Source organism: Rana temporaria, chromosome 5 (genome assembly GCF_905171775.1).
Source record: "Rana temporaria chromosome 5, aRanTem1.1, whole genome shotgun sequence".
Taxonomy (NCBI): Eukaryota; Metazoa; Chordata; class Amphibia; order Anura; family Ranidae; genus Rana; species Rana temporaria.
In genome coordinates, this window is record NC_053493.1 from 94368818 (window position 1) to 94940244 (window position 571427).

At 44.0% G+C, this 571427-nt stretch overlaps 3 protein-coding genes across 4 annotated transcripts; all 3 read right to left on the minus strand.

Annotated features, from left to right (window-relative positions):
- Positions 1-31283: 31283 nt before the first annotated feature.
- Positions 31284-175045, minus strand: GSDME (gasdermin E). The gene is made up of 10 exons (XM_040352883.1): positions 174943-175045; positions 151948-152181; positions 132963-133155; positions 115779-115950; positions 95857-95977; positions 81272-81460; positions 70607-70734; positions 56917-57103; positions 45695-45768; positions 31284-31772 (listed from the first exon to the last, which is right to left on the minus strand). Exons 2-10 carry the CDS (start codon positions 152162-152164, stop codon positions 31539-31541), a joined length of 1515 nt encoding a protein of 504 aa, XP_040208817.1. The 5' UTR covers positions 152165-152181; positions 174943-175045; the 3' UTR covers positions 31284-31538.
- Positions 175046-199667: 24622 nt separating this feature from the next.
- On the minus strand, positions 199668-462147 carry OSBPL3 (oxysterol binding protein like 3). Of its 2 annotated transcripts, XM_040352884.1 has the most exons (24): positions 461921-462147; positions 406945-407087; positions 337459-337656; positions 319557-319673; positions 310712-310765; positions 306564-306677; positions 300294-300461; positions 284799-284895; positions 277491-277594; positions 274468-274560; positions 270523-270676; positions 263497-263621; positions 262881-262982; positions 254361-254495; positions 245488-245575; positions 243325-243569; positions 241201-241338; positions 237584-237647; positions 225174-225252; positions 212810-212954; positions 210800-210944; positions 209457-209583; positions 205789-205911; positions 199668-200792 (listed from the first exon to the last, which is right to left on the minus strand). In XM_040352884.1, exons 3-24 carry the CDS (start codon positions 337549-337551, stop codon positions 200696-200698), a joined length of 2607 nt encoding a protein of 868 aa, XP_040208818.1. In that variant the 5' UTR covers positions 337552-337656; positions 406945-407087; positions 461921-462147; the 3' UTR covers positions 199668-200695. The 2 variants fall into 2 exon arrangements, with proteins under 2 accessions (XP_040208818.1, XP_040208819.1); XM_040352885.1 differs by lacking the exon at positions 262881-262982 and having other exon boundaries at positions 461921-462146.
- An 89241-nt stretch (positions 462148-551388) lies between these two features.
- Positions 551389-557352, minus strand: LOC120940189 (cytochrome c). Its single transcript, XM_040352886.1, has 3 exons — positions 557243-557352; positions 553975-554152; positions 551389-551768 (listed from the first exon to the last, which is right to left on the minus strand). The coding sequence occupies exons 2-3, from the start codon at positions 554141-554143 to the stop codon at positions 551620-551622; spliced, it is 318 nt and encodes a 105-aa protein (XP_040208820.1). The 5' UTR covers positions 554144-554152; positions 557243-557352; the 3' UTR covers positions 551389-551619.
- Between the last annotated feature and the right edge of the window lie 14075 nt (positions 557353-571427).

A 571427-nucleotide genomic window follows, 5' to 3' on the forward strand; every position in this document is an offset into this window, starting at 1 on the left:
GTGACTGTCATTGTATGACATGTCAAATCTGTGCTGCTATTACTGTCTGTGTTCCCATTTGGGAGTTTCTTAATACTGTATATAAGACAGAACAGAAAGTGAGGGAAAATATCCCCACTTCCTGTCAATCTGACAAATGTCAGAACAGGAAGTGAGGGAAAATCCCTTCAACTGGGATGCAGGCAGCAATAATAATAGGATCTAATGGGGGAAATTGCCTCACTTCCTGTGTATGCGATATTTAGAACTGAATGAGAAACAAAATTCCCTCTATAGACACAGTCAGCTTAATGTGCTTCTAGATCAATAAAATTATAGGGAAACAGACAGGGAAAAGGGAAGTAGTGGAAAGGAGGATGTGCTGCTAACCTTCATGTACACTTTTCAAAATTTAAACGGAAGGTTTGGACTGCAGTTGGGACTTTGGTCCATGCAGGGCGCAGCAGGTTCTCTAACCCAGTGTTTCTCGACTCCAGTCCTCAAGGCACACCAACAGGTCATGTTTTCAGGATTTCCCTCAGATGAAATGGCTGTGGTAATTACTATGGCAGTGCAACTGATTAAATCCCCTGTGCAAACTAATGGAAAGCCTGAAAACATGACCTGTTGGGGCGCCTTGAGGACTGGAGTTGAGAAACACTGCTCTAACCTTCCTACTTCCCAGCAAACATACTTCCCAGCCACTGATTGAGAAAAACATTCCAGCATGTCCCTTTTAATAAGTGTCAAACTATGGACTTGTCTCAAGTGGGGACAGCAACAGACCGATCTAAATCCCGATCAGTGTCTGCTGAACTGGCTGAATTTCAATCAGTGTATGGCCATAGTTGAGCCTCGGTTCACATATATGCGATGAGGGAAACAAACGAATCCTGTGCGTTTCCTGGACCCCCCCAGTGTGAATTTAGGCTAAAGCTTCAACTGAGGTTAGTTATTTACCAAGTAATGTGACCAGTTGCTTTTGGCAATTGAACCATGTAAAGATAACTATTTTGGTTCCAAACTTCAGAAGCAATCCGCATCGCACAAATGCATTTTTATCTGGTTGTATTTTAGAAAATATTTTACGATACGAGTTGAATTGGGAAAAAGACTGACTTATGTGAGTGCAGTTTGTGTCTCTCTGCTGGACGTGACCACTCTTGGACTTGTGATTATGCTCCAAATAAAGGAATGGAGAAGACTACATGCCAAATTCTTTGCTTCATAACCACATTCTTTACTGAACCTTCGTTAGATGATCAGCATAAAAATGTCCTATGCATTTCAGACATCTAGCAAGTAGTCATAGCAGATGCTGTCTTAAAGGGTAACAGAGCACATTCTTTGGCAGTTATTGGATAAAAATTCAATAAGGTTAGTGATTTTACTGGACCGTTGTGCCGGTGCTAGTCAGTTTCTAACATCCTAACTGTCAGTTTCTATAACAAATTGCTTTAGGTAACAAAATAATGAATGGGTTTAGTTACATGACCCTGGATTTATCTGTAAACCGTAAGCTTACATTTCCCTTTCTTGAAGATATCTTATACTGCCATATCATTCAGCAATGCCTTTAGTTTTACAAATCAAACCTTGAAAGAGATGATCCTAGATCAGAATAGGATTTGGTTATCACTCTATAGTGATATTGGGTACAACATTTGAACCAGCTTCTCTGTGCCAAAGTTAATGCTGTTTTCTTATCCAGTCCTGTCCCTAAAACACAATATTCTGTATAAGTATTGCTGGACAAAGGCTGGTAAGATTCTCAACTAAAATAATGATCCAAGTATTTGTTTAGAGAAATTTCAAATTGTTGACCTCAAAGAACCAAAGGTTAGTGTTTTGGAATTAATTTAGAATTTTTGTTTTGAGAAGCTGCAGAATTTGATGTAAAAGGAAGCTCATTATTATTATACAGGATGTATATAGTGCAGACAGTTTACGCAGCGCTTTATAATTTGAGGGTAGACAGTACAAATACAATACACTTTAATACAGTAGGAATCAGAGGGCCCTGCTCTTTGGATCTTACAATCTAAGAGGGAGGGTCAAGAGATACGAGAGGTTATAACTGTGGGGAATGTGCTGATGGAGAAAATAAATGTACAGTTATTAGGTGGGTACCAGATAGGTTTCTCTGGTAAGATGAGTTTTCAAGGATCGTCTGAAAGCCTAAATATCACAATTGTACAGGGGAAAGACCACTTATTCATACACAATGGGTTACAGGCAGATAGATACTATTTGGTGTTTGGACACTGGCAAGCTTTTGAGGACCCCCCCCCCAATAACCCTACCCCACTCAGTGAGTCCCTTTTTTTTTGCTGGTGTCCCCCCCCCCCCCCCTCCAGATAAACTAGCTTCACTTGTTTATTTTTTTTTCATTGTTTTATCCTCCAGTTCTCTGGTCAACCCTCACTGTCCTCTAATGGCCACACAGAAGCAGTACATCTGGATTGGTGCAACCATGATAAAACCTTGGGTTCCATATCCAGAACCCATGCTGTTGGGATGGCCTGTATTGTTGCTGTGGGCACAGATTTCTTCATGGGGCGCTGGTCTTGGCACTTGGTGCAACATGTTAGCCGAAGGGTCAATAAAAGAATATATAATAGGGGAATAAGTTATTTGTACATGATTTTACATCGGGTACCACATCCTCAAAAACAAACTATTGTAAATAAATTGCTTTCCAAAGTGACTTATAGAACTTTCACAGTACGCAGTTAAAAATAAAAACCGTTATGCACATCTGCACGTCATCGTAGTATACAGGTAATATCCACCTAAGTGATTCTCAACATTGGTTTACAATCGCAAGCATAAATAAATGAAATTTCCACATTTGACTTGAAATCAACTTTGGATATGTTTAATCCTTAAATTTACTATAGTGGTACCGCAAAAGTCCTAATAACCACTTTGGAAGGGGATTTATTTCCAGTTTTTAGCCACCGGGTGCTACACAGGTCCAAGGCCATGGTCCATCGCTATGGAACCCAGTCCGTGGAGACCAATACATTCCAGCTGAGTTGCTGTAATGTGCACGTAGTGCAGTGAGCAGTATGTGCGTCCTTCAGTGCAGACTTCAACTCTTCTGTGCCGATCAAAAGCGGAAAGCTGTCTTGGTACCCAGTGTGCGCTAACTTTTCGAAAACGCAAATGTTTGTGAATGATTGTGTTCACGGTTCCCACAGAAAAATGAATCTCTTGTGCAATTTCAAGTTTTGCTGTGATCCAGGATCAGGCATTCCATGCGCTAAATGCTCACAGAAATGAATGCTGTGGGCTGGGAACCACCACACCTGGCATGATCACTGAAGGACGTACGGCTATCTTTGAAACGTTTACACCATTCAAATCACAGTACTGTGTTTGTAGTCTTCTGTAGATGTCCACCGCTTTTACACCTTCGTTAACAAGAAACTTCTTCACCACACGCTGTTCCATGCACTCACTAACACTGTTGTCTGCCATCTTAACGGTCTCTGGATTGGACATGTGCACCGCCTATCAGTAATAGGTCACACTTACTGCACAGTAGAATTTCTTTTTATACCTGTAAAATGTAAAAGTCCTGGTTTGACTTGAACGCCCCTCGTATTTTCAGGCTGCTCTGGCCTGATCACATGACTTGGCTCCCCAGTCAGGGTGTCAGCCAGCGGCAACTGCAGGGGAGAGGAGGGAGTGCCAACAATAGATGAGCCATAGGAGCCTATGACCGTCATCAAAGCTCGCAGGCATTGCCAGCCATAGAGCGCTTTTTCCTCTCCCCTGCCGCTAGCTGACACGGGAGATCTTATAACTGGACCGGAGCAGCCTGAAAATAAGTATACTGATTTTTCTTACACAGCTTAGACAGAATAGGTGTTGGCATGGGCAGCTCCCTCCCTGTGACAGTGGGCAGGGTTCTTCTCCCAGTGTTCCATTTAAAATCGGCGCTGCTATGCGGGACTTTGCCTGCACCGCCATGTCATTCATTTACAGAGATTTTTGAATACATGAACTATGCGTCCCATCTGCCACCATGGCAGACTTTCTGGTAGTTTCCATGAACTACAAACGTGGTAATCGGCCCACTGGTAGTTAATTGACGCTTTCTAACCAAACACCTGTAAAGAGGTACAGGCAGAAAGCTGAAGGAAGAGTGCAGGAGCCTGACATTGCACCTGCGATCCACTTATTGCGGGTGTAAAGCTTTGCAGGCTGCTGTGGGGAAAAAAATATGTGCATTCATTATTTTTTTCCTTAGGTTTTGCCTGGCACAAGGCCTAAAATAATAAAATGCGTTCTTTGAGCCAAGCAGCATATCAGTAATCATATTCTAAATTCAAGGTACTGTGCATATTAGCTTTTTTAACAATTAGAAATAAAGACTGTGGGCCAAATCCACAAAGACCCGGCGTAACGGCGAATTTCTAATTTAAGTTACACTGCCTTAAAATTTCTACCTAAGTGCCCGATCCACAAAGCACTTACCTAGAAATTTCTGGCCGTGTAACTTAAATTCCGCCGGCGCAAGGCGTTCCTCATTTCATGGGGGCGATTCCCATTTAAATGAGGCGCGCTCCCGCGCCGGCCGTACTGCGCATGCTCGTGACGTCATTTTCCCGACGTGCATAGCGCGAAATTACGTTACGCCGGGCTTTGTGGATTGCGACGGGTCAATAAAGTTGCGTCAAAAAAAAAAAAAATACGGCGCGAAAAAAAAAATTCAAATTCGAAAAAAAAAAACGCGTCGCTAGACAGAAGGGTCTGCTTTTACATGGTGTACTAACTTTACACCATGTAAAAGCAGCCCTAATTTTGCGTATGCAACTTAATACTTACGGAGAAAAAACAAAGCGTAAAAGCTTCTTGGATCTCCGTAAGTGCCAGCGGCAGATGCGGTACTGCATCCTAAGATCCGGCAGTGTAATTCAATTACACATGCCGGATCTTCTCCCTAACTATTGAAAACTGATTCTGTGGATCAGTTCCATAGTTAGGACCAGGGATACGACGGAGTAACAGCAGTTACTCCGTCGTATCTCTTTTGAGGATTTGGCCCTGTGGCTTTTGCACATTCTGCTTTATTATTTGTTTTCAGATTTTTCTGCAAGGTCAATTTGCAAGAAAAAAGATACAGTCCAACATGTATTTATTTTTTTCCCCAATTCTAATTGCTTGCTTTTCGATTTGATTGAAACTGGTGGAAAAATCTGAACAAACGGTCTAAATATACATTGGAATGGATTTTATATAATAATTTAAACTATGGGCACAACTTTTCTATTAGCTTGTGACCCAGCCTATTTCACTTGGCAGTTGTCATCTGTCCCTATTTAGAAACCACTTGTTAACCACTTAAGCCCCGGACCTTTAGGCAGCTAAATGCCCAGGCCAGGTTTTGCGATTCGGCACTGCGTCGCTTTAACAGAAAATTGCGCGGTTGTGCGACGTGGCTCCCAAACTAAATTGGCGTCCTTTTTTCCCCACAAATAGAGCTTTCTTTTGGTGGTATTTGATCACCTCTGCGGTTTTTATTTTTTGCGCTATAAACAAAAATAGAGCGACAATTTTGAAAAAAATACAATATTTTTAACTTTTTGCTATAATAAATATCCCCCAAAACATATATAATTTTTTTTTTCCTCAGTTTAGGGCGATACGTATTCTTCTACCTATTTTTGGTAAAAAAAATCGTAATAAGCGTTTATCGATTGGTTTGCGCAAAATTTATAGCGTTTACAAAATAGGGGATAGTTTTATTGCATTTTTATAAATTTTTTTTTTTTTCTACTACTAATGGCAGCGATCAGCGATTTTTTTCGTGACTGCGACATTATGGCGGACACTTAGGACAATTTTGACACATTTTTGGGACCATTGTCATTTTCACAGCAAAAAAATGCATTTAAATTGCATTGTTTATTGTGAAAATGACAGTTGCAGTTTGGGAGTTAACCACAGGTGGCGCTGTAGGAGTTAGTGTTCACCTAGTGTGTGTTTACAACTGTAGGGGGGTGTGGCTGTAGAACTGACGTCATCGATCGAGTCTCCCTATAAAAGGGATCACTCGATCGATGCGCCGCCACAGTAAAGCACGGGGGAAGCCGTGTTTACATACGGCTCTCCCCCGGAGCGATCGCGAGCGGCAATAAACGAATAGCTGCGCCGTCGTCCCGGATCGCTCCCCGCGGGTATCCGACCGCCGCATGTAGCGGGGGGGGGGGGGGGGGGGGGGGTCCCGATCCGACCCGCGGAAAGGTGGTGTACGCCCATCTGCCTGTACGTGCCATTCTGTGGACGTACATATACATGCGGCGGTCGGGAAGTGGTTAAAGAGCCAAATTTTTGGTAATTTGTCAAACTGATAGGAAACTAGCAGTCATTGTTCAGTGATGGCTACCATTTATTTACTAGCCATCCTAAATTATCACAATAACACAACGTCATTGTTAAAGCGGAGTTCCACCCAAAAGTGAAACTTCCGCTCCTTTGTCTCCTTCTGCCCTCCGGTGCCACATTTGGCACCTTCCCGGGGGAGCTGATACCTGTCCCCACTTCCGGGATTGCGGGCGAATTACATCACAACTCGGCTCCCTTCTCATTCCCCCACCGCCAGGCCAGTAGGAGAGCGCAGCGGTGCCTCGTGTGCTACACTGCCAGGTTCCCTTACCCACAATGGCGTTGGCAGCACCCGATAGCTGATGTTTCCATCAGCTGCTGTGCCAACATCGCTGGACTCCAGGACAGGTAAGTGTCCTATTAAAAGTTAGCCGCTGCAGTATGTATAATATGGTAGACCTTTTAATTTTTGCAGGGGAATGCAGACCCTTAGGCATACCAGACATTGCCTTCTGAAAGGGAGAACATTTTTTTTGAAGGGTTGGAATACCTGTCTGCCAAGCAACATGGGCTCTGGAAGTTTTTGGGGATTTTTTTTTTCTCTCCAGTGCCCATATGAACAAATCCTTAATTAGTTGGATCTGCCTTGCAGCTACATTCTGTGGTTATTGGCTCCATAAGCAGTTACCATGTTAATTCCACTTGACTATCACTGCTGTAAAGCAAATGAACGCTAAAGCGATGCTGCCAAAGACCAGAAGCTTCTGTTGAAGTGTTTTAAAATTGATGATCTGTTATGCTGCAGTTCATTTTTGGATTCTGTGATGAGCCTCGTGTTGCTGTTTATTTCCATCCAGGAAAACTTACTACATGCCAATATTTGTTTGAAATGTTTTTTTTTTCATAGCTACTATAAGATCTGTGTTACTCTTTACCAGCTGAAATTGTGAACTTCCCAGGCATTACATTGTATCCCACTTCATTATAATGAAAGCCTAAATCTTCTTTATACCTTGGTTTTATGCAGAACTGTTAATGACATTTACTTATCCATATGTAGGTCAAAAAAGATCATGCTCACAACTGACAAAAGAAATAAAGCTATTAATATATGTATTTGCCTATGATGTAGTGTTTCTGTGCTGTTCTATGCTACATGTTCTATTAGCTGAATAGCAGCTTCCAAAGACGTGCATATTGAGCCAGGTGCTGCTTTCACATCTCAAATTCTAGGAGACATCTGACTTCTGCCAGTACAAGATGGAATTCTCATTAATGCTAGTGTTGCACAAGCATTATGCAAACTAATCATTTTTTTGATCACTTGAGAAAAATTTAATGTGATTTAACATAGAGACCTGTTTAGACCCCCTGGATTTCATGGCCTTGTTTTTCCTGTAGAACCTTTTTGGGAAATTACTACAGACTGGAAAACTTAAATGTCAGAACAGAAGCAGGTAGGAATCTAAAAAAGGTGTTCTTGCAAAATATGAAGGTTGGAAATTATATTAGTATTATTATTTAGGTACTTATTTAGCGCCGTCAATTTTACGCAACGCTTTACATATACAATGTACATTCACATCAGTCCCTACCCTCAAGGAGCTTACAATCTAAGGTCCCTAACTCACAATTCATATACTAGGGCCAATTAACCTACCAGCATGTCTTTGGAGTGTGGGAGGAAACCGGAGTTCCTGGAGGAAACCCATGCAGGCATAGGTAGAACATACAAACTCCAGGCAGGTAGTGTCGGGATTCGAACCACCTACCCGTTTTACTGCTAGGTGAGAGTGCTACTCACTACACCACTGTGCTGCCCTTCAATACAAATTTTAATTCAGGGTAACAGATATGATTTGCCTTGAGAAAATACATTTGCATTTCCTCGTTGGCAATTTTATAACCCTACACAGCGCTTCAGGTAAATCTGCATGCAAGGACCAAAATGCATGGCCTGCTTTAGTAACCTTCACTGTAGAGTTCATGAGGAATTTTTAAAAACTAAGCAAAGAAAGCTAACCATAACAGTTGGAGTACTTGGCAGTGGTGACCAATCAGGCTTCATCCTCTCCCGGTTAAATGAATGTGGACCTTCATGATCGAGCCCCCTGTCCCTCAAAATGTTACTGGATACACATTCCCTAGAGCCCATCTCTACACAACTTACATCATCATCATGTCTCATGACTGCCTCCCAGGAAATCTGGATGCTTGAAAAAAAAAAAAATCCTTAATGTACTCCAGTACATTGCAAACAAAGCAATTGCTGTATTTATTGGCATATAACACTCACTTTTTTACCCTGAAAATAGTTTTCCTGAAACTTTCCTCTTAAAGTTAGGGTGCGTGTTATACGCCGATAAATATGGTATGTGGGATGCCAAGCACTTTGAACATTTCTTATTATACAGTACATTACACCGGACGTGATTCATAGACTGTGAGCTATATACTGCTACCTTCAGGTGATCGGGCAATTGCAAAAGCTTTGCTTGGTCTGCCCCCCCTGGTGTCCCCTTATAACACCACCCACTCAGTGAGGCTTTAGGTTTTTGAGTAGTGTTCTTTCCTACTTTTGGAGATGTTTCCCCTACTATTATTTCCCTAGATTTAACTACCTCCTTCAACCTACACTGGTTACTGTCTTCATGACTCATTATCAGTTTCCGGATTGGTGACCCTCGAGCACACCTTGGGAACTGGATGCCACAGTAGCAGGGCTGTCCTGTAATGTTTGCTTAAGACACCAGATCATAGCTTCAGCGCTCACTTTGGTACATGGTGCAATGAGTATAGTTAACCACAGGGTACTCTACAGGTCCAGGACCTTGCTCCATCCCTTTGCCACCCAGACCCTAAAGAGCCCTCTGTGGGTATGCCCACCATGACAGGCAAAGCTGGGACCAATGATGTGGACAAAGTAAGGGCTCTGTACCTTTATTTATGTTCCATGTTAACATGTCTTGGTGGCTCTATAGTATACACTACTGCCTTATTCTACACCACATATCACAGTGCTATGAACACAAGCCGTTCATAAGGCACAAGTGTACTGGCACTTGCACGATTAGTGTTTCTCCATAAACAAATTTGGCGGTTCTTTTTAACCTCCCACTAAAAATGTATACTTCTGGCTGCCATTTTCTGTTAACAATGCAAGCTGATAGTGTGGCAAACAATCTGCTGATCAACTCCAAAAGGAAGCCACTGGACACTCTGAACCCTCTTAATCCACATTCACCGCGTTGGTACCCTTCAGGGGAATGCCTTCACTTGGCAATAGAGGATTACATGCACTTGTGAGCCAGAACACATGGGACAGACAGCAGTGAGTCTGCTGCAGGCCCAGAGGAAACTTCAAGTTTTTCTCAAGTTAGGTGTTTCCCTCATATAAAAAAGAACTTGGACAGCCGCACTCCAAAAACGTTCCTTTTATTAAAATAAATCACAAAATAAAACATGCCACAGTAAAAATTGGGCCAAAGCTGACGCTTTTTACACTGTAACTTCAGTGCTTAGTCATAGCTAGTACACATGACAAGTGGATGTTGAGAATATATATAGTGCACCTCACTGGTCACGTGATCAGCGAGATGATAATTGGAGACCTAGTAGACAAGTAGTAAACTAGCGTCTCCTGTGAACCCAGGTGAATCAAAGCATGTGATTGGAAAACCTCCTCCTTTTATTTTTATTTATTTTTTCAGCACTATCCCATACACGGTCTGTAATTTAAGGATCTTGGTTTACTATTCCTATACAGGAACACTCTTTTTGGCAACTTTATGCACATATTCTACATCGTTCACATCTTTTATATTTCAATTTTTTATACTTCGGTTTTTACTATGTACGTCTTTTGGTTTGTCACATTTTTCACTTCCCCATCTACATAACAACATTCACCATAGTGGTCAATAGATACCATTTTGTACACATTCACACTTCTCTGTAACAAATTCATACACACTATTATCCATTCACTACATATACGTTCTAGTTACTTCACATTTGTGGAAATCACTTCATCACAACAGTGTTTAATTGCTTTTACAATATTCACACAAGACATCAACATACATTCACGTTTGTCACCACACTTTACATTCATTTAACACATTTAAACAAACCAGAATATATGTATAGATTTGTAGGAGGTGTATGTGTGTGTGTGGGGGGAGGAGGTTTTCCAATCACATGCTTTGATTCACCTGGGTTCACAGGAGACGCTAGTTTACTACTTGTCTACTAGGTCTCCAATTATCATCTCGCTCATCACGTGACCAGTGAGGTGCACTATAAATATTCTCAACATCCACTTGTCATGTGTACTAGCTATGACTAAGCACTGAAGTTACAGTGTGAAACGCATCAGCTTTTGTCCCAATTTTTGCTGTGGCATGTTTGTTTTGTGATTTATTTTAATAAAAGGAACGTTTTTGGAGTGCGGCTGTCCAAGTTCCTTTCATATTTTTGCATTTCTGGCACCCATGGTTTGGATCCAGTGAAGGGGCTCTCTGATCACTACTGAGCGGTTATTTTTTTCTTTCTAGGTGTTTACCTCGCTGTGGAGCAAGGTCTAACACCAACGCTCCAAGCTCATGTCTCCAGCTTCCTTACAGGTGCATTATAGAGTTTAGCCAAAAATGGTCCATCCCCTTGGTAGACCTGGCCATTCTTGCACTTAATGCTGGCATTGCCATACCTATTAAAGGTACCCCTCCTTTAAAGATTGTGGATATGCACTTGGAGACTTTTAAAAACCACCTTTGGACTAGTAGAACCGCCCACTGTCACATTAGAAAGTGCCCTAACTATGGCTAACAGGAGCTAAGAAATTCATGATGAAATTTCTCCACAGATAAACAACCCAAATCTTTACTCCAGAGTTGCTACTTTTTTCTTCAGCCCTAATATTTTATGTGGAGGTCATGGATAACCTGATTAGTCAGAGAGCTCTAGTTTTTACTTTCTCTGCAAAAAACTATGTGCTGAATCCTATGGCCTAAATATTGGGCAACTGATCTGATGCAAGATGAATGCAATTTCCATATGCCTTTCAAGGGGAAGCTTCTCTTTGACAAGGCCCTCTGTGAATACATGGGAGAGGTTTCAGACCTCATCCAAAATACTACTTCCCAGATACAAGCATCTACTGCAGTCCTTCCGGTTATGGCAATCCTTCCTTCTCTAAGCCCACCTGATCTACTAAAAAGCCTTTCTCCGGACAATAGGTCACCCCCTCCTGTGGAGGAGCTAGGGTGGTCTACGGTCACATACCCCAACTTAGAAAAGAGATGCCAAAAAGTCTTCTCTTTACCTTTTCAAGGAGATGTACAATTATTACTGTCCTCTCCTAACCTCTCTACTTCTCCTTCTCTACTCACTTGGAAAAAAACATGATTCCTTAACCCTTGTTACCAGAGCTGGGGTTTTTTTTTTTCATTTTTTGCACGTTTAAAAAAATAATTTTAGGCCTAAAGATTAGGAAAAGCCCCCAAACATATGTTCTGAAAGCATCTTGGAGAATAATATATTTGTAGTTAAAGAAATTTTTTTATGTTACGTGATATTGGTGCAACAGTTTATGAAACGCACAACATTTCAGTAAATATACTAAAGTGCAGTTTAGGGCACATAAACACAATATATTACCCAATTTTTAGTAAAATAAACCCAACATGTTGAGCCGTAAAATTGTGTGTGCCCATGAAAAAAGGAAAAACGGTACCATTTAATTTCCATTTAATTTTAACCACTTGCCAACCAGACCAATTCTGACAATTTCTCCTACATGTAAAAAAATTTTTTTTTTTTTTGCTAGAAAAGGATCTCAAGCGGCTGACCAGCCACTATGATCGTTCTTACAGTGTAAGGAATCGTTAACTGAAAAAGACAATATCTTAATGATGCCTGTAGCTGCATGCATCATTCAGATATACCCGCAAAAATTCAAGGACATCATATGACCGCCGGCGGTGGGTAAGTGGTTGAATGAATGAATGAATGAATGACTTATAAAGCGCGGCGCATGCGAACCGAATCGCTTCTGGGCTAAAAGCCTGAAGTGGCCATCAGTTTTTAGAGTTCACTGTAGATAATGGGTTGGCCATCAGTTTAGAGTTAACTGTAGATAATGAGTCTAGAATTATTTCTCTCACTCTGGCATGCCCAGTTATATGTAATGTGTAGTGCAAATGGCACCCCAACATATGCATTTATTTTTCATATGAGGGGGAGTGATTTAAACTTTTTACAGTTTTTTTTTATGTCCCTTGATTTGATGTGGCCCTTGATGTCTCACCTGTCCTCTAATGTAAATTGCAGTATGGCAGGGGGAAATGACACATGGATCCAAAAGTGATGTTTTTACACATCGCTACTGGGTCAGTAACAGGAAGGGGAGAGCAACAAAAGGAAGCTCGCTGGTCTCCCTCCCCTCTACCTAACAGCACCCACTATGCTGGTCCCACATGCATGGATAGGCAAGCAGAGCCCTGGAAACATGGCCTGAAACGGGTGGCTGTTATTGGGGTGTGTGGAAGCTATCCAACGGCTGCAGAGCAACCGTTGGCCTGTTCCTCCTTCCCTCTATAGCCAATGCACTATTAAAATTGGGTTCTGGGTCTTTTACAGCACTTAGAGTTCTGAACTCCTCCTATGAGTGAAGCCACTGACTAAATTCTAGTTTCTCATTTCTCCTGAATTGTTGGTTGATCAGTGGCTGTTCAATCTCCACTATTGATGCAGCGAGGTGTTTCTGCTGGTATGTTTTTGAGGCCTGTTGACTGCCTTGTTTTCTCCATGTGGACCTGTTGCAGGTGTTTAGCTGTGTTGTTGCCCACCCCTCGATTTATAGCTATGGGGAAGTTCCATGGTCTATGAATAAATTAAATTCCTGTGACCTGTACTCCAAGATAAACCTAAGGAAATTTGATGTAACTATAAATTCTGTATAGGTCTTCCCCTCTCTTCTCTGTGATCACGCTATTGCTTGCTGTCAAATGGTGCCCGATTAGACAAGGTTATATTGGAACACCAGGGGGTGCACCCATCAAAGGATTTGCCAGTGTCAAATCACCTAAAGGTAGTGGCATATAACCCGTGGTCTATGAATAGATTGTGTCCTGCACTGTACTCCAACATATAAAATGTACAAGTATGTCAAAGTTCCTCTTTTTAACTGATTTTTTAAAATGGCCCCATAATCCCCAAATGACTCCTGCTCCTATGGACTGGTATAAGTACCTGGAAAAGAAAATACATTTCTAATAGAAAAAAACACTGCGCAGAAAAATAAATAAGTGTAAATGCTGCCAAGTACCAAAAATTGTAGATACAAATTAAAGGACAAGTGAGAAAAATAGGTACAGCGCAAAAACTGATAGTGATTGATAATGATACCTACACTTTATATATATATATATATATATATATATAATGTTCAAATAAAACACAAACAATAAAAAATATATATAAATTACATATGATTATGCAAAGATTCCAGATGTACAGGAAATCAAAAATTCATAATAGATGAAAAACAAGTGAAATGAGTGAAGTCCAAACACATATAGTGGTAAATAATTAGAAAATCCAAAGAATGAAAAATCCAATGTGAATCAGGTGAATCGCTGATATAATATTCAAGATGTGACATCAGAAATAATCCAAACGATCTATCCACCAGAAAACACCCAAGTGGTAAAGTGTTGTAGTCTGCTTACCGAAGCGAATGACCACTACAGCGGTCAGTATGGGCACAGGATATTTTTATAGTCTCCCAACGAGACTGAGGGGTATCCGGTTCCTAAATCCTAGGTGATACCTTCAGAAGTACCTCAGAAGGGAGAAAAAATTGAATCCCCATAGCATAATATTGCTTCAACAGCGATATTTATTTTAAAAAGTATTGCACTTACATTTGGGCTGACAATGCATGCATATAAAACAAGGCATCCGCCTATAAGAACGGCGGATCTCGGCGTCTTTGATTACATTGCTTTGGCTATCTGAATAAATTGTGTGCCATGTTATTAGTGTGACAATCGTATAGGGAAAAAAAATGGTTCAAAGTTTCTTTTTTGCTCGGCTGAACACCACACTTGAAATTTTAGGTCCAAAATGTACGAAACTCAAGTAGGATGGTTGGCCATGACTTATGTAATGTCAAAAGATTCACATACTTGTTTTGCAGACTATAAGACTCATAAATGTAAGATATTTTAGGTTGAACAATGCATTATTGTTTGAAATGGGTACAAACATGGAAACTGCCATAACCGCCATTTTGTTTTTAAATTAGTTAGTAACCTTGCCGACAGGTTCATCTAATGGTTTCACTATATACTGATCCAGAAATCCGTGTGCAGCCAGTGAGAAGTCCGGACCTGCATGCTTTCTCCAGGTCACAGACTAAGTATTGGACACAAATACCATGACCATTTTTGTGATTTTAGAAAGACTGTAATGGCAGAACCTATATTTCTGTCAAAATGTATTTACTTTTAAAGCTGAACTCAAACTGAGAACTCGATTGAGTAGAATAAGAAGCTCCAAATAGTTCCAAGGGCTGCATTTTTACTATTAAAATACTTTAAAACCTTATTTTGGAGATTAAAAACTATAATAAAGAAAATGTTTCTAAACATTGGGCAATTTAAGTCTGTATTTAATGAACTCTTGTTTTTGTTTGGACGCTATTACCTGCAAGTGGCTGCTTTTGGTAAAAAAAAAAAAAAAAAAAAATCTTCAGTTTTTGGTTCCACCTTAATAGTTGTCAGATACTGCCCTAAACGGCTACCTTTCTGGTGCTATTAAGTTTATTAGCAGCTGCTGTTACTGATAAAAGTTGCGCTGCTTGCCTTTCCCCTTCACCATCATTCATATTACTGGATATCCACAATGCATTGCATTTTGTTAATGGAGGAGGAGCAGTCAAATGATGATCTCCACCACCCTTTCACAAGACGCAATGCATTGTGCTAGAGTAACTAATACAAGCTCTCTGAATGGCAGAAAGGGGCAGGTGAGAGACACAACTTTTCTCAGTAGCAGCAGCTGCTTATTGTGGACAGTGCACCAAAAGACAGCTACTTGGGACAGTGTCAGACAGCTTTAAAGGAGGCAATGCTGGGAAGTTTGTTACCAGAAGCAGCGGCCTGCAGATAATGGAATACACATCATCGCACCTAAGGTTGGTCATACATTATACAATTTTGTCATACAACTTTCATTTAGATTTACCAAAACCATATAATATGAGGTCAAACCTAAACACTTTCAATTTGTATGTAATCAGACATAGTTAAAGGAAATTGAATAAGAAATTGTATAATGTAAGTAAGGCCAGCCTTACTCTCATTTGGTGCTTTATTCAAAAAATAAAAATTGGCTTCAGCTTACAAGATCTGTACTGCAGCATCACCTATTTTAAACAGATTTAGGTGCTTTACATTAACGTAAGAAATGTATTTCCATAAATAACCAGGCATTCATTTTTTTAATCCTAATTTGGCATTTGAACAACTGTTTTATATAATTATTCCATCATTCTCTGAGCAGTGTTTAAGAAAATGTGATGTAAAGGTGTTTGTGGTGTTTATAGATGTTGCTTATTTTTCCTGAATAACTCATTGCTTTGTAATGCTTTCAAATGATGTTCACGTCATTGACTGTTGTGTACAGCCCATGGTTGTGTGTTCCCATTAAACCGCAAACCCACCCTGCAGAGTTTCTTCTTCTATTTTATTTTATTAATTTACTAGGTTGGTAACCAAGTATGGTGCCTCATAAGAGACTTGCATCTCATCCTCAATAAAACATTGACGGGTCAAGTTTGGATTTTGGTACTGTTGTCACCAGCTTAAATGTAGTCTTCATTTTATCTTAATGGGGTGTTTTGTTCTGCTGCCTCCAGAGGAAACATTGAGGCTGGTTACTACAGCAGCTCAGCCTATCACAGCCATGTGTGGGAGATCTCCCATCCTTTAGCGATAGATACTTTGTAAAGGGTCAAAGCTCTCATTTAGTACAATGATGTAGAATTTTACAACTGGCTATTAATCCGTCATGTATATGCTGCTGTGCCTCGTCTCATTACATTCAGCATTTTTAGAGTTGTAAGTATTTAATATCAGAATTCAAGTAGTTATGCGGTCCTTTGATCCTTTATTGAAAAAATACTTAAGTAGTTAATCTCTTGACTCCTCACACCAAAGCATACAACAGGATGCTAATGAAGGGATGTTTTTTCCAAAGGACAAATCGCCTGGTTTCATTTAGCGCAAATTCTGGTAGCTAATAATTATCAGCGTGCTATTAAAGTATGGTTGCAGATAATAAACGGTTGCGATTTTATATTGCTGACATACATGTTCATATTGTTAATACAATGTAAAAGAAAATAAAATTCTAATTCTGTATTTAAAGTTGATTCCTTGCTTTCTTTTTTTGGGGGGATCTGAGCTGTTCAAATTGTACTTCATGTATGTAATATTGAATCATGTTTTGATCAGATAAAGCAGTATTAAACCCAAAAATTGAATATATTGCAGTTTACCAATCATTAAATGAGGTGGCTGCATGAGTTTTTATTTTATTAGGCTTTCCCCTCTGTGATCTGGCAAGTAACACATTTCCTGTATTATACAGACACCAATCTGGATGAAGGAGCACAGGGGGGCAATTTTGGACAGCAGCGTTTTTAGTCTATGTAATGCATCTCATGCAATCAACAAACTTTTAGCTGCATCCCAAGCAGCTTTATACGTATTATGATAGGATTAGCAGAATCTAACTCAATACACATCTCAGTCTCCGAACCATCATAAAACTCTCATGCTTTCAAGCTTGAGTAACTGGAATTTTAACAGGCATCCCTCACCTAATAGTATCAGATTTACCACCTATTGTAAAAAGCTTAGCTGTAGTAGTCGGCACTGGCAAATATACATTACTGTCTGTTTTTTCTGGTAGAATCAAAACTTCTGTGTATTTCATAACTGCTGACATAATAACAGTACAGCCAGAATAAATACATAATTACCTTTATCAGTTAACTAGCAGAATTTAAACCCAAACACCACTATCCTAGGAGGTATCCGAATGATACCTCTCCTATGTGAAAAAGCCAACAGATACCCATCATATTTATTTATTTTATTTTTTATTTATTTCAGGTACATATATAGTGCCGTCAATTTACGCAACGCTTTACATATATACATTCACATCAGTCCCTACCCTCCCAAGGAGCTTACACTCTTAAGCTCCCTAACTCACATTCATACATATACTAGGGACAATTTAGACAGGATTCAGTTAACCTACCAGCATGTCTTTGGAGTGTGGGAGGAACCCAGAGTACCCAGAAGAAACCCACGCCATCACAGGGAGAATGTGCAAACTCCAGGCAGGTAGTGTCGTGGTTGGGATTCAAACTCTTTTTACTGCTAGGCGAGGGTGCTATCCACTACACCACTGTGTCGCCCACAATTTGATGCTGCACAATAATATACACGTTACCAAAAAAATGAAAATGTTATTTATGATTATGATATTAATTTGTCAAATTACATTTGAGGCCCCTGAAAATGGGGGGACTGTGTATAAAAATGGTTGCAGTTCCTAAAATTTGTACTTGATATTCATAAAGGGGGGAGGTTTGAGACTTGTCAACCGCCTCCTGTCAAAAGATGGCAGGAGGAAGACCCTGTTCTGGGCGGAGGTCATATGACGTCGCAAATCTAAAAGCCACTAGGCGGCGCACACGCCGCGTCACTGGGGACCCGATGCGCGTACCTGGCGCCATACACCGCTGCTGTTCATACCGGCTGTTTGTTACCATCTTGGCATGGCTCTGGTTGGAATTAAAGCTCCATACTGTGCTTATTTTAATAAAGTGTTGTCTCTTTGATTTACGAATTCCTGTGCCCTGCTGCTGTCTTATTTTGTATCAGCCAAAAGTTGGGGAAAAAAAATATGCGATTAGAAATGCACTGTACTGCATTTTGCTGCCTGGCTTTGTATGACTTTATGAATTATACTTTGAAACATCATTCGGCTGTCAGAACTGGCCATAATTTCTGGCCTTTTAGTTTTCGTACAATGTACTAATTTATTGGTAAAGTTACTTCTCTGAGGCTTCTTCCAGTAATGAGTATATAAACTAAAGAGCGCCTTTGGGATATTAATGAGTACCCAAAGTATCTTATATCAGCTGCAAAATAAACTTACTATGTACCAACAGAACAATATAAAAAAATGTGCTAGAAATCAACTACTAGGATATATAACAAACTGGTAGACAAATATACATATATGGAAAAAATGGGAGAGCAACTGCGCTAATATAATGGGTGGTAGAAAGATGAATACTACTGAAGTGATACTCAAATGTGATAAAGTGAAGCTGCACCTTACTGGATATATAAAAACAGTGGTAACATAAGAAAAAAACAAGATGCGCTACACATAATATGAGGCCAATGGCCAAATCTGGGAACAATTTCTTGATACCATTCAAAACTCTTGCACTCCTCAGGTAGAAACAGACATAGGGATTGAAGTATTTTTCTCCAAACTTAAAAGACTAATGGAGAAAAAATCAAATTTGGGCTGGCATATACGCTTCTTCGACCGCTACTTAAGGGAAAATGTGAATCCTCAAGGCTTGAGGGTTCAGATTTTCCCTACTTTTGATGTAACGGAAGATGAATTAAAAACTAAATGGGAACAAAATCTCAACCAATGTTCAGCTAACATGATGCTGATGCTGAAAGAAAAACACAATCTAGATCTAACAGAGTTGGACACTGAAATTGAGACACTACGCAGATCTGCCACTCAGTATGCATCAATTCCTGAATTTAAAAACAAAGAGCAGGAACTGATACAACACCTAGTAAGATACAACAAAAATGTGGTCCTTAAAAAAGATCAAAAATTCTATAAGGATAAGCTTGCCTTTACAGGTGGTTATGCATACAGATGGCAAAAAGGTGTCACTAAGAGGAAGCGATTTGTCGCGAAACCAGGTCGGGCGGAACGTGCATCCACATCGGTATCACCCCCCGTTGACTGCACTTATTCCACACCATTGATGGGTTTTCTGGTCTGCTTCCGGCCGGAGCTCCAACTTGACAAGCCTTTCAAACACTGCTAATCTGTAAGTGTGTTTTTGTCTTTACTTTTAAATAAAATAATTTTTATACGGATTTACACTATTGTGGCCCCCTATGTTTTTTATGTGGTATGGTCATCGTATCCTCCAACACGGGAGCGTAACAGAGATCGACATCCGGATTGTCCACACAGGCCTTTACTCTCCAAAGTATCAGTCTTCATGCTACCTGGGGTCTTCTTTTAACTAAGAGACCACCGGGAATCTGGTAAGCAGATTCATTACTCGTTTGGTGGAGGTTCCTTCTTATCGGATTGTCACTTATCATCATGGATTTTTCTTTTCTTATTCACTGGTGAAAGGACTTATTGTTTTTATCAAGGACTTTTTTTGATATCTTGTTGTTTATTTAAATTCCTCACATTACTCACGGACAATTAATTTTATTCGTTTTTGGGTATTTTCATATTATGTGTAGCGCATCAAATATACATATATGCAACATAAATGATAACATATGGTGCTCGTGCTCAATAAAGACTCCTATGGACTGGTGCTGAGTCTGGGTGCCCCACATAGATGTGCACTCACCGCAATGTGTGGACCAACTATCACGTGTGTGGTCTTATTAGGGATGTGGGGGTACCCCGAACTCAGATCTTTATTAGTACTTCTTGATGATGGCCTTGTGATTGGCCAAAACATTGAGGTACTACTTCCGTTCCAATTGAAACCACCAGGACGCCGCTACTAGGACTATCCCGTTCAGGGCCCAGGACTATTAGGCACTCAGCAATGTAAGTGTAACCTTTTTATATTTTGTGGAATCAATAAATGTTTTAAAACGGCATTGCGCAATGAGGCTCTCTTTTGATCCCCATTCATCCCTATGAGCAACACCTCTATCAATAAGACATCATCCTAAAGATCTGAGTTTGGGGATATCCCCACATGCCTAATAGACCACACTAGTGATAGTTGGTCCACACATTGCGGTGAGTGCACATCTATGTGGGGCACCCAGTCTGAGCACCAGTCCATAGGAGTCTTTATTGAGCACGAGCACCATATGGGATCATATGTTATCATTTATGTTGCATATACGTATATTTGTCTACCAGTTTGTTATATATCCTAGTAGTTGATTTCTAGCGCATTTTTCCTTCTTTCCTCCAGTAATGCCTTTTCATAAGCTGGTAAGAAAAATTTAACTGTGATCTTACCAAGTTAGGTTTAATGTAGATGCTATAAAATAACTAACTATGTGATAAAAAAAAATGGTGTTGTTCTTATACCTGCCTATTGGTGGCTAGACCCAATCCATGATTATTCTCTGCTCTCCCATTTAAAGGTTACATCATAAATAAAATAGTGACCATCTGTAGCAATATTCCTAAGCGTTATTGTTCATTTCTGGGTAACCACAGGGATGGTTAGGGACTGCAGGTTGTACTGGTAGGCAATACTAATAGAATATTGAATGGAATGCTTCCATGCCTGGGATCTGTGGGATCCCCTGTCACTCCCTGGGATCTTCTGAATGGGCATTTGCTTTGGGATTAAGGAAACCTATGGGGATGACATTATTTGTATTATGGTTTACAAGAAAGGAATGTGGGGCTCTGAATGAGGCGATTGACTTGTGGTGGTAGTGTGGTTAGTAAACATTATTTATTCGTGACAATAATATGAAACAAGTGTGTGTATATATATATATATGTGTGTATATATATATATATATATATATATACACACACACACACACACACATAATGGATACATACATGTCAGCACATGAAAAGTAACGAATAATTATTGATGAAATGGTATACATACATGTACACGTCATAGAAACAGCATTTGACAATGAGGTGAATGATATAAATATTGAACATGATTAATTGTAGATATAGTACAAGATATTTCCTTATTAACAGGCATTGGTACACCATATGCAACAGAGCTGCTGTAAAAACAAAGGAAGATACACATACACATTAATAATCACATAGTACTCAATATATTTTGAATGTATATATGGGCCAGTGAATAGGTAATGAGCCGGACTTGAATGAGCACCCCATGGAAACGAGTTTCATGGCTATATGCCATTCATCAGGAGTTGGGTACAGAGATAAACTGTAAATACAAATGGGTATGTAGTATTAGTTAATATATTTTACCCCTAAGGGGAGAAAAGACCTCATAGGGGGGAAAGGGATCTATACTCACAGGTCCGCTATATAGGAATAGGAAATATCTTGTACTATAGCTACAATTAATCATGTTCAATATTTATATCATTCACCTTATTGCCAAATACCAATTATCAATAATTAGTCGTTACTTTTCATGTTCTGCCAAGCTGACATCTATGTATACATTATGTTCATGTGTATGTATATATATATATATATATGAGAAATTACTTGTTTCTCACTATTGTCACAAATAAATAATGTTTACTAACCACTCTACCACCACAAGTCAATCAACTCATTCCTTGTTTACCTGAACTAGGGATGGAGGCACATTCATTGTGCCTCATTTAAAGTCCCCAAACTCCCCTCTCTCATTCATTATGTTTTGCACTTTTTTTTTCTCCCCTTCCCCCGAGCAGGGGCGGGCACAGGACCCGTGACACGCCCTTGCCCCCTATAGGCCTCCGCTTTGGCTTTTAGAGGCGGTTAATGTGTCAGTAGACACTTTATTTTTGCAAGTCCAGTTAGAACTTTCCTTTTTCCTTCTTTCTATCTCTCTATAAGGCATCCAACACACAGGGTCTGACTATAGGGATGTATATAATAGCACTCTACCGATCGATAAAATATGGATCCTTTAATGTAAGAGGTCTTACAGTATCTCACAAAAGTAAGTACCACGCTTTTTGTAAACATTTTATTATATCTTTTCATGTTACAACACTGAAGAAATTACACTTTGCTACACTGTAAAGTAGTGAGCGTTCAGCCAATATAACAGTGTCCCCTCAAAATAACACACAGCCATTAATGTCTAAAGCGCTAGTAAAACAAAAAGTGCCCAAAGTGTCAGTATTTTGTGTGGCCATCATTATTTTCCAGCACTGCTTTAACCCTCTTGAGCTTGGTGAATGTTGGAGACCTTGCGCTCTTCCACCTTCTGTTTGAGAAAGCCCCAAATATGCTCAATAGGGTTTAGGTATGGAGACATGCTTAGCCAGTCCATCACCTTTACCCTCAGCTTCTTTAGCAAGGCGGTGGTCATCTTGGAGGTGTGTTTGGGGTCGTTATGTTGGAATACTGCCCTGCGGCCAAGTCTCCCAAGGGAGGGGATCATGCTCTGCTTCAGTATGTCACAGTACATGTGGGCATTCATGGTTCCCTCAATGAACTGTAGCTCCCCAGTGCTGGCAGCACTCATGCATTCCCATAGCATGGCACTCCCACCACCATGCTTGAATGTGGCCAAGACCCACTTGTCTTTGTACTCCTCACCTAGTTGCCGCCACACAGGCTTGACACCATCTGAACCAAATAAGTTTATCTTGTTCTCAGACCACAGGACATGGTTCCAGTAATCCACGTCCTTAGTCTGCTTGTCTTCAGCAAACTGTTTGTCGGCTTTCTTGTGCATCGTCTTTAGAAGAGGCTTCCTTCTGGGGTGACAGCCATGCAGACCAATTTGATGCAGTGTGTGGCGTATGGTCTGAGCGCTGACAGGCTGATCCCCCCCTCCCCTTCAACCTCTGCAGCAATGCTGGCAGCACTCATATGTCTATTTCCCAAAGACAACCTCTGGATATGACGCTGAGCACGTACACTTAACTTCTTTGGTCGACCATAGCGAGGTCTGTTCTGAGTGGAATCTTTCCTGTTAAGCCGCTGTATGGTCTTGGCAATCTTCATATAGTCTAGACTCTAGGCCATCTTTATGTAGGGCAACAATTTTTTTTTCAGATCCTCAGAGTTCTTTGCAGTGAGGTGCCATGTTGAACTTCCAGTGACCAATATGAGAGAGAGAGCAATAACACCAAATTTAACACACCTGCTCCCTATTCACACGAGGCCTTGTAACACTAACGAATTGCATGACACCAGGGAGGAAAAATGGCTGATTGGGCCAATTTGAACATTTTCACTTAGGGGTGTACTCACTTTTGTTGCCAGCGGTTCAGACATTAATGGCTGTGTTGAGTCATTTTGAGGGGACAGCAAATTTACAGTTAAACAAGCTGTGACAACATTGAAGAAATTACACTTTGTAAATATTTTATTATATCTTTACATTGTAGCAAAGGGGTGTATTCACTTTTGTAAGATGCTGTATGTACCGCCTGACTTGGTGTGTATTGATGAGGCCAGACGTCTGCTTATCTTGTTTCCAGATTCATATACAATTCTATGCATGCAGTCTTAATATTGGAGGTAGGCCAGATCAAGTGGAAAAATGGAAATAAAATGACAAAAAAAAGAAAAAAGGAGAGAAAGAGACCTGCAACGTAGTCACAGTCTAGTCCCTCCATGTGCTACGATTACCGTGTAAACAAGAAATAGACATAAGAAAAATAAATCGCGCTACCTCAACCACTCTTCTTGACAAACGCAGACGTATGCAAGTGGGTAATATACAGTGATATATGTGGAAGGCTGGCTGCTATATCGAAGAAAATGACCTATTGGATCAAAAACCATCAACTGAATATGAATTTTGGTTTTGAATGGGTTAATAAATAGTCCAAAAAGTTGACAGTAGAGAGTCCATAAACAGCAGATAAGATGTCAAACACCCGTGCATCTGTGCCACTTTAAAGATTAATTGCAAACGTGTCCAAAATAAAAAGTGACATGTCCTCCACCAGGCTTATAGATTGGCTTCTTACCGAATTCCCATGATCCCTTGTGACAGGGGATCAGAAACAGCATAAAATAGGTCCCAATCTTGCAGTTTCAGATATGCAGTCCTGACGGATCTAGTTTCCCAAGAAATTCCAGCAGTATCAATGCCCACCATGTAAAAAAAACAGTGACAGCTCCACATAGTGCATTAAATGTGTAGAAATGTTTTTAAAAAGTTAAAATTGCACTTACAATTATGCAGTTTAAATTTGCCTTGAATTCAATGTGCCGGCCGGTACAACAGAACTCTCAGGCACCCGTCCACTGGGGGAACGATAGGAACTTTTTGGGTGACGACAGATCAAGTATCTGAAAGAGATCTTTGCATTTCTTTTCTAATTGTTGAAATAAATCTGCCTCCTGTGAGTGTTTGTGGGCAAGCTCGAATGTATGCAACAGATGGTCATCAATGCGACATTCAAGGTTGGGACGGATGTCCCTTTTTAAGATTGACATTCTCCCGCGATTTCTTTATATTTTTCAAACAATCCCGATTCAATTCCCACATTCATTCTTTAGATCGGCACGGTCTTCACTACTTAAATGTATTTGGCCTAAATCCTCAGCTAGTCTCAGGTATGATATTATTGGTGATGAGGAGAGGTGCTGGTGGAGCCAGCCTGCCCCACTTAAAACTATATCATAGGGCCGCTGTCACAAACTAGTTGAAGGGCGAGGTGCAGAGGGGGTCCCCTTGCAGCCAAGAGCAACACACCCCTGGAGATGGAAAAGGGAGTGTAGTGCCCAAAGAAGCAAGGTTTGCCAGGTGCTGCTGTAGTTTGAAGAGCTGATCACCAGGAGATGGCTGTAGCAGGCTGGACGCACTAGAAGGGTAGGTATGCTGAGGTTCTTGGTTGAGAGGAAACAGTCATACCTTGGTTGTAACAAATGGTTATTTGAGTTACTGTTGCCCATCTATCATCTCAAACCACTCTGTCCATTCTCCTCTGACCTCAAAACATTTTCGTCCACACAACTGCTGCTCACTGAATATTTTCTATTTTTCATTCTTTGTAAACCCTAGAGATGGATATGCATGAAAATCCCAGTAGATACTCAGACCAGCCCTGCCATGTTCAGTCACTTAAAGCGCTTGTTAACCTAAAAAAAAATAAAGATCCTGTTCCTTTAAAGCATGTTCTACATCACAGTGCTTGTGTTTAATTTGGCCCATTCTATCACCTGAAATACCTGGCTAATCCCGCCATCCCCTTTGATTTTTTTCATAAAGCACATTCGCAGGAGGACATTACATGAATTAACCAAGAGGATAATGTAAATGTAACCCTGTGGGTTAACAACTACTTTAAATCCTCTCTTCCCCATTCTGATGCTGGGTTTGAACTTCAGAAAGTCATCGCCACCATGACTAGATACCTAAATGCATTGAGTTGCTGCCATGTAATTGGCTGATTAGTAATTTGTGTTACCAAACAATTGAACAGGTGTACCTAAGAGGTCTGGAATAATGCTGTGCGTAAGTGATCACTTCAAAAAGGAAGCCATGGAGAGAATTGCCTTTGACATCAATTGTGGCCAGACAATTCCCTTGGTGTATGCTAGTACTGGGCAAACCAACTCCAATGAAAAGGAATCCTTTGGCTGGGACAGGGAATTTCCATTTAAAAAAAAAAAATGTTTTCCTGATCACCGCAATAATATGCAAGACCAATTCTTTCTCACGCACCAATTTGGTCGCTGACAGCTTTTTTCACTATCGGAAGGGTGATTTTCCAGTTCACTGCTGGACATCTTATGTCGAAGGGAAATAAGTACATGTCTTTCACATGCTACATTAAGTTTCTTTGGCTGACCACTGCAGCTATGGTCCTCAATGTTGTCTGATAAATGCTAAGAAATACAGGCAGATACTTACCCATCATACTATACCATCAGGGAGGCGCGTGATTGGCCCAAATTTATTCTGCAGCTGGACGACCGCAAACATACAGCCAATGTCATTAAGAACTATCTTCAGCATAAAGAACCAATGAGGAATCCTGGAAGTGATGGTTTGGCCCCCACAGAGCCCTGATCTCATTAGTTAGGATGTCTGGAATTACATGGAGACACGGATTTGAGGCAGCCTATATCCACAAAAGATCTGTGGTTAGTTCATCAAGATGTCTTGAACACCCTACCCATCGAGTTCCTTCAAAAACTGTGTGCAAAGGGTACCTAGAAGAATTTATGTGGTTTTGATGGCAAAGGGTGGTCACATCAAATATTTATTTGATTCAGATTTTTCTTCTGTTCACTTACTTTCCATTTTGTTAATTGATAAAAAAAACAAAAAAACATTAACACTTCTATTTCTGAAAGCATTCCCAATTTACAGCTTTTTTTTCCCCACACAGTACTGTATCTTATAATAAATTATAATCATTAATTATCATACTATACCACTTCTATCCAATGACAGAATAGTGTAATATCACCTAATAAAGTGCATAATTACATTACATGCAAAGTCCTCTGTCAAAATGATACCAACACATGCATTGTTTTTCACATTTGTTTATATGAAGTAACACTCTCAACCATGCAATGAGAAAGATAATCTCACTTTCAACAGACGACACCCCTCTCCCAAAAGGTACCCTGTGTATGCTCCTCAGCTCAGAATATTGATCACTTCAACTCAATAAAATGGTAAAAAACGGCCTGAAAAAACACAAGTGCTTCTCATCAATCAAGTACTTTACCCTTAAAAACTTACTAAAGGTTCAAATTTAAAATAAAAACAAACGGGTCATACGTGGCCCCGAACCTAGTCTTCTGGTGTCCCTCGGCGACTGTCTCAGCTCCTCCCCACATCAGCTAACCCCCCTGGGAAGCGATTTCCTTTGAGTCCTGTATTCGGCGTCCATAGCTGCCAACTACAGGAATCTGCCCCGCCCCTCTCATCATTGGAGTTGATTGACAGCAGCGCAAACATGGGGGGGGGGGGGGCTCAGTAAACATCAAATGTTTTTTCACCTTGATGCATAAAGGTGAAAAAACTGGAAGCTTTACAACCCCTTTAAGCAGCTCTCATATAAACCAATTAGCCATAAAAAAAATTTAAGCGCTTTTGGCTGTGGACACGAGTTAGCATGGGCACTCTGACTTGTCTGTGGCAAGGCAGTCCCATACACAACAAACTGATGCACTGCGTGTTCTAATACCTTTCTTACGGAACCACAATTTTTCAGTAGTTTGAGATATAGTAGCGCTTCTATTTGATTGGACTACACAGGCCAGCCTTGGCTCTACACATCCATCAGCCACCTATGACCCTGTTGCCAGGTTTTTCTTTCTTGGACCACTTTTGATGTAATATATTTTTATTTATAAAGAAATGGCATTGTAGCAAGAATAACAGTACTTAAAGGGGTTGTAAAGAGGACGGTCAAAGAAAATATGTGATAGGTGCCATAGGTTTTAGAGAGCGCATGAGAACATTTTGAGCCGGAAAGACAGCTGCTCGAACTGAGTCAAATCCCTAAATAGCCCCTCCCTGCTCAGCTCTTCATAGAAATGGCGTAGTTGAACATATTGGAGCCACTCTCCTCCCTTGGATTTGGAGGGGGAGCCAAGCTCTCCCAACAGTCTCAAGCCCCCATCGGTAAATGAGCACCAGATGGTTGATGAGTGTGGCGGTTGCCAACAAAAACAGCCCTTGTCTGATATACCTGGTAGAAACCCTGGATTGCTTAATATTGTGGTTAATTGCCCTGAGCGTGGAGATATATTGTATATTTTAAAAACCTGGTCCCAGACATATAAAAAAGAAGAAAGCAGGGGCATTACCTGTGCTAGAGGACGACGGTCAGTGGGAAGAAGTTATGGGGGGGAGGTCAATAGTAAGGGCGATAGTTCAAACTCAAGAGTGACCCATTGCTTAAGCGAACCATGATGGAACCAATATAGTACCCTGTTAAATAGTGCAGCCCTATGATAAAGTTCCAAATGGGGCAGGCCAGCTCGATCAGCATCTCGCCTCTTCACCAACATATCGTACCCGAGTTATATCATACCTCTAGTCTAGCCAAGGATTTAGGCCAAATAAAAGTAGCGAAGACCGTGCCGATATAAAGAAGGAATGTGGGACTTGAATCGGGACTGTTTGAAAAATATAAAGAAATTGGGGGAGGATGTCCATTTTAAAAAGAGACATCTGTCCCAGCAATTAATGTTGCATTGGTGACCATATCTTGAGGTGTTGTTGCATAGAATGCAAAAGCGGTTGGTAGTTTAACTCGTAAACTTTATGGATTTGCTCAGGTATCTGCACCCCCAGATATATAAGTGCTGGGCCCATTGGAAATAAAATATATTTAGAAGAGAATCTTGAGTCCCTGCAGGAAGAGAAATATTTAAGTAATGTGATTTGGCTGCATTGATTTTGAAATTACTCAGAAGTGCCAAAAAGTTCAAATTCCTTTAAAAAGAGAGGGAAAGGCTATTGAAATGGAAATGGGCTAGTTATATGACGCAAAAGACCATCTGCGAACAAGCCAATTTTATATTGCTTGCCAGCAATATCCACCCCAGTAGCCAAGTGCTCCATCACACCCTTGACGAGTCCCGTTCGATATAGGAATCTAATCTGAAAGTAGGCCTGTCACCCAAATACGAGCCGATTGGCAGGAATTACAGGGTCATAATTATTTTTTTATTAATTAATGCCGGACGTAAGCTTATTTGTTCCAATGTTGCTTTCAGGAATGTCCAATCCAAGCGATCAAACGCTTTTTCCGCATCTAATGAAAGGAGACAGAGAGGGACCTTTCCTTGACTGACAGTATGAGATATTTCAATAGTGTTGTCCCTTGCTTCCCGGGTAGGGACAAAGCCCACCTGATTTAAACTAATGATAGAGAGGATAAATAGGCAAGTCTAACTGCTAATATTTTTGCATACATTTTAAGATCGACATAAAATTAAGAGATAAGGGTAATGTAGGCTTCCTGGGATTGACGGGGGAAGAAACATGCATCAGAGACAGAGTTAAAGTAGTGTCTAGAGCTAGAACATCCTGAAATTGTTTCTACAATGGTTGTGAAACTGTCAGGGCCTGGACGGGAGTGCCTTAATGGTTTGATAAATTTCCTCTATAGTGAAGGGAGTGCTCAATAAATCAGCAGCACCCTGTTCCAGCCTTGGAAGGGCTGTATTCCAGATGTAGTAAGCAATCCTTTCATATCCTTGTGTGTTGATGGGTTCCGTAAAATTATTGGGAATATTATAAAGTGCCTTATAATAGTACTCTGGGAAAGTCTGAGCAATGTCTTCAGATGAACATGCCAACCCCCTTTTAGGACACCAAAGTTTATTGTGGTATATACCTCATGGATTTGGTGTGTATTGATGAGGCCAGCAGTCTGCTCACCTTGTTACCAGATTCATATATAGTTCGATGTATGCAGTCTGTATATCTTCCTTGGACCACTTTTGGTAGGTCCTGATCACTGCAGACTAGGAAAAACTCACACGAGCTGCACTTTGTAACAGCTAGACAGCTGGGTCAGAACATCTCCAATTTTAGACTTTTTTTTAACTAACTCAGATCCTTATGCCCACCCACTTTTGTCTGATTTTTTTTTTTTTGAAAAGCCTATGGCGTGTGAACACACCCAAAAAACTCCACCCGGTGCAGAAAAAATGTGCACACACATAAAGAGTGTTCACAAAAACGTGCAGACGGGTGCAACGTCAAGTGGTCCTCCTGTGAAGAGGGACCCAAACCCTGATCCCCCGGGGCGTTAGGCTCCAGACGGGGACTGAGGTACTGTGGTCCGAGCAACCGAAGCCGACACGGACCCAACTTCCTCGGAGGGACTGCCGAAACAGAACCCTCCCAGTACTAGGTGGGGCTCCCCCGAAGGGAGACCCCATGAGAGCGAGTGAACTAAGCCAGAAGGCCATGTCCACCCACTCCCAAGACGTTCAGGGCTGGCCCGAGGACCGGCACCCTAATAATCTCACAGTGAACAAAATGTGCACAAACAAAAATAAGACAAAAACGTGACAAACATAGGCTTGAATAAAAGAAAGTGGGGGAAAGGGATAGTGAAGAGGAGAGTGAAAAGAAGTGGTCATTGTGTTCAACAATGACCAGGCCCTCCGGCCAGGAATAAAAAATTCCTCCGGTCCTAGCCAAAAGGCCCGGCCCAGGAGGCAGGTGCTAAAAAAAGCGTGTATCTGGTGCAGTGACCGTGGTATCTTAAATCAATGTGTCCCTCACACACAGTGATCTTCAGATACCCCTGGACTGCCACTCCAGGGGCACATGCACCATAGGCTTTTCGTTCCATATCCGACCCCCCGACCGGGCCAGTGCAGCCCTCCACCCCTGCCAGCTAGAGAGCCCTTCAAGGTTTTCTTGGGGAGAACTGCCGCTCCAGTTAGCAGCCTCCGCCAATACTAGCCCCTCCAGACCCTCCGTCAACACGGCGGATTTGCATGGTCCTACCCCGTCCCACCACAGGGCATTACCAGCTCCTCCTACCGGATCGCTGACAGAGATAGCACTTACACCAGCCAGCCAGAAGGCCAGACTAGAACTCGGCAAAAAGACCAAGACCAAGCGCAGCACCCATCCTCACTTTTGTCTGATTTCAACAACTTCAGGGGTAACATGCTACATAATATAAATTCTATTGTAACAAAATAATGTTATTCACTTTCCTGTCAGTGGTTATGTTATGGCTGATAACATCTTCAGAAACTGCAACTGCTTTGCATACGTATGTCTGGGAATTATTGCTGACCTATTTGCTTCTGCTGGTACTACTCAGAGGTTCACAGGCATTGGGAGTTCTAAAGATCTGCACCACTAAAAATAAATGACAGTGCTTGCAATGTACACACAAAAATCCGCCTAGGAAGTCAAGAAAACCAAGTAATCCCAACAGCTTTGCTCCTTCGGTCTACACCCGGCCTCCCCTCCCAGCTGCTGACAAATACAGAGGTGACAGCACTACGTTTTAATATGGCTTTAATTTACCAGACATGTGAGGTTTTAGTCCAAACGCCTTTTTCAGGCACCTCCTTCAGGTATAACAAAGATCAATAAAGTGCATATGCATCAAATATATATCTCCTTTGAGGCTTGAAAATCTGTGTAGTAAAATACTGCTGTCCTGTTTTCTTATGTATTTGATTCAAATAAGTAAATCCAGCACAGGGCTCACTGTGTGGATTTGCTGATATGATCTGAGCCAGGTTGGAATAGATCAGATTTTGAGGTTATTCTTTAATGCATGAAAACCGGAGATGGCAATGTAGAGAATATGCGGGAGTAAGCTAGGGTCCTCGCTGGTCACAGCAATGTTTTTTTCATTCAGTTCCAGCCTCATGTTGAAAAACGAGAATAAACTCTGTGCAATCTGAAATCTGCCTTGATGGATGAGATCAGTCAGTGCTGGTTCTGTCCTTGAACAAAGTCCTTCATCTGACGTGATGTTTGTCTAAGAAGAGAGCACAGGAACACAGTTAATCCGGGAGATCTGGAGGTTATGATTTATAGTGTTAAGCACAAAAATCTAGTCAGTTCTACTGAGGCACAGCTGGCACGTAAGGGACACTTTCAAGTTTAAATGGCTTCATGTGCAGATAAAGATAAGAATGAATGGCATTGACATTTTTGTATTCTCTGTAGTACAAGTTTAAAGTCTGCAACATGCGGGAAGATTTTTGACTTACCTGTAAAATCCCTTTCTTGGAGTACACTACAGAAAACAACAGAGTGAATTCTCAGCCTACTGGGTTATTCCTCACCTCCAGGTGATTGGACACTGGCAAATAGCAAAGCTTGCAAGCCCTGCATAACCCCACTCACTCCCAGAATTGCCTTAGTCTTGTAAGCAAGCAATATTCAGTTTTGTTAATCACACATTACAATGGAGCCGATTCCCAGACTACAGGGACATCCAAAAGCAATTCCATGAGAGGTAGGAAATAGAAAACCATGGCTAACAGGCCCCCGAAGGATGTGCGAAATCAAGTGTTGCTTCAGAGCCAGAGTGGTCCCCTACAGCAGTGGTTCTCAACCCTGTCCTCAAGTACCCCCAAAAGGCCATGTTTGCAGGTTTTCCTTTATCTTGCACAGGTGCTTTAAATCAGTCAATGGCTTGGTATTTTGGACAGCTATTTTATCTAAGAGAAATTTCCAAAACATGTGGCCTGTTGGGGGCACTTGAGGACAGGGTTGAGAACAACTGCCAGAGTTAGCGAAGAGAAGAATGTCTCCAACAACGGAATCAGGGTTAAATTTCCCTAGTCCCAAATCTGCCATAGTGAAGTTCCCACTACGGTGCACTTACACATGGTATCGGATCAAATGGAGGAGGTGGTCCTACCACCTGAAGGCCAATGGTCCCCCTGATGCAGTTTTTGTGGCAACAGGCAAACTCTTTTCTAAAAATGCACTGAGCTCAGCAACCCAGATCCTTCTTCGTGGTGTCTCACCATATAAACAGACCAATTGTTAAATGGTGCCCACTCCTGCATTGTGTGCTTGTCTGGCTACGCTTGTGCAGTAGTGCTAGCAGCTAGGTTTATACCTGTGCAGTTTGGCTCAGGAAAACTCTCCAAGCACAAAGAACAGGTTCACCACCTATGGACACTAGCAAAAACTGAGGTAGTTCTATGAACTGATGGTGTTGTGCAGGACTGAGTCAAAGCTTTGCTAGTCTAGTAGTCTGAGAATGAAGGCCCAGATTCTTAAAGACTTACGACGGCGTATCTCCAGATACGCCGTCGTAAGTCCGAATGGCCGCCGTCGTATCTATGCGTCCGATTCATAGAATCAGTTACGCATAGATTTGGCCAAGATACGAGCGGCGTAAGTCTCCTACGCCGTCGTATCTTGGGTTGCAATAATTACGCTGGCCGCTAGGTGGCGCTTCCTTGATTTCCGCGTTGAATATGTAAATGAGCAAGATACGCCGATTCACGAACGTACGTACGCCCGTCGCAATTAGTTACGCAGTTTACGTATGACATACGCCGGCGTAAAGATAAAACTGGTCTCTAGGTGGCGCAGCCCATGCAAAGTATGGTTGTCGAAACAAGCGTATCTTTTTACGTTATTTGCGTAAGTCGTACGCGAATAGGGCTATGCGTAAAATACGTTCACGTCACAGGCATTGAGCCGACGTATCTTTGGGCATAAATACAACGTGATACTAAGCATGCGCGCGCATGCGCCGTTCGTTCGGCCATGCATCTACATGGGGTCAAGCCTCATTTAAATACAACACGCCCCCTAGCAGCCTACTTTGAATTACGCGCGCTTACGCAGGCCTATTTACGCTACGCCGCCGTAACTTAGGACGCAAGTGCTTTGTGAATACAGCACTTGCCTCTCTAAGTTGCGGCGATACGCTACGTCCGGGCAACGTAGAACGGCCGTAGGCGAATCTAGGCCTAACTGTCTTGTGTTGTACGATTAAGGTTTTACCATGCAGATTTGTTTAGTTTAAAGCAGAGGTTTTTCTTTCATGGAAGTGGAACCCCTTTAGTGTGCCAAAAAGGTGGGACGTTTAACAATTTTGTCTGTTACCCTGTATAAGTCAAATTGTACAGAGCTACGTTAAAATTTGCTACGGGGAAAATTTTGAAATGTTAGTTAACCAGAGCAGTACCCTGGAAAAATGTGCCTTTAATTCCTCCTGAAATATAGCAGTGCACTTCCTGGCATGCCAGTGTGCCTACAGCTTCATAGTTTTATTTCTGCAGTGTGAGATCCAAGGGACTACTGGTCTCAGGTTTGGACATGTTCACAAATATGAGTTTCCTTACTCTAGATTTTGCTGCACTGCCAATAATGTATGCATTTTTTTTCATAAATATAGCTAAACAATGCATTATAACCAAAACCTATTCCATCTGCAACTGAATTATTTCCCAACTCTTTCTGGGCATTTAATTTCCAGAAAGATGATGCTCCTTGCCATACTGCCAAGGCTTTAAGTCCGACATTGCATGCGATTCGCTCCGCATTTCTGTGCGATGCAAATTCAGCCGTACAGATTGTGTGACATTTGGACAAAATCGTGCAGGAACCTTTTTTTGGCCGCACCAGAATCAGATTGCAAAGGTGTGATAACCAATGCGATCCGATTCCTGTCCGAATTCGCAGTTCGCACTGTAATATGTGAAGTGAACTGATCTGGGGGGGGGGGGGGGGGGTGTCATTAACTTTCTATTGACACCCACAGCGGTTTGCATATGGCAGTGTGAACTGACTGCGAGTTCTATGCAATGCGGTACCAGCACTGGAATCGCGCTGGTTCCCAAAACGCCTATGTGTGAACTGGCACTAAAAGGACCAGTTTTCACCAAAACATATTAACCATTTTGGCACTAGAGCAATTTTCGGGAAAAAAAAGCACACACACAAAAACATGGCAATTTTTACTATAAAATTACTAACCCCCCGGCCCAGAGCAGATAATGACACAACTGTTTATCAAACGCATATTTTCAGGGAAAAAAACATAATAAAATGAATATGAACATAAAATATAAAAAGAGGAGGTTGCATCAAGCAAATAGATACCAAACTTATCAAATCTTATATTAAAATATTAGAGAGGGGGCACCTGGTATCGGTCTCACCCACACAGAAAGTCTCACATTTGATGCGGATACATAGGACATACTATACACCCAAGAGACTGTTCTTGTTCGAATGGAGATGGCAAGCAGAGAAGGCCCCCTCAGTAAGAGATTGGGTTAGCATAGTCACAGAAACGATATGAAGGGAAAAAAGTAGTCTACACTAAGAGAAGGAACTTTAAGCAATTAGAAAAAATTTGGAAACCTTGGTTGGAGAGGATGGGATACCCTACGTAAGGCACAGAGTAGGAGTAATAAGGAAGGCCCCATAGAAATAATATAACACAAGGAATAGGGTAAGGTTAAAAACATACCAGGCTAAAGAACGGAGTGAGGGATAAGAAAGAAAAGGGATAGGGCGATAAAAGTGATAATATAAAGTTGTAAGAAAAGGTCCGTCTTCCGTATATATATATATATATATATATATATATATATATATATATAGATATAGATATAGAAAAATAGGATTTTTGTAATCACCGTAAAATCCATTTCTCTGAGTTCATGGACGGACACAGCAGCATTGACCTTAGGGTTATGTACCTTTTCTCTAGGAGAGACTAGGCAGAAAAACAGCACTTTGTGTTAAAAACACTTTTCTTTTTTTTTTTTTAAGTGTATTTTGTGCGTGTACTCGAGAGAGGAGCCGGACTGCAGGAGTTGGGAGTAGGCAGGCCTCCCCAGAGGCAATCTGCCATCTTTCTCCATGCCCCGGGTGGCAATGGCGGGTGCGTGAGGGGGTCCTCCCACACAGCCCGCCCTACCTGCTCCGCTTTGAAGCCCAACGGGGCAGAGGGACTCCCTATAAGGGAGTGAGAGGATCTAGCCCGCTCAACCAGCCCCGTTAGTCCTTCGCCTCTCTTTTTAGAGACCGCATGGTCAAAGTGCGTGCATGTTAACCCAATTTCGAGTGCGTGCAAGTGTGGTGGTTTTTGTGGGAGGGGGTGGGCGTACTAAGCGCAGGCTTACCTCGCATAGCACACCCACCGGGAGCCGGGCTGAGACCACCAAACTCAATTCACATGTAGCCGAGACCGGGATCCGAACCCCTAGCTGCAGAGGTGAATGGCTTGTCAGCGCAGTGCCAATCGCGTTGAGCCACCGCAGCTCCTAAAAACACTTTTCAGTACAGCACCTCCCATGGGGGCGTGTCCCTGGGTACATCCCATTCTCTGGAAGCATCCAGCCTCAGTTAGTAGACAAGCAGTACAAAGGAGGGGTGGGTGCTGTGTCCGTCCATGAACTCAGAGAAATGGATTTTACGGTGAGTACAAAAATCCTATTTTCTCTTTCGTTCATGGACGGACACAACAGCATTGACCTTAGGGACGTCTCCAAGCAGTGTCAAAAATTTCGAGGGGTGGGAAAAAAAACACAGCCAACCAGGCTTCACCCCAAACAAACCAGAGTTCCTCAACGGAGGAACTTCAACCTTGCGGCCAAAGAGGCATCCGAAGATGCACACACATCCACCTTATAAAATTTTGAGACGGTGTGGATTGACGACCAGGTCGCCGCCTTACAAATCTGTAAGACAGACGCTTGATGACGGAAAGCCCAAGAGGCACCAATCGCCCTGGTCGAATGCGCCGTGACCTGAAAGGGAGGCGCCCAGCCCTTTTAGGGCATAGGACTGGAGCACGACTTGTCTGATCCATCTAGAAATGGTGGCCGACGAGACCGCCAGACCTTTTTTAGGACCAGTCACCGACACGAACAGTGAATCCGACCTCCGAAATGGAGCCGTAGCAGACAAGTACACCCATAGGGCTCGAACCACGTCCAAGGAATGTAAAGTGGTCTCCTTCGGGTTTTTCGGCTGAGAGCATAAGGATAGAAGAACAATGTCCTCATTATTTGTGAAAGGCCGAAACAACCTTTGGAAGGAATGATGGCTGTGGTCGCAGCACCACCTTATCCCTATGGATGACTAAGTAGGGAGCCTTGCAAGACAAGGCCGCTAGTTCAGATACTCGTCTGACCGAGGTAATTACCACCAGGAAAACCACCTTCTGAGACAGAGTCAACAAGGGGATCTCCCGAATGTCCTCAAAACTGAGCTTTTTGAACCCCTGAAAGAATTAAATTCAAGTCCCATGGAGGTAGCAGAGGACGCACAGGAGGGGCCACATGCCGGACCACCTGCACAAACGTACGCACCAAAGAGTGCGATGCCAAGGGTCACTGAAAGTAGACCGCTAGTGCCGAGATCTGACTCTTCACCGTACTCAGGGCTAGAGCCTGATCCACTCCCCGCTGTAAAAACAGCAAAATTCGCAAAACAGCACGTATGTACGAGGGTGCCACTTCATCTCTTCACACAGAGATGTAGGCCCTCCATGTACGATGGTAAATCTTTTGTGACGTGGACTTCCGTGCCCGTAGCAGGCCTCGGTCTTTCAACACCTGGCTCTCAACAGCCACGCCGTCAAAGCCAGCGACTGTAAAGCAGGGTGAAAGATAGAACTTGGGACAGCAGGTTTTCTCTCAGGGGTAGATGCCAAGGAACGTCTGCCACCAGCCGCCACCAGCCGCACCAGGTCCGCGTACCAGGGACGGCGCAGCAAATCCGGGGCGATCAGGATTGTGGGTATCCCCTCAGCTTCCACCCTGCGTAGCAGGCGAGGAAGAAGCTGCAGGGGAGGGAAGGCGTACATCAGGCGGTAGTGACCCCAAGGCGCTACCCGCGCGTCTGACGCGTCCGCCCACGGATCCCTCGATCTGGTCACAAATCATGACACCTTCCGATTGAGACGGGACGCTAGAAGGTCCACGTCTGGAGTGCCCCATTTCTGGCACAGTCTGAAACACCTCCGGGTGTAGCGACCATTCCCCTTGGTCCAGCTTTTGGCGACTTAGATAGTCGGCTTGCCAATTCAGCACCCCCGAAATGTACACTGCCGACAGAGCTGGAACGTAGCTTTCGGCCCACCGGAGGATGTGCGCGACTCCCGTCGCCGCAGCCGAGCTTCGTGTGCCCCCCTGATGATTGACGTATGCCACGGCCGTGGCGTTGTCGGACTGGATTCCGACCGGTTGGCCTTGTAGGCCCAGAGACCACTTGGAGAGACACACTTGATCGCTTGGAGCTCCAGTACATTAATCGGAAGACGGGACTCCTCCCGAGTCCAACGCCCCTGGGCTGACTGGACACCCCAGACACCCCCCCAGCCGGAGAGGCTGGCATCCGTTATGATCACTGTCCAGTGACACGGCAGAAACGATTTCCCGGACCGGAGCACCGGAGACGTCAGCCACCACACTAGGGAGGACTTGGTCAGTCGACTCACCCGAATCTGGTAATCCAGAGACAATGTAACACTCGAGTGTGGAATTGGGCATACGGGACTGCCTCGAAAGAGGCCACCATCAGACCCAGTACTCTCATGCAAAAGCAAAGCGAAGCGACGCCCATTTCTGGGTCACCAACCACTGCACCGCAGAGTATGCAACTCTGCTGGGAGGAAAACTTTTGCCTCCGAAGAATCCAGGACCAACCCCAGATACTCCAGCCGCTGAGACGGTACCAGTACTGACTTCTGGATATTCAGCAGCCAACCGAATTCTCGGAGGGTCTGACAGGTGATAGACACATCCTCTTCTAACTTTGAGCTTAAGGAAGCCCTCAGAAGGTGGTCATCCAGGTTTCCCACAATAGTGATTCCCGCTCTGCCGCAGCAGGGCCAGAATCGGGGAAAGCACCTTGGTAAAAACCTGCGGTGCCGAGGCCAGTCCGAACGGGAGGACCACAATTTGAAAGTGGTCCTCTCCAATCGCAAAACGCAGAATCTCTGGTGTTTTGCACATATGGGGATATGCAGGTACGCGTCCTTGATGTCCAAGGACGCTAGAAAAACCCCCCGATGGAGCGCTGCTATTACTGCGTGCATAGACTCCATCCTGAACTTTTGTACTTTGACAAAGCAATTGAGGGCCCTGAGGTCCAGGACTGGACGGACCCGGTCCTCTTGGGCATTACAAACAGATTGGGGTAAAACCCCTGAAAACTTTCCTGTGCGGGAACCGGCACAATCACTCCTCTGACCAGCAGATCCTGGACAGCCCCTGACAGATCCTTCAGGTGACCCGGAGGAAGCCAGAGGTTGGAGGGAAAAAAATCTGTTTGGCGGACAAGAGAGAATTTCTATCTTGTATCCCGAGGAAACGACTTTGCAAACCCAACGGTCGGAAAGAAGAGACCTCCACCGAGCCGTGAATTCGCGAAGCCGGCCCACCACCCGAGTTGTGGGTGGGGGACAAACCTTCAGGCGGAGGCAGGCTTGTTGGGCTTGCGGTACCAGGTGCGCTTTTGTCCACCAGCGGGCGCCTTCGCACCCTGAAAACGTTTTCCTGTCGCACTTGCGAGCGAAAAGACCGCCTGGGGGTAGTAAAAGAGGGCCCTTGCCTACAGCGAGGCTCCTTTTTCTTCCCAGACTGCGGGAGCAAAGTGCTCTTATCCTGCTTTGACCCTGAAGCAGAATCATCCTCACTGTCCGCGTGGGTAAAGTCTGCATCCTCTGACATGACAGAAGTGTCGTCAAGAGCAGAAGCAGTACCTGATTCTGCGTCAGAGACATCCCCAGAAGCAGGCTCAGGGAGGGGGCGCTTTTTACCCCCCTTCTGGCCACTAGCCGCTTCTATCCTGGCACAAACGCCTCCAGGACTGCCGTCACAGCATCCAGCGAGGTCACAGGAGCAGGGGCACTAAGGGTTAAGTCTGGCATGAGTGGGGAAGAAGCCTCACATGAGGGCCCTGGTGGTTCAGACTCCATGCTGTCCACCACAAAAAATTGCCACCTTAGTTTGCAGACCCAAAACTGACCCACCGGTCACCCTCCTGGCTGATAAGAGAGCAGGGACCCCCAGGAACTCACCACCCAGGACAGGCTGTACCACTGTGCAGAGCTGAGAAAGGTGCTGCCTGTGCTGTGTCATTCTCCCTCAGAGAAGAAGCCGCTGTGCGCGCCGTTATTACAGGCACTAGAGGCCAAAGAATTTCTAAAATGGCCGCTGACATGCACTAAACAGCATGCGGGCTACAGGAAAATGGCCACCGATGTATAGAGCCGCGGCTCCGGCAAAATGGCGGCCGTACACGTGCATTACACAGTGAAAAACACACAGCCCAACATAGACAGAGCACTCAGTAAAAAATACCAGCCCAGTACAGTAACACACACAGTACCCCCAGCAGCACAGCCCCCCCTCAGGTGGACCACCACTTCACAGCCGCCACCCAGAAAACGGGGAAGGAGGGAGAGGAAAGGGAGAGAGGAACCTCAGTCGACCTCCCTAGGAATGCACCAGCCAAAATCACCCCGCCAAAGCAAGGGGACACTACTTACCCGTCCTGCGACCACAGGCTGGAGGCATTCCAGACAGAACCAACGTCCGCTTGCGGCATGGCTGTCGGCCCGGCACACTGACACAGCCATATAGACCGGTCATATGTGCGCCCTGGAACATGTAGTTCACCGGCCGCCCCTGGAGCAACGGGGCATGTCGTGGACGGCCTAGCAAAAGACCGGCACACGCTCGATGGCCGAACATGGGACGACTACAAGGATTCAAAATCCAGCCTGTCACCAGTCGGCAGTTGATAGTAGATCCCAGGATCCAAAAAGCAGGAAAAAAAAGAAATCAAGGCAAAAAAAAAAATCGCAAACAACTCCAGAGCACATGGACTCCAGAAAAAGGCCAAGCTCTCCTGACGCTAGGCAGATGAAAACTGAGGCTGGATGCTTCCAGAGAGTGGGATGTATCCGGGGGACACGCCCCCAGGGGAGGTGCTGTACTGAAAAGTGTTTTTAACACTAAAAGTGCTGTTTTTTTCTGCCTAGTCTCTCCTAGAGAAAAGGTACATAACCCTAAGGTCAATGCTGCTGGGTCCGTCCATGAACGAAAGAGAAATAAAGATTATATAATAAAAAATAAACACGTATCAAATCATAACCACTTGAAAGCAGAGTTCCGCCCGCCCCTTTAAAAATGTAAAGTCAGCAGCTACACATACTGTAGCTGACTTAACATAAGAACACTTACCTGTCCTGAAGTCCAGCGATGTCGGCACCGCAGCTGATGTTTCCATCAGCTGGTCGGGTGCTGCTGCCACCATTGCAGGTAAGGGAACCCGGCAGTGTAGCCTTTCGGCTTCACGACTGGGTCTCTTCTGCACATGCGCGAAGCGCACTGCACTCTCTTACTGGCCCGGCAGAAGGGGAGGGAAACCGATCTGCTGAGGTAATTTGCCGTGGCCCAGTCTCCAGGAAGTGGGGACAGGGTACCTGTAAAAAAACAGGTATTCACCCCCCCGAAAGGTGCCAAATGTCTAAATGTGGCACCGGAGGGAGGGGGGAGATTCAGATAAGTGGAAGTTCCACTTTTGGGAGAAACTCCGCTTTAAGACTTTTTTTTTTTTTCTTTAGCACTTTTTGTTTACAAGTTTAAATCCGTATTTTTGCTAGAAAATTACTTGAAACCAATTGCATAGAATGAATAGTGAGGCCTCCCCCCTATGCTGGAGAGAGTGTGGGATGGAAGGTACCCATGCCCACATATGGTGGCAGTGCCCCCCTATACAGGTATACTGGAGGAAGATATTGGTCTTGGTAAATAAAATAAGTGGATATGAGATAAAATACGATCCATGGGAATGTTTGTTCCATACTACGAGTTTGTCTAGGAAAAAGTACAGAGGTTCCGTGGTCCCGTTCTTATTGAACGGAGCCAAGGCACTAATACCTAGGAATTGGAGGAAAAAAGAGGCACCCTCGATGGGGGAATGGCTCCAAGAAATTGATAAAATGAAAAGGATGGAAGAATTGTGGTCTTTTCATGTGGACTCCGGGCCAAGATTTGAAATGATCTGGAGGGGATGGAGGGAGTATAGGGCTGGGGAGGGTGATGAGGGGGGAGTGAATTGAGGGGATTAGGGGAGATGGGGAGTTCTGGTGGCCTCCCCCCTTTATATAATATAATTTATTTTATTTATCTTTATTTTTATTTTCTTTATATTTTTTTTTTTTTTTTTTTTTTTATTTAGTCTATACTTAAGTAAATACACAATATGGGGTAGTAACTCCCCTCTGAATAAATTCATTAGTTTTATTATTTTTCACGATTTTACATTTATTCTTTTTTTTTTTTCTCTCTCTCTCTTTCTTTCTTTCTCTTTCTCTCCTTTCCTACACTTAAGTATATACACAACAAGGGGTAGTAAGACCCCTCTAGATAAAATTTTAATCACTATTTTGCAGTGGTTTGCTTTTTTCTTTTTTATTTTTATTTTTTTTTTCCCTTTCTTTCTTTCTTTTTTTCTTTTTCTCTCCTTTCCTACACTTGAGTATATGCACAACAAGGGGTAGTAAGACCCCTCTAGATTAAATTTTAACCACTATTCTGTAGTGGTTTGCCCCTTTTTTTTTTTTTTTTTTTTTTTTTTTTTTCCCCTCTCCCTTTCACATTTAAGTTAATTCACAACATGAGGAATTAATGTGCCCCCTCTAGAATAAATTTTTTTTTCCTTTTTTTTTTTTTTCTTTGCACTTAAGTATATACACAATAAGGGGTAGTAAGACCCCTCTAGATTAAAAGGTATCCACTATCATGCTGTTTTTTTTTTTTTTTTTTTTTTTTTCCTTCCTACACTTAAGTATATACACAATAAGGGGTAGTAAGACCCCCTTAGATTAAAAATGTATTCACTATCCTGCTGTATCTTTTTCTTCTCTTTTTCTACACTTAAGTATATACACAACAAGGGGTAGTAAGACCCCTTTAGATTAAAATGTACTCACTATCCTGCTGTGTTTTCTCTTTTCCCACACTTAAGTATATACACAACAAGGGGTAGTAAGACCCCTTTAGATTTAACTTTAACCACTATTTTGTACTTTTTTTTTTTTTTTTTTTTTTTTCTCTCTTTCCCTCCTGTCTCTGTTCATTTTGTCCCCCCTCCCTGCCCTCTTTGCCCTCCAAACCTCCAAATATTACACATTTTTTTTTAAAAAACACTAGGGAATAAAATATTTTTTTTTATGTCACACAGTATTTGTGCAGCAGTTTTGCAAATGCAACTTTTGGGGGAAAAATACCCTTCAATTAATTAAAAAAAACACAATATTTACCATAATTTACATATGCATTCGCTTCTGCACGCATTGTTTTGCCTTTTACTTTTTATTTTTACATGGTTCCTTTAATTTTCAATCACTTTTATTCCTATTAAACATCCTTTGTCATAGAAATAAAGATGACAGGTCTTCTTTATGGAGAGATCTGGGAGTTAAAAAAACTCCAAATCTCCCCTTTACCTTTAAAAGCAAAAGATAAAAAAAATAGGTTTTATCTTTTGGTTTAAAAAACAAAAATGTATTTACTTCCAGCCTGGATGACATCGCTCCGGTCCTCCAAGACCATAGAGGTGATCAAATCAGATCTGCTCTTTGATCACCTGTGTGTCCGGCCAGCGGCATGCACCCGGGAATGTCCGTGACAGTCAGGTCCTCTGGACCCGCCGCATCATGGATCACGCTGGTCAATGACAGCGGGTTTTTACCATGTGATCGCTATGTCCAATGACGGAGCGATTACTTGTCAATAAACCAATGTCCAGTTAAGCTCTCTCCACTCACCGATCAGTACAGTACAGGAGAAGGGAGACTGCAGCAATACTCACCCGTACCTCATTCATGCCCCATCCATACACCTCTGTGCCTCATCCGTGCGACACAAAACTTTAATAGGTAGTCAGGAAATTTGATTTTTGATTTTATGTCCCTAGAGAACCTGACAGTACCCCCTGAAGGTTGGGCCTCTGTATGTGGCCAGGCTGTGTACAAGTCTCACACATGTGGTATCACCATACCCATACTCAGGAGTAGCAGAATGTATTTGGGGGGGGGGGGTATGCGAACAGGTCAATTTTGTTTGGGTACAGCATCGCCCATTTGTCAGTCAAAGTGACGCAGTCGGAGCCAAAAAAATGCTCTGGTCATTAAGGGGCAAATTCTTCTGGGGCTGAAGTGGTTAAAGCAAAATAACTTAAAAAATGTAATGCATTTTATGCCAGAAAAGCGCAAAGCTGTTAATGCTTCTAATGACTGTCCAACCAGATATTGGCCATTTGGTGTATAGGTGCATTGATTGTTTTCAATAGATAGGTTATTAATAGCATCAAACTGCATTCTTCATTAAATTTGAAATAAAATTGTTTATAACAGAACATAAATGCCGGCACTTTGAGTAAACATATAACAAATTTTGGTTATTATTGTACAAAAGCCAATGGGCATTTCTGCCCACGGGTATCCATTAACCAGAAAATGTGCAATGCTTGGCCTGACTCTAAGCAGATCATGCATAGCTAGGTCACCTTCAATTCTATTTTCCTACATTTCCAAGATGAAATGAACACAAATTTAAATGCTTGACTAGTTTTGCCCTTAGAGAAAGCTGGTCCTGGGTATGTCGGTAATTGTAACAATTTCTTATTGGTGGCCTTGTGTCTCTACTGAACATTAGTCTACGACTGAATTGCTTATGATCTTCGGTTTCTGTTTCCAGAAGGATTGTCGGACTCAAGTAACTGCAATAAGAAAATCAATGCTTTTAATATAAATATGATGAAATGTTATAACCTCATTACCAGGCTTTGTAGAGACAGCAATAATGTCTGTTAAGAGTCTTTTGATTTTCTCTGTGTTGGTCCTCCATATCCAAAAAAAAAATGTACATGGATCTGGGCTGCATTACTAAAACCTGCTTTCAAAGCCAAACCTGTGTGGTCTTATTGTAGTAACTAAACAGGGGTTCACATTATAATATCTTGTATATCGAAGCATTTACATCCATACAGGGATAGGTGTATGACCTTAGACAAAGTCTGTCTCCAGGGCCATGCATCCATCCCTGCACAACTAAATACATTTTAACAGGCTTCTGGTTGTAGCTGCACAAAACACCTGCCACTTTTGGTGTATAAACACACAATTATTCACAGTGAATGAGCTCTATTGAGATCCCAACTCAACTCTCCCATTTATCTCTATACAGTGTGTGCATGCACCTGTGCCGTGGAGCACAACAGTCATGAATAACAAATAAAAAACGCACAATCCAATTCAGCTGAGAGTCAGTTTGGTTGGGGGGCAGTGCTGAATTTGAGGTCTGATTTTTGTTTTTGCCTTTTACTGAAGGAGAAGCATAAGGAGTTTTTTTTTATATGTAGCTCAACTTTAAACCAGTATTAAACCCCAAACCAATAGTTTAATATATTGCATCTTACCAAACATTAGATGTGGTGGCTGCATTAGTTTTCTTCTACATCTTCATGATAGATTACCTATTTATTGCTTACTATGCAGCTTATGTTTCTAGGTTGTCATCCATTTTAGCCTTGTAGCACAATGTTACTATTTTATGCCATTACATGAGCTCTCTTGGTATTACATTTAAACACCTTGCTTTATTTCCCCCCAATGCTCAGTAATCTATTGAGTGAAGATCTCCTTTTCTACAGTAAACCAAATGCTGAGGTTGTTTGACATATCCATCAAAGCGAAAAACATAAAAAGATAAAGAAACGGCACAAATGTTCCTAAAATTAGGTGCAAAAATGACAGTTTTCAACAAGATGTCTATCAGAATTTCTACTCTACCGGAGGATTTCTACTTCAAAAGGAATACACATTAATAAAGACGCCACTCGGCAACAGGTTTTACGTTCAGGCACTTTGTGTTGGAATAAACTACAGATTATACTCACCAGGGCCCAGAGAGCTGGCAACAGATGAAGTTTACAGCAAGCACCGAGTATTGCCAATGCAGTGTCTGGCATCTCTGTAAAACAAATACAGACCAATATCCATTACACAGCAATCAGGGCATTGTGTGGAAGTGACATTTTCCAACATGTAGACAATGGACACAAATTACTCTCTCATACAGCACAACACCTGCAGAAATAGGCAGCGACGGAAGCAGCTATATCCTACCTCAAGAAAAAAAAAATTCTGAGGCAGCTATATTGTGAACAGAATCGGCTTTACTGCCGCAGAACTAGCAAGTGTCATATGAAGCAGCCAATAGCTGCTTCCATAACTGCCCAATCCCACTTTTTTCCATATTATTACAAATCCTTGTTAAAAATAGGATTTTTTTGTACTCACCGTAAAATCCATGGACGGACATAGCTCCTTAAATCTTGACAAGTGGGTTTTGTTCCCCGTTTACAGGAGAGGACTAGGCAGAAACATGTTAGATAATTAAATACATGTTACATGTTACATTAACAGAGTTGAACAGCCCCACCCAGGGGGCGGTCCCTCCAGACATAACCCTCCTCACTGCAGCATGCAGCCTCAGTTGGTAACAAGCAGTACAAACCTAAAAAGGAGGGGTGGGTGCTGTGTCCGTCCATGGACTCAGAGAAAAGGATTTTACGGTGAGTACAAAAAAAAATTATTTTCTCTTATCGCCCATGGATGGACACAGCTCCTTAAATCTTGACAAGTGGGATGTCCCCAAGCAGTGTCAAAAACGAGGGGTGGGAAATATATCAGTAAAACAAAATTTAACTTCACCCCAAAACAAGCAGAGCTCTTCAACGAAGGAGGTGCAACTTTAAACAGCTGCCTGCAAAAACTAGCGGCCGAAAGAAGCATCAGAAGATGCACTCACAGCAACCATGTAAATTTTGGAAAAAACGTGAACGGACGACCAAGTCGTCGCCCCGCATACCGGTGAGACCGACGCATGATGTCGGAAAAAAAAAACAGGAAGCACCAATTGCCCTGGTCGAAAGTCCCGTGACCGGAAAGGGGGGCCCGCCCCTTAAGAGCATAGGCCTGTATGACAGCCTGCCTGATCCACCGTGAAATGGTGGTCGACGAGACCGCCAGGCCCTTTTGTGGACCAGACACCGACACAAAAGAGAGTCAGATCTCCGAAACAGAGCCGTAGCAGGCTAGTACACCTGCAAAGCACGTACCACACCTAAAGTATGAAAAGCAACCTCCGTAGGATGCGCCAGCCGAGGACATAAGGATGGAAGAACAATGTCCTTATTCCGGCGAAAGGCCGAAACCACCTTCGGAAGAAGGGAAGGTTGCGGGTGCACCACCACCTAATCCTTATGGAGGATCAAGCATGGCGGCTTGCAAGACAAGACCGCCAACTCAGAAACCCCTCTAACAGAGGTAAAGGCCACTAAAGGGGCCACCAAATCTCTCTCACCAGGGAACAGGCAGCAAAAAGACCACTGAAAGAACACAGCCAAGGCTGAAATCTGCCCCCAAACGGTGCTTTAAGCAATTTTTGGATCCACTCCAAGCTGTAAAAACAGCAGGGCCCTGGACACCGAGTACGTCCGTGGACGGCACTCCATCTCTTCACACCAAGAGATGTAGGCCTGCTAGGCGAGACGGTAGATCCTCTGGAAGAAGACTACCGTGCCCTCAGCATGGTTGAGATGACCGAGTCGGACAGACCCTGGTCTCTTAAAGTCTGGCTTTCAATAGCCATGTTGAGCAAGTCAGTGACTGTACAACAGGAGGAAGTATGGGACCTCGAGACAGAGGGACCTCCCGCCCTGGCAACCGCCAGAGTACCTCCGCTACCAGACGCCCGATATCGGCGTACCAAGGACGCCAAGGCCAATCTGGAGCTATTAGAATCATCGGGCTCCCCTAAGCCTCCACTCTGTGAAGCAGCCGAGGAAGCAACTACAATGGAGGAACAGCATAAAGCCACCAATATAGACCCCACAGGGCCACCAGCGCGACTGACGCGTCTGCACCAGATCACTAGACCTGGCCACTAACTTAGACACTATTGCGGTAGAGACGAGCGGCCAGGAGATCCATGCCCTGTGAGACTCACCTCCTGCAAGAGAGCCAAAACACCTCCAAGCACAAAGACCAGTCGCCCTGGTCCAGCATCTGATGACTCCAGTAGTCCGCCTGCCGGTATACCCGATGGTAGACCAAAGCCACAGCCGTGGCGTTGTCTGGCTGAAACCAGATTGGATGACCTTGCAACCTCCTCGACCACGAGAAGAAGCATAGCCTGATCGCCTAAAATAGTAGGACAATGAACGGTAGACAGGGTCCACAGCACCTGGTATTCCCAGGCAGTCTCCCACCCCCCGGCACTAACCAGGCCCGACCATGGGTTGCTATCGAGACCAGATGAGCGGGCACATTCAGGGAGGTGTGGCCGTAGGTCCACGCCATTCCAGCGACTCAGGGCCGACTGGACCCCCCAGTTACCCCCACAACCCGTAAAGGCTGGCGTCCGTCGTAAACACCGACCACTGAAAGGAAGAAACAATTTCCCAGCCCGAAGAGTCTGGGATCACCGTCACCAACTCAGAGAGACTCCGACTAGGTGGCGCACCTGAATCTGATGATGTCAGAGACAAGAGATTTTTTACCATCTGGACAGTAATGTCCCCTGGAAAACCCGAGTGTGGAACTGGGCATACAGTACTGCCTCGAAGGAGGCTACCCACAGGCCCCAGACCTGCAAGTACACAGAGAGAAGACCGATTGCTTGATGCCAATACCTTCACCGCAGACTGAAGAGTCTGCAATTTCTCCAGGGAAAGAAAAACCTTTGCCACTAAGGAGTACGGATCAACCCTAGGTACTCCAAACGCTGAGTCGGAACCAGGACCGATTTCAAAACGTTTAACACCCACCCGAATTTTCGGAGGGTCTGAATGGCAATAAAACATCCACTAGGTCTGAGACAGAAGCTGCTCTCAGAAGAAAGACGTCTAAGTAGCCCACGAGGCAAAGCCTTGCTGTCCCAACAAAGTTAGGATAAGTGCAAGCTCCTAGGTGATAACCCTTGGTGCTGACTCCAGATCAAAAGGGAGGGCCGCAGGCTGACAGAGACCCTCCCCCATCACGAAGCACAGAAAACTCTGACATGTGCAAAACGGGACATGCATGTATGCATCCCTGATGTCCGAGGACGCCAGAACGTCCCCCGGATGGAGCGCAGCTACCACTGAATGAAAGGATTCCATGCGGAACTACCCGATGTTCACAAAGGTACTCAGGGCCTGAGGCCCACAAAAAAAAAAAAAAAACTCCCGTTCTGCAGGAAAGGTAAAAATTACCGCAGCTTAGCAAGTCCCACACTGCCCAAGGCAGACCGACAAGCCAGGAGAGGAAGACACAAGGAAAGAACTCTGTTCTGTGGATAGGAGGAAACCCTATCTAGTACTCCGAAGAGACCACCTCGCAGACCCACTGGTCGGAGAGCAGGGAGGTTCACTGAATTGTGAACCTGCAAGCTGTCCCCCCACCTAGAGACAGGGAGGGAAGGCTACATACATTGGTGGGATTTGGGTGCCAGCATGATAGGCTTACGCACCCAGGGACGGATTAGTCCCGCAGCTGAGCCTTTATCGGCCTGGGAGGGTTGCCCTCAAATAATACATACACATAGTGTGTATGTATATAATGTAGGTGTATGCACACATGTCTTTGGAGGGTGGGAGGAAATCGTAGTACCCGGAGGAAACCCACGTAGACACAGGGAGCGACAATGCAAGCTCCAGGCAGATTGGTGTCAGTGTTCGGATGCGAACCAATGACTCTCTTGCTCCCAAGTAATGGAGTTAACCACTACACCACCGTGTGCATAAAACCATCTCTGAAAAAGAAGCCCTGGATAACCAGGGCGCAGCATTCAATAAAGCATCACAGACATATATGAGGCCCTGGACCAGCTCGTCCGCTAGCCAAATAACTACGGGGGAGAGTCGGTGCTTTACCACTATCTGGTGCAAAATTCTCGCTCAGTGAGTGACTGAGACCCCAGAGTAGTGGCCACAATAGGCCACAAGTCAGACCCCAGCATGGTAAACATGGAAAGGGTCAGTACTTCGGATCTGCTATAAGTCAGATCCATACAAGCGGGGCCCCCCGCAATAGGGAGAGTGGCCACCTATACATGACACCCGGAGGGTCCACCACCGGAGAAAGGGCTCTCCTCAAAGGGGCACTGAACTGCCCGGCGGTGAGGGTCTACAAAAGCCCCCACCGGCTTTTCCCATTCCGCATCTAAGAAATTATCAAAGAAGGGCACAGAAGGAAAAAAACCTACACAGAGCGGTCCGATTTGTGTGATCCAAAAAAAGACCGAGCCCTCGGCTGAAACCCAGCTGCACTAACCAGCTTAAGAGAGTCCCTTACAGCAGTGAGAAGAGCACCCATACATGCCTTATCCTGCACCGACCCAGGTACCTGGTCCGCGGCTCCATAACAGAGCATTCCCCAGGGGATAACAGGGGAGGGGGCACTCTTTAAACCCCCGCCCGTCCGCATTCCGCCCCCACCCTGGCACAAAACTGTCCAAGGCGAACAATAGAGCCTCTGTGGGAATCCCAGGTGCTAACACCTGCTGCTACCACCAGCATGTTGGGGAAGGATCCAGATATTGACTCCCAATATTAAAACATTTACATAGTGTGTATGTATGACATGTAGGTGCATCAGCATGCAGCCTCCATCTGTCCTTACAATAAACTGAACCCCTGAGGGCCCTATTCAGGGCCTCTCACCCACTTGCTGCGTTGACCAGGGGTACCCAGGGGATTCATCTCAGGAGGAGACTGCCCAGAGCTGCCGACCGCTCTCAGCACGCGGCGTGTGGAGAGGAAAAGAACCGTTAAGGACTGTGCGGCGTCAGAAGGGACCTGTGTGCGCCGTAGCATACAGCACTAGGGGTCAGGACTGCACAAAGATGGCCGCCGAGCGTTCAGAACGCAGCCAGAGGAAAATGGCCGAACGCAATGTAAGCAGCGCAATAGCGCAGCTACGACAAAATGGCCGCCAATGGGAGTTTCAATGTAATTAAAAACCTTCCAAAAAATGGCGCCAGCGCCGGCCAAACGCCGCATTTAAACAGGAAAAGCCTCCTAGGGCTTTTACAGTGAAAACCCCTCACAGGAAGTACCCAGTACAAAAAAGAAAAAACACCAGATAACACAGCCCCCTCAGGAAGCCCCCCCCCTGGACAGCGGCTTTAGCAATGCAGCAGAGGGAAAGGAGCAGGGAAGGGAGGAGAAGAGGACCCCCGAACCCCAGGAATTCCCAGCCGTACCAACCCACCGAAGCAGGAGGGACTGTACTTACCCGTCTGAGCGAGGACTCGCTGACGCAATCCTGACAGAACTACAACCGCAATGGAGGTAGCTGTCGGACCGGTCCACTGTGAGTGAGACAACACCACAGCCCAGTCATGTGTGGACCTCGGAGCAAAGCTCACCGGCCACCCCAGGAGCCATGGGGTATGGTGTGGCAGACCCAGCCTCTTTGCAAAGGTGTGCCCACGCTCGCTGGTCGGAGCTCGCAGCACTCCACGGAAACTGCCTTACTAAAACTCACTAACGATTTACTAACTGCTAAAACCAACAGCCAGTACTCCATACTCCTACTTGACCTCTCTTCAGCCTTTGATACCGTTGACTACCGGCTCCTTCTCAATAAAACTACATTCCCTTGGCCTTCAAGATTCTGCTCTATCCTGGTTCTCTGCCTATCACAGCGCTCCCGACTCTGACTTGTCATTTCAGCCTCAAAGTCCAATTGTTGTCAAAAGTTTGTAGAATTCACCTCCGTAACATCTCAAAAATGTGCCCTTTTAACAAATGAAACCACCAAGCTCCTTATTCACTCCCTTGTTAAATCTCGCCTTGACTATTGCAACTCCCTTCTCATTGGCCTGCCTCTCCAAAGGCTATCCCTTCTTCAGTCTATCATGAATTCTGCTGCCAGACTTATCCACCTTTCCAACCGCTCAGTGTCTGCCAACCCTCTCCTCCCCCTACACTGGCTTCCGATCGCCCAGCAAATTATATTCAAAATACGAACCACAACTTACAAAGCCATCCACAACTCTGCATAAACTGTTGATGCTATATAAATCCTGATGGTAAAGGCAGCACTCGATAATACTTAAAATTAACCTATTACAAATAATTTTAAAAATAAATGTGCAAAATGTATACACCACTATCAAATATCGTAACTAAAACACCACTAATGGTTAAGAGAATATGGTGATAAGAGAGCAATGATGCATAAACAGAAAAAGAAGTCCAATTGGTGCACCAAACAAATATATACAGGTGAAACTCGAAAAATTAAGAATATTGTGAAAGTTGATTTATTTCACTAATGCAACTTAAAAGGTAAAACGAATGTATGAGATAGTTCAAGCCGTGATTTGTCATAATTGTGAGGATTATGGCTTACAGCTCATGAAAACCCCAAATCCACAATCTCAGAAAATTAGATTAATGTGAAAAGGTGCAATATTCTAGGCTCCAAGTGTTGGGGGGTGCTAAACAGGAGCTCTGCTTGCCGATCATCCGTAGCTGACTATCCTGGGGCTAATCCTGCCCGTTTATCCCTTGCCATCGGGTGTAGGGCACTGCCTGCTAGCCAAGAACATGTCTCGGCCGGAAAAAAAAAAAATACTGATGTGGCCGCGAAATTGGCCAAGTACCGAGCCACGGACAAGGAGGCTGTGGAGGAAAATGGCGCCGGCTCCTCCACTTCCGCGGACTCGTCTGCGTAGAACACAGCACGTGTACTGGAGGCTATCTCGGACTGCAAGAGTTCCTTGACGTGCAAAATTGAGGAGGTGAAAGTCGATGCCTTACTTATCCGCCAGGATCTGCAGAAACTGCGGGAGCGAGTTACGGAGACGGAGACACACATCAGCCACGTGGAGGACGAGTTGCCGCCACTGCAGGTCACGACCGAATGCTTGCAGCACCAGCTCGCCATGGTAATGGCGAGACAGGACGATATGGAGAACCGCCTTAGGTGGTGCAACCTGCGGTTTGTGGGCCTGCCTGAAGGTGCGGAGGGTTCCGATCCCCCATCGTTTTTGGAGAACCTTCTCATCACTACCTATGGCCGGGCTGAATTCTCTACCTCTTTTGTGGTTGAGAGGGCCCATAGGTTGGCTGCATTCATCGCAAAGCTTCTCAATTTCCGTGACGCTGTGCTTCGCCTAACCCGATTGAAAGGAAATATCCCTTTCCAGAACGTCGCGATCAAGGTTTTCCTGGACTTCTCTGCGGAAGTCCAGAAAAAGAGAGCCTGGTTCATGGAAGGAAAGAGCCGGTTGCGGATCCACCATTACTCATATGCTATGCTTTTCCCCGCTTGGCTCAGAGTTGTTGGTGACGATAAGACACACTTCTTTGACACGCCGGAGGATGTCATCGCCTGGTTGGAAAGGGTGGCGGCGCCCGTTCAGGAACCTGCATAGGCTTGGCTGCTGTCGGCTGGGTCCTACCCTCTGTGTACCGGGGGTGCTGATATTTTCCCCTGGATGTTTATGGAGCCTGGAACTGTCTATCCTGAAGGTACTGTGAATTCTACTACCCCTTTTTTCAGAGCTCCTGGTGTACTTTCTTTTGCTCCCCGTTGGGAAGAGTCCCCCTGTTGTGACCCTGGCCGGACCTCTCTCCCTCCCTGCTTCCTGGCCCCATCTGTGTACTGTTTCTCGCCCTTTGCATTGCCTGCACCCGTGGATGGTTTGCTGACCTGTTGCCCCTATCTTCTCCTTTTCACGCGGCGGGCTGCCGCCCGTTTTGATGCTTGGAACATGGACTCACATTCCTTTATCCTGTCATTTCCCCCTCGCTTGCTATACTTGTGGCCCGGATCTGGGGGTCTCACTCCTTGTACTGCTGCTTGTTTTGCAGCGGATAATCGTCCCCTTAGTTGCGGACGTCCATGTGTGCTCCGTTATTTTCAATGCTACCTGTAACATTTTTTCATGTGTGCCAAGATGGTTTCCCTGGGCTATCCGGGCTGGGTATGGTGCGCCTGGCAGTTGCTCGGCGCGGTGCCCACCCGGGTATCCCAGTGTTCAAGTTTTTTTTGTTTATTGTTCGGTTGCTGTTACGTTTTTTTTCATGATGTGCAGAAATGTATAATCTATATGAGCATGGTGTATCGTTATTTAATCGAAAGAAAGTATGACATGTAGTATGATGGCTTATTGCATGGTGTTGTATCGCTTGACATTTATCAACGTGTGGTGTCCTCTCCCGGCTGCTCGGGGCTCTGCAGATGCTGCCGTGGGCTCCCCCGTTTTTGGGGGGGTGCCAGGCGGTTGTGTGTGGGCTCGGATCATCCGGGGCGGGGGGGGGGGGGTGATATCTCTATGCACTCAGTATGCCCAACGTAAAATTTATTACCTAGAATGTGCGGGGTGTTAGGGCCAGGCCGAAGCGCAATGCGGTTCTTTCCAGTCTTAAAACTCAGCGGGCAGAGGTGATGGTGGAAACCCACCTGACTGGCCAACTCCTGATGTCCCTTAAGAGGACGTGGGTGGGGTGGGTGTATCAGGCTCCACATACTGCTAAATCTAGGGGTGTTGCTATTATGGTGGCCAAAACGGGGCAATTTGTGATGCTCATGTTAAGGTCTGACCCTCAGGGTAGATATATATTTTTAAACGCTAAAATTAATGGCCTGGAGCTCCTGATTTTGGCCATTTACATACCACCCCCCCCCCTTTAAATTTGAAATATTGACTGACAGGCTGGCGTTTATGTCCCAATTTCCTACTGTTCCTGCAGTCTGGCTGGGGGATTTTAACAGTGTGGTAGACAGAGACTTGGACAGGTTGTCCTTGACACCCCCTGACAGCCCCTCCCACACTAGATTTGGCAGACTTCTTCTTGACCTTGGCCGACGGTGGTTCCTGACTTGGAGGGTGCTGGTAGTAAGTGGGACTTTTTTTTCCAGACAAATAGGGACACTGCGCCTTTTGGGATGATTTGGGACTCTTAAGTCTCATGCTCATCCCCTGCGACGTTACGACGCACGGGGGCGGAGAACGACGCCAAATTCAAAACACACTCCCCCCTTGTCCCTAGTGGTCTGCCCAGTGTCCTACATGTTCTTTTGTATAATAAAAAAAAACTGTTCTTTCTTCCTGCAAACTATTGTTCATAGCAACCAAAAGTGTCCCTTTATGTCAAAAATGGTTTTAGAGCAGCTAGAAAACAGCGATAATAAATTACAATCACTTGCAGAATTGAGCGATAGCGACAATTCTGCAACTGAGCAAATTTCAGTGATTTTGATTTAATTACATTGAATAATTTTTATTATAATTATATTATTATTTGTTATAATTATTTATTATATTATAATTTTGTTTATAAAAAAAATGTCATACTAGACTCTTGTTTGGTCAGATTTAAGAGAGTTATTCCTAAGAATTACAGGCCTACAGTATAAAACACCAAATTTCCTTGCAAATAATGGTACCGCTTTCAGCACCTAAAATCTGAAATAATCATACCGCCAGGGAGGTTAAAGCGGAAGATTAACGGGATGAATGGGTTTTTGCTTCTTGGGTGTTTTTCAGGCTTTTTTTTTTCCTGGCGTTGTACGAGCTGAAAACTCTCAGATGTGAATGCAGCTTAAGGGGGCAAATCCTTCTGGGAAGTGGTTAAACAAAAAAACTACCAACACATTTTTTTGCTATAAGCGTATATTGATTGGTTTGTTTTTAGTGGGACTGCGACATTGCAGCAGAGAGATTGGACACTTTTTTATTACAGTGATCAGAGCTAAAAATGGGCACTGATCACTGTATGACACTGGCAGGGAAGGGGTTAACACTAGGGGCGATCAAGGGGTTAAGCGTGTCCTAGAGAGGTGTTTCTAACTGTGGGGGAAGTTGATCAACAGAGATCGCTGTTCCTAATCACTAGGAACAGACGATCACACTGTAGTCCCCTGACAGAACAGGGATCTGCTTTGTTTACACTGGCAGATCCCCATTCTGTCACTTGGAGGAGCAATCGTGGGTGGCCGGTGGACATTGTGACATTGTGTCCACCGGACCCGCGCATCGACTCCCCCGCTGTGCAGCGGACGTACGCGCCTAGTGACTTGTGCACAAAATGACATACAGGTACGTTGTTTCACGCGATAGGGACACCCTGCCGCAGTATATATGCAGTGGGTGGTGGTTAAGCCACAAATTACAGACCAAAGGTCATCCTTTGCGCTAAAAGAACCAAATGATACATTTAGACAGAACTATAAACAATGTTGATAAACATTTGCATATTTTTATTTTTTGCAGCTGTGAGCAGAGAATGGCTCTGCACTTGTTACAAATCGTGTAAAAGCTGGATTAAGATCGTGAAGGGGGTTGAATCGAGATCACAATTTTTTTTTGGCTTTAGTTAGATATATATATCACACACACACACACACACATACCCCTGGTTGCAAAAAAATAAATACAATTATTTTGATTTACCTGGCCACAGAACACTTTACAACAGACCATTTTAAATGAGCTTTGGACCAGAGAAGATTGTGACTTTCTGGATAATGTTCAGATATGGCTTTTTCTTTGCATGATAGAGCTTTACATTGCATTTTTGGATGGCACGGCAAACTGTTCACAGACAGTTGCCCAAGAGGGACCTACACAAAAAGTTACAATCTTTTGCTGTTGCAGTGACACTAATGTAGCCAAAGGGAGAAGGGAACCAAAATTAAGCCTAGTTCGGCCAGAAGCTTTTGTCCTGTAAGATTAAGAAACTGGGCTATTTTATTGAACTTTATCACAAGACAATTTTACTTGAAGAACCAACATAGTTAATGCAGTACATAGAAAACTTAAACTCTAGCAATACAGATGATTTACAAAGTCAAGGATAGATATTCTTAATTTATGGCTACTACAGCTGTGAAAAGAATTATAAGCAAAATAATATGCATCTGTTGACAACATGGAATAAGTCACACAAAAAATATGTATATACTATCAATAAACTCTGCAATGTGTGGGAGAATTTTTTTTGTAAAAAAGCATGTTTATTAAAAAAATAAAATGCTACCAAACAGAGAAAACCTATTTAATAAATCTGCTTTTAAGCAGGAAGTATGAAACAAGAAGGAATCTGAATAAATTAATTACCGTCCAGTGCACTGGTAAGGAGGTGTACAGCAGAAAGCAAGTCTTTCTTAAATGGCTCGATTAGCTTCTGGTTTAGCATATCATACCCAATGAGGTGGAGGATCTTCTGAACCCACGCTCTCTCAGGTGACTTTAACTCAGAAAGGAACGTCAGGCCAGGCCTTTTTTCTAAACAGATCTCTTCTACCTAAAGGAGAGATACAAGCATGTACGGATATATCAAACAGAACAAAATGAAATGCTCAATCTAGGCGAATGTATATCCTTTTATTTAAACTAAAAGCTTTTGAGAGAATACATATACAAAAAAGCCAGCTAACCAGATGTTGAAATGTGACCCACGACATGATAAATACATGACTTGCTGCCTGTTATACTGTGGTGATCTGGCCAAGGTTCAAAATGCTGTGTGCATGCTGAACAACACCACTGCTATTGCAGAGGCATGGGCACTGCCTGACTGCAGTTTTATGTTAAAAGTCCTTCCGACGCCCTCTGTTGAAGTCGGAAGTGACGAAACGAGTCAGGGTGTGGCTACAACGGCGTAACCAGGAAGAGAAGTGCGTTCCATCGCCAACCATACTGTAACCAGGAAAAGGTCTTATCAGCACAGTGCTTCCCAGCACACGCACGCCCCCTGTGTTCAGAGGACAGCGGTGAACCCTTTCTATTCTCTTTCTATGTTCATTACAAGTACCGTATTTATTCGAGTATAACGCGCAAAATTTTATACCCAAAAAAAAGATCAAAGTTTGGGTGCGCGTTATACTCGAGGACTTTGTCCCCCCCGCCGCTGCTACAGCCGCCGCACACGCCGCTGCTACCGCTACAACGTTAATCACGCGGCGCGGGGGAACATTAGACAGCTTTCGTTTGAATAGCTGTTTTCCCTGCCGCGCGTAGACACTCCCCCTTGGACGGATCTGTCCAATCGCGAGCAAGGGGGAGTGTCTATGCGTGGCAGGGAAAACAGCTGTTCAAACGAACGCTGTCTGTAATGTTCCCGTGCGCGGCGTGATTAAAGGTAAGGGCACATGGCTGGACATACGGGGGGCATGGCTGGACATACAGGGGGCATGGCTGGACATACAGGGGGCATGGCTGGACATACAGGGGGCATGGCTGGACATACAGGGGGCATGGCTGGACATACAGGGGGCATGGCTGGACATAAATGATTTTTGGCAATTACAATGATTTTATACCGATTTTTAATTGAAAATTAGGGGTGCGCGTTATACACGGGTGCGCGTTATACTTGAATAAATACGGTATTTATATTGTACGTATATTGGAACCTGGAAAGATGATGGAAGTCTAAGAGAAATTGGTATACAAGGCTTTTATCTATTTGCCTTCTGGTGAGTGTGAACCCCAGAGGGGGAGTGTGACCCACTTTTGAGGTGAAGACGGGGAATTGGTGTAGGGTGCACTACAAAACCTATCCTAGAAGCACTGATCACCTTAGAACTGTACCCGTTTCTGGACTTTATTTTTTGAGGAGTTGGACTTCATCCGATAACTAGTGCCGTTTCATCAATCGGACTTTGGTTCTATTAGTTTGAGATACATAGAGATATATATATATAATTTCAGTATTCACATGAGGAACATTAGTATTATTTTCCTTGAATGAAAGTCATGACAGAGTTAATCCTCCCAGAATGAAGATGAAAAACCGATGTTAAAGCGGAGTTTCCATCAAAAATATAAGTTTGCTTTATATTGTAGCTTAGACCTGAAAAAAATAAATAAAAATGTTTTACTCACCTCGAAATGCCTGTTGCTATGCGGTCCCACGAAATCTGCCTTCCTATTCACCAAGGATCCTGACGTCAGCTCCCTCAGCTCCCAGGATGCCGTGCGCTTCCCCTGTGTCTCCGGGCTTGTTGATGTTTATGGGTTGCCATCACAACGGCGTGCACTTTCGCCGCCACCGCTCGTTGTGATGGCAACCCAAGTGTTTGACGGCACGGCGCTGCAGTTCTATTGTGGACGCACGAGAATGGGGCGGGACGGGCAGCCCTTTCAGCTAGTCATCCACAGTATTCCCAAAATTGCTTATGGGCTTCACAATGCCCACAAGCAAAATGGGAACCATCTGCACACAGGAATAAAAAGTGTGCGTTCGGAATAAGTCGGCGGAACGGCGGCACTTTTAAACCTAGTGACACTATAAATACATCTAGAAAGAGACATGAAAGGACATTGTTTGAAAAATTGAAAAATGTGGTTGGAACCCCGCTTTAATTTACTACTACTCCTCCCCCGAGAAAAAGACGATGGTGCTGAGCTGTGCAATGCGAAGCCTTGTGGCCAGGAAGACATGTCACAAGAGAACACCATATGTGGATGAACCAATCAGATGCACTCATATGTGATGATGTTTGCTTATGTCACTTTGGCTATAAAAGCTGTAACGTTAATAAAGGGTTTCCTGCTGGAGTTGATGATGGAGACTGAATCAGTGTGATATTTCTTCTGCATGCATGTACTTACATCATCATGAATTTGGCTCAGCGGCAGACTTTCGAGCAACGCAAGACCATTTGAAAGTGGTATTGTGTCATTCAAGGGTTTAATTGGACAGTTCTTTTTTGAAACATGGTCACTAGTTCAGTGTTGAATTCCCTCCACGCTACCTAGACTAAAAAATCCTTCATTTGTGGGGCAAAACACTATAGACCTTACCATAGAAAACAACCTACACTGACTGCACTATGGGGAGAAGTTCAAACATCATGTAGAGGAATTCCTGTCGACACTGCAGTCAATGTTGTTCATGCAGCAGTTTGACAAAACCAAAAGTGTGTCTGGATGCCAATGGTGACCACTTTGATCAGCTAATGCAGGCATGTTTAAAGTCCTGCCCGCGGGCCAATCGCAGCCCTCTTTCCAGATGGCCCGCCTGGTAATTTTGACACGTATATCTTTTGTGGCCCCCAATGAATCCCAGAGCGCTGGGGGCCACAAAAGATATACATCATACTGGCTGCCTTGGAGGGGATGGGAAGGAGGTGGGTCGAGTGCCGTACATACAGGAGAGAAGTATTTCCTGTTTACACAGCGTCCTGTGTAAAAGGAAGTCCCGTCTCCTGCGCTGCCATTGGACGACTGTTCTGTCCATCAGTGTGTAATGTATGTGTATAATAAATTTATTTATATATATATATATATATATATATATATATATATATATATATATATATATATATATATAGTTATTATATATCTATATAATTTTACACAGACACACACGGCAAAAAATATTGTCACCCCTGCATTTCTAATACACCACTTCGCCAAAAAATTGTTCTCATGTTTATTTATTTTGTTTGTACTGGTAATACAAAAAAGTGAAGAAACAAAAAGAGCCAAATCGGACACATTCCACCCATAACTCCAGAAATGGAATGGACAAAAATTGGCACATTCTCAAAAATGTAAGGCATAATAATTGCATTCCAAGTTTGTGATGCTCCTGTAATTTGTAATTAAACACTGACAATATAGAAATCACAACAGCAACCAGTTAAAATGGTAAAAAAATTGAGGCAAACTTTCTGTGTCTCTGTGTGCCACACGGAGCATGGAGAAGAGAATGAGCAGCAAAGAATTGTCTGAGGATTTGAGAACAAAAATGGATTGTGGAAAAGCATGGATAATCTCAAGGATACAAATTCATCTTCAGAGATCCTATTGTTCCTGTGTCCACAACATGGTGAAGAAGTTTTTTATTTTTTTGCGCTATAAAACAAAAATAGAGCGACAATTTTGAAAAAAAAAAATATATATTTTTAACTTTTTGCTAAAACAAATATCCCCCCAAAAAATCTAAAAAAAAACAAAAAAAAAATAGGGGATCGTTTTATGGCATTTTATTATTTATTTACTAGTTATGGCGGCGATCAGCGATTTTAATCGCGACTGCGACTTTATGGTGGACACATGACACATTTTTGGGGCCATTGTAATTTTTACAGCGATCAGTGCTATAAACATGCAATGATTACAGTGAAAATGACACTTGCATTGAAGAGGTTAACCACTAGGTGGCACCGAAGGGGTTAAGTGTGTCCTAGGGAGTGCTTCTTACTGTTAGAGGGCGTGGCTACGAGTGACACGTCACTGATCACTGTTACCGATGAGAGGCAGAACAGGGAGATGCTTGTTACACTTGCCTCTTCCTATTCTGTAGCTCTGTGACCCGATCGCGGGACACCGGCGGACATCGAGTCTGCGGGAATTTCAAAGTGACGTATATATACACACACACACGTTACGTTACTTTGCCCAGCTGTGCCATTCTGCCGACGTATATGTACAGGAGTCGGTCGGGAACCGGTTATATCTGAATTATGTGTGATAGAACAAAAACACAATGGTCCAAGTTGGAGTAAAATTTTAAAAATATATACATAAAACGATTTTTCACAAATAAAAAAAATGATAATTGGCATGTGCGTATGTATTCACCCCTTTTGTTATGGAGCCCATAAAAAGCTCTAGTGCAACTAATTACCTTCACACACACCTTTTTTAAAGGCCCCAGAGGCTGCAACACCTAAGCAAGAGGCGCAACTAACCAAACACTGCCATGAAGACCAAGGAACTCTCCAAACAAGGGACAATGTTGTTGAGAAGTACAAGTCAGAGTTAGGTTATAAAAAATTGACGATCCCTAGGAGCACCAGCAAATCTATCATAACCAGATGGAAATAACATGGCACAACAGCAAACCTGCCAAGAGATGGCCGCAAGGAAGTGACCAGAGAGGCAGAACAGAGACCCAAGTTAACCCTGGAGAAGATGCAGAGTTCCACAGCAGAGACTGGAGTATCTGTACATAGGACGATAATAAGCCGTACGGTCCACAGAGTTGGGCTTTATGGCAGAGTGGCCAGAAGAAAGCCATTACTTTCAGCAAAAAACAAAATGGCACGTTTTGAGTTTGCAAAAAGGCATGTGGGAGACTCCCAAAATGTATGGAGGAAGGTGCTTTGGTCCGATGAGACTAAAATTTTACTTTTTGGCCATCAAAAGAAAACACTATGTCTGGCTCAAAGCCAACACATTACCCAAAGAACACCATCCCCCCAAAAAAATGGTGGTGGCAGCATCGTGCTGTAGGGATGTTTTTCAGCAGTCGGGACTGGAAAACTGGTCAGAGTTGAGGGAAAGCTGGATGGTGCTCAATACAGGGATATGCTTGAGCAAAACCTGTACCACTCTGTGTGTGATTTGAGGATAGGAGGGAGGTTCATCTTCCAGCAGGACAATGACAAACACACTACCAAAGCAACACTTGAGTGGTTTAAGGAGAAACATGTAAATGTGTTGGAATGACCTAGTCAAAGCCCAGACCTCAATCCAATAGAAAATCTGTGGTCAGACTTAAGGCCCATACACACGATCAGACTTTTTGACAACAAACCTCAGACAGACCTGTTTTTGCAGACAATCCGACCGTGTGTACGCTCCATGGGACAAACTTTTTTGCTTTTTCAATTGGACAAATGTTCGCTGTGAGAACAGACAAACTTTCAGGCAACAAATGTCCGATGGAGTAAATCCGATCATGTGTACTGTACACAAGTCCATCGGACTAAAGTCCAAAGTATAAACACGCATGCTCAGAACCAATGCTAAAGATCAGACAACAAGCAGATATCAGAAGTTGCCCAAAGCGTGGCGGTAAAGAGCAGAAAATTCTGTCTATTACATCACTGTGTTTGTTGGCTGAAAAAGTCTGGCCGTGTGTATGCATACCAAGTTCACGGACAATGCCCTTCGGTCAAAATACACAGAAAAGTCAGATGGAAGTCCGATCGTGTGTATGAGGCTTTAAAGATTGCTGTTCACAAGCGCAAACCATCCATTTTGAAGGAGCTTGAGCAGTTTTTCAAGGAGGAATGGGCAAAAATCCCAGTGGTAAGATGTGGCAAGCTCATAGAGACTTATCCAAAGAGACTTGGAGCTGTGATAGCCGCAAAAGGTGGCTCTACAAAGTATTGACTTTACGGGGATGGTGAATAGTTATGCAGATTGTTAAAAGTAAAAAAATATATATAAATAAAAGCAATACATATAAATGTGTCAATGTCCAATTGAGTGAACCACAATAGGGTAGAATCAATCTGAAACCACATATGGAATTGAAAGTCCTATTGGCAGGTTATCCAGACAGAAGGTGCAATAGAAATATTTTGCTTGTGAATCAAAATACTAATAGACCACCACCGACAGGAATCACGATAAGGGATGCAGGCTTACCAGAAGGTAAGCATAACCAGCCTGCGGCTGTAAACCCCAGCCCGGGCCTTTGTAAAGGGACTGCAACATATATCGGTACACTTGGATCCTCCAGGTAAGCGTTGTTGATAGCAGGGACCCGGGAAAAAACAAGGCTCATGATGGTGAAGTACCGTAGGATTAAGGTATATTTAATAAATAAAAAAACACTTAAAATAAGGTTACTTCATAAAAGCATGGGATAAAATTGTAAGCCAGCCGGCTTATTCGAACGCCCGTCCACACAGGACCGTAAAGCCACACGTCAGCACGTCCCCTCTCCCGACACGCGTTTCGTCACACCAATGACGTTGTCTGGGGCACGGGCGACGTACTGACGCATCGCGTAATATACAGCAAATCAGAAACCAAGCCTTGATCTAAGTCGGGATCTCTGAATGCTCACACACGGTGGCCTGTGATGACCAAGAGTGATCAAAGTGATTATGAAAATGGATTCTACCGGAAAAAGAAAAAAACAATAATTGTATATTGCTCAATTCCTCATGTATAATATCGATCACACAGAGAACAAAAAGGAGGAAACAAGGGAAGGGGAAAAATGTGTATGCACACGGGGACTGATATCGTGTGTAGATAATAAGACATATAACCACAATTGCATGGATACTAGGACATAGGTAGGTAGACCCTTATTAAAAGGGGACCAAGATGGATATCTCATCCTAACAATATTTGACTGTGCATTAAAAAAACTAGTGGATAAATGATAATGTTAAAAACAATAAGATATCTAAGGAATGTGTCACGTCTCCGTGTCTATCCAGAGGATATGTATAGATACCCTTCATAGGCAGGGGACTGAACATGTTAGTGGGCTTAGATGCTCAAAAACCACCAAATCAAGGAGAAATTACCTCCAAGTATAGGCTAAGATGAAAAAAAAGAAGGACAATTATAATGTATAACTAAATGAGGTTAAGGGAATAAAAAATATGAAGAAAAATTGGTTAACCCTTAAGTGGTATCAACACTAGGGTAGCTGCAAAAACCGTATTGATGTTGAATGATCAATAACAAAAGGAGATGGAGGTGAAAAAAAAAAAAATGTATAAATGCGATACATAGATTTCATATAACAAACCAAGGTAAGTTGTAAATATCCCCAACCATAGAGGCTCCCACCCCATCAGGAGACCACCATATGGGAACACTCTCCCTCAACTCAGATCAAGTTCACAAAAACATCATAACTAAATCATGAATTGTCTATAAAGGCATTATCAACCTCAATATTGAGCCCAAACGGGGTATAATATTTCAATTTTATGTATCCATGCCATCTCAAGTTTAGAGATACTCCTCACCAATGAGCTGCCCCGCCAGTGTGGACTGTATTTATCAATCCCTAGGAATATCGTTTGGAAGGGTCTTTATTGTGAGCCAAAAGGTAATGCTTTGAGACTGAATGCTTAGGGAACCCTGCTTTAATATTAGTAATATTCTTATTCAGTCTTACTGAAAGGGATCTTTTTGTCCTCCCGACATACTGAAGTCCGCAAGGACATTGGAGTAGGTACATCACCCCCTCAGTAGAGCAAGTTATAAAGGGTTCAATTGTAAGTTCCTGTGATGTAGTGGTAGAAACAAAATTGTGTACGTCTATGTGTACACCCACTAAGAGAACAGACCCGACAATTCCTACACTGGGAGAAACCCGTGAAGGAATTAAGAAATGTGGTCTTAATAGGGGGGGGGGGGGTCCCAAGACATTAGGGGCCAATCTATGTCTCAATGCCGCACCCAACTATATATCACCTGAGGTTTGGCAGGTAAGACAGAGCTGAGAATAGGATCATTTTTAAGGATGTGCCAGTGTTTGTTAACAAGATTCTTAATACTATAGTGCTGGGCCGAATAAGTGGTTATAAAGGGAGCCACAGGAGGCTCCTTGTTTCGTAAAGAACTACTACTGAGAAGATCAGCTCTGCCTTTTAACTTGACTTCCTCCAATGTGGACATAAGTGAATTAGTGTTGTAACCTTTTTCGGTAAATCTCTATGTTGCCCGATTCAAAAATTCACTTTCTCTAGAGAAATTACGCTTAATGCGTAAATATTGACTCTTTGGAACAGACTTCAACCAGGATTCGTGGTGACAACTGTCCACTGGTATATAAGAATTCCGGTCTGTGCTTTTAAAGTGGGTAGAAGTAATAAATTGATCTTGAGAGACAGATCTTGAGGTCTAGGAAGTTGATACTAGACTGACTAGCCTCAAAGTTAAAATGTATACCCCTGGGGTTAACATTAAGAAACTTCATACAGGACTGAAGTTCCTCCAGTGGACCATCCCATAGGAGGAGGATGTCGTCGATGTACCTGGCCCACAGCATGAGCTGGGGTTTGTGGTCAACATAGACGACATCCTCCTCCAACATAGCCATAAAGAGGTTGGCCAGACTGGGGGCATATTTAGCCCTTATTGCGACCCCTCTGTCCTGGCGATAAAATTGATTCTGGAACCAAAAATAGTTCCTGGAGGCCGCAAATTGTAACAACTCCATAATGAAACAGATCTGTTCATCCAACAGGCCTGAATCGCGTCTGAGATAATACTCAACCGCAAAGAGGCCTAAATCGTGAGGGATCACAGTATATAAAGACGTCACATCAGTCAGTGGTAACTAGCCACATGTTTTTAGTGGGTTTAAAGCCTGATAAAATATTGATTACATGGCGAGAATCCTTAAGATGAGACGGCATGTTGGACACTAATGGTTGGAGGAAAAAATCTATATACCTACCCACCCGGGAAGTGAGGGAGTCAATCCCACTCACTATGAAAAAATTAAAAAATAAATCTGCGCTATCAGGGTGACAAGCAGCTACATACAATCCAGTGAAACCAAGGAAAGAATTACAAGCAAACTTCAAAAAAATGCAGCGCTGGAAATAAATAGTGAGAAGACCGTGATGTCTATGTTCAACATACACAAATGTGAATGTAAATAAGTGAATCCATAAATAAGTTAGCCATAAAATTAAAAATGATACCAAATAATGTAGTGGAGACACTATAGACCTTTAAAAAAGTCAATATCTATAGATGTGTAAGTCCATAAAAATAAACGTGAAAATGAGAGTCCATAAACATAAACGTGGAAAGGGTTGAAATCATCAATGAGAAATCGTAGTGACAAGGACACCCACGGTGATTCTAATTGGAATGTGATGATAGTGAAAACGCCCGCCACCAAAGGGGAGGCTTACCGGATGCGATGGACCCAAGTGAGCTTATACCCAAAGGGTCAAATAGGCTTGTAAGCGGTACAGATGAGATGGTACAGGAACACACCAACGCAAACGGACAGCAAACAACGATAAGGTCTTCGCTTAGTATCGGGTGGAGGGGATAACCCCAGCTGGGAGATGGCTCATAAAGTTGGAAGAGCTTGCCCAAGTTATGTGGAGGAAAACGAAAGGCACATAGCGTGATACCGTAAAAACAGGAACGTTTATTATCGGTTAAAAACACTTACAGTTTAGTGGATAAAAAAGGACATCAATGTTTGTAAAGTGCATGGCAGCAGTAGAGTCCCGACATGTTTCGCTACAACTAACAATCCCACTCACTATGGGGCGTCCCGGGGGGCAGGTCTGATGTTTGTGTGTTTTGGGGAGATAATAAATGATAGGTGTCCTTGGGGCTATAGGGATAACATAAGATTTTTCTTTTTTATTTAGAATCCCTTCCTTATATCCGCTCTTTACAATTTTTTTATTGCTGTCAGAAGGAATGTAAACATCCCTTCTGACAGTAAAAGGCAGTGACAGGTAATCTTTATGGAGGGATCTGGAGTCTATATATACACCCTTATTTGCACTTAAAAGCATTCAAATAGCCAACTTTGGCTGTTTTGAATAGAGACTTAAAATTGTGTGCCTTTAGGTGTTCTGTAAACCAGAAGTGATGTCATGACATCGCTTCCGGGTTACTAGATCCAAGACCTGATCGAAGCCGATTCTGGCTTTGTTCGGGCCACCGGCCAGCCAGCTGATGTGCCAGCTGGGCGAGCAGTGGAAGGCCCCCCATCTTAGCCGCATCAGTTGTTATCTCAAGAAAGCCGACCACCGGAAGGGGTTAAAAATTTCTGCGGGCCGGACATTTAGGTGCGGCCCCGCAGGTTTCCGACCCCTGCTGTAAAACATACATGGAACATATTGACACAATATCATTAAATTAAAATGATTAAATCATGCTTATTGTCATGGGAAGCAAATAAAAGTGGAAATGGCGCAAACGTTTGCACAAATTAAAAATGAGCAAACACAAAAAAAAAAAATATCCTCTCTATTAGCTTCCAATAAAATAAAATGTGTTGCTCTGTAATAAACTTGCATACGATAAACAAAATAATTAACAAAAAACAGTGTGCAAAAATGTTAACAAAAAGGGTAGGAGTCCCATTTAACTGCCTTCTGCCCGCCGTATAGACAAATGACAGCGGAGCGGTGCATCTCTTGTTCTAGGACGACGTCCTATGAAGGCACCCAATTTAGCTGCGATCGCACACCCATGGCTCTTTACCTATGTGATCGGCTGTGTCCAATCACAGCCGATCGCATGTAAACAAGGAGATGCCATTTATCAGCGGGATCTCCTCACAGGGGAGATGTGTAAAAGGTAATCAGGGGGCACTGATTATCAGTGCTCTGATTACCACACAGCCCCAACAGTGCCCATCAGTGACGCCTATAATTGCCCAATATTTGTGCCTCATCAGTACCGCCTCATCAGCGAAGTAGAAAAAAATTACCGTACTTATTTACAACATTTTCTTGAAGAAACTAAAGAAAAAAAAAATGTCCAAAATGTTCTTTATTTTTTAGTTTTAGAAAAAAAAACAAAAAAACAGCAGTGATTAAATACCATCAATAGAAAGCTCTATTTGCGTGGAGAAAAATAATAATTTCATTTGGGTACCGTTTTTGCAGAACCACATAATTAGTCAATAATTAGTTGGCTTGGGCAGGAAGGGGGTAAAATGATTTGTATTGATTTGGTAAAAACAAAAATGTGAAAAAAAGATATTATTCCAAAGTGAATATACAAAAAATCCCCAGTGAGTGAAAGGTAAACTCGGTTAGGGAGACATAGGTACAATAAAGTATCACTTCAACGGAAAAGATACTTTCACAACTGAAATTGTCCACCGTCAACACCAGTGTTCCCCTAACAACTATAGCGATGTGGGCTTGCCAGTTACAAAGAGCCCCTTATTCACAGTGGTCTAAAGCACTTGGCATGCTCAACCCCAGTGGCAGCTCTCCACGCTAATCCCAATCTTATTCACCAGCATCGCTTTTCAGGTGTTTGACAAGCTCAACACAGATAAGTGTATTCATGCAAAGTAAAACAACACTTTTTGTTATTGAGAAATTTTTGCACACGGTTTCTTATCATTTTGTTTACCCTATGTGAGTAACAGAAATTATATTGTCATGGGAACCTATAGACAAAACTCTGTTCTTTAAATTTAGTAAAGTCAACTCTACAGCATTTCTTCACTTGCAATCAACAAGTCAAATGTCCAAGTTTCTCAGAGATCATTAGATTTGAAGACTTAAAGCAACCAGTCAGCGGCCCTCTGCGGCTAGCGGAGTGATTGGGGACTATTTCAACCGGTTTGAGTTTATATGTACATCTAATTTAGAGACTGCAACCTCTGTCCCTTTTGTCCTGCCTGCTGGGCGGTTAATTGGGCCCTTTGTCTTTTGTAATACCTAAATGTATGGTTGGACAGTATTGTATGTTTTCTCCATCTTTTTGTTGTTGTACAATGGAAAAAAATGTGTGCATAAATAAAGATTATATATAAAAAAAAAAAGCAACCAGTCAGGACAGGAATATGGGAGTCACCAATTCATGTTTGTAGGTGCAGGTTTTAAATACTGTTCCTAAACCTTTCTCCATGTAAGTCACTGAGTGGGAAAAAGCATTTTCATAGAGCTGCCATGACAACAGCTACGCATGAACTTGTTTTGGATCATAAACGTACTAAATACAGAAACAAGGATAAGGATGACAGTCTCATAGCTTCCAACTTCAAACACAATTCAGCAACAGCCGCTCTCAAATTTCCGTCCTTTCAGATTTAAACAGTCTTTACCATCTTTCCCCTTGGTACATCATAACGATGCACCTTGAAGATCAGACTCCTCAATAAGTTTGAACAGTTTGAAAAAAAAAAAAAAAACGCAAACCTTCAGAACAAAAAGGCTGCACTTATTTTGGGAGCAAACGAAATGTGTAATAAATCAAAAGCAACCAGATTTTAAATGATAAAAAAATTTGCACTGGCTGCTGCATCGCCTTAGTAAATACACCCGATTAAAGAGGAAGAAGAAAAAAACATGCAAGACAAAGGCATAATAAGCTAGTATGCATAGCATACTAGCTCATTATGTAATACTCACCTCCGATCGAAGCCCCCTGCAGCCCTCCTCGTACACCGCTTGGGCGGCCGACATCTTTCCCGGGGGTTACTTCCGGGTAACGCGGCTCCGGCGCTGTGATTGGCCGGAGCTGTGATAATGTCACACGCACGGGAGCTGCCAGACATGGCATGGCCTCCTTTAGGAATGGCACAATCGCGTTTGCTAAAGTGCGCCCTTGTCTACGGTCCATTCGCCATAGACATCGGTTCCCGTGATTTTGATAAATATCTCCAAATGTGGAGGTTTAGGAGATAATTCAAGCACCTACAGGTAAGCCTTAATCTAGGCTTACCTGTAGGTTAAAGTGGTTGTAATGTGTTTACAACCTCTTTATTGACCAATTTAAAAAGGTTATGTGTTTAATTTTTACTTTATGACTTTTTGGTGAGCAATTTGCAGCAGTGTATGCACGGGGTCAGATTCAACAACTGGGTATTGACCTGCTCCTAAAATCACAGAAGACAATTTGGCGCTGACCTGTATTTTTAATGCTGTACAGTTTATACTTAATTGTGCAAGAACACCACACACTTTAAGCGGAGGTTCACCCAAAAATCCACTTTTTGACATTAGCTGTAGCATACTGCCAACATCTGCAGTATGCTGTTTTTTTTTTTTTTTTACTTCTACTTATCGTTATATGAGCCCTTGTTTTCCGTGCTCCGAGCGGGGAATGGGCGTTTCTAAGCGAAGAGGAGTTGATTGACGGCTGCTAAGGTGCGTCTTGGCCTCTGTTTAATCTTCAACTGCCATGATGCTGCACATGTGATCAGTTATGACACCAGCCATTGGATGGTTTGACAGTTTGGTTGAAGGATGCTGGAAAGTTCATTTTGAGGGTGAACCTCCGCTTTAACTACAGCAAGTAAATCCTGGCTTCATAAGACTCAGAAGACATATTTATTATTTAGGTGGAATAAAGAGTCAGCCAATCTTACCACAGCCTGTAGCTGAGTGACTGTTTGCCCATCGTGCAATATTTCAAAAAGTCCATTATAAATCTCTCCACGATGGGCTTCAGGAAGGTCTTGCAGTACAGAAAAAGGCTTTGTTATCTCCAGTATGTCTAAGTGAGGAAAAAAAAAATCAAAAGGGGACTTTATGTTGCAATGATACAACAGCATAGGACATAAGCATAGCATTAATATCTCACATTATGGAACACACCAAGAAGATGAAAACCATTTAATGGATTTGTTCCTGCAGTATGGTTCAGAGAGTTTTGTGTTAGTTAAACAATCTGCTTGTGCTGTTTGCCTCCTGCCGAGTCTCGTGCTTTGAAAAGTCGTGTGTATTACGGTAGCAAACATTAGAACAGTATCAATGGAACACAGCTATGTGACTCATTGCCATCTCCTGCCAGTGCCTTATATAATAATTAGAACACATTTCAAACACTTACAAGTCAGCAATGTTTGTAGTAGGAACATGTTACAGAACTAAAAACTTAAATAAAAAAGTTAATACAGGGACCTTCTGTAGTCAATAGAAAGCCACAAATTAATGCATTTCTGAATGCTCAAAAAATAAAATAAAAAATAAACTTGACCTGTAAAGCACATTTTGTGGCAACAAGAAACTTGTTAAAAGATCAGAGAGACAGAGAGAGAAGTTTATCAGTCTGTTGCTTCTCTTTTCATTGTCCAATCACAGGACAAGGGGGGAAACTTGTAAAAGTTACAATGTATTGCAAAAAAGCAGGAAAGAGAAAACTATTGCGACATCTATTTAACAATCCTCTTCATCAACTATACCTTCATCACTAGCCTGATAAAAAGAATGGAAAGTTGGAGATAAAATGTAGGTGTTGGCCAATAAACCGTAACATACATTTCAGACGCATACAGTACATAAAGAGATTGTTTAAGATTTTATATTAAATACATCTAGTGCTTAGCAGAATTCTTGTTAAAGATGGCATGTATTTTTGTAAAGCACAACTCTTTCTATATAGCCAATACAGTATACACTATTACAACAAAAGGGAAAATGTCTGCTTCCTATAAGGTGTATCCAACATTCAGAAGAATTGGTTATCACTCCCAAGGGAAGGACAAACCCTCAGAGTCGGTTCACACATAGACGGCACGACTTCGGGGGCGACTCTGCAAGTCGTCCTGAGGACGACTTCAGAGGCGATTCGCAAAACGACTTCTGTATAGAAGTCAGTGCAGATCGCCCCGAGCTGCCTCCGAAATACTACAGGAACCGTTTTTCTAAGTCGGAGCGACTTGCGTCGCTCCTATTAGAACGGTTCCATTGCAGTGAATGGGACGCGACACGTCAGGCGGCTGAGCTGCCTGTCGTGACGCCCCAGTGTGAACCGGGTCTTACTAGTGTTTGCAACTGTGGTCAAGTCAGAACTAGGAAATGTATTTTTCCACTAAGAATTCGGTTTACTAACCCTTTATACAGGTAGTGTGGTCTGATTAGAGAATGCAATTGATATAAATTTATTGGGCTGCTATTGCACTCACAGATCCATAGTTGCCAACATTTGAAAAAAAATTCCAGGGACACTTTGCAGCACAGCTATTAATTAATTACCACACTCACTTCCCCGAAGCTCCACCCACTCCGCATAATCTTCGCCTACTTATCAGATTACATTACACAGCACCTCTGGACCCCCTTTACATTACACAGCCCCCTATACCTCTGGACCCCTTTACATTACACAGCACTCTGGACCCCTTTACATTACACAGCACCCTGCACCTCTGGACCCCCTTTACATTACACAGAACCCTACACCTCTGGGCCCCTTTACATTACACAGCACCCTGCACCTCTGGGCCCCTTTACATTACACAGCACCCTGCATCACTGGCCCCTTTACATTATACAGCACCCTGCACCTCTGGGCCCCTTTTACATTACACAGCCCCCTACACCTCTGGGCCCCTTTTACATTACACAGCTCCCTACACTTCTGGACCCCTTTACATTAGACTGCACCTCTGGACAGTGCAGACCCCTCCCTACAATACAGACCCCCCCTACAATACAGACCCCCCACTACAGTGCAGACCCCCCTACAATAAAGAAGACCCCCCCTACAATACAGACCCAACAACAATACAGAACCCCCCCCATATACAGATACCACCCCCTACAATACAGAACCCCCCCTACAGTTCAGACCCCCTACAATACAGAACACCCCCCCTACAATACAGACCCAACAATACAGAACCCCCCCCCTAATACAGAACCCCCCTACAGTTCAGACCCCCCTACAATACAGAACACCCCCTCTACAATACAGAACCCCCTCCTATACAGATACCACCCCTACCCTACAATACAGAACCCCCCCTCATATACAAAACACCCCCCCACAATACAGAACACCCCCCCCCACAATACAGAACCCCTCCCTCATATACAGAACACCCCCCACATACAGAACCCCCCCTACAATACAGAACCCCCTCATATACAGAACACCCCCCCCCCCACATACAGAACCCCCCTATACAGAACCCCCCCAAACACACACACAAATACAGAACCCCCCCTCATATACAGAACACCCCCCTCCCCCCCACATACAGAACCCCCCCCCCCACAATACAGAAACCCCCCTCATATACAGTGCAGACAGACACCCCCCTTTCCTTCAGTCCCGTAATGCTGATGTAATGATCAGCGTGCCGCATGTCACACAGAGCACTTGTAAGTTGTACGGAGGAGGAGGGAGAGGCGGCCGCAGCTTTACGCTGCTGGGCTGTCAGACTCAGACAGTCACACAGCCGATAGTTTCAGAGCGGCGGCGCTGCGCTTCCACGAAGGGGATCATTGCGGCCGGCCCGGGTCCCGGGTATCACTCAGGTACGGCTCGCTCGCACGCACCCCACACCCCCCCCCCCAATAGCCAGGCTGACAGTGTTACCTTACCTAGTATGCCGCTGCGAGATTAACTGTGTGGCCCTAATCGCTCATGTGAGTGTGTCTGGTATAGGAAACTGGCTATTGGTGGCTTTTCTAGCTCTAGACACAAAGCCAAAATTGTTACTAGGCTATATTTTAACCACTCCCTGCCTGGCCTATAGTCAAATGATAGCCAGTCTGAAGCTTCCCAGTTCTAAATGGACATCATAGGACGTCCCCCCCCCCCCCAGAATGTGCCATGCATGATCTCATCTCCTGTGTCCACCAGAGACAGTGGATGATAGATCAGTGGCACGCTGCTGGTACCATGCGATCACTGTAACCAATCACAGCAGATAACAATTTTACACAATGGATTGCATTTGTGTGCTATTGTATTGATCTCTGATTGGTCACAGTGATCACATGGAACAGACACGGCCAATCACAGCCAATAGTACACATAGTTGTTAAAATAATTCAGTGGAAGTAACCACTGAATTATTTTGGCAACTTCCTGCTTTTCAACAAAATGGCATTTCCTGTGCCTTTGAGCATAGATATAATGGTGGCTGTGTCACTTTCGGTCACTGGCAAAATGGAAGACGGATCACTTCCTGTTTGCAATTTCTCGAAGGAGACACCGCTATTTGAGCAGTTTTGAGAGACTATACAAAACTAGTTAGACCCCTTGATAATGTCCTGTTGGATAAAAAGCTTCAGGGAGCAGACAATATTGCTGACGTCAGGCCACCGTCTGATACCGGTTTGGCAGTGCCACTCATTGTCACATGTTTTTACGATTCATTTTATTTTGGCTTTTAACTTACAATGCCAATACTACACTACGGAGACTTCATCTGGCTCCCGATGAGCTTTATTTAATACAGCTACATCTGGATGGTGCGAGTTGTTGAACAGCCTTCCTCATAACAGATGGCAGATCTACTCTGAGTGCGCGTTTTCTGCTGTAACGGCAGCTAGATTTTTTGGTGAGTGTCCATTTCACAGGGTTGTGGAGGACGATTCCGGAGCACTGTACTGGATCACCTCTTAATTTTTCATGTCACTATAAAAAAAAATTGTGCACATCCTTGCACTGAACTATTGTGTTTTCACCTATAAGTTTATATTACTGATCCCATCTTGGGACTGTGTAAAATCTATGTTTTTCACTACATTGCTTTTTTGTTGATTTCCATCCACATGATTGGAGATTTTATATTTTTATTTTCACTTTTAATTTTTTTTGAGGAAAAGAATGATGGCCACACAAAATCACTTTGGACCCAATTTGGATTTTTTTTTTACTTAGGGGTGTACTCACTTTTAGTGACAGCGGTTTAAACATTAATGGTTGTGTGTTGAGTTATTTTGAGGCAACAGCCAATTTACACTGTTCTACCAGCTGTACAGTCACTACTTTACATTGTAGCAAAGTGTCATTACTTCAGTTTTTTTTCAGATGAGGTATAATAAAATATTTACAAAAATGTGAAAATGTGAGGGGTGTACTTACTTTTGGGAGATATTGTATATATATATATATATATATATATATATATATATATATATATATATACATATATATATATACACACACACATATACACACACACATACATACATACATACATATATATATACACACACACACACACACACTCTGTGACAGGGGGGAACTCGGAGGAGCATAAGGAGGACCCGGGGGACAGTCAGGGGTGATAGGTGTGTATAACTGCCCTCACCGCCGCACCGATCTCCCTGTATAGCTTTTAATAAAGCAGCCGACAACCACGGGAGGAAGAGAAGCGGCTGTCAGATGCTTCATTGAAAGCTATACAGGGAGATTGATGCTCAACTGCCCCCATCACTGCACCGATTATCTGTGAGGCTGCCCACCCCCCGATATGCTGAGGATGCTGGTGCATTGCCATGAAATGAGATTTGCCATGGAATGAGATGGTCCGCCTCCATCTCATCCTATTGGCTCACTCATGTCACGTGACAAAACATCAGTCACAGCTAAGCTATCATAGGGAGAGGATCTCCTCTCCCTGTGATAGCCCGATAGCACTGTAAGCAGCGTGCCTCCCGCCAGCGCTAAGTAGACCTAGCGTTGGCTACGTTAGTAGCGCAACGTAGCCAACGCTAGGTCTACGCTAATAGCGTAGACTCGCCCCGTTCCCTGAGCCTTAACGGGGGACGGGGAGTAGAGCTGCGGGCGCGGGGTGTACCTAGCGCTGGCGGGAGGCACGCTGCTAACAGTGCTATCGGGCTATCACAGGGAGAGGAGATCCTCTCCCTATGATAGCCTAGCTGTGACTGATGTTTTGTCACGTGACATGAGTGAGCCAATAGGATGAGATGGAGGCGGACCATCTCATTCCATGGCAAATCTCATTTCATGGCAATGCACCGGCCCGGTACAACAGGAGAGGAAGGTATCGGATTAAGCATCGGAACATTTGCACAAGTACAAGTACTTGTGCAAATGCTCAATATCGGCACGGATACCAGTATCGGTGCAACCCTACTTATTGCAGCATCTAAAACAAGGAACCAATTTAGAACTCATCATGGCAAATTGAGAAACGTTCAGAAAACTCTTTTAGAGTATCACAATATACCAAATTTTGAGAATTTTGCTTAAAAGCTGAACTCTAGGCACAAACATTTTCATTTAAATAAATTCCTTCAATAGCCAATAAGGATATAAAATAACCCCACCAAATGCCCTTTTCTAACCCAGTTATAATCTTGTAAAAATAGCAGTAGCATCAAACCTATGCAGAGAGCAAAGTTGGCGGGAAGGACTCTGCAGCATCACTTACTACAGACTGCCTGCAGAGATACAAGACCAGTCACTCAGCAGAATAAAGCAAGATGGGTACACACTGAGGGCTGAACAAAACAAAAAAAAAAACCTCAGATTTATGCATCCACACAAGCAAGGTGAATGTAGCATTCTCCCCGCTGCTAGTTTCACCCCCCCCCCCCCCCCATCAGATTACACTGATCAGCGCTGCAGTGGCTGATTGAATGCTGGTTTCCAGTAAGACTATTCATCACAGAGGCCAGTCCAAGAATCGGCTTCTGTTGAATAGAGAGGGTTACACACGGATTGAAATTCAGCTTGATTTCTGCTGAACTGGCTGAATTTCAGTCCGTGTGCACCCAGCCTAAAGTGAGAGAACGCAGCAAAGACTGGTCTTTATTACAGGAAACGTATGTATTCACTGGGATTTTTGCATAAAAATACACAAAGAACATTAAGATTAGTACAAAAGCCTCTTATTTAGACAATATTGTTACTTATCCTGAAGTTCTGCTTTTAGTAGACGTAGCAGTTAGCTTTATGCCACACTAGCAATTTTGTAATAGCAATTTGTAGCAGCTACAGAACAGCTATGTGTTACAGAAATTCAAAGTGATTTGTAGCTCAGTCGCTAAGTGATTGTCTTTCTACAGCTTTCCACAGGATTGCTTTAGTACCTACTCGGGTCATCCAATGCAGCTGCTGATGGCCATACTACAGCAATTTGTACCTGGCTTGCTAAGCAATGCAGCCAGCAACCGCAAATCTTTATCCATTTACAAAACACCAAATAAAACCAGAGCAGAGTCCTATAGTCGCTACAAATCTATGCTACAAACTTGTAGTGACACTAGAGGTTCGAATTTAAAAAAATACAAATAAATAACAAACATGTTAGACTTGCCTCCGCTGTGCAGCTCGTTTTGCACAGAGTGGCCCAGAACCTGGTCTTCTGGGGTCCCTCTGTGGCTGTCTCGGCTCCTCCCCGCATCAGATAACCCCCTCTGGAAAGCGCTTCCCCAAGGGGGTTATCTTGCGGGTGCTCCCAAGTCCAGCATTTGCGCCCATAGACACGAATGCTGGACTCAGCCCCCCCCGACACCATTGGCTTTGATTGACAGCAGCGGGAGCCAATCGCTGCTATCAATCTATCCACTGAAGAGCCAAGAAGACCGGGCCGAGAAGCCAGCCATGTATTAAGGTGAAAAAACAGGAGGCTTTACAACCCCTTTAGGTGACTGTAGTAGTTATGCAAGTGTCCTACAACAGTGTATAATGCACAACGTTTGTGGCTCGCTAATGCGGAGTTCAAAAGGTTAAAGCTTGCAGTGAGGTGATATGTATTTCAGATCGCAGTTGACAGGCGGGTGAAGACCTATGTGCTCCAGCAATGGGAAGTGACAGAATACATTTTTCTAATACCAAAAGGCAGTAACTCGTACTTCAGAGGAGATTGGTGCATTTTCTCCAACAACCTCAGTGCTTCAGGGACCTCACTGCACCAGTGCACTTTATAACCCTTAACTATTGCTTTGCCTATTCCTATGCAATTGTTACATTTCATTAAATGCATTGGGGTCTTTAAAGACATTCCGATTATAGATACCTAAAGGAACAGTTAAAAGAAGAATGCCGACAGCTAAAAAGAGTACATCTCAAATAATAAAATACATTCATGGTTATATTAAATACATTAACAAATTGATCTACTCCTTTGCAAAACTGGCAACATAAAAATAACAAATTTCTGGAACACATTTACATTTTGAGCTACAGTATATGTCCTTAGCAGGTATGCTTACAATTGGGAAACATTATAGGCGCTCATCTATGCACTGGTGAGATGTATTGGGCTTACCCACTTCTAATACATCTGGCAGCACGATCAATACGAATTGGGTGAGCAGACAGACCAACATACAGCATAGATGAGTAAAAGGAAACAGAACCAGCCACCTTATACCAACATATGGATTGTTATGACAGTTAATAGGTTTGTAGCTGTTGGGTAGAAATAAGACGTAGAGGGCTTTCCATTCTAAACAGTGTCCATCTTATTCACCTACCACCAACTCACACAAACCAACCTTCTTTATGTTCCAACACTGCCTTGTACAAGACGATTTGGTTTCTTCCTCAGCTGCTCCTCCAAAAAAGGGACAATAACTTCAAGGGACATAAGTGTTGAATAAGGGTATCCTTATTGACAGACAGCAGTTTATTTTTCATGGGTGGCCTGAGGAGAAGTCATAATTACCACTTGTCTACCATCTCGTTTATAAATAGCAGTTGGTAGATGGGTATTTTAGAAAAACGCTCGACTGGTACATACACTCACCGGCCACTTTATTAGTTACACCATGCTAGTACCGGGTTGTATCCACTTTTGCCTTCAGAACTGCCTTTACTCTTCATGGCATAGATTCAACAAGGTGTCAGAACACCTCAGAGATTTTAGTCTATATTGACATGATAGCATCACGCAGTTGAGGAAGATTTTTCAGCTGCACAAACATGAATTTCCTGTTCTACCACATCCCAAAGGTGATCTATTGGTTTGGGATCATATGTATGTGGAGCCCATTGGAGTACAGTGACCTCATTGTCATGTTCAAGAAACCAGTTTGAGATGATTTGAGCTTTGTGTGCATTATACTGCTGGAAGTAGCCATCAGAAGATGAGTACACTGGAGTCCTAAAGGGATGGACATGGTCAGCAACAATAGTCAGGTATTCCGTGTCATTTAAACGATGCTCAATTGGTGCCAAGAATCCCAAAAGGGAGTCAAGAAAATATCCCCCACACCATTACACCACCAGACTCAACTGTTTAGGGCAGGATGATGGATCCATGCTTTCATGTTTACACCAAATTCTGAACCTACTGTCTAAATGTCGCAGCAGAAATTGACTCCTCAGACCAGACAATGTTTTCTTCCAATCTTCTATTGTCCAATTTTGGTGAGCATGTGCGAATTGTAGACTAATTTTCCTGTTCTTAGCTGACAGGAGTGGCAGTGTGGTGTTCTGCTGCTGTAGCCCATATGCTTCAAGGTTCGATGTGCTAAGATACGGTATTCTGCATACCTTGGTTGTAACAAGTGGTTATTTGAGTTACTGTTGCCTTTTTATCATCTCAAACTAGTCTGCCCAATCTCCTCTGACATTAACAAGGCATTTTGGTTCACACAACTGCCACTCACTGTAAACCCTAGAGATAGTTCTGCGGGGAAATACCAGTAGATCAGCAGTTCTTGAAATACTCAGACCAACCCGTCCAGCACCAACGACCATGCCACATTCAAAGTCGCTTAAATCCCATTTCCCCATGCTGATGCTTGGTTTGAATTTCAGCAAGTGGTCTTCACCACATCTAAATGCATTGAGTATTTGCCATGTGATTGGCTGATTAGCAATTTGCGTTACTATGCAATTGAACAGGTGTACCTAAATAAAGTGGCTGTTGAGTGTATGCCACACATACTACATATCACCCCAAAGACTGGAGTGACAACACTAACTCCTAGACCATCACTTACGATTAAACCTGTAAAGCACTCCATGCCAAGGTGAGTGCCCAAGCAAGATGCAGTGTTCAAAGCAACATTACAGGCTGTGCCCACAGTGGGGGGTCTGGGTCCCAAGGCACTACCAAGGAGACACAGATCTAAGGGACAGTACAGAAAATTTGAATCTGTCACAGACAGTAGGTAATCAATGACATTTTAATCCCATTAAAAACATTTCCACTGCATTTGTGAAGAAGGCTTCAGGGCGCCCAAGAAAGTCCAGCAAATGCCAGGACCGTCTCCTGCAATTGATTCAGCTGCAGGATCAGGGGCACCACCAGTGCAGAGTCTGCTTAGGAATGGCAGCAGGCAGGTGTGAGTACATCTGCACGCACAGTGAGGTGAAGACTTTTGGAAGATGGCCTGGTGTCAAGTAGGGCAGCAAAGAAGCCACTTCTCTCCAGGAAAAAATCAGGGACAGCCTTATATTCTGAAAAAAGGTACAGGAATTGGACTGCCAAGGACTGGGGTAAAGTCATTTTCTCTGATGAAGCCCCTTTCCGATTGTTTGGGGCACTCAGAAAAAAACCTTGTCCGGAGAAGAAAAAGGTGATTGCTACCTTCAGTCCTATGTCATGCCAACAGTAAAGCATCCATCCATGTGTGGGATTGCTTCTCAGCCAAGGGAGTGGGACTCACAATTATGCCCAAGAACACAGTCATGAATAAATGGTACAAAAACATCCTCCAAGAGCAATTTCTCCAAACCATCCAAGAACAGTTTGGTGAGGAACAATGCCTTTTTGCAGCATGATGGAGCACCTTGCCATAAAGGCAAATGTGATAACAAAGTGCTTTGATGAACAAAACATCGAAATTTGGGTCCATGGCCAGGAAACTCCCCAGACCTTAATCCCATTGAGAACTTGTGGTCAATCCTCAAGAGGTGGGCAAACTTTGTGAAAATTAATATTTGTGTCACTCAAAACTTTTGGCCACGGCTGTGCTATTCCATATACCACCACCTCACTAATTACATAGGTTAGCCAAACAGGTTTTAGCAAACGTATCAGTGTTATATATTATCCTATATGCCTTATTGTAATGGCGAGAAAGCAGTGGTTTGGAGATGGCTTGATGCGTTTCTCACATAACTAGGTCTGCTTCCATTAGGAGGAAATGGAGGTAGGTCTATAGAGCATATACAGATATTGTGAGGAATATAAAAATAAATAATGCAAATCAACCTTTTTTCTTTTGAGATACAGCTACATGTGATGCAAGCTAACCTCTTCATATAAAAAGGAAGTGGTTTAATGGCATAGTATAGAAAGCAGATAAATTGGTGAGGAAGTAGCTTTACTCAGATACAGGAAATGGAGCCAATCTTCACTCTAATTCACCTGATTTTATGGCAGACAAGGAATAATTGCTTGGAACAGCCTTTCCATCCACAGAGATATTTCTGGATAAATCCACCATGTCCCAGTCAAATAGCGATGCAGTGTTACTCAGCAGTGGCTCTGCATGCTCATGCTTTTTAAGGCTTTCTTTCTCAAAGCCTCCTTGTATTTCAGATAAAAAACAGAATTCTGTTGGAGGAAAAAAACAAAATGTGAAGCAATCGCATTTTTTTATATCCATTTAATCACATCAGACCAATTAAAATTACTGAATGGTTGTTGTTACTCCACTTTATGCAATGCTGGATTAAGGCAATTTACTTACCTGGATATTAAATCAAAGCAGTGAAACATTAATGTTTGTATTACTTATGTTGCTCAGTAAAGCAAGTATTTTAGCATTTCCCACTGGTCACAATAAATTTTTCTATAGCCTGTTAAAATAGGGAAACAGAATATACATTTTGCAGGCTTCTCTAATTCTGACAAAACACAACAATTTCACTTGCCCCCATCCAGCTAAATAGCTGTTCACATGTAGATGTTACCCATGACGGTCTACACGCAAATACAGTCTGCCAAGTACAGCCATACCCCACTTTTAAGTACACAATGAGGTTTATTTACTATCGCTGGAGAGTGCAAAATCAGGCTCACTTCTGCACAGAAACCAATGAGCTTCTAACCCCAGCTTGTTCAATTAAGCCTGGTAATAAAACCTGGAAGCTCATTGGTTTCTGTGCAGAAGTGAGCCTGATTTTGCGCTTTCCAGCTTTAGTAAATGAACCCCATTGTGTACTTAAAAGTGGGGTATGCCCACTTCTCCAGACACACACCCACCCAGGCATTATGATATTTGCATAATGTTCCCCAAGAGCCAGCCCACTCCTTGCATCAGAGTTGAGGACTCTTAAAATGGGGCAGGGTGCTGTGATTCTTTCAGGAAGCTATGTACAGCATCTTACTGCAGGGAGAGGCAGAGAGAGCCAGTGATGACACCACTGGGTCTAAAATACATCATAATGACAAAGGAAAGGTATTTAAAAAAAAATACGTGTTGATTTAGGATAGGGAACCAGGGACAGCAAATTATAAACACATTAAACTTCAGCTTTAAAAGTATTTTGTTATATCTGTTCAAAAATTACCCGTTGGTCCTGCTATGAACATCTAAAGGATTGCTAAAATGTAATGTAGTACAGTTTGTTCTTGGATATAAATACATGTTTTAAGGCCAATGGCGCAAATCATTAAAAGAGAAGTATGGGTGGGTATATATATATATATATATATATATATATATATATATATATATATACACATATATATATATATACATATACACATACACACACACACACACACACACACACACACACACACATATACATATACACATACACACACACACACACGAGGTTATAGAGCATTTTGAATAATGAGCAACTTTTTTTTTTGTTTAATTCTAACTCGGTTTGCAAGTGTTGTCTCGCAAAACGAGCAGAATTCAAGCTAATGGGGCATGCACTACCGCATTTGGCCAGAGGTGCGGGGCGCCATAGAAGTCAAAGCGAAACAAATTATCTTTGTTTCCATTGATTTCTATGGGGAAAACCGCTTTGATATGCGAGTGCTTTTGATTAACAAGCATTCTCCTGGAACAGATTATGCTCGTAATCCAAGGTTCCACTATACTATACTATACACATACATACACTTTTTTTTAATCATACTTATCTAGCTGGATGCAGCCTCCGATGCTGCATCTATCCCCCGCTGGCTTTAACACTGAGAACCGAGCGAGCAAACACCGCCAATTGCTCAGTTCTAAGGGCTCCCTGAGCACTCTGCTCCCCCCCCCCGTGCTCACTGGAGTGCTGGGCTGTGGAGGGGGCGGGAGTGCCCGGCTTAGGCTCTCAGTGGCTCTCTGAGAGGCTGAGCCACGTACCGGTCCAGGCATGTGGGCAGATCCTGACATTATTGTCGCAATCTTGCCTGAGCCTGGACCAGCTCTGTTTTCAGCCCATTGTCTGCTGTACTTCTCCTTTGTATCCTGTGATACAAAGGAGAAGTACAGCCAAACGAGCACTGGCTGTACTTCTTTTTTAATCAATAAGCATAAATTCAAGTATAGTTCCTAACTTATAGATGGAGACCAGAATGAGCTTTTATGACTCTTGATATGAAATATGTAATCCAAATATGAAATAGTATGCATGTAGAAATGCAGCATCAAAATATAGTTTCAGAAAATGTTACAACAATAATTCAAATCCTACTAAAAATAAATGATCGCTTACATCTAAAGCATAAAACAGCCACATAAAAAAACAAAACAAAAAAACCATAATGGATAAGTAATGTGTATCGTTAGAAGATGTTCATGAGAAGAGTTTTGTCAAGATTCTTGTGCCGATAATATAAATTAGCTCCGAAAGAAAACCGTTCATTATCCTCACACCCTGGCAGACTCCATGCTGTTCTCACACAGCCCTCACCACAGGCTGAGGTAGAAATTACATCACACACTGTGACAGCTGCAGTGAGGAGACGCATGCCTATGTACATACCACTTCACAGATGAGCAGCAGACTCCTCCTATTCTTCTAAAAGCTCAAGGTTAACTCATGGACGCTTCAAATAAAAACACAGTTTATGTCTGCCAAGCCCCTGGGTGGATAACATCTGAATGCTATTCATTTGTATTTGAACACCTTTCGGGGAAAAAAAAGAAAGAAAACCAGGCAGACCCGATGGACCACCCTGTCTTTTTTCTGCTGTCACTTTTCTAGGTTTCTATGAATATATGGTATGTAAGGTTGTGTGTAAATTGTTGGCTCGGAATACTCAGAATAAAATATCCCATCTTCACAATCCCTGATCAAATTGGAAAATAAGGCACGTCCACTGCCCCCCCCCCCCCTTCTTGTTGTGACCCAGAAAGCAACGTCTATGACGTCACTTCCAGGTCAGCCTCTCCGTGTCTCCGGCTACCTTAGCCATGAAAGGATGTTTTGCAACGCGATCTGCATTGCAAAACATGCAAAAAAAGTTAAAGCGTTTGTCAACCAACAAATAAATAAATTGGATCCTGTTCCCTTACAGCATTTTCTACATCACAGTGCTTGTGCTGTGTAATGTGGCCCCCTGTAACACCTAAAAAAACTGGCTGATCCTGCCAGTTTCTACCCTCCCCTCTGTAAGCTGACCACGGTTCATCATGGCTACTGAGCCCTGACACCGTGGTCAGCTTACGTACCTCCATCATTCACAGTTCTTTTGTTTCTCCTCTCCTCCCTGCCTGTTGGCTCCTGACACTATATTATTCTATAGGGTGTCTGCTTTCAGAAAATATAATGTTTGGGGGTTTTGTGAAATCTTCAGGTCTAAAATTATTTAGTAAACATGTGCAAAAAAACCCTGCAAAAACAGCTTTGGCCATGAAAGGGTTAAAGTGGTTGTAGCCGCAAATACAAAAATATTTTGCCATAAATGAATGCATTTTAGTGTAAATAGTCAAAGCCTTCCTAAAACTGCTGACATGTGGGAGTGGCTTAGTACCGAGAGGCAGAGATGTGATGTCACACAGACCCCCAAGGATCTGGATAAGGGAATTGTTTCAAGATACCAAACTAAGCTCAAATGCTTGCTATAGGAAATATCTATTCAACTGTATGATTAGATTAATTAGTGTTTTTCAGGTTTGCTGCAGGCTGCCTGGGGCCGGGCAATATGTATAGGATGCCTAGTCTTCTGAAGAGTCACACATGCACCAGGCCAAGCCATCGAGTAACGTCTTGACAACATACAAAAGCTACACAGCTCAACCTCCCATTAAAGTAATTGAAAATGATCACCTTGTAAACCAACCCATTAAATTTAAAATAAAAAGAAAGGAAAAACGTGTGTGTATACATTTTTTGATTTTTTTATAAAATCGCCAAATAACCTCAGCTGAATAAGAGCTGGGGGGGCAGAGGCAAAGACACAATGATCTTCCCAGTGAATGGTGGGGGGAGGGTCAGCATAAGTCTGATCATTGGAGGAGAGCAGGCTGAGTTACCAGCATAGCTAGAGAACTGACCACTGTATGTTCTCCTGCTTAGCATGGTCATATTTTAATAGGAAAGCCGAGGAATTGGCAGAAACACCAGGGATTTCACAAAAAGGAAGCAATACAAACAGGATAATTTCTCATACAATTACATGGTACAACGGTCACATAGAGAGTATGTAAACCCAACATTTCATATTCCCAAGTCCCACATTCCAAATACGATGCTCGAGTCATCCTCTTACCTGGGACAACAACAAACCAACAATCAGCACTGGGGCTCTCTTCCAACATTTATTTATTGAAGTAAATTCTTGAACATACAGTACAACAGCCTACACATTTCGGTTTACGCGTCTTCGGATTTGCGGTAACAATGCCCGTGTAGGCAAAAAAGTGCAAGCTGTTGTAGTGTAAGGGCTGTTACTCTCTAGAACTGTATCTGGTGAATACCTTACTTTTTATGGGACCACCAAAAATGTTGCAGGCTATAAGCGCTTGCCACTTCTGGGTAAGCTGTGACAGAAGTGAAATTTTCATCTGAGGACTGTGCTCCTATTTTACAATCTGATGAGGAGTCGGAGAGGCAAAGAGGAAAGGAGGGAGGCTGATTTTGCTGGTCGGCGACTGCCATTTTCTTTTACAATGGCAGTCAATAAGATGTAAGCACAGAGCTTATAAGATTTATTATGCTAGTATTAGACTGTGAAAAAATTCAATGCATTGCTGCCAAAATGGATGAATTCTGAAGTGTTTCAGGCAATATTATCTGCTCACATTCAGCCAAGGGCTTCAGAACTCATTGGACGGCGCTTCACAGTGCAGATGGACAATGACCCGAAGCATACTGCGAAAGAAACCAAAGAGTTTAAGGGAAAGTGGAATGTTATGCAATGGCCAAGTCAATCACCTGACCTGAATCCGATTGAGCATGAAATTTCTCTTGCTGAAGACAAAACTGAAAGGAAAATGCCCCAAGAACAAGCAGGAACTGAAGACAGTTGCAGAGGCCCGGCAGAGCATCACCAGGGATGAAACCCAGCGTCTGGTGATGTCTATGTGTTCCAGACTTCATGCTGTAATTGACTGCAAAGGATTTGCAAGCAAGTATTAAAAAGTGAAAGTTTGATTTATGATTGTTAATCTGTCCTATTACTTTTGGTCCCTTAAAAAGTGGGAGACACATATATAAACTGTTGTAATTCCTACACCGTTCACCTGATTTGGATGTAAATACCCTCAAATTAAAGCTGAAAGTCTGCAGTTAACCACTTAAGGACCCCTTCACGCCGATATACGTCGGCAGAATGGCACAACTGGTCACAATCACGTACCTGTACCTTTAAGCCCAGCTGTGGGGTCGTGAGCACGCCGCCGCCGGCGCGCTCGCAACCCGGTCCTAAGCTCCGTGACCGTGGACCCAATCGCCGCCGCGCGATCGGTCACCAGAGCTGAAGAACGGGGAGAGGTGTGTGTAAACACACCTTCCCTGTTCTTCACTGTGGCAGTGTCATTGATTGTCTGTTCCCCGATATAGGGAAAGACGATCAATGACGTCACACGTCCAGCCCTGCCCCCCTACAGTTAGAAACACATATGAAGTCACACTTAACCACTAGGGGGCACTGTAAGGGTTAACTCCTAAACTGCAATTGTCATTTTCACAGAAAACAGTGCATTTTTTGCTATGAAAATGAAAATGGTCCCAAAAAATGTGTCAAAATTGTCTGATGTATCCGCCATAATGTCGTCATAATAATAAAAAAAAAAAAAAAACGCTGATCGCCGCCATTAGTAGTAGAAAAAAAAATTATTGATAAAAATGCAATAAAACTATCCCCTATTTTGTAAACGCTATAAATTTTACGCAAACCAATCGATAAACACTTATTGCATTTTTTTTTACCAAAAATATGTAGAAGAATACGTATCGGCCTAAACTGAAGGAAAAATATATAATTTTAGGGGATATTTATTATAGCAAAAAGTAAAAAATAATGATTTTTTTTTTCAGAATTGTCGCTCTATTTTTGTTTATAGCGTAAAAAAAAAAACGCAGAGGTGATCAAATACCACCAAAAGAAAGTTCTATTTGTGGGAAAAAAAAGGACGCCAATTTTGTTTGGGAGCCACGTCGCACGACCGCGCAATTGTCGGTTAAAGCGACGCAGTGCCGAATCGCAAAAAAGGGGCAAGGTCCTTTACCTGCGTAATGGTCCGGGTCTTAAAGCGGATCTCCCACGCAAAATTGACTTTTTGTTTATTGGCTATTTAAAAGTGTAATAGCACTGCTGTGCTAAACTCAAGTTTCTTGTTTCCCACCGCCGCTCCGCTGTTATTCTATCCCGAATAAAAACGTATATTCTGGCTTTCCTCCTGTTGCCATCTTAGCTTTGGGCGGTAGAAGCCCACAAGCAGGCACTTCCTCTTTGCGGTGGATGCTGTCCCAGCATCCACCGCTCGATCTCTCTCACGCATGCGCACTGGCAAAGGTGTCCGGCGGCGTGAGCGTCTCCTTACAGGATCAGTATCTGTGCTGTAATGGAGAATTTTCAAACGCCCGCCCTTTCCTTTGTTTACATCCGCGTCACTTCCTGCAAAACGAAGTCGCGCAATGTTTGTGCTAACAGAGCGGAATATTATAATTAGGGAGCTCGGAGACAGGCTCCCAGCAGGCACAGCGCGGGACAGGAAGCTACAGAAAACCTGTTGAAAACCCGAGTGGCTGTAGACCGGAAGCCATTGTATTTAACAAGGTATTCTAACACTTTTTAATATGAAAATCGCCGATTATGCATCATTTAGGAGCGGTAGGGACATTAAGTGAAAGTTGATTTCAGGGTGGAGCTCCGCTTTAAGTGGTTAAAGCACATATTTTTTTTATTTCAAATCCATTGTGGTGGTGTATAGAGCCAAAAAGATTAGAATTGTGTTGATGTCCTAATATTTATCGACCTGACTGTATGAGCAAAGCATATCCCTCCATAGTATGTAATATTAAAAGCACTAAGGGGGTTATTTACAAAAGGCAAATCTACTTTGCACTACAAGTGCAAAGTACACTTGAAATTGCACTGAAAGTGCACTTGGAAGTGCAGTCGCTGTAGATCTAAGGGGGAAATGCAAGGAAAATAAAGAATTTTAGCATGCACATGATTGGATGATAAAATCAGCAGAGCTTCCCCTCAGTTCAGATCTACCCCTCAGATTTACAGCGACTGCACTTCCAAGTGCACTTTCAGTGCAATTTCAAGTGCACCTTGTACTTGTAGTGCAAAGTGCATTTGCCTTTTGTAAATAACCCCCTAAGTGTAATTTCTGCTTGCTGCTTCATTCCTCTGCCATCAGCATGAATCTCTTCTGACAAGGTTTTCCTGACACCAAAAGAAAAATGGTGACAAGGGAGGGACCTTCAGCTGATTGACAGCTTCAGCTGTGTGACAGAGGGCGTTTCTTCCCTCCAATCAGCTCACTGAGTTCTGCAGAGTAACTCCAGCTCTCAACCCCCGTTTTTCTGAACTCGGACGAGCTTATAAAATTCAGCACTTTGAACAGATGTAGGGAACAGAACACTGCAGATAGACAGATACAACTTATATGGGAGGATTTGTTTCCTCTCGGTGCATCAACTTAGGCCAGTTACTTCACTAGGTAAATGTACAAGTTTACAACCACTTTAAAGCAAAGAAGGTAATGAAAGATAAATGGTGGATCACTGTAATTCTCTTACTGGTTTATGCTTTGTTAAATAAAAAGGCAGAACACAAAAACCGTTACCAAAGGAATTGTAATCACAAATGTTACTATCAAAATAAAATACATTTGTATTATCATTTTAAATCTTCACTTTCCTTAGCTGGCCCTGCTCCCTCCAAGTCTTTAGACATACTGTGTAAGCACAATCTTGGCATACAACATGTTGCTAATAAAATGTTCTTGTACCAAAGCATGCGTGACGCCATCAGAACACCTACACTTACCACCCACTGTAACCCAGGATGTGCCAATGTTGCAAGTGAGCACACAATGTCATCCCATTTCTACTGCTGCTTAAAGGGCAACTCCAGTCAAACTGTTACATTTACAGTGCTGTTGTGCCGTGTAAATAGCTTAACATATTTTAGATCCTTCAGCTCTGCACCACTAGAGACTAACCACACTGATGATGCCTACTCTCTCTCCCTTGTATTCTTACCTTGACAGGCACCCAGAGCAGGGGTCTCCAAACTTTCTACACAAACGGCCAGATTACTGGACTTCAGAATGTGACCAATTGGAGTAGAAAACGCACCAGTGTCAGTGGGTGTAGACCATTTCTCAGGCTTGGTGGTCAGTGGGAGTAAAAAATTTTTGTTTATATATATATATATATATATAAATTATTCTATTTTTCACACAGACACTAATATGTACATTACAGATTTGGAAAATTACTAATCAAAAGCCTAAAAATAAGAGGCTCCAGAAAATATGGTAGTCCCGTTTATCTTCATAATATAACCCTGTATTTATTGCAACTCCTTTACTCCTTAAAGCTTGGAAAGAATTTTAAGAAAAAAAAAAAAAAAAAACATATTGAAAAAATAAAATATGGTAGTTCTGTTTTTATTATTTACAGTAAGAACCGAAGCTGCCCGTATAGCACGGCTTGCAAAACGACTTCCGAGTAGAAGTCAATGCGAGCCGATTCGAAGTCTCCTCAAAATAGTACGACTTGAGTCGCTCCTATTAGAACGGTTCCATTGTACAGAATGGAGCGTGACTTGTCAGGCAGCCAAGTCGCCTGACAGGTTGCCCCTGTGTAAACCGGGTCTAAAAATAGTGCAAAGGTGTTTTTAGCACACACAAACAATATACCTCCAAATATAAAAGATGAGACCAAATTAAGTTGGTATATAACAATATGTATCCATCCTCAAAACCCTGTGCTCCCGAGAAACAGAGAAAAACTACAATACTAAAAACTGTAAAAAAAAAAAAAAAACACACACACACACACGTTGTAGCCCTCTACTTTAGCATGAAAGTGACACAAAATATCTTTATGCTCCAAAAAATAATCTATAAACATCCACTACTTTAATTCATGGCCCTCCAATCTATTCTTCATCGAGTTTCCTACTGTGTTTTTGTGCCTCCTTGTAACGTCCTCTGTGAGCTCTAGAACCTCTCTTTTTCACCCTCACTTCTGCAAGGTCATTTGATGTCACGTCAAGTTATTTGTAGATTTGGAGAAGGCCAAGAACAATAGAAGGTACGTGAATAGATTTCTGTTTTTTATCAAGTCTGTCACTTTAAACCCAAATGGTAGCCCAATGCCTTTAGTCCACAGAGATCAGGAGATGGAGAATCCCCAATCTGCTGCTTTCCAGAAAACTGCCACTGGGATACTGAAGCTCCAGACTTGGAAGTGATTAGAGCTAAAGAGAGACAGGAGTTGCCGATCTTCCACTGCTCTACATCCTGAATCCTCCTTTAGTGGTCCCAGTTTAACAGCCAATCAAATCACTTCTTCCAAGAAGAGGAAAGCGGGCCGATTTTAAACCAACTGCTACTTTGCAGCTGTAAACTTGTTTTAACCCTTGATTACCAATATCTATAAATATACTGTATTTCCTTGCCAGCCAAAGGCTGCATTTTTATGCCCCCCCCCCCTCACTGCCTTGCATTATAGACATGGCATAATTTATCCCTAATGTTGCGCTTGGCAGACAGTATCGCCCACCAACTAAATGGGGCCATCATACAACTGCGCCGTGATGGTGTGCAATGCATGGAGTTATGATGCGATAGTGCAAGTTTAGGAGGGTTAAAACAGGCAGGGAGTAGGCAACATAATGGCTCCTCTCTGCCTGTCAAATATTCCTTGAAGAGTGATCCATCACTGATTGCTTTTCAGCAGCCACCACCAGTGTAAAGCAGCCCAACGGGTTAAAGAAAAAAATGCTACTTCCCCGACTGTCATGCTAACCCAAAAGCTTAATTACTTAAAAGCCACTAGCGCAGAACAAGAATTGTACTACTAGTTTAACCTCTTGATGCCTAACTGTATGCATATATGGAGCTGCTCGCCGGGTAGTCCTTAACGCAGAGCGGACGCATATATGCGCCCCCCCCCCAAAAAAAAAAAAAATACTGTGCTGATGGCGCACTCCCAGCGCAGTAGCAGGTAGGGATCAGTAAGTTCACAATGCATACTTGCCAATACAGCTAATCACAGCAGTCACATGATCCGAATGTCCGCCTCCAACTTTCAGCTTTTAGAATTCTTAAAGGGTCGGGACACGATCGGTGTAATGGGTTACATTTTTACAAATAGCATGTTTGAAAAAAGGTCAGCCATGACCTGCGTACTTCCTCCTGTTCCCTTTAATATTCTAGATCACGGGTCTTTAAACTACGGCCCTCCAGTTGTTCAGGAACTACAATTCCCATTATGCCTAGTCATGTCTGTGAATGTCAGTGTGTTACAAAGCCTCATGGGATGTGTAGTTCCGCAACAGCTGGAGGGCCGTAGTTTGAGCATCCCTGTTCTAGATCAAGGACTCAAATTTGTAATGCTACTTATTACACAATGAGAGTATTACCTGCTGTCTGTCTGACTAAGAAAAAGCTGATCTGTTAATCTTGGTATGGGTTAGTACTTCTTGATATTATTTCCATAAATTAAAGTCCAATGCTATACTGAAAAATGTCTGATCAAACAAGAAATGAACACCTTAAAAATTCTGAAAGAGCTTACAGCTACTACGGACTCCTGTAGTTTTCCTTGATAATTGATATAATGAAGCGATTTGTATGTTGGCATTTGCTTCACCTTAATGAAATAAAGCAATACTGCAGCTCCCTTTAATAGTAAGGTGTACTGCAAGAAGAAATGGAGAAATATCCTTCCCTGTACAGAGTGACCTAACATTGGCTTGGATCTCCTTCACTAATGTCATAATGGCCTGTTCAGCTCTGCTGCGTTCGGAAATTGCAAAATCTGTATATGGTTTCTGTCAACTGCGGTCACAGTGTCCTCAGATACACCAGGAGTTGATCACATGTTGAACATTCACGTGCTTATGTCACAGACACATAACACTAAATGACAGCTTTACTTATGACATGACAGACAGCATGTAAAATACCAGCATGTGTTTAAACACCTGGTCTCTGGTGTGCTGCCAGCTACCTTGCCTGGTGACCTTTCTACATGTTTATCATCTATTCTTACCCAATGCTGACAGTTTACTCTGCACCTTACTACAGTTATTTTCTTTCCAATGTCACTTTGTGCTCTTGACATACTTCCCGGTCGAAATAGATAATATGGGGGCAAACTGACTTGACACGGTCCACAAATAACTGACCAAGTAACTCCCCAAGAAGATGCAGACATGGAATTATACATGTTCTAATGGAGGCTTAAAACAAGGAAATTCTTCTGGTCTGTTACAGGTAAAACAAACTGTTTCCTCACCTCTGTGATCCCTCAAGGCTGTAACAAGGGAATGGCATAAACTAAGAAATGATATAGTTCAAGTGGAACATCTCAATGCAAACACATTAAAGCTGGCTTAACATTTGCAACATTTCCAGAATTCGACCCTTCCTGATTAACGACCCCACAAAACAACTTATCCACTCCTTGGTTATTTACTGCCTCGACTACTGCAACGCTCTCCTCGCCGACTACCCCATACGCAGGCTATCCCTCTTTCAGTCTATTATGAATGCTGCTGCTAGACTGACAACACCTCACCAACCAATCCGTGACTGCTGCTCCTCTCTGCCATTCCCTTATCTGGCTTCCACTACCCCACCGTATAAAAAGCAAAATACTAAAATACAACATACAAGGCCATCCACAATACCCCCCCCCCCCCCCCGGGTACATCATCAACCTAATCTACAGATAGCGCCCAAATCGTCCCCTCCACTCCTCCCATGCTCGCTTCCAGGACTTCTCCAGAGTCTCTCTCATCCTCTGGAACTCCCTGCCCCAGTATGTCCAGTCAGCCCTTACCCTGTCCACCTTCAGGAGATCCCTGAAAACTTACTTATTCAGGGAAGCCTATCCCACACCCACCTATACCGTACCTGAGCCACCCCCATCAGACCATCCCCCGCAGCCATTACTTTTTGTACCACCTCCCCCCTTCCTTTAGAATGTAAGCTCGATGAGCAGGGCCCTCCTGTCTCTTCTGTATTGAAACGTATTGTAATTGTGCTGTCCTCCCATCTACATTGTAAAGCGCTGCAAAAACTGTTGGTGCTATATAAATCCTGATGAATAATAATAATAATAATAATAATAATAATAATACTGGGGAAGCAGACTCCCAGCCTAGAATGCGTAAATACCACCATTGTATATATCAATACAATTCTGCAGAAAGAAGTCTGTGTAAATGGAAAGCTTTCGTTTCCTGGAACCTGCTAACAAAGAACAAGAACCTGCTCAGGAGTGCGCCCTCGTGTGGGCTCCCGTGGCTCACTGCTTGCTATGGGGGTATACTAGGGAGAGAAGGAGAGGAAAACATTGGTAGGGGACAACAGAAAAAGGAGGTGTGGCCTGCTCTGTGCAATATGCTTGCACAGAGCAGGCAAGTATAAACCTTTTATAATTTTAGCTAAAACAAAATAAGCCTTTAGTATATTCAATTTGTGCTCCAGCTAATTTAATGTAGCACCTCTTTATGGATTCCTCCTCTCATAATCATGTTATATACTGCGCTAGAGAGCATAACATGCAGTATATGTTTGGTAGGGGCCCTAGCTAAAGCCTACCCCCTAACCCCAACTTGCATAGCTTTGCCATTGCTCCCTTGGTCCCATTCACACTAGTGACTCAAATTAGTACACAGATCAGGAATTCTAAATTCCCCTCTGACCTTTCCAGCTCTTTTCACCAATTGACATTTTCAGAAGGAAGTAAGAAATAAAAACCCCCATATTTCTCAAAGCACATATTTCAGTATTCTTACATCTGTGTGCTTTGTGCATTTTTTTTTTTTTTTTTAGATCTGTGCAATAATCCAGCTTAAGACTTTGGTCACTGCTGCTCTCTTAACTGTTGCAGGGTCTTGTCTCCGTCCCCCTGTATTTTTCTGAAGTGGTGGAGCATGCAGTCCCTGTCACAGCTATGTACAGCACGTACCAGGTAATATCTGGGCTTGCAAAGGCACTCTGTGTACACAAAGTGGATCTACATCTCCCTTGTGGCGATGGAGTTTTTTTTACCTGGAGTTTAGCTTTAAACCCTTATCATAGCCTTCAAGCTGCATTTTTCTGCACACCATCACACATATACATGTGTGATGGTGTGCAGAAAAAATCTGTGTGTCCTGTTCACATCATGCATGTGTGATCGTCTGTAGAAAAATGCAGCTTAAAACAGACATCGTGTAAGCAAGTAATTGTAAGTTTGTAGCACAGAGCAGCCCTGAAACTCCTCTTCTGGGGTCCCCTGCCAGCATTCTTGGCTCCTGCTTTTTTCCCATTTGCCCCCTTAGCAAGCTACATGCTACGGGGGGAACAGGTGCAGGCTTGATCCTATGCCAGGCTGTGTGCGTCTATTGACACATACAGCGCAGCTTGGCCCTGCCCCCTCCTCACAATGTTTGACAGCAGCAGGAGCCAATACTGAATTTTAACTTGTAAGGAACAAAAGTCTTTAAGTGAATAAACTGCCCTCATTTGCAGACCAAACTTTATCACTTTGAATAGCATAGAACCAAAATGATAGTGTTTCTCTATCTCTCAGCACAGAGCAATGTTGTGATAAACTTGGCAGGCTGCCTTTTTTTTTTTTTTTTTACAGCTGTGAGCAGAGAACAGCTCTGCACTGAATTCAGATTGTGATTATTTAAACAAGGATAATAAGCCAGTCCCCACCCAGCTATTGAGATAGATAACACCGATCTAGTCAAGGGGTGCTTGCAGTCAGTGTTGCCTATCTCAAGAGCTGGGTGGGGACTGGCTTTTTGCAGTTTTCATTAACATTCAAAGGGGGAAATCCTAGCTCTCATCTTCCCCGCCCCATCATAACAAAGAACTAAGCTAGATATTTCCTTGCTGAAAATTCCATAAAATAACCTCTAAAAATTTTAGCTGCACTTCTTAGCTTATGCTGTGTAAATGGGCACGTGTAACAAATATAAAGTAGGTATTAACCCAATTTGGCTGTACAAGATAAAATACGCTTTAAATCTTGCATTTATAATAAAAAAAAAGAAATGTTTACCGAAAAAAAAAAAAAAAAAAAAAAAAAAAATGTTTTTTTTTTTATAACCGTGTTTTTTAGTCAAACTATCTGAGATCACGCTGTGAGGGAAGGTTAAAATATGGCCAACTTGTTAAAAATACAGGGTCACTGAAAATGTTCCCATCTTTGGAATATACTTAAGCAAGGACTGTTAAATTATAGCAGTAGAAACACATCTTATAACAAATGTACTATGATTAATTTATCACCTCGTATAATGCAGGCACCATTATTATTATTATTATTATTATTATTATTATGTAGCAGTCTCAGACTCACCAAATTGTCCATCGCATTTTACCAATAATTCCACAACTGCATAAGCAATGGCAGTAGGAGCAGGTATTTCCAGTACTGTGTTTTCATCCTTTGCAAAGCTTCCATTTTCTGCTACGGATATCTGTGAAAACATTGCAGTGTTGTACATGGTCAGAGATATTTTTTTTTATCAAAACAGGTTTATACTTGCCTGCTCTGTGCAACTGAAATGCAGAGAGTGGGCCTAAACCTCTGCTTCCTGGGTCCCCCGCTGGAGCTTCAGGCTGCTCCTCTCCAGCGAGTGCCCCAATAGAAAGCTGCTTTCTTGGGGTGGGGGAAGGGGGAGGGCGCAACTCATGTGGACTCACTCTCAAGCCCTGCTGTCTGCAAGTTTAGATACAGAAGTAGGGCTTGGACCCTGCTCTCTCCTTACTGGCTTTGACTGATAGAGGAAGCCAATGGCTCCCGCTGACTACGCAAAGCCTGTGAGACCATGTGAGTGGAGAGAAGAGCTGCAGACAGGCACAGCACTGGATTGAATGAGAGCTCAGTTAACCACTTGCCGTCAGTATAACGTACTTATTTTTATAGCACTGATCGCTGTATAAATGACAATGGTCTGATGTGTCTGCCATAATGTCGCAGTCACGATAAAAATTGCAGATCACTGCCATAACTAGGCTTCTCTCCCCCCCGCTCCGTGACCGGCTTCTCTCCCCCCCGCTCCGTGACCGGCTTCTCTCCCCCCCGCTCCGTGACCGGCTTCTCTCCCCCCCGCTCCGTGACGGCTTCTCTCCCCCCCGCTCCGTGACCGGCTTCTCTCCCCCCCGCTCCGTGACCGGCTTCTCTCCGCCCGCTCCGTGACCGGCTTCTCTCCCCCCGCTCCGTGACCGGCTTCTCTCCCCCCGCTCCGTGACCGGCTTCTCTCCCGCCCGCTCCGTGACCGGCTTCTCTCCCCCCCGCTCCGTGACCGGCTTCTCTCCCTCCCGCTCCGTGACCGGCTTCTCTCCCCCCCGCTCCGTGACCGGCTTCTCTCCCCCCCGCTCCGTGACCGGCTTCTCTCCCCCCCGCTCCGTGACCGGCTTCTCTCCCCCCCGCTCCGTGACCGGCTTCTCTCCCCCCCGCTCCGTGACCGGCTTCTCTCCCCCCCGCTCCGTGACCGGCTTCTCTCCCCCCCGCTCCGTGACCGGCTTCTCTCCCCCCCGCTCCGTGACCGGCTTCTCTCCCCCCCGCTCCGTGACCGGCTTCTCCCCCCCCCGCTCCGTGACCGGCTTCTCTCCCCCCGCTCCGTGACCGGCTTCTCTCCGCCCGCTCCGTGACCGGCTTCTCTCCGCCCGCTCCGTGACCGGCTTCTCTCCCCCCCCGCTCCGTGACCGGCTTCTCTCCCCCCCGCTCCGTGACCGGCTTCTCTCCCCCCCGCTCCGTGACCGGCTTCTCTCCCCCCCGCTCCGTGACCGGCTTCTCTCCCCCCCGCTCCGTGACCGGCTTCTCTCCGCCCGCTCCGTGACCGGCTTCTCTCCGCCCGCTCCGTGACCGGCTTCTCTCCGCCCGCTCCGTGACCGGCTTCTCTCCGCCCGCTCCGTGACCGGCTTCTCTCCGCCCGCTCCGTGACCGGCTTCTCTCCGCCCGCTCCGTGACCGGCTTCTCTCCGCCCGCTCCGTGACCGGCTTCTTTCCCCTCAATCTGTCAGGATGGAGAGCGGAGGTAGGAGTGATCACCGACTCTGTCCATTCATATAACTGAGCATCGTAACCTGTGTTTACGATGCTTCAGTTTATGAATGGAGAGGAGCTTCCCTCCATTCATTTTAGCTGAGGCTGCAGAGAAAGGGACTGGGGAATCTGTGTCCTTAGTCCATTTCTCTGTCTTAAAGGGGAGATGTCAGAGGTCTGTTAAGACCCCTGATATCTCTCCAAAGACCCCCAACAGGGCTGATTAAAAAAAAATATTGCAATAAATATTTAAAAAAATAAATAAAAACTAAAATGTAAAAAAAAAAAAAAAATACTGCCACATGACAGAAAAAAAAAAAAAAGTATCGGTAATTGGTATCGGCGAGTATATATATATATATATATATATATATATATATACACACACAATATATATATATATATATATATATATATATATATATATATATATATATATATATATATATATATATATATATATATATATAAAAAAAACCGCAGAGGTAAGAAAATACCACCAAAATAAAGCTCCATTTGTGGGGGGGGGGGGGGGGGGGAGGACGTCAATTTTGTTTGGGGGCCACGTCGCACAACTGTCGGTTAAAGCGACGCAGTGCCGAATCGCATAAAATGGCCCGGTCATTAGGCAGCCAAATCCTCTGGGGCTGAAGTGGTTAATTGATGCAAATCCTCAAACAATCCATGTTAATTCCAGGTTGTGAGGCACCTACATGTTACAAGCTTGTTTATCCGCAATTTTTTTGTTTGTAAAGGAAATTTTGTTTTTATCTTAATAGCTTCCTTTACCTTAAAGTGGTTGTATACCCTTTTTTTTATACTTTTACCTACAGGTAAGCCTATAAGGCGGCTTACCTGTAGGTATAGAGAATATCTCCTAAACCTGTACGGTTTAGGAGATATTTCCCTTGCAATGCGCCGCTGATTGCAGCGGCGCATGCGCAGTGGGGATCCTCGGCTAAAGGACCGGCAGCAGCCGGACCTTGCCGAATTGAAGTCTCCCGCGCGCATGCGCGGTAGTGACGACATCGCCGCTCCAGCCAATCACATCGCTGGAGCGGCGATACCCGCAAGACACGCAGAGTCAAGATGACATCTCGCTCGGCGTGGACCAGGTACGTTCTCTTCTCCTCGTTCCGAGGCAAGTATTTCATAATGAGCTAGTATGCGGTGCATACTAGCTCATTATGTCTTTTGCCTTGCAGGTGTAAAAAAAATAAAAAAAAATTGCATATGCGGGTATACAACTGCTTTAATGCAGTGCTACTTTCATGTCCTCATTGTTCTTTTTTGCTCTCAAGTTGCTGTAATTCTTCTCTGATCTCCACACTTCCTGGTTGTCTGTTTCCTGATAACCACAGTGCCGGGAGCTTTCTCTCTGTGGTCACTAATCAAGGAGGTGCGATTACTGTGTGTCTAAAACCCCTCAGCACCAATCAGTTTCGTTTTCCAAACCATCACTGCCCTGTACAGCAGAGGCAGGAAACAACATGCAAAAACGAAACTAGAAACTGCAGGTACATTATATGATTGATTTTTATCTATTTTAATCGTTTTAAAAAGGAATCAGCTATACCCTGTAAACAGTCATTTCAGCAAAAAATTGTTTTTATTTCCAACTCCTTTAAGTGTAAACCCCCTTTTTTTTTACAATAAATGTACCAAACGGTATTACACTATGTTCAGTTCCTTTTTTTCCATGCACATCATGAATTATTGCACCATTTGATGCGGTTCACCGCAAGTTTTGGCGTCTGTGTCCTGCTACTGGGAACCTTTGGGGTATATTGGATGGGACCTATCCTGCTTTGTGTCCTCCTGCGGTGAATTTCGTTGAGATTCATCCTCAACAATGCCTGTTTGACACACCTGCTATATAGTACGTGTGTCCAATGTCTCTGGTAAGCGTGCCAACCTTAACACTTTCTACTGCACTTTTTGGGATCCATATTTTATCAATTTCCCTGTACACGTCAAGAGACACTTTCTATGGTCGTTAATTCTTCGGATTAACGGCCTCTTGGTGTCTTTATATGAATTTGGACTTTTGAATGTTTTTTCATATCATTTTTTGTATATATATATATATATATATATATATATATATATATATATATATATATATATATATATATATATATATATATATATATATATGTGTGTATGTACAGGGAGTGCAGAATTATTAGGCAAATTAGTATTTTGACCACATCATCCTCTTTATGCATGTTGTCTTACTCCAAGCTGTATAGGCTCGAAAGCCTACTACCAATTAAGCATATTAGGTGATGTGCATCTCTGTAATGAGAAGGGGTGTGGTCTAATGACATCAACACCCTATATCAGGTGTGCATAATTAGGCAACTTCCTTTCCTTTGGCAAAATGGGTCAAAAGAAGGACTTGACAGGCTCAGAAAAGTCAAAAATAGTGAGATATCTTGCAGAGGGATGCAGCACTCTTAAAATTGCAAAGCTTCTGAAGCGTGATCATCGAACAATCAAGCGTTTCATTCAAAATAGTCAACAGGGTCGCAAGAAGCGTGTGGAAAAACCAAGGCGCAAAATAACTGCCCATGAACTGAGAAAAGTCAAGCGTGCAGCTGCCAAGATGCCACTTGCCACCAGTTTGGCCATATTTCAGAGCTGCAACATCACTGGAGTGCCCAAAAGCACAAGGTGTGCAATACTCAGAGACATGGCCAAGGAAAGAAAGGCTGAAAGATGACCACCACTGAACAAGACACACAAGCTGAAACGTCAAGACTGGGCCAAGAAATATCTCAAGACTGATTTTTCTAAGGTTTTATGGACTGATGAAATGAGAGTGAGTCTTGATGGGCCAGATGGATGGGCCCGTGGCTGGATTGGTAAAGGGCAAAGAGCTCCAGTCCGACTCAGACGCCAGCAAGGTGGAGGTGGAGTACTGGTTTGGGCTGGTATCATCAAAGATGAGCTTGTGACAAGCTCAACTCCCAGTCCTACTGCCAGTTTCTGGAAGACACCTTCTTCAAGCAGTGGTACAGGAAGAAGTCTGCATCCTTCAAGAAAAACATGATTTTCATGCAGGACAATGCTCCATCACACGCGTCCAAGTACTCCACAGCGTGGCTGGCAAGAAAGGGTATAAAAGAAGAAAAACTAATGACATGGCCTCCTTGTTCACCTGATCTGAACCCCATTGAGAACCTGTGGTCCATCATCAAATGTGAGATTTACAAGGAGGGAAAACAGTACACCTCTCTGAACAGTGTCTGGGAGGCTGTGGTTGCTGCTGCACGAAATGTTGATGGTGAACAGATCAAAACACTGACAGAATCCATGGATGGCAGGCTTTTGAGTGTCCTTGCAAAGAAAGGTGGCTATATTGGTCACTGATTTGTTTTTGTTTTGTTTTTGAATGTCAGAAATGTATAATTTGTGAATGTTGAGATGTTATATTGGTTTCACTGGTAAAAATAAATAATTGAAATGGGTATATATTTTTTTTTTGTTAAGTTGCCTAATAATTATGCACAGTAATAGTCACCTGCACACACAGATACCCCCCTAAAATAGCTAAAACTAAAAACAAACTAAAAACTACTTCCAAAAATATTCAGCTTTGATATTAATGAGTTTTTTGGGTTCATTGAGAACATGGTTGTTGTTCAATAATAAAATTAATCCTCAAAAATACAACTTGCCTAATAATTCTACACTCCCTGTATATGTTCACTCACTCATGTTCACTGTTGAATTGACATTCACCTTTTATGTTTATTCATTTACTCCACTGCATTGCCTTTCTGCTGACTCTGCACCAAGCCCCAGGATAACCTCTGACCAGCTCTGCTCAGTTCCGCTACAGGCAAATGCCAATAGCTGCGTTCATACACCAAAACATCACTACTTTCAGTCTCCATCTTTGGCACCCATCACCCAATCATAAACACAGCAAAATTCACCAAAATGTAAACATACCTTTTATCTCCACCTCAAGTGGTTACGGAGGAAGGTGTCAAGGCTTCTATGCGCACAGAAAACAACTACACGTGTACACTTACCAGCCACTGCAGCAGGCAAACAGCCACGGGAAAAAGGCCAGGAGATGCACCCGGCAAAAATGCCTAGAGATTTATTTTGGGGGGCGCTGTAAATAAAAGGATTTTGCCTATTTGAAGGTCCCTCAAGAAACCAGAGTTGCAATAAATTCCATATTGTCTATCCCTATTCATATGAGGGATATTTGACGATGTGTATATATATTTATTGTTCTAATGGGGGGAAAAAAAATAAAACGGGCAGACAATACTTCTCCTGCTACCTATTATAATATATTTTTATTTCCATCTGCTGAGAACAAACCAGAACCCCTTCCTGGGTATACCAGCAAGTGAGAACATATCTAGAAAATTGAGTTTAGCTCCACTACACAGTAACAAGTGGAAGGCGCTGAAAAGACATGTAGTTGACACTGTCATTTTAAAAGCCTATGCTGTTTTGGTGTTCATATTCCTTAGGAATATAGCAATGAAATGAATAGGTCACGCAAAAGAGAAAAGAGTGCACGCCAATGTTATCAAGTGCCCCCTTCAAAAATTCACTGCCTGCTGGCAAAGGCAAGGTCCTCACATTCAGCATTCCAACAAAGAAATCTGCACAGGGACTTCAAGTCTTTTTTTTTCCTCCTTTCTTTTTTTTAAGCTGGAAGTGCTTCAGTGCTGGTCTTCTGTGCCAGTCTCTGCTAACCGAAGAGCCTTCTATTTCTAAATGTGATATGTGCTAAAATGGGTATTCCATACCAACAAAGTTACAGCTGCAAAAGATAATAAAATGTAAAACATTTCAAAAATACATTTATGGGGTTATAAAAATTCCCTACAAGTCCACTACTTCTGATAGCCTCCTGTTGCGGAGCAAAGAGCCAATGAATTAAGCTCACTGTGAGCAACCTCTGTTCTCTAAAAACAGAGTGGACAAGTTTTATGCCATGACACTTCAATCTGGCCAAGCGGTAACGATGACAGGATGGTTTTAGCAGACAATGGTCCTTGTTATTGGTTGTACAGTGGATATAAAAAGTCTACACATCCCTGATAAAAATGTCAGGTTTCTGCGATGTAAAAAAAATAATAATAATAATAATAAGACAAAGAAATTTCAGAACTCTTTCCACCTTCAATGTGACCTATAAACTGTACAACTTAGTTGAATAACAATCTGAAATCTTTTGGGTGGAGGGAAGTAAAAATAAAATATGGTTGCAAAAGTGTGCACACCCTTAAATACCTTGTTGAAGCACCTTTTGATTTTTTTTTACGGCACTCAGTCTTTTTGGGTATGAGTCTATCAGCATGGCACATCTTGACTTGGCAACATTTGCCCACTCTTTGCAAAAACACTTCAAATCTGTCAGATTGGAAAATCTGTGCACAGGAGATGCCCTCACATTCAGATTCAGGTCTGGGCTCTGGCTGAGCCATTCCAAAACTTTAATCTTCTTCTGGTGAAGCCATTTCTTTGTTGATTTGGATGTATGCTTTGCGTTGTTGTCTTGTTGAAATATGAAGTTCCCTCTTCATGTTCAGCTTTCTAGCAGAAGCCTGAAGGTTTTGTGCCAATATTGATTGGTATTTGGACCCGTTCATAATTCCCTCTACTTTGACCAAGGCCCCTGTTCCAGCTAAAGAAAAAAACAAAAACAAAGCATGATGCTGCCACCACCATGCTTCACTGTGGGTAGGTTTTCTTTTGGTGATGTGCAGTGCTTTTGCACCAAACATATCTTTTGGAATTATGGCCAAAAATTCCCACGCGCTTTTGGGAGACTTCAGATTTGATTTTGCAAAATTTAGCCGGGCTTGGATGTTTTTCTTTGTGAGAAAAGGCTTCCGTCTTGCCACTCTACTCCATAGCCAAGACATATGAAGAATACGGGAGAGATTGTGGTCAAATTTACCACACAGCCAATACTTGCCAGATATTCCTGCTCCTTTAATGTTGCTGTAGACCCCCTGGCAGCCTCCCTGAATAGTTTTCTTCTGTTGTGCCATATTGTCTCCATTTGATGAGGACTGTCTTCACTGTGTTCCATGGTATATCCAATGCCTTGAAAATTCTTTTAAACCCTTCTCCTGACTGTTCGCTTTTAACAATGAGATCCCTCTGATGGTTTGGAAGCTCTCTGTAGACCATGGCTTTTGCTGCAGGATGCGACCAAGAACGTCAGGAAAGACCTACTAGAACAGCTGAACTTTAATTGGAGTTAATCAGAGACACTTCAAATAGTGGCAGGTGTGTACTGCATTTAACATGAGTTTGAATGTGATTGCTTATCTCTTAACATCCCCAAGTTTATATCCACTGTATTAGCTCAATCCTGTACAATGCTTCTAAAGGTTTTCAATAGTGATTACAACTATTTATCCCAGGAATGGCTCTGCTCTAATGATCATGCAATCATCCCTCTCTTATTACAAGGATGTGACAGTATGAGGTGCCTGGACTTGGAAAGCGACAGAACATCAGTTCCAATCACCGGAGTCTGGCATAACAATAATTTCATCATCTTGCCGTCTACACACTGCCAGTCTTTAGCACTTCCCAGGAACAGCCAACAATAGCACATCAACATATATCCTTAAAACAGGCCTACAGGCCTTTTCATTTATCTCTTTTTGGTTTCAGAAAAATACATTTTCTAATTAGAACTGAATTATGTTGTAAGATGCCGTTGCACAAGAAATGTATACTTTTACGTTCCCTCCCAGTAATGAAAGATCAGTATTAACCGGTTAACGCCCGCCGCATGTACATATACGTCCACAGAATGGAACGCACAGGCATATGGGCGTACATGTACGTCCCCGCCTTTCCATGGACCCCCCCCCCCCGGTACATGCGGCGGTCGGTAACCCGCGGGGAGCGATCCAGGACAAGGGCGCGGCTATTCGTTTCTAGCCGCCCTCTCGCGATCGCTCCCCGGAGCTGAAGAACGGGGAGAGCCGTATGTAAACACGGCTTCCCCTTGCTTCACTGTGGTGGCTGCATCGATCGAGTGATCCCTTTTATAGGGAGACTCGATCGATGATGTCAGACCTACAGCCACACCCCCCTACAGTTGTAAACACACACACTAGGTGAACCCTAACTCCTTCAGCGCCCCCTGTGGTTAACTCCCAAACTGCAACTGTCATTTTCACAATAAACAATGCAATTTAAATGCATTTTTTGCTGTGAAAATGACAATGGTCCCAAAAATGTGTCAAAATTGTCCGAAGTGTCCACCATAATGTCGCGGTCACGAAAAAAAAAAAAAAAAAAAACGCTGATCGCCGCCATTAGTAGTAAAAAAAAACAAAAAACTATCCCCTATTTTGTAAACGCTATAAATTTTGCGCAAACCAATTTTTCGGTTTTAGTTGTGCACCATTGTAACCTTATAGCTGCTGGTGTCCTAACAAACCGTGATGTCATCTGTTGATAAGGACGACGTCAGGCACCTATACAACAACCTTGTTGCCCCCGCTCTGCCCATCATCAACACTGGGGTCACATTAGCTGAAGGAGGGAAAGAAACTGAGGGAGATGAGAAATGCTAGAATACTAGTCCGTAGCAGTGTGAAAAGGTGCATTTACTTCGGAAGAATAAATCACCACTAATGTTGGGTATCCCATTTTAAAATGGGGTGCCTCAAGATTGTGCAGAATTTTAAGGGTGCCATGAGTGAAAAAAGTTTGAGAAACATGGATGCCATGCTCTCCTGATCTATGGCACTGAAAGGATCAAACTATTTGACACAGTCTGATTTTTACCCACAACCTGAGCCAGATTTTCATTGCTAGTAATATCATACAAAGGGCAGTGATCAGCAGGCAGATAATAACACAGCTGGTAGAAATGGGGCGTTTAAATGAGAAATGCTTAAAAGTGTGCTGTGGGGCATATTAACAACTCATGGATCACATATAAAAAAGGAGTAATCAGCAGCTTCAACTAAACTACGAGTTACAACATCCACACATTTCACCCTGCTGCCAGACATCCATTAGACACACGCTTTTAGTCAATGAAAAGTCTCTTGCTTGTTTTTGTTATTTTATTAGGGGATTGAACTTGGTTGAGGAAAGGGACATGGGATATGCCCATAGAACAGATTAGTACTTCATAGAGTATAGTAATTGTGTCACACTTCTTAGAAAGGACAAGATGGCTGATCCTAAACTTGACAGATTTTTACCTCAGAACACTTCTTCCTCCAGCACACTGCTTGACCAACTTTAACCTCAGAACACTTCTTCCTATTACAGTCTTAGTAATCCTGTCACGCCATCAGAAAATGACAGGCCTCACTCTGAATAAACCTGCAGTACCCCCTCATGGCAGCAACCGGGTAATTGAGAAGATTTAATGGTTATGGACTAATGATCCAAAGAAAGTCCGACTTGCAAATCCTGCCTGCGCTCATGGTTTCATGATTTGACACAAACTCCACAGTCTCTCCCTCTGGCTCTGCATCCAGCTCCCCTGGCATGACTCTTCCAGATCTCTCCACTGTGCTTTCACTCACCGACACCTGCCCTGGATCCTTCCTGTCTCTCCTAGCTCCTGTTCTAAGACACCTCTCCATGACCGTGTAAGGAGAGGCTCGCTCCCAGCTCCCGAGCTCCTCCGCCAGAGTTACACCCGCCCAGATAGGGGTATCCCTCCTGCAAGACAGTCTAGCACTCCATCCTTCAGTTCACCCAGTGGACAACTCCTCCCCCAGCAGGCTGACCCTGGGGGGGAACATATAGGAGGCCTGCCCCCTGCCAATCATAGTTGGGGGATTGGTCAGAGCTCCTCACATGTATCCCATGTCACTCTGGCTCTCAGCCCTGCCACTTTTCCAGAACCTTCTCCCTGGAAACAGAGGATACACCCAAGAACCAAAGTACATGCCAGTCACCTACTGCTACACTAAACCACTCCCCTGCCCCCAGATCAAAAACAAACAGGCCTAGCTTGCAGCATAGGCCTGTTTAAATTTACCTACACTCCCAGCTTACACACAAATCCCACACTTAGCACCTACCTAAGGTAGAGGGTGCTACTTAAGTATTAGAACATGCTCATAAAAGCAACAGAACATAATCCCTCAGAAATGACTACAGAAGCATACCAAATTGTTAATATTTGATCAAGGCGCCTTGAGACAGAGGCTCATTATCAACTATTCTATGAACATGGAGATATGTGAAGATCAGCCTTGGCCTGTTCCCATAGTGCTAGATGCTCACATATTTATGCACTCATATTTAGAATTGCCACAAACCAACTAGTACATCAGTTGGATAAAATAGCTCAAGCTTTTTAGGTTTATTCTGAATATAGTACACACATTATATATACACACAAATTATGTGTGTGTATATATCACACACATATACACACACACACACACACACACACACAATCAGGACTCTTGTCTTTACCCAATAATCCAAATCGAGCATTTTACATTGCAGACACTGCCCTCCCTACCCTAGACCCCTTTGCTGTAGAGCTGCAGTACAGTCCTATCTACAGACAAAAGTTTGGGCTTATGGCTATACTGGCCTTTTTTAAACAAACCTTTTCTTTGCAGCCCTATTTCCAATTCTGGAATCTACATTTAATGTAATTTCTTCCGATTGTCAATTTGCTGACAAGCACACGAAGGCCATATTACCCTTATTCTCAGACTCCATGTTCTAGCTATAGGCCTATTTCCCTTGTTTATGTAGGAGATGAAGATCTATGCCAAAATATATGAGAATCCACATGTACTCCATTTATTCTGCAATTCATCCGTAGAGAACAAATTGGGTTTGTTACTAAATCGAGAAGTGCGTGATAATACCATGTTTGACCTTCTCAAAAATACTCAAAACGGCAGGATATTCCATTATGCCTTTATGCGGAAAGGTGTTTGACCATTTGGTCCTTCTTATTTTTCACTCTGGCCCAGATCGGAATCCCTCCCATTATGTTATCTTGGATTCTGGCACTGTATTATTGACAGACCGCTAGAATAAGAGTTGATGGAACATTATCTCTTTTGGTTAATACAAACAATGACACTCAACAAGGCTTCACACTTTTCCCATATCTATGTACAATAAACTTGCTATGGGACACCTGTAAGCAGCCAATCGTAAAAAATTTGAGTTGAAGGATTTCATTATTACAATGTAATAATAGAAATAATGCGCTTCAATCATCCTGACACCACAACAACCATGGTGCCGGGATGATTGAAGCGCCAACACCAGGTGTTTGGAGTATCTTTATCTGCGGATTTGTTAAACCCTGGAATACACATATTTCTATTGTGGTGTAGGATCTGGGCTTGCTGTCCCTCCATCACTCTTTCCTTCTTTCTCTCTCCTTCCTTCTCTCTCTTCTTTCTCTCTCCCTTTCCCCCTTTTTTTCTCCATCCCTCATTCGTCTCAGACTCAAACCACACCCCTTTTGAGCCACGGCCATCTAAGCCAAGCCCACTATTTAGCGTAAACCACGCCCAGAGTAGGCGCAGTCTATCTGCCCAGGGTTCTCGGCCCTTGATTGGATAGATAGCAGCGGGAGCCAATGGCTGCTGTCAATCAAATCCAATGACATGGGCCCCCGGGGGCGGGGCTGATTCCTGCATTCGGCGGCTATGGACACCAAATGCTGGACACTGGAGCGAGCCCGCAAGGTAACCTTCCAGGAGATTGCTTCTCCTAGGGGGGGCATCTGATGCAGGGAGGAGCCACCGGGGAACCCCAGAAGACGGCGTTCGGGGCCACTCTGTGCAGAACGACCTGCACAGTGGAAGTATGACATGTTTGTTATTTGAAACTTTAGTAGTTGCCCAGTCTCCTGTGAAAAAATTAGAAGTCAGCAGGTACAAAGACTGTAGCTGCTGACTTTTGAAAAACAGACACCCACGTGTCACCGGATCCAGCAGTGTGCGCACTCGAGCCGGTTTCACCCGCTGTCTTCTCTCCTTGGCCCCTTTATTGTGAGCACCCACCTATGACAGCATGTGGCTCCACAGCCCACTGAAATGCGAGAGCCGCACCGCACATTTTGAATGGTCCTTGTCTTGATCATGTGTCCCAGAAGACTGGGGGGGGGAGGAGAACTTCTACTCCTGATCACCTAGACCAAGGGTGTCAAAACTCAATTTCATTGCGGGCCGCATCAACATTATGATTGCCCTCAAAAGGGACAGTTGCATCTGTAAGATTAGATATCCAGCACATCTCCTCCCCTTACAGTAGATGCCAAGAGCCCCTTTCCTTAGGCTGGTGCTGGGAAGAAGCTGGATGCATTGCCTGAAAAGCAGAAAATAGGGGTCCAGAGGAGGACCATAGGAAAGCTAGAGCTCTCCTGCAAGCTGCAGGAGAGGTGTGAGGGCCACATTAAATGACCTGGAGGGCCGGATTCGGCCCGCAGGCCTTGTGTTTAACACATGTGACCTAGACGGTCAAAATCAGGTGATTGGTTTGTGCAAACCATAGTATATATACACTCAAGCTGCATTTACACATTTTTTCAGCGTTTTGAATCGCAGGCAGATTTGCTGCGATTTGAAAGCGCCGATGTGTGAATGACAAACCGTAGGAGAGGACATTCATTTGCATGACACCTGTGGTTGCTGTCTGCTGCGATCATCGAGCGATAAATCACGCGGCAACCCGCATCGTTTGAAGCTTGTCGATTAAAAGTAGCTCCTGAACTTTGAGTGACAAGCTTCACGCAATGCGGGTTGTTTGCAATTGCAGCGCGATTTATTGCTCAACGATCGCAGAAGACACGCACCGCGATTTAAGGTGTCATTCAAACGAATGACATCTCAATTTGAGTCCTGCAATTTGTCACATATACACACTGGCGCTTTCAAATCGTGGGCAAAATTGCGGCAAATCTGCCAGCGATTCAAAACACTGAAGTGTGAATGCAGCCTGATACAGTGATCAGTGACAATACTGTCACTGTACTAACGGTACTGGCTGAGAAGGGGGTAACATCTAGGGTCAGAGGGTTAATTGTGTGCCGTTTTCACTTTACTATCTATTTAATTTTTTTCCCTGCTTTGCAGGATGAATAAAAAAGCCAGATCGCTGTTCCCTGTACACAGAGCTCTGTGTTTTTGTAAACACAGAACTCTGTGTGTGATTCACCACAGCTGATTTCAGCTAAAATCATTGCCTAAAATCAGCAGCACAGGTTGGCAGGGGGTGTGTGTACAGGTGAAACTCGAAAAATTTGAATATCGTGCAAAATTTCATTTATTTCACGAATGCTACTTAAGAGGTGAAACTAATATATGAGATAGACTCATTACATGCAAAGCAAGATAGTTCAAGCCGTGATTTGTCATAATTGTGATGATTATGGCTTACAGCGCATGAAAACCCCAAATCCACAGTCTCAGAAAATTTGAAAATTACATGCAATCAATAAAACAAGGATTGTACATGGAACAATATCGGACCTCTGGAAAGTATAAGCATGCATATGTACTCAGTACTTGATTTGGGCCCCTTTTGCAGCAATTACTGCCTCAATGCAGCGTGGCATGGAAGCCATCAGCATGTGGCACTGCTGAGGTGTTATGGAAGACCGGAATGCTTCAATAGCAGCCTTGAGCTCTTCTGCATTGTTCGGTCTCATTTCTCATCTTTCTCTTGGCAATGCCCCATAGATTCTCTATGGGGTTCAGGTCAGGCGAGTTTGCTGGCCAATCAAGCACAGTAATCCCACGGTCATTGAACCAGGTTTTGGCGCTTTTGGCAGTGTGGGCAGGTTCATAGACGGACACAGCCTTCTTTGACATTAGGGTTATGCTTCTTCCTACCAGGAAAGTACTCTCCTAAAGGGAATCGGATATAACCCTACTGTCAAAGGATGCTGTGTCCGTCTATGAACGGAAGAGAAAATAGGATTTTTGTACTCACCGTAAAATCCATTTCTCTGAGTTCATGGACGGACACAGCATCCTTTGACAGTAGGGTTATATCCGCTTCCCTTTAGGAGAGTACTTTCCTGGTAGGAATAAGCATAACCCTAATGTCAAAGAAGGCTGTGTGCGTCTATGAACGGAAAAGAAATGAAGACAGCATCCCCATAGAGCTTGTCTGCGGAAGGAAGCATGAAGTGCTCCAAAATCTCCTGGTAGACGGCTGCGTTGACCCCGGACTTAATGAAGCACAGTGGACCAACACCAGCAGATGACATGGCTCCCCAAATCAACACAGACTGTGGAAACTTCACACTGGACTTCAAGCATCTTGCAGTGTCTGCCTCTCTATTCTTCCTCCATACTCTGGGTCCTTGGTTTCCAAATGAGATGAAAAATGTGTTCTCATCAAAAGAGAGGACTTTGGACCACTGAGAACAGACCAGGTGAGCTTTTCTTTAGCCCAGGTAAGACACTCTGATGTTGGTTGTTATTCAGGAGTGGCTTGACAAGAGGAATACGACATTTGAAGTCCAGGATCTGTCTGTTTGTGGTGGCTCTTGATGCACTGACTCCAGCCTCAGTCCACTCCTTGTGAAAGTCCCCAACACTTTTGAATGGCCTTTCCCTGACAATCCTCTCCAGGCTGCGGTCATCCCTGCTGCTTGTGCACCTTTTTCTTCCACACTTTTGCCTTCCACATACCTTTCTAATAATGTGCTTTGATACAGCACTTTGGGAACACCCAACTTAATTTGCAATTACCGTATTTATCGGCGTACACCACGCACTTTTTTGCCCTGAAAATCAGGGCAAAATTGTGGGTCCGCGGTATACGCTGATACCCGCTTTCCCGCGCCGAGTTTTGAATACTGCGCCGACATATACCGAGCGCAGTACACTCGGGTATAGTCGGCCAGTCTTGGCTCCTTCCGCGCTCACGTCCTGGACGTACAGGACGTGAGCGCGAGTGTTGCCGAGCCTGCCCGACAATACACGAGTGTACTGCGCTCTGTATATGTCGGCACAGTATTCAAACTCGGCGCGGGAAACGAGCGGGGAGGACGCCGGACCCGACGAAGAGGACACCCGAAGCCCGCAGACGGACCCTGGACCCGACGAAGACGACACCCGAAGCCGCAGAAGGACGCCGGACCCCGAAGAAGAGGAGGACAACCGAAGCCGCAGACGGATGCCGGACCCGATGAGGCCGCCGATGGACGCCGCGCAAGACACCAAAACTGTAAGTACAAAAAAAAAAAAACTTTTTTTCCACAGGATTCGGGGCCACTTTAGGGGTGCGCGGTATACGCGGGAGCGCGTTATACCGCGATAAATACGGTACCTTTTGAGGCTTTCCCTCCTTATGGAGGGTGTCAATGATGGTTTTCTGCACAACTGTCAGGTCAGCAGTCTTTCCCATGATTGTGATTCCTACTGAACCAGACAGAGATCATTTAAAGGCTCAGGAACCCTTTGCAGGTGTTATAGCTCAATTAGCTGATTAGAGTGGGACACTGAGCCTAGAATGCACCTTTTCACAATATTCTAATTTTCTGAGATTGTGGATTTGGGGTTTTCATGAGCTGTAAGCCATAATCATCACAATTATGACAAATCACAGCTTGAACTATCTTGCTTTGCATGTAATGAGTCTGAGTCTGAGTCTATCTCATATATTAGTTTTACCTTTTAAGCTTTAACTTGCCGCTGGAGGTACCGCACATTCCACAAACTTAAAATAAATGAAGTCCCACCAACATAATTTTTTTTCCACTGATAAAATAAAGCACCCACATATCCAAGAGTTCAGAACCCGAGAAACTTTACACAACTATATACTCTGAATTATTTATCCATTTTAGAACAGTTTTTTTTTTGGATGAACAATCTTTTTTCAAAAAGCCTCATGCCTCGTACACACGATCATTTTTCGTGTTGTAAAAAACTTTTCAGGCTCTAGAAAAAACTAATTTTTTTTTTAACTTGATCATTGAAAACGGCCTTGCCTACACACGATCTTAATAGAGCATGTTCAAATTTTTTTTTGGACGTTTTTCAGAACCCGAAAAATGCTCTGAAGCCCACACACGATCGTTTTTAATGACATAAAAAAAACCCGTCATTTCTTTACAACCCGAAAAATGATCATGTGTATGCGGCATCAGTTTTTATTCCCCAAACCTCTTCAACCTGCCCCCTACTTCGATATATTTGGGGGTAGAAAACCCTTGTCTGAAATATGGAATCTTCGTTAGGACATCAAATTACAGGAAGCGTGGGACTTCCTCGTCTGGAATTATATTAGAAATCTTCCCTACTGGCTCATATTTTAGACACATCATACTAAATTGCATACGCTTTGGGTAACTATTGAAAAAGAGCTGATCTGATCTCTCACACCCTCTTTCCTTAAATACCTAACTGCCCTTAATCCTTTAATTTACCATTTAGCCTTTCCCTACATATATAGGCCATTTCTTACCCCTTATGGGGTACACACATTTTCCTCCAGGTACTGAAAATACAAAACCTTTTTATGAGATACCAAAAATCCCTCACTAATATGTTCTGCCCTATAAACAGGGAAATGTAAACCTTTAACATTCTTGTTGCCCATATCCCCTACCCCAGGTGGGCACCGGCTGCGATATTAATAACTTTGTGACTTCTGCTCTTTACTACATCTGAAACCCTCTATGACAAGCTCCCTGACCCCTTTTGCCATCACCCCTATAGACCGCCTCATGTTATTACATTACTTTAAAAAGTCTATTGTTCAAGGAAACCTTTCGCACAGACTACAACAAAGTAACCAAATTGACACTTGAAACCACAATGGAGTTCCTGAGTGGAGTATCTGCAATATCAAAAGATCCAAAGACTCTTATCTGTAACAGTAAATATATTTTGCAAGAAAACAAATATTTCTATGCTCACTGGTAATTGGTAGACATTCTGCTGGATTACCTGATAAAAGGATAATGTAGCCTTGAAATGCCACATTCTGCATGGCTTAGAGACAAACAATCTTCAAAGCATAAAATATTTCCAATAAATAGCGGAGGCTTTGAATCCTTCATATTCTTGACGCACTGCATGGTAGACAACGGTTTCTACAGCGTGTGCTTTGCTAGGACACCAAACATACTTATCATGGCTAATAGTCTATATACTACTGTCTTGACGATCAATGAAAACAGAGAAACTTGCCAAGAAATACCCTGAAAACACACACACACACACACACACACACACACACCAGCATATTAAAAAAAAAAACACAAATAGAAAAATTACCTTCTATGCAGATAAGCAAGAGGGAGGAATCCTCCTCCCACTTTCCAAAACACCCCAATAGACTATAAACCTAAAACTCTTCCTGGGACACCAAATGTGTGAAAGCCCAGCAGCAGCAGGACAGGGCTGGTATCTTGGAAGGCAAGTATTTGTTTTGAATGACTTGACTACCGCTGGAGCGCAGATGAGCTATTAACACATGGAGTAAGAGTTATATCTCATCTTAACCCAAAAACAAAAATGCAATATATTACTTGCCCTTAGCTGTGTTGGCTGCATTAGTTTACTTTTCTTATAACAGCATTTTCAGCAAGTACAGAAAATACCTGTTGATCTTGCTATAAATGCAGTGTCACGGTTACCTCCTGTGAGCTGAACACACACATCCTTATCACCATTGTGTAAAACGATCAGTCTCCTTGATCCACCACTTCCAGGTGAAAAAGTTGGAAAAAAATGAATGCAGCAACCACATCCAAAGGCTGATAAGCAATATATGTTGTATTAAATTATTGTTTTTGAGTCTAAATGACCTTTAAAGACCTTCACCCAGGAAAACAACATATTTGCATCTAGCTTAATTCCTCTCCTTCTCCCACAATTAGATAAGAAAAAAAAAAAAAAATGTAGGTGCTTTTAACTTTTTCTTTGCTGCAGTTCAGCATCTCCTGCATCATTCTTTCCTAGACGAGAATGACATTGTGCTCCCTTTAGCATGTTACAGCACATGCGCACTTCAGGATTTCACTTGTGCGCAGATTTACTACTGCACCTCAAGACCCAGCAGAAATCTGTACATGCAAAGGTTTTTCAGCGCATGCGTGAAGACACAGGCCCCAGCTATTGGCATGTCTGCACATGTGTGTTATGAGTCTCTGCCGAGTCCCAAAGGCCAGGCAGAGCCTTCAGCATGTGTCAACTTATTTTGTATAGATGATGGCACTGAAGGGGGGGGGGGGGCAGGGTTAACTGCAAGGGGGCTCAAGCTCCTTTTTTTTATGTGGAGATAAATGCCACTTTGAACTTGTATCCACAGGAAAATCTATAATACGGCTTACCTGTAGGTACAGTACAGTAAATATCTCCTAAACTAGAAGTTTAGGAGATGTTCACAAGCGATGCTGCCGGGGATGTCATCGACACATGCACTCTGAAGGGACAACATACCAGTGTCCACACAGCCGGAACAAATGAACCCAAGAGGAAGACCAGGTGAAGATGGCAGCGCCGGGCATCCGTGACAAAGCTACGCAGGAGGGATACACTTTACAGCCAAGTCTGTCATAATGTGCTAGTATGTGGTGTATACTAGTACATTATGACTTAACCCTGTAGGGGGGCACCAGTTAATTTTTGCTTCAGTGGCGGTTTACTACTGTTTTAGGCTGGGTAGACACTTCAGAAGGCAGCGGCTCACAGCAGGAGTCCGGTGCATCTCCATTCACTGTTTCAGGTCCGAAATGGACCAAAAGACGCACAGGGCACCTGTGCAATTCGCACCGGAGCCACTGCAGAGATGTGTGAACCGGCTCCATAGAGAGACGGTCACAATGTCCTGTTATGCACATTGGATGTGGGGAAACCCGCATACAATACGCACTGGTGTGAACCCAGCCTTAAGCATCCTAATTTTGCAGTACTGCATACATATTAAAAAGCACAGTGTTATCATGTGTTAAGGCACAAAGTTTCAGCATAACATGCATGCAGCATGGTTCCATCAGTGTCTATTGTGTTCTGTATTGTGCAATGGGGTGCGAACACATGAGAGGGGCCTAAAAGGAAATAAATCTAAAAGAAAATCTAGATATTATCCCATTAGGACACCAGATCTATTACATGTATGTAGTTACTTAGCATGGCATGCAGTTTCTTGGGGAAAAAAAATATAAAAATCTATCATGTGATGACAATATTACATTGTAAAAATCCCAAAACCTGGTGCATCAGTATGTATTCGTAATGCACAGCACAACCTTCTTACCTTAACCTTTTTTGCTTGAATGCCAAGTTTCCCACCAAACGTTTCCTGCGTCTGTGTGTGTTCTGAAATAATGCACTTCTGGGCGGTTATAATCTTTTCTTTCACAATACACAATAAGTCATGCTTGTTGCCATGTAGCTGCTTTACGAATGGGTGGTGCAAGTTTATCTTCCTGCAAATGCCATTTAAACAGTGGATATATTAATTAGATGAGATTCCAGCCTGCACTACTTATAAGCATTCTTAAAAGGGGGGGGGGGGGTTTACAGTTGTCTATTACACATATATCTATATAATATGTCCCAATGTTGTCTATGATTCATTAAATTTAAGTTTCACACTGGTAACATGCAAAAAAAAAAAAAAAAAGTATTGTATATAAACCCTGCAGGCCTTAAAAAAAAAAAAAAAAAAAAAAAAAAGACTAAAATGTACTTTTCAGCAGCTAGCTTAAAAACATCCTTTAGAAACCACAACAAAATAATACAAAAATTAGTAAAAAAACACCACTAAAAATTATGCATGCAACCTGGATGATAGAGGTTAAGGCTGCATTCACACCTGAACGTATCATTTTCAGGCGGAAAGTCATGGATTTTTACAGCGATTTTGTACAGGTCAAAAGGTCACCAATGTAAAAAGCAGAAAACCGCCTGTAATCTGCCCAAAAAGAAGCTCATGTACTTTTTTGAGCTTCAGGGGTTTTTGCCTCAGGCGACAGAACACTCCGATGTGAACAGGGGCCATTTAAATGAATGGGATTTTGCTTGTTGGGAGTTTTTGAACGTTTGAGATGAGTGTTTAAAAATTATAATAATCTGGGTACAGTGTTGCATGACTGAGTATTGTCTCTGAAAACGAAAAAATGGCCTGGTAATAAAGGAATTTTACAGAAAGGTATGCAAGCGGTTAAGGATCAGATCAATAGTTTTAAATGGAAGGAATACAGTTCAGGATTTTAACACTCATTCAATATATCAGACAATAGTTGCATTCCTTCTTCCATACAGTTTGTAAGTAGGATTGAGCACCCTGGTTTTCATTATACTGTAACTTTTTAAAAGTAATATAAGCAAGTATATTATGTCTCCCTCTTGTGGTGCAAAGCACACACTGCACTTGGGAAGAACATATGTGTTAAAAATGCACCCAGAATATACCAAAAAGATCTCTTATTTCACAAACATGATTTTTTTTTTTAATAAAATAGCCAGCAACTCATTTTAAAAGGTTAGAGGTATACAAAAACAATTTATTCAAATAAGAACAAAAAAATTGCAAAACACTTCTGAGAATTAACTTTGCCCTTTCAATTTAATTACTTCTGGAAAACATAGGCCATTGGCACAGCAATAAAATGAATCATATTTAAAATACAAAAATAGTAACAATAATAAAATCAACAAAAAGGAGCAATATAAAATTCAAGTGGTGATTTTATCATTTAAAAAATAGTTAACCACAGTGCCACCTGCTGGGTGAACACAGAAATCGCATGAATGCTTCACAGAAAGAGTACTAGTATGAACTAGGGCTGTTACTGATCAAAATTTTTGTGTTCGATTAATCGTTTTTTTTTTTTAATCGATTAATCGACTAATTTCGATTAATTATAATGCACATACAGATCCAACTTCTTTTAGCTGATCTCCTTGCAGGCTGATTCCCAACCACTGGAAAAATGGATAGCAAGATACAAAAACCACACAAAGGCAGCGCTCGATGGGAATAGCATTAAAACTTTTATAGTCTGCAAGTAGGTAACCAAATAAATATTGCACTGGAGATAAAATCGATGTAGCTACATAAACTGTACAAATGGTGAGAGTAATACCAAACGGTACCAAAAGCAGTCATAAAAACATGTAGCCAAGTATGATACTGGTATAAAAATGTGTACAACGATACCACTGCTGAATCCAGATAAGGAGAGGTTAACATCAGTCCGTCGGCATGTAGATGTCCCATGAAGGGAACTATCACAACTCCCAGTGGATGGCTGTAGAATCCCAGGTTGATAGAGGGAAGTGATAGAGGGAAGTGTAACAGCCCTTGCGTGTGGCAGATAGTAAGGTCCCGCCGGCATGCAGATATAAAGGCACAGCAAAGGAGCCCTTCAGATGGACACGGCAAGCCCCGCCGGTGTCTGTGACGTTACTGGATCTCCGACGGAACTCCCTGAAGGCCCAGAAGCCGGCGGAGAGGTGCGTACCAATCAAAAGAATTTTAAATCGATCAAAAAGATTTTGATCGATCAAAAAAATTAAAGATTAATCGACCAATTGAAAGTTAATTTGCAAAGTCCTATGAAAAACCTTTTAGTACTTTTCAAGGGTAAAGGCAGAGATAAAATGTATCCTCACCTCTGTGCCCTAATAATCTCACAAACTGGAATAATTCCTTTAAAGCGGGGATTAGCAACTTGTAGATGCTTTTCCCACTTGATTGCCACCCTCAAAAAATTGATATTCTTCATGGATTGGGACATGTAAATAAGCGTTCCTCAGATCGAGGGAGGCTATGAAGCAAGCCGGGGGAACAATTGACTTCACCGTACAGATTGTTTCCATCCGAAATTTCTTGTAGATGACCCATTTGTTCACTAACTTCAAGTTCAGTATAAGGCGGAATTTGCCCGACAGTTTCCTTCCCCTGAAACCATGAGCGTAGAAACTGTGGTTTATTTCTCGCTGTAGCACTGGAAGAACAACCCGCTGGTCTATCAAGTCGCCAATTTGCGAGAACAAGGCTGTCTTCTGAGGATCCCTGGGAGGTCATGGTTACGAACGTCCTTGCAGGCAGAGTGCCCTTGAACTGGATTCGATAGCCTTCCCTGATTATCCTCAGTATAAATGCATTTGGGGTAGTCTTTTCCCACTGTGGGAGGAACTGCCCCAATCTCCCTCCCATGGGAACTAAGTCACTGGGATTTGGTGGTTTTCTTAGGAGAGGAAAAAAGGACACCTTTCCGCTTCCCCCTTCCAAACGGTTTCTTAGAGGTTGACCCTTTAGGGGCCTGCCCCTGTAACGGCCCTTGACTTTGGGGGCGAAAAAAAAAGTTTCCCTGGGGCTCCCTTATTTTTAATAGGAAAAACCTTTTTCTTGTCGGCAGTATGGTCTAGAACCGTTTCTAGATCTTGTTCAAACAAGAGGTCTCCTTCAAATGGGATGCCACACAGCTTAACTTTTGAGGCCGGGTCCCCAGACCAGGATTTTAACCATAAAACCTGCAGGTGCGCCTGCCATATAACCTGCTGTCTTGTGCAGCACGGGTAGGGAATCTAGAATATCTTTCCTGGAGGTCCCACTTTCCAAATGGCCTTGTAACTGGTCCAGCCAGACCTCCAAATTATGAGCTACTATTGTTGTAGCCATTGCTTGTTTTATATTTTTCATGGCTACTTCCCATGACCTTTACAGCAGTACCTCCATCCCCTTGTCCATGGGTTCTCCAAGGACACCCATGTCCTAAAAGTCGGGGTCCGTTAATTTGGCACGCTGGGAGAAAGCGGCTTCCACTTTGGGCACTTTGTTCCATATACAGGCGGAATCCTCACTGAAGGGGAATCTCCTCTTCAGGCTTTAAAAAAGAAGGAAAAAAATTCCGGTTCCACCCACTCCTTTTTGATAGTCAGCCAGAGTGCTTTGTCCCAGAAATACAGTTTTGTTCTTCTTTCAGGGTCCGATACATCTGGTTATGTAGGGACAAGGAGGCCTGCTCTTCTTTGATATCTAGCGTCTCGTAGATCACCCCCAATTAGGCATCCTCCTCCTCGAGGTAGAACCTGTATCTGGGTGAACTTTTCCCTTGGCTCAGAATATCTTTGGATAATGCTGTCTCACTTGGCTCATCCATAGGATATGATTCCCCCCCCACCAATTTGTCACCGTCCTCTGGGGCTGAAAGAGGGGAGGGGGGGGGGGGGCGACGACTGCGGCTGGTTGTTTTGGGGTTCCAAGGTTCGACAGCATTGACTTTATAGCCTTCATTTATTTAATGCCAGAAATAAATTCTTTGCATGCCCCCGTTGCCCCGTTCTATACCAATTTATCAATACATGGTTTACAAAGGGGCTGGTTCCACCATTCTTTAAATTTGTTTGTATGTGACGGACACCTCTACTTGCCCCCTGACCTCTCTGGTTCTTTGGGCTAAGCATGACACAAGAGAAGGAGAGAAGAGAAGGGAGGCAAAAGGAAAGAAAAAAAAAAACAAAGGGGGGGGGGGGTGCTAGCATCATCTAAGGGGGGGGGGGGGTATGGGTGCTAGCATCATCTCTCCGCAGCCTGACCAGGGGACTTGGATGCCTGTCATCTCTGCCTACAGGCATTTGCAGACCTCCTGAGGAAACACAAAAAATGGGGAAGAGGGACGGAAGCCACCCTTTATGGATTAAAATTTTGTGTTTCCTGCCTCCGGAAGTGGAGCCCATCTCTCTAGTGCTGTTCTGGACTGACGACTAGAGAAAATAGAAAAGTTTAAATCCGGTGTATGGAGAAGACACTGGTTGAAATTGTGCCGGGTGATCTTTGACTTCTCCCACGTTGTTCAGGTAGATCCCCACCTTTTTAAGGTTGCCTGCCCCTGCTCTAAAAGCTACTCTTAAAAGCTATAAAAAAAAAAAAAAAAAAGGGAAGAAGGTTTTCTGCTTCTCAAAAGCCATACTAAAAATCAACTTGAACCGTTGATGCGCTGTGGAGACAGACGCAGCAACAGTATGTTCATGTCTGTGCGCTACACAACAAAAGCATTGTATACATTTTTAATGAATTACCAATAAAAAATAAAAAATAAATCAATGGAACATCGTGATCACATTAAGAATTCAGAAGACTGGGAGTGTACTTTGTAAACATACGAGGACATGGACGCTGTGTTATCTTAGATTATTTCACCTTTTGTAAATATACAAAACATGAAAAATGTGTAATTGTTAGCATAATTCTGCAAAGTTCATGTTCTTCACTTCAGGAATCTAGAAATGATAATATTCCATTACTGGTTCTTTGTACCCTTACTCCTTTAGGCTGTTAGGACATATTAAAACCATTTGTTCCCTGTGTTTCCGAAAATATTATAATAATGACACTGGTTTGGCCCTTGTACACCTTTTTTTTACTGAAAGATGCTGGCACTAAATTACCATCTACATACTTTGAATTCTCCTATTCTATATTAGATCTATGTACATTTTTTTTATGATTATATTAATTTGTCCAATTACATTTGAGCCTCTCAAAATGGGGGGGGGGGGGTTCTGTGTATAAAAATGATTGCAGTTCCTAAAATTTGTACTTGACATTTATGTTCAACCCCCTGAATTAAAGATGAAAGTCTGCACTTCAAATTCATTTGGATGTTTTCATTTTAATTTTATTCTGGTGGCATACAGACTTATATTTGTATTTTAGCTAGTGGTCGATCAATCATTGTACACATAAAGGAGCGGATATGAGAAAATCAAAGGGCAAACCTTCGATCTGCACATAAAAGTTACATTGCATTTATGAATGAAAATGGTAAAATCGGTTATAGTTCATTCACAAATAACTGAGAACTCCTGCCAACATGTTCCAAGACCTGTTCCTTTACTGTTTGTTGTGACATGGCACACATTTATTCTTGTAGGGTTGTAAAGGTACTGCTCTCTTCCTTTCAGCATGCTCCTTGCTTTGCAGCAAACCTGACTGGCTCATTGTGCTCCTTCTTCACTTCTCTGAGCCTCACCATACAAACTCTATAGTATACTGCAAAAGGTTGATATGAAGCCACATTAACCACTTCAATACAGGGCACTCTCACCCCCTTTGTGCCCAGTCCAACTGTCAGCGCTGTCGCATTTTAAATGACAAATTGCACGGTCATGCAACACTGTACATACTGTATACTGTGTAATTTTTTCCCCTAAAAATAGAGCTTTCTTTTGGTGATATTTGATCACCACTGGGTTTTTTGTGCAACAAATAAAAAAATGTTTTTGATTCGTATCTCTTTTACTGATGAGGCACTTATATGTGGCACTGATATAAGCAGCACTGATGGGCACCCATAGATGGCACTGATCAGGAGGCACTGCCAGGCATCACTGATGGACACAGAGTGCCATCCATAATGGGCACTGATTGGCACCCCTAGTGGTCTCCAGTGGGCATCCTCGATGGCTCTGCACTGATGACCACATAAAGAGGTTGTAAAGGTTTGTGTTTTTTTCACCTTAATGCATCCTATGAAAAAAACCCGACAGTCATCAGCCCCCTAAAATTTCCTGTTTCGCCCTCCAACGCTATGGAGCCGAATGAGGGCCATTTTTCCCCTTACTCGGCATCCAGGCTGTGAGGGGAGCATGAGGAGAGGTGGAGAGAGGCAGCCAGTCATGTAAGCGCTCTGAAAAAAGGTATATTGGGGGGGGGGGGGGCCAAAGGAGAGCTGATGATGGAGGCACGTAAACTGACCACAGTGTCAGGGCTCAGCAGCCATAAACCGTGGTCAGTTTACAGGGGTAGGGCAGAACTAGGCAGGATCAGCTAGGTATTTTAGGTGATAAAATAAGCCAAATTACACAGCACAAGCACTGTGCGGTTTTTCAAGCTTTCAAGGAACAGGATCCCCCCCCTTTTTTTTAGGGTAACAAACACTTTATGGCATATCAGTTTTCTGCAATATCCCTCTAAAGTAGTTAATGGACCTGTACTCTTATGCACATCTGCACCAGGGGACAAGTCATTCTTTCCCTTTCCCCTTCCCAAGAGCCCCAGCTCTTTCTTATGTATGGTGGTGGAAACACAGCTTTACAAAAAAAAAGAAAAAAATAGGAGACATCCACAGTTATTAAACAGAACAGTTGCTGCAGGCATATGGCTTGTGCCTACACAATGAAAACAGACTAATATTTATACTGGGCATTTATCCAGCTAAGCAGTGTCCAAACATGCTAAAACGCCATTGTGACAAACATGTTACTAATGTCTCTTCAAAGCTGAGCAATCTAATGAAGCACACAAGAGAACAGAGCTTTACACTCAACACAGCTTGGCACAGTAACAGAAGCCAACATTAAAATGAAACTAAGCGCACACAATTTAATTTACATTGTCCCTTCTATTGCTGTATGTGGATGATGCCACTGTAATTATAAAATAAAAAAATAAGTAACTTTTTCCTAATCTATCTACAGCGGTCACATGGAAGCATAAGCATGGGTAGCTTCTAGCCATCTGCTGCTGGTCACATGTTCAAAAAATAAGGAAAAAAAAAAAAAAAAAACCTTTGGAATACAGAGTAAAAAAAAATAATATCAATAAATGGTTTTAAATTGTCATACAAAATCAAATCTTATTTCTTGGCAACATGCTGTGGGTGCATTTCTGCCAGTCACAGGCCCCCCAGTTAGTGTCTCAGAAAAGGGAGATGAAGCCTCCAGTATTCTACATGTAATATCCCACCCCCTGTGTTTAGCTGGTTAGTGGGCATGAAGGAGGAGGAAGAAAGTGAGCTGTCATTTACCACTGTGTATACACCCACATGTGTGACTATAGTCACATAGTCTGCTCAGATGTGATAGGAAAGTAATGCTCAGCATAGAAAATCACTGAAAACTGAGCATGTGCAGAGCTACCACCACAGCTGCAAAACCACTGGCTGAATTTGGGACATGGACAGAAGGTGGAGATAAAGAACATCAGGATCAACCAGGTTTTTTTCAGAACACAGAAAAATTAATCTCATAGTGACTGGGTATGAACAGCATTTATTGCTAGTTTATGACGTGGGTTTAGTGCCACTTTAAAAGAAGTATGGAATTGGGCTTTTTTTATATTTACACTTACCTCGTTGGATGCAGCATGGGTCCGATGCTGTATCTGTCCTCCGGCACCTCTGCACTGAGAACCGAGCGATCGGACACCGCCGATAGCTCAGTTCTGACAGCTCCCCGAGCAGAGCGCTGCAGACTGTCAGTCACAGCTCTTGGCTCAGTCTCTCAGCGGCTCCATAGGAGGCGGAGACGTGTGTCGGTCCAGGTAGCGGGCAGATCCAGACTTTCGCAATGACACAGTGCCTCGACTGACTTCTGTGACATCAGCCCGCTCTCTGCTGAAAACTGGCCACAGGAGTGCAAAAGTAATTGCACGCCTGTGATCCATAGGAAAAGTACAGCCTAACAGGCTTTGGCTATACTTCTCCTTAAAGTAAAATAGGAGGCGCAAAATACTATTCAGATATTTCATTGTAAATACAATCACATTTTAGCTGGCCTGCTGTGTCAGCACACTACATCAGGTGCTGCTGATTTGACAGATTTGGAGATACTATCCCTAAAGGAAAAAAAGTCTGCAGTGATCCCCTGTTCTGAAACCCTGAGGAGGATACAGCAACCGTGCATGATGATTGACATCCCTTGATGCACTACTAGACCCATTGGGGTCTTTTCATAAGGTGAGAGGCTAGCACTACAGGTGGAGGAGTGTAGGAGGACACCTTTACATCTCACTTTTCATTTGCAATTTGGACTCCCTTACTTCTCAATTTCCCCCTCATGCTTATTTGTTCGCCCAGGAGGCAATCTCATTTTGAATAAAGAACTGGGTTTCTCTGTTTACTATCAGATTTCCTTGGATGCACTTTACAAATGGACTTTATTGAATAATATTTTAATTCAGCTGTCATTTTGGTGCGATGTTCATTATGTTGTGATGCACTTTATTGGATCATTCTTGTCTTATTTTTATTCATTTTTGACATTTTTATATGATTAGTCACTTGAGGATTATTTTACATCTTTGCTCATTAGCACTTTTTTTGTTTATTGCGTTTAGCAATTAGCACTACTTTATCACATATACACTACATCCCTTACTGTTCCTGCTCCCAGACCCCCAAACACTAAAATTTCCATCAGATGCCACTTTAAGACTTCCCTGCTTTTTATCTCCTACTGAGCTTTCTCCTAGGAGGTATATGGAAAATGGATGCCTTAACCACTTGCTGACCATGCTATAGCTGAAAGATGGCTACAGTGCGGTCACCCAGTCTGGGGCTGGACACAGCCAACTACAGATCGAGGCAAAGGGCCGATCATAACATTGCCTTTGCTCAGTGCCGTCATCGTGTGAGGAAAGAAAAGCGAATAACCCACTATCCTGTGACAGCCCATATTTACACATTCATCAGTGTCCTGATTATCAGTGCAGAATATCAGTGCTTTCCCAACAGCGCACATCAGTGAAGAAAAAAAAATTACTTATTTGCAAAGTTTTATAACCGAAACAAAGGAAAATTTGGGGCGTTTCATTTGTTTAGCAAAAAAAAAAACAGTGGTGATTTAATACTGCCAAAAGAAAGGGGGCTCCCAGATTCCGATAAGCCCTCCCGCCCGCATACCCCGACAACCAATGGCCAGGGTTGTCGGGAAGAGGCCCCTGTCCTCGTCAACATGGGGACACGGTGCTTTGGGGTGGGGAGGCGCATGGCCTCCCCTCCCGCCCCAAAGCACCCACCTCCTCCATGTTGAGGGCATGCGGCCTGGTACGGTTCAGGAGGGGGCACTCGCTCGTTCCCACCCCCTTTCCTGACCGGCCGGGCTGCATGCTCGGATAAGGCTCTGGTATAGATTTTGTGAGATTTTTCGGCTTGGGGGTTCCCCTAAAATCTATACCAGACCGAAGGCGTGGAGTTCCCCCTTAAAATTCTTACCAGACACTGCCTGGTATTGCCGGGGATCAAAGTCGAATCTCTGTTCATTGAAGTCGGCCGCAGTAGTACGACTGTCGCGTCGTACTAGTGGGAACCCGGCCTCAATCAGCAAGATTTCTGGTCCCCAGGTAACTTCTATACAGAAAACGAGCTGTCCTGTCCACAGAAGCAATCAGATTCCAATCTCTCCACCATTGCCAAGACCAAAGAGCTGTCCAAAGATGTCAAGGACAAGATTATATACCTATACAAGGCTGGAATGGGCTACAAGACCATCGTCAAGCAGCTTGATGAAAGGGTGACAACAGTTGGTGCCATTATTCGCAAAAGGAAGAAACAGAAAATAACCGTCAATCTCCCTCGGTCTGGGGCTCCATGCAAGATCTCACCTCGTAGAGGTTTAATGATCATTAGAACGCTAAAGGAATCAACCCAGAACTACATGGGAGAATCATGTCAATTATCTGAAGGCAGCTGGGACCATAGTCACCAACAACACACTACGCCATGAAGGACTGAAATCTTGCAGCGCCCACAAGCTCCCCCCCACTCAAGAAAGCACATGTACAGGCCCGTCTGAAGTTTGCTAATGAACATCTGAATGATTCAATAAAGAACTGGGTGAAAGTGTTGTGGGCAGATGAGACTAAAATCAAGCTCTTCGCCATCTACTCAACTCATCATGTTTGGAGGCAGAACATGGAGAAGGAAACATTATGCTTTGGGGGTGTTTTTCTGCTAATGGGATAGGACAACTTTACTGCATCAAAGGGATGATGGACAAGGCCATGTACCATCAAATCTTGGGCGAGAACCTCCTTCCCTCAGCCAGGGCATTAAAAAAACGGGTTGTGAATGGGTATTCCAGCATGACAATGACCCAAAACACAGTGGCTCAAGAAGAAGCACATTAAGGTCCAAGTCAATCTCCAGACCTTAATTCCAATAAGTTCAAACATGAGCCTCGAAACCTTAATTACCAAGAGAGGATCTGCAAAAAGGAGTGGGACAAAACCCCTCCTGAGATGTGTGCAAACCTGGTGGCCAACTACAACAAATATCTGACCTTTGTGATTGCCAGCAAGAGTTTTGTCACCAAGTACAAAGTTATTTGCAAAAGAGGTAAAATACTTATTTCACTCATTAACCGCTTGAGGACCGCTGCACGACGATATAAGTCGACAAAATGGCACGGCTGGGCACAAGGGCGTACATGTACGTCCCCTTTAAGATCCCAGCCGTGGGCAGCGCACTCGCAACCCGGTCCTTTTCTCCATGACCATCCCCGCGGGAACAGCGGACCTGATCGCCGCCGGTGTCCCGAGACCGGGTCACGGAGAGGAAGAACAGGGATAGGTAAGTGTAAACAAACCTCTCTCCGTGCTTCCTAGTCAGATTGTCATTGATCGTCTGTTCCCTGTCATAGGGAACGACAATCAGTGATGTCACACACCAAGCCACGCCCCCCACAGTAAGAGTTACACATTAGGGCACACTAAAACCCTACAGCACCCCCTCCTGGTTAACCGCTTCACTGCCAGTGTCATTTTTACAGTAACCAGTGCATTTTTATAGCACTGTTCGCTATAAAAATGACAATGGTCCCAAAATAGTGTCTGATGTGTCCGCCATAATGTCGCAGTCACGATAAAAATCACTGATCGGCAGGCAGGACACACTCCAGCATCTGACGAACAGACACACGAGTTCGCCACTCGTAGGATTGATGCAGAGTTCCTGAGTGTTAAATGTGAGTTTTTATTTGTTTTTAATAAACCTTTTGTACCGCTGATCGGGCTACACTATGGCTGTTTGTTCACTTCTCCCCCGTGTATGATTACGCCATCTGAGCGTTCCATCTGAGTCACCGAGAGAGGGAATAGGAGCCGCTGCAAGCCCATATCAGCTGAGGTATTTCCACACACCGCGAGCCATTGGGGAGACAAGACAGCTAGCCTACTACTCCAGAGAACTAGCAGGAGAAAGGATAGAGGGACCAACGAGCTCGGCGCTCGTGGATAGGAGCCTGAGATCTCTCACTTACATGTGAGTGCATTCCCACTAGCCAAGACCCCAGCTACCAGCCCCCTCTGTGACGTTATTTCACCATTAGCTTTTTGCCTTTTTTGCTTTGTTTTTTCATGTAATATACCGGACAGAGAGCTGTATGTGTTACCTAACTGTGGACTATACCTACCAGGATCAGGTTGACCAAAACACAGTGTGTTTTATTTTGAGGTGAGCAGCTGGGTCCACCAGAGGTGTATACATGTGATCTTGGTGTCGGCTCAACTACTCTATCTCACCCATACTTCGGATCCAAGGGTCTTATACTTTTTCTAGAACTATTTTCTTTGTTTTCCACTTATGAGTGTGTTTTTGTATTATTATTTACACAATACCCACACTGCTGGCGATTGGATCCACTTTTGATGAACTGCACCTATACACGGCAGGATTGTGCTAGATCTGGACTTTTTCTGAGTGCCGTGTCCTATTAAGGATTGTTCAACGTTTTCTTTATTGTCACAGTAGTATCATCTTTATCAGTTACTCTGTAATTTCATTACCTATGTGGCTGATATTTTCACACTTTTTGTCACATACCCTACAGCGCAAATATTTTATCTGTTACACTTGCTTCACCTTAGTCTATCGAGGTAGACCTTTATATTTGCAGCAGTGTTTTTAGTTTGCCCTTAGTCCCCTCCCCTCACTTTTAGACAGCGCAGGAGTTCACTTTATCTAAAAAATCACTGATCGCCGCTATTACTAGAAAAAAATATATATTAATAAAAATGCAATAAAACTATCCCCTATTTGGTAGACGCTATAAATTTTGCGCAAACCAATCGATAAACGCTTATTGAGATTTTTTTTTACCAAAAAATATGTAGAATACGTATCAGCCTAAACGGAGGGAAAAAAAAAAAAAGTTTTTTTATATCTTTTTGGGGGATATTTATTATCGCAAAAAGTAAAAAATATTGTTTTATTTTCAAAATTATCGCTCTATTTTTGTTTATAGTGCAAAAAATAAAAACCGCAGAGGTGATCAAATACCACCAAAAGAAAGCTCTATTTGTGTGAAAAAAAGGACGTCAATTTTGTTTGGGAGCCACGTCGCACAACCTCGCAACTGTCATCTAAATCGACGCAGTGCCGAATCGCAAAAAGTGGCCCGGTCATTTAGCAACAAAATAGTCCAGGGCTTAAGTGGTTAAATGCCATATAGGCTGCTCGATATTTGTTGAAGAACCATGATACAGAACAAGTTTACAAATACCCTGTCACCTGTGTGGTGTACCTTATCTTTCTTTCTCCAATGCTAACCTAAGTTGTAATGATGTCTAAGTGCTATGTATTCTACCTGTGCTATTGTCTCAAACAAAAACACACACACACACACACACACACACACACACACACACACACACACGTTGTTCTAATCACCTGCTCTGTGCAGTGGATTTGCACAGAGCAGCTCAGATCCTCCTCTTCTCGTGTCCCTCTTTGGTGCTCCTGGCCCCTCCCTTTTGTTGAGTGCCCCCGCAGCATGCTATGGGGGCAAACGAGCCACAGCTCCCGGTCCCCATTCAGACACGAAGCCGTGACCCGGCCCTGTCTCTTTCTTTCCTCATTGGCTGACAGCAGCGGAACCTGATGGTGCCACGCTGCTGCAGGAGGGAAGCAACAGACAGCCGAGTCTCTCATGTAACAGCGCTGGATCGAGATGAGGCTCAGGTAAGTATTAGGGGGACCGAGAGGGGCTGTTGCACAAAGAAGGTTCTCTATCTTAATGCCTAGAATGCATTAAGATAAAAAGGACTTCTGCCTTTACAACCAACTTAATACATTCCTTGCATTAAGGTACATAATATTACAGTCAAAAAGGGGTGAACAGTGCTGATCGGCAGACATAAATGGAATCCTCAGAACCAAAAAGCAAAAACGTATTGTTAACCAGGGCCCGACCGTCTCACACAGATTTACTGCGGCAGAATGGCTCTCCTGGGGAAAATTCTGTACATATACGGCTTTGCTCAGGAGAGCCACCAGAGGGCGAGCGAGCCTGCTGCACAGAGGGGAACCTGATGCGCGTGGCCAGCAGGCGGGATCGCCGCACGAGAGCCAGCATGGGGATTTGTGCGTGTAAACACACAAATCCCTGTGCTGTCAGAGAAGATGAGACAGATTGTCCGTTTCTATAAAGTAGGGACAGCGATCTGTCATCTCTCCTAGTTAGTCCTATCACCACACAGTTACAACACAGTGAGAGAACACACACACTTAACCCCTTGATCCCCCTAGTGTTAACCCCTTCCCTGCCAGTGACATTTATACAGTAATCAGTGCATATTTATAGCACTGATTGCTCTATAAATGTCAATAGTCCCAAAAAATGTCAAACGTGTACGATCTGTCCACCGCAATACCGCAAAAAATCGCAGATCATTGCCATTACTAGTAAAACAAAATGCCATAAATCTTTCCCATAGTTTGTAGAAGCTATAACTTTTGTGCAAAGCAATCAATATTATGCTTATTGCGATTTTATTTCCCAAAAATATGTAGAAGAAAACATATTGGCCTAAACAGAGGAAGACTTTTTTTTTTTTTTTTTTTTTTTTTTAATTGGGGGATTTTTATTACAGCAAAAAGTAAAAAATAGTTTTTTTTCTTATTTGGCAATCTTTTTTGGTTATAGTGCAAAAAGTAAAAACCACAGAGGTGATCAAATGCCACCAAAAGAAAGCTCTATTTGTGGGAATCGTCAGTTAAACCGACGCAATGCCAAATTGTAAAAAGTGCTCTGGTCAGGAAGGGGGTAAAAATCTTCCGGGGCTGAAGTGGTTAAGTTGAAAATGAAGATAATCAGGCATACAGCAGTCTGTTGATGGTCATACAGAGACTTGGATTGAAAAGCTGAGAGTACCTGGAGGCTGGAGCCATATGGATGGCACAGTGGATCAGGGAAACAAGGAACAAGGAATAAAGGAGCGCCACTGGTGGTGGGGCAAGGGATCCAATGAAGGGGGAACCAATCTGCAGGCACAGGAACTGTTGGGGCCAGTGTACAGCGGCCGCTCGGACTGTGTACAATGCCCGGAAATGACGTCACAGCCTGGCGGAAGTCAGCCAAGGGAATCCAAAGACTATGGGCCGATCAGGAGCTTCCGATTTTAACTTTATAAGAACAAAAATTAGATAATTGTTAAAATCTGATTGATTGAGCTGTTCCAATTTAATAGCACAGCAGGGAGGATTCTTTCATCTACCTCAATTGGGTGTATGGGGGAACCTGTTAAGTTTTTCCCCCCCCCCCAACAGCCTGCTGGAAAACGGTCTACGGTCAGCCAAAAGGCACGATCACACTACGCGGAGAAGAGGTGGGAAATGGAGGCAGCTGCACCACGGTTCTACTGCTCACCAACCTGCATTAAGATAAAACATTTTAAAAAGGTGTCAGCTCTTCTCTCCCTTCCGGGTCTTGCTGGCTTTGCTGGGGCACCGGGAGACATTGGCTCCCAGAACGGTCAATCAAGGCCAGTCACGAGGGAGGGGCAGGGCCGAGTCCCGCTGTCCAGTGTTAAATTTCGTAGATGAAAACATTTGTCAAAAATTTAATCAGCAGCCTTTTTACAGTGACGAAATTGAAAAGTACACCACATTTTTGTCCACTGATGGAAATCACTTCAGTTTTCATCAACGAATGAAAACGAAACAAAATGTAAGGCAGGGACGTTTACCCTTGTGATCTTCTGGTTTCATGGAGCTCTGCCCGTTCCACTCCCAGCAAGCGAGTGGAGTCTGTAACGTGCTTCACTTAGCAGCAGTTGTAGCACTACACGCATGCAAGGTTGTAGGTTTTCTATATAGCCTGGTGGCGAGTTTGGTATTCTTAGATATTATTAAGGTGGCCACAGTCAGACAGATACCATTCCATCCTCTAATAAGTAGCATATGTGCAAAACCTGGTGAACTTGAAGTAGAAGTAGCAAGGGTATAAAGATGATACTTCGGTTCTATCCTCTGCTCCATGCAGAGTGGAAAATCGCCCTTTGACCCTGGAAGCACTTGTTATTAGTCATGATTATTAACAGCCTGACAACTGAAAATGGTGCTCAAAGTTCAAAGCATTGGTTGTAATTATCAGGCCATCTAAGATACACAGCCCAATAAAACAAAGTGATGCAATGATCTCTAGTGATGATCAGGATGTGTAGGACTCAAATAAAGAGCAAAAAGAGTCTAAATCATTTGCATTCTAAAACAGACGACATTTCCTGACATGTTGAAAAATGGCTGAAAACCAAATGTTTTATCGTTCCCTTTTCCACATAACAAAGAGAATAAAGTTGTCACCCGGTGTGCTTCACCTCTGTTAATGTGGGGAACAACAAGACAGTTCCTGCCAGTGTGGCCATTTCTGCAACACCAGGCAGATTTCTCAACACACCAAGGTGACAAACCTACCCATGCACAGTGAACCTAATATACATCTATAAACCTCTTCACGACCACACTATAGCTGAATAACGCCTACAGCTTGGTCGCACATTGCCGGGAGGGCGTCTGATGACTTTCTTCCGTGATTGCACTTCTTGCATGTCCCCTGTGGCGCGCATCTGCATTCATCGGTTATTGCCGTGTCCCTGAGACACAGCTGATCACAGATCGTGGTAAAAAGCCAATCACAGTGGCTCTTTACCACATGATCAGTGGTGTCCAAACACAGCTGATCACGGTGTAAACAGGATTTGCCAGTTATTGGCATTCCTCTCCTCGCGCTGAAGGCGTGTGAGGAGAGGAGAGCCGATAACGACAAATCCACACAGAGGACATCTACACTCATAGTTAGCGCACACATTACCAGTGCAGCCCCAACAGTGCTGCCAATCAGTGCACATCAGTGAAGGAGAAAATTACTTATTTACAATATTTTATAACAGAAACTAAGAAACATACTTTTTTCTTAAAAAGGAGAAGTTCTGTCTAAGCTTGTATGGCTGCAATTAGTTTTGCACTCCTGTGACCAGTTTTCAGCAGAGAACGGGCTGAAGTCTGCCCTCTGCTGACATAAACGATATCAGTCCAGGCACCGCATCTTACGACAAAGTCTGGATACACCAGGTGCCTGGACTGACACCCGGCTCAGCCTCTCAGCGAGCCACTGAGAGCCTGAGACGGCCGCTCCACCCCCTCCACAGCCCAGCGCTACAGTGAGCGAGGAGTAGGAAGAGCAGAGAGCTGTGACCGACAGTCTCACGGTGCAAAGCTCAAGCCTATAAGGGCTGTGTGCACCTTGACACATACCCTACTGGACTTCAGCAAGACCTGGACACTCAAAGCACTTGAAAACCTCCAAACTACAGAGCCCAATCTGTGAAAATCAAAATCCTAAGAAAGCTGTAAAACCATACACCCCCCCCAAAAAAGAAGGGGAAAAAAACACACCCACACACCAAATAAAAAAATAAATAAAAAATTACCTGTTTTGCACAGCTTTCATGAGATGGTACATGTCTACTTCTTGTTTTCTAAGGGTGCCAAAGGTAGATGTGGTTTGTACATGACCAGAGCCAGAAGCATTGCCATGAAATGTTCCAACATCAGCATCTATGTTAGCCTTTAGTTCATCTCCAAATGTTCCTTCATATTTCACAAATTCAGACTCAACTACCACTGAAAGATAAATGGATAAATACAGTACAGGATATACGGCTGAATAAGAATTAAAAAAAAACAAAAAAAAAAAAAAAACCACACACACACAGAACAATCATGTGCACTTTATCAGTGGGTTCTGAATGGTCTTCATAAGCATTAAAATGTCATCAACAAGCCCAAAGCCGGTTGACAGGAAAAATGGAGTTACACTTACCGGTAACGTCCTTTCCAGTAGTCTTTCAGGACAGCCACAACTTGAGAGATAGGCTCCTCCTCTTCCTTAGGAAACACTGCCCAGCCTTTAAAATCTCTCCTCCCCCTGCTAGACCTCAGTTTTTATACGAGCACTCCGGTCCGCTGGGGAGACACAAGAACATGTTAGTAATCCATAGTTAACACATCAATATCATACTATGTTCCTGGATTAGAAACCCCTTCTTCCTATTTTTCGGGAGGGTAACTAGGGCTGTCCTGAAAGACTACTGGAAAGGACGTTACCGGTAAGTGTAACTCCATTTTTCCCTATCCGTCTTTCAGGACAGCCACAACTTGAGAGGATAATCGAGTACTTACAATTTAGGGTGGGACCACGGCTTGCAAGACCTTTCTCCCAAAGGCTTGTTCACCTGCTGACACCAAGTCTACTCTGTAATGCTTGATGAAAGTGGCGTAGCTGGACCAAGTTGCGGCTTTGCATATTTGATCTGGCGTCGCTCCAGCCCTTTCAGCCTGAGAAGTAGCCACCGCCCGAGTAGAGTGTGCCTTAATTCCTGTAGGGACTTCCCTACCAGTCAAGGAGTAAGCCTGCCCAATAACTAGTCTGAGCCACCTAGCAATAGTGCGCCGAGACGCTTTCTGTCCCTTTCTGGTCCCAGAAAACAAAACGAACAAAGAGTCTGACTTCCTAAAAGCTCGAGTCAGCTCCAAGTACTGTAGGATACATCTCCTAACATCTAGTGTACTAAACTTAAATTCCCTTTCACCAGAGGGATTGGAACAAAATGAAGGTAACACAACCTCCTGGCTTCTATGGAACTTGGAAGCCACTTTCGGAAGGAAGGCCGGATCGGTTTTAAAAACAACTCGATCCGGAAAAATTACACAAAAAGGAGGACGAATGGACAGGGCTTCCAATTCACTGACCCTCCTGGCAGTAGTCACTGCAACTAAAAAGACTGTTTTAAATGTTAGATCCTTTAAAGAACACTTGTCTAAGGGTTCAAAGGGCAACCCTGTTAGCACCTGCAAAACTAGTGATAGATCCCACTTGGGGAAGGGAGGTCCCTGGGAAGGTTTCTGTCTGGACAAAGCCCTAAAGAACCTGATGACCCAAGGGTTGGATGCTAGAGGGCTTTCTAGAAACACACTGAGTGCTGAGACCTGGCCTTTAAGGGTACTCACTGACAAGCCTTTATCCGCTCCGCACTGGAGAAATTCCAGAACGGACTTGTGGCTTTGTGTTGGAAAGGAAAATTCCTGGCACCAAGTATTAAAACGAATCCAAACTTTTCTATAAATAGAACGTGTCTCCTTCTTCCTACTGTTAAGAAGGGTGGCAGTCAGTTTGTCCGAAAAACCTCTGGACCTCAGCAAGGACTCCTCAGTAACCACGCCGCAAGGTTCCACCTGTGTGTCTGAGGGCACAGAACTGGACCCTGCGAGAGGAGATCCTCTCGAAGAGGAAGAAAAAAAGAGGGGGCTCTGAGGTCAGTTGCTTGAGAACCGAAAACCAAGCCCTCTTGGGCCAGTGGGGTGCCACAAGGATAAGTGAGGTGTTCTCCAGCTGAAATTTTCTCAGGACCAGTGGTAGAAGAGCTGGGGGTGGGAAGGCGTAACAAATCTCGAATCGCCAGCTCTGGGATAGGGCATCTATCCCTCTTGCTCCCTCTCCCCTGCCCCGAGAGAAAAAACAAGGTGTTTTTGCGTTCTCCCTGGATGCGAAGAGATCTATCTCCGGAGACCCCCATCTCTTGACCAAAAGATGGAAGACCTCCTGATTGAGGGACCACTCGTCTTCCCTCAGTTGACTTCGACTGAGGAAATCCGCTGTACTGTTTTCTATCCCCCTTAGAAAAACTGCTGATAAGGACAGGGTGTTTGTTTCGGCCCAGCGAAAGATTCTTGTTGTTATGGCCGACAGGGCTACACACCTGGTGCCACCCTGTTTGTTTACATAGGCCACGGCCGATGCATTGTCTGACCTCACCTGGACGTGGTGTCCTCGAAGTCTCTCCTGAAAGAAGATGAGAGCTAAACCGATCGCCCTCAGCTCCTTCCAGTTGGAAGAATGTTTCAGCTCTGCCACTTCCCAAACACCCTGTGCTGGAAGTACCCCTAGGTGAGCTCCCCAACCTCTGCCGCTGGCGTCTGTGGTGACAACCAATGGAGACCGGATATGCCATAGACGACCCTGTGACAGATTGGTGATCTTTCTCCACCACCAGAGGGATCTCTTTACCTGACTTGGGACCTGTACCAGGACGTCTAGGTGTTCTGAGCTGTGGTCCCAGATTCTGAGTACAAAGGCCTGCAGGGCCCGAAAGTGAATCCCTGCCCACTGGACTGCCGGTAGAGTGGAAGTTAACAGTCCTAGTGTTGACATCAGGAATCTGATTGAAACCTGATGGCTGCCCTGGAGGGCAGATACCGACTTTTCTAACTTTAGAGCCTTCTCTAATGGAAGGAAGACCTTTAGCAGGGTGGAGTCCAGGGTGTACCCTAAATAAGGAATGCGTTGCGATGGTATTAGACTGGATTTTTCCAGGTTTAACAGCCAACCTAGGTCCATAAGGGTCTTTTTGGTTAGTTCCAGGTCCCTGGAAACTTGTTCCGGAGAGGCTGCAAACAGAAGCAGGTCGTCCAGGTACGCTATTATACCCACTCCCTGAAGACGCAGAAAAGCTATCGGTTCCGCCAGGACCTTTGTGAACACGCGGGGTGAGGAGGATAGACCGAAAGGCAAGGCCTGGAACTGTAGGTGCACCACCGAAGTTCCCAAGTCTATCGCTAGCCGTAGAAACTCCTGAGACCCCTCTGCAATGGGTACGTGCAGGTACGCGTCCCTGAGGTCCAGGGAGACCATAAAGCAATTCTGTGGTAGGAGGGCCCTTACCGTGAAAATTGACTCCATACGGAATCTTTTGTATGTTACTGACTTGTTCAGCGGTTTCAGGTTTAAGATTAACCTGTACTTGCCAGAGGGTTTCTTTACCACGAAAACGTGGGAGTAAAACCCTTTTTTCTCCTCTCCTTTTGGGACTCTGCAAACAACATTTTGGACCTCCAGATCCCTCAAGGCCCCCACTAGAGCTTCTGCTTTTTCCTTGGCTCTGGGAAGCTGAGTGACTAGGTACCTCTGTGGCGGAAGGAATGAGAACTCTAGGGAATACCCCCTTCTCACTATCGCCAATACGTACCTGTTTGGGGAAAAAGACTCCCATTGTGGGAGGAAGGCCCCCAACCTTCCCCCCACTCTGATCTGGGAGTCATTGTTTTTTGGGGGGTTGGTCAGGTGGGCGAAAAATCGCTCCTCTTCCCCTACCCCTAGGTGTCCAGATCCTTTTTTGAGTCTCTGGTTTTTGGACCCCTGTTTGTCTCTGGGGACGAAACCCTCTCCCTTTTTGTGGAGTTTTACGTTTAAACGGAAACGATTTTTTCTTATCCGCCGTGCGGTCTAAGACTGACTCCAGGTCAGGACCAAAAAGGAGATCTCCTGTAAAAGGAATCCCACATAACTTAGACTTGGACGCAATGTCTCCTGACCAAGTCTTGAGCCAGAGAGCTCTTCTGGCAGAATTAGCCAGGGCTGCTGACCTGGCTGACATGCGGACGGATTCTGCTGAGGCGTCCGCAATGTAGGCTACCCCTTTTAAAATTGTGGGGAAGGAAGCCAAAATAGTGTCCTTGTCCGTATCTGCCTCAATATGTTCTTGGATCTTTGAGAGCCAGTGTTCTAAATTACGGGCCACTACTGTAACTGCTAATTCTGGTTTTAAATTGCCAATTATGGACTCCCATGCTTTTTTCAACAATGAGTCCATTCTCTTATCCATAGCATCCGTCAAGTTACCCATATCCTCAAATGCTAAATCAGTCTTTTTAGAGACTTGTGAAAAGGCCGCATCTAATTTAGGGTTCTTATTCCAAACGGACGTGGAATCTTCCGCAAAGGGAAACCTTCTCTTAAGGGATTGAGAAAAGAAAGGCTTTCTTTCAGGGTCCTGCCACTCCTTCTTAACAGTATCAACCAGAAGTTCGTGCACTGGGAAAACCCTGCCCTTGTGTTCCCCTAGACCTTTGTACATCTGGTCATGGAGACTAAGAGGTTTAATATCCGTGTGAATGCCTAGGGTCGTGTAAATGGCCCCTAGTAGTTCCTCAACCTCATCAAGAGATAGCTTGTATCTGGAAGACTTCTTGGACTCACTGTCCTGGTCTTCTTCACCTGACTCTGCCTGCGAGTCGGAAGCAACATTCTCCATTAAGGAGTGCTGCCCCTGAGAAGGGCCTGCAAAATCAACTGCTTCCGCTGAAGGATCAGGAGAGGCAGGTGCAGGACCCTGAACATCAGGGTGGGCTGTAACCTGTGTGGGTACCAGGGGGGGTTGCACCCTTTCAAACAAGGTTTTGAAAGAGGAAAAGGTAGAGGCTAGTTCCTTAACTGAAGCAGCTAGACTATCCTCCTGTTCTGCATCCCTTTCCCTAACTAGAGAGTTTATGCAATCTCTGCATAAAACTTTTGCCCAAGAATCAGGAAGGGAATCCCTACAGGAAGCACATTTCTTCTTAGAACTATGTGTCCTTCCTGTTTTTTCTTGGCTCTTTTCTAGGCTCTTCTGAAAAATAGAAGACATAAGGACCCACATTTAAAAGAGCAGAGATATAAAAAAAGTTTTTTTTTTTTTTTTTTTTTTTTTAAAAACAACAACATGGTTACAACCCTCTGGGAAGCACTAGACAGACACTACTGCTAGGTGCCCTTGCTGTCTATCCCTCCTCTCCCCCAACCACCAAGGGAAAATAGAGGAAGGAAAAGAGACATAGTCTAAAGTTTTGGGAACCCTCCCCAGGAACCCTTACCTTGGACTGGCTGGAGGTAGCGTCCCTAGTCGGGTCCCGTTCCGGAGAGGTCACCGACATAGCGGGGTGGTTGCGCTGTGTCTAACTCGTCCCAACGAGTATCCGACATCTCCAGCAGGACGCGTGGGTCTCTTATCAGCGCCGCGACCCGGAACCGGAAGTCGTGGGTCATAGGGAATCATAGGGAATCCTTTCCGAGGCGCACCGGAAATGACGTCGGCCTGTAATCAGGGTGCCCGGAGCTGAATTCCCCCGCCGCGGTCCTGTGGACACGATAGGGACCCCCCCACAAACCGTCTGTCGCGCTCGACCTGGTTGGGGTGCGTTTCTTTTGGCGGTAAGTTCTTTCGCCCAATCTCCTTTAGGAAGCCCTTGCCTCCTCCATAGGAAAATAATGATGGCCACAGTCCCCTGACTGCCCTGCCTGGTTCCTTAGCAGTGTCTCCCCACCGGAGGAAACACTAAGAACTGAGGTCTAGCAGGGGGAGGAGAGATTTTAAAGGCTGGGCAGTGTTTCCTAAGGAAGAGGAGGAGCCTATCTCTCAAGTTGTGGCTGTCCTGAAAGACGGATAGGGAAATATATAGCGGAGGAGAAAGGGTACACTTTCATAAATAAAAAAAGTTGACCGTTGCCTATTAATAGTTCACCAAGCTAACTCCAGGGTCATCACCTTTATTTTTTTTTAATTGAAAGTTATTTGAGCAAGTTTAATACAATGAAATTTGAAAATTACATCGACATTGTTGAAAGCAGAGTGTCTCAGGCTTTTGTTAAAAGGGCAACTCCACTTTTGTGGGGGGGGGGGGGGGGAAGCAAATTACTTTTGTAAATGGCATCTGTGTATAGAATGCCCCCAGAATAATTAATTATGAGCAGTTAGTTAGCTTCCTTGCTATTAGAAGAACTAGGAGATACTAAAATATCTAGGGAGGTGGTACTCATCAAGTATTTCCAGCAATTCCCTGACCCTAGGGTCGAGGCTACTGTTCACCTGCAGTTAGGGTGCAATGGATCAAAAAAACTCACAGATCGGATCGATCTACGGATCGGATCATTTTTCGGATCAGCAAAAAAAAAAAAGACAAGACAAATCTTGTTACACCCACCAGAGTTTTAGATTTCACAGTTATTTTCAACACAAAACTGAGCTTATGTGCTTAAATACAGTATATGTAAATCTGACGGACTGTTAACCTGCTGACCTTACATGCTTGCTAATGTGAAAGAACAGCTCTGATTTTCAACTGTGAAATCTAAAACTCTGTTGGGTGTAACAAGATGTCCGCTTGCCCCTTCTCACTATCATTACTGTGCAGGAGTGTGGGGTGGAGCAAGATGGCGGCGAAACGTCACTTCCTGATGAGACAGCTGCTGCCGGGTGTACCAAGATGGTCACTGCTCCGGAGCTAGGCCGAAGTAGGGGCCTTTCCTATGGCCGAGGCTGCGGAGCGCTCCGTGGATTGCGTGGTGTGCCGATCCGAACAGGGTGACCCGTTCGGATCACGGATCTGTGACGATCCGTTGCACCACTACCTGCAGTACTATAAAGATGGTTTGTACAATTTTTGAAAAATAACATCAGTTTGGGACAGTTACATACCATATAAATGAGGGTTCTTGGGTTGAACCCACATTTGGGACACTCAGAATTTTCTCTATTGCCCCACCTAATTTTTCAGGGATCCATAATACAGTAAAACTTTGGACTGCGAGCATAATTTGTTCCAGAAACATGCTTGTAATCCAAAGCACTTGTATATCAAAGCAAATTTTCCCATAAGAAATAATGGAAACCTATTCATAAATCCTTCAGTTTATAGTCCATATAGAAAGAATATAGCAACGTGACCAGGTTGTGTAACCATAAAATGTCCATCGACAAATGGAAGCCTCCACAAGGGGATTAGAAGAAAAATCCAGCAGGTGCTACAGAGTATAAAAGAGAAGTGCAGCAATATGGTTACATTTAATGAAGGTACAACATTTAGCAACTGTTGCTTGTCTTGCAAATTGCTCTCAAACCAAGGTTTTACTGTACTCAGTAAAATAAACTGAGTTTTTAAAGTGATTTTAAAGGCTCCGTTACAGTATTTTCATAAAATAATTTAATATAAAACGCAGTAACTTGCAGTTGAAGATACAAGCAAACAGCGTAATTACACATGGGGACTTCTGGTCTCGGCCGCGTCCGGAAGCGACGACACCCGGCTCTTTCCCTGATGCGTTGCGTCACTGCTAATGTGACTTTTTTATAAAGGGTATAGAGTCGAGAACTGAAGTCCCCATGTGTATAACACTGTTTGCTTGTATCTTCAACTGTATGTTACTACGTTTTATATTAAATTATTTTATGAAAATACTCTACCATGGAGCCCTCCTCTTCTATTACATGTGAATAAGTCTTTAGAATTGATCTGCCAGTGTGGAAATATCAGGAGAGAGGAGAGAGGCTGGGGCAGACCGTTTTGCGCACACCGGATGGTGGAAACCTACTAGATGGTGGCACTTGATGAACTTTGCTGCACAACTGGATATGTTTAATTGATTTAATATTTTTGGATCACTTTTGCACTTTATACTGTATGGGACTACTTTTTTTGCAAATTTTTCTTGTTAATATCCGATTGCTTTTTTGCAAAATGTTATGCCAATATTTGCACATGTTTATTGGAAGAAATACTGATGGTACTGTGATTTACCCATTTCAGTGAAGTTTGTACGTTTTCATATTGTATGCACTTTAATTTATATGAATTACACACTTTGTGAGATTTATTAATTATTAGGACTTATTGTTTATTTAGTAAGAGCCATATTCCCTTCATTGTCATTTACTGTACTTTTAGTGTGAGAACACCTTTTATGGCAGCTAGTTTCTTATTTAATTATTTTTACCCTCTGGTTTGCACATTAGTATTCCCTACTTACTTACACGTTATACTTGCCTCCTCTGTGCAATTGGTTTTGCACAGAGCAGCCTGGATCCTCCTCTTCTCGGGTCCCCCTTTGCTGCTCCTAGCCCCTCCCTTCGACAAGTGCCCCTCAGCCAGCAGCTTGCTACAGGGGGCACCCAAGCTGAGTAAATGCTCTGTGCATCCACTCAGACATGGCGCCACTGCTCTGTCCTGGATGGCTGAGGGGATCGTAGACATCACTGGGAGAGAAGAGGCTCAGGTTGGTAATTAGGGTGGTGCTGCTACACACAGGTTTTTTATTCCAATGCATAGAATGCATTAAGATAAAAAACCTTCTGTCTTTACAACTCCTTTAACTGCTTGCCGACTAGCGCACAAGCGGCATTGTGGACATGCACCTGCCGCAAGCCCGACTGCGGGTCCTGCAGACTCGATCTCTGCGGGGATACCCGCAATCGTCTCACGGTAAGGAAGAACGGGGAGATGCTAATGTAAACAGGCATCTCCCCGCTCTGCCTAGTGACAATGACAGCAATCACCGCTTCCTGTAATCAGAAGCAGGGATCACTGTCTTGTCACATGTAGCCCATCCCCCGTACAGTAAGAATCACTCACTAGGGCACACTTAACCCCTACAGCGCCACCTAGTGGTTAACCCCTTCACTGGGGGTGTCATTTTCACAGTAATCAGTGCATTTTTATAGCACTGTTTGCTGTAAAAATGACATTGGTCACAAAAATGTGTCAAGTGTCCGCCATAATGTCGCAGTCACGATAAAAATCATTGATCGCTGCCATTACTAGTAAAAAACATAATAATACCATAAAACTATCCCCTATTTTGTAGAATTTTGCGCAAACCAATCAATAAACGCGTATTGCAATTTTTTTTACCAAAAATATGTAGAAGAATACGTATCGGCCTAAACTGAGGGGAAAAAAAATTATATTTTTTATATGTTTTGTGAGATATTTATTATAGCAAAAAGTAAAAAATATTGCATTTTTTTCAAAATTGTCGCTTTCTTTTTTTATTTATAGCGCAAAAAATAAAAACCCGCAGGAGGTGATCAAAAAGTGGCCCGGTCTTTGACCAGCAAAATGGTCGGGGCTGAAGTGGTTAAAGAAGTATATACCGTATTTTTCGCCGTATAAGACACACCCAATTTTAAAGGAGGAAAATCTAAAAAAAAAAAAGATTCTGAACCAAATACTGTAGTAAAATATTTGCCCCCCACTCGTCATCACCATCACATCACCCCCACATTAGTAATACACAGTAACAGTGCCCCCACATAATAATAGCCAGGAACAGTGCCCCCACATAATAATAGCCAGGAACAGTGCCCCCACATAATAATAGCCAGTAACAGTGCCCCCACATAATAATAGCCAGGAACAGTGCCCCCACATAATAGCCAGGAACAGTGCCCCCACATAATAATAGCCAGGAACAGTGCCCCCACATAATAATAGCCAGTAACATTGCCCCGACATAATAATAGCCAGGAACAGTGCCCCCACATAATAATAGCCAGTAACAGTGCCCCCACATAATAATAGCCAGTAACAGTGCCCCCACATAATAATAGCCAGGAACAGTGCCCCCACATAATAATAGCCAGGAACAGTGCCCCCACATAATAATAGCCAGGAACAGTGCCCCCACATAATAATAGCCAGTAACATTGCCCCCACATAATAATAGCCAGGAACAGTGCCCCGACATAATAATAGCCAGGAACAGTGCCCCCACATAATAATAGCCAGTAACAGTGCCCCCACATAATAATAGCCAGTAACAGTGCCCCCACATAATAATAGCCAGTAACAGTGCCCCCACATAATAATAGCCAGTAACAGTGCCCCCACATAATAATAGCCAGTAACAGTGCCCCCACATAATAATAGCCAGTAACAGTGCCCCCACATAATAATAGCCAGTAACAGTGCCCCCACATAATAATAGCCAGTAACAGTGCCCCCACATAATAATAGCCAGTAACAGTGCCCCCACATAATAATAGCCAGTAACAGTGCCCCCACATAATAGCCAGTAACAGTGCCCCCACATAATAATAGCCAGTAACATTGCCCCCACATAATAATAGCCAGTAACATTGCCCCCACATAATAATAGCCAGTAACATTGCCCCGACATAATAATAGCCAGTAACAGTGCCCCCACATAATAGCCAGTAACATTGCCCCCACATAATAGCCAGTAACATTGCCCCCACATAATAGCCAGTAACATTGCCCCCACATAATAGCCAGTAACATTGCCCCCACATAATAGCCAGTAACATTGCCCCCACATAATAGCCAGTAACATTGCCCCCACATAATAGCCAGTAACATTGCCCCCACATAATAGCCAGTAACATTGCCCCCACATAATAGCCAGTAACATTGCCCCCAACTCACTGTTGCAGATCGCTCTGGTAGGAATAGAAGATCCCACACGAGCCCTCTGCTCTGCTCAGCGCGCACCGCCGCCGGGTGTACCAAGATGGCCGACCGCTCCAGGGCTAGGCCAAAGCCGAGGCCTTTCCTAAGACCGTGGCGGTGGTGCGCTCCGCGGATCGGTCGGATCGGTGAGAAAAAAAAAAAGGTATATTCGTCGTATAAGACGCACCAACTTCCCCCCCCCCCCCGTTTTGGGGAAGAAAAAGTGCGTCTTATGAGGCGAAAAATACGGTAAGTACGTTTTTAGGCTGGGGAAAGGAAGAGATGGGAGAAGAGGGGCAAGGCAGCATCTGGGATTTGTGCACCCAATGCATGACACAGCTGGAGGTACTGATGACATTTCTGGTTAGGAACTTAATTATTTCAGCGTGCCAATGTTCAAGTGGTATAAATGCACAACACCCACAGAAAGCCAACAGTCAAGCCTTCCAGTTTAGGTAGATCAACATAATTACTGCAAATAGGGGTGTAGAATTTCAAGCCCCCCATGGTACATAGACATCTCAAGGTCATCCATGCTTTAAAGGGGTTGTAAAGGTTTGTTTTTTATTTTCTAAAATAGGTTCCTTTAAGCTAGTGCATTGTTGGTTCACTTACCCTTTCCTTCAATTTTCCTGCTAAATGATTTTTTTCTTTGTTTTCTTTGTCTGAATTTCTCACTTCCTGTTCTTCCTCAGTAAAGTGTTCAGTAAGCTGTTCTAAGTGACTTTCCACCACTCGGATGATGGTGGAAAGCTTACTGAGGAGAAACAGGAAGTGAGAAATTCAGACAAAGAAAAAAACATTTAGAAGGGAAATGGAAGAAAAAGGTAAAGTAAACCATCAATGCACTAGCTTAAAGGAACCAATTTAGAAAATAAAAAAGACAAACCTTTACAACTCCTTTAATTATGAGGACAGTGGAATAATATGGTTTACTAGAAAACATTCCAGCCTCCAAATGTACCATGAAAGGAGTATTATTGGTCCCAAAAGTTTGGGTCATCCTGAAGCTCCACCCCCTAGCTGGGCAAATGCTGTAGCTATGCTGCCAGGACAAAAAGTTTAGCATCAAGAATCATGAAACCACCGAATACCAGAACAGGAAGGCTAGGCGCTTGCACCATTTCTGAGTAACCATATGGGAAAATTGTGCAAAGCGTAAAGTAATTTACTTGGGGGGGGGGGGGGGGACATAAGATCTTAAGGAAGCTAACTTTGTCCATGAATATTTTAAATACTAACTCGTTACAAAAAATTGGTCTATCGAGGCCGATTGAGGACCATTCAACAGAACCTGGTATAATGAGTGGCTTCTGTTGGAACAGAGGGGTACCGGCTAAATTTTGGTACGTATATACTCATCTTTGGAATTCAGAGCGCATTCCCATAGGGGACAGGTTAAGCCACCATGCCTGGAGCCTTATTACTAGGCAATATCTGCAATTGCTGCAGTTAATACTCTAAATTTCAAGGGTGCATCCAAAAAGTCCTGGTTGACGTTATCCAAGATAGAGTGTTCAGGTCAAAATCCCCCTTAGAGGTGTAGGGATCCTTGTCCAACTGCCAGTAGGCCTGTAAGATTTCTGAGTGGACATGGGTAGCTGTAACTTGTATAGGAGTTATAACACTGGTATAAAAATAATCTTATTGGGACTTTGCAATCTGGGCCAAGCAATGGCTCGTACTCTCCCCCCTCTTCAAAATATCACTGCCATTTTCAGCTTTTGTAAAAGAAAGGGATAAATAATTAATGGATATACCAAAGTTAATATAGGGCAGGAGAGAACAAAAAGAAAAGAAATACTGACAATCAAAAAAGGCTGCTAAAGTCAGAAAGAATTTATCTCCCTTGTCCCAAAACTTGCTGGTCACATATTTAGTTTGTAAGGTTGAATGAAGGCCACACCAGACATTCAAGCTAGACCTTACCTACATCTTCCAAGCAACCCTGGCATAACGTCCACAAAGGCTGCCACCCCTCTAGTCAAATAGGCTTGCAATTGTTTCAGAGCGGAAAAGCATACTTCCTACATGCCAATCTAATCACCCTGTTAACCCAAGAGTGGATAACTCAAGGGCCTGATGGCTACTAAATGAAAAGATTGTACACTTTTCTCTTTGACCAAGTACACCGTTAGTAACTCGACCATGTGTAAGAAAACTGAAGTCTTTCTGCTGTGCGCTCTCGTGTGAAAACTTGGGGAGGGACTCTTCACAGTTTTTCTGGAAACTGAATACCACTTTAAAAAAAAAATTAACTTTGGAGATAGATGTGGTATCCAGATCTCTGGTAAAAAAAAAAAACAGAGAAAAAAAAAAGGAAAGTGTTGCAATCTTCAACATTCTTCTGTTTAAATTAGTTGCCGTCAGGAGAACTAGTTTTACCATGAGGTACTTCAATGGAAATTAAACCAATTGGAGCAATGGGTGCTCTCAGATCCAAGCCCAAGTCCCACAGAGGGAACAAAGATTTCCCCCAAGGTCATATGTAGATTGTCATCTGGAAGAAGCATCTGGTCACTGGCTTTTGCAGCCTGTGAAAAGATAAAGTAGAGATCTGTTCTTTAAATTGAGCTGTATGCCAGACCAACCTCTAGCTCTGACTGTAAAATGTCAAGGATGTTGGCTAGAGAAGGGAACACAGGAGAGAAAGCTTTTGCTGAGCAGACAAAGCAAACTTCTTTCATATCCTCTCCTATGTAGCGTTCATGGATGATCTTCTGGTCAGCAAATTCTGAACAACCTCAGATGAGAATCCCTGCACCTCTAGTGTAGCCTATTCGATAGCCAGGCTATTAAAAGTAGTCTCATTGGATTGGGGTGCCGTTACTGACCAAATAAAAGATTTAAATTCGACCAGAGGAAAAGATCAAACAGAAAATTCCATGGCACTGTGAACCTATCTTGTATGACAGAGTCTTTGCATTGGTAACCTGTTGCAAATATTAGAAGATGCATGTTCAGTGAAGTCTCCCTGAAAACTACTGCTGGAACGCCCCATAGAGCCAATATTGGTATGAGGCACTTGTTGAAAAAATATTCTGCCTAATCGAACCAATAATTGCATTTGCTTCCCTGGCAAGAAGACCAGCCTTAACTGACTGCAAGTGGTTCTCTGCCCAACGAAAAGTTTCTTTGCAAGATGTAACAAGAAAATACTTTAGGTGTCCCCTTGTCAGGAAAGGTAGGCTAATACTTAACCACTTGCTTACTGGGCACATATACCCCCCTTCTGCCCAGGTGAAATTTCAGCTTTCGGCACTGCATCGCTTTAACTAACAATTGCGCGGTCGTGCGACGTGGCTCCCAAACAAAATTGACGTCCTTTTTCCCCCACAAGTAGAGCTTTCTTTTGGTGGTATTTGATCGCCTGTGCGGTTTTTATTTTTTGCGCTATAAACAAAAAAGTGAGACAATTTTGAAAAAAATACAATATTTTTTACTTCTTGCTATAATAAATATCCCAATTTAAAAAAAAAAAACATTTTTTTTTCTCAGTTTAGGCCGATACGTATTCTTCTACATATTTTTGGTAAAAAAAAAAAAAAAACCAAAAAAAAAAAATCGCAATAAGCGACTGGTTTGCGCAAAAGTTATAGCGCTTACAAAATAGGGGACAGAATTATTTTTTTTTAATTATTTTTTTTTACTAGAAATGGCGGCGATCTGCGATTTTTAATGGGACTGCGACGTTATGGCGGACACATCGGACACATTTTTGGCGCCATTCACATTTATACTGCGATCAGTGCTATAAATATGCACTAATTACAGTATAAATGTGACTGGCATTGAAGGGGTTAACACTAGGGGGTGAGGAAGGGGTTAAATGTATCCCTGCTTAGTGTTCTAACTGTAGGTGGAGGGGGGTGACTGGGGGGGTGACCGATCTGTGTCTCTATGTACAAGAGACACAGATCGGTCTCCTCTCCAGAGACAGCACCGCTGTCTCTGTGTAAAACGGCAATGAGAGATGATCTCATATGTTTACATATGAGATCATCTCTCATTGGCCGCACAGATCGCATCGCAAACGGCCACTCTGATTGGCCGTTCGCGGCGATCTGTAATTGGCTGTGTCCGAGGGACACGGCCAACACAGATTTTCCCCGCAGCGCGCTCTGGAGCGCGCGCGGGGACCGCCCTAAGGGGCGGACGTCAATTGACGGCAGTTTGGAGATTGGGATCCGCACTGTAGCCGTCAATTGACGGCAGGCGGATCCCAAGTGGTTAATGTCTTGTCAACCTTACTCAGGCCTCCTTGAAGATCCTGAAAGGCTTGCAATGCTAGAAAAGGGCTTCCTTCCATTCAAGGGCCCCAGAGACTGGCATTAGAATCATCCTATCTCCTGGGCTAAGAGGCATGCCTCCGAAAGAAAAACAGTGGCGATGTCCAAAATTCCAGTTCTTGTTGAATTTGTATAGGCACAACGATTTAATGATCCATAGACAGCCCAGCACATCTCTGCAAACTAATCTCTGACTTTACAGCGATTTCGGGTCGTAAGGTAAACTACACCGAAACCAACACCTCCATGAAACCAGACTTTGTAACATCATTACAAAGCTCCTTTGATTTCAAATGGAGCAACTCCTCCATAGAATACATGGGGATCCTTAAAGCAAAAATTGAACATCTATACATCACTAACTTCGTTCCCACATACTGCAAGCTCGAGTCTTACATGGAAAATTGGGCCAAATAGGAACTTTGTTGGCTAGGTAGAATACATGCCATAAAGATGACACTCCTTTCCAGACGGCTATATTTCTTCAGAGCCTTACCAATCAATATAAGAAAAGACCAACGGAAATTCTTACAACAAAAAGTAAACACATTTATTTGGGGGGGGGGGGGGGTAATGATCAGGTCACAGATTGCCACAAACCACCCTCAATACAGACTCAGGACGAGGGGGGGGGTTGGAACGACTAGGACTACCTCGACTGCTTTGGTACTATCAAGCAGCCAGACTCTCGCAACTCTCAAAACGTGCTCTCCAAAACCGAAAAGTAGGACTGGATTCAAATAGAGAGACAGGCGTCCCCCTCAAACCCTTGACTACCTCTCAGGCCTTGTACACACGACTGAACATGTCTGCTGAAACTGGTCCGTCGGACCAGTTACCGCGGACATGTTCGGTTGTGTGTAGGGCCGACCGGACAGTTTCCTGGCCTAGCGGACAGGTTTCCAGCGGACAAAAGTTTCTTAGCATGCTAAGAAACTTGTCCGTCGGACATGTCCGCTGGCCCGAAATCCCACGCATGCGTCGAATCACTTCGAAGCATGCGTGGAAGCATTGAACTTCCTGGTGCACGCACGTTGCGGCGTTATCGTCGCCGCCACGTCACCACGTATTCTGTCCGTGGGGAATTTGGTCTGATGGTGTGTACACACATCAGACCAAATGATCCCAGCGGACATGTCCGATGAAAACGGTCCGCGGACCGTTTTCATCGGACATGTTGGGTGGTGTGTATGAGGCCTTAGGGGTTCCATCCAGGGAACTACCCCCATTTCTTTCACCCATCCTCTCCCAATCTCTCTCTCTCTGGGAAAAGCTGAGAATGAACCCCTCCTCGATTTCCGAATGCCAACCTCTTTCCCACATCTTTAATAACCCCAACTTCATACCAGGCCAAAACATTAAAGCTTTTAAATGGTGGTAGGACAAGGGGTTGTACCGGATCGGCACTTTACCTCATCAGGACCAATAACCATGACATTTTGTAGGCCCCCCCCCCCCCCCCCCCAAGTTCACTCCATATGAAACTTGGTGTGGACAGTCCATGGAACAGAGGGGTGGAATCTCCATGGTCTACCAGTTACTAGCCCAAATACCCTACAAAGCCCCATACATGACATCTTGGGAAAATGATCTCCAAATAAGCTGGAACTTGGAAAAATGGCAGACCTCCTTTTCTAGATCCTTTAAGGGGATTCAGAATATTTCCCTGATCAAATCTAATTTAAAGCGGAGTAATTTTTTTTGGGGGGGGGGGGGGAGTGGGAATTCCTGTCCCACTTCTTCCTTTCGCCCAGGGACCGCTTAGGCGACTCGTCATATCGCCTTTTGGCGGCCCCTCCCTGTAGGCGATCGCCTGGTACAGGTGACATGTCCCAGGCGATCGCCTGTCCACTCAGGGAGCGCCACGGCCGCTCGTGCAGTGAGTGCCCGGCCATGAAGCTGAAAGCTGTCACAGCCGGGTGCCCCAGTTAGAATGGAGGCGCCGGGGGAGAGGATTGACGCTCTGGGCGGCCGCGTTGCTGGACAGTGGAACAGGTACGTTTTTGTAGCTGCTGACTTAACATAAAAAAGGCTGCAATTCCCCTTTAAAAGTGAGGACCAGATGGTACCTCACTCCGGCCAAGTTAGAAACTTGTATCCTACAGCTAACCCTCAATGCTTCAGAGGTTGCCAACTAACAGGCACTATGGCCCACACATGGTGGCAATGGCCCAGAATAAAGTCATACTGGAGCAGGATGTTTGCCTTGATCCAAAGGGTCATAAAACCACCAGATTCCAAAAACCCTGGCAATTGCTCTTCTGAACGCCAATCTTCCTAAGACGTCCAAGTCCACACGCAAACTGATACACTTCATGTTGCTGGGTGCAAAGCCGACAATAGCTAAAGCATGGAAACAACCCAAGGTCTCCCTTTTGGCCACCAAGCGCAAAATCTTGTGGATTATGTCCCAGGAAAAAAACTCACAAGCATCCTCTTAGACAAAACCAATGAATTTGAAGACACTTGGGAACCCTGGGCCAAATATATGGGCATACCTGGGATATAAGCCTAATGAACTTGTTCCACCACTCCTGTCCTGTTGCTTGACTTCTTTCTCTCCTTTTCTACTTCTCTCTCTCCACTTTTCCTGCCTTTCTCTACCACTTCCCTCTTACATCATACACTCAACACCTTCTCTTCATACCAAGGGTACCTGCGGTTTAACCGCCTCAGAGGACTATACAGCAGGTCCCCACCTAAAGGAACAAGAGACCTCTACTCCGACGCTTCCTTCTCTGTAGCCTTGGTTGTCGGGAACCCCCAGCTAGTTTCTCCCATGGAGGGGATTCCCTGGGCACAGCATGATCCCCCAAAAGGGGTGCCCCGGAGTATTCTCCTGATCCCCCTCAGTCGGTCTCCCAAATAAATGGAGGCTCATATTTGTTGGACTACTCAGTCTGTCTATCCCATGTCCTGTACACCCTCTTAATGTATTTCGCTCATTTCAGATACTGTCACACAGGAATAAGTGTATAAAATAAAAACCTTTTGAAAGAAAAAAAAAAGTGGTGCAACTGAATTTTTGCGCAAATGTTTATCAAACAATATATTCGCTAAAAATTCTCTAAAATTATTAGCAGCACAAACAGCAAATTTTACCAAATTACTGCTACATTCATACTAAAAGCTCTACATGTATGGAGTTAATAACAAATATAATATACATTTTAAATTGCGCCTTTTTGAAAAAATAGTGAAAAAAATCAGGACGTAATCAAACATTTCTTAAAAAATCTGGAGCTCTTCCTTCTTTACTTTTTTCACTCAAATTTTTTAACACCCCCCCCCCCCCCCCCCCATGGCCATAATAAAAAAAAAAAGTGCTACTGATTCGTACTCCATATCCTGCAGAGAACGCATTAAAGTAAAACACCTTAAAGTGTTACTAAACCCACAATAGCAAAATCTGTCTGTATATGCAAAATAGCATGCTTGTTATTGTGGAACTTAATGAGTTAATCCTCTGCATTGTGTAAAGGCTCTTTGACACTATATGAACAAATCCTTCCATCCTGCACTGTCTATCTTTGCAAGGCCATATAAATACAAGTGAGGGTAGCAGTCCTGCACATGCTCAGTTTAGTCTCTATTGCTGGAGAGAACATTTCCTGGTTCAGTCACATGATATTGACATCATACATATGGGCGTGTATACAGGCTGTAGTGGAAATCGCCTCCTACCTGAAAACTCAGCACTGGACAAACTGTGCAGTTTATCATGTGACCGTCGTATACAGATCAGCAAAAAAAGGTATATGGTGGCAGTATTTTAAATGTAAAACTGTGCGTAGGGGGGTTTCCAGAGGAACCATTTTCATATTACTGGGTTTAGTAACACTTCAAGCTGGATCTGCATTAAAATGTATCAGAAATGTATGTACGCAAACTTGTAAAGTTACTGGAAGGTCTGCTTTATGAGAGTTCAAGCTCAAAGCCCTAAAGAAATATGAAATGTCAGCTGTGCATATTTACCAACATAACAATACAAAGGTCATAGTAGCACTTTAGATCAGACACCGGGTACACATAACATGCAATGTCAGGAGACATCTCCTTGAATAACCCTTACCTGGTTTCACTGGCTTCTCATCAGTCAGTACGTCACCAAGAAAACAGGCACATGATGAAAAAAGATACTTTGGTTTTTGCCACCACCAGAATCGCTTCTTCTTTGCCACCACGCTGAGAAGCTGGGCCTTATCACAGTCATTTAAACTGGAGATGGGTATCAACTCACCCCCTGCATCAATTTCACTCAGGAAATTTTTTGTGGCTTTGGAAAACATCTTAAATGATCAAACACCTATAACAATAAATGAATATGTAATCAGTTCACACAAGAATTGTCTATTGAAAAAAAAATATTTCTGGTACACATTGGTAGTTTGGGCTGAATGGGAAAAAAAAAAAACAGCTATTGGCTGCCAGCGCCAATTAGCAGTTGGTTTTCCAACATGTCCGTTTGACAGAAGCCGGATAGGCTGCTGTACGCACTGGCCAAAAGTAGGCTGTTTTTTTTTTTTTGAACCAGCCGATAATTGGCCATTGTTTACCAGCCTTTATTGTGCATTTTTTTTATTAGGATATGCTGTCTGCCCCCGAGTTGATCATAGCAGGGGATACAGCAAAGGAAAGTTCCCATTGTTTTAGTCTCAGAGAGAGTCTCTCTCTCTTATATATATATATATATATATATATATATATATATATATATATATATATATATATATATATATATATCTCAAAAGCCATCAGCTACTGACCTTTTATATAAACACTTACCTGTCCAGGGCGCTCGCGATATCGGCAGGTAAAGCTGATCAGTCGCACGGCTCTCGGATGTTGCCGCCGCCATCCTTGTTGAGGGAATCAGGAAGAGATTCACTTTTGGTTCCCTACTGCGCATGCGCGAGTCGTGCTGCGCATCCCCACTGGTCCCTGTTGTCTTCTGGGACTTGTGTGTCTCCCAGAAGACAGCGGGGGAAGACAGTGTAGGCGCAGGAAGTGGCATAGGTCACCGCGATCACCACGGTGATCTATGCCAGGAAGTGGGAGCAAATACCTGTATTACACTGCTCCCTCCTCCCCCTAAAGGTTCCAAATGTGACACCGGAGGGGGGGGGGGGGGATTCCAAAAAGTGGACGTTCCATTTTAACACTGGGAGGTTTAAACCAAACTCCAATGATTACCATTGTAGTACGCACACCCATGTACAGTTACACTCATACTTCAGATGCATCACACTCTCCATCAACTTGCTCCAAGCTGGGCCAATGTAACTGCAAAAATAGTCCATACCTAAACTTTAGCTTTAATTTTTTTATTTTATTTTTTTTAACAAATATACCACTAGATTACATTTTCTATATCTGCCTAGAGCTGGACTTTAACCACTTGCCTTATAGAAGATTTACATCTCTTCATGACGTAGGGCATTTTTGCGATACGGCACACCGTTACTTTAACTGAAAATTGCACGGTTGTGCAATGCTGCACCCAAATATTTTTTGTCCTTTTCCCACAAATAGAGCTTTCTTTTGGTGGCATTTGATTACCACTGCAGTTTATTTTTTGTGCTATAAAAAACAAACACAATATCTGCTATAAAAAAAAAAACAAGTAAAAAACAAAACCTAATTTCTTTATCGATTTAGACCAATGTGTATTTCATGAATAAAAGACAATAAGTGACGCTAGCTTATTCTAAATTTTTGTAAAAAAAATACAAATAAGCGTATATTGGTTTGCACAAAACTTATAGCGTATACAAACGATGGGATTTTTTTAAAGTGGGATTGCGATATTGCGGCAGACAAAATCGGACACCTGACACTTTTTTGGGGTCTAGTGACACTAATACAGTGATCAGTGCAAAACAATATGCACTGTACTAATGACTTTAATGACTAATGATGGGGGGGGGGGGGGGAGATAAAGTTTTTTGTTTATGTTATTCAGAACATCTAGAAGTGTTAAAACACACCCAACCAGTATCCTGAAAAACTTACATTTTCTTTGGAATTCTTCTAGAAGTGAACCTCCTAGTATGCGAGTGTGCCTAGCCAATACTGTACCAACAGCTTCATTAGATGTATATGTGCAGTATGAGATCTAAGGCTCTGACTGATTTTGAGTGAGATTTGGTGATGTCACTGTACTGCTTCTGCCAAGATAGATGACCAACATAGGCAGTGCCAAGCAAAGTATGGTAAATCAGTAATGGGACAAAAAAAAACAAAAAACACACAGGTGCAGGGAGACCATAAGCAATACTGATTATTATTATATACACTATGAATATTGGATGAAAAAAAGATGCATCGATTGATCATCAGATAATCTTTTAGTACACGGCTTTCGAAAGCCGATCACAACAGTTCACGGAAAAATATCCAAAAAGGACAAGCATGAAAATGTCTCTCATAAGAGAACAGAATGAAGGATTTTCATGCAATTAATAAAGTATTTGTATAAAAAAAAAAAAAAAAAAAAAAAAAAAAAAAAAGATTGAGTGACAAGACCATGCATGCTCAGAAAAGGAATAAAATACTCAACTTCCGAAGTTGTATTCTGTCTTACAAGAATTTTTGTAACCCTCCTAATTTTTTATGAGACTAGCAAGAAAACTAAAAAAAAAAAAAAAAAGAAGGGGGAAGGCGAAGGGGAATGATCATTCATATTGCGTGGACTAGGCATTGTCATCTGTCTGCTTGCTTTTTTTGCAACAGCTTCCAAAGTTCAGTTCCTCTTTACAAATGATTGTAGAAAACATTTATAAAACATTAGTTGACAAACGGCAACGTGTAACAAAAAGGACTTGGAATTTGATAGCACACCAAGAGGCACTCGTCGAACACCGTAATAGAAAGATACTTAGAATAGGTTGAGAAAGTCGGATCTTTTTATTACCAGGACATATAGGACTGATTTATGATACTGAACCCGTGGTATGGAAATCAGGCACATGGCTGTCTGTGGAAAAAGTCACACCTCATTCTACAGCTATAAATACTTTACTGTGTGGAGAGATTGTGAAATAAGCAGTCTCAGAGGATGGCCTAATCCTAGACTGTCAGCACAGATCAGCTCTTTATGTAAACAGAGCTGGACAACAAAGTTATTTACAGCAAATACTTTAATTTTACCTTCTATGCAGACATTTGATAAAATAATATCTGCCTGTGTTTAACAGAAATGACAACTTTACATTCTTTCTCGACTTCTTTTTGTCTGGTAAAGTATAAGAATCACAAGTTATAGCCCCTGTTGTCAAAAGGAAGAAAACGGGTTACTCACAAAAGGGATACAGGTAAACGCATTGTAATCAAAGAAGATCCTGCAGTGTGATCCAGAGGACGTCTCTCTGTGTGTCCGTGTTTCTGGCGGCTCGCACCGGTGGTTTTTGGTGTTCTGTCAAATTAGCCAACTCGTTAGAAACTCCAACCACATCACTTACGGTTTCTTTAAAACCATCAGCAATTGAAGATTTTGATGAATTGCTGTTTGGACACAACACTGGCAACCAAATACAGTCCAGTACAGGAAGATTTAGCCGTTTTGACAGCACAGCGACTAACTAGGACAAAGTTGTCGCCGCCTCGGAGGCGGCCATTTTGTTTGCTAGTATCGGAGCTCATAATGTCGTGCACCGGACTCTTCTCAGTTGCCCGTGTTGTGCCTAAACAGCAATTTGTCAAAATCTCCAATTACTGATAGACTATATCAGTGATAGTATAAAGAAACCAGAAGTTAAGTAGTTGTAGTTTCTGACGAGTTGTCTATTTTGACAGAACACCGGCACTTGCAGCTTGTCCAAACAGAGAATGCTGGAGACTCGAGAGCGCCGTCACTTCTGGGTGCAGGGTAAAAGAGGGGGCTTCGCGTTCGGAGCATTCATGCTCCTTCCTCAGGACATGGACACAGACGTCCTTTGGATCACACTGTAGGATCTTCTTTGATTACAATGCGTTTGCTTGTATTCCTTTTATTATCATTAAATGGTCCTCAATTACTGCACTTCGAGGCGCTGAGCTTTTTTTTCCCCATTTTGTGCATCACAGAGACTGCTTCTAGCTCTTTTACACTGGCTGCCCTTAGTGCTGATCATAGACTCCATTGCTCTTTAAAGATTTTTAATAGACAATTTAGAATACTTTTTGTGACAAAACCCACTGTCACTCTATGTTTTAGAAGGGACGGTGGGCTGGCCTCTACCCACAGATTATGGCCCAGAAGAGACTGGAGACCCGGGGACAAGCTGGCTTTGAGATAATGTAATGCTACATCCCTTCTCCCCACCCCCCCTCTTGTTGCCGTGTCCAACTGTGTTGGTAAATGGCACATAGACAATGGTCTGGACTGGAGACATCTCTCCCTGCAGGGGATGTGTATTGAGAGGCTGCCTGCTTACCATAATCCAGGGATATGCAATTAGCGGACCTCCAGATGTTGCAGAACTACAAATCCCATGAGGCATAGCAAGACTCTGACAGCCACAAGCATAACACTCAGAGGCAGAAGCATGATGGGACTTGTAGTTTTGCAACAGCTGGAGGTCCGCTAATTGCATATCCCTGCCATAATCCCTTTATGTTTATCTGTAGTCTGTTTCAATGTGCAAGTGTTCAGTTCCCATTGGTTGTTCCTTGTCCCCTACCCCCTCCCCTCTATGACAAAGCTAAGGGGAGTGTCCCTAACTGTGTGTAAAGTGTATGTCTTGTATTTAATAAACAGTTTATGATCTGAATGTTTAACCCTCAACACCTGTGTGGATTGTCTCGTGATTGAGGGGTTAAGGGCTGGTTATGGCAAATCTGCAGGCTGTGGGAGCTTTTGGAGGACAGGAGACACAGGTCTGGTGGATTTTTATCCATGGACATTGTCCCTCTTACCGAGAGACACTATTATTTTTAACTCTCTCCCAGCCCATCTTCTGGGTTTGCATATACCCCCAGGGCCCCTTCCCCATACAAGTGCCAAGTCTTTGTTTGTTAGTCTCTTTTATCAACCAACTTCAACAGTTGATGTTAATATGCCTTTCCACAATGAGTGGCAGGGCACCTTCTCCAAGTGTGACTCACTGCAGTGCAAATGCACCGTGTAGTAGAATATGACACTCTGCAGTCCACCACACCTACCCATTACTGTGGCGTGTGAAAAAAAGCCATGCACAGTTTTCCATCAGTTTAGTTCTAACACACATTAACACATGCCATAAAAAGCGCAAGTTCAAATGGGCCCTTAATGTTAATTTTGTCTACAAGTAGAGGAACAAGCAGAAATAATTCCCTAAAGCCCCATTTACACTTGTGCGACCCCAAACTTTCCAATAAGTGCCCTTCATATCTGTGCAACTTAGTCGCAGCCACTTTAACTAGTTGCCGACCAGCCGCCATCGTTTTACGGCGGCAGGTCGGCTCCCCTGCGCGAGAGCCCGTAGCTATACGTCAGCTCTCGCGCAGGCCACTTGGGGGCGCGATCGCCGCCGGGCACACGCGATCGCTCGTTACAGAGTGAGGACCGGGAACTGTGTGTGTAAACAGCTCCCAGGCCTGTCAGGGGGAGAAATGCTGATCTTCTGTTCATACAATGTATGAGGATCAGTCATTCCCCCATGTCAGTCCACCCCCCCCCCTATAGTTAGAACACACCCAGGGAACATACTTGGCCCCTTCCCCACCCCCTAGTAGTAAACCCCTTCACTGCCAGTGACATTTTTATAGTAATCCAATGCATTTTTATAGCACTGATCGCTATAAAAATGCCAATGGTCCCAAAAATGTGTCAAAGTGTCCGCCGTAAAAAAAAAAAAAAAAATACCCCCTATTTTGTAAACGCTATAACTTTTGAGCAAACCAATCCATAAACGCTTAGAAGAAGAAGAAAAAAAAAAAAGTAAAATGTCTATTAGTGGTGTAACAGTCTTGCTCTAAAGCCAAACTCCAGGCAAAAAAAAAAACCCTCCCACTTCCCTCTATAATATTTCTAAACAAAGGGGCAGTGTACTGTACTTCAGAGTAAGGGGGCCAGACAGAGTAGAAAATGTCCCATTATCAGTAAACAAAGCTCCAGCATGGGTGGCAGTGGAAGAAATAGTGCCTCAAAAGGCCAGATAAAGGCAAGCACGGGGCTGCATCTGGACCATTGGCCATTTGGAGACCACTTATCTTCTCTAGTTGATTGCTAAAATAATATCTAAATACCCTATTACTTTCATAAACCTATAGTCACATGCCTTTTGGGTCCCAATCCTTCACTTCTGTTTTCTCCTGGTGGGGTTCTTCTTCAGGTGTCCACGTTGCACTTGCCAAGTGCAATACAGAGAAAATTACTTGTAAAGTTGGAGCAAGAGCTGCATAAGCCGATGTCTCCTCTGTAGTGCTGGCTCCTGTCCCATGTGGAGTGATACAAACTGCACTCCACCTCTTACCCTGGATAGCAGTCGCCAGCGTGGTGCCAGCAGCAGAAAAGAGGAGATCTTCAGGGCAGTGTGAAGCAATATACTGATAGTATAATGCTGCTTTCTCACCGATGCGCTGCGGTTTACCCACAGCTTTCCTGCGTTTAGCCATAGACTTCTATTATATCCTGCAGGTTATGTGCAGTGCACTTTCTTAAAAGGGCACCACAACTTCTGAATGCAGAATATAATAGAAGTCTATGGCAAAGCACAGCAAACCCCAAAAAGTTGCAGATGTAAACCGCAGCACATCATTGGGAACGCAGCCTCATCGTTAACACGTGTTTTTATCATCCCCACCCCAAACTGCATCCTCTTTAGCTGCAGTGGCCAGAGGTGTACACGTCACAGAAGGAGTTATACGCCTTGTCATGGTTTGTGGGTGTAGCACCTGCTAAGTGTGACCCATTAAGTGATGGAGGCCACTCTGCTGTACTCACAAGGTTGCAGGACCCTTCAAACAAGGGGTTAAAGCAGGCAGCATTGCGTTGCTTTCTCACCACCTGCTTTAACCCCTGGACCCCGCAGAAGCAACAGTTGCAGGGCACTGGCAGAATGGTCCCATTTACTTGAATGGGTTACAATTCGTAAGCAGTAGCACCTACCAAAAGCAACAGGGGACTTGATTTCTGCTGCAGCATGTGTACACTTTTGGCTGCTGCCTCAGCAGCTAAAAGGAATAGGGATTGAGGGTGGTTCAACAGCAGGGTTTTACCACTCCTCAACCATGTGTGAACAAGCCCTAATGGTGCCACTGCCAAATGCAATTAGGGGTCAGTCACAAGTGCAGCAGGCATTGTTGCTCCTCTAACCACTTCCATACCAGGTACTTACGCAGCTTCCCGCCCAAGCCAATTTTCAGCTTTCAGCACTGTCGCACTTTGAATGGCAATTGCGCGGTCATGCTACACTGTACCCAAACAAAATTGGCGTCCTTTTTTCCCCACAAATAGATCTTTCTTTTGGTGGTATTTGATCACCTCTGCAAAATTTTTTTTTTGCGCAACAACTAAAAAAAGGCTGAAAATTTGGAAAAAAAAATTCATTTTTATTTTTTTCTGTTAATTTTTTTGTAAATAAGTTTTCTCTTTCAATTACGGGCACTGATATGGCGGCACTAATGGGCACCGATGAGATGGCACTGATGGACATCGATGAGGTGGCACTGATTGGCGGCGCTGGTATGCGACACTGATGGGCACACATAGGCGGCACTGATGGGCACACATAGGCGGCACTGATGGGCACACATAGGCGGCACTGATGGGCACACATAGGCGGCACTGATGGGCACACATAGGCGGCACTGATGGGCACTTATGGGCGGCACAGATGGGCACTGATAGGTGGGCACTGGGCATGGATGGGCACTGTGGGGTGGCACTGATGGACACTGGGGTGGCGCTGATGGACACTGGGGTGGCGCTGATGGACACTGGGGTGGCGCTGATGGACACTGGGGTGGCGCTGATGGACACTGGGGTGGCGCTGATGGACACTGGGGTGGCAGCACTGATTTTTGCCAGGTTGCCAGTCAGTGCCCATTTGTGGGCACTGACTGGCATCTTTTTTTTAATGCTTTTTTTTTATATTTTTTTTAGACTTTTTTTTTTTTTTTTTTGCTGGCTTTTTTTTTTTTTTTTTTGGTGGCTTTTTTTTTTTTTTTGTTGCCCTTCCCTGGTGCTCCAGGGTGGGCATCCCTGGTGGTCCAGTGTGGCGATCCGAGGGGGGGCTGCGCTGATAAACAATCAGCGCGAACCCCCCCTGTCAGGAGAGCCGCCGATCGGCTCTCCTCTACTCGCGTCTGTCAGACGTGAGTGAGGAAGAGCCATCGACGGCTCTTCCTGTTTACATCGTGATCAGCTGTGGTTGGACACGGCTGATCACGTGGTAAAGAGTCTCCGTCTCCGTGAGAGACTCTTTACCGAGATCGGAGATGCAGGGTGTCAGACTGACACCCCGCATCACCGATCGCCGCAATGCGCGCCCCCACGGGCGCGCGCGGCATGAAATCCTGCAGGACGTTCTAGAACGTCCTGTCAGGATTTCATAACCACTTCCCGGACGTAAATCGGCTATAGGCCGGGCGGGAAGTGGCTAAAAAGCAATCAGAGTGCGTTTGACAGGTGGTGAGGAGGCGATATGTTGCCTGCTCACCACCTAATTTAAACCCATGATTGTCATGCAATGCACGCAGGGTGGATTTAATTTAAATCAAGTCAATTGAAATCACTAGCAAAAAAGGTTGATTTAAATCATAAATTTTAAAGAGAAACTGTCATCTCTGTCCCTCAGCGACTCCTCTGACCTGCTGTTGACTCAATGACAGTCCCATTCACGACTGGTGATGTGGCAGTGACAACAAGGTGAGTGACGTGGCAGGAGCAGGTGACTGGATGACCGCTAACAGGCGCTGCCATGATGGATCAGAAATGACAGGTGCTCTCTAAATGTAATGACTTTCTTGCTGGTAGTTAGAATCTTTAATATTTGCAAATAAAGGTTTCCCATTTAAAATAATAAGCTGTCAGGTTAGTAAAACAGCGATAGCAGATCCGATTCATACAGTTTGTAGCGTACATAAATTTGCAAAATAGGATAAAAGGAATATTCGAGAACTTTGTTTTATCTCACAGTTACTGTGGAATTGTGTGAATTCATCAATGCAGTGCATGTTATCTCAACTTGCAGAGCTTTGATTTATTGAATGAGTTTACCAAAAATGTAAATATTGCAGAATATACAGCCTCATGCTACATAACTAAGCTCCATTTCATACTAAATCAACTAAATTATTAATGTATCCTAAATACAAAACTATCTTTAGATATTTTTTACTTCAAAACCATTTTATTAAAATAATTTGATACAAAATAACAAAAATAAAAATAAAAATCTGATTTAAATAAAAAAATAAATAAAAAAATGTATGTATGTGTGTATGTACACACACACACACACACACACACACACACACACACACACACACACACACACACACACAGTGCCTTGCGAAAGTATTCGGCCCCCTTGAACTTTGCGACCTTTTGCCACATTTCAGGCTTCAAACATAAAGATATAAAACTGTAATTTTTTTTGAAGAATCAACAAGTGGGACACAATCATGAAGTGGAACGAAATTTATTGGATATTTCAAACTTTTTTAAGAAATAAAAAACTGAAAAATTGGGCGTGCAAAATTTTTCAGCCCCTTTACTTTCAGGGCAGCAAACTCTCTCCAGAAGTTCAGTGAGGATCTCTGAATGATCCAATGTTGACCTAAATGACGAATGATAAATAGAATCCACCTGTGTGTAATCAAGTCTCCGTATAAATGCACCTGCACTGTGATAGTCTCAGAGGTCCGTTTAAAGCGCAGAGAGCATCATGAAGAACAAGGAACACACCAGGCAGGTCCGAGATACTGTTGTGGAGAAGTTTAAAGCCGAATTTGGATACAAAAAGATTTCCCAAGCTTTAAACATCCCAAGGAGCACTGTGCAAGCGATAATTTTGAAATGGAAGGAGTATCAGACCACTGCAAATCTACGAAGACCTGGCCGTCCCTCTAAACTTTCAGCTCATACAAGGAGAAGACTGATCAGAGATGCAGCCAAGAGGCCAATGATCACTCTGGATGAACTGCAGAGATCTACAGCTGAGGTGGGAGACTCTGTCCTTAGGACAACAATCAGTCGTGTACTGCACAAATCTGTCCTTTATGGAAGAGTGGCAAGAAGAAATCCATTTCTTAAAGCGGAGGTTCACCCGAAATTTCGACTTTCTATAAATCAAACCACTACCCGTCGTGTATGCACAATCCGTTGTTTTTTTTTTTTTAAATCAGATTCTTTACCTTGCTAATGCAGCCTTCAGTGTTGTGTCAGGGATCCTTTCCCCGCGGGAGTGGGCGTGTATTTTCTTTTCCCCGACAAGCGCGATGTCTCCTGGGAGTGAGTGATGAGAATCCCAGGAGACGCGCTGTACTGAAATCCCGCGATATATCGGGGCGTGAGCTCAGTACGCCGGCCGTTGTGATGGCAACTGTGCAGTGTTGACGGCGACGCTCGCTGTCAACACTGCACATGCGCGGGATAGAGCGGTGAATGCTGGGACGTCAGCATTCACCGTATCCCGGAAGGAAATCCTGGTGGGCTTCAGAGTGCCCACAATCAAGATGGAAACGTCCATCTATGAATTATGTAAAATATCTTTTGCGGGACAAAAGATAATCGTGGCGGCTAGCAGATTAGGACACATGAGGAGCAGATTACTACAGGTAAGAGCAGCAGAACGATCTAAAAAAAGAAAAAAAAAATACCCGCGGAACCCCCGCTTTAAAGATCTCCATAAAAAGTGTCGTTTAAAGTTTGCCACAAGCCACCTGGGAGACACACCAAACATGTGGAAGAAGGTGCTCTGGTCAGATGAAGCCAAAATCGAACTTTTTGGCAACAATGCAAAACGTTATGTTTGGCGTAAAAGCAACACAGCTCATCACCCTGAACACACCATCCCCACTGTGAAACATGGTGGTGGCAGCATCATGGTTTGGGCCTGCTTTTCTTCAGCAGGGACAGGGAAGATGGTTAAAATTGATGGGAAGATGGATGGAGCCAAATACAGGACCATTCTGGAAGAAAACCTGATGGAGTCTGCAAAAGACCCGAGACTGGGATGGAGATTTGTCTTCCAACAAGACAATTATCCAAAACATAAAGCAAAATCTACAATGGAATGTAGGGTTGTCCCGATACCACTTTTTTAGGACTGAGTACAAGTACCGATACTTTTTTTCAAGTAGTCGCCGATACCGAATACCGATACTTTTTTTTAATGTGTCCCCAAATGCAGCCATGTCTCCCTACAAATGCAGCCATGTCCCCCCACAGATGCAGCCATGTCCCCCCCATATCCAGCCATGTCCCCCCCATATATGCAGCCATGTCCCCCCCCATATCCAGCCATGCCCCCCCCCATATATGCAGCCATGTCCCCCCCCATATCCAGCCATGTCCCCCCATATGCAGCCATGTCCCCCCCATTATCCAGCCATCTGTCTCCCCCCCATTATCCAGCCATCTGTCTCCCCCCCATTATCCAGCCATCTGTCTCCCCCCCATCCAGCCATCTGTCTCCCCCCCATCCAGCCATCTGTCTCCCCCCCCATCCAGCCATCTGTCTCCCCCCCATCCAGACATCTGTCTCCCCCCCATCCAGACATCTGTCTCCCCCCCATCCAGCCATCTGTCTCCCCCCCATCCAGCCATCTGTCTCCCCCCCATCCAGCCATCTGTCTCCCCCCCATCCAGCCATCTGTCTCCCCCCCATCCAGCCATCTGTCTCCCCCCATCCAGCCATCTGTCTCCCCCCCCCATCCAGCCATCTGTCTCCCCCCCATCTGTCTCCCCCCCCCATCCAGCCATCTGTCTCCCCCCCATCCAGCCATCTGTCTCCCCCCCATCCAGCCTTGTGTCTCCCCCCAATCCAGCCATCTGTCTCCCCCCCCCATCCAGCCATCTGTCTCCCCCCCATCCAGCCATCTGTCTCCCCCCCCATCCAGCCATCTGTCTCCCCCCCATCCAGCCATCTGTCTCCCCCCCATCCAGCCATCTGTCTCCCCCCATCTGTCTCCCCCCATCTGTCTCCCCCCCATCTGTCTCCCCCCCATCCAGCCATCTGTCTCCCCCCCATCCAGCCATCTGTCTCCCCCCCATCCAGCCATCTGTCTCCCCCCCATCCAGCCATCTGTCTCCCCCCCATCCAGCCATCTGTCTCCCCCCCATCCAGCCATCTGTCTCCCCCCCATCCAGCCATCTGTCTCCCCCCATCTGTCTCCCCCCATCTGTCTCCCCCCCATCCAGCCATCTGTCTCCCCCCCATCCAGCCATCTGTCTCCCCCCCCATCCAGCCATCTGTCTCCCCCCCATCCAGCCATCTGTCTCCCCCCCATCCAGCCATCTGTCTCCCCCCCCATCCAGCCATCTGTCTCCCCCCCATCCAGCCATCTGTCTCCCCCCCATCCAGCCATCTGTCTCCCCCCCATCCAGCCATCTGTCTCCCCCCCATCCAGCCATATGTCTCCCCCCATCCAGCCTTGTGTCTCCCCCCCATCCAGCCATCTATCTCCCCCCATCCAGCCTTGTGTCTCCCCCCCATCCAGCCATCTGTCTCCCCCCCATCCAGCCATGTGTCTCCCCCCCATGTGTCTCCCCCCCATCCAGCCTTGTGTCTCCCCCCCCATCTAGCCATCTGTCTCCCCCCCATATGCAGCCATGGCACGCTTACCTGCTACCGCCGACTGTGTACAGTACTACGGCCAGGAACATTACAGCTTTGAATAGCTTTAATGATTGGAGCCGCGCTGCGTGTATAGACACTCCCCCTCGCTCGGGATTGGACAGTTCACCCGAGCAAGGGGGAGTGTCTATGCGCGGCGCCAATCATTACAGCTATTCAAAGCTGTAATGTTCCCACCCGTATTACACAATCCGCGGTAGCGGGGATGCGGCGTAACGGCGGCGGATCGCGGCGGTGGTTTGCGGCTCCGGTGGCGGCGGCGGGGGGGTTAAGTATTCTATTTGTGTATCGGGGCAGGGTATCGGCGTCTGAGTACCGCCGAAAAAACTCGGAATCGGTCCCGATACCGATACTAGTATCGGTATCGGGACAACCCTAATGGAATGGTTCACAAATAAACATATCCAGGTGTTAGAATGGCCAAGTCAAAGTCCAGACCTGAATCCAATCGAGAATCTGTGGAAAGAACTGAAAACTGCTGTTCACAAACGCTCTCCATCCAACCTCACTGAGCTCGAGCGGTTTTGCAAGGAGGAATGGGCAAAAATGTCAGTCTCTCGATGTGCAAAACTGATAGAGACATACCCCAAGCGACTTACAGCTGTAATTGCAGCAGAAGGTGGCGCTACAAAGTATTAACTTAAGGGTGCTGAATAATTTTGCACACCCAATTTTTCAGTTTTTATTTTTTTTTAAAAGTTTGAAATATCCAATAAATTTCGTTCCACTTCATGATTGTGTCCCACTTGTTGCTGATTCTTCAAAAAAAATTACAGTTTTATATCTTTATGTTTGAAGCCTGAAATGTGGCAAAAGGTCGCAAAGTTCAAGGGGGCCGAATACTTTTGCAAGGCACTATACATTTTTTATCACTGATTTTTATCCACCCTGAATGCACACGACTGCAACATGGTAGTATGGCAATAAGGGGTTTAAATCAGGTGGAAGGCAACACTGCCCAGTGATCTTTGACTTCTCCCATGTAGTTCAGATATATCTCCACCTCTTTAAAGTGAAGGTCCAGTAGGCCTTCACTGCCCATTTTCCTTAGTGAGGATGGCGGCACCGGGACCCGGTCCGAAGGACGGATCGGCCGACATCGCGGGCAGCCTGGACAGGTAAGTGTGTTTATTAAAAGTCAGCAGCTACAGTGTTTGTAGCTGCCGACTTAATTTTTTTTTTTTTTTTTTTTACCACCGGACCTCTGCTTTAAGGTCACCTACCCCTGATCTAAACGCTTACAGTGCCTTGCAAAAGTATTCACCCCCTTGCCATTTTTCATGTTTTGTAGCCTCACAACCTGTAATTAACATGGATTGTTTGAGGATGTGCATCATTTAAATTTACAAAACATGCCCACAACGTTGAAGAATTGTATTTATTTATTATTGTGAATCAAACAACCAATAGGACAAAATAACAGAAAAGGTCAATGTGCATAACTATTCACCCCCTAAAGTCAATACTTTGTAGAGCCGCCTTTTGCCGCTATCACAGCTCCGAGTCGCTTTGAATAAGTCTATGCAAAAAAAAAAAGTCTCTATGAGCTTGCCACATCTTACCACTGGAATTTTTGCCCATTCCTTCTTGCAAAACTGCTCCAGCTCCTTCAAGTTGGATGGTTTGACCACAGAATTTCTATTGGATTGAGGTCAGGGCTTTGACTAGGCCATTCCAACACATATACACGGTTTCTCTTAAAGGGGTTGTAAAGGTTTGTTTTTTATTTTCCAAATAGGTTCCATTAAGCTAGTGCATTATTGGTTCACTTACCTTTTCCTTCAATTTCCCTTCTAAATGTTTTTTTTTTTTTAGTTGTCTGAATTTCTCACTTCCTGTTTCTCCTCAGTAAGCTTGCCCCATCATCCGAGCCGTTCTGGATGGGGGTTAGTCAGCCAGAACAGCTTACTGAGGAGGAACATGAAGTGAGAAATTCAGACAAAGAAAACAAAAAAAAATAAACATCTAGAAGGGAAATCGAAGGAAAATGTAAGTGAAAAAATATATATATATATATATATATATATATATATATATATATATATATATATATATATATATATATATATATATATATATATATATATATATATATATATATATATATATATATATATATATATATATATATAAAATAAAATAAAATCATAATTTTGTCCCCTATTTTTTAGGCGCTATAACTTTTGCGCAAACCAGCTGCTTATTGCAATTTTTTTTTTATATAAAAATACGTAGAAGATTACGTATCAGCCTAAACTGAGAATAAAAAAAAGTTTTTTTTAAAAATTGGGATATTTATTATAGAAAAAAGTAAAAAAATATAGTTTTTTTTTCAAAATTGTCGCTCTTTTTTGTTTATAGCGCAAAAAATAAAAACCGCAGAGGTGATCAAATACCACCAAAATAAATCTCTATTTGTGAAAAAAAAAAAAAAACACGTCAATTTTGTTTGGGAGCCACGTCACACGACAATTGTCAGTTAAAGCGACGCAGTGCCGGAAGCTAAAATTTCGCCTGGGAACAAAGGGGGTTTATGTGCCCAGTAAGCAAGTGGTTAAAGGAACCTATTTAGCCTCAAATCACACACAGAGTGGTACAGGTTTTGCTCAAGAATATCCCTGTATTGTAAACGAGTGGATCAGTAATGGATATAATCTATACCAGAACCTACCCCCCAATGTTAAAGCGGAGGTTCACCCAAAAATCAACTTTCTGCCATTAGATCCAGCATACGGCTGACATCTGCAGTATGCCGTTTTTTTTTTGTACTTATCGTTTTATCAGCCGTTGTTATCCGGCTCCGAGCGAGGATTCCTTCCGGGTATAGGCGTTCCTAATCCAAGCGGAGTTGATGGATGGGCTGCTAAAGCGTGTCACGCCTTCTGAAAATACTCAAAGTGACACTCGAGTGTTTACGGCGCCTGCGCAGTCAGCTCTACACGGCAGGCGCTGTAAACACCCGAGTGTGACTTTGGGTATTTTCGGAAGGCGTGACACGCTTTAGCAGCCCGTCAATCAAATCCGCTTGGCTTAGGAACGCTTATTCCCCGCTGAAATCCCCATTTGGAGCCGGATAATAACGGCTGATAAAACGATAAGTACAAAAAAAAAACAGCATGCTGCAGATGTCAGCAGTATGCTGGATCTAATGGCAGAAAGTTGATTTTTGGGTGAACCTCCGCTTTAAGAACATCATCAAGACTAAGATTGGTAAGTGTACCCGACTGAAGGATTTCTCTCCCAGTAATTTGATCGAAACCCTATGAACCTTTGGGAGTTCCTCTCTCCTCAGAAAAATGATAACAAGAAAGGTATATCTTTCTTCTACGATGTGTTATCCTCCCAACTGTTTACCAAAAACACAAATATGCTGAAATGGGAAAGAGATCTGGACCAGATTTTTTCCCCCGACTCAGTGGATTAAAGCATTTCAAACAATAAGTAAGTCATCCTCTTGCATTGAACACTGGGATAATGCCCAAAAAATAAATTAATAGATGGTACTTAACACCATACAAGTTATCCAAAATATATCCAACAGCATCCGACATCTGTTGGAAATGTAACGAGCAAACGGGAAACCTCCTGCACACGCTTTGGAGTTGCAAGACTCTAAAAAGTTTTTGGAACTCTATCTTATCCTTTATCGCCAATCTTACGGGTAACCTTACTCCTACCAACGCATTATTAGGTATAGATCTAGACAAATACCCCACTTTGTATAGGACTATTGTCTTACATATTTTGATAGCCTCAAGAATTACAGTGGCCTCTCTATGGAAATCCGCAGACGCAACAAACCTACCAATGGTCATCACCAGATTAAACACCCAAGCTCAATTAGAACTATTATTAGCCTATAAGAATGATTCTATAATCCCCCCATCGTAGAAAATGGAAAATGTGGTTAACCCACCCGAAAGCTTCCAAATATTTAAAAGATTCCTTACTTTAATAATCTTCCTATAGTCTGAAGAATAACAGTATAAAATACTGAATTTTTGGTATAGATAATGACTAACGGCAGCCTTTATTTCAGTTTTCTCCATCCCTTCCCCCCTCCTTTATTTGTATTTACTTTAGCTGTATAGGTGTACCACTGATCATCTTGGTGACCTCCCAGTCTTACAGTTTGTACCCAATTGGGGTAGGCTGGCCTAGGTCGCCGAGTACCGTATTCTTTTTCTGTTAAATGTTTGCCTGTACATGGTGATTATATTACTTAAAGCGGGGGTTCACCCTAAAATACAACTTTCTACCATGGCATCGAGCATACTAGCGTGAGCTACAGTATGCCTTTATTTTTTTGGGCTGTACTCACAGTTTAATCCGTTAGTTAAGTTTCAGACTCCCCGCGGGGAGTAGGCGTTCCTATGAAGAGGGGAACATGATTGACGGCCGGCTATGGCGCGTCACGCTTCCCGAAAATAGCCGGAGTAGGACTCGGCTCTCCACGTCGCCTGCGCACAGACTAGGAGCTGACTGCGCAGGCGCCGTGAAGAGCCAAGTCCTATTTCGGCTATTTTCGGGAAGCGTGACGCGCCATAGCCGGCCGTCAATCATGTTCCCCTCTTAATAGGAACGCCTACTCCCCGCGGGGAGTCTGAAACTTAACTAACGGATTAAACTGTGAGTACAGCCCAAAAATAAAATAAAAAATAAAGGCATACTGTAGCTCACGCTAGTATGCTCGATGCCATGGTTTAGGGTGAACCCCCGCTTTAAGTTGTATATTGAATGCAACTACCTCAAGTGTTGTAAATTGATAAAAAAAAAAAAAAACTATTTTGCACCCTCCACCTTTCCCTCAACTCTGACCAGTTTCCCAGTCCCGACTGCTGAAAATGGTGGTTCTTTGGGTGATGTGTTGGGTTCGCGCCAGACCGTTTTCTTTGATGGCCAAAAAGTTAAATTTTAGTCTCAACAGACCAAAGCACCTTCCCCCATACAGTTTGGGAGTCTCCCACATGTCTTTTCGCAAATTTAAAACGTGCAATTATGTTTTTTGCTGAAAGTAATGGCTTTCTTCTGGCCACTCTGCCATAAAGCCCAACTCTATGGAGCGTACGGATTATTTTCCTCCTATATACAGATACTCCAGTCTCTGCTGTGGAACTCTGCAGCTTTTACTTCACAAACTTAGATTATTGTGTTCTGAGCCATCACATATAATTCAGATAAAAAAAAAACACATTGAACTAAAGGCTGTAATGTAACAAAATAGGTAAAAAACCAAGGGGGGTGAATACTTTTGAAAGGCACTGCATGTGTGCAAGGACACACAGGCTAACATAGTACTGCTGGGGGTGTCAATGTAAAGTTAATGACACCCCCAGATCAGTTTGCAGATACAAACTGTCAAATGGTGCAGAAATTGAATCGCAAAAGCGGGGGGGGGGGGGGGCGGCGGACACCCACGCGATACAAAAAAAAGGGTCCTGCACCATTTTGTTGCGAATGCGATTTCAGCCAGTTTGTATGGCTGAATTCTAGGGTTGTCCCGATACCACTTTTTTAGGACCGAGTACAAGTACCGATACTTTGTTTCATGTACTCGCCGATAACGGTTACCGATACTTTTAAAAAATGTGTCCATGTGGCCCCAAATGCAGCCACGTGTCCCTAAATGCAGCTTAATGTAGGTCTCCAGTGGCAAAGAGAAAGCCCCCAGCCGTCTAGTTGATCAGCGCTCGGGGAACATAACAGCTTTCATTTGCATAGCTGTGTGTCCCCTGCCGCGTGTCATCATATATAGCCCCTCCCCCTTGTCCAGACACTTTGATAGACAGATCACCTGTCCAATCCTGGGATGGGTGATCTGTCTATCAAAGTGCTCGGACAAGAGGGAGGGGCTATATATGACGACGTGCAGCGGGGAATACACAGCTATTCAAATGAAAGATGTTCCCAGAGTGCTGATGAACTAGACGGCGGCAGCGACAGCAGCTCTCCTCTATTAGTGGCATGTTTTACATTCCCGAGGTCTGCTCTGCTCTCCGCCCCCTCTCAGTCTGCTCTCCGCCCCCTCTCAGTCTGCTCTCCGCCCCCTCTCAGTCTGCTCTCGGGTGAAAAAAAAAAAAAAAGTATCGGGTGAGGCATCGGGAGCATTTGCGCGAGTACAAGTACTCACGCAAATGCTCAGTATCGGTCCCAATACCGATACTAGTATCGGGACAACCAGTGGCGGCTGGTGCTCAAAATTTTTGGGGGGGCGCAAAGGAAAAAAAAATTGCAGTCTCACTGTGCCCAAACGCAGCCACTGTTACATGCCATCAAATGCAGCCACTGTGCCATGCCATTAAACGCAGTCACTGTGCCATGCCATCAAATGCAGTCACTGTGCCATCAATTCGCACCACTGTGCCATGCCATTAAACGCAGTCACTGTGCCATCCATTGTCACCACTGTGCCATGCCATTAAACGCAGCCACTGTGCCATACATTGTCACCACTGTGCCATGCCATTAAACGCAGCCACTGTGCCATCCATTGTCACCACTGTGCCATGCCATTAAACGCAGCCACTGTGCCATACATTGTCACCACTGTGCCATGCCATTAAACGCAGCCCCTGTGCCATACATTGTCACCACTGTGCCATCCATTGTCACCACTGTGCCATGCTATTAAACACAGCCACTGTGCCATCCATTGTCACCACTGTGCCATGCTATTAAACACAGCCACTGTGCCATCCATTGTCACCACTGTGCCATGCCATTAAACGCAGCCACTGTGCCCTTTAATGGTCGCCGCTGTGCCAATTGTCCCCACTGTGCCCTGTAAATTGCGTTCTTCCCCCCCGCCCGGCACTTACCTTTACTGGAGTCAGGCATCCACGTCCCACGATGTCTTCTCCCGCCCTCGATGACTGACAGGCGTCTCAGCCAATCAGGTTACAGGTAGCCAGAACCGGCCAACGTGATTGGCTGAGACGCCTGTCATCTTATTCAAGGGGCGTACAGTCTGTGCGCTCCGAGAATAAGCTTCCGGGACCCGAGGGCTGTATTGGGAAAGCCTATCAGAGCCGTTGGCTTTGATAGACATTTCCCTACAGCCAACCAGCTGGCGTTATTCAGATGGCCGGACATTGAGCGCCGACCATCTGAATAACAGCGGCAGCGGCGAAAATAACATAGATTCGTGCAATGCATGAATCTATGTTATTTCACTCAGTGGCGGTGAGAGCCAGAGGGGGCGGCGCTCCAGCGCCCTCTATGGACGAACCGCCACTGGGGACAACCCTACTGAATTTGCATTGCACAGACATCGCATTCGATTCCAGCTCTGTTCACATATTGGTGTTCCGAATCGCCGCGATTCTGCCTGCAATTTGAAATAGCAGCAAATCACGGGACACCCGTGCGATCCCCGTCACTTCCGAAAACACCCTCATTGCGGCACGATTTTGCAGCGATTTGATGGGCGACAATCGCGGTAAAATCATGAGACACCCGTCGCCCAGGTGCAACAGGCATTCCGCAATTCTGTTTGTGCGATTTTCCTGCGATTGTCGCCCATCGAACCGCAACAAAATTGCGCAGCGATCAGGATGCTAATTTAAGTGACGGGTGATCGCATGGGCGTCCCGCAACAGCCATTATTTCGAATCGCAGCATTTTGGAAGCCAAGTCGTGAACGGAGCCTTATGCTGGCCATACACTCCACGGAAAAAATCGTCCGAACGAACTTTCAACAAACGAACATTCGGTCGTGAGCGCAAACGAAAGTGCCATCATGTAATGACCGATAAATCGTTCAGTGGACATAATCATTTTTTTTTTTTTTTTTTTACAGCTACCTAGTGCAGAAAGTTCGGATGGGAAACACATTAACCTTCAGATTTATCATTCGTTCGTCAGAAAATTTCCAAACTTGTCCTTCGTTTTTTCGGCTCAAAAACGTCCCAACGATTATCGATTTTGTGCCCATTAACTGTACGAAAAACGAACAAACTTTTCGTATAGTGTATGGCCAGCATTAGTTACACTTAAACCACTTGAAGAAGACCAGGCATTTTTACTGACACCCCCCCATGTAAAAATCTGATTTTTTTGCTAGAAAATTACGTAGAACACCAAAATTGATATACTAATATAATATAAATACCGGGCACTTTTACCCCCCCCCCCCCCCCCTTGCCCAGACCGATTTTCAGCTCTCTCACACTTTAAATGACAGTTGCGCGGTCATGCAACAATGTACCCAAATGAATGTCATTTTCTTCACAGAAATAGAGCTTTCTTTTGGTGGCACCTCAACACCGCTGGGTTTTTTATTTCACACTAAAAACATTCTGTGTGAGGCGAGGAGAGTTTATAAACAGCATCTCCTTGATTACATGTGATTGGACACAGCCGATCTCACATGGGTAACGAGCCATGGCTCTTTGCTGAGATCAGGGTCACGCCTTGTCCCAGGGACACGGTACGATTGTGGCTAAACTGGGCGCCATCATAGAACGTCGTCCCAGAACAAGAGCCGCCCGCTCTAATCATTTGTCTATACGGCAGGCGGTCAAAGTGTAACTGAAGTCAAAACTTTTTTTTTTGGGATAAAGCGGATTAGATCACCTGTCAGGTTTTATTGCCGTCTGTGTCCTCATTGGGAAGATTCACCCTCTAGATTTGTCCTGTTTACTGTTATCATCAAAAGAAAATCCCAAATTCTGGGTTTCCCCAGAACAGTCAGTGGGGAAATCTTCCAATGGGGACACTAGTTCTGGTGACATGCCAGGATTTCCTGTCACTGGAGGGATTTCTTCTCACTTCCTGTTTTGAGACAGAAAGTAAAAGGGAGTTTTTCCCCCAAAGAGACACAATGAAAAAAAAACAAAAAACCCTCCTTTTAACCACTTAAGGACCACCACATGCCGATATACGTCGGCAGAATGGCACGGCTGGGCACAAGTACCGTAAGTGTGTGTATATGTCCCACGATCGGTCACAGGAGCTGAAGAACAGGTAGGTTGTGTATGTGAACCTTCCCCGGTCTTCACTGTGGCAATGTCAGTGATCGTCTGTTCCCTGATATAGGAAACGTCGATCACTGACGTCACAAGTCCAGACCCGCACCCCTACAGTTAGAAACACACGAGGTCACACTTAACCACTAGGGGGCGCTGTAGGGGTTAACTCCTTCATTGGCTTTTTCACAGTAATCCGTGCATTTTTATAGCACTTGTCGCTTGAAAATGACAATGGTCCCAAAAATGTGTAAAAATTCTCCGATGTGTCCGCCAGAATGTCGCAGTCATGGAGGGAAAAAAATAAATAAATAAAATCGCTGATCGCCACCATTAGTATTGGGGAAAAAAAAAAAAAAAAGCCATAAAACTATCCCCTATTTTGTAAATGCTATAAATTTTGCGCAAACCAATCCATAAACGCTTATTGCGTTTTTTTTTTTATACCAAACATATGTAGAAGAATACATCAAAATTGTCACTCTATTTTTGTTTATAGCGCAAAAAATAAAAACCGCAGAGGTGACCAAATACCACAAAAAGAAATCTCTATTTGTGGGGAAAAGAGGACGCCAATTTTGTTTGGGAGACACGTCGCACGACCGCGCAATTGTCAATTAAAGCAAGCGACGCAGTGCCGAATCGCAAAAAGGCCAAGGTCCTTAACCTGCATAATGGTTCGGGTCTTAAAGGTTCACCCAAAAAATTTATTTTTAACATTACATTCAGCCGAGTTGTAATAATGACAATCGGCTTTACTACTACGCATACTACGCATACTACGCGTCACGAGTTGCCGAAAGAAGCCGAACGTCGGTGCGCAGGCGCCGTATAGAGCCGCACCGACGTTCCGCTTCTTTCGGCAACTCGTGATGCGTTGTATGCGACGGTCGGAAGCCTGTCAATCAGATAGGAACGCCAAGTCCCGCAGAAGACATACCTGGAAGCGGCGGTGAAATACGGTATGTACGGGGGGGGGGGGGAAACAGCTGATTGTCATTAGAACAACTCGGCTGAATGTAATGTTAAAAATTTATTTTTGGGTGAACCCCCGCTTTAAGGGGTTCAAACAAACTTTTGCCTAAAGTGACACTTTAATATAAGAAGAAACAAAGTTGTTATCAGAAGACAGAGAAGATTGTGTGGTATTTCCAATACGTTTATCTGGTCAGCTCCCCTCAGAGATCAGATCCCCACACAGCTGGAAGCATCTAGAGAACTTCTTGTGACTGCGGGAAGTATAGAGCCTGAAGAAGACACAGTGCACAGCACCCTCCATGTGTCCCTCAGTCACCCCTACACCCAGCACCCCCCATACACTTCCCTCCCATAACTCACCACAGGCACCTGCAGTCTTCCGCTTCTACCAGCAGTCGGGACAGTAAAACAACCTTTTCCCTTAACTCCGCCCTCTCCTGAACTCCATCTACTTCATTGGAGGCCGTAGGAACGCTGTGATTGGTCGCTGAGCTTGTCTATAACAGAACTCCGAAGGGCGGGAATCACTAGCAAGCCTGTACAAACATTAACCCTTCCCATGCTGCAAGCAGTGTGTCCCATGTGTATTGTGTACATCTTATGACAGTCGGTGCTGATAGATTATAGAAGACATGACAGATCCGTTTTTATTTTACCTCAACTCTATACTATATAATGTGCTCCTTTATTAACCACTTGCCTACTGGGCACTTTTAGCTCCTTCCTGCTCAGGCCAATTTCAACTTTCAGCGCCGTCGCACGTTGAATGACAATTGCGTGGTCATGCCACACCGTGCCCATCATGGGTCAAGTCCTGGGGAAAAAAGTGTGGGAACTCTCACCCAAGATCCACCCCCACACCAAGAAAGAAAAATGATACGCTCATATGCATAATTACTAAACCGCATGTTTTTTTTTTTTTCCGATCCACTGTACCTTAGTAATCCTTTATGTTACTGGCCGCTTCCTGTATATGGATTCATCGGGTAGTGTGCGGGTATTCCGTCACTTCCTCGATGCCGCAATGTCTCCTGGGAGGTTTTGTCATTGTTCCCAGCAGACATTGCGGAGGGATTTAGAAAGAACTTGGGATTACTAAGGTTCGCCTGCCCCTGACAGTGACTGGAGCTGGGCATCGCCGATTAGTGAAGGATTGGCTCGGGCGGCTCGGCTGCTCTAGTCCTGCAAAGGGAACTGCGTTCCTGCTGTGAAAAAAGGGCAGGGACTCCGTTCCCACGCGTTTCCGCAGGACTTGAGCCCTGGTGCCCATATGACATTTTTATCCGTTTTATTCACACAAACATAGTTTTCTCTTGGTGGAATTTAATCACCCCTGGGTTTGTTTGTTTTTTGCTATATAAACAAAAAAAGACCAAAAACTTTTGTTTGTAAAATTTTGCAAACAGGTAATTGTTCTACTTCACCGATGGGCACTGAATGGCAGCACTGGTGGGCACCGATGTAGTGGCACTGATATGCAACGCTGATAGGTTGGACTGATGAGGTTGCACCGATGGACATTGATAGGTGGTACTGATAGACTGCACTGATGGACACTGACACTGGCGTAGGAAGGGGGGGGCAGGGGGTGCTGTTGCCTCGGGCGAACCATTTAGGGGGGCGACTTTCCATGCCTCCTCCTAATTTTAATTTCCCGTGTCACTGGATGTCCCGAGCGGCCAGCGGCCACCATGTGTAATGTCCAGCGCCCTGTGATTGGGCATATGGGGGTCATGTGAGGAGTGGGGCTGGAAGTCCCGCCTCCGCACATGACCGCCATACGTCCAATCGCAGAGCGCCGGGAAAGTCTGAAAATGGTGGCGGCCGGCGGGAGACGTCAGGCACGGAAAGTGTGAGCCGCCGGCGCCGTCTTCCCCTCCGCTCTGGTGCTCTGCGGTACGGCGCTGCCACTGTGTGGAGGGGAGTTGCAGCATGGAGCGGGCTGCGGGTGGATAGTGCTGGCGGTCGGCGGGGAAGAGAGTCGGAACTCCGTCCGAAGCATTTCTGCACTTCCAGTGCTGGGGTCCTGTCCGTCCTGGAGGAGTCTCTGGAGACACAGGTAAGGAGGACTCAGAGGATGGACTTCTACTGTAGGAGTTAGGTGGGTCAGTGTAGGTGTCAGTGCAGGGGTCAGTGTCAGTGCAGGGGTCAGTGTCAGTGCAGGGGTCAGTGTCAGTGCAGGGGTCAGTGTAGGTGTCAGTGTCAGTGCAGGGGTCAGTGTCAGTGCAGGGGTCAGTGTAGGTGTCAGTGTCAGTGCAGGGGTCAGTGTCAGTGCAGGGGTCAGTGTCAGTGCAGGGGTCAGTGTAGGTGTCAGTGTAGGGGTCAGTGTCAGTGCAGGGGTCAGGGTCAGTGTCAGTGCAGGTGTCAGTGTAGGGGTCAGGTCAGTGTAGGGGTCAGGTCAGTGTCAGTGCAGGGGTCAGTGTCAGTGCAGGGGTCAGTGTAGGGGTCAGGTCAGTGTCAGTGTACGTGTCAGTGTAGGGGTCAGTGTCAGTGTAGGGGTCAGGTCAGTGTCAGTGTAGGGGTCAGTGTCAGTGTAGGGGTCAGGTCAGTGTCAGTGTAGGGGTCAGTGTCAGTGTAGGGGTCAGGTCAGTGTCAGTGTAGGGGTCAGTGTCAGTGTAGGGGTCAGGTCAGTGTCAGTGTAGGTGTTTTAAAAAAAAGCTCCAAAATATTTAAGTCCCCCACGTTTATGCACATATAAACGTGGATGTTTATATAAGGGGGGGGCGGGCGAAAACATTTTTTCGCCCCGGGCGCCCATAACTCTGGTTACGCCACTGGACACTGATATGCTACACTGATGAGACTGCACTGATAGGTGGTACTGATAGAGTGCACTGATGGGCACTAATGGGCACTGATAGGTGGTACTGATAGACTGCACAGATGGGCTCTGATAGACGGCACTGATAGGCTGCAATGATGGACACTGATAGGTGGTACTTATAGGCTGCACTGATGGGCATCACTGATATGCAACACTAATTGGTTGCACTTATAGGCTGCACTGATGGACACTGATAGGTGTTACTGGTGGGCACTGATATGCAACACTGATAGGTGGTATTGATAAGCTGCACTGCTATGCAACACTGATAGACTGCACTGATGAGGCTGTACTGATGGACACTGATAGGTGGTACTGATAGGCTGCAATGATGGACACTGATATGTGGTACTTATAGGCTGCACTGATGGGCAGCACTCATATGCAACACTGATAGGTGGTACTGATATGCTACACTGATGGACACCGATAGGTGGTACTGATAGGTGTTTCTGATGGGCACTGATATTTTCCGCCTGATAGTTCCACATATCAGTACCACCTATTGGTGTCCATCAGTGCAGCCTATAAGTACCACCCATCAGTGCAGCCTCATCGGTGCAACCTATCGGTGTTGCATATCAGTGCCCATCAGTGTAGTCTATCAGTTCCGCCTATTAGTGTCCATCAGTGCAACCTGATAGACTACACTGATGGGCACTGATATGCAACACCGATAGGTTGCACTGATGAGGCTGCACTGATAGGTGGTACTTATAGGCTGCACTGATGGACACTGATATGCAACACTGATAGGTTGCACTGATGGACACTGATAGGTGGTACAGACAGACTGTACTGATGGGCACTGATAGGCTGCACTGATGGGCACTGATAGGTGGTACCGATAGGCTGCACTGATGGACACTGGTAGTTGGTACTGATAGGCTGCACTGATGAACACTGGTAGGTGGTACTGATGGGCTGCACTGATAGGGGACGCTGATTGGCAGCACTGGTGGGCACTGTTAGGACCGAATTGATAATCAGGACACTGGTAGTGACCCGATTGTCTGTGCCAATGTCCCTTTTACACAAGCCGATTATCAGCTCTCATCTGACAGCGTGAGGAGACAGACGCCGATAACCGGCTTGTGTTGACATCTGTGATCAGCGGTCATTGGACACAGCTAATCACGTGGTAAAGGGCCGCTGTGATTGACCCATTCCCCCGATCAGTGATCAGCTGAGGCCTTTCGGACTCACCGATCACAAAGGGAAGCACGATCGTGTCTACTGACTTCCTCCCGGCAAAGTGAGCCTGCGCTATCACCATCATCGGGCTATCGCCATCATCGGGCTATCGCCAGCATCGGGCTATCACCACCATCGGGCTATAGTGTGGGCAGAAACAGGCTAAAGCATAACTGAAAGCAAAACTCGTTTTTTTTTATTTCGTTTTGTGTGCAGAGGGATTAGAACATCTGTCAGGCTGTACGTCTGTCGCATGAAAAACGCATGAAACCTTTATGTGAAAAACATGCGGCAAACGTGCATCACACTTGCCGTGCAATTAATTGTTAATAGCACCCAGAACACGGTTAGCAGACGCACATTTTGTTATGCGTTTTGTCATGTGGCAAATGCACTACAAACACCCCAAAACGCGTTCTGAAAACAACTCACGCAATGCTGCGTGCCTGAAAATGTTCTGGAGATTCTTTGGCGCATTTGTTACACATAGGGCAGTACATTTAAGTAAATAAGCAGAAATGCATGTTTTTTCGTTCAAGAAAAAAAGCAAGTGGGAAAGTGCGTTTCTGCTGCGCGAAGCGTGAATGGAGTCTTAAGCCTCATACACACTGCTAGTTTTTATTTTTGTTCAACCCAGCAGGTTGATTTAAAAAAAACGGAACTACCTCTGCAATGTTAGTACATCGATCTCCCCTGCTGTTCTGACAGGAGGACGGCACCACCACCAGAACACTCCGGTCAGCGCTCTTAGCTGAGTGTGAGGATTGGAAACCGATCGGCACACCTTTTTCAGTCATGCCCCTTTGACTGTCGGACCGGATGCAGTACACACAGGCCGAATGTTGGACGGTTTCTATTGAACTGGCCGATGCCGTCCGACATTCGGCCCATATGTACTAGCCTTAAGGGAGCGTCACCCTCTTTATTTGTCCCGTTTACTGTTATCGCCGAGCATGAAAGAAAACTAGACAATGCATTTCCTGAGGAAAATGCGAGTGGGAATGCTGAATAGCTGAATTGCTGAGCCCGCACAAAAGCCATTCACCATAACCACTACACTATCTTTAGGACATACAAGCAGTGTTCCTTCAGTACTTATAAAGCCTAATATCACACAGCTCCTTTCTCTATCTGCAATATAGAGAGTGTCCTGACTTGACTGGTCGCCCCTCCCCCCTCAAGAGGCTTTCTCCACATGAGGTGGGGGAGGAGGACTGCACTGAGGTAAAGAAAGCTATTTAGGGAATCAAAATACCATTAGAAACGCTTTCATCCACACACAAAATCAGTTATCGAAGCCTTCAAACAAAACGTAATAAATCCACAACCGTACATGCGATTGATACAGCGACTTCACCGTTTGAAAGACACGGCCCTTGTGAACGCATCGATATGAAATTTATGTTGAAAAACTTAAAAATTTGGCCATGTCAGCGATTTAGAAAAGAGCGTCTTTGTGTGTTTTGCAGAAACATTTTTTAGACTTTTTAACATGACTCTTGTCCTTTAGAAGCTCCTGGAACTAAAACTAAAATACGTATCACAAAACTGATCACATTGCCTGAAACCAGACAAGCATACCTACGTTTTGATATATAAATTGTGTATGACAAGTAGATCTTGTGGGCGTGAGAGCAATTTGTTCGCCCTTTTTTTAAAGATAATATTTTTTGTGGATGATCTGCACTCTAAAGGTCACATGACACACTCTAAACCTGCTCCATAGGATTACATTATAACCGATAAAATATCACTAAACGTAAATTGCGTTTTCACAAAACCGTAAAAGATATCAATCTAAAAAGTCATGTTTGGATAGCTGAATATTTTGTGACCGCTTTAAAGTTTGTTTGGTGTCTGTAAGTGAAAGTATGAAGGAGCTGAAACTTTTGGCAGAACGTGTGTTTTGAAGCGGTAAAAAGCATGTTCTCATTGACTTCAATGTTAAAAAAAAGTGTCTAAAAGCTTAATATTTTAAAAAGTATAAATAGTACAAAAAAACTTGAAGAAGTCCCATCGTTAGCTGAACGAGACGAACATTTTAATAGTTGAATGGTCTCAATAGCTGAAAGTATGCAGAAGTTACGCAGAGCCAAAAAACGTACGGAATAAAATTAAAATTAAGAATAATAAAAAACGACTAGACAATGCATTTCCTGAGGAAAATGCGAGTGGGAATGCTGAATAGCTGAATTGCTGAGCCCGCACAAAAGCCATTCACCATAACCACTACACTATCTTTAGGACATACAAGCAGTGTTCAGTACTTATAAAGCCTAATATCACACAGCTCCTTTCTCTATCTGCAATATAGAGAGTGTCCTGACTTGACTGGTCGCCCCTCCCCCCTCAAGAGGCTTTCTCCACATGAGGTGGGGGAGGAGGACTGCACTGAGGTAAGGAAAGCTATTTAGGGAATCAAAATACCATTAGAAACGCTTTCATCCACACGCAAAATCAGTTATCGAAGCCTTCAAACAAAACGTAATAAATCCACAACCGTACATGCGATCGATACAGCGACTTCACCGTTTGAAAGACACGGCCCTTGTGAACGCATCGATATGAAATTTATGTTGATAAACTTAAAAATGTGGCCATGTCAGCGATTTAGAAAAGAGCGTCTGTGTGTTTTGCAGAAACATTTTTTAGACTTTTTAACATGACTCTTGTCCTTTAGAAGCTCCTGGAACTAAAACTAAAATACGTATCACAAAACTGATCACATTGCCTGAAACCAGACAAGCATACCTACGTTTTGATATATAAATTGTGTATGACAAGTAGATCGTGTGGGCGTGAGAGCAATTTGTTCCCCCTTTTTTTAAAGATAATATTTTTTGTGGATGATCTCCACTCTAAAGGTCACATGACACACTCTAAACCTGCTCCATAGGATTACATTATAACCGATAAAAAAATCACTAAACGTAAATTGCGTTTTCACAAAAACCGTAAAAGATATCAATCTGAAAAGTCATGTTTGGATAGCTGAATACTTTGTGACCGCTTTAAAGTTTGTTTGGTGTCTGTAAGTGAAAGTATGAAGGAGCTGAAACTTTTGGCAGAACGTGTGTTTTGAAGCAGGAAAAAGGATGTTCTCATTGACTTCAATGTTAAAAAAAAGTGTCTAAAAGCTTAATATTTTAAAAAGTATAAATAGTACAAAAAAACTTGAAGAAGTCCCATCGTTAGCTGAACGAGATGAACATTTTAAAAGTTGAATGGTCTCAATAGCTGAAAGTATGCAGAAGTTACGCAGAGCCAAAAAACGTACGGAATAAAATTAAAATTAAGAACTAGAAAATGCATTCCCTGAGGAAAATGCGAGTGGGAATGCTGAATTGCTGAGCCCGCACCAAAGCCATTCACCATAACCACTACACTATCTTTAGGACACACAGCTCCTTTCTCTATCTGCAAAGTAGAGAGTATGCTGACTTCCTGGTCGCCCCTCCCCCCTCAAGAGGTTTCCCCTCCCCCCAGGTCAGTGAGGAGGAATATTGCACTGAGGTAGAAAGCTATTTATGGAAAGAAATTCCATTACAAACGCCTTTTAATTCACAGACCAATACATTAATTACGCCTCCAAACAAAACGTAATAAATCCACAACCGTACATGCGATCGATACAGCGACTTCACCGTTTGAAAGACACGGCCCTTGTGAACGCATCGATATGAAATTTATGTTGATAAACTTAAAATTGTGGCCATGCCAGCGATTTAGAAAAGAGCGTCTTTGTGTGTTTTGCAGGAAAATTTTAAATTTTTTTAACATGGACGGTCAATGAGAGTGGTTTTGTCGCTCTTGTCCTTTAGAAGCTCCTGGAACTAAAACTAAAATACGTATCACAAAACTGATCACATTGCCTGAAACCAGACAAGCATACCTACGTTTTGATATATAAATTGTGTATGACAAGTAGATCTTGTGGGCGTGAGAGCAATTTGTTCGCCCTTTTTTTAAAGATAATTTTTGTTTTCAAAGATCTCCACTCTAAAGGTCACATGACACACTCTAAATCCCTTCCATAGGGTTACATTATAACCGATTCCATTTTCTGAAAAAATCGCTAAACGTAAATTGCGTTTTCACAAAAACCGTAAAAGATATCAATCTGAAAAGTCATGTTTGGATAGCTGAATATTTTGTGACCGCTTTAAAGTTTGTTTGGTGTCTGTAAGTGAAAGTATGAAGGAGCTGAAACTTTTGGCAGAACGTGTGTTTTGAAGCAGGAAAAAGGATGTTCTCATTGACTTCAATGTTAAAAAAAAGTGTCTAAAAGCTTAATATTTTAAAAAGTATAAATAGTACAAAAAAACTTGAAGAAGTCCCATCGTTAGCTGAATGAGACGAACATTTTAAAAGTTAAATGGTCTCAATAGCTGAAAGTATGCAGAAGTTACGCAGAGCCAAAAAACGTACGGAATAAAATTAAGAAGAAGAATAATAAAAAACGAATATCAATACTGGGAATGCTTATTAAAGCATTCCCACTAATAATAAAAAACGAATATCAATACTGGGAATGCTTATTAAAGCATTCCCACTAAATATCAATACTGGGAATGCTTATTAAAGCATTCCCACTAATGACAGATTTTGGGTTGTCACCAGAACAGGAATAGGAGGGGAAATCTTCCAATAAAGACACTAGTTCTGGTGACAACCACGGATTCCCTCACTTCGGAGGGATTTCCTCTCACTTCCTGTTGTGGATTTGGGACAGGAAGTAAGAATACATTTTCCCAATTGGCACAGGTGGCCAAAATGGTGAAAGAGCTTACGAGTTTCGGGGGACGAACCCCCTTCCTCAGAACTCTTGGTGGTAATGCACTAGGTGTTTGCGCTCTCTTGTGTATGTTTTTTGAAATTTACGGGAGATGGTCAAGGACTGCGGAGATTGCGCAGAAGATGGTCAGGGACTGCGGACATTGCGCAGGAGATGGTCAGGGACTGCGGACATTGCGCAGGAGATGGTCAGGGACTGCGGACATTGCGCAGAAGATGGTCAGGGACTGCGGACATTGCGTAGGAGATGGTCAGGGACTGCGGACATTGCGCAGAAGATGGTCAGGGACTGCGGACATTGTGCAGGAGATGGTCAGGGACTGCGGACATTGTGCAGGAGATGGTCAGGGATGGCTGACATTGTGCAGGAGATGGTGGTCAGGGACTGGGGACATTGCACAGGAGATGGTCAGGGACGGCGGACATTGCGCAGGAGATGGTCAGGGACGGCGGACATTGCGCAGGAGATGGTCAGGGACGGCGGACATTGCGCAGGAGATGGTCAGGGACGGCGGACATTGTGCAGGAGATGGTCAGGGACTGCGGACATTGTGCAGGAGATGGTCAGGGACGGCGGACATTGTGCAGGAGATGGTGGTCAGGGACTGGGGACATTGCACAGGAGATGGTCAGGGACGGCGGACATTGCGCAGGAGATGGTCAGGGACTGCGGACATTGTGCAGGAGATGGTCAGGGACGGCGGACATTGTGCAGGAGATGGTGGTCAGGGACTGGGGACATTGCACAGGAGATGGTCAGGGACGGCGGACATTGCGCAGGAGATGGTCAGGGACTGCGGACATTGCGCAGGAGATGGTCAGGGACGGCGGACATTGCGCAGGAGATGGTCAGGGACGGCGGACATTGTGCAGGAGATGGTCAGGGACGGCGGACATTGCGCAGGAGATGGTCAGGGACTGCGGACATTGTGCAGGAGATGGTCAGGGACGGCGGACATTGTGCAGGAGATGGTGGTCAGGGACTGGGGACATTGCACAGGAGATGGTCAGGGACGGCGGACATTGCGCAGGAGATGGTCAGGGACTGCGGACATTGTGCAGGAGATGGTCAGGGACGGCGGACATTGTGCAGGAGATGGTGGTCAGGGACTGGGGACATTGCACAGGAGATGGTCAGGGACGGCGGACATTGCGCAGGAGATGGTCAGGGACGGCGGACATTGCGCAGGAGATGGTCAGGGACGGCGGACATTGTGCAGGAGATGGTCAGGGACTGCGGACATTGTGCAGGAGATGGTCAGGGACGGCGGACATTGTGCAGGAGATGGTGGTCAGGGACTGGGGACATTGCACAGGAGATGGTCAGGGACGGCGGACATTGCGCAGGAGATGGTCAGGGACTGCGGACATTGTGCAGGAGATGGTCAGGGACGGCGGACATTGTGCAGGAGATGGTGGTCAGGGACTGGGGACATTGCACAGGAGATGGTCAGGGACGGCGGACATTGCGCAGGAGATGGTCAGGGACTGCGGACATTGTGCAGGAGATGGTCAGGGACGGCGGACATTGTGCAGGAGATGGTGGTCAGGGACTGGGGACATTGCACAGGAGATGGTCAGGGACGGCGGACATTGCGCAGGAGATGGTCAGGGACTGCGGACATTGCGCAGGAGATGGTCAGGGACGGCGGACATTGCGCAGGAGATGGTCAGGGACGGCGGACATTGTGCAGGAGATGGTCAGGGACGGCGGACATTGCGCAGGAGATGGTCAGGGACTGCGGACATTGTGCAGGAGATGGTCAGGGACGGCGGACATTGTGCAGGAGATGGTGGTCAGGGACTGGGGACATTGCACAGGAGATGGTCAGGGACGGCGGACATTGCGCAGGAGATGGTCAGGGACTGCGGACATTGTGCAGGAGATGGTCAGGGACGGCGGACATTGTGCAGGAGATGGTGGTCAGGGACTGGGGACATTGCACAGGAGATGGTCAGGGACGGCGGACATTGCGCAGGAGATGGTCAGGGACGGCGGACATTGTGCAGGAGATGGTCAGGGACGGCGGACATTGCGCAGGAGATGGTCAGGGACGGCGGACATTGTGCAGGAGATGGTCAGGGACTGCGGACATTGTGCAGGAGATGGTCAGGGACGGCGGACATTGTGCAGGAGATGGTGGTCAGGGACTGGGGACATTGCACAGGAGATGGTCAGGGACGGCGGACATTGCGCAGGAGATGGTCAGGGATGGCGGACATTGCGCAGGAGATGGTCAGGGACGGCGGACATTGCGCAGGAGATGGTCAGGGACGGCGGACATTGCGCAGGAGATGGTCAGGGACGGCGGACATTGCGCAGGAGATGGTCAGGGACGGCGGACATTGTGCAGGAGATGGTGGTCAGGGACTGGGGACATTGCACAGGAGATGGTCAGGGACGGCGGACATTGCGCAGGAGATGGTCAGGGACTGCGGACATTGTGCAGGAGATGGTCAGGGACGGCGGACATTGTGCAGGAGATGGTCAGGGACGGCGGACATTGTGCAGGAGATGGTGGTCAGGGACTGGGGACATTGCACAGGAGATGGTCAGGGACGGCGGACATTGCGCAGGAGATGGTCAGGGACTGCGGACATTGTGCAGGAGATGGTCAGGGATGGCGGACATTGTGCAGGAGATGGTGGTCAGGGACTGGGGACATTGCACAGGAGATGGTCAGGGATGGCGGACATTGTGCAGGAGATGGTCAGGGACGGCGGACATTGCGCAGGAGATGGTCAGGGACGGCGGACATTGCGCAGGAGATGGTCAGGGACGGCGGACATTGCGCAGGAGATGGTCAGGGACTGCGGACATTGTGCAGGAGATGGTCAGGGACGGCGGACATTGTGCAGGAGATGGTCAGGGACGGCGGACATTGTGCAGGAGATGGTCAGGGACGGCGGACATTGTGCAGGAGATGGTCAGGGACGGTGGACATTGTGCAGGAGATAGTCAGGGACGGCGGACATTGTGCAGATGGTCAGGGACGGCGGACATTGTGCAGGAGATGGTCAGGGACTGCGGACATTGTGCAGGAGATGGTAAGGGACGGCGGACATTGTGCAGGAGATGGTCAGGGACGGCGGACATTGCGCAGGAGATGGTCAGGGACTGCGGACATTGTGCAGGAGATGGTCAGGGACGGCGGACATTGTGCAGGAGATGGTCAGGGACGGCGGACATTGTGCAGGAGATGGTCAGGGACGGCGGACATTGTGCAGGAGATGGTCAGGGACGGCGGACATTGTGCAGATGGTCAGGGACGGCGGACATTGTGCAGGAGATGGTCAGGGACTGCGGACATTGTGCAGGAGATGGTCAGGGACTGCGGACATTGTGCAGGAGATGGTCAGGGACTGCAGACATTGTACAGGAGATGGTCAGGGACTGCGGACATTGTGCAGGAGATGGTCAGGGACTGCGGACATTGTGCAGGAGATGGTCAGGGACTGCGGACATTGTACAGGAGACGGTCCGGGACTGTAAACATTTTATAGAAGCATAGCTCCCAACACTTGGAGGGACTGTCCCTCATTTGAGATCCAATGCCTTTGTCCCTCATTTTGGCTTGATGTGTACATCCCACAAAATGCGCTATTTTACTGCATTTGTTATATTGAAAAAACAATTCAAATGGCTTAGCCAATCATAGGCTTTGTTCACGCTAGTGCAATTTTGCTGCGCTAAAACACACCTTTACAGCAAGACAAAAGCACATAAAAAGTAGTTTCCTTTAACATTCCTGCTTGCTGCATCTTTGGTGACCTGTTTGAAAAATGCACCAAAAGGCACCTTGTAGACTCCCCCCCCCCCGCCCGGCATGGGGGCCGTTGCCCCCCCCTCTCTCCCAGGGCGCCACCCACTTCGATCGGCTGCTGAGGTCCTAATACGTTCTGGTTGGTTATCTGGGGATTTGGCGCAGGGGCGACGGTCTTTTACCCGAGTGTACTCTGACTCCGGTTGGGTCTGCACCTGGTGGTTTACGGTTGGGGTGTGCTGGGGTGGGAGAGCTATGAACTTACACCTTGTGGCTTACTTTACTTTTATTATTGCCCATTTTCTTTTTGATTTTCCTTTGTTTTATAATCTGCAAACGCTGAAATTACTTGTTTCTGACTGTCATCGTTTCTATGCAAATCTGATTGTCGACTAATACATATCTTGTAATGCTGTTTTGTTAATAAAAACCTCTTTCTGTTAAAAAAAAAAGGCACCTTGTATTGAAGTCTAAAAACACGCTAAAAACACAATAGCCTTTTTTCTGCATTCTGCCTATTAGATCCTTGTAATGCATGTAACAAGGGATGTGGGAGGAAACTGTCCTTTGTCTATATACTCATTACTCCAACTTTCTGAGATGGGAATGAGGGACGCCTATCAGCAAAAGTATGTAGGCATGGGACACACCCCTTGTCACGCCCCCTTAAAAGAGAATTGTACAAAAAAAATAAGATTGGTTAAACCCACAAGAGCTTTTTTTACCACTGCTATTGCTTTATATTGGCTTTTGGAATTTACAGATACAGCAATATGGAAATCAGATTAAAGGTTTAGCACTGGGAAACACTTTATGATAGATAAAAAAGTGCATTTTATATACATCTATATAGATCAGATCAAAATGAGGGACAAATGAGGAGGAATGAGGGACAGAGGGACATTGCTCCAAATCAGGGACAGTCCCTCGAAATCAGAGACAGTTGGGAGGTATGCATACTGTGTGCCAAAAGGTGTTCCTTTTTTAAATTTAATTTGTTGCCTTTATTTTTATTGGGGAATTGATAGTTAATTTATTTTTATAACCACGGGGTCAATTAAGTTATTGTAAACGATCACCTTGTAAAACAACTCATTCAGTTTGAAATGTAAGGCAAAAAAATTTTGTTTAGATATAAAAAAAAATTATACCTTTTTTAAGTGATCACATTTCCTTTGTTCTCAAACGCGCCCAGCAGTGGCAATTCGTCCATAGAGGGCGCCGGAGCGCCGCCCCCTCTGGCTCTCACACAGCCACTGAAATACATATTCATGCATTGCATGAATCTATGTATTTTCCCGCTGCCACCCACTATTCAGATGGCCGGATGGTGAGCGCTGGCCACCTGAATAACGGCAGCTGGCCACCTGAACACCGTTCTTGTGATCATTTTGACCCCACGGGGTGAGATCTTGCGTGGAGCCCCAGATCGAGGGAAATTATCAGTGGTCTTGTATGTCTTCCATTTTCTAATTATTGCTCCCACGGTTGATTTCTTCACACCAAGCTGCTTGCCTATTGCAGATTCAGTCTTCCCAGCCTGGTGCAGGTCTACAATTTTTTTTCTGGTGTCCTTCGACAGCTCTTTGGTCCTTACCATAGTGGAGTTTGGAATGTGACTGAGGTTGTGGACAGGTGTCTTTTATACTGATAACAAGTTCAAACAGGTGCCTTTAATACAGGTAATGAGTGGAGGACAGAGGAGCCTCTTAGGGACCTTTCACACGGAGCGGATCCGTATTGATCCGCCCCGTGTGTGTCCGTCTGCTCAGCGGGGATCATCCGTAAATCCCCGCTGAGCTGTCGGCGGACAGGGCGGTTCCCGCACACTGTGCAGGGACCGCCCTGTCTTTCCTCCGCTGTCCCCTATGGGGAATCGGATGAATACGGACCGTGTGTCCGTATTCATCCGATCCGTTCCGCCAGACGGAAGAAAAATAGGGTTTTCTTCCGTCTGAAAAAGCGGATCTTTGCGGAGGCGGATCTTTGCGGACGTTAGCGGATGCTCAATCCGCTAACGTCTGCAATCCCATAGGGAAGCATTACAAGTCCGTAAACGGACTTGTAAAAAACTGACCTTTGTCTGCTCGTGTGAAAGGGCCCTTAAAGAACAAGATACAGGTCTGGGAGAGCCAGAAATGTTTCTTGTTTGTAGGTGACCAAATACTTATTTTCCACCATAATTTGCAAATAAATTCTTTCCAAATCAATGTTATTGTCTGGATTTGTTTCCACATTTTGTCTCTCATAGTTGAGGTATACCTATGATGCCAATTACAGGCCTCTCATCTTTTTAAGTGGAAGAACTTGCACAATTGGTGGCTGACTAAATACTTTTTTGCCCCACTGTGTGTGTGTGTGTGTGTGCCGCCACCCTACGCTGTTTCGTCTCAGAAGACTTAGGCCCCAGGACGAAGTCGTCTGAGACGAAACGGCGTAGGGTGGCGGCGTGCTGACGTCTAGAACCGCATACTGTATCCCGGAGTGAACGGGTTGTGCTAGCCGGCCAGCTATATATATTTTCACAAGCTAATTTTATCTACATTCTTGTAAGTGTGATTTTAATCTTTTTTAATAAATTGCTATACGGGTTCACACTATGTAGCTTTTTTTCTTCTCCATATTGGTTTCAATCAACATTAATTATCGGTCCACTGTGGGAGAAGTTTTGGCCCCTGGATATCCTGCCAAGTAACCCTGGGGAGCAAGCCATCTGCTGTCAGAAGGTCTCTAGTTGGGATCTTCCCCTCTGGTAAGCGGTAGGATAGGAACGCCCAGTCCCGCAGTCATCGGAACCCGTAAGCCCTGGACAACATCAGGATATAAAGGTATGTACAGAGAAAAAAAAAATTACCTGCCGAAATGTAATGTCCTTAGTATGCTGGCACTGCTAGATGCAATTAAAACATTTTTTTTTGGGTGAACCCCCGCTTTAAGTGGTTAACTAAGAGGTTACCCTGCAAAGGTTTATAAGCTTACTTTATGGCGGACCATTTATTGAAAAAAAGCTGATACTTCTCTTCTCCCCAGCCACTGTATGTTTTCTATACTTCCAAATGTACTTGTTCCTACTTCGGGCGCTGTGGTTCCTCTGTAGTGATGTATCAGCCGGCAGGAAAAATGAATTCGACCAGCAGGGGGAGTGGAGAGGCTTTGATTACATTTTTTTTTTTTTAAAACCCTGTGGTAAGAGAAAGTCTTTGCCACTTCTCTTACTGTATTGGTTGCCCCCTAAAAAAAGGCCCCATGTATGAAATATATGAAATGAAACACTCACTGTGAAATAATTTTATTTACACAATCATACAGGATAGCCATGCCATACTCATTATTCATTATTCCTCTACAGATAAAAGACTTTATAGCAGCATAATTAAATATTTGATATATACATACTGTATGCGTCTGTGTCTTTCGGTAAAACAAAACTAAGGCGATTTTTTTATTTATGGAAGACTTATATTGACTCTTTTAATGTCACAGACATTAAAACACTTAAAATAGAATTAAATTAGATACATTCAGCTGAGGAATTGTGCCAGAGACAAAAGGAGAGAGCAAAGACTAACTGGTTTTGGTTAAAAAGTGTATCTTGTACATTTCTAAATGATGTACATAATCCACGGCAATAAGGAAGAATATGTTTTGCTGAAAGCACCGATGACACAAAATGAAACCGCGCACATACATTGCATTAGAAGGTCAAACAGGATATAAAGCAATGTTGAAAAAGAGAAAATTATCTTTTTAATTCAGCACCTGATACCCATTACAATATATGTGTATAGTCTGTAATTCTAAGAAACAGGTGGCATTGGAAATGTATACAATTTTATTTCCTAATAAGGGGTGTGGTTATGCAAGTCCTAATTTGTGATACATCTTAACATACACCTTTCCTAAGAGAAATATAGAGGTTTCTTTTACTGGCTTTTATCCTGAAGATGCTGTTTGTCTGGCTGTTCTGCAGACTTTCTGAGTCACTGACACAGAACAAGAATGCATATCAGGAAAAGTCAGACTGAAGGCCTTCTATGTCTTCCTATGCTTTGTCATTGACTCACGCTATTGAAGCAAGGGGGCCAACATGGCAGCAAGAAAACTAGCATTTTAAAATGAGAAAGAAAATCTTTTCTGGAGGCAACCATTTCTTAACAGTCAAATAAAATAAAAATGTCAGACCAAAAAAAAAAAAAAGAGAGAGAAGACTGCTGTGCAAACAGTATTTTAGATTGTCTAAAAATGAAGGTCTATTCTGCATAAAGTATGAGATTTCCTTTCATGCCATGCTTCAAAACAAAAGAGGACTAATATTACCTAGCAATAAAGACATTGTTTGACTATGTATTTTATATATATATATATCTGAATTAATGGGCCTGTGTCACTATTCCAGGGAACGTAGCAATAGTCAGAGAACATGATTGATTTAGAAACTTTTATAGGATTAGGTATGCTGTAGTTCCAACAAGACTTTGGCTTTAGAAATTATCATATTTGGAAGAATAATGGTGTGCTTATATCCACAAATTAAACATTAGCTTTCAACAGCCTGTCTACACTAAACTGGAAGAAGCCAAGTCTAAATTAGCGGATATAGAGTTAAAGGGGTTGTAAAGGAAACATTTCCCCCCCCTGAATAGCTTCCTTTACCTTAGTGCAGTCCTCCTTCACTTACCTCATCCTTCCATTTTTCTTTTAAATGTCCTTATTTCTTCTGAGAAATCCTCACTTCCTGTTCTTCGGTCTGCAACTCACTAGCGTTTTGCGAGGCTTTCTTCCTGGTGTGGAGAAAGCCTCTTGAGGGGGGAGGGGGTGAGCAGGAGTGTCAGGATGCTTCTTTCTCTATCTGCAAAGTAGAGAGTGTCCTGACTTGCCTGTTTGCCCCCTCCCCCCCTCAAGAGGCTTTCTCCACACCAGGGAGAAAGTGTCGCATTACTGTGTGGAGTTACAGACAGAAGAACAGGAAGTGAGGATTTCTCAGAAGAAATAAGGACATTTAAAACCAAAATGGAAGGATGAGGTAAGTGAAGGACTGCACTAAGCACTAAGGTAAAGGAAGCTATTTAGGGAAACATTTTTTTTCCTTTACAACCCCTTTTAAAGTGTTACTAAACCCAGAACTTGCCTTCACTATATCTGGTGTCCCACAGTACATAGAATGCAATTATTTTAGTAAATATAAACTGCTAAATATTTTTTCTCACCAGCAGTAAGAGCAGTCTTCTATCAGTGCCCAGACAAGCACCGGTTAAAGCTTTTAGGAGGCGTTTTCTGACTGTCCTCTGAGACTGCAAGACCCCTGACCCTCCATCTGCACAGTGCTGATTGGCCCTGTGCTGATTACATGCACTCTCCCAAGAAGAAATGTAGCAATGTACACCAAACTGAGCATGTGCAGCCTGACTCTATAGACTCTGTGCTATGAGGAAATTATCAGGGGAAATTGGAAAAAGGGGAGGATCAGGGAAGCCAGGATCAAACAGCCTTTTTACACAGTGCACAGGTTTAAAGGATCACTAAAGTTGTATTTATTTTTTAAATAACAAACATGTTATACTTGCCTCCACTGTGCGGCTCGTTTTGCACAGAGTGGCCCCGAACCTGGTCTTCTGGGGTCCCTCGGTGGGACTTAACACCTTTATGCGAGCGAGCATGGTGTTGAGTTCTTGCGGGCGCGCTCCCGTTATACAGCTGGCGGCCAAAGCCGCCGACTGTATCACTCAGCCCTGCCCCCAGCGCACCATTGGATGTGATTGACCGCAGCGTGAGCCAATGGCTGCACTGCTTTCAATCAACCAATGAATGAGCATATAAAGACTAATTTTACTGTTGTGGGCTTAGTAACACTTTAAGCACACATTGCAATTTTCACCAGGGGTGAACGGAGTCACTCAAAAAGAAAAACAATTCTCTCAGAAAGGCCACTGAAGTCCAAAAATGCAGACACCAAAAAAATGGGTATAGTGACTTCCTGGTTTCTCAATAGAGGCATATAGAAAAGCTGCAAAGGAATTACACACCAAGAAACACATGCTATGTTCTGCCGGCATTCCCCAGGGATCAATCCTATTCTATTTCACATCAGCTGTCCACTTATAGCACTGAGCACCCCTTCCAACCAACAAAATGATTATATGAGAACATCTCAAGTGATAATAAAAAGACTATTAACATTGTATTACAGTTTGGTTATGGATTTTAGAATAGGTGATGCCTGAGAGCTGCCAGGGATTAATATATATATACCCACACACATATATAAAATTCCCTATATAATAGGGAAGAATGAGCAACAATGACAGACCTGCCCATCTTTGTTCAGTATTAGGCCCCTTTCACACGGGGCAGACTGCGGCTAAAATCTGCTCGCTCAGCGGGGGATCTAAACAGGTGGATGACAGTTCCATGTCCGTTAATGCAGAGCTGACATGGACACAGACCACTCTCCTCTATGGGCCGCCGGATGTAAATGGACCGCCTGTTCGTTTACACCCGACTGCCATCCAATCTGATAGACGGATCGCAAGCGTATCCTCATCCATCTGGTTTTAGCGGATCGGATTGGAAGTAGGCAGGTGTAAACAGACATGCCACTCCATTGAGAAGAATGGAGGTTCTGATCGGGTCCGTCTGAAAAACCGACAGGCGGAACCGATCGGAACGCTCGTGTGAAAGGGGTCTTAAGCCCCAGCCTAACAAGCTTCAAAGCCTCTCTCTGAGCCTACAGTAGCCTTATCCACCTGCCCTGCAGCAGGAGAGGAAAACAGCGAATCGCAGAAATGTGTGACAACAGGATTCAGAGCTTTTACTTCTCATCACTTATAAATAATATAAAAGGGGTTACCCATAGCCTGCATTCTGCTACTGCACATCTAATGTTTGTACACCTGGCCAGGTAGGTTTCTAATGATTCTGCATCTCATTATAAACACATAAAAGCCAAAATATGCAGAAAGATTCTACATGTCTGTTGGAAGATATAATTTAATAAAAATGGCAGATCAGCATACACCTGCTTCACACAGTATGCTTGTTTGCTTTCTTGCATGCAAAAGCATGCCGGAATAATTACTGTTTTCATTATAATTAAATCTACACAGCAGAGTAACAGGATTTCAGTTATTAAGGCAATATGTGAGAAACTGTTAGAAAAATAAACATTGACAATTATACTTTCATGGGTTTACATAATCAAACCACCTTATTTTAAAGACAAACTCCAGTTTTTAAAAACCTACTTCACAAGGAGTTAGTGATTTAAGGCAATTTATTTTCCCTAAAATAAAAAAGGGGTTATACTTGCATGCTCTATGCAACGATATTGCAGAGATCTGTCGCTTATCTCCTCTTTGGTGGTCCCCACACTAGTGCTGTCCACCCCCCTTTCTGAGTGCCCCCCCAGCAAGCTGTGTGCTAAGGGGGAATGTGTGCGGGCGTGCTCTAAAGCCACAATGTGTGAGTCCATAGACATACACAGTGCCAGCAAGCCATGGTCCTACTCCCTCCTCACAGGAGTTTGATTCCCGCTGCTGCCAGTGTCTCCGGTGATCAGTGCTGTACCCCGGACACCGCTGGAGAGGTGAGAGGAGTAAGGCAAGTGTCTAAGGTGGGGGAACAGTGGGGGATTTGGGGGTTACAGTTAGTGGGGTGTTTTTTAGCTTAATGCAGGGAATGCATCAGAAACAAAATGTTAAGAGTTTAGATCCACTTAAAGTGCAACAAGGTGCATGCCACCTCCTGGAGCGCTTATTTTCCTTGATAATTTACTGTTTAAAGCAGGGTATATACACAGAGAGTGTTTTTTTGTCCTACTAGCGGGTTAAAAAAAAAAAAGACAGATTCCTGCATCCACATCACTTGTGAGGGAATCTCTCCCTGCTGTGCTATTGTGTTCTGCTGGGAGGGGCGGGGGGGCTGATACTGTCAGGAAACACAGAACAGAGCTGTAGCCATCAGCTGCAAACACTGAATGAAAACACTGAATGAGTGCCGATTCTCCAGCAGTTCTGTTCGACAGAAGCCGATCTAACAACTGGCTACTATTGAACAGACAGGAATACACTCACATATTGAATTTTGATGCATGTACGCCCTGCTTAACTGAGTGCCGATCGTATAGGTATCGCTATACAAATATCCTACACAGAAGCTATACTGTCATTTGCAAGCTGAACTGCCCACCCCTCTTTTCTCCTTGCCCAATCACAGAACACTTTGCAATCTGTAAAACTAATTGCAAACTCCAATTTTTTTTGCGAATGGATAGGGGAGAGGAAGAGCCTGCAGAGCAGCTGCTGTGGAAAAGAGCTATATCTCTCCTTCCAGGTAATATCGAAAGCTATACTATTGGTGCTCAGTAAACAAAAGATAGATCCAGGAGGTGGTATAAACATCCTTGCATGCCAGCAGATTTGAAATCATCTTGAAATATATCTCCAGTACATACACTCCCTTATATAGGTATATATTTAACTCAATTCTTTAGTCATTTTCACATCTAATAAATTGGCAAGTGAAAATAACCTTAAGGCCCCATACACACAAGAGGATTTATCCGCGAATACGGTCCAGCGGACCGTTTCCGCGGATAAATCCTCTTGAGGATTTCCGCGGATTTCTATGCGATGGAGTGTACTCACCATCGCATTGAAATCCGCGCCGAAATCCTCTGGCGATGACGTGTCGCGCCGTCGCCGCGATTATGACGCGGCGACGCTGTCATATAAGGAATTCCACGCATGCGTCGAATCATTACGACGCATGCGGGGGATCCCTTCGGACGGATGGATCCGGTGAGTCTATACAGACCAGCGGATCCATCCGTTGGGATGGATTCCAGCGGATAGATTTGTTTAGCATGTCAGCAAATATTTATCTGCTAGAATCCATCCCAGGGGATAAATATCCGCGGAAAAAGATCCGCTGGAGTGTACACACCATAGGATCTATCCGCTGAAACCCATTCGCTGGGATTTTTCAGCGGATGGATTCTATCGTGTGTATGGGGCCTTATGCCGCGTACACACCATCACTTTATGTGATGAAAAAAAAATGACGTTTTTAAAAACGTCACTTTAATTGACTGTGTGTGGGGGAAAACGTTGTTTTATGTCTTGTAAAAAACGACCAAAAAAAAAATGAAGCATGCTTCAATTTTATGTGTCGTTTTTCAAAAGTGCACTTTTTACTTCACAGAAATTGACCGTGTGTAGCAAAAAACGTCGTTTTCTAAGACGTTTTTTCATCCACGCATGCCCAGAAGCTACTTATGAAGCAAGCTTCAATGGTAAAAAACGTGGTGGAACGTAACCTCACTTTGCAAGAACATTGTAAGAAAACGATGGTGTGTAGGCAACTTCGTCTTTGAAAATTGAAGTTTCAAAAACGTCATTTTTTACTTCACAGAAAGTGTCGTTTTTTTCCATCACATAAAGTGATGGTGTGTATGCGGCATTAGAGTCGGTTCACACAGCAGCGGCACGACTTCGGGGGCGACTCTGCAAGTCGTCCTGAGGACGACTTCAGAGGCGATTTGCAAAACGACTTCTGCATAGAAGTCAATGCAGGTCACCCCGAGCCGCCCCCGAAGTCGTACAGGAACCTTATTCTAAGTCGGAGCGACTTGCGGCGCTCCTATTAGAACGGTTCCATTGCATTGAATGGGACGCGACACATCAGGCGGCTGAGCCGCCTGTCGTGTCGCCCCAGTGTGAACCGGGTCTTAATTATATCAGGGAAGGGATAAGTATGAAATCTACTGGTGACAACATATTTTCATGATTCTGTTAGCGTGGTTTATTTAGTAAGATCTTACATAAAATGATTATTAATGTGTAAAGCACAGCAACAGTAATAGCAACCATTTAGATTTCATGTGTCTAAAGTCACGTTATTGAAAAGAGAATGTTGCTACGGTGTTGCGCGGCACTTTGTTAAAGATAACCTGTCTGTCTGAGTACATTATACATCATGCGGCATGCCACATATTACACAGAATGGGTCTGTATCAACAGAAAGTATTTTGAAAACAACAGCTTCAGCCAAACCCTTTTTGTTGGGACAGGATACCCTGCCCCCTTCACCTCCTGTCTCAATGACATGGACAGGAAATTAGGAGGAGAGGTCTACATTGGGAGCACATACAGCAGTTTATTAGCATTGGTTGGAAATCTTTAACCTTCGGGTTATGTTGCTGCCTACAGGAGAATTAGATGTCAGGAAGCAAGACAACTGTGTAAGCTATCCCAGAAGGAAATTATATTATTGTAAGTGCACTAATTCTATTTTCTCTCTTCTACCATTGAAGGACTCTATGTTTAAAAGTAGTCCAACTGAGGGGCGGGCAACACAGCAAAGAAATGCTAAAGAAATGGTAAACTAGAGACGGAAGAATGTTGTCCTTGTTAAAATGAAAGACAGAAACTACCCCAAGTTAAAAGGAAGCCCTGGGACTCCACACCACTGTGTCTGTATCCAAAACCAGAAATGGATCCTTTCAGGATAAAGCCACAATTTTAAACGATCACAAAGGCAATGGTTACAAGGGGTACCACCTTATGGTGATGGGAAAGAAAGAAATGTCTGCAATTTCTGAAGTGCAGTGAGAAAGAAATTCCAGATCCCATGGTGTCACTGGTGAACTAAACGTGGGGCTACATGTGAGATTCCTTTGTACTAATCAAGGTATGAGAGGTCAATGGTTTCTGAATCAGCTATTGCACAGACCAGAAGCTTGATGGTGTTGAAAGCTAAATGCTGGTCCAGATCCAGCTGCAGGAAGGAGAGGATACATCTCATAAAGAAACTTTGAGGTTGGAGGCCCCAAGACTGACACCAAGTGACATACACCATCCAGGTATGATGATGGACCTTGTGGGAAGTAGCCTCCCTAGCTATTAGTATTCTAGGCTTCAGAGATGCCCTTATCTCTCAGAGCCTGGGCTTCAACAGTTATACAGGCAACGTCAGCAACTGTGAAGCAGGGTGGTAAATCAGTCCTTGCGACAGAGGATCCTGACAATCTGGCACAACCCATGAGACATCTGCCAGCAATTTTACCCGGTTGGCATACCACAACTGCCTGGGTCAGTCTAGAACAGTGGTGTCCAAACTGCAGACCGGGGGCCGAATGTGGAGCTTTGCTTGCCTTCAGCTGACCCTTAAAGCATATCCCTCCCTCCCATTGATATGAGACACTATTCTGCCAACTGACACCAACAGTAGGGCACCATTTCTCCCTCTGACACCAACAGTGGGGCACTATTCCTCCCAATGATACAACAATGGGGCACTATTCCTCTCACTAATACCAAATGTGGCGATGTTAATTTCCTTTGATGCCAGGAAAATCTCAACTTCTGCTGGCCATAATCCGGCCCCCAAAAAGTATGAAAGACAATAAACTGGCCCTTTTGTTTCAAAAGCTTGGAGACCCCTGGTCTAGAGCAATACGGATCACCAGAATGCCCTCCAATTCAATTCTGCGAAGCAGACGAGGAAGAAGTTTCAGAGAAGGAAATGTACAGATCAGGGTGTACCGAGCCCACAGTGCCACCAAAGAATCTACTGCTCCCTGCTAGTGCATCGCTCTACCTAAAAATAAACATGTCTAGTTTTTTTATTTAACCTGGTCAGGTCCATACCTGGTATTCCCCACCTGCGACACAGAACACCTCCAAGAGTAGGGACCACTTTCCCACATCCAGGCGTCTGCTGCCAAATGTTTACTGCTGGAATGTACACAGCAAAAAATACAAATAAAAAAAATGGAATTTGAAGTTCTGCCCAGGACAGGATCTGATCTACCTCTCTTGCCATGGTCAGATTTCTGGCTTCTTCCTTATGGTTGATGTACACCACCGCCGTTGTGTTGCCCAAATGAATCCAGATTGTATAACCTCCCTGCAGGAAAGTCTAATGCTGCAGAAAGTGCCAGCACTCACAGCATTAACCCCTCCTGAGGAAGAAACTGGTGGGAATGGTGAATTTAAGGGCACGCAGCAACCTATAAAAATGTGGCAGCTCCCATTGCTTGGGACAACTAGCCTACTCACTTAAAGGATCACTAAAGGAAAATATTTTTTTAGCTAAATAGCTTCCTTTACCTTACTGCAGTACTGGTTTCATGTCCTCATTGTTCGTTTTTGCTTTGAAGTAGCTGAAATTCTGCTGTGATCTCCACACTTCCTGCTTGTCTGGCTCCTTATGAGCCTCATGGCTTTTCACTGTGGTCCAATCTGTGTGTCTAAAACTCCTCAGAACCAATCAGATTCATTTTAAAAACAAAACACTGCCCTGGATTTGTTTGTTTTTGTTCTGTGTCTCTCTCTACTTCACAGAAACATGAAACCAGTTTAAAAGTGAAAGTGAAACTAGAGGCACATTATATGATTGATTTTTATCTATTTTTAATCATTTTTAAAAGGAATCAGTTAACTTTTATGTCTCTATACCCTGTAAACAGTCATTTCAGGAAAAACATTTTTTTTCCTTTAGTGACCCTTTAATCTTTAGAGACAGGGCAAGCACAGAGGTAATGCCAACGGCTGTGAACCTGGAAGAACTCTGCAGCTAACTTTTACCAGAACAGAGTCTGGAAAGTGCCCCATGCGAAACACAGTGCATTTCTAGACAATCCCTGCAATGTCCCATCGGGACATAGTATTTTAAAAGCCAGGTTGAGGATGACTGCGTCAGAAAGCTGCAATTGGAGAGTCATGCTCTAGCAGAATTGTGAAGTATTGATTAAAAAACAAAAAAAATCATTTGATAAGAAATAAGTGCTAGCAACAAAAAATTGTTAGCCTGTAACAAAACAGAGCTTAACAAAATAAGTCCACCCCACTAGGACACTAGCAAAAAACGAGGCCTGCGGGTAGTGGAAGGAGATATCCTGTGCTTGCCCACAATTTTTTGTTTGTTAGAATCAGTAACCCTGAAAGCAGCAGTATAGGCCAGAGGCTAAATATTGTGGTCAAAAAAGAAAAGCACTTCTGTAAAAGAGTTTTATAATGCATTTTGTTATTGCTGTCAGTTTCACCACTAGTTCAAGTAGTCTTTTTTTTTTTCTTTAATGAAAGAGACAGGAAGTGAGGGAAAGTCTTCTCTGTAGAGACCCAGACAGCAATAAAACCAGACCAAAGTTCTAGCTCTCCTCCAGTCTTTCCAAAACTAAAAATCATATTATATTTTAGCTAATGTTACACTGGAATGGCAGCGAATGTCATTGTAAGATAAACATAACATATTTCTTGGGAAAACATACATTATTTCATACATCAGTTAAAAAACATTAAAAAGAAGCCTAACATGTAGGAGGGATGCAGGACTGAAATTACAGGGAAAACAAATTCAGCAGTGCAAACAAGTACAGATTATCTTGATATTGTGTTCCCTGGACAGTACTAGATAAAATTTGATACTTTAGCTCTAAATGTTCCAGCATTTCCTCTAGGAGCATTGGATTAGGAGTACACCCGTTATGTCAGTAATATTGTCAATAGTGCTTGGTACAAATGTCCGCTCCATCTTCCTGTTACCACAAGACTGCACAGTCCATTTTGGAGAATCCAGGATCTTTCCTTCGCTGCCAGTAAGTGCCATTTGTAACCCACAAATCACCACTTGATTTCCTGCAGACGGCACAAAAATAAGTCAACATGATTACTGAAGTAAAAAGTGGTAACAAACATGTACAGTAAATGGGACATCTTCATGTGATTATTCATTTAAAATATGGGTTCATTCTTGTTTTTTTGCAAATATTATAATTTCCTCCCAAGGTACAGGAAACAACCTTATCTTTACTTACTAAACGTGTTGCCAGAGCAGAGATTTACAGTAAGGGGCCCTGAAAAAGTGTCTGACTCTGCACAGCTGACTTATTGAACAAATTCTATATTATAAAGATTGAAATCAAATATGCTAAAAAAAATCAATCCGCGCTACCCAATCTAATAAACAAATCACTGTAATTCCCGGTTCACACTGGTGCGCTGTGCGATATCGCATGTAATTCACACCGAAGTGCAGTGCAAATAAAATGCGATGCAAATTCAGCCATACGGATTGTATCGCTTCTGCTCTACTTCTCTGCGCTCATTGGAGTAGTGAGCCGTGGAGGGGCGGGTAGAGGCCGTCTCAGTGAAGAGCTGAGACTGCCATCAGTCAAGGCAGCTGGCGGATGACGCACTGCCTTGACTGATGGCAGTGACGTTAGCGGAGAGCGGATTTCAGACCGCTCTCCGCTGAAAACGGGTCACAGGAGTGCAAAACTACCGTATTTATCGGCGTATAACGCGCACTTTTTTGCCCTATAAATCAGGGCAAAATCTTGGGTGCGCGATATACGCCGATACCCGCGCCGATTTTGAACACTGCGCCGGCATATACCGAGCGCAGTACACTCGTGTATAGTCGGGCAGGCTCGGCTCCTCTCGCGCTCACATCCTGGACGTACAGGACGTCCAGGACGTGAGCGCGAGAGTAGCCGAGCCTGCCCGACTATACCCGAGTGTACTGCGCTCGGTATATGCCGGCACAGTGTTCAAACTCGGCGCAGGAAAGCGGGGATCGAGCAGGGAGGACACCGCAGAAGGACGCCGGACCCGACGAAGAGGACACCCGAAGCCGCAGACGGACGCCGGACCTGATGAGGCGGCCGATGGACGCCGCGCAAGACACCAAAACTGTATGTACTAAAAAATTTTTTTTACAGGAATGCGGGTCCACTTTAGGGGTGCGCGCTATACGCCGGAACGCGCAATACCCCGATAAATACGGTAATTGCACTCCTGTGACCCAGAAGAGAAGCCCAGCCTACAAAAGCTCAGGCTGGACTTCTCCTTTAACTGCCCTTCTGGCGATTTATAGGTCTTTTATCACTGGTTAAAGGAAAAATGTAAGTCTAGTAAACTAAAGATTTAGTAAAGTTCTTAGTTAAGTTACCTCTTCTGTGACACCAAGTGCTTTACCTGCTATTATGGCAAATTATGAGAATACTATATTAGGGCCAATATAAGACAGGAGCCCTAACTATCCTACCTGCATGTAATATGCAAATGCCATTTAGATATGTCCTGAACAAGACTAAGACTGAGGACCTCAGTGCTGCAAGGCAGAAATGATATCCACTAAGCCACTGCTCTTGCTCCCCTTTCTTGAACACATTTTCTGCCCAACCCAAAAGAAAACGCTGCTTTAATAGTATCTCAGCTTATTTCTTCTTCCACACGAGTGCCACAAACTTTATTCTTCCGATCATCATGGGTGAAAATGGTGAACAACATTCCCCTAGCAATTCATGGAGATTGAAATGAACATAAAGACTGCTGTGCTCCAAGAAGAAGAGTCCAACTAGGAGACTTTTATAAAGGCAGCTATGGAATCCCAGCATGCTGAAACAGGCAAGATCAGCGCAGAGCATGAACAGGTATGTGGAACGCTTGAGGAGGGGGCTTTGAAGGATAACAATACTAAAATTCACGAAATATATGTATTTAACCACTTCATTACTGGGCACTTAAACCCCCTTCGTGCCCAGACCAATTTTCAGCGCCGACGCATTTTGAATGACAATTGCGCAGTCATACAACACTGTACCCAAATTATATTTTCATAATTTTTTTCCCACAAATAGAGCTTTCTTTTGGTGGTATTTGATCATCTCTGCGATTTTTATTTTTTGCGCTATAAACAAAAAAAGACAGAACATTTTGAAAAAAAAAACACAATATTTTTTACTTTTTGTTATAATATCCCAATTTTTTTTATTTTAAATATTTTTTTCCTCGGTTTAGGCCGACACGTATTCTTCTACATATTTTTGTTAAAAAAAAAATCGCAATAAGCGTATATTGATTGGTTTGCGCAAAAGTTATAGCGCCTACAAAATAGGAGATAGATTTATGATTAATTTTTTATTTTTTACTAGTAATGGCGGCGATCTGCGATTTTTTTTGATCGCTGTATAAATGTGAATGGTCCCAAAATTGTGTCAAAAGTGTCCGATATGTCCGTCGCAATATCGGACACTTTTGGCACAATGTTGGGACCATTCACATTTATACAGCGACCAGTGCTATAAAAATGCACTAATTACTGTATAAATGTGACTGGCAGTGAAGGGGTTAACACTAGGGGGTGAGGAAGGGGTTAAATGTATTCCCTGGGTGTGTTCTAACTGTGTGGGGGGAGGGGACTGACTGGGGGAGGTGACCGATGCTGTGTCCCTATGTACAAGGGACACAGATCGGTCTCCTCTCTCCCTAAAAGGATGTGGAGCTCTGTGTTTACACACAGAGCTCCACGTCCCTACTGTCACGGCCGATCGCGGGTACCCGGCGGACATAGCGGCCGCCAGGCACACGCATCAGCTTCTCAGCGATGCGCCGGGCACAGTGTTTACCCGTAATGCACATAAAAGGACGTCCAGGGACGTCCACCCGGCACTTGAGAGCCGCGCTGTGGACGTCTTTCGTCTATAGCGTGGCTCTCAAGTGGTTAAGTAACTTTATTTTGCTTGTCAAGTTACGCCTAAACAATTGTGGGTAAATCCCAAAAGGATAATGATTACTGTATGCTGCTATAGCTCTTAACTGATTTTTAATCTAAAATGAAGTCTGACATCCAGAACTTCACAAGACCCTGCTACCAACCTAAAATATTGTAGGTAAAAGCATAGAAAACCTAAGTATATTAAATTATTCCCTTGCAATGTGTTTTTGAACATGCTAGAAATCTGCCAACTCCAGCAAAATCACTTCCCTTGCACAGCCCTTTCCTTGCCCTCTCCTCGTCTGGGAGTCTTCTTTCTGTGTTTGCTCAACTCCTCTGCCCCTCCCCTCATCTCCCTACATAACATTTTATGTTGCTGATAGGGGAGAATCAAAGGAGAATACTGTAAAGTGTCACTTTAGCAACAGATCTGCTGGGGCCAATGACCTTACATTCAAGATGGTGGCATCCAGCAGCAATTTCAGGCCTTTTGGATGTCTACACAAGGAAAGCTTTTACAAGAAAAAAAGACGCATAAGATACACATACAATCCCACTGAAATGTATTTGTTGAAATGCGTGGTCTGTTGATGGAGTCTCCACGTAAACAAACAATCGGCTGACAGGCAAAAGAATCATGCCTTCTTTGGGAATTTTGTTGCAGCTGTACATGACCAAAAAGCTGTCCATACATGTTACGTGGTTGTACATTCTCTGTACTCTCCTTATACAAACTCCTTTAGCTTTACTAAAATAATATATTGCGAGAGCCTACCTAAGCAATCAGTTTTTCCCGCAGATAGGCCCTCACAGTACATAGCTGATGGAGAATGCACATTACAACATGTATAGTGGGTATATAAAATAATTACCCCCAATAAAATAATTGTGTTGCTTTGTATCCTGAAATGAAGACAAACAAAGTTTTCATTTTATCCAGCTGTATTTACTCAGTGAAACTTATAACATCCAAGTAAAAGCTATAACACCAACATGTCATAAAAAAAAAAATCAAAAACAGAATCACCGAGTTGGAAAAAGGATCACCCCCTTGAGGCAGTATTTAGCTGAACCACCTTTTGCTTTAATTACAGCCTTTGGTCTGTTGAGATATGTCTCTACTAACTTTGCACATCTAGACTTTGCAATATTTGCTCACACTTCTTTGCAGAACTGCTCAAATTTAGTTACATTTGATGGTGACCATTTGTGGACTGCAGTCTTCAATTCATTCTACAGATTTTCAATAGGGTTTAAGTGTGTGCTCTGACAAAGCCATGCAAGGACAGTCACCGTTTTCTCCTTCAACCACTGTGTGTTCATTTTTGCTGTGTGCTTTGGGTCATTGTCATGTTGGAAGATAAACCTTCCCATTGACAATTTTCTAGTATTGGGCAGCAGATTTTCCTCAAGAAGTTGAGGGTATTTAGCCCGATCCATTTTTCCTTCTATCTTGACAAGTGCTCCAGTCCCTGCTGCAGAGAAACACCCCCATAAATTGGCAAGTGTCCCATAGTTTATTGTTTGCTTCAGTTGCACTACAAGGGACTGAAATACTCCAGGAAAGCTCTTTTCATGCTGAGCTAATCAAAATGGCCACAGCTGATTATAGCTGAAAGTCAAATGGCTGTGTGTGCCATTGAGAAGGTGATTAGCTACACCCTATTGAATTTAAAAGTCATTTATAGGAGGAGATGATCCTTTTTTCAACTCAGTGATTCTGTTTTTGAATAAAAAAACAAAACAAAAAACAAACAAACACTCTGACATGTTGGCGGTATATCTTTCACTTGGATGTTATAAGTTGCACTAGTAAATACAGATGGATAAAACAAAAATTGTGTCTTTCCTTATTTCAGCCTGCAAAGCAACAAAATGTGATTATTTTAAAAGGAGTGATTGTTTTCTATACCCACAGTATGGTCAGCATTAGAGCTTTCTGATCTTTCAAGTTCTGGGTGATTGAATAGGTTTGCAGATAGGGATGAAATCAAGCATACTTTGAGATGGCTCTAATGCAAACTATTCCCATACTGTCTGCTATCAATGCACAGCACACATAATGTTGTGGAACTACATGAAATGTTCCAAAATGGGCAACTACTTCACTTCAGCAGTTACATAACTCCACACCTGAAGAAACGAGGCTGATGCTCCAAACTGTTCTCCTCCAGTACTCTCCTCCTTTCTCTCTGCAGTTGTTCTATCCTTTGTTTTTGTGCTTCTGCTGCTTCCACGTTTCCTTCTTCAAGAAGTCTGCCACCAAACAAAACATCGTAAATGCCATTAGCAATGGAGATCATCACACCCTTGAGAACAATGTTTAGCTATGCAACACGCTCTATGTAATATACTTCTCGGAGCAGCCACATTTTTCATACAATCTCCTGGCTAGTTCAGACGCTTTTAAAGGTCATCAACATATTCTGTGTAAGTACACTGCTTACAAATTCCAAATCCACAAAAACTGTCCTTGCAACACAGTGGAACAGCCACTCTGTGTTCTTGAAGTGAAGGTCCGCCAATTTTTTTTTTTTTTTTTTTAAAGCCAGCAGCTACAAATACTGCAGGTGCTGACTTTTAAAATAAGGACACTTACCTGTCCAGCACGCCCGCAATGTCAGCACCCAAAGCCGAGCTTCCGCTCAGCTCTCGGATGCTGCCGCCGCCATCTTCGGTTATGGAATCAGGAAGTGAAGCACAGGTATCCCCCCCATGAAAGTTGTCAAATGTGACACCGGAGGGGAGGAGGAATGCGGACAGCGGAGGTTCAATTTTTGTGTGGACCTCTGCTTTAAAGTGTAACTAAAGGCAAAACGTTTTATTTTTTTTGGAAATAAAAAAGGACACCTATCAGTTTTTATTGCTGTCTGCGCCCCTGTCAAGGAGATTTACTCTCCCAACTTGTCCTGTTTACCGTTACCATCGAAAGTGAAAGTAAAACAAAATCCCAAATTTTGAATTAACACAACAACAGTAATAGGCCTTGTACACAAGAGGGGACATGTCCGATGAAAACGGTCCACCGACCGTTTTCATCGGACATGTCTGCTCGGAAATTTCGGTCTGATGGTTGTACACACCATCAAACCGAAATCCGCGCGGACAGGATACGTGGTGACGTGGCCGCGCCGTCGCGACCCTGGAAGGTCAATGCTTCCACGCATGCGTCGAATCACTTCGACGCATGCGAGGGCTTTCGGCCGAGCGGACATGTCCGGCAAGTCGTACAGACGACCGAACATGTCCGACGGACAGGCTTCCAGCGGACATGTTTTTTTAGCATGCTAAGAAACATTTGTCCGCTGAAAACCTGTCCGATCCGCTGGAAAATTGTCCGGTCGGCCGTACACACGACCGAACATGTCTGCTGAAACTGGTCCACGGACCAGTTTCAGCAGACATGTTCGGTCGTGTGTACGAGGCCATAGAGTGTACATGTTCCAATGGGATCATTAGCTCTGGTGATGACCTGGGATTCCCTCACTTTGGAAGGATTTCCTCAAAATTTCTGTTTTGGCTATGGGCCAGGAAGTGAAGGGAAATTTCCCCTATAGGACACATATGGTATAAAAAGGGCACTCTATCCAAAATGTAAAAAAAAAGTTTTGCTTTTGTTACACTTTATAGTGTACCAATCTCATACAGTTAGTGAAAGCAGTCATTTTGTCAGTTTTTACAAGAATTCAATTTGGCAAAAAGAAAGTGACATCACTGATAGGCCACTATTGGGAATTCATCAAAGTAGGTGCATTGGGTAATACATGTGGCTATTCATTACAAATCATAGCCCTGACTCAGAAATAAATGATGATTTGCAGTATATAAAATTTCTACAAACATCTGTGATAAGGGTGTCATTGTATCAGGAATATTATTTCTCTTTATACAGGCACACAGTGGACAGTCTTGTTTCCTACAGCTACACTGTAGTGGGGATTGATCATTTTATCAATCTTTCAAAACCACACACTGCTCCTATTCTATACTGATATTGGTCCCCCTATGTGTCACAGGTTTCTATGAAATAATTCACAAAACAAAATCAATGTACAGGTGGTGCAAAATACAAAACGATTACATTAGGTAGTACAAAAGCTACATACTTCTCACAAGTAGCAATATTTCAAGACACTTTTGTAAATGTAAAAATATAGTTTGTTCTTTATTATGTGCAGCAGTCATTTTCTACTGCTCCGGATTTCTAATTGGTCTGGGGACCAAAGTACAGAGGGACTGGTAACCTAGAACATTTGTTCGCAGTCCAAAAGGGCAAGTGGAGTGGGAATCATTGGCAGCGGCATATCAATTATTGGCAGTGGTGTATCAATCACAAAACTGATTGTGGCACATAATAAAGAACACCTCATTCTTTGGCAGGTAAACCAGTTCACATACTGGTGAATACAGGTACATTTAGGCTGGGTTCACTCTAGTGTGAATTAGATGCAGATTCGCCGCATCCAATTCGCAACAGCAGGAGATTGTGACTGGGTTTCTATGGAGACAGTTCATATATCTACGCAGAGGCTCCGGTGCGATTTGGTCCATTTAAGGTCTGAATTCAGCCAAAAATTCGGGTTGAAATTGGACCTGAAACAGTGAACGAGGACGCACCGGACTTCTGCTGCGAGCCGCTGCGTGCCAATATGTGAACCCATTAAAAATGTATGGGGAAACTAATGTTGTGATCTGCCCTTTAACTCACTTATTATATTTAAAGGGGTTGTAAAGGTTTGTTTTTTATTTTCTAAACAGGTTCCTTTAACCACTTGCTTACTGGGCACATATACACCCTTCCTACCCAGGCAAAATTTCAGCTTCCGGCACTGTGTCGTTTTAACTGACAATTGCCCGGTCGTGCGACGTGGCTCCCAAACAAAATTGACATCCTTTTTTTCCCACAAATAGAGCTTTCTTTTGGTGGTATTTGATCACCTCTGCGTTTTTTTTTTTTGTGCTATTAAAAAAAAAAGAGCGACAATTTTGAAAAAAAATATTTTTTACTTTTTGCTATAATAAATACCCCAATTTTTTTTTTTAAAAACTATTTTTTTGTTTAGGCCGATACGTATTCTTCTAAATTTTTTGGGAAAAAAATAAAAAATAAAAATCGCAATAAGCATATAGTGACTGGTATAGCGCCTACAAAATAGGGGACATAATTATGATTTATTATTATTTTTTTTTTTTACTAGTAATGGCGGCAATCCGCGATTTTTATTGGGACTGCGACATTATGGCGGACACATCGGACACATTTTTGGGACCATTCACGTTTATACAGCGAACAGTGCTATAAATATGCACTGATTATACATGGGGAAGGGGTTAAACACTAGGGGGCGAGGAAGGGGTTAGATGTGTACCCTGCAAGGTGATTCTTACTGTGGGGGGGAGGGGACTGACTGGGGGAGGTGACCGATCTGTGTCACTATGTACAAGGGACACAGCATCGGTCTCCTCTTCCTGACAGGATGGGATCTCTGTGTTTACACACAGAGATCCACGGTCCTGCTCAGTTACTGGGCAATCGTGGCCGCCAGGCACGTGCATCGTGTTCCAAGTAACGCAGCGGGTGCGCGCGCCCCCTAGTGGCTCTAAAAGACGAGGACGTCATATGGCGTCCTGTCAGAATAATAGAGCTATCGTTTAGAAGGGAAATCAAAGGAAAAGGTAAGTGAACCAACAATGCACTAGCTTAAAGGAACCAATTTAGAAAATAAAAAACAAACCTTTACAACCCCTTTAAGCCCGTGAGTAGCATAGCTAAAAAACGGATCAGTAACCAATAACTGTACCTTTGGTCTGGTCTAAATCTAGTGTCAGTACAAGGTAGCAGTGACTTTGTCTTCGGATCAAATTCATTAAGTTGTAGCGCATTCTTTGTAAAGCCATAGTACAGTTCTGAATCCTTGGGCATTGGATCTGTTAGGAAAACAAGAATTCACATATATAAAGTAATACTTCAGCAAACATATTGTATATGATATAGAAAACAGATGTACATGTAGTAACAAAAAAAAAAACACAATGAGAAATCAGCATTAAAGCACAACCTCTAACAAAACTTTAAATGCCTCTCTAAAACACGCACACATTTTATATATATATATATATATATACATATATATCTATATATATCTATATAAAACTCAACGTGTGTGTGTGTGTATGTACTGTATGTATGTATGTATGTATGTATGTATGTATGTATGTATGTTCCAGCATCACGTCCAAACGGCTAAAGATATTAACATGAAACTTGGCACACATGTTACTTATACGTCAGCAACAAACATAGGATAGGTGGTTTAACCCTTACCCACCCCCATTTGCCATGGTCGGGGTTTTCCTTTAAAGTCCCATTCAACTCTATGGGAAATACATGTTACTTCATAACTTCCAAACGGCTGTAGATATTTCGATAACACTTGGTCACATGTTACTTATATGTCCACTTAAACTATAGGATAGTTAATTCATCCCTTAACTACCCCCATTTGTGAGGGTCGGGGTTTTTGTTTAAAGTCCCATGCAAATCAATGGGAAATGTATGTTCCCACATAACTTCTGTACGCCTGGAGATATTTTAATAATACCTGGTACACATATTACTTATATGCCAAATAAAAATATATTACAGTTAAATTAACCCTTACCTACACCCTTATATAAAAGATGGGTATATTTATATTACTATGATTTTCCTCCCCAAAAGGTTAAGATAGGAAGACCGGGCAACGCCGGGTATTCAGCTAGTATATTATATATATATACACTATATTACCAAAAGTATCAGGACGACTGCCTTTACACGCACATGAACTTTAATGACATCCCAGTCTTTGTCCGTAGGGTTCAATATTGAGTTGGCCCCTTTGCAGCTATAATGGTGTGGGGTTGGACTTGGCCCCTTAGTTCCAGTGAAGAGAACTCTTAAAGTGTCAGCATACAAAGACATTTTGGACAATTTCATGCTCTCAACTTTGTGGGAACAGTTTGGAGACGGCCCCTTCTTATTCCAACATGACTGGACACTAGTGCACAAAGCAAGGTCCATAAAGACATGGATGAGCTTCTAACCATCTATGGCTTGCTTAAAAAGGTACATAACTGCTCCAATTTTACTACGAATACTTACTAATCCTCCAGATGGTCATTGGTGAGGCAGGGGATCCACAGAATATGCTCTCATGCCACTTTCCAAAAAGTCGGTGCACCACCTTACCATCCCTGTCCATCACTGTCCCTTCAATTTCATGCACATTTGGGTTCCAGTATTTTGCCTAAATGAAAACATTTAGTTACAGTTAAATGCGTAGTAAATCTAAATTACAGGAGTTCATTAACAAGCATGAGTGTAAACTCTTTAAGAGCCTATCCAAACTCAGGATATTTTAATCGGAACTCCAAAATTATATATATATATATATATATATATATATATATATATATGTATATATATAAAACTCAACGTGTGTGTGTGTATGTATGTATGTATGTATGTATGTATGTTCCAGCATCACGTCCAAACGGCTAAAGATATTAACATGAAACTTGGCACACATGTTACTTATATGTCAGCAACAAACATAGGATAGGTGGTTTAACCCTTACCCACCCCCATTTGCCATGGTCAGGGTTTTCCTTTAAAGTCCCATTCAACTCTATGGGAAATACATGTTACTTCATGACTTCCAAACGGCTGTAGATATTTCGATAACACTTGGTCACATGTTACTTATATGTCCACTTAAACTATAGGATAGTTAATTTATCCCTTAACTACCCCCATTTGTGAGGGTCGGGGTTTTTGTTTAAAGTCCCATGCAAATCAATGGGAAATGTATGTTCCCACATAACTTGTGTACGCCTGGAGATATTTCAATAATACCTGGTACACATATTACTTATATGCCAAATAAAAATATATGACAGTTAAATTAACCCTTACCTACACCCTTATATAAAACATGGGTATATTTATATTACTATGATTTTCCTCCCCAAAAGGTTAAGATAGGAAGACCGGGCAACGCCGGGTATTCAGCTAGTATATATATATATATATATATATATATATATATATATATGTTTTTAAATGTGTGCTTTCTCACTTTCAGGCTTGGTGTGTAAGGTATTCTTAATGTTTTTTTTTTTTTTTTTTTGAAGCTCCGGCTGGGGACTGTGCCCGAATTGGACCTAATAGCTGTTTCTGTACTATGCCTAACAAATTATTTTATTTAAACTATTACAGTAGTCTGTGAAAAAACTGTCTTTCAGATTGTAGCTCTCTTGAGAAGAGGCATTTCTTTCCTCTTGTATTGAATTTTATTATAACTGTACTGTCTCTTTATTTTGTGTTTGGTGTGCAAGCTGCTGGTGCTATATAAATCCTGTATAATAATAAAAAATTCTACGTATAACCTAACTCCAGTTCTGAACGCAGTCTTTCATTTACAAATGCGCATTATCACACAAAGTGGTCTCACAATAGACCAGGACTGAGCAGTGACGTTTAAGTGACACTTAATCCAGGAGGAACATGTCCAAGAAGACTGCTGTAAAAAAGGTATTGGGTGCTTTAGGGAGGAGGCAATTAAATGGGAAACCGCCATGCTGAAGTTTAGGGTAGAGAAGATGCTGCATGCAGAAACTCCCTTTCTGCATAATAGGATAATGTGTTTTGAACATAAACATATAAATAAATATATATATATATATATATATATATATATATATATATATATATATATATATATATATATATATATATATATATATATATATATATATATATATATAGCAAGTTCTCTGCAGGTTTGTATGGTAATGAAAAAAAACTTTCTGAATTCATTCATGCACGCAAAAATTAAAAAAACAACATTACAACAATTATTGGCACAAAGAGCAATGATGTGCAGCAATTAAGAACATCTGATCTAATTTGACCTTTAATCAGCTACGAATGTCACGAAAGGATGATTACTGTTTGGTTCTATCAACCTGTACCTTGCTCTCTCTCTCTTAATAAACAACTACGCAGTGGTCATCAGCACTAATGTGGTAACAAACAACCAAACTAATTACAAGCAGCCATTGGTCATTAAAATCACATATCATTGTAGCAAAGACAAATGGGTTAAGATACCTTTATAAATGTGACTTTGCAATGACAATTGCCGTTTTTGGTGTTCTTGATCATTATCTCTCCATAATGTTCTATCCACCTCTGGCCACTTAAGATGTTATGAATGCAGGAGGTCACCTTATTCCATTCGTAATGATCCCCAAACCTTTATGCAGGAAACAAAAGGGAGTAAAGAACTTTCAACTGTTTCAGTCAATATCTGATATAACCACTAGAGTGTGCTATTCGGCAGCAGTGAAAGCAGAACCCTGTCCATGATGAACTGGAGGGAACCTAGAAAACCAGTCTACATTGATTAAATCATCACAACTATACCAGTCTTATACATTGTACTGAGATTGTTACCTCCTTCATGGCCAAAGAATTTAGATTTTGTTTTAAATTTTATTTCCCATAGAACCTTTTCCAAAATGCGAAGGCACAATAAAGCAGCATATTCATTGGTTTCATCGTGGCAAGCTGAGATTTTATATCAAAGCAGTTAATAATTTACTGTAGACTTTAGACAACATTTTGCTGTCACCTTCCTCTTCTGTCTAATCTTGCTGATTATCAGGGGAGGAAGCAACACACTAGCAGTAAATACCACCCAAATTCCAAAAGAGTTGGGACGCTGTGTAACATCTACATAAGAACTGAATGCAATGATTTGCAAATATCACAAACCCATCATTTATTCACAATAGAAAACATATAAAATGTTTAAAATAATAATAAAAAAAAAAGAAGGTAATTTTTTAAATTGATGGCAGCAACACGTTTAAAAAAAAAAAAAAAAAAAAGACACAGGGGCAGATTCACGTAGATCTGCGGCGGCGTAACGTAACGCATTTACGTTACGCCGCCGCAAGTTTTACGGGCAAGTGCTTGATTCACAAAGCACTTGCCTGTAAAGTTGTGGCGGCGTAACGTAAATCCTCCGGCGTAAGCCCGCCTAATTCAAATGATCCGGGTATTGGGCGTGGATCATTTAAATTAGGCGCGTTCCCGCGCCGAACGTACTGCGCATGCGCCGTCCCTAAAATCTCCCAACGTGCATTGCGGTAAATGACGTTGCAAGGACGTCATTGGTTTCGACGTGAACGTAAATGGCGTCCTGCGCCATTCACGGACGACTTACGCAAACAACGTACAATTTTCAAATTGCGACGCGGGAACATTGGATACGCCACCTAGGGGGCATGTTTATCTTTTCGCCGCGTATCTCTTACGGAAACGGCGTAAATTTACTGAGACGGGCAAGCGTACGTTCGTGAATCGGCGTGCCGACTCATTTGCATATTTTACGCCGACCGCAATGGAAGCGCCACCTAGCGGCCAGTGTAAATATTGCACCCCAAGATACGACGGCGCAGGCCGTCGTATCTTAGGCATGTTTAAGTGCATCTCAGTTTGAGAATACACTTAAACATACGACGGGCTTAGATTCGGAGTTACGCCGGCGTAACTCTTTGAGAATCTGGCCCACAGAGTCCCAAACTTTTATGGAATTGGGGTTGTACAATGCACCACTTCCATATTAATAACATAAATAATAAATTCTGCATAACTAATAGAATTCCAGGTTACTCTAATGTGTTTAGTAAAGTCGAAGTATAACATTGATATCAGCGATGGGCTTGCACATGAAGATCACTGCTGCAAGGTGTTGAAGCACATGGGTTTGAAACTTGGACTTAAATAGATAAGTCAGAGTAACCTGGACTTCTCTTAGTTTTGCACAATTTGTTTGTCCATTGCCAATTTAATTCTGCAGAAGTATGCATTATATTTACAGCTGATGTTTGGTGGCTTTATAGAACAATCCTGAATGCCAGCTGCAAAAAGTTTGTTTAGATCAGTGCAGACTTCCTTTATTGTTCTAATCAACAGGTTAAAAAAAAAAACATTTTGACCACTGGTATTCTCCACCATCAATGGTGTCTGCAAGGTCAGTCAATTACCCTTTTTTCTTCCCCCCTCTCCCAATTCACCTAAACATGTTCATAATCCCATTATTATTTCAGTGCAGATGTGCCAAAAGTTAAATAATAACTTGAATTTAGATGAGGTTAACAGATAATAAGATTGTACTCCTTCAATGCACCCAAGTTCAAAACAAAAGTGAAAGATAAGCCTAACTATTCTTCAAAAATATTCAAATTCTACCTATCCTGCATAATCTGTATATAAAAAAAGAGCTGTGTACTTCCCTTTTTTTTAATCTGGTCCGGTGATCCTGCAGTTTTGTCTCCCCTGTCTTAGTTAGTGGCTGCTGCAGGGGAGAGGAGGGAGCACCGATGACGAATGACCAATAGGAGAATATGAGTGACATCACAGCTCCAGGAATTCACAGCCATTTTCGAGCGCTCCCTAATGCCCTGTACACACAATGTTTTTTTCCCGTCGGAATAAACTCCAACGGGTTTTTCCGACGGAATTCTGCTCAAGCTGTCTGGTCACACCAAATTCTGACCGTCAAAAACGTGGTGACGTACAACACGTACCATGAGCTGAGAAAAATGAAGTTCAATGCTTCCAAGCATGCGTCTACTTGATTCTTAGCGTGCTTGTTTTTTTCTCCATCGGAGTTCCATACAGACGAACGGAATTTTCGTCGGGGAAAAAAAGAGAACATGTTCTCTTTCTATGTCTGTCGGAATTTCCGACGGAAAAAGTCCAATTGGGCATACACACGGTCGGAATATCCGATGAAAAAATTCCGTCTGACATTTTTCATCGGAAATTCTGATTGTGCGTACGAGGCATTACACAAGGGAGACCAAGCTGCTGGATCATGTGGCTGGAACAGTTTAAAAAAAAGTTAAAGTGGAGGTTCACCCTCAAAAAAATTTCTGACATCACACAGGTCCAATCTTTCCCCCTCTCCGTGGGTAGCGTACTAGACCTTCAGGTACTGGGGTCCAGGAAGGAACACCTCTGCCCTGGACCTATACAGCACCCTGGCAGCAGGTACTTTTGGACTTTTAAAAAGCCAAAAGCCCTGGGCCCAGGGTGCAGCCCTCCAAGGAGAAGCATTATAGGCAAAACCCCACGACTTGGGGCCTGGGTACTGTCCACTTTGGCCCTGAGGCACCTTGGACAGATCCGGTTAGCCTGCCTTGGTCCCAAGGATGTGGAGGCAAAGCTATTTCGTGACCAAACACCTAAGACACTGGCGAAAAAACTGAGGTACTCCCACTATGGGAGGGGGTTATATAGGGAGGGGACTTCCTGTCTGAGATTGCCAGTGTCCATCACCTGAAGGTAGACTCTATAACCCGTATAGTAATGACTATGCCGCTCTGTGTCCCGTGATGTACTATAAAGAAATAATTATTTGCAGATTTTTGCAGTTTGCCCACTTACAAAGAAATGAGTGTAGTTCAGTCACTAAAATAAGTATTTGATCCCCAGGCAAAACATGACTTAGAACTTAGTGGAGAACCCCTTGTTGGCAAGCACAGAGGTAAGACGTTTCTGTAGTTGGTTACCAGGTTTGCACAAATCTCAGGAGGGATTTTGGTCCACCACTCTTCTTTACAGATCTTCTCTAAATCCTTAAGGTTTCTTGGCTGTTGCTTGGCAACTCAAAGTTTCAGCTCCCGTCATACTTTTTCTATAGGATTAAGGTCTAGAGACTGGCTAGGCCACTCATGACATCAATGTGCTTCTTCTTGAGCCACTCATTTGTTGCCTTGGTGGGTCATTGACATGCTGGAAGACCAATTCTCGATCCATCTTCAGTGTTCTGGCTGAGAGAAGAAGGTTCCCATCCAAGATTTTACAATACATGGCCCCGTCCATTGGCCCCTCAATGCAGCAAAGTTAGACTGTACATTTAGCAGAGAAACAGACCCAAAGCATAATGTTTCCACCTCCGTGCTTGACAGTTGGGAGGTGTCTATTATTGTCGGCCGTAGCCGGACCACGCTACAAATAAACTACAGGCATAATCCCCTCAACAGGATATCATTACAACGCGGATCCATGCCACCACCAACCTTTAGCTGACTCCTTCTAAGTATCCATTTACCTGGATCCACGCTGCCAGCCTTACTGCAGTTGCAGGGGACACCCTAAGATAATTTCCACTAGGAGAACCTCCATGACAGAATCCCATTCCAGCTACAATACTCTGCTTACTGAAGAACTTTCATTCTCTGCAAATGGATAAGTACCATTGCCACGTTACATCTATTGCTCTAGAATTAGCCTGTTCACATATAGCCTTACAAAGTACTGTATTTGAACCTGGCTCTAGTTTATACAACCTTGCTGCTTGGGATTACTTATTGTGCCTTCATGTAACAGCTGTGGAATACCTTAAATCAGTGCTTCTCAATTATTTTCTGTCATGCCCCCCCCTAGGAAGAAGAAAAATTTCGCGCGCGACTGTAAATAGTATCATTTGTCTATAAAATTGTAATAAGTACACCTCTGCATAACACCGTATCCTTATTAACCTTATTATCCTTAATTGGCTTCATGCTGTCCGCTGCCAACATTTTTAGACATAGTAAGCACACCGGTCTTTCCTCGTCTCCCACCGTAGTCACAGTGAAGCCAAGCGCTACATACGCCTCGTCATATTTCCTCGTCTTAGCCTTCGGGAGACTTTCTGTTATCTCCTTCTCTCTCCGCCTGTCTTCTCATCCCTGTTAAAAATTTCCATGATGTCACTTGAGGGTCTGCTACACTGCGTGTCTACAAAGAGTCACACGGGCGGGTTTGGCCAATCAGGATAAAGGGATTTTTAATACAGCTTACCTGTAAAATCCTTTTCTTGGAGTACATCACGGGACACAGAGCAGCATATTCATTACTATGTGGGTTATATGGAGTACCTTCAGGTGATGGACACTGGCAATCTCAAACAGGAAGTGCCCCTCCCTATATAACCCCCTCCCATAGGAGGAGTACCTCAGTTTTGTAGCAAGCAGTATGCCTCCCAAAATGGTCCCCACAAGAGGGGTGGGAGCTCTGTGTCCCGTGATGTACTCCAAGAAAAGGATTTTACAGGTAAGCTGTATTAAAAATCCCTTTTTCTTTCTCGTACATCACGGGACACAGAGCAGCATATTCATTACTATGTGGGATGTCCTAAAGCAATGCTTTACTGAGGGGAGGGAGAAATCTTCCCAAGACACAAGGATTTAATTCAGAGATACTCTCAAATAATAATAAATCCAACTTAGTTGAGAAAATTAAATTTAAACTTAAATTTTAACTCAAGGGTGCCCCCGATTCTGAGGGTCTTAAATCGCAGCCCGCAGCACTGCCTGCCCAAAGGCTGTATCTGTATTCCTTCTTACATCCACCTGGTAAAATTTTGTAAACGTGTGGACTGAAGACCAGGTTGCCGCCTTGCATACTTGAGCCATAGAGATCTGATGGTGTGCTGCCCAGGAGGCGCCCATGGCCCTGGTAGAATGGGCCTTTACTGACAACGGAGGAGGCAACCCTTTCAAGCCGTAGGCCTGAATAATTAACTGTTTAATCCATCTCGAAATGGTGGATTTTGCAGCTGCCTGCCCCTTCTTGGGCCCATCTGGCAAAATGAATAACACATCTGTTTTCCGAATCTTCTCTGTAGCTTTAAGATAGGCCTTCATGGCCCTGACAATATCCAAGGTATGCAGCAACCCTTCCTTTCTGGAAGTGGGCTTTGGAAAAAAGGATGGTAATACCAAATCCTGGTTCAGGTGAAAACTGGATATAACCTTTGGTAAAAAGGAAGGATGAGGACGGAGAACCACCTTGTCCTTATGCAGAATAAGATATGGCTCCTTACAAGATAAGGCTGCCAACTCTGACACTCTTCTGGCGGAAACTATGGCGACCAGAAATACCAACTTCCTTGTTAGTAAAACCAAAGGAACTTCAGCCAACGGCTCAAAGGGTTGTTTCTGTAGAGTTGACAGAACAAGATTCAAGTCCCACGGACAAAGTGGTGACTTAACCGGAGGATTAATACGCAAGACCCCCTGAATGAAGGTCTTAACCAGCGAGTGGGTGGCCAGCGGCCTCTGAAACCACACTGACAAAGCTGAAATCTGTCCCTTGATTGTGCTTAATGCCAATCCTTTATCCACTCCTAGCTGGAGAAAACTTAATACTCTATCAATGGTATATTTGCGGGAAAGCCATTTCTTGGACTCGCACCAGCCTACATAGGCCCTCCAAACCCTGTAATAAATTACTCTGGAGACTGGCTTTCTAGCCTTAATCAGGGTAGAGATTACTTGTCTAGATAGACCTCTACCCCTAAGAATCAGGGATTCAGCCGCCAGGCCGTCAAATTTAGACGCCGTAATGCAGGGTGCAGGATCGGGCCTTGTGAGAGTAGGTCTGGTCGTAGAGGAAGCGTCCAAGGGTCTCCCACTGACATCTTTAGGATTAGTGAGTACCATGCCCTTCTGGGCCATGCTGGAGCTATCAGAATGACTGGCTTGTGCTCCACCCTGATCCTGCGCAACAGGCGGGGTAGTAACTGGAGCGGAGGGAAGGCATATAGAAGATTGAACTGATGCCAAGGGTAAACTAACGCATCGGTCCCGCAGGCCATAGGGTCCCGAGTCCGGGACATGAACCTGTCTAGTTTCTTGTTGAGCCTTGATGCCATGATATCCACGTCCGGCATTCCCCACTTCTGGCAAATTATCTGAAATATTTGCGGATGCAGAGACCATTCCCCTGGCGACAGAGTCTGACGACTCAAGAAGTCCGCCTGCAGGTTGTCCACCCCGGGGATGAATATTGCCGATATGCAGGGCACATGATTCTCTGCCCATAGGAAAATTAAGCTCACTTCCCTCTGAGCTGCTTGACTCTTGGTTCCCCCTTGGTGATTTATATATGCCACAGCCGTGGCATTGTCTGACTGTATCCTCACCGGGAACCCCTGTAATTTGGAGGTCCAAGCCCTGAGGGCTAGCCGGGCAGCTCTGAGCTCCAAGATATTGATGGGCAATTGACTCTCCTCCTGTGCCCACGTACCTTGGTGAGTGCACCCATCCAAGATCGCTCCCCAGCCCTTCAGGCTGGCATCTGTGGTCACTATCTTCCATGTCACGGGGCTGAAAGATTTTCCCTTCAGTAGATTCTGAGGGTCTAACCACCAACACAGACTCTGCCGGACTCTTGATGAGAGTGGCAACGGAAATTCCAAGGCCTGTGGCCTCTTGCTCCATGCTGACAGAATGGCTGCCTGCAGGACACGAGTGTGACTTTGAGCGTATGGCACCGCTTCGAAGGTGGCCACTAGCTTGCCTAGTAATCGCATGCATAGGCGAATCGTTGGTTCTCTCTTGCTTAGAACCAGATGTATCAATTCTTTGATAGCCTCGACCTTTATTCGAGGCAGGAACACCCTTTGTTGTTCCGTGTCTAATGACATGCCGAGATATTCCAACCTCTTTGTGGGTTGGAAAGCTGATTTTTCTCGGTTTAGGACCCAACCGAACCTCTCTAGGTATCGAACCGTGAGAGCCACTGCTCGCTCCAGGCCAGGAGATGAATGATCTATGATTAGAAGGTCGTCCAGGTATGCTAGGACAATGATCCCCTGGATTCTTAGGTTGGCTAGAATTGGAGCTAGGACCTTGGTGAATACTCGAGGAGCCGTAGCCAACCCGAAAGGGAGTGCCACAAATTGAAAATGACGCCGAGCCACTGTGAAGCGTAGAAACCTTTGATGTGGCTGAAAAATTGGCACATGAAGGTAAGCATCCTTTATGTCTATGGAGGCCAGAAAGTCGTCTTTCTGAAGTGCGGCGGCTGCCGATCGCACGGATTCCATCCGGAACGAGCGTACTTTTAAGTACGCATTTAATCCCTTTAAGTCCAAGATTGGCCTGACATCGCCGTTGGGCTTTGGGATGATGAACAGATTGGAGTAGAACCCTAGCCCCTGTTCCTGGGCTGGTACCTCTACTATCACGCCTTGGTAAAGCAAATGATTTAATGCCGCCATTAAGGCGGCCTTCTTTGTCGGCTCGACTGGCACTCTCGACTCCTGATAATGAGGTGGAGGGATTCTTAGAAATTCTAATTTGTAGCCTGTGGCCACGGAAGACCGGACCCACTTGTCGGGAATGTCGGTCTCCCAAATTTCTGAAAAAAGACGCAGCCTTCCCCCCACCTTCGTGGGTGGGGGCGTCCCTTCATGAGGCAGACTTAGGGGCTGTCTTTGCTGGTTTACGATACCACTGCTTCTTGCCTCCAAAGGCTTGTCCTGGTGGCTTATTGTTAAAGTATGATCTCGCAGGAGGCCGTCGATACTGCCTGGAATTGGCGGGCCCCTGAGCAGGGGGAAGCTGCCGTTTGAACGCAGGTCCCCGGACCTTCTTTTTTACTGGTAGAAGTGTACTTTTGCCACTTGAAATAGTCTGAATGTATTTATCCAGATCTTCTCCGAAGAGTCGTTCTCCATGGAAGGGAAACCCTGCCAGGAGCTTTTTGCATGGGGGCTCAGCCTCCCAGTTCTTTAACCATAAGAGCCTTCTCATATGTACTAAAAATAGTGACAGACGAGACGCTTGCTGGATGGAATCCTTTATAGCATCCACCGCGAAGCACATGGCTCTAGGAATATCAGATAATTCTTCCGCCTGTTGGGCCGGAATAACCTTAAGCATTTGTCTTGTCTGGTCTGTAAGTGCCTGACAAACTCCAATAGCAGCCACCGCTGGCTGTATTACTGCACCCGCCGTAGTAAAGGATGCTTTTAAAAGCGTCTCCAAACGCTTATCAACCGGTTCTTTAAACACCTGTATGTTTTCTACCGGGCAAGTCAGGGACTTATTTACACAGGAGATGGCGGCATCCACCACTGGGAGAGTCCACTTTTTGGCAAATTTTTCTTCCATAGGATAGACGACGGAAAATCTTTTAGGTGGTAAAAAGATTCTGTCTGGTCGTGCCCAATCCTGGAAGATTACTTCCTCTAAAAGAGGATGGACTGGAAAAACAGCGCTACTGCGAGGCGTTTTCAAAGAGCCTAAAGATGATACGGCCGGACCCTGAGGTTCCGGCAAAGGCAAATTAAACGCCAAGTGGACCATGTCTGTCAGAGAATGAACCCAGAAGCTTTCCGCTTGGGAGGCCGAGCAAGGCTCTTCATTAGCCGAACCCTCAACCTCTGAACCAATTTGGTCCCGGTCCAAATGATCCTCCTGCAACTCAAATCCCCCCGGGGAGAGAACCTCAGCATCTGAGGGTCCACACTCAGGCGACGGAGACCTAGTCCGCTTTTTACCCGGTGTAGATTTGGCTATCATAGCCGCCAATCTTTTCTCTAGCCCCTCCAAGGAGGCGGCTAGCATACTCTCTGTGATAAACACAGGGTTGGGTGGATCTGATGTAGCCTCAGCACCAGATCTCCCTAATGGCTTAACCAAGGTGCCCAATGGTGTAATAACCTGTGGGGAAAGTACCGGCATAGGCCGATCTGAACCGTCAGAATCTGAGGGGGGGCCCCTTTCTTTTGTACCCCCTGATCCTGAACCTTTGGAAGCCATGGTACAATACCGAGGTACCCCTGCTTACAACCCTTGATGGTTGTAGCTAGGAGAAAGAAATAGTACGGTTTAGGGAACGGTATTAACAATTAACGTCCAAAAACCAAAACGGGAAGACCAGTATGTTTCCTATATTTTTTTTTTTTTTTTTTTTTTTTATTTTTTTTTTTTTTCAAAAACCCTTTTTTTTTTTTTTTTTTTTTTTTTATGAAAACATGCTGTCTTCCCTCAAAAAATTGCAAGTATCCATCTGCTGTATAAGGAATTTTTTAGGCTAGTAACCACACAGCTAGTTCTGTTCACCAGAACTGCAATACTTCCTTGCGCCACTGGGTGCCCTCAGCCGCACTGCAACCGCTCTGCGTCCTCCTCCTTCAAGCTCAGTAAGCAACTGAGCTACACAGCATAGAGGAAGGGCCGCCCCTTCCTTTTATGAGACTGGATGTCCCGCCCCTCTTTCTCCACAACGGCGCGAATCATCACCCTGCGCCTATATTACAGGGCGCGCGCCCGCGCGCGCGCCCCTGTTGCGGAGGAGGGGGCCACGCCGGAAGCGTCTGACATGCTGGAGGAGGACACCGCACGGCACCCAGACAGGTAAGGCCTCAGGTGAGTCACTGACCCCCCAGTCCTGGGAAAGCATAGCTAACAGCTCCTTTCCCAACCCAGCGCCCAGCAGACAATTTACAATGCAACACATATCTTTAGGAAGATCACACATGGGAGCCCATACATAGACCATCCTGTCTCTTTGATAGACATAGTGGCCCAAAACTGCCAATGCAAGAGCATACTCAGGCACATCCCCCAAAGATCTCCCTAGAGAGCCTGCCGACGAACCAAGTCCCGCAGGCCCCCCCTTTCTTACCTGCTCCATGCCGCAGGACTTTGCATAGCAAGCGGTCCAATCTTCCCCCATCTCCGTGGGTGGCGTACTAGACCTTCAGGCCCTGGGGTCCTAAAAAGGAACCCACTGTCCTGGGCCCATATAGCACCCTGGCAAACAGGTTACCTTAGGTACCGCAGAGGTTCTAAGTCCTGGGCCCAGGGTCCAGCTCTCTAAAAAGAGAAGCATTATGGGCAAAACCCCACGGTTTGGGGCCCGGGTACTGTCCACTTTGGCTCTGAGGCACCTTGGACAGATCCGGTTAGCCTGCCTTGATCCCAAGGATGTAGGAGACAAGCTATTCCATGACCAACACCTAAGACACTGGCGAAAAAACTGAGGTACTCCTCCTATGGGAGGGGGTTATATAGGGAGGGGCACTTCCTGTTTGAGATTGCCAGTGTCCATCACCTGAAGGTACTCCATATAACCCACATAGTAATGAATATGCTGCTCTGTGTCCCGTGATGTACGAGAAAGAAAGAGCATTATGTCTATCCAATCGGGTCTGTTCTCCTCGAAAGGGTCACGTGGTCCTCCGCGTCGGGCTGCGCTGGGACAATCTCAAGTGATCGCGCCGCGCTGCTCCCTCTCTCTGCAGTATGCAGTATTTGCCGAGGTCAAACGAGCCCCCCTTTACGGAGGCTTTACGGAGACTCGGGCGGGCCCCACTATTTGAGAAGCACTGCCTTAAATGGACATACACTCTTAAACCAATTAAGCTACTGCCTCTCTCAAGTATATGCTGTTTGCATACAGTACTTTCCTATGCTATGTGCTTGACATTGGTTCCTTATAGTATAGGCCCTACTGACCTAAATTATTGAACATGTTCGTCATACCTTTTTAAAGCTAAGGGTTGAAGGTATATTCTACCTGCTCCCTTAGTAGCTCAATGCATTCCTATATGTGAGTGATATGATGTAGTGAACCCCCAAACTCTTTTTCTCTGATTAGAGTGACGCCTGGGGTCCAGTACTGATAAATCACATAGCATAGAGAAGTGCATTGAAGTCCTTCCTTAAGCGCAGTTGTGGTTCACTCTCGTTCACCATAGTTTGTGACATCATCTGACCACAGCACTTTCTCCTAATCCTACTCTGAAACATTTAGATTTTCATTAGCAAACTTCAGATGGGCCTGTACATGTGTCTTCTTGAGGAAGGGGGCCTTGCGGGTGCTGCAGGATTTCAATCCATGGCAGCGTATTGTGTTACCAATGGTTTATTTGGTGACTGTGGTCCCAACTGCCTTGAGATCATTCACAAGCTCCTTCTGTGTAGTTCTTGGCTGATCCCTCTCTTTTCTCATGATAATCCTTATCCCATGAGGTGGAATCTTGCATGGAGCCCCAGACCGAGGGCGATTAATGGTTATTTTGTACTTCCATTTGCAAATAATCACTCCAACAGTTGTCTTCTTCTCACCAAGCTTCTTGCGGATGGTTTTGTAGCCCATTTCAGGGCTTGTGCAGGTCTACAATCTTGTCCCTGATGTCCTTTGACAGCTCTTTGGTCTTGCCCATCATCGTGAGGTTTGAATGGAAGAAAGATTCTGTGGAGAGGTGTCTTTTATACACACATCATTTGGAGCACTTTCTTGAATTGACAGGACTAATCTGTGTACCATATGAGCACATACTGTAGCCACCCTGTGGGAGCCCGGAATTATTTTACTCACTGAACTGCAACTCAATTTAGAACATTTGTATCATTTGTTTTTCTGGATTTGTGGTTCATATTTTGTCTCTATCATTTAAAATATACCTATGATAAACAATTATAGACCCTTCATTTCTTTGTAAGTGGGAAAACTTACAAAATCAGCAGCGGATCAAATAATTTATTCCCCACTATGAAAAGCTTCCTGTTTAAGTAAGCAATGCTTACTTAAGGAGAGCTCCAACACAATATTTCTAAAAACCACTAAACATATATGTGTTACAATTACAAAATGCCACAATGAAACACTGTCTTACCCAGGTAAAATCAAGTGTGTTGTACCAACTGGGACTATTTCCATGGATTTCCCCCAAAATTTATTTTTCCACCGGAAATCTGAAAAATAAATTGAAGGAGCGCTTAGTTTATGGTCTTTATCACACAGGAAAATACTACATATTGACACTAGAGGGAGCAAAGCAGAGAATATGACATCTGAAGTGTAAAGGACTCCAGTGATTTTGAGATTTAACTGCTTTCCTAGTTTTAAATATTCTTAATTTTTTTGTAACATACAGTGTACAATATTAATTAAAATAGAACACCAAGCGACACACTGAAGAAAGACAAAAAATAAACAGAAGGCAGAAGAGGGAAATAACATTTTGGCAGGCCTGGAGTTCCCCAGTTTTGTATCCTACCTAAACCTATATTTTCTTGTTAGACGTTTGATCCATGCAGATTCTGTTCATTATTTCTGCAATATGCTGTTTTTAATATGTTTTGTATAACAGAAGAAACCTTTAATAAACACTTATTGAAAGAAAATGTTGGCAGGATATTGGATACTGCAGAAGAACAGCCTGCAGACAGGCAAAGATCTGTTCAAGAAGGGCAATAGTCATTAGAAATAGGTCTGTCCTCCTGACACGCTTTTGAGATTGGCACCTATTTCAGGATGGTAGAGGATCTGATGAGGAAGATTCCTACTGAGCCAGGGGAGGCCACTGAAAGGGATATCAACGGACGGGTATTCTAGTTAAATCCACAGATTGTATGTTCTATGTTTGCACACGTTTCCAAGATCCTAGCCATATACACCGCCTTGTGATGCTTGAGAGGGTACAGGAAACCTGGTCCTTCTCTCTGTTTAGGTTAAGTCAGTAGAGTTTGATTCAATCTGTGTGCTTTTTGAGCCCACAACAAGGTAAAAAACTCACTACAAATTTGTTTATGGAATGTTTTCAGAATCCCTATGGATGGTGTAGAGGAGATACAAAAATCTAGGAAGGGCATTCATCTTAAGGATGAACTATGAAAATTTCTCTGACATCCATATCCACAGGTGCTGTCTAATTTTTGTTAATAAAAAAGAGAAACTAACTGAAGAGATGTCTTGAAAAAGAAGAAGTATAGCCAAAGTTTATTTGGAACACAGGAATACAGGGCCAGATCCACAAAAGGGATACGACGGAGTATCTACTGATACGCCGTCGTATCCCTGTTTCTATCTTTGGAACTGATCCACAGAATCAGTTTCCAAAAGATAGGGAGAAGATCCGACATGTGTAAGGGACTTACACTGTCGGATCTTAGGATGCAGTACCCCGGCCGCCGCTGGGGGCATTTCTCGTCGAAATGCCGCTTCGGGTATGCAAATTAGCACTTACGGAGATCCACAAAGCTTTTACGCTTCGTTTTTTCTCCGTAAGTATTAGTTTGCAATCGCAATATTAGGGCTGCTTTTACAAGGCCTAAACTGTTTAGGCCTTGTAAAAGTAGACCCTTCTACCCCGCGTCGCCGTCTTTTTTTTTTTAAATTTTTTTTTCCCCGCCGCAACCCGTATTTTTTGTTTACGCCCGTCGCGATTCTCAAAACCAGGTGCAATGTAAAACCGCGCAAAGCACGTCGGGAAAATGACGTCGTGAGCATGCGCAGTACGGCCGGCGCGGGAGCGCGCCTAATATAAATGGGACTCGCCCCATTTGAATAGGAACGCCTTGCGCCGGCCGGATTTAAGTTACACAGCCGAAAATTTCTAGGTAAGTGCTTTGTGGATCGGGCACTTAGGTAGAAATTTTCCGGCAGTGTAACTTAAATAGAAAAAGTTACGTTGCGCCGGGTTTTTGTGGATCTGGCCCACAGTTCTTTCTGCACTCCTGTGACCATTTTCAGCAAACAGAGGGGCTAAAGCCGATATCACAGGGCCAGTCTAGGCTCTGGAAATATCTTTACCATATTGTCGGGATCCACTCAAGATGCCTGGAACGGCAGGTGGCTCAGCCTCTCAGCGAGCCGCTGAGAGGTTGAGCCAGCCACTCCTGTCCCCTCCACAGCCCAACGCCCCAGTGAGCGCTGGAGGGGCAGAGCAAGTCACCAGCTCTCTACAGCCTGAAGGCTGGAAGATGAGCGATCAGCAGTGTTTGATTACTCGGTTCTCTGCCTTAGGGCCAGCAGGGGACAAATGCAGAATCGGACCTATGCTGCATCCAGCTAGGTGAGTAAATATATATATATCATTTTTTTTTTATGAATCCTGAACTTTTCTTTTAATCTGACAAGTCAAAAAGATGCCCAGATATTCAATATGGTGTTGGGCCCACTTAAATGGGAAGAGACTCATAATACTTGCAAGAATTCATTGCAGTACATTGATATTAAGAGCCACAGATATATCTTAAAATTTGACAGGGCATTGCATGTTCTTAATTCATTGAGAATGTTAGTGTGGTTATGGGTTGTGTGAGTAAAAACAGCAGTTTATCTGCATAATCTGCTACCTTGTGTTCAGTTTTGAAGGCCTTTATTTTCAAGATTAGACCATGTATTACATAACAGGGTAATGATGGGGTATAGCGGGCAGCTGTGCCAGGTGCCATGTAAGTCAAAGCTGTCAGAGATGGCGTTATTAATTCTCACCATAGCGATAGGGTTTTGAAAAAATTTCCTCTATCAATTTCAAGAAGTTGATCCACATTTCTAGATATTGCATCACTGCTGTCATAAATGTCCAGCCTACGCAACTGAACACCTTTTCGGCATTATTTGGGTATGGCCTTCTGTGTTGCAAGATGTATCATGTTAAGGGGTCTAGTAATATTATCTTTCACTTCTCTAAGTCATTGGATCATTAGAACCGATAAAGAACCAAAGCTCCAATTCACATGAGAAGGCCACAAGGGTAAGGGAATACCTTGTTTTATGTTGTATGTACACCATGCTGATTTATTACTGCACCCTGTCCATGAACACTGTGGAGGAAATTATGACATGCTCCACAAGTTGCATCAATGCACACTTTACCCTAATGAGGCGGTTACAAATATAAGAAGCTTGGGGATTAGAACCAAGGGTTGAACGTAACGTATATCTAAAGCCATTGGGGTGGATTCAGGTAGGGGCGCGCAATTTAAACCGCGGCGCAGCGTATCGTATTTACGCTACGCCGCCGTCACATACAGGAGAAAGTGCTGTATTCACGAAGCACTTGCTCCGTAAGTTGCGGCGGTGTAGCGTAAAAGGGGCCGGGGTAAGCGCGCGTAATTCAAATGATCTGGTAGGGGGTGTGGATCATTTAAATTAGGCGCGTTCCCGCGCCGAACGTACTACGCATGCGCCGTCCCTAAAATTTCCCGACGTGCATTGCGGAAAATGACAACGCAAGGACGTCATTGGTTTCAACGTGAATGTAAATGGCGTCCAGCGCCATTCGCGGACGACTTACGCAAACGACGTAAAATTTTAAAATCGCGACGCGGGAACGACGTCCATACTTAACATTGGCTGCGCCTCCTAATAGCAGGAGCAGCCTTACGCCGAAAAAGACTTAACGCAAACAACGTAAAAACAAACGCCGGGCGCACGTACGTTTGTGATAAGTATGTAATTTGCATACTCTACGCTGACAACTACGGAAGCGCCACCTAGCGGCCAGCGTGAGAATGCACCCTAAGATACGACGGCGTAAGAGACTTATGCCAGACGTATCTTAGGCTAATGCCGGCGTATCTAGCTTTCTGAATACAGAAAATAGATACGCCGGCGCAGCTTTGGAATTACGTGGCGTATCTATGGATACGCCGGCGTAATTCTTTCCTGAATCTACCCCATTGTTTTCTTCATTTTGGAGGGAGTAAAAAAAGAGATTTTTAATACAGCTTACCTGTAAAATCTTTTTCTTGGAGTACATCACGGGACACAGAGCGGCATTCATTACTATATGGGTTATATGGAGTACCTTCAGGTGTAGACACTGGCAATCTCAAACAGGAAATGCCCCTCCCTATATAACCCCCTCCCATAGGAGGAGTACCTTAGTTTTGTAGCAAGCAGTATGCCTCCCAAAATGGTCCTCAAAAAAGAGGGGTGGGAGCTCTGTGTCCCGTGATGTACTCCAAGAAAAAGATTTTACAGGTAAGCTGTATTAAAAATCTCTTTTTCTTTATCGTACATCACGGGACACAGAGCGGCATTCATTACTATATGGGATGTCCCAAAGCAATGCTTACAATGAGGGGAGGGAGAACATCTCCAAGACAAAAGGATTTAATTTAGAGATATACTCAAATCATAATAAATCCAACTTAGTTGAGAAAAATAATTTTAAATTTTAAATTTAACTCAAAAAAGAGGAGCCCCCGGAATCCGAGGGTCTCAAACTGCAGCCTGCAGCACTGCCTGCCCGAAGGCAGTATCAGTATTCCTTCTTACGTCCAACTTGTAGAATTTTGTAAACGTGTGGACAGAAGACCAGGTTGCCGCCTTGCAAACTTGAGCCATAGAGATCTGGTGGTGTGCTGCCCAGGAGGCGCCCATGGCTCTAGTAGAATGAGCCTTTAATGATACTGGAGGAGGCAACCCTTTCAAGCCGTAGGCCTGAGTGATTAATTGCTTAATCCACCTAGAAATGGTGGACTTTGCAGCTGCCTGCCCCTTCTTGGGCCCATCCGGTAGAATGAACAGCACATCTGTTTTCCGGATCTTCTTTGTAGCTTTAAGATAGGCCTTCATGGCCCTGACAATATCCAAGGTATGCAGCAACCCTTCCTTTCTGGAAGTAGGTTTAGGGAAGAAGGATGGTAATACCAAATCCTGGTTCAAATGAAAACTGGATATGACCTTCGGTAGGAAGGATGAGGGCGGAGAACGACCCTGTCCTTATGAAAAACAAGATATGGTTCCTTACAGGATAAGGCCGCTAGCTCCGAAACTCTTCTTGCGGAAACTATGGCAACCAAAAATACTAACTTCCTTGTCAGTAGAACCAAAGGAATTTCAGCCAACGGCTCAAACGGTTGTTTCTGTAAACTTGACAGAACAAGATTTAAATCCCACGGACAAAGCGGGGATTTAACTGGAGGTCTAATACGTAAGACCCCTTGAAGGAAGGTCTTAACCAGCGAGTGGGTGGCCAGCGGCCGCTGAAACCACACTGACAGAGCAGAAATCTGTCCTTTGATTGTGCTTAATGCCAATCCTTTATCCACTCCTAGCTGGAGAAAACTTAATACTCTATCGATGGTAAATTTGCGAGAAAGCCATCGCTTGGACTCACACCAGCCTACATAGGCCTTCCAGACCCTGTAATAAATCACCCTAGAGACCGGTTTCCTGGCTCTGATTAGGGTAGAGACTACTTTCTGAGACAGACCTCTACCCCTGAGAATCAGGGATTCAGCTTCCAGGCCGTCAAATTTAGATGCCGTAAGGCAGGGTGGAGGATCGGACCTTGCGATAGCAGGTCTGGCCGTAGAGGAAGAGTCCAAGGGTCTCCCACTACCATCTTTAGGATGAGTGAGTACCATGCCCTTCTGGGCCATGCTGGAGCTACCAGGATGACTGGTATGTGTTCCACCCGGATCCTGCGCAGCAGGCGGGGTAGTAACTGGAGCGGGGGAAACGCATAAAGAAGTTTGAACTGATGCCAAGGGCAAACCAACGCATCGGTTCCGCAGGCCATCGGATCCCTTGAGCGGGATATGAACCTGTCTAGTTTCTTGTTGAGTCTCGATGCCATGATATCCACGTCCGGCACTCCCCATCTTTGGCAGAGTGCTTGAAAGACTTGTGGATGCAGAGACCATTCCCCCGGCCATAGAGTCTGGCGGCTTAAGAAGTCCGCCTGAAAGTTGTCCACTCCTGGAATGAATATTGCCGATATGCAGGGCACATGCGCCTCTGCCCATAGGAGAATCAAGCTCACCTCTCTCTGAGCGGCTTGACTCCTGGTTCCCCCTTGGTGATTTATGTATGCCACGGCCGTGGCATTGTCTGATTGAATTCTCACCGGGAACCCCTGCAATTTTGACGTCCAAGCCCTGAGGGCTAGTCGAGCAGCTCTGAGCTCCAAGATGTTGATGGGCAACTGCTTCTCTGGCTTTGCCCAAGTACCTTGGCGAGTGCAACCATCCAAAATTGCTCCCCAGCCCGTCAGGCTGGCATCTGTGGTCACTATCTTCCAAGCCACTGGGCTGAAAGACTTCCCCTTCAGTAGATTCTGAGGGTCTAACCACCAACACAGACTTTGTCGGACTCTTGATAAGAGCGGCAACGGGATATCCAAGGCCTGTGGCCTTCTGCTCCATGCTGACAGGATGGCTGCCTGTAGGATGCGAGTGCTTAGAACCAGTAGGATTAATTCCTTGATGGCTTTTACCTTCCTCAGAGGTAGGAACACTCCTTGTTGTTCTGTGTCTAATCTCATGCCGAGATATTCCAACTGCCTTGTGGGCTGGAAAGCTGACTTTTCTCGATTTAGGACCCAGCCGAACCTCTCGAGGTATTGGACCGTGAGGGCCACTGCTCGCTCCAAGCCGGGAGACGAGTGGTCTATGACTAGGAGGTCGTCCAGGTATGCTAGGATCGTGACCCCTTGGATCCTTAGCTTGGCTAGGATCGGAGCTAGGACCTTCGTGAACACCCGGGGGGCCGTAGCCAACCCGAAGGGAAGCGCCACGAATTGGAAGTGACGCGAAGCCACCATGAAGCGTAGATATCTTTGATGTGGCTGATAAATTGGAACATGAAGGTAGGCATCCTTTATGTCTATGGACGCCATGAAGTCGTCCTTCTGGAGTGTGGCAGCTGCTGACCGCACGGATTCCATCCGAAATGAGCGGATCTTTAGATATGCATTTACCATCTTTAGGTCCAAAATTGGCCTGACATCTCCATTGGATTTTGGGATGATGAATAGGTTGGAGTAGAAACCCAGCCCCTGTTCCAGGACTGGTACCTCTACTATTACTTCCTGGGAAAGTAGATGATCTAATGCCGATCTTAATGCGGCTCCCTTTTCCGGATCGTTTGGAATCCTCGACTTCTGGAAATGAGGAGGAGGAAACCTTAGGAAATCTAATTTGTAGCCTGTGGCCACGGAAGACCGTACCCACTCGTCGGGAATGCTGGCTTCCCAAATCTCTGAAAAGAGTCGCAGCCTTCCCCCCACCTTCGTGGGTGGGGGCGCCCCTTCATAAGGTTGGCTTGGGGGCTGGTTTTGCTGGTTTGCGAAACCACTGCCTTTTGCCTCTAACAGCCTGTCCTTGTGATTTGCTGTTGAAGCCGAAGTTTGCTTTTGCAGGAGGCCGTCGATACTGCTTGGCATTAGAGGGCCCCTGCCCAGGGGAATACTGTCGTTTAAACGCAGGCCCCTGAACCTTCTTCTTAGTTGGCAAGAGAGTACTCTTGCCGTTTGAAATGGTCTGAATGTATTTATCTAGGTCTTCTCCGAAGAGTCGTCCTCCATGGAAGGGGAACCCTACCAGGAGCTTCTTGCATGGGGGCTCAGCCTCCCAGCTTTTTAACCATAAGTCTTCTCATATGGATAAGGGATAACGATAAACGTGACGCTTGCTGGATAGAATCCTTGATTGCGTCTACCGTAAAACATATGGCCTTAGGGACATCCGAAAATTCTTCTGCCTGCTGGGCAGGAATAAGTTTAAGCATCTGCTTAAATTGATCCGATAATGCTTGAGCGACCCCAATCGCAGCCACAGCTGGCTGTACTACTGCCCCTGCAGTAGTGAAGGAGTTCTTAAGTAGTGCTTCCAAGCGCTTATCAACTGGATCCTTGAACACCTGTATGTTTTCTACAGGGCATGTTAACGATTTGTTAACACATGAGATGGCTGCGTCCACTGCAGGAGTAGCCCATCTTTTGGAAAATTTTTCTTCCATAGGATATAGGACAGAGAACTTCTTAGGTGGTAAGAAGATCTTATCTGGCTTGTTCCAATCTTGGAACAAAACTCCCTCTAATAGAGGATGGATCGGAAACACAGCATTGCTTTGAGGCGCCCTCAGTGAGCCCAAAGCTGAAACCGTCGATACCTGGAGATCTGGTACTGGCAAGTTGAATGCCCTATGGACCAAGTCCGACAATCCTTGAATCCACCAGCTCTCCCTCAGGGAGACTGCCCCAGACTCCTCTGTATCCGGATCCTCGATCCCTGAACCTACTTGGTCCTTGTCCAAGAGGTCGTCCAATTCCCCTGAGGAAAGGACCTCCTCTTCTGAGGGTCCGCGCTCGGGCGACGGAGATCTATTCCGCTTACTGCCCCGCATAGCTGCGGCTATCATTTTACCCATGCTTTTCTGCATCTCTTTTAAAGAGGTGAGTAATACCTCCTCCGTGACCATCTTAGGGTTGGACTGACCCGCGTCAGCTCCAGCCCCAGATCCCGATGGCCCCAAGGCTCCCTGTGGGGAAAGCAGCGGCATAGCTTTGTCCGAGACCTCAGACTCTCTGGGGGAATCCCCACCTCTTGTACCCTTGTTTTTTTGATGCCATGGTACAATACCGAGGTACACCTGCTACTTATTGGTACCTGGGACTTATAAATAGTTAAATGCCCAAACACCTGTTTGGGGGATAAAAAAATGCTTCCTCTCCCCTAGATGACACTTTTTTTTTTTTTTTTTTTTTTTTCAAATCTAGGAAAGAAAAAACATTCTGTCCCCCTGAGTAGTATTGCAAGAAAAACTATGAGATGGAAAAGAAACAGCCTATTCCTAGGCTTGAAAACAGTCTTTCTGAAGACTGCAATATTCTTTCTGGCCACTGTGTGTCCTCGGCGCCCCGTGCTTGCCGTTCTGGTCTTTCCTCCTCAGTTCCAAAGTATTGAATGAGCTATATGGAACAAACAAGGAAGGGCCGCCCCTTCCTTAAGCCACTGACCCGCCCTTCCCCCCCAGCAATCTCAAACAGGAAATGCCCCTCCCGACAGGGGGGGGGGTGGGGTTGGGAGGAAGGGACCTCTCTGCTCCAGCAAACTGCAGCCTGCAGCCTGGAACCATGAGGAGGTCAGCGTTTTGCCTGCTTTGCAGGCCGTGAGGAGGAAGACTGAATGGAGCATCGCCTGGAGGCTTGCAGGTAAGCACAGCTCTCTGACACACACATATACTTTTATATCACACAGGCCCCACTCCATGCTTTTCCAACACTACAAGGGAGGTCACATCTTATGGGGAATAATACATATAGAGCCATCCTATCTTTATGATATGTGACTAGTTTGCCAGATGCAGTGCATAACTTTAGGCATGTCCCCTGTGACCCCCCAGAAAAAACCTGCTAAGAACCAAGTTCCGCAAGTTTTCCCCTCACTTACCTGCTCCATGCCGCAGGACTTTGCCAAGCAAGAGGCCCAATCTTCCCCCATCTCGGTGGGGATGTCTAGACCTTCAGGCCCTGGGTTCCTATGAAGGATCCACTGTCCTGGGCCCATATAGCACTCTGGCAACAGAAACATTAGGCACCCAATGGTTTCTAAGTTCTGGGCCCAGGGTCCAGCTCTCTAAAAAGAAAAGCATTATGGGCTATACCCCAAGGGTTTGGGGTCCGGTTACTGACCACTTTAGCGCTGAGGCTTTTTTGGACAGAACCGGTTAGCTCACCTAATCCCAAGGATGTGGAGGCAAGCTAAACCATGACTAACACCTAAGACACTGGCGGAAAAACTGAGGTACTCCTCCTATGGGAGGGGGTTATATAGGGAGGGGCATTTCCTGTTTGAGATTGCCAGTGTCTACACCTGAAGGTACTCCATATAACCCATATAGTAATGAATGCCGCTCTGTGTCCCGTGATGTACGATAAAGAAAAATGCTCAAAACTTTTGCAGTTATTTTGTTTTTTTGCAATACGAGGCCTCTATTCCTATCCAGATGACAACTCAAAATGTTGGATTCTCTCTCAATTTTAGTCCCCATGACAATGGGGGGATGAATCTTCATAACAGTGTTACAATATCAAAAAAAAATTACAGGAGGTTCTTACCCCACACCACTCAATCCAATTACTATAGAAAAAGTTTTTAGACACACTTTAAAGCCCAGTCTCCGAAAACAAGAATGGTGTAATGTTCCTTTATTTACCAGGAAATGAACACTCAGCTTTTATGATTAAAAATCTTTTTTAAACAACTGTAGATAAAGCCATTATTGGGATTATGGTTATTGATAACATTTCAGCATAGCAATAGGTCTAAATTCATTTAATTTCTCTAATAAAGTAAAGATAATGCATTCCTAGTAGTTGCTTCTTATTATAACCAACTTCTAATGTATATTTAAAATCGCATTTACAAACGTAATTTCTTCATTAAATTCCATTAGCAGCCATCAGCTCCACACAGTAGGGAGTTTATACTGTTCTGAAACATCCTGCATCCCAGGATGACACCTGACCCACTAAAAGCTACCGGTAATTGCAGTCAAACATGAGACATCACTATAATTCATGATTATAATTCATCATGTGTAGACATGTTTTCAATTTTCCTTTGCTTGCTCTCTGGAGTGGAAATATCTTAAAAGTTAGGCTCTAGCCAAAGAGCAAACTATGAGTTTGAAACACAAATGTGTGAAGAGATTTAATTGCTATAATATTTGTGATTTTCTCCAGCTACTCTTGCAATTCATTACAACCCTGACACACTACATATTTAGGTCAGCGACCTCACTATTTTATTTATACTTCATAGTTAGTTACAGCACACGGAGGAAAGCTACATTGTGATGTATAATCCTTCAAAACAGTGTGCAGAATCATAGAATACACATCGAAGAGCAATTTAAACATAGCAATCAGGGGCCACCATCCATTAAGGGCGCACAGGCGCCGACCTCCCTATCCATGCGTCTGGCCCCTTGCAGGACTCTGCATGCATAAATTACAATGTCGGGTGTGTTTTTTTAGAAGCACCCGATTAGAGCCAGAGGCTCTAATAGGCTTCAAAATAGGATGGGCTCGGGGAGCATGGATGTCAGTGCACCCAGTTGGGGTCAGGGGTGCACCACAGGGTAGTTAACCTATAGCCGACTGCTGCGGACGGACCACAGAGCGCATATGGAGGAGAGATTCGCTGGGTCACAAACAGGAATCCTACAGGCAGCTTGAGCCCAAGATTCCCCAGGGCATGGAGTCTAAGACCCAGCTTGGTGTTCACCAGAGCCTCTAGTGGTAAGGATGGCCTTCGCTGCAGCTGGATCCAGGTCGCGGCCTCTGGAGTCCCCTAGGTCACACTCCGTAGGGAGAGAGGGGAAGCAGCACACAGGACACAAGCGATAGTGGAGGGTAAGCCTAGGTCGGGGCAACAGGCAGACGAGGATAACTAAAGGACAGGCCAAGGGTCAGGGTTACAGGCAAACAGGAGTAGTCGGGGGCAAGCCAAATTCGGTACACAGAGAGATTAACGTAGCACATGGCAAGCAGGAACACAAAGCTAACAAACAACGTTGAACAGCAAAGCAGACCTGCAGTGCACTAGTTAATAAAGAGTTCCTGGGATGGCCTGGGGTGGAGCCATACAGGGAGGAGAGATGATAAAAGGCAGCCAGATAAGGAAGTCTGGCCTCTAATGAACCATATCCATGACAATGGAAAGCGAATGGAGCATACCCAGGTGTGTTAAAACAGCAAAATTAATATTTGCTATAGTAACACTGATCCTCCTATCGGCCAACCAGGAAGTGGGTTTTGAGACCAGTTCCACCGATTGGCTGAAAGGACAGACGATCATATTGGATGCCTAGGGGGGGGGGGGGGAGTACCTGCATGCTGAAAGCCACAGTGATGGAGGAGAGGATACGGAACCGCTGCCCGCCACCCGTCTAGATGTGTTAAGTGCCGGACCGACCAGCAGACAGCGGGGGGAGGGGGTGTTTGCTGCTCCCCCACCGAAAAAAACACCAGTTTGTTAAGGAAATAGAATGTTCCAGTGATCTCACTTTTGACTGGTAGTTAAGTAATATAGGTGGGATATCTCCCCACCACCCTGATTACTGGTTGGACATTGGGAGGTCAGAACACTCATGAAGTCCATTTGCTTTTCTCTGCAGGAATCAGTCTTCCAGTGATTGCCAGTAGTCACTTTGTTATATGGTAAACCTTCAAAGGCTTATCAAATTTTGTTCTAACTCTCTCAAAACAAATTGGGTCGCTGAAGTCCCCTCCTGGTTAAAGCTGCACAGGAGGTGGATCGTCAATTAAGTCATTAACTAAAGATGTAGCTGGAATTGTATAATTTGGTCACCTGAAAATCAGCCTCATTTGAAAAAAGAATTCTATTTAATATGTGTAGAAGCCCATAGTATCATATCAGAATCCACTCTGCTGAAGTCAGATTATTACTATATGAAATCTGGTTGACTACTTTGGGTTCTTAGATCTGTTCATTACTGTCTATGCCAATGATTGTTTTTTTAATGTATTTATGTGATTACCTTGGTATAATATATAATTGTCAGACTCAGCATGGCTAGCAGATATAGGTGGGTGGTGGCTAACCTGTAAAGAAAGCAAAAATAGTTTATAACACAATCTTTTTAATCTTGAACCATCAACACTAAAGGAATGAAGCCACTTTTCAAAGACAACAATGAAGATGCTATTACAGTTAGTACAGTAGGAGTGGCATAGTTGGTGTTATTCTTATATCTAATAAATTGTTCTACATTGGCAGCACAAAGATATTATACAAACAAAATTGTGCTGTGCATATTAGAGCATTAAGCCCCTGTGCTGGGACTCCCTTATTTAGAATAAAAGCAATTCAATTAATGGTGAATATCTCTTGGTGTAGAAACATGGAGGAGTCTAAGCCACTTACAATCCCCCAGTGGCATACCTAAATTATTTGGCATGCGGGACTGATCATTTTTTTGTCAACCCCATCCCCCTCCAAAAAATATAATTTTTTATGGCATGATTATGTTATTTAATATGCCCTTTAAAAAACAAAAAAAAGATGAAAAAACAAAAACAAAACACATAATCAGTACTGTATAGCCATCACCATAAACACTGTAGGTATCTTTCTGAAACAAAAGGATAATATAATCACCCAGATTCCAAAACAGTTTGGCACATATGTTACGAGTGCTAAAAAGTGAATACCCCACAATGCCCATGCATTAAAATGCCCCTTTATTTTTAAATTAGCCATTGTCTCGGTAGTAAAGCTAGTTTCCTGCCAGCATGCTACACATCAGAACCCTTGCTCACTGTGTGGAAGCACTGATCTGTCTGACACACTCCTAATGAGTCAGAGCCAGAGCTCTTCAATCAGCAGGGAGCATGAGCTTTGCTAATTGATGGGCTATAGGTCTGATTTAGCAGGGGGCATTGGACCCTCTGCAATGAAACCACTGCTTCCCCACCGAGAGCAAAGGTTCCAATTTGCAGCTGCTGGCAGGGGACACGCTTTCATACTCAGGATGGGGCTACTTTGGAAATAAAATAACAAGAAGACATTAAGCACATTTTGTTTCAATACGCTTCGAATATTTTAAACAAATTTAATACATTTCCAGGGAATGAAACTTTCTCAGGGACAGCATTCTCAGGGATAGCATGTATGTCAGTTCCCTGTTGATTAGCTATTCTCAGATGCACGCTGAAGCATAGCTCTGAAGCCAAAAAGGCATTTTGGAGAATCTCCATTTCCTCTTTTTTCAGTATGATGTTGCTACGGAGTCAAACATAATGAAAGGTAATAAATAGCATTTAAAGCTCAGAGCTGCCCTGTGCCAGACCAAGTTCAAATGCTCCGAGTAGTTTTGCAAATTTCATCATACGTAGTTATGACTATAGTGAGCTAATGTAAAATTAAAAAAATATAGCTGTGTCTGCCTATATACTGTGTGTGTGAGTATATATAGTATCTCACCCCTCACATTTTTGTAAATATTTTATTATATCTTTTCATGTGACAACACTGAAGAAATGACACTTTACTACAATGTAAAGTAGTGAGTGTACAGCTTGTATAACAGTGTAAGTTTGCTGTCCCCCTCAAAATAACGCAACACACAGCCATTAATGTCTAAACCGCTGTCAACACTCTTAAGTGAAACTGTTCAAATTGGGCCCGATTAGCCATTTTCCCTTCCCGGTGTCATTTGACTCGTTAGTGTTAGGTCTCAGGTGTGAATGGGGAGCAGGTGTGTTAAATTTCGTTATCGCCCTCACTCTCTCATACTGGTCAATGGAAGTTCAACATGGCACCTCATGGCAAAGAACTCTCTGAGGATCTGAAAAAAAAAAGAATTGTTGCTCTACATAAAGATGAGCTAGGCCAGCCCTCAAAATTTACACTCGCCTGCTCGCATTTTGCGAGTAAATTTTGAGGGCTGGCGAGAGTGTGCTGCCTGGGAGCAGGGGGGGCGAGCAAGGAGAAGAGTCGCTGCTGCTGTCGCTGCCGTCTGGTTGTTCAGAGCGCGGGGAACATAACAGCTTTCAATTCAATAGCTGTGTTCCCCGCCGCGCTGTCATATACAGCCCCTCCCCCTTGTCCGGGCACTTTGACAGATCACCCATCCCAGGATTGGACGGGTGATCTGTCTATCAAAGTTTCCAGGACAAGGGGGGAGGGGCTGTATATGACGGCTCGCGGCGGGGGAACACAGCTATTGAATTGAAATCGGTTATGTTCCCCGCGCTTTGAACAACCAGGCGGCGGCTCCGGGTCTTCTCTTACCCAGCACAGGGGGGGGGGGACACACGTGGCTGCAATATGGGGACACGTGGCTGCAATATGGGGACACGTGGCTGCATTGGTAAACATAGGCAGGCTGCATTTTTGGGCATGGATAAAGTTGTTGTTAATATTTATTTTTATAACTCAATTCTGCATAAAACATTTAAGTGTCATTTCATGGGATAATTTATGAGGGCATGTCTAGGGGCGGGACATGGTAGGGGTTGGGCGGGGCAACTGGTGGCAAGTACACCTTGAGGCCTGGCTAGTAGCTCAGGACTTGAAATTTTGAGCCCTGAGCTAGGCTATAAGAAGATTGCCAAGACCCTGAAACTGATCTGCAGCACAGTGGCCAAGACCATACAGCAGTTTAACAGGACAGGTTTCCTTCAGAACAAGATCGACCAAAGAAATTGAGTGCATGTGCTCAGAGTCATATCCAGAGGTTGTCTTTGGCAAACAGACGTATGAGTGCTGCCAGCATTGCTGCAAAGGTTGAAGGGGTGGGGGGGGGGTAAGCCTGTCAGTGCTCAGACCATACGCTGCACACTGCATTAAATAGGTTGTCCCAGAAGGAAGCCTCTTCTAAAGATGTTGCACAATAAAGCCTGCAAACACTTTGCTGAAGACAAGCAGACTAAGGACATGGATTACTGGAATCATGTCCTGTGGTCCGATGAGTCCAAGATAAACGTATTTGGTTCAGATGGTGTCAAGCGTGTGTGGCGGCAACCAGGTGAGGTACAAAGACAAGTGTGTCTTGCCTACAGTCAAGCATGGTGGTGGGAGTGTCATGTTCTGGGGCTGCATGAGTGCTGCCGGCACTGGGGAGCTACAGTTCATTGAGGGAACCATGAATGTCAACATGTACTGTGACATACTGAAGTCGAGCATGATCCTCTTCCTTTTGGAGACTGGGCCGCAGGGCAGTATTCCAACATGATTACGACCCCAAACACACCTCCAAGATGACTACTGCCTTAAAGGTTAAAGGTGATGGACTGGCCAAGCATGTCTCCAGACCTAAATCCTATTAAGCATCTGTGGGGCATCCTCAAACGGAAGATGGAGGAGTGCAAGGTCTCCTGTGATGTCGTCATAGAAGATTGAAAGAGGACTCCAGTGGCAACCTGTGAAGCTCTGGTGAACTCCATGCCCAAGAGGGTTAAGGCAGTGCTGGAAAATAATGGCGGCCACACAAAATATTGACACATATATGGGCCCAATTTAGACAAAAATTACAAAAATGTGAGGTGTGTCTACTTACTTTTGTGAGATACTGTATATATCTTTTTGTTTTCTTATAATTATCAAGGAAAAGAAAAGCAGCAATCGGGCAGAATAATAGCACTTGTATATTACCTGCTCAGCAATGAACCTGAATCCTCTCTCTTCACTTATACATTCATAAGTCTCTCCAAGTACAGGATTAAATGGCTTGCTACCAGCCCTGTAGAAACTAGGTGCATATGCAGATACTGCAAAGGTGGCAATATAAACCTGTTAAGAAAATCAAAATCAGATTTTTCAATCAAAACCATTGCTCCGGACAAAATATGTTTTTGTTTTGGACAGAAAATGGAAAGAGTTGGGACACAGGCAGTAATAAAAAGCTGAAGGAGGCTGCAATCTTCCCACAGTCAAATTAAAGAGTGTTTATTGCTGCTGGGCATCTAGATTTCCCCTACATTACCAATCAGGACAGAAATTACCTATAGGGAACACTGACAGAAATAATTAATCAGATAATCTAACCATGCAATATGCCAAGGGTGCCCAACCAGTGGCCCGGGGGCCACATGTGGCCCGCGGAGCCCGTTTGATGTGGCCCGCGACCGCCTGCTCTGGGATGGCGGGTTGGTAAACCCAGATTGTGGGTTGCCGATCCACCATCCCAGAGCATCAGTGTTGTGATTGAAGTCGGCGGTAGAGGAAGCAAGTGGCTGCTGAGCAGAGCCGCATAAGCCAATGCTTCCTGTATAGTGCCGGGATATAATAGACTGCAGGATATAATAGAAGTCTATGGCAAAGTGCAGCTAAGCCACAGGTGCATTGCGCTGCACCCAAGGTGTGGGTAAACCAAAGCGCGTCACTGTGAAAGCAGCCTTAGGCTGCTTTTGACACGATCGGACCAACCCAATTAGACCCTCTGTTCACCTCTATTGAACCACAGATGTAAACGGATTTGTGGCCATTTACACCTCCAATCCCATCTGCTAAAAAAAAAACAGAAGGGGGGATCTGTCCCTTTCCATCTGGACAGATCGGTTTGGAGGGCCCATAGAATAGAGCAGGCTGTGTCTGTGTCCGCTCTGTATATGCAGAGTGCACTTGGACCTGTCATCTGCCCGCTCCGCTCATAGTGGCTCATGGTTACAAAGTCGCTTAAGTGGCCCTCGTTCTTCAAAAGGTTGGGCACCCCTGCACTATGCTATAGATGTCATAGCCAAGTGGGGAAGAGTCAAAACCTCTATTAGGTTTTTCCTGAAGATATTTTCTCTCACTTCTGCAGGGCCACAGATAATTCTTTAGGTTAATTTAGCCTTGGCCATCTAAAGTGAAAACATTAGGTGGTGCTTGCAGTGTGCTGCAAAAATGCACTATAGTGTACATGGTAACATATGGAACAGTCCATCTTGCATTCCAAAAATATTATTTAATTTCTGCGCCACAAGCAAGAGTCTAACAGCAGTGAGCGGTGCGTACCACGCAGAGTGCAGGGGTCAAGAGTGCATAACAGACAGGTCAGTAGAACGAGTACAACAAAAGCATTACCTCCCTCTACTCCAGTACAGATCTCCAAAGTGCAAGCTCTCCTGCACTAAATCCACCCACTAGGCAGATCAGAGTAGGCTCACTTAAAGGAAGTCCTCGGCTGTGCCACGTGACCAGTACTGAAGAGACGCTGAAGAGAGCTTCCCTCAGTCTGAACAGCTACTGCCGAGTTCTGATTGGGACAGGAGTGGCAGCTGCAGCCCTTCTGGTGCACCCGCAATGTCAGTACTATCTGTGGTGACGCAGATGCTCAGAAGTTGTTTGGACCCCCCCCTCACTTATGCCTCAGACTTCCTGCTCTGGTGGCACAAGTAACAGGAAAAGGAAAGCAATAACATTTTCAAAAGAGAAACCAACAGCACTAAAAAAAAACTGACAGAAGTTCTATTCGTTACTTTGTACAAGATAGAAAAAAAAATTCTGGTTGGCATTCCACTTCCTGTACATACCAAGGGCGGATCGGGGGGGGGGGGGGGGCAACAGGGCAATTGCTACCCCCAAGAAATTGGCTAATTAGAAATTAGCTAATTTCTAGTTGTGGAATTTGCGGGCGCCGGAGTCGGCTCCGCAAGTCCCCTCCCGAGACTAGACTCTGGATCCACCCCTGGTACCTACAACACTGAATCCAATTGGAAGCTTTTACTGATAACTCCTTTACTTTATTCATCATTTTTAGAAGCTATTCCTCTAATAAGATTCTCATTTACGTACCATTCTTTCAAATGGATCCTGAGCCTGAGATGCTTTGTCTAGCAACTCACTATATTCCAGCTCCTCACACAACCGCTGTAGAGTGTTAAGGGGCTCATTCAGTTGTACTGGCATAGAAACTTTAGACAAGTCCTTTCCAATGTTGTTCCGAAGAATGTTCCATAGACTGATATTACTTGTGTTTGGGCACGACGCAGGAAGACATGTTCGATGCTTTGAAAATCCATCCACTACAGAAGCCCCATCTACAACAGAAGAAACAAATTAATATGTTATAACAATTTCTGTAATGTATAATCTTATCTCCCCCGAGAGCCTACATAGTGGTCTTTATGCACTAGATAAACTGTACATCTGATCAGAACACCCACCTATGCCAGGATCCTGTGCTTCACCACCTTGTGTCTTATCTCTCTATGACACACATTTTCTCATACCTATTACACAAATGCATCATAGTGACACTCTGCTCTTAAATACAGACAATGGGGGTTATTTACGAAAGGCAAATCCACTTTGCACTACAAGGGCACCGCAACTGCCCTTGAAAGTGCACTAAAAGTGCACTTGGAAACGCAGTCGCTGGAGATCTGAGGGGGACATGCAAGGAAAATTAAAAACAGCATTTTTGCTTGCACATGATTGGATGATAAAATCAGCAGAGCTTCCCCTCATTTCAGCTCTTCCCCTCAGATCTACAGCTACTGCACTTCCAAGTGCACTTTCAGTGCAAAGTGGATTTGCCTTTCGTAAATAACCCCCAATGTCTCTGTATCTCCTTCCTGCGTCAGGCAGTTCAGGCATTGTTGCTTATTATTTAAGCTAACTACTAGAATTCAACAGCATTTTGTATATAAGAAAATTGTCTGATAAAAGAGATTGTGAGTTGTGTGTCCAGTGTTAAAGGGGTTGTAAAGGTAAACGTTTTTTCACCTTAATGCATTCTATGCATTAAGGTGAAAAAACATCCGACAATACCGTCCGCCCCAGCCCCCCCGTTATACTTACCTGACCCCTCGAAAGTCTGGCGCTCGCCCCGACATCCTCTTCGCCGCTCAGCCTGGCAGTTGATTGGTTACAGTGGATGGATTGAAAGCAGCGCAGCCATTGGCTCGAGTGATACAGTGAGCGGCAATGGCCGCTGGCTGTATCATGGTAGCGCGCCCGCAAGAACTCAACACCATGCGAGCAGGCTCGCATGAAGGTGTTGAGTCCTTGCAGGGGGAGCCGAGACAGCCGCCAAGGGACCCCAGAAGACCAAGTTCGGGGCCACTCTGTGCAAAACAAGCTGCACAGTGGAGGCAAGTATAACATGTTTGTTATTTAAAAAAAAAATATATATATATATATATATATAAATCTTTAGTGATCCTATAAGATGCAGTACAATATCATTTAATTGAAGAATCTCTATTGCTCTCCATTAGATTCACCAAGAACCATGCATTGCGAGGGTCTAGCTCAGGGGTCTCCAAACTGCGGCCCGAGGGCCAGATGTGGCCCTTTGCTAGCCTTTATGCCGGCCCTTGGGGCACTATTCCTTCAACTGATATGAGGCACTATTCCTTCCACTGGCACCAACAAGGGGGCACTATTTCTTCTACTGATATCAATGATGGGATACTATTTCTCCTACTGTTAGGGGCCCTACTTCTCCCCCTACTGAACACCAACCCTGAGGCCACATTTATTCTTACTGGTGCTGGGCCCGGGACATTTTCTGCACCCACCGGCCACAATCCGGCCCTTTCTAAAGTCTGAAGGACAATAAAGTGGTCCTTTGTTTGAAAAGTTTGGAGACCCCTGGTCTAGCTAAACAGGATCTTCAATCAAACTGACTTTTGACTCCTAAATAGCTGTTGGTAAATCTAAAAGGAAACTGTATAATCAGTTGATATGTCAGTGGACAACTTTAAAATGTATGGAGAGCTAACAAAAATACACTAACTTTTTTTATTCAATATTTCCTGTGTGAACAGTTATTTGTTTTTCATCACTTCAGAGTGACAAATAACTGTATCCTTTTAGTATTAAATCTCTAATATATGTATATTTCCGACCACAAAGTAACCACATAATCTTTCAACCGACAACACAACAGGAGAAGTAGAGATGACATGTTTTTTTTCCAAAACCTCTTGTTCACAGGGCACCAAACTGTACCTAGAGATTGTCTTTCAATGTCATTGCTTAGATTATCCTCTGATATGTTATCACTTATATCGCTGACATACGAGTCATCATCCGATACCTGGAAAACAAACAAAATCCATATATTAATGACCAGTGCAAGAGATTAAGTACATTAAGAAAAGTGGAGACCAATGGTAATATAAGGAAAGAAGCTGGTGCTTTCAAAAAGGCAAATTACAATTAAGGCAAAACTTAATTAAGGCTCATTTCGACCAGCTGCATTGTCAAGCATTTTTTCTGCATTGTACAACACAAGCAAAGAAATGACTGTTTTCAGAACATTGTGTTGCAGTGAACTGGAATAACATCCAGCGTGCTGCATTTTGGCTGCAACGAGCTCCCGATGGCCATTTCAGCAAAGTTCAAATGTATATGTTATAACAGAACTTTAGTTATTAAATAAAGAAAATTTAGGGAAAAAGCTCCTCTTCATATTAGCAGAGAGACATTGCGTGTCTCTTCTGCTCCAAAAAAAAAAAAAAAAACTCCCAGTCTTCTAGCAATTTTGTTATCTGGTGTACAATACCTGTGATGCATGTGTAGTGCAGTGCACACTCACAGCCCACTCCTAGAATCAGGGCCGATCCTAGGGTCACATGCGCCTGGGTGCAGAAATAATTCTGGAGCCCCCACATGGGCGCGGCCATTTTACTAACTCCTCCCCTTTACAAATGTTTCTATGGCAATGACTCAACCACAGAGATGCTCCCCCACAAAGTCTTCATTAACCTGGGATCCTTACATGATCTCTTAACAATAAACAAAATACAGGAAGAGAAGCAGAGTACTTTATTGGGACCTGGAGGAGGGCCTCTCTGATTGACACAGAGAGGGCCTCTGGTTAGAGAGTCTGTTAGAAAGAGCCTCCAGACATACTACAGTCATGATACAGGTGATGGTCAGAGACTGCAGACATAATACAGGAGATGGTCAGAGACTGCAGACATAGTACAGGAGATGGTCAGAGACTGCAGACATAATGCAGGAGATGGTCAGAGACTGCAGACATAATGCAGGAGACGGTCAGAGACTGCAGACATAATGCAGGAGATGGTCAGAGACTGCAGATATAGTACAGGAGATGGTCAGAGACACATCAGTTCTGGACAGACACACACTTATGCTCAGAACACTAGTTCTGGACGGACATAAACAAGGAGAGAAGGAGGGGGAGAACTCTGCCACTTTGGCGCCCCCACCTTTGCAGGCACCTGGGTGCAAAGCACCCTGTGCACCCTGCCTAGGATCGGCCCTGCCTAGAATCAATGGCAATAAGGGAGCTGGGTACCAGGTTAATGCAACTCCTGTGCAAATGTTACATCATTAGTGGCTTTTCCATGGCCTTGGATGAAAGAAAGGAATCTTGACTCAAATCTTGTACACACGACCGGGATTCTTGGCGGTATAAAGTCCGACGGGAATCCCGGCGGGAAAACCGAGAACCGGCTTGGTAAGTTTCCCCGTGTACACACGGCCAGGTCTCCCGTCGGCAAAACTGTGGGGAGAGCTTTGGCCGGGGGAATCCTGGCCGTGTGTATGCTCCCTCGCAGTGTTTCCCCATAGGAAAACTGCCGGGTTTAAAACGGGAATCCCGGCGAAAAAATAGAGAGCAGGTTCTCCATTTTCCCGCCAGTATTCCTGGCAGTTTTACTGTCGAGAAAACTGCGAGGAAGCACACACACGGCCGGTTTTCCTGGCCAAAAGCTCTCCTGGCAGTTTTCCTGGCAGGGAAAACCGGCCGTTTGTACGAGGCTTAAGAGAAGATGGCAGTAGGTGGTGTAATGCAAGAGGGCAAATAGTTCTGGTTTAAGATATATGTAAACTAAAAAAAACAAATATGTAATATACTGTATTGCCGCTTACCAGGTTTTTTTTTTTCAGGCTAAGAACATTTTTAGCAAGTACAGAAAATACCGTTTGATCTTGCCAGAAATGTAGAGTCACTTCCTGGGAGCAGAGATGAAAGTAAAACAAAAATCTTCAACCTATCCACCATGTAATGGAGATGAACAAATGCAGACATGTTTGAAGTCCAGCCTGTGTGAAAACCTTGGCTGTCCCATAGATATAATGGAGAAAAAAAGCATACACATGAAAGGGAGAGGAAGTGTATTTGTTCTGCAGGATAACTAAATGAAACTACAGGAAAAAAGCCTGAAAAAGAAAACTAATGCATCTATTAAATCTAAAGACTGGTAAGCGGCAATATTACATTTTTGATTTTGAGTTCAGATCAGTTCAGATCAGTTTTTAATACAAATATTGTAAAATGTTCATAAAATTTCAAAGTATTCAAATAAATGTGTCAGCATTTGCTAGAATAGTGAACATTGAAGGGGCGTGTGTCCTTCATGTATCAAGATTAATAACATCCTATTTAACAAAATGATACATATAGGGCTAAACTTAAAGTGAAATTTTGGGCTTCACCTAACTGTCCCCTCCCCCTCCTAACACTTATACTTGTAAGAAAGATGCATATACTTGCCTATTTTCAGGCTGGTTTGGTCAGGTCACATGATCTTCCTGAGAGCACTTGGACATTGGTGTCACCTATAGGTTTCAATGCCCCATCCATTGTCAGTGTGTTATCCTCTCCCCTGCAGAAGCACTAAAAAATTTTATGCAATCTGTACATTTTAAAACTGGGTGATCTGTAACCCTAGGCACACGTTTAAGGGTGCCTTCTAGTGAATAGAGCCTAATTTTGGGAATGGCAAGGCCTCTTGGAAATGATGCAGTTCATGTATGCGTTCAAAAGAAGAATACCAATGACTGAAATATTTCTTCATGTTAGGCTAAATATAAAAGTTTGGTTGAGCAATATAATAATTATTCATAGCGCATATGTAAACATCCCTATAATAACATGTTGCCATAACAGAACTAACCCAGACAATAACAAAAATAACAGGAAAGGGAAGCCAGCATGGACCAAGTTTTCTGTGATCATATTATAGGCTGTACCTGTTTGCAACTATACAAGCAGAGTTTACATATCAATATAATACCGTGTTTCCCCGAAAATAAGACCTACCCGATAATAAGACCTAGCATGATTCTTGGGGAGAGCTGCAATATAAGCCCTACCCCGAAAATAAGCCCTAGTAAAATTAGTTTAACATTTTTTTAATCCATTTTGCAGAATCATTGCAGCGGCTCCCCCTCTCCTCTCTCCTCTCTCCCCCCGCCCGATGCCCGCAGCCCCTCCCTCCTCAGCACATGGAGCGGGCAGACGCCAGCAGGACACTGGCTCCCCCCCTCCTCTGCTCTCCTCCCGCCCAATGCCCGCAGCCCCTACCTCCTCAGCGTACGGAGCGGGCAGACGCCAGCAGGACATCGGCTCCCCCCTCCTCTGCTCTCCTCCCGCCAGACGCCCGCGGCCCCCTCCCCAGTGCACGGAGCAGGCACGGAGCAGGCTGATGCCAGAAGGATGCCGGCTCCCCCCTCCTTTGCTCTCCTCCCGCCCGACGCCCGCGGCCCCCTCCCCAGTGCACGGAGCAGGCACAGAGCAGGCGGATGCCAGCATGACACCGGCTCCCCCCTCCTCTGCTCTCCTCCCGCCCGACGCCCGCGCCCCCCTCCCCAGTGCACGAAGCAGGCACGGAGCAGGCCGACGCCAGCGGGGATCCTGGAGCAGAGAAGAGGTCAGGCAGACCATGCGACAGCCAGGAAAGTCAGGGAAGCTGCAAGAAAGGTACCCACTTTAGGATCATTGTACATACCATAGTTAAATAAGACACCCCCCGAAAATAAGCCCTAGTGTGTTTTAGGATGCCAAAATTAATATAAGACTCTGGCGTTTTTCGGGGAAACACGGTAGATGTTACTGGCATTGTATTAAGCAAAAATGGTCATATTATTCTTTGTTGTAGTATTTGCTCTGATCAGATTTTACTAAATCTGTCCAGAAAGACAATTCAAATTCAAATAACATTTTTTACTGTGACCTGATCTTCCTTCCTAATTGCAGACCCCAGGCCCATTCATCATTGATGTCTCAGTATTCCTAATTATTTTTTTCTATTTCAGAGAGTACATAATCTGTCCTGTTATAGAAAACATCTTTTAACACCAAAAGTCAACACCTACCTCAAAGTAGAACTCAACGCAAAACTTTTTTTTTACAATTGGACAGAGTAAGGGAGGGTGATAACCCCTGACAGTTTTCTTTTTTTGCCATCTGTGCCCTACTGGTGAGATTTTCCTTCACTTCCTGTTCCATAGCTGAAAACAAGAAGTGAGAGGAAATCCCTCCAAAGTAAGGGAATCCATGGTTGTCACCAGAACTAGTGTCCTTATTGAAAGATTCCCCTCTATTCATGTTCTGGTGTCAACCAAAAATGTATGATTTTCTTGTACTTTTACTTTCTTACGATAATGGTAAACATGACGAATCGAGAAGGTGAATCTCCTTAACAGGGGCACAAGCAGCAATAATAACCTGACAGGTGATCTAATCCCTCTCCACTATGTCCAAAACTACTACTACTGTTCATACCACGTCCATTGAGCTATGTTCTGCATAGATCAATGCAGGGGCACATTCCACGTTTTTTTTTTCTATGTTCTCTGTCCAAATCATAATGCTGCATTAAACTGTAGTACATTGCATAAAAAAGCAACATGTCTATATCCAGAGCACTGCACCACAGCACTTTACAACACCAAAAATTGAATGAACTTCAATAAAAATAAGAATAAAAAAAACAAACAGAGTAATGCATTGTAACAACACATCACACCACCGTTCACTGCACTTATACCATGTACACAACCAGCACTCATTTTAGCATGCAGGCTGATGTAAAAAAAAGCCCCAAGTCAGTATTTGTGGGCCTTTGTTAATGAGAAACTGCAAGAAGCAAAGCTTAAACTATAGTACTCCAAAAAAATATCTTGCAATGGTTTGATTTAAAAAAGTAAATTGTGTCTGCATAGAGCAGTGGTTCTCAACCTGGGGGTAGGGACCCCCTCGGTGGTCGAATGACGATTTGCCAGGGGTTACCAAATCCTTAGCTGTTCCTGAAGCCCGCACAGCTCTCCCAGTCTTCTCGTGGCTGACCAGCAGGGCTGTCCCTGGAGCCTGCGGCCGCCCACTCAGCCTCTTTGCAGCCACCCATTCAGTTCAGGACATGGCTGGGGGGCAGAGACTAAAGGCCAGCTGACTGGTGAGGAATGTGAAGTGGGAGGGGCTGAAGGAGACTCTAGCTCCTGATTTTGGCATAGGTGTCACTGCTGTGAGACACCACAAAGTCAGAGACACAGTGAAGCCAGAGACACAGTGAATAACACTACCTGTGATTATAGTTGCTATTAAAAGTCCCCACTATAGTTCTCAGATCAGCAGAAGACCTTGATCAAGAGCACCCAAGTTGGCTGATCAGAACTCCCCCCAGCACTGCCACTCATCCCAACTCCCCCCCCCCCCCCCCTTATAAGGAGTAAGAGAAGGAATACAAATCAAGGATACATGGAATAGGGAGGAACAAAGAAACAGGGAGAGAAAGAATAGGAGAAAGAACAAGAAAGGCGGCTAGAGGGAGGGATGGGGGGAAAAAACAAGAAATTAGGGTAGAGAGAGATAAAAGGGAAAAAAAGGAGAACAACGAGTAAGGGTGGTACATCCTAAAATGTACCATAATGGGTTTTAATACTGTATGAGTGGAAGTAACTCGGGGAGCGCTATATGTCCGTGGGTTAGGGGCGCAGATTACTTGTCTTACCTTGGGTGCTGACAACCCATGCTAGGAAAATTTTATTGTTAGGGGTCCCTACAACTTGGGAAATTTTGTCAAGGGGTCACGGCATCAGAAAGGTTGAGAACCACTGGCAGAGAGTCAGTTACTATGTTCTACACTTAGCTTCTTGCAAAATGCTATTTGAAATAATACTACAAAAGTTTAAGGTGAAAGACCCACTATTATCAATACACCATTACCAACAACCCAATGGCTTGTTCTCTGAAAACACTGATTTGGAGCCGTCAAGCAGTGCCCCATAGACAATGCATTGTTACCTACTGGCAAAATGAGACATGATTGGGAGAATCCACTAACTGGAGATATCGGTCACATATCTGTCCGCATTCTGCTGGTTTGTTGTAAAGTCTCAAAATGAATCCCTAAAAAGGTCCTACCATAATCTAGTCCTCCCTACCAGCCATAATCTGTACTAAAAAGATTTAACAAAACTGTAAAAAACATTCATATTATATCATAGGTTTGTACTGTAATTAATATATTCAGATTGGAATCAGGTGAGCCCTTGCACTACATATTAGTTGGTTGATTAAGCCCAGGTTCACACAGCCGCGACTTGTCATGCGACTTGAGAGTTCACTACTTTTGATGGGACTTCAACACGACTTGCATTGACTTCTGTTAAAGAAGTTGTATGCAAGCCATGATGAAGTCACATAGGGATGTCGCAGCAGTGTGAATCGAGGCTGAAAGATTAACAATCAACTTGGCACAAACAAAAACAGCAGAAAGAGGGTGCCTGAGTCAGTTTTATAGTAAAAAACAAGTAACACTTTATTCAGATACATTTACATAAAAGTAACTTGCAAGCTGCACACAGGGTGGATGTGGGTCACCAGTCAAGCAACCAGCCGTCATGAGGGATGAGAAGACCTCTGTGGGGATAAGTTCAGACCCACCGTAAAGCAGTATATAACTGGCAGCGTCTCTGGGTATGGGCCGCAAAGCGTTTGAGGCGCCACCTCCTTCTTCAGGCCTAATTGGTGATCCACATCCGCCCTGTGTGCAGCTTGCAAGATATCACACTGACCCAGTCGTAATCTTTCTGACGTTTTTGTTTGTGTCTCAGGGAACTCCCATTTCTTGCTGAGGAGCTGCCGGTGACTGTGGGCAATCCCCATCCTGTGGACTTCTACTTGATATTCCTTACTACTATGAACTGTATAGACTAATTTTTATTAATTCATTTTGGGTATATCTTGTTGACCCCCCCCCCCCATTTATTGATCCCTTATAGCTGCCAGTGAGTCTAATATAGCTGTCTCCTTTAGTCTAATGATAGTATAGAGTGGGTTAAGTCATAGTGGGTGTAATGCAAGGTAGATTCATGGGTGCCATACACTTCTTGAATGCAAAGAGATTTTATTTCTCTTGAACACAACTGTGGGAGAGAGGGTTCAGGCCAGGACACTCCTAGATAGTTGCAATGTTAATTAGCAGACTCTGAGACTTCTACAGGTAGACAGCCAATGCGGGGAAAGGCATCCAGCAAGACACTACATCTGCATGTGTAGGAATGTTGTCTCCTATGGCAACAGTCTTAGAACAGTTTCTAACACAAGTTGTAATGAACTCCTTTACTTTCTCTACAGCCACTTCTTGTAGGTTCTCAACCCACTGAGCTCCCAGTCTCTCTCACTAGACTTGCTAATTCACTGCCACTCGCTCCTCTCCTAGGCACCGACATGCTAACTGTGGGTGCCCGGCTGTGGCTTAAAAGCGAGATGCGAGCCGCTCTGCTTGCTGTGAATGACCGGGCAATCTTCTGGGACCTGTGATGTGTCCCATAAGATTGCAGGGAGGGAGGGGGGAGAAGTGATCTTTCTTCCGGTGCCGCTGAAGGAAGGGTACCCAATCCTCCCCCAAAACGATGACATGCTAAATGTGGCATGTCAGGGGGTCACCGGTATTTAAAGCGGTGGAAGTGGAACACTGCTTTAAGTATCTTCCTCAAGCGTCACCCCCGCTTCTCTGCTGGATCCACACAAGGCTGCTCTACAAGCGTCACCTCCACTGACAGGGTCACTGGCTTGACACCTGCTGAAGTTTCCCAATTCTTCACCATCCCTGGTTGGTGAGAATACTGTTCCGGTACTTGCTTCAGCTACTCATTGTGGTCCCTAGTAATAAGGTGGTTGGTCCCTTAGTGGCGACAGCTTCCCCTCTACCTCCAACCACGACACGTTCTCCGGCTGGCAGAACCATCACTTCTGGATGGACTACAAGCCGCAATCCCAACCCTGCTCTCTTGTTTCTGGATAGGCCCTCAGACAGCCTAGCAGCCAGATGGGCCCGGGATAGGCCCAAACTCCAGCCAAGCAGCCAGGCAATATAACACATGTCCACCCAGACAGCTGTCCAGGTGGCACAGAACACTGAACACCTGACTCCACCCAAATATATAGATTCTCCCAGCAGGCCAAGGAATTTAGGAAAATCTATGCCCATTGGCTCAGATACCCTGTATACTCCTAATCTGTCCTTGCTTTGCCCTTTTCTTATCTAATGTCACCAGGTACCCGGCCACCTAGCGTCAGAAGAGAGAATTGCAGCAATTCCAGATTTAGGGTGAACTCAAGTGATCCTTAACAATGAGCCAAGGTAACTACACCTGGCAGTAACTATAGGAGCAACCCTGCTTAAACATCAGGGTGCTACACTTGTAATCAACTTGACACAGCTCACTGCAGAATATTTTGAAGTTATGCTTTAACACAGAGAAAACTCTAACCTGCCCACCTAGATCATGCTGGATGGCTGGAAAACATGAAGAGCCACTCAGCAGTCTCTCTCTCACTGTCCTACTTGCTGCCTGTATTTCTCCAAGCCCATCAGTTTATAAACCAGATACTAGCACTTGAAGCTTTGTGGATATAGAAAGAGTTTCTGTAATTACCCTAGCTAAATTAAAAAAGGAAAAAAAAAAAAAGGTTTTACTCCTTTTGAAAAAATGCATAAATCAAATGGATCTCTATACTGGAGTGCTATTATTTCTTTAATTAGAACCTTGTAGTCTACTATATTTAATTAAGGAGAGCTGCAAGAGAAAAGATAGCACTATACAATGAAAAAGGCACCGACCTCATTTTCAGATGAGCTAGATGACAGCAGAACTTCCTGAGCGTCATAGAACTCTGTAAGGGAATCTGTGATGGACAAGCGGCTCTCATTGGACATCTGATGAACTAGAGGCTTGCTCCCTTCACACGTGTCCTCCTAATAAGTGGATGATAAGAACAAATCATTATTTTAACTTTATGATTAACAAATCTTCCACTGCAGGATAACACTACCGAATATCCTATGGCCACGTAGGAAGTGGAGATTGTGTTTTTACCTGCTTGTCGAAATAACGCAACAGACTTCAAATCATAAAACTGGCTAAAATAATTACAAACCTTTCATATTCGATTATATATATATATATATATATATATAGATATATATATATATATATATATATTTTCACATGCTGTAATTTGTCTCTTTTCATACACAAATCCAGAACTATAGTTGTACACAGACATAAGGTAGCAGTCTCCTGCTGAGCTAATGTTTTTGGGATATTTAAAGGTATTGCCTTGAAACAGCAAAGGAAAGACCATCTGATTGGCAAGGTTAAAATTGTTCTAAAGGCTGAAGGGTTTTTACCTTCTCTGCATTAAAGGAGTTGTAAAGGAAAACATTTTTTTGCCTAAAATTAATGTCTGCAAGGTAGACAGACAGAATAGTGTAATGATTCTGTTAAAAAACTAGTAAATACCTATTAAATTCCTTCATCTATATCACCTCCGGCATTCTAGTTTCTGTTCTCTCATTCACTTCCTGGTTTGCGGCGATCGTTCATGTAAGAACTACATTTCCCAGTATGAATTGCGGCACGCCCAGTAATTCACACCTCCTTGAAGTCTCTAACACGTAGAGAGCGTCCTGCCGCACAGATGTAGTTCCCAGGAGGGGGCGAGCACGTTACTGACCACCGCAGTAAAGCCTCCCTTCACAGTGGTCAGTAAAATCAGACAAGCAGGAAGTGAACACAACAGAGAAGAAATAGAGCCACTTCTGAGCAGTAAACAGTGGTTTCCCAATCAACAAAGTGGTTTGTTTTCTTGTATGTACCGTAGTTTAGGATTATTTCAAACTTAACATCCACTTCTATTTTCTCATGTCAAAAACTATTGACTAAGTCCCTTAGGTACCTGAGAGGCATGTGGCCTTCTGACACTGTTACAGAGAGTCACATAAACAATTTGATATTTTCTTGTGGATACTGTATGAGTGAAGGTCATTTTTAGATAATGATAATCATCTGCCCACATCTCCCAGGTGGGAGCCGATTTCCCAGCAAAGACTGAATGGATGTGACAAGCTGTGATGCCTCTAGATCTGCACACATTACACAGCAAGCCCTTATCTGCTACTTCCACAGGAACAGCCCCACAGGGGGCTCACAGCAGAAGAGTCTTCCAAGTACTTCATTTACAGTGAGAATTACTTCAAGTGGAAGCAAGATTTTTTTAAATTATCAACGTATAAGAGCTAATTATAAGTAGAGCTGTTAAAAAAAAAAAAAAAAAAAAAAAAAAAAGACTGTCTTAAGCAGATAAACGAAAGACAAAACTCTGCTACAAGTGCCGATTTGTTGACAGTCACAGTCATTAAAAGCATGGGTTTGACTTTGGTGACTAGAGAGACCTTTCATAACTTGTGTTCCCGACTTGAATCACAGTTACATAACAAAGATAAGCCTACTAATACTTGGCGTAAGCTTTTAAAAAAAGTAATGTAATAAGACATTCAAACAAAGCACTGAATGTTCACTGTTGTTTCCTTATAAATATGTGGCTATAGGAGCATTTCTGATAAATATAGTATTGCCAGCTACCTACTGACCAAGAAGCCTTGCATACAGCACCAAATGTTGCAAACACAAACATGTATCTAATTTAGTTAAAGTGATTGTAAACCTTTAAATTTATTTTTATTTTTTAAATAACAAACAGGTTATACCTAACTACTATGTGCAATGGTTTTGCACAGAGCAGCCTTGACCCTCCTCTTCTCACATCACTCACCAGTGTTTCTGGCCCCACCCCCCTCCGCGTGCCCACCATAGCAAGTCGCCTGCTATAGGGGCACTCATGTCAGTATGCTCCAAAGCTGGTTCTGTGTGTCAACAGACACAGAGCGTGCATTGGCCCCACCCCCCGTTCCCTCCCCACTGGCTGTGAATGACAGCAGTGGAAGCCAATGGCTCCGGCTTTTGCTTGTGAGCCTATGAGAAGGGAAAGAGTCAAGGAGAGACGTTGCTCTCATGCACATCACTGGAACGAGATGGGGCTCAGGTAAGTATAAAGGGGCTAGCGGAGCTGCACTCACAATGGTTTTTAACTTAATGCAGAGAAATTGGGTGAGACCCCTGGCAATGTATATTTCATGATACTAGCGAGTCAAGGAAAAAATATAAAATGTCTATTATTCCATTTTTGTTGAACAAAGCAAAAAGGTATTATTCCTGAAATGTAGAAATCAAAGAAAATATCAACTACAGTACAGACCAAAAGTTTGGACACGCCTTCTCGTTCAAAGAGTTTTCTTTATTTTCATGACTATGAAAATTTTAGATTCACACTGAAGGCATCAAAACTATGACTTAACACATGTGGAATTATACCTAACAAAAAAGTGTGAAACAACTGAAAATATATTTCATATTCTAGGTTCTTCAAAGTAGCCACCTTTTGCAGCAGACACATCTCTAGAACTGGTAAGAGGAGACTGTGTGAATCAGGCCTTCATGGTAGAATATCTGCTAAGAAACCACTGCCAAAGAAAGGCAACAAGCAGAAGAGACTTGTTTGGGCTAAGGAACACAAGCAATGGACATTAGACCAGTGGAAATCTGTGCTTTGGTCTGATGAGTCCAAACTTGAGATCTTTGGTTCCAACCCCTGTGTCTTTATGCAATGCAGAAAAGGTGAACGGATGGACTCTACATGCTCGGTTCCCACCGTGAAGCATGGAGGAGGAGGTGTGATGGTGTGGGGGTGCTTTGCTGGTGACACTGTTGGGGATTTATTAAACATTTAAGGCATACTGAACCAGCATGGCTACCACAGCATCTTGCAGCGGCATGCTATTCCATCCGGTTTGCGTTTAGTTGGACCATCATTTATTTTTCAACAGGACAATGACCCCAAACACACCTCCAGCTGTGTAAGGGCTATTTGACCAAGAAGGAGAGTGATGGGGTGCTGCGCCAGGTGACTACCTCTTGAAGCTCATCAAGAGAATGCCAAAAGTGTGCCAAGCAGTAATCAAAGCAAAAGGTGGCTACTTTGAAGAACCTAGAATATGAAATATATTTTCAGTTGTTTCACACTTTTTTGTTATGTATAATTCCACATGTGTTACTTCATAGTTTTGAAGCCTTCAGTGTGAATCTACAATTTTCATAGTCATGAAAATAAAGAAAACTCTTTGAATGAGAAGGGGTGTCCAAACTTTTGGTCTGTACTGTATGTCAGAATGGCATTAAGAAGTAGATAGTACCATATTAATGAAAGAGTTGATACATTTATAAAATGACTCCTATACTTGTGTGATTAAGAAAGCTTGCCTACTCTTTCCTCTAAATGCTGAGCTACACCCCCCTAATTATCTCCTTCATCGTGTGGGGTAAATGAGTGGGAGAAAAATTATTTTTAAGGATACACAAGATATATATTCACAGCAATATGGAATAGTGGTTATAAATTCAGTGATTATAGAATGCCCAGTATGGGCCTAAATGGGTGATTATACGGGAGTGAAAAAGGTGAAGGGTAGATGTGTATTAAGCGGAAAGAGATGGGAAGGAATAAGGAGAAGGATGAGAGTAATTTCCTTCTCTTCTTCCTAAATATCACAATTGGATTGTTTTTCGGTTTGTGTCACAACACATGAAGTAAGGGGTGGATAAGTGATGATGGGAGAGAAGATGGGGGAGAAGAAAGTGGGTGGGGAGTGAGAATGTGAGAGGTGAGGATTAGGTAGAGGGGCCTGGTAGCCACTAGACCTATCTTGGTGAAGATCAGACGGATTGTTTACATTCAGATGTGAGGAGCCCCAACCTCCGCGGTTGTCTCCTCCTCTCTAGGGAAAAATTATGGTCGCTATTATATTTGAATCCTAGCATAGACACCTATTTTCAATGTTTTCTATAGTTTTTCTGCGTGAATGCCATCACAATGGGGCGTGTACTTTCAATGACGCCACCCGTTGTGATGGCAACAAGAAAAGATTTACTACCTAATCCGTGTCTGCTGCTCCTCTCTGCCAATTCCTTCACTGGCTTCCATTACCACACCGTATAAATTTCAATATACTAACCACAACATACAAGGCCTTCCGCAACATTACCCCCAGCTACATCACCAACCTCATCTACAGATATCACCCAAGCCGTCCTCTCTGCTCCTCCTAAGCCCTTCTGCTCCCTAGTTCCCTTGTTGCCTCCTCCCATGCTCGCCCCTAGGACTTCTCCAGAGGCTCTCCCATCCCTCTGGAACTCCCTTGCCCCAGTACGTCCAGTCAGTCCTTACCCTGTCCACCTTAAGGTGATCCCTGAAAAACTCACCTATTCAGGAAAGCCTACCCCACCTCCACCTAAGAACTGTACCCAAGCCAGACCATGCCTCGCAGCCATTACTTTTTGTACCATCCCCTTCCTTTAGATTGTGAGCATGACAAGCAGGACCCACCTGTTCCTTCTGTATTAAACTGTATTATATAACTGTACCGCCCCCCCCCCCCTCTACATTGTAAAGCGTTGTGAAAACTGTTGGCACTATATAAATCCTGTATAATAATAATCATTTGAGCAGGTCACTTTCATAAAAGGAGGCAATAACTGTCAAATCTGGCTTTTCTGCACACACAGTAGTAAAGCTTTGGTGCTCATCTTTTATATATTGAAATGTAAAAGATAACATCTCATTAGCCATTTTTTGTTATAAATAAACCCAATTGTTTTAAATATGAAATCTGATCCAGCTGATTTTAACCATATATTCTGGCATTGCTAGCCAATACGAGAGTTCTGGATGGGTGCAGGGCTGGACTGGGATAAAAATTTGGCCCTGGACTTCATCCAGACTGGCCCACTTTGACAGGTCTCTCCCACAGCGGCCGGACAACTCATGCACCCCCCGGCCACCAAAGCCCCCCCTTCCTCTTCACTAGCCGCTAGCCGTTTTACTTTATTAGAGTAGAACGGCTGGTACTGGTACTCTTATAGGCAGTACCAGTGAGGAAGCTAGACATTATTTCACCTGGGGCAAAGAATCAGTTTGGTGCCCCCCCTTATGGGACAAGATTAAGCAGAAGTGAGAAACCCCCAAGCCATAGCTGTTGAGTCAGCTCCTGTAGTCCAAGGGAGGGGGCGAGCATAACACTCCACAGCGGGGAGAAAGCCTCACATTACTGTGTGTAGTTACAGACAGAAGAACAGGAAGTGAGGATTTCTCAGAAGAAATAAGGACATTTAAAAGCAAAATGGAAGGATGAGGTAAGTGAAGGAGGACTGCACTAAGGTAAAGGAAGCTATTTAGGGGGAAAAATTGTACCTTTACAGGCCTCATGTACACGGGACGCTGCTAAACGTACACTCAGAGGCAGTTGGACGCTTTTTTCAACTGTTCCTGAACTCATTCAATGTGATCTTATGTGACCATGTACACAGTCTCGTTTATTGCCGTTTTTAGGCAGTTGCGTTCAACAGCGTTTCTTTGAAAGCAAAAAAATGGGTTCAGACGCAGAAGATTTCCATGTTTCAGATGCCAAACACGACTAAACGCGGCTAAACACGGTATGCCGCGTTTAGAAGTGTTTCGTTTATAGGTGTTTTCCGTTTTTGACCATTTAACTACACTGAAGCCAAAGTGCCGGCATGACAGCAAAGGAAAAAGTATTTTCAACAAGAGAATTCTTTACTGACAGCCTTTATTTTTCTTAAGATAGCTTTCCTTTAAAAACAACTTAGACTCTAACCAAATCCAAAGTCAATTCTTATGCCTGGATATTTCCCACTAATTTGCAGCATACATGATTCACATAAGTCGCTTAAGTTTGTACATCTGTACTATATAATTACACATACTGTATATAACAGTCACATTTTAAAAATACATGAACACATTTTATAGTAATGTTGTAAAGGGTGCACAGCTATTTAGCAAGCTCAGCAAAGAGAATGTGTATGAAGCAGCAGGTGAAAAGAAATGCATGCTAGACACAACTGAACACAAACATGCACAACGCATAGTTGCTGCCAAGCTCAGTATATCCGATTTAGGAAAGTACACATAAAGCATTGAGTATTTACTGCTCAATTTTTTTTTTGTTTAATGATGCATCCGTTAGCATTCTGATTGAATTGGAGTTGATAGACAAGCTTGCGTTTAGCCTTGGTGTAAGCGACTCAGTGCTGACCTTACCTACCACAAGCACAGGAAATATGTGTGTAGAAAGCCTTAACCCAAGTGTAGACACCCATACCAAATGTAACAGTGTCAGTTAACTTTTTAGCCACTTTTCAATTACATTTCCTAAATAATTGTTCATTGTTTAAGGATATATAAGGCTTGTTTTTTTGGGGGTTTTTTTGTTTTGTTTTTTTATTAGAAGCTGACGATTTTTTTTTATTAATTTTGTTATTTTACAGAGTTTTTTATCTTTTTTTTTTAACCTATAGCTGCTGGCTTCAACTGCCACAGAGACCATTTATTTCTAAGGTCTCATGCACACTGGACATTATAAAAAAGCATTAGCTGTAGAGTGAGTTTTTTTAGTGTTTTTGTAGTAGCGTTTTATAGAGTTTTTGTTTAGCTGTAGAGTTTTTTTTAGCAAAGCTATACTCCCATAAAATCGTTCGGCTCAAAAACGCTGATAAGCGCAGAATAGTCACATATTTCAGAGTTTTTTGGTGTTTTTAAGCAGTTTTCAGCTTTTTTCAGAGTTAGGCCCCTTTCACAGGGGGGGGGGGGGGGGATCAGTAATGATCCGCCCCGTGAACCTCCGCTTGCTCAGCGGGGATCGCTCAGTTGATCCCCGCTGAGCCGGCGGATGACAGGGCGGTCCCCGCACACAGTGCAGGGACCGCCCTGTCTTTTCTCCGCTCTCCCCTATGGGGGGATCGGATGAACACGGACCGTCTGTCCGTGTTCACCCGATCCGCCAGACGGATGGAAAAGTAGGTTTTTCCTTCTTCACACTTTGGCGGATCGGATGTCAGCGGGCATGTCACCGCTGACATTCGCGGCTCCATAGAGGAGCAGGGAGCGCCCGTTCAGGTCCGCCTAAAAAGCTGGCAGGCGGACCTGAATGGGCGCTCCGTGTGAAAGAGCCCTTAGGGTGTTTTTACAGCTTAAAAACTCCTCTCAAAATCCACTAGTTCTGGGTTTATTTTCCAGCTAGGAAACGTCCCTGCCAAAAAATGCTGATAAAAGCTTATGTGTGCATGGACACATAGAATAACATGCTGTGGAGTTTATTGACTGCAGAAAAAAACGTCTGAAGCCAAAAACAGCAGCTGTAAAAATGTCCAGTGTGCATGAGGCCTAAGGCTCTTGGCAGGTGTAGCTGCCGGGACTGTGTGTGTACTTGTTATGCAGACAAGTCAGCTTTCTCCCTTAAATAATTTGATCACTTCCACAGGTCACAGTAGTGCCACCCCCTCAACAGGTCTTGGTAGTGCCATGCTCCATCAGCTACAGTAGAGTACAAAAGAGACATTAGGGATCTGACCCCTGATGTCTCAGTAAAGATGACCTGTCACCAATATGCAATTACATAGGGGGCTATTGGACCTTTATCTGTTAGTAATATTGTTATTTGACAAACACTTTTTTTTAAAAAGGGTAAAAAAAAATAAAAAGCTTTTTAAAATCGCCCTCTTTCCCACCCCACATACATAAACACGCGTCGGGTGCCTACCTATGAAAACAGCAATTGCGCTACATTACATATTGCTGCGCACACCAGAATTTAAGGAATTGTTCTAGGGCCATTATACATGGTTAAACTGATGACCTGTAAGAGCTGTTAAATGGCCGCCTATGGACAATATAGTGTACCAAAATGTGTCACCATTTCTCAGACATGTGTGCAATGTAAAGACTTGACATGTTGGCTATCAATTTATTCAGTTCAACCTCATCTTTTATAAAATTTGGTAATATATCTTTTTGTTTTCATGCACTAAATTTTAGTTAACTGTATTTGCACTAATATTGCATTAAGTAAAAAATTGCAGTTACCGCCTTTATATTCTTAGGATTCCCTATAAGAACATAAAATGTTTGTGAGTTTTAACGGATATTCAGGCAATTTTACAAGTGTGCAAAAATGGACCTGGCAGCAAAAGGGTCATCTAGCAGAATATTATTTAAACTTGACATCCTTTTTAAACATATAAAACACTCTCCATAAATTAAATAAAAAAAGAAAATTATGGCATCGGCAAAACAAGCGAGCGTTTCCCATCTGACACATATCTATGTACACTTTTGTGCCCATTTTATTTTGGCTGGTACTTCACTAAGCCAGGATATCTTCACCCACCTTCACCGGACTGATGTTTGCACTAGCAGTTGTACCATGAGGCAAAGAATCAGCATGAATTCTGTACAAGCGTTCTGTAAGATCAGCATTTTGTTTTACTGCCTGCAATTTATAAAGAAATACAGATAGCAATAATAAAATAGCAAAACACAGATTGAGGGGGTTTTAGGAGATTTGGATATAAATTTTAGGATTTCATCTTTTTTTTCAGCATTTGACATTTTAAATCATCTATTTCAATCAGGAACCAATTAAGGACAAAATTAAAATGGCTTTATATTGAGAAATATTAATTGAGTGTACATAGTATATAGTCCCTTGTAAGCCTTGTTTGCATAAGCAGGACACACGCAGGAAAAGCAGGACATACAACCAGCAATTGAAGTCAACACCACTGATCCTGATGACTGGTAAACGCCAGGCAACTTAGTTCAGAGCAGCCAGTCAGATCCTCCCTTTTATTCTGTAACCTGCACTAAGGGTATGAACACGAGAATCTGATGGGCTGGTATAGGCAACACAGCAAGTTCCTTTTTTTAGGAGCTTTTATATACAAGAGTAAGATTTGTTAAAGTGTATTATTTTAGATTTCTAGCTGTATCACACAGAATCTTACCACTGATAAGGCATTCTTCAGGCCCAGTATTTGAGCAGTCGGTGAAGAGTCTTGTTCTAATAGCTGCTTTAGCTTTTCTCGTTCAGCCATGACTGTGCTATAAGCAGATTTTAATGTAAAATAAGCTAAAGAAATAAAAAAAAAAAAGGAAATGTCAGCTACTTGAAAAGCAGATCATGTGCACTGCAAAATCTAAAAAAACGATAGAGTCACGATTATTTTTAGGTACAGTATTTCATTAAAAAATTCATGCATAATCAGCACAAAACAGATTTGTCAGTCACCTCTACGAACTAGTTGCATTTTAAATAACCACCTAACATAACCCCATTATCATTTTTTAAAGTATATCATTTCTCCCAGTGAAAACCGTTTTCTATTAAAACTGATATTACAGTGTAAATATTACCAAACATTGTATTTTCGTTTTGGATAGCGTAGGGAAAGGGTTAAAATCTCTACGGGTTTACTTTTTGCTGTCTATGTCTTTTTATGGACATTTTTCTTAATTTCCTGTTTGGAGACAGAAGACCTGAGATATAGGGGGCATTCACACCTTCAAATGTACCCTGCCTTAGATTAGATATGAGAATGTCAACGCAGGTTCCCACAAACAGTGGTGTTGCTAGGGGGGGTGCAGGAGGTGTGGTCCGCAACCGGGGGCCACCCGCTACAGGGTCAACACTATCCCGAGAATGAGGAAAGCCCTTGCTGACTTTGGACATTTTTTTTTCAGCTGGAAACCCACCTCCAGCGCAGCGGCCGCGGGTGTTCTCCTCCTGTCTCCGTCTCTCACTACAGCACTGCTGCCTGTTACGATCCATTCTCCACCCGGGCGGCACGGCTTAACACTGCCTGTCCTCTCCTCTCCAGCTGCCGCCTGGGTGTTCCATGTATCTGAGCCGCCCAAGCTGGTGCGGTAACGGGCGGGGGGTGTTGGCTTGCGATGAGGGGGGGAGGGGGGGTGTCCTCTGCGGTGTTGCGACAGGTAGGGGGTTTTATTACTGTTAAAGGGGGTGGTTTGTCCTAGGGCGGCTGTACTGATGGAGGGGGTAGTTTGTCCTGGGGGATCTGTTCAGATGGAGGGGGTAGTTTGTCCTAGGGGGGCTGTACCGATGGAGGGGGTGGTTTGTCCTGGAGGGGGCTGTACTGATGGGGGGGTGGTTTGTACTGAGGGGGGTCTGTACTGATGGAGGGGGTTTATACATAGTGGGGGATCTATACTGAGGGAGGGGGGTCTGTACTAAGTGGGGGGGACTATACTTGAAAGGGGGTCTGTATTGAGGTGGAGGGGGGGTGACACCATGTTTTACCGCACCGGGTAACACCAACCCTAGTGACGCCACTGCACACAAATAGCTGCGAGTAGGTAGCCCCATTAAAACCAATAGGAGGCTGCTGGCTCTCACAGCTAATTGCACCCACTTGCATGTGAGTGATTGGCCCTGGACGCAGACTGCCGGTTGGGGGTTCTAGCATCCAATTGCAGGGAGGGTGCATTCGCAGGTGTCAACACATCCATCTCTCCAAAGTGAGAGGGAAGTCCCATCTTAGACAGGGGTCACCAAAAACATTTGTTAGCTTGGAAAATTTGCCTTCAACTCTTGTTCTAATGATAATCCAAAAATGATTTCCCTTTCTTTCTGTCACACCATGACCAGTTACTAGGATAAATAATTCAATCTCCCCAATGAGAACTTACCCTGCAGACTGTTTCCACAACTAAAATAAAAAGGGTTTTGCCTTTCATAAACGTCATTTATTTTCCCACACTATTCCCTACATACAATGATCTGCATCTGAGCTCTTGGATGTGTTCACTTCCCAGCTGACCATAGAATGTCTGAACAAAAAAAAAAAAAAGAACTTTTTGCGAAAAACAGCAAGAGCTTCTACTATTTAGCTGTAAACTGTAATGTCAACGTGTATAAGCAGTGGGGAGGCTGACATATAACATTTTAGAGATGGTGTCATTTACTGCCCTATACATTAGCTGCCCTACTACTGTAAGGAATTCTGTTTAGGTATATTTAGTGACTTTTAAAACTTTGCTGGAGTTCTCCTTTTATAGTATATATGCACATTTGGCTGCATAAATGCTCAATATTCCTGAACAATGCCCTTCAAGTGACCCATGTCTAAATATTGCTGAAGCAGAGAAAAAAATAAAAAAAGCAAAAAAGTAACTTGTTTTAAATGATCAACCAAGAATATGACATAATAAAACTATACATTTATGATTAGCTCACCGTACAGGGGAGCAGATTTGGATGACAGAACATGAATCACTGAAAGGATCTACGTGTTCTCAATCTCTGGTATATACAGAGTATCGCAATGTCAGCTGAGAAAAAAAAATATTAATCCTAACTAAATTTCAAGGAGAGTGAGTTTTTGAAGACCTTACAAAGAAAAATCGATTCAGAAGAAGTGATTACTTTTCTGAGAGTAGCTCATTGTTGCAGTGTGAAGTGATTTTTTGACAGCATTTCAGCAGAAACAAAAAAGAGATTTTTGACTTACCAGTAAAGTCCCTTTCTACGAGTACATCACAGGACACGAGACATAATTCTTATGCCGCGTACACATGATCGGTTTGTCTGGTGAAAACGGTCTGATGGGTCGTTTTCATCAGACCAAACCGATCGTGTGTGGGCCCCATCGGTTATTTATCCATCGGTTAAAAAAAATAGAACTTGTTTTAAAATTATCTGATGGATACCTAACCGATAGACAAAAAACGATTATCTGTAGGCACGTCCATTGGTTAAAAATCCACGCATGCTCAAACTAAATTAGGGGACGGGAGCGCTCTTTCTGGTAAAACTAGCGTTCGTTATGGAGATAGCACATTCATCACGCTGTAACAGACAGAAAAGCGCAAATCGTCTTTTACTAACACAAAATCAGCCCCAAGGGTGGCGCCATTGGATTTGAACTTCCCCTTTATAGTGCCGTCGTACGTGGTTTACATGACCGCGTTCTGACACGGTCGTTTTTTTAATCAATGGTGTGTAGGCACGACTGATCATCAGTCAGCTTCATCGGTTAACTGATGGAAAAATCCATCAGACCGTTTTCATCAGATTGACCGATCGTGTGTACAGGGCATAAGACTATTGGTTATGCTCCACCTCCAGGTGAATGGACACTGGCATAAAGCAAAGCTTGACCCCTCCCAGCAGCATAACCCCTCTCAATCCCAGCCTCATTTTTGTGAGCAAGCAATATCATATCAGCATGAAACCATAAGGGAGGGACCCGTGTGTCCTATGATGTACTCCAAGAAAGGGATTTTACAGGTAAGAAAAAAATCCTGTTTTCTTAAAGGGGTTGTAACCCCCTCAAGGTTTTTCACCTTAATGCATTCTCTACACTTCACAGGACACAGGGGAGTTAATTCTTAGGCCCCGTACACACGACCGAACATGTCCGCTGAAACTGGTCCGACGGACCAGTTTCAGCAGACATGTTCGGTCGTGTGTACGGCCGACTGGACAATTGTCCGGCGGATCGGACAGTTTCCAGCGGACAAATGTTTCTTAGCATGCCAAGAAACATGTCCGCTGGAAGCCTGTCCGTCGGACATGTTCGGTCGTCTGTACAGACTCACCGGACATGTCCGATCGGCCGAAAGCCCTCGCATGCGTCGAAGTGATTCGACGCATGCGTGGAAGCATTGACCTTCCAGGGCCGCGCACGTCGCCGCGTCATCATCGCGGCGACGTCACCGCATATCGTGTCCACGCGGATTTCTGTCTGATGGTGTGTACAACCATCGACAGAAATCCGGCAGCGGACGCAGCGGACATGTCCGCTGAAGACGGTCCGGCGGACCGTTTTCAGCGGACAGATACGCTGATGTGTACAAGGCCTTAGACTACTGGGACATCCAAAAGCAATCTTATTGGGGGCAGGCAATTGCAAAGAATGGCTAACAGATACAACGGGAACAATCCCCTTAATAGAAAAAGAGGAACAACAGAGAAGGCCCCCACAGGGCTACCTGTAGGACTCTCCGACCAAAGCCAGTGTCCACTGAGGCCTTAGCATCCCCCATTGTAGCGAATTTATAAGTAGACGACCAGGTGGCTGCCTTACAGACCTGGAAAATTGAGGCCTGATGTTGAAAAGCCCATTAAGCAATAACACTACTAGTGGAATGGTACTTTACAGAAAAGGAAGAATCCCTACCTCTCAGGTTGTGCGCCAGAGTATGGATTTGTTAAATCCACCTAGTAATTGTGGATCAAGAAGCAGCCGGTCCCTTTTGGGAGCCTTTATGACCGTCTAAGGCAGGAGGGAGTTTTGGGTTCTCAAAACAACCTATATCTTGTTAAGTACAAGAAACAATTCCTTACGTGAAAAAACTGCCAAGGTTTAGATACCCTCCAAATCAAAGTGATATTCACAACAAAGGCAAGCTTGTATGACAGGAGAAGGAGGGAAATACAGAATAGGTTTAAATGTTGGCCTATGAAGGACCAAAACCATAAATCAGATTGAACTGATTTCCACTGAGTGACTAGGGCATCTAACATAAAGGCCTAAGGATCCCTGGCCCTGGACACAATCCTGTTTGGTTGCTGGTTGAAACTGTACAGCATAAGATCTGTGTCTGAAACCACATGTTGCCTTAAAGCCAGAGCCAGTTTGCTGCCCCATAAATTAGTTTATGCAAAGAAGAAGTTTGAATCCTTGGACACAAAATGTCCATGAAGAAGGAGTCCCTGAAGAAGTTAGTGAAAAACTGACTGCTGACTGAGAGCCAGAGCCAGTTTGCTGTCCCATAAATGAGTCTATGGAAAGAGGAAGGTCTCTTGAAATGAGGACATTTCCTTCTACTGGTGCCGGATCCACTATGCTTGCAAAACACACAGGGGGTCCAATGCTCACATTTCTGTGTATCAGCACCAATAGAGGAGATGGGTTGGCCTGTGGTATCCTGTTGCAAAGGGGACAAATTCAAAAAATTGCTTCCAAGCACAATGCACACATGTACCTGCTTTTCATACAGACCAAAAACAGATGCACAGGTGTGCTGTTACTAGGGGGCTTCACTGACTCATTAATGCGTATCGACTCTAAAGCCTCATACACACAAATCGGACTTCCATCTGACTTTTCTGTGGATTTTGGTCCGAATGGGCGCTGGCCGTGAATTTGTTCTGCATACACACTGCAGAACATTTTCAGCCAACTTTCACTAAATCACATGGTTTTTCAGCTCTTTACCGCCATCCTTTGGGCAACTTCTGCTATTGTTGGCCGATCTTTAGCATTGGTTCTGAGCATGCGTGTTTGTACTTTGGACTTAAATCCAATGGACTTGTGTACACACAATCGGATTATCCTCCATTGGACATTTGTTGCCGAAAAGTTTGAGAGCATTCACAGCGAACATATGTCCGATGAAAAATTGAAAACAATTGTCCGATGGAGCATACACACGGTCGGATTGTCCGATCAAACACATCTGTCGAACATTTGTTGTCAAAAAGTCTGATCGTGTGTATGGGCTAACTAAGGATAGATGTTGTAGTCACTACACAAAGTGGTCTCTGTCTCAATGAAAAGAAAATAACCCCCCTTCTACCACCACTGCATAGATGACATTCTCCAATGCTATAACTTACACATAGAAATCTTGCACAAAGAATTGCTGCTGCAGCCCTCTAAATTACAGAGCACTCCCAGGACTAATTTTCACGTGCTTCTTTTTGTTCCACAATGCAGTGTTCACCAGCTGGGCTAAGCATCATAACAAAGCAGTTAGGGAGTGTGCCTAGCCATATGTAACTACCAACATTCAAAAATAAACTTTGGGGCGGGCTGGTCAGCGGGCAGGAAAGGGATCATTTTGATTGTGGAAGGTGTCTGCTATAACGTAAGAGAGTTATTTTGCTTTCAGGTAGGGAAAGCAACCTGACAGGCTGTAATTTTTTTTAACTTATCTGTTAAATTATATCTGATACATTTTTCTCTTTAGCTAGGAGCTTGAGGATTTCATTATTGGTTTATCTGTACAGGAAGTTTCCACCACTACTCACATATCACTTTATGCAAATAGGAGGTAGCGCTACACTTTTTCTGTATTGTATTTTGTTTTGATGTGGGCACACATATCAGTGTTTAGCAGCAAGCCAGTCACAGTGTATAAATAATTTATATTGATTTTTTTTTTCACATTTTAGTTATAGTAGCGTGGTGGAATTTGCAATATACTGTATACCTTATAGTACTGTATTTAGTAGCATACTTTAAGGCATTTTAAACCTTACTACTTGCACCTTTGTTTTTCACCTGCACAAGATGCACATTGATCCTGTAGTTTCACGGGGTCATTTGTTACGCTTTACCTGCAGCCAATAGTAGAGTAAATCTTTCTGATGTCCGAAGTCTCGGTTTGTGCTCAAACATGAGGTATACAGAATGGCATGACCTCAGTCTGTAGTCTAAGAAATAACATGTGTGAGGAAACTATATATCCCACAATCCCTGGGTCTCCCAATCTAGCAATAGTGCAGGTGAGAGTCGTATAGTAATTAGATTTGACACAGAAACAAACAGGCAGAACAATTAACAGAGAGGTCACCACGCTTGGCAAAATGTGTTCACATCACATTAACAAGCCATAGATTGGACGCTGTGTGACCCGAAACAAGAAGCTGCCTGTCCTTTCAGTGAATATAGACAAGCTAGGCGAATTAATACATGGACACAGGAATTTATCAGTAATGACATTGCAAACTGCAGCCACATGAACCCATCAATACAAGGCAAACAAACACAGGGAATAGAACTATACGAATATACGTAGTTAAAACTCAAAACATTTGAAAGTGTACAATTCCTTTAAGGAAGTATGATTACTGGTGCACATCATGAACTGGGCCCCTGGACTTCCCAACACTTTTTGGCAGAGAAAATGTCTGCGGTTTAAAGAACAATCTTTCATTCATCTCAGCAGTTGGCCCAAGTCTTATGTCAATAGGTGCTCTCATTTAGGATTTGTGTGCTTCTCACCTTTGTGTGCAACATGACACAAGTCATCCTGCATCTTGGAGAAATTGGAATTGTCAGAGCCATTTGAGTATTGCTTTTCCTCTGTATAATCTATTGTAGATAAATTAGGGTTGGAAGCATGTAATCTTACATTTGCCGAAATGGTTGTCGGTACCTGGAAAACAAAGGCTAGTTAATAAACGCTCATAAAATACTCAAGACATAGATTTTTTTTTTCATTAAAGACTTTCTAGAATAAGCACAAAAAAATTGTATGAACATGACTGGCAAGCCGTACCAGTGGAAATGTTGTACGCACTCTACTTGCATGTATGGAGTTACTGCTTGTTTTAACCTTTGATAAAATGTTTCACACAAAACAAGTGGTGAGACATCTGTTTATCCTTGAAACCACTGCAGCATTGCCAATTTAATTTGTATTTATATAGCTAAGGCCTTGTTCACACCATGTGCAGAGACCTCAATTTTTCTGCAGGCGTACTGGTATCAAATGCGGATTTATTCTGTGCAGGAAACTGCAACTTGTATGTCATTTTTTTGCGTGGAAAAACAACTGACATGGCATCAACACTGTGGTATGAACAGGGCACATAACTGACGCGCATGAAAACGTATGTCAATGTGCATAAAAACTCAATGAAAAGTGCATGAAAACTGATGTAAACTCATGTTTCTGCAAGTGAAATCTGCGCAGTTTTCCGATCTTCACGAACGTATGGTGTGAACTAGTCCTAAAATTCAATGTGGTGAACAACGTGTTGTTGAGGGACTTATTTTTTGGGATATCTGGGAGAGGGATTACAATATATGTCTGTTTTTATTGCTGTCTGTGCTCATGTTAAGGAGATTCACCCTCTCCATTGGCCCTGTTTACCATTACCATTAGCATTAAAAGAATATCCCACATTTTGGGTTGTCCCCAGAAAAGTAATAGTGGGGCAAGCTTCCAATGGAGACACTAGTTCTGGTGGTCCCCTAGGAATTCCTCAACTTGCAGAGATTTCCCCTCACTTTCTTTTTGACAGGAAGTGAAGGGAAATGTCTGCAATGAAACACAGATGGAGGAAAAAAAAAACCTGACATGGGTTATAACCCTCCCTTGCGCTATACAAAATGAAAAAAAAGTTTTGGCTATATTTCTACTTGAACACATGAGTATAATAACAAGTTATTTGAATTATCAGGAACCATAAATGGCTCAGTCCAAGTTAGGTCAGGATTGGGCTGTGCATGGCTGTTCCTGAAAGAGTATAAATCTATAGGGGATCAGGTAGAAGTAAAACGACTTTAGTACAATAAGCCTGCCCATGGATGGTTCGAAATGTGTCCGTTTTCTGCTGAATTTTGAACTATGTCGGACTTCACTCAGGGCAGTGATGCGTAATCTTTTCAGCTTGACTGTGAAATCAATGCCCTACGAATAGTGCGTGGTTTGAAGACAAAATATGGTATTTTTAACATATTGAAACATTTCTAACAGTAACCACATGGACGAAGTACACTGTCCTTGTCTTCAAATCATGTGTCCCTATGCAGTCCATTGAATCACAGGCCCAGGCTGTACACGAGATCTTGACTTCTGACCAAGTTGAGATTAAACGTTGCCCCCTGATGATGCTCAATTTTACTTCTGGTCATACACATGCTAATAAAAGCACAACAGTGGGCAATAAAGGCTCTGATATTTTGTCTCAAAACAATGGTTTAGGTGCACGATGAGGTGAATGAGATTTTAACTAGTCTTGGGTATTAATCAAGAAGTATGTAAAACCTGAGCATAGGTTCGAAGAGGGCTTCACAGGGATCAATTAGGAGACTAGCACAACTACTTTCAGGTACGAGAAGGTGCTGAACTTTAGCACTGTTACCTTAGCAATGTTTTAGGCCAGATCAGGTTTACTTTAATGAAAGATTTCCAATTAGGAGTAGCTTTGGGGCCAGGTAACTAGAGGCCTCTCTCTTTTACACCTTAGACTTAAAACAACAATCATTTATTTAAAGATTACCGACACACTGAGGGAGCATGAATCTTTTATACACTCAATTTATATGTATAGATATAATCTCTGCTCACCATCCTACAATGAGGCATGAACCCTTTAGGTAATGAAGTGATGACATATTTAGCAAAGACAATTCTGTATGCTGTGGCCTGCACTGTTTTTGAGATTAGGGTATTTTGGTTGCTTTTTCTCTACAACATTATAGCTTTTAGGGATTTAAAAAAAATTAAAAGGAGTGTGGCAATCTGTATGTCACTTTCTTGCGCACTATTTTTGGAAACATGGATGGCATCTACAGCTAAATTTGAGAAGGATCACACACCTAACTGGTATACTATGTTATGGGGGCTGCTTTTGAAAGTAAGAGTATTTTTGAATAAAAGTGACAGCCACAAATCCTAAATTGGAAGAAATAGACGCATGGGGAGGCTGTATAATGAGCAACTAGGTTCTGACAGTAAAATTAAGCAAATAAGAAATTGTTAAAAAATAGAAAACTAGCAAATCGAATAGATTTACTTTGGGGGGGAAAAAATGTAACCTGCTTTTATAAATATAAGAATAAAAAAAAAACTATGAAGAAATAAACAATATGCTATGGACATCCACAACAGTGTTATACTAAGAAAACAGTTACAGATTTGCCAACAGAAAAAATAGACATTAGAATGTGGGGTGGGCTGGATTAGCAACAGGTATGGAATTTTTTGATATTTGTCAAAGACATTCAACAACTGTAGCATACACAAACTGACAGAAAGTCTGACAGAAAGTCTCGGCAAATTAGTTAAAAACTGATAATGTGGCTTCCACATGCCTTTTTCTCATCCCACCCTAACCATCTTCCATTCCCACCTTGATTCCAACCGAATTTCTTTCAAAATGTTGAACTACTAGTTTAGGGAAGTTGGAACATCCCCGGATTCACTTCAGGTCCTGTAGGCAACTACAAATGCCTTAGTACAGGTTGCCACCCTGGCAGTCTCCATCTGAGGTTGGCATACTCTACCGTTAGCAGCACTGCATAGGTCCCACCTGTTAAACCATAAACAGACTTAGCAGCTTGACCATCATTTTCTTCTTCCACAAGATACCTGCTGGCCTGCAGCATAGGACATGGAAACAAGGCTAAGCAACTCAACAATGCATGAAAAAATAGGAACTGGGGTGCAGAAAATGGCAGCAGGTACTTTGGACTGCCATGTCAAAATTTGAAATGTTTGGCTATAGCAAAAGGCAGTTTGTTTGCAAAGAGCTGGAGCATGGTACAATAATGAGTGTCTGGAGGCAACAGCGAAGCATAGTGGAGGTTCCTAGCAAGTTTGGGGCTGCATTTCTGTGATTTAAGTTGGAGATTTGGTCAGGATCAATGGTGTCCTCAATGTTGAGAAACACAGGCAGAGATTTATCCATTATGCCATACCATCATAGAGACGTGCGATTGGCCCCAAGTTTATTCTGCAGTAGGACAAAGACTCCAAACATACAGTCAATGTCATTAGGAACTATCTTCAGTGGAAAGAAGAACAAGGAGTCCTGGAAGTGATGGTTTGGCCCCCACAGAGCTCTGATCTGAACATTGAGTCTGTCTGGGATTACATGAAGAGACAGAAGGATTTGAGGCAGTCTACATCCACAGAAAATCTATGGTTAGTTCTCCAAGATGTTTTGAAACAACCTACCTGCTGAGTTCCATCAAAAACTGTGTGAACAGTGAACAAGCATTGTGTGTACCTAGAAGAACGGATGCCGATTTGAAGGCAAAGGGTGGCGACACCAAATATTGATTTGGTTTTCTCTTCTGTTCATTTACTTTTCATTTTGTTAATGGCCAATAAATAAACTCGCTCATTCACGTCTTTATGAATCTTTCTTTGTGCAAACACACACACACAGTATACATACAGTTACATTATAGAAAGATCACAAGCATATTGATTACCTGCAGAGAACCTTTGGAATCTTTGTTTATTCCCTTTGTCCGCCACTTCCGCTTGTTTACTTTTTCTTTTTTTGGACTTTCAAGAGCACCAACCTTTTAGAAACATATTAGCATCAGTTATTACATACCAGGGATTAGACCATTCCTTACAAAAGCTAAGATGATGTAGGTCATGGGTGCCCAACCAGTGGTCCGTGGGCCACATGTGGCCCACGGAGCCCTCTCATGTGGCCCTCGGCCTCCTGCTCTGAGTTGACAGGTTGGGAAGCCCAGATCACGGGTTGCTGACCCTCCATCCCAGAGCAGCAGTTTTGTGAATGAAGCTGCTGGTAGAGGAAACAAGCACTGAGCCATAGACTTCTGTTATTACCTGCGGGTTTTTTGCGCTTTCAGAAAGTGCGCCACACCTGCAGGATATAATAGAAGTTTACGGCAAAGTGCAGCTAACCCACAGAAAATCCACAGGTGCACTGCTCTGCACCCACGGTTTGGGCAAATCGCAGTGCATCAGTGTGAAAGCAGCCTTAGGCCCCTTTCACATGATCGGTCTGACCCAATCAGACTTAATATTCACCTCTATGGAGCAGCAGATCTAAACAGACTTGTGTCTTTTTACACCCGCTTACCTAAAAAAATTATAGAAATGGATCTGCCCCCTTCTGTCTGGGTGAATCGGATTGGATCAGAGGGCCCATAGAGTAGAGTGGGCTGTGTCCATGGACACGGACCTGTCATCCTCCCGCTCCGCTCATTGTGGCCCAAGATCAGTTACCAATTTGCTTAAGTGGCCCTTGGCCTTCAAAAGGTTGGGCACCCCTGATGTAGGTGAAGCATTTGATGATCTGAAACAACAAAGCTAAAACAAAACCGTCTCCTATTCTCCTAAAGCTTGAAACTGTATTTCATTAACTCGGGCAATAATTTATTTACCATTTTAAAAGAATTTAGATGGACAGCCCATCCAAAATGAATATTTCTGTTACTTATAGGTTCCCACTTGCCTTGATGGATTTTTTCATTTACATTATGCAGTTAGGGTTATGAGAGGGAGATCTCATTGTTGAAATATCCAAGACATATAACAATTCAAAGGATGTCTCAGCCAACCAGGTTCTACTTAATCTAATCACTCTTGTCCTTACAAATATATCAAAATTTATTTACACCAATGAGTGAAACCAATAAAAGAATAATGAGTGTTCTATATTGTCCATCCAACAACTCTACTAATTGTAACCTTTAAAAGAGAACTATGGCAGCGGCAGTAGAAATGCAGAAACATGCATGGCAATGTAAGTATGTGTGACATTGCTTTAAAGGCCAAGTTCATCTTACATATTACACTATTATTTAGGGAATAACATGTTCCAGCACCCCACCTCAGCCCCCGAGCCCCATCTTTCACTGTGGCAGCAGGCAGGGGTTCTTTGCCCCTGCAGCCACTGACACATTTGAAATTGGCACAGCTGTGCAGGCACATCATACATTCACAGAGATCTGCGAATGAAGGAACTACAACACAACTACAACACGGCAGATCTACTTGCAGTTCTCAATGGACTGCAGGAGCGTTGATACATAGGCAGGGCAGAAAGCTGGACGATGTTCCTGCAGAAGCCTGACACTGCACATGTGATCTACTAGTCGCCACTGCAATACTTTGCAGAATCCTGCAGGAAAATATAACAAATGCATTTTTTTCCCCTTAAAGGTGAACTTATTTTGATCACATTACTCTAAGGGGGGATTTTACTAAAGAAAGAAATTGAGTGGAAAAGGATATGTTTTAAGGATTTAAAGTGTCCTGATTATAGGAAAGCCCCAGCAGTGCCCATTAGTGCCACCAATCAGTGCCCATTAGTGATGACAGTCAGTACAGCCTTTCAGTGCCCATCAGTGCCACCTATCATTGCCCACCAGTGCCGCCCATCAGTGCCCACCAGTGCCGCCCATCAGTGCCCACCAGTGCTGCCCATCAGTGCCACATATCAGTGCCCATCAGTGCCACCCATCAGTGCCCAGTGTGGCATATTAGTGCCTCCTCATAAGTGCTGCCTATTCAGTGCCCATATGTGCCTCATCAGTGCCCATCAGTAAGAGCCGGTTCACACTAGGGCGACACGACTTCCAGCACGACTTTCAGAGGCGACTCCGACACGACTTGAACATGAACCACAGGGCGATCTGGGGCGATTTACAACACAACTTGAAGTCGTCTCCAGGACAGGAGACTTTCCAGTGGCCAATCAAACAACAATCAGCTCTGGGGGAGGGAGGGGGAGGGAGAGGTTTGCCTGAGAAATGTATGTTATCTTCCTGGAAAGTAGCTTCAGATAAGACAGTGATCCGACTTCAGAGGCGACTTCCATTGAAATCAATGGGTACAAATCGCCTACAAGTCGGATTGAAGTAGTACAGGAACCTTTTCTGAAGTCGGATCGCCTTGAGTCGTGTGTATGAACACCGCTTCCATTCACTTCCATTGTTTTTCTCTACAGCGCGACTTGGGACGACTTGAGGCGACATGAAGTCAGATCGCAAGTCGCCCCAGTGTGAACCGGCTCTCAGGAGAAAAATTACTTTTTTTACAAAATGTTGTGACTAAAACTAAGAAAAACATTTTTTTTCTACATTTTTGGTCTTTTTTTTGTAAAAAATAAAAAATCCAGCAGTGACAAAATACCACCAAAAGAAAGCTTTATTTGTGTGAAGAAATCTAAAAAAAAAAATAGTTTGGGCACAGTATTGCATGACCACGCAATTGTCATTCAACATGTGACAGTGCTAAAAGTTGAAAAATGGCCTGGGCAGGAGGGGGTGAAAGTGCCCAGTATTGAAGTGGTTAAACAAATATCACTTGCCAGCACCACTTGTACTTTATTAGTATTGTTAGTTTAGACCGTTTCAAAAACATGAAAGACTCGCTATAAGGTTAAAGCTTTACACCATTTTTGATCAGTTTCTCTGTATCAGTCCATTCACATAAAACAAGTTAGGACAAGAAGTCCCCAATCTTGGACTACCTGGATGGCATTTATTGCAGGGGCGGAGTACGTCCTGTGAAGAACCTCCATGTTTTGCAGCAGTTGACTCATTTCCACCAAATAACTCTGACACTGTGAAAGGTCTGTGGGCACAAGAGAATAAAACGTAACAATTAGGGAAATGCAAAAGACATAAAGACACAAACAGTTTACTAGCGAACAGATATGGTCCCCCTATATAAATGCATGAGAAACATACATCAAAGCTGAAAATATGAACGACACAAATTATTGCAGCTCTGTATTCATCAACGCATCATTTATTTTTATTTTTTTAATACAATCAGTCTATTACATTTCCTGTACAGCATAGTTCAGACTGTGGGAGGGAGAACCAGCACAAGGAGTCAATAAGTTGTACTGCGTTGCAAGGACAAGCTGTTAGTAGAAGAGAGCAGAGTGACATTGATGAACTCATCAGTCTGCTTCTTCTCCTTTCAATGTCCAGTGAAAGGTTGGGGGAAGGGACAAGTCCTACAAGAGTTAAGCTGGCCATAGATGGATCTGCTGAACTGGCTGAGATTCGATCCATCTATGGCCAGACTGGTTGTACTGAAGTCAATTCATCAATCAACTTCAGTAAAACCAGCCCGTCAGATTTTTTTGCATGAGATCACTGCCAGCGGTTATAGCAGCCAGCGGTGATCATTGTGTTTTGTGGGAGAATGGGAGAATCGTACGGTTTTCTTTCCTTTCACCAGTGGAAAAGAAAGTTGTATAAATCTGTGGCACGCTTTAAAGAACTACAGCACAGAAAACAACATCTCCTCCCCTGCCAGCCAAGATTGTGCAATCTAGGGCCAGATTCAGATACAATGACGTATCTTTAGTTGGGCGTAGCGTATCCTATTTACGCTACGCAGCCGCAACTTAGACAGGCAAGTGCAGTATTCACAAAGCACTTGCTCCGTAAGTTGCGGCGGCATAGTGTAAATGGGCCGGCGTAAACCAGCGTAATTCAAAGTAGGCTGGTATGTGGCGTGTTGTATGGAAATGAATCGTGACCCCACGTAAATGACGCGCCTAACGAACGGCGCATGCCCGCGCATGCTCAGTATCGCGTCAAATTTTCTCCGTAAATTACGCCGGCTCAATGCTTAGTCGACGTGAACGTAACCTACGCCCATCCCCATTCACGTACGACTTACGCAAACGACTTATATACGACGCTGTTCCGACGTCCATACTTTGCATTGGCTACGACTCATATAGCAGGGGTAACTTTACGCCGGACGTAAGCCCAACGTAAACGGCGTAGCGGTCACAAGTACGTTCATGAATCGGCGTATCTACCTAATTTGCATATTCTACGCGTAAATTTACGGAATCGCCCCTTGCGGCCAGCGTAAATATGCACCCAAGATACGACGGCGTAAGAGACTTACGTCAGTCCTATCTTGGCAACAGTGGGGCGTATCTGATTCTATGAATCAGGCGCATAGATGCAACGCCTCACATTCGGACTTACGACGGCGTATCAGTAGATACGCCGTCGTAAGTCCTTTGTGAATCTGGGCCCTAGAGTTTATCTAGAGTCTGTGGATGGAGGAATCTGTTTTTATTTTTAATTTTTTTCATTCAGCCAGTGGACTGAGCAAAAAACAAAAAAAAAAAAAGAAGAAGAAAAAAAAACAAAAGCCTAATACACACGATCGGATTTTCCGACAGGAATTGTGTGATGGCAGGCTGTTGTCGGAAAATTTGACCGTTTGTATGTTCCATCGGACAATCGTTGTCGGATTTTCCACCAACAAATGTTGGATACCATGCTTTAAAATTTCCACATGTGTCAATCTGGTCAATATTCCTAATCGATTACCAGCTGGGTCCTGGAAACATTAAGCAAGCGTACATACTCGCCAGCACACCATGGATCAACAACTTTAATCCTAAGGTTTCTTTAATGAAAGGGATCACATCACAAAGAAAAAGTGCCACGTTTCAGAGCCACGCAGGGCCCCTTCGTCAGGAATGTGACGTGTTACATGCCTGACGAAGGGGCCCTGCATGGCTCCGAAACGTTGCACTTTTTCTTTGTGATGTGATCTCTTTCATTAAAGTAACCTTAGGATTGAAGTTGTCAATCCATGGTGTGCTGGTGAATAAATACGTTTTCACATGTGTCAAGTCGCACAACTCGCAGTAGTGGAAACAGCCCAATTCATCCATCTTCCCCCAGCCTGCTGACTGGATAATAAAAGAGCAGCAGCACATTGATTAAAACATCCCTGTACTCTGCCCTCCTGCAGGCATGTTTGGTGTTCAACTGACAGCATTATGCAAAGTCTTAGAAGTCCTAATTAGTTTAGCGTGAGTTTTACTTGTGCTGGAAACTACAGAAGGATGGATGATATCAAGGCATCTTTATGCAACAAGAAAATTTGTTTTTTAAATATTTGTCTAGAGTTTGGCATTAAACTTCCAACAATACAGCAGAAAGCTGCCGAGAGTTCGGAGCTCTGGATTGTGCTCTGTGCTTGTAAAACTGCTGATAGTTATATATGAATATATTATATTGTATACATTTTTAATATGGCTTCGAATCTTGGAATATACTGCCACAAAGTCACACAATGACAGAAGATATTGACGTATTTGTAATTTTGCTGAGTTTTCTGAATTTTGTGGGAAGAAAAGGGGCAAACCAATTATAGAAATAATTAAACTTGAAAAAAAAAATGCGTACTACATGAAATATTGTATATATTTGGCAGCCGCTTTCCTGCCAAAGGATTTGCAATTCTGTCCATCTGGTCTTGAGATTTGCACAGCACAACCCTATCTGGCAGGGTAAATGACCTGATTTTTTTGCTGCGTCTCTCTCCCTATCCACATATTCTACATTAGTACACAGGGATGGACTGGCCATTGGGACTACAGGGAGTTTTCCGGTGGGCCGATGGCTCAGTGGTCCGGCTTCAGTGACAGCGGTCCGCCGCCCCCCTCCGCTCCTCTGTCTCTCCCTTCCCGCAGGGCTCACCTTCTCTCCCTCCCCGCAGTGCTCACCTGGGGGGAACAAAGAAGCAGGGGGAGGACCAGAGGAGCAGGGGGGACGATAGAGGAGCATGGGGGAGGGGACAGACAGCTGACTCAACAGCTATGGCCTGGGAGTTTCTCACTTCTGCCTAATCTTGTCCCATAAGGGGGGGGCACCAAACTGATTCTTTGCCCTGGGTGAAATAATGTCTAGCTTCCCCACTGGTACTGCCTATAAGAGTACCAGTACCAGCCGTTCTACTCTAATAAAGTAGAACGGCTAGTGAAGGGGGAGAGCGGGCTTGGGTGGCCGGGGGGGGGGGGGGGGTGTGGGAGTTGTCTGGCCGCCACGGGAGAGACCCGTCAAAGTGGGCCAGTCTGGGTGAAGTCCAGCCCTGTTAGTACATGAGCACTGCAGCACACATGACTGGTCCTCGTGCTGCTTCCACTGATCTAGTCTGAGGGCTGCTGTATGGTGGACTGCAAAAATCACATTGATTGATGTATTCATGAATACAAAGCTGCAACAATATGTGTATTTCAGGTCTGCCTTAAAATCTTTCAGCTTTTATATGTGTATTTCAGCTTTTATATCATCAACCAAATCTAGATCACACAGAAAAATATGTCAAATTATACATTACGGCGCAAATATGTCCAAACTAGTTAAATTATTTGTGGGGGTTTTTCTCACACTGTTGCATTTTTAAAAACACTTGCTAATTGCTCTAGTTTGGATTTGAATTGAAACCCATGAGAATACCAATTATTATCCACTATACATGAATGGTTGATAACCACTATTCACGCACACTGGGCCAGATTCAGAGACAAGATACGACGGCGTATCTCCTGATACGCCATCGTATCTCTGAGTGCGGGAGGTCGTATCTATGCGCCTGATTCAGAGAATCAGTTACGCAGAGATATCCCTAAGATCGGACAGGTGTAAGTGTCTTACACCGTCGTATCTTAGGCTGCATTTTCAGGCTGGCCGCTAGGTGGCGCTTCCGTATGTTTACGCGAGGAATATGCTTTTTTCGGCGTATAGTTACCCCTGCTATATGAGCCGTAGCTAATGTTAAGTATGGCCGTCGTTCCCGTGCCGAGTTTTGAAAATTTTACGTCGTTTGCGCAAGTCGTTCGCGAATAGGGCTGGACGTCATTTACGTTCACGTCGATTCCAATACGTCCTTGCGGCGCACTTTGGCGCAATGCACACTGGGATATTTTACGGAAGGCGCATGTGCAGTTCAAAAAAACGTAAAAAACGCGGGGTCAAGACATATTTAAATACTACACGCCCCCAACATCCCCATTTAAATTATGTAACCTTACACCGCAACACATACGTTACGCTGCCGTAAATAAGGGCGCAAGTTCTTTCTGAATACAGAACTTGCGCCCAAAGTTACAGCGGCGTAACGTATCGGAGATACGTTACGCCGGAGGAAAGATACGCTCAGGTATCTGAATCCGGCCCACAGTCTTCTTATGCCAGCTTTTACTGTGCCCTGCTGCATCAAGTTTTTGGCTTTATGCTAAATATTAGAGGAATATTAATGTGTGTTGCTATTGCAATGTTTATCTGAAAGAAATTTTTCACATTTTTTATTGCTTTTGTTGGTGAGAATTTATTTGCTTTTACCAGTCACCAAGCAATGTTATGAGAATCTATCCTTAATATGCCCTGCCAGGCATTTAAAATCCTAAACTGGCTAGAGAACAAAATTACAAACGTCTTTCTGAGCAGCATGAGATCCAAATCCCAGGAGCTCCAACATGCAAATACTAAAACTACCCTTGAATACTTAACAACTGGATAGTAAGTCTGTTCATCATAGTCATGAACCAATAGGAAGGTGCAGTAGGCCTGGCAGCTTTCTATACCTCTTGCCCAATTTGCGTATTAGGATCTTGTGTTCCCAGGCCACTCAAGGTGACACTTTTAGAAGACCTAATGGGGATATTTTACTGGACTCCTGATAAGTTCAGTTAACCAAACACAAACTATATATATATATGTGTGTGTGCATGTGTAATATATATATATATATATATATATATATATATATATATATATATATATATATATATACAGTATATATATATATATACAGTATATATATATATATATATATATATATATATATATATATATATATATATATATATATATACAGTATATATATATATATACACACATATATATATATATATATATATATATATATATATATATATATATATATATATATATAGATGTATCTATATACACACACAGGGCCGGATTCAGAAAAGAGATACGCCAGCGTATCTCTGAGTCCGGCCGTCGTATCTATGTGACTGATTCATAGAATCAGTTACGCATAGATATCCCTAAGATCCGACAGGTGTAAGTGTCTTACACCGTCGGATCTTAGGCTGCAATTCCAGGCAGGCCGCTAGGTGGCGCTTCCGTATTATTACGCAAGGAATATGCAAATGAGGAGTTACGCCGATTCAGAAACGAACGACCGCCCGGCGCTTTTTTTTTACGTCGTTTGCGTTCGGCATTTTCCGGCGTATAGTTACCCCTGCTATATGAGGGGTATGTGCGGCGTATCCTATGTTAAGTATGGCCGTCGTTCCCGCACCGAGTTTTGAAATTTTTACGTAGTTTGCGTAAGTCGTTCGCGAAAAGGGCTGGACGTAATTCACGACGAAAGCATGACGAGTTGCCGACGTCATTTGGAGCATGCGCACTGGGATTCAGTCGCGGCCGGCGCATGCGCAGTTCGTTCGGCGCGGGGACGCGCATCATTTAAATGATCCACGCCCCCTACCCGCCGAATTTGAATTCTGCCGGGTGGATTTACGCTACGCCGCCGCAACTTTACAGGCAAGTGCTTTGTGAATACAGCACTTGCCTGAAAAACTTGCGGTGGCGTAACGTAAATGAGTTACGTTACGCCATCTTTCTGAATCTGGCCCACACACACACTATATTACCAAAGTCTTAGTCTGTAGGATTCAATTACGCCGTCGTAACTCTGAATCTACGCCGTCGTAAATTTAAGCGTATTGTGGAAACCAGATACGCTTAAATTAGGCTAAGATACGAGCGGCGTAAGTCTCTTACGCCGTCGTATCTTAGTTGCATATTTACGCTGGCCGCTAGGTGGCGCTTCCGTCGTTTTCGGCGTAGAATATGCAAATGACCTAGATACGCCGATTCACAAATGTAGGTACGCCCGGCGCTATTTTTTTTACGTTGTTTACGTTAGGCTTTTTTGGGGTAAGGTTACTCCTGCTATTAGGAGGCGTACGCAATGTTAAGTATGGCCGTCGTTCCCGCGTCGAAATTTGAAAATTTTACGTCGTTTGCGTAACTCGTCCGTGAGTCGGGCTGGACGTAATTTACGTTCACGTCGAAACCAATGACGTCCTTGCGGCGTACTTTGGAGCAATGCACACTGGGAAATTCCACAGACGGCGCATGCGCCGTTCGGGAAAAACGTCAATCACGTCGGGTCACCAATAATTAACATAAAACACGCCACCCTCATCCTTATTTGAATTAGGCCGGCCCCATTTACGCTACACCGCCGTAACTTAGGAGGCAAGTGCTTTGTGAATACAGCACTTGCTTCTCTGACTTACGGCGGCGTAGCGTAAATACGATACGCTGCGCCGCCGTAAAATTGCGCGAAGCTTCCTGAATCTAGCCCATAGATTCCGAAATAACTCTGAATACACTAGAATTTCAGTTTTGACTGAACAAATAAAGCCGTCTCTGCTAGGGGCTGAAAGTCTTTCAGAGAATTTCCTAAATAAAATAATACTCACATTGAAGGGTTAATTCACCTTTCCAGAAAAAAATGAAAAGGTGGACTAAAATTGGACACCCTCCTTATCCCCTGGTCCCTGCTGTACCTCCCTCCATGGGTGATGAGCTGTCAGTGCCCATGCAGCCAGTGGATCTGAAATCACTCCTCTCTTTTTTCTGCAGTGCTTTTGAGTACCGACGATCACCAATCAGAATGGCTCTGATCTATACCAGAAAGAATGGGGAGAAAAGTGTGAATTGCCCATCCTGGGGTCGCTGCCCAGGCTGCATGGCCAGTGACAGCCCATTACCCATGGTGGAAGGTATACAGTATTAGTTCCACCTTTTTTCTGTAAAGATAAACATACACTTTAAAGCAAAAAAAAGGTATAATGCACTCTAAACCAACAAAGTGAATAACAAATTAAGCCACAAATCCGTATAAAAAATTCATAGCCTTTTATTTCTAAGGCGCCATATCCAGCCTCACTGAACTTTGGTACCTTTAGCACACTTATCCATATCATCATTAGACTGGAGCCAGGCTGGAACTCGGCTGCCTGCCAGCTTTAGTGAATTCTGTCTGGTGAAGCGAGCTTCCTGTAGTAGTAAGCAAAGTAAAAAAAAAAGTGTTGTTAGTGTAATGCATTCATTAAGCTTGATGTGACTGCCAATTATAAAGAGCGTGTGTGACTTGCTTAAATATGCACAAAAAAAAACAACATGGAATATTCATACGACTTCTGCTACGAAAATATAAATTCTGAATATATTACAACTAACCCTGTGAATTGTGGAAGATAAGTGAAGACGTACATGCTGTGAAGAGGGATCTGCAGGAGTCCCAGATGTAAACAAACAGGAAGAAGCAGTTCTATCACATCACCATCTTAAAAATTATATATCTGTATTTTTTTTGGTTACGATCTCATAATGAAAATAGCAATGTTATGGGCTTAAGATCACGCAGCATGGGAATAGATACTCAGTGTAACAGTAATGGGGTTTTCAGTGTCAAGAAGAAAGTGAAACTCTGAGGCCTCGTACACACGACCAGACATGTCCAATGAAAACGGTTCGCGGACCGTTTTCATCGGACATGTCTGCTGGGTGAATTTGGTCTGATGTGTGTACACACCATCAGACCAAATTCCCACGGACAGAATACGTGGTGACGTGGCGGCGACGTGCGCGAACCCGGAAGTTCAATGCTTCCACGCATGCGTCGAATCACTTCGACGGATGCGCAGGATTTCGGGCCAGCGGACATGTCCGATGAGTCGTACTGACCATCGGACATGTCCGACGGACAGGCTTCCAGCGGACAAGTTTCTTAGCATGCTAAGAAACTTTTGTCCGCTGGAAACCTGTCCGCTAGGCCGGAAAACTGTCCGGTAGGCCCTACACACGGTCAGACATGTCCGCGGAAACTGGTCTGACGGACCAGTTTCAGCGGACATGTTCGGTCGTGTGTACAAGGCCTGACACTTGCATGCTGAGCACCAGCTATTTTACTGGATTTTCCAGGTGGAATAGAACTTGCACCAAAACTTTTTTTTCTAGTTTTGGATGGAGTAGGGAAGGTATAGAACAGTGATGGTGATCCTTGGCACCCCAGATGTTTTGGAACTACATTTCCCATGATGCTCAAATACACTGCAGAGTGCATGAGCATCATGGGAAATGTAGTTCCAAAACATCTGGGGTGCCAAGGATCACCATCACTGGTATAGAACCTCTACCATTGTCACAGAGGGAGGAGAAATGGAAGGGAAAATGCAACATTTTACAGCTGTCAATAGATCAGGGAAGACTGGAAATCTCTATGGGTCAACTGTCAGAAGTGAGATTGTTCTCAATTTTGAGGGGGATTTCTACCCAATTTCTATTGTATCTCTCTGGACAGAGAGCGAAGAGATCTCCCTGCTGGGAGCACAAAAACACAATAAAAGTCCGACAGACAAAAAACGGTGGAGGGGGGAGTGCCATTGCTAGCCTCCCGGAAAATGCAAGTTGCAGGCTGTCATAAGATGACCCTCCAAACTTCTTTGCTTCTTGGATCACTGATCCAAAACAAGATTGCAGGTCAGAAAAGTCAGAAAAAAGACGAGTCCTTATCATAGTAACTGATTCGGTTCATTTATTTATAGCAGCCTTTTTTAACCGGGGTGCCTTTGGGATTCTTCTGGGGTGCCTTGGCAAAATACCAAAAAGTGCCCAAAATTGTATACAAGTCAGCGGGTGGATAATCAAACCTGCCTTTTAGTTGGACAAAGCCACAGGTTTTCATTGTGCACCATTTCAACCTTCTAGTTGCCTGTGTCCTATCCACCACTGACAGCATTAATTGACGTTGGGTGCCCACACAGCATCCTTGTTTGCCCCTCACCTGCTACATCAGCACTAGGGTCACAGAAGCCAATTGTGGGAGAGAAACAGAGGGAGAATAGAAACACTGGAATACTAGTCAGTACCCGTTTGCTTTGGAAGAAAAAGTCTTGGTTCACACTATGAATCGCATGTGAATTGTACAGGAACCACACCGCATTCCTGTTCAATTCAAATGCGATTCAGTGCGGTGCGATTTGGGCCCATTCATTTTTATTGGGCTCAAACCACACAGCATTGAACCAAACTCATGCATGCACCAAATTTGGAACCGCACTGCAACCAGATTGCATGGTACTTTTGTACCATGCGATCCAGTGCAGGCAAACCCATTGTGCAACCAGAGTTTGAAGTGTCGCTCAGATTGCACTGACACACCCTGCAGATCGCAAGGGCAGTGCACATTGAATGCAGTGTAGGAAACGTGCACGGATCGTGGAGTTTCCTGCACTACATTAGTATGAACCTAGACTTAAAGTGATTGTGAAGTCTCTTTTTTTTCTATAAAAATAAAAAACGAAGTTACATAGTAGGTCCATCAAGTCCAACCTATGTGTGTGATTATATGTCAGTATTACATTGTATATCCCTGTATGTTGTGGTCATTTAGGTGCTTATCTAATAGTTTTTTGAAACCATCAATGCTCCCCGCTGAGGTTTGCTTATCTGTAAACTGGCAGGTGGGTGTTATCACCTACACGATCCGATTCATGTGCGAGTTCACAGTTCGCACTGTGATCTGTGAACCAAACTGTGTGTGTCATTACCTTTGTTAATGACACCCACAGCGGTTCGCACAAGGCAGTATGAACTGCCTGCGGGAGAGGAGCGACGTGGGAACCGGCACTGTAAATCGCACTGGTTCCCGCATCGCACTATTGTGAACACCCTGTTAAAGGGTTTACTTTTACATGCACATAGAAGCTGCTTTTATTTACTCAAGGAAAATGGATGTCGATAGGTTAAATCGCACACGCGTATGGCCCCTTTAACACAACATGCGTCCAATTCATTATAGTCTTGTGCCAGTTTCAGCAAAATTATTGACACCTGTGCTAGATTCAGGTAGTTTTTCGGGTTTTTTTCTCACTACGGCACCTTTTAAAATCTGTGGGATGGGAAGAAATGCTGCCAGTTTACAGATAAGCAGGCCTGATGGGGAACTCCGAGAACAGTTCCCCATCAGGTCTGTCTTGCCAATTATTGATAGCAGTGGTGGATTCCATAACTGCTTTTCAGCTCAAGAGCGGCTTTGGAATCCGTCCACTGCTATCCGCTGTCAATCACAGAAATTTTGGACGGGATAGGGAACTTGGTTCTCAGAGTTCCTCAAATTCTCCAGCAATGCACCTGTTGGGTGGGTGGAGCTTGATGGGGAACTCTGTGACTAGTTCCCCATTAGGTTCACTTGCCTGTGAACGAGGCAGATTCAAAAGCTGCTATTGGGCTGAATAGCGACTATCAATTCAACCACTACTGCACGTTGTCAAGTCCCCAGACTTGATGGGGAACTAGTCTCTCAGTTACCCATCAGGCTCTGCCAACCCCACTGCAAACTCCTTAGCCATGCACCTATCAGTGTGAAGGAAAGAGTGTTCAGTATGTCGGCATCAACAGATTTATGTGCCTGTCCCTGCCAGGTATACGAATATGGTGCATATTCGTATGATGAATATGGTGTCAACAAAAAGACATTTATGAATTGACCAGGCTGTCTTTGTACATCTATAACAGTTTTCTGCCTCCCCAGTAATCCACCACAGCCAAAGCAAAGCCAAGAAAGCGAGTGTCTGTCTCCCTAGCAGGGGACCTCTTCATGAAGGTTTCCTTGTGTACTCTCCATACCTGAAACTGAGAATCTGTTCATCTTCTCATGACTGCTGCAAAAGATGGGTGGTCCGAGCTGGCTGTAGCAGGTGGACAGGCACCAACAGTTTAGCATCCAAATCATTACATGATATAAAACCTATGGCTGGTCTACCAAAATGTAGAGTGAACTCTGGGTGGATTGGCCATTTAATAAAAGGAATGTAGATGTTCCTTACATTTTGAAAACGATGTAGTGATGTCTTGGTGCACAGCTGTATGTTGGAATTATATGCTTTCTATAGAGCAGATACACTACTGGTCCAGCTAGAGCCTAAAACACATCCATTGCCGCCTGTGATCAATGAGCCAATCGACAATAAAAGCAACTACCCAAGAAGGCACCATGGAAGTAATTTAGCGCAACTGCCTGCATGAACGACAACAGAGATGTTACCAATTGAAAATCCAAGAGAACTATTCCCATAGAAATAAAAAGATCATTCCTCAATGTCACTTTGGTTTGTATTGGGAGATAACCGTACATCTATCAACAATATGGTCTTGTCTGAAAAATCTCAAGGAAAGGACCAATTGACTAGGGTGGATTTTGCTATTCAATTGCTCCTCTTTACCTGAAATTTTAGGTTGCTGTACCTTTGTTATAGTCTGCTCTGTGGGCACCTTAAAGCGTAACTTCACTTGCAGGGGAAAAATACTAATATCTCATATACAATTGTGACAAGTCATATTGTAATTGAATGTACAGGAGTGCAGAACAAACTGCTTGGTTATACTTTTTCTTCAAAAGCAATGAATTTATTGTAAGGAGGCTAAAATCCAGATAAAATTCAAAGTTTGCTTGATGGCTATAGTCCTAAAAATATTTAGAGGCCCATTTTCACACAGGTGTCATCTATTCAGTTATGCTTTTTATTTTTTTTAGTTCAGTTTAGATCACATTCATTTTTTACGCCTGCCATCGGCATCCTTAACAACCATGGCTCATCCCTGCTGTCAGCAGAATGTGAACAACGGAGCGGTCAGTGAAAAAATCAAGAGCTTGGTATGGATTTTAAGGCTCCATGCACACTGGGCTTAAAAAAACGTCTGTTCTTTTTGGCTTAAAAAACGTTCATATAGAGCATTTTTTGTACAAAGTTTAGACGAGTTTAGGAGAGAGTTTTACGTTTTTTTCTGCCAGTGAGCTCCAATCAGAAATACGAATGAGAAGGTTTTTTTTTCCTGCCTCTAAACGTTGTTCTAAAAAATATGCCTGTAAACGTCCTAATGTGCATGAAGACAAAGGATAACATTAAGTTGCTTCTACAGTTAGAACGCAAAACTCCTGTAGAAGCAAGGTTTTTTATTCCAGTGTGCATGGAGCCTTAGAGGGACCCACAAAGGTCTTCCCCACAACCTTGGCCTGGTAGTTGTGGGGGTCTGCGGGCGGGAGGCTTATTGCAATCCATCAAAAGATGGATGAAAAATGGACAGTTGGAATGCCTGAGTAAAGGGGCCTTCCAGAACAGAATCCAGGTTAAATTGTGCATTTACAGTTAAGTTTTAATATACATAAATTGATTAAAAGTTTTACAACTTTTCTAGAGTCTTGATGTGAACTTCTAACAATAAAGGAGAAGGCTATATAGAGATGGGGACTCTTGAGAATGCTTTGTATTTCTTTGCCAAGATCTACTCTGAGTTTATGTACAACCAACAGACAGGCAAAGCATAATTCTTTTGATATATAATCGTTTGATCTGCAATTTTTGCAATGATGGCTAATTAGCTGGACCTAGTAGCACTGTAGTACATTTTATTTTTAGTTAGCTGGACCTCATGTCTCTTATCCAGAGGCAGACTATTTTTTAAGACAGGTGCGCAGTAACAGGATTATAGAAAACTCTTTAAAGAAACTACAACGTTCTTTAAACCCTTTTTTTTTTAGATAGAGTGGGGGAGGCTTAGGCTGTTCATAGACAAGTAGTTTTATTTATTTATTTTTTAACAGATTCATCCATCCTCAGACATTTTATTCTGAAAGCAGTGCATGCAGGTAAGGGGGACATAAAACAATATAAAAAGCCGCGCCAAATATCAAAATAAATATAGTTAAACAGTCCACAGATGGTATAAATAGTAGTGGATTTTCAACTGGTTCTCCAGCAGAGACAGAATCACTGTATTAATCAGAGGCTGATTTGCATGTAGGGATGTTAACTTTTCAATGCACCTGGTGACTTGCATACAGTGTGTGAGATCCCACCACCGGAATTGTATATCAGCTTACCAGATAGCAAGCCTTTAGTGCAGTTGGCTATAGCCCAGCCACGGCCTTTAAATCCCCTGGGCTAAGATGTTTCAAGATTCCCAGTCGAAATGGCAGCCTTGATGTTGAAAGTGGTGCGTGTTTGCGGTTTGGGACGCAACGCAACTCATCAATACCACAGTAAAACGACAAACGTAACCCAATCCGGCTCACATGCAGGCAGGAAGACAGAAAGGGACGCAATAGCGTGATATCGTAGGTATAACAGGTTTATTAAAAAAGTAATGTACTTACACTTAGGCAGTATAAACACAGCATGTACAAATAGATAAAAAGCCGGCCGGCTTGTGGAGCCCTCCTCCTAGGCGTGGTGACGTCACTGACGCTGCCTCCAGACGCGTTTCGTCCTATTGGACATTCTCAATGGGGGTAGGGCTAGCAGCAGTGGGTCACCTTATAAAGCAGCCACTCAATGCAAAGGGTGGTCCATAGAAACTGACCCCGCCAGCTCCAAAATTTATTTATTTCATCTTATTAACTAAATAATATGAGGCTTTATAGTGTACTAAAAGCCATTAGAAACATAATTTTAATATAAAAATTATATAATAAATTATATGAAAAAGCAAAAAACAGATCACAGGGCCTGTTATGATACACACCCTATGTTCAGCGTGATCCAAGGATCCTTAATGGCCCAAGGATATAAATTTAAATAATGTATATAGGCTATTCTTTTATTAGTGCTAATTTATTTAATTAACTTATGTGAAAGTGAATAATGTGTTCCGTGAAAAAATATATAATCTTATATATAAATATTAAGTCCACCCAGTTTATCAAAAAACCCAAGGGGGAAGGGCCAAAACGGCCAAAACAGTGCTAAAATATAACTAAATACATTTAATGTGAAAATGTTTGAGGCTGTAGTACATTCTTTATACAAAGTATAAGAATCCTATAGGAACAAACTTTATATCTGAAAGTTAGACAAAAAACCCAAAAAGTAGGTATAGCTACCAACATATGGTTTGGCATTCATACCACCATCATTTAACTATTTGGTGAGTTTAAATTGGTTCTGTTTAGCCTTGTTTTGGTTATGGGTATCCCTCCTGCCCCCCCCCCTTCCCTTGCCCTCCCTAATTCCCCCCCCCCACCCCCCAAAAAACCCCCCCTTTTCCTTTCCCACCCCCTCCTCCTGCACTTTATCCCACCCACCCCCCTTTTCTCCCCCCCCCTTTTCCTGCCCTGTCCTTACCTCTCCCCCTCCTCCTCCCTCCCCTTGTTTTCCTCCCCCCCTCTTTCTTCTTCCCCTCCCCCTTTTTCTCCCCCCCTTCCCCTCCCTCCCACCTTCTCCCCCCCTTTCCCTCCATTTTCCCTCTTTCCCCTCCCTGGTTTTCTCAGCTATTCCCTCCCCCCTCTGTCCTCCCTCTCGGTCCCTTTTCCCCCTGTCCTATCACTCCCCTTTCCTTCAATTCCTCCACAGGTGTCCCCCTCTCTTGCCTTGACATTGCTTCCTACTTGAACTTGTATCTATTTCATGCCTCCAATCAGAGTTTTCCGCAATATCCCCCTTGTCCGTCGCGGGGGGGTTACCCCACCTGGGTTGCCTGATACCACACCTCACCACCTAATTATGGGTGAGCTTTTTTCCTTCGTTTTACTTTTATTTTGTTATTGCATTGTATTACTATGGCTATTGTTGAATTTATCATATTTGCATAACATTAATTGTATTTAATTGCTTTATAGATTGGTTCTCTTGAGAAAGCAGTTTCACCGCGAAACTAGTCGAGGCATAGACCAGTCTATATGTTTGCAACAACAAAATTGCCCGGGGGTACTCCCTGAGGTCCTGTCTTTTCAATTTTACCATGTATTCTTTGTTCAACAATTGTATGTAATAAAATATATTTTTATATTATATGTATGTTATTGTTTACCCAGTACCGAGATAGTCCCATAAACGCCCCCTTTTTGGGGTGAGGGGATTCTTAGAGGACCAGCCCTAGCCACTGTCACTCGTCCCCTGTCCCCATCCCTTCTTTTATATATTAATCGGGATGATGGTACACTTTTACTAGTAACTACCTTATTTATCTGAGGCCATACTCCAACATTTTTTGCATAGGTATAGCTACAGTTTAAAATTTTAAAATTTTCTTAAAAACTTGACGAACTTGAAAACCGCGTCTGTTTCTATGGGACCCTATGCAAAGGTTCACATCAGGCGTTGTTAATAAAAGCATTCACGTCAGTTTCAATATTCAGGCCATGGGGGCTATATGATTTCAAACGATGGATCCACCCCATTTCCATTTTGGAAATTTCCCTCACCAAATTACTTCCCCTCCAATGCGCCTTATATTTATCAATCCCGAGGAATAGGGTATTAGAGGGGTCCTTATGATGTTTAAGCCTGTAGTGGTTGGACACGGAGTGGTTTTTAAAGCCCGCTAGGATTTTTGTAATATGTTCATTTATACCCTTACTTGCATTGCTCTCTTGGTCCGGCCCACGTATTGCAGCCCGCAAGGGCATTGGACCAAATATACCACCCCTGTAGATGCACAGGTGATACATGGTGCAATCTTAAATTCTTTCGATGTGGCTGTAGAAATAAATGATGTTACACATCTTTGGTGATTGCTACTAAGGGCACATACTCGGCACTTGTTGCATTTGTAGTAACCTTTAAGCTGATCGAAAAAGCCAATACCTCTAAGGGGAGGGTCAATAACGTTGATAGAGATCTTATTTCTAAGAGACTGCACCCCTTTGAAGATCACCTTGGGTTTTGGTGGTAAAATTTCCCTCAACACTGTGTCACTCCTGGCGATGTGCCAATGTTTGTGGATTAAATGTGAAATGGAACGGTGTTGGATGGAATACGAGGTAATAAAAGGTACACCATCCGGAAATTGACTACCCGCACTCTGTTCTCTTTCTTGTAGAAGTTCACCTCTATTTATAGTTGTGATCTGGTCTAAGGTTTCTCTCAATGATCGCTCATTGTACCCTTTCTCCAAAAACCTCTCAGTTAGGACCCCCGCTTGATCTAAGAACTCTTGGTGGTCCGAACAGTTGCGCCTTAACCTGAGGTATTGGCTCTTAGGAACTCCTTTCAGCCAAGGTGCATGATGACAGCTATTGGTGGGGATAAAGGCATTACGGTCAGTATCCTTGAAATAGGTGGAGGTGACAAAAGCACCATTCTTGATACTGATCTTCAAATCTAAATAATGAACATTTACTCGACTAGCCTCATGTTTTAATTCAATCCCCCTGGTATTAGAGTTGAGATCAGAGATAAACTGATTGAGATCCTCGTGTTCACCGGCCCATAGGAGGAGGATGTCATCAATGTACCTTGCCCATAGGGCCACTTGGGGTACATTTTTTAAAAAGATGACATCCTCCTCCCATTTGGCCATAAATACATTGGCCAGGCTTGGGGCATATTTGGCCCCCATGGCCACCCCCGTGTCCTGCTTGTAGAACTCGTTATCAAACCAAAAGTAGTTTGATCCGGCGGCATATTTAAGTAGAGCCATAATAAATTCTATCTGTTTATTATTTAGGCCTGATTCTTTAGACAGAAAATACAGGACTGCCTCCATGCCCAAGGCATGGGGTATGATGGTATATAACGACTTCACGTCTATAGTTACCATCCACATATCTGGAACCACTGTGAAACTGGACAGGATGTTCATTATATGTCTCGAGTCCTTGACATACGAAGGCATCCTTTTGACTAAGGGCTGTAAATAAAAGTCAATATATCTGCCCACCCGGGACGTGATTGAATCTATCCCACTAACAATGGGACGTCCCGGGGGGCAGATTGGATCCTTGTGCAGTTTTGACAGTTTTTTTTAAATATCATATAAGAGTCTAAGAATCTCTTTTGGACATATTCGATAAATCCCATAAAAAATCTTCTGTTAGGTTAGAGGCTCGGTTCCTCTTAAACCATGTATTGCCAGGAATTTATCTCCTTCAAAAAGAGATTTTAACTTTATCCACAAGATGGCCACACTGAGCCAAGGGAATTATGTCTTGTGCCGGATATATAGATTTTCCCTCGGTTCTCCTGTCCTCTTTACGTTGTAGGTACAAGGACTACACTTTTTTAATTTAATTTTATATTTATACTAGTAATCTGTAGAGAGAGAAATTCCATCCTCGTTATAAAAGCGATGGTGAACGTTTTATACTCTCTTCCCTGGCCGCGATATTGCGCGCGGTTGTATGGGAAAATTTTCCCTCAATAAAGATGGCGGGGTCAGTTTCTATGGACCACCCTTTGCATTGAGTGGCTGCTTTATAAGGTGACCCACTGCTGCTAGCCCTACCCCCATTGAGAATGTCCAATAGGACGAAACGCGTCTGGAGGCAGCGTCAGTGACGTCACCACGCCTAGGAGGAGGGCTCCACAAGCCGGCCGGCTTTTTATCTATTTGTACATGCTGTGTTTATACTGCCTAAGTGTAAGTACATTACTTTTTTAATAAACCTGTTATACCTACGATATCACGCTATTGCGTCCCTTTCTGTCTTCCTGCCTGCATGTGAGCCGGATTGGGTTACGTTTGTCGTTTTACTGTGGTATTGATGAGTTGCGTTGCGTCCCAAACCGCAAACACGCACCACTTTCAACATCAAGGCTGCCATTTCGACTGGGAATCTTGAAACATCTTAGCCCAGGGGATTTAAAGGCCGTGGCTGGGCTATAGCCAACTGCACTAAAGGCTTGCTATCTGGTAAGCTGATATACAATTCCGGTGGTGGGATCTCACACACTGTATGCAAGTCACCAGGTGCATTGAAAAGTTAACATCCCTACATGCAAATCAGCCTCTGATTAATACAGTGATTCTGTCTCTGCTGGAGAACCAGTTGAAAATCCACTACTATTTATACCATCTGTGGACTGTTTAACTATATTTATTTTGATATTTGGCGCGGCTTTTTATATTGTTTTATTTTCCTGTCATCACACGCTAGCCGCTGCCTGAATTAACGGTGTTGTGATAGCGCGGTTTTTTGGTGTATATAGGTAAGGGGGACATGGCTGGTTATGGGGGGGGAGACATGGCTGCATGGGGGGAGACATGGCTGGATATGGGGGACATGACTGCATATGGGGGACATGGCTGGATTTGGGGGGGAGACATGGCTGCATATGGGGGGACATGGCTGCATATGGGGGACATGGCTGCATATGGGGGACATGGCTGCATATGGGGGACATGGCTGCATATGGGGGACATGGCTGCATATGGGGGACATGACTGCATATGGGGGACATGGCTGCATATGGGGGACATGGCTGCATATGGGGGACATGGCTGCATATGGGGGACATGGCTGCATATGGGGGACATGGCTGCATATGGGGGACATGGCTGCATATGGGGGGGGGACATGGCTGCATATGGGGGGGAGACATGACTGCATATGGGGGACATGACTGCATATGGGGGACATGACTGCATATGGGGGACATGACTGCATATGGGGGACATGGCTGCATATGGGGGACATGGCTGCATATGGGGGACATGACTGCATATGGGGGACAGGGCTGCATATGGGGGGACAGGGCTGCATATGGGGGGACATGGCTGGATATGGGGGGGACATGGCTGGATATGGGGGGGACATGGCTGGATATGGGGGGGACATGGCTGGATATGGGGGGGGACATGGCTGCATCTGGGGGGGGACATGGCTGCATCTGGGGGGGGACATGGCTGCATCTGTGGGGGGACATGGCTGCATTTGGGGACACGGCTGCATTTGGGGACACATTTAAAAAAAATGTATCGTTATTCAGTATCGGCGAGTACTTGAAAAAAAGTATCGGTACTTGTACTCAGTCCTAAAAAAGTGGTATCGGGACAACCCTACGTGCAAGGATGATTTCCATCGCCCATGTAATTTACGTATAAAACATGAAGGTCTTTGTGGGTTGTATCTCTTTATAGTTGTCAATCTATTGATGACACTTTTGAGCAGTGTAAATCTGGGCTCATAACAGGTGCATACAGTAAGCGCAGTGTAACTTTTAGCGGGCACATAGATTGCAAACCATGCAAGGTTTCATTATAGCTGCAAATGCTAGTTTTACAAAAAAAATAACACTAAAATAACAGAGAATTTGGATTTTCTGTGGTACAGGATAGATAAAGATAGATGACACCTGTTCCCACTTATTGATTTAAGTTCAAAATAGAAATCCCAGTGGGACAAGGCAAAGAGAGCAATTTTCTACAATCAATACACAGTTCTTACAAGCACCTAATGAAATGCAAAAGATGCAAACAGCAATCAGCTTCATGACATCCCCTGTACGGCAGACCCCAGTAAAAGCAATGTGCCTAAAGTGGAAGAAACAAAGGGAGGTTTTGGCCTTTGCAACTAACCAATTTTTCATTTTATAACCTCCTGCAATGACAGATGAGATCTAATAAATTGTCACTTATATAATGTCCAGTAAGAGGAATATCTAGTTTTCAGGAGTTAGCTATAAACAGGGTTGGCCTGGCCATTACAACAGGATGATTAGGCAGGCCATAAGCTTCAACTGGACAGAACTTCAAGACTGATAGAAAACATGTGGTATTAAAGCGTATCTAAAACCAAAGCCAAAAATGTAGTACTTGCATTCGTTTTCATTTTTTAGACTTTAGATTTTTCATCAAATCCAGAAAATACTTGTTGATCTTGTCAGGAATGTGGTGACCTTTTCACTTACTTTGAGCTTAAAAGAAAACAATTTTGCGTAAACTAGAGATGAACAAAGGAAGACATTTTGAAGTTTAGCTCGTCTGACACTACGGCTCCCTTCAAAAGGTGCAATAAATAATTGAGTGTAGATATGAAGGGTCAGGAAGTGTATTATTTGAAGGGGTACAAGGTGAAAATGAAGGGAAAAAAATAATAAAAAACAAAGTCACTCCATTGAAGGACTGATAAGCCGCAATATATAAAATCCTTGTTTTTGGGCTTGTATGGATTTTAGCATGCTTATACTTCCCCCGCCATCAGGGATGAGCTTGGGTTCAGTTTGAACCTGCAAGGAAGCGGTTAGTGCAGATGAAATCAGCATGGGCTGCATGTATACAAAAGCATGGGGATACTCGTGACATCAAAGTCCTAAATATGACTACATGGCCATAAAAGGTCTGGACGACCAAACCCAAGCTCATCCCTACCCACGAGAAAGCAAAATAATGTGTCTTTGCTGTGGTGGCATCAACCTTTGATACACAAGTGGTGAGGAACCACAATCAGTATGAGGGATGTCACTCTAAATCAGGGGTGGCCAACCAGTGGCCCGGGGGCCACATGTGGCCCACGGCGCCCTCTGATGTGGCCCGCGACATCCTGCTCTAGAATAGTGGGTTGGCAAGCCCAGATTGCCAACCCGCCATACCACAGCATCAGTGTTGTGAATGAAGCTGGTGGTAGAGGTAGAAAGCGGCTGCGGAGTAGAGCCCCATTAGCCAATGCTTCCTCTACAGCGCCGGCTTTTGTCACAGGTGGAGTCTATGGCAAAGTTCAGCTAATCCGCAGGATAGACACAGGTGCACTACGTTGCACATGCGTTGTGGGTAAACAGTGTGAAAGCAGTTTTAGGCCCTTTTCACACGATCAGCCCAACCAAATGGGACCCTCAATTCACCTAAACAGATGTCTGTTTAGGCCCGCCTACCTCCAATCCGAAAAACAGAAGGAAATTCGTCCCTTTTCGTCTGGGCAGATCGGAGGGCCTATAGAGTAGCTGTGACCTGTCATCTGCCTGCTCCGCTCATTGTGGTCCTCGACTGGTTAACAAGTTGCTTAAATGGCCCTTGCTCTTCAAAAGGTTGGGCACCCCTGCTCTAAATAATACTAACAGCCAAAGGGGTCACCTAACACTTTAACAGTTTTCGATATAGAAGAGGTGGCTGTACGAAGTTGTGCAGCGAGGGTTGTGTAAAGCACCCACATGCACACCGACGTATGCTTTGAACGCAGATATTGTGCTCGGAGCATATACCAGTGAGCATGCCAGTGCTTTATGCAAATCCTGGTGCACAACCGCATACAGCCACCTCTAAAGAATCTCAATTAGCCGATGTATGTGGCAGTAGCAGGTCCCAGGAATTTTATCATGTAGGCTTTGCACACTGTATGGCTGTACCTGCAAGACAAAGGCATAATAAGCTAGTATACATAGCATACTCAATCTCAATGCATAGCATACTAGCGCATTATGAAATACTTCTCTTAAATCGAAGCCCCCACAGTGGTCCGGCCATACCGCTGTGGCCGGCAACATCTCTCCTGGAGTTATTTCCTCTTGCTGTGATTGGTCGGAGCCGTGATGACATGCAGGAGCCGCCGGTAATGGCACAGCAGCTGAAGAAAGGGCACGAGCGAGACATTTCTTCAGTGCGCATGTGCCGACGTTGTGAATATCTCCTAAATATTGTTCAGGAGATATTCACAGTACCTACAGGTAAGCCTTATTATTGGCTTACCTGTGGTTAAAATTGGTGTGTAAGGGTTTACAGCCACTTTCACTTTCACTAGGAAGATTATGTTATACATCCCAGAAGTCTTCAAGAGGGGGAGGGGTTTCTCAGCTAAGCACATCCTCCTGTCTGCATGCTTAAGCGAAGGGCAGATGGATTCCAGGAAGTAAATTCTACATGAATCATCTGCCCTTACTCAAGATGGCCACAGGCAGAAATACTAGCAGAAATACTAGGGAGTTGTTTTTCAAAGTGATTTCTCAGCAAGTTAATTCATGGAGACATGGATGAATGGATGAGTTTGATTTGAATAATAAAAAATAATTCAATAATGTTTTTTGGTTTGTGGTGCTCAGATGCAGTGTAGTTCTGCTTTAATACTGCTCACAGCTCTACCAGAGAACCATAGGTGTGCGCAGCCTATTGCATTGGGGTGTGCACCCCAACACCCAAACACACACTAGCAATCACTCACGATGTTCATTCAGAAAGGGAAGGGGCCAGTAAATTACATGTTTAATGGCCCCTTCCCCACTCCTAAAACATCCCAGCAGCAACAGCCGATAGTAGAGGAGGGAAGCTGGCAACGTTGCGGTGGGGAAAGATGGGAGCCAGGGCAGTAGAGGGAATCTGTGCTGCACAGGGTGATTAGGATGTGCCTGGGCACACCTGGCACACCCTGTGCGCATGCCTATGCAGAGAACTATTGTCCGGGGGTTTATAAAAGTGCAGCTGTTACATTTATGTTTGCAGAATTATCATGCAGGTTTCATTGGTATATATTCTGAGTTCATGAAAAAAATGGGATCACTGTGAATAGAGGGCCCCTCTTTATTACTGCACAAAGTTTCTTTGGGCAAAATGGATTCCTAACATTTGGTTTGATGAAAAGTATAATGTAAGAATAATTTCTATCAAATGTGTTTCCTATAAAGTATGCTTTACTACATAAGCCTTTATTTAAAATGAACAGCTATTTCTATCTATATACATATATATACCTGCGGAGATGAGATTGGATCAAAGCTAGATGCAGACTCTGTGGTTGACAGCATAGGGAAAAACTGAGCATTCAGATCATGTGGAAAAACGGATATTTCATTCTGTCGGAACAACCGATGGTCACGGAGCTTTGTTATCCAATCCTCAAACACTTCTGGAGATTTCACCTAAAAAACAGTAGATGTAAGTCATAAAGTTCTATGCTGGGGAATTCTGCTTTTTCTGCCATTTGATTTTAAAAAACGTGAGCTTTAAAAAATAAGTGTAAAGCTTTACTCTAATCTAGTCAGACATAAAGTAACCAAGTAACACAGCTTAGCAATCATGATTTTAGTCATTGGATTTCTATAGACTTTTTTTTTTTTAAGAATATATGTTTTGTTGAAAACATTTTTCAGATTAATACAGAATCCATTAGTATGAACATACAGTCCATTATTAGGTAATCTTCTATATGGGTTTATATAGACTTTAACTGTGAAACAAATTAAGAAAAAAATAACCCGCTGACTCTGTACCTATGATTACTGTGTATGCATTCTGGAAAGTAAAGAGAAAAAAATGAAAACAATCATAAAAAATGTACCATTTATATACCATCATCCTATGTGGCCAAGCGTTATCATGGCAAGAGAAGGAAAAAGTGTTTATTTCAAGTGTTTGTCTCAAAACTTATACACGTATTGTTTATTCATCTTAAAGCGGAGGTTCACCCAAAAACTTTTTTTTTTTATGTACCATCCCATCCAGCATACTTGCGTCAGCTATAGTATGTATTTTTTTTTTTTTCGCTATATTTACCGTTTAATCGTTCAGTTTTTTTTCAGACTCCGGCGGGAAATAGGCGTTCCTATGAAGAGGGGATCATGACTGACGTCCGGCTATGGCGTGTCACGCGTTCCGAAAATAGCCAAAATAGGCCTCGGATATATACGGCGCCTGCGCAGTCAGCTCCTAGTCTGTGTGCAGGCGCCGTATAGCACCGCGAAGATCTGGATCTCACATCGTCTATTTTCGGAAGGCATGACGCGCACAGCGCTTCTCCTGGGAGGATCAACACTGACTCCCAGGAGACATTGCGCAGAGCTCCCCGTAGGGGAAAAGGAGCGACACGCCCACTGGCCGCAAGGAAGACCCGGAAGTGAGGCTGAAGACAGGTAAGTGTACAGATTTAAAAAAAAAAAAAAAGACAACGCTACAAGCCTTTAGTAAGGCTGCAGATAGCATAGCTATGAAGTTCAGTTTGAGGGTGAACCTCCGCTTTAAATAATGAGAACGTTTTTTGCATAATCAATAGGCCCATGGCAGACATATAAAAACTGATCTGGTCCACAAGGGATAGAAAGGTGCAAAGATGTAATTAGTTATAAGGTGAAGAGTAATAATCACAGAATTACCATATATCTGTCAAACACATTTCACTTTTCTGACCCCTCTAGACTGATAAATACTAATTAGTTGGTATGTGCTATTGAAATTCCTGTGTCACCCTAGCAGTTTTTACTTCCCTATTAAAGTAGTTGTAAACCTAGTTGCACCACTTGTACCTACAGGTAAGCCTATAATAATACTTACCTGTAGGTACTGAAAATCTCTCCTAAACCTGCACGGTTTAGGAGATATTAACCATATACGCTTGCGCCAACTTCATCGGCGCATGCGCACTGAAGAAACCGATCACTCATGCCATTTCTTCAGCAACCGTGCCATGACTGGCTGCTCCCACTCGCATGCACGGGAGTGAAGTCATCACGGCTCCATGCAATCACAGCGCCGGAGCCCGCAAACCCAGAAATAACTCTGGGAGACATGTTGCCAGTCACAGCGGTGTGCGGGGGCCGCTGCAACAGCATTGATCTAAGGTAAGTATGCAATTCATAGTAGCTCATTATGCCTTTGTCTTACAGGGTTTGCTTGTTTTTTTTTTTACTTTGGGTTTACAACTACTTTAAATAGAGCCAAATAAGCCCAGTAACATACAGTGCAAAATTGACACTAAAGTGGTGGTACACCCTGTACTAGATTAAGGCTTACCTGTAGGTGCTGTAAATATCTTCTAAACCTCCACGGTTTAGGAGATATTTATAATTCCTCGTACAATGATTTATTCTGCACATGCACACTTTAGAAAGGGCACGCTGTGCTTATTCTAAATGGGGTCATGCCGTGACTGGCGGCTCCCGCACACATGTGAGTGACATTACGCGACTCCGGCCAGTCACAGAGCCGGAGTTCGCAGCCCCGGAAGGAAGAGGGCTGAAGATGTACACTTCCAGCCAGCAGGGGCATCGGGGACATCGCAGGCTTCGGTTTCAGGTAAGTGACACATAATGGGCTACTATTCGATGCATTGTAGCCCATTATGCTTTACCTTTTCAGGGAAACAAAGAGGAAATAAAACCCATCAGGGTTTACTTTGTCTTTAAAGCAGTTGTAAACTCATTTAAAAAATAAAAAGTTTCCTCCTGAAAGGCAATATAATATGCTAGTACAGTTGCAATAAAAAGTATGTGAACCCTTTTGGAATGATATGGATTTCTTCACAAATTGGTCATAAAATGTAATCTGTAATCACAATAGACGATCACAGTCTGCTTAAACTAATAACACACAAAGAATTAAATGTTACCTTGTTTTTATTGAACACACCATGTAAACATTCACAGTGCAGGTGGAAAAAGTATGTGAACCCCTAGACTAATGACATCTCCAAGAGTTAATTGGAGTGAGGTGTCAGCCAACTGGAGTCCAATCAATGAGATGAGATTGGAGGTGTTGGTTACAGCTGCCCTGCCCTATAAAAAAAAAAAACACACCAGTTCTGGGTTTGCTTTTCACAAGAAGCATTGCCTGATGTGAATGATGCCTCGCACAAAAGAGTTCTCAGAAGACCTACGATTAAGAATTGTTGACTTGCATAAAGCTGGAATGGGTTATAAAAGTATCTCCAAAAGCCTTGCTGTTCATCAGTCCACGGTAAGACAAATTGTCTATAAATGGAGAAAGTTCAGCACTGCTGCTACTCTCCCTAGGGATGACTGCAAGAGCACAGCGCAGACTGCTCAATGAGGTGAAGAAGAATCCTAGAGTGAAGGCTAAAGACTTACAAAAGTCTCTGGCATATGCCAACATCCCTGTTAGCGAATCTACTATACGTAAAACACTAAACAAGAATGGATTTCATGGGAGGATAACACAGAGGAAGCCACTGCTTTCCAGAAAAAACATTGCTGCACGTTTACAGTTTGCACAAGAGCACCTGGATGTTCCACAGCAGTACTGGCAACATTTTCCGTGGACAGATGAAACCAAAGTTGAGTTGTTTGGAAGAAACACACAACACTATGTTTGGAGAAAAAGAGGCACAGCACACCAACATCAAAACCTCATCCCAACTGTGAAGTATGGTGGTGGGGGCATCATGGTTTGGGGCTGCTTTGCTGCGTCAGGGCCTGAACGGTTTGCTATCATCAAAAGAAAAAATGAATTCCCAAGTTTATCAAGACATTTTGCAGGAGAACTTAAGGCCATCTGTCCACCAGCTGAAGCTCAACAGAAGATGGGTGTTGCAACAGGACAACGACCCAAAGCATAGAAGTAAATCAACAACAGAATGGCTTAAACAGAAGAAAATACGCCTTCTGGAGTGGCCCAGTCAGAGTCCTGACCTCAACCCGATTGAGATGCTGTGGCATGACCTCAAGAAAGCGATTCACACCAGACATCCCAAGAATATTGCTGAACTGAAACAGTTCTGTAAAGAGGAATGGTCAAGAATTACTCCTGACCGTTGTGCACGTCTGATCTGCAACTACAGGAAACGTTTGGTTGAAGTTATTGCTGCCAAAGGAGGTTCACATACTTTTTCCACCTGCACTGTGAATGTTTACATGGCGTGTTCAATAAAAACATGGTAACATTTAATTCTTTGTGTGTTATTCGTTTAAGCATACTGTGATTGTCTATTGTTGTGACTTAGATGAAGATCAGATCACATTTTATGACCAATTTGTGCAGAAATCCATATCATTCCAAAAGGGTTCACATATTTTTTATTGCAACTGTATGTACTGCATACTAGCACATTATGAAAGACTTGCCTTGAAAGGAAGCCATCCAGCAGCGCGCCGTCACTGCTGCAGAGGCTTTCATCTTCACTGGAGATCCTTCTGCATTTGCGCGCTGCGGCCGATCAAATGGCCGAGCCACAATGACACTACTCCTGCACATGTGCGCAGGAGTCTTGGCAACATCACACACCTCCGATGGAACCGCACAAGTATGCCATTTCTTTAGTGTGCATGCGCCAATTGACTTTACCGGCTGCTGTTTGCTAGAATATCTCCTAAATGGTGCAAATTTAGGAAATATTGATTTGACCTAAAAGCAAGCTTTATTACAAAACCTTACCTGTAGGTAAAAAAAAAAAGTTTACTACCACTTTAAAGGTAAAACTGAACTCCAGGCAAATCTGTGCAGCTAGTACTGTTCCATTGATTGTGTTGTATATATATTTCCTCTATGCATTTGTACTGGCTGACCTATTACAACATTCACTAGCCTATATAATACGTCCTCCCTGATTGGACGCCATGTATCTGAGGAAACAGCGGAGGCTGTGAAATGCGTAATCCGATTGGTTCGTTCCCGTACTTCACGTCACTTCCGGGGCGACGACCCTGCTCTGCGGTCCACTCTGAGACGCACGCCGTTTCATACGGCGGCTTGCACATCCCCTATGGTTGATCGGCCTATTGGAATGCTCCAACATCAGCTCCTCTGTTCGCTGAAAGACCTTGTTGTGGGACCAGGATCTGCCTGGCACCTAAGTGAAAGTGAAAACGAACCATAATATTATATATATGCCTGACATCTACATTTTGTGAGTAGCCATTTGGCTGTTAGTCTATACAATGTTATTAAAAGTTCTTATTTTACTGCACTTAGATTGGCGCATCCTTTTTTCTCTTTAGTACTGTAATCTAGCCAACCAGCACTGCGCTCTGCATAGGCTTTGTACAACACAGTGATGATGTTGTGGCTGCTACTTTTACAGAGTAATATTTGGGTTTGCAAAGACACAAAATGGATTTATATCTCTTGTGCCAGATTTCAGTATACGTTTTTTTTTGCCCAAACTTTAATTTTTTATTTTAATTTTTTTTAACATACAGCTCCAAAAGAGCAACACATCTTAGAGCTCTAATCTTCCTTGATGCCATCTGGGTGGATTTGCTGATGGGTAATCACAGTGACTAACTTGCTGTGTGTCCACCTGCTCACTTGTGTGATCTGAGTAGACTCATCAATGTGTGCGCTAGCTAAGAGACTCAGAGAATGAAATCACCCACAAATGTGTGCCCATCATCATCTGTCAGATGGCAGATGCCAAATAATCATGCTGTGCCTATACTGAAATCTTCCAATGTCAGTTAAACACAGCATGGATTTCAATAAAGATGAATTCATCTTGGAGGAAGATGTTTTTTTTCATACTCTTGGAATATAAGAACGGATCCAATCATTCATTCTAAACTAGCACACTGCCTAAAGCTAGCCAGATAATACCCAATTTTCCCTAGTGAGGATTAAAGCATTGCTAGCAGTACTTCCTATCATGTAGTCTGAAAATCAATGGGTAACATATCTGTAAGCACCAATCACCCTCCTAACTGCTTTATAATACCTAGCAATTTCAAGTGCTGCTCCAATCTTTGCTGCATCTGGGGAGAACGTGTACAGCGCATTGACAGTGTAGAACAATCATTAAAGAAACTTCTACTGTCATTTGCAGAGCAGGAGGATTACTGAAACCTCTTATCAATCCAGATCTTCACTACGTTTATGTTAAACATCTCTAGAGACCATCTGCACTTATAGTCATTGATCTAGTAAGACTACTGCGAACATCTAAATTTCTAAGCTGTCCTAATTTTAGTAGCACAGAACAAAGTGTCATTACAACTAATAATCTGTAGTTAAAGCATATCTAAACCCAAAAACACAACAAAAAAGTGTAATTATTGCAGGTTTTTATTTTCTTTTGTACAGGCTTTTCTCTTTTAATTGTTACATGGTTGAATTCTGGCAAGATCAATAGGTATTTTCTGTACTCCCTAAAATTGTTTTTAGCCTGAAAAAAAAAAAAGAAAAAGAAAAGAAAACCAATATAGCCACCACAACCAAAAACTGGTAAGTTGCAGTATATTAAATTTTTATTAATTTTTTTAACAATTTTAATATGAAATGATGAGTGGTGTTACGCTCACCTTGAGGTGGTATATATGTTCCTCTGTATCCAAATCAATGCACTTGGTTGATTTTTTAACTGACATAACAGAAAGTCCAACATCAATGCGGCCATGTAGTTTTCCCTTCTCCATCTGTCATCAGATAAAACACATACATGTAATAAAAAATTTAAACAGACTTGAAGTAGAATTCTTAGCCAAACACTGCTCCCTCATCGCTCCTAACACCAATGGTGACTAACTTGTGTAAGAAAAATATAAATACTTACCTATTTTCAGCACACTCCAATCTGGTCATGTGATCTGCGCTGTGTTAATCAGCGGCGGCTGCAGGGAGAGGAAGCAGCACTGGCAATGGCTGGGACATGGGAGCCAATGACATAACCAATCCCAGGCATTCCGAGCTATTGTTGAGAGCTCTCTCTTCTCCCCTACAGCCATCATTGACCGATACGGGATCACAACACCAGACTAAAGCAGGCTGAAAATAGATAAGCATAAGTATCTTTCTTACAGAGGTTAGTTTGCCTAGGAAGTGTTAGGAGAGCAAAGGGAGCCACAGTAACAGGAGGGTGAGGGGGAATCTTCCAATGAGTAAACGGACTCTGGTGAATCCTAAGGCGCCATTCACTTTGCTTGCTTTTGCACTGGCCGGGACTGCACGCTACTTGAGATGCAGTGCAAGTTATACTAAATGGAACTCCAATGTATCTTGCCAACGGAGGTGTGCGGCACCGCAGTGCACCATGAGACAACACACATTGTGCAGTGCAGTATGCGGTCAAAAAAAGGTGCCGGTCTAATTTCTGGACTGCTAAACTGTAGGACAGCTTGTTCAATGCAGGGCAAAGATGATGTGCAAAATAGTATGTGCTTTTAATGTACTGCACATCAACAGTAATGTGTGAATCAAAAAAGGTGGGGAGGGAGAGAGAATGAGAGAGAGAACGAGAGAGAGAGAGAGAACGAGAGAGAGAGAGAGAGAACGAGAGAGAGAGAGAACGAGAAAGAGAGAGAGAGAGAGAACGAGAGAGAGAGAGAGAGAGAGAGAACGAGAGAGAGAGAGAGAGAGAGAAAACGAGAGAGAGAGAGAGAGAGAGAGAGAGAGAGAGAGAGAACGAGAGAGAGAAAACGAGAGAGAGAAAACGAGAGAGAGAGAAAACGAGAGAGAGAGAAAACGAGAGAGAGAGAAAACGAGAGAGAGAGAAAACGAGAGAGAGAGAAAACGAGAGAGAGAAAACGAGAGAGAGAAAACGAGAGAGAGAAAACGAGAGAGAGAAAACGAGAGAGAGAGAAAACGAGAGAGAGAAAACGAGAGAGAGAAAACGAGAGAGAGAAAACGAGCGAGAACGAGAGAGAGAACGAGCGAGAACGAGAGAGAGAGAGAGAGAACGAGAGAGAGAGAGAGAGAGAGAACGAGAGAGAGAGAGAGAGAACGAGAGAACGAGAGAGAACGAGAGAGAGAACGAGAGAGAGAGGACGAGAGAGAGAGAGGACGAGAGAGAGAGAGGACGAGAGAGAGAGAGGACGAGAGAGAGAGAGGACGAGAGAGAGAGAGAGGACGAGAGAGAGAGAGAGGACGAGAGAGAGAGAGAGGACGAGAGAGAGAGAGAGAGAGGACGAGAGAGAGAGAGAGGACGAGAGAGAGAGAGAACGAGAGAGAGAACGAGAGAGAGAGAGAGAACGAGAGAGAGAACGAGAGAGAGAGAGAGAACGAGAGAGAGAGAACGAGAGAGAGAGAGAGAACGAGAGAGAGAGAGAGAACGAGAGAGAGAGAGAGAACGAGAGAGAGAGAGAGAGAACGAGAGAGAGAGAGAGAGAACGAGAGAGAGAGAGAGAACGAGAGAGAGAACGAGAGAGAGAGAACGAGAACGAGAGAGAGAGAGAGAACGAGAGAGAGAGAACGAGAACGAGAGAGAACGAGAACGAGAGAGAACGAGAGAGAGAGAGAGAGAGAGAGAGAACGAGAGAGAGAGAGAGAACGAGAGAGAGAACGAGAGAGAGAGAACGAGAACGAGAGAGAGAGAGAGAACGAGAGAGAGAGAACGAGAACGAGAGAGAACGAGAACGAGAGAGGACGAGAGAGAGAGAGAGGACGAGAGAGAGAGAGAGGACGAGAGAGAGAGAGGACGAGAGAGAGAGAGAGAACGAGCGAGAACGAGAGAGAGAGAGAGAGAACGAGAGAGAGAGAGAGAGAGAACGAGAGAGAGAGAGAGAGAGAGAACGAGAGAGAGAGAGAGAGAACGAGAGAACGAGAGAGAGAACGAGAGAGAGAACGAGAGAGAGAGGACGAGAGAGAGAGAGGACGAGAGAGAGAGAGGACGAGAGAGAGAGAGGACGAGAGAGAGAGAGAGGACGAGAGAGAGAGAGAGAGGACGAGAGAGAGGACGAGAGAGAGAGAGAGGACGAGAGAGAGAGAGAACGAGAGAGAGAACGAGAGAGAGAGAGAGAACGAGAGAGAGAACGAGAGAGAGAGAGAGAACGAGAGAGAGAGAACGAGAGAGAGAGAGAGAGAACGAGAGAGAGAGAGAGAACGAGAGAGAGAGAGAGAACGAGAGAGAGAGAGAGAACGAGAGAGAGAGAGAGAGAACGAGAGAGAGAGAGAGAACGAGAGAGAGAACGAGAGAGAGAGAGAGAACGAGAGAGAGAACGAGAGAGAGAGAACGAGAACGAGAGAGAGAGAGAGAACGAGAGAGAGAGAACGAGAACGAGAGAGAACGAGAACGAGAGAGAGAGAGAGAACGAGAGAGAGAGAGAGAACGAGAGAGAGAACGAGAGAGAGAGAACGAGAACGAGAGAGAGAGAGAGAACGAGAGAGAGAGAACGAGAACGAGAGAGAACGAGAACGAGAGAGGACGAGAGAGAGAGAGGACGAGAGAGAGAGAGGACGAGAGAGAGAGAGGACGAGAGAGAGAGAGAGGACGAGAGAGAGGACGAGAGAGAGAGAGGACGAGAGAGAGAGAGGACGAGAGAGAGAGGACGAGAGAGAGAGGACGAGAGAGAGAGGACGAGAGAGAGAGGACGAGAGAGAGAGAACGAGAGAGAGAGAGAGAGAGAACGAGAGAGAGAGAACGAGAGAGAGAAAGAGAGAGAACGAGAGAGAGAACGAGAGAGAGAGAGAGAACGAGAGAGAGAGAACGAGAGAGAGAGAACGAGAGAAAGAGAGAACGAGAGAACGAGAGAAAGAGAGAACGAGAGAAAGAGAGAACGAGAGAGAACGAGAGAGAGAACGAGAGAGAGAACGAGAGAGAGAGAGAACGAGAGAGAGAGAGAACGAGAGAGAGAGAGAACGAGAGAGAGAACGAGAGAGAGAGAGAACGAGAGAGAGAGAGAACGAGAGAGAGAGAGAGAACGAGAGAGAGAGAGAACGAGAGAGAGAGAGAGAACGAGAGAGAGAGAGAACGAGAGAGAGAGAGAACGAGAGAGAGAGAATGAGAGAGAGAACGAGAGAGAATGAGAACGAGAGAGAATGAGAACGAGAGAGAATGAGAGAGAGGTCGAGAGAGAGAATGAGAGAGAGAACGAGAGAGAGAGAGAGAGTGAGAGAACGCGAGAGAGCGAGAAAGAGAGAGAGGGAGAGAGAGAGAGGGAGAGAGACAGAGAGAGGGAGAGGGAGAGAGACAGAGAGAGAGGGAGAGAGACATAGAGAGAGAGAGACTGAGTGTCCACAGCCTGGAAATGGAATTAGGACGGCACAGACAGACCTACAAGCCCAGGGAGAGTAGACTGTGCCAGCAATGTGACCAGGGGGTCCTCGAGGATGAGGAATACTTCCTGCTACATTGTCCAGAGACTCTCCACTCTCATCCCGGACTTCAACTCTATAGCTGCCCAATATGTGACAGCGTGTCACAGACTGAAAGGGATATGAGAAACTGAGGACCAAAAATTATTTCACAGACGTATGTCCTTTCCCCGTTATATTACCCCCCTTCCCTTTTTCCTATACAAAAAGATGGGGGAAAAAAACCTGACAAGGAGATCTTAAAACAGCCTTACTCTATCCAATTGTTGGCTTTACATATACCTTAACATCGGTATTACACAATATACAATGCAGACAGCATTTAGGAAGCCGACATGTGAGCCACTGAATGGGAACGCCAATTAAAACATTTCATCGTGGTTGCAACTATAGTTGCTACATACAACAGAACTTAATTTACCTCGTTTGGTCCTTTTGCATACTTCAAAATTCCTTTGTCCAAGTAGAAATACCTCTAAACAAAAAAAAGAAAATCGTGAGAACAAAGTAAAGAAAGAACTTTCAGAAAGCTATCTTAGGGCTGTTTGTGACACCACTTATTATGTATACAGTATATTTTGCTGTCATCACAAAAACAGAGAAAGGACTATAATTGCAGAATGAAAGCAGAATACATTTTGACAGAAAAATTCACTTTGATATCATCCTGGTTAATGAGCTCTGTGACTGAAGCAGGCCAATTTACATAGAAAATATGAATTTCAAGGCAATGTGCAGAACAAAGATTTCATAACTCACCAGGCACTTGAGCAAGTTACTGACATTCCTAACAATCGAGTTACTTGATTTATTTGGCTCTTGCTCAGTCTTTACAAGCAGCCAAGAACTCTACTATTCCATAACCAGTCTGGATCACGAAGTGAAAAGACAATTGGACAATTGAACAGATTTTCCAGCTCAAGCATGAAATACTCTAGTTCCTCTGTTGAGCACAATGGCTGGCAGGCAGTTCCAACCTGAGGCTAACCAACCAGCCCCTGGCACACAGTCTAAGCTGTGTCATTTGTCATAACTGAAAGATGTGCTTTATTTCCAGGGACAGCTCCTTGCAGGAAGGATTAAAAGCTCTACTAGAGGTTGTCTGTCCCTGAATACTTTCCCCAATTCCCGCTTCTGACACCTAGAAAAACAGAAATGGGCCACAATGTGCTTCTCCAATCAACCAATTAAAATAATTTGCATTGCTGTGTCACCATTGGGGAGATTTAGGCCAGCCATACACAGAGATAATTTTTTTCCTGCAACTACGGTTGCAGGAAAGAAATTTGTTATTTTCCCTATCAATACAGACACTGTTGATGTGAGAATCCCTCCTGCCAGGCCATGGTCTTTTCCCAGCGGGGTGGTGGGGGCGATGGGGAGGGAGGGGGAAGCGGTTAGCGATGATCACAAGAGAATCCAGAAGGCTGGTTGTACCGAAGTTGATCGATCAACTTGGTACATTTAGCTTGCCCATTAACAGTTCAAATCTCGGCTGGTTCCTGCTGTACCGGCTGAGATTCGAACCATGTATGGCCGGCCTTACCCTCACTTCCTATTCTATGTGATAGACACAAATAAGCAAAAGGAGTCAGAAAGTCTCCACAGCTGGGACACAGACAGCAATATAAGGTTATAACAACAATAGATATATTGTAAGATTAATTGTTATTAGGAACTGTATGACTGAATTCCTTTTTCGGTCCACAGTAACGCATGGTTTGCTTCTGACCTTAGTGTCCCGGCCATATTCCCTGAAGACTTATGGGTAAGACTGCATTAAATACTGGAATTTTGGGCATAGAAAGACAATTATTGCTACTGAAAGAAGTTAAAGTATTCCTAAAGGGGGATTCACCTTCTCTATTTGTTCTGTTTAGCGTTGTCACCAAGAGTGAAAGTGAAAGAAAATGGCCACATTTTGAGCTGTCACCATAACAGAAATAGAGAGGAAATCTTCCAATGTGAACACTAGTTCTGGTGACAAACTGTTGGCGCTATATAAATCCTGTATAATAATATAAATCCTGTATAATAATATAAATCCTGTATAATAATTTCTACATTTTGGAGGGATTTCCTCCAATTATTGTTTTGGCTATAGGACAGGAAATTGCAGGAAATCTCCCCAATGGGACACAGAATGGCAAAAAAAAAAAAAACTGACAGGGGTTATAACAATATTTTACTCCCAAAAATAGGATTTTTTTTTTTTGTTACTCATCGTAAACACATTTTCATTTAGTGTTAGTATTCTTGGGCGTAGGGTAAGCTTACCATTTCAGTTCTCTTGTGAGTAGTTTTCTACTATCATTTTATTTTATTAAACCTGTCAACGGTAACACATTAGGCTGGTGCGCCTTTCTTTCTTTGCTCTTGTCGCTGTCAGTTCAGACACTCGTATCACAAAAGGTGTTGGCTACAAGGGGGAAAAAAACACCTCGTGGGCTAGAGTAGAGAAACAAACGTTTTAAGGGGTTCACTTGGTGATCTCTGAAGTGCAGAGGGAGAACCACATTCAGATCCAACAATGTCACAAGAGAATAAACAGGGGGCGCTACACGTGAGTGAGTGAGTGAGAAACTTGTAAAGCGCAACACATACGAACTGAATCGCCTCTGGGCGCTGTATCCATTTCATGGGTAAGGAACCCCTTGACCTCAGAAGAGATGGGTTTTAATCTTTCTCCTGAAGGCCAAGTGGTCCGACTCCAGTCGGATGGTGGTTGGTAGTGCATTCCACAGGCAAGGTTTCTGGACTGCACAGGTGAGACTCCCTGTACAAAGGTCTAATGAAAAAATGTCAAATGAAAGGCCAACAAACTGAAATAAGTCCAGACAGTCAACTGGCCTTTGAAAGTGCGGAGAATCAAGCGCTAGACCAGACCCAGAAACAGGAATGAGAGGATTTGTTGCAAAAATGTATTATTTGGGTGCAAGCCCTGAGACTCACAGCCAAGTGAATTATGCCTAACTCTAAAACCCTATAAAAAAAAAAAAAAAACAGTGCTTCAACAGCAATGCCATTGGAGCCAGTGAACATGAAATAGGATAGTACAATTGAATCAGGAAATCCTCACAAACTGACAGAGCTTACAGGGGCTCTACTAGGAGTTTTACCAAGTTTGCATACCACATATGAGCCAGTCATAATAAGGATCACTGGAATATTTTCCAGCTCAATCCTTCGAAGCAGCATGGAAGAAGTTTCAGGGAAGGAAAAGCATAGATCAGGGTGATCCTGCCGAGTCACTAGAGCCGCCACGGCTAAAGCAGGAGGATTTCTGTACCTGGAGACAAACCTGTCCAGTTTTTTTGTTGAACCCGAAGATCAGATGGGTCCACATTCTGCATCTTTCACCTGTGACACAGGTCCTGGAACACCTTTGAATATAGGGACCACTCCCCCAGATCTAGATGCTGCCAACTGAAAAGGCCTGTTTGCCAATTATCTACACCTCGGCAGAAAAATTGGGGATGCGATGTTCAGGATCTGAACCATCTGACTTGACAAGGTGAGACTTGTGATTTCTCTTTGATAGTTAATGTACACAATCACCATTGAGCTATGTGACTGAATCTGTGTCAGATGACCTTCAAGCAGGCCAGCTCAACAATGCAGAGGCAGCCAAATCACCCAAAGTTCCACAAGTTGATCGGGAGATGAGACCAAATCCCCTGCAGGGACATGTTGCCCAGGACTCCTGTACAGCAAATGTACTGCTTATCACTTTGCATTCCAGACATTCTCCAAATCTATCTTACTTTCTTTACACAAGTATAGACCATGGATGTGTTTGTGCTCACTTCCGCACGTTCGCTGTTGAAAGAGAGGTGCCTTATCAAGTTGCAGGAGAGAAAATGGGTGGAAAAAGTTTAACTAAAACCATTCCTCTTCTATAGTCTCCAGCAAAAAAATAAATAAGAGGATAGCTTACTCATATTACTAACCCGAGAAGGACAGACAAGAAAAGTAAGCTCAAAAAGAAGAGGAGAATCCTCTAACAAAATGAAATGTCAGCTACAGTTGCTTCAGTAACAAATACCACGTGCAATATATGAAGTCTAAGGCTAATGTTTCAAGACCCAAAAGAGAAAAAAAAACCTCAATGCAGAATAAGCCTGCTAGACAAGAACAGGAAAACTGCCTCAGCTCTGGCCAGATAACTGTATAACGCATCCCCAAACATACTGGCTGACCAGAGTCCTGTTAGAACTGAAGAACAGATGTTAGTCAGTTAGTGGATGCCTGTCAGAAAGAGAACACCAGAGGACGTAATTACAATAAACTGGGAACCTGGACTGCTTAGCCAACAGGAGATCTGTACAGAATTTCCATCTCTGGCTTGAATCCATCAGTAGCTGTAGAAGATGATTGATGGAACTTCCAGAAATTCAAGGCTGTCAGACAGTTGAACATCAGTATAAACTAGGAAACCTGCACTTGGTGGCTAACTGAAGAGATTTACAGAATTTAACATATGCAGCAAGAATCTACAAAAGCACATTGGCTAACTGCAGAGACTTCCAGGGATTAACATATCTGGCAGGAATCTATTAGTGCTCCTTGGCTGACTGAAAAGACTTTCAGGATTTAACATATCCAGCAATAATCCAGCAGACAGCAGTTGATAGTAAAATTCCCAAAAAACACAGAACAGCAGAGCTGAAGAAAACCATGCCCATTCTCCCGAGGACACTAGCAAAAACACTTAATGGTTGTAGAGGGGGTTAACTTGTGCTGGAAAGCACAAAACCTAATTATCAATCAGCGCAGCCACTGCGTGATAATTAGGGATGAGCCAAACACCCCCCCCCCTTTGGTTCGCACCAGAACCTTCGAACGGACCGAACGTTCGCGCGAACATTTAGAACTCCTTTGACGTCAATGGGACTCGAACGTTCGAATTCAAAAGTCCTCATTTTAAAGCCCCATATGCAAGTTATTGTCGGAAAACGTCTTTGAGAACCCGGGTCTTGCCCCAGGGAACATGTATCAATAGAAAAAAGAGTTTTAAAAACGGTCGTTTTTTTCTGGAGCAGTGATTTTAATGATAGAAAAAAGAAATATTGTTGCGCAGACCCAACCTAAAGTGCAAAAATTTTTTTTGATCAGCCGCGTCTTAAGTGTGCCATACAGTACAAAACAAACATAATAGAAAAAGGAAGTCGCGCTAATTTAGAGTGATATAATGAACCAACAGTGACTAACAAACCATAGGTTAGAAACAGTTCAAAATATGGTGGTGAAAACCACCAGTAGTGTGAGTATAGATTGTAAATGACTATTGGATATCATGAATGTCTCTGCAGTTGATATACACAGTTTAACATTCTAGGCAAGCCAAGAGGTTTGAAGCAGTCCACAGGTGTAGTGATGAAAGAAATCTCAGGTAACAGTGATGGCAACCACTCTGTGTTCAGAACAAACAGGAGACCTCCACCACAGATAATACTGACTCTTACCAGAATTCAGTAAATATACAGCATAAAAATCAGATCCAGCAGCAGCCCAAATGGTTATCTTCAACTAGCGATATCCCAATAGGGGAACTCTCCATTCATTAGTGATCACCATTTAAATCCAAGCTCCACAGATATGTAAAGAAACACCAAGAGGGGAATATAGCGTAATACTGCGCTGATTTATTTAAAACATAGAACAGCCGAATGCTTACTTACATTCCAAAGATATAAAATAGGCATCAAGCGGGCATAAAAAGTAGAAACAGCAGGGCAAAAAAACACAGCCGGCCGGACTGTGTGTTGGCGTACGTCCGGAGTATCCGGATCCTTACACTAGTAAACGCGGTAACGTCAGGGCGTCTCCTCCCGACGTTTCGTCACAATAGGGACGTGTTCAAGGGGTAAGGAGACGCCCCAACTCACCGCACATAAGACAAACAAAGGGGCGGAGCCAACCCATCGTGATTGGATCTGCCCTCGGGTTGGCTCCGCCCCTTTGTTTGTCTTATGTGCGGTGAGTTGGGGCGTCTCCTTACCCCGTGAACACGTCCCTATCGTGACGAAACGTCGGGAGGAGACGCCCTGACGTTACCGCGTTTACTAGTGTAAGGATCCGGATACTCCGGACGTACGCCAACACACAGTCCGGCCGGCTGTGTTTTTTTGCCCTGCTGTTTCTACTTTTTATGCCCGCTTGATGCCTATTTTATATCTTTGGAATGTAAGTAAGCATTCGGCTGTTCTATGTTTTAAATAAATCAGCGCAGTATTACGCTATATTCCCCTCTTGGTGTTTCTTTACATATCTGTGGAGCTTGGATTTAAATGGTGATCACTAATGAATGGAGAGTTCCCCTATTGGGATATCGCTAGTTGAAGATAACCATTTGGGCTGCTGCTGGATCTGATTTGTATGCTGTATATTTACTGAATTCTGGTAAGAGTCAGTATTATCTGTGGTGGAGGTCTCCTGTTTGTTCTGAACACAGAGTGGTTGCCATCACTGTTACCTGAGATTTCTTTCATCACTACACCTGTGGACTGCTTCAAACCTCTTGGCTTGCCTAGAATGTTAAACTGTGTATATCAACTGCAGAGACATTCATGATATCCAATAGTCATTTACAATCTATACTCACACTACTGGTGGTTTTCACCACCATATTTTAAACTGTTTCTAACCTATGGTTTGTTAGTCACTGTTGGTTCATTATATCACTCTAAATTAGCGCGACTTCCTTTTTCTATTATAGTGATTTTAATGATGCAGCATCATTAAAAACACTGCTCCAGAAAAAACTACCATTTTTAAAAAAAAAATTCCATTGATACATGTTCCCTGGGGCAAGACTCGGGTTCTCAAAGAGGTTTTCACAGGCATACTATAGACACCCAGCAGGTACAATATTTAAAGGAATTTTTCATTTTTTTATTTAAGCATCATGATGCTTAAAAAAAAAAAATGAAAAATTCCTTAAAATATTGTACCTGCTGGGTGTCTATAGTATGCCTGTGTAGCTTTATAGTGAACACTGCAGAGGACACAGGCAATACACCACGTGAGAATACTGCAGCTAGCACAATCAACTACCTGCCAGTAAACTAGAAAGAACTGATCTAGCTAAGCTATACAGTGTTTAAAGCGGAGGTTCACCCATGGAGAACACATTTTCCCCATAGCTGGATGCTCGTTTTGTCTAGGGGAATAGGCTATTTGTTTTAAAATATGATCCGTACTTACCTGTTTACGAGATGCATCCTCTCCGTCGCTTCCGGGTATGGGCTGCGGGACTGGGCGTTCCTTCTTGATTGACAGTCTTCCGAGAGGCTTCCGACGTTCGCATCCATCGCGTCACGATTTTCCGAAAGAAGCCGAACGTCGGTGCGCAGGCGCAGTATAGAGCCGCACCGACGTTCGGCTTCTTTCGGCTACTAGTGACGCGATGGATGCGACCATCGGAAGCCTCTCGGAAGACTGTCAATCAAGAAGGAACGCCCGCTCCCGAAGACCCATACCCGGAAGCGACGGAGAAGATGCATCTCGAAAACGGGTAAGTACGGATCATATTTTAAAACAAATAGCCGATTCCCTTAGACAAAACGAGCATCCGGCTATGGGGAAAAGAGAAAAAAAAACGCAAATGGGTGAACTCCCGCTTTAAATATATGTACAACACCTGGGATGTATATATATCCTCTACACACTGTAACATTAACTGACTAACCTGCCTGCCTGCTCTATCTACCTCGAAAAAAATGACACTCTCTCTCTCTCTCTGACTGATCTCTAACCAGCGCCGGAAGACACCACACAAGGCCGACCTGCAGGCGGCCTTTTATAGTGTGGGGCGTGTACTAAACCCTCTGAGCCATAATTGGCCAAAGCCACCCTGGCTTTGGCCAATTACGGCTCTCTGTACTGATGGCGCTGTGATTGGCCAAGCATGCGGGTCATAGTGCATGCTTGGCCAATCATCAGCGCGCAATGCCGCAGTGAATTATTGGCCGTGGCGCATCACTCGAATTTGGCGTGAATGACCCGTTTTGTTCGTATTTCGACGAACGATCGAACAAACGATGTTCGAGTCGAACATATGTTCGACTCGAACCTGAAGCTCATCCCTAGTGATAATAAAATAATAACTTCCAAAACATAAAGTACAAAGTAGTAAGATCTTCCATCAAATTATCCATGTGTACCACCAAATTATCAACGTGTAGCATTTCCAGTTCAGGAGCTGGACACAATGTCACTCCCGGTTCACTGGGGGTTGCAGTGGTAATGACTTGGAGGGAATACAAGAATGTCCTGCTGGCCAGCTCCGGTCCTACTGAGGAAGCACATTGATCGTAACACGTATAGGCATAGATCGGGGTCATTCGGCAACCATCAGTGGAGGTGGTGAGACAGAAAGCTGCCTGTGTTTGGTATGCATTGTACAAAGCACTGTGCGCTTGTGAATGTCATTTAAAATATTGACTAAATGTTTTTACTGTATGGAAAGCACTATCAGTCACTATTCTTCTTTCTTGAATGAAAAAACTCTTCTTATGTGAGTGGAGGATCCGTGGAACGGTGGGAGCCATCTGTGGTGGAGTGAATTTGGAGCCATCCTGTTTGCAGCCCGGGAAGAGAACAAAACGCATGTGACTCTAGACTAACCATCAAGGTTTAGTCTGGAGGTGGGCATATATTGTTCACAAGAGGCGTATGCACAAGTAGCACTGGGGATCAGATGTAGAAGATATTGGTGCACAAAGATATTAGGACACATGGATACTTTGGTGGTACACATAGATAATATGGTGGAAGATCTTACTACTTTGGACTTTATGTTTTGGACGTTCGTTTTAATTTATAGTGAAGATTTGTGGGTTGTGCAGCATTGTGCTGCATTGTTTTCTGTGCTGGAAAGTGTTTTTTTTTTCTTTTGCTAGTGTGCATTTCTCTTGTAGGTGGTAGAGTAACCCAACAGTCTATGAAATCCTGTGTTCCTTAAGTTTTTAATGTAACATACACTTTCACAACCTCTGAAAAATAATATTTTTTTCTTTGTATCCCCTTCCAAAGACATACAACACAAAGTCATGTTTCCACATTGTGGTACTAAAAGTTAACAACCTCAAAAGGCATGTAAGCAGAATGGGAACATTTCTTGTTTTAGGTATTTGTAATAGTTGCATAGCGATATGTAAATACCTTCTGTTTGAGGGTTGATTATGCATTTTACAATAAGACTAACACAAACTAAAAGTCTTGTAAACCTATAAAGCAAGATAAAGATAAAGTTATACACGTACTTTGTGCCAGCCTTTGAGAGGCCATTTCCTTCTCTTCAGCAGGAAACCTTCTTGTTTCTGTGGTTCCTGGGTGCAGCTATTGCTTCCCCGAAGGCCTTCTACAATCTCCCAGCTATCCTAATAGAAAGAAAGTAAAACATTTAATAAATTAGTCAAAAAATTTAAATTCTGCAATTTAGGGGACATGTGCTATGAAAGTTTACCTAACCATCAAAAAAATAAAAATGTTGCACATGCTCCTGCAATGTCAAAAAATAAATAATTTTCTCTTAACCCCTTCTTTCAATTAAGTTACAACTGGGGATCAGTGCCGGTGTTCTGCCGAATAATTTCCGCCCGGTGGATAAGGACCCCCTTGTACTGCGCAGGTGCGGCGCCTAGTTTCCGAAAATAGCCGAACACTACGCGGCGCATGCGCAATGACTATGGCATATGTCCGCACGCTCCCGATGCTAGTGCTGCTCTGCAAGGAGCGGGGGTGATTTTAACAATAAAGTACACGTCTTAGTGGGGCATGTTGATGGGCGGATTTGCACATTTAATTCAGATGGGCGGGTTTTATGGCCATCAACACACCCCGCTAAGACCTGTATTTTATTGCTAAAATCACCCCCGCTCCTTGCAAAGTAGCACTAGCATTGGGAGCGTGTGGCATATGTGTGATAGTCATTGTGCATGCGCCGTGTAGAGACGACTCTCAGCTTTACATGTTCGGCTTTGAGGTTCAGCGCCTGCGCAGTACAGGGGGGTCCAAATCCGCCGGGAGAACATTTTCGGCAGGACACCTGGACAAGGTTATTTAGAGCCCAGGGTGAACATGCCAAACTGCCCCCCCCCCCCTTCAAGATGAGCATTATGTGTCAGCAAAATCCCCCCTAAAAAAATGAGCACTAATCTGCATCCTCTGCACCCATCCCCTACAAATTCCCCCCCCCCCCACAGTACAAATCTTTGCAAGCTCCCCCCAATCCCTACTCCCAGTTCAAATCCTCTTTTCCCAAATCCCACCAGCACAAACCCCCATCCAAAAAAATAAATAAAAATCACCCCTCCTAGCACAAATTCTCAACCCCCCCCCCCTCGCTCCACTGCAAAGCCCCCCTCCCCATCACAAATCCTGTTCATACAAAAATGTACAGGATGTGAACAGTGCAGGGAGCACAAACAGGAACAATGTAAGGGGAAAGCAGCATTTTTTGGGGGTTTGTTGGGAGGAGGCCCTTGTCCCCATCAACATGGGGACAAGGTGCTTTGGGGTGGGAGGCCCTAAATTATTTAAAAAACCTGTGTTGTATGTTTATTTTATTGATACCTTTCCTCCCGGTGAATGAGTAGGGGTACGATGTACCCCAAACTCATTCACGTAGGCTGGGGGGCCGGTATCTGGGGGCCCCCTTAATAAAGGGGGCTCCCAGAGCGCACTGGTCCTGTTTTTTTTTTTTGCAGCTTAAAAACGGCTCAGCCATTTACAGCTCAAAAACATCATGGTGGGCATGAGACCATAGGCTAACATGGAGAGACGTTTTTAAGCTGCAAAAAACGCTCAGAAAAGTGTCTGTAAAAATGTCTGTGGGCATGAGGCCTAAAGTCTATTTTTACACCAGGTTTTCATAGCTGCTATAGTGCTGTAGCAGGGGATAGGGAGGAATAATGAGTGTACAACATCCTCTATGCAAGAAGAATGGCATGGTTTACTTTAAGTAGGTATATTATTCAAATCATAAAACTGTTGTGATCATTTAGGGTATTGACAATATTATTATTGTTGTCAAGTTCTCACAAAAGTACTAATGATTTGTGATCCAATGTCCTGAGAAGTCGATTCATTTATCAAAAGCCCATCAGCTTGTACCAGGTTGTTAAAAACAAGCAGTGATTTAGTGCAGCAGTCTGTCATATTTATAAAGCGCTTCGCTTACATCACAAAAGTAAAAATCAAGCACAGAAGACATTTCATTTCTAAATGAAAGAGGACATGCCGTCAGCATGCTGCACAGGATGATTTAATATTAAATAATGATTCTGATGAGTGATGTTCTGGTCTGACCTCAGGCCAAGCCAAAAAGCAAATACTCCAGTGGTTTTGTTAGTAAGGCAGAGGTAGACCATTGCAGCAAGACAGCATATGCACCTGTGTTCCTATGCGACAGTCCACAATCTATGCACTATGAATGCCACCGCAGTGACAAGACCAACCAAGCATTTAACCGCATAATTTTACCCAATACACAAACTCATGAGTGATTTCAATATGTTCATACATTAAAGAGAAATTCTAGCAATTTTTATTTAATAAATGAGAAGGCAATTAACAAAAGGGCCAACATTTGGCCAATGAAGAAGACAGAAATTAATTATGAAAGAAGAGTCTGTTCAAAAGCCATTACAGTGGGCCAATAGAAATTTAAGGTTTCAATCACATGGCGATATAAAGAAAATGCGTTTGTTATATTCATTTGTTTTTAAAGCAATTTCCTGATCCTCCTCTTCTCGGGGTCCCACACCAGTGCTCTTTGTTGTCTCCTGCATCCCCCCCCCCGCTCGCTTCCAAGCTGACTGTGTGCCCATAGATAGAGCATGGCTCACCCTGCCCACTGCTCCTCCTCACTGGCTGTGATTGACAGCTGTGGGAGCCTGCTGTCTCTGAGCCTGTGAGGAGGGAGAGAGCTGCTGCTCTTGTGCATATCAATAGCAGAGGTAGCGGTGAAATTCATAAAGCTGTATGTATGTTTTAATGAGATCCAGGTAGAAGGAGTTAATTTACACAAGTTATAATCCAATCCACAATACGGGACTAAAAGATAACAGGATAAGAAGTTAAAACGTATCTATACCCATATAGATTTTTTTTTTATAATGGAGATAGGTTAAAACCGCTGTCAGGTTTTACTGCTATAAAGGGCTCCAGTAAACAGATTCCCCTCACTCTGACAAAGTTGTACCAGACAGGATGTGAGGGAAAATCTGCAATGGGGAAACAGACAATAAATAGCTGGCAGAATTTCTTCCCTTACTTCAAAATAAAAAAAAAAGTATTTTTTACATGTGTCTGTGTTGCTGGTAAAAGAGATTTCCTCTCACTTCCTGTCCTGAGAACAACCTTTAATCTGACAGGAATTGAAGGAATTACGAGGCCTACAACAATACTATAACCTGACCAGATTTTGAATCCTTTTCCACTCTACCCAAAATAAAAATAAAATAAAAAGGCTATAACACTTTAAGGGAAAACACCCAAAAAGAGACATGTGCAGCTTTTAAAACCTTGGACCGTTCTCATCGGTTAACCGATGAAGCTGACTGATGGTCCGTCACGCCTACACACCATCGGTTAATTAACGTATCGTGTCAGAACGCGGTGACGTAAAACACAACGACGTGCTGAAAAAAACGAAGTTCAATGCTTCCAAGCATGCGTCGACTTGATTCTGAGAATGCGCGGGTTTTTAACCGATGCGTTTGCATACTATCGGTTAGGCGTCCATCGGTTCAATTTTACAGCAAGGGGGGCAACCTCTGTACCCATCTGCAGCCTAATCCCTCGGTGCTGTGTTACATCTTCAGTCTTGAATCTCCCAGCACTGTGCCCATCTTTAATCTTATTATGTCCCGGCGATGTGCCCATCTTTAATCTTATTATGTCCTGGCGCTGTGATACATTCAGTGTAAGCCGTGTAGTGTGACCAAGCGCCGCCTCCTGCTCTTCGTCCGTGATAGGCTGACTCACTGCTGGGAAACCGAGTCAGTGTTCCGTCACGGAGGAGGAGGAGGCGGCGCTTGGTTACATTCAGTGTAAGCCGTGTAGTGTAACCAAGCGCCGGGACATAATAGGATTAAAGATGGGCACAGCGCCGGGAAATAATAAGACTGAAGATGGGCACAGTGCTGGGACATAATAAGACTAAAGATGGGCACAGCGCCAGGAGATAACGCAGATCAAGGTACCGTACTTGAGGCACAGTGAGGCATGGGCACAGTGAGGCATGCAGATGGACACCCTAGGCTTATACGAGTCAATACGTTGTCCCATTTTTTTGTGGTAAAATTAGGTGCCTCGGCTTATATTCGGGTCAACTTATACTCGAGTATATACGGTATGTGGAACTGGTGTAACAGCCCCAGTTAGATGCAGAACCACCACTGTGCTGGTAAAAATATTATGTTAGGCCAGTACCTGTGATCACTAAGTGCACTGTTACCTCCGTAAATTGACTCTTACCGAAACAGGTAGACCCTATTAAAAGAGTCAAATTAGCCTGTAAATTGTAATCTCATCATAAAGGGGTTCAACAGACGCCATTCCTATGGTATATCACAATCTCCAGCATGTGTTGAATCAATACCATCCATGTATTTCTAGAGATTCATCAAAAAATCATAATAGGGAGACCCACATAGTGTAAAACCATAAAAAAAAATGATTTCAGATACATAGAACTACTCACAATTTTTTAATTATTAAGCACTTATATGCAGAGTACATTCCTGGGCAATGTTGGACATCACGTGTGTTAGCTCTGCACCTACGCATTTTGTCATAACTGACATCATCAGGGGCATGGTGCGTCATGGGGAACTCTCTGCCTAACACAGCAGAGGCAGCTCATGATTGGAGGAAAAGCCGTCCACATGATATTGACAAATCATACGAAAGTGCTCAGCTCCCAGTCTTTGTTCTTTAACTCCACTTATTTTAATAGTGAGTGATTCCCTGTCTTTGGAGTCAGTGTACTAAACAAGCCTTTTTTTTGCCAAATCTCTGCTTTACACATAGGGCCCTACATTTTCAGTCAAAGCTGAAGTAACTATTTGAATTACTCTATTAGAAGCTACTACTGTATATGCCTAAAAATCCTTCAATCCTACATTATAAAAGAGCTAAAAGAAAGGTTGCACTAAAACACATAATAAATGTGACAAAGGACCTAGTTATATAAACAGTCAATTGAAGGTGCTTCTTCACTAAAGATTAACAGGCAAAAAAAAAAAAAACTGAAAAAAAGGACTGTGGATTTTGTAAAAAGTCAAAGTTTAAATAAAGTTGGATAGCTATTAACTACGAGCAGGAGAATGTTCGGGATCAGAAGGAAGAAGAAGAAGAGATCTGGTCTTACAGCATCAAGGAAGCCTGTTCACTGGTTGCAACAGAATGTTATAAAATAATTGGGTTGAATGATGACTCAACAGCCATAACTCTGCAACAGTAACATTCAGTAATTCACACAAAAGGTGGTAAAAATGATATAATTAAATATTTGTAATAATAAAAAAGGTTTGAAGTGTATCTAGAAAGTCATTGAAGATTGCAAGAAATTATTAGATTATGGTTTGCGCCAAGGGAAAAATGCAAGAACGTGGTTTCATAAGAAAATGAAAGAAATTAATTAAATACGTATGTTCCATTATTTTATTTATGTATAAAGAAACCCGTGACCATGAAATGGAGAAAATAGGATGAAAAGATCAAAATGCAAATCACTGCAGTTATGGCGCAGTATTCTACCATGAATACGGTATATTATTAAAGAATCAAACTTTTATATCATTAGCAAGAATTGCTAAATATCACCATGCCAATTACTTTTCATCAAAACACACCAACAGGATCTGTAATACAGAAAATGTGAGTGGATATCGCCAAAACTATTTCATTTGCAAAAATATGAAAAAAACAATTCTAGCCATCCTAAGGGGCCTTGTAACATTAGCAATCCCAGCAGCTCACACATGACAAGCTCACCAAGACCCCTTTCACACTGGGTCGCTTTGCAGGCGCTATAACACTAAAAATAGCACCTGCAAAGCGACCTGAAACAGCCGCTGCTGTCTCTCCAGTGTGAACGCCCGGCTCACTGCGGTGGTTTTAACCCTTTCTCGGCCGCTAGCGGAGGGGGGGGTAAAAGCGCGAGGCCCCGCTCCTCTCCCCTATTAGCCCGGCGGCCAGGGGAGGAGGAGGGAGCCAGTTTATGCGAGTTTAAATCAGAGCTCCACCCTAAAGTGGAACTTCCGCTCATCGGATTCCCCCCCCCCCCCCCTGAAAGGTGCCAATTGTGTCCCGTCTTTGACAGGTATCCTTTTCCACTTCCGGGAGTCCTGCTGCAGCCGTGACGCGGCAGTGACGTCACCGCGGGGCTCCCTCCTCTTCCTCCCCTGGCCTGCGGGTTAATAGGGGAGAGGAGCGGGGCCTCGCGCATGCGCAGTAGGGTATAGACGCTATTGCAAAAACGTTAAAAAAAACGTTGAACGACTCACTGCAAAGCTACTGGCATTTTCATAACATTATTTTATAGTCCAGTGTGCATGGAGCCTTAAGCTCTGGAGCAACTGCACTTGCAGAACACATAGTCTATTTGCCTATAGTAAACCAACCACATGGACTCTAACAAAGCACTAATTTTCTCCATCACAGGATGTTGAGCTGCAAGAAAGAGTGGACCGTGCATGCATGGGTAGGGATTGTAGCCAAGTGCTCGTTCTTGAGTTTCAGACTTCACACATCTGCCTTTAGTTATACTTTAAAGGAGAAGTATAGCCAAAGCTCCCTTGGCTGTACTTCTATGGATCACAGGAGTGCAAATCCGCTCTCTGCTGACTTTAGAGCATAAAAAAAAAGTGTCCTCCTCAAAATGGGTTTCTGGATCCACAATGTACCTGGACTGACACCCGTCAGTCTGAGCCAGCCACTCCCCGCCCCGCCACAGCCCAGCGCTCCAATGAGCGAGGGTGAGGCAGAGCGGAGAGCTGCTGATTGAAAGTCAGCAGCTCTCTGCTCGGTGAGCTGTCAGAACAGAGTGATCGGGAGTGTTCGATCGCTCAGTTCTCAGTGTAAAGGTGCCGGGGGACAGATGCAGCGTCAGACGGATGCTGCATCCACCTAGGTAGATATAACTGGGGGAAGGATCCTTTACTTCTCTTTTAATGAAGCCCCACCAGCCCAACATGCTAGTTTTTCATTTGCTTGCCCTATTAATCTAATGTTAAAACTCACATCACACAAGAAAATGGCATCATGACCTTCAGTTGCAATAAGTGTTATAATACTTTTTTGATCATTACACCATAGTGAATTATGCTTTTTGTAGGTGTCAAGCGGTTAGGATGAAACCAAAAGCTGCATATGGTGGTTGTCTAATGGTAAATCTCTTTTTGGCAAACACTGCTTGTTTAGTATGCACTTTTGTTCTCTTGATGCGTTATACAGTATGGTGTACGCTTAATACGTTGATGTGGTTTACAGAAAGTGACTTTAACTTGTTTATTGTTAGAATTGAAGGAAAGTAACCTTTAGAGCTGGTTCACACAGGGGCGACATGACTCTGGCCGCGACTTTGCGAGGCGACCTAAACACGACCTAACCGCGCACCACAGTGCGACATGGGGCAACTTACAAGGCAACTTCAAGTCGCCTCCAGGACAGGAGGCTTTACAGTGGCCAATAAAACAACAATCAGCTCTGTGGGAGGGAGGGGTTTGCCTGAGAAAACAATTTTCTCTTCCTGTATTGTTGCTTCAGTTAAAGCGGGGGTTCACCCCAAAAAAAAAATGTTAACATTACATTCAGCCGAGTTGTCAGAATGACAATCGGCTGTTTTTTTTTATTTTATCCCCGTACATACCGTATTTTCACCGCCGCTTCCAGGTATGTCTTCTGCGGGACTGGGCGTTCCTAATTGATTGACAGGCTTCCGACCGTCGCATACTGTGCGTCACGAATTGCCGAACGTCGGTGCGCAGGCGCCGTATAGAGCCGTCTCGCAGTCCGACTTCTTTCGGCAACTCGTGACGCGCTGTATGCGATGGTCGGAAGCCTGTCAATCAAGGCTGGCCATAGATGGATCTTGGTGGCCTGATAAAAATGTTTACTGAACGGATTCCCCCATCCACACAATCTGTGCTATTGCATTCTGACAGCGGGGACTCCTCCCCCGAACAGAGCTACAGTTGATTGGCTACAGGTGCTGAGCAAATGAAAATTTTCCAACATCCAGAGAAGCTAATCATTTGATCGACTTCTCTTGAGCGAAAAGGGCCATAGATGGATTGAAATTTGGTCGGTCCTTGCTGAAGCGGCTGATTTTCGATCCATCTATGGCCAGGTATGGCTCCCATATACGAGTCTATTGTAAAAACAGACAGCTTGTCCTTTCTACGCTAAGCTTTGCCCTGCACCGTGGTCTCATGTTCACCTACGGCAGCTCCTTCTTGCAACATGGCAGTCTCCTGTAATAGGACAGCAAAGCAGCACTCTCTGGTTTTTCCTACAAGGTCTTTCCTACAAGGTCATATACAAACATAACAAGAATTCTTCCAAAAACATGGTATATTTTCACAATACTGTGATTCACACTCAGGAATGACAAAAATGACACACTCGGATTACTCTTCGATTTGTAGTTATTTTTCACATCACCAGATTCTGGATTTTACAAGATCATGTATAAATCCAACCAATAATTTCTGCCTGTTTAGGAGCCCAATACCCACTAAATAATGACATTTACTTGCTCTACATTCATTCATTTTAAAAGTGTTGATATCACTGAATAACAGCAGAAGTCTCAGGAGTACAACTTTTACTTTGAAGAAGGGAGGAAGCATTTGGAAGCACAGCTTAATATACGAAGCCAGGAAAATGTGAGCAATATATCGATTTCAGAAAGGTTTTCCTGGCCACGTGTGACCTTCAGGAAAACTCTCTGCAATTTCTTCTCCGCACCACCAGCCGCCCGCAACTGAAGGACACTCTGCCGACACCACATTCATTTCACCCGCCTGGTTTCCAATGACAATGCGTGTTAAACAGACAAAACAAATTCCGTTTTTTAACCTCCCCAAATAATCCAAGCTGAACTCCCATCATTCTGCATTATTATATAGATAATGGCACTCCTGATTACTTATATATGAAAAAGAAAAGGAGGTTTTGTCCATCTAACCCAGGCAGATAGTATATTTTTTGAGTGCAGAATAGATGATGAAGTATCTGTTTGGCCGATATAGGCAGCACTTTAAATTTCCAATTTAAAGGCAGGACATTTTTAAAATATAATGCATTCCCTGCAACAGAGTAAACGTGTGAATTACTTGCTCATCTTTCCCCTTCCCCCAAAATACCTACCCAAATCCTCTCCCGATGCAGAGCAGTGCCCATCAGCAGCAGTGCTGTTCTCTCTCCCTCTTCGCACAGAGGCAGCAGTGAGAGCCATTGGCTCCCATTACTATTAATCTAATTCTTTGAGGATGGAGTGGGGATGGAGTGTGGACACACAGCACAGCTCAGGAGCAGGCCCGTACAAGCGCACACGGCTTGTTATGCAGGAACTCAGAAAAGAGGAGAAGTATAGATCACCAGCCAGGGACCCCAGAAGAGGTAAGGCAGGGCTCAACAAATCCTGTTCGCCATGGCGACTAGAAATAGGGTCCTGGAGACTTGGCTTGGAAGGGGGGCAAAAAGAAAAAAAAAAAAAAGATTTTGTTTTTGTGAGCTGGCGCCATCTGGTGGTGAGCCGTTGGTATTACGAGTCATTACCACCAGATGTGTAAGCTGGCGCCATCTGGTGGTGGCCGTTGGTATTACAAGTTAAAGGGGAGGTTCACCCTAAAAAACACTTTCTCTAATTACACTGGCCCCCCACATTACAATACGATTATGCCCGTTATGTTTTTTTTGATGCTGTACATACCTTCGTACCCGTGGCTTCGGGGTTGCGAGTCCCGTGGGAGTGGGCGTTCCTCACATGCTGGTGATTGACGTTTTGACAAAAAAACAGCTCCCCCCATCGCGTAAGCCGCGTCACGATTGGCGAAAGGAGCCGAACGGCGATGCGCAGGCGCAGTATAGCGCCGACTCGCCGTTCGGCTCCTTTCGCCAGTCGTGACGCAGCTTACGCGACGGGGGAGCTGTATTTTTGTCAAAACGTCAATCACCAGCATGTGAGGAACGCCCACTCCCGCGGGACTCGCAACCCCGAAGCCACGGGTACGAAGGTATGTACAGCATCAAAAAAAACATAACAGGCATAATCGTATTGTAATGTGGGGGGCCAGTGTAATTAGAGAAAGTGGTTTTTAGGGTGAACCTCCCTTTAAGCATTACAAGTTAAACAGCAAATCTAATGTTATTTTTCACTATTTTTCACTATTTTCACTGCCATCTTCTTCCCTCTAATTAGAACCCCCAAACATTATATATATTTTTTATCCTTACACCCTAGAGAATAAAATGGCGATCATTGAAATACTTTCTGTCACGCCGTATTTGCGCAGCGGTCTTACAAGCGCACTTTTTTGTGAAAAAATTACACTTTTTTTAATTAAAAAATAAGACAACAGTAAAGTTTTTTTGTTTTTTTTAGATTATGAAAGATAATGTTACGCCGAGTAAATTCATACCCAACATGTCACGCTTCAAAATTGCGTCCGCTCGTGGAATGCCAACAAACTTTTACCCTTTAAAATCTTCATAGGCAACGTTTAAAAAAATCTACAGGTTGCATGTTTTGAGTTACAGAGGAGGTCTAGGGCTAGAATTATTGCTCACGCTCTACCAATCGCGGCGATACCTTATATGTGTTCGCTTCTGCGCGCGAGCTCGTCGGGACGGGGCGCGTTTTCTGGCTCCTAACTTTTTTAGCTGGCTCCTCGATTCCAAGCAAATTTGTCAACCCCTGAGGTAAGGGACTGCTCTGTGCAACACCAGTACACAGAGAAAGTACTGGTACGTATAACAGGTTTATTGTTTTAAGTGGAAAAAATAACCTTTACAACCACTTTAAACTCGAGATACTTTTTTTTCTCAGTACAGAATCTGTCAGGTTTTTCTTGCCGTTTGACCTTGTTGGTTACAAGTCGAAACCAAGTGGAAATTCCGCTGCTGGCAGTTGATGCTTGAATAAGTGTGATTTACCCTCACTTTGGATATACAGTATATTTTGTAAACAGATCTTCATACAATTATATCCCATTTTAACTTATAGTGTATGTAAAGCGAAATTATTTTTTTAAATTTTATTTTAGAGCAGAGAATGGGATTTTTATTTACTCTCTGTGCTGCTTGAGCGAGATTCCAGTTTACTTAAAGTGGTTGTAAACCTCAGACATGAAATATGAACAAAGCATATCCCTCTATAGCAGGAGAATTTAATTTAAATTCATGAAGGTTGGGCCATTAAAAATTTTATCCAGTCCGAGTCTCATGTTTAATTGGTTAACGTCGGCAGACTGGGCAGTATATTTCCGTCACTTTAAAATGCCTGTCGTGCGGGCGCTCGCACTCCCTGGCTGAGAGCTTCGTGACCATGCCCGTTGCACCACGTGGACTCTATGTCCGCCGGTGTCCCGCAATCGGGTCACAGAGCTGCAGAACGGGGAGAGTAAACAAGCATCTCCCCGTTCTGCCTAGTGACACTGTCACTGATCGTCTGCTCCCTCTCATCGGGAGCAGCAATCAGTGACATGTCACTCATAGCCACACCCCCTAACAGTTAGAATCACTCCCTAGGACACACTCAACCTCTTGAGCACCTAGTGGTTAACCCCTTCACTGCCAGTGTCATTTTCACAGTAATCAGTGCATTTTTATAGCACTGATCGCTGTAAAAATGACAATGGTCCCAAAAATGTGTCAAAAGTTTCCGATGTGTCCTCTTTATGGGGGGATCGAGTGTCTAAAAGACCCCAAATCCCTCCTTTGCACTTAAAAGTATTCAGATTGCCAAAATTGGCGATTCTGAATACTGTAAAAAAAAAAAAAAATCAGTGCCAATGGCAGCCAAGCAAACCGGAAGTGACGCTGTAACGTCGCTTCTGGGATTTTACATCAGAGACTTGATTCAGAGACTCAGCCTAGGCGGCAATTTCCCCTTTGCCCCCCTGGATCCGCCCCCTGCCCTGGTGTGCTATTGTAGTTTAACAGTGAGGACTGCAATATTAAAGGAAAAATATTCCAATAAGTTCGAGAGAATTCGGGAAGGCCATAGATATTTTGATACTGAAATTCGGCCAGTCCCTGCTGAACTGAATGAACGTCAATCCATTTTTGGCCAGCTTTAGAGGGAAAGAGAGTTCCAATATCAAATCACTAGCTGAGAAGGTGCACAACATCATTAGACTGTATCAGCTAATCATACTAAACTCCTTGGCTGCAGATAGTTGGGGAGCAGAAGCTGGGTGGGAAATGGTGAACTTCAATGGTAAACTAAGGTCAGTTTTAGGTGATTATGTAAAGTGGCTGTAAAACAAGCCTTTTTTTTCCGTAATGCATTCCCTGCACTATGGTAAAAAAAATCCCAGTATTTCTACCTCCCACCCCATCTACCTGTATACTTACCAGAGACCTATCTCAATCCAGCGCTGTGCCTGTCTGTGGCCATTGGCTCCTGCTGCCGTCAATCAAATCCTCTGATTGGGAATTAGGAGGCAGGGCTGAGCTGTGTGTGTCTATAGGCGCCTGACTTGGGAATAAGCCCACAGGTGTGCCACCATAGCAAGAGACTTGCTATGGTGGCACAACAGAAGAAGAATAGCCGAGAGCGCAAGCTAAGGACCCCAAAAGAGAAGGTTCGGGGATGCTCTGTGCAATACAATTCCACAGAGCAGGCAAGTATAACATGTTATTATTGTATATACCGTATATATCGGCGTATACTGCGCACTTTTTTCCCCTTAAAATAAAGGGGCTACATTCGGCCAGGCTCGGCTTCGCTCGTGCTCACGCATAAACGTCACAGAGCGTAGTGCACTCGGTATACGTCGGCAGGGGCGTTCAAACTGAGCGCGGGAAGCGGCGAATTCGATGGGGAGACAGCGCGGGAGAAGCCAGGAAGACACCACCGAAGCCGCAGACGGACGCCGGACCCGACGAGGCGGACACCAACGAAGCCACAGACGGACCCAACGAGGACACCACCAAAGCCGCAGATGGACCCGACGAGGAGGACACCACCGAAGCCGCAGACGGACGCCGGACCCGACGAGGCGGACACCACCGAAGCCGCAGACGGACCCGACGAGGACACCACCAAAGCCGCAGATGGACCCGACGAGGAGGACACCACCGAAGCCGCAGACGGACGCCGGACCCGACGAGGCCGCCGCACAAGACACCAAAACTGTAAGTACTAAAATGTTTTTTTTACAGGAATAGGGGTCCACATTAGGGGTGCGCGCTATACGCCGGAGCGCGCAATACCCCAATAAATACGGTATATAAAAAAAATGTAGCCTCCTGTACTGAAAATGCATACATACTCTGCACTACTCACTGCATGCATTAAAATCTGAAGCCCACCTAATTTCCTGGCTACGGGTCATCCAGCATTATCTAGCCCTTTCCTCCCCAGCCCTCTTGTCCCTTGCAGGCCCATTTCATTCACTCGATCTTACTGCTTCCAACAGGACTGAGAGCTCTCGAAAGTAGCAGGGTGGTATGACATTTTCATAAAGCTATGACCCGCACCCTACCAGTCCTTCCTACCAGTCATACGCTGCCTTTGTTGCATAGAGAAGCACAGAGACCACTAGGTCTAAGATAAAGTATGTAGCAAAAACAGTTTTATTTAAACATTTCATTAACATATTAATAGGGGGAAGGGAGGTACCAGGGAAGCAATAATATAAGCAGATTGGATTTTAGATTTAATTATTATAGAATTAATGGGTGGAACTGCAAATATGATTTCACCACATATCAGTAAGTGTAATCATGTTTTGTAAAGCAATGAATGTACTGCCAAAACAAAAGCATTAAGGCATTAAATAATAATTATTTAAAAGGTCCACCCAGAAAATGGAGTGACCTCCACCCATTGGCAAAAAAATAAATATACCTGAAAGACAGTTTAGGCAGCAGAGTACGTTTATAGAAAGGAAAGGAAGTTGAAGTGACTTTCTTTTTGTTGTGCTCATAAGTTTACATACCCTGGTAGAATTTATGAATTTATAATTCATATTCAAAGAATATGAATAACACAAAACTTTTCTTTCATTCATGGTTAGTGTTTGGCTGAAGCCATTTATTATCAATCAACTGTGTTTACTCTTTTTAAATCATAATTGCAACAGAAGCTACGCAAATGATTCTGATCAAAAGTTTACATACCCCAGTTCTTAATACCGTATATTGTCCCCTTTAACATCAATGACAGCTTGAAGTCTTTTGTGATATTTGTGGATGAGGCTCCTTATCTTCTCAGATGGTAAAGCTGCCCATTCTTCTTGGCAAAAAGCCTCCAGTTCTTGTAAATTCTTGGGCTGTCTTCCATGAACTGCACATATGAGATCTCCCCAGAGTGGTTCAATGATTCTGAGGTCAGGAGACTGAGATGGCCACTCCAGAACCTTCACTTTATTCTGCTGTAGCCAATGACAGGTCAACTTGGCCTTGTGTTTTGGATCATTGTCATGTTGGAATGCCCAATAACATCCCATACGCAGCTTCCTGGCTGATGAATGCAAATGTTCCTCTAGTATTTTTTAGTAACATACTGCATTCATCTTGCCATCAATTTTAATCAAATTTCCTGTGCCTTTGTAGCTCACTCATCCCCAAAACATCAGCGATCCACCTTCGTGTTTCACAGTAGGAATGGTGTACCTTTCTTCATAGGCCTTGTTAACTCCTCTCCAAATGTAGCGTTTATGGTTGTTGACAAAAAGCAACATTTTGGTCTCATCACTCCAAATGACTTTGTGGCAGAAGGTTTGAGGCTTGACTCTTTGCTGTTTTGCGTATTGTCAGCAAGATACTTTGTGGCATTTGTGTAGTAATGGCTTTCTTCTGGCGACTCGACCATGCAGCCTATCTTTCCTCAAGTGCCTCCTTATTGTGCACACCACATGTTTTCAGAGAGTCCTGTATTTCACCTGAAGTTATTTGTGGGTTTTTCTTTGCATCCCAAACAATTTTCCTAGCAGTTGTGATTGAAATTCTAGTTGGTCTACCTGACCGTGGTTTGGTTCAAACAGAACCCCTCATTTTCCACTTCTTGATTAGAGTTTGAACACTGCTGATTGGCATTATCAATTACTTGGATATCTTTTTATATCCCTTTCCTGTTTTATACAGTTCAACTACCTTTTCCCGCAGATCCTTTAACAATTCTTTTGCTTTCCCCATGACTCAGAATGCAGAAACATCAATGCAGCACTGGATGAAAGATGCAAGGGTCTGTCAGGAGTCCAGAAACTCACTGACCTTTTATACACGCACACCAATTACAAGAAAACAGATCACAAGTGAGGATGGTTACCTTTAATAGCCATTCAAACCCCTTTGTGTCAACTTGTGTGCATGTTATCAAAATCACCAGGGTATGTAAACTTTTGATCAGGGTCATTTGGGTAATTTCTGTTGCGATTATGAAAAAAAAAAGTAAACACAGTTGATTGATAATAAATGGCTTCAGCCAAACACTAACCATGAGTGAAAGAAATGTTTTTGAGTTATCATTCATGAAACTTTACAGATAGTTTAGTGACATGCATGCACATGTGGCTCTTTTACAACTATAATATATAAATAAAATACAGTTTTTATTGAGGGTTTTACTTTATTCCGATGTGCTCACTGATTATTTTGTAGTTTTTAAGTTTAATATTAATACGAGCTGAGAAGCCCCTTACCCATGTTAAAGTTTTGTGCAGGTGACAGATCCTCTTTATGGAGACCTGGGGTCTATAGGATCCCTAGCGCCTCCCGTGCACGTAGCTCAAGCTGCTGGTAAATTGGCATATAAATATATAATAATATAACGAGCCTTAGATTTTAGAATTATAACTGCACAATGACAGGTAAGGGATGACCTCCCTAGACATAACTAAAAGGTAAAAAAGAATGTCATGGACTTCTAATGTACATGAACCAGCTACATAAGATCAAACCGAAGACAGAAATGGCTAGGAGTTAAATAGACAATTGACTGACACTGCCAAGCAACTTATGCTCTGTGAAAATGCCTGGTTGGTTAATGTTCGTCACATGGATGAGGATGATGGGTGGTGTTCTTCATTCACCAAACTTGTACCCGCAAGAATCAACTCAAATTTTTGCACAGAACACTCACTAGCCTAGATTTATTAAAGCCTCCTATTCAATTCCTCTGCTGTTCCTATCAAAATGGGAGTGAGAGTTGAGATATGGAATGGGAAAAAACACGGGCGCTTTCCTTTAAATTATATTATCCCACAACCAGAAACGCAATTACCACCATTGTGTCTAGATCGGGGTCCGCAACCTGTAGATCATGATCGCAGCCTGGCTTTCTTACCTACTATCCTAGAGCATCAGAGTGCAATGCAGAAAGACTACTTGTAAAGTTGAAGCTGTAGTATAGAGCAGGAGCCAATACCTCCTTTGTAGTGTGTGTAGAATCCTAGAAAAATACACAAAGCCCTTATATGAAGCCTGACTGCAGCAAGCAAGCAGTGATTGGTACTGTAGCAATCGGACTGATGCGCTGGTATCGGAAATCCAATCCATGACCCAGCAATCAGCGCCGCTCTGGGCCAATCGACTGGTCATTTCAGAACACAAAACATCTTGTGGGCTGAGACAGGAACACCCCCCCAGGGTTGATTGGCCAAAGGCTAAAGCCTAGCCCACATCCATAGCTCAATAAATGGAGTAGCCTGAGCTATGGACAGTGTTCTTCCACAAAGCCAGTTCTAAACTGGGGAGTGCCACATATTCCAGTATGCTTTTACTAACGGATAGACTTTGGTAAAGTTTTTATCCCTTTTTATTTTCATAGCAAATTGCCTATTGCGTGTCTTTCTGTATTTTTTGTATCTTTTTTGGTAACTCCTTTTTCTTTGTATGCGCTGCCCACTTTTGGGATATTAAATGATAAAATTAATAAGTGACTTCTGTGTACTAAGCTAGGACTCTCTGGAGAGGTTATTGTATTTTAGTGGTCAGTCTAGGTTACGTGCCAATCGGTATGCAATTTCACTGTATGTTGACAGATTGCATGCAGATTGTAAGCTAACAGATCTGCCAGACGGAGATCTGTGTGTGTGGTGGCTCAGCAGACCAGTCTGCAGACAAACTGTTGGGTGGTGGCAGGCTATCGTTTAGTGTGTGTCTGGTGTGTGGGTGTGGGGACAGTGGGAAGAGTGATTAACACTGGGGTTCAAGCTTGTAGGATAGCTGGAGGGATCCTAGAAGTGTGTAGTAATTGCTAGACTGCGCCCCAACCCTTAGAGTGCACCAGATTGTATGTAAAATTCGTATCTGCCTGTGTGTGGTCAGCTAGCTGGATTGGAGTCCCCTCTAGTGATGGCCAAAGGTAGTGCGGGCTGTGAAAGTATCACAGCCAGTCGTGCTCAGTAGAAATCCCCCCATATTCCCTTAGTTCCTCATATAGCCCCGCCACGCAACACCCGTCGCGGTTAGATAGTCACCGTTGGCGGGCGCAATCGTGACAAGGAAGTGAGGATCTCTCAGAAGAAATAAGGACATTTAAAAGCAAAATCGAAGGATGAGGTAAGTGAAGGAGGACTGCACTAAGGTAAAGGAAGCAATTTAGGGATTTTTTCTTTACCTTTACAACCCCTTTAAACCTCTTTGAGAAGGTGGATGGGTTCTTTCTATTAATACCATGTTTCATTTGCAATCCCCTCCTATAATCCTATTGGGAAAAGTGTCTTATTGAACCCAGTGGGAGTTATGCATGTATTTTACTTTTTATACCAAGAATATATTATGGGGAATGGTACTGGGGGTGAATATTTGTATATTCCCATGTTGATATGATGTATTTTCCGGTTTTGAATTTCCTCTTCATTTATACCTGGGCTATGCTGGCCACTAGCGCTGTTGCACGACTGTTTTTTTGCGCAATATATCTGTTGCGTTTTATATACACCAAAAAATAAAAATGACTAAGAGTACCAAGAAACTAACCTGCCGACTTCCAAACTTCGAGGAGGAACTGCTTGTACTCCGAGATGGAGAGAGCATCTTCTGGGACACTCCCAGGTTCCTTTCTTCTCCCATTATTAATGATCAGAGGTGGTCTCAGCATTCACTGAACTGGGGAACACCAGATAAACATAACTTCTTACTCATCTTCTATGAAGCCTGCATACATTTCATCCGCACCTAGTGAGATAAGGAAAAGTAATCAGAGTTAAAATAGGCTGCTATAATTTATACTTCTCTACAAAAACCCATGTGGAAAAAACACAACTTACTGCACAAAAGCATGGATAGAACTTGGCAGGGCAATGCTACAGGTCTACTTTAATGGCAACCCTTTTCTTAAAGGGGTTGTAAAGGTTTGTTTTTTATTTTCTAAATAGGTTCCTTTAAGCTACTGCATTGTTGGTTCACTTACCTTTTCCTTCGATTTCCCTTCTAAATGTTTTTTTTTTTGTCTGAATTTCTCACTTCAGGTTTCTCCTCAGTAAGCTTGCCCCCATCATCCAAGCTGTTCTGGCTGGGGGTTAGTCAGTCAGAACAGCTTACTGAGGAGGAACAGGAAGTGAGAAATTCAGACAAAGAATAAAAACATTTAGAAGGGAAATCAAAGAAAAAGGTAAGTGAACCAACAATGCACTAGCTTAAAGGAACCTATTTAGAAAATACAACACAAACCTTTGCTTCCCTTTTCTTCACTCCTACTGCCATTAGGAGGGCAGAGAAGGGCCTGGCACAGGCTCTGCATGTTCATCACTCCCCTTTCCCCCCCCCCCCCCATGTGACAGCACTGGTTCTCAACAATTGGTTGTCTAGGTACTGCTGTGGTCACACAGAAAAATGACTCAGCCCTGTGTAAGCTCCAATTAGGACTGGCTTGAAACTTACTCAGCACTTCTCCTCACTTCCATGGGTGAAGGGTTTGACCTCTGAATCACATGCCAGCTAGTATATCTTTTATCAGAGATTTCAGTGCTGAAATATCATTAGACCATGCAATGTTATCGGGAAAACACAATCATGGGGCCAATAGATTATTTGCGGAAAAAAAGTCTACTTAGTGGAGGTCATTTCTCCTATTTGAGTCAGCTTCAGATCTTGTGTAAGAGAGACCAGCGTAAAATTAATTATTTTACTTATGCATGTTGGCATGTTGATTAATTGATTTAAAAAAATTAATAAATAATTCTGGGTATATATATATATATATATATATATATATATATATATATATATATATATATATATTTTTTTTTTTTTTTCTGTACAGGGGGACAGACATATTTGCCAATTAAACACATAGGCCCATATTCACAAAGCACTTACGCCGACGTATAACAAGTTACGCCGACGTAAGTGCAAATGTGCGCCGTCGTATCTGTGCGTTAGACCCACAAACAGATATGCGCCTAAAATCAGGCTACACCCCGCCGACGTAGCTTGCTTACGCCTGCATGGGGTGGGCGCACATTTAGGCTGGCTGCATGGTGCCGCTCCCATTGATTAGCCATTCAAACATACAAATGAGGGAAATGAGGGAAATACGGCGATTCACGAACTTGCGTCGCAGGCTACGCGAGGTGCGCTTAAGTTGTACGTCCGGCGTAAAGTTATTCCCTATAAAGTAGGTGCAACCCAGCAGCAGACATGCAAAGGTCTGCACCAGGGAACACAAGCCGGCGTATTTTACATTGGACGTGTGTCTGGCTGGGCGTAGGTTACGTTCATGCCGTACGCAGTGATCCGGCGTAGTTTAGGCAGTTATTCCGATGTGGTTGTGAGCAGGCACAGGGGGATGCGTCCACATCACGGCGCATGCGCAGTTCGTGATACATATCTGTCTGGCGCTCGGCACATCATTTGCATGGGGTCACGCCTCATGTGAATGGGTCACGCCCAATTCCACCTACGCCGGCGTACGCCTTCGAATCCCACGCCACGCTGGCGCAGCGTTGGGAGCACTGGCTTGCTGAATGCATTGCTTGCCTCTCTGCGCTGCGTTGCGTAGCGTACATTGGTTACTCTACGGCGGCGTAATGTGCGCCCACACTCTGTGAATCTGGGCCATAGGCTCTGCCTTCTTCACAACAGATTTGTGGTTTACACCTCTTTCTCACTATACCAGTCTAGGACTTGTCCAACTTACTAAAAACAAAGACTCCTTTTGAGGCAGATCTCTTGTCGTGACATTTGTTAAAGCCCAACTCCAGAAAAAAAAAAAAAAAAAAAAAAAAAAAAAAACCCCTGTTGACTGCTCTCCCATCCCCCCACCTCCCCAATCGCAGAATACTTAGGGCCAGATCCACAAAGCAGTTACGCTGGCGTATCTATTGATACGCCGTGTAACTTCTAGGTTGCTCCGGCGTATCTTTGTTTTGTATCCACAAAACAAGATACGCCTGAAGCTGGGCTAGATCCGACTGGCGTACGTCTTAGTCTGCCGTCGGATCTAAGGTGCATATTTACGCTGGCCGCTAGGTGGCGCTTCCGTCGATTTCCGCGTTGAGTATGCAAATTAGCTAGATACGCGAATCCACAAACGTACGTCCGGCCGGCGCATTTTTTTACGTCGTTTCCGTAAGGCTTTTTTCAGCGTAACGTTACCCCTGCTATATGAGGCGTAGCCAATGTTAAGTATGGACGTCGGGCCAGCGTCAAATTTTCCGTTGTGTACGTCGTTTGCGTAAAACGTTCGCGAATAGGGCTTTGCGTAGAATGACGTTCACGTCGAAAGCATTGACTTGTTGCGGGTTAATTTGGAGCATGCGCACTGGGATACCCCCAAGGACGGCGCCGTTCAGAAAAAACGTCATTTACGTTGGGTCAAGACGTATTAACATAAAACACGCCCCCATCTCATCCATTTGAATTGCGCGCCCTTACGCTGGCACAGTTACACTACGCCACCGTAACTTACGGCGCAAATTCTTTGTGGATACGGGGAAATACGCTGTAAGTTACGGCGGCGTAGCGTATCTGAGATACACTACGACGGACGTAAAGAAGCGCCGCGCTACGTGGATCTGGCTCTTAGTATTTTTTGAATGGGTTCACACATAATACTTTCTGTGACTTGGCAATAGAAGAGTAGGGGTGGGCATAATGACCACACATGATTCTAAAGCTTCTGTATCTGAGACTGTTCTTATAGTGCACCAAAAATATATAAATCTATATATATATAAAACTCAACATGTGTGTGTGTGCATGTATGTATGTATGTATGTTCCAGCATCACGTCCAAACGGCTAAAGATATTAACATGAAACTTGGCACACATGTTACTTATATGTCAGCAACAAACATAGGATAGGTGGTTTAACCCTTACCCACCCCCATTTGCCATGGTCAGGGTTTTTCTTTAAAGTCCCATTCAACTCTATGGGAAATACATGTTACTTCATGACTTCCAAACGGCTGTACATATTTCGATAACACTTGGTCACATGTTACTTATATGTCCACTTAAACTATAGGATAGTTAATTTATCCCTTAACTACCCCCATTTGTGAGGGTCGGGGTTTTTGTTTAAAGTCCCATGCAAATCAATGGGAAATGTATGTTCCCACATAACTTCTGTACGCCTGGAGATATTTCAATAAAACCTGGTACACATATTACTTATATGCCAAATAAAAATATATGACAGTTAAATTAACCCTTACCTACACCCTTATATAAAAGATGGGTATATTTATATTACTATGATTTTCCTCCCCAAAAGGTTAAGATAGGAAGACCGGGCAACGCCGGGTATTCAGCTAGTATCAAATAAAACCAAAGACCATGTAGTGGTATACACCTTGTTGGACTTCTTTAATTGCATTTTATTATTTGTGTTACTCTATTTAGAAGTTGCGCTGATCACTTTATACCTACATAAGATGACTGTTGCCTGCAAAAACAAAGTGCTTCCTCAGACTTCTTTGACAGACCCACTTTTTGTGAAAAAGTCAATCCTCCAGGCTAGATTTTCCTGCCAAATGCTACTGTACCCAGAGCCAATGATTTTTTTTCCCTCCGTGCATAAAAATGTACACTTGGCCGCACAAAGCATTTCTATCAATGTCATAATCGCTCTAAAGGACAATCATGCAGAGGTCAGTCTTCTATTTGCTGTCCCATGTTTAGAGGTGGTATGGCAAAGAACAGATAAAAATCTTCCTCTCCTCAAAACAATATGTTGACTTCCAGCACTTTATAATACGATTTTTCCAAGACGAGGAAAAATAGTGCTCATCCGAGCGCTCAACCAGTTCTTCACTCCCCTTGGGAAAGGATTTCTCCACATTATGCCTAATAAGTTCCATAATCAATTACAAGACTTTCCGGCATCAGAAGCATGTATTTTCATCTCCTAGATGCGCTGTGAACAGGTTGTTGAAAGGAGAAGAAGAATTGGCTACCTTAAAGAGTTTGTAAGCGGTTGTGGCCATTTTTTTTTTGGGAGGGGGGGGCGGAAAACAACCACCCATTCACCCATGGGGGGCAGCGGGTGTTAGGCAGCAGGCAGCATGGTGCAGCAAGCTCTGGTCCTCTCCTCCATGAGGATCGCCTGGGAGGTCCAGCCAATCGGGTGACCAGTGTCAAAACCCACTTCCTGATTGGACGTGAGGAAGATCAGTGTTACAACAGCGAATATTTATTTTTCTGTAACACACCCGGGTGGGATTGGAGAGCACTCTCTGCGACACCAACCCACCCTATATTGAAGACTATTGGAGTCTCTGGTTCTAATTGGTGCTTCAGAACAGACCCCCACATTGGAATCCATGCGCCGATGTCCTGAAAGAGGCCAGATGTATGGATAGGGGAGGCTGTGATGGAGGGGCAGAGCCTGTGTGCCCTTAATGGACGGGCTGCCCATGTTTGTAAGCCCTCGATTTTTTTTTTTTTTATAAAAATAACTAACCTATGTATACTTACCTTCTCTGTGCAATGGTTTTGCAAAGAGCAGCCCCTGATTCTACTCTTCTGGGGTTCCCCGCCGGCGCTCCAAGCCCCTGCTCTTCATTGGGTGCCCCCATGGAAACCCATTAGGTCCCACTGCTTTGTCCATCGACACACACAGCGGGTCTTTGCCCCACTCCCCACTCCAGTGTCACAGCTTTTGATTGACAGCAGCAGGATGGTTCCATCTGTCCAGTGAGGAGAGCGACAGCAGCTGGAGCCACTGCGCTCGTGCACATCGCTGGATCAGATCAAGCTCAGGTATAAAAAAAAGGGGGGAGGGGTGCAGCACAGAAGGTTTATCGCCTTAATGCATAGAATGCATTAAGGTGAAAAACCTTAGGGCTCAACAACCACTTTAACATTTTTATAATAAATTAACTGGAGCTATTTGAAAAGGCACACAACACTTTTATTAGGTTAGAATAAAGTTGATAGCCATATGATGACCCTTTTGACACAGTAAGCACCGCACCAAGTTTCCTTGGTTTGTCAAGATACAATAGATTCATCCATCCTTTTTTTTTTATATTGTCATTGAGGATTTTTCTTTTTTGAAAATAGTTACATAGTCCAAGTAGCACATCCCAACACAGGGGAATTCTTTTGTGAATTCTATTGTGTTAGGAAAAGAAGAGTATCACATCATTGCCAGATCTCCCTGAGGAGGCGGATGCAAGGCAGAGAACATGTTACAGGTCTTGTCAGGTGTCAGACTGAAAGCTTTAAAGAGCAATGTCTGTGGCTGTCAATGAGTCCGCCAACCATCTTGCCCAGACATTTGTGAATTTACCTGTTCTCAATTTTCACACTTGAAATAAAAGTATAGAGTTCATCAGGTGTTTCTAAAATGAGATAAAAGGGATTTGCTGTGTTAACTCGTAGTGATGGCCTTCCTGTCATTCCATCCATGTTTAGTGTGGTTAGGGAATCTATAGATTTCTCAGTGGGCTGATCATGAGAAATCACTGCATGTATGGGAATCTTTAAAATGGTTGTAAACCTCAGACATGAAATATGAACAAAGCACATCCCTCTATAGTGTGCACTTGTCTCAAATAAAAGCACCAAGTGTCATTTCTGTCTGCTGCTTCGTTTCTCTGGTATCAGCATGAGTCACTTCTGACAAGTTTTCCTGACACCAAGAGAAAAAATGGTGACAGGGGAGTAGGGTTGTCCCGATACCACTTTTTTGAGACAGAGTACAAGTACCGATACTTTTCTTCAAGTACTCGCCGATACCGAATACCGATACTTTTTTTTAATGTCATGTGACAGTGGCGGTATTTTTTTTTTTTTTTACTATTTATTTTTTTACAGTGATTTTTTTTTTTAGGGGGGGGGGTTGGATTGTCAGTGTGTGTGTTTTTTTTTTTTTTACATTTTATTTTTTTAATTATTTATTGCAATTTTTTTTTCTATTTTTTTTAATCAGCCCTGTTGGAGGGGCTTTGGTGAGATATCGTGGGTCTTAACAGACCTCTGACATCTCCCCTTTAAGACAGAGAAAGGGACTAAGGACACAGATTCTCCAGTCCCTTTCTCTGCAGCCTCAGCTGATATGAATGGAGAGAAGCTCCTCTCCATTCATAAACTGAAGCATCGTAAACACAGGTTACGATGCTCAGTTAGTGAATGGACAGAGTCAGCTGGGTTTAGCGGCTCCTACCTCCGCTCTCCATCCTGACAAATTGAGGGAGGAGAGTGGCACGGAGGGGGGAGAAGAGGGCACGGGGGAGAGCGGCACAGAGGGGGGAGCGGCACGGAGGGGGACAAGACGGCACGGGGGACAAGACGGCACGGGGGGACAAGACGGCACGGGGGGACAAGACGGCACGGGGGGACAAGACGGCACGGGGGGACAAGACGGCACGGGGGGACAAGACGGCACGGGGGGACAAGACGGCACGGGGGGACAAGACGGCACGGGGGGACAAGACGGCACGGGGGGACAGGTCGGCACGGGGGGACAGGTCGGCACGGGGGGACAGGTCGGCACAAGTCAGCTGGGTTTAGCGGCTCCTACCTCCGCTCTCCATCCTGACAAATTGAGGGGGGAGAAGACGACACGGGGGGAGAGCGGCACGGAGGGGGGACAAGACGGCACGGAGGGGGACAAGACGGCACGGGGGGGGACAAGACGGCACGGGGGGGGGACAAGACGGCACGGGGGGGGGACAAGACGGCACGGGGGGGGGACAAGACGGCACGGGGGGGGACAAGACGGCACGGGGGGGACAAGACGGCACGGGGGGGGACAAGATGGCACGGGGGGGACAAGACGGCACGGGGGGGGGACAAGACGGCACGGGGGGGGACAAGACGGCACGGGGGGGGGGGACAAGACAGCACGGGGGGGACAAGACGGCACGGGGGGGACAAGACGGCACGGGGGGGGGGACAAGACAGCACGGGGGGGGACAAGATGGCACAAGACGGCACGGGGGGGGACAAAATGGCACGGGGGGACAAGACGGCACGGGGGGTCAAGACGGCACGGGGGGACAAGATGGCACAGGGGGGACAAGACAGCATGGAGGGCCAAGACAGCACGGAGGAACAAGACAGCACGGAGAAGACTTGTAACTCCCCCCATCACCCGATACCTGACTGCCCATGTATCGGGTGAAGTATCGGAGCATCCCCCCCCCCCCCCCAGAGAACAAGTACTCGGGAAATGCTTGGTATCGGTATCGGGACATCCCTACAGGGGAGGGATCTCCAACAGATTGATAGCCTCAGCTCTGTTCCTGTGTGCAGTGTAAGGGGGTGCGTCCCTTCCCTCCAATCAGCTCTTAGAGCTCTCCTCACTGAGCTCTCCAAAGTGTAATTTCAGCTCTCCGCCCCCTTTTTCTGAGCTCTCAGACAAGCTTTATGAGAGAACAGCAGATGTAAAGAACAGAAGATTGCAGATAGGCAGTTACAACTTATGTAGAAGGATTTGTTTGATCTCTGTGCATCACTTAAGGACAATCACGTCATTGAGTATTTGTAAGTGTTTACAACCCCTTTAAATAAAGTGCCCCTTTAATATGAATTATACTTCTCATTACAAATACTCCAAAATTCTAACGAATAGAAGTGCAAACTTGCAAAAATATAAATAAAAGTGTAAAATGATGTGTGCTTAGTCCTTATGAACAATACAAATAATCAAAGTTCCGACATGATGGGGGAATCTACTTGTAAATAAATAGACTTGTGCAACAAATCTTCTGTACTCCGTGCTCCCCTCCTATTGTACCGCACTCACCAGAGCGGGGCTTGGTGCGTCATTTACATTTCTGAATGTCTGGGCAATGGAACGCAGATAGTTTGAGGAAGCAACAAAATCTATCCTTGTAAGTGTATGTTAATTGTTTTTAAACTCCTAATAAATCTCATTATCAAAATAATACAGACCACAGTACTGCCATCCCTGAAAATGGGCTGCACCTGTAATAAGGAGAATGACAGTACATTCAGGTTATATCAGGATCTGCATACCTAAGCGTGCCTGCAGACATGCCAAAAAAATAAAATAAAAAATGATAAGTAGCACAACTATAAATAGTGGGAACCTGGGGAAATATTAATAGAATTTTTAAATGGAGAGCCAAGAGGAAGTAAGTGAAGAAAAAGCCCTCGCCACGGGATTTCAGTGTGGGAACCCATTGCCATGGAGATTAAGCACTTTTTGTAAAGCAACCGTTTAAAAATAGGACAATACCTGTAAAGTTGTACTGCATGTGCACAAAGGTATTTTTAACACAGAAACAAAAACACGTCACACATTGAAGAGCCCGATTCTGAGTACATGAATACATAGTAGAGGCCACTGCTACTCCTAAGATCCCAAATTTCAGATACTCTCTAATAACACTGAAATAAATCCCAGGAGACCCACACAACATGAACCTAAAGGGTAAGTTCACCTTTACAGAAAAATCTGTAAGGTGAATTTACACAGGTCCCCTGCCCCACTCTCCCCCACCCCCGGTCCTGCTGACATGGACGTGGCAATCCCTGGTTCTAAGCCCTGGCATTTCCACGCCAGGAGTCCGGGGCTTAGAAATCCCCTGAGCTGAATGTTCAAAACGTCCATCGTCTGGAGGGACGTTTTGGAGCATTCCAATTGGTCAGCACCGTCACATGGGTGGCGCCAACCAATCAGCAGCCGCATACAGGGCAATCTTATCCAGTGGGCACACCTGGGCACAGTCCAGGGGCCCCAGGTGCCCATGGGGCCCATCAGGATGGGCAGGGCCAATCCCAGGCGGATGTACCACGCCCTGGCACTGTAAGCTGCTGCAGAAGAGGGGGGGGGCAAGCCTCCGAAGCTGTGGCATGCCACTTGACTGCACTGGTTGCTAGAATCCCTGGCCGCCCGACGCCTAGCAACCAGTGACGTCAGAGGCCGCGGCCGCCCCAGCATTCAGAGTGTGCCGCGGCCGCCCCAGCATTCAGAGCGCGCCGCCTTCACGGCTGGAAAACTAGATCGGCTCCACCCACCTCTGCCATCTTCAGACTCAGACAGCGTAGCACGCCGCAGGTCAGCATCTTCATTGTTTTGGCCCCAATGCATTTATTTGCCCAGGGGCCCATGATGCTATTAGGATGGCACTGGCCGCATAGCCCATCCTGTCAGCTATGGAGAAGATTTGGAAGCCCCGGACACCTAACATGTAAATACCGGGGCTTAGAACCACGTCAGCGGGACCGGGAGAGGGGAGGGGGTCCATTTGTAAGTTCACCTAGCAGATTTTTATGTGAAGGTGAACTTACACTTAATGTGGTTGTATACCCACTTTTTAAATGTTTTCCTACAGGGAAGCCTATAATAAGGCTTACCTGTAGGTATAATGAAGATCTCCTAAAACTATAAGGTTTAGGAGATATTCACTTTGCATGCAGCCGCTGACATCAGTGGCGCATGCGCTGTGGGTCCCCGGCTGAAGGTCCGGCAGATGCTGCTGGACCTTGGTCGGAAAAAGAACCCCAGCGCGCATGCGCGGGAGTGACGTATTGGCGCCTCAGGCCACTCACAGCGTTGGAGTCGCGAACCCGGAAGACACGCCGATGGCAAAATGTCAGCTCCCTCGGCGTGGACCGGGTGAGATACCAATGCCTCGTTCTAAGGTAAGTATTTCATAATGAGCTAGTATTTTTATTTTTTGTCCTGCGGGTATACAACCGCTTTAAAAGAGAAGCTCCCGGCTCCTTCAGAAAAAGAAAAAGACCATTTATTTAAATGGACTGCCGTGCCTACATTTCCCGCAGAAAAAAGGTGCATGCACCTTATTAAAAAAAGGGTTGCTGTGAAATCGCATGGTCCTTTTGAGCATGTGATTTCCCTGCAGTTCCTACACCCGCAAACGCACTGCCTTTTTAAATGCGTGGGAGTGCCATTCACAATAAATGGCAGCCCTGTGTGTTTTCTTACAGCAGCATGTCTTCATCACGGTTGGTTGAAGGGGTCATGAATCCATAGGCGTGCACACAGGGTGTGCCTGGGCACACCCTTATCACCCTGTGTGGCACAGATTCACCTTGTTTAAACCCCTGATATTTCACCAAAGCCCCCTAATGGAGCACCTAACAAATTTGTACAAAAAATGTTAATTGTAAAAAAGAAATAATACAAATAAAAACAACTGACACCATCCATTGCCATACTGAAACAAATCTCTGCCCTACTGACACCATCCACTGCTCTACTGACACCGCCACTATATACTGTATACACACATTCACACACAAATGTGTTTGAGCTTTGAGGCGCACACCTATGCGCATGAATCGGTGGGATTTCCACACCCGCAGCCACCAGCATAGATGTGAACGGAGACTTAAGCCCTGTAGACACAATCTACAATGTAGAATAAAAATAATAAAAATGTACCCTTACACACATAAATTAATGCTAGACTGTATCGGTTTCAAAAGTATTTGCCCCTGCTGTGGTGTAAACATACCTCTGTTCACACTGATCGGACACGAAAGTCGTACAACTTCCGATCTGACTTTGACCTGTGACTTCATATCCGACTTCAGTGAATGGGATCTGACCATACCAGGCCCTTTGAGTCTGCTATGAATCTTAAGGGAAGCACCCCACGCCAAAATTGAAAAAAAATAAATGGTGTGGGGGTTCCCCCTCAAGATCCTCAGAGCACAAGTTGCATGCCACAAGTTCAGGATCAGTTAAGATGATGATCCCGACTTCCATTCAAATCAATGGGCTGAAATCGTGCCCAAGTCAGACCAAAGAACTACAGGAAGCATTTTCAAAGTCGGACCGACACAAGTCAGACCAGTTAAGACGGCTCTCATAGGAAGCCATTGATTTTTGACATGTCAGACCAGTGTAAACCGCCCTTAAAACTTTTCCTACCTGAAAACAAAAAATGAAGAGTGAGCAGCTACAAATACTAGTACACTTACCTGTCCAGGGATCCAGCGCTGTCCTCACCTGTCCAGGGATCCAGCGCTGTCCTCACCTGAGCCGGCTCTTTGGGTCCGAGGGTCGGCATGTTTACTTTGGGAAGCCGGATGTGACTGCTTGCAAGTATGTACTATTGAAGTGGGGGGTATTAAAACTGTTGCTTTGTCCTGCATATGGTTAGTAGAAGAATGCTCCCCATACTCACAAATTCTCTATGCACCCCAAAGTGGAGTGCCCACTGACTGAAGGGAAAGTGAGCATGTGTGGCTGGGGGGGGGGGGGGGGGCAGCTATATAAATCTATTGCTTTGTCCTGCATGGGCAATGTGCAGGTTAAATCTAATGTTCAATCCATAGAAAAATGATATTTCAGTTCTGCAAGGACTGCGGGTTGACTAATCCACTATCTTCTTCTATCTCTTGGGACAGTGGTGTTCATTAAAGATTCTGCTATTAGCAATTCTCTTGAGCTCTAGATGAGAATAATTGCCTAGCTATGACTAACACTTACACCAGAATTAGTTACTAAACAAGAGAGCCAAGATTTAAAGGAATTATATAGACTTTTTAGCAAGATTTGCGTTTCCCATATACTCGGTTGAAAACACAGTTTAATTCCTGTACAAGAACCAAAAGCAAAAGTATTACTGCGCTCAAAGTCAGAGATTACTGTACAGAACATGGCGGACACTGAAATAGAACGGTGGACAATAACATTGTAAAAAAGAAAAGAAAATGTATGAATTAAAAGAGAAGTATGGCTAAACCTTTAGCGGTTATACTTCCTACTACTTGGGGTCATAAGAGTACATTTACTAATCGTCCTTGTGACCTACAATCAGTAGATCAGTAGATCAGAAGAGCTGGGCCAAGATCGGGAAGGATCAAAACTAGATTCTCAGCATCCACCCACTTGCCTGATTTTCAGCGGCATCTAAAAGCTGGAGCCAGCCACACCTGATCCTTAATATTCATTCTTCATGTACCTTTAACCACTTCAGCTCCGGAAGATTTTACCCACTTCCCGACCAGGCCATTTTTTGTGTCGCTTTAACTGACAATTGCGCAAGCGTGCAATGCTGTACCCAAATCAAATTGTCCTTTTTTCCCCCCCACAAATAGAGCTTTTTTTGGTGGTATTTTATCGCCTACACGCTTTTTATTTTTAGCGCTATAAACAAAAAAAGAGCGACAATTTCGAAAAAAAAATAGATTTTTTTTACTTTCTGCTATAATAAATATCCCCCCCCAAAAAAAAATGTCTTCATCAATTTAGGCCAATATGTATTCTTCTACATATTTTTGTTAAAAAAATCCCACTAAGCGTATATTAATTTTATTTGATTGATTACAAACTACGGGATAGATTTAGGGACTTTTATTTTTAATTTTTTTATCCGTAACAGGACTGCGACAAATCTGACACCGAGTGACACTTTTTGGGGACCAGTGACACCAATACAGTAATCATTGCTATAAAAATGCACTGATTACTGTATAAATGGAACTGGCAGGGAAGGGGTTAACACCAAAAGGTTAAATGTTCCCTAGGGAGGTTCTTTCTTACTGTGCGGGGCAGTGTCGCACTGAAGGAAAAGAGATCCGTGATTTAGCTTAGCTGAATCACAAGATCTTTTTTTCCCTTCCTGACAGATCTGTTGTTTGCCTTGTTTACACAGGCAGGCGGCTTATCCGTCTCTCCTGTGAAAGATCGGCGGGTTGAAGCAGCCATCGCGGCTGCCGAACCTGTCGATTGGCTCCTGCTGTGTCCAATCACAGTGAGAGCCCCCTAAACTGCTTGCACAAAATCACGTACAGGTACGTGATTTTTGCGCAGCCGGGCCTCCATGCTGCAGTAAATGTACGCGGGGCGCTTTGGAAGCGGTTTATCAATGCAAAAACCTAATCAAAACCAGATCCAATTGGCACATTATTAGCTGTATCTAAGCCCACAAAAAAACATGGACAGTAAAAAGGATGGCGATGAAACCCACGACCTCCACTGATGTTTGGAGTCCCAAATCTTTTGCCTTCAATTCTTGTCAAATGGCCTGCATAATTAGGAGGCACCATTAGCAAAAATAACAGATGTACTGGATGCAAGTTACAAATCATACTCGGCAGAGTATTCCTTAGTAGATTTCATGTGGTGTCCCAGACCGATACATTTCCTCACCAACCATCTGTTCCAAATACAAATGTAGCATATTCTTATTTCCCCAATTTCTCAGTCGCTAGCGGGGGTTAAAAGCGTCTCGCTAGCAGCTGAAAAGCACCGCTATAACAGCTTTGTGTAGTGGGGCTCCCATTTTATTTTTATTTTTTTTGCCTGATTATCACACATAGGGCAGCCCATTCACTTGAATTGCTCTTTTCAGGCATGCAGCTTTGCAAGTTTGCCACATGACAAAACGCAAGTCTGCAAAGTGTTTTTGTGGTGCCAATAACAATTAATGGCACCACAAGTGCTATGCGAGTTTACGGTGCATTTATAAAATGTATTGCAAAGCGTGCATTTCCCGGGCACTTTGTCTCATATTTAGGAAATGCAAAGTGTGAATGCCGCCTTAGGACTCTTTTACACGGGCGACCGAGCCATAGATTTACCGCCATCCCTGGCTGCACACCCAAATCCGAACAATACAGTCAGACAGGGCTGGGGAAAAAAGTGTGGGAACTCCCACCCAAGATCCACTCCCCCACCAAAAAAAAAAAATGATACGCTCATATGCATAATTACTAAAGCGCATGTTTTTTTTTTTTTTTTTCGATCCACTGTACCTTAGGAATTTCTTTCTAAATCCCGCGATAACTCGTGGCAGACCTCCGCAATGTCAACTGGGAACAATTACAAAAGCTCCCAGGAGACATTGCGGCATCGAGGAAGTGACAGAATACCCGCACACTACCTGATGAATCCATATACAGGAAGCGGCCAGTAACATAAAGGATTACTAAGGTTCGCCTGCCCCTGACAGTGACTCGAGCTGGGCATCGCCGCTTAGTGAAGGATTGGCTCGGGTGGCTCGGCTGCTCTCGGCTGCTCTAGTACTGCAAAGGGAACTGAGTTCCTGCTGTGAAAAAAGTGCAGGAACTCCGTTCCCACGCATTCCCGCAGGACTTGAGCCCTGCTACACAGGCTGCAGAGTGTGGAAGGTAGCACCACCTATCAAACTCCCTAGGGCTGCTCTGCAACTGCAAGCCATACACTAAGCCAGTGGTCTCCAAACTATGGCCCTTTGCTTGCTTTTATTCGGCCCTTGGGGCACTATTTCATCCACTGATGCCAACAATGGGGCCCAATGACATCAACCATGGCTCACAATTCTGCCCAACGACTCCAACGATTGTACACAATTCGTCTCAATGACACCAACAATGGGGCACAGTTTTCTCAATGACACCAACAATTGGACGCAGTGATGGGGCACAATTACTCCCACTGAAACAAACAATGGGGCGTTAATTTTTCTATGACTTTTTTAGACTCCCGCTGACCACTGTCCGGCCCTCGTAGACTCTGAAGGACAGTAAACTGGCCCTTTGCTTAGAAAGTTTGGAGACCCCTGCACTAAGCTCATAGTGTGATCTCATAAATGTAAAATTACCATTTGGCATAACAAAAATCAGGGGGTGGCTGTAGAAAGGGTATAATTTCTGCCATGGCTGCAAAACAGCATTGCAATCATCGCATTTTAGCAGAAATGTCACTTGACATTTCTTTTTTTGGGGGGGGGGGGGGTGTCAGGTAGGCTACACGGGGCCCGGTGATTTCTAACACCTGCCTGCCATCCAATCTGACAAGATCCACGCAAAACAGATGGATGACAATACGCTCCATCCATCCAGCAGATCGGATCGGATGAAAATGGACAGACATGGACGTTTTCATTCGATCTTCCCATAGAGAACAGCAGGGCTCAGCGGATATTAACGGAGCGATCCCCCACTTAACTAGTGGAGTCCGTCCAGTGGATCCGCTCCGTGTGAACCCGGCCTAAAGCCTCGTACACACAATCAGACTTTTGTCCAAATGGCGTTGGCCAGAAACTTGTTTTGCATACAAAACGGCAAAGAATAGTTGGCCAACAAACACAAAACTATGTGTTTTTTCAGCTCTTTAGCGCCACCCTTTGGGCAACTTCTGCTAATGTTGTGTTATGGTTAGCATTGCTTCTGAGAATGCGTGTTTGTACTTTGGATTTTTGTGTAACGGGCTTCTGTGCACATTATTGGATAATCCGACAACACACATTTGCTGTCGGAAAATTTGAAAGCATGCTATCCCACATTTCTTGGTGGAAAATCCGACAACAATTGTCCGATGGAGCATACTACAAACAGTCGGATTTTCCGACAACAGCCTGTCATCACACAATTCCCGTCGGAAAATCCGATCGTGTGTACGAGGCTTAAGGTTGCTGGATGTGAGCAGACACATTGGCCCAGATTCGCAAGTTCTAATCCGAGCCATCGTATCTATGCGCCGGATTCTTAGAATCAGTTACGCATAGATATCCATTAGATCTGACAGGCGCAAGTCTCTTAAGCCGTCGGATCTAAACTGCATTTTTTTTGACCGCTAGGTGACGCTTCCGTCGAATTCTGCGTCGAGTATGCAAATTAGCTAGATACGCGAATTCCCGAACGTACGTGCGGCCGACGCAGTACAGATACGACGTTTACGTTAGGCTTTTCAGGGCGTAAAGTTGCCCCTGCTATATGAGGCGCAGCCAATGTCAAGTATGGCCGTCGTTCCCGCGACGAAATTTTAAATTTTTACGTCGTTTGCGTAAGTCGTCCGTGAATGGGGCTGGACGTCATTTACATTCACGTCAAAACCAATGACGTCCTTGCGGTGTACTTTGGAGCAATGAAGGGTGATTATACTGCGCTGCTTAAAACACACTAATTAATAAGACCAGCTGCTCACACTGCTAACAAAGACGCATTAGCTGGAACAAACAGAAACAAAATTGTGTAGCGCTATGGCAAATTAATATCTATAATGGTAGTTCCTCATGGGAACAATGGGAACATAAATAAAGTAACAAATGCAATAAAAAAAGTTCTCGTGAAAGATAAAGTCCAATGGTTGTAAACACAAAGTCCATATATCTGTAGACACCACGTGCAAAATGAGGGAACTGGATTAGAATCCCATCGAGACAAATTGTGTAGTGAGTGATCACCGCCACCAGTGGTAGTAAATGGAGGCTTACCGAAGATGGTGGACCTGAAATGACGTACGTCAATCAAGTCATAACAAGCTTCAAGTACCAGACAGGGTACACAAAGTAGCAATCACCAAGAAACTTGCTAGAAGTAATCAATCAGTGTATGATCATAAATGGATAACCTTGGATCTTTGCAGCTCAGCAAGGGGTTAAATAGTTGAAAGAAAATGGAAAGAGAAGGGCCACATAGTGTAAACCGGTATAAAACTGGGTATTTATTGTAAAAAGATAGCAAGTGCACTCACATGTATCTGGATAAAACTCGCATATTCTATAGTATGAGGCGGCAGTGGAGGCGACCCGACGGCGTTTCGTGTTATTCACACATCATCTGGGGTGTCTCTCCACTAAAGCCTCAGTGTATATATAATGATCATAAACCTCATACCTCCAATCAGAAGAATTGTGGCATCCCATCCACCTGTGTGCAACAATCAGGATCCATTACTTCCTGGTATAGGAGATGGCAAATAAGCGTGTGTTCCAAGCCTCAATATCAAAACCTATGGAAATCCACATGGAAGACCTGACACTTTGTGTTTACAACCATTGGACTTTATCTTTCACGAGAACTTTTTTTATTGCATTTGTTACTTTATTTATGTTCCCATTGTTCCCATGAGGAACTACCATTATAGATATTAATTTGCCATAGCGCTACACAATTTTGTTTCTACTTTGGAGCAATGCACACTGGGAAATTCCACGGACGGCGCAATGCGCCGTTCCGCAAAAACGTCAATCACGTCGGGTCACAGTTGTTTTACATAAAACACGCCCCCCTGATCCAAATTTGAATTAGGCGGGCTTACGCCGGTCGATTTACGCTACGCCGCCGCAACTTACGGAGCAAGTGCTTTGAGAATACAGCACTTGCCCGTGTAAGTTGCGGAGGTGTAACGTAAATCAGATACGTTACGCCGGCACAATTTTACGTGGCTGTACGTGAATCTGCCCCATTGAATCCACACAAGACTCAGCCATGTTTGATTGGTTGCTATACACTTAAGCACTTTGGGCTCTTTGCACGGACTGCATAAACCCAGAGAAGACCGCAGAACTCTTCCGTTATACTCACCGAGAAATAATTAGTAACATTTCCTTTGAAAAAAAAAAAAGGTGCCGTTTAGTCATAAGAGTCTGCCACACTGATATTCTATACGTCTCTTTTACTAGAAAAGAAAGTGACTGTACAGTAATTCATGAATAGTACAACGCGTATCATTCCCCTGACAGTCTACACCTTTCCAGGAAATGCATAGGAAAAAAGAAATAAAAAAAACATTTTAAAATGCAATGTCTAAGAGAGAAACTCACCTTCTGTAAGAGGTATCTGTGGCCACTATAGGATATGACTCTACACCAACTTCTAGGGTGTTGCCTAGCAACATGTAAAAAAAAAAAACGTATACACCCCGCATACATTGTAACGTATGACCGCAGGCAGGCTATTACATTCCATTGACAACGCAAGACTTCCTGCATTTCTGCCTTCTTTTTCACAGTGACTTCTAACCAACATAACAAATGCTAACAGCTAAAATAAGAAATAATGAAAAGAATTTTAGCCCAAGCCTGTATTCATATTTAGCTTTTTTTGAGCGCACGCTAAATTACGGCGAGCGGGCGCGTGTTTTTTGAGCTTTGGGTGTTAACTGCACATTTTGCCACATTTCAGGTATTACTAAATACAACCGATATGGAAAGAGATTGAAAGGAGGCTGGGGGTTGTCTCCTTTCAATCTCTTTCCATATCTTGATGGGACGACGGCACCACTTATAACCCTTCTTTATATATATATATATATATATATATATATATATATATATATATATATATATATATATATATATATATATATATATATATATAGCACTTCTTCACATGTAAACTCACAACAGAAAAATCTGTCTTTATATGTAGCAAAGCATGATTGTTATACTAAATGTGGAACCTAAGGGGTTAATCATCTGCATTGTACACACGATAGGTTAACCAGAGGACAACGGTCTGAAGGTTAACCTATGAAGCTGACTGATGATCCGTCGTGCCTACACACCATCAGTTAAAAAAACGATCGTGTCAGAACGCGGTAACGTAAAACACAACGACGTGCTAAAAAAAACGAAGTTCAATGCTTCCAAGCATGCGTCGACTTGATTCTGAGCATGCGTGGATTTTTAACCGATGGACGTGCCTACTAACGATCGTTTTTTTCCCCATCGGTTAATTTTAAAGCAAGTTGGCTTTTTTTTAACCTATGGTTAAATAACCTAACACGATTGGTTTGGACCGATGAAAATGGTCCTTCAGACCGTTGTCCTCTGGTTAACCTATCCTGTGTACGAGGCCTAAAAAGGCTGTTTGATCCTGTCTTCTCTGATCCTCCCCTGCTTCCACTGTCCCCAATCCATCTCCTGATAATATTTGGAGTCACTCTGCACATGCTCAGTTTGGTGTGTATTGCTAGAGTTCATTTTTTCTTTCTTGGGAAGGCACATGTGATAAGCACAGGACCAATCAGCACTGTCCAGACAGAGGGCCAGGGGTCATGCAGCCTCATGGGACAGTCAGAGTGGAAAACTCCTCCTACAAGCTTTAGCCCCCCCCCCCCCCGTTCACATTGAATGCGGCTTTGAAGTCGTGCAACTTTGTCTGAAATAGCACAATTTCAAAGCTGCATCTCAGTGCGACTTTGAAGGCATCTGTGCGGCTTCATGTACAGATGTCTATTTAAGTTGCACCCAAAATCGCCACAAGTAGTGCTACTTTTTAAAATCAAAGTGGCACTGCAAAGTCGGCGTCGCTCTGATTTGAACAGTGCCATTGTCGGCGATAGGGTGCTACTTGTCATGCAATTTGACCCGTCATGCAATTTGACCTGTCAGATCGCATGACAAGTCACCCCAATGTGAACGGGGGCTTAACCAGACACTGATAGAAGTGACAAGACTGCTATATACTGCTAATAAGAAAAGGTATTTAGCAATTTATATTAACAAAAATAATTGCATTCCCATGTTCTGTGTACTGTGGGAGACCAGATACAGTGGTTGGAGGGTCCTAGCAGAGGTGGCTCTAGGCTTTGTGAGGCCTTAGGCAAACCTTGACATGGGGATCCACGCACGCCCATGATGGGAAAAATAATTCAAGGACAATCTCCTCTTCCCCACAACCCTGGCCGATGGTTGTGGGGGTCTGCGGGCAGGGGGCTTATCAGAATCTGGAAGCCCCCTTTAACAAGGCAGCCCACAGATCCTGCTCTTTAATAACTAAGGGGCGGGGGCCACCCGGTGATGTCACCTAGTGAACCCGCCCCTTGCGACGACATTGCCTTAGGGCATGCTGGGTCACTGACATCACAAGGGATGGTGTCACCGATATGCACTGGTTGTTAGGGATGCTGGCGGCCCCGCTCCTGAGTCAGGGCTCATAACGCTGCCTGAGCAAAGCAGCGTTAAGGTCCCCTGTCCCTCAAAACTGGGGTAATGCATTGGGTAAGTTAGGCGGCCACGCGGCCCCTGTGTGTGCGAGGCCTCAGGCGACCGCCTAATGTGCCTAATTAAAGAGCTGCCTCTGGGTCCTAGTAACACGTTAATGCATGTTTTTTGTGTGTAAAACACACGTCTTTTTTTCTGTGTTTGGGGTGCCATTAAAACTTTTTTTTTTGTGCGTTCCTTAAACACACACAAAGGGGGCACAATGGCACAATCAGGTCTTCCTGTCATATTTTAGATGAACTTAAAACAGAACTAAAAGCACCGATACCTCTGTTCTAATGGTCCGACTCCCGCAAGGTCCCTTTTTCAGCAGCTTCTTCTGGGTACCAGTCTTCACCTGCAGGAGTGCAGTCATCCCGACACATAGCGAGTGTCCCAGAGTGTAAACTGAGCTGTGCATGTGCAGCTCAATGTACATTCTACACAGTGCCGATCCTGACCTGGGGCCCTAAGCAAAATGACACATTGAAGTTGAGAAGCGCGGGGGGGGGGGGGGGGGGATGTTCTGCTGTCGGAAATGACATCTTACTTTAAAGTGAGAAGCGGGGGGGTGCTGACTTCTTACCTCTTCTCCCATGCAGCCAGCGGAGTGAGGGGCCGAAAATGACTTCTCTCCAGGCATCTAGTTATTTGGGGGGTCCTCAGCGGCTTGCATAGTGAGCCTATAGGGCGGATCGCCCCTGATTCTACAGGCGTTTGTGAACAGGCAGGTGTATTTTATTGTAGAAGAGCCATTGCATGTCTCTTCTGGAAAAAAAACTGTTCGTTTGCAATTACTAACTTTTATCTTTAGTTCCACTTTAATCGCAAACTCCATGTTAGTCTAGGGGCAAGTGGATGTAAACAACATGCGTCCATCCAGGTCCTATAAGAAAGGAAAAGATCTGCATCCTTCTAGATTTTTCCAGACCTAACCATGAGGAATTCTGATGTAAAAGGAAAGGACACAAATCCATTTACATCCAGCTGCCCATAGATCCGACAAGGTTCCAGAAAGCAAAGTTAAAAATTCAGAAAAAAACTGAACAGGCATGAATGTCACAAAGTGATATCCGTCCCGCTCTACTCCGGTTCTGATTTTGTAAGAACAGATACCTAAAAAGAGATTATAAACATAAAGCTGTGTTCACTGAAACTTTCCGGAAAACTTCTACCTCCTAACAGAATACAGTAAACGTTCTGGAATCCTAATGGCAATTGCACCAACATGAAGCCTAAGTTCACATAGGTACGATTTGGCATGCAATGTGACATGTCAAATCTGCAACTATTGCCAGCAATGGCACCTTTCCGAATCGGTAACAGAAAGAACCATCCCAAATAACAAGTGAATCAACCAGCATGCCAATAATGGTGCCCAGCAAACTATGTAGCTGTGCTAAAGCCAGAAAAGTTCAATCATTTCATCTTGCGCTTAGGCCTCTGGAATTCAGCTTTATGCCTCGTACACACGACCGGTTTTCCTGGCAGGAAAACTGCCATGAGAGCTTTTGGCCGGGAATCCCAGCAGGAAAACTGATGGGAAAAAAGAGAACATGTTCTCTTTTTTCCCGCCGGGATTCCCAGCGTTTTTTAGCTGCAAGTTTCCCTATGGGGAAAACCTGTGGTGGAACATACACACGGCTGGGATTCCCGACCAAAGCTCTCATGGCAGTTTTCCGGTCGGGAAACCCAGTCGTGTGTAGGGGGAAAAGGCTACCAAGCAGGTTCTCGGTTTTCCTGGCGGACTTTTTACCGCCGGGAAAACCGATCGCGTGTACAAGGCATTTTTTCATTGTATGCATTTCAAGGCTTCATTTTCAAAAGGTCGGAGCGCGTATTTAACAAAATATCTGAATTTTTAAAATGGCATCTAAACCCTAAACAAGCACAATATAATTGCAGCTTACCAACCCTTAGATGTGGTGACTACATTCGATTTAATGTTTTTTTTTTTCTGTAAGTACAGAAAAATATCCGCTGATCCAGAAATCCAGTGTTCTTGCAACTTGTAAACTACAAAGCTACCCCCCCCCCCCACCCTATTTAATGACGTTGAGCAGAGTGGAGGCGTTTAGAATCAAAATTTAGAGAAAAGCACTTAGGCCCCTTTCACACCGGGAGTGCATCGGCGGTAAAGCGCCGCTATTTTTAGCAGCGATTTACCGTCAATTTTGCGGCGCTATTTGGCCGCTAGTGGGGCTCTTTTAACCCCAGCCAGCGGCCGAAAAAGAGTTAAAACCACCCGTAAAGCGCCACTGCATTCATTTCAATGGACAGGAGCAGTGGAAGAGCGATATACACACCGCTCCAAAGATGCTGCTAGCGGGACTTTTTTTGCGTCCTGCCAGCGCACCGCTCCAGTGTGAAATCCCTTGGCTCTTTCAGGGCGCTTTGCAGGCGCTATTTTCAGCGTTATGGCGCCTGAAAAGCGCCTCAGTGTGAAAAGGGTCTTAGAATAACAATTGTGCTCCTCTATAGATACAGCAGAGTGAGCGCCCTCGTCCCAGAACAGGAAGTGGGCTATTGGCAGGATCACCTGGTAAAAATACAGAGAAGATCTTGAATTTTTTTTGTAATTAAGGCAACTACATCCAAGGACTGATGAGCTGTAGTATAAAAAAAATTTGGTTTAGATAAAGTTTATTCATTTTTCAATAAGTCTGCACTATTTAACAATTGCACATCATGTTATGCTAAAACACAAAATTCTTGTAGCTCAGCAGTTGGTTCCAACATATATCTATAAGCATGTTTTGCTCCCACACCATCTGCTCACCAATGACAGCACAGACGCAAAAGAGAGACGCACATCCACTTATCACAAGGGACAAGAAAAGAAAAGAAGAACAGCACAAATGGAATACATACAGTATATGGAAGCTGCTTTACCTGCTAAACAACGTGTGTTTCTATTCAGCCACTCCTGAAATGTACCTGGTGACTTGAATAAGTGGCCAGGGCTGATCCTAGGCAGGGTGCACAGGGTGCATTGCACCCAGGCGCCTGCAGAGGGGGGGGCGCCGAACATCTAACAGACTCTCTAACAGAAGCCTTCTCTGTGTCCATCAGAGAGGCCCCCCTCCAGGTCCCAATAAGGTACTCTGCTTCTTTTCCTGTATTTTGTTTATTGTTAAGAGATCATGTAAGGATCCCAGATTAATGAAGACTTTGTGGGGGAGCATCTCTGTGGTTGAGTCATTGCCATAGAAGCATTTGTAAAGGGGAGGAGTTAGTAAAATAACAACGCCCATGTGGGGGCGCCAGAAGTATTTCTGCACCCAGGCGCCTGTGACCCTAGGATCGGCCCTGTAAGGGGCTGTCATAAATGCCTCAAATTCATGCTGAATCGGCCAGAACTGTGGGTGCCCCATCAGCACCATCCAGCTTAAAGCGGAGTTCCAACCACAATTAGCATTTTTAAATGTATGTCCTTTCATCCTGCGTTTTTATAATATAAATCTGGTCACTTACTATTTTACAATCCGCCGCCGATCCGCATAGATATTCAAAAAAGATCGTTTATAAAACTATATCTACACCGTTGTCATTTTGCTTGTGGGCATTGTGAAGCCTACAGGCACTTACTTCCTGGAAGTCTTGGATGGGAAGTGATAATTGGACAGCGCACTGCATCCTGGGAAATGATGACACACATTTCCCAGGAGCATTAGAGGAAGATGATGTCAGAATCCTAGGTGGTTTCAAAGGCAGATTTCGTGGGACCGCATAGCAACAGGCTTTTCCAGATGAGTAAAAAAAAAAAAAAAAACTTTTTTTTTTTCTTTTTTAATCGTAAGCTACAGTTTAAAGCAAAATAGTTTTTTTGATGGAACCTCCACTTTAAGAAAAGTCCAGTGAACATATCGACTTTTGTTGAAGGAGCCAGGGGAAAATTGTCAGCCAAAACAAAAAGGCATCCAATCAGATGCAGGCACTGCTTGGGTATGCTGACAGCTGTGCGTGGCGGCTGTCAGAAAACAAAAATCGAAACAGGAGTTTCATCGATATGTGCCGTTAAGAGTAGAATCGATCCGATTTGTTTCATTCAGCCCGCAGGCTAAACGAAAGAAATCTACATAGCTTGCCAAACACTGACTGAAGTATGGCTGGTCCAGCAGGGACCAGGTACATTTTCGATTAGTATGTGGGCTCCGCAGAAGCTGATTCTTTAATCGACTTCTATCAAAGGGAAATGCTGGAAAACTTACTGATCGGCGACTGCAGCCTCTAATTGGTGTATTCTGAACAGCGGTGGGTGTTGCCGTCAGAAGTGGGGGTGTCCTCGATCCACCTGGTTTGTGTGAATGGGGGAATCTGTTAGCCTGCTAGCTGGGAAAAACAAACAAAAAACAGTGTATGAACAGCTTTACTGCATTTAACCCACTGGCCTATGGGCACCTTTTCTCCATCCCTGCTCAGGCCAATTTTTTCACACTGATAAAGCTTTCATTTGGTGATATTTAATTACCACTGGGTCTTTGGTTTGTTTTTTTTGCAAAATAAACGATAAAAAGACTGAAAACTTTTTTTTTAAAAAAAAGGAGGAGAATTTCTTAGTTTCTCTTATACAATTTTGCAAGTTAGGCCTCTTTTACACGGGGCGTATCAGTAATGATCCGCCCCGTGAACCTCGGCTTGCTCAGCTGGGTTCACTCCGTTGATCCCTGCTGAGCCGGCCGATGACAGGGCGGTCCCCGCACGCTGTGCAGGGACCGCCCTGTCTTTTCTCCGCTCTCCCCTATGGGGGGATCGGATGAACACGGACCGCAGACGGATGAAAAAGTAGGTTTTTCCTCCGTCACACTTTGGCGGATCGGAGCGGGTCGGATGTCAGCGGGCATGTCACCGCTGACATCTGTGGCTCCAAAGAGGAGCACGGAGCACCCATACAGGTCCGCCTAAAAAACTGCCAGGCGGACCTATACGGTGCGCCTGTGTAAAAGAGCCCTAAGTAATATTTCTCCTTCACTGATGAGGAAGCACTTATAGGCTCTCATAGGCAGCACTGATGAGGAGGCAGTGATAGGAGGCAGTGATCGGCTGCACTGACGAGGAGGCAGTAATAGAAGGCTGCACTAATGAGGTGGCAGTGATAGGAGGCTGCACTGATGGGGAGGCAGTGATCGGCTGCACTGATGGGGAGGCAGTGATCGGCTGCACTGATGGGGAGGCAGTGATCGGCTACACTGATGAGGAGGCAGTGATCGGCTACACTGATGAGGAGGCAGTGATCGGCTGCCTGCTGGGCACCGATTGCCACTGCTGGGGCTGCACTCCTAATCAGGACACTGATGATCACTCCAATACATACAGATCTCTCTATAAAAAGAGTACCTGTCACATGCCTATTGCTGTCACAAGGGATGTTGACAACAATGAAAGTGATTACATTTTTTTTAATGCGACAGTGTAAAAATAAATAAATAACATTTTTATTTTTTAAAAGTTCCCCCATCTCTTTGCGCACACAGGCAAAGGCGAAACACACGCCCTTAACCACTTCAGCCCCGGAGCATATTGCTGGTCAATGACCGGGCCCCTTTTTGCGATTCGGCACTGCGTCGCTTTAACTGACAATTGCGCGGTCGTGCGACGTGGCTCCCAAACAAAATTGGTGTCCTTTTTTTCCCACAAATAGAGCTTTCTTTTGGTGGTATTTGATCACCACATATTTGAAAAAAATATGAATATTTTTTACTTTTTGCTGTAATAAATATCCCCAAAAATATATTAAAACATTTTTTTTTCCTCAGTTTAGGCCGATAAGTATTCTTCTACATATTTTTTGTAAAAAAAAAACAAAAAAAAACGCAATAAGCGTTTATTGATTGGTTTGCGCAAAAGTTATAGCGTCTACAAAATAGGGGACAGTTTTATGGTATTTTTATTAATATTTTTTTTTTTTACTAGTAATGGCACACACAGCTCCCGGTTCTCGCTCTGTAACGAGCGATCGTGGGTGCCCGGCAGTGATCGCGCCCACCAGGCACGCGCATCGGCACCAGGGGCGAGCGGGGGGGCGTGCGCCCCCCTATTGGCTGAAATGCGAGATGACGTACAGCTACGTGATCTCGCGCAACCGAGCCGACCTGCCACCGTATAACTGCGGCGGCTCGTCGGCTAGTGGTTAAAAGCCATTTGATCCCACCAAGATCAGTGTGAGCAAAGGCTACTGTAAAGTCATTGCTTTCAGTATTTGCACGGTTCCAGTATTTGCACGTCTCTATGATGGGGGACGGGACAGCTCAAATAAGCCGAGGGAGGGGAGACGCTAGTTGGCAGCTAAGATTGCTTTCACATGAGAGACAACCATCGGCTCTAAAAAACGGTCCCGGGAGGATGCCCTGCAGCTGCTGGCATCATCCCGGTGTAAACAGTTGAAGTCCAGCGTCTGACCGGTACGTCACTGGTTGTAAAGTGGTAAAGGGAGGAGCAGCAACAGACCGACGACCCATTGGCCCTACCAAAAGTTATGAATAATTCTTGGCATGTCAAGAACATCATCCAGCTTCTGCCAACATTTCCTACGCATTTACGAAACTGTATACAGTATATACTCGAGTATAAGCCAAGTTTTTCAGTGATGAAAATGCCCCCCTCGGCTTATACTCGAGTACCCTTTTTGCGCCTGATCTCCCGGACTTTGGGGACTCGGTACCGGCCGACCATAGGTCCCCTGGACCCCAAACTTGGCACACATGTAGCCCCACTCTTCTTCTACAAGTGTGCAAAGGTTGTTGTCCGGGGAACTCACGGCCGAGGACCACCGATTTTTCAAAGCCAGGCACCCCTTCCATGTTAAATGGCAATTTCTCTGGTGACTTTGGGGACCCGGTACTGACCAGTCATAGGTCTCCTGGACTTGGAACTTGGCACACATATCGCCCCATTTATTTTATACAAGTGTGCAAAGTTTGTTGTCCGGGAGATCTACGGCCGGGGAGCACCGATTTTTCAAACTCGGGCACCCCTTCAATAGACTCCCATGTTAAACGGTCATTTCTCCGGTGACTTTGGGGACCCGGTACTGGCCGGTCATAGGTCTCCTGGCACACATGTAGCCCCATTTCTCATCTACAAGTGTACAAAGTTTGTTGTCTGGGGGACCTATGGCTGGGGAGCACTGATTTTTCAAAGCCGGACACCCCTTCCATAGACTCCCATGTTAAACGTCAGTCTAGTCATGGGCACAGTGAGGCATGGGCATAGTGAGGCATGCACATGGACACCCTAGGCTTATAATCGAGTCAATATGTTTTCCCATTTTTTTGGTGGTAAAATTAGGTGCCTCGGCTTATATTCGAGTATATACGGTAACTGTGATATGGATAGCAGAGGGTAAGCTCCTTAGAGGGCAAGAACGGATGTGAATGGTCCAATCTCCTTCCTAAAGGGCTGTGAAATCCTTTAGCCCTTTATAACAGACTACAATTTAAAAAAAACATTTAGCACTGCCAGCAATGTGAATTTCCAGGTGTTTTTGGAAATGCAATGACCAGCATGCTATGGCTGTTTTAAATGCATATAAAAGTATATAAAATTATATAAATACACAAGTTCTTTTTTCTAGTGTGATACAAAAATCAACAACAAAAGTGGTGGCGACAGGTACTCTTTTAATTAAACTAATGAATGTACATGTAAATCAGCTCTAGACAGCTTTTGTTACTCATCGGTCACAAAATGGGGTCAGAGTGGAAGGTCAGACCAATCACTGAGCCCATATTTCTTGTGTGAGAAGCTGGACACCGACTGTCACATCCTACAATTTAATCACACCCAGAAAAACACTGTCACCGGTCATACAGCAGGTAAATAATGCAGCCCATGCTGAGTAATGAAGAGGAGCTTTTTGTTCTTGTTCCGTCAGCCTAAAAGAGGTGAAAGATCAGCGTCAAAGTCTTGTTATTCAGATCACCTCCTGCATTGAAGCATTTAGCTACCCAATGAGTCATTAAATCTAATTAACACTTTCTTGATTACAAGGTGCTGAGCTGACACTGTTCTGCCCCACAGCAACCAACTACAATTCCCATTACTGATGACAGACCTATAGAAAATGGCTTCTGATGTGGCTTTTCTCATTTCTATTTATTCAATAGGCTCCAATCTGTTATATACCGTACCAAGGGTTGTAAATAACGGCATGCTGCTTGCACATTATTAGCAGAGACGGATAGCTGCGCAAAATCACGTCAATTTTTTTCCCTTTAAAAAAGTTCTGGTCATGAGAGAATTCTTTCAAATTACTATAATTAACAGAACATATCTATACAATACTTTTCTTTTTTGTTAAAAAATGCCATTTTAAGTTTATAGCAACTTTACCTTGAGTAGACTAGGGAGTCTACTTTTCAAAGCCAGAATCTAAATTTGTTTGCAGTCCCCATACTTTTCCTGTATATTAATAATAATAATAATAATAATAATAATAATAATAATAATAATAATAAGTAAAATTAATATCTCCAAAATGTGCACCGTCTAGGAGATATTCACGCTGAATGCAGACGCTGACGTCATGCCGCATGCGCTCTGAAGGTCCCGCATACCGTGCCGAACCTTCAGAGTTTCTTGCCGTGAACTGAGGGCTCCTCCCATGTGTGGGAGTGACGTCATCGAGGCTTCAGCCACTCGCAGCACTGGAGCCCGCTAACCCAGAAGAAAGGCCGGGGGAAGATGTCGGCCCTCTCAGCGGTGACAGCGTGCCGCTGGAATGGCTTATGCCGCGTACACACGTTTGGTCAATCCGATGAGAACGGTCTGATGGACCGTTGTCATAGGTTAACCGATGAAGCTGACTCATGGTCAGTCGTGCGTACACACCATCGGTTAAAAAAATGATCGTGTCAGAACGCGGTGACGTAAAACACAATGACGTGCTGAAAAAAAACGAAGTTCAATGCTTCCAAGCATGCGTCGACTTGATTCTGAGCATGCGTGTATTTTTAACCAATGGACGTGCCTACAAACAATCGTTTTTTTTCTATCGGTTTATACCGTAGTGTAGTAATTTCCCTGACAATCTTGTGTTTGTTCTCAGCGGCTCCTCCTTGTGAGATTGGGGTATGTGTTCTATGTCTTAGTACTGCCATAGGATCACCAGCTATGGGGGACAGCAATTGTACGGACACAATGAAATACTGATCACAAGAATTAATGGAGAATAAAATAAGTAAACACTGCTCTGAGCTGTATTTAACAAATCCCAGATTGAATGAGGCAGTTATGCAATCTACTGGCCATTTATTCATTAAATGTGCAACGCCAATGCAAATGCCACAATAAAATGTAGAGGAGATGAACAGGTTTACATGGGCTTTATGCATCAGGCTGGGATTAAGAAAATCAAGTGTCAACAGCAGCAGTCTGAGTCAGTGTATGTTCTCTGGGACTTCACAAGTCAAGCACGAGGCTTAATGTACACGGGACGTTTTACAACCTCTCCTCAACGATTTATAGGGGTTGTAAAGGTTTGTTTTTTATTTTCTAAATAGATTTCTTTAAGCTAGTGCATTGTTGGTTCACTTACCTTTTCCTTCCATTTCCGTTCCAAATGTTTTTTTTCCCTTTGTCTGACTTTCACACTTCCGGTTTCTCCTCAGTAAGCTTGCCCCCATCATCCGAGCTGTTCTGGCTGGGGGTTAGTCAGCCAGAACAGCTTCATGAGGAGGAACAGGAAGTGAGAAATTCAGACAAAGAAAACAAAGAAAAAAAACATTTAGAAGGGAAAGGTAAGTGAACCAACAATGCACTAGCTTAAAGGAACTGTGACAGGAAGTCAGGTAAATCTGTGGGTGTTGTCACTGATGGGACATACATTTCTGCCTTGTTTAGACGATACACAGATTGTTATCGGGCGTCGGCTACAAACGTAGCCAGAGGAAGGCTAGAGGCCGTTAGAAAACTTCAGCTGTTCAGAATGAAGCAATCAAGGCCTTTATAAGTAGCCAGAGGGTTACCACTTGGTTGCTGCATCACTCCTAAGGCTGTGTGAGTAGGAGAGCAGTGCCAGAAAGTCTCCTGATGAGGTGAGGAGACCATTGACTTTTTCCTGTGTTATCAATGTCAAAAGACTACTGTTTGTGCTGTATGACCAGTATTGTCTGCCCAGCGCTAGGCTGAGCCAGACTCCTTAGATAGGTTCCTGTGTGGAAGGTAGACGCCCAGAGTGGCTAGGATTTATTTTGTTTTTGATTTTGTTTATGCTGTTTGGATGCTTGCAATTATTTTCCAGCAAGATGGAAAAATAAACCCAAAACTTTATTTTTCAACTGTCTTCGACTGCCAGTCTGTATAAAATCAGTGTGTGGTGAACCCAAGCAAGAGGTCACACACCCCGCTACCGAGCTAACCCCTCACAGAACCTATTTAGAAAATAAAAAATGAACCTTTACAACCCCTTTAATTTGACAGATAGTAACCGACGTTTAAAAAACACTTTAGTTTTGCCACGTTTAGAAGCGTTATTTTTAATTTTTTTTCAAATAGTCAAAAATTAAAAACGCAATGTGGCTAAACGCGATTTACTGCGTTTACAAACCGTTACAGGCGTTCGGCGTTTCAAATGCCTCTGAACATCCGACCTGAATGCATTTTTTTGCGTTCCAAAAAAAGCTTCTAAACTCAACTGCGTGGAAACGACTATAAGTGACCCTGTGTACATATATCGATAAGATAACAGAGGAGAGTTCAGAAAGTTATCAGAAAGGGCCCAAAGGGTGGCGCTCAAGAGCTGAAATTCCTCATAGTACGTCACTACGTTCGTATTTGTGGCACGTCAATTTGTGTAACGTTAGTATGCAAGACAAGATCCTGGCACACGCCCTTAGACAAAAATCAGACGCTCGGTTGTTCAACAATCGTACCGTGTGTACGACGCTGAAGAATACTCTTATGTACAGACACAGAAAAATACATCGGTGACATTTCAAGACACTCCTTGGAGAGTCACCTGCTCCTGACAGATGTGCAATGCCTTGTAACACAATACGCTTTGAAAACCTCTGCTTTGGAACATTACTTTTTTTTTTTTTGTATTCTTATTTTCACAATTATTGGCAATACTAGATATCTTCAGAACATAGGATTAACCCTCATACTAGATTACGGATCTGCCCCACAGTCACTTATAATACAGCATGTATCTTGAGGAAACAGGGAATCCGTGTTTAAAAAAATTCCACTCCGACGAGCAAAGGTCCTTTAACCACTTCCTGCCGGCCGTACCAAAATCAAAAACTCAACCAGGTGTAGCTAATCACCTTCTCAATGGCACACAAAGCCATGTGACTTTCAACTGTGATCAGCTGTGGTCATTTTGATTAGCTCGGCATTTAGGCTGGATTCACACCTATGCATTTTTAGTGCTTTTTGCATTTTGCAGATTTGCACTGCAGTCCATTTAACATGGCTTCCTATTGAACATGTTTCTGTAGTGCAAATCTGCAAAATGCAAAAAGCACAAAAAATGCATAGGTGTGAATCCAGCCATAAAGAGCTTTCCTGGGGCATTTCAGTCGCTGGTAGTGCAACTGAAGCAATCAACTATGGGTGGCAAAGCGCTGTCACCGGGATCTCTGGGATAAAATTATGGACAGTGTGAGGGGTTAGCTCGGTAGCGGGGTGTGTGACCCCTTGGATGGGTTCACCACACACTGAATTTATACAGACTGGCAGTCGAAGATGGTTGAAAACAAAGTTTCTTGTTTATTTTTCCATCTTGCTGGAAAACAATTGCAAGCATCCAAACAGCATAAACAAAATCAAACATAAAATAAATCCTAGCCACTCTGGGCGTCTACCTTCCACACAGGAACCTATGAAGTCTAACAGCCTACTGCTGGGTAGACAGTGCTGGTCATACAGCACAAAACAATAGTCTTTTGATTTTGTTTCACACAGAAAAAAAATCAATCCTCTCCTCACCTCCACAGAAGACCTTCTGGCACTGATCTCCTACCCACACAGCCTTAGGAGTGATGCAGCCAATTAGTGGTAATCCTCTGGGCTACTTATAGAGGCCTTAATTGCCTCATTCTGAACAGCTGGAGTCTTTCAACGCCCTTAGACCTTGTCTGGCTATTTCTCGCAGCCGACGCCTAATAATGATTAGTGTATTGTCTAAGCAAAGCAGAAATGCATGTCCCGTTTGTGACAACACCCACAGATTTACCTGACTTCCTGTCACAACAGATACAAGTCAGGCAATGGATACAAGGCTTTATCAATGTCTAGAAGCACAGTGAAGTCTAGTATTAAGAAGTAGAAGGTATTTGGTACAACACAGACCCTCCCTGGATCAGGACATCGCTCCAAATTGGATAAAAAAGCCAGGAAGAAACTGGTCAAAAAGGCTACCAAGAGGCCTACAGCAACTCTGAAGCAGTTGCAGGAATATATAACAAAGTGGTCATTGTGTTCATGTGACAAGATCACAAATTCTCCACAAATGTGGCTTGTATGGGAGGGTTGCAAGAAAAAAGCCACTCCTTAATAAAGGCCACATACAGTCACAACTGAGCTTTGCCAAGACGCATTTTGACAATTCTGAGGCCACATGGAAAAAGGTTTTATGGTCAAATGAGACTAAACATGATTTTGTTGGCCTGACACCAAACAGTATGTCTGGCACAGAAATCCAATACAGCTCACCATCCAAATAACAGCATTCCTACAGTAAGGTCCCTTTCACACGGACGGATAGAATGGGGCTTTTAGCTGCAGATTTTCTAGTTTCCTCCCGCAGCTAAAAATCACACAATGCTTTCCTATGGCCCTATTCACACACAGCGTTTAGCTGCAATTTTGTTACATGCGGTTTAGTGCGAATAGAAAAAATATAATTGAATGCGTCCAGGTGCGATTTAGCGCAGCTATATGCACATAACCGCAGGTAATCGCAGTCTTTTGCGTCAACTGCGGATAGCAGTGTGAGAAAAAAAAGAACAGGAAGCACATCATAGATAAAAAAAAATACAAAAGGGTTGCTATGGGAATGACTACCGCAGCTAAACGCGGGCGCATTTAACCGCACGTAATCGCAATGTACAAATGCAGCTAAACGCAGTGCCTGGAGCCTTGAATTTCACAGAACATTTACATGCTTTTAACTGCGGCAACACAGCCGTCTGTGTGAAAGGCGCCTAAAGTATACAGGTGGTAATATCCCATTATGGGGTGTCTCTCTGCAGCAGGGACTGGAGCACTCGTCAGGATAGAAGGAAAAATGAATGAATACCATCAAATTCTTGAGGAAAATCTGCTGCTCCCCGATAGAAAGTTGTCAATGGGAAGAAGGTTTACCTTCCAACGTGACAATGACCCAAAGCACACAGCGAAAAATGACCAATGGTTGAAGAAGAAAAAGGTGAATGTCCTTGCATGGCCTAGTCAGATGCCAGACTTAAACCCCATTGAAAATCTGTGGAATGACTTGAAGACTGCAGTCCACAAACAGTCATCATTAATTTCCAACCACAAATGTTGGATGGCCATGCTCTCAAATTGTCTGACAACAAATGTGTTCCGTCGGATTATCTGATCGTCGGAATAAAATCCAAAGTACAAACACGCATGCTCCAAACCAATGCTAACCATCAGACAACAGTAGCAGAAGTTCCCCAAAGGGTGGCGCTAAAGAGCTGAAAAACATTGTAGTTTGGTTTATGTTGGCTGAAAAAGTTCTGCCGTCTGTATGCAGAACAAGTTCACGGCCAACGCCTTTCAGACAAAAATCCACGGATTTGTCAGGAGATCCTGTTTATGAGGCTTAAGACTGTCATCTTTACTAAAGTTAAGGAAGAGGGAAGCCTGATACACCTGATCTTGCTTTCTGAATAAAAGAACCGTGATGACAAATCCTTACTGTGAAAATCATCCTTTAATTGCCACGTGCAGCAGCTATTTTAAACTGTAACATTCCTGCCTACATATGACTATCAGCATGTTTCCTACTTTGCCAAAATAAAGCTCCTATGGTAATGGCTGCTTACATTATGTGAACTGTAAGGTAATGAAAGGTGAAGACATTTCCTCCCACTGCAGTCTTTTATCCTCTGCATTCCTGCAGTACCCAAGTGCTACATCCCCCACTCTTCACTCATTAATAACAGCAGCAGCTTTAATGGTCCTATTGTCTGCCACCCACCTACTAGGTAAACACCGTTCATTGTGAACATTCCACTGATCCCTCATTTTTCATGACAGGTCCTTTGCTTTTTGCCCTTGTATTAAAACCTCTGATGCCACAATAAACGCAACTCAAAGTATCTTCATCACACTTAATTAACCAAGCTGAAGCTGCCAGGCCCTACCCGTCAATAGAGAACACGTGCCTGAACAGGTAAGTAAACATTTAGGGGCAGATCCACAAAAGAATTACGCCGGCTTATCCATTGATACGCCGCGTAATTTAAAATTTCCTGCGTCGTATCTTTGTTTTGTATCTACAGAACAAGATACAACTGCATTTGGATCGATCCAACAGGCGTACGTCTTAGTACGCCATCGGATCGTAGATGCAATTTTCCGCCGGCCGCTAGGTGGCGTTTCCGTCTAATTCCGCGTCGAGTATGCAAATTAGCTAGTTACGGCGATCTACGAACGTACGTCCGGCCGGCGCATTTTTTTATGTCGTTTGCATTCGGCTTTTTCCAGCGTATAGTTACCCCTGCTATTATGAGGCATACTCAATGTTAAGTATGGCCGTCGTTCCCGCGTCAAATTTAGAATTTTTTACGCCTTTGCGTAAGTCGTTCGCGAATAGGGATTTGCGTAGAATGACGTCACCGTCGGAAGCATTGGCTTGTTCCGGTTTATTTTCGAGCATGCACACTGGGATATCCCCACGGACGGCGCATGCGATCGTTCAGAAAAAATTTGTTTACATCGGATCACAACGTATTTGCATAAAACACGCCCCCCATCACATCCATTTGAATTCCGCGCCCTTACGCCGCCAAAGATACACTACGCCTCCGTAACTTACGTCGCAAATTCTTTGAGGATTAGAAGAAAAAAAATTACGGCGGCGTAGTGTATCGTAGGCCCGGTACACACGAGCAAACATGTACGATGAAACCGGTCCGTCGGACCGTTTTCACCGTACATGCCTGCCAGAGGGCTTCTGTACGTTGGTTGTACTAACCATCGTACAGAAGTCCGCGCGTAAACAATACGCGGGGCGTGTCCGCGTCGTCGCCGCGACGATGACGCGGCGACGTGGGCGGGCCTGGCATTTAAAGGCTTCCACGCATGCGTCAAAGTCATTCGACGCATGCAAGGGACGGCGGGCGCTCGGACATGTACGGTAGGTCTGTACTGACGACCGTACATGTCCGAGCGGGCAGGATTCCAGCGGACGGATTTAAAACACATCCAGGAATATTTGTCTGCTGGGAAAAGGCCCGGCGGGCAAATGTTTGCTGGAATTCGGCCCGCTCGCGCCTACACACGACCGAACATGTATGCTGAAACTGGCCCGCGGACCAGTTTCAGCATACATGTTTGGTCGTGTGTACGGGGCCTTAGATACGCTACGCCCGGCGGATATATGCGCCGATCTAAGTGGATCTGCCCCATATTGTTCAATGATTGCTTTAATAAATTAACTTTGCAACTGACAAGAAGATTATTTTGTATATATATTTTTTTAAGACAATCACAGTTTATGTTGGGATGACCTATTAGAAGAGTTCTGATGTCAAAGACCAGGTCTGGGCAACATTTTTTAATGTTCTGCTGGAGCACCAATTAAAAAAAAAAAAAAAAAAGCATCTTTGGCTGCAAATCACAACTCCTCTCCAGTGTGGTCCTTTGTAGTAATTTATTTTCACCACTAGATGTCCTCAGTTTAAGGGCTGAGAACATCCTTTGTCTTTCCCCTTGAGGGGACATCGCCCTGCACTCACATACAACAAAGGGGTTCATTTACTAAAACTGGAGTGCAAAATCTGGCGCAGCTGTGCATGGTAACCAAGCAGCTTGTTCAAATAAAGTAAAACTATAAGCAAAACTTTTTTTTTGTTTTTTCCAAGGGAGGGTTATATCCCTTATCAGATTTTTTTTTTTTCGCCATCTGTGTTCCATTGCAGAGATTTCCCTTAATTTCCTTTACCATAGTCAAATAGAAAGTGAGAGTAAATTGAGTGCAATGGATCGTAAATGATCCGTGATCCGAACGAATCACCATATGCGGATGGGCACACCGCGTGATCAGCGGAGCTCCGCTGCTGCCTCGGCCATAGGAAAGGCCGTGGCTTCGGCCTAGCTCCTGGAGTGGCAGCCATCTTGGTCCACCCGGCGGCGGCCTAGGTGAGCCTAGAGAGGCGCGCTGACGTCATCACCCGGCCTCAACTGCTTGTGTTCGACCGGCTTCTCTGGTATGATTAAGCAAGCACTAATCTTCCTATACAGTGGGGGGATGTGGACCATATTACAGTGGGGGGAGACGTCTGTGGATATTACAGTGGGGGGAGATGTCTGTGGATATTACAGTGGGGGGAGACGTCTGTGGATATTACAGTGGGGGGAGACGTCTGTGGATATTACAGTGGGGGGAGACGTCTGTGGATATTACAGTGGGGGAGATGTCTGTGGATATTACAGTGGTGGGAGATGTCTGTGGATATTACAGTGGGGGGAGACGTCTGTGGATATTACAGTGGGGGGAGACGTCTGTGGATATTACAGTGGGGGGGAGACGTCTGTGGATATTACAGTGGGGGGAGACGTCTGTGGATATTACAGTGGGGGGGAGACGTCTGTGGATATTACAGTGGGGGGGAGATGTCTGTGGATATTACAGTGGGGGGAGATGTCTGTGGATATTACAGTGGGGGGGAGATGTCTGTGGATATTACAGTGGGGGAGAGGTCTGTGGATATTACAGTGGGGGAGAGGTCTGTGGATATTACAGTGGGGGGAGATGTCTGTGGATATTACAGTGGGGGGAGACGTCTGTGGATATTACAGTGGGGGGGAGACGTCTGTGGATATTACAGTGGGGGGAGATGTCTGTGGATATTACAGTGGGGGAGATGTCTGTGGATATTACAGTGGGGGAGAGGTCTGTGGATATTACAGTGGGGGGAGACGTCTGTGGATATTACAGTGGGGGGAGACGTCTGTGGATATTACAGTGGGGGGAGAAGTCTGTGGATATTACAGTGGGGGGAGACGTCTGTGGATATTACAGTGGGGGGGAGACGTCTGTGGATATTACAGTGGGGGGGAGACGTCTGTGGATATTACAGTGGGGGGGAGACGTCTGTGGATATTACAGTGGGGGGAGACGTCTGTGGATATTACAGTGGGGGGAGACGTCTGTGGATATTACAGTGGGGGGAGACGTCTGTGGATATTACAGTGGGGGGGAGACGTCTGTGGATATTACAGTGGGGGGGAGACGTCTGTGGATATTACAGTGGGGGGGAGACGTCTGTGGATATTACAGTGGGGGGAGACGTCTGTGGATATTACAGTGGGGGGGAGACGTCTGTGGATATTACAGTGGGGGGGAGATGTCTGTGGATATTACAGTGGGGGGAGATGTCTGTGGATATTACAGTGGGGGGAGATGTCTGTGGATATTACAGTGGGGGAGAGGTCTGTGGATATTACAGTGGGGGAGAGGTCTGTGGATATTACAGTGGGGGGAGATGTCTGTGGATATTACAGTGGGGGGAGACGTCTGTGGATATTACAGTGGGGGGGAGACGTCTGTGGATATTACAGTGGGGGGAGATGTCTGTGGATATTACAGTGGGGGAGATGTCTGTGGATATTACAGTGGGGGGAGACGTCTGTGGATATTACAGTGGGGGGAGACGTCTGTGGATATTACAGTGGGGGGAGACGTCTGTGGATATTACAGTGGGGGGAGACGTCTGTGGATATTACAGTGGGGGGGAGACGTCTGTGGATATTACAGTGGGGGGGAGACGTCTGTGGATATTACAGTGGGGGGGAGACGTCTGTGGATATTACAGTGGGGGGGAGACGTCTGTGGATATTACAGTGGGGGGAGACGTCTGTGGATATTACAGTGGGGGGAGACGTCTGTGGATATTACAGTGGGGGGAGACGTCTGTGGATATTACAGTGGGGGGGAGACGTCTGTGGATATTACAGTGGGGGGGAGACGTCTGTGGATATTACAGTGGGGGGGAGATGTCTGTGGATATTACAGTGGGGGGAGATGTCTGTGGATATTACAGTGGGGGGAGACGTCTGTGGATATTACAGTGGGGGGAGACGTCTGTGGATATTACAGTGGGGGGGAGACGTCTGTGGATATTACAGTGGGGGGGAGATGTCTGTGGATATTACAGTGGGGAGATGTCTGTGGATATTACAGTGGGGGAGATGTCTGTGGATATTACAGTGGGGGGAGATGTCTGTGGATTACAGTGGGGACTATATATGGTGGTTATAATTAATCGCAATTAGTCGATTAAAAAAAGTCGATTAATCGAACACGAAAATTTTAATCAGTAACAGCCCTATTTTTTTTTACTCAATACGCAGCATTTGTTTACGCGTCTGTGTGTACTGACACATTGTTTACAATGGGCTGCATTGTAGATCAGTAAAAAAAATGCTGTACTGAGCTTTTTCAAGCTGCATTGTGCAAAAGGCCTTATAATTAGCAGTCTGTCAGTGAATTGGCAGATCCCATATTGAACTTTAATCAGCCTGCACTCTTCATTCATTTCCAAAGCCAAAAAAATATGACACACCAGATCGATCGGACCCCTCAGATCCAGGTTCATCAGCTGGTGGGGTCTTCTGAGGTTTAGAGGTGACCACAGATTGTCAGCTCCCATTAAAAGTCCTTACTATCAAAAAATAACCAATGTCTGTTGGTAGATTTAAAATACAGCACAGTTAAGGCAGTCAATCGAAAAATGCAACACCTTATGTAACCGTGACCCACTCAAGCAGATAGAGTTATCCTAGTACATGAATATCCATGAGTCACAGCCTGGTTATTAACATAGCAGCAATTCAAGTATGTTAATAGCCATCTGATGGTCCTAAAACCACTGAAGTAATTGTTCAACTGTGAAGAAAGCAAGACCATAGCAGCTTCCCAGTAAATCTCATTTAAATCACAGAAGATGTAGTGATATAATGTTAGGCCATTAAAAGGCGACCAATGTAAAATTATAGCTGCATTTCAGGCTCCAGAGGGTCCTAGTCCATCGCCAACTGCTGGGAGCACCAGCCAGGAACGCAGCTCATCTTTGCGCTAAATGTCAACATGTAGTGATGAAAATATCCCTCGAGTCGCACATCGCTGCAAATCCGCTATAAAAGAGTATTTTGCAGTCTCAGCCCTGGCTCCAGCCAGGCCATTCCAACGCATTTCACTCCACCTCCTGGAGCTTAGTCATGGGTATGGGGAGGTTAAATGCATCACCGGCAGCCGATGATGCATTTAATCTCCCCTTGCCTGGAATCCCCATTACTAAGCTCCAGGGGGTAGAGCGAAATGCGTCGGTGGGTGGCCTGGCTGGAGCCGAGCCTGCCACATGCTCTTTCATAGCGGATTTGCAGTGATGTGCCGCTCGAGGGATATTTTTTTCATCATTAACCACTTAACCCCCGGACCATATTGCTGGTCAAAGACCAGAGTACTTTTTGCGATTCGGGACTGCGTCGGTTTAACTGACAATTGCACGGTCGTGCGACGTGGCTCCCAAACAAAATTAGTCGTCCTTTTTTCCCCACAAATAGAGCTTTCTTTTGCTGGTATTTGATCACCTCTGCGGTTTTTAGTTTTTGCGCTATAAACAAAAATAGAGCGACAATTTTGAAAAAAATGAATATTTTTTACTTTTTGCTATAATAAATATCCCCCAAAAATATATAAAAAAAGTTTTTTTTCCTCAGTTTAGGCCGATACGTATTCTTCTACATTCTTCCGATACGCAATAAGCGTTTATTGATTGGTTTGTGCAAAAGTTATAGCGTTTACAAAATAAATGGTATTTTTATGGCATTTTTATTAATATTTTTTTTTTACTAGTAATGGCGGTGATCAGCGTTTTTTTCCGGTACTGCGACATTATGGCGGACACTTCGGACACTTTTGACACATTTTTGGGACCATTGGCATTTTTATAGCGATCAGTGCTATAAAAATGCATTGGATTACTATAAAAATACCACTGGCAGTGAAGGAGTTAACACTAGGGGGCGGGGAAGGGGTTAAGTATGTCCCTGGGTGTGTTCTAACTGTAGGGGGGGTGGCCTCACTAGGGGAAATCACTGATCTTCTGTTCATACATTGTATGAACAGAAGATCAGCATTTCTCCCCCTGACAGGACCGGGAGCTGTGTGTTTACACAGACAACTCCCGGTCCCCGCTCTGTAACGAGCGATCGCGGGTGCCCGGCGGCGATCGCGCCCGGGAGTCGGGTGGCCTGCGAGAGAGCCGACGTAGAGCTACGGGCTCTCGCGCAGGAGAGCCAACCTGCCGCCGTAGAATGACGGCGGCAGGTTGGCAAGTAGTTAAAGGGCAAACACACATCCAAAAACAATCGGCTGCTTGTTTTTGTGACTTTCCCTCCACCATCAAAAAATGTTCTGAACCAACATCTACCATGTGGAGATGGGCTTGTGTCATATTGTGCTACACAGAATACTATGTACGTTATGACATACTAACCTCCAATCTTCCCCCCCCGCAGGGATAATAAGTCCGTCCATGCTCTATCTGCCATCTTCACTTCCTCTAGGTTTTGCCATGCTCCTGGCCATTGCAAACAGGAGTAACATCATCCCCAGCACCTGGTTCTACTCTCAGCATGCCAAGAATCAGCTGGGATGTATACTGTGCATGCACCGCGCAGCGTACACAAAAAGGAATTAATGGTTATGAACCTGGTTCAGCATTTTTGGAATAAAAGACTTTGCATGTCTCTTCTGCTGAAAAAACTCCAAGCCATTGTTCACAAAGGCTTCAGCTTGCACAAGAGCAAGGAGAATAGCAAGCTTTTCTAAAGCAATTGCAGAGCTTTTGGCAACGGGGAAAAAAAAAACAGCCGATTGTCATTGGGACAACTCGGCTGAGTGTAATGTTAAAAAAAATTTTTTTGGGTGAACCTCCACTTTAAGAGCGAAGTTTCAGGATTTTTTTTTTTCATTTAATAAAGAACTGTCAAGCAAAATAAGGGTCAGTGCCCATCTGCAGCCTCACAAGTGCCCATCTGCAAACCCACCATTGCCATGAATGTAGCCTCACCATTGCCAGGAATGCACCCGCCATTGCCAGGAATGCACCTGCCAATTGCCAGGAATGCAGCACCATATTTGCCAGGAATGCACTCATGAGCGCCAAAAATTAATTACAGTAGAATATCCCGTTTACACAGCGGCCTCTTTAATAGAAAGTCCTGCCTCCTTTGATGTACAGAACAGTCGTCCAATGGCAGCGTGTGACTTCCTATTACAGAGGCCGCCCGTAAACAGGAAATACTCCTGTGTGTGTACGGCGGCGGCACTCGTCCTGCCTCCTCCCTGTCCCGTTTCAAGGCATATACATATTTTGTGGGCCCGCCGCTGCGAGATCGTTGGGGGCCACAAAAGATATATATGTCTAAATAACCCGGCGTGCCATTCAAAACCGAAACGCGGGCCGCGATTGGCCCGCAGGCCAGACTTTGGACATGCCTGCAATACACCATGACACACGGTATGTGTATTTGTATGTGTTGTGGTGCACTGCATTGTGGGTACTTTGGAATTGTATTATTTTATTACGCTGAGGTTCCATTGAAACATGAGTTGCGCAAGACAAGTTACACAGAACTGAATTTTGAACATTTTCTTGCTGGCTGAACAAAAAAAAACTAGCAGTGTATGGGGCAGCTAAAGCCAGTGACCTAGAACAAGTATGTAAATCAGGATTTCTGGCACTTGCTCCATGCTCATTAGTCCAGGTCGGGGACTCGATGCATTGAAGTCCGATGATCAGCATGACAGCCAACTAGGATTCCCCGCCGGCCCTCTCTCAGCGCAGGTTTCTTTTAACCGGCCCGATATCTGAGCACAGGAAAGCCAATGTATTTTTACAGTTTAAATCAATTATGCTACAATAAAAACGAGGACAACGCTGCCTTTTTAGAGACACTGGCTTCCAGCAATGGAAAAAGTCTGTATTTGCGTGTTTAATAGAACTCCTATATAATAAAAGCATCAGTGTGCCGATACCAATTCAGAGAGGCACATTCCCATTCAGCGTGGAAGCCAATGTTAGACAGGGAGAGAAAAACACATCTGGGAACATCTTTAGGGAGAGAAGAAAAAATGTAATACAATCGCTTCTAGCAATTACCGCCAGAAAATAGAAACGGACCTTTTCAGCAGTCTTCCTTATTAAGAAGCAATTATACGACTAATGCTTGGCGTCACTGAACATGAAATCTCTGCTGCGAACCGCACTCTTATCAGGAGGCTTTCTAATGGGAGGTACTTTCTGTAATGTACGAAATAAGATACCACCCACCCTTCCCCCCTTATTAAAGTATGAGTGATGTATAGCAAAGCTTTTCGTGCTATATTATTATGTAAAGCAAGGTCCAGTACCTAAAATAAACCTTTTTAAAAAAAAATTAAAGCGTATGTCTGGGTGAATAAAAACAAAAAGATGGTCAAAGTTTTTTTGCACAGGAGTCGGCTGACAGCACGCTATTGCCCACTATACATTGATGTGATTGAGCTGCTTCAGAATTTGAAAGGATCCCGACAATATTGTCGAGATCCACCCACCTGCTTGATCGCTGGCTCTGCCTCTCGGCACGAAACATGGCATCGTTACAAATGTAAATTTGTGGGTAGCACTGATGGCCGGTTACAAACAACACATGACACAGTCTGCTCCCTATTGTGCCTCTTCATCTCTCTCTCATACACAGGCTCTGTGTTGCAGTCATGCAGTGCTATATAGTGGTAGTACTTTACTGCTTCTTCTCACAATGCTAAAGGTCTGACAACCCACACAAATGCATTCCTACATGGCAGATACTTTCTAGTTCACAGGTGTCAAAGTGCATATTGCAGCAAAAGCTGTTCTTTTAATAGTTTATTACTTTTTATCGAATGATTTTTGGCTGGTGATTTGGTTTATCGATCCTTTTTGTCTCAAAGGACTCCGCCTATCAAATAACACCATTTTAAACCCACTATTACGCTTGAATGGAAAGCAAAGTGATCTTGTAGATCAGGGATATGCAATTAGTTGACCTCCAGCTGTTGCAAAACTACAAGTCCCATCATGCCTCTGACTAGGTGTCATGCTTGTGGCTGTCAGAGTCTTGCTATGCCTCATGGGAATCGTAGTTCTGTAACATCTGGAGGTCCGCTAATTGCATATCCCCGTTGTAGATCAATTGCACACAGCACTTGTGGCTCCAGGTTGAAGAACTATGTCTGAACTTTACATTGTACCGTCTTAGGTGGTCACGTGCATAAAAAAAAAAAAAAAAAGTTCACTTATTGACCTCCAAGCTGTCTCTCTTTCTCCTTAAAATTTTTCATGGAGCCTCTCTGCTGCCTGTGCCCCTGCTTGTGCACCACCATATGGAAAAGTCATGGGCCCGTATTCACATACATCGGCGCATATTTATGCCGGCGTAGCGTATCGAATATACGCTACGCCGACGCAGCACAGAGAGGCAAGAACAGTATTCACAAAGCACTTGCTCCCAATTCTACCCTGGGTTTCGAAAGCGCAAGTCGTCATAAGTGGAAGTGGGCATGAGCCATGCAAATGAGGCGTGACCCGATGCAAATGACGGGCTGAGTCTCAGCCAGATACGAATAACGAACGGCGCATGCGCCGTCCCGTGGACGCATCCCAGTGCGCATGCTCAGAATCACGTCGGAACGAATGCCTAAGATACGACGGATCACTGCCTACGGCGTGAACGTAACCTACGCCCAGCCATATTCACGTACAATGTAAACGATGTAAAATACGACGGCTTGAGTTCCCTTGTCCATACCTTTGCATGGGTTGCGCCTCATATATGAGGAATAACTTTACGCTGGACGTACGACTTACGCAAACCGCGTATATTATGCGCCGGGCGCAAGTACGTTCGTGAATCGACGTATCTCCCTCATTTCCATATTTGAATAGGAAATCAATGGGAGCGCCAGATGCGTCCAGCGTAAATATGCGCCCACGATACGCTGGCGTAGGCAAGTTACGTCGGTCGGATGAAGCCTATTTTTAGGCGTATCTCAGTTTGTGGGCACGGCGCATTGGATACGACGGCGCATATTTACACTTACGCGGTGTATCTCGAGATATGACGGCGTAAGTGCTTTGTGAATCCGGGCCACGAAGTACACATTGCCATGCAACTCATCTTGTGAGATCTTGGGAGAAGGCTTTATTTAAACAGGTGAATTATACATAATATGGCTTATGTGCAATATAAGCTGCATGACGACGTGTATTCCATCTCATGCATGTGCAATACAAAGAGAATAAACAAATTAAAAAACAGATTCCTCCATCTACACCATTGATGTGGATGAAGGAATAACCTCTGCTGGGACATTGTGCTCCGACAGCAGCTCCCACTGCTCTCAGAATACACTGATCAGCGACTGTAGCCACTGACTGAAAAAAGTATTTCCATTTGTCCATTCAAAAGACGTTCATCTGACAATTGACTTCTGTTGAACAAGGAAGGCTACACGCCAATTGAAATTTGTCCAGTCCTTGCAAACCAGCCGAATTTCAAAGTGGCTTTATCTTAGGGTGACCAGACATCCCCGGTTTCTGGGGACAGTACCTGGATTGAGGACACTGTCCCTGGACCAAGTCTGTCCCCGGTTTTGTCCCCAGATTGGATTTGAACAGGGGCAATTTCAAAGACAGTCAGTGCAGAATTAAAAAAATTCTGAATTACACCCCCCCGCTCCGCCACTCCTAGTAGCTTAGGGGGTGTATTTTTTTTTCATTATCTGGGCCCCTTTCTGATGATCATGTGCTGGTCGGAGCGGAGGAAATATTTCTTCAGTTTTGATGTTGCACTTTTGCCCGAACCCGGATCGGGGCTATGTAACGTCAGTCAACAGTGTACTTCAGCCCGCTGTCTGCTGAAAACGGGTCACAGGATTGCAGAACAAACTGCATTTATGTGATCCACAGGCAGGGCCGCCATCAGGAATTATGGGGCCCCTTACACAGCTTCGGGCATTGGCACTCCTGGAGCAGAGAATAGGGGGGGGGGGTGCTGCCGCCTGAAATTGAGAAGGGGGGGGTTGCCGCGAATTGAGAAGCGGGGGGCCCCCTTTATAAAAAAAGAATATCTATATACAAAAAAAAAAAAAAACATTTAGGGGGGGGAGTGGTGTGTTGCCATCCGGGGCCCTGTGGACCTCTGGGCCCTTTACTAATAATAAATATATATAAAAAAAAAATATATATATATATAAAAAAAAAAAAAAAAAAAGAGAGAAGAGGAGTTGCCATCTGGGGCCCTGTGGGCCTCCGGACCCCTTACAGATGTACTGCCTGTACCCCCCTGATGGTGGCCCTGTCCACAGGAGACGTACAACCAAACGAGCTTTGGCTGTAATTCTCCTTTAACTCCTTTATAGAGAACAATTGGAAACTATTAAAGGCCTGTGCACGTGGACTTTTATGTGCTCCTGTCATTAAAATGTCTGGGCATTCCTGCGCCTGCGGTGCCACGTACAGCCGCCAATACAAGTGAGCCAGCTGCTTGTAAACGCAGATGGCTTCTGCATCAGCATGTACTTGCACAGGCGTGTACAGAGTATTTCCATGAAGATGTGCATGAGGCCTAATACAAAATAACACTGACATAAGGATCCATTACCGTCAGTTTGCATTATATCTGTGCATGGCTACCAATAAAACCACTAAGAGCATGCACTTTGCTAATTGCACGGCTATAGGGTCTGACTCAGCAGGGAGCATGTCGGACCTCTGGAGATTGACCACTGCGCTTCTGTCTCACCTTGACATAACATACTGTAATGCCGCGTACACACGGTCGTTTTTTGCGATGAAAAAAAACTTAATTTTTAAAAACGTCATTTAAAATGACCGTGTGGGGAAAACGTTGTTTTATGTCTTCTGAAAAACGTAAAAAAAAAAAATTCGAACATGCTTCAATTTTTTATGTCGTTTTTCAAAACGTTTTTTGTGTCATAAAAAATGATCGTGTGTGGGCTAAAACGACGTTTAAAACAACGTTTTTAAACCTGCGTATGCTCCGAAGCAAGTTATGACGCAAGCTTGAAAAGAACAGAGTGCCGCCATACGTGCTGAACGTAACCGCGCTTTGCTAGAGCATTTTGAAAAAACGATGGTGTGTAGGCAACGTAGTTTTTTAAAAATAAGTTTGAAAAACGTCTTTTTTTCATGAGAAAAAAAAATATTTTTTTACAGGACAAAAAACGTCCGTGTGTACGCGGCATAAGTTTCCAGTATAGGCTACACAGTGTTGGAAAAAGTTATCCTAATTATGCAGAACGATATCCCAGACTGTCACGTTTGCTACTTAAAGCGGTCCTTCAGCAATTTTTTCAACTTTCCATCCATTAAATGTTCTGTTTTAAAGGGTTTGTAATAGGATGCATTAAGGTGAAAAAACGTCTGCCAATCTGCGCCCCCCCCCCCCCCCCCGTTTTACTTACCTGAGCCCTGGAACTTCACCCTGCGGAGACGCGCTTTTCCTCTTCCCGGGGTTCTCGGCTCTTCATTGGATAGATTGATAGCAGTGCAGCCATTGGCTCCTGCTGCTGTCAATCAAATTCAATGATGTGGGAAACGGGGGCAGGGCCGAGTCATACATTTGGCGTCTATGGACGCCGAATAAATGACTCGGGAGCACGGCCGCAAGGTAACCCCCCAGGGGTTATCTGATGCAGGGAGGAGCCGCAGAGGGACCCCAGAAGTCCCGGATTGGGGCTACACAGCGGAGGGAAGTAGGATATGTTTGTTATTTATATAACAAAATTTATTAAATAAAAAAATTAAGCTTTACAACCACTTTAATTTTGGATAGTAAAACATATTTTTTCTGCCAGTTAATACCTTATAAAGCCCACTTCCTGTTTCTTGTCTGATAAAAAGCCTAGACTTCTGACATCATGCACAGCTCTCTCACTCTTGTGAGTTTGCCAGGGAGGGAGGGGGGTTGAGTCATAAGAGGGCCAGTGAGAGCTGCAGAGCTAGGAGGTGTGCCTCTGTGTAAATCCAGGAAGTGAACAAGCAGCAGTTTCAGCTGCCCACAGTTAAAATAGTTGCAGCCAGACTCTGTGGAGGGAGATTTCTGCAGCACATTTGGCAAGTACAAAAAGTGTAGCTGCTGACTTTTAATAAACAAACAGACACTCACCTGCTCCACTGTCCAGCGACGCTCCGCTCCTCTCCCCTCCTCTTCGCCGGCGCCTCCATTCCATGCGCTCTATGAGTGGAGATACGATCTCCACTAGAGGGAGGGGCCGCCTAAGGCGAGAGGAGGAGTCGCCTAGGCGGTCCCTGGGTGGAAATAGGAAGTGGGACAGGAAGTCCCACTACTACCGAAGCCCCCCCCCCCCCCAAAAAAAATGACATGCCAAATGTGGCATGTAAGGGGGCGAGGAGTGCTTAAAGCGGAAGTTCCACTTTTGGGTGAAACTTTGCTTTAAGCATGAGATCTCTACCCACCCAAATAAGATCATGGTAAGGCTGGAAGCGAAGGTGCAGAATATCCCCCAGGCATTGTACAGCATGAAACTATAGGAAACAAACGTTCCTTTATGACAAACAGAATACTTAGAAATCAGATATACATGTTATTCCAGTTGAGGATCAAGGTTATATGCGTTCAAGAAGAAACACACAACACTGAGTAAAGGTCAATTGGAATTAACTCTGTCACCTTCTATGCTGTGGATCATCATTTTACCCAGCGGGCTGAGTGAAAACAAAAAATTAAGCGCTCAAGAGCAGCCGCTGTACTAACTATACAATGTTAGTACATTGATCTCCCCCATTGAGCTATTGTGTTTTGACAGGGGAGCGCCCCCAGCCAGGACACACTGGTAAGCGCTCTCAGCCATTGGCTGACAGTGCTGATCGGCAGACCTTTTTCGGTCATGCCACTTTGACAGAAGCTGACCAAATGGCCAACTTCTCCTGAACCAGCTGCCATACACACAGCTGAATATCGGCAGAATATCAGTGTCTCCACTCTAATTCATCCCAAAGGTGTTCCATCGGGTTTAGGTCAGGACTCTGTGCAAGCCAGTCAAGTTCCTCCACCCATCACGCATTCATGTCTTTATGGGCTTTGATTTGTGCACTGGTCCAAATCATTTGGTGGAGGAGGGATTATGGTGTGGGGTTGTTTTTCAGAGGTTGGGCTTGACTCCTTAGTTCCAGTGAAGGGAACCCTTAGACCTCTTTCACACTGGGGCGTTTTTCAGGCGCTTTAGCACTAAAAAAAAGCGCCTGAAAGAAGCTGCATCTGCAATCCCAATGTGAAAGCTAGAGTGCTTTCACACTGAGGCGCTGCGCTGGCAGGGCATCAAAAAAAGTCCTGCAAGCAGCTTCTTTGCAGCGCTTTAGGAGCGTTGAATACACCACTCCTAAGGCCCCTTTCACACTGGGGCGTTTTTCTAGCGATATTCGAGCATTTTTCGAGCATTATTACAGCGTTATTCGAGCGAAGCCTCATCTGCAATCCCAATGTGCTGGTAAAGCACTGCTAAGACCCTAACGTTTTAGGGCGTTTTTGCAGTGCCTCAGTGTGAAAGGGTAAGGCGTTTTTACAGCGCTTTTCAATTAATTTCAATAGAGAGGGGCGTTTTTGGAGCGTTTTTTTCAGCGCCCAAAAGCTGCTCCAAAGATGCTGCCTGCAGGACTAAGTGTAAAACGGTCCATTGAGATGCATGGAGAGCATTTTATGAGCGTTTTAAGAGCGCTATTTTTAACCCTAAAACGCTGTAAAAATGCTTCAGTGTGAAAGGGGTCTAAAGCGCCCCTTCCCATTAAGGCGCTTTTTTTTTAATGCTAAAGCGCCTGAAAAACGCCCAAGTGTGAAAGGGGTCTTAAGGCATCAGCATACCAAGACATTTTGGACAATTTCATGCTCCCAACTTTGTGGAAACAGTTTGGGGACGGCCCCTTCCTGTTCCAACATGACTGCACACCAGTGCACAAAGCAAGGTCCATAAAGACATGAATGAGCGAGTTTGGGGTTGACTGGTGTGCACAGAGTCCTGACTTCAACCCAATAGAACACCTTAGGGATGAATTAAATTGGAGACTGGGAGCCAGGCCTTCTCGTCCAACATCAGTGCCTGACATCACAAATGCGCAGGGGCGCTAATGCTTGGATGTTTTTTCACCTTAATGCATAGAAAACAAGTACCTTTACAACCCCTTTAACTCATGCACCTTAGTGAACTGACCCTAACAAAGAAAAGATCTGAACAGAGTGGTCAGCCAATTCCAGATCCTTACCAGGAGATCATAACAAGACCCGGCTGGTTCCTAAGTTTTATTAGTGTAATTAGCAGACCTATTTAAACAAAAATGATTGTAAAGGCACGATTCTAAAACATTTGAATGGGAACCCATGACTAATGCCAACGAGAGAGAAGATTGTAGTTTCATTACAATAGAACAGTGCTTTGCACGGAGTAGGGCCAAATGAAAGGATAACCGTCATGTGAAAAATATGCAGGCTGCTATTGCTTACTTCTCTTTCTATAAAAATGCTATTTGCCTGGCCTCAGATGCCGATGTAAAAATGTCAATACATTCAATAACGGACAGAGAACAAGCAGAAATAGAAGGAATTCTGACACTTCCCCCCAGCCGTCACTTGCATGCTGTTCTGGGTCTGTGACTCAAAAGAATAGAAAACAAGGCCAGGCGACTAGTATTTTGATAAAGAGGGCAACAATGGTGGTCCCCAGAATTCTCCTATGAAATTACTATCGGCGTATAACACGCACCCTAACTTTAAGAAGGAAGTTTCAGGAAAAAAAACTTTCCACAGCCCCCTGCGTATAACACGCAGGCACAGTTTAAAGTGGAGGTTCCATCAAAAAAAAAAAATTTGCTTTAAACTGTAGATTACACCTAAAAAATAAATACATTTTTTTTTTTTTTTACCCACCTTGAAATGCCTGTTGCTATGCGGAATCGAAATCTGCCTTCCTATCCACCTAGGATCTTGACGTCAGCTACCTCGGCTTCTAACAGCGCTAATGCTCATGGGAAATGTGGAGTCATTCAGCCGTGCACCTCCCCTGTACGAGAATCTCGTTATTGCTAGGCAGGAAGTCATCTCGGCGCCATTTCCAAACCTGGCAGAGCAGGAAATGTCTATCCTATACGGTCCCTCCCGGCTTGTTGTTAATCTGTTGCCATCACAATGGCGTACACTACCGTAGCCGACGCTCGTTACGATGGCAACCCTAGTCATTGACCACGCGGCACTGCAGCAGTATTGCACATGCGTGAGATTGGGGCGGGACGGGTCTTTCGTTCGGGCGCGTCATCGCTGCATTCCAACTAATCCAGGAAGCAACTGCTTGTGGGTTTCACACTGCCCACAAGCAAAATGGGAATTCGCAGGAAGGCTGAGGAGAAATAAATATAAGGTATTTATTTAATATAACTCGGCGGGAAGGCGGGACTTGTAGACGTAGTTAGCGGTAATGTAAAGATTGAAAGAAAGATAAATGAAAGGTCATATTTATAAAAATTCAAAAACAAAATGGAAACCCCGCTTTAACCTCTATTTTCAGGGTAACAAAGTGAGTGTTATACGCCAATAAATACAGTACTTTAAAGGCCTAGTTACATGAACATTATTAGCAAGTACTTGGAAAGCATTTAAAATTCTTTCCAAATGCTGTACATAATCTTGCAAATGTAAAGCCTCGTACACACGACCCGACGGGAAAACTGCTATGACAGCTTTTGTCCGGGAAAACTGGTCGTGTGTATGCTCCATGGCAGTTTTGCCATCAGGAAAACCGCGGCGGGAAAAATTAGAACGTTTCCTTTTTTCCCGCGGGGATTCCCGGCGGTTTTTAACCCGGCAGTTTTTCAATGGGGAAAGCACGCAGGGGAGCATACACATGGCCGGGTTTCCCAGCCAAAGCTCTCATTGCAGTTTTCCTGCCAGGAAAACCGGTCGTGTGTAGAGAGAAAAAGCTGCTGAGCCAGTTCTCGGCTTTCCCCTTGGGCGGTAAAAAGTCAGTCGGGAAACCCGATCGTTTGTACCAAAAGAGTACACTAGAGCTGCAGGATTCTGGATAAAATGAGAATCACCCGGTGACCACGCCCCATGCCTATATAAGTTGTTGTGCACCGCGCACGGGAATTACAGCAGGAGAGAACGTTGTGTCAACATCAGAAGAAGAGAAGAGGGGAAAAAGACGACAGCGACGACTGGGCCAACGCTAGTAAAAGAGCTGCCAGAAGATAGCGGAGGAGCCTGGCAGAAGGCAGAAAGCACCGGAGAGCAGGAGAAGAATCAGAGAGCACTGAGAAGACACCGGAGAGCAGGAGAAGTGGCCGGAAAGCGGGAGAAGTCAAAAGAGACCCCCGAAGTCTGAAGAAGACCCCCGGAGCTGTCTAATAAATAATTACTTTTAAAACTTGTCTAGTGTGTTTTTTTTATTGACACCTTTTTTACCCCCAGGTGAATAGGTAGGGGTACGATGTACCCCATACTCATTCACATAGGGTGGGGGGCTCCTGGATTCCGATAAGCCCCCCCACCCTGTAGACCCCAACAACCAATGGTCAGGGTTGTCGGGAAGAGGCTCTTGTCCTCATCAACATAGGGATTTCCCAAGTTGAGGGCATGCGGCCTGGTACGGCTCAGGAGGGGGGGGGGGGGCGCTCACTTGTACCCACTCCCTTTCCTGACTGGCCGGGCTGCGTGCTCGGATAAGGGTCTGGTATGGATATTTGGGGGGGCCCACGCCGTTTTTTCGGCGTAGGGGGGTTCCCCTTAAAATCCATACCAGACCGAAGGGCCTGGCATGCTCCTGGAGGGGGAATCCATGCCGTTTTTTTATTTAAAATTTGGCGTGGATTTTCCCCTCAAGATTCATACCAAACACAGTGCCTGGTATTGGCGGTGATCCAAGTCGGATCCCCGTTCAATGAAGTCAGACGCGTCTCTAACTTCAAGTCGCAGGGCAAAATCGGATCCAAAAGTAGGACGAGTGTCGTGTTGCACCAGTGTGAACCCGGCCTAAATTGAAAGGACTAATCTGTGTACCACATGAGCACATACTATAGCCAGTCTGTGGGAGCCAGAATTGTTGTTGCTTGGTAAGGGATCAAATACTTACCGTATATACTCGAGTATAAGCCGACCCGAGTATAAGCTGAGGACCTAATTTTACCACAAAAAAACTGGGAAAACGTATTGACTCAAGTATAAGCCGAGGGTAAGAATGCAGCAGCTACTGTAAGCGGAAAAGAGGGTCAACAATGCTCATTTGCACGCCTCCCTGTGCCCATTGCAACCTCACTGTGCCATGCCTCACTGTGCCCATTTCAGTCTCACTGTGCCATACCTTACTGTGCCCATTGCAGTCTCACTGTGCCATACCTCACTGTGCCCATTGCAGTCTCACTGTGCCATACCTCACTGTGCCCGAGTACCTGCAATCTTGACAGGCGTCCATTTTTTTAAAGTCACGGCTTCCTCTTGGTGTTCCGTTCCATAGGCATTTGACACTGTGTTCCGCCCATCAGGGAGGTCCGCTCATTCTCAGTTTCCCAGCAGACACTGTGTTCAGTGTTCCGCCAATCACGGACATTCTTTCATCCTCGAACAAGAGGACGTCCACGATTGGCGGAACACTGAACACCGTGTCTGCTGGGAAACTGTCCGAGGATGAGAGGACCTTCGTGATAGACGGAACACAGTGTCAAATGCCTATCACGGAACGGAACACCAGGTAAAAGCCGTGACTTTTAAAAAAATGGACGCCTGGCAAGAAATCAGGTACTGACTCGAGTATAAGCCGAGGGGGGTATTTTCAGCCCTAAAAAAAGGGTTAAAAAAACTTGGCTAATATTTGAGTATATACGGTACTTTACTCACTGAACTGCAACTCAATTTATAACATTTGTATTGTGTTTTTTTATGGTCGATTTTCTCTCCTCCCCCCCCCCACTCCCTTTCCTCCCCCTTCCCCTTTCGTCCCCCTTCCCCTTTCTTCCTCTTTTCTTCCACCGTTTTGTTTTTCCCCCATCTTTTTCCCTCCTTTTTTTTTCCTTTCCTTTATGCTGTAGGATTTTTTTGGCCTGACAATTCTATTCTTTGGTCACCAATTAGATATCCAATTCCAATGTAGTCCCACACTTGGTTTGTGGCACTCCAACATATTTTTTTTGCTTATACTTTATTTGTACCACTATTCTCTATATTTTTGTATTAGATTAATCTATTTTTTTATATCGTACTAAAAACATTACTTCAATGCCCTTGCCCCTGCTCCAGTTCATAATCCCCTGCTTATGTGAGAATATTGATAGATGTGTGTGCGTGCACATAGCCTAACATAATTACCCAGACATTTGGGAATCTGAATTGAGAATTCAAAACTGATTCCTTATTGATCTATCATACACATATTGCTTTATGATAGGTGCTGCTGTGTCGGTTTTTCCGCCTTGGTCAAATCCTTCTATCAGTTTGGATGCCTGTTCAGAATCCTTTACCCCCATTTTTGTGAGAGTCTGTAAGTCGCTTTTTGAGACACCACGCCTCGCGGCTCTCTCCGGTGGTCTGCCACCGTGTGGGAGACCTTCCTGGGATCTATTTTGGATTACTTCGTTTTTGAAGCGGGGGTTTCGCGGGTTTTCGTTTTTTTTTTTTTTCTTTTAATGCTTCTGCCGCTCCTACCTGGTTCAAATAAGCACTCGTGTCTCCTAGTCTTTCAGCCCGCAGCATTTAATTTCTCCCGAAAAGGATATGTTTTAAAATCCCGAGATGGACGTTTCCATCTTTACTGTGGGCAGTGTGAAGCCCAGCAGCTTGTCCTTCCGGCATACGGTGAATGCTGACGTCCCAGCATTCACCTCTCTATCCCGCGCATGTGCAGTGTTGACGGCGAGCGTCGCCGTCAACACTGCACTGTTGCCATTACAACGGCCGGCGTAGGTCACGCCCCGTTGTGAACAATGGAGAATTCGTCGCCGCCCACGTCACATGACCCACTTGCCGAGTCACGTGACCCGCGAGATATCGCGGGATTACAGCAAAGCGCGTCTCCTGGGATTCTCCTCACTCACTCCCAGGAGACTTTGCGCTGGTCCGGGGAAAATCAAATACACTCCCGCGGGGAAACATTGATTGACGGGAGAGAAAATGCTAGATAAACAAGGTAAAGACGCTGATTAAAAAAAAAAAACGGTTTAGGTATTATCGATGGCTATTGTTTTAATTCAGCCAAACTTGAAATTTAGGGTGAACCTCTGCTTAAACTCTGGTTTAAATACAATCGTGTCCACATACAGCAAGTAGGTAACTATATAATGTTATATTGAAGTGTAAAAACTTGTTTTGCAGTACAATGTAGAAACCATATATGTTCACTCACTTATTTTCGTTATAGTAGTACCATATAATGCCTCTGAAGAAGACCCCCTCAAGGGGTTGAAACGCGTTAGGCTTTGTTTGGCATATTTGTACACCATTTATGTTTACATATGTCATTCTCTTGGTGCTTGTCTTTCTGTATGTATATATTGTACATGAATTACCAGAGCTTATATTTTTACTATTAAACAATTTACTATATATTTGACTCCAACTATCCATTCGCTGCCTAAAAATCCCATTGGGGGATCCTTCCAATTTGATATTCTGTCTCTATCACTTAAAATAGATCTATGATAGAAATTATATATTCATCATTTCTTTGTAAATGGGGAATCGTATAAAATCTGCAGGAGATCAAATAATTATTTTCCCCACTGTATATGTCTGCTTCCTTGTCTACGTGTATCTGCAGAACACCAAGACTGAATAAATGAACACAAACAAAAAAGGATATGTGGAAAGTTGCCACTTTAGGACCGTAGCAACGAATGAACACAAATATTTAGCCCAATGTGTAAAATTGATTATTCAGGCATGAATAGAAATCTGAGGTTTTCAAGAGATGGCATCTTTCTGCAATTTGGAATATTATGCTTAAAATATATCTGAGTTTCATAAATGACGCATGTGTTCCAACACACTGCCCCTAGCATTCCTAGCCTCATTAAAGAGAAAAGGCCATTAGGAAAAGCATAGCGTGAAGTGGTTTCAGACACTGCCCGTTCCATCGCCTTAACCCCTTCACACCTAATGCCACGTACACACGGTCGTTTTTTGTGATGAAAAAAAAAACGACATTTTTAAAAACGTCATTTAACCACTTGACACCCGCACGCCGTCATATGACGTCCAAAACGGGGACCTGTTATCCTGGGTGGACGTCATATGACGTGATGGGCTTTGCGGGGGGGATATCTCAATGATGCCTGCACCCGGAGGCATCATTGAGATATCATTTTTTAGCGGCGGCGATCCTGCGCACCGTAAGAACGATCATAGCGGCGGTTCCGCCGCTAGATCGTTCTTACAGGCGGCGGGAGGGGGGGGGATGTCCGGTGCTTCTCCGGGCTCTCCCGTCCCACCGGGGGCCCGGAGAGATGATCGCCGTCCGCCGGATGTTTGCCATAGAGAAGACTGGTGACCATCTGGTCACCAGTCATCTCTATGACCGTCGGAGGCCCGGGCGCGATGTGATGACGTCACGCCCGGGTCCCCGTAAGTAAACAAACCGCAATTGCGGCTAGTTTGAATGAGATCTGTGAATTTTTTTTCACGATCTCATTCTTTCCAGCCTGCAGGAGAGATGTGGGGTCTTATTGACCCTGCATCTCTCCTTAAAGAGGACCTGTCATGCACATTCCTATTACAAGGGATGTTTACATTCCTTGTAATAGGAATAAAAGCGATTAAAAAAAAAAAAAGTGTAAAAAAAAGTGTAAAAAATAAAGAAATAAGTAAAATAAAAAAGAAAAAATAATAATAAAAAAATTAAAATGCCCCTGTCCCCGGTAGCTCGCGCTCAGAAGCGTACGCACACGTAAGTCCCGCCCACGTATGTAAACGTCGTTCAAACCACACATGTGAGGTGTCGCCGCGTGCGTTAGAGCGTGTGCAACAATTCTAGCACTAGACCTCCTCTGTAACTCTAAACTGGCAACCTGTAAAAATTTTAAAGTGTCGCCTATGGAGATTTTTAAGTAACGAAGTTTGGCGCCATTCCATGAGTGTACGCAATTTTAAAGCGTGACATGTTAGGTATCTAGTTACTCGGCGTAACATCATCTTTCATATTTTACCACAAAATTGGGCTAACGTTACTGTTTTGTTATTTTTTAATTTATGAAACCGTTTTTTTTACAAAAAAAAGCCGTTTAAAAAATTATTTACCAAATACGGTGCAAGATAAAAAGTTGCAATGACCGCCATTTTATTCCCTAGGGTGTCTGCTAAAAAAACATATATAATGTTTGGGGGTTCTGAGTAATTTTCTAGCAAAAGAATGAGGATTTGTACATGTAGGAAAGAAGTGCCAGAATAGGCCCGGGAAGGAGGTGGGTTTTAAAGCCCGGTATTGAAGTGGTTAAAATGATCGTCTGTGGGCAAAACGTTTTTTTGTCTTCTAAAAAACGACCAAAAAAAAAATTCGAACATGCTTAAATTTTTTATATCATTTTTCAATATGTAATTTTTTGTGTCATAAAAAATGACCGTGTGTGGGCTAAAACGACGTTTAAAACAACGTTTTTAAACCCGCGCATGCTCAGAAGCAAGTTATGACGAGAGTTTGAATGGAACAGAGTGCCATTGACGTGCTGTACGTTAACCGCGCTTTGCTAGAGCTTTTTGAAAAAACGATGGTGTGTAGGCAACGCCGTTTTTTTAAATGAAGTTTGAAAAACGTTGTTTTTTTTTTAATGAATAGGGTAATTAGGGTAAAACAAACTAAGGGCCAGATTCACAGAGGAAATACGCCGGAGTATCTACTGATACTCCGGCGTATTTTCAAATTTGCCGCGTCGTATCTTTATTTGTAATTCACAAAAAAGATACAACGGCTTTTGGCTAAGATCCGACAGGCTTCGTACGCCTTCGGATCCTAGGTGTAATTTTCCGGCGGCCGCTGGGTGGAGTTCGCGTTGTTTTCCAGCGTCGGGTATGCAAATTAGCCGATTACGGCGATCCACGAAGATACGCGCGTTCGTTGCAATCTCTTACGTCGTCGCTAGTCGTTTTTTCCCGTCACAAACTTAGGCCTGCTTTTTCATGGCTTACATTTAGAACAGCCATGTTAAAGTTTGGCCGTCGTTCCTGCATCGAATTTCAAATTTTTTTTTTTTTTTTGCGCAAGACGTCCGGGAATACGAAACGACGTAACGCACGTCGTCGTTCAAAAAATACATATGTTACGTCGGCGGGAAGGGGTTAAACAACTTCGTGACATATCCAAGTTCATGATGGATGTCAGAGGGGAAAAAGTGTGTTGATTACCAGTCTTCTTCAGTATGTCACGGACATATCCTTTGTGCTCAGTGAGAATTATCCATAGTGAGATCAGTCTGTAGCATTGTCAGGCGGTGGGGTCACCGTGACTGAAGATGGATAAACACTGCTGGACAACATTATTGCCATTACATTTATATTGAGGATGTTGTTAATATTTGTAATATATATCTGGGGGCCCCCTTCCTAAGGGGGATTCCAGCTTCCTATAGCTCCATTCCCCACAAACCCCACATTTGGTCAGTGATATTGCCCAGGAACCCAAGCTGCTTTATTTAAAGTCTATCACCTGAGCATTCAGGCAGGAAATTTGGCCAAAATATGGCCACTCTGTATGGTCGGTTGCCCAACAGTGAACAGTCGGGTTCTGCTGAGTTTACACATGTTTGTTTAGTCATGGCTCTGGCAGCTGAACAGGACAGAGAGAGAAAGGTGGCAGAGGAGGTGGAGTATCAAGAGAATCTTTTACTTGAATGGGAAAAGTGACTGGTCCACAATGGAAAATTAAAATGGTATCTTTCTCAATATAAGGGTTTAGATGGCCTGCTGAACTCTAGGCCAGGGGCAATGAATTAAAATTCATGGAGGTTAGCTCAGTAAAATTTTCTTCCAGCAGAGGTTCTAATCTCACGTTTGTGCGATGATTCAGATCCTTCATATCACACTGCACTTTAGCAGATTATTGGTGCGCCATTAAGATTCTGCACCAACAGCGCATTTTTGCTCACAACAAACCACATGGTGCCACAACTGTAGCTCGTGCAGCACAACTGGAAAAAAAGGATTGGGGACTTCTTTATTCGTGGTTCTCCTAGATAGGGCAGCGTATTGGACCAGTGTCCTTAGTCCCCCCCTCCCCCCCTGCAGGTCAGTGTCCTCAGCCCCCACTCACCATAAACCCCTCTCTTCCCTTTCACAGTAGTGTCCTCAGCCTTCCCTATTACATCTACCCCTTCACTCTTCACAGTAGTGTTCTCAGCCACACTCCACATCACCCCCCCCCCCCCCACTATTCTTCACAGTAGTGTCCTCAGCCTCCCCTTTACATCTACCCCTTCATCTTTCACAGTAGTGTCCTCAGCCCTTCTTCACATCACCCCCACAATTCTTTACAATAGTGTCCTCATCAACCCCCCTTCATAACATCCCCCATCACCATTCTTTACAGCAGTGTCTTCAGCCACACTTTACATCACCCTATCCCCCCCATCCTTCACAGTTCGTGCCTTAGCCCCACCCACCATTCTTCACAGTAGGGTCTTTATACCCCCTTCACATCACCTCCCCCATCCTTCACACTAGTGTCCTTAGCCAGGCCCCCCTCCTTTACACAGGGCATAAGGTGGGAGGCAAAGTGGGCCTAGGCGATCCGAGTGGGAATGGGTACCTGACAAAACCAGGTACCTGGTCTCTCATTCATACATACACACACACACACACACACACACACACACTATATATATATATATATATATAAATGTGCCAAAAGTTGAAAGCAGGGGGGGGGGTGAAGTTCCACTTTGAACAATCACTCCACTTATTATATGTTCTAGGATTACCAGCCATTAAAAACAAATTGATCATCAGGTCTACCACCACTTTGGTTGTCATCTTTGGTAACCAAATAAATATAAAATCAACAATGCATTGCACTTTCCATTATTGTAAGTAGTATTAATACCATCAGTGCTGAGCAGGACAGTGTCGCCAGAGAAACCATAAACAAGACACAAAGCAGATGGCTTCTGCGGCAACCTCACAGTACACCAACTCCACGGGATTCTGACTTTGCTGGCAACTGGCTTGACCGCTCCCAACTCCGGGCAAGAAAAAAAGTTTTCCCATGCATTGGTGCTCTGCCCACACTGCATGGGTCAACTGCTCGTTTTGTCTAGGGGTGAGGAGAAAGCTTATAGTCACCCAATCCTTCTTTCCATCAGAAAACGCCACTCCTTCATGGTCCAGCGGAGGACTGTTCCTGGTCTATAGAGCCTCTGGGCCTGATGACATCAAGAACAATCCACAATGCAAGACCGCTGAAGCATGGCATGGACCATGGACTAGTGCTGCAAGGATCGGAGAATTAGGCAAGTCAATCTCCTTTCTCCTTTCCTCCAGACAAAAACAAGCAGTTAACCCGTGCAGTGCGGCCACCGAATGGAAAAACGTTTTTTTACCCAGAGACGGGCTTTAAATACACTGGTGTCATCCGGTAATTCCACCAATGTCAGTTTGTTTTTCAACACAGTCTTTGGCAATACAGAATTTTCAACTCTTTCTTTAGCTACAGATATGAAATCTGCTGTCTGGCCACTCTTACCTGGCTCTTCAGTCTTGTGATGGATATTGACTGCAGCAGCAAGTGCACCCTTATCTGTCAGTTGTTCAGCAGCCCTTTGGACAGAAAGTTCCTCCTTTCAATATTACATGGAGAGACTTCTTTCAGTCCTGCTAATAAAGTTTGTGCCAAACCATTCCGATCTACTCCTATGTGCTCCCACCATAGGTACTCTGCAGTACCAACCCATCTATCCAAAGAAAACAAAACTTTCTGCTGGCTTAAACAATAAACACATTATATTCATCTCTGACATCATGTCTGTCACAAATCTACAATTAAATTTCCCTTGGGGACACTCGTGTAACTGATCATGTAGAGTAAGAGCCGGTTCACACAGGGGCGGCACGACTTCGGGGGCGACTCGGCCAGGCGACCTGAAAACGATTTCCAAGGCGATTTGCAAAATGACTTCTGTATAGAAGTCAATGCAAATCGCCCCGAGTCGCCCCCGAAGTAGTACAAGAACCTTTTTCTAAGTCGGAGCGACTCGCGTCGCTCCTATTAGAACGGTTCTATTCACTACAATGGGACGCGACTTGTCAGGCGGCTGTGTCGCCTGACGAGTCGCGCCAGTGTGAACCGGGTCAGACTTATTGGCTGACATTTCAAAGGACACATTTTTTAAAGGGACCACCTCAGTAGAGATAATCCCGTCCACAACTAACACACTAGCATGTTGCTCTCTCAGGCCTTGTACAGACCAACGAACATGTCCGATGAAAACGGTCCGCGGACCCTTTTCATCGGACATGTACCCTCAGAGATTTTGGTCTGATGGTTGTACACACCATCAAACCAAAATCCCCACGGACAGACAGCGCGGTGACGTGGCGGTGACGTTGACGCCGCCACGTCCGCAAACCCGGAAGTTCAATGCTTCCACGCATGCGTCGAATCACTTCGACGCCATGCACGGGTTCTCGGGACAGCGGACATGTCCGATGAGTCGTACTGACCATCGGACATGTCCGACGGACAGGCTTCCAGCGGACAAGTTTCTTAGCATGCTAAGAAACTTTTGTCCACTGGAAACCTGTCCGCTAGGCTGGAAAATTGTCCGGTCGGCCCTACACACGACCGAACATGTCCGCGGAAACTGGTCCGTGGACCAGTTTCAGCGGACATGTTCAGTCGTGTGTATGAGGCCTCAGAGAGTTGATTTGGGCCATACCCTCTCAAGAGTCAGCAACCAGTAGCTGCTCCACAACCTTACCCAGATCATTGTCTGTTTGGACATGGCAGGTTGAATTACCACATTTTCCAAATTGCGAACTTGTAGCTCTGCATTTAACCATTGCATATTCTCTCGTCTCATTTTCTGTTATGGCAGATCGCATTAACATATTATCAACACTGTCAGCCTGTGGCGCTTCATTTAACACCGCTTGTTTCACCGAAATAAGCCTTACCCTGAAAATAAGACCTAGCATGAGTTTCTGGGATCGCTGCAATATAAGCCATACCCCGAAAATAAATATGTAACTACCATGTTTCCCTGAAAAGAAGACCAGGTCTTATATTAAATTTGGTTGCAAAAAAACACACTACGACTTATTTTCAGGGGATGTCCTATTTATTTACGGTATGCACAAAAAAGTTTCTCCCCCTAACAGCTCAGGAGTCAGCATTGTGAAATTCTGTAATCCCAAAAATAAACCTTAAAGTCCTTGTAAAATAATGTAATCCATTCTGTAAAAAGATTATATAATGTGCAGTGTGTCTTCTTGTGTAACTTCCAATGACGCGGCGCGCCGGGGGCGGGTCCGAGTGATACAGTGAGCAGCTATGGCCGCCGGCTGTATCATGGGAGCGCGCCCGCAGGCACTCAACACCATGCTGGCTCGCTTGCCTTAAAGCGCTAAGTCATTGCGGGGGGAGCCGAGACAGCCGCCGAGGGACCCCGGAAGACCACGTTCGGGGCCACTCTGTGCAAAACGAGCTGCACAGTGGAGGGAAGTATAACATGTTTGTTTTAAAAAAAAAAAAAAAAATCCTTTAGTGATCCTTTAAGACCCGCCCTGACATTTTCGAGTTGGGACACTAGTTCTAAGGGCCTGCGGGGGGCGCTCCAATGGATTCCCTTAATTTACATAGATTTCCTCTCACTTCCTGTTTTGCTATGGGGCAGGAAGTGAAGGCAAATCTCTGCAATGGGACAGGGATAGTGAAAAATAAACTGGCAGGGGCCATTACCCTCCCTTACTCTATCCAAAATTTTAAAAAAAAGTGTTGCCTATAGTTCTACTTTAAGCACAAATTTCTGATAATTTTATGGAGAGGACTAAGAAAATATAACCATGTCAATGGTGCAGCAGAAAACATATAGCACAGTGAGGAAGGTTTGTGGTCCAGGACCAGGATGATAGGACATTTAAAATTAGAAGCAGCTCCCCCCCCACAGTTGCGGAATGCCGGCCGCCCACATACCGGAAGCAATGCTGCCGATTTCTTGGGGCACTAGACTAATTTGCCTCTCAGCTCAGTCCTCCCCATAACACTGGCGCTACACTAATAGTGTAGCGCAAGCCGGTGGGGACTCTTTCCGTGCTGCCCCCCTGCAATGTGCTGTCCTAGGCCTGGGCCTTGTTGGCCTAGGCCAGGATACAGCGTTGACTTATACCACACAGTCTTCACTGGTGTGCATAGTGGCATGGTTACAAGAATCTTAAGCTGGCCACAGATGAAGTGATTTTCTTTCCTGCAACTACGGGTTCCCCCATTAACACAGTCAGTGTTGATGGGGGAATCTCTCCCACGGCACCATTGTGTTCTGCTGGTGGGAGAAGCCATCCCCGCCAGGAGAACACAGCGATTACCACTAGTTACTATAACAGCTGCTAGCAATACTCGCATGTAAAATGCGACAGACGTGTTGTACCCAAGTTGATCGATCAAAGGTGTTTTCGATCCTAGCCAAAAAAAAAAAAAATGTATACAATGAGTCGATCAACTTGGATACATTCAGCCTGCCCATTTATGGTTTGAATCTCAGCTGGATCAGCAGGAATTCGAATCTGTTATGGCTGGCTTTATTGTCTCTAGCAGGTTTTTTTTATTTTAAGGAATACGGTATTCCAGATCAGATGTGGATCATTGGCCAAAAAAATAAAATAAAATAAAAAAGGTCACACATAGGTATGCAGCTATTCATATGGCTTATTTATTATAGAATTTAGCCTTCAATGTCAGGGTTGATAGGCTACTGCTGACTATCATTTTCAGTAATGCTTCCCTTTGCGACACACACTGTCCTGACATGTATACGATTATATTTTGGCTAGGATCGAATACACATTTGGCTGGATCTAAAAACCGCATGACCTCCTTGCCAGCCACCAACCGTCACTCTCCATCCTGACATACGGACATATGTACTGTCTGGATTGCGGCTCCCCCTCAATCTGTATTATTCACACATCTGATTTCTTCACAACTTCCTTCCCTCGGAGATAACAGGTCACATGTTAACGGACCTTAGCGAGTAGGTATTTTATTACACAAATGTACAAAAGCATTATCAGTCTTGTGGATGACGGATTTACTGGCACAGGGGGGCTCAATATTGCATCAAGTGGGAAAATGGGCAAGAAAACAAACATATCCGCCAGAGGAGCTCACTGCTGCTCTCAAGATGATCGATATGTTTTCATTTTATGGGCAATCGATGGAAAGAGCTCAGCCACTGCACTTAAAACAGTATTCCCCTGTGTAATTCAACAGTTAATAAATGTTTCTTGGCAGACTAAAATTGGCAATCCAATATTTATGCACTATTATGCTCTGTTAAAGCATGGAGCAAAAGAACCTCCATCAAAGCGATAAAGAGAACATGTCATATTCTCACTAACACATAGGGTACACAGTAAAAAAAAAAAAAAAAAACTAAAGCAGGCCATAGATGGATCGTTTTTGTTTTTTGTTTTTGCTTTTTAAAATTATTCAGTCAGCTGACCAATAAAAATGAATGGATTTCCACATCCACACAATGGAGGGAGGAATTCTTCCTGCTGCGCGATTGTATTCTGGCAACGGGACTCCTCCACTGTTAGAACCACACTGATCATCTCTGCAGCCAATTGGCTGAATGTGCTGATGGAGTGAAAATATTCCCACAGTCCCCTTCAAGAGGGGGGCGATTGTTAGGCCTCGTACACACGACAGAGATTCTCGGCAGAATTCGCCGAGAAACTCGGTCAAAACCCGGATTCTGCCGAGAATCTCTGTCGTCTGTACAGTTTTGGCTCGATGGAGCCGCCGAGGAGCTCGACGAGAAAATAGAGAACATGTTCTCTATTTTCTCGTTGGCCGCGTTGTTCTATAGGAGAAGGCGGCCCGCCGAGCTCCTCGGCGGCTTCATCCCAAAACGAGACGAGGAACTCGACGTGCCAAGCACGTCGAGTTTCTCTGTCGTGTGTACGAGGCCTTAGAGAGGAGCAGAAACAGCCATAGATAAATCAAAATTTGGCAGGTCCCTGATGAACCAGCAGAATTTTTATCATTTTATGGCCAGCTTCAGGAAGTGCGAGGCCATGTAGGTAATTTAGGTTTCCACCCTTGGTGCAGCCTCCCTAACAGATGGGAGGACATGATGGGACATCACCTGAAGTTGGCATTATCAATAGAAGGGGATGCGGAGGATGCCATTGCTGATCTCTCCTTATGAAAAAGTCTGGCTGTCACTTTCAGTCAATGGCTTTAGAAGTTTCTAAGTCACTGACCTGGACAAACATGCAGGTAAGTTCTTTCTGGCTTTGTGCTTGCTCCAGATCAGTGACAAACTGATGCTGGCCATACGCTCCACGAAAAATCATCCGAAAGAACTTTCGAAAAACGAAAGTTCGTTCGTGAGCGCAAACGATAGTGCCATCATGTAATGACCGATAAATCGTTCAGTGGACATAAAAAAAAAAAAATGGTTCGTTTTTTTTTTACATATACCTAGTGCAGAAAGTTTGGACGGGAAACACATTAACCTTCCGATTTATCGTTCGCTCGGCAGAAAATTTCCAAACATGTCCTTCGTTTTTTTGGCCAAAAAACGTCCAAACGATTATCGATTTTGTGCCCATTAACTGGCCGAAAAACGAAAGATCTTTCTTAACGACCGAATGTCGGCCGAATTGTCGTATAGTGTATGGCCAGCATAACCCAAAGGCAGCCAAGCAACCAATGATCTTCAGAGCTCAGCAATGCCTAGCCCCTGTATTTCTCACTTTATTTTAAAGTAGACCTGTCATCAATATCTATCAGTCTTGGGCAATTTGTGAGATAAATTAAAGCCAACATCTATTGTCTCTGCAATATCAGAATACAGCATATTTTTGTCTGCCTTACATTACAGATGAATCAACTGAAGAAAAAAAAAATGGAACACTGCACTTCTCAATCACAGCAATCCATAGGAACTGTTGCAAGTACTGGTAGCAAGTGGGCCTTAACGGTTTCCATTTTTCCTGGAAATTGCCGAAAGAAGCCGAACATCGGTGCGCAGGCGTCGTATAGTGCCGACTCGCAGTTCGGCTTCTTTCGGCAACTCGTGATGCGCCTTATGCGCCGGGGGGAAGCTTTTGTCATCACGTCAATCACTTAGCCTGTGCATAGGAACGCCCACTCCCGCGGGAGCCACTACCCGGAAGCCGGCGGGGAAAATAGCGATACAACGGTATGTACGGCAAAAAAAAAAAAAAACATCAGCGTACTGTCAATGTCGAGAGTGAGCACAATGTAATGTTAGAAAATTGTTTTTAGGGTGAACCTCCGCTTTAAGTTGGAACAAATTGAAAATTTTCCTATACATAATAAAACAGTCAGTCATGGTTAATTAAAATACGTTCTCTGACTTTGAAAGCATGACTTGTCACTTAAATTATTTATCAAAGGCTTCCTTTAACGCTTTTAATTATATAGGTCATCTGGCACGCATGCCTGCATTGCTCACCTTGAGTTTCTCTCTTAAATTTTTTTTTTTTTTTCCTGTGAAATGTATTATATCTATTTAAGTAGCCAATAGCGGACATGAATGACTTCAGCAGTGGCTGGGCTTTACCCATTTAATAAATGATGAATAGGAAATTGTGAGTGAAATCTAAGAGAAAAGCTTAGTCCTCATTCACAAACGTAGTATGGAAAACCTGATACGAGAGAGGAAGTACAACACCTTTCTCAACCTTCATACAAAAGAAGGAATAAGTGTTTAGGTCACAGGAAACCCTCACTAAAATGATCAGACCTACAAAGTACATTGCATAATCAATACGTTGAAGAGATTTTAAAATAAAAAGAATAAAGAAAGGGGTTCACTTAATCATGAAATTAAACAAATAATAATCATGTACAGAAAAGAAACAGCAAAAATTGTAGTGATCTCTTACTGGTGTTCAATGTAGAAGAGACATCTTGCATCAGTGGTAGGCATGAGATCAATCTCCCCCACGCCTCTCTTCTAAAAGGAACCCCTAGAAATCACTGGAGGTAACCCAAAGATTCTACAGAACCCTGGTTGTTAAAGACCGAATGATAAAATCCTAACGAGATGATATAGCTCATCCAACAGACTTTATAAAACATTCCTCTATAGGTCAAACTTACCTTAAAGTGGATGTAAACCCGAATTTTTCTTTTTTTTTATTGATGTCACAATGTACAGTATAAGATTCCTATGATCTGCGCCTTGTCTTGCCACACAGAGTTAATCCAGCTCTGAGCAATCCTCTTTTATTGTTCAGTGAAATAAAATGACTTACAGAGAAAAACCTTAGTCCGTTCCGCCCCCATGCTGTCAGTGACAGGTTATTTACATATCTCATGCACTAGCCCTTACTCTATCAAGTTTTGGCCATAGTTCTACTTTAACTGAGCCCCATCTTGACCCAACAATGTGCATTAGAGCAGAGGCTCCCCCGCCTCTCTCTCCTCATTGGCTCACACAGCAGCGGGAGCCATTTTCTTCTGCTGCTCTCAATCACAACCACCAAGCCAATGAGGCGAGAGTGTGGGGGAGGTGGCGATGTGTGTAAATGGACAATGTGCATTCAAAGGAGCATGGCTCGGGTGCGAGCCTGCCCGAGTGCCCCCATAGCAAGTGTCTTGCTATTGGGGGCACTCGGCAGGGGAGAGAAGCCGGGACCGCTGGCACTGGATCCAAAAGGCTCGGGAGTGAGCTTGCTATGGGGTCATGGGGGAGGGAGCCAGATGCGCTGGTGGGGGACCCAAGAAGAAGATATCGGGGCTGCTCTGTGCAAAACCCTTGCACAGCGACAGTAAGTATAACATGTTTGTTTTTTGTTTTTTTTATTTTAACACTTTTTAAAGGAATGGCAAATTATTGCTGTTGTGCCAAAAAGGGATTTGTTTCTGAGGCCATCATTCCAGCTGTCTGCTCATCTTCACAGCTGGAAAGTTGAATCTCAATGTAATGACATTGTATACTGGTGTCTTTTATATTGGGTAAAAGCCAAGGGGCAGATCCACATAGAAATAGATGGGCGCAGCGTATGTGAGATACGCTACGCCACTGTAACTTACTTTTGGCCGGTTCGAATCCCCAAAGTATTCGCGCCGTAAGTTATGGCGGCGTAGTGTATCTCTGGCAGCAGAATTCAAATCGGCGATTAGGGGGCGTGTTTCATTTAAATGAAGCGCGTCCCCGCGCCGAATGAACTGCGCATGCTCCATTTCTAAATTTCTCGCCGTGCATTGCGCTAAATGACGTCGCAACGACGTCATTTTTTTTTTACTTGGACGCGATTTACGTCCATCCCGATTCACAGACGACTTACACAAAAAAAAAAAAAAATATTCAAAATAAACGCGGGAACGACGGCCATACTTAACATGGCAAGTCCATCTATACGCCGCAAAATCTCAGCTTTAACTATACGCCGGAAAAAGCCGACTAAAGACGCCGTAAAAAATATGCGCCGGCCGCTCGTACGTTCGTGGAACGTCGGAAATAGCTAATTTGCATACCTGACGCGGAAAAAGACGTGAACGCCACCCAGTGGACGCAGAAGTATTGCATCTTAGATCCGAAGGCGTACGAGGACGTACACCTGTCGGATCTAACCCAGATGCCGTCGTATCTTGGTTTGAGGATTCAAACTAAAGATACAACGCGGGTAATTTGAAAGTACGCCGGCGTATCAGTAGATACGCCGGCGTACTCTCTCTGTGGATCTGCCCCTAAGTGTTCACTTGGAATGGTGAGTGGTAAACTCTATTGCTGACCTGCCAAAAAGGCTTTTGACTCTTGGATCATCATTCCAGCAGTTTAATTAAGCATAGCTGAAAACGGCATGAAGATTTTAGAACACCTTAAATGGGTTTCACACTGCAGAAAACATAACTTGCTTTTTTAACCAATGCTGGTTATCCCTCATCAGTAGAGTATCAATGGACATAATGGTTTCTTTGGAATGTAGGGGATTGAGATAGTATATAACCCCAATCAGATGTTTATGAAGGGGCCCAAACACAAACCAAACCCTCTGCAAAAAATACAATTAGGGCTCAATAGTGTTCATTTTTTTTCAACATACGTAAAAATGCCTGAAACGAAGGAGTGAAAATTCTCAAACGCTTGCTAAAAACCCGAAGAGCATACATTTTCACCTTCCTGGTTTGAAGCAGAAATTCTGGTTGAAGCTTTTGGCCGGTAACAAATGAAAAGAGGTTAAAATGATCTGGAAGGACTGTGGTACCAGCATTCTTTTTTTGGTCACCATAGTTACTGAATCCCTGGGATTTGTCATGCTCTGTTGAGAACGTACCTCTCTTGGCTGACAAAAACCACCCAACCATAAAACTGAAGCATCCATAATCCTATGCACCTCCTAGAGCAGTACAAGGAAGGAATTCATGGAAAAATGTATTTAAAGCGGGGTTCACCCGAAAAAAAATTTAACATTAGAATGCGGCTAATTGTGGGAAGCAGAATTGGGTGTTTTTTTTTTAAATCAATGCAGTACATACCTTTTTAGAGATAGATGTTCTCCGCGGCTTCCGGGTATGGTCTGCGGAACTGGGCGTTCCTATTTGATTGACAGCCTTCCGACCGTCGCATACAGCGCGTCACGATTTGCCGAAAGTAGCCGAACGTCGGTGCGCAGGCGCCGTATAGAGCCGCACCGACGTTCGGCTTCTTTCGGCAACTCGTGACGCGCTGTATGCGACGGTCAGAAGGCTGTCAATTAAATAGGAGCGCCCAGTCCCGCAGACCATACCCAGAAGCCGTGGAGAACATCTATCTCTAAAAAGGTAAGTACTGCATTGATTTAAAAATAAACACCCGATTCTGCTTCCCACAATTAGCCTCAATCTAATGTTAAAAAATTTTTTTCGGGTGAACCCCCGCTTTAAGGCAAAGAGTATTAACCAGATTCAAATAATGAAAAACACCATCATTTACTTACCAGGTTTAAACAGTAATAGTTACTCTATGACCATCAATGTAGAACCAACAGGACTGGATGTAGTATAATCCACCAAAAAACAAACAAAAAACACTTATTCTTGGACGTTGTTCAGTAGGGTGTTTGAATGGATCTTGGAATAACTGCAAAAAAAAGAGAAAATTTTTACTATAGACTTTAAGCTTATAGTATGAACAGATTTTACCATATAAAAATGTATCAGGCTCCATGCACACTGGACTTAAAAAAACGAAAAGGTTAGACGAGTTTTACATTTTTTCTGCCAGTGAGCTTCAACCAGAAACGCAAATGAGAAGTTGATCTCAAAATTTGCCTGTAAACGTCCTAATGTGTATGGACACATAGGATAACATTGAGTTTCACAAAACTCCTGTAGAAGCAACGTTATTTTATACCAGTGTGCATGGAGCCTCATAGTGAGGGAAGCAGAAAGTATTCCAACCAGGGGTGGACTGACCATTTGGGCACTCGGGCACTGCCCGAGGGCCCCATGCCACTAGGGGGCCCCATCAGGGTTGCCAGCCTCAGTAAAACCGGGGACAGTATGTAAAAATCTGTGTGTGTATACTGTGTATGAATACTGTATGTGTGTATACTGTGTGGCCCCATAATCTACTGCCTGGGGGCCCCATAATCTCCTATTGCCTGGGGGCCCCATAATCTCCTATTGCCCGGGGGCCCCATAATCTCCTATTGCCCGGGGGCCCCATATTCTCCTATTGCCCGGGGGCACCCATATTCTCCTATTGCCCGGGGCACCCATATTCTCCTATTGCCCGGGGGCACCCATAATCTCCTATTGCCCGGGGGCACCCATAATCTCCTATTGCCCGGGGGCACCCATAATCTCCTATTGCCCGGGGCACCCATATTCTCCTATTGCCCGGGGGCACCCATAATCTCCTATTGCCCGGGGGCACCCATAATCTCCTATTGCCCGGGGGCCACATAATCTCCTATTGCCCGGGGGCCCCATGAGTTGTCTGTCCACCCCTGATTCCAACCTTGCAGGAAATCACAACATAAGGATGAGTGTGCAGACTTTCCTAACCTCCTTTGAAGTTTATTAAGGTCTTTTCAGGTTTTTGCAGACAGAATGTGTGTCTGTATATTGAGCAAGAAAACAGCACCTGGAACCAGAAATTCAAGCCTTTGGCAGTATTCATGTGTGTAGACAAATTACACAGTTGCACATAAGGCTGAATACCGGGATTCTGAGTTACCTAGAGATATGAAAAACAAACACCCAATCCAGCCCAGACTAAGCAATCCTTTCTATCATTATTTTACCAGTACAACTGAAGAACTTGTTCACCTACGTTCACCCTGATAAGTTGGGTAAAATTTTGGCCACATCCTGATGAAATTCACCCACTGGGTGGCTCTGTCCGCTACCTCCTGCTTGACATCCTTCGATTGAAGAGCTGGGGGGGGGGGGGTCTGTCAGCCAAACAGCGGTTGCATTCAATCGGATGAAGCGGATGTTCGGGTATTTTAACAGCAAAATGCACAACACAAAATGCCACATTACAGGTCTTAATTACTATGATCCTTTCCCAAATGATATCTTCCACTACTAGTTAGAAGCAGGACATCTGCTTTTTCTGTAGATCCCCCTTCTTGGCCCTCAACACCTCCTACTAAGCCTCGTTTCCACGTAGCGGATCGGTTTGGGTTGGTTCGATACGGTGCGCTATTTTCAGTGTATGGAGGAGGAGTTTTTATTGTCCCATGATTGTCCTGTCAGGATGCAGGACCCCTGATCCTCTGTCTGGACAGTGCCGATTGGCCCTGTGCTGATCACGTGCACCCTCCCAACAAAAGCAATACACACCAAACTGAGCATGCGCAGCTTGTCCCCCAACTCTGTCTTATCAGGAGATATATTGGTGACAGTGGAAAAAAAGAGAAGAATTAGAGTAGACAGGATCAAACTGCCTTTTTACTCAATGCAGAGGATTAAGGTTCCACAGGGAGTATAGAAAGCATGGTTTACTGCATATACAGACCGATTTTACTGTTGTGGGTTTTGTAACACTTTAAAGGGGTTGTAAATAAAAAAAAAAGTGTTTGCTGAAATGACTGTTTACAGGGTATAGAGACATAATAGTTAACTGATTCCTTTTAAAAACGATAAAAAATTAATCACATAATGAACCTGTAGTTTCTAGTTTTGTTTTTGCATGTTGTTTCCTGCTTCTCTGCCTTACAGAACCATAGAGCAGTGATGGTTTTGAAAACGAAACTAGAAACTAGACACACAGTAATCACACCTCCTTAATTAGTGACCACTGAGAGAAAGCTCCCAGCACTGTGGTTATCAGGAAACAGACAACCAGGAAGTGTGGAGATCAGAGAAGAATTACAGCAACTTGAGAGCAAAAACGAACAATGAGGACATGAAAACAGCACTGCATTAAGGTAAAGGAAGCTATGAAGATAAAAAAAAAAAAAAAATCCTTTACAAACCCTTTAAGTTCTACTGGAGGCAGCATGGTGCACTGCATCACACTGCAATTAAAAAAAAAAAGACTGCATCCTGTACTTTTTTTCAGCGCACACCACCGCAGCACAGTGAACTGGCCCCATACGGAACAATAATTTCTATTAAAACAAAAGGCTGTGGAGGGGAACAACAGAATTTTGTTTTTTTACGGACACAAAGTTGAGTTGTCGTCTAATGCGGTCTTTTATTTTCAGGAACCCTCAGATTTACTTTGCTTTAAAAACACCCTTTTCTTCTGTAATCTATACAATAATAGAAAAATAAAAAATCTAGACAAAATTTAAAGTGGAAGTAAACCCTACTATTGTTTTCAGCCAAGGAAGCTGCCATATTGGCCTCTGTTTATTCTGCAACTGCCACAATGCTGCACATGTAATCAGTTATGAAACCAGCCATTGGATGGTTTGACAGTTTGGTTGAGAGCACAAGCAAATGTGACATCTAGCATTTCCGGCATGCCGGGAATGTTAACTGTTTTTTTAAACTATCAAAAAGATGGGTTTACTACCGCTTTAAGAGATCATGATTTTGGGAGTAGATGGATGATTTCACCCAACAATGAATCAGCAGACTAAAGCTAGCAATAAACTGATTGAATTTCAGAGGGCTCTTGACTCTTTCTTGGGTGGCCACGTAGGGCATGCTCCGCCTGACTAACTAAAAATGTCATGGTGCTTGTTCAATGAAAAGCTGGTAGACATTTTTCATGATAAAGTCAAAAAAAGGTAAAAAGTTCTGGAATCAGTGACTATCGTTCATTTGGGGGCAATTCCAACAAGTTTCTATGGACATCTTAAAAGGGGTTGTAAAGGTTCGTTTTTTATTTTCTAAATAGGTTAAGCTAGTGCATTATTGGTTCACTTACCTTTTCCTTCCATTTGCCTTCTAAAAAAATGTTTTCTTTGTTTTCCTTGTCTGAATTTCTCACTTCCTGTTCCTCCTCAGTAAGCTGTTCTGACTGACTTTCCACCGCTCAGATGATGGGGGAAAGCTTACTTAGGAGACACAGGAAGTGAGAAATTCAAACAAAGAAAAAAAACATTTAGAAGGGAAATCGAAGGAAAAGGTAAGTGAACCAACAATGTACTAGCTTAAAAGGAACCTATTTAGAAAATAAAAGACGAACCTTTACAACCCCTTTAACTCTCCATAAAGATTTGGGGAGTCACTTCATATGTAGACATCCATGCCGGCCCAACTGCAACTCTTTATCCCAATCTCTTTCCCCACCTTCTACCCTTCAGCAAATTTGTTCTGTTTTTAGCGTCTCTTTTTTTGGGGTATTTTTTTACCCTCACAGTAAAAATCTTTCTTGTTTTGGAACATGTGGGAGGATTTTCCCCCACTACAATACTCAAAGTTTTGATAGAGGTACTCCAACTCACCTGTCGCTAGATCATCCCGATGATAACTAAACCACATTTCCTTGAAAGAAATGTTCACCACTTATGTCATACGGTACAGTAAAACCTTGGTTTGAGAGTGTTTTGCAAAACAAGAAAAAAATGTAAATAAATTTTGACTTGATATACAAGCGATGTCTTTATATACAAGTAGCGTCATGTCACAACCGAGTATAAAAGAGAAGAGAGGTGACTCTAAGTGTAGCAATATGGTTACATTTAACCGCTTGAGGACCGCCGCACGACGATATACGTCATCAAAATGGCACGCCTCTTCTCAGTGACCGTCCCCGTGGGAACAGTGGACCCGATTGCCGCCGACGTCCCGCAATCAGGTCACAGAGAGGAAGAACGGAGAGAAGTGTAAAAAAAACTCCCCGTGCTTCCTAGTGAGCCTGTCACTGATCGTCTGTTCCCTGTCATAGGGAACGACGATCAGTGACTTCACACGCCTAGGCCACGCTCCCCCACAGTAAGAATCACACATTAGGGCACACTTAACCCCTACAGCGCCCCCTCCTGGTTAACCCCTTCACTGCCAGTGTCATTTTTACAGTAACCAGTGCATTTTTATAGCACTGTTCACTGTAAAAATTACAATGGTCCCAAAATAGTGTCAAAAGTGTCCGCCATAATGTCGCAGTCATGATAAAAAAAAAAATCGCTGCTCACCGCCATTACTAGAAAAAAAAATATTAATAAACATGCAATAAAACTATCCCCTGTTTGGTAGACGCTATAAATTTTGCGCAACCCAATCAATAAACGCTTACTGCAAAAAAAATTTTTACCAAAAATATGTAGAAGAATACGTATCGGCCTAAACTGAGGAAAAAATATGTTTTTTTTTAGATATTTTTTAGGGATATTTATTATAGAAAAAGTAAAAAATATTGTATTTCTTTCAAAATTGTCGCTTTATTTTTGTTTATAGTGCAAAAAATAAAAACCGCAGAGGTGATCAAATACCGCTAAAAGAAAGCTCTATTTGTGGGAAAAAAAGGACGCCAATTTTGTTTGGGTGCCACGTCGCACGACCGCGCAATTGTCAGTTAAATCTACGCAGTGCCGAATCGCAAAAAGTGGCCTGGTCTTTACGCTGCATAAAGGTTCGGGACTTAAGTGGTTAATGTAGGTACAACATTTAGCAACATATCGCTACACTTAGAGGCGCCTCTCTCCTCTTTTATACTCTGTAGCTCCTGCTGGATTTTGCTTCTAATCCCCTTGTGGATGGACATGTTATGGTTACACAACCTATCACGTTGCTATAATCTTTTTATATGGACTATAAACTGAAGAACCTATGAATAAATGGTCGTGGAACGAATCGTTTGAGTTTCCATTATTTCTTATGGGGAAATTGACTTTGATAAACAAGTGCTTTGGATTACAAGCATGTTTCTGGAACGAATTATGCTGGCAATCCAAGGTTTTACTGTATATATTTCCTCATGTGCGATGCATTAATGTTTTTATCGGTGTTTGTTTGTACCCCATGTCAAAAGGTATATTTTTATACGTCGAAGTTCATCTAAGCTTTTGTATTCATATTACCGTATGTAAAACACGTTTAAAAGAAGTCTATTGAAATGGAAAGTACAGGATAGGTTGAGTAGGTCGAAGAAAGTACAGCATTACAAAGACAGGGATGTTAATGTGTAGTCGAAAACCCAGAATTAGGGAGACTTAAAGGGGAGTTCCAGCCATTTGTATGTTTATTAAAAGTCAGCAGCAACAAAAAGTGTAGCTGCTGGCTTTTAATAAACAGACACTTACCTGCTCCAGCGCTCCAGCGACGTGCCGGCCGGGGCTCCGCTCCTCTCCCCCCCTCCCCGGCCGGCGTCTTCATTCTCAGTGTGGGCACCCGGCCGTGACAGCTTTCGGCTTCACGGCCGGGCACCCACTGCGCATGCGCGAGCGGCACTGCGCATGCGCGAGCGGCGCGGCCCGGCGCTGTGCCGTGTAATTGGCCAGGAGATCGCCTAGGACCTGTGACGTGTCCTAGGCGATCGCCTACAGCAGCCCCTTCCTGTAGGCGATTAAGCTTAGTCGCCTACAGGAAGGAGGAAGTGGGACAGGAAGTCCCACTCTTCCTGAAGCCCCCACTCCCCCCCAAAAAAAATTACATGCCAAATGTGGCATGTAAGGGGGAGAGGAGTGGGTTAAGAGGAAGTTCCAAATTTGGGTGGAACTCCTCTTTAAGGAAGCATTTTTCTAAACATGGGGACAATTCACTGAAATAAAGGACTGGCAACCTGACATATGCAAGTAGGCAGCTGCCTGGTGTAGCACGCAGTGTACATTACTTGTACTAAATCCACTCAGAGGCTTTCAAAATGACTTTCCCTGAGGGGAAAAGGCTTGTATGTGCATGCTGCTTTTATGTCACTGGTGTCTGAAAATAAATATGTACTTCTAACACTTTAAAAATAAAATTATGACAAGTCTACAGCTTATCCTCAATTTCTAAAATACAGTTTTGAATCTGGGGCATGGTGGCAACTATATGTTTTCACATCAGACTCCTAGCCCCTCATCTACTCAACACTAAAGTGGAAATCATCTATAAAAGGAATCTATAATTATTGTATTTATTCACATGAATACATGGTGAAGGCTATATTTAATCATTATTTTAGGTACAGTTTGTTGCGCTTTCTGCATAGGCCACCTTCACACTTTACCTCAAAGAACAACATTCTTGCTGTGGTCTCCTTTAGGGCCGAAACAACTAATCGATTATGAAATTAATCGATTACAATTTTCATAATCCATTAATCGGCCAGTAACATAAAAGGGTTAAAAAACTAAAATTAGCCTTTCATAGTACAAAAAAGCAAATCGCTACTGTAAATATTACTTTTACTGTCCCACAGTAAATAAAAATGAACCCCCTAAGGCCGCGTACACACGGTCGGACAAAACCGATGAGAATGGACAGAGGTTCAGTTTCATCGGTCCAAACCGACCGTGTGTATAGCCCATCGGTCTGTTGTCCTTCGGTCCAAAATTTTAAAAAATGCTTTAAAATCGAAATGATGGCCCGCTGCCCGATCGGTCCAAACCGATGGTTAGTACAGAAAGCATCGGTTCAAAACCCGTGCATGCTCAGAATCAAGTCGACGCATGCTTGGAAGCATTGAACTTCGTTTTATTCAGCACGTCGTGTGTTTGACGTCACCGCGTTCTGACCCGATCAGTTTTTGGAACGATGGTCTGAAGTGCGTACACACCATCAGGCCACTTCAGCGGTGAACCGATGGAAATGGCCCGTCGGACCATTCTCATCGGTTTGGTACGACCGCGTGTACGCGGCCTTACAGTAGCGATTATTTGCTCTTTTTGTACTTATTTCTTTTAACCCCATTATGTAAAACATCTCAGGCCGGGTTCACACCTCTTTTTGCAAAAACACACTACAGTTCATTTACATTGTTTCCTATGGGACACGTTCACATACATGATTTTTTTTTTTTCAGCTGCTGCATATTTGGAAAGGGACCTCTTAACGCAAAGCGGCGCTATTTTTTTTTTTTTTGGTTCAATATACTTCAATGGAGAACCTGCAGAAAAGCATGTAATGTGTTTTTGCAGCAATTTGTGTTTTGTAATCTGCCCAACAACAGATTGGCCCAAAAAAATGTAAAAATGCTTTTTTTTTTTTTTTTTTTTAAGGCTTTTATCCGATTAATCGAAACAATAATCGCCCAACTAATCGATTATGAAAATAATCGTTAGTTGCAGCCCTAGTCTCCTTCATTCGTTCAGTAAGGCTGCATTCACACCTGAGAGTTTTGTCGCCTGAAGCGCGACGCCCCAAAAGCTAGAGGGGAAAAAATACATTATTCTCTATGGAGATGGTTCACATCTCCACTACAAAACGCCTGACGCCGAACGCCTGAAGCCCAAACAAGTTCTGGACCCTTTTTTGTCGCTCGAATTTGGGCGTTTGGGCGTTTTACATTGGTGACCCTAGACCTGTAAAAAATCACGGTAAAAAACGCTGACGATGGATGTCTGTCTGCTGGGGCTGGTGGACCCGCTGGCCTATCAAAAAGCCTCTAGAACCCTTATCAGGTTATTGTTTTATGCTAGGAAGGCAACTGATACCCTCTCAATTTTTGGAAAAAGCTAGTCAATTTGAATCTGCCACTCTAGAAGGCCACTTTTTTATCAAGGGGATGCTCCAAAAATGTCATAAAAGTGTGGGATATCTGGGTTGCCACTCCTTCCACTAATGCAGACCCCAAACTTTCTGACAAAATTAACTGGCTTCATGCGGACCCTTTTGATCCTACTGGTATCCAGAGCTATTTTTTCTCAGAAAATAGGTGCAGGAACTCAACCAAGACACCGTTCAGATTTCAAAAACAGTAGAAGGGACTTAAAGGGGCATTAAATACCAGGATTGCATTACATACATAAACCAGACTTCTGTGTTTACAAGTGATTGTGGTAAGCAGGCACCAAAGGGTCTGAGCCAGAGGTGGTGGAACTGAGTTCCTCCAAGTTCCCCCTGAAAAAAAAGCCCTGCTGGTATTACATTACTTTGGTATTTAGAATGAATCATGGAGAGTGCCTTTTATATCCTAGCCCTGGAGTCGACCCTGGCTTCTATGAGCCCTTGTATATTGTGAAGGTTCCTACATGGTTGATGAGCACAACGTACTTGATGAGCGTACTATTGTTTAGTTGATAGTTAGAGTGTACATGTTGTGTTTTTTGTTGTGTGATGAACCCATGTACAGTACCGAGCCTGGGAATGCCCAATAGACTCTGTTATATATTTATATATATCTTGAAACTGAATAAAAAAAAAAAAAAAAAGACATTCTGTGTGGTGTATTTATTTAGAAGGGTACAGTAACGCAAAGTACAGTAAATGCTGTAAAAACCCACACTGCGGCATATCACACCAAACATGCCCTGTGTTGTGGCAAGCTACATAAAAAAGAAGATCCAGGTTTTTATCCATTGTTAGGGTTGGCTGTTATGGTGTTCAAGAGCTCTAAGGCTGCATTCAAACCTAGGCGTTTTCACGCCCGCCGCCCGCCGCTATTGAAGCCTGCAATACGCTGGAGGGGTGATTTTACATTGTCGGCTATGGAGATGGTTCACATCTCCACGCCGAACGCCGAAACGCCTGAAGCTCAAAACAAGTCCCGGACCCTTTTTTTCGGGCGGCTTTGGCGTTCGGGCATAGCCGACAATGTTAAAATCACCCCTCCAGCAAAAAACAAGGCTAAAAACGACGCGTTTTGTCGCCGTAAATCGCGGGACAAAACGCCTATTTTATGTCGCCGCATATCGCCTACGCAAAGGTGTGAATGCAGCCTAATGCCGCGTACACACGATCGGTTCGTCTGATGAAAACAATCTAATGGACTGAATTTGCTTTGATCGCATTTGGTCCCCATCGTTTTTTTTCCCCATCGGTGAAAAAACTTAGAACCTGTCTTAAAATTATTTGATGGTTAAAAAAACGATAGAAAAAAAACGATCGTCTGTGGGGAAATCCATCGGTTAAAAATCAACGCATGCTCAGAATCAAGTCGACGCATGCTCGGAAGCATTGAACTTCATTTTTCTCTTTGTCACCGCGTTCTGACACGATCGTTTTTTTAACTGATGGTGTGTAGGCAAGACTGATGAAAGTCAGCTTCATCGGATATCTGATGAAAAAAATCCATGAGACCATTTTCATCGGATGAACCGATCATGTGTACAGGGCAAAAAAGAAAAATAACATTCAGGGCCGATTCCCACTGCTGAGATGTCAGACATCGCATGCGATTCGCACCGTACTGCTGTGCAAATCACATGCGATGTCTGTGCGATGCAAATTCAGCCGTACAGCTTGCATGGCTGAGTTTGCATCGCATTCTGACCAAATTCGCACAGGACCCTTTTTTTGGTCCGCACCAGAATTGGATAGCATGGGTGTTCACACTCATGCGATCTGATTTCTGTTGGAATGGACAGTTCGCACTGCGATATGCGAACCAATCTGGGGGTGTCATTAACTTTGTATTGGCACTCCTAGCGGTTCGCCAAGGGGCCGTGTGAACTGCCTGCGGGAACCTACACTGGATTTGCAGGGTTCTCGTATCGCAGTGGTGGAGCCACGGATACAAGCGGGGGAGGGGGGTTTGATTATGGAGGTTGCTCAGAGTTGGGTTTTAATATATGGATACCTTCAACCTTAATTGTGTCATTTGTTGTACAGTGTAGCTCGAACATTCATTTCACACTGAGATCGTTTTACTTGTTCTTCTAGTGACATTTATTTCACCGTGAAGTCTACTTATGTAGCAATTCTTTTACGGGAACTCCAACCTGAACAATAGAAAATGTTCTTGGAATTGGAATTGCTCTATCAGTTTCACGGAGACGTTGGAGGCTTTGTCAACACTGACAACTGATATGGTCGATTAGTTCAAGCTAAAATCAGAAAATGTAAAAGAAACTTAGGACCTGACTGAACCATTACACCAGGGCGGAATTCAACATTCTGCATTTGTTAATATAAAAAAATACTAGAAAACCAGTTACAGATAGACATGTTAATACATCCTACTAGGGCAGTGGTTCTCAACCTGGGGGTCAAATGATGATTTGCCAGGGGTCACCAAATCCTGGGCCGTTTCTGAAGCCCGCACTTTTTTTGCAGCCACCCAGCAGGGCTGTCCCTGGAGCACACAGCCGCCCACTCAGCCTCTTTGCAGCCACCCATTCAGTTCACAACATGGCTGGAGGGGGCAGAGACTTTAGGTCAACTGACTGGTGAGGAATGTGAAGTGGGAGACATAGTGAGTAACACTACCTGTGATTATAGTTCCCATTAAAAGTCCCCACTACAGTTCTTAGATCAGCAAATGACCTTGATCAAGAGCATCGATGTTAGCTGATCAGAACTCTCCCACCAGCACTGCCACTCATCCCAACTCTCCCACCAGCACTGCCACTCATCCCAACTCTCCCACCAGCACTGCCACTCATCCCAACTCTCCCACCAGCACTGCCACTCATCCCAACTCTCCCACCAGCACTGCCACTCATCCCAACTCTCCCACCAGCACTGCCACTCATCCCAACTCTCCCACCAGCACTGCCACTCATCCCAACTCTCCCACCAGCACTGCCACTCATCCCAACTCTCCCACCAGCACTGCCACTCATCCCAACTCTCCCACCAGCACTGCCACTCATCCCAACTCTCCCACCAGCACTGCCACTCATCCCAACTCTCCCACCAGCACTGCCACTCATCCCAACTCTCCCACCAGCACTGCCACTCATCCCAACTCTCCCACCAGCACTGTCACTCATCCCAACTCTCCCACCAGCACTGCCAATCATCCCAACTCTCCCACCAGCACTGCCACTCATCCCAACTCTCCCACCAGCACTGCCACTCATCCCAACTCTCCCACCAGCACTGCCACTCATCCCAACTCTCCCACCAGCACTGCCACTCATCCCAACTCTCCCACCAGCACTGCCACTCATCCCAACTCTCCCACCAGCACTGTCACTCATCCCAACTCTCCCACCAGCACTGCCAATCATCCCAACTCTCCCACCAGCACTGCCACTCATCCCAACTCTCCCACCAGCACTGCCACTCATCCCAACTCTCCCACCAGCACTGCCACTCATCCCAACTCTCCCACCAGCACTGCCACTCATCCCAACTCTCCCACCAGCACTGCCACTCATCCCAACTCTCCCACCAGCACTGCCACTCATCCCAACTCTCCCACCAGCACTGCCACTCATCCCAACTCTCCCACCAGCACTGCCACTCATCCCAACTCTCCCACCAGCACTGCCACTCATCCCAACTCTCCCACCAGCACTGCCACTCATCCCAACTCTCCCACCCCCACTGCCACTCATCCCAACTCTCCCACCCCCACTCATCCCAACTCCCCACCCCCAAGGAGTAAGGGAAGGAATAAAAATAGAGATTACGTGGAAAGGAAAGGAAAAGAGGGGGAACAACAGATAAAAAGGGAGAGAAAGATTAAGAGAAAGAGCAAGAAAGATGGCTACATTGAGGGATGGGGAAAAAAAAGAAGAAGAAATTAGGATAGAGAGATAAAAGGGGAAAGAAAGGAGAACAAAGAGTGGTACATACTAAAATGTACCATAAGGGGTTTTAATACTTCACAAATGTAAGGGTTAGGGGCGCAAACTACTTGTTTTGCCTTGGGTGCTGACAACCCACGTTACAAATTTTTTTACTGTTAGGGGTCCCCACAACTTGGGAAATTTTATCAAGGGGTCACGGCACTAGAACGGTTGAGAACAACTGTACTAGGGGAAGTGTTTTAACCCTTTTGCCAAATTTCAGCTCACATGACTAGACCATTTTTGTAAATTTTTACTCGTTTGTCATTTTCCACTATTGTTTTACTTACAGATTGTAAAATTAGCAAGACTCCCCTAAATGATAGGTTTATCAAAACAATATATTACATAAAAATATATATATATATTATTAGCACACACAAATACAACATACTTTCAAAATGCTTACTGAGCTCTAGTTCACACAGGTGAGATTTGTCATGCAATTTTACAGTTCCAAATCGCATGACAAGTTGCACCCCATTGCCTACTCATGTGGCAGTGACTTTGAAAAAGGTTCCTGCACTAGCTTTTTCCGATTTCATTGCGACTTGCAAAGACTTTGTTAAACAAAGTCACAGGCTGCAACGAAATCAGGGGTGTATATCGCACTGATCTGCAGCTTTGAAATCACACTAAGGTAGCACGATTTCAAAGTCACACTGGTGTGAACCAGGGCCAAATCTAAAAGACAACACTGTAGGTTTACACATTCAGCAGCATTTGCTGTCCCTCTGAAATGCAAACGGCTATAGATTGCTTTTTAACCACTTCAGCCCCGGAAGAATTGGATGCTCTATGACTAGAGTATTTTTTGCGATTCGGCACTGCGCCACTTTAACTGAAAATTGCGCGGTCAAGTGACGTACCCAAAACAAAATTGACATGATTTTTTTTCCCCACAAATAGAGCATTATTTTAGTGGTATTTGATCACCTCTGCGGTTTTTATTTTTTGCGCTATATAAAAAAAAAAATAGCACCAATTCTGAAAAAAATAAAGCAAAAAAACCACACAATATTTTGTAATAAATAGCCCCATTTTTATTTTATTTTTTTAATTAAATTTTTTCCTCAGTTTAGGCCGATATGTAATCTTCTATATATTTTTGGTACTAAAAAGCGTATATTAATTGGTTAGCGCAAAAGTTATAGCGTCTACAAAGTGGGGAATACATTTATGGCATTTTTATTATTTTTATTTTTTTACTAGTAATGGTAATTATTATCCTGCTTAAAGTACAGCTACGACGGCCTGCAGGAACAAGCTGACTTATGACGGCGGCTGGTCGGCAACGGTTAAAGGCAATCTGTGGTGGCAACATTGCTTTGCAGAGGCATTTGACAGGCGGTGAGAACGCAATATGTTGCCACCTCATCACTTGTTTTAATCCTGTAAATGGCCTGGTCAGGTCATACGCATATACAGTATGTAGAAGCAAAGCAGCGGGCTTCATGCCACGTTACATGTATTTGTGTACAGCCAGTGTTTCTGATTGTGCTGGGGAATGCTCAATCGCAAATCTGCAGCAGTCTCACTGAGCCGTCACCGATAGCTCCAATTCACTGTTTATGTCAGGCTCCCAACAATCGAGAAGTTAAGGAAATACCTCTGGGATTAAGAACACCTTTAAGGGCTGGCATAGAGAGAATAGGTGCAGGTACCTACACCCATCCACCTACCGCCGAAAAACAAAACAAAAAAAACATCCATTTAGTGGACACCACCATAACTCCTGTTTAGTGCACACGGGCGGAATGCCCGGCGACATCAGCTGATTCAATAAAAAACGTCTGACATTTGACCCATGTGTATGACCGCCAGACGAAACAAAAGACAGCTGTCAGACGTACTGAAAAAACAGCAGGCTTTAAAACTTATCTGCTGGAAACCCGTCCGTCCGACATGTCCGCTGGTTAGTACACCTAACCAGCGGACAGAAATCTCCCGCATGCGTCGAATGGATTCGACGCATGCGTGGAAGTATTTTACTTCCCGGTTTGGCGACGTGGCGGCGTCAACGTCACCGCCACGTCACCGTGCTGTCTGTCCGCGGGGATTTCGGTTTGATGGTGTGTACAGCCATCAGACCAAAATCTCCCAGCGGACATGTCTGATGAAAACGGTCCGCTGACCGTTTTCATCGGACATGTTCTATCGTGTGTACAGGGCCTGAGTGTTTGCGAGATGTGGTACTGATGTGTTTTTTATATACAGTCAATGTTTTTTGTAATCAAACTTTTTCCATTTAGCTCAGCGAGTTGACTATAATTTAATTTTTTGACATTTACTTGAGGGTTTGTTGAGCATAAATCTGTTTTTCATCTCTCAGTTGAAGTTGGAAGTTGAAAATACTAGGGCTACTAATAATACTATTTGTGCAGTTCTAGCTTGGTGGTAACATTTTGGGGAAGGCCCTTTTTCTGTTCCATCATCAGGGTTGGTTGAGCATAAATCAGTTTTTTACCTCAGTTGCAGTTACATGTCTTTTACTAATAGCTCCCACCTCTATTCATGGGGAATACTAGTTAGTCTGTCCCCCTTTTTCACTTTATTGTCTTGTTTTTTTTTTTGTTAAAATTAATATTTTCATTAAGAGGCAGTATCTGGAGGATGCAATTTTTCTAGTTTGTTGTCTATATTTAACTTCCACCTGGCAGCACTAGGGTTGTCGGTTTAAATCCCAACCACGGCACTACTTGCCTGGAATTTGCATGGGTTTCCTTCCACACTCCAATAATATGCTGGTAGGGTAATTGGCTCCTGTCTAAAATGGTCCTAGCATGTGTTTGTATGAATGTGAGATAGGGACCTTAGATTGTAAGCTCCTTGAGGGCAGGGAGTGATGTGAGTGAATAATATAAACATAAAGCACTTGCTAAATTGACGGCGCTATACAAGTACCTGTAATCAATTCATAAATAAGTGGCAGATTACCGGCCCTTTCTTCTCAAGAACATATTTATTTTTATTTTTTTTAAGTTTAATTTCTCTTTATTGTTTTCCGTTTTCTTTTTATACAAAAAAAGTGTATTAAATTACAGGTAGATGATACACATTATCAATACATCATATACATGAATACAGCAATCGTATAATTTATAAATCAGCTAGATTCATATGTTCCCCCCCTCCCCCCTGCCCTCCCCCCCCTTCCACCCCCCCATTAACATTATAGGATTTTAAAGGAGAAGAAAAAAAAGAAAAAAAATGAAAAAGAAAGGAAAAGAAGAGGAAAACCTAGTAGGAGGTATCCTCGTCCAGGCTGTCGAGTGATCCAAACACAGGAGAGTAGATTAAGAGGAGGTCAGGAGAAAGAGAGCCCGAGGGGTATTGCCAACAAGCAAGCCATAAGTGTTGGAGAGTGGGGAGACCCTGCTTTTCCTCAACAACTGTCCACAGCTATAAAGAAGTTTTGGCACCCAATGGGGAAAAAGGATTTTCCAACCCCCTGTACCGATTATCTATCCAAGGGGAATCCCATTTCTCTTAGCCACGGCCCCCACACTCTTCTAAATCTACCATAGTTTCCCTGCTTAATAAAGGCCACCCTTTCACACCATATCAGAGCGTTGATTGTTTCAACCCAGTTTTCAACAGATGGCGGGGCATGCGCTTGCCATCTCTGAGCTATCAGCTTCCGAGCTTGGAATAAACACCTAAGTACACTTTCCATAGCTCCTGGAGGAATTCTATGGTCTTCCATACCTCCTAACAAGCAGGTTATAGCCTCCGGCTCTAAGGAAGTTTTAAAAATTTTGTTAATCCTGTTTATCACTTCTGTCCAGTATCTAAAAAGCTTCGGGCATCTCCAGAACATATGAATAAGATCCCCAGATGTCTTGCACCTGGGGCATTCATCACTCTGCTTCCAACCTAAAAAAAACATTTTTTTAGGGGTATGGTAAACCCGGTGCAATAGAAATAAATGGGACAATCTCTGTGCTGGAGCGATTGACACCAATGTCCCTCTATATAAGATATCGTTCCATTGCTCCGAGGTTAGCAACCCAATATCTTTTTCCCATCTTTCTCGGCTATTAGACACCCCACTTTGGCTTATAGATTTAGTGCCGAGTTGGTCATATAGTACCGAGATTTGGCCTTTCGTGATATTCGTTTGAATTGTCTTAAGAAGCACAGGAATGTGTGTCCTAATCATTGGGTAAGCCTTAAACTGGGTCTGGAGGGCATGTCTGATCTGTAAATAACTAAAAAAAGTTTTGTTTGGTACATCATATTCTTCTCTCAGTTTCGAAAACGTTTTAATAAGGTTGCCCTCATACATATGTAGAAGCCGTGTTATTCCTTGACTCTCCCAAATTCTGGGAATTTCTAAATCTTTAAGTTCCATTAGGTTCTTATTGTGCGAAAGGGGAGCAAACTCAGTTATCCCAATATAGCCCAACAAAGCTTTCGTAGTCCGCCACACTTTGTTAATTAGCCTTATAGTCGGGCATTGGTAGACAAATGAGTTTGCCTCCAGGGCTTCTATTAGAATTTTATGTGGGGCCCTTAATAGCATTAACCTAAAGCAGTTATTACCAAAATTTAGGTTGCCACAGCCCGCTAATTGCTGTAACTGAGCCGCCAGGAAATATGATCTTGGATGTGGAACCGCCATCCCCCCTTCCTTCACCGGGAGCTGCATCGTCTGCAATCTGATTCTGGACTGGCCTCCCTTCCACATTAACTCCCTAAATAATGTTTCAAATCGTTTAAACCATATTTGGTTTAACCAGATTGGAGAGTTGTGTAGCACATATAGTATCTGGGGGAGCCAGATCATTTTTATCAGGTTGCATCTCCCAGCTACAGAGAGGGGGAGCCGGTTCCAAGTGTCTTTTTTTAATTTCAGTTTTAACAATAGTGGAGCTATATTGTTACTGGTGTACTCCTTAGCCTCGCTAGTGATCCAAACCCCTAGATACTTCAGTTTTGATGTAATTCTCAGCTGGGGTATCTCGGCAATTGTCTGTTCCCCTATTGGATCTATTGGAAGTAAAGCCGATTTATCCCAGTTGACAATTAGTCCCGAGAACCTTCCAAATTCCTTTACCATACGGACCACTGGAGCCAGCGAACTATCCACATCTCCTAAGAAAAACAAGACATCGTCCGCGTAGAGCGATATTCTGTCTTCCTCCGCGCCCCTTCTAAACCCCAGTATATCTTTGTTTAGTCTAGCTTTAATAGCAAGAGGTTCCATTGCCAATGCAAACAAGAGTGGGGAGAGGGGACAACCCTGTCTCGTTCCTCTTTCAAGTTTGAATATATCTGAGGCTTCACCGTTTATTTTTATTTTGGCTCTTGGTTCGTTATATAAGAGTTTAACCCACTTGGTAAATATTGGACCAAATCCAAAACTTTCCAATACCTTCCATAGGTATGGCCATTCGATGCTGTCAAACGCTTTGGCAGCATCCAAAGCCAACAAAGCTCTAGGCCTATCGATGTCAGTGGGAATCTGGATATTTAGGAAAGCTCTTCTGATGTTTATGCTAGTTGACCTGTTCGGGATGAACCCTGATTGGTCAGAATGGATAAGGCTCTCAATGCACCCTTTTAAACGGTTTGCCAGTACCTTGGCAAGGATTTTTGCATCTGTACAGAGCAATGAAATTGGGCGATAAGAGGAAGGGTCTAATTTATCTTTTCCCTCCTTATGGATTACCACAACCGTTGCCTCCATCATAGAGGACGGTAGCTGTCCCTCCAGAAACGCGCTTTCCAATGTCTGAAGCAGTTCTGGAAGCAAAATTGCACCATACCGCTTATAGATCTCTATTGGGAGACCGTCAGGGCCAGGCGATTTATGGTTAGACATCCCCTCCATCACCAGCCGGAGTTCCTCCAATGTAACAGGGGACTCCAATTTCTCCCTATCGTCGTCTGACAGAGTTGGAACCGGAGTTCCACAAAAAAAGGACTCCATACCTTCACTTCCTCCCTTGGATTTGTAAAGAGATTTATAAAAATCATAGAATACATGTCCTATCTCCCTACTCTCAGTACGAATATCTCCTGCAGGGGCCCTGATTGCTACAATATTAGAAGAGGAAGAGTTGGCCTGTATCAGCATGGACAACACTCGTCCAACTTTCTCCCCTTCCCCAAATTGGGTTTGTCTCTGAAATATTTGATGATTCTGTGCTTTCCTCATAGTCACCATTCTATAAACCTCTTGCTTGTCCAGCCACTCTTTTTGGGTGTTTAGAGACGGGGCATCGATATATCGTTGTTCGGCCACCATCGCTTCACTCCTTAGATCCTCCTCCCATGCCCTGGACTCTTTGCGCACTCTGGCCACACTCTGAATCAACAAGCCCCTTAAGTAGGCCTTCAGCGAGTCCCAGACCACTCCAGACTTTGCCGAGCCTGAGTTTATTTGCACGTATTCCTTCAGGCTATTAAGAAGTACCTGTGGTTCGCCCAGCAACTCAAGCCAGCATGGGTTAATTTTCCATTCTCTTGGAGAAATTCTCACGTTTGTCCTAATAACTAAGTCCAAAGGTGAGTGGTCCGAGACCCCCCTTGGCCCGTACTCTACCTTCTCAACCAAATCCATTACCAACTCATTGCCCAGGGCCAAATCGATTCTCGACAGGGTAGAATAGGATCTAGAAAAACAAGAGTACTGTCGGATATCAGGATGGCGAGTGCGCCAGATGTCCAATAGTCCTGTCTCGTCTAGGAATTGGGTCAATCGGCTCACTTGTTCTAGCTTTGGTTCGTGTGTCAGAGGGAATCTGTCATAGGCTCTATCTAGAACTTCGTTGTAGTCGCCTACCGCAATCAGGGGGATATCGTTTTTATCAAGCATAAATTCGACCAGCCTCTGAAGGATGTCAAATTTAAAGGGGGGGGGGATATAAATGTTAGCTAGTACAAATGGCCTGTTCCCGATAGAGCAGGCCAGAAATATGTACCGACCTTGATCATCGATCCAGCTTTTCTCACAGGTAAATGGCACATCCTTTCCCACCATTATGCTCACCCCCCTCGAATAAGAGGAGTGAACTGAATGATAGCGAAATGGAAATTTCCGTGAGCCCAACTGGGCCATTGTATCTTTAGTAAGATGTGTCTCCTGTAGGCAAAGTATCCCCGGCCCCCTCCCGTCCATTGACGCTAATACCAAGGCTTTCTTAATGGGGTCCCCCAGTCCACGTACGTTCCATGATCTAACCCTCAATGCCATAGACTGTAGAGAAGCGAGCAATTATAGAGAGTAGCAAAAGTAGCAAAAGTAGAGATAGTAGATAGAGAGCCACCCCTTCTGGTCTCCCCCTCCCCTCTCTCTCTCCCACCCTCCCCCCTCCCCCCCCCTCCAGACAGCCATGCAGGCTACAACTCCTCCTTTTTCCTGTATTAATTAAGATAACTCCCTTTCTCAAAACACCCTCCCAGCTTCCTCCCCCCCAGCCCCCCCTCCCTCTCCCCCAAACCCCCCTCCCTCTCCCCTCCCCCCCCTGCCCACCTGGGCTCCCCCGTGGGGCTACACCTGTGGCCTCTCCTCTCCCATCTTCCCACAACCATACTCTCATTCTTACACTCATACGTCTCTTGCCCTCTATTGAGGTGCAAAGATCTCCACCCTCCCCCCCCATCAATTAAATCAAAATCAGATTATGGCTAAGTGTAACACCTCAAATCAAGTATAACTTTTAAGAATGCAGAAAAACAAACCTAAATAGAACTTAAATAGAGTATAAAAGTGACAATTGATACATAGTGCCCCCCCCCCCCCAAGCCAAAAAAAAAAAAAAAAAAAAAAAAAGGGAAGGGAAAAACCCCCCTTCGTTAATAAATATTAAGTGCAGTTCATCTTATAATGCAAGTTTTCTTGTGCTGATTTTCCTTGTGAAAACAACCTAAGACAAAAAGTGAAGGACAAGTAAGTCCAAATACACGTGCGTCTAATAAGTAAAAAGTAATTAAAATCAATGTAAACTACCCCCCTCAAAAAAAAAAAAAAAAAGGGGGGGGGAAGAAGAAGAGGGGCAAAAAGAAGACCCCATATTAAGTAATAAGTGCAATTCATCGTGTAGTGAAATTTATCTGATGCTAAATTTTCTTGTGAAAATGATCTAAAATAGAAAAAAAAAAAAAAAATTTTTATCTAAAAAAAAAAGGATTAAAAAAAGGGGGTATCTATATGGACTTTCTGTGCACCTAACAAGTGAAAAAATTATTAAAGTCAATATAGAGTCTCCCCTCCCGAAGGGAAGGAAGGACGGCTCTCCCCCAAAAAAAAAAAAAAAAAAAAAAAAAAAAAAAAGGGGGGGGGGAGAGAGGAGGATAAACAGCTATGTAAGTGACTATAGATCCTTGGAGTTTGCTTCCAGCCACTTTATCCCCTCTGCCGGGGAATTAAAGAAAAAGGTCCTGCCCAGGGCTGTAACCCGTAGGCGGGCTGGGTACTGTAAGGCGTATACCACCTTGTGCTGTTGTAAGGTGCGCTTTATTGGTATAAATTCGGCCCTGCGCTTTTGTAGGTCAGGAGAAAAATCGGGGTAAAATGAAATTCTAGCTCCCTTATACATGATATCTCCCATTCCCCTAGCTCTTTGGAGGAGAGTGACTTTATCACCATAGTAAAAAAACTTGAAAAGTAATGGTCTAGGCCGCTCTCCTTCCTGCGGGGGTTTAAAGGGCACACGGTGCGCCCTCTCAATAGAGAAAAAAGACGAGAAAGTAGCAGGGCCAAAAATCTCCTTAAGCCAGCCGTCCATGAAGGCTACAGTATTGGGCCCCTCGCTCCGTTCTGGTAGACCGATCACCCGGACATTATTCCTTCGGAGCCTATTCTCAATTTCATCCATTTTTGCTGCTTGTTGTTTCGTTTTCTCCTGTAGGCCTCTGAGTTCATTTTCAAATGGATATAAAGTATCTTCAACTGTACTCACTCGTTCTTCAAGGGTAGTAACCCTTTCAACAGTTTTACGCATGTCTTGATGTATTGAGACAAGCTCTTCTCTCAGAGTTTTTAGCTGGTTATCAAAGCCCACCATAAACTCTTTACAGTCATTGACTGCCCGCAGCACGTCTTTCAATGTTGGCTCTTCTGCTAGCCCCGGGGCGGGTGGGGTAGTAGTGTCCAATACTCCTTGTCCAGCTAGTGCAGACACAGTCGCATGAACCCCCCCCCCAGACCCTTTAATAGTATTCATAGTGTTCGGGCCTTTGATTGCATTTGAATTTATGGGGTTGGACGGTTTAGAGACTGCTGCCCCCAGACTTTTCCTAGCCCCTGATGGTGCTGCAGAGCTCTTGGACTGTGTTGCTGGGGGTGATGGTGATGGGCCTCTTTTAGTAGGTGATTGAGGAATAGCCTGAGAAGGATGAAAAAAGCGCTCCAGCTTAGCTGCTGCAGCCTGGCTACCTTTATCCTTTCCCTTAGCGGACCGTGTGGTCGGGGCACCCTCTATATGTTGCTGATCCTCAGCCCCGCGTTTACTAGTCATAGTGAACATATTGGGGAAGAGAAAAGAGGAGAAAATATAAAATGGAGTGACCCCCAAAAAAAAAAAAAAAAAAAAAAAAAAGGGGGGGGGGGGGGGTGACAAGACTTCTAAGAGCCCCTATTGGCCAGCAGTTGTAGTCCTTAATAAACACAGTCTGTTATTACCACAAGGATTAAAAGCCGATCTGTCAATCCCCCTCTTTAAAGTTAATTTAAGCAACACACTGTGAAAATATGCAATTTTGTTATGTGCGTTTTTTTTTTTTTTTCCGCCCTGTACCACCCAAAAAGGAGGGGGGGGGGGACGGTCTCCAAACTTGCAATCCTCCTTAGCTTTGGCTATTAGGCTATTCAGGCTTTTTTGAAGGGGAAAAAATCCACATCCCCCTTCTTGCAGAAAACAGAGAGTTAATGGGAGGGATGCACCCAAAATCAGCAAAAGTTCTAGTACATGAAACACCAGTAGACCCTGGGAGCCACAAGGAAGCCTCAAGTTCTTATCCCTGCATGCCGCAACAGCAACTGTTGTCTTACCAGTACCCCCGCATGTGGTGTGACAGTCCTCTGTAGGCTCCGGTGGCGACTCTGGCGTCGACAGCCGTTCTCCTCCGTTCTCCTCCGGTTCAGCTCCCCGGCTTCTGGTCTGTACAATGAGGAGACTCGCTCGTTCTACAGGGACCCGTAGTCTCGCGAGATCTCGGAAGTCAGGTGGTGTCGGGCAGCTCTGCCTACCTGACACTCCTCCGTGTAGTGTAGTGAACCGGCTCCGTCCAGGCAAGAACACGCAGCCAGGGAACACAGCTGCAAACACACTCCGGCTACTCCAGGCTCCAGCCGGGCATCAGAAACTAAGGTGAGATATGGCCTTAAAGCTGCGGCTTTCAGGGATAGGGATCCGTTTTTAACGATAGGGCATCGGCATGGTTTTCACAGAGGGGAGGGGGAGAGTGGAAGTCCATATACGCTCACATCTCTACTCACACTCTCACTCTAGCTCTCACTCCCTCCTGCATCCGGCCACGCCCCCCCAAGAACATATTTATGATTGTATGGCAACTCTTAGTGAAAAAACAGACAGAACATTTTTTCAGGTGAATCGAACTTTTGAAATCTTCGAAAGGTATTTATATGAAGCTGCTGGTCAAAGCTGAAATATTTATTTGGGAGGTGTTGGAAATGTATCACTATATATAGCTGCATAACAAACAGGTTCTCTAGGTTACACGTGTTTTGTAAACTCCATGGAGATTCAATGACCTAAGACCTATAATCCCTGTGAGGTAAACAGAATGAGCTGTCATCAATTCACGACTTTCAATCTCAACAACAGAGAATAATAGAAACGCTATATATTTCTACTGTGCAATGTATGTAAATGACTCATCCACTTCACCGGCGACCGAATCATAAAACAAAACAACACAGGACAGCGATGACAGGAAAGCCAATAGTCACATCTGGTGCTGGAGATTATCTTTTGGCTCAAGGTACCGTGGTTCAAAGGCAGCTGGCTGGGCACCCAAGAAGCCCAGTTAAAACCTGCTTTTTTAATTATTAATTATGCCTGTGCTTTGGTGTACAATTAGCAGATAAAAGCTCTCATAATAAAGCAGAGTTTAAAGGCAAATCTTTAAACAACAAATAACAGGATCATAATGAACATGCGAACATAATGCTTACATAATACTGGGAACTTTACTGCAGGAAGTAAGAATGTAAAAATAGAGCAAGCATGTAACCAGCTTTAACATGAACTTCATTCATTTCGCGATACCCAAAGAAATCAAAAGGATGGCTGTATTTTTTACCAAAAAACAGTGTGCACCTTCACATATACAGGAGAAACTCGAAAAATTTGAATATCGTGCAAAAGTTCATTTATTTCACTCATGCAACTTTAAGGTGAAACTAATATATGAGATAGACTCATTACATGCAAAGCAAGATAGTTCAAGCCGTGATTTGTCACAATTGTGATGATTATGGCTTACAGCTCATGAAAACCCCAAATCCACAAACTCAGAAAATGTAAATATTGTTAAAGGTGCCGTATTCTAGGCTCAGTGTCCCACTCTAATCAGCTAATTAAGCCATAACACTTGCAAAGGGTTCCCTGAGCCTTTAAATGGTCTCTCAGTCTGGTTCAGTAGGAATCACAATCAAGGGAAAGACTGCTGACCTGACAGTTGTGCAGAAAACCATCATTGACACCATCCATAAGGAGGGAAAGCCTCAAAAGGTAAAAGAAGTTGGATGTTCCCAAAGTGCTGTATTAAAGCACATTAATAGAAAGTTATGTGGAAGGGAAAAGTGTGGAAGAAAAATGTGCACAAGCAGCAGGGATGCCCGCAGCCTGGAGAGGATTGTCAGGAAAAGGCCATTCAAAAGTGTTGGGGACTTTCACAAGGAGTGGACTGAGGCTGGAGTCAGTGCATCAAGAGCCACCACACACAGACAGATCCTGGACACGGGGTTCAAATGTCGTATTCCTCTTGTCAAGCCACTCCTGAACAACAAACAACGTCAGAAGTGTCTTACCTGGGCTAAAGAAAAACAGACCTGGTCTGTTCTCAGTGGTCCAAAGTCCTCTTTTCTGATGAGAGCAAATTTTGCATCTCATTTGGAAACCAAGGACCCAGAGTATGGAGGAAGAATAGAGAGGCACACACTGCAAGATGCTTGAAGTCCAGTGTGAAGTTTCCACAGTCTGTGTTGATTTGGGGAGCCATGTCATCTGCTGGTGTTGGTCCACTGTGCTTCGATAAGTCCAGGGTCAACCCAGCCGTCTACCAGGAGATTTTGGAGCACTTCATGCTTCCTTCCGCAGACGAGCTCTATGGGGATGCTGACTTCATTTTCCAGCAGAACTTGGCACCTGCCCACACTGCCAAAAGTTTCAAAACTTGGTTCAATGACCGTGGAATTACTGTGCTTGATTGAACAGCAAACTTGCCTAAACTGAACCCCATAGAGAATCTATGGGGCATTGCCAAGAGAAAGATGAGAGACATAGGAACGAACAATGCAAGTTGCAGTCAGAGTAGCCTTTTTATTTGTATTTTTTATTACAGATTCAACGATTCACTTGTTTTAGCCATATCTGACTTTCTACAAAATGGGTAAACCCTTGTTATTGTACCACTTCTGAGTCCCTGGACTAGGGGTATTCCGACCTATGAGAGATGGAGATGTACCTGAACATCATGAAAGAAATCAAAGATCACTGGGGTTTGGCGCCCTTTTCTTTTCATTTTGTTTAATCACCTCAGCTCTAGAAGGTTTTACCCCCTTCATAGCTAGGCTACTTTTAGATATTCAGCACGGTAATCCTTTAACTGGCAATTGCATCCTAATGCTATACTGTACCCAAATGAAATTGTTGTAATTTTTTCACACAAATAGGTCTCTCTTTCGGTGGTATTTGATCACCACTTTTTTTTTTTTTTTACCCACCATTTAAAAAAAAAAAATTGAAAAAAATAAAAAAACAATTTTTGACTCTGGTATATGACAGATACAATAAAATCGAATTTCTTCATTAATGTAGGCCAAAATGTATTCTGTCACATATCGTGGAAGGAGGCCATCAGTGCTGCGGGAAGCACCAGGGGGCCTGGCAGCAGATGTAAGGGGATTCTGGAGAGCAGTGGCAGCATGGTTACATTTAGTGGAACAAAGTAGCTGTATTTTCTTCCACTTGCAGCAGCTGAGGAGAAGCAATCTTTCAGCTGAGGAGAGAAGAGAAGTGAGGTCAGCAACCCCGATCTGCCTGTCGCTAATGCCTCCTGCTGCTGCAAAGTCCCCAATGAGAAGAGAGAGACAGGGAAGAAGAGCTGCTGCAGATGGACAGAGCGCTGGATCCTGATCAGGCTTAGGTAAGTGTTTAAGGGGGGGGGGGGGGTTGGGTCTAGGGATACCTTAATGTAGAGAATGTATTAAAGGTATGAAAACCTTTTTACTTTGAAATCACTTTAAGCCCTGCATAACGGGGAGACCTTTGGGCCCCTGAATCGTATTGGATGTTTGTTGTCCATTCTGTGGTTATTTACTGAACCAATAAATCCAATGATAGACACTTGGACTGTTTGGTGCAACAGTAGAAAGACTACCCAACTAAGTTGAATCCTAATTTTCAAGGGGCCCCCACAAGCCTTTTTGCTCCACGGAGAACTTTTTTTTCTGTTGGTAGAGCATGCATATCCAGCACCTTTAAATTTGTAAGTCACTTTCTAAATAAAAGAGGAACTTTATTTAGCAGCTTCAAGTAGTGTAGTTGCTGACATAAACACATACTTACCGACCCATGAAGTCCACTGCCGTCTTCCTGGCATCCAAAGTCTTCACATCTATTTATGTCCAAACACCACCATCGTGGATTGAGAAGCCAGCTATTATCTCCTGCTCACTCACGGCTGGCCCCCATTTTGCATGTGGGTGAGCCGACTCAGGGGAGACTGTCCTGAAGGCTCCTGGGATGTGTGACACGTATCCCAGGAAGCTGTGGTATGGGGGAAGGGGGGGGGGGGTGGACTAAGTGCAATGTCATCCTCGCCAAGGTAGACAATGCCCTCATAACTGAGATCCGAGATCCGTGTTGGGCAAAGCACTCAACTTCCTAATCTAGGCGGAGGTAATGACTGGCTGAAGCTGGTAGAAGTAAAGACACTAATAAAAAATAAATAAAAAATAAAGCACATCAAAGACCCAGGCACTGATGCTTAATTTGGCAATCTGTTGTGTGGGATTTGTCAAGCGAATTTGATGCGTTTAGAGCACCTCTAAAAAGTGTTATTGTTTCGGACCACTGGGGTAATATCCCTTCAATTCCTGTCCCATTGAAGCATCACAAAGCTAGAGGGAATCTCCTGAAGTGAGGGAAATTTCCATCTTAGAGACAGTTGTCCCTGAAGCTGGTGACCCCATTGGAAGATCTTCCCTTGCTTCGTATTCTGGGGCACATCAAAAATGTTGGTTTTCCCTCAGTTATAGTCATCACCAGTTCAGATAAAGTGGTGACTAAGACAATGGGGACACAGGGTCCAACACTCCCCAACTTTATTAAAAACAAAAAAAAAAATGAAATTTAGAGTTTTGCTTAGAGATTATGGGCCAGATTCAAGTAGATGGGCGTATTTGTGGGCGGGCGCAACGTATTTGATTAACGTTACGCCGCTGCAAGTTTATCAGGCAAGTGCTTTATTCACAAAGCACTTGCCTGTAAAGTTGCGGCGGCGTAGCGTAAATCACCCAGCGGAATTCAAATTCAGCGGGTAGGGGGCGTGTTTCATTTAAATGAAGTGCGTCCCCACGCCGAACGAACTGCGCATGCGCCGTCCCTAAAATATCCCGGCGTGCATTGCTTTAAATGACGTCGCAAGGACGTCATTGGTTTTGACGTGGACGTAAATGGCGTCCAGCCCCATTTACGGACGAGTTACGCAAACGACGTAAAATTTTCAAATTGCGACACGGGAACGACGGCCATACTTAACATTGATACGCCACCTAGGGGGCATGTTTATCTTTAGGCGGCGTATCTCTTACAGAAACAGAGTATCTTTACTGCGACGGGCAAGCGAACGTTCGTGAATCGGCGTAACGACTCATTTGCATATTCTACGCCAAACTCAATGGAAGCGCCACCTAGCGGCCAACGTAAATATTGCACCCTAAGATACGACGGCGCAGGCCGTCGTATCTTAGGCATGTTTAAGTGCATCTCAGTTTGAGCATACACTTAAACATACGACGGGCTTAGATTCGGAGTTACGTCGGCGTATCTACTGATACGCCAGCGTAACTCTTTGTGAATTTTTCTTTGAAAAAAAACTTGTTTTCAAAATGTTTAATTCAATTTTCCAATAGTGGAGTCAAATCGACAACGGTTTTTACTGTAGTGACAAGAAAAATTGAAGGATAGAAAAAAAAAATTCCTCGAACTATTGAAATTCTAAAAGTGAATGTGGTTTTAGTTTAGGAAATATTTTATTTAACGAAATATGAAGTTGAACGTATAATTCAAAACACGGTCATGGCAATCATACTAATAATTTTAGGGTCTTCATATTGGTCCATAATGGTCCGACAAAACGATTTTCCTACATGTATGTATCAATGTTTTAACAAAATTCTGCTGGTATATGACGAGCTTTAGATGGGCAGTTTCAGAGTCCATTATAATTTAATTAAAGCTGAACTCCGGGCAAACAGCTAAATTTACAGTTGAAATACATCTATGGGAACTGAGGTGCTCAATAGTCTTTGCCATTCTGAATAGAATCCGTACGGCTCTTCTAAGGAGATCATTACACCGGACGCAATACACTCCTCCCTGTAGTCGATCTGACCAGCAAGAGAGCTTCAGCCGCCAAAGTAGAGCTTATTTGCTTACGTGGGATCGGAGGTCTACCAGGACACATAGAAGATATGAATCTTTCGACCTTGCTAGCTTGTTGAACTGATGGATATTTTCTAGATACTTTGATATGAGCCAGCTACCAAACATTTACTTAGAAAGAGCTGCAAGTAAAAACGAATGTTGCCACTGTGTATTAGCATGTCACAGATTACCGTATTTATCGGCGTATACCGCACACTTTTTTGCCCTGAAAATCAGGGCAAAATCGTGGGTGCGCAGTATATGCTGATACCCGCTTTCCCGGACCGAGTTTGAATACTGCGCCGGCATATACCGAGCGCAATACACTCGTGTATCGTCGGCCAGTCTCGGCTCCTCTCGCGCTGACGTCCTGGACGTACAGGACGTCAGCGCGAGAGTTGCCGAGCCTGCCCGACGATACACGAGTGTACTGCGCTCGGTATATGTCGGCGCAGTATTCAAACTCGGCGCGGGAAACGAGCGGGGAGGACGCCGCAGAAGGACGCCGAACCCGACGAAGAGGACACCCGAAGCCGCAGACGGACGCCGGACCCGACGAGGCCGCCGATAGACGCCGCGCAAGACACCAAAACTGTAAGTACAAAAAATCTTTTTTTTCCCACAGGAATTGGGGCAACTTTAGGGGTGCGCGCTATACGCGGGAGCGCACTATACCACGATAAATACGGTACTTCCTGGAAAGGATCTTTTAATCTGAAAGTACAAATGAGGAGCAATACATTTTGCTTTAGGAGACAAATTTAAAGCGGAGCTCCACCCTAAAGTGGAACTTCCGCTCATCGGATTCCTCCCCCCCTCCGGTGCCACAATTGGCACCTTTTTTTGGGGGGGGGAGAGAGGGGAGAGGTATCCTTTCCCACCCCGGGAATCTGGCCACGGCAGTGACGTCACCGCGGGGCTCCCTACTCCCCTGGCCCCCGGGCTAATAGGAGAGAGGAGCAGGGCCTCGCGCATGCGCAGTAGGGTTTCTGGCGTGAAGCCGAAAGGCTACACTGCTGGGTTCCCTTACCTGCAATGGTGACGGCAGTGTAGCCTTTCGGCTTCACCCCGGGAACCCTACTGCCCACATCGAGGGACAGCAGGACAGGCAAGTGTCCATTTATTAAAAGCCAGCAGCTACACATACTGCTTTTATTTTATTTTTTTCCCGGACCTCCTCTTTAATTTAGGATCTAGCTTAAAGTGTTACTAAACCCAGGACCCTACATTCACTACATCTGGTCTCCCACAGTACACAGAACATGGAAATGCAATAGTTTTAGTAAATATAAATTGCTTAATACCTTTTCTCATCAGCAGTTAGACCAGTCTTGTGACTTATATCAGTGTCTGGTTAAAGCTTGTAGGAAGACACTGCTTATTGGCCCTGTGCTGATCACATGCACTCTCCCAAAAAAAAAAAAACTCTCTAGCAATACACACTAAACTGAGCATTTATAGCTTGCCCCAAGCCTCTGTCTTATCAGGAAATGATTTGGGGACAGTAAAAGAAGGGGGGGATCAGAGAAGACAGGATCAAACAGCCTTTATACACAATACAGAGGATTAACCGCTTAGGCTCCATAGTGAGTATAACAAGCATGCTTTACTGCATATAAAGACTGATTTTACTTTTATGGGTTAGTAACACTTTAAGTGAAGGACCTTGCTTAGGCTGATGTCAGATAGGTGATTCTGCCTCTAGAGACAAATTGCCAGTGGCATGACCGCTAAAGACGCGGTCTGTTTGTTCCTATGGAATCACTCCCTCTGTAGCCAGATGCAGCAAGAGGTCACTGTCGCTAGGCTCTGCTGAATCTCAATTACTAGCAATGAGAGCGACATCTTTCTGCTTGAGCTTCAATATGCAGCAAAACACCCACAGGAAAAAAATAAGCAGCCTACTAGAAATCCTGCTGCTTGAAATTCAACAATTTAAGTTGCCTGTCTAACATCAGCCTTAAAAGTAGCACCAATATAAAACGTGCTCTGACTACTTCTTACACATTTGGAAATGATGAGTAAAAAACGGTCACATGCTTAGACTTTTGCAGACGGCTGTCTGGAATAGAAGACACAGAGGTCACAAAACGCACTGAGCGGCTGTTAGTTTATTTTGCTAAATGAAAGGGAGCCTGGTTTTAACAAGATATCACTGCTTCTGTAGAGGCTGTGCTTGATCAATCCCATCTCACAATGTCTAGGTATTTCTCAAGCTTGTCCTGTCATTTAGGCTCCAAAACGTACATATTAACCACTTAAGGACCGGACCAATATGCTGCTAAATGATCCAAGGGGTTTTTACAATTCGGCACTGCGTCGCTTTAACAGACAATTGCGCGGTCGTGCGGCACGGCTCCCAAACAAAATTGGCGTCCTATTTTCCCCACAAATAGAGCTTTCTTTTGGTGGTATTTGATCACCTCTGCGGTTTTTTTTTTTTGCGCTATAAACAAAAATAGAGCGACAATTTTGAAAAAAAAATGCAATATTTTTTACTTTTTGCTATAATAAATATCCCCCAAAAACATATAAAACATTTTTTTTCCTCAATTTAGGCCTATACGTATTCTTCTACCTATTTTTGGTAAAAAAAAAAAAAAAAAAAATATCGCAATAATCGTTTATCGGTTGGTTTGCGCAAAATTTATAGCGTTTACAAAATAGGGGATAGTTTTATTGCATTTATTATTTTTTTTTTTTTTTACTACTAATGGCGGCGATCAGCGATTTTTTTCGTGACTGCGACATTATGGCAGACACTTCGGACAATTTTGACACATTTTTGGGACCATTGTCATTTTCACAGCAAAAAATGCATTTAAATTGCATTGTTTATTGTGAAAATGACAGTTGCAGTTTGGGAGTTAACCACAGGGGGCACTGTAGGAGTTAGGGTTCACCTAGTGTGTGTTTACAACTGTAGGGGGGTGTGGCTGTAGGACTGACATAATCGATCGAGTCTCCCTATAAAAGGGATCACTCGATCGATGCGCCGCCACAGTGAAGCACGCGGAAGCCGTGTTTACATACGGCTCTCCCCGTTCTTCAGCTCCGGGTATCGATCGCGACAGAGCGGCAATAACTGAATAGCCGCGCCGTCGTCCCGGATCGCTCCCTGCGGGAATCCGACTGCCACATGTAGCGGGGGGGGGGGGTCCCGATCGGAACCTCCCGACCCGTGGAAAGGCAGGGACGTACAGGTACGCCAATGTGCCTGTACGTGCCATTCTGCCGACGTATATCTACATGCGGCGGTCGGGAAGCGGTTAATGTGCCAAGCCAGGAAAACTTTCCAAAATGTGCAGCTCTGACAACACAGAAAGCACCCAACTGTCATTGGACCAAAGCGGTCACAAGATAAAAAAATTAAAAGTAATATATGACACACACACACACACACACACACACACACACACACACACAACAAATATATATATTTTTGAAGGGTTTATTTTAAAGTAAATTTTGATATTCCTGCCCCAAAGAAAAAATGCTGAAAAAGTAAAAATGCTTTCATAAATATACTGTATATTTTAACCACTAATGCCCTGTACACACGATCAGTTCATCCGATGAAAAACAGACTGATGGATTTTTTCCATCAGATATCCCATGAAGCTGAGTTTCATCAGTCGTGCCTACACACCATCAGTTAAAAAACCGATCGTGTCAGAACGCGGTAACGTAAAACACAACGACGTGCTGAGAAAAATGAAGTTCAATGCCTCCTAGCATGCGTCGACTTGATTCTGCGCTTGCGTGGTTTTTTAACCGATGGGCGTGCCCACAGACAATCGTTTTTTCTATCGGTTTTTTAACCATCAGATCATTTTAAAACAAGTTCTACGTTTTTTCACTGATGGATAAAAAACCGATGGGGCCCACACACACACGATCGATTCATCTGATGAAAATGGTCCATCAGACGAACCGATCGCGTGTACGCGGCATTAGTGTTTTAAAAAAATAACAAAAATTTCAGGCATACCCCACTTTTAAGTACACAATGGGACCACAGCATGTATGTAAAATTAAAAAAAAAACGTACTTAAAGTGAAGCAATACCTTTTTTTCACTTCTCAATGCATGTACTGTATTGCAATAATCATTTACAGGCATAACTAAGCTGGCCGACCCAAAAAAATCGCATAAACCAGGAGCAGTGAGATGTTAAGCTGACCAAGATTTTCCATAGATGCCAATGTGTCCGTACTCGTGAGTGAATGTAAAGTGAGGGTACGTAAAGCAGGGTATTCCTGTACTTACCTCTTCAGCTCTCCTGCCCCCTTCCTCCTGTCAAGTACCCCCACAGCAAGCAGCTTGCAGCTGAGCTGCAGCTCTGTGTGTCCATTCAGACATGGAGCTCCATTCGGCCCCCTCTCTCTCCTGATTGGCTAACTGACTTCCAATGTCGCCGCTTCTTTTTTTTATCCAATCAGGAGGGAGAGTCTCAGACGAGGGACTCATGGACATTGCTGGACAGAGATGGGGCTCAGGTAAGTATTAGGGGGTGCTGGGGAGGCTGCTGCACACAGAAGGCTTTTTATCTTAATGCATTAAGAAAAAAAAAAAAAACTTTCCTCCTTTACAACCCCTTTAAAGTGATTGTAAATGATCACCTTGTAAAACAATCCATTCAGTTTAAAATAGAAATGAAAGTCAAAACATTTTTATATAGATAAAAAAAAAAAATACATTAGTGATCACATTCCCTCTGTTCTCAGCTGCATAAGAGCTGGGGGGGGGGGGAGCAGTACACTGGCTTCCCAGTGAATGGCTGTGCAGCAGGAGCATGTCAGGACAAGTCTGATCATTGGAAGAAAGCCCACAGATTTGCCAGCATAGCTAGAGAACTGACCACGGTGGGTTCTCCTGCTTAGTGTGGTCAGTTTTTAATAACCGGTAGGAACACCATGAATTTCACATAAAAGGAAGCAATACAAAGAGAACAGGATACTTTCTCACACAAGAACATGGTGCAGCAGGCACATAGCAGGAATATGAAGTTTTGGAGTAACAAACGCTTTAAGGTCCGCCCTATAGCATTTTTACTGCTATAGGGTGGCACCTGTGTGTCGGATCACGTATAAATACTCACATCATCCGACACTTCCAGGTAGGGGCAGGAATGCGCTTGCTTTCGCTGTGATTACACACTGCGGAAGCGGTTTGGCCGGGGCATGGTACCTGGTGTCCTCCAGCACCCGCCGATCAATGGGCAGAGGAAGAGGACTGCAATCTGCCTATGTAAACAAGGTATGTCGCCATTCTGACAGGAGGGAAGGGATGGAAATTGTGTCCCTGCAAAGCAGGAAATAAATTCCATCTCTTCCCCTAGTAAAAGCACATCACACAGTATAGCAAAACACTGGCTAGGCACACATTTAACCCTTTGAGCGCCCTAGATGTTTAACCCCTTCCCAGCCAGTGTCATTAGCACAGTGACAGTAATTCTATTTTAGCACTGATCACTGTATTAGTGTCACTGGTTCCCAAAGTGTCAAAAGTGTTAGTTAGTGTCAGAATGTCTGCCGCAATATTGAAGCCCCGCTATAAGTTGCTGATCACTGCCATTACTAGTAAAAAAATCATTCATACATATAAATTTATGAAGAAATTTGCTTTATTTCTATTTTGTATTGGACATTACTATATATATATATATATATATATATATATATATATATATATATATATATATATATATATATATATATATATATATATATATATATATATACATATACATATACACATATACATACACATATATATATATATATATATATATATATATATATATACACACACACACACACACACACATATATACATATACACTAAATATTCCGGAACATAATATGATATACTAAATATATATATAAAACTAAAAAGAGTATTCAATACTTTGGAGTACCCCATATGGGTACCAATGGCTTTACCAGGAATATCGGCAAACTGTCACTGCTGGATAAGTCTTTTGGCTAAGCTCTAAAATGTTCTTGCGGCTGCCCATATTTCTGAACTGTCTTTTTTAAAACTTTGCATTTTCAGTGTTTGCAAAGTTATTATTTTTAGCAGTATATCAATTCACACAAGTAGCTTCCAGCGCTCAAAACATATTTTAGATAAGAAAGCATCTCTTGTAAAAGATGACTCAAATCCCAGACTGATAGATCATTCCTCAAATGAAGGCACAACGAGTTCAGAAATTCTCATGATCTGATACCAGCAGGATAAAAGTTGAAACAAGAAACCAGCATATTTTCAGACCAGTTAAATGAAAAATCGGGTCATTTAACTGCCCTTTATGTACAATGGCCAGGTGAGAGCTTCACCGTTCTGAATGGACGTACAGGAATGTCCCTCAGAATGGGAGGCCGTGCTGCGGTGCGATCCTATGATGGCTGTGATCATCCGACACAGCCAAGCACAGATCTGGATATGGGCGCTGTAATTGGCCCTCTAGATCACATGATGGCTGTGTCCAAACACAGCCTTCACAGGGTAAACAGAGAGACGTGTCTCTGTGACAGTTCTCCCCGCTATGCCCAGTGAGAGCTCAATGCAGGGGTGAAGTATGGGAAGCAGGAGCCTCCAACAAGCTTTACGGAGATGTCAGATGTGTTTTTGCTAAATTTAGCCGGACTTGGATGTTTTTCTTCGTAAGAAAAGGCTTCCGTCTTGCCACTCTACCCCACAGCTCAGCCATATGAAGAATAGATTGTTGTCACATGTACCACACAGCCGGTACTTGCTACTCCTTTAATATTTCTGTAGGCCTCTTGGCAGCCTCCCTGACCAGTTTTCTTCTCGTCTTTTCATCAATTTTGGAGGGACATCAAGTTCTTGGTAATGCCACTGTTGTGCCAAATTTTCTCCACTTAAAGGGTCACTAAAGGAAAATATTTTTTTAGCTAAATAGCTTCCTTTACCTTACTGCAGTCCTGGTTTCATGTCCTCATTGTTCGTTTTTGGTCTGATGTTGCTGTAATTCTGCTCTGTTCTGGACACTTCCTGGTTGTCTGTTTCCTGATCACCACAGTACTGGGAGATTCTAGTTTCATTTTCCTAACCATCACTCTCTATGGCTCTGTCCAGCACAGAGGCATTAAATTACATGCAAAAACTAAGCTAGCTGCAAAAACGAAAGTGAAACTAGAGGCACATTATATGATTGATTTTTATCTATTTTTAATCATTTTTAAAAGGAATCAGTTAACTATTATGTCTCTATACCCTGTAAACAGTCATTTCAGCACAAAAAAAAAATTCCTTTAGTGACCCTTAAATGACGGTCTTCACTGTGTTCCATGGTATATCTAATGCCTTGGAAATTCTTTTGTACCCTTCTCCTGACTGATACCTTAGATCCCTCTGATGCTTTGGAAGCTCTCTGCAGGCCATGTTTTTTGCTGTAAGATGCGACTAATGGCCCTTACACACGATCCGAATATCAGACAAAAACGATCGTCCGAGGAAGAATCGTACGATTTTCGGATCGTGTGTACACTACTTTCGAGAGCCAATCACAACAGTTCATCTGATATTATTAGATCGGACAAGCACGAAATTTTTTCTTGTACGATGCCAGATCATATACGATTTTTGTTTAGTCAGTATAGTTGTCGTCCGAAAATACAAACACATTACAACACATGACATCACTTCCGATTTTTTTTTTTTTTGTCATACGAGAATTTTTCGTGACTTTAGTAACCTATTCAATTTCTACTTACTACTGAGCAAAAAAAAGTCGTACGATCTGTCGTACAATATTCGGATCATGTGTACGGGCAATAAGAAAAATGTCAGGAAAGACCTACTAGAACAGCTGAACTTTGGGGTTAATCAGAGGCACTCCAAGTGCGTACCGACTCCTATTTAACACGAGTTTGAATGCGATTTCCTAATTCTGAACACAGCTACATCCCCAGTTATAAGAGGATCTGCACGCTTATCCAACCACATTATATATTTTATTACATTTTTTTACTTCTATCCCCAAAAGATTTCAGTTTGTTTTTTAATTGAGTTGTACAGTTTTTAGGTCACATTAACCACTTAAGGACCCCTTCACGCCGATAAACGTCGGCAGAAGGGCACGGCTGGGCACAGACACGTACCTGTACGTTGCCTTTTAGAGCACAGCCGCAGGGTCGTGAGCGCTCTGCCGGTCCGAAGCTCCGTGACCGCGCCTGCGGGACCCGATCGCCGCCGGTGTCCCACGATTGGTCACAGGTGCTGAAGAACGGAGAGAGGTGTGTGTAAACACACCTTCCCTGTTCTTTTGTGTGGCAGTGACACTAATCATCTGTTCCCTTATTTGGGGAACGACGATCAATGACGTCACGCCTACAGCCACGCCCCCCTACAGTAAGAATCACTCCCTTAGGGCACACTTAACCCCTTAGCGCCCCTAGTGGTTAACCCCTTTACTGCCATTGTCATTTTCACAGTAATCAGTGCATTTTTATAGCACTTTTCGCTGTGAAAATGACAATGGTCCCAAAAATGTTTCAAAAATGTCCGATGTGCATGCCATAATGTCGCAGTCACGAGAAAAAAAAAAACGCTGATCGCTGCCATTACTAGTGAAAAAAATAATTATTACTAAAAATGCCATAAAACTACCCCCTTTTTTGTAAAATCTATACATTTTGCACAAACCAAATCGATAAACGCTTATTGCGATTTTTTTACCAAAAATAGGTAGAAGAATACGTATCGGCCTAAACTGAGGAAAACATTTTTTTTTATATTTTTTGGGGTATATTTATTATAGCAAAAAGTAAAAAATATTTTTTTTTTTCAAAATTGTCGCTGTATTTTTGTTTATAGCGCAAAAAATAAAAACCGCAGAGGTGATCAAATACCACCAAAAGAAAGCTCTATTTGTGGGGGAAAAAAAAAAGGACGCCAATTTTGTTTGGGAGCCACACCCCCCACGACCACACAATTGTCAGTTAAAGCGACGCAGTGCTGAATCGCAAAAAGGGGCAAGGTCCTTAACCTGCATATTGGTCCGGTCTTAAAGTGGTTTTATAGGGGGTTTTGTAACTTTTACCTACAGGTAAGCCTATAATAAGGCTTACCTGTAGGTATAAAGAATATCTCCTAAACCTGTACGGTTTAGGAGATATTCCCCCCCCGCAATGCGCCGCTGATTGCAGCAGCGCATGCGGAGTGGGAATCCTTGGCTAAAGGGACCTTGCCGGTTTGAAGTCTCCCGCGCGCATGCGCGGGAGTGACGACATCACCGCTACAGCCAATCACAGCGCTGGAGCGGCGATACCCGGAAGACACGCCGAGTCAAGATGACATCTCGCTCAGCGTGGACCAGGTAAGTTATATATACAACCGCTTTAAGTGGTTAAAAAGGTGGAAAAAGTTCTGAAACGATTTATCTTTGTCTCATTTTTTTACATCAGAAATCTGACATTTTAACAGGGGTGTGTAGACTTTTTATATCCACTGTAAGAGTTTACAACCACTTTAGTAGTGCTTTATACCTGCTTGGAGTTCATCTTTAAAAGGAATGTACAGTCTTTCTAAACAATCTAAAACAGGTCAATGCACAATACACAATGGACATTGTTTCCATAAATAGCTTGTAGTTATTAAAGCGGAGCTCCACCCTAAAGTGGAACTCACGCTGATCAGAACCCTCCCCCCCTCCGGTGTCACATTTGACACCTTTCAGGGGGGAGGGGGTGCAGATACCTGTCTAAAGACAGGTATTTGCACCCACTTCCGGCCACACAGCTTTGGGTTTTCTCCGGGCATGACGTCACCTCCCGTTGTGCTCTGGGAACACTCGGCTCCCAGAGCACAGCGGGAGCCAATCAGCGGCGCAGCCCAACTCGCGCATGCACCGTAGGGAACCGGGTAGTGAAGCCGGAGCGCTTCACTTCCTGGTTCCCTCACTGAGGATGGCGGGGGGAGCAGCAGAGAGACGAGCGATCGCTCGTCCTCTGCTGCGGACGGCACTGGACTCCAGGACAATGCTATAAAATTTTTTATTTTACTGCACCCACAATGTAACTATAACACAACCAATTCAATGAAACAAATGCGTGTCCCTTGTAAGAGAGAAATGCCGCGTACACACGGTCGTTTTTTGTGATGAAAAAAAACGTCATTTTTTAAAACGTCATTTAAAATGACCGTGTGTTGGGAAAACGTTGTTTTATGTCTTCTGAAAAACGACAAAAAAAAAAAAAAATTCGAACATGCTTCAATTTTTTATGTCGTTTTTTAAAACGTCGTTTTTTGTGTCATAAAAAATGATCGTGTGTAGGCTAAAACGACGTTTAAAACAACGTTTTTAAACCCGCGCATGCTCAGAAGCAAGTTATGACCAAAGCTTGAATGGAACAGAGTGCCGCCGTATGTGCTGAATGTAACCGCGCTTTGCTAGAGCATTTTGAAAAAACGATGGTGTGTAGTCAATGTAGTTTTTTAAAATGAAGTTTGAAAAACGTCGTTTTTTTTCCCATGAGAAAAAACAACGTTTTTTTTACAAGACAAAAAACGACCGTGTGTACGCAGCAAAAGAGTAGGTGCAGTGAGCCACTCAGAGTTCCCTCTAGTGGCTAATCTACAAATCTTTCCATTCTATACAAAACCAAAAACGTAAACAGAAAGAAGAAAAAAAATATATGAAAAAGCCTTCAAAATTAGTCATTACAAAAATTGTATAAAAACTCTCAAAAAACTGCAGAAAGAAATCATCAGAATTAAATAACTGATATGCAGACTTTTTATCTGTAAATTAAATATAATGTCGCTCTTTAGCAAAGTTTCAATCGCAGATTAACTCTGTGATACATAAGGAAAAATAATATTAGCATACATTTAAATCTGAACATAGGCTAAAACAGCCAAGTACACAGTTGCAACACATACTGTATCATAAAATACCCAAAGAGCAAAAGATGGAGTTTTAAAGTGCAGAAAAAATCAAAATCAAATTTACAAAAAATAGAAAATGTTATTACATAAACCGTATAAAACTACTTATAAAATTCGGGCAAAAACAGCCCTGTGGTCACAATACAAAAGAATGGTTGCCTTTACATGTTTTACCACAAACGTGGCTTCTTCTGGAGCTTTTGTAGGACCTTTTTAATACAATACAATACAATACCATACCACTAAAACAGAGAAAGCCTAGGTTATAAGAAGATTGCCAAGACCCTGAAACTGAGCTGCAGCATGGTGGTCAAGACTATACAGCGGGTTAATAGGATAGGTTCCACTCATTACAGGCCTTGCAATGGCCGACCAAAGAAGTTGAGTGCACATGCTCAGCTTCATATCCAAAGTTCGTCTTTGAGAAATAGACGTATGAGTGCTGCAAGCATTGCTACAGAGGTTAAAGGGGTGGGGTTCAGCCTTTCAGTGCTTAGACCATACACCGCACACTGCATCAAATTGGTCTGCATGGCCGTCATCCCAGAAGGAAGCCTCTTCTAAAGATGATGCACAAGAAAGCCTGCAAACAGTTTGCTGGAAACAAGCAGACTAAGGACGTGGATTACTGGAACCATGTTCTGTGGTCTGATGAGACCAAGATAAACTTATTTGGTTCAGATGGTGTCAATTGTGTGGCGGAAACCAGGTGAGGAGTACAAAGACAAGTGTGTCTTGCCTACAGTCAAGCATGGTGGTAGGAGTCTGCATGAGTGCTGCCAGAACTGGGGAGCTACAGTTTATTGGGGGAACCATGAATGCTAACATGTGGGAATGGAGTTGGGTGTATAGGATTTTACTGTGTTTTTTATTTTTGTTTTTTTATTTTTTGTGGTTGAACTGGATGGACTTGTGTCTTTTTTCAACCTGACTAACTATGTAACTATGTAACTATGTACTGTGACATACTGAAGCAGAGCATGATCCCCTCCCTTCGGAGACTGGGCCGCGGGCAGTATTTCAACATGATAACGACCCCAAACACGCCTCCAAGACCACCACTGCCTTGCTAAAGAAGCTGAGAATAAAAGGTGATGGACTGGCCAAGCATGTCTCCAGACCTAAACCCTATTGAGCCTCACCTGGAGGAGCGCAAGGTCTCCAACATCCACCAGCTCTGTGATGTCGTCACGAAGGAGTGGAAGAGGACTCCAGTGGCAACCTGGTGAACTCCATACACAAGAGGGTTAAGGCAGTGCTGGAAAATAATGGTGGCCACACAAACTATAGGCACTTTGGGCCCAATTTGGACATTTTCACTTTGGGGTGTACTCACTTTTGTTGCCATCAGTTTAGACATTAATGGCTGTGTGTGGAGTTATTTTGAGGGGACAGCAAATTTACACTGTTATACAAGCTGTACACTCACTACTTTACATTGTAGTAAAGTGTCATTTCTTCAGTGTTGTCACATGAAAAGATATAATAAAATATTTCCAAAAACGTGAGGGTGTACTCACTTTTGTGAGATACTGTGTAGGCCCCAACTCTATTCCTCTCCAAGCAAAGCATATGAAAAAGAGAATAACTGAAATACAGAATGCTCTAAAAAGAGATCATGCTAAAGCTAGAAGGAAGAATTCTGGAATGTCTGCAATGTCAAAATTGCAGGAAGCCCACATTTTTATGCCAGGGTCAGCCAGCCATTGTACAATATTGCATGCAGGTAGAAGTAAGGAGTAAAACAACGCAGGCCCGGTCTCTATGGCCTTATAGGCAGGTTTAAAAAACCATGTTTCATAAGTTATCCATTCATGAAGATTTGTTGAAGGATCAGTTCCCTCAAAATGGATAGTTTAATTTCTGGCTTATGCAGAATCTTGTGGGCCAAACAGCTTGAATTATGACCGACTCTCACTGAATCAACCAAAATTCAAGCTGCTGGTGGCCCTGTCAGCACCACCTGACTCAAAAACGTTATTGGAAAGATCAACTGATCCGGGTAATAAACTTTCACTTTAATAAACCTGCATCATCCACTGTTCAGGTTCAGCTATTTTGCCCTGAAAATCAGGGCAAAATCGTGGGTGCGCGATATACGCCGATACCCGCTTTCCCGCGCCGAGTTTGAATACTGCGCCGACATATACCGAGCGCAGTACACTCGTGTATAGTCGGCCAGTCTCGGCTCCTCTCGCGCTGACGTCCTGGACGTACAGGACGTCAGCGCGAGATTAGCCGAGCCTGCCCGACCATACACGAGTGTACTGCGCTCTGTATATGTCGGCGCAGTATTCAAACTCGGCGCGGGAAACGAGCGGGGAGGACGCGAGGACCCGACGAAGAGGACACCCGAAGCCGCAGACGGACGCCGTGCCCGACGAGGCCGCCAATGGACGCCGCGCAAGACACCAAAACTTTAAGTACAAAAAATCTTTTTTCCACAGGAATTTCGGGCAACTTTAGGGGTGCGCGCTATACGCGGGAGCGCGCTATACCCCAATAAATACGGTACTTTTTTAGGGATATTTAGTATAGCAAAAAGAAAAAATTATTATAATATATATATATATTGTAAGGGGTTAGCTCGGTAGCGGGGTGTGTGACCCCCTGGATGGGTTCACCACACACTGAATTTATACAGACTGGCAGTCGAAGACGGTTGAAAACAAAGATTTTGGTTTATTCTTCCATCTTGCTGGAAACAAGTGCAAGCATCCAAACAGCATAAACAAAATCAAACATAAAATAAACCCTGGCCACTTGGGGCGTCTACCTTCACCACACAGGAACCTATCTATGGAGTCTGGCACAGCCTAGTGCTGGGCAGACATTGCTGGTCATACAGCAGAAAAACAATAGTCTCTTTTTGATTTTTATCACACAGAAAAATCAGTCACCACCTCACCTCCTCAGAAGACTTTCAGCTACTGCTCTCCTTCACTCAGAAAGCCTCAGGATGCAGCAAATCAGTGGTAATCCTCTGGATTACTTATAGAGGCCTTAATTGCCTCATTCTGAACAGCTGAAGTTTTCCAACGCCCTTAGACCTTTCCTGGCTACTTTTGCAGCCGACGCCTAATAACAATTGGTGTATTGTCTAAACAAGGCAGAAATGTATGTCCCGTCTGTGACAACACCCACAGATTTTCCTGACTTCCTGTCACAAATATATATATATATTTTTTTTTTTTGTTTGGGAGCTACTTTGCACGATCGCACAATTGTCAGTTAAAGTAGCGCAGTGCCGAATCGCAAAAAGTGCTCTGGTCTTTGGGCAGCCAAATGGTCCGGGGCTGAAGTGGTTAAGCATAATTTGGGGTTTTGCCTAACTAATCTTAAAAACGCTCCCTTCCCTCAGAACACCGATTCTGACTAACTTATGTGTATAGTTACCCGTTTTCAGTCAGCTCCCCTTTGCTGGCCAGCGCTAGCTGCAGGGGAAAGGGAAGAGCACTCAAACATGGCTGGTAATGCCTGGGAGCGTTGATATCACCCATAGGCTTACTGCAGGCCATCCACATTATCGGCGATCCCCTGCAGTGGCTACTGGATGACACAATGGAGTCGAATCAAGTTAAAGCGGGAGTTCACCCATTTGTAAAAAAAAATTTTTTATCCCCTTAGCTTCCTGCTCGTTCGGTCTAGGGGAATCGGCTATTTGTATTAAAATATGAGCAGTACTTACCCGTTTTCGAGCTGCATCTTCTTCCGTCGCTTCCGGGTATGGGTCTTCGGGAGCGGGCGTTCCTTCTTGAGTGACAGCCTTCCGAGAGGCTTCCGACGGTCGCATCCGTCGCGTCACTCGTAGCCGAAAGAAGCCGAACGTCGGTGCGGCTCTATACTGCGCCTGCGCACCGACGTTCGGCTTCTTTCGGAAAATCGTGACGCGATGGATGCGACCGTCGGAAGCCTCTCGGAAGACTGTCAATCAAGAAGGAACGCCCATTCCCGAAGCCCATACCCGGAAGCGACGGAGAGGATGCATCTCGTAAACGGGTAAGTACTGCACATATTTTAAAATAAATAGCCGATTCCCCTAGTAAAAACGAGCAGGAATCTAAGGGGGAAAAGTGCCCTCTAAGGGTGAACCCCCGCTTTAAGCCACGATCAGACATATGTGAACCGACCCTTTTACGGGTCAAATTTCAAAAGATTTTTTTTTCGAAGATCTTATCTAAGAATTTTCATTAGAATTTAGCACCATTAGTGGGGCTGCAACAAACCGATTTTCGTTCGGCCATCAAATTTGAGTAGATCGGTTATGTTGAAAATTATTTGAAAAACAAACGATTTTCGAATCAATGATGGGAGAATCATGCGAGAAATGTAAAAGAAAAAAGGAATGTGCAAAAAAAAGAAAATTCCTGGAAAGAAAAGAAGATTCCCGGCCACAAAAATTATTTTCTGTAGCAACATGAGGTGAAATTGAAGGCTTGGTTGGCCGAATTTCGAAAATCAGTGGTGGCATCGGACCACAAAACGCACAAAATTTCTGGTTTTGAAAAGATTTTTTTTCCCCAAATTCGACCATGTAGACTAGTTAGGTGAACTCAGAATTTTACATTAAAGCGGAGGTTCACCAAAAAAAATAACTAACTATCGCATCACATTCCTTACTGTAAAAAAACATGTTCAATAGCCACATCCTTTTTTTTTTAATGTTGTAATTACTGCAGTACAGCTGGTTGAATTGCGACTTCCAGGTTTTCACTCCAGCGGGAGTAGGCGTTGCTACTCCTTTCCCCAGCGCCGCAATGTAGTTCTCCGCAATGTCTCCTGGGAGCACAGTGTCATGCTTCCCAGGAGACATTGCTCTACGCCGCCCAGTGAAATACAATCACAACGGGGCGTGAACTATTAATGACACCGCCCATTGTCATGGCAACAAGGAAGTTGACGATGCTACTCGTAAACACTGCGCATGTGCGAGTAACAGCGGTGAATACTGGGAGATGAGCATTCACCGCTTCCAGGAAGTCATTGCTTGTGGGCTTCACAATGCCCACAAGCAAAATGGAAACTGCCTAACACGGGATTTTAAAAGTTCTTGTTTTAAATGAAAACGGACAGGGGACATTTGAATACACCAAACAGGTGAGTAGTACTTTGTATTGGGAAACCACATTGAATGCTCCAAAAAAAAGATTGGCCGCGGAACCTCCGCTTTAAGTAATATATGCAGAGAGAGCAAAGTGATGACATTATCATTATGCGGCTTCACTACCCGGTCATAGGTTAGGAAAAAGCCAACAGACCATGCTGGGCAGAGGAAGCGCTTTTAAGACTAGTTAGGTAAAGATCAGAATTATCAGTGTGCTGCAGTCATAGGCTGGGAAAATGTCACGGACCAATCTGTATGGTTTTAACTGAAGAGTGAAGTCAGGGATACGGCTATACTGTCTGGTAGGAGTGAATGAAGTACACATCTTTGCAGAGGTGCAACACTTTCAACGTATGTATACTAACTATTCAACTGCCTGTGTATGAGCATGACATAACTGAAAGACCATCAGCCAAGCGATTCTTCATTGAGGTAAGGCCCTAAACATTAGGGATGAGCCGAAAACCCCCCCCGTTCGATTCGCACCAGAACGTTCGAACAGACCGTCCGTTCGCGCGAACATTTAGAACCCCATTGACGTCTATGGGACTCGAACGTTCGAATTCAAAAGTGCTCATTTTAAAGCCTAATATGCAAGTTAATGTAGTAAAACGTCTTTGAGAACCCGGGTCTTGCCCCAGGGAACATGTATCAATGGAAAAAAAGTTTGAAAAACTGTCGTTTTTTCTGAAACAGAGATTTTAATGATGCCTAAATTAAAAAAAATGTCTGGTCCCTGCAATATGGATGAAAATCATTGAGAAAAATAGCACAGACACAGACAGTACACACACCACGTAGCTTTAGGTGCACGCTGCAGAGGATACAGGCAGTACACACTACGTAGCTTTAGGTGCACGCTGCAGAGGACACGGGCAGTACACACCACGTAGCTTTAGGTGCACGCTGCAGAGGATACAGGCAGTACACACTACGTAGCTTTAGGTGCAAACTGCAGAGGACACGGGCAGTACACACTACGTAGCTTTAGGTGCAAACTACAGAGGACACGGGCAGTACACACCACGTAGCTTTAGGTGCAAACTGCAGAGGACACGGGCAGTACACACCACGTAGCTTTAGGTGCAAACTGCAGAGGACACGGGCAGTACACACCACGTAGCTTTAGGTGCAAACTGCAGAGGACACGGGCAGTACACACCACGTAGCTTTAGGTGCAAACTGCAGAGGACACGGGCAGTACACACCAAGTAGCTTTAGGTGCAAACTGCAGAGGACACGGGCAGTACACACCAAATAGCTTTAGGTGCAAACTACAGAGGACAAAGGCAGTACACACACCACGTAGCTTTATGGTGCACACTGCAGAGGACACAGGCAGCTAGCACAATCATCTGCCTGCCAGTAAATTAGAAAGAGCTGATCTAGCTAAACTATACAGTGTATAAATATATACACACACACACACACACACACAACACCTGGGATGCATATATATCCTCTAAACACTAACTTTAACTGACTAGCCTGCCTGCTCTATCTACCTACTAAAAATCTCTCTCTCTCTCTCTCTCTCTCTCTCTCTCTCTCTCTCTAACACACTACACAAGGCCGACCTGCAGGCGGCCTTTTATAGTGTGGGGCGTGTACTAAACCCCCTGTGCCATAATTGGCCAAAGCCACCCTGGCTTTGGCCAATTATGGCTCTCCGTTTTTTGCAAGCTGTGATTGGCCAAGCATGCGGGTCATAGTGCATGATTGGCCAATCATCAGCCAGCAATGCACTGCAATGCCGCAGTGAATTATGGGCCGTGAAACGCAACTCGAATTTGGCGCGAACGGCCCAAAACGTTCGTAATTCGGCGAACGATCGAACATACAATGTTCGAGTCGAACATGAGTTTGACTCCAATACGAAGCTCATCCCTACTAAACATCACCAGTGTACTAGGTCAGTGACATCAAGGGAAAGCAACTTAGTTCATCATGCAACAGAGCACACTGAGAAAACAGTGACCTCCAAGTGCTCAGTACATACCCTCATAAATATTAAATCTAGTTTCCATCCATTTAGAGCTCACTCTCCAATTAACCATGCACTCAGATGCCGAGATAGGAAAGACAGAGGTTGTCAATAGCAGACTGTACTTCATCATCAGAGACGGGGTGTAGTACATTAGTATGGGTTATGGTTTAAATGGAGATGGAATATGTATTATACCTGTAAACCATGTCCCAGGAGATGGAATATGTAATGCACCTGTACATCATGTGCCTGGAGATGGAAACCACCCACTGGTGATTCCCAACTTAAACATCGGACAGCAATTGGAATTTCGGAAATAAACCAACCACTGAAATAGACACTCAGATCACCTTATCTCTGCCGTAACATGAGGTTACCTGGAAACTTTTATCTTGGTCAATAAAACATTTAGCCCCACAGAGAGGGGATCCCATAAATATCTAGGGGTGTCACTGGTAACCTACAGACAGGCTACAAAACATGAAGTTTACGGAAGGATAGGCACGTAGAGAGACCTTAACCGCTTGCCAACCGCCTCCTGTAGATATACATCGGCAGAATGGCATGGCTGTACAAAGCAACATACCTGTACGTTGCTTTAAATTTGGTTCTGTGCCGGTGGCGCGCACGTGTGCGCCCCTGCCGCATGCTCTGTGACCGTGCCCGCGGACTCGATGTCCGCTGGTGTCCTGCGATTGTGTCACAGAGAGGCAGAACGGGGAGATGCCTATGTAAACAAGGCATTTTCCTGTTCTGCCTAGTGACAGGGCAGTGATCTAATGCTCTCTGTGATCGGGGGCAGTGATCAATGTCATGTCACTGGTAGTCCAGCCCCCACACAGTTAGAATCACTCCCTAGGACACTTAACCCCTTCCCTGCCAGTGTCATTTACACAGTAATAAGTGCATTTCTAAGGCACTGATCGCTGTATAAATGACAATGGTCCCAAAATAGTGTCAAAAGTGTCCGCCATAATGTCACAGCCACAGTAAGTGCATTACACTACTTCAAAGGCTCACACTGATGCGAGACGCATTTCGCTCAGGCATTCATATGAATAGGCTGGCGCGCCTCCTGAAATGCACGAAAAAGGTCCCTGCTCCATTATTTGGAATTGAAGCCCACACCGGAATCGCAAGTGCAGTGTGTGTAGAAATAATGTCACCCACACATATCTCCAGCATTTTTCTGTGCGGATGGTTGTGGCTGCAGAAACAGGTGCCAATCCGCAGCAGGAATCACTCGTACAGATGTGAACCTAGCCTTATAGATGGGGTTTAAGTATTTAGCGAGAAATGTACACTCAAAGGCCATGTTATTGGGTACACCTGTTCAATTGTTTAGTAACACAAATTGCTAATCAAATTGCTAATCAGCCAATCACATGGCAGCAACTCAAGGTATTTAGGCATCTAGACACTGTGAAGACAACTTGCTGAAGTTCAAACCGAGCATCAGAAAGGGGAAGAATTTTATTTTATTTTATTTATTACTATTTATTTGGGAAGCGCGCATATACCACCGGTCGGTGGTGCCAAAGCGGGATTTCAAGCGGAGGTCCGGCTTAAAAAAATAAATAAAAATTAAAAGTCAGCAGCTACAAACACTGTTGCTGCTGACTTTTAATAAGGACACTTACCTGTCTAGGGTGCCCGCGATGTCGGTAGCCGAAGCCGAGCAAATGCTTGGGTCTCAGCTGCTCGGCTGCCATCCTCAGTGAGGGAATCAGGAAGTGAAGTATTGCGACTTCACTGCCCAATTCTCTACAGCGCATGCACGAGCCTCGCGACGCTATGTGAATGGGCGGATGTCTCCTGGGAAACACACACAGTCCCAGAAGACACCGCTTCCTATTACCCAGGAGGCAGCGTGAGAAGTAGAAGAAAGAAGACCCACCGCGGACAAGGAAGTGTCTAATTTTTTGTAGCCTTTTTAGCTATTTTTAGGGTGGACCTCCGCTTTAAGTGACTTTGAACATGGGGTGGTTGTTGGTGCCAGACAGGCTGGTCTAAGTATTTAAAAAACTGCTGATCTACTGGGATTTTCACACACAACACAACCATCTCTAGGGTTTACAGAGAATGGTCCAAAAATGAGGAAACATCCAGGCAGTTGTGTGGACGAAAATGCCTCATTGATGTCAGAGGAGAATGGTTCAAAATGATAGAAAAGCAACAGTAACTCAAATAAATGCTCATTACAACCAAGGTATGCAGAATACCATCTCTGAACGCACAACACATCAAACCTTGAAGTAGATGGGCTACAGCAGCAGAAGACCACACCGGGTGCCACTCCTGTCAGCTAAGAACAAGAAACTGAGGCTGCAATTTGATTAGACAATAGAAGGTCAGAAAAACGTTGCCTGGTCTGATGAGTCTCAATTTCAGCTGCGACATTCAGATGGTAGGGTCAGAATATGGCGTAAACAATATCAAAAGCCTGGATCCATCCTGGTGGTGGTGATGTAATGGTGTGGGGGATATTTTCTTGGCACACATCACAAGTAATGAGACAAAACCAGAGACAGCAGCTTATCCAGGACGATTCCCTAAATACAGTCCGATCACTGGTTTCCATTCAGACAGAGTACAACCGAGCTTGGTCAGCCTAAAGCCTAGTACGCACAATCAGAAAATCGGTGTAGAAATATCCAGCATTTCTACATTTTTTGCACTGTGACGCACATAAAAAACATGTAAAACCAAGGCTTTTTTTCAGAGGGAACGAAGTTCTGGTTCCTCCAGAACAGATTGTAAGTAATGGCAAAGGTTGGGGTGTGTTGGAGGATCTATTGATGCAGTCGGCTAAAGATCTATTGTAGCTGGGGGCCCAGGCCAATTTTCAGCTTTCAGTACTCTCACACTTTGAATGAAAGTTGCATGGTCATGCAGAACTGTACCCAAATACATTTTTTAGAATTGTATTCACACAAATAGAGCTTCATTTTGGTGGCATTAATCACCGCTGTTTTTTTTTATTTTTTGCTACAAAAACTAAAAAAGGGCAAAAATAAGAAAATAAATAAATGTTTTTCTTCATTTTTGTCCAAAAAAATTGTATATATGTAATTTTTCTCCTTCGCTGATGAGGCTGCACCGATGGGCACTGATAGGCTGCACTGATGAGGATGCACCAATATGCACTGATAGGTGGTACTGATGGGCAACGATAGGCGGCACTGATGGGCACAGACTGGTGTCACTGATGGGCTTTGTTGGCACTGCATTGTTATCAAATCACTGATGATCAGTGCTCCGATTACCTATACACGCCTCCCCTGTGAAGAGATAGCTGATCGGCTCTCCTATCCTCACACTCTGTCAGTGTGAGGCGAGCCAATAAACGGCATTTCCTTGTTTACATGTGATCAGCTGAAGCCCGCTGTCGGCTGACATCACAGAGCTGGTCCAGGCTTGGGAAAGATCGTGCCCATATGGTCTGGATCTGCCCACATGCCTGGACTGGCACCCGGCTCAGCATTAGAGATGCTGGGGGACCGATATGCATCCACCTAGGTAGGTATAATCTTTAAATGAACACAAATTCCATACAGTACTTCTATTTTAAATATAGCTAGCCATTGCGGACTACTGCCCTAATACGCTAAAGAGCCTAGCTGTCTCCGGCTTCAGCCCTTTATGAGTCACTGACCTGGAACAAATGATGACACCACCAATCCCCTTCGAAAAATGCTAGTTATAGAAGTTCAAAACTCGTTTAGCCACTACCAAAAACGTCTGTATATCTTGAGTTCTTTACTTTTTTTCTGCAGGCTTATTCTAGGTCAGTGACCCAGAAAGTACTGAAGCCATTGGATCAGTATGACATCGAGCCAATTAGCTGAAGGAGGTCAGCAATGGCCGCCTCCCCATTTCTCATGACAGGTTTCCTTTAACATCGTTAACTCTACCAGGTCATTAGGAAGCAGACACGTCCCCATGCTGTCACATGGAAGGATCCTGGTGCCAAGGGAACCGATAAGCTGCATTCTCTAAATGATTGGAGGAATCTCCTAAATGACCGTCTCAGCCCTTTGTGGGCACAGGTCCACTTTAGATTGTAAGCTTCTATGAACAATGCTGGATTGTATCAGAACTGTACTGTCTCCATTCATTTTGTAAAGCACCGCGCAAGCTATTGGTTCTATATCAATCCTGTATAATAATACCATCAATAAATAGGTGCAGGAACTCAACCACAAACCCATTCAGATTTCAAAAACAGTAGAAGGGTCTTATAGGGGCATTAAATACCAGGATTGCATTACATACAGAGTGCAGAGTTCAGGTGGTCATACACAGAGTGTAGAGCTGTCACTTGTAAACACAGAAATCAGACTTCTGTGTTTACAAGTGATTGTGGTGAGCAGGCACCAAAGGGTCTGAGCCAGAGGTGGTGGAACTGAGTTCCTCCAAGTTCCCCCTGAAAAAAAGCCCTGAATAATACTATTTATCTTCATGTGCTCATCTGCATGGATTGCAAGCTCTGCGGAGGCAAACACTTCACTAACACAAAAAGAAAGTGTGCCGAGCGGAATCCTGCGGAGACCCCATCCCATTCATGACCCCGAGTGTCCCAGCCCACAGCATCCTAGAAATGAAGGCTCATTACCTGGCAAGTCCTTGCACTGGGCCGCCTTGTGCTGATCGAGGAAATAATACAAAGATATACTGTGAGGTTGCGAGCCAGTGCCAGCAAAGCATTTCCTCGCCGATGACAAGAATTGGAGGGAAAGAACTATGGCTTAGCCGTGTGCTCAGGCAAGCTGAAAACGACCTTGTTTTATAGAAATAAAGTTGCGGATGTTTGTGCAGGGTCCCGACTAGCTAGAAAGGGGCCCCTTAGCAAACCCAATAAGGGCCCTCTAGATCTCTAGCTTCCTCTCAAAGGCAATTTCTCTAGCAATTCCATGTCACAGCAATTGTATAGAGCAGCCTTTCTTAGAGCGGACCCATTCACTTTGTGTCACTCCACCCCTACCCTCCTGCACTTGAAACAATCCAAATCTTCTCTTCGACACATCAGCATTATGGTTACCCTCAAAAGGGACGGTTGTATCTGTGAGATTATATAATTGTATGCAGGGCTTTTTTCTCAGTAAATAGGTGCAGAAATTCAACCACACGCGCCCCTGCCCCCCTGCGCTGAACCGCATAAAATGGTGAAGCCCAACTGCACTAAAAGTGGGTGGATCTTAAAGTGGTAATAAAAACCAGACGTGCATTATATGAAGAGTTCAGGGGTGCGCTATGTGCAAAGTTCAGGAGTGTGCTACGTACAGAGTGCATAGTTCAGGGGTGCGCTATGTACAAGGTTCAGCGCTTAGGGGTGCGCTACGTACAAAGTACAGAATTCAGGGGTGCACAACATCCAAAGTGCAAGGTTTAGTGGTTTGCTTTGCAGTGTGCAGGGTTCAGCTCTCCTTCACATGCTGTTCACAACTCACTTCCACCTCTCAGTGGTGCACTATGTGCAGAGTTCAACGATGCACTACGTACAGAGTGCAGAGTTCAGGGGTGCGCTATGTACAGAGTTCAGGGGTGCGATACGTACAATGTGCATGGTTTAGGGGTGCGCTACGTACAGAATTCAGGGGTGCTCTACGTACAAAGTGCAGGGTTTTAGGAGTTTGCTATGCACAGTGTGCAGGGTTCAGCTCTCTTTCACATGCTGTTCACATCTCGCTTCCACCTCTGAGGGGTGTGCTATGTGCAGAGGTGCGCTACATAGAGTTCAGGGGTGCGCTACATACATAGTGCAAAGTTCAGGGGTGCGCTAAGTACAAAGTGCAGCCTTCAGGGGTGCACTACGCACAGAGTGCAGCGTTCAGGGGTGCACTACGCACAGAGTGCAGCGTTCAGGGGTGCACTACGCACAGAGTGCAGCATTCAGGGGTTTGCATTCAAAGTGCAGGGTTTAGGGTTTGCTATGCACAGTGTGCAGGGTTCAGCTCTCTTTCACATGCTGTTCCCCCTGCTTTCTGTCATTTCACTCCTACTGCCTCCTCTAAATACATTTGTGTATATTATATATTTTTTTCTTTTTAATATATTTCTGGGAACTTTCCCCTGCACTTCCTGGATCCTTGCCTAGGCAGGAATGACATTTGTGGGTATCCCAGAAGGGCTGGGAAACATCGCACATCCCGAAAACACTGGCTTACGTACTTGACTGATGCGACATTGCATAAGAAAAAAATATATGTTTGTAAACGAGTGCTGGTGACATCTCATTGTTCCACTGTAGTTCACATCCAGGGACTGCGTTTCTTTCCACAGCTAATCACCCAGTTTGTATGCAGCCATAGCACAGTGTGCTGGTGAGCCTATTCACCCATCTGAATGAGCCCTTACATTGGTAGTCAGAATGCCATCCTTACAGACAGCTAAGAACATCATTGCCAGTGACAGGGTCATGGATGGCCAAGGCTCATTGATGCACGTGGGGCCCGTGTATACTGATCCAATAGAAGAGCTACTGTATATCAAATTGCTGAAAGGGGTAATGCTGGTTCTAATAGTAAGGTGTCATAACACACAGAGCATCGCAGTTTATTGTGTATGGGGCTGCGTAGCCAAAGACTTGTCAGGGTGCTCATGCTGACCCATGTACACAGCCAAAAGTGCCTACAATGGGCACACAGCATCACAACTAGACCGCCGAGCAATGAAAAAAGTTGGCCTGGTCTGAGGATTCAGGTTTTCTTTTACATCATGTGGATGTCTGGGTGCATGTGCATTGCCTACCTGGGGAAGAGATGGCACCACGATGCCCTATGGGAAGAAGGCAAGCCAAAAGAGGCAGTGATTGGCTAATGACGGCTTGGTGCCAGATATGACAGCACACCTTCAGATGTCTAGTGAGGGACCTACCCAATATCAGGTGGGTGGTCATAATGTTAAGGCATAATGTTAAGGTATATACAAATTCCCTTCATGTCAATGTATTGGCCAAATGCTATTACTCCGTACACAAATCTCAGTATGACCGGAGAGATGTGGGTCCCCTGATCTTGTGGGTCCCCTGATCTTGTGGGTCCCCTGGTCTTGTGGGTCCCCTGATCTTGTGGGTCCCCTGATCTTGTGGGTCCTGTAGCTCTCCCATGGTGATCTTTCAGCTCTGAATAAGTATTTTTATGTAAACCTAAGCCCTGAATTACTGGAATTTTCTGTGCACTGTGCTGAGTAAATACATACATCTTATTCCGAGGACTAGTCACAAAAACATTACTGTGCCACAATCTTTCCTGATGATCAGTGGTAACCCCAGGTGCCCCCAACAATCAGTGGTGACCCCGGATGCCCCCAACAGTGGTGACCCCGGATTCCCCGACAAACAGTGGTGATCCTGGGTGACCCCGAAATCATTGGTGGTCCTGGGTTTCCCCAACGATTAGTGGATCCCAGGTGTCCCTGATGTACAGTAGCGACCCCAGGTGTCCCCTGATGACCAGTGGTGACCCTAGGTGTCCCCTGATGACCAGTGGTGACCCCCGGTGTCCCCGTTGATCAGTGCTGACCCTCGGTGTCCCCGTTGATCAGTGGTGATCCCCTGATGATCAGTGCTGACCCTCGGTGTCCCCGTTGATCAGTGGTGTCTCCGATGATAAGTGTTGTCTCCTGGTGTCCCCGATGATTAGTGGTGACAACCGGTGTCCCCAATCATCAGTGGTGACCCCGGGTGTCCCCAATCATCAGTGGTGACCCCCATCATCAGTGGTGACCCCCGGTGTCCCCGATCACCAGTGGTGACCCCCGGTGTCCCCGATCACCAGTGGTGACCCCCGGTGTCCCCGATCACCAGTGGTGACCCCCATCATCAGTGGTGACCCCCGGTGTCCCCGATCATCAGTGGTGACCCCCGGTGTCCCCGATCACCAGTGGTGACCCCCGGTGTCCCCGATCACCAGTGGTGACCCCCGGTGTCCCCGATCAAACAGTGGTGATCCTGGGTGACCCCGAAATCATTGGTGGTCCTGGGTTTCCCCAACGATTAGTGGATCCCAGGTGTCCCTGATGTACAGTAGCGACCCCAGGTGTCCCCTGATGACCAGTGGTGACCCTAGGTGTCCCCTGATGACCAGTGGTGACCCCCGGTGTCCCCGTTGATCAGTGCTGACCCTCGGTGTCCCCGTTGATCAGTGGTGATCCCCTGATGATCAGTGCTGACCCTCGGTGTCCCCGTTGATCAGTGGTGTCTCCGATAAGTGTTGTCTCCTGGTGTCCCCGATGATTAGTGGTGACAACCGGTGTCCCCAATCATCAGTGGTGACCCCGGGTGTCCCCAATCATCAGTGGTGACCCCCGGTGTCCCCGATCATCAGTGGTGACCCCCATCACCAGTGGTGACCCCCGGTGTCCCCGATCACCAGTGGTGACCCCCGGTGTCCCCGTTGATCAGTGCTGACCCTCGGTGTCCCCGTTGATCAGTGGTGTCTCCGATAAGTGTTGTCTCCTGGTGTCCCCGATGATTAGTGGTGACAACCGGTGTCCCCAATCATCAGTGGTGACCCCGGGTGTCCCCAATCATCAGTGGTGACCCCCGGTGTCCCCGATCATCAGTGGTGACCCCCATCACCAGTGGTGACCCCCGGTGTCCCCGATCACCAGTGGTGACCCCCGGTGTCCCCGATCACCAGTGGTGACCCCCGGTGTCCCCGATCACCAGTGGTGACCCCAGGTGTCCCCGATCATCAGTGGTGACCCCAGGTGTCCCCGATCATCAGTGGTGACCCCCGGTGTCCCCGATCATCAGTGGTGAACCCCGGTGTCCCCGATCATCAGTGGTGAACCCCGGTGTCCCTGATCATCAGTGGTGACCCCCGATCATCAGTGGTGACCCCCGGTGTCCCCGATCATCAGTGGTGACCCCAGGTGTCCAGAAGGTGGAGCTGATGTTAGTCTCGGAGCTCACACCTCGCCATGTAGTAATCTGCCAGTAGCCGATCCTTCCCCTCCGCACAGCACATGGTAATCAGCCCGCTACACCCGCCCGGTGTCCCCCCGTCTGCCCTGTACACAGATCGCTCTCCCGATGACAGCTCTAATTCCTACCTGTCACAGCCGCGCCATGTAATCTCCTTTGGGTTGCCGAGTTACAGAGGATAGAATCACAAGAGGCTTTCCATGTGCACTGCTGAGGTGTACAGTCCGAGGTGTACAGGAAACTGACAGCGCACAGCGGACACCTCCTCTACTTCTTCTACAGACTACTGACACCAGACCTCCGCCGCAACTTCCCCGTACACTCCGCTCCCGGGCACACTCCTCCCACTGGGCGGGCACACACGTGGGGGCGTGTTCTTCCCTATGTAATTGACATGCACGTTAGAGCGGAGTGGGTTCAGGGAGGTGAGTGATGTCAGGGAGGGGGTGTGGACGTGGGCGGAGCTTGGTCTCCGGAGGTGCGGTTTGATGTGGGAGCCAGGGAGAGCGCTGCCGGTGATCCGGGTGTGTGTAGTATCCGCCCGGCGTGTGATCACTATGGACAGGGCTCCTCCCGAGGAGTTATTATCTATGATAATACAGAATCCACTTCCTGTGACATTCCGCACATGACCCGCGTGATCCCTGAGTGATGTCATACGAGACATGACAAATGTCACAATGATCGGGATCGTGGCTGCATTCCTCACCTGGAAATACTGCTTTCCTGGCTGCCATGCTGATCCACATACTTCCAGCTCACACAGCCTTTTCTTCTATTGAAAGTATTTTCTTATATCTGTGTATATATATATATACATGCACTCATGGCCAAAAATATTGGCACCCCTGCACTTCTAATACGCCACCTTTGCCCAGATAATTGTTGCAATTACAAATGTTTAGGCATTCTCATGTTTATTTCAATACGCCACGTCTGGCACATTCCACGCAAATCTTCTACAATGGACTGGACGCAATTATTGGCACCTTCTCAAAATTGTAAGGAATAATTACATTCCAAATTTGTGATTCCCCTGTAATTTGTAATTCACCACTTAAGGACCAGAAACATTTACCCCCTTAATGACCAGGCCATTTTTTGTGATACAGCATTGCGCAGCTTTAACTGACAATTGTGAGGTCGTACAACGCTGTACCCAAATAAAATTGATGACCTTCTTTTTCCACAAATAGAGCTTTCTTTTGGTGGTATTCGATCCCCTCTGCGGTTTTTATTTTTTGCGCTATAAACAAAAAAAAAGAGCATACATTTTGAAAAATAAAACAATATTTATATTTTTTTGCTGTAATAAATATCCCCCAAAAAATAAACAATTTTCTTCATCAGTTTAGGCCAATATGTATTCTTCTACATATTTTTGGGGAAAAAAATTGCAATAAGCGTATATTGATTGGTTTGCGCAAAAGTTATATCATCTACAAACTATGGAAAAGATTTATGGCATTTTTATTATTTATTTATTTTTACTAGTAATGGCTGTGATCTGCGATTTATAGCTGGACTACGGCATTGCGTTGGACAGATTGGACACTTTTTTGAAACCATTGACATTTATACAGCGATCAGAGCTGCAAATATCCACTGATTACTGTAAAAAAGTCACTGGCAGGGAATGGGCAATCAAGGGGTTAATTGTGTTCCCTGACTGTGTGTTCTAACTATATATGTCAGCACCCCCACACACACATATATATGTCAGCACCCCCACACACACACACACACATATATATGTCAGCACCCCCCCACACACACCCATATATATGTCAGCCCCCCTCCCCCACACACACACCCATATATATGTCAGCACCCCCCCCACACACACCCATATATATGTCAGCCCCCCCCCCCCACACACACACCCATATATATGTCAGCACCCCCCCCCCCCCCCACACACACACCCATATATATGTCAGCCCCTCACACACCTGTATATATGTCAGCCCCCCTCACCTGTATATATGTCAGCCCCCCACACCTGTATATATGTCAGCCCCCCACACACCTGTATATATGTCAGTCCCCCCACACACCTGTATATATGTCAGCTGCCCACACACCTGTATATATGTCAGCCCCCCTCATACCTGTATATATGTCAGCCCCCCTCACCTGTATATATGTCAGCCCCCCACACACCTGTATATATGTCAGCCCCCCACACACCTGTATATATGTCAGTCCCCCCACACACCTGTATATATGTCAGCCCCCCTCATACCTGTATATATGTCAGCCCCCCCACCCACACCTGTATTTATGTCAGTCCCCCACACCTGTATATATGTCAGCCCCTCACACACCTGTATATATGTCAGTCCCCCTCCCCCTGTACATATGTCAGCCCCCTACACATCTGTATAAATGACAGCCCCCCCCCCCCCACACACACACCTGTATACAGTGGCGACTGGTGCTCAATTTTTTTGGGGGGCGCAAACAAACGGAAAACTTCAGAAGCTTATTAGAGCCTATGGCTCTAATCAGGTGCTTCAAAAATACACGCCCGCTGCTGTAATTCAGCGCCTGGCATCCGAAAAGGGGCCGAACGTCTAAATAGGGGGTGGTGGCGGCGGCCATGGATAGATTCATGCAATGCAATGCATGTTGAATGACCTGTTTGAAAATCACGGAAATTTTATTTATTTCTCCCCTTAGATTCCTGCTCGTTTGGTAATATATGAGCAGTACTTACCCATTTTCGAGCTGCATCTTCTTCCGTCGCTTCCGGGTATGGGTCTTCGGGAGCGGGCGTTCCTTCTTGATTGACAGGCTTCCGACGGTCGCATCCATTCGCGTCACTCGTAGCCGAAAGAAGCCGAACGTCGGTGCGGCTGTATACTGCGCCTGCGCACCGACGTTCGGCTTCTTTCGGAAAATCGTGACGCGATGGATGCGACCGTCGGAAGCCTCTCGGAAGACTGTCAATCAAGAAGGAACGCCCATTCCCGCAGCCCATACCCGGAAGCGACGGAGAGGTTGCATCTCGTAAACGGGTAAGTACTGCACATATTTTAAAACAAATTGCCGATTCCCCTAGAGAAAACGAGCATCCATCTAAGGGGAAAAAGTGCCCTCTAAGGGTGAACCCCTGCTTTAAGGACCGGAAGATTTGCCCCCTGAATGACCAGGCCATTTTTTGTGCAACACTGTACCCAAACAAAATTGACATCCTTTTTTCCCACAAATAGAGCTTTCTTTTGGTCGTTCACGATCCCCTCTGTGGATTTTTTTTTTGCGCTATAAACAAAAAAGACAGACAATTTTTGCTATAATAAATATTCAAAAATTTAAAAAAAAATATTCTTTAGTTTAAGCCAACATGTATTCTTCTACATATTTTTGTTGGAAATATTTGATGTGAAGATGTATGGAGCCAAATACAGGGCAATCGTAGAAGAAAACCTTTTAGGCCTTGTACTCACGGCAGGACATGTCCGATGAAAACGGTCTGCAGACCGTTTCCATCGGACATGTCTGGCCGGGGACTGCCCGGGGACTTCTGTTCGATGGCTATACACACCATCGAACAGAAGCCCGCGCGTAAACATTACGCGGGGCGTGTCCGCGGTGTCGCCGCGTCGATGACGCGGTGTCGCCGCGACAATGACGCGGCGACGTGGGCGGGCCGCCTTAAATATGCTTCCACGCATGCGTCGAAGTCATTCGACGCATGCGAGGGATGCGGGCGGCAGGACATGTACGGTAGGTCTGTACAGACGACCGTACATGTCCGGGCGGACAGGTTTCCAGCGGACTGTTTTAAAACAAGTCCGGGAAACAGTTGTCCGCTGGAAACCTGTCCGATCCGTCCCAAAATGGTCCGCTCGGGCCAACACACGGCCAAACATGTCTGCTGAAACTGGTCTGCGGACCAGTTTCAGCAGACATGTTTGGTCGTGAGTACGGGGCCTTAGAGTCTGCAAAAGACCTGAGACTGGGTGGAGGTTCACCTTCCAGCAGGACAACGACCCTAAGTATGCAGCCAGAGCTATGAAGAAAGTAGAGGTGAGTGTTCAAATGATAGACACCACATACCAAATTGGAGGATAAAATACTGGGGGGAAGAGAGAGGTCACATGCCTCGGGACTTTTCGGGTGTCAATAGGGTATTAAAGCGGGAGTTCACCCATAAAATTTTTTTTACCCTGAGGCCCCGTACACACGACCGAGAAACTCGATGGGCAAAACACATAGTTTTGCTCGTCGACTTCCTTGTTCGGCTGTCAGAAAACTCGTTGAGCCAAATTTTCCCATTGCCCAACGAGGAAATAGAGAACATGCTCTCTATTTGGCTCGACGAGTTTCCCGACGGGTTTCTCGGCGAAAAGTGTTCACACGACCGGTTTTCTCGGCAGAATACGTCTCCCATCAAGTTTCTTGCTGGATTCTGCCGAGAAAACCGGTCGTGTGTACGGGGCCTTAGATTGATGCTCATTTTGTCTAGGGGAATCGGCTAGTTTTTTTTAAATCGAAGCTGTACTTACCGTTTTAGAGAGCGATCTTCTCCGCCGCTTCCGGGTATGGTCTTCGGGACTGGGCGTTCCTATTTTGATTGAGAGTCTTCCGACAGGCTTCCGGCGGTCGCATCCATCGCGTCACGAGTAGCCGAAAGACGCCGAACGTCGGTGCGGCTCTATACTGCGCCTGCGCACCGACGTTACTTTCGGAAAATCGTGACGTGATGCGACCGTCGGAAGCCTTTTGGAAGACTGTCAATCAAAATAGGAACGCCCAGTCCCGCAGCCCATACCCGGAAGCGGCGGAGAAGATCGCTCTCTAAAAAGGTAAGTACAGCTTTGATTTAAAAAAAACTAGCCGATTCCCCTAGACAAAATGAGCAGGAATCTAAGGTTAAAATTTTTTATTTCCGGGTGAACCTCCACTTTAACCAGGAAATACTGATCAACCAAAATTAAAATTTGAAATACTTTATTACAAAAGATTTGGTTAAAAATATGAGAGCAAGACACATCCTATGTTAATTGTTCCCTAAAAGTAGTGGTTGAACAGACAATACCAAATTTACTCTACATGTTTTGCTCAAGGGAGCTTCTTCAGGAGTTAGATCATGGCGTCTATTATGCTACAGGCAACAAAGAGAAAAAGGAAATGAATACTCATATTGAACATTAGAAATAAAAATATATAATGTTACATGTTGGCATAAACAAGGTAGATATGGAGTTTATATCAAAATAATATACATAATAGTCAAAGTAAGCCAGCCAGAGCTACAATGGAATGGTTAGATCGAAGCATATTCATGTGTTAGAATGGCCCAGTCAAAGTCCAGACCTAAATCCAAATGAGAATCTGTGGCAAGACTTGAACATTGCTGTTCACAGACGCTCTCCATCCAATCTGACAGAGCTTGAGCTATTTTGCAAAGAAGGATAGGCAAAAATGTCACTCTCTAGATGTGCAAAGCTGATAGAGACATCCCCAATAAGACTTGCAGCTGTAATTGCGGCAAAAGGTGGTTCTACACGCCACACTTTTCCTTCCACTTCACAATTATGTGCCAATTTGTGTTGGTCTATAACATAAAATCCCAATAATATAAACAAAATGTGGATAATTTCAAGGGTTATGAATACTTTTTCAAGGCACTGTATATATATATTAAATGTATTACTGCTTTAAATGATAAGCAATAAGGAATCTATGATTCATCGCTCCAGCAGCAAAGTGTCTCTGAAATATGGTGGCACTGTACCCTCATACATAGATGTAACATTTGACGTTTTCCAGTTTTACGAATTTGCTGTTGAAGCAAAATAGCTAAGCACAATTTATTGCTAACTTTCTCACAGGACTGCAGTGCAGCACAATCCATTCATAGCATTCTTCGTAAACCATTTTTATTTTTAGCGTTTAAAAAAAAGTCATCAACATAATTTCTTAAAGGGCAGTCCTTATTGCTTATCATTTAAAGCAGTAATACATTTAACCACTTCCGGACCACCGCATGTACATATACGTCGGCAGAATGGCACGGACAGGCACATTGGCGTACCTGTACGTCCCTGCCTAGACGTGGGTCGGGGGTCCGATTTGGACCCCCCCCCCCCGGTACATGCAGCGGTTCCCGTGGCTTCAGTAGCGATCTGGGACGAGGGCGCGGCTATTCGTTACAGTTGTAAACACACACTAGGTGAAACGAAACTCCTACAGCGCCCCCTGTGGTTAACTCCCAAACTGCAACTGTCATTTTCACAATAAACAATGCAATTTAAATGCATTTTTTGCTGTGAAAATGACAATGGTCCCAAAAATGTGTCAAAATTGTCCGAAGTGTCCGCCATAATGTCGCAGTCACAAACAAAAATCGCTGATCGCCGCCATTAGTAGTAAAAAAATAAATAATAAAACTATCCCCTATTTTGTAAACGCTATAAATTTTGCGCAAACCAATCGATAAACGCTTATTGCGATTTTTTTTTACCAAAAATGGGTAGAAGAATACGTATCGGCCTAAACGGAGGAAAAAAAAAATTATATATGTTTTTGGGGGATATTTATTATAGCAAAAAGTAAAAAATATTGAATTTTTTTCAAAATTGTCGCTCTATTTTTGTTTATAGCGCAAAAAATAAAAACCGCAGAGGTGATCAAATACCACCAAATAAAAGCTCTATTTGTGGGGGAAAAAGGACACCAATTTTGTTTGGGAGCCACGTCGCACGACCGCGCAATTGTCTGTTAAAGCGACGCAGTGCCGAATTGTAAAAACCCCTTGGGTCATTTAGCAGCATATTGGTCCGGTACTTAAGTGGTTAAAATATATCCGGAGCACCAGATCCGACACGCACTGACGGCGGAAAGACGAGCTCGCCGCTCATAGATTTTGGTCCTTGTCCTTTTGTTGTAAATGTGAGTTTTTACTTTGCTACTTAGTTTGTAATACATTTTTATATACGGTACTGCACCATGGGTGTCCCTCTTCTGTCTTTCATCCATATCCTTTGAGCACTTACCGTTACCATGGGTCAAGATAGGAGGTGGAAGATTTAGAGGAGTGGCATTTGTTTATATATCCAGTGACCTTTCAGCACACAGAGAGGATCAGGATACGAACTCGGTGTTCGTGGAGATAGGCCCGCTATCCATGGCCTCCATGTGAGTGCGTGTATATGTGATACATCAATCCTTCTTTCAAGTACTCCCACAGGATTACGCTATTATTCCTTTATATTTCTGTTTTCATGTTCTATGACCATTTGATGAGGAGTCTTCTCCCAGCTATAATCAGTGTGGCTGCATCCTTGAGGATACACCTGTGGTATTTTGAGCTGTCCGTGCTATAGCTCTGAGGTGAGCATTTAGTACCACAAGAGGTGTCTGCACTGAAGTCTGCCCACTTTAAACACTGGATTTTGGGTGTCTTCCTTTGGTATCACCATCCAAATAGACTTTATTATTTTTATGTACACGCGTGGCGTTTTTTCACGTCTCTGTGCCTGGAGTCGACATTATATATATTTATTTTCGCAGTTCTCTGAGTTATTCACTTTATCTGTTTGTATACCTACATTATTGCACCAGTTTATATTACTGTTTTTAGTTGCTATATATAGTATGTCACATTGTTGTTACACATTATATTATTTTGCTTTACTTGTATTCACCTCCCCCCTATTTATTTATTTTTAATCTACTTTTTCCACATAAGGGTCTTATTACCCAGTTGGCGGGTTTTATATTATTCCCTTGTTGTAGTTAGTAGTCTCACAGCGCGTCACCATCACCTATTTACATGTAATGTAATGGCACAGTGAGATCTGAAAAAAGCCTGTTTCTGTCAGCGGTTGTTCCTGTCAGCGGTTGTTCTGGCTACCCCTCAGCTTCCTGAAAGACTAGTAGGAAGGGGGTAGTCTTATACGGCGAGTATATCCCAAAACCAACATGTTTCCTGGAAAAATAGGGGGTCGTCTTATACGCCGGCAAATACGATAGGTTGATTTTGAGGAAGTGATGTGACATCCAGGCTGATATGTCTGATAGTAAGTTGATGATGCGTGAGGAGACAAATGGAGAGAGCTGTGGGGTGTCATCAGCGTAGAGATGATATTGAAAGCCATGGGAGGCAATCAACTGACCCAGGGAGGAGGTGTAGATTTATATATGGGTATAATGTAATAAAGATCTTATGGTATATCCTTGCAGAGCTGCTTGGAGATCAGAGGAAATCGATATCAGCATTCCTTTCTGATGCATGATATACACCCACTTCCCTGCAAAATTGGCTTTAGTGCCGATTCATAACTACACCGACAAGAAAGTTGGCACGACTTTGCGAGGCAACTTCAAGTTGCCTCCAGGACAGGCAACTTTGCCGGTGGCCAATCAAACAATAATCAGCTCTGTGGGAGGGAGGGGTTTGCATGAGAAAACTATTTTCTCTTCTTGTAAAGTTTCTTCAGTTAAGACAGTGATCCAATCCATCTTTGGAGGCAACTTCCATTGAAATCAATGGGTACATGTCGACTAGAAGTCGGATTGAAGTAGTACAGGAACCTTTTCTGAAGTCGGAGCGACTTCAGTAGTGTACATTAAGACGGCCCTTATTCACTTTAATTTCTCATGTCGCGCGACTTGGGGCGACACAAGTCAGATACCAAGTCGCAGTAGTGTGATTTTATATATGCAATAAGAAACAAAGTATAATAATGTATTTTGCCTGGAAATCGCAACATTGACCATGCATAAGCATTTGAAGAGTAGAATTATCTGTTAGCTAAAACCAGTGTATGTTTCTGAAGTGTGTGTGGTTGCCTTGGCCAATGTTGATTAGAAACTTTATGGTAGTCGTCATAGTGGTTATTTAATTGTGTTTGGATTTTTGTGGCATGCTGTGATATAGGGATTGTTACTACTAATAAAATATTGAAATTTTGTGGTAATACTGTAGAAACCATTTGTTCTCCTTTGTGTATAATAGTTCAGTTTTGCAAATGATATGATAGGCTGACAGTGTTGCAATGTATTTAAGTATGGGAATTTAAAACAGTTGAGGTTGTTTTTATTACTTCCTTATTTGGTTTAAATATTTACGTATGCTTATTATAATCCGAATGAACGCAACAATTAGTTTACACTTGAATTGGGGGGGGGGGGTAGGAAAGCAATGTGGGTCGGCCCTCCTTACTGAAAAGGTGATCTGGAGCACTCTGAGAATTGCCACAGGTGATAGGATGTGGAGCATGCCTGAATCAGGAAACATTTTATACATCTCTTAAAGGGTGACTCCACTTTCATGGGAAACAAAAAATAGCAAATAAAGAAGAAATAAGATAGTGCATATTCAATTACACTAATGATATTGTAATTGAATGTTATTTAACCACTTCCATGACGGCCATACGACTTTATACGGACGCGGGGTGGCTTTAAATCTCTCGGAGGCCGTGTTTTTACGGCCTCTGCTCCTCCTAAAAACACGGCCTCCCAGAGATTTAAAGCCACCCCGCGGCCGTATAAAGTCGTATATTTTATTAGTAGTAACAATCCCTATATCACAGCTCAGCCCCGCCTCCAGCTCCCGTGTCACTGGATTTGACTGACAGCAGTCAGGGCTGGCCTTAGGTGTTCAGGCGCCCTGTTCGAGCTAATCCTGTGGCGCCCCCCCCCCCCCAGACCGCTACACACTGACCGCTACACAATACACACTGACCGCTACACAATAAACTACCCGCAGACCACTACACACTGACCGCTACACAATACACACTGACCGCTACACAATAAACTACCCACAAACCACTACACACTGACCGCTACACAATACACACTGACCGCTACACAATACACTACCCACAGACCACTACAAAATGCGACAGCGGTGAAAGCTGAAAATTGGCCTGGACAGTAAGGAAGTATAAGTGCCCAGTAAGCAAGTGGTTAACCCAATATCTTTCACATGTATTATTGTTCCTTTTTCAAAATGGTACTTTCCAATCCAGTTCCACTAATATACTATGCTATTTGTACTGTGCTATGCTAATCCACGGCAGTATGATACATTATAAAATTTGTAAAACCACTTTGAGGACAAAGTGCTTTTAAAAATGATGCTATTATGTTGGAACCTATGTTGATTAATATAGATTAGAGATTCATCAGGTTAACATTTTTTTTTTTAAGGTCAAAATGTGCAGTGCTGTCATTGTATGCAAGTTTATTGGGCTACATTGTTAAATTATGAGTCGTACAATGTGGCATCAAAAGCTGTACAAATCTATACATAGTACAAATAGAAGCCGAGGAACCACACCTATCATGTGATTTATTTTATCTATTACACACAAGGTGCTGTAATCATGTGGACTGCAATCACAAATAACTATGTATGTGTAGCGCTACCCCCACAGGAGCTGCTGGATAGAATAGGGATGGCGTATTACCTCTTTGATGCGTCTAGGAGTATGATGATGATGAGAGCAATGACAGAATGTCCAAACAGCAGGGTGTCGTTTTCTGTGCTTTTATTCTTGCCCAACACGGCAAACAGTGAACTTGAGGTAGATAGAGAAAGATGGGTGAAAAGGAGAATTGCAGATTCAGGTATTGAACAAACAGAAGCAGTCCTGCTTCTAGCGACACTTTTGCTTCGTCGCCACTCCAGCCGGAGTGGGTATAGTGTACCTGGACAGGCCTCTCACACCGACCTGGCAGCCAGGGTATCACTCGGAACCTTGAGAAGGAACAAGTCTCTGCCACAGACTTGGCTGAAATGAAGATAAGAGTGGAACCTCTGCCACAGGCCCTTTCTCCAGAACGTAGATAGTAGAGCGAATCCTTCTCAATAATGTAGTTGCCTGAATCTCCCTCAGGTAGCTCCTCAGTTTGCAGGTCACCAACTGACAGGTTGCCAAAAGACAAACTCCCAATGTCCGGTCACCTTGATCCCCTATGGATTGTCTAGGCCCTATCGGATTGCCTGCCTCCGGGCTCTCCTCAGACTGACTCCCCACCGAACAGCACAACTCACTTGGGATCTTCCCCAGAGATTTGGGGACCCAGTGGATGACTGGGGCCCCGCCATAGCTTCAGTTGCTCCAGGCCATAATGGTCCTGGAACCAAGGACACTGCGTAGCACGTGCGCCCCGGCCTGGTAGGCCATATCGCCGGGGCCCGTGATGTGCGCACACCCTGAAGGTGGGTGCCGCACCCTGAACCAAACAGGAACTCCCCTCACAAAATGACGTCTCACCAGAAATACCCTCCCGCAGCATGCCCCGCGAGGGAGAAAACCCCTTTGATTGGCTGCTGGAGAGAGGCACCTCTGCTTGAACCCCTCTGGCGCCACCTGTCACCCAGAGATGGAAAGGCATCTCTGGAACACAGAACGAAACCACAGGCAGCCCAGCCCTGCAGAGACCCAATCTACACAAATTAACCGGATGAGAGCAAAGTAACTCTCTCATCCCCCTTCTAAATTTAACATAGCACCTGGACTGAAAGTACACAGACGCTACATATGTATTTAAAAACTGTGTATGTACCTAAAGCAGAATGGAACCTCGCCATTTATAATTTATATTATTTATTATTTATTATTATTATTATTATTTATATTATTATATAATATAATTTATATTCAATTTATTGCAGTATTGCTAGGAAAATGTATATTAGGAAATGGAAAAGGACACGAAGGGGGTAGGGAAAGTGCTGCTCACCCCTAAATAATATAGTAAGTGGAAGGGCTCCCCAATGGGGTTTTTAGGCAGAAAATGGGTAAAAGATTGAATGAAATGCACAGATGTAAAAAGTAAAAAAGTTTAATTAATTGTAAAAATAAGCTCTGGTATAGTATACACTAAAAAAGTTTACACAAGGAGTATGCACCAAAATACATGACATCAATTAACATGAATGGTTAACATGCAAGTCACGTAAATCCTGACGCGTTTCAACCCATATTGGGGTCTTCTTCGGAGGAAGTTGAGGTGCTACTGTAACAGAAAATGAATGTATAAAAGTAAAACAGTCTTAACAATTACCACTGAGTATTGTGGAACATGAAAGTATTAGTATATATAGTTACCCACTCACAGCGTGTAAACGTAATTGTGTCTAGACCAGAGTTGACTTAAATCCACAGAAGGACCCCTGGATGGACATTTTCACAAGGAGGGCAGACCCCCAAACGGTACCGCCAAGGCGCCAAACCAGACGGCCTGCAGGGGCCCACAAGCACAAGGGGAGGGTCCAATGGGGTCTGGGCCGGGCGGGGGGAGGGAGACCCAGCAGAGCGACAGCCATAGAAAGCACCTATTAAAAAGTGTAAATATTAGGGTTGTCCAGATACCGATACCAGTATCGGTATCGGGACCGATACCGAGTATTTGTGCTAGTACTCGTACTCGCGCAAATACTCCCGATACCAAAATAGAATACTTTTTTTTTTTTTTTTTGGATGGCACCATTGGATGGCACTGATAGGTGGCACTGGCATTGATTGAATGGCACTCATAAATGGATGGCACTGATAGGTGGCACTGGCATTGATTGGGTGGCACTGATGAGATGCACTAATAAGCTGCCTCCCTGCACTGATGCACAAATGGGCACTGATCTGCACTGATAGGTGGCACTGGCTAGCTGCACTTTTGGGCACTGGCACCGATGAGCTGCACTGACAGTGATCACTCAATGATATGTAGTTTTCCAGTACCGTATGCTAAAAAACAGCCCCACACCATGATGTACCAGTTCTTCATAATTTTAAAGAAAATATCTTTGGTCTGTATTGTGGTTTGAAAACGGTCACATGACATTAAAAAAAAGTATCGGTACTTGTACTCGGTCCTAATAAAGTGGTATCGGGACAACCCTAGTTAAGTCCATGGTTGGAGAATCCAGAGTGGAGGTGTCCATTGTTATGAGGATCTTATGTGTCGGTGTCCTGAAGGTGGATGACAGGTCCCAGCAAGCCTCTTCAATTGTCCCCGTTCTTTCACTTGCGCTCTCAGGACCCAAAACTCTTCCCTTTTACATATCACAGGAAGGGAGGCCGGGTCCCAGAAAACTCACAAACATGACCAGAGAAGGTGATGAAAAAACATTAACCCCCTCCCCCTGATCTGGGCAGCCAAGCTGGCTAACCTAAACACAGTAGGCAACTTGCCTACATGCCGCCTCTACAGAGAGAACTGAGCAATCAAAGACCAATAATCTCTCAGTTCTCTGTCTTCAGTGACAGTCATCAGCTCTCTTCTCTGCCCCTCCAGCGCTCACTGGAGTGCCGGGCTGTCCTGGCTTAGGCATCTGGGTGGATCCTGACATTAAAGTTGGGATCTCTCCAAAGTCTGGAACTAAATGCAATCCTGTGATTCCCAGGAAAAGTAGAGCTAAAACTTGCTTTGGTCCTACTTATCCTTTACAATTTTGCAGCATGGCCTCTTAAAATCCCATGGTCTATAACGCGAGTGGGCACAGATTTCTGTGGCTAACAGCGTTATGACTAGGTAGCAGGATTCACCTTACTGGAAAGGGCCATGCAATTTTAGGGCAGGTAAATGTAAATGGTAAAGGCATTTTCTTCTATTTCCTGTGCACCGGCTCCCTGTAGTCACTGATTTATAATATTGCCATTAGTCAGCCACATTCCCCCTTGTCTGCTCCCTGAATTGCTAAAAGCAATTACATCCGGATCCAGAAACTGCATCAGTATTCCCACCTGGGAAACAATAAGCATTCTCGATTGTACTAACATGTTTTGTCATCCACATCACTTTCTATGTGCTATTCTGTGTTATACATGGGCACACGCAAATTTGTATTTCCTTTGTACATGGAAGAATAATATGCTTAAGTATCTTTCTGGTTATTTAGCAGACATGCTTTAGTATTTTCTAGCCTATCTCATGGACGTCCTAGTTGATGGTAACCATATACTGTGACGACTTTCCCTCTATACATTTTCAGATGATGTCAATAAGAATTACATTAACTACTTGCCGACCTGCCGCCGTCATTCTACGGCGGCAGGATGGCTCTCCTGAGCGAGAGCCCATAGCTCTACTACGACTCTCTCACAGGCCACTAGGGCCGCTCGCCCCCGACTCCCGTGCGCATGCCCGGCGGGCCCGATCGCCGCCGGGCACACGCGATCGCTCGTTACAGAGCGGGGACCGGGAGCTGTGTGTGTAAACACACAGCTCCCGGTCCTGTCAGGGGGGGAAATGCTGATCCTCTGTTCATACAATGTATGAACAGAAGATCAGTGATTTCCCCTAGTGAGGCCACCCCCCCTACAGTTAGAACACACCCAGGGACATACTTAACCCCTTCCCCGCCCCCTAGTGTTAACCCCTTCAGTGCCAGTGGTATTTTTATAGTAATCCAATGCATTTTTATAGTACTGATCGCTATAAAAATGCCAATGGTCCCAAAAATGTGTCAAAAGTTTCCGAAGTGTCCGCCATAATGTCGCAGTACCGAAAAAAAAATGCTGATGGCCGCCATTAGTAGTAAAAAATAAATATTAATAAAAATGCCATAAAAATACCCCCTATTTTGTAAACGCTATAACTTTTGCGCAAACCAATCAATAAACCCTTATTGCGATTTTTTTTTACGAAAACTATGTAGAAGAATAAGTTTTGGCCTAAACTGAGGAAAAAACGTTTTTTTATATATTTTTGGGGGATATTTATTACATTAAAAAGTAAAAAATATTATTTTTTTTTTAAATTGTCGCTCTATTTTTGTTTATAGCACAAAAACTAAAAACCGCAGAGGTGATCAAATACCACCAAAAGAAAGCTCTGTTTGTGGGAAAAAAAGGACGCCAATTTTGTTTGGGAGCCACGTTGCACGACCGCGCAATTGTCAGTTAAAGCGACGCAGTGCCGAATCGCAAAAAGTACTCTGGTCTTTGACCAGCAATATGGTCCGGGGGTTAAGTGGTTAAGGGCTTGCTCACACTTTATGCATTATCCATGTGATTACAGCCCAGTCAACAAGCACAGACAGGGCTGCTGTTAGAAATCACGGGGCCCCGTACAGCCTACCTGACGGGGCCCCCCAAAATATATCAAAACAATATTTTCACAAACAAATGCACTAAAATCATTATTAGCAGACACAAACATAACAGAGAACCTGTGTGAATTAGCCATTTTTAAAAAATCGTGAAACTTTTTTTTTTATATAATTTTTTAAAGAATGTTAAAATGTATTAAAATGTATTTTATTTTACAATTTGTTATTTTTTTACAAGACAGGTAAGCCAGCACAGTGACAGGGGGATCAGAAGCAGGCACAACAGGGAGGGGGATCGGTGCAGGGGAAGTAATTCTGTAATTGCCCCTCCATCCGACCACAATGATTCCCTCTGCTGTCCGGGCCCCTCTGTTTGCCTGGGCCCCCTACAGGAGGGCTGGTGGTCCCCCCCTATCAGCGGCCCTGAGCACAGATGACAGAGAAAAGTCCTTATTTTCAATAGACCCTTTTACATTGTGTCACTTGATAATCCTCCTATCTTCTCCTATATTACCTACTTGTCCTATTCTCTCTCAACTTTCTGTACACTTACCGATGCCCAGAAAAACATGGGATTGTACATGCCATTAACGCCCATCATACTGTAAAGTAAACACGTGACAAGGATTGTGGAAAAGATTCAGCCGTGGGCACTTTATTGGGTTTAAATCAGTTTTAATTATGAAATAAACTTTAACCTTTATAACCATTAACAGACCAACATTCTTAGTCACTAAAGCTGGGTATACACTTGTTTTTTTCATTCAACCCAAGGCTTAATAAGCAGCAATATCTTACACCAACCCAGGGCCGTAGATAGTTTTTTGATCTGGGGGGGGGGTTCAGCAGCAAGTACTAAGGAAAAGTATTTTTTAAATAAAAGAAATTGCGTCAAAAATGAATTTGGACTGGAAAAAGGAAAAATTATATGTGTTGCCCCTAGTAAGGAATCACGTCCTTAATTGTATTTTATCATCTCCTTTAGAAAATCAAACAGCAGCAGTTTATCCATGTGGGGGGCCGGCGGCTAGACACAGCACTTTACAAGCACTCTGCGCTCCAGGGCCCAGGCAAAGCTCCTCTCCCATGCCTAAGGTGGGAGTGGCACTGCAAGCCAAGGGGAATACATGGTATGCAGTGGGCAAAACTACACGCACCGCCAGCTCCCACTGTGCTGCCTGGCGATAGATCTGTTAGCCTTGAGCCAGATAGACCACAACATGCGTGCGGGTATGACTAATGATCTAGTACACTTGCTGCAGCAGCATTATTACACTCTGTGTGCTACTAACTGCAGTGTTGCCTGTTGCTGGTGCCATATGCGGCTGCAGAGCAGGGACACCATGCATTTCATTTTGGCCCTGGGGGGGTTTGAACACCCCTGACCCCCCCTTATCTACGCCCCTGCACCAACCAAATAATAGTTTACCAACCACCGTCCACCCACAAAGTGGGAGACATTACCCCATAAATATGGACCGCAACAAGGAAAAATAACAAAGGAGGGGATGGGGTGCAGGTCAAAAGATTCAAATGGAAAGCGGAGGATGGTCCATAGTAGGAGCACATACTGTATAAGAACAGATAGATTAGGGCAGATATGCCTGGAGGGACCCCACCCCTCCTGCATGCAATTCATCCAACTGTACAAAAAAGTGGCAACCACCCCAACCTATAACTGGCCTATGCAGCAAGGTGCACATGGAAGGGTAATGCACTTTACAAACAAAAAAAAAGATTTCCCAGCACATTTACCAGCCAGCCTGTAAAACATCTTTATTGGCCCTGTCTAACACTTTAACGTAAAGTGTTAGGGCCAATTTTGTTGTTTTGCAGGCTTGCTGAATTAAAAAAACTGAAGAGCTCAGGAGGAGCTGCTGTACTAACTATGTTAGTACAGTGATCTCTCCCGCTAAGCTATTAAGTTCTGACAGGGGGACAGCCCCCCCGCTAGAACACATCGGTCACTGCTCTCAGCCATAGGGGTCAGTGCTTTCAGCCATTGGCTGAGAGAGCCAATCGGATAGCAATCAGCAGACCTTTATTGGTCATGCCCCTTTGACAGAAGCTGGCCAAATGTCATATGACTTTGCGCAGTCTCACCATGATCGCAGATGCGCTGTGTCCCTGGGACACGGCACGACCCCGATCTCATTAAAAACCTCTAATATCACTTTAAATCTACTTATTAACCACCTTCCGCCCGCCGTATAGACAAATGACTGCAGGCAGGATGCTCTCCTGTTCTGGGATGATGTCATATGACGTTGTGCAGTCTCACCGCGATTGCGGACACGCTGTGTCCCTGGGACCCCAATAACGTGGCTCTTTACCCATGTGATCAGCTGTGTCCAATCACAGCCGATCACATGTAAACATGGAAGTGCTGTTTACTGTGTCTCCTCGCCTCACACTGGCAGAGTGTGAGTAGAAGAGAGCCGATAAGCGTTATCAGTGCAGCCCCAACAGTGCACAACAGTGATGCCAATCTGTGCCCATCGGTGATGCAAGTCAATGCTGCCTTTTACTGCCCATCAGTGCCATCCCATCAGTGTGGCCTATCCGTGCCTCCTATCATTGCCTATAAGTGCCACCTATCAGTGCTACATATTAGTGCCTCTTCATCAATGCCTATCAGTGCCGCCTCATCAGTGGACATCAGTGAAAAATGAACTCATTTACACAATTTTCTGACAGAAACTACGAAAAACGTAATTATTTTCAAAATGTTTTGGTCTTTTTTCATTTTGTTTTTGCAAAACATTTTAAAACCCAGTGGCGATTAAATCAAATAAAAAGAAAACTCAATTTGTGGGAATTTTTTTTATTTGGATACATTGGGCCAGATTCTCGTAGATCCGGCGTATCTCTGCGGCGGCGTAACGTATGTAATTTACGTTACGCCGCCGCAAGTTTTACAGGCAAGTGCTTTATTCACAAAGCACTTGCCTGTAAAGTTGCGGCGGCGTAGCGTAAATCACCCGGCGCAAGCCCGCCTAATTCAAATTAGCCGGGTAGGGGGTGTGGAGCATTTAAATTAAGCGCGTTCCCGCGCCGAACGTACTGTGCATGCGCCGTCCGGAAAATATGCCAGGGTGCATTGCTCCAAATGACGTCGCAAGGATGTCATTGGTTTCAACGTGAACGTAAATGGCGTCCAGCCCCATTCATGGACGACTTACGCAAACAACGTAAATTTTTAAATTTCGACGTGGGAACGACGGCCATACTTAACATTGGTTGCCCCTCAAATAGCAGGGGCAACTTTACGTCGCGCAAACCTAACGTAAACGTCGTAACTTCACCGCGTCGACCGCGCGTACGTTCGGGAATTCGCGTATTTAGCTAATTTGCATACTCGACGGGGAAAACGTCGGATTGCATTTAAGATCCGACCGCGTAAGAGCCTTACGCCTGTCGGATCTAATAGATATCTATGCCTAACTGATTCTAAGAATCAGTCGCATAGATACGACGGCCCAGATTACAGTAGGTGTTTGTGATATTGTGTTTTTAGCACGACAGCATCGCGCTGATTCTCGGCGACATGGTGCCGAGATCTCGCCGACTCGCTCGTCCCCACTCCTTTCCTGGCCGGCCGGGTAGCGTGCTTTGGATACGAGTCTGGTATGGATTGTAGGGGGACCCCCTACGCCGTTTTTTTCGGCGTAGGGGGGCTCTCCTTACAACCCATAACAGACCTAAGGGCCCGGTATGCTCCTGAGGGGGGACCCCATGCCGGATTTTTATTTAAAATCTGGCGGGGACTTCCCCCTCAGGATTCATAACAAACGCCGCACACGTGTAGAATTGGCGGGAATCCAAGTCGGATCTCCCGTCGCTTCTATGACGGCTTTGTCTCTATCGCGGCAAGCCAGCTCGGCGCTGGCTCCCGCGATGGGGCTCGTAGGTGCTCAATCTCGCCGAGAAAGGGAGCGAGATTGACACAATATCGCGTGCACCTACTGTAGGACTTACAACGGCGTACATGGCGTATGCTCTTTGAGAATCTGGGCCATTGTTGCAGGACATGTGCAATTTTCATTCAAAGTGTAACAGCGTTGAAAGCTGAAAATTGGCCTGGGCAGGAAGGGGGTAAAAGTGACCTGTAGGCAAGTGGTTAAATATACTTAGATATGTCTTTGAAATTATTTATTTTTAATAGAATAGGGAAGAGTTACAAGCACTGCCAGTGTACTTTTTGCTGTTTGCGAACCACTAGAAACATTTCTCTTCAATGCCTGCACCAGAGACCCATTGTAAAATGTCCTCTTATCTTAGATGTTAGATGAATGAATTACAATGTACTGTACTGTATAAAGGTTACATGGCCCAATATAGAGAGGCCTGAGACAGAACACCATTAATGAACCCTTTAAATAGCTTGTGCTGAGTACTGTACTGTTCTGTCTACTGGCACTACATTTAGAATGATGTTAAATTATATTAATTGCTTTATTTAAAATGGCTCTGTTTAATCAGCTAGTAGCAGAAGTCTTGTAACATCAAAATGATAAGATCTTCTATCATCAAAATGGATTAAACGACTTACTGAACATCATAAATATAAATATACAATGTGAAAAAGTAAAAGATTCATAAGATGCAGCATTTAAATAACAATATGTTATTTTCTTATTTTAAAGTGGATCTGAACTTGTGCCTAAAACATACCCTGATAAATGTAATTTCGCTATAAATTCCATTCCAAGGGCTCATGTACACTAAGCTTTGGATTTGTCTGCATCGAATCGCATGGTACAAATCGCATCCGGTTTAAGTGTGTTTTTTAAAGTAGTGTATGCACTTCTTTTGGCACTGTGCGGTGCGATTTCAGCACATTCAAATGAATGGGCTGAAAGTTCACTGCACTCAATTTGCACAGCGATTGCACAGGAACACGAGCTGACCCTGAGGCAAGAAACATTTTTTGTTTCTACTTTTTTCACCTATGATAGGTTTATGCAACAACTAAAAAAAAGGATGCAAAAATGGATATAGACTGATCTGATGTAAACTGAAGCTGGATGTACAAAATGATGAAAATGATTTAAACTGAATCAGTTTTCTCTTAACATAAACGGGACTGAACGCATAACACCCATGTGAATGCACCCTCAAGAAGTCAGGCTGTTCTGCGCCTAGCATAGCCTCTCTCTTAAACACTCTTCCTACTTGTTCTAGATGCAACTGAAACAAGTCATATGTAACAGCGTATTCTCAGTTTGTATAGTAATGACTTGTACCTTTTATATTGAGAAGAGTAAATAAACACTGTGTTTAATTCTCAGCACTGTTCAAACATCCTCCATCTGGTATCCACAGAGCCTCCTTTATGCAGGTGAAATATTTGTGGGAGCATACCCTGTACATTCAACAAGCTTGTATTTATTCACAGATTGCTTGCATATTAGAGAGATAATTTCTAATGTTTGCAGTAGGAATCATTAGCACAGCATTCAATCTTTAATACAAAAATAGGATGTTTCACCTTAACTGAAATAGCGTTGGAGTTCAATGTAAACTGCAGATGGCTCATCATTTTGCTGGGAAATATGGACACTGGAAAAAAAATTGACTAAGCCCAGAGAGATTTGATTTGGACACTGGTAAACCTGTGGGCTATGCACAGGAATTGAATTGGAGATTTAAAGGGCTAGTGTAGCATATTTGTTGAATGAATTTATGAAATTTAGAAGAAACAGTCCTTCTTTAAAGTGGAGGTTCCCCTAAAAATAAACTTTTAACATTGCATTTCCCACATTAATGACAATTAGAATCGTCTGGTTTTATAAAAAAAAAACGTCCGTACGTACCGTTTGCTATATGCGTTCTCACCGCCGCTTCCGTGTACGATGGTGGGGCTGGGCGTTCCTAATTGATGGACAGGCACCCGACCGACGCATACATCGCGTCACGAGATGCCGAAAGAAGCCGAACGTCGGTGCGCATGCGCCGTATAGAGCTGCACCGACGTTCGGCTTCTTTCGGCATCTCGTGACGCGATGTATGCGTCGGTCGGATGCCTGTCCATCAATTAGGAACGCCCAGCCCCACCATCGTACCCGGAAGCGGCGGTGAGAACGCATATAGCAAACGGTACGTACGGACGTTTTTTTTTTTATAAAACCAGCCGATTCTAATTGTCATTAATGTGGGAAATGCAATGTTAAAAGTTTATTTTTAGGGGAACCACCCCTTTAAAGTAGAAGTCCAGGCAATAACTATCTACTCTTATTTTTTTTATTTTTTTTTTAAACAATAGATTTTTATTAAAAGTATTTACTTAACAATACAGATTAACATTGTCACGTTAGTCATTTGTAACCAACTTAGTTACCTTGGTTCATACGATTCTTCTTATAAAAATACAGTATTTGATAGCCTGTACCAGCCTACCCCTATTGGGTTTAAACTGTAGGCATGGATGGGCCACCAATTGAATTAATTAGTTGAATATAGAAAATTATAAAGAAAACAGAGAAATTGTGTGTGTGTGTGTGTATATATATATATATATATATATATATATATATATATAATATAAAAGAGAGGAAAAAAAAAAAATATATATATATATATATATATATATATATATATATATACACAATTAAATGAACTGAACAAAACATGCTACATAGATTATTAAAGTAGGTCCAGGATGATATATTACATCTGGGGTAAGCATATATGTAACTTCAATGTACTTGTCAATAGGTTATATATTACACTCTTTTAAGTATTTGGATGCTCTGGGAGGGGAGATCCAAAACGATCTACTCTTAAATCTGGTCCCACTCCCCTTCTAACTCCTAGTCTAACTACCCTGTTGAATGAGGAAGTGTATACTTACCTATCTCCTCCAGGGCGTCCCAATCCAGTCATGTGACCTACTCAGTGGCTGGCTGGTGTCTTGGTGTATCCTGGTGATTTCTAATAAAGGCACGTTTTTGGAACTTTTTGATGTGCAGCCATTTTTTTTTTCAAGTATTCCACAGAGTCAAGCCAGGGCTAGCACTTCTTTCTGGTTTCAATTGGGTCATTGCACACACCTGGAGCGGCAGATTCTTGGCAGTTCCGAGTGGTGCTTGTGCACTAAAACAGCCCTAGGGAGGAGCCGGGCACACAGAGGGGATCATATGTGGCCCAGACAGGGATGCGGATTGGTGCGGCAATTATAGAAACAATGCCCTATGTGTCTCTCCCTCCAGCAACTGAAAGCCAGCAGGAGAGAGAGAAACCGGCTCTGAGCTGTCGGAGGGAGAGACACAGGGAATCATTTTTGTAATCAACACACAAATCCGCCTCCCTGTGTGGGCCCATGTGTGTGTGCCTGGGCCCCCTACAGAAGGACCAGTGGCCCCCCTATCAGCGACCATTCTCTGAACATACAGCATGCACACTGCCCAAAAAGAAAGCCCCATGTCCTCCCTCTTGATGCAACAACCCAACATGTTCTACTCCTTTATAGCATAACTCCACTTTCATGATAAAGTATTTGTAGAGAAAAAAAAACATAATATGTCATATACAATTGCTACTCAAGACACAATTCTAATTAAAATGATCTTTCCTCTTAAATCTGCAGCCACTGTAATTTTCAGTAAAATTTTATGCAATGCGGCAACCTAGTGGCATTCTGTACAGTGTTGGTATACAGAATGATCCTGGAGATGCAATTTCCTTCCTGAGCGAGCTTAAAGCGGTTGTAAACCCGCATCAAATTTATTTTTTTCTCCTGTAAGGCAAAAGTCATAATGAGCTAATATGCACCGCATATTAGCTCATTATGAAATACTTACCTCGGAACGAGGTGTGTACCACTTACCTGGTCCACGCCGAGCGAGATTTCATCTTGCCTCGGCGTGTCTTCCGGGTATCGCCGCTCCAGCGCTGTGATTGGCTGGAGCGGCGATGATGCATGCGCGGGAGATTTAAAACTCGTCAAGGTCCGGCGGCTGCCGGTCCTTTCGCCGTAGATCCCCCCTGCGCATGCGCCGCAGCGCATTGCGAGGGGAATATCTCCTAAACCGTGCAGGTTTAGGAGATATTCTACTTACCTACAGGTAAGCCTTGTTATAGGCTTACCTGTAGGTAAAAGTCAAAAAAGTGGGTTTACAACCACTTTAAGGGAGGGACCCCACAGTTTTTGTGGAGAAATTGCTCTTGGACTTGTTCGGTAAAGATGTATTCTCCTAATTTTTCGCAGTGGAGAGGGCCCACCGTGTACCAGATTGCCCACCTCTGCCTGGAGGCCCTTCCAGACTCTGCAACAAAATTTGTCAAAATCCTTGCAATATACATTGGTCAACAAGAGGGGAATATTTTTTATTTTTCAACAAAAGTAAGGTTACACTTTAAGCTTTATGGTAACTGCACTATAAACCTCTCTCTCCCTGCAATGTTGTTGGATGTCCCTATCTCTTACTAAATCCAAACACTCTGATAAAGGGCTGCTGGGAAAGCAGCCTTTTATATTGTGTGGGCTGGGATTTAGACAAAACCATCAATGTCTTTTTGCAAAGCATTATGTGACTTTCGGCCTGGGCTAATTCTGCTAATTTTCTTTTTCAATTTCCTTTAGATTTATCTTCAACTATCAACTAGTGCAATGGTCTACCTGATTGCATACAAATTGAAAGTGTTTAGGTTTAACCTCATATTATATGTTTTTTTTTTTTTGTAAAACCTAATTTTTTTATTTGTAAAACCGGTACAAGGCCGCGCGGGCCGACAAAGAAAAAACACAATACAACAACGCTCACAGTGCAGTATACAGGATACACAATAACAGAATACAGTGCCTGGAAACCATAGCGGGCCTCTAGTCAAGCACACCCCGAAGACCACCAGCCCCAAATGGTGTGTGTGTCCCCGGACTGCGCCCGTAGGCCACCGCCGCCTGGGGCCATGGCAACGCTCCTCAGGGGGGGGGAATTGTCCCTGTAGCAGTGTATAACCGGATGCTCTGGTCGCGAGGCCGGTCCCTTCATTTTCTCTTATACCCAGAGAGACCCCCAGACGGGGGTGTGGGAGATTCCCGAAGCTAGAAAGTCAAAGCTAGGAATAGGAGAGGAGGCAGAAAAGACGAGAAAGGAAGAAAGGAAAGTTGGTCAAGGATAGAGGGGGGGAGGGGGGGCTGCGGGACCAATCCCGCAGAGTGCAGTCACCCTAGGGGGGAGGGGGGCTCATATTATATGTTTTTTAATAAATCTAAAGGATTCTATCCCAACTGACCAAACCCAGAAAGATGGATCTGAACCTGAGTTGTATCCAAAATCTGAGCTCAACCATAGTAGTCAATTTTCATAAAGGTAGGAGGTTGATGACCTATAATCAACACAGTTCATTATTAGGCTCTGAGGTGCTTAATCCCTATTAAGCCATGATGATGGATCTCAAGTGAAAAACTATAACACATCTATTTACAAAATTCACAGAAGAGAAAATGGGAACCAAATTATTTCTCAAAATCCCTCTTCCAAGTTGCTTCTTCTACTATATTGGAAATAAATCCAGGATTTTGGTTTATCACTTCAGAGAATATTTCCATTTATTTTTTGAACTAGAATATCATCACAGACCAAACCTGCCAAGTATCTAGTATATAGAGTATTATTTTTTAACTATTTGTAGCATGTGTATCTATCTGAGTGCAATGGTTTTAGGACTTTGTTTAGGATATTATTTTCTAAAAGATTGTAAGTTTTTCTCTGCTTACTTGAATTGTTACTTGCCAGTAGCTAAGCCCATATAAAACATTGCCTATGGGAAGGTTTATATATAAACCAAGGTGTGTCAGAATGAGGAAAAACCAGATCTCAAGAATATTATCATAAGCAAAGCGAAATGTATGTGACCTGTAACATTTGTGTACACCACAACAATCCTGAGTTAAAAAAAATAGAGATCAGTGAGATAAATTTGTTTACTACTTACTAAAATAAGACTAGACCTGTTCCCGCAGCCGCAACCACCCACACAGCAAAACGCACTGGATGGGTGCAGGTGACATTAATTATGGTGCCCAAGAGCGGAACAGCCCCAGAAGTAACCAAATTCTGCTCCACTGGCTACAGAGGAGCCAAAAAACGAAAGTTACATTAACTTATTAAATAAGTGAAGCACTAAAAATAAATACAGTGAATGATTAGCCAAAAATGAAAAACACCATGTGAAACATAAAAAACTTCAATTAATAATCAAACATAAAATGCAAAAGTGCATGGTGATAATAAATAATTTAATCTATTAACCACCTAAGGACCCCTGCACGCCGATATACGTCGGCAGAATGGCAAACGGCTGGGCACATCCACGTACCTGTACGTTGCCCTTTAAGCCCAGCCCGAAGCTCCGTGACCGCAGCCGCAGGACCCGTGGACCCGATCGCCGCCGGTGTCCCACGATCGGTCCTCCGGAGCTGAAGAACAAGGAGAGCTGTGTGTAAACACAGCTTCCCCGTTCTTCACAGTGGCGCTGTCACTGATCGTGTGTTCCCTGTTATAGGGAAACACGATCAATGACGTCACACGTCCAGCCCCGCCCCCTACAGTTAGAAACACATATGAGGTCACACTTAACCCCTTCAGCGCCCCCTAGTGGTTAACTCCCAAACCGCAACTGTCATTTTCACAGTAAACAATGCATTTTTATAGCATTTTTGCTGTGAAAATTACAATGGTCCCAAAAATGTGTCAAAATTGTCCGATGTGTCCGCCATAATGTCGCGGTCATGAAAAAAATCGCTGATCACCGCCATTAGTATTTAAAAAAAATATATATTAATAAAAATGCAATAAAACTATCTCCTATTTTGTAAACGCTATAAATTTTGCGCAAACCAATCGATAAACGCTTATTGCGATTTTTTTTTTAACCAAAAATAGGTAGAAGAATACGTATCAGCCTAAACTGAAAAAAAAATGTTTTTTATATCTTTTTTGGGGATATTTATTATAGCAAAAAGTATAAAATATTGTTTTTTTTTCAAAATTGTCGCTCTATTTTTGTTTATAGCGCAAAAAATAAAAACCGTAGAGGTGATCAAATACCACCAAAAGAAAGCTCTATTTGTGGGAAAAAAAGGACGTCAATTTGTTTGGGAGCCATGTCGCACGACCGCGCAATTGTCAGTTAAAGCGATGTAGTGCTGAATCTCAAAAACTGGCCAGGTCCTTTACCTGCATAAAGGTCCGGGTCTTAAGTGGTTAAGGCGTCTCTATTGAAAGGAACTACAAAGAGTCACAACGTGTGTCAGACTTCAGCTGGAAGTTAGCATCTCATGCAAAGGACATTCCACCAAAACTATGGTCTATAGGTTGTCCACGGTGATATCCCTCCACCGGTATATAATGCACTCACCATAAGATAAATAAAGATGAGCCTTGTGTTGTAAAACACGTGGACAGAGGTTGATCTCAGCTGGGTCTTGCATCAATGACGGTGCAGCAACAAACATAAGTAAATCTACATACCCTTTAGTGGGGTAAAACTGTAAAAAAGCTCACCGGGAGACAAAAATGTAGCTTTTGCTATATTTCCTATAACACTTCATCCCTTGCTGGTATGTAGATATTATACAGAGCACAGAGGTATAATATTTTTACAGTTTTACCCCACGGATTTACTGCTGTTTGCTGCTGCATCTTCATATATGCAATGCAAGACCCACCTGAGATCTGTCCCAGGCAGTGGCGGCCCGTCCATAGGGGCGCCCGGGCGCCGCCCCCCATCCCCCCAGTCAGTAAAAAAAAAATTTTTTTTTTAAATCTGTCCCTTTAAGAAAAAAATAAATTCCAAAAAAGGGCCTTATGTGCACTGTGTCCGCGCGCCGGACGCCGAGCACAGTGCTGTAGGAGTAGCGCCACGTCTGTGCAATCACGGGATTGCAGACGCGGCGCTACATTGGCACAAAAAATATGCCTTTGTGGCGTTCTCCATCGCGCCACTTGCTTCCGGCGCGATGGAGTGTATTGTTATGGCCGGGCGGGTGCATACACTTACTGTGTGCACCCGCCCGTCTCTGTGCTCGTTCCGACGTCACTGGAAAAACAGGAAGTGACGTTGGGACAGCTCGAGCTCAGTGCGCCCGACCGAGGAACAGGTAAGCCTGCCTGTCTCTAAGCATCGGCGGCCACTACACAACACCCCACCCGCTTATACAGCAGCATCTAACCTCCCCCCCGTTTATTCATTTTTTTTTTATCTAATATTCGGCGACCCCCCCCCCCCAACCCCCGCTTATTTAAAAAAAAAAAATCGGCGGCTGGCATCCACCCTCCACACCCACCCCCCCCCCCCCCCCCCCCCCCCGCCTGCTTAATCCAATTTTTTTTTTTATATTTTTTAATATTTAATATTTAATATTCAGCATAAATAATGACAGGCAACAACCCCCCCCCCCCCCCAAATCAATGTTTTTTTTTAGATTTAATATTAGTTAAATATATTAAGCTTATTAACAGTTTATTTTTTATATTTGATTCAATTTAGCAATAAGTATAAAAAAAGTTTTTTTTCAATAACCGGCTTTTTTTTATAATTCATTTACCCACTTATTAACAACATTTCTTTTCTATGTAAAAATTCATTACAGCACAAATAGCGGCCGGTAACACTACCCCACCAGACCACCCCCCCAGTTATTAAAAAAAAACTTTTTTAATACTTAATGTGCAGGGAAAATATCGGCCGTCAACACCACACCACCCCCCGCTTGCAAATTGTCCTGCGACTTGGGACTGGAAAGTTGCAGGATAAGTTGGACCTGATGATTTCCAATGAGAACTGTTCATATCTGTGCAACTTTGAAGTAGTCCCTGCATTACTTTTGTCCCACCTTGATGTGACTTGAGGTCCATAGACCTCCAGAATACATAGGCATTGCTTCAAGTCGCTGCAAAGTCGCACCAAAAAATTGTGGCAGAATCTTGCAACTTTCAGGCTAATGCAGTCTGAAAGTTGCACAATTCTACTGCAATTTTGATGTGACTTAAAGCAATGCCTGTGTATTCTGCAGGTCTATGGACCTCAAGTTGCATCAATGTGGGACCAAAGTAATGCAGGGACTACTTTGAAGTCGCACAGATATGAACGGTTCTCATTGGAAATCATGGGGTACGACTTGTCATGCAACATTTAAGTCCCAAGTCGCAGGACAAGTAATTCCTGCAGTCTCTGGTAATCTTGTGCAGTATGTCCGCAGTCTCTGGTAATCTTGTGCAGTATGTCCGCAGTCTCTGGTAATCTTGTATAGTATGTCCGCAGTCTCTGATAATCTTTTGCAGTATGTCTGCAGTCTCTGGTAATCTCCTGCAGTATGTCCGCAGTCTCTGGTAATCTCCTGCCCATTTCGAGTCCTTCATTACTAACAGTGTCATATTTTAGTTTGTTTGCACCGATCTGTAAGGCTGCGCTATATACCATGATTTGTGATGCTGGGGCTGTATACTCTGTGCTGTGACGCTGAGCTGTATACTCCTGACATTGAGTGGAAGCAAGTGGAATACAGGGGACGGAGTGGTGGATTCTATTAATAGCATCTTAATAGCATCACGGGCCCCTGGGCAAAGTAATGCACTGGGCCCCTACCAGCTTGCCCCAATTTACACACCTACTTTCAAGAAATAAAGTATAAATAGTTGATAGAATTAAACATATATTCATTAGTACTTTCAATAAAAATCGATTTTACAAAAGGAAAAAATTCCATGAATCAAAGACTAGTCAACATAAAGGGCACAGTATAGGGGGGAATGCAGTGGGGCACAGTACAGAGGGGGTCAGGGTGGCACAACACTGGGATCAAGGAGGGCACGGTATTGGTTCTGGGATGCTTCCCGGGACACGACCACATCAGGACAGTTTAGTAAGAAGTATGACTGTCCCAGCAAATCCAGGACAGTTGGCAAGTATGATGTAATGCAAGATTATTGTGGGGCCCCTATGTACCTGGGGCCCCTGGGCAGTGCCCTTGCATTAAGATGGCCCTGATCTGTCCATGTGTTTTATAACTCAAGGCTCATCTTTATTCATCTTCTGGTGAGTGCATTATATACTGGTGGAAGGATATCACCGTGGAGAACTCAATGATTTGTTATCACCATGCACTTTAGTACTTTATATTTGATCATTAATTGATGCTTTTAATGTTTCACATGCTGTTTTTCATTTTTGGCTAATCATTCAGGCTGGGTTCACATAGCGACTCACTGCAAGAGTATGGTGCATTTCCGTTCTCCGTTTCAGGTCCGATTTCAGCCCGAATATTTGGCTGAATTCGGACCTGAAATGGACAAAAAGACGCACAGGGCTCCTGTGCAAATCGCACCAGAGCCGCTGGGCAGATATGTGAACCGGCTCCATAGAGAGCCAGTCACAATCTCCTGCTGTGCGAATTTTAATGCGGGAAAATTCCACATCCAATTCGCACAAGTGTGAACCCAGCCTCACTGGGCCAGATTCAGAAAGATCAGCAAATCTTTCTGCTGGCGTAACGTAACTCATTTACATTACGCCGCCGCAAGTTTTTCAGGCAAGTGCTGTATTCACAAAGCACTTGCCTGTAAAGTTGCGGCGGCGTAGCGTAAATCCACCCGGCGGAATTCAAATTCGTCGGGTAGGGGGCGTATATCATTTAAATGATGCGCGTCCCCTTGCCGAACGAACTGCGCATGCGCCGGCCGCGACTGAATCCCAGTGCGCATGCTCCAAATGACATCGACAACTCGTCATGCTTTCGTCGTGAACGTAAATTACGTCCAGCCGTATACGCAAACGACGTAAAAATTTCAAAACTCGGCACAGGAACGACGGCCATACTTAACATAGGATACGCCGCACATACCCCTCATATAGAAGGGGTAACTATACGCCGGAAAAAGCCGAACGCAAACAACGTAAAAAAAAAGCGCCGGGTGGTCATTCGTTTCTGAATCGGCGTAACTCCTCATTTGCATATTCCTTGTGTAAACAAACGGAAGCGCCACCTATCGGCCAGCGTGAGATTGCAGCCTAAGATCCGACGGTGTAAGTCACTTACACCTGTCGGATCTTAGGGATATCTATGCGTAACCTGATTCTATGTATCAGGCGCATAGCTACGACCGTCGGAACTCAGAGATACGATGGCGTATCAAGAGATACGCCGTCGTATCTCTTTCTGAATCCGGCCCACTTTATTTATTTTTAGCGCTGCACTGTTTTAGCTCTGCACTGTATATTGTTTGAGGATTGTATATTCACCTTTTTGTGCTATTGGCTTTTTCATTGGCACACTGAGCGCTCACTTATTCTTGAATTTATTTACATAAACGTGTTAGCAACGTAACTAGGATAGTGCTACATATTGATGTCAGATGCCTAATCCCCTGGTTCCATCTGCTGGCTCCTGCCACAACTAGCTTAGAGGATAGCTAAGAAGCTGCTTGTTGTCCCTATGAAATTGTTTTCACTGTAGCTGAGGCAGCAAAATGTTGCTCCCCATTTTATCAGTCGAGATTAAGCAGCATTTGGACCAGCAACAGAGTGACATCTCGCGGCATCTGGAGGAATTTCATGGGTGAAGGCAGGCAGCTGCACTGGTAATTTGTCTCCAGCTGCACAATTGCCCATCTGACATCAGTCTATATGACCAAGGCTTCTCATAGATGTTACAGAACAGGTGACTGTAAATACCGGTTCCAAGTTTTTCAGCTCAGTGGGATTATTCTAAAGAATAGCAGGTAGTATTTCAGTTATTAAAAAGAAGCCCACATATGCCCAGGGTGGCATGTTTCATGCTTTTTATTTTATTTTTTTAATAACCACTTCAATACCAGGCGCTTTGGCCCCTTCCTGCCCAGGACAATTTCAGCTTTCAGTGCTGTCACACTTTGAATGACAATTGCGCGGTCATGTAACACTGCACCCAAACAACATTTTTATTATTTTCTTCCCGCAAATACAGCTTTCTGTTGGTGATATTTGATTACCTCTGGGATTTTTATTATTTGCTAAACAATCATAAAATGTTGTTTTCCCCTTCACTGACGGACACTAATGAGGTGGTACTGATGGGCACTGATGAGGCGGCACTGATGAGTTGGCACTGATAAGGTGGCACTGGTGGGCTCTGATGAGGAGGTACTGATATGTACAATTGATGGGCACTGATAGGCGACACTGATATGCAGCACTCATGGGCACCATAAGGTGGCACTGACATGCAGCACTGATGGGTACTGATGGGCATCACTGATGGGCACTGACAGGCAGCTGTGATGGGCACGGACAGGCGGGTGTGTTAGGCACTGACAGACAGCACTGATTTGCACTGATAGGTGGTACTGATTGGCACTGACAGGTGGCACTGATGAAGAGGTACTGATATGTTACTGACAGGTGTTACTGCTGGACACTGATTGGCACTGTGGTGGGCACTAATTGGCACTGTGGTGGGCTCTTATTGGCACTGTGGTGGGCACTAATTGGCACTGTGGTGGGCTCTTATTGGCACTGTGATGGGCACTGATTGGCACTGTGGTGGGCACTTGCAGGCTTTTATATTGAGGGAATGATGGGGTTGTGCTGATAATCGATGTGCTGATTATCAGCACAGACACCCCCCCTCTGACAGGGAGAGCCGCCGTCATTCTGCTTACAGGGGGCGGGCGGAAAGTGGTTAAAGTACAATTATACTTTAAAGTGGTTGTAAAACCTTACATATACTCAGTGGTGTGACTGACCTCAGGTGATACATAGAGATCTTCCTACATAAGTTGTACCGGTCTATCTGCAGCCCTTTTAGCCTCCACATTTGTTCAAAGTGCTCAATTTTAAAGCTTGTCTGAGATTTCAGAAAAAAGGGAGCTGAGAGCTGAAGTCACACTGAGCTCAGTGAGAAGAGCTCTGAAAGGTAATTGGAGGGAAGGGACACACAGCACACAGGAACAGAGCTGAGACTGTCAATCAGCTGGAGGTCCCTCCCCGTCACCATTTTCCTCTTGGCCTCAGGAAAACGTGTCAGAAGTAATTCATGCTGAATTAGAGGAACAAAGCAGCAGACAAAAGTGACACTTTGTGCTCCTAACTGAGACAAGTAAACACTATAGAGGGATATGCTTTGTTCATATTTCATGTCTGAGGTTTACAACCACTTTAATGTATAAGACATGGCTATAGCGGGCTTAGAGAGAGGAAATTATGTGAAATCGTAAACACACTGTATTATATTTATACTTTAGTCTGTGAAGATAAAGGATACCAGAAACTGTAAGGATTTGGTCAACAGGCCATCAAGGTGCACAAGCAGGATGCCAGGATGAAATGTACAATCAGTGGGTAAATAGTCTCCTCTGACTTGGTTTAAAACCAATGAAAGTGTAACTTTCATTTTACATCAACTAAATATATTCCAGGTGCATCAAAACATATTAAAATATTACTTGAGCCTGAGTAGAACAGCTGCAGAGAAGGACATTTGCTCTCTGTGTGCAAGGAGTGGTCTCTGTAGAGGTCCAACATATCCCATCTTGTGGCAGACCTATGGTTCTGCAATCCGCACAGTTTATGCTGTTTGTGGATTGGATAGCTTCAGCTCTCAAAAGGGAATGTGTTGGATCTTTGCAGAGAAACCACTGCTTTCACACAGAGATCAAATGTCCTTTTCTGCAGCATGCTGGCAGGGGACAGGCTTTTCTATTCAGGCTGGGTTTTCTAAAAGAACACAAACTACAGGGAGTGCAGAATTATTAGGCAAGTTGTGTTTTTGAGGATTAATTTTATTATTAAACAACAACCATGTTCTCAATGAACCCAAAAAACTCATTAATATCAAAGCTGAATATTTTTGGAAGTAGTTTTTAGTTTGTTTTTAGTTTTAGCTATTTTAGGGGGATATCTGTGTGTGCAGGTGACTATTACTGTGCAGAATTATTAGGCAACTTAACAAAAAAAAAATATATACCCATTTCAATTATTTATTTTTACCAGTGAAACCAATATAACATCTCAACATTCACAAATATACATTTCTGACATTCAAAAACAAAACAAAAACAAATCAGTGACCAATATAGCCACCTTTCTTTGCAAGGACACTAAAAAGCCTGCCATCCATGGATTCTGTCAGTGTTTTGATCTGTTCACCATCAACATTGCGTGCAGCAGCAACCACAGCCTCCCAGACACTGTTCAGAGAGGTGTACTGTTTTCCCTCCTTGTAAATCTCACATTTGATGATGGACCACAGGTTCTCAATGGGGTTCAGATCAGGTGAACAAGGAGGCCATGTCATTAGATTTTCTTCTTTTATACCCTTTCTTGCCAGCCACGCTGTGGAGTACTTGGACGCGTGTGATGGAGCATTGTCCTGCATGAAAATCATGTTTTTCTTGAAGGATGCTTCTTCCTGTACCACTGCTTGAAGAAGGTGTCTTCCAGAAACTGGCAGTAGGATTGGGAGTTGAGCTTGACTCCATCCTTAACCCGAAAAGGCCCCACAAGCTCATCTTTGATGATACCAGCCCAAACCAGTACTCCACCACCACCTTGCTGGCGTCTGAGTCGGACTGGAGCTCTCTGTCCTTTACCAATCCAGCCACGGGCCCATCCATCTGGCCCATCAAGACTCACTCTCATTTCATCAGTCCATAAAACCTTAGAAAAATCAGTCTTGAGATATTTCTTAGCCCAGTCTTGACGTTTCAGCTTGTGTGTCTTGTTCAGTGGTGGTCGTCTTTCAGCCTTTCTTACCTTGGCCATGTCTCTGAGTATTGCACACCTTGTGCTTTTGGGCACTCCAGTGATGTTGCAGCTCTGAAATATGGCCAAACTGGTGGCAAGTGGCATCTTGGCAGCTGCACGCTTGACTTTTCTCAGTTCATGGGCAGTTATTTTGCGCCTTGGTTTTTCCACACGCTTCTTGCAACCCTGTTGACTATTTTGAATGAAACGCTTGATTGTTCGATGATCGCGCTTCAGAAGCTTTGCAATTTTAAGAGTGCTGCATCCCTCTGCAAGATATCTCACTATTTTTGACTTTTCTGAGCCTGTCAAGTCCTTCTTTTGACCCATTTTGCCAAAGGAAAAGAAGTTGACTAATAATTATGCACACCTGATATAGGGTGTTGATGTCATTAGACCACACCCCTTCTCATTACAGAGATGCACATCACCTAATATGCTTAATTGGTAGTAGGCTTTCGAGCCTATACAGCTTGGAGTAAGACAACATGCATAAAGAAGATGATGTGGTCAAAATAATCATTTGCCTAATAATTCTGCACTCCCTGTATATGACTATGCACACCCTATGCTTTACCCACTTGCCTACTGGGCACTTTTACCCCCTTCCTGCCCAGGCCAATTTTCAGCTTTCAGCGCTGTTGCACTTTGAATGAATAGCACGATCATGCAGCACTGCGCCTATATTACATTTGTATCATTTGTTCACACAAATAGGAGGTTATTTTGGTAGAATTTAATTACCACTGGGTTTTTTATTTTTTCCTAATTACCCAAAAAAGACTGAACATTTTGAAAAATAAAACCCCCAAAAATGTCATAGTTTGTTATAAAATTTTACAAACAGGTAATTTTTCTCCCTACCTGATGTATGCTGATGAGGCTGCACTGATGGACACTGATAGGCAGCACTGATGGGCACTGGTAGGAGGCACTAATGGGCAGCAATGATAGGTGACACTGATGGGCACTGATAGGCAGCACTGATGGGCACTGGTAGGAGGCACTAATGTGCAGCACTGATAGGTGACACTGATGAGGAGGCAGTGATGGGCACTAATTGACATCACTGATGAGCACTGATTGGCATCACTGATGAGCACTGATTGGCATCACTGATGAGCACTGATTATCAGCACTGGTGGACACTGTTGGGAATGCGCTAACAATCAGGACACTGATAATCACAGCCGTTGTCCCTTTTACACAAGCCAGTTATTGGTTCTCTTCTCCTCTTCTCATGCTGTCAGCGCAAGGAAATTAATCCCGATAACCGTCTTGTGATTACATCCGTGATCAGCTGTGATTGGACACAGCTGATAACATGGTAAAGAGCCGCTGATTGGCTCCTTACCCAGATCTGTGATCAGCTGTGTCCAGAGGCGTGATCACAGGAGGACATCATATGACGGACTCCCAGAACTGGCCAGTCACGCTGTAGCCGACATTCAGCTATAGTGCAGTCGGCAAGTGGTTACTGAAACCTATTTAATAGATACAAACTGAAAGTTCACTTGGACTTTAGGCAGGTTTTTTTTTCAGGGGGAACTTGGTGGAACTTAGTTTCACCACCTCTGGCTCAGACCCTTTGGTGCCCGCTCACCACAATCACTTGTAAACACAGAAGTCTGGTTTCTGTGTTTACAAGTTACAGCTCTGCACTCTGTGTGTAACCCCCCTGAACTCTGCACTCTATATGTAATGCAATCCTGGTATTTAATGCCCCTTTAAGACCCCCCTACTGTTTGTGAAATTTGACTGACCACATCCACTATTTGATGAGATTTGGAGGGTGTGTGTGGGGGAGGGGTTTTGGGGGGTTGTGGTTGAGTTCCAGCACTTATTGTTTGGGGAAAAAGCCCTGACTTTAGGTAATAACATTTCATGTTTGACTGTAGTATACCTTTTACCTGCAGTCATCTACTTTTATAATTATTCATTAGGTAGTTGGCAGTAAGTTGTTTTATAACAGTTTTTTTTTCACAGTAAGCATTACCAACCTGTTCATTTTTAAGCTGTACAATTGTGTCCAGTGTGATGAAGCAATTCAGATTAGATATGTGTATTCTGTCATGTAATATGTATTTACAAATGTTTCACTTGTATGACAGGTCAATGCTTAGTAATTGTCTCTAATTGGTTGGTTTTGCTTTCTTTTGGAATTTTTGCCAGTAAATGAGCGTGCAGCAAGTGTTTAGGGACAAAGTCTTGGCACATATCCATCTTTTGTGACAAATACAAAAGTGTTTCTTAATTTCCCATCTCACTTTCAATAGGCTTTGGGAGGTAGGAAAATCCAGGACTGGGAGTTTTGCCAACTTTGGTGCTAGGACAATAGGGACACTGGGGAGAATGTACCTTATACACCATACACTCTGGCCCAGATTCAAGAAGCAATTGCGCCCGTGTAACCATAAGTTACACGGGGCAATTGCTGACTTGCTCCGGTGTAACGAGTGCTCCTGATTCAGGAACCTTGTTACACCGACTGCAGCCTAAAATCTGCGCGGCATAAGGCTCTTATGCCTCGCAGATTTTAGGCTGCATATTTGCGTGTGCTGCTAGGGGGCGCTCCCATTGTGATCAGCGTGTAGTATGCAAATTGCATACTACCAACTGATTCACAAACTTGCGCGGCCCCCGCGCAAGCCAGGTACGGAGTTTCCGTACGGCAACTTTAGCGCAAGGCTGCCCTTTCTAATAGCAGGGGCAGCCAATGCTAAAGTATAGCCGCAGCTCCCGCGCCGTGAAATTTGAATTTCACGGCGTTTGTGTAAGTGATTCGTGAATGGCGCTGGACGCCATTCACGTTCACTTTGAAGCAAATGACGTCCTTGCGACGTCATTTGCCGCAATGCACGTCGGGAAAGTTTCCCGACGGAGCATGCGCTGTACGCTCGGCGCGGGAGCGCGACTAATTTAAATGATTCCCGCCCCCGGCGGGATCATTTACATTGCGCGCGCTTACGCCGGGCAATTTTGCCGGCGCGCCCTCGCAATTCACGGAGCTACTGATCCGTGAATCGAGGGCAGCGCAAAATATTTGCGTGGGTGCAGGGCAAAATCGTTGCCCTGTGCCCGCGCAAATATAGCGCAATTCTACCTGAATCTGGGCCTCTGAGAGTTACTATAAGCACTTTTTATTAAAATGTTTGTTCACCTTTACAGAACTAATACCGAACATGCTTCCCATGCCTCTGGTCCCCGCTATACTTACCTCTGGGGTTGCCCAACTTGCCCAACTGTCAGCACCCTTGCAACAGCTCCAATGCTCTGGGGATTTGGAATCCCCACTCTTCTCCCTCTTCTCCATCAGTACTTCCAGCACAGACCAGATCTATTCTGATTGCTCAGCATCATCGTTGTGAGGTGAACTAACCCTTTAACTGATGTTGCTTTTGGGCAATCCATAAACCTGGTTCTAATCCATAAGTAGTAATCTCTATTTTCATTTTTCTTCTTTATTACATTTAATTGCGTTTTTATTAGATTTTTTAAATAACAAAAGTGGGCATTTTTCCATCAGTCATCAGACTTTTATTAGATGTAGATTTTGAAGACTTTAATGGATGAGAAAGATGTTTCGGGATCACTCCATAGTCATGAATTTTTCACCGTTTTTCAAGTACAGCTACAACATTACTGAGTGTTGTATTCATTTCTTCCTCCTGGTGAAGTGGACTGGGTCACGAAGTCTGGAACTGAGAGCAGCGCAGGAATTCAGATAATGACAGTCAGATCAGAAGAACTTCTTCCGCCATTTCACATGCATGTGGCACAGGCAGACCGGCGGCTAACTGCATCCTCCAGGGCCCTCAAGCAGCTCTATTTTCATTCTTAAAGTAAGGTTACCAGACTTTCAAAATTAAATCTGGGGGACACACACTGACCAAGCTCACTGACCATGCTCATGATGCCATTGGTTGTTAAGACCCTGGTGGCTAGAAGTTTGTAATGGTGCACAATGAAAACCTGCTGGCCTGTATACAATTTTTGGAAAATTTTTGGGCATTTTGCCAAAGCACCCCTGAATAAACCTGAATGCAAAAAAAGCTGATTTTGTTCACACATATTGCAATACATGTTTAACCACTTAAGGACCTTGGCTGTTTTTCAGATTTGGTGTTTACAAGATAAAAAAAGTTTTTTTTGCTAGAAAATTACTTAAAACCCCCAAACATTATATGTAATGTTTTTCTAACACCCTAGAGAATAAAATGGCGGTCATTGCAATACTTTTTGTCACACCGTATTTGCGCAGCGGTCTTACAAACGCACTTTTTTGGGAAAAAATTCACTTTTTTTAATTAAAAAATAAGACAACAGTAAAATCAGCCCAATTTGTTTTTTATATTGTGAAAGATACTGTTACGCAGAGTAAAATGATACCCAACATGTCACGCTTCAAAATTGCGCCCGCTCGTGGAATGGTGTCAAACTTTGAACCTTAAAAATCTCCATAGGCGACGTTTAAAAAATTCTATAGGTTGCATATTTTGAGTTACAGAGGAGGTCTAAGGCTAGAATTATTGCTATCGCTCTAACGATCGCGGTGATACATCACTTGTGTGGTTTCAACACCGTTTTCATATGCGGGCAGCCGGGCACTACTCACGTATGCGTTCGCTTCTGCGCGCGAGCTCGTCGGGACGGGGCACTTTAAACAATTTTTTTTTTTGTTTTCTAATTTATTTTTATTTATTTTATTCATTTTTACACACACAAAAAAAATGGGTCACTTTTATTCCTATTACAAGGAATGTAAACATCCCTTGTAATAGAAAAAAGCATGACAGGTCCTCTTAAATACGAGATCTGGGGTCAAAAAGACCTCAGATTCCATATTTAAACTTAAATGCAAAAAAGAAAAAAGAAAAATGTTGTCATTTGAAAAAATTACAACAAAAAAATATTGCTTTAAGAAGCATGCTATGCTATGGGGACGGGTGGGGGCCATCTTGCCCTCACTCGTATCCCAGCCGAGGAAAGGACCCGATCGCCTCCGGCGCTGCCGACGGCTCCGGTAAGCGGCGGGAGGGGGGGCCCCTCTCCCGCCGCCGATAACGGTGATCTCGCTGCGAATCCGTTGCAGAGACCACTGTTATCGTTTACAGGACTGCTCAAAGAAAAGATGGATATCTCGGTTGTGGCAGCAGCTGCTGCCGCCACCGAGATATCCATCTTTAAAGTACCGACGTATATGTACATGAGCGGGTCCTTAAGTGGTTAAGCTGGCCAACTGTGTCAAAGTAATCCCTCTTTAGCCAGTCCTAATATGCTTTGCCACTGCAGATGCTACTGTGAACACCATGCCAACCTGGGGCAAAAAGACACAAAATAGGGGAGAGCTACACCATTTAGGTCTGGCCACTGAGCTGCTATATAATAGAAACAAGATATACCTGTGCTCAGATCCCAATAGCTTGTTCATGTAAATATTCTACCAAGTGCTGAAGGGGTGTGACCGCAATAACACTCAAATAGATGAACCCTCTGCACACTGTTATACCCTTTTAAGCAAACTTTGCAATAAGAATCGGCGGGAAATCTTCTGGGAACTGTGACGTGTCCCAGAAAATTGCAGGGAGGGAGGGGGGAGAGGTGAACTTCCTTCTGACGCCGCGGCGCCAGGAAAGGGAGTGGGAGCTGGGTACCTGTGAAAACTTGGTACCCGCTCCCCCCCCCCCCCCCCCCCCTCAAAAAATGACATGCCAAATGTGGCATGTCAGGGGATCATGAGTACTTAAATCTGAAGTTCCATTTTTGGGTGGAACTCTGCTTTAAACATGTTTTGCAATATGTGTGAACTAAATATCCCTATTTTTATTGCAAAGTTTGCTTGAAAGGGTATAGCAGTGTGCAGAGGGTTCATCCAGTATTTTTAGTGTCCACCAAGCAATACACACACACACACACATACACGTTACCCCAACACACAAGTGTAAGTGCCGGTTCACACTACAGCGACTTGGGATCCGACTTGTCAGACCTCAAGTTGCCCCAAGTTGCTGGACATAATAAATTCCATTGAAGTGAATGGGAGCCGTCTTAATGTACACTACTGAAGTCGCTCCGACTTCAGAAAAGGTTCCCGTACTACTTCAATCCGACTTCTAGTCAACTTGAACCCATAGATTTCAATGGAAGTCGCCTCCAAATCGGATCTCCATCTTAACTGAAGGAACTTTACAGGAAAAGAAAATAGTTTACCCAGGCAAACCCCTCCCTCCCACAGAGCTGATTATTCTGTGATTGGCCACAGCCAAAGTCGCCTGTCCTGGGGGAAACTTTAAGTTGCGTTGTAAGTTGCGCTGAAGTCGCCTCCAAACCGCCTTGCAAAGTTGCGCTGTAAGTCGGGTTGCCCCTGTGTGAACCGGCACTAAAGCTAGCCTTACATAAAGGGTTAGTTTTTTAAGACCTCATTATTAATATTATACAGGATTTATATACCATAGCACCAACAGTTTGCGCTCAAGAATCAAATAAAATAAATATGGCACAGTAATAAGAAAGCATTTAACTGAGCTATTAACACATACAGAATTACTGTCAGCGACTCTACTGGCTATACAATGAATAACAAATGCAGTACGATGCTTTGTATTGTGGGTGTATGAATGTATTATGAAATTGTGTCACTTGATATGGATCTGACAAGAAGCATATCAGAAAAGTCTGTTTTCATAAAGCAGAAACATAGAACCTGGTATACTGTTATTTTTTTCTTTAAAAACATCATATACTATATAATTATATGGAAAAAAGGGGGAAAATGAACTGCGCTAATAAAACACAAAAATGCCCGTGTGACCACAGGTGTGCAAAAGTTGCTAGTGAAGCAAGGTGCAAAAAGAAAAAAATCACGCTAAACATTTATACATAAGCCAATAAAGGCATAAACTAAATACATTTCAAAATTAACAATCTCATATATTAATAGTGAACAAATACAGTGAAGATGTATCGAACCATAAAGTTCATGGATTAAAGGGTCACTAAAGGAATTTTTTTTTTTAGCTAAATAGCTTCCTTTACCTTACTGCAGTACTGGTTTCATGTCCTCATTGTTTGTTTTTGCTTTGAAGTAGCTGTAATTCTGCTGTGATCTCCACACTTCCTGGTTGCCTGTTTCCTTATAACCATGGTACTGGGAGATTTTCACGGTGGTCTAAGCTGTCATTACTGTGTGTCTAAAACTCCTCAGAACCAATCAGATTCATTTTAAAAACAAAACACTGCCCTGGATTTGTTTGTTTTTGTTCTGTGAGTCTTCCCGACTCACCTCTCACCCGGAACTTCATGTATGTACCTTTAAAGCCGAAAGTGAAACTAGAGGCACATTATATGATAGATCAAATTCAATTGAGGGGGGGGCCCTCACTCGTCCCCACCCCCATTCCTGACCAGCCAGGCGGCATGCTCGGATAAGGGACTGGTATGGATTTTTTTCGGCGTAGGTGTTCCCCTTAAAATCCATACCAGACCGAAGGGTCTGGTATCATCCTGGGGGGGAACTTCACGCAATTTTTTTTTATTTTTTTTTGTGCGGGGTTCCCCTTCAAGATGTCAAATCCCATGCCAAATCGGATCCTTTTGCCGGCAATGGCACCGTCAGAATCAGCGATTTTGAATAGACAACTGTGCATGAACCTGCACAGATGTCTGTTAAATCGCCCCCCTAAATCGGACTAAAAAAATGCCAGCTTGAAGTCGTGCGAGTTCAGCTGAACTCAAATGATTTCAAACCAGCCCTTGGTGTGAAAATGGGCTAATGCCGCTTACACACGACCATTTTTCAGGTTCTAAAAAATTACATTTTTAAGGGTCTAGAAAAAAGTTTTTTTCAACCCGATCATTAAAACGGCCTTGCCTACACACAATCGTGAAAAAAAAAAAGCTCTAGCAAAGCACGGTGACGTACAACACGTATGACGGCACTATAAAGGGGAAGTTCCATTTGGACGGCGCCACCCTTTGGGCTGCTTTAGCTGATTTTGTGTTAGTAAAAGACTATTCCCGCTTTTCTGTCTGTTACAGCGTGATGAATGTGCTTACTCCATTACGAACGCTAGTTTTACCAGAACGAGCGCTCCCGTCTCATAACTTGCTTCTGAGCATGCGCGTTTTTTTCATGTCGTTAAAGCTCACACACGACCATTTTTATCAACCTTAAGAACGACAACGTTAAAAACGTAGTGAAAAAATAGAGCATGTTCAAAATTTTTAATGCCCATTTTTTAGATCGTGAAAAATGCTCTGAAGCCCACACACGATCGTTTTTAATGACATTTAAAAAAAACTTAATTTTTTAGAACCCGAAAAAACTGTCGTGTGTACGCGGCAAAAATGTTATTTTTCACAGATTTTAGCCATCAGTATTTTATTTGTCAGACTTGTAAAATGTATATACTGCAATAATTTGATATGGGATTTTTGCTTTTCTTGCTATCTAGTCCCAGCTGTTTTGTTTTGTGAAACTCTAAAAGCTATTTTCATCCTGGAAATCACCAAGTACACTGTATATATTAACCTGCAATAGCTTTCAGTAGAAACATTCTGCCAAAAAGTTTTTTTTTCTTCGGATCAGCCTCCGATGCTAAGGTCACTCCATTATGGTCCCCCATGTTTTTTTTTTATTGGCCCATCACACCTTAAAGGAAACCTGTACCTAGAGATATATGAAGTATATGCAGGGCTCAAGTCCTGCGGGAACGCGTGGGAACGGAGTCCCTGAACTTTTTTCACAGCAGGAACTCCGTTCCCTTTGCAGGACTAGAGCAGCCGAGCCGCCCGAGCCAATCCTTTACTAAGCGGCGATGCCCAGCTCGGGTCACTGTAAGGGGCTTGCTTAAAGTTCTTTCTAAATCCCGTGATAACTCGCGGCAGACCTCCGCAATGTCTCCTGGGAACAATGACAAAGCTCCCAGGAGACATTGCGGCATCGAGGAAGTGACGGAATACCCGCACACTACCCGATGAATCCATATACAGGAAGCGGCCAGTAACATAAAGGATTACTAAGGTACAGTGGATCAGAAAAAAAACATGCGGTTTAGTAATTATGCATATGAGCGTATCTTTTTTTTTTTTTTTTGGGGGGGGGGGAGTTCCCACACTTTTTTCCCCAGGACTTGACCCCTGAGTATATGATATGTCACCAATGACCTTCTTCTGTAAATGCTAAATGCTTGGGTGTCTCTGGCTTTAGAAATTTCACACACTGACCAGAAGAAATAGGCCAATAGGAGTCAGATTGATGTCAGAACGGCAAATATGAATGCTTAACCACTTAAGCTGCGGACCATTTGGCTGGCCAAAGACCAGAGCACTTTTTGCGATTCTGCACTGTGTCGTTTTTTAACTAACAATTGGGCGGTCGTGCGACGTGGCTCCCAAACAAAATGAACGTCCTTTTTTTCCCACAAATAGAGCTTTCTTTTGGTGGTATTTGATCATCTCGGCGGTTTTTATTGTTTTCGCTATAAATAAAAATAGAGCGACAATTTAAAAAAAAAGCTATATTTTTTACTCTTTGTTATAATAAATATCCCCCAAAAATATATAAAAAAATAAATTTTTCCTCAATTTAGGCCGATACATATTTTTCTACATATTAAAAAAATCGCAATTTATTGATTGGTTTGCGCAAAAGTTATAGCGTCAACAAAATAGGGGATAGTTTGATGGCATTTTTATTATTTATTTTTTTTACTAGTAATGGCAGAGATTTTTATCGTGATTGTGACATTATGGCGGACACATCAGACACTTTTGACATCATTTTGGGACCATTGTCATTCACACAGCGATCAGTGCTATAAAAATGCACTGATTACTGTAAAAAAGACATTAACTCTGGGGGGGATGGGCTACGTGTGACACGACACTGATCACCAGCCGTGCCATTGTGTCGACGTATATTGTTGTGGGTCGGCAAGTGGTTAAAGACATTGTCTACCCTTTGGGAAAACAATTATATATGCCCCCACATTGATAAAAGAAAACAAGTGCATTTATAATTTATTTTTGCATTCAGGTCTGCAACTGCAATCATAGTGCTGGGGGTGCTTTGGGGACATCCATACAAGGGTACGAACCTACACTTATCCTTTGAGTTTAGCTGGCCATACATGGGTCAAATTGCGAAAGAATTAATATATATATATATATATATATATATATATATATATATATATATATATTAAGAAATTTGTGTAATCAGGCATGTTGGAAATTTGAAGAAAAACATTTTTTAGAAGGGAAATCTAAGGAAAAGGTAAGTGAACCAACAATGCACTAACTTAAAGGACCCTATTTAGAAAATAAAAAACAAGCCTTTACAACACCTTTAAGGTAACCAGGGCTTTCTATAGGTAAAGCTAATCAAGCCAGCTATAATCTCTGATCTTTGGTCCTGGGGGGGAACATGATAATCTCGCCCTGAAAGCCTCTGTGTTGTAATAATGCAGGGCTGATCAGAAGAAACCACATTATAATATTGAAGGAGGGTGTACACATGACGGATTTCCTTTCTATGAAATATCTTTGGACAAGACAAGACAGTCAATAGTTTATATTAACAGCTTTAACATTAGTAAATATAGGAAAGTTTTTATTTTGACAAAAATTTGGTCCAGCAAACCTGTGGCAATATAAATGTTCCAAATCAAGAGGCTTTTGTTTGTATCCACAGCTTTGATATAATAAAATCAGATCAAACAAAACTATAACTTTTACCCGGCTAGTATTTGTTTGTGCATAGAGCCCTCTGGTGGACAACTGGAAGAATGCAAGACAACACAAATGTGAGACAGAATAAGACAAATCTATGGCCCGGATTTACGTAGAGCGGCGCATATTTAGACTGGCGTAGCGCATTTCATATGCTACGCTGGCGTAAATCAGTGAGGCAAGAACAGTATTCACAAAGCACTCGCTCCCAAACTTGCGCCGGCGTAACGTAAATTGGCCGGCGTAAGCCCGCCTAATTCAAAGTAGGAAGGGAGATTAGCAGAATCACGTCGCATATACTCCCTAACATACACGGCTCAATGCCTACGACGTGAACGTAACCTACGCCCAGCCCCATTCACGTACGACTTACGTAAACAACGTAAAATACGACAACTGTTCCGACGTCCATACCTTTGCATGGGCTGTGCCTCCTATATGGTGGTTTAACTTTACGCCGGACGTACGCCTTACGTAAACGGCGTAGATTACTGCGACGGGCTAAAGTACGTTCGTGAATCGGCGTATCTCGCTCATTTACATATTTGACGCGCAAATCAATGGAAGCGCCCCTTGCGGCCAGCGTAAATATGCGCACAAGATACGACGGCGTAAGAGACTTACGTCGGTCGGATGGAGCCAAACTTCAGGCGTATCTTATTTCAAGCATCAGGCGCATAGATACGACGGCGCATCAGTGCACTTACGTGGCGTATCAGTAGATCTGTCCATTCTATTGTGTTGTGTTGTGTTTCTGCATGCACATTAACATGCGACATTCAGTGCATTAAAAAGCGCTGTGCTAAGGCAGCCCATTTATTAAGACCACCTTCACACTTTTTCGTTGTGCTGTGTTACCACACGCATTTTAACCACTTAAGACCCGGACCAAAATGCAGCTAAAGGACCCGGCCAGGTTTTGCGATTCGGCACTGCGCCGCTTAAACAGACAATTGTGCGGTCGTGCGACGTGGCTCCCAAACAAAATTGGCGTCCTTTTTTTCCCACAAATAGAGCTTTCTTTTGGTAGTATTTGATCACCTCTGTGGTTTTTATTTTTTGCGCTATAAACAAAAATAGAGCGACAATTTTAAAAAAAAATTAAATATTTTTTACTTTTTACTATAATAAATATCCCCCAAAAATATATCAAAAACATTTTTTTCCTCAGTTTAGGCCGATACGTATTCTTCTACCTATTTTTGGTAAAAAAAAAAATCGCAATAAGCGATTATCGGTTGGTTTGCGCAAAATTTATAGCGTTTACAAAATAGGGGATAGTTTTATTGCATTTTTATCAATATTTTTTTTTTTACTACTTATGGCAGCGATCAGCGATTTTTTTCGTGACTGCGACATTATGGCGGACACTTTGGACAATTTTGACACATTTTTGGGACCGTTGCATTTAAAATGCAGTGTTTATTGTGAAAATGACAGTTGCAGGTGGGGAGTTAACCACAGGGGGCGCTGAAGGAGTTATGTTTCACCTAGTGTGTGTTTACAACTGTAGGGGGGTGTGGCTGTAGGTCTGACATCATCGATTGTGTCTCCCTATAAAAGGGATGACTTGATCGATGCGCCACCACAGTGAAGCACGGGGAAGCAGTGTTTACATACGGCTCTCCCCGTTCTTCAGTTTCGGGGAATGATCGTGACGGAGCGGCTATAAACGAATAGCCGCCCCCTCATCCCGGATCGCTCCCCGACGATTTCCGACCACCGCATGTACCGTGGGGGTCCCGATCGGACCCCCGACCCACGTCTAGGCAGCGACGTGCGGGCACGTCGTTTTGCCTGCCCATGCCATTCTGCCGACGTATATGTACATGCGGCGCTCGTTAAGCAGTTAAGCTTGTGCATTGTTGGTTCACTTACCTTTTCTTTGGATTTCCCTTCTAAATGTTTTTTTTCTTTGTCTGAATTTCTCACTTTCTATTTCTCCTCAGTAAGCTTTCCATCATCATTCGAGCTGTTCTAGCTGGGGGTCAGTCAGCCAGAACAGCTTACTGAGGAGGAGCAGGAAGTGAGAAATTCAGACAAAGAAAACAAAGAAAAAAAACATTTAGAAGGGAAATGGAAGGAAAAGGTAAGTGAACCAACAATGCTATTTAGAAAATAAAAAACAAACCTTTACAACCCCTTTAAGGTAACCAGGGCTTCTATAGGTAAAGCTAATCAAGCCAGCTATAATCTCTGATCTTTGGTCCTGAGGGGGAACATGACAGTCTCGCCCTGAAAGCCTCTGTGTTGTAATAATGCAGGGCTGATCAGAAGAAACCACATTATAATATTGTAGGAGGGTGTACACCATAGGTGTGTGCAGCCTATTACATTAGGGTGTGCACCCCAAAGCTCAAACACGCGTGTAGGTATGAGTATATAATATATCTCTATCTCATCTCCCCACCCGCATAGTGAAAGAGGGGGAGCTTTCCCATCACCCGGCCAGCACACAGAGCGACAGGGCCACTGTCAGAAATCATGGGCCTGATACAGTCTACCTGACAAAGCTCCCTCCGCCTGACAGAGCTAGGGCCTAAGCCTGACAGGGGCGCAGTGTTCTATGGGGTGGGTGCAGGGCGTATAGTGACAGACACAGGGTGTATAGTGAGGGGCGCAGTGCTCTATGAGGTGGGTGCAGGGTGCATAGAGGGGTGCAGGGTGCTGTGGGGTGGGTGCACTGTGAAGGGTGCATAATTCTATGGGGTGGGTGCAGGGTGCACAGTCAGGGGAACAGAGTTCTGTGGGGTGGGTGAAGGGTGCAGAGTTCAGTGGGGTGGGTGCATAGTGAGGGATGCAGGGTGCTGTGGGGTGGGTGCAGGGTGCACAGTGAGGGGTGCAGAGTTCTGTGGGGTGGGTGCAGGGTGCATAGTGAGGGGTGTAGGGTGCATAGTGAGGGGTGCGGGGTGATGTGGGGTGGGTGCACGGTGAGGGGCGCAGAGTGCTGTGGGGTGGGTGCAGGATGCACAGTGATGGGTACAGAGTTCTGTGGGGTGGGTGCATAGTGAGGGGTGTAGAGTGTTTTGGGGTGGGTGCAGAGTGAGGGGTGCAGGGTGCTGTGGGGTGAGTGCAGGGTGCATAGTGAGGGGTGCAAGGTGCTGTGGGGTGGGTGCAGGGTGCACAGTGAGCGGTGCAGTGTGCTGTGGGGTGGGTACAAGTGCATAGTAAGGGGTGCAGGGTGCATGGTGAGGGGTACAGAGTTCTGTGGGGTGGGTGCAGGGTGTATAGTGACAGACGCAGGGTGTATAGTGAGGGGCGCAGTGCTCTATGAGGTGGGTGCAGGGTGCATAGTGAGGGGTGCAGGGTGCTGTGGGGTGGGTGCAGGGTGCACTGTGAAGGGTGCATAGTTCTGTGGGGTGGGTGCAGGGTGCACAGTGAGGGGTGCAGGGTGCTGTGGGTGCAGGGTGCACTGTGAAGGGTGCATAGTTATGTGGGGTGGGTGCAGGGTGCACAGTGAGGGGTGCAGGGTTCTGTGGGGTGGGTGAAGGGTGCAGAGTTCTGAGGGGTGCAGGGTTCTGTGGGGTGGGTGCAGGGTGCATAGTGAGGGGTTCTGTGGGGTGGATTCAGGGTGCACAGCGAGGGTGCAGGGTGGGGTGGGGGCAAGGTGCACAGTGAAGGGTGCATAGTTTTGTGGGGTGCAGCATTCTGTAGGGTGGGTGCTCAGTGAGGGGTGCAGAGTCCTGTGGGGTGGGTGCAGGGTGCATAGTGAGGGGTGCAGGGTGGCTGCAGGGTGCATAGTGAGGGAAGCAGGGTGCTGTGGGTGGCTGCAGGGTGCATAGTGAGGGGTGCAGGGTGCTGTGGGGTGGTTGCAGGGTGCATAGTGAGGGGTGCAGGGTGCTGTGGGATGAGTGCAGGTGCATAGTGAGGGGTGCAGCAGGGTGCTGTGGGGTGGGTGCAGGGTGCATAGTGAGGGAAGCAGGGTGCTGTGGGGTGGCTGCAGGGTGCATAGTGAGGGGTGCAGGGTGCTGTGGGGTGGTTGCAGGGTGCATAGTGAGGGGTGCTGTGGGGTAGTTGCAGGGTGCATAGTGAGGGGTGCAGCAGGGTGCTGTGGGGTGGGTGCATAGTGAGGGGTGCAGGGTGCTGTGGGGTGGTTGCAGGGTGCATAGTGAGGGGTGCTGTGGGGTAGTTGCAGGGTGCATAGTGAGGGGTGCAGCAGGGTGCTGTGGGGTGGGTGCATAGTGAGGGGTGCTGTGGGGTGGTTGCAGGGTGCATAGTGAGGGGTGCTGTGGGGTAGTTGCAGGGTGCATAGTGAGGGGTGCAGCAGGGTGCTGTGGGGTGGGTGCATAGTGAGGGGTGCTGTGGGGTGGTTGCAGGGTGCATAGTGAGGGGTGCTGTGGGGTAGTTGCAGGGTGCACAGTGAGGGGTGCAGGGTTCTGTGGGGTGGGTGAAGGGTGCAGAGTTCTGAGGGGTGCAGGGTTCTGTGGGGTGGGTGCAGGGTGCATAGTGAGGGGTTCTGTGGGGTGGATTCAGGGTGCACAGCGAGGGTGCAGGGTGGGGTGGGGGCAAGGTGCACAGTGAAGGGTGCATAGTTTTGTGGGGTGCAGCATTCTGTAGGGTGGGTGCTCAGTGAGGGGTGCAGAGTCCTGTGGGGTGGGTGCAGGGTGCATAGTGAGGGGTGCAGGGTGGCTGCAGGGTGCATAGTGAGGGAAGCAGGGTGCTGTGGGTGGCTGCAGGGTGCATAGTGAGGGGTGCAGGGTGCTGTGGGGTGGTTGCAGGGTGCATAGTGAGGGGTGCAGGGTGCTGTGGGATGGGTGCAGGGTGCATAGTGAGGGAAGCAGGGTGCTGTGGGGTGGTTGCAGGGTGCATAGTGAGGGGTGCAGCAGGGTGCTGTGGGGTGGGTGCAGGGTGCATAGTGAGGGAAGCAGGGTGCTGTGGGGTGGCTGCAGGGTGCATAGTGAGGGGTGCAGCAGGGTGCTGTGGGGTGGTTGCAGGGTGCATAGTGAGGGGTGCTGTGGGGTAGTTGCAGGGTGCATAGTGAGGGGTGCAGCAGGGTGCTGTGGGGTGGGTGCATAGTGAGGGGTGCAGGGTGCTGTGGGGTGGTTGCAGGGTGCATAGTGAGGGGTGCAGCAGGGTGCTGTGGGGTGGGTGCAGGGTGCATAGTGAGGGAAGCAGGGTGCTGTGGGGTGGCTGCAGGGTGCATAGTGAGGGGTGCAGCAGGGTGCTGTGGGGTGGTTGCAGGGTGCATAGTGAGGGGTGCTGTGGGGTAGTTGCAGGGTGCATAGTGAGGGGTGCAGCAGGGTGCTGTGGGGTGGGTGCATAGTGAGGGGTGCAGGGTGCTGTGGGGTGGTTGCAGGGTGCATAGTGAGGGGTGCTGTGGGGTAGTTGCAGGGTGCATAGTGAGGGGTGCAGCAGGGTGCTGTGGGGTGGGTGCATAATGAGGGGTGCATAGTGAGGTGGAGTAGTTTAGTATAGGCTGAGGGGTGCAGGGCAGATGGAAGGCACAGGTTCAGGAGAGGAGCAGAGGACAGTGTCAGAGGGGACCCCAGACAGCCTGGCAGGGTTAGAGGGACCGAGCAGGGAGGGGGCAGCTGGTACTCACGATTTTGGCAGCCAATCTCTTCCTGCAGCACATCCACTTATGGAGGGGGGGGGGGGGGGGTGAATCGGCATCGCGAGGGAGGGACCCGGGACACACTGGAGGGATTCCACACAGCCAGCCATCCTCTGCACTTGCGGCTGCTGCTGCTCTGTTAGTTACCATCGATGTTGGTCATTGACTCCCCACTCCATCCACTGAGCTGGGCACCGGAGCCTGGTGCCGAAGGAGGACTATTTACCCACGTTCAGGTCAGGAGGAGGTGAAGTAATCTTCCACAGCCTTTGCTTCCAATTAGATTAAAGCCCCACAGATTATTATTAAGAAGCTGGGACTTTAATTTAATTGTCGGGAACCAACGTGCAGTAGATCACTCCGCCTGCACCCGAAAGTGGTTAAATAGTCCCCTTTTCCCCCGCCAGGCCGATTATTAATGGGGCTGTTTTTTCTTTTTAAATAGCTGCAGAGCAGAGGTGCCCATGGTTTGTGAGTCGGGCTCCTCTCTCTGCTGCCGGGAACCCATACGGAATTGCCAGGGCCAGGCAGAGTGATGCACATGGGGATGATTAGGGTGTGCCCAGGCACACCCGGCACACCCCGTGCGCACGCCTATGGTGTACACATGACGACTTTCCTTTCTCTTAAATATCTTTGGACAAGACAGTCAATAGTTTATATTAACAGCTTTAACATTAGTAAATATAGGAAAGTTTTTATTTTGACAAAAATGTTGTCCAGCCAACCTGTGGCAATATAAATGATCTAAATCAAGAGGCTTTTGTTTGTATCCACATCTTTGATATAATAAAATCAGATCAAACAAAACTATAACTTTTACCCGGCTAGTATTTGTTTGTGCATAGAGCCCTCTGGTGGACAGCTGGAAGAATGCAAGAAAACACAAATGCGAGACAGAATAAGACAAAACTATGAAAACAAATAGGACTTCTTTACATCTGTCCATTCTATTGTGTTCCTGCATGTACATTAACATGGGACATTCAGTGCATTAAAAAGCGCTGTGCTAAGGCAGCCCATTTATTAAGGCCACCTTCACACCTTTTCGTTGTGCTGTGTTACCATGCTGTGTTTAATGTGTGGTATTTTGCATTTTACTTTTTTAAATGCACCACAAAACACACTGATGCCTCATTTGGCAGTGAACATTTTTATTCTGCAGGCTGATGCCTTTTTTTTATTTTAAAGTTGAACTATTAGATTGTAAGCTACTTGAGGGTAGGGACTGATGTGAATGTACATGGTATATGTAAAGCGCTGCGTAAATTTATGGCGCTATATAAGTACCTAAAAAACAATAATAATAATAACTATACTCACCTCCACTGCAGTGCTGTGGTGTCCTGGAGCTCCCTCACCAGCCGCTGACATCTTTGGCCAATCTTCATCTATGTACTGATCTTCAGACAATTGAATTGGCCAGGCCAAGATGACATCTCAGCAAATACTAAAATACTTAGGGCCAGATCCAAAAAAGAATTACGCCGGCGTATCTATTGAGTAATTTCAAAGTTCCCGCATCGTATCTTTGTTTTGTATTCACAAAACAAGATACGACTGAATGAGGGATCGATCCGACAGGCGTACGTCGTCGGATCGTAGGTGCATATTTACGCTGGCCGCTAGGTGGCATTTCCGTCGAATTCCGCGTCGAGTATGCAAATTAGCTAGATACAGCGATCCACGAACGTACGTCCGGCCGGTGCATTTTTTTCCGTCGTTTGCGTTCGGCTTTTTCCGGGGTATAGTTACCCCTGCTATATGAGGCGTATACTATGTTAAGTATGGCCGTCGTTCCCGCGTCGAATTTTGAAAATGTTACGTCGTTTGCGTAAGTCGTTCGCGAATAGGGCTTTGCGTAGAATGACGTCACCGTCGTAAACATTGGCTTGTTCCGGTTTAATTTCGAGCATGTGCACTGGGATACCCCCACGGACGGCGCATGCGCAGTTGAAAAAAAACGTCATTTACGTCGGGTCAAGACGTATTTACATAAAACACGCCCCCATCACATCCATTTGAATTGCACGCCCTTACACCGCCAAAGTTACACTACGTCGCCGTAACTTACGGCGCGCATTCTTTGAGGATACAAAAAAAAAGTAAGTTACGGCGGCGTAGTGTATCAGAGATACGCTACGCCCGACGGAAATATGCTCCAGGGTACGTGGATCTGGCCCTTGGATTGTACATCATGCAGTTCAGTGTATAGTGCAGACAGACAGGTAATGAACTTGCAGAAGAGAAGTCGTATTTATATAATTAGCATAAAAAAAAACCTGGCTGTTCCCATTTTTTATTTTTATTTAATTAAAAGTGTTTTAGAATTAGCAGGACTGACACACGCTATCAACAACAGGTGATTGTTACCCCAAAAGAAATCCACAAAAATATATAAATGTTTTTGTAGAAAGTGTTATCTGCATACCAGAAAATCCTCCTCTGTTAGAATCTCTTCTTGTAAAACTCTAAAATGAAACTTTCAATAGAAATTCTCAGTCAGAATGCTGCTCAATTTTTTATCGAACAAATCTTTAACAAGTGTCTCATGATGACTCCCAAGGTTGGCTTGTTCTCTTGGGCATTGGTAAAAGTTTTCCCAATGTTAGCAATACTAAAGATTTCCAGAATCAATTGACTCATGAAATCATCAAGTGAATGCAGAAACCCTAAAGCTTAAACTAGGATGTAAATAAAACCCTATTAGCCCAAAAAATCTTGTATAAGACAATTCTTTATTTATAGCCAATGGCACAACTACATCTAGCATGAGGATCCACCCACTTCATTCTGTTGGAGTGTCTTAAAAATATTGCCTCCTCTACTGTTGTTCTAGTACAGTAAAACTTTGGTTTGAGAGTAACTTGGTTTGAGAGCGTTTTGCAAGACAAGCTAAATTTTTTAATATATTTTGACTTGAAATACAAGCGATGTCTTGATATAAGAGTAGCGTCATGTCACATCTGAGTATAAAGGAGAAGAGAGGAGCCTCTAAGTGTAAAGCCTCGTACACACGATCAGTCCATCCGATGAGAACGGTCTGAAGCACCGTTGTCATAGGTTAACCTATGAAGCTGACTGATAGTCCGTCATGCCTACACACCATCAGTTAAAAAAACGATCGTGTCAGAACGCGGTGACGTAAAACACAACAACGTGCTGAAAAAACTAAGTTCAATGCTTCCAAGCATGCGTCGACTTGATTCTGAGCATGCGTGGATTTTTAACCGATGGTTGTGCCTACTAACGATCGTTTTTTTCCCATCGGTTAGGAATCCATTGGTTAAATTTAAAACAAGTTGGCTTTTTTTTAACCTATGGTTAAATAACCTATGGGGCCTACACACGATCGGTTTGGACCGATGAAAACGGTCCATCAGACCGTTGTCCTCTGGTTAACCTATCGTGTGTACGAGGCCTAGCACTACAGTTATATTTAATGAATGTACAACATTTAGAAACTCACATGGTTGATGATTAAAAGAGGCACATCTAAGTATACAGGCATCCGGGGTAAAGATGTCCACATAGAACATTCTCCTCACCACCATTGACGTCGTCCCTTCCAGCCTGCGCTCCACGAGCGCTTCAAGCCTCGCTTTCAGATTGCTCTACTGCAGGGTAGTCTTCACGGGCATGATTGCAGACAGCTTTACCCCAGATGCCTGCATACCTAGATGTGCCTCTTTTAATCATCAACCATGTGAGTTGCTAAATGTTGTACCTTCATTAAATGTAACCATTTTTCTACACTTAGAGGCTCCTCTTTTCTCTTTTATACTCTGTAGCTCCTGCTGGATTTTGCTTCTAATCCCCTTGTGGAGGCTTCCATTTGTGGATGGACATTTTATGGTTACACAACCGGATTTCTATAATATTTTTATATGGACTATAAACTGAAGGACTTATTAATAAATGGTTGTGGAACGAATCATTTGAGTTGCCATTATTTCCTATTGCGAAATTTGCTTTGATATACAAGTGCTTTGGATTACAAGCATGCTTCCGAACAAATTATGCTCGCAATCCAAGGTTTTACTGTATTGTCTAAGTTGACCACCTGCAGGTTCTGGATCTTACTTTGATATACCAATAGGAAATACTCTGCCACTGATGTCATGTAATCAAAGTACATCGAGACGATAATCTGATGTTTAGAATTATATTTCTGTATCTTGTATCGTAACTAATTTTTGGTCTGACCTACATAAATTTTAGTACATGAACACTTGATCATGCATTCCGACAAGTAATAAACTTGCACATAATGGGGAAGATTTACTAAAATTGGTGCACACAGAATTTGGTGCAGCTCTGCACAATGGCGACCCTAGGGGGCTGTGCCCCACCATGTGCCCCCCCAATAATGCATTTCTTGTATTTTGCTCGGGCCGCCGCTGGAGTAACAGTCTCTCCTGAGAGGGAGAGCGTGACCCAGTCAGCTCTGCGGGGCATTCCTCCCCCCTCCCTCTGCTCCCTGACACTGCATAATGCGAGTGCTCACACAAGCACAGCCACCCGATCTGCTCCTATCCCTGCATCCTCATTGGCACGGAGAAGAGCGAGTTGCAGAAAGGACTCCATGAGCACTGTGGGGGGGGGGGGGGGCAAGCCTTCATCTCAGTAACTGAGAAAACAGACTGATTTCTCCCGTCCTTAGGGCAGGAGAACCAGCCAGGGCCGTCTTTACCACAGGGCAAATGGGGAAGCTGCCCAGGGCCCTGTCACTGTTGGGGGCCCAAAGCAACCCCCTTTAAAAAAAAAAAAAACTTTTTTTTTTTTTTTAGGGGTCCGGAGGTCCCCAGGGGCCCGGAGGCCCCCAGATGGCAACCCTCCCTTTTTTTTTTAAATAAAAAAAATATATATTTTTTTTATATATTTTTATTTTATTTTTTATTAAAGGGCAATTTTTTTTTCTTTTTTAGAGGTTTTTTTTATTAAAGGGACAATTTTTTTTAGAGGTCCCCAGGGGCCCAGAGGCCCCAGGGCCCTAGATGGCAACCCCCATTTTTTTATTTATTTTTAAATAAAAAAATATATTTAATATATTTTTATTTTATTTTTTATTAAAGGGCCAATTTTTTTTTTAGAGGTCTGGGGGTCCCCAGGGGCCCGTAGTTCCTCAGGGCCCTGCATGACAACCCCCCTTTTTTTATAAAAAAAATATTTTTTTATATATTTCTTTATTTCTTTTATTTTATTTATATATATATATATATATATATATATATATATATATATATATATATATACATATATATTATTTTATATATATATATATATATATATATATATATATATATATATATATATATATATATATATATATTATTAGTATTATTATTATTATTATTAAAGGACCCAGAGGTCCCCAGGGCCCTGGATGGCAGCCCCCCTTTTTTTATATATTGTTTTCATATTATTTTATTTCTTTTTTTTTATTATTTCTTTTTTTTATATATATATATATATATATATATATATAGATTTTTTTATTATTATTAAAGGGCTCAGAGGTCCACAGGGCCCCATGTGGCAAACGCCCTTTTTTATAAATGTTTATTTTTTTATTTTTGTTTTATATATTTTTTTTATTTTTTTATTTTATTAAAGGGCCCAGAGGTCCCCAGGGCCCTAGATGGCAACCCCTCTTTTTTTTATAAATGTTTCTTTTTTATATATATATATTTTTTATTTTTTATTAAAGGGCCCAGAGGTCCCGGATGGCAACCCCCTTTTTTGTCATTTATTTTTATAAAAAAAAATTATTAAAGGGCCCAGAGGTCCCCGGGGCCCCAGATGGCAACCCCCTTTTTTAAAAAAAAAATATATATATTATATTTCTTTTTTTCTTTTTATTAAAAGGCTCAGAGGTCCCCAGGGCCCCAGGTGGCTACACCCCTTTTTTTATATATATTTTTTTCTTTATTTATTTTTTATTTATTTTTTTGTAAAGGGCCCCCCGCTTCTAAATTTGCGGCAGCCCCCCCCCCTGCTTCTCAATTTCAGGTGGCAGCACCCCCCCCCCCTGGTTCTCTGTTTTAAAATGTACAGCACCCCTGGCTTCCCTTTAGACGTGCACTTCTCCCTTCCAGCCACTGGGTGCTGCTTGTATATAAAAGTGAATTAGAATGTGATTTTATAACATCCCCAGTTTGCTCTTCCCGAGGCTGACTTCTTCATGTCCTGCTCCTCAAGGTATGTCACCGTTTGCTAATCTATATTGTAAATATAAGTTTTCTGTAGAGTGTGCCCAAAGTCTTTATAATATTTGATGATTCACTGCAGGTCTGGTCAGTGTTTTAAAAAGTTCCTCTATTTTACACATGGCATGGCATAGGGGTCACAGCACCGTCTGTCCATTCTGCTTTAGCACCATGGGACCCCATGCCATGCCATGTGTAAAATAGAGGAACTCTTTAAATCACAAACCAGACCTGCAGTCCAGGCTGAGTAAGGCCTCAGAGCACATGGCATTACTGTCTGTATTTAACTGCTTGATGGGCTTATTTTGGGCCTGGCTGGTTCACATGTATGTGTTTTGGCGTTTGCCTGCGTTTCCTGCAAAGAAAAGCGCATGCCTCATGTAATAGGCTGTGCACACGGCACGCCTATGCCCATCAAGCACTAAAATACAGCACTGTCTGTCCATTATGCTGTCTGCTGTGACTTATCTGCAGTTCCCGCACTGTCAAACTTGCTGCATTTTTAGACGTTTAGGTCACGCTTTTAAAAACACAGTGCGTTTGTGTGTGTGCAAGAACTGCAGGTAAGTAGCATGGTGCAAAAGCAGAATGGATTTCAAGGCAACTGTATTTTTAAAATGCTGAATGCACCTTTTTTCTGCAGGAAACAAAGGCATGGCAGCCCATTCAAATCAATGGGCTGCTGTACCTGCACAAATGAGGACCGCCCAAAACATACATGTGAACCAGCCAGGCCCAAAATAAGCTGGAGGGGGGCCCAAAAAAAATGTTTGCCCAGGGCCCAAACCATATTAAAGACGGCCCTGGAACCAGCCTGTAAATTCCGAGAGTGGTGACTGCAAGCTGAGCCGAGTGTGTCTATGACACTCTTTTAAAGCCCAGCGAGTACAGCCACCTCCCTTCCTCACTCTCCTCACATACGAGCAGGGAGGAATACAGCTCCTCCTCCTTTCAGTCCTGCCTACACTATCCCGGTGTGTTGTATCTGAAGTGAGGGGATGTGTGGGTGGGAATAATGAAAATCAGCAGTATTCCTGGCTGTGTATGAATGATGCCTGATATTCTAGCCTGGACCGTGGGTGAGTGTGTGCACTGCAGACTGCAGTACACTGTAATCACTGAACTGCATTATCTCCATCCCTTCTCTCCCCCATCTGTCTCCCTCCCCCTCTCCTGTTCTTTCAAGACATTCACAATTTACTTTCACTTTCAGTTAGGCAGGTAATATACCGTGCAATTGTTTTTCCTGCATCCACAGATTGCAGGAAAGAAACTTGCATGATTCCCCCATCAACACAGACAGATCTGACAGGGGAATATCCCTCCTGCCCAGCAATTGTATTCTCCCGACAAACAGTGATTATCACTAGTGGCTATACAGCAACCACTAGTGATAATCATAAGAGAATCTGCTCATTAATGGTTCAAATCTCAGCCAGTTCCTGCTGAACCAGCTGAGATTTAAACGGTCTATGTCTGGTCTTAGCTCTTAGGCAGCCCATACATTGATCACTTTTTTCATTCAACTATTAGGTTGAATGAAAAAAAAAAAAAAAGAAATGATCCAATTTCCCCATCTACACATTATAGGTGGATGGGGGAATCCTCCCAGTGTGGACCAGTGGTGGAACAAGCAGAGTTGCTGTCCTGTCCTGTCCCGGCTATTCACAGCGCTGGTCTCTGTCTCAATGGCAGCAGCGGCAGCACTGGAACCCAGTGCTGGTTAGTTTATGGGGCTGATGTACAGGAGGGCCAGCACAATTTGTTGTTAGAGATGGGCTGGGCATGTTCAAAATTGATGGGCACAGTGGCGACAATTTTATGGCACAGTGCCTGCATTTGATGGGCACAGTGGCGGCAATTGATGGGCACAGTGGCGGCAATTTGGGCACAGTGAGGCTGCAATTGATGTGTTTTTTTTTGTTTGTTTGTTTGCGCCTCCCCAAAAATTTGGAGAACCAGCCGCCACTGGTCAAAGAACTTGAGCCAAAGTCAATTGCAGTAATCAAACAGGAGTTTAAGCAAAATCATAGTCAAGAACAAGCTAGGGTCATGCACAGAAAGCACGCAAGAGCTGAGTCTGTGGGAATATACTGAGGTCAGAGCCAGGAAAGAAGCAGAAAACGGGTCCAGAGGCCAACCGGGTCGGTAACAGGAGATCCAAGGATGCAAAATACACAGGAACAAGGAATGTGGGAAGCTGAAGATCAACCATCAATTTCTAAGTGCATCTGCCATCCTTATGAAGTGCTAGAAACTACTGGCAGAGTGTGTTTTGTGTGCCAGCGTGCACAAGCACACTCCAGAGCTCTTCCAATATAAGTTGGGGGGTGGTCAACCCCTACAGTTAAATCATCCTTTAATTGTTGAGGCAGCGGCCAACGGTGTACACATGCTGCAGCAGGAATCGGGCCCCCTGTTGCTTTTGGTGGATTCTGCCACCTGCCAATTGCGATTCATTCAAGTAAATGGGGCCACTCTGCAAGTGCCGCATAACCAGGCCCGTCACTACAGGACAGGCAAAACAAACAATTGCTTGGGCCCCGAGCTGGCCTGGGGCCCCCAACTTCCCCGTCCCAGGATGTAGCCGAGCTCCTCTTCCTTCCACCTGGAGTCCTGTTAGTCCGGCCGGGTACCGCGCGTGGTACAGGATATTCAGTTTCCTGTTCCCGGCCGGACTGACAGGAAGTGCACTGTCTGATAGGGGACTGGGGAAGAGGCAGGGGGAAGAGGAGCTCGGCCACGCTACAGTGGCAGCCTACAGGGAAGAAGGGGAGGTAAGAACAGAAATAACATTTAGTGTATCGCTAACGTAGGCTTTGCAATGCTGCCTGCTTTAACCCTGTGTTTGCTGTACTGCACAAGGTTACAGGGCACTTGATGAGTCACCTCATTCATATAAATGGGCCATGTTTGGCAGGTGCTACACCCACCAACCATGACAGAGCTTATAACTCCTTCTGCGGCTGCAACATGTGTACACACCTGGCCACTGCAGCTAAAGGGGGTGCGGTTGGGGTGAGGGTGATAAAAACATGGCTTAACTAGGGATGAGCTGAACACCCTCTGGTATCCAGAACATGCGAACGGACCGAAAGTTTTGCGCAAACATTCGAACACTGTTAAAGTCTATGCGACTCGAATTTGAGAAATCAAAAGTGCGAATTTTAAAGCCTAATATGCAAGTTATTGTTATTAAAAGGGTTTGGGGACCCGTGTCCTGCCCAAGGGGACATGTATCAATGCAAAAAAAGTTTTAAAAACGAAAGTTTTTCCGGGAGCAGTGATTTTTAATGATGCGTAACCACTTAAGGACCGCCTCCTGCACATATACGTCGGCAGAATGGCACGGCTGGGCACATGCACGTACCTGTACGTGCTGTTGTCCAGCCGTGGGTGGCGGGCGCGAGGCCGCGACTCGGTCCGAAGCTCCGGGACCGCGGGACCCGCGGACCCGATCGTCGCTGGAGTCCTGCGATCGGTCCCCGGAGCTGAAGAACGGGGAGAGCCGTGTGTAAACACGGCTTCCCCGTTCTTCACTGTGGCGGCGTCATCGATCGTGTGATCCCTTTTATAGGGATACATAATCGATGACGCCACACCCCCCTACAGTTGTAAACACACATGAGGTCACACATAACCCCTACAGCGCCCCCTGTGGTTAACTCCCAAACTGCAACTGTCATTTTCACAATAAACCATGCATTTTAAATGCATTTTTTGCTGTGAAAATGACAATGGTCCCAAAAATGTGTCAAAATTGTCCGAAGCGTCCGCCATAATGTCGCAGTCACAAAAAAAATCGCTTATCGCCGCCATAAGTAGTAAAAAATATATTTTTTATAAAAATTCAATAAAACTATCCCCTATTTTGTAAACGCTATATATTTTGCGCAAACCAACCGATAAACGCTTATTGCGATTTTTTTTACCAAAAATAGGTAGAAGAATTCGTATCGGCCTAAACTGAGGAAAAAAATGTTTTTTTTTATATATTTTTGGGGCATATTTATTATAGCAAAAAGTAAAAAATATTGCATTTTTTTCAAAATTGTCGCTCTTTTTTTGTTTATAGCGCAAAAAATAAAAACCGCAGAGGTGATCAAATACCACCAAAAGAAATCTCTATTTGTGGAAAAAAAAGGACGTCAATTTTGTTTGGGAGCCACGTCGCACGACCGCGCAATTTTCTGTTAAAGCGACGCAGTTCCGAATTGCATAACCTGACCGGGTCCTTTAGCAGCATTTTGGTCTGGGTCTTAAGTGGTTAAAGTGAAAAAATAAAAGTGAAATATTCCTTTAAATATCGTGCCTGGGGGATGTCTATAGAATAAGAAAGGAAAAAAAACTGTGCTAAACCAATTACAATAAAGTAAAAAAAGCAGCTAGCACACGAACAAAGTACAAAGCAATCATGAAACAAAAAGTGCAGCGCTAATAAATGATGGTTAATGTAAAACAAACATGACCAATGGTGAATAAATGAAGTCCAAATGATGAATCTCCAAAAGGGTAAATGGATCACTCCAGCAAGTGGGTACATTCACAGTTCAAATAAATGAGTGATAGGTGGATATTTTCTCATATGGTATGTAGCTGTCTGAAGTAATCATCCAAAGCATCAAAGGTAAATGAAATGAGTACTCTTACCGACAGGCGTGGACTCACATGTTATTACTAACAGCAAGTCTGGAAGGCGTGATGGTCTCAACAGACCTGGAACTCTGCATAGATGGTCACTCCGGGCGGTGGTGGCTGTATCAATCCGATCTAACTTATACCTCCAGAACCAGGAACCAAGCGGGTGCGGCTTAACAATGCAGGTCTAATGGCGAGCCTCAATGTGCAGGCAGGACTTACGTGAACATGGAAATAAAAAGAGTGCTCCAGATGGTGCAATCCAAACTAAACCTTGGAAGGTTTCATTTAAAATAAAAATATACATAAAATCACGTGAATAAAGGTAAAAAGCAGTATTGGGTGCTAAAATAGCAGTACCCATATAGGCCCGGATTCACATACATTGGAGCATAGTTATGCCGGCGTAGCGTATCGAATATACGCTACGCCGACGCAGCGCACAGAGGCAAGCACAGTATTCACAAAGCACTCGCCCCCAGTCGCTGTTAAATATACGCTGGGTTTCCTCAGCGTAACCCAGTGTAGGTGGAAGTGTGCGTGAGCCATGTAAATGAAGCACTGAGCGTCATAAAGTTACGAATAACGCACGGCGCATGCGCCGTCCTGTGGACGCATCCCAGTGCGCATGCTCAGAATCACGTCGAAACAACTGCCTAAGATACATCGAATCACTGCCTACGACGTGAACGTAACCTACGCCTAGCCCTATTCACATACTACGTAAACAACGTAAAATACGACGGCTGTGTTCCCTGGTCCATACCTTTGCATGACTTGCGCCTCCTATATGGGGAATAACTTTACGCCGGACGTACGACTTACGCAAACCACGTATATTATGCGCCGGGTGCAAGTACGTTCGTGAATCGGCGTATCTCCCTCATTTGCATAGGTGAATAGGAAATCAATGGGAGTACCACTTGCGGCCAGCGTAAATATGCGCCAACGATACGTCGGCGTAGGAAAGTTACGTTGGTCGGATGAAGCCCATTTTCAAGCATATCTAGTTTTGTGGGCATGGCGCACAGATACGACGGCGCATACTTACACTTACGCGGCGTATCTCAAAATACGACGGCGTAAGTGTTTTGTGAATCCGGGCCATAGTGTCTATAGTATGCCTGTAAAGTAGCGCATGTTTCCCGTGTTTATAACTGTCCCTGCACAAAATGACATTTCTAAAGGAATAAAAGTAATTTAAAACTGCTTGCAGCTGAAATGAACTCTGCTAAAATAGGTTTACCCTTTACATGGACTGATAGATCTATCCCTTACTTAGGGATACATCTAACAGCATCATGGACAGAACAATTCTTATACAACTATCCTCCAATTCTAAAACAAGTATCGAACCTAGTGAATTCATGGTCTCAACTCCCAGTATCATGGTTTGGAAGAATCAATGCAGTCAAAATGACGATACTACCTAAGCTACTATATTTATTCATATTTATCCAAATTCCAGCATATTATTTAAGAATATTACAAAGGAAAGTATCATCATTTATCTGGGGCACTTCTAAACCGAGAATAAAGTTACATACTCTATATCTCCCTAAATTAAATGGAGGTCTTGGATGTTCTTATTTTGCATAATCCTTTATTACCATTTTACAAAACCCTGCCTTTTATCCTGCATGGGTCTCCCCTAGATCCTTTAAAGAATGGGCTTTGCGGGATGTCCTATATTTGTATAAATTTGTAAACGCATCCTCATTTATTCCGTTCCCAACCCTAAGAGCCGGTTCACACTGGGGCGGCACGACTTCGGGGGAGACTCGGCAAGGCATCCTGAAGACGACTTCAGAGGCTACTTGCAAAATGACTTCTGTATAGAAGTCAATGCAAGTCGCCCCGAGTCGCCCTGGATCGCATATGCTATGCCTTCATCTTTTGATAATACGGTACTCTTGCCAGGGTGACTAGAACAATAGGAACAAATACATCTCTCTCTAGTTGTGGTGGAGGATCTCGGCCTGACCTCACGGACCCCTTCCCTTCCATTCCATTCTTCTCTCCTTCAATAACACAGGATTACAGCGCTCAGAAAGTTCAATGAGGACAATCAGCAGTAGAAATAAAACAAAAGATGTGGTGACGGCAGCATTTCAGGGAATAATTATAGTTATTATAAGTCCATAAATATGAATACAATAAGTCCATGCAATAAAGATGTATTCACTGGGCAAATTTCATCAGATGACCAAGGGCTGCTCTCCAAGAGTGAAGTCAACTCAGGCATACATGTAAAAAGGACAGGAAAAAGCGCCTCTGAGTCATCTGGTTTAATTTAAATTAATGGTGCAAATATCCAACACTTACATTTTAAAATTGCAGGAACAGGGGTGAAAGTGATGGTATTATGAATAGGACCGGGTCGTGCCTGTATTCTATGAAGGCCGCCAGGCACGCGCATCGGCACCTGAGTGACGCGGCGGGCTTGCACGCGCGCCCTCCAGTGGCCGGAGGCCGTATATTGACGGCCTCCCGGCAGTTAACATCCACAATGCGGCCGTATATAGTCGTCTGGCCGGCGGGAGGTGGTTATTTACAGTTCTTCAAAAGGTGTCAAGCCTAGAGGTATTGTAAAGAGTAAAGAGTAAACTTCTTATTTGCGTTCTTGAGTAATTCAGATTATCATATAATTAAAAATACAGGAGCTTCAAATCATAAAGAAAAATTCTAATTATTACCAGAAAAAAAAAAAAATAAGTAAAAAAATAAAGAAAAAGTAAAGAAAATGGAAGGAGAGAAGAATAGAAGGACAGGAAAAAGCGCCTCTGAGTCATCTGGTTTAATTCAAATTAATGGTGCAAATATCCAACACTTACATTTTAAAATTGCAGGAACAGGGGTGAAAGTGATGGTATTATGAATAGGACCGGGTCGTGCCTGTATTCTATGAAGGTCTGTTTTTGCAGGCTGGAATGTCCGGCTCTTGTGGCTGTGTGTGAGCGCTGTAAAGGCAAGCCGCTCGTCTTGATGAGATAGTGACGTCAGAGGGACGGTGGCTGACACGGGTCAAAAGACTACACAACGCGTTTCAGAGCCAGCGCTAGTGTTAGTCTGTAGCAACACTACACTGCGCGCTCCTTTCTCAAGTGTAAGGAGGAAGGAAAAATGGGGAGGTATAAAAGGAGGACATGTGGTGGCTCTCAGCCAATAGAGCGCCCTGAATTACGATCGGTGTAGATGTTACAGGAAGAGGAAGAAAGATGAAAGGGAACTAATGATAACTTTAGAAGGGAAAAGCAAAACAATTTATGGGTTGGGGGGAAGAAAAATAATTGTTTAAAAGGCATTACATATATGAAGTGTGACAATAATAAAAGGCAATTTGCTGATTTAGTAGGATAAATAATGTTATATCTCTGGGGACAGCAAAGCAACCATGCTCAGCAATACACGGATCCCAGATAGATAAAGGGTAAAAAGCAACACTGTACACATGAGAGACGAGCAAAAAATGCCTATAATAATTTGGGTAACAAGATGAAGGTATTAGCATCAAGTGCATAGTACATACATATTTAGTAGGAAGTGATAATATAAAAGTTAAAATATAATCATGATATCCATAAAATATTATAAAATATTAGTAATTAAAATCTAATTGGTCTATCTTAAAAGTTTATGCTGGAAATTTATATTGAAAAAAACTGATGATAAAAATACCACTTGTATGAAAGTTGCCAACAAGATTATGTGAAAAAATCTTCAAAAATAATCAAAAATAATCGAAAAATATATACTATATATGCATTATATATGCAAAAATCAACATATTATAAGAAATTACAGTTATTTTTTTTTTGTATTATATTATATATTTATATTTTATAGAATAGTATTCACATCCAGTTCCTCGTTTTAGACCAAGGGGAGCAAGGCAATTAAGTGTGAAAATCCAAAAAGTTTCGCGTTCACATAAACGCGAGAAACGCTCAGCTTCAGACAACTTTTTGGGTATCGACTCGATGACCCACACCCGCAGGCCATCGGTAGACTGATCATGATGGTGGAGAAAATGGCGGGGGACACTATGCTCATCGCAACCTGCTTTGACTAGACATCGATGTGTGCCAAAACGTTGCCTGAGTGGGTTGATTGTACGGCCCACATATAATAAATTGCAGGGACATGTGAGACAGTATATGACGTAATCAAGTGGTTGTTATGGGATCTTTAAGTCTACTGGGGGCTTTTTTATTTTTAAGGGTAGGTGCCCTCCTATAAGTAATTTTTGGCTTGTCGCATAAAGTAGTAACCAAATGAGGGTCTTGTTTTAAAATATTCCAATGTTTACTCAGAATATGTTCCATTTTTTTATATTGTTCATGATATCTAGTTATTAAACAAACAGTAGGTGTTTCAGGTGGTTTTTTCTGTTTTGGATTTTTTCCGGGTAAAAAGGAATTGTAAGCTTGGTCTATCAGTGATTCTGGGTATCCTTTTTCTAGGAATTTTTGTTTGAGATGTTTACGTTTGTTGATATAATCACTATCTCTCGTGCAGTTTTGTCGCAATCTGCAAAATTGCCCCTTTGGTATGTTTTTTATCCATGTTGGGTGATGGCAGCTTTTGTAGTGGAGATATGAATTACCCGCAGTTGGTTTTGTATAGTTGCGAGCAAATATGCGACCATCATCGTGACTAAGTTCCAAATCGAGAAAAGCCAAACTTTCTAAATTCCACACAAAGGTAAAGGAGAGACCTAGTTTATTATTATTGCAATATTCAACAAATAACTACTGGTTGGGGGCCATCCCAGATGATAATTATGTCATCAATGTAGCGGCCATAAAATATTATGTGCCGTGAAAAGGGATTATCTTTCAAAATGAAACGTTTTTCCCAGTATCCCATTGTCAGATTTGCATATGACGGGGCAAAATTGGCGCCCATAGCAGTTCCGTGGGTTTGGAGGTAGAAATTGCCGTCAAAGTAAAAATAATTGTGCTCGAGACAGAAAGTAGTAGCCTCTAAAATAAAGGCCATCTGCCTAGAATTGAGCAGTGGGTCAGATGAAAGAAATTCTCGAACAGCTACCAAACCTATGTCATGAGGTATAGACGTGTATAATGAATTTACGTCAAGGGACAGCCAGGAGTAGCCGTTTTCCCAATTATATGGGGATAAGAGTTCCATTAGATGAATGGAATCTCTTATATAGGATGGAAGTTGCTGGGCTAGGGGTTGTAAAAAAGAGTCGATGTATAATGAGAAACCACTGGTGATGCTGTTCATTGAGGCCACAATAGGTCTTCCTGGGGGATGTAGAGAGTCCTTATGTACTTTCGGCAGGTGATAAAAGTATGGTGTACTATAGTAATCTTTACGAAGGAAAGAAACTTCATTTTTGTCAATGACTAGATCCGTTAAAGCTTTTTGGATTAATGCGTCGGATTCCAGGCGAAAGGATGGAAGAGGGTCATTTGTAAGTCTTTTATATGTATCGGAATCCGCCAACAGTGTTAAAGCTTCGGATACATAAGTAGTACGGTCTTGGATAACGATCCCGCCCCCCTTATCAGCTGACTTAATAATAAGATCGGGGTTATTGAGAAAACATTTAAGTGACTGTCTTTCTCCTGGGCTCAAATTAGACCCGTGTTGTTTGGTGGTGGACTGGGAGCAGAGTTCTTGGAGTTCCGCAAAAACGACTCTATAATAGGATTCTAAGTAAGGGCCTTTAGATTTGGTGGGATAGAACAGTGATTTTGGCTTAAACGGGGTATGTAAAATATGGGGAGAAGTGATAAGGTGCTGAGTTAAGTGATTAAATTCTGATTCCGAACCGTATTCATCGGAGTCTGGGGGCAGTATACTACTATGAGTAGTTTCATGGATGGAAAAATCTGGGAACGTATCATCAGAGGACAGAAGTTGGACAGATAGTTCGGTAGGTGAAGAGGTTTCTTTGAGAGATTGCATGTGATTTTTCCTGTCCTTCTATTCTTCTCTCCTTCCATTTTCTTTACTTTTTCTTTATTTTTTTACTTATTTTTTTTTTTTTCTGGTAATAATTAGAATTTTTCTTTATGATTTGAAGCTCCTGTATTTTTAATTATATGATAATCTGAATTACTCAAGAACGCAAATAAGAAGTTTACTCTTTACTCTTTACAATACCTCTAGGCTTGACACCTTTTGAAGAACTGTAAATAACCATTTATAACCACTATATACGGCCGCAATGTGGATGTTAACTGCCGGTAGGCCGTCTATATACGGCCTCTGGCCACTGGAGGGCGCGCGTGCAAGCCCGCCGCGTCACTCAGTTGCCGATGCGCGTGCCTGGCGGCCGCGATGTCCTCCAGGCACCCGCGATCGGCAGTCACAGAGACAGGGACATGGATCTCTGTGTGTAAACACAGAGATCCGTGTCCTGTCAGGGAGAGGAGACCGATGGTGTGTCCCTTGTATATAGAGACAACCATCGGTCACCTCCCCCAGTCACTCCCCTCCCCCCACAGTTAGAAACACTATGCAGGGCACAGATTAAACCCTTCCCTGCCCCCTACTGTTAACCCCTTCCCTGCCAGTAACATTTATACAGTAATCAGTGCATATTTATAGCACTGGTCGCTATATAAATGTGAATGGTCCCAAAAATGTGTCAAAGGTGTCCGATGTGTCTGCCGTAATATCATGTCGTAACAAAAATCGCAGATCGCCGTCATTACTAGTAAAAAAAATAAAAAAAATTTAAGAATTTCATAATTCTATCCCCTATTTTGTAGGCGCTATAACTTTTACGCAAACCAATCACTATACACTTATTGCGATTTTTTTTTTTTTACCAAAAATATGTAGAAGAATACGTATATACCCCAATCTGTTTTGTAATTTGGAACAGGTACATTTTTTAAGTGTAGCTCCAGCCAAAAAATCTATTTTTAAGCTTTTTGGAAAACATAGGGAGGGGTTATCACCCCTGTAACATTTGTTTTGCTGTCTGTGCACCTGTTCAGAAGATTTCACCTCACTTTCTGTCCCAATGACAATTGTATTTTGAAAATTTGGAGTTTTTAGGGAAACAAGAATTGGTGATAAAGCATCAGTGGAGAGGAGACACGTTTTTCACATATTAACTCTTATACCAACATACACACGATCGGTTCATCCGATGAAAACGGACCGATGCATTTTTTCATCAGATATCCGATGAAGCTGACTTTCATCAGTCTTGCCTACACACCATCAGTTAAAAATCTGTTTGTGTCAGAACGCGGTGACGTAAAATACTACGACGTGCTGAGAAAAATGAAGTTCAATGCTTCCGAGCATGCGTCGACTTGATTCTGAGCATGCATGGATTTTTAACCGATGGACTTGCCCACAGATAATCATTTTTTTAATCGTTTTTTTAACCATCAGATAATTTGAAAACAGGTTCTACGTTTTTTTCACCGATGGGGGAAAAAAACTATGGGGCCTACACACGATCAGTCCGTCCGATGAAAACGGTCCATCGGAACGTTTTCATCAGACAAACCGATCGTGTGTACAGGGCATTACAGGACAGAATTTCCCTTCCTAGGGGTAGATTTCCTCTGCCTTCCTGTTGTCTCCTTCCGTTTGTAAGTAGGAGTCGTTTGTAAGTCGGATGTTTGAAAGTAGGGGCCTGCCCTATATACTCTGCAGAAATTTGGGCCTTAGGTGTTGGTGTTGCCACAACACTGTAAGCCCTCACAGTTACGCTTCATGGGCCCTGGGCACAGGTGCTGGTTGCTGATCAACCGAGTCGGTGGACAGGCGCACCCTGTGATCGGTTACAAAGCCTCCAGCAGCACTGAATGTGCGTTCCGAAAGAACGCTGGATGCAGGACAGGCCAGTAGCTCAATTGCATACTGCGAAAGCTCTGGCCAGTGATCCATCTTCAAGACCCAGTAACCCAGAAGATTTTCAGTGGGAAAGGTGTCCAAGTCTGATCTTGGCCCTAGGTATTCCTTCACCATGTAAATCAGACGCTGGGGATGGTTGCTGGAACCAATCATACCTTGGGGCTGCGGACTAAAAAATTGTCTGAACGCATCGGTCAGATAGCCACCTTCTCCACCGCTCCTTCTGTGACTCACTGAAGCCTCAGCAACACATTGTCCAGGACCAGGAATTTGTAACCTCCCAGGCTCTGGAAACGCGTTGCACAAACCTTTCTGCAAGACCTCCAGAAGATTTTTCATCCTCTGCTCCCTCTGCGACGGCTGGCAAGGTCCGCAACCTTACCCTTGTAACGTGGATCTAGGAGGGTTGCCAGCCAGTAATGATCCCTCTCCTTGAAATCACGAATCCGAGGATCCTTTTGCAGGCTTTGCAGGATTAGGAAGGCCATGTAGCGTAGGTTTGCTGAGACATTCGGTCCAGAGTCCTCTGGGTCTAGGGAAGAAGTAACTGATGATGACCTTGAGCCGATGCAATAGGCTGCATTGGCAGCCAAGGTAGCCTGGGTGACAGAGGATGAGGACGGCTTGATCATCCACTCTACCAACTCTTCTGCTGATGAGGATGCAATGTGTCCACGACCAGCACTGTTGCCTCTAGACACAGAGCCTGCTTGCCTCTTTTATTGGCCTGTGAGTGTCTGCCTCTCCTTGGTGGTCTTCCAGACATACTGTAGTAACGCTCTGCATTGAGGTTTAGCTACACACTGTGCCCAGGATACAGTACACTGACTGAATATACTGCAGCTAGCTAAATCAACTGCCTGCCTGTAGTATTATTAGGAAGAGAATAACAGGAGTGCTCTGCAGTGAGGTTTAGATGCACACCGTGCCCAGGATACAGTACACTGACTGAATATACTGCACAAAAAAAAGAGTGTGGGACAGACGGCTGGAGAGACGGACATCATCTGCACAGAAGGACCCCGGGACACGCCACAGTTGCCAATTCCTATTGTGCTTCTGACCTTCCATAATAGAGGGTCCACATGTTGTGGTAAGGGCACATCCATATTTCAATGTTGGTGACATCACAAGGTGGAGGATTTCTTTGGATTATCTACATACAAGCTCTTGAAAACTTGAACCAAATATCACAGTGTTTTGCATCATATTTTGTCACTTGTACTGTTTAGTACAGTTTGGAAATTTTTTGTTATTTTGCGAGTTTCTGCATAACATTTTTTTGTTTATCAGTGTCATATCTCACATTTATTGTTGCTGCTTTTGTTAGTGTTGTTTTTTTTCACACAAGCACAGTATTGGTTTGTTTTTTTGATTCTGAAGTGCCTGTGAAAATTCCATGTGACGCCTGGCTGTGCAGGGTGGGGGGCCCCAGTTCAACTACATCTGAACAAAAAACAATCAATCTTTGTGCCACCAGATATAATTTATTATACAGATTATCAGTCTGGCATGTTACCAAACAATAAACAGGTGAATAAATAGACAAATTGTGAAAAATCAATGACATGGATGTATTTTTGAAGTTTGTGTACTGCACATAACACATAACAGTGCTGAGCTGCTCCAATTACATCTGAAAAGCCAATGTACAGGGTCAGAAATTTAGAGAACTGTTGGACAAACTATACCACCCATCAAACTTCAAAACCAAGGGCAATCAGTCAATCAAGAGCAATTCATATAATAACCCACATTGCTGAGTGTGCAGATAAAAAGGGATCCAATCCCCTACCAGCATCTCTTTTTTTTAAAGTGTAAATTTTATTGTACATGTTCACAGCATAACACAGCAGCTTAATACAGTACATATTTTCACATCTCATGGAACAGAAGGAATTTCAGCGTCATTATAGTACATCATGTACACATTATTCGACAAGCATATTCATCGTACTGATAAAAAAAATGATCACAATTAAAAGAGCATAAATGCACAATTAAAACAATCACAAACAGCGCTAAAAGTGATAATTCTGGTGTAAATGCTCAAGGCACCACTAATACACTATAAAACAATATTGTATGAAGGAAAGCAGTCAGTAGAGGTAAAGTCCCATAAAAAGATGTGGTTCACTTTAAGAAAGGACAGACAGCGTAGCACCTTCCACCCGAACTCCTTAAAAGACACCGCGTGGGACAAAATGAGCCCCCTCTGGGGTACACACTTACCAAAAAGTAAGTTATATCTGGCGATGTATATAAAACTCCAGACTGGTATATATCCTTCAAACAGGGTAATCAAAAGAATCTGTATGGAGGCTCCCAATTAATCCAAAAAAAGACAAAAACAGTGCCATAGCATAATTCCGTTTTTAATGGGTTAAAAATATAAATAGCCCACAGATATGATAAACCCTTCAAACATTACACGTACAATATAAAAGATAAACAAGCGCATAGTCACCAACTCCTGTATGCTAGGTAGAGCGTCGTGCTGGTCCTATTACAGTCTCAGAGAGACTAGCAAACGTTGGTTCCAACCGAGGCCCTGGTGGAGCGAAAGCGTCACTTCCTGAGCGTCGTGAGTAGCCACGCCCTGACGCGTTTCGTCATAGGACTTCGACAGAGGGCGTGGCCTCACGACGCAATCCACCAAGTTAAATACATGTTGCTCTCACAGGCACACCAATCGCCGTAGAGACGAGGGCGGGCAAAGGTGCTTAACCCGCCCCCTGACTCATAGAACCACGGCGTGCGGGGGCGAGTGAGAGATATCCCAAAAAAACAACAACATCCGTCATGCACTGTCACACACAGGAGCCATAATTAACGGTGACACCGGAAATAGGGGTGGTAGACAGCGCACGGAAGTAAACATGTAATTTAAACATAATAGTAAACTCATAAGGCTATTAAGAGCACTAAAATGTCATATGATGATATATAATCAACAACCAAAAACGGATGTCATATACTCATACAATGTGAGAACTTCACTGAATAAATAATCAGTTGAGATTCATTACATTATATCTATATAAATATATATGTTACATATTAAAACATGTGCATTAATACCATTAAAATATACATTAATAACTGTAATCATTTTATAAATATATTTAAAATTTGGAAATGACTCAATAATAAAAAAAAGTCTCAATAATAAAGAGTGATCCCATTTTACGTAATATAGAACATATTGTGCAATGATAGATAGACCACAGCTAGTATAGCACCATCTTGTGGTAAGCAGATATATGGCAAAAATATCAACCTTACACTAAAAGCACAGGGGAATGTGACCATAATTTGCTATTTAACCTGTATCAAAAAATTCGGTGATCTTTCAATAAAAACACAACTAAAACAGGAAAGAAATAGCCGAACTAAGAAGGAGCAGGCAAATGATAAAGCAAAAATGACACTTAACCACTTAATATGGGAACATAAAGGGAAAAAAATGGGTCAACAGCCACAACTCAAATTGACCAATTAAGACATACTATCAGAAATCACTAATAAAACAATTAATGTCTAGCTCGATATTCAAGCCCCTAGGGGCGAGAGTATCGGCCGAAAAGATCCATTGGGTTTCTCTCTTTGATAAATCCCTGACCAGATTGCTTCCTCTCCATGTTGGTTTCAAATGGTCCACACCCCAGAACATTAGACCACTCGGGTCTTGATTATGGAACAACTTAAAATGAAGCGAAACATTGTGGTCTTTAAAACCCAATAAAATATTGGCGATATGCTCTCCAATGCGCACCTTAAGTTGGCGTTTAGTCCGCCCTATATAGAGGAGCCCACAGGGGCACTGGAGAGCATACACCACATGTGTGGTGTTACATGTAATAAATTCGCCAATAATGAATTCCTTGTTATTGGCACTTGAGGTAAATTTCTTTACTGCTTTCATAGGCCGATTGGCCTCCCGGCAGGCTCTGCATTTGCGACATGCAAAAAAACCATCGCAATCCCAGAAACTCGATGGCCTGATAGGGGGATCAAGTACCTTACGAACCAGCTTATCAGCAAAACTCTGGGCTTTTCTGTAAATGAAGCCGGGTTTCTCTGGTAGGACAGCCATTAACACCTTATCCATAAGCAATACATGCCAATGATCAGAAAAAATTGCCTCGACTTCTCTATATTGGGCATGATACCCCGATATAAAATTCCATTCATGGTTATTCAGTGGCCTATTCAGAGTTCTATCTGCGAGGAACACCTCTCTAGGTTGTGCGGCTAATTCACATATAATAGTATCAAGCCCATTTTTCTTATACCCCTTCTCTAGGAACTTTCCCTTTATGATTTCTGCCTGATCTAAAAAATCTGTGGTGTCAGTGCAGTTTCTCCTTATTCGGGTTAGTTGTCCTTTTGGGATATTTTTTAGCCACATCGGGTGGTGTCCACTGCACATAGGGAGATAGCTATTTGAATCTGTAGCTTTAAAGTAGGCCTTTGTGGATAGTCCTGAACCGGTCCTAATAATTTCCAAATCCAGAAAATTCACTCTATCCTTACTAATAGTGCTAGTAAGCACAATATTATTAGTGTTAGAGTTAAGCTCATCCAGAAAAGCATGTAGTGTAGTGAGAGGGCCATCCCAGATAAGCAGAAGATCGTCTATATATCTCCTGTAAAACAGGAGAGAAGGACGTGTAACTGAAAAGATAACTTTATCCTCCCATTCACTCATGAACATATTAGCTATGCTCGGGGCAAAGCGAGCCCCCATAGCTACTCCCCGGCATTGGGAATAAAACTGGCCTCCAAACCAAAAAAAGTTATGTCCTAAACAAAAGTCCAATGCATTTCTCAAAAAAACCTTTTTATTATGGGAGATGTCTTCACGTTGACTCAAGCTCCAATTAAGTGCCAGGAGGGCATCATCGTGCTGAATCACGGTATAGAGTGATGTGACATCTGATGTAACAAGGTATACTTCCTCCCTGTTGGTCAAATTAATTTCCTGGAGTAATTGTAGAAGACTTTTTGTATCCTTCAAATAAGCTCTCGTATGTATAACACTCGTCTGCAGATAGAGGTCCAGGTATTGACCTAACCGGGATGTAAGCGAGCCTATCCCATTGACGATAGGTCGACCTGGGGGGCATTGGGTACTTTTATGAATCTTTGGGAGAGTATAGATCGTGGGAATTCTGTTAGAGCTTGGTAACAGATATTTTTTCTCACGATTATTCAACACTCCAGATTTAAAACCCATATTAACGAGTTTATTCAAATCAATCTCATATTGAGATGATGGATCCTTATCAAGTAGGACATAAGTACCTGTGTCGCTCAGCATTTCAGCCAGCTGGTTATCATAAAATGCTTTATCTAGAATGACTACTCCACCTCCTTTGTCTGCAGGACGTATTATCAAATCCTTTTTTTCTTCTAATGATTTAATACCATCTAGAATATACTGAGGATTGACATTTTTTTGGGGTGCCAATTGGCGCAGATCCCTCAAGACTAATCCTTTAAAAACTTCTATCTGGTGGTTACCTTTATTTAAAGGGTTAAAGAGGGACCTATTCCGTAAGCCACTATCAAGTGCTATTGAGGAAATCCCAGATAAAGAATTAGAGTTTTTATTAATAAAATACTTTTTCATATTTATTCTGCGTACGTATTTATGCAAATCAATAAATACGTCAAATTTATTAATAGGTCTTTTAAGTCCGCACTTAAGGCCTAAATGCAAAATATTTGTCTCTTTGGAGGTTAATTCAGTATTACTTAGATTAAAAATACCACCTCTACTTAAACCCTCCTTCTTTTTTTGGACTTTCTGTCCCGATCTACACCCTCTTGTTCTTCTGACCTTGTATTGGGGTAATAATTAACACATAATCCTGTTCCCGATGCGGGGGCGGTTCCCTCCATTGCTGTTCTGCATAGCCCATTGCTTGTTGCTGGTATGCCGGGGGACGCCCCCTCCAATGTGAACCACATCTTTTTATGGGACTTTAAAAGTGTACTGAAGGCCTACAGAACACCTCCCAGCGCCAAACCCGGATATAAGCTGATTGCAATAAGCTAATAACTGAAAGAATGTAGATGACAGAGAATCTGTATACTACGATGATGGGAGCAGCCGTTTAAAACAATAAAGACATGATAAAAAAATGATCACAATTAAAAGAGCATAAATGCACAATTAAAACAATCACAAACAGCGCTAAAAGTGATAATTCTGGTGTAAATGCTCAAGGCACCACTAATACACTATAAAACAATATTGTATGAAGGAAAGCAGTCAGTAGAGGTAAAGTCCCATAAAAAGATGTGGTTCACATTGGAGGGGGCGTCCCCCGGCATACCAGCAACAAGCAATGGGCTATGCAGAACAGCAATGGAGGGAACCGCCCCCGCATCGGGAACAGGATTATGTGTTAATTATTACCCCAATACAAGGTCAGAAGAACAAGAGGGTGTAGATCGGGACAGAAAGTCCAAAAAAAGAAGGAGGGTTTAAGTAGAGGTGGTATTTTTAATCTAAGTAATAATGAATTAACCTCCAAAGAGACAAATATTTTGCATTTAGGCCTTAAGTGCGGACTTAAAAGACCTATTAATAAATTTGACGTATTTATTGATTTGCATAAATACGTACGCAGAATAAATATGAAAAAGTATTTTATTAATAAAAACTCTAATTCTTTATCTGGGATTTCCTCAATAGCACTTGATAGTGGCTTACGGAATAGGTCCCTCTTTAACCCTTTAAATAAAGGTAACCACCAGATAGAAGTTTTTAAAGGATTAGTCTTGAGGGATCTGCGCCAATTGGCACCCCAAAAAAATGTCAATCCTCAGTATATTCTAGATGGTATTAAATCATTAGAAGAAAAAAAGGATTTGATAATACGTCCTGCAGACAAAGGAGGTGGAGTAGTCATTCTAGATAAAGCATTTTATGATAACCAGCTGGCTGAAATGCTGAGCGACACAGGTACTTATGTCCTACTTGATAAGGATCCATCATCTCAATATGAGATTGATTTGAATAAACTCGTTAATATGGGTTTTAAATCTGGAGTGTTGAATAATCGTGAGAAAAAATATCTGTTACCAAGCTCTAACAGAATTCCCACGATCTATACTCTCCCAAAGATTCATAAAAGTACCCAATGCCCCCCAGGTCGACCTATCGTCAATGGGATAGGCTCGCTTACATCCCGGTTAGGTCAATACCTGGACCTCTATCTGCAGACGAGTGTTATACATACGAGAGCTTATTTGAAGGATACAAAAAGTCTTCTACAATTACTCCAGGAAATTAATTTGACCAACAGGGAGGAAGTATACCTTGTTACATCAGATGTCACATCACTCTATACCGTGATTCAGCACGATGATGCCCTCCTGGCACTTAATTGGAGCTTGAGTCAACGTGAAGACATCTCCCATAATAAAAAGGTTTTTTTGAGAAATGCATTGGACTTTTGTTTAGGACATAACTTTTTTTGGTTTGGAGGCCAGTTTTATTCCCAATGCCGGGGAGTAGCTATGGGGGCTCGCTTTGCCCCGAGCATAGCTAATATGTTCATGAGTGAATGGGAGGATAAAGTTATCTTTTCAGTTACACGTCCTTCTCTCCTGTTTTACAGGAGATATATAGACGATCTTCTGCTTATCTGGGATGGCCCTCTCACTACACTACATGCTTTTCTGGATGAGCTTAACTCTAACACTAATAATATTGTGCTTACTAGCACTATTAGTAAGGATAGAGTGAATTTTCTGGATTTGGAAATTATTAGGACCGGTTCAGGACTATCCACAAAGGCCTACTTTAAAGCTACAGATTCAAATAGCTATCTCCCTATGTGCAGTGGACACCACCCGATGTGGCTAAAAAATATCCCAAAAGGACAACTAACCCGAATAAGGAGAAACTGCACTGACACCACAGATTTTTTAGATCAGGCAGAAATCATAAAGGGAAAGTTCCTAGAGAAGGGGTATAAGAAAAATGGGCTTGATACTATTATATGTGAATTAGCCGCACAACCTAGAGAGGTGTTCCTCGCAGATAGAACTCTGAATAGGCCACTGAATAACCATGAATGGAATTTTATATCGGGGTATCATGCCCAATATAGAGAAGTCGAGGCAATTTTTTCTGATCATTGGCATGTATTGCTTATGGATAAGGTGTTAATGGCTGTCCTACCAGAGAAACCCGGCTTCATTTACAGAAAAGCCCAGAGTTTTGCTGATAAGCTGGTTCGTAAGGTACTTGATCCCCCTATCAGGCCATCGAGTTTCTGGGATTGCGATGGTTTTTTTTGCATGTCGCAAATGCAGAGCCTGCCGGGAGGCCAATCGGCCTATGAAAGCAGTAAAGAAATTTACCTCAAGTGCCAATAACAAGGAATTCATTATTGGCGAATTTATTACATGTAACACCACACATGTGGTGTATGCTCTCCAGTGCCCCTGTGGGCTCCTCTATATAGGGCGGACTAAACGCCAACTTAAGGTGCGCATTGGAGAGCATATCGCCAATATTTTATTGGGTTTTAAAGACCACAATGTTTCGCTTCATTTTAAGTTGTTCCATAATCAAGACCCGAGTGGTCTAATGTTCTGGGGTGTGGACCATTTGAAACCAACATGGAGAGGAAGCAATCTGGTCAGGGATTTATCAAAGAGAGAAACCCAATGGATCTTTTCGGCCGATACTCTCGCCCCTAGGGGCTTGAATATCGAGCTAGACATTAATTGTTTTATTAGTGATTTCTGATAGTATGTCTTAATTGGTCAATTTGAGTTGTGGCTGTTGACCCATTTTTTTCCCTTTATGTTCCCATATTAAGTGGTTAAGTGTCATTTTTGCTTTATCATTTGCCTGCTCCTTCTTAGTTCGGCTATTTCTTTCCTGTTTTAGTTGTGTTTTTATTGAAAGATCACCGAATTTTTTGATACAGGTTAAATAGCAAATTATGGTCACATTCCCCTGTGCTTTTAGTGTAAGGTTGATATTTTTGCCATATATCTGCTTACCACAAGATGGTGCTATACTAGCTGTGGTCTATCTATCATTGCACAATATGTTCTATATTACGTAAAATGGGATCACTCTTTATTATTGAGACTTTTTTTTATTATTGAGTCATTTCCAAATTTTAAATATATTTATAAAATGATTACAGTTATTAATGTATATTTTAATGGTATTAATGCACATGTTTTAATATGTAACATATATATTTATATAGATATAATGTAATGAATCTCAACTGATTATTTATTCAGTGAAGTTCTCACATTGTATGAGTATATGACATCCGTTTTTGGTTGTTGATTATATATCATCATATGACATTTTAGTGCTCTTAATAGCCTTATGAGTTTACTATTATGTTTAAATTACATGTTTACTTCCGTGCGCTGTCTACCACCCCTATTTCCGGTGTCACCGTTAATTATGGCTCCTGTGTGTGACAGTGCATGACGGATGTTGTTGTTTTTTTGGGATATCTCTCACTCGCCCCCGCACGCCGTGGTTCTATGAGTCAGGGGGCGGGTTAAGCACCTTTGCCCGCCCTCGTCTCTACGGCGATTGGTGTGCCTGTGAGAGCAACATGTATTTAACTTGGTGGATTGCGTCGTGAGGCCACGCCCTCTGTCGAAGTCCTATGACGAAACGCGTCAGGGCGTGGCTACTCACGACGCTCAGGAAGTGACGCTTTCGCTCCACCAGGGCCTCGGTTGGAACCAACGTTTGCTAGTCTCTCTGAGACTGTAATAGGACCAGCACGACGCTCTACCTAGCATACAGGAGTTGGTGACTATGCGCTTGTTTATCTTTTATATTGTACGTGTAATGTTTGAAGGGTTTATCATATCTGTGGGCTATTTATATTTTTAACCCATTAAAAACGGAATTATGCTATGGCACTGTTTTTGTCTTTTTTTGGATTAATTGGGAGCCTCCATACAGATTCTTTTGATTACCCTGTTTGAAGGATATATACCAGTCTGGAGTTTTATATACATCGCCAGATATAACTTACTTTTTGGTAAGTGTGTACCCCAGAGGGGGCTCATTTTGTCCCACGCGGTGTCTTTTAAGGAGTTCGGGTGGAAGGTGCTACGCTGTCTGTCCTTTCTTAAAGTGAACCACATCTTTTTATGGGACTTTACCTCTACTGACTGCTTTCCTTCATACAATACTGTTTTATAGTGTATTAGTGGTGCCTTGAGCATTTACACCAGAATTATCACTTTTACCGCTGTTTGTGATTGTTTTAATTGTGCATTTATGCTCTTTTAATTGTGATCATTTTTTTATCATGTCTTTATTGTTTTAAACGGCTGCTCCCATCATCGTAGTATACAGATTCTCTGTCATCTACGTTCTTTCAGTTATTAGCTTATTGCAATCAGCTTATATCCGGGTTTGGCGCTGGGAGGTGTTCTGTAGGCCTTCAGTACACTTTTTTCGTTTTATATTCATCGTACTCTTTTCCCTTTTTCCATCAACATATCCCTGTCAACCTTAACAGGGAATAAACAAAAACAGATACCGACAAAGCAAAAAAAAAAAAAAAAAAAAAAAAAAGGAAAATTTTAATTATACTAGTAATAGCAATAAGGGGGAGGAGGAAAGGGTTATCTCCCCCTGTATCCCCTAGGACCGAGTTCTATCTAATCCGGCCTCCAACCGGTCAGCCAGTTCCCACTGTATGAGTCTTGGCCTACAAATCACATCTTCATACTCTTTAAACTTCTACATCTCCCGAGACCTTCTCAATCCATCCCGCCCACACCTTCTCAAACTTTTTTGGGCAGCCTCTAGCCGCGTATGTCAGCTTGTACATTGGCAGTGCATTATTCACCATTTTCAGCCATCCCTGCAGAGACGGGGGGGATGGTTTTCGCCAGTTAATGGCCAGAGCCTTTTTAGCGTAACAGAACAATATTCTTAACAGTATTTTCTTTGATACAGATAATTCCTCCTCCTCCAGGTCACCTAACAGGCACCTAGCCGGGGAGTATATATTAGGTAGTTCCAGGTTAGCCTCCAGAAATGTCAACACGTCCTTCCAGAACCCCTCCACTCGGGGGCACGTCCAGACCATATGAAAGAAATCGCCCTCCGCCGCCTGGCAGCGGGGGCACTCAGGTGAATCCCCTCTACCCATTTTGTGTAACCGTTTGGGAGTGTAATACACTCTGTGTAAATAATTAAATTGTGTAATTTTGTCTCTGGCCGAGATCATCGAGGGCACCAGCGAGTCAAGGGCTTCAGACCACGACTCGTCAGTGATCGAGGGTATGTCCGCTTGCCACTGCGCCCTAACCCTCTCCATTCTAGGAGAGGAGGACGTCAACAGCATAAAATAGTATCTAGAGATCAACTGGGAATGATCCCCATCTGTAAGCAATTTCTCCATTTTGGAGGGGGAGAGCGCCACCACCCCCCCCCGTATTGTGCCGTTACGGCATGCCGCAGCTGCAAGTATCTAAAAAAGAAAGTGTTAGGGAGCCCGTACTCCGTCTTCAGGTCTATAAAACTCCTAAATACCCCGTTCCTGAACAGTTGATGGGCATATTTGACCCCGTACTTTGCCCAACACGACCCGTCCGGTACCTTGGCTATTTCTTTAAGTCGGGGGTTATGCCACAGGGGGGCGTTGGGGGAGGCCTCCAGACTAGTACCCCCTACCCTAGCGTTGCAGGCATGGAATATTTTATATGACATTTTCAGTATATCCCCTCCCTTCGCTGGGTATGGGCCATTTCTATATAGAACATTAATCAGTCCCTCAAACGAGTGGACCATAGCCGCCTGAGTGGCCACCGATGCAATACATAGGTTCGGGAACCCCCACCAATGCACGTGCGTTAGCTGAGCTGCAAGATAGTAACAATGTAGATTCGGCATGGCCAGTCCTCCCTCCCTTATTGGCAGATAGAGTGTGTCCAGGGATACCCTTGCAGGCTTAAGGCCCCAGAGAAAGGAGGTTAACATTGTATTTATTTCTGTGAACCATCTTTTAGGGATATAAATTGGGGCATGCCAAAACAGGTACAGAAACCCAGGCAAATAAATCATTTTAACTATATTAATTTTCCCTAGGAGGCCCAACGGTAGTTTAGCCCATGCTCTTAGGCTTTCCTTCAGGCGTAACTTCATAGGGGTCAGATTATTATTCATATAAGCACTGCATGGCAGCTGGACCTCCACTCCCAGATAGCGGAATTTGGACACCACTTTGAGTGGGACATCTGGGGGTAACCTCAGGGTGTCATCAGAGTTGAAGGGGAACACAATAGATTTGTTCCAGTTCACCTTGAAACCTGAAAAGTTCCCAAAGTCTGAGATTAATTTTAGAGCGCTGGTCAGCGATCCCTCTGCTTCCGCCAGATAAAGAAGCATATCGTCCGCGTAAAGGGAAGTCTTTTCCTCCAGCTCATTAACCATACATCCCCTTACATTTACATCTGCTCTTATCTGTGCAGCCAACGGTTCTATCGCCAGAGCAAACAACAGGGGTGACAACGGGCACCCCTGCCGCGTGCCCCTGGCTATCGAGAACGAGTCCGTGATGACGTTGTTAACTCTAAGCCTAGCTCGTGGGTCAGCATATAAAATTTGGACCCACTTCGTGAACCTGGGGCCGAACCCCAACCGCCCAAGGACTGCTATAAGATATGACCATTCAATGGAATCAAACGCTTTATGCGTATCCAAAGATATCACCACCCTATTATCCGGTGTGGATCCCTCCGCCTGCAAGATAGTGAAAAGACGGCGCAGGTTAATTGCGGTCGACCTCTCAGGTATGAAACCTGTCTGGTCTTGGTGAATAATGGATGCAATCTTTGGATTTAAACGTTTAGCCAGTAATTTAGCAAGGATCTTAGCATCCACGTTAATTAGCGATATTGGTCTATAGGATTCGCATAGATCATGGTCCTTGTGCGGCTTGGGAATCAACACTATAAGTGCCTCCCTCATGGATTCAGGAAGCACCCCCCCCCCCCGATAGGCGTCCATATACATTTTGAGCAATTGCGGTGCCAGGCTGTCAGCATATGTACTATACCACTCAGCCGGAAATCCATCCATTCCCGGAGTCTTATTCGAGTTCAGGGAATGTATGGCTGATACTACCTCCTCCACCGTAATGGGGAGATCAAGTTCCGACGCCGCCTCCCCAGAGAGTTCCAGGAGGGGTATCGGGGCCAAGAATGCCTGTACCGCCTCCCCACCATAGTCCACCTTTGAGGCGTATAAATCTGAATAGAAATCTACAAATGCTTTAGCTATATCCTCTTGTGACGTGCAGATCTGCATCCGGGCATTATATATACGAGGGATAGATGTTGGTGCTTGTTGCGAATGGGCCAGGTAGGCCAGCAACCTGCTGTTTTTATCTCCAAATTCGAAGACACGCTGCGCTTGGTAAAGCAATTTTTTCTGCGTCTTTTCCACAAGCACCAAGTCTAACTGCCGTATACTCTCTCTCCACTTCATATGTGTGTCAGGGGTAGGATTATCTATGTATGCCACTTCGGCCTCTGTAGCCAACTGTTCTGACTCTCTAACTCTCCACTCCCTGTCGGATTGGAACCGTTTAACCTCCCCCTTAATTACTCCTCTAAGTGTGGCTTTGAACGCATCCCATGTAACCCCTACTGGGGCCTCCCCTCTATTTTCCACCCAGAAGTTATTAATGGACGTGGCAGTGGACCGTTCAAAGCACTCTTCCTTGAGCCACAAGGGGCTCAACCTCCATATTGTGTACCCTCGGGGCCTCTCCATATCCAAGGTGAGCATTAGTGGGGAATGGTCCGAAATAGCTCTTGGCAAATACTGTACATCTACCACTCTAGGGAGAAGCGCCTTAGACACAAAGCACATATCTATTCTGGATAGGGTATTAAACATGGCAGAGAAGCAAGAGTAGGTTCGAGCATCAGGGTGCTTCCACCTCCAGGCCTCCTCCAGGTCGTACTGTGTCACACATGCCTCTAGAGGGGAACTCCTCACTGCCGCCATCCCAAATCTATCCCTATCCGGGGACAAAACTGCGTTTAAGTCCCCCGCTAGGATAATAGGACCTTCCGCCACCTGCAGCACTTCCTTCATCACAGCCTCCCAGACCTCCCCCTTAAACGGGGGTGGAATATACACTGCTACAAACGTGTAAGGTTGGTTATTAATAATCAACACTAGGATCACATATCTCCCAAAAGGGTCCAGTTTAACCGTTTTAGTTGCACATAGGAGGGACTTAGCTACGAGGACCGAGACCCCCCTGGCGTAAGAGGAGTATGTGGAGTGAAATGCCTTACCAATAAAGGCTCTATGTAGAGCCAGTGTCTTGGAACCTACCAGATGGGATTCCTGCAAAAATATGACCTGCGGCTTATGTCTCATAATATATTTAAATACTAGGGACCGTTTAATTTTTGAGTTGAGTCCCCGCACGTTCCAAGATAGCAACTTAAGGGACTGCGTCATGGGTCTTACGGGTAAATTGGTGCAGAGGGTTGTACATCTTGGAGTGAAGGATTCCCATTCCCCCTCCCACATACAAGCAAACAGTGCCCTGCAGTGTCATCATCAAGCCCAATACATTATGATAAGAAGTATGTCTGAGGCATGTATATACAGTCCACATAATAACTCTAGATCCCGCCAAGAGCCTTGTAGAGCCCGGGTCCTTATTCAATGGAGGCATGGGGGAAAAAAAAATCAAAAACAAGAAAAACAAAAAATAGTCGGTTAAAAAAGAGAAAGAAAAAAAAAACCAAACTGTTCCAGGTCCACAACATAGGATTCCTGGATCCATACCCCCCACCCTGCCTGTAGCCCCGAACATCCCACAGGCTTTTCCCCCAAACAACATGTCTCAAAAGGTCGTCCCTAAAGGGGGGTCAGCTTCCCTCACCAGCCGGTTAGGAAAGTCTAGGGACAAGTACGTGGTTTCTCACAGAGCGTTAATCCGGGCCGTGGTTAGCTTTGGATGTACAGGAGTCTTTCAACAGTACTTGAAACCTGAAGGACCCAGGGGACCAGAGGTGGTCAGTCAAAAACTAGCAGTAATGGGGATGTTGAAAACGTATCTTTGCGAATTATTACAGTCATTAGTTCCTGGGGGGTCCCCCCCAGGTTCTCCAAATATGGTATCAAATAATCAGCAAGGTACATATCTACCTTAACCGTGTCCCAAGGATTCCAACCAGCGATTTGCTTCCCTAGGGGACAGGAAGAACTGCGTTTGCCCCTTGTGCGCCACTCTAAGCTTGGCTGGGTAAAGCATACTGTACGGCAGGTTGCGTTCTCTCAGGCGTTGCTTCACGCTTTGAAATGCCGCTCGCTGTTTCTGCGTTGCTGCTGAAAAATCCGGGAAAATAGTAATACGGTTGCCATTAAACATTAGCTCAGGCATGTTGCGGGCCTTGCGCAGGATAACTTCCTTATCTCTAAAATATAGAAATCGAGCCAGCATGGGCCTAGGAAACCTGCCCGGCGGGGGCGCCCTCAGAGGGATCCTATGTGCCCTTTCAATGGCAAATAAGTGAGAAAAATCCGCTTCTCCAAAGGTCTGCTTAAGCCAGGCTAACAGGAATTCCTGTATTTTTCCCCTCGGACCCCTCCGGGAAGCCAAGGAACCTGAGGTTATTCCTTCTCAGTCTGTCTTCAATGTCCCCCAACTTGGCCTCCTGGGACTTGTGGTCCGCCGCCATATCTCTCACCTGCACCACGAGGGGGTTAACCAGATCCTCCACCGATCCTATGCGCTGCTCAGCATGTGTAACCCTCTGCCTGACCTTCTGCACATCATCTTTTAGTATAGCGAAGTCCACTCTGATAGCATCCACCTGGGAGGACAGGGCGGCATGGCAGCTTTTTATAGTGTCCATTATCTCCATCAGCGTCGGTTGTCCGGGCTGCGCGCCGGAGCCCCCCTCCTCCCCATCCGGGTGAGGAGACGCCGCAGGTGAAGCCAGAGGGTCAGGTAGGCTCGGCCACTCACTATCCTCCTCGGCTCCCCCCCGGGCCGGGGGTACAGATAGAGCCCTGCGATCCGTGCGGGCGCCATTTTGAGACGCCACGTGAGAGAATTTCGTGAGCTTCCCCGCTGGGTTAGGGTCCATGCTGGACCCGTGTTTCACCATCCTCGGGATCCTGGGTCTCTCCCCCACTATTTTAGGCAATTTGGCAGGATAATGTCCAAGTCTGGAGCCCGTCAGGATGATTCAGGATATGTCCACGGCCGGAGCTCTGAGCAGAAGCGTCTTCACATCCCGGAAGTCGGCCCCCTACCAGCATCTCTGGTTGAGTGTGGCTCTTGTCCCCCAGGCTTGCAAGCCGCAAACTCTGGGACACTTTTGGAGGACTGTTGATTGTGGAGAGTCGGAGGATGAGACCAGTGAGGAGGAGGGAGTGCAGGTAAATGCACTGTCACCATCCGACCTTCTCAGCCATCAGAAGATTAATCCAATGTAGCATGAACGATATGTAGCATTCCTGCCCATGCCATAGTTACGTAGCATGGTCCAGTGAAACAGAGATTACATTCCACATGCTGGTGGAGAGCAGGGGTGGGCATCTGGGCAAAGTATAGGTGGGTACCTGCCACTGTGGTGTAGCTCTGGGCATAAACTCACGGTAGGAGGTTAATTTAACTGCAATGGGAGCAGCTGCAAAGACAATACTCTATAGCAGGGGTCTCCAAACTTTCTAAGCAAAGGGCCAGTTTACTGTGCTTTAGACTTTAGGGGAGCTGGAATGTGCCCAGTGGTAGTAAACAATGCCTAATCCTTGGTATTAGGGGAAAAAAATAGTTGGTGTTAGTTTGAGGAATAGTGCCCCATCGTAGGTGTCAGTGGGAGGAATAGTGCCCCATCCTATGTGTCAGTGGGGGGACTAGTGTCAGTGAGAGTAATGGTGCCCCTTTGTTGGTGTCAGAGGGGGACTAGTGACCCAACGTAGGTGTCAGTGGGAGGAATAGTGCCCCATTGTTGTCAGTGGGAGGAATAGTGTCCTATCGGTGACAGTGGGAGGAATAATGCCCCATTGTTGGTGACAGTGGGAGGAATAGTGCCCCATCATTGGTGTCAGTGGGAGGAATAGAAAAACAAACAAGGCGTTTGTTTTTCTGTTCCCATTAGAGATTGCTAGTCTCCCTGAGTGCTGCCTAAAGTGTGTGAAGATCTGCTCCCCTCTCCAACACAGACTTTATCTGTCAGGATTCAAATTCTTGGAGCGCCCTGGATATACACTTTTGTTAGTGGGAGGAATAGTGCCCCATTGTTGGTGTCAGTAGAAGGAATAGTGTCCCATTATTGGTGTCAATAGAAGGAACGGTGCCCCATCGTTGGTGTGAGTGGAAGGAATAATGCCTCAAGGGCCAGATAAAGGCAAGCAAATGGCCACATCCAGCACCCGGGCCGCAGCTTGGACAACACTGCTCTACAGCATTAATTCTGTTTCGAGGCTATACTTTGTTCTTTTTTTCTGAATGCTAAAAAATGATACATAGAGGCTGCCCAACCAGTGTTTGTCCTTAAAGCTGCAATACAGTTCCTTCCATTCCCCCTGATGAAGATACGATTACCCTGTATCGAACACGTGTAGGGGAAGGGCCAGGACGACACGTATCTACCTGCAGACTACCTGCTTAGGAGGAAGCATTCCACCATTCCAAAACCAGCCATTGTAATATTTCCGGCCATCCACAGAGTGGTGCACTAACGCACCTGGTACACGTGAGTACCCCACTGGGGGTTGTTCTTATTTGTTTAATAAAACGTTTAACGCAATATCACACTATCAAGGCTTTTTATTCCCGAGATACTGTGTGGAAGCCCAGGATCCTGTTATTATTATAGAACCCAGGGATGGTTCACAAGCGTGTACTGACTGAGCATAATCGCTAAGTCGCACGTTCCATGGTGAGCATTTAATACCTAGGGGGTCACTGGAAAAAGAGCACAAATGCATGATCTGTAACACCTGTCAATCATTTTCAGACGCATGGATTTATAAGCATGTAAACAGTGCTATTACTGGATACCACGCATAAGCACTTTTTTCAACAGGACTGTCACAGCATTGTTTTATAAAAAGACTTGTTTTTGCATAATAGCATTTTTGCAATTTAAAGTGGGACTAGTGTTGTTCCCTATATACCACGGACACTTATATCTGTTACATTAACACTACATGTGTTTGTTTTAATCTTCAGCACGCATTTATTGTGTGATATTCCAAAGCACAGCATATAATTTACTATAACTGTTCCTTCACTACTTGCACTATACTTCTCACAACACCTTGTCGCGCTAGTGCATTATTTAATTTTATTCAATTTCATTTAACAAATGTTTTCTGTGCAGCTGTGAAGACAGCAGTTTTGCCAAGCTCCCAATAAGACAATGGGCATGGGGGTGGTTTGGGCACATTTTTTTTTCTTCTGCTCCAGCAGCAGCAGCAGAAGAGAAGCCAGTATAGGAAAGGATGTTGCTGGATGTCAGGTGTAGGAGAATTGCTGCTGCTGAGATTCAAGGCTTCACTTGACCATCTTCAGCATTGCCCGATAACCCTCTTCACCATGTGACAAGGCAGAGGACTGAAGAGCCTCCAAAACCCATTTGCCTTCAAGCCTATGAAGTGTCTTGTGAGACTTCCCTGCTTGTTGCTAAAGGTAGAAGATATTAAAGGAAAAAAGCAGAAGAATTGACACGCTACTAACTCTGAGCTTTGTGGTGCGGAGACATGTGTTTCTCCGTACAAGCACTACCCAAATAGCTGATACGCTGCAGGCAGAGGTAGCAAACCAGAACAGTGAGGTAGACAGCAGAAACAAAAACCGCACACACTGCAGAGTTCTGTGAACCAGTCCCAAGGAGAACAGAACCTGTACATGTGGGGTAGTGCTGCCAAAGGATTAAGACGGCTGCTTTCTCCAGTCCTCTGCAAGCTGCCCTTGTACAAAATTGTACCCAGGGAAGGTCTAACATTTCATCATCCACCCCTTCCTATCACCAGAGCTCACTTTGCAGTAACTCTAGCACAGTGGTTTTCAACCTTTCTAGAGCTGTGACCCCTTGATAACATTTCCCAAGTTGTAGGGACCCCTAACAATAAAATTTTCGTAGCATGGGTGGTCAGCACTCAAGGTAAGTCAAGTAATATGCGCCCCTAACCCACAGACATTTAGCGCTCCCCAAGTTACTTCCACTCATACAGTATTAAAACCCCTTATGGTACATTTTAGGATGTACCACTTTTTCTCTTGGTTTTCCTTTTATCTCTCTATCCTAATTTCTTGTTTTTCCCCCCCGTGTCCCTCTCTCTAGCTGCCTTTCTTGTTCTTTCCTCCTCCCTCTTCCATGTATTCTCAATTTTTATTCCTTCTCTTACTCCTTATGGGGGGGGGGGGGGGGAGTTCTGATTAGCCAACTTGGGTGCTCTTGATCAAGGTCATCTGCTGATCTGAGAAGTGTAGTGTGGATTTTTAATGCAAATATAATCACTTTTAGTGTTATTCAATGCGTCTCTGACTTTGTGGTGTTTCGCAGCAGAGAGACACCGCAAAGCAAAACATTGGAATACTAGTCAGTATCAGTGTGTTTGATCACCTCTAAGTTGGTGTCCTATAGGGCTGCAACTAAAGATTATTTTCATTAACAATTAGATGGTCCAAAGGAGAAAGAAGGTTTGCTTTTCAAGGTCCGAGACTATGGAACGCTTTGCCAACCAGCATTCGGTTGGAGGAAAACCACCTGACTTTCAGAAGACAGATCAAAACTCTGCTCTTCTGATGTCATGAGACACGAACAACTAGCACCCAGAAGCGATTCAGTTCGCATGCGCCGCGCTTTATAAGTTTTTCATTCATTCATGGCCGATTGTTTCAATTAAATCAGATAACCTTAAAAAAATAAAATAAAAAAAAGTGTATTATTTAGTTAATGTGAGTGGTAAATATAAATAACCAGCTATATAGTTGGGGGAGAAAAATCTCAAATCCACCGAGAATGACAGAAGAGCTATACCAGGGATAAGCAATTAGCGGACCTCCAGATGTTGCCAAACTACAAGTCCCATGAGGCATAGCGAGACTGACAGCATCAAGCATGACACCCAGAGGCAGAGGCATGATGGGACTTGTAGTTTGGCAACAGCTGGAGGTCCGCTAATTGCTTATCCCTGAGCTATACTATTAGAGGTTGAATCTGGTATCAGACTCAGATCATTTTTTTTTTTAATTTAAAGACCATTTTGCAGATTCAGACAGAACTGTAAAATATTATATGCCGGCCATACAAAAACAATGTCTTCCTTCAAAAAATCATTTTACGATTTACTAATCATTAGTGGGGTCAAATGGATATTAGTTTTCTGCCACAGCGATAGGGAAATTCGAAGGAGCAGAATAGAAAAACTTCTTGGTCAAAGGAATTTCCAGACAGCGAATGTGGTTTTCGTTCAGAAATTACATTCCTTTAAAAAAATGAATGTTAAAAGCAAGTGAAATTTTATAATCTTCTTTACTTCAGTGAATGTACAAAGATTTTTTTGTATGAATATTCTCGCCCTTGAAATGTGGGGTATACAGCAAAAACCGAGCCACAGAAGAAAGAAAAGCTCTTCTGTGGCAAGGGTACTTAATGGCATTTGTACTACACCACAGTAAAACATTTAGCCCATTTAGCTAATGGGAAATACAATGTTTCTAAAGACACTACAAGGATCATGCATTAGTACTGGCCCATATGGTTAAACAGATTTAAAGTAATTTTTGTAGTATTTTATGCCATCTTAATGCAATTCCCCCCCCCCCCCCCCCAAAAAAAAATCATGAGACAAAGTTTAGTGAATAGAATTTTTATGTCGGCCCAATTTTTTCTGATCCTCAAAGTGACAAATATATCTTACACAGCCAAATTCATTTCACAGATAATTTTTCATTCAATAACTTTACATTTGCTGATGAGATGATCTAAAATATGTATGGACAGTACAAATAAAAATATAAACGGTAAAAGTATCTCATCACTGGGGTTCCCTCTTTGAAATAAATAAGGCATCGGATTAAGCAATTAACAGGAACATGCACTTTTGAGGTATGCTATCAAGTCTTTCCTCTCCCCCTGCTTCTTGATTCCAGCAAAGATCATCTTTGTGCCAGGGATGTATTTTTTAGGGTTTTCCAAGTATTCCATCAGGGTGTCCTCATTCCAGGTAATACCTATAGGGAGGAGAGAAGAGGTCAGACATTTCACAAAGACGCAGTCAGCACTAGTCTAGAATCATGCAGCCTGAACAGACCTTTCTACCGAGCATACATTGGCAGTTTTTGGCCCATGCTTACAGAACGCAAAGTTTCCCAGCAAAAGTGGGTCATTATACAACTTTATATGCATTTTATATTTAAAGCCAAAACATTTCTATTATTCTGTATAAACAATATTATTCCCATATGCAATTAATTTTAACATGTTTGTGGCTTCGCCATCACAGCCATGTCATTATTTCACAGATCCATTTACAGAATCTGCGATAAAAAAAAAATAAAAAAAAAAAAAAATCCTATCTGCAGTCTATGGTGAACTTCCTCCAGCCTCAGCCAAAGATTCACATGAAGGTACAGGACCTGAGACTGGGGAAGAAATAGTCTGCAGGAACCTGTGCATTGCATCCATAATCCACAGATTGTGGTTACAACGTTTTGCACGCTCTATTGCAAAGAAGTGTACATTTCCCCCCATTTTCATTTAGGGTTGCACCGATACCAAGCATTTGCACGAGTACTTGTGCTGATGAGTAACCCAATACCTCTGAATGAAGAAGCGTCGCTCCTGGAAGTCACTGGGTGGAGAGGGAGTCAACAGGACATGCTGGCAGGTAAGCTGGCCAGGGCACAGCCGCTACGATCCCAATGCCTGGTGTTCTGAAAGTCGGTGACCTACCACATTTGGTAAGGGAATGGACGTTCCATCAGAACACAGACACTCATCTTGGTACACCCTGCACTCAGCCGTAGTAAGCCTGCAATCAGAAGGCGGTAGTGGACATCTGAATAGGGCGTACCAAGATGGGTGTCGCTGTGTTTTGATGGAACGTCACCAAATAGGACAGGTTGCCGATTCAGACAGAACAGGCACTTCTGTCTTCAACTTGCTAGCAGAATTGATTAGGCATCTCATCAGTATGAGAGCCAATTGCTGCCTTTGTGCCCAGTGCCACCCATTAGTCAGTGCTGCATATCAGTGAGTACTTGAAGTATAGGTACTTGTACTCAGTCTTAAAAAGTGGTATCAGTGCAACCCTACTTTCATTAGTAGGGGCGCATTTGAAAGGGTGGACAGTCTCCGTACCGTTCCGGCATCTACTGCTGGCTCCTGCTCTTTGGTTGTCTTCACTGGCCAACATGGGAGGACTTCACTCCTGCTCAAGCGAAGGAGGAAGGTCATCCCAGCACAGGGACAGACAGGTTTGCAATAAAGAACCCGCTTGTCTGCAGTTTGTGACCGAACCTTTAGTTCAGCATTAAGTACTGCCTTTAGTGATACGCAAGCAATTAAAACAAGTTAGTTATAGCCTCAAAACTCAATTGAAATATTATTCATGTAATTCGCAGAAAGCGAATGTAAACCGTACGAGTGAACATGCAGATGGTGAGCCAGTCACATTGTCTAGTATTCTACACTGCCCCAATGCCAGTAATTAAGTTTTAAATTATATTACCTTTTGCTACAGACCTCATAGACCAAAGCCCAAATTAATATATCAGATGCCTTTAAAAAAAAAAAAAAAAAAAAAAAACACCCTGATTTTGTAGCAATATTATTTGTGTTTATTTTATTTTTTTTATATCTGTGCAGGACTACTGGGGTAAAAAAAAAAAAAAAAAAAAAAGCTTATACTCAATCCCAAGTATTCTTTAGCTGCAGTGTTAGAACAGTTTCTGCCTGACTTGGAAGACCCTGTGGGGCCGATTTAGGAAAACTGAAGAGTGCAAAATCTGGTGCAGCTGTGCATGGTTGCCAACTTTAGCCTGTCCGGGGGTTATTTCAATAGACATCTGTGCATGAACCTGCAGAGCCAACTTTTGAGTTGCCCCCGAGGTTGACTGCAATGCAGCTTTGAAATCATGCAAGCTCAGATGAACCTGCATGATTTCAAAGCCATGTTCAGGGTAAACAAGGGCTAAAACCTGGAAGCATATTGCAAAATCTGGTGCAGCTCTGCATAGAAACCACTACAGTTTAAGCAAAACAACCCTTGTGTGAAGTGTTTAAGTTGACAGACATCAGGTCATTTGATTGGCCCAGTAACAGCAGTTCTATCCCAAGGTTCCTTTTACAGCCTCAGACAAGCTGGAAACCAAGTGGTAGAGCTACACAGGTAATGATAGGGATAAGGACTCCATAGAAACAAGTACTACAACTTACCTTTGTTTTTGTTTGCATCAGTATAAGAGAAGCCAGCAGCCTGACCAGTTTTGCGTCCAATCAAACCGTACAGGTTAGGCCCGACCTTATGTTTGCCTCCTTTTTCACAAGTATGGCACTGAGAGCACTTCTGGACAAAGATCTTCTTTCCTTTCTCTGCGTCTCCCATGGCTATGATCTAAAAGAAAAAAAATATTTTGTAAGGTTAAATCTATGCAAAGTGTAGGTAGGTGGATGACTTGAATGAAGTTGGGGTTTACACAACACACACCTTTAGATCTACCAACATGTACATACTGCCAGGGTCTAAAAGATGATTATATAGTCAGATTGTATTGTGTGTGGTGACCCTAAAGCTCACCATACACAAGCATTACAGTCCAACGGTGACATCTTTAGATTTACCTACATAGTACAAGGGCCTATCTGGATATATTAGGTACAGGCAGTCTCCAGATTACAAACAAAACTGGTTTGTTCTTAAATTAAATTTGTGTGCAATTTGGAACAGTTACACAAGCTTAAAAAAAGTTTTTGGGATAGCATAGGGAAGTGTTAACATCCATGCAAGATTTGTTTTGCTGTCTGTGCAGAAGATTTCACCTTTCTGTCTCTAACAATTGAGTTTTGAAACTGTTGGCTTGTTGGGGAAATAAGGATTAGTGGTAAAGCTTCAGTGGAGGAATCTTTTTCCCATATCAACTCTTAGGCTGCATTCACACCTGAGCGTAGGGCGTTCGGTCGTTTTTTCGGGCGTTTTTTTCGCGCGTATTCATGCTTATTTGCGCGTTTGCATACAGCGTCGTGCGACGTTTTTGTACTTCGGCGTTTCTTATTTTAGCCAATAGGAAAAATTATCTTTTCATCACTTGTTGCTATGTTGGTAGATTTTTTTTAATCTTCTGCATGGGCGACAAGTTCTATTGATTAAAGCGACGAAACGCCCATAGCAAACGCCCGTTGTCGCGCGATACGCTCAATACGCGCGTTTCCCATTACTTTCTATGGGGGAAAAAAACGCTCAAACGCCGCTGTCGCGCGATTCGCGCGACAAAAAAAGGTCCGGGACTTGTTTGAGCTTCGCGCGACAGGCGTTTGGGCGTTCAGGTGTGAACAGTCACCATAGGGAATAATGTTAATTCTCCCCTCTGGCGTTTGTGAGCAGTGCGCTTCAGGCGTAAAAACGCCTAGGTGTGAATGGGGCCTTACAGGAGTGAACTTCTCTTCCTAGGGGTAGAATTCCTTTCACTATCTGTTGTCTCCCTCCATTTGTAAGTAGGAGTCGTATGTAACTTGGGGAATGCTTGGTGAATCAAAAGTAGATTGTAACATGTACTGTATGATGTTCCTAGGGAATGTTCACACAAGATTTACATTACACGATGCTTTTGGTGGGTGGTGCCACCACATGCAACCAATGTAGTCCCATGGGGCTACACTGGAACTGAACATAAACTGCATGCAATTGCAGTGCACTAGGGTGGCAATTATAGGGTTCAATCAAGCGTTGAGAGGTTGCCTTCTCACCGCCTGTCAAACGCTTTTGAAAAGTAAGCCAAGCATGCAGTGCTTTCAGAGGAGAGTGCCTGACACTTGTGAATGAGCTCCAGGTAAACATTTAATGAGTTAAAGTGCAAGTAAAGTGTTTGTCAAAATCCTAACAGGTGGGTCTTTACATATCAGGGAGAGACTCTAAGGCATGGTCTTCAAACTATGGCCCTCCAGTTCAGGAACTACAATTCCCATCATGCATAGTCATGTCTGAGTTCTACAATGCCTCATGGGATGTGTAGTTCCCCAACAGCTGGAGGGTCGTAGTTTGAGTATCCCTGCTCTAAGGCCCTCTTCACACAGCTGGTTTGTGGCGACTGCCAGATCCTTGCTATAGGAGTGACCGTGTTATGCCAGTCAGCTGTGAGCAGATGTGTCCAGACTGACATCTGTCCCTAGAAATGTAGCCAATCTGTGTGTGTGGCTATGTGTGATCAGCAGTGGCTAGCCTGCCATTAGTTTAAATAGGCTAAAGCTAATTACATAACCCAGTCATTCCTGCAGCAGGAATCTGCAGATTCTTGCCATAGGAAGGCATACATTGATCAAAAATCACTCAGCACTGGGTGAATTTTGATCCATGTATAAGCACCACGATGAATTGTCTATAACCATCAACTTGTGTATAACCAGCCTGTCAGGTTTTTCCCCTCAATTAGTACTGCTGGCTGCAAGTCCACAAAACCAATCATTTTATTTTGCTGGCAGGGAAGGCTCCCCTTCTGCAGAACACAATAGCAATGTGGGATGGATTTCACCATCAGCAATGATTGTTGATGGGGAAATAGAGCAATTTTCTTTCCTTCCGCATGTGAAGAAAATAAGTACAATTAAAATGCGCATGATCTATATGTGCCGCTTTACTCAGACATTACATTTTATGCAACACAACTGCCAGTCAAAGTGGTTATGTGATCAAGATATCTAACCAGCACATTGTGTAAGACATACATTAATAAAATGAGAATATATATATATATATATATATATATATATATATATATATATATATATATATATATATATATATATATATATATATATATATATATATACATATACACACACACACACACACACACACACACACACACACAATCTATCATGTATAATAGAAAAAGGTTAGAGGTCAAATGTAAAAAAAAAAAAATACAATTATATAATTGACCTCTAACATTTTCTATTATACGTGGAGTATAGATAATGTATATCCATTTTATATATCTCCTCCTAAGATGAAAGAGGTGACCTATATAGAGAATGGCGGCCTCCCCTCCCCCAGTGACCTTCTCGGGGTCATCAGGCACAGGGGGCTCGCAGGCCATTGCTGCCTATAGACTGGTTACATTGGGATTGGGGGGGGGGGGGCGCGAGTGTGAAAATCCATGGCAGACAACACCGATCATCACCCGCACAGCTGATAATGAATGAAGCGGAAGCCGGCTGTGATGATTGGAAGGAGATCCCGGCTCTACTACCACCAATCCTTACTCCCTGCCCCCCACACACATCCTTTACCCCCCGGGTACCGAGCACAGGGCCGTCTGCCCGCTCACACGCTGGAAGCCTCGTCCAGCCAGACATGTGCCAGCCCTGGAGGACGTGTGACAGAAGCGGACACAACAAGGTCATACACCACAGGAGACAAGTCTCTGATAAATACATTCATGACCGAGAGGAGCCAGTATGGAGAGAACTCCCGGTTGCCATAACTTACCTCACGTTCTACGGATTTCCTCCCAGACGATATACACCTCAGCCAAGCGCGAACTCTCTACTCCCAAGGACACGCTGCGCCAAGCCCTTTGTAACCGGTGTCCGTGCAACCAGGCTTACGCACGTCGTGCTACGTCTAAACCGCCCCGCCCTCACAATCGGCATCTAGCCAATCCCTTCCACTCCTTTCTCTTTTTCATTGGTCCGCGCCTCCGTAACTAGGCTAGGCTGACCAAACGTGGAGGAGGCTTTCCAAGGAATTACGGAAGCCCGCAGGCGCCGTCCAGTGACGTTGGCAAGGGCAGAGAGGCGGGGTGTTTCTAAGAGTCAGCTGATAAAAATGTTACGTGACGGAAATAGTGCGCATGCGTACCGCGCTCATATGTCATTAAAAAGTGTTGCAGTCGATGTAAAAATGACTCAGAGCACATGTGTCTAGACTAGGACAGGCTTTTACAACCAGGGTGGCTTGGCAAAATGCCTAAAAATTGCCCAACATTGTATACATGCCAGCAGCTGGCTCAAGACTGTCTTTTAGTTACACAAAGCCACAGTTTTTTTTTATTGAGCAGCATTACAACCTTCTAGGCACTGGAGTCATAACAACCAGTGATGTCATCAGTGTTGATAAGAAGGGTGCTGATCGCCTGCACAGCATCCTTGTTTGTCCTTCCCTGCCTCTCTCCATCAGCACTGGGGTCACTATAGCTGAGTGATTGAGAGAAACCGAGGAAGAGGTGAAACAGGAATACTAGTCGGTACCAGTGTGTTAAAGTGGATGTACTTCGGAAGAATAAATCACCTGTAACGTTGGGTTGGGTGTCCTCTGTGTGTGGATGTTGCTGCATTATGTAAAACTATTAGAATAAGGGGGAAAGGGATTAGGCTGTTTCAAGGCCCCCCCTTTTCCTCATGGGATTCATGGCAGGGGGCAGTTTTAAGTGTCTCTTGGGTTTTTTAGGCGGGAATCCTGGGGATTGGTTAGAGCAGTCTGTTGCTAAGGGTTAAAATTGAGGCTGTGATAGGTTTAAAGTGTTTTGAGCGGGAAAGGTAGGGATTGGCTTAGGCACTTCAGTTGCTGGGGTAAATTTGAAAATTTAAGGGTTCAGGATAGGTCAGTTAAGGTCATCTGACCTTCCAGAACATTCCAGCCCTTGAAAATCCCCTATTTAAAGAGCTGGTTCCATGGGTTCAGGGCCAGCCGTTTCCAGGAGAAAACCAACAGTGGATCTCACCACCCTCCCCCCCTTCCCTTGTCGCGGTATAGCTATCTGGTAAATTCATTTGGCATGTTGGCAAAAGGAGATAGTGGTTTGAATGATTTAAGGCAATTCATGCAGCTTGAGTCTTAGTGGCTGAGCTGTGATTTTATTTTGGTACAGTTGATTACCTAAGGTATAATATGTAATGGTAATATTTAATGATTATTTGGAAAAACCAATAGTTATGCCGCGGCCTTAATTTATCCAAAAAAAAAAAATGTGTGTTTGGTACTTTTATTTTAATAAAGTTGGTGTGTTTATTTATTTAAATAATAAATGATTTATTTAAAAATAATTTTAAAGGTGTGTGGTCTCAAGTTATTGGTATGTCCAGGCATCCTGCATATAATCCCATAGTTTTTTTACATTTTAGAATAGTGTGCCTTGAGACTGCCTATAATTTTAACCACTTAAAGCGGAGTTCCACCCAAAAGTGGAACTTCCGCTTTAAGGTATCTTGACCCCCTGACATGCCACATTTGGCATGTCATTTTTTTCGGGAGGGAAGCGGGTACCCAGTTTTGACTGGTACCCCACTCCCACATCCACCCGCGCCGCCTAGGTGACTCCTCTTCCCCTCCCTCCCTGCAATCATCTGGGAAACGTCACAGGCCCCAGAAGATTACCTGGACATTCAGGACGCACAGCACGATTTGCACTAGAAATAGCGCCTGAAAACTGCCTCCCATGACCCCCGAGTGTAAAAGCCAAAGTGCTTTTACACTTGGGTGGTGCACTCCCAAAATGCCCTTGCACATTGCAGTGGATGGGCAGCGCTTCAGAAGCACCTGAAAAGCGGTTTGGAATCGCCGCAACACGGGCGTTTTTAACCCCTTCTTTGGGGTTAAAAGTGCCCCGCTAGCGGACGAAAAGCGCCCTTAACCACTTAAGACCCGGACCATAATGCAGGTAAAAGACCAGGCCCCTTTTTGCGATTCGGCACAGTGTCGCTTTAACTGACAATTGCGCGGTCGTGCGACGTGGCTCCCAAACAAAATTGGCGTCCTTTTTTTCCCACAAATAGAGCTTTCTTTAGGTGGTATTTGATCACCTCTGCGGTTTTTATTTTTTGCGCTATGAACAAAAATAGAGTGAAATTTTGAAAAAAATGCAATATTTTTAACTTTTTGCTATAATAAATATCCCCCAAAAACATATAAAAAAAAATATTTTTCCTCAGTTTAGGCCGATACGTATTATTCTACATATTTTTGGTAAAAAAAATCGCAATAAGCATTTATCGGTTGGTTTGCGCAAAATTTATCGCGTTTACAAAATAGGGGATAGTTTTATTGCATTTTTATTATTTTTTATTTTTTTACTACTAATGGCGGTGATCAGCGATTTTTTTCGTGACTGCGACATTATGGCGGACACTTCAGACAATTTTGACACATTTTTGGGACCATTGTCATTTTCACACCAAAAAATGCATTTAAAATGCATTGTTTACTGTGAAAATGACAATTGCAGTTTGGGAGTTAACCACAGGGGGCGCTGATGGGGTTATGTGTGACCTGAAGTGTGTTTTCCACTGTAGGGGGGTGTGGCTGTAGGTGTGACATCATCGATTGTGTCCCCCTATAAAAGGGAACACGCGATCGATGACGCCGCCACAGTGAAGAACGGGGAAGCCGTGTTTACACTCCCCAGCTCTCCCCGTTCTTCAGCTCCGGGGACCGATCACGGGAATCCAGTGGCAATCGGGTCTGCGAGTCCCGCGGCCGTGGTCACGGAGCTTCGGACCGGGTCGCGGGCGCTGGGGTTTACTACCGCTTTAAATAAATGTTTTTGAGAATCGTGAGAGAATCGTGATCTTAATTTTATGCAAAAGAATCGCGATTCTCATTTTTCCCAGAACCGTGTAGCTCTAGAACAGGTGCTTAATTGTATTCTTAGTATCACTAATATATGAGTCCTTTTTTCAGTTAACACATGCATTTTGGGCAGGGCTGGACTGGGACAAAAATTTGGCCCTGAACTTCATCCAGAGCGGCCCACTTTAATTTGGAGTGTCCCCCTTGCATCAGAGTGTCCCCCATCAGAGTCCCCCTTACATCCGTGTCCCCCTTACATCAGTGTCCACCCATCAGAGCCCCCCTTGCATCAGAGAGTCCCCCTTGTATCAGAGTGTTCCCCCTTGCATCAGAGTGCCCCCCTTGCATCAGAGTGTCCCCCCCTTGCATCAGAGTGTCCCCCCCTTGTATCAGAGAGCCCCTTGTATCAGAGTGTCCCCCATCAGAGTTTCGACCATCAGAGCCCCCCTTGTATCAGAGTGTCCCTTATCAGAGTCCCCCTTGCTTCAGAGTGTCCCCCCTTGCATCAGAGAGTCCCCCTTGTATCAGAGTGTCCCCCATCAGAGTGTCGACCATCAGAGCCCCCCTTGTATCAGAGTGTCCCCCATCAGAGTCTCCCTTGCATCAGAGTGTCCCTTATCAGAGTCCCCCTTGCATCAGAGTGTCCCCCCTTGCATCAGAGTTTCCCCCTTGCAGAGAGTTCCCCTTGCATCAGAGTGTTCCCCTTCAGTGTCCCTTGCATCAGAGAGTCCCCCTGACATCAGAGTCTTCCCCCTTGCATCAGAGTGCCCCCCTTGCATCAGAGTGTCCCCCCCTTGCATCAGAGTGTCCCCCCTTGCACCAGAGTCCCCCCTTGTATCAGAGAGCCCCTTTTGTATCAGAGTGTCCCCCCTTACATCAGAGTGTCCCCCATTGCATCAGAGAGCCCCCCTTGCACCAGAGAGCCCCCCTTGCATCAGATTGTTCCCAATTGCATTAGAGTGCCCCTCATCGGAGTTTACCCCCTGCATCAGAGTGTCCCCCATTGCATCAGAGTGTCCCCAACAGAGTTTCCCCCCTTGCACCAGAGTGTCCCCCACTGCATCAGAGTGTCCCCCATTGCACCAGAGTGTCCCCCATCAAAGTGTCCCCCATCTGTGTGTCTCCCCTTGAATCAGAGTGCCCCCCCTCTCCTCCCCCTCCCACATGTACTCATTCACAGCTCTCCAGAAAGGCAGCATCGTTCCTCTCTCCAGTCATGTGATAAGCGACAAGTGATAAGGGGAGAGAGGAAGGAAAGTCTGCTGGCTGTCTATCTCCCCCTATAGGGCGGGAGGGAGCAGAAAGGCTAATACTCACTCCAGCAAGTGACGGCTGCTGCTCCTCCTGACAGGAGTGAAATTGCGACCACTCACTGTCAGAGAGGAGCGGCTCCAGGACGGCACCTGACCGGCCCACTGAGCCATCGGCCCACCGGGAAACTCCTGGTAGTCCCAATGGCCAGTTCATGCCTGATTTTGGGTCTGGTAGATACTCTAGCAAATACTAGAACCATAAGGACCCTCTTGTTGTTTTATACCAGAAAAGCAATAGTGTTTCATTGGAGGATGCCCCAAAAAGTTTTCTAAAGTGTGGGACATCTAGATTGATTTGGCCATGACGTCTGCCTAAGATGCATATTATGTTCTGTTGACCTCTTGAATCGTATTCGCCTTCTGTTCCAATACTTTAAGATCCTAGTTGTGATGTGGATGGGACTACAATTTTCTATATTTACTCTGCTTCAAGTTGGTGCTCTAAGCAAGGTTGGTGCTGGTTGGGCATTGTTTTTTTTGGGGTGTTTAGTACCAATGGTGTATTGATAGCAATGTGTTATGTTATTTTATTTTATACCCAGATGTCTGTTTTTGTACATTTCTATTCTTAAAATTAATAAATAGAAATTACAAAAAAAAAAAATACATTCCTTTCTGTAAACCAGTGGCAGATCAGAGACTTGTGGTTGTACTTGCTCAAGAAGAGGATGGGGTTGAGTGAGTTGTTGCCTATGCCAATTGAAACTTATGGCCAACTGAGCACAACTCGCATAAATCACATAACATGCCTAGAGACTGCCAAACTGGATGCCTAAGGCCCCATACTCACGAGCAAACATGTCTGCTGAAACTGGTCCGCAGGCCAGTTTCAGCAGACATGTTTGGTCGTGTGTGGGCGCGAGCGGGCCGAATTCCAGCAAACATTTGCCCGCCGGGCCTTTTCCCAGCGGACAAATATTCCTGGACTTGTTTTAAAACAGTCCGCTGGAATCCTGCCCGCTCGGACATGTACGGTCGTCAGTACAGACCTACTGTACATGTCCAGGCGCCCGCCGTCCCTCGCATGCGTCGAATGACTTCGACGCATGCGTGGAAGCATTTTAAAGGCGGGCCGCCCACGTCGCCGCGTCATTGTCGCGGCGACACCGCGTCATCGATGCGGCGACACCGCGGACATGCCCCGCGTATTGTTTACGCGCGGACTTCTGTACGATGGTGTGTACAACCATCGTACAGAAGCCCTCTGGCAGACATGTATGGTGAAAACGGTCCGACAGACCGCTTTCACCATACATGTTTGGTCGTGAGTACCCGGCCTTAGACCACCCTGTTGTATATTCTGGGTTATTTAAAGGGTTTGTAAAGGTAAAAGTTTTTTTACCTTAATGCATCCTATGCATTAAGGTAAAAAAACATCTGACAGCACCGCCCCCCCCCCCCCCGAGCCCCCGTTTTACTTACCTCACCGTTCGAAAGTCCCGGGCGCGTGCTTGTCATCTTGCTCGGTTCCCAGCCTGGCCGTTGATTGGCTAGGCTGGGCGGATTGATAGCAGCGCAGCCATTGGCTGGCGCTGCTGTCAATCACATCGGATGACGCGGCGCGCCGGGGGGCGGGGCCGAGTGATACAGTCGGTGGCTATGGCCACTGCTGTATCACGGGAGCGCGCTCGCAAAAGCTTTCCACCATGCGAGGGAGCTCGCATGAACGTGGAAAGCTTTTGCGAGGAGGAGCCGAGACAGCCGCCGAGGGACCCCAGAAGACACGGATCCGGGTCACTCTGTGCAAAACGATCTGCACAGTGGAGGTAAGTATAACATGTATGTTATTTTTTTTTTTTTTAAATTGTACCTTTAGTGTTCCTTTAAGGGTGCCTTGGCAAAATGCCTAAAAATTGCCCCAATTTGCCAACAAGTCAGGGAAAGGATCAAACCTGTCTTTTTGATACACAAAGCTACATTTTTTTATTGTGTTCTCTTGTTAAAAAAAGTTTTTTATTGTGTAGTTCGACGGGGGGGCCTGTGGAACCCAGAATCCCTTGGAAAGTATGGGATACCCTTGTTTCAGCTCCCCACGCACCTCTTATGTCTCAGTCACCCTGTGCCATCCTGGCACAGGATGAATGAGAAAATATGTATTGGATTACTAAAAATGGGACAGTATTATTTATCCACAATATCTCCCAGGATATACTGTATGTAAAGACTATTCTTAGTTTGTTTAATTCTGAACAACACATGATCATTGAAAGAGCTGATCACATTGATCTCCGGAGACGGACTGTCTGGTCACCTGGGCTGCCCTAAAGCGGATCTCCACTCTAAAGTGGAGTCCCGCTGATCGGCACCCTCCCCCCCTCCGGTGTCACATTTGACATCTTTCAGGGGGGAGGGGGGTGCAGATACCTGTCTACAGACAGGTATCTGCACCCACTTCCGGCCCTACGATACGGGCAAAAGACGGTTTTTTTCTCTGCTTCCCGTCCGTCCCCCGTTGTATGCTGGGAACACTCGGCTCCCAACACACAGCGGGAGCCAATCGGCGGGCGCAGCGCGACTTGCGCATGCGCCGTAGGGAACCGGGCAGTGAAGCCGGAGCGCTTCACTTCCTGGTTCCCTCACCGTGGATGGAGGGGGGAGCAGCAGGGTGACGAGCGATCGCTCGTCATCTGCTGCGATCGGCGCTGGACTCCAGGACAGGTAAGTGTCCTTATATTAAAAGTCAGCAGCTGCAGTATTTGTAGCTGCTGGCTTTTAATATATTTTTTTAGTGGCACATCCGCTTTAAGTGCTGTATTAATTGACATGCTAATTATATAGTTGTCTGCTAAGTTGTTGCTTGTGCTAATTAACCCTGCAATATTGTATGAAGGAGTTCTGTGTTGATATGTATGATAATGTGTATTGCAGTTAGGGAGTCATGTGTATTGCAGTTAGGGAGTCACAACGGCTGCTCTAAGGCCCCTTTCACACATGCGGACCATATGTCTGCTTTTTCATCCATCCGTTTACGGATGAAAAAGGTAAATACATTGATCCCTATGAAATAGCGGGTGTCAGCGGATGAACATCCGCTGACACCCGATCTCATCAGTTTTCGAATTCCTCCGATTCTGCAGACGGAGGAAAATCCTATTTTTCCATCCGTCTGCAGAGTGGATCGGGTGAACACGGACAGACGGTTCGTGTTCATCCGATCCTCCCATAGGGGAGAGCGGAGATCTGACAGGGCGGTCCCTGCACAGTGTGCAGGGACCGCCCTGTCATCCGCCGGCTCAGCGGGGATCAGCGGAGCGATCTCCGCTGAGCAAGTGGAGGTTTACGGGGTGGATCCTAACGGATCCGTCCCGTGTGAAAGGGCCCTAAGGGATTAGTTAATTAGCTCATGTTAATGTATGTTTCTGTGTATTGCTAGAGTAATATGAGCAGGATGTAGGAACCTCGGGCCAGATTCTCAAAGGACTTACGACGGCGTATCTCCACGTACGCCGTCGTAAGTCCGAATGAGCGTCGTCGTATCTATGCGCCTGATTCTTAGAATCAGTTACGCTAGAATTCGGCCAAGATACGAGCGGCGTACGTCTCCTACGCCGTCGTATCTTGGGGTGCATATTTACGCTGGCCGCTAGGGGCGCTTCCATAGATTTACGTGTCGAATATGTAAATTAGCTAGATACGCCGATTCACGAATGTACTTGCGCCCGCTACGCCGTTTACGTAAGGCTTACGTAAAGTTATCCCTGCTATATGAGGCGCAGGTAATGCAAAGTATGGACGTCGGAACAAGCGTATCCTTTTACGTTGTTTACGTAAGTCGTACGTGAATGGGGCTGTGCGTAGGTTACGTTCATGTCACAGGCATTTAGCCGGCGTATCTTAGGGCGTAAATTCGACGTGATACTGAGCATGCGCGCGCATGTGCCGTTCGTTAGGCGCGTCATTTGCGTGGGGTCACGATTCATTTCCATACAACACGCCCCCTACCAGCCTACTTTGAATTAGGCAGGCTTACCCCGGCCAATTTACGCTACGCCGCCGCAACTTACGGAGCAAGTGCTTTGTGAATACTGCACTTGCCTGTCTAAGTTGCGGAGGCGTAGCGTAAATAGGATACGCTACGCCCGCACAAAGATACGCCCTCCTACGTGAATCTGGCCCCAGGTGGTCTTTTACTGTATATAAGACTTTTTCTGGTTCTAATAAAGAGTTCATGTTCAGCAGACAAACAAGTATCATCTCGTTTGTGCTTGTGAGCAGTTGGAATAACTGATATTTATATTCAGACTGGAAGGAAGTGGTATATGATGAAAGCACTCAAGCGGAATGTGGGACGTTTCGTTACATGTGGGAATACAACCTTGGGTTCCATGCAGGCCAGCCGCTGGCATTCTAACAACCAATGACATTATTGGTTAATCAGGAGGACATTTGGCACTTGCATCCTTGTTTGTCCTTCTCCTGCTGCTGTGTATCAGCACTGGGGTCATGTTAGCTTAGTGAGGTAAAGAAGAGGGAGAATAGAAACACTGGAATTCTAGTACCAGTGTACAATCACTCCTCTAATATTGGATGTCCTACTTGAGTGGATGCAGCTGCATGATGTAAAACTATGGGGCAGATCCACATAGATCTGCACCCAAGCAGCGTATCAGAGATACACTACGCCGCCATACCTTACTTGGCGTTCTTTCAAATCCTCAAAGATTTTGCTCCGTAAGTTATGGCGGCGTAGTGTATTTCTGGCGGCGGAATTCAAATCGGCGATTATGGGGCGTGTTTCATTTAAATGAAGCGCGTCCCCGCACCGAATGAACTGCGCATGCTCCGTTTAGAAATTTTCCGCCGTGCATTGCGCGAAATAATGTCGCAACGACGTAATTTTTTTTAACTTAATTACGTCCATCCCTATTCACGGACGACTTACGCAAAAAAAATAAAAAATTCAAATTTCGACGCGGGAACGACGGCCATACTTAACATGGAAAGTCTATCTATACACCGTAAAATACCAGCTTTAACTATACGCCGGAAAAAGCCGACTAGAGACGACGTAAGAGAATGCGACGGCCGCGTGTACGTTCGTGGATCGTCGGAAAAAGCTAATTTGCATACCCGACGCGGAAAACGACGCAAAGTCCACCCAGCGGGCGCCGAAGTATTGCATCGACGTTTCGAAGGCGTACAAAGCCGTACGCCTGTCGGATCAAACCCACTGGGCGTTCCTATCCCTGCTTCAGGGTTCCGATGACTGCGGGACTGGACGTTCCTATCCTTCGGTTCGATGATTGACGGCTTGTGAAACAGGTGACCTGTCTCACAACGCGCGTCAGCAGATCTCCGGAAATAGCCGAGCTGTGAGTCGGCACTATACGGCGCCTGCGCCCGCCGTGTAGAGCTGACTGCGCAGGCGCCGTATAGTGCCGACTCGTAGCTCGGCTATTTCCCAACATCTGGTGACGCGCGTTGTGCGAAAGGTCACCTGTTTCACAAGTTGTCAATCATCGAACAGAAGGATAGGAACGCCCAGTCCCGGAGTCATCAGAACGCGGAAGCCCTGGACAAAAACAGAATATAAAGGTATGTACGGAGAAAAAAAAAAATTACCTGCCGAAAGTAAATGTCCTTAGTATGCTGGCTCTGCTAGATGTAATGTTAAAAACATTTTTTTTGGGTGAACCCCCACTTAAAGTTACAGACAGAAGAACAGGAAGTGAGGATTTCTCAGAAGAAATAAGGACATTTAAAAGCAAAATCGAAGGATGAGGTAAGTGAAGGAAGACTGCACTAAGGTAAAGGAAGCTATTTAGGGGAAAACGGTTTTACCTTTACAACCCCTTTAAGTTTTGCCTTTAGTTATACTTAACACAACATGCATCAACACAAACGTATTAATGGACCACCAATAGGTAGGTACCTAACCTGTAACTCCCTGTTATTAGTGGGTGACAAATATAAATGTATTATACAGTTGATGTTCTGTAATAAGCAGTTTATAAATTAATTCATAAAAACTGATCATTGTGCAGGCAGGTCAGGCTGTTGTAGCACACACTGTACTAAATTCACTGGCCAATGCTGCTGTGTCAAGAGAGCTCAGTCATTCATATGGCACGGCAGCAGTAAATCAGCTGATAGAGTAGTCTGTGATGCAATCACAGTTTCACTTTACAAGGAGACATCAGGTGGCGTAGAGTGATATCTAGTAAAGGTCAAAGCACTTTGTCCTTTTTTTTACCGAAGAGTATAGAAGAAAACAATCATTTCATATATCAAATAAAATTATTGCTTTAAACTGGACTTTCTTATAGAATCAAATAGATTTCTGGGAGCTTAAATGGTAATCTTGTCCTACTCATTATGTATCATCACAGGCTTCAGATGCAATGACCTTATGTTTTCACTGCTGCGGCTGGCTCATGGCCCAGTAGCATTTCTCAGGCCTTGTACACACGACCGAGTTTCTCGGCAAAAACCAGCAAGAAACTTGCTGGGAGATATTTTTTTGGCGAGGAAACCGGTCGTGTGTACATTTTCGTCGAGGAAACTGTTGAGAAACAAGACGAGCCAAAAAGAAAGCAAGTTCTCTATTTCCTTGACGGGAATGGAGAAAATTGGCTTGTCGAGTTCCTCGACAGCCTAACTAGGTACTCGACGAGGAAAACGATGTGTTTCGCCCGTCGAGTTCCTCGGTCGTGTGTACGAGGCTTCAGTCTTTTTCATCAAGGCTCCCATTAAACGTATGCAAAATCTCAAGTCACCCCAGGCAAATTAAACCTTGTTTTTTCAGGACAAATTGGTGGTGGAAAATGTTAATGAATATCTTTTGATTTTTCTTCTATTATTGCTAAAGAAATATAGCCCAAAATAGTAAAAAAATATAGTTACATTTATTTAAAATGTTATATTTTATGTCAATACTATGACCTGCCACAGAAGAAAAAAACAATCCTCCTGATGTGCCTGAGGATAAAGGGGGGAAGACTGTGATGCGAAGAGGGACTTTGATGTGTGGGGGGGACTGTCATGTGCAGGGGGAACTGAGTACGAAGTGGGCTGTGACATAAATGTGGGGGGGCTGAAATGTAAAGCATCTGAGTGATTGGACAATCTTGTGATTTGGACCTCTGCTGGAAGAAAATGTTACTGACCAGACCTCCGTGAATTTTAATTCAATACCCCTGATAGAGAGAATAGTGCATATCCACATTATGCACTACGGACAGCTGTTATTTATGTACCAAACATGAATTGTCTCACAGCTAGAAGGCTGTCACTAAACACTGCCCACCTTCTGATCAGTTTGTTTGAGTGTTGGGGGGGGGTCAGATGTTTTCCACTTTTATTAAGGGGGCAGCGCAGTTGGTTTTAAGGCCATTTAGGTGCCCCTAGACCCAGAATGGTTGCCCAATCATCTTTTAGATAATTACTTCTATGTAACCGGTGTACACCCCTGGCCTAGGTGGAGACTCAATGGTTGAGTTGGACTTTCCTGAAAAATTATTACGGTTCCCCCTAAGATAAGCTTGCACCAGGGCTGCAGCACACAAATATATAACATATACCGAGCTTCAGTGACTAAAAGCTGTTCCTAACAATTAAATGAATACAAATTTCTCATTTACCTAGTTGCCTAAATTTGCAAAAGATATATAGGTAGATTCAGTAAGAGATAGGCCGGCTTATCAGTAGATAAGCCGACCTAACTCAGAATCTACGCCGACTTATGTTTAAGCGTATGCTCAAACAGAGATACGCTTAAACATATCTAAGATAAGACAGCTTGCGCCGTCCTATCTTAGGTTGCAATTTTTCGGATGGCCGCTAGGTGGCGCTTCCATTGTGGTCGGCGTAAAATATGTAAATGAGTTGATACGCCGATTCACGAACGTAAGCCCGGCCGCCGCAGTAGATTTACGCCGTTTCCGTAAGGCATTATCAGGCCTAAGGTTATTCCATCTATTAGACGGTATAACAATGTTAAAGTATAGCCACCGTTCCCGCCGCGAGATTCAAAATTTTTACGTCGTTTGCGTAAGTCGTCCGCGAATAGCGATTTACGTAGTTTACGTCCACTTCGAAATCAATAGGCCCGTGCGGCGGACGTAGCCGCAATGCACACTGGGAAATGTAGGTGCCCGGCGCATGCGCAGTAAAAAAAAACGTCAAAAACGTGAGGTGAAGCCTCATTAACATAAAACATGCCCCCCTCCAACACATTTGAATTAGGCGCCCTTACGCCCGCCGATTTAGGCTACGCCGTCGTAACTTAGCGGGCAAGTACATTGTGAATCATGTACTTGCCTCGCTAACTTACGGCGGCGTAGCTTAAATTCCTTACGCTACGCCGCCGCAAAGTTAGGCATAGCTATGTGAATCTACCTATTTATATGTGGCTGCCTGTGGCAAGTCTTATTTTTTTTAAATCTTTACATATGTGAATGGCTGTTATGCTGGTAATGCTGGTTTATTTTCTTTGATTGCAATGCTGCTGCTGATAAAAGGCAAGTGTCTAGCCCCTGAAATGTGTTGGATTTCGTAGAAAATGTATGTTTTAAATGAAGCTAATTTTGGACTTTAAATTTCAGAGTGGCTCTTCGATTTCAGATTCAAATATTTCCTTCACAACCCACAGTGACTGTGGCAACTGTTTGGTGGTGTGGAGAAGCTGTCTACCTATTATTTGAACAGTGAGATCATTAGTAGTGTTGGGCAAACTGTTCGAGCTGAGAAACAGTTTAGTCCGAAAATCCCTGGTTCGCCTGTTTGGTGAGCGGTTGGGGAGATGCAGACTAGAATACTGCGATCACTGAGCAGCAAATGATATCACCTGTGATGTATTTCAGTTATCTTGCAAACCTGGCCTGTCAGTGGGTCCTGAGGACAGGAGTTGAGAACCACTGCCTTAGATAAAATAGCTCATATCAATACCATGTCGTTAATATTGATTTAAAGCAGCTGTGCAAAGTAAAGGAAAACCTGAAAACATGGGTCGTTGGGGGTACTTGAGGACAGAGGTTGAGAACCACTGCAGAACCACTTAGCAGACTAAGGGGACACCCCAGGCATTATATTTAAAGGAATTTTTCATTTTTATTGTTTCACTTTAAGCATAATTAAAATCACTGCTCCTTAAAAAATTATTTTTTTTAAAAAGCTTTTTTTGCATTGGTACATGTCCCCCTGGGCAGTTGTCAGGTCCCCATACGCTTTATGGACAATATCTTGCTTATAAGTCTTCAAAATGGGGACTTTTGATTTTTCAATCTTGGGTACCATAGCATTCAATGGGTTTTGGGTCTGAACTTTTGTGATGTTTGAGAGTTCTGGCACGAACGGAACCGTGGGGTGTTCGGTTCATCTCTAATCATTAGTATACTATTGACAATAATATAAATATAACACCCAACTTTATCGCAAGGTTTCAGGCCCATCAATCCACCTCTTTAAATTGCTGTATAGTGAGTTTGATTTGATAAAATGTATGCTCAGACTCCTCTCACACTGTTGATTACTGATTTTCTAATTTCCATACTAAGATGGCTGACCACTTGTCCTGTGAGAAAAGCCAATATCCTTCCAATCTTATCCATTAAATGTTGCTAGCTGTCTGTTGATATTCCAAATAACATACCTGTAATATACCGTAACTATTAAATAGATTATTCTTTAGTTTATCTAAACATTACCATGATCCTATTTAACATTGACAGTTATGAAACTTGGTGTGTGTATAAAATGACATATCTTTGTATGGAATAATAAAAAAAAAATGATCTTAATAAATTAACTTGATGTTTATAGATATAACGTTAAAAAAACAAATGTACGGTAATCTC

What these genes read in the sequence shown, in the direction of transcription:
- GSDME (XM_040352883.1), bottom strand. Translation starts at nt 152,164, where the DNA reads ATGTTTTCCAAAGCCACAAAAAATTTCCTGAGTGAAATTGATGCAGGG. An exon ending in TGAGAAGCCAGTGAAACCAG is followed by an intron (nt 133,156 to 151,947) that starts GTAAGGGTTATT and finishes TTTATCTTTCAG; the next exon opens with TGGTAGTTGAGTCTGAATTT. An exon ending in TCACTCAGCTACAGGCTGTG is followed by an intron (nt 57,104 to 70,606) that starts GTAAGATTGGCT and finishes TCTCTCCTTTAG; the next exon opens with GTAGAAGAGATCTGTTTAGA.
- OSBPL3 (XM_040352884.1), bottom strand. Translation starts at nt 337,551, where the DNA reads ATGGGAGAAGAAAGGAACCTGGGAGTGTCCCAGAAGATGCTCTCTCCA. An exon ending in CTCTCAAAGGCTGGCACAAA is followed by an intron (nt 310,766 to 319,556) that starts GTACGTGTATAA and finishes TTTTTTGTTTAG; the next exon opens with AGGTATTTCTACTTGGACAA. An exon ending in CAATTATATATTATACCAAG is followed by an intron (nt 225,253 to 237,583) that starts GTAATCACATAA and finishes TTTATTTTTCAG; the next exon opens with ATTTCCGGTGGAAAAATAAA.
- LOC120940189 (XM_040352886.1), bottom strand. Translation starts at nt 554,143, where the DNA reads ATGGGAGACGCAGAGAAAGGAAAGAAGATCTTTGTCCAGAAGTGCTCT. An exon ending in TGATGCAAACAAAAACAAAG is followed by an intron (nt 551,769 to 553,974) that starts GTAAGTTGTAGT and finishes TCCTCCCTATAG; the next exon opens with GTATTACCTGGAATGAGGAC.